This window comes from Drosophila yakuba, chromosome X (assembly GCF_016746365.2).
Source record: "Drosophila yakuba strain Tai18E2 chromosome X, Prin_Dyak_Tai18E2_2.1, whole genome shotgun sequence".
Taxonomy (NCBI): domain Eukaryota; kingdom Metazoa; phylum Arthropoda; class Insecta; order Diptera; family Drosophilidae; genus Drosophila; species Drosophila yakuba.
The window spans coordinates 17,386,256-17,943,412 of NC_052526.2; the positions used below are offsets into that span (position 1 = coordinate 17,386,256).

At 46.3% G+C, this 557,157-nt stretch overlaps 64 protein-coding genes, 2 long non-coding RNA genes and 1 other non-coding gene across 103 annotated transcripts; 30 read left to right on the forward strand and 37 right to left on the reverse strand.

Annotated features, from left to right (window-relative positions):
- Positions 1–6,040: 6,040 nt before the first annotated feature.
- Positions 6,041–38,647, reverse strand: LOC6525774 (pneumococcal serine-rich repeat protein). Its single transcript, XM_002101559.4, has 6 exons — positions 38,355–38,647; positions 37,332–37,458; positions 13,090–13,239; positions 12,281–12,812; positions 10,526–11,927; positions 6,041–10,180 (listed from the first exon to the last, which is right to left on the reverse strand). The coding sequence occupies exons 3-5, from the start codon at positions 13,091–13,093 to the stop codon at positions 10,586–10,588; spliced, it is 1,878 nt and encodes a 625-aa protein (XP_002101595.1). The 5' UTR covers positions 13,094–13,239; positions 37,332–37,458; positions 38,355–38,647; the 3' UTR covers positions 6,041–10,180; positions 10,526–10,585.
- Positions 38,648–40,343: 1,696 nt separating this feature from the next.
- On the forward strand, positions 40,344–43,565 carry LOC6525777 (allantoinase). The gene is made up of 4 exons (XM_002101562.3): positions 40,344–40,664; positions 40,728–41,218; positions 41,445–41,967; positions 42,798–43,565. The coding sequence occupies exons 1-4, from the start codon at positions 40,559–40,561 to the stop codon at positions 43,130–43,132; spliced, it is 1,455 nt and encodes a 484-aa protein (XP_002101598.1). The 5' UTR covers positions 40,344–40,558; the 3' UTR covers positions 43,133–43,565.
- Positions 43,566–47,087: 3,522 nt separating this feature from the next.
- On the forward strand, positions 47,088–57,868 carry LOC6525778 (cyclic AMP response element-binding protein B). 5 transcript variants are annotated; one of them, XM_015191007.2, is made up of 6 exons: positions 47,088–47,669; positions 52,193–52,585; positions 53,105–53,284; positions 53,351–53,519; positions 55,373–55,510; positions 56,019–57,868. In XM_015191007.2, exons 2-6 carry the CDS (start codon positions 52,295–52,297, stop codon positions 56,225–56,227), a joined length of 987 nt encoding a protein of 328 aa, XP_015046493.1. In that variant the 5' UTR covers positions 47,088–47,669; positions 52,193–52,294; the 3' UTR covers positions 56,228–57,868. The 5 variants fall into 5 exon arrangements, with proteins under 5 accessions (XP_015046493.1, XP_002101599.1, XP_015046492.1 ...); XM_002101563.3 differs by lacking the exon at positions 47,088–47,669 and adding an exon at positions 51,196–51,805 and having other exon boundaries at positions 53,105–53,272; XM_015191006.2 differs by lacking the exon at positions 47,088–47,669 and adding an exon at positions 51,199–51,805.
- A 392-nt stretch (positions 57,869–58,260) lies between these two features.
- LOC6525779 (protein-serine O-palmitoleoyltransferase porcupine) lies at positions 58,261–60,147 on the reverse strand. Its single transcript, XM_002101564.3, has one exon. The coding sequence runs from the start codon at positions 60,000–60,002 to the stop codon at positions 58,425–58,427; it is 1,578 nt and encodes a 525-aa protein (XP_002101600.1). The 5' UTR covers positions 60,003–60,147; the 3' UTR covers positions 58,261–58,424.
- Positions 60,148–60,336: 189 nt separating this feature from the next.
- Positions 60,337–61,731, forward strand: LOC6525780 (nitric oxide synthase-interacting protein homolog). Its single transcript, XM_002101565.3, has 3 exons — positions 60,337–61,202; positions 61,262–61,370; positions 61,433–61,731. The coding sequence occupies exons 1-3, from the start codon at positions 60,439–60,441 to the stop codon at positions 61,502–61,504; spliced, it is 945 nt and encodes a 314-aa protein (XP_002101601.1). The 5' UTR covers positions 60,337–60,438; the 3' UTR covers positions 61,505–61,731.
- Positions 61,732–61,744: 13 nt separating this feature from the next.
- On the reverse strand, positions 61,745–65,491 carry LOC6525781 (coatomer subunit beta). The gene is made up of 6 exons (XM_002101566.4): positions 63,709–65,491; positions 62,789–63,444; positions 62,567–62,728; positions 62,227–62,500; positions 62,056–62,161; positions 61,745–61,971 (listed from the first exon to the last, which is right to left on the reverse strand). The coding sequence occupies exons 1-6, from the start codon at positions 65,337–65,339 to the stop codon at positions 61,906–61,908; spliced, it is 2,895 nt and encodes a 964-aa protein (XP_002101602.1). The 5' UTR covers positions 65,340–65,491; the 3' UTR covers positions 61,745–61,905.
- Positions 65,492–68,194: 2,703 nt separating this feature from the next.
- On the forward strand, positions 68,195–70,583 carry LOC6525782 (transferrin). Its single transcript, XM_002101567.4, has 5 exons — positions 68,195–68,354; positions 68,425–68,667; positions 68,813–69,908; positions 69,974–70,358; positions 70,419–70,583. Exons 1-5 carry the CDS (start codon positions 68,255–68,257, stop codon positions 70,518–70,520), a joined length of 1,926 nt encoding a protein of 641 aa, XP_002101603.1. The 5' UTR covers positions 68,195–68,254; the 3' UTR covers positions 70,521–70,583.
- A 122-nt stretch (positions 70,584–70,705) lies between these two features.
- Positions 70,706–89,999, reverse strand: LOC6525783 (cytosolic purine 5'-nucleotidase). 6 transcript variants are annotated; one of them, XM_039375061.2, is made up of 10 exons: positions 89,607–89,999; positions 88,806–88,887; positions 88,270–88,605; positions 87,509–87,597; positions 73,087–73,160; positions 72,802–73,015; positions 72,596–72,742; positions 72,270–72,390; positions 71,243–72,205; positions 70,706–71,176 (listed from the first exon to the last, which is right to left on the reverse strand). In XM_039375061.2, exons 3-10 carry the CDS (start codon positions 88,354–88,356, stop codon positions 71,036–71,038), a joined length of 1,836 nt encoding a protein of 611 aa, XP_039230995.1. In that variant the 5' UTR covers positions 88,357–88,605; positions 88,806–88,887; positions 89,607–89,999; the 3' UTR covers positions 70,706–71,035. The 6 variants fall into 6 exon arrangements, with proteins under 6 accessions (XP_039230995.1, XP_039230994.1, XP_015046498.1 ...); XM_039375060.2 differs by lacking the exon at positions 88,806–88,887; XM_015191012.3 differs by lacking the exons at positions 88,270–88,605; positions 88,806–88,887 and having other exon boundaries at positions 89,607–89,997.
- LOC26535581 lies at positions 79,277–83,583 on the reverse strand. Its single transcript, XM_039375111.2, has one exon. It carries the CDS (start codon positions 79,738–79,740, stop codon positions 79,369–79,371), a length of 372 nt encoding a protein of 123 aa, XP_039231045.1. The 5' UTR covers positions 79,741–83,583; the 3' UTR covers positions 79,277–79,368.
- A 76-nt stretch (positions 90,000–90,075) lies between the features above and the next one.
- Positions 90,076–90,654, forward strand: LOC120321706. Its single transcript, XR_005561406.1, has 2 exons — positions 90,076–90,160; positions 90,221–90,654. It is a non-coding gene; the product is annotated as an uncharacterized LOC120321706 (long non-coding RNA).
- A 5,575-nt stretch (positions 90,655–96,229) lies between these two features.
- On the forward strand, positions 96,230–105,198 carry LOC120320586 (cuticle protein 21.3). The gene is made up of 5 exons (XM_043206852.1): positions 96,230–96,493; positions 100,864–101,131; positions 102,383–102,712; positions 104,400–104,505; positions 104,590–105,198. Exons 1-5 carry the CDS (start codon positions 96,230–96,232, stop codon positions 104,657–104,659), a joined length of 1,038 nt encoding a protein of 345 aa, XP_043062787.1. The 3' UTR covers positions 104,660–105,198.
- Positions 105,199–108,556: 3,358 nt separating this feature from the next.
- Positions 108,557–113,327, reverse strand: LOC6525786 (protein alan shepard). Of its 2 annotated transcripts, none has more exons than XM_039374104.2 (2): positions 112,964–113,327; positions 108,557–109,589 (listed from the first exon to the last, which is right to left on the reverse strand). In XM_039374104.2, the coding sequence occupies exons 1-2, from the start codon at positions 113,180–113,182 to the stop codon at positions 108,702–108,704; spliced, it is 1,107 nt and encodes a 368-aa protein (XP_039230038.1). In that variant the 5' UTR covers positions 113,183–113,327; the 3' UTR covers positions 108,557–108,701. The 2 variants fall into 2 exon arrangements, with proteins under 2 accessions (XP_039230038.1, XP_002101607.1); XM_002101571.3 differs by lacking the exon at positions 112,964–113,327 and adding an exon at positions 109,765–110,111.
- Positions 110,257–111,044, forward strand: LOC6525787. Its single transcript, XM_002101572.3, has one exon. The coding sequence runs from the start codon at positions 110,287–110,289 to the stop codon at positions 110,932–110,934; it is 648 nt and encodes a 215-aa protein (XP_002101608.1). The 5' UTR covers positions 110,257–110,286; the 3' UTR covers positions 110,935–111,044.
- On the forward strand, positions 111,652–112,081 carry LOC26534525. Its single transcript, XM_015191014.3, has one exon. It carries the CDS (start codon positions 111,660–111,662, stop codon positions 111,975–111,977), a length of 318 nt encoding a protein of 105 aa, XP_015046500.1. The 5' UTR covers positions 111,652–111,659; the 3' UTR covers positions 111,978–112,081.
- LOC6525788 lies at positions 112,371–112,824 on the forward strand. Its single transcript, XM_015191015.2, has 2 exons — positions 112,371–112,519; positions 112,584–112,824. The coding sequence occupies exons 1-2, from the start codon at positions 112,457–112,459 to the stop codon at positions 112,737–112,739; spliced, it is 219 nt and encodes a 72-aa protein (XP_015046501.1). The 5' UTR covers positions 112,371–112,456; the 3' UTR covers positions 112,740–112,824.
- Positions 113,328–115,985: 2,658 nt separating the features above from the next.
- On the reverse strand, positions 115,986–167,759 carry LOC6525791. The gene is made up of 7 exons (XM_039377633.1): positions 167,423–167,759; positions 136,483–137,025; positions 132,097–132,276; positions 120,218–120,309; positions 120,015–120,140; positions 119,208–119,549; positions 115,986–119,093 (listed from the first exon to the last, which is right to left on the reverse strand). The coding sequence occupies exons 2-7, from the start codon at positions 137,014–137,016 to the stop codon at positions 117,329–117,331; spliced, it is 3,039 nt and encodes a 1,012-aa protein (XP_039233567.1). The 5' UTR covers positions 137,017–137,025; positions 167,423–167,759; the 3' UTR covers positions 115,986–117,328.
- On the forward strand, positions 126,984–128,290 carry LOC120322407. Its single transcript, XR_005562210.2, has 2 exons — positions 126,984–127,439; positions 127,497–128,290. It is a non-coding gene; the product is annotated as an uncharacterized LOC120322407 (long non-coding RNA).
- LOC120322403 (protein Ycf2-like) lies at positions 132,375–136,425 on the reverse strand. Its single transcript, XM_039377636.1, has 2 exons — positions 134,609–136,425; positions 132,375–134,551 (listed from the first exon to the last, which is right to left on the reverse strand). The coding sequence occupies exons 1-2, from the start codon at positions 134,609–134,611 to the stop codon at positions 132,572–132,574; spliced, it is 1,983 nt and encodes a 660-aa protein (XP_039233570.1). The 5' UTR covers positions 134,612–136,425; the 3' UTR covers positions 132,375–132,571.
- Positions 167,760–168,245: 486 nt separating the features above from the next.
- On the reverse strand, positions 168,246–171,961 carry LOC6525792 (serine protease Hayan). 3 transcript variants are annotated; one of them, XM_039377650.1, is made up of 8 exons: positions 171,845–171,961; positions 170,693–170,781; positions 170,444–170,624; positions 169,469–170,269; positions 169,273–169,340; positions 168,937–169,208; positions 168,687–168,873; positions 168,246–168,630 (listed from the first exon to the last, which is right to left on the reverse strand). In XM_039377650.1, the coding sequence occupies exons 2-8, from the start codon at positions 170,772–170,774 to the stop codon at positions 168,284–168,286; spliced, it is 1,938 nt and encodes a 645-aa protein (XP_039233584.1). In that variant the 5' UTR covers positions 170,775–170,781; positions 171,845–171,961; the 3' UTR covers positions 168,246–168,283. The 3 variants fall into 3 exon arrangements, with proteins under 3 accessions (XP_039233584.1, XP_039233576.1, XP_039233588.1); XM_039377642.1 differs by having other exon boundaries at positions 171,624–171,961; XM_039377654.1 differs by lacking the exon at positions 169,469–170,269 and having other exon boundaries at positions 171,624–171,959.
- A 711-nt stretch (positions 171,962–172,672) lies between these two features.
- On the reverse strand, positions 172,673–175,177 carry LOC120322404 (serine protease persephone). Of its 3 annotated transcripts, none has more exons than XM_039377661.2 (7): positions 174,852–175,177; positions 174,268–174,352; positions 174,020–174,203; positions 173,837–173,958; positions 173,486–173,766; positions 173,239–173,422; positions 172,673–173,175 (listed from the first exon to the last, which is right to left on the reverse strand). In XM_039377661.2, the coding sequence occupies exons 2-7, from the start codon at positions 174,341–174,343 to the stop codon at positions 172,829–172,831; spliced, it is 1,194 nt and encodes a 397-aa protein (XP_039233595.1). In that variant the 5' UTR covers positions 174,344–174,352; positions 174,852–175,177; the 3' UTR covers positions 172,673–172,828. The 3 variants fall into 3 exon arrangements, with proteins under 3 accessions (XP_039233595.1, XP_039233611.1, XP_039233606.1); XM_039377677.2 differs by having other exon boundaries at positions 174,603–175,177; XM_039377672.2 differs by having other exon boundaries at positions 174,424–175,177.
- Positions 175,178–175,724: 547 nt separating this feature from the next.
- LOC6525794 lies at positions 175,725–177,963 on the reverse strand. The gene is made up of 4 exons (XM_002101579.4): positions 177,731–177,963; positions 176,628–177,526; positions 176,396–176,567; positions 175,725–176,338 (listed from the first exon to the last, which is right to left on the reverse strand). Exons 1-4 carry the CDS (start codon positions 177,822–177,824, stop codon positions 175,998–176,000), a joined length of 1,506 nt encoding a protein of 501 aa, XP_002101615.1. The 5' UTR covers positions 177,825–177,963; the 3' UTR covers positions 175,725–175,997.
- Positions 177,964–178,316: 353 nt separating this feature from the next.
- LOC6525795 lies at positions 178,317–179,585 on the reverse strand. Its single transcript, XM_002101580.3, has 4 exons — positions 179,420–179,585; positions 178,922–179,364; positions 178,729–178,870; positions 178,317–178,672 (listed from the first exon to the last, which is right to left on the reverse strand). Exons 1-4 carry the CDS (start codon positions 179,499–179,501, stop codon positions 178,338–178,340), a joined length of 1,002 nt encoding a protein of 333 aa, XP_002101616.2. The 5' UTR covers positions 179,502–179,585; the 3' UTR covers positions 178,317–178,337.
- Positions 179,586–179,788: 203 nt separating this feature from the next.
- LOC6525796 lies at positions 179,789–180,628 on the reverse strand. The gene has a single exon (XM_002101581.3). It carries the CDS (start codon positions 180,497–180,499, stop codon positions 180,026–180,028), a length of 474 nt encoding a protein of 157 aa, XP_002101617.1. The 5' UTR covers positions 180,500–180,628; the 3' UTR covers positions 179,789–180,025.
- A 1,340-nt stretch (positions 180,629–181,968) lies between these two features.
- LOC6525797 lies at positions 181,969–182,716 on the reverse strand. Its single transcript, XM_002101582.4, has 2 exons — positions 182,416–182,716; positions 181,969–182,333 (listed from the first exon to the last, which is right to left on the reverse strand). The coding sequence occupies exons 1-2, from the start codon at positions 182,648–182,650 to the stop codon at positions 182,074–182,076; spliced, it is 495 nt and encodes a 164-aa protein (XP_002101618.1). The 5' UTR covers positions 182,651–182,716; the 3' UTR covers positions 181,969–182,073.
- Positions 182,717–183,663: 947 nt separating this feature from the next.
- On the reverse strand, positions 183,664–188,383 carry LOC6525798 (N-acetylgalactosaminyltransferase 7). Its single transcript, XM_002101583.4, has 3 exons — positions 187,736–188,383; positions 186,434–186,910; positions 183,664–186,005 (listed from the first exon to the last, which is right to left on the reverse strand). Exons 1-3 carry the CDS (start codon positions 187,938–187,940, stop codon positions 184,912–184,914), a joined length of 1,776 nt encoding a protein of 591 aa, XP_002101619.1. The 5' UTR covers positions 187,941–188,383; the 3' UTR covers positions 183,664–184,911.
- Positions 188,384–188,440: 57 nt separating this feature from the next.
- Positions 188,441–189,946, forward strand: LOC6525799 (DNA repair protein XRCC2). Its single transcript, XM_002101584.4, has 2 exons — positions 188,441–188,550; positions 188,672–189,946. Exon 2 carries the CDS (start codon positions 188,701–188,703, stop codon positions 189,430–189,432), a length of 732 nt encoding a protein of 243 aa, XP_002101620.1. The 5' UTR covers positions 188,441–188,550; positions 188,672–188,700; the 3' UTR covers positions 189,433–189,946.
- Positions 189,919–193,773, reverse strand: LOC6525800 (protein Wnt-5). Of its 2 annotated transcripts, XM_015191016.3 has the most exons (2): positions 193,146–193,273; positions 189,919–193,020 (listed from the first exon to the last, which is right to left on the reverse strand). In XM_015191016.3, the coding sequence occupies exon 2, from the start codon at positions 193,012–193,014 to the stop codon at positions 190,354–190,356; it is 2,661 nt and encodes an 886-aa protein (XP_015046502.2). In that variant the 5' UTR covers positions 193,015–193,020; positions 193,146–193,273; the 3' UTR covers positions 189,919–190,353. The 2 variants fall into 2 exon arrangements, with proteins under 2 accessions (XP_015046502.2, XP_002101621.3); XM_002101585.4 differs by having other exon boundaries at positions 189,919–193,773.
- A 491-nt stretch (positions 193,774–194,264) lies between these two features.
- On the reverse strand, positions 194,265–200,728 carry LOC6525801 (glutathione hydrolase 1 proenzyme). The gene is made up of 4 exons (XM_002101586.4): positions 200,404–200,728; positions 195,801–197,006; positions 194,826–195,066; positions 194,265–194,761 (listed from the first exon to the last, which is right to left on the reverse strand). The coding sequence occupies exons 1-4, from the start codon at positions 200,406–200,408 to the stop codon at positions 194,474–194,476; spliced, it is 1,740 nt and encodes a 579-aa protein (XP_002101622.2). The 5' UTR covers positions 200,409–200,728; the 3' UTR covers positions 194,265–194,473.
- Positions 200,729–201,185: 457 nt separating this feature from the next.
- LOC6525802 lies at positions 201,186–202,886 on the reverse strand. The gene is made up of 2 exons (XM_002101587.4): positions 202,290–202,886; positions 201,186–202,142 (listed from the first exon to the last, which is right to left on the reverse strand). Exons 1-2 carry the CDS (start codon positions 202,696–202,698, stop codon positions 201,511–201,513), a joined length of 1,041 nt encoding a protein of 346 aa, XP_002101623.1. The 5' UTR covers positions 202,699–202,886; the 3' UTR covers positions 201,186–201,510.
- A 607-nt stretch (positions 202,887–203,493) lies between these two features.
- LOC6525810 lies at positions 203,494–257,806 on the forward strand. The gene is given in 5 exon segments (XM_039377306.2): positions 203,494–203,632; positions 208,201–208,522; positions 251,938–252,371; positions 252,510–252,635; positions 255,624–257,806. Coding segments are annotated over 4 exon segments (1,482 nt in total). The 5' UTR covers positions 203,494–203,632; positions 208,201–208,312; the 3' UTR covers positions 256,336–257,806.
- On the forward strand, positions 203,496–207,946 carry LOC6525803 (histidine--tRNA ligase, cytoplasmic). 2 transcript variants are annotated; one of them, XM_015191017.2, is made up of 6 exons: positions 203,496–203,632; positions 205,412–205,672; positions 205,742–205,957; positions 206,322–206,750; positions 206,812–207,432; positions 207,486–207,946. In XM_015191017.2, exons 2-6 carry the CDS (start codon positions 205,490–205,492, stop codon positions 207,690–207,692), a joined length of 1,656 nt encoding a protein of 551 aa, XP_015046503.1. In that variant the 5' UTR covers positions 203,496–203,632; positions 205,412–205,489; the 3' UTR covers positions 207,693–207,946. The 2 variants fall into 2 exon arrangements, with proteins under 2 accessions (XP_015046503.1, XP_002101624.1); XM_002101588.3 differs by lacking the exon at positions 205,412–205,672 and having other exon boundaries at positions 203,500–203,632.
- Positions 208,539–210,059, reverse strand: LOC6525805. The gene has a single exon (XM_002101590.3). It carries the CDS (start codon positions 209,874–209,876, stop codon positions 208,611–208,613), a length of 1,266 nt encoding a protein of 421 aa, XP_002101626.1. The 5' UTR covers positions 209,877–210,059; the 3' UTR covers positions 208,539–208,610.
- Positions 214,954–215,834, forward strand: LOC6525806. The gene has a single exon (XM_002101591.3). The coding sequence runs from the start codon at positions 215,018–215,020 to the stop codon at positions 215,519–215,521; it is 504 nt and encodes a 167-aa protein (XP_002101627.1). The 5' UTR covers positions 214,954–215,017; the 3' UTR covers positions 215,522–215,834.
- On the forward strand, positions 251,029–251,100 carry Trnap-cgg. Its single transcript has one exon. It is a non-coding gene; the product is annotated as a tRNA-Pro (tRNA).
- A 35,786-nt stretch (positions 257,807–293,592) lies between the features above and the next one.
- On the reverse strand, positions 293,593–298,772 carry LOC6525815 (trithorax group protein osa). The gene is made up of 5 exons (XM_015191018.3): positions 298,574–298,772; positions 296,839–298,501; positions 296,686–296,781; positions 296,272–296,626; positions 293,593–296,191 (listed from the first exon to the last, which is right to left on the reverse strand). The coding sequence occupies exons 2-5, from the start codon at positions 298,474–298,476 to the stop codon at positions 293,715–293,717; spliced, it is 4,566 nt and encodes a 1,521-aa protein (XP_015046504.1). The 5' UTR covers positions 298,477–298,501; positions 298,574–298,772; the 3' UTR covers positions 293,593–293,714.
- A 10,408-nt stretch (positions 298,773–309,180) lies between these two features.
- Positions 309,181–320,435, reverse strand: LOC6525819 (tumor necrosis factor receptor superfamily member wengen). Its single transcript, XM_039377579.2, has 5 exons — positions 319,944–320,435; positions 314,142–314,633; positions 313,838–314,072; positions 310,924–311,106; positions 309,181–310,204 (listed from the first exon to the last, which is right to left on the reverse strand). Exons 2-5 carry the CDS (start codon positions 314,631–314,633, stop codon positions 310,056–310,058), a joined length of 1,059 nt encoding a protein of 352 aa, XP_039233513.1. The 5' UTR covers positions 319,944–320,435; the 3' UTR covers positions 309,181–310,055.
- Positions 320,436–321,069: 634 nt separating this feature from the next.
- LOC6525820 (rab11 family-interacting protein 1) lies at positions 321,070–333,102 on the reverse strand. Of its 8 annotated transcripts, none has more exons than XM_039377574.2 (7): positions 332,715–333,102; positions 325,644–325,788; positions 323,612–325,575; positions 323,005–323,156; positions 322,690–322,932; positions 322,052–322,302; positions 321,070–321,782 (listed from the first exon to the last, which is right to left on the reverse strand). In XM_039377574.2, exons 1-5 carry the CDS (start codon positions 332,743–332,745, stop codon positions 322,714–322,716), a joined length of 2,511 nt encoding a protein of 836 aa, XP_039233508.1. In that variant the 5' UTR covers positions 332,746–333,102; the 3' UTR covers positions 321,070–321,782; positions 322,052–322,302; positions 322,690–322,713. The 8 variants fall into 8 exon arrangements, with proteins under 8 accessions (XP_039233508.1, XP_039233509.1, XP_039233512.1 ...); XM_039377575.2 differs by having other exon boundaries at positions 322,772–322,932; positions 332,715–333,101; XM_039377578.2 differs by having other exon boundaries at positions 322,772–322,932; positions 324,842–325,575; positions 332,715–333,099.
- An 82-nt stretch (positions 333,103–333,184) lies between these two features.
- LOC6525821 (nucleoporin Nup35) lies at positions 333,185–334,483 on the forward strand. Its single transcript, XM_002101605.3, has 2 exons — positions 333,185–333,451; positions 333,512–334,483. Exons 1-2 carry the CDS (start codon positions 333,301–333,303, stop codon positions 334,375–334,377), a joined length of 1,017 nt encoding a protein of 338 aa, XP_002101641.1. The 5' UTR covers positions 333,185–333,300; the 3' UTR covers positions 334,378–334,483.
- Positions 334,387–335,503, reverse strand: LOC6525822 (glucose-induced degradation protein 8-B homolog). The gene is made up of 2 exons (XM_002101606.4): positions 335,208–335,503; positions 334,387–335,120 (listed from the first exon to the last, which is right to left on the reverse strand). Exons 1-2 carry the CDS (start codon positions 335,323–335,325, stop codon positions 334,561–334,563), a joined length of 678 nt encoding a protein of 225 aa, XP_002101642.1. The 5' UTR covers positions 335,326–335,503; the 3' UTR covers positions 334,387–334,560.
- Positions 335,504–335,719: 216 nt separating this feature from the next.
- On the reverse strand, positions 335,720–338,085 carry LOC6525823 (inhibitor of growth protein 3). Its single transcript, XM_002101607.3, has 2 exons — positions 337,865–338,085; positions 335,720–337,794 (listed from the first exon to the last, which is right to left on the reverse strand). Exons 1-2 carry the CDS (start codon positions 337,962–337,964, stop codon positions 335,855–335,857), a joined length of 2,040 nt encoding a protein of 679 aa, XP_002101643.1. The 5' UTR covers positions 337,965–338,085; the 3' UTR covers positions 335,720–335,854.
- A 301-nt stretch (positions 338,086–338,386) lies between these two features.
- LOC6525824 (C-mannosyltransferase dpy-19 homolog) lies at positions 338,387–342,326 on the reverse strand. The gene is made up of 7 exons (XM_002101608.4): positions 342,128–342,326; positions 341,731–341,992; positions 341,342–341,663; positions 339,834–341,288; positions 339,576–339,769; positions 339,337–339,462; positions 338,387–339,230 (listed from the first exon to the last, which is right to left on the reverse strand). The coding sequence occupies exons 1-7, from the start codon at positions 342,171–342,173 to the stop codon at positions 339,026–339,028; spliced, it is 2,610 nt and encodes an 869-aa protein (XP_002101644.1). The 5' UTR covers positions 342,174–342,326; the 3' UTR covers positions 338,387–339,025.
- Positions 342,327–342,632: 306 nt separating this feature from the next.
- LOC6525825 (serine/threonine-protein kinase fused) lies at positions 342,633–346,131 on the forward strand. The gene is made up of 4 exons (XM_002101609.4): positions 342,633–342,821; positions 342,893–344,262; positions 344,320–344,894; positions 344,962–346,131. The coding sequence occupies exons 1-4, from the start codon at positions 342,711–342,713 to the stop codon at positions 345,321–345,323; spliced, it is 2,418 nt and encodes an 805-aa protein (XP_002101645.1). The 5' UTR covers positions 342,633–342,710; the 3' UTR covers positions 345,324–346,131.
- On the reverse strand, positions 345,302–347,117 carry LOC6525826 (zinc metalloproteinase nas-14). The gene is made up of 4 exons (XM_002101610.3): positions 346,919–347,117; positions 346,679–346,852; positions 346,191–346,627; positions 345,302–345,535 (listed from the first exon to the last, which is right to left on the reverse strand). The coding sequence occupies exons 1-4, from the start codon at positions 347,100–347,102 to the stop codon at positions 345,356–345,358; spliced, it is 975 nt and encodes a 324-aa protein (XP_002101646.1). The 5' UTR covers positions 347,103–347,117; the 3' UTR covers positions 345,302–345,355.
- Positions 347,118–370,900: 23,783 nt separating this feature from the next.
- Positions 370,901–373,730, forward strand: LOC6525828 (cytochrome P450 306a1). The gene is made up of 3 exons (XM_002101612.3): positions 370,901–371,691; positions 371,777–371,925; positions 372,339–373,730. Exons 1-3 carry the CDS (start codon positions 371,304–371,306, stop codon positions 373,545–373,547), a joined length of 1,746 nt encoding a protein of 581 aa, XP_002101648.1. The 5' UTR covers positions 370,901–371,303; the 3' UTR covers positions 373,548–373,730.
- Positions 373,731–373,889: 159 nt separating this feature from the next.
- LOC6525829 (cytochrome P450 18a1) lies at positions 373,890–378,363 on the reverse strand. Its single transcript, XM_002101613.4, has 5 exons — positions 377,431–378,363; positions 376,304–376,425; positions 375,776–376,205; positions 375,407–375,671; positions 373,890–374,922 (listed from the first exon to the last, which is right to left on the reverse strand). The coding sequence occupies exons 1-5, from the start codon at positions 377,819–377,821 to the stop codon at positions 374,514–374,516; spliced, it is 1,617 nt and encodes a 538-aa protein (XP_002101649.1). The 5' UTR covers positions 377,822–378,363; the 3' UTR covers positions 373,890–374,513.
- Positions 378,364–393,699: 15,336 nt separating this feature from the next.
- LOC6525833 (cholecystokinin receptor type A) lies at positions 393,700–412,755 on the reverse strand. Its single transcript, XM_039373982.2, has 5 exons — positions 412,012–412,755; positions 399,870–400,070; positions 399,462–399,806; positions 395,345–395,654; positions 393,700–395,265 (listed from the first exon to the last, which is right to left on the reverse strand). The coding sequence occupies exons 1-5, from the start codon at positions 412,391–412,393 to the stop codon at positions 394,848–394,850; spliced, it is 1,656 nt and encodes a 551-aa protein (XP_039229916.1). The 5' UTR covers positions 412,394–412,755; the 3' UTR covers positions 393,700–394,847.
- Positions 395,886–397,696, forward strand: LOC6525832 (probable cytochrome P450 308a1). Its single transcript, XM_002101616.4, has 4 exons — positions 395,886–396,191; positions 396,266–396,796; positions 396,853–397,320; positions 397,382–397,696. Exons 1-4 carry the CDS (start codon positions 395,902–395,904, stop codon positions 397,668–397,670), a joined length of 1,578 nt encoding a protein of 525 aa, XP_002101652.2. The 5' UTR covers positions 395,886–395,901; the 3' UTR covers positions 397,671–397,696.
- On the reverse strand, positions 411,156–411,989 carry LOC6525835 (mitochondrial import inner membrane translocase subunit Tim13). The gene has a single exon (XM_002101619.3). The coding sequence runs from the start codon at positions 411,867–411,869 to the stop codon at positions 411,492–411,494; it is 378 nt and encodes a 125-aa protein (XP_002101655.1). The 5' UTR covers positions 411,870–411,989; the 3' UTR covers positions 411,156–411,491.
- Positions 412,756–424,802: 12,047 nt separating the features above from the next.
- LOC6525837 (cofilin/actin-depolymerizing factor homolog) lies at positions 424,803–425,458 on the reverse strand. Its single transcript, XM_002101621.2, has one exon. It carries the CDS (start codon positions 425,325–425,327, stop codon positions 424,881–424,883), a length of 447 nt encoding a protein of 148 aa, XP_002101657.1. The 5' UTR covers positions 425,328–425,458; the 3' UTR covers positions 424,803–424,880.
- A 6,622-nt stretch (positions 425,459–432,080) lies between these two features.
- Positions 432,081–433,920, reverse strand: LOC6525838. 3 transcript variants are annotated; one of them, XM_002101622.3, is made up of 2 exons: positions 432,609–433,920; positions 432,081–432,546 (listed from the first exon to the last, which is right to left on the reverse strand). In XM_002101622.3, exon 1 carries the CDS (start codon positions 433,840–433,842, stop codon positions 432,862–432,864), a length of 981 nt encoding a protein of 326 aa, XP_002101658.2. In that variant the 5' UTR covers positions 433,843–433,920; the 3' UTR covers positions 432,081–432,546; positions 432,609–432,861. The 3 variants fall into 3 exon arrangements, with proteins under 3 accessions (XP_002101658.2, XP_043063068.1, XP_015046511.1); XM_043207133.1 differs by having other exon boundaries at positions 432,081–432,568; XM_015191025.2 differs by having other exon boundaries at positions 432,605–433,920.
- A 12,238-nt stretch (positions 433,921–446,158) lies between these two features.
- Positions 446,159–454,985, reverse strand: LOC6525841 (cholecystokinin receptor type A). Its single transcript, XM_002101625.4, has 5 exons — positions 454,151–454,985; positions 447,752–447,952; positions 447,409–447,696; positions 447,021–447,207; positions 446,159–446,945 (listed from the first exon to the last, which is right to left on the reverse strand). Exons 1-5 carry the CDS (start codon positions 454,725–454,727, stop codon positions 446,432–446,434), a joined length of 1,767 nt encoding a protein of 588 aa, XP_002101661.1. The 5' UTR covers positions 454,728–454,985; the 3' UTR covers positions 446,159–446,431.
- Positions 454,986–456,179: 1,194 nt separating this feature from the next.
- Positions 456,180–462,196, forward strand: LOC6525842 (coactosin-like protein). The gene is made up of 3 exons (XM_039377416.1): positions 456,180–456,645; positions 461,538–461,861; positions 461,926–462,196. The coding sequence occupies exons 1-3, from the start codon at positions 456,595–456,597 to the stop codon at positions 462,040–462,042; spliced, it is 492 nt and encodes a 163-aa protein (XP_039233350.1). The 5' UTR covers positions 456,180–456,594; the 3' UTR covers positions 462,043–462,196.
- A 44-nt stretch (positions 462,197–462,240) lies between these two features.
- LOC6525843 lies at positions 462,241–464,435 on the reverse strand. Its single transcript, XM_002101627.4, has 4 exons — positions 464,216–464,435; positions 463,633–464,153; positions 462,833–463,568; positions 462,241–462,775 (listed from the first exon to the last, which is right to left on the reverse strand). The coding sequence occupies exons 1-4, from the start codon at positions 464,293–464,295 to the stop codon at positions 462,694–462,696; spliced, it is 1,419 nt and encodes a 472-aa protein (XP_002101663.1). The 5' UTR covers positions 464,296–464,435; the 3' UTR covers positions 462,241–462,693.
- A 281-nt stretch (positions 464,436–464,716) lies between these two features.
- On the forward strand, positions 464,717–482,977 carry LOC6525844 (serine/threonine-protein kinase S6KL). Of its 3 annotated transcripts, none has more exons than XM_015191029.3 (9): positions 464,717–465,298; positions 466,763–466,866; positions 466,931–467,147; positions 467,210–467,333; positions 467,398–467,496; positions 467,563–467,721; positions 470,058–470,146; positions 482,273–482,566; positions 482,624–482,977. In XM_015191029.3, the coding sequence occupies exons 1-9, from the start codon at positions 465,023–465,025 to the stop codon at positions 482,729–482,731; spliced, it is 1,470 nt and encodes a 489-aa protein (XP_015046515.1). In that variant the 5' UTR covers positions 464,717–465,022; the 3' UTR covers positions 482,732–482,977. The 3 variants fall into 3 exon arrangements, 2 of the variants coding, with proteins under 2 accessions (XP_015046515.1, XP_002101664.1); XM_002101628.4 differs by having other exon boundaries at positions 464,719–465,298; positions 466,757–466,866; XR_006245287.1 differs by lacking the exon at positions 482,624–482,977 and adding an exon at positions 482,008–482,206 and having other exon boundaries at positions 464,723–465,298; positions 466,757–466,866; positions 482,273–482,421.
- Positions 467,728–469,803, forward strand: LOC26535577 (autophagy-related protein 101). The gene has a single exon (XM_015191030.3). The coding sequence runs from the start codon at positions 468,156–468,158 to the stop codon at positions 468,810–468,812; it is 657 nt and encodes a 218-aa protein (XP_015046516.1). The 5' UTR covers positions 467,728–468,155; the 3' UTR covers positions 468,813–469,803.
- On the reverse strand, positions 470,699–474,330 carry LOC6525845 (protein bangles and beads). Its single transcript, XM_002101629.3, has 3 exons — positions 474,237–474,330; positions 473,908–474,053; positions 470,699–472,809 (listed from the first exon to the last, which is right to left on the reverse strand). The coding sequence occupies exon 3, from the start codon at positions 472,806–472,808 to the stop codon at positions 471,459–471,461; it is 1,350 nt and encodes a 449-aa protein (XP_002101665.1). The 5' UTR covers position 472,809; positions 473,908–474,053; positions 474,237–474,330; the 3' UTR covers positions 470,699–471,458.
- A 746-nt stretch (positions 482,978–483,723) lies between the features above and the next one.
- On the forward strand, positions 483,724–489,031 carry LOC6525846. The gene is made up of 13 exons (XM_002101630.4): positions 483,724–484,102; positions 484,185–484,234; positions 484,294–484,489; positions 484,569–485,583; positions 485,653–485,787; positions 485,844–486,055; positions 486,111–486,182; positions 486,244–486,521; positions 486,578–486,758; positions 486,817–487,065; positions 487,133–487,582; positions 487,648–487,824; positions 487,886–489,031. Exons 1-13 carry the CDS (start codon positions 484,067–484,069, stop codon positions 488,036–488,038), a joined length of 3,204 nt encoding a protein of 1,067 aa, XP_002101666.1. The 5' UTR covers positions 483,724–484,066; the 3' UTR covers positions 488,039–489,031.
- Positions 489,032–490,009: 978 nt separating this feature from the next.
- On the forward strand, positions 490,010–507,249 carry LOC6525847. Of its 3 annotated transcripts, XR_001453864.3 has the most exons (12): positions 490,010–490,486; positions 496,836–497,111; positions 497,384–498,384; positions 498,447–498,543; positions 498,624–499,539; positions 499,611–500,114; positions 500,477–500,584; positions 501,611–501,877; positions 501,943–502,095; positions 502,160–503,233; positions 503,321–503,527; positions 504,818–507,249. XR_001453864.3 is itself a non-coding variant. In XM_015191031.3 (11 exons), exons 3-11 carry the CDS (start codon positions 497,713–497,715, stop codon positions 503,379–503,381), a joined length of 3,852 nt encoding a protein of 1,283 aa, XP_015046517.1. In that variant the 5' UTR covers positions 490,010–490,486; positions 496,836–497,111; positions 497,384–497,712; the 3' UTR covers positions 503,382–507,249. The 3 variants fall into 3 exon arrangements, 2 of the variants coding, with proteins under 2 accessions (XP_015046517.1, XP_002101667.2); XM_015191031.3 differs by having other exon boundaries at positions 503,321–507,249; XM_002101631.4 differs by lacking the exon at positions 500,477–500,584 and having other exon boundaries at positions 490,012–490,486; positions 503,321–507,249.
- A 270-nt stretch (positions 507,250–507,519) lies between these two features.
- LOC6525849 (zinc finger protein 343) lies at positions 507,520–509,093 on the forward strand. Of its 2 annotated transcripts, XR_005561477.2 has the most exons (3): positions 507,520–508,063; positions 508,141–508,772; positions 508,850–509,093. XR_005561477.2 is itself a non-coding variant. In XM_002101633.4 (2 exons), the coding sequence occupies exons 1-2, from the start codon at positions 507,583–507,585 to the stop codon at positions 508,716–508,718; spliced, it is 1,059 nt and encodes a 352-aa protein (XP_002101669.1). In that variant the 5' UTR covers positions 507,520–507,582; the 3' UTR covers positions 508,719–509,093. The 2 variants fall into 2 exon arrangements, 1 of the variants encoding a protein (XP_002101669.1); XM_002101633.4 differs by having other exon boundaries at positions 508,141–509,093.
- Positions 509,094–509,557: 464 nt separating this feature from the next.
- On the forward strand, positions 509,558–519,910 carry LOC6525850 (vascular endothelial growth factor C). Of its 3 annotated transcripts, none has more exons than XR_005560983.1 (6): positions 509,558–509,829; positions 514,885–515,241; positions 517,416–517,494; positions 517,573–517,599; positions 517,710–518,301; positions 518,838–519,031. XR_005560983.1 is itself a non-coding variant. In XM_039373483.1 (6 exons), the coding sequence occupies exons 2-6, from the start codon at positions 514,945–514,947 to the stop codon at positions 518,862–518,864; spliced, it is 921 nt and encodes a 306-aa protein (XP_039229417.1). In that variant the 5' UTR covers positions 509,558–509,829; positions 514,885–514,944; the 3' UTR covers positions 518,865–519,031. The 3 variants fall into 3 exon arrangements, 2 of the variants coding, with proteins under 2 accessions (XP_039229417.1, XP_002101670.2); XM_039373483.1 differs by having other exon boundaries at positions 517,710–518,200; XM_002101634.4 differs by lacking the exon at positions 518,838–519,031 and adding an exon at positions 519,289–519,910 and having other exon boundaries at positions 509,561–509,829; positions 517,710–518,200.
- A 327-nt stretch (positions 519,911–520,237) lies between these two features.
- Positions 520,238–532,450, forward strand: LOC6525853 (mucin-19). Of its 3 annotated transcripts, none has more exons than XM_039377461.2 (5): positions 520,238–520,632; positions 521,235–523,092; positions 526,445–531,634; positions 531,714–531,926; positions 531,992–532,450. In XM_039377461.2, the coding sequence occupies exons 1-5, from the start codon at positions 520,627–520,629 to the stop codon at positions 532,180–532,182; spliced, it is 7,458 nt and encodes a 2,485-aa protein (XP_039233395.1). In that variant the 5' UTR covers positions 520,238–520,626; the 3' UTR covers positions 532,183–532,450. The 3 variants fall into 3 exon arrangements, with proteins under 3 accessions (XP_039233395.1, XP_039233355.1, XP_039233428.1); XM_039377421.1 differs by lacking the exon at positions 520,238–520,632 and adding an exon at positions 521,063–521,125; XM_039377494.2 differs by lacking the exons at positions 520,238–520,632; positions 521,235–523,092 and adding an exon at positions 525,607–525,745.
- LOC6525852 (sulfite oxidase, mitochondrial) lies at positions 523,114–525,293 on the reverse strand. Its single transcript, XM_002101636.4, has 2 exons — positions 524,101–525,293; positions 523,114–524,037 (listed from the first exon to the last, which is right to left on the reverse strand). The coding sequence occupies exons 1-2, from the start codon at positions 524,999–525,001 to the stop codon at positions 523,223–523,225; spliced, it is 1,716 nt and encodes a 571-aa protein (XP_002101672.1). The 5' UTR covers positions 525,002–525,293; the 3' UTR covers positions 523,114–523,222.
- Positions 532,451–532,523: 73 nt separating the features above from the next.
- Positions 532,524–534,078, reverse strand: LOC6525854 (L-xylulose reductase). The gene is made up of 2 exons (XM_002101638.4): positions 533,674–534,078; positions 532,524–533,011 (listed from the first exon to the last, which is right to left on the reverse strand). Exons 1-2 carry the CDS (start codon positions 533,979–533,981, stop codon positions 532,591–532,593), a joined length of 729 nt encoding a protein of 242 aa, XP_002101674.1. The 5' UTR covers positions 533,982–534,078; the 3' UTR covers positions 532,524–532,590.
- Positions 534,079–534,844: 766 nt separating this feature from the next.
- Positions 534,845–536,733, forward strand: LOC6525855 (U4/U6.U5 tri-snRNP-associated protein 2). Its single transcript, XM_002101639.3, has 4 exons — positions 534,845–534,975; positions 535,036–535,089; positions 535,146–536,298; positions 536,358–536,733. Exons 1-4 carry the CDS (start codon positions 534,954–534,956, stop codon positions 536,611–536,613), a joined length of 1,485 nt encoding a protein of 494 aa, XP_002101675.1. The 5' UTR covers positions 534,845–534,953; the 3' UTR covers positions 536,614–536,733.
- A 224-nt stretch (positions 536,734–536,957) lies between these two features.
- Positions 536,958–538,653, forward strand: LOC6525856. Of its 2 annotated transcripts, XM_039377499.2 has the most exons (3): positions 536,958–537,151; positions 537,203–537,648; positions 537,716–538,653. In XM_039377499.2, exons 1-2 carry the CDS (start codon positions 536,999–537,001, stop codon positions 537,602–537,604), a joined length of 555 nt encoding a protein of 184 aa, XP_039233433.1. In that variant the 5' UTR covers positions 536,958–536,998; the 3' UTR covers positions 537,605–537,648; positions 537,716–538,653. The 2 variants fall into 2 exon arrangements, with proteins under 2 accessions (XP_039233433.1, XP_039233432.1); XM_039377498.2 differs by having other exon boundaries at positions 537,203–538,653.
- LOC6525857 lies at positions 537,671–540,506 on the reverse strand. Its single transcript, XM_002101641.4, has one exon. The coding sequence runs from the start codon at positions 540,394–540,396 to the stop codon at positions 538,930–538,932; it is 1,467 nt and encodes a 488-aa protein (XP_002101677.1). The 5' UTR covers positions 540,397–540,506; the 3' UTR covers positions 537,671–538,929.
- Positions 540,507–540,638: 132 nt separating this feature from the next.
- On the forward strand, positions 540,639–554,829 carry LOC6525859 (zinc finger SWIM domain-containing protein 8 homolog). 2 transcript variants are annotated; one of them, XM_039377496.2, is made up of 8 exons: positions 540,639–542,446; positions 548,196–548,438; positions 548,502–548,665; positions 548,776–549,086; positions 549,154–553,908; positions 553,973–554,311; positions 554,378–554,527; positions 554,596–554,829. In XM_039377496.2, the coding sequence occupies exons 1-8, from the start codon at positions 542,167–542,169 to the stop codon at positions 554,660–554,662; spliced, it is 6,309 nt and encodes a 2,102-aa protein (XP_039233430.1). In that variant the 5' UTR covers positions 540,639–542,166; the 3' UTR covers positions 554,663–554,829. The 2 variants fall into 2 exon arrangements, with proteins under 2 accessions (XP_039233430.1, XP_039233431.1); XM_039377497.2 differs by having other exon boundaries at positions 548,199–548,438.
- Positions 554,830–557,157: the final 2,328 nt, after the last annotated feature.

A 557,157-nucleotide genomic window follows, 5' to 3' on the forward strand; every position in this document is an offset into this window, starting at 1 on the left:
GACACCTTTGGGGCTTATATATGCATGGTGACCCTTGACTCCTTATTACAAACATTTCACATTTGTCTGTAAATCGTTTTAAATCAGTGACTCGCTCTGCGTGTTAGCTGATTAATACTTCTTTGATTGATTCTTGGAATTTTCTTGGATATACATTTGAAGCCCAGCTTTGAGCTTGAGCAAAGGTACTATTTTGACACCAAACATCATTTTTATAGGGAATTTTGTTGATTCGGTACGACTTTTGATAAGCTGATAAGCTGACTTCACTGCCTTTCCGGAAATTCTTATGTCTATTGGAACATTTCAACATGCTCTTAAAACCTTACAATATTACGTTGTACGGATTCTCCACTTAATAAATATTAAAAAAAAAAAGAAATCTTAAAACCCAAACAGATTCAATTAGCCAAAAAGGAATCGCGATTACTTTGTTGAATTTGCGAATATCTCGATGCAGTTAGCTGCTCTACCAACGGCGTCGTCACTTCAGATACTTCAGTTACTTCAGATACTTTAGTTACTTCAGATACTTTAGTTACTTCAGATACTTTAGTTACTTCAGATACTTTAGTTACTTTTGTTACTTTGGTTACTTTAGTTACATTATTTACTTTAGCTAACTGGCGATTTATGATGCGACTGCCACTTGCCTGGGAAATGACGCGTCGTTCCGTAGGCATTTCCGATCGATCGCTTGGCACGTGCGCGTTTTGCATGCAACTGAATGGAAACGACCACTTGGCCACTGCGATCGAGCGATGGGTATAAGAGACAACGCAGCAGACAGAGTGTCTGTCTCTTCTATGACCATTGCACACACCAAAACACACACACACAACTCAACACAACACCAAAGAACACAACACAGCACAACAAAACATACACCCTTTGGCTGGGAATTACCCGTAAAGACGTACTGAATATTGCTGGCGAGCAGCTTGCGTACTTCGACCTACCCACTGGCCCCAAGCCTCCTGGGAGTCGTATTCCCTGTCGAGTTCTCTACGTATATTTTATCACTTGGGCATTTTGTGTCCGCTATGTTTTTACCCAATTGCTCTGGCAAGATGCATAATTGCTACATTTCCGGAGTTTCCGGAATTTCCGGAGACTATGTTTAAGGGTTTTCCATTGCATTTTTTCCTGCTGCTAGCTGAGAACTGCAATTGCCCAGCAGTAAGTAATGCCTTCGCTGATTTAATTTGTATTTATTCCCTTTGGCTTTTCTTTTTTTCGTTTTTTTTTTTTTGTTGTTGTGCCCAACAAGCCATTGTTGACTGTTAATTATCGCACTCGAGGAGGTGCTAACTTTGGCCACGCACAAATCTCGGCCTGAACTCGTAAAGCCTGCAACGTCATCCGGTTCGAGGGAGATCCGCTATCTAACGCTCGTTCCTGTTTGCCATTCCCTTTTTAGAAATGACCATTCCATTGATGAGATCTTCCAGAGTGACGTACATACGTACTCGGTATAGTAAAGAGCTTCAAACGACCTCTACTTACAGCGACGGATATAGACTTATCGCCTCTGCCTGCCGCCATATATTTAAATATAGCAAATATTCCAAGACTGCACGCACCACCAGTGCCGGCTTGCAATGTGTAACTTCTCGACAACCTGATGCACATGAGACTGGAGATGGTGTTTTCTTTGAAGTTATCAGACCATGTTCACATGGAACAGAAACTCGGAAAAGTGCAATATATGATACAGTTTATAGATTTACTCGTAGTTGGCACACAGCAGGCTGTTTCAGATAGTGTGATCTAAGCTTTCAAATATTTGTAAATAGCTTCTAAATGTAATCTAGTTAAGGCTCTATGCACCATACTCTAATCTTCCATCATCCGGTTATGTTCAATAAATTAAATAAGAAAAGAGTATGTCTTTGAAAGTCTTTAAACTATCTACAGTACATTTTTAGCTTGGTTAGCGTCTTTAAAACTAAACCTTTAAGTATTGAAATGAAGATATTAAAATGAAGATATTAAAAGGATTTTCCAAACTGTTCAGGCTATTAAAGTCATTTAAAGTCCTCGTAGAGTCATGAAGTGATTTTTATCATCTACTCTTCTGCTGATGTTTTAAATGGCTCACTCAACATGGATGATGTGTGGAAATACCGAAGATATTCATTGGATTATCGGGAGATTACCATTTGATTTGCATTGGTTTTATTATATTGCAAAAGTGTCCGCAACTGAACTTGCATGTTCTGTACGCACCGACTTAAATACTTAATGTTTTATCGCTTCGAATGGAATTTTATCTATTCGAATAGAATTCCCACTGTGCAAAACTTCCACATAAATGGGAATATATGGGAATATTATCTTGGGATGTGAATCAGAGCGTTTAAAACAAAGTCCTCGATGGCTCCCAATACCGGTTGCCATACATACATACATACATCACCCTTGACCGACTGAAACGGTCGGTGACGTAAATGTAGAATCTAGAATCGCCATGAGGAAATACCCCAATTGGTTGGCCGTCACCTGTCATATGGGAGTGGGCCGAACTGACCACAGACACTCTGGCCAACTTGATCATACTGTTTAAGCTGGCTATAGCTAGCTGGGTATGGGGATGGGTAAATCACCGGGCGACGTTGCTCCGTATTTGCGTTTGTATTTAGAAGCTGCCCCAGCCCGGCTCTCTCTCCCTTTCCAGTTACCCAGTTCCACAGCTCCCAAGTGCTCCGGCTCTCCGGCTTGCCGCGTCACCTCCCATTCAGGTCGGATCGGAGTGTCGACTAGCTCTCGGAACTCGGATCTCGGATCTCGGATCACGTATCATGGATCTGGGTACCGACCTAGCGACCGAGCAGCCGACCAATTTACCAACTTAGCAATCGAGGGGCGCACAGTCACTTATTTGCCCAGCGCATTATATTATGAATGGAGCGCTGTGGGAAGCACTTGGGCAGTGTCGTACTCTGGCTGGCAAAGGCGGTAAAAAAACAAGGGGCTCGGACAGGTGAGAGAAGTGCCTATTTTTGGCACCGGCCATCTTCCACAAGTCATCGAGGTGCGAGCTGTGCTCGCTGTGACGCACTGGGGTTCCCTGAACCAAGTTCCTCTTACCTTCTATTTCCTCGACACTTTAGGTCGGCCACATTACGTATACGTCACGTTAAGTATACGCCACCTATACGATACTTAATTTTAACTTGCCAATAAATTTAGAACTCACCTCAGTTTTGTCACGCAACGTGTTTGATTTCAGTCCGGTGATAAGCTGCAAAAATAAAAAAATAGGGATACAATTATTTCAAGGTCGAATACAGTGAACTGGGAATATGCAAGCTTTGATTTTCCCTCCACAGGCAAGTTGACCCCGAAAGTAGGCAACGCTTGAAGGAAAAGCTTTCGCCCCAAAGCTTTCGAAAAAAAACGAAGAAAATTACATGGTCTGCTTTCAGGCGTCTCCACTAACAGTCGCGTCCCAAAAAGAGTGTCGCCCATCAATCATTGTTATTTCACTTGCCTGTTTCTGTCCCTTTCCTGCTTCTCAGGCATTCTTTTGTGGGTTTGATTTATTTTTGTTACTCTGCTCGAAGTAACATGGCAACTAGCCACTTGACTTTGGGGCATTCCGGTCAACTTTCATCTTTGTTTGGGCGAAAGGCGGCATTTAGGAGATGAGTATTTTGTCTTTGTAAGAAATCAATTTAAGTTTAAAACCCTCTAAGAAGCAGCTTACATTTCTATTTTGATGTTCTAGAGTAAAGTGAATATATTTCTTCAGTCTTAAATGCATTATCACTTTTAAGGTATACATATATATATATTTATATTTATAATTGGCTTTTTCTTTTGCTGTAAACTAGCCATGTTAACAGCCTCGTTTCCCCAGGTAAATGTATACAATTCCAAGAAATTTGCCGCATTTTGTATACAAATCGCACGGAAAGAAAGCAATCAAACTGCAATCCGAATCACGTTTGGCTGGCTAAATTAAGCTAGAATGCCCCACAATCACGCTTCTCTCTCTCTCTCTCTCTCCCTCTCTTTCTCTCCGATGTTTGCTTCTCTCTCCTCGACTAACAGCCGTGTGTGCTGGGTCTGTTTGCGATCTTCGAAGCGGTTCCCAATCCCATTCGCATTGTTTACTCACCTTTTTGACGGTGGACAGCTGTGATGACGGGCGTCACGCTATTAATGCTTTTGCCGCGGGCGGACAGGTAAACCCACGTTAATTACGGGCCGCAAGAAATTCACAAAAAATCCCCGAACTAGCGGTGGATCTGTACACCTTTGAATACACACCGCACAGGTAAGGGCTTAATTAAAAACCAAGAAAAAAAAAAACGGGTGAAAAGACGAACGCAACAGAACCGGCGAGGTCGAATGATGAAACTAAACTGAGGCAAATCGCACAGAATCGACAGCTGGAGGAGCTATACAAAAAAGCAACGATGGTCGCAGCGCAGAGAAACTGCTATTTATTTGACTAATGTAAACGCAACTGCATCGTATCCCAAAAAGATCGCTCTATACTCCCATTCCATTGTTTTTGTAAGTTCCCACGAATCACGAGGTTCTATTTGAACTACAGTTCTAGCGCATTCCATAGTTTAGTAGAGTACACCCAAGGGTCATGTTCTATGCAAATGATACATTTATTAAGTTGCATCAAATAGTTTTCTCTATCAATGCTGCAGTACAAATCGAACCGTAGAATACCAACTCACAAGGGACGCGACTGTGCATAGGTGTGCTTATCCGCTACATGCACGGTTCGAAACTCGGCTACCAAGCGCGTGGCTCGGGAATTAGCTAGGTTGCCAAAAATAGTTATTTCAATAAGCCTTGAAAGTGAAAATAACAATTATAGGCAGAAGGCCAAGGGCCAACAACCGGCGAGCAGTAAACCAACTTATCGACAGCACTAATGCTGCGAAATGCCTTTTTGGTATGCACACTATGGGTAATTAGGCAAGTCACCAATGGCAACAATGCGATGACAATGGAAGCTGTATATCTGACAATGGTGCCTTTGTTGTCCGTTTTATATGCCTACCTCCTGACTTCCACTTCCACTTCCACCTCCCTTCCGCCATTTGCGGCCACCGTATGCAGCTTTCGAATTTCACGCTTGACATGAGAGGCCAACCTTGACTGGTAGGCTGCTGCAGCTCAAAGCCATTACCCAGCAGCCACCGAATAGCGCCCACCACCCACCAATAAACCCTAGAAGTGGCACCCTTGCAACAGGCATGTGGCATCGTCAGGGACAGCGAGTTACGTTTAATACAAAGTTTTGCCTTTGACTTGCCACAGCAATGATTTCGTAGCCAGGAACTTTTTATAAATACTTACGATTGGAAATCGAGGAAAGCGACATTTAAAAAATCTTATCCAATCTGTGCCACATTAAGGAGAACTCAAAGTTTTCACATACTTACTAATTGAATGCTTTGTTAAGAAATCAAAAAATAAATTATAAAAAAACTTCTGTTCTGTAAATAACTTAAAATAGGGGAAAATTTAATGGTATCCGTAATTTCAGTAACCATTTGCAGGGTATCTCGAATGTTCAATGGTCCATCGGGCCGCATTGCCGGTCCACTTGGCTGTCGAGCAGAATGCTGGAGCTGATGGGAGCCCCGCTGGCTGTTTGGCCAGTCAAGCGTTGCATAAAGCGCATTAACATTTAATGCCTGTTGCCGGTCATTCTTGGTCCTTTTGCCCTTGTCCTACCGCCCCACCGCCCCCTGCCCCTCGTTGTCACCTGGCGCATCTGGCCAGGTAGATATCCATCCAGCCGAATTCGCGTTGCATACTTTGAGGCGCCGACCAAAACAGAACTGTGGTGGGTCCTCGGAAATGATGTTTGATTTATGACCAACCAGCCATCGCTGGGCAGGACACGCAGGACGCAGAACTCGGTGGATCGGTGGACTGGAGGATACATGCTGTGGTGACTTGGATTGGCCGCGATGCCCCGCAGGCATCGATCCATCATGGGCAGCTGAAATGCTGAAACGCATGCCAAGCCCGTCGCCCACCCAAAATTAAAGCGTCTGCAATCTGTACACATAAACTATTTATTTCCGTATATATATATATATAAGTATATATATATATATGTTCCATATGTATATATAGATGTATATGGGTGTATATTTAGCTGTATATTGGGTATTGTATGTGCGGTAAAGTACACTCGCCTGGTGCACATCCTCCTACGACGTCCTCAAATTTACTCGATTCCTGCTCCAAAGTCACGGCTAATAAAGAGCACACATACAAGTACATATGTATGTATACGGATATGCATACGGATGTATGTGTATAAGTACTGCCTGCCGACCGCTCGATTTATCGTTCGCTCATTCGCCATTTAATTAGCTGTATTGTATTTAATTTGGTTTCTTTTACATTATGTGTCATCAATTGATTGTTTTACATTCGGTTTGCATTTGGATTTTGGCTTCAAAAAAAAAAATACACTCAACTTCTCTCGCTATCCCCTTGCTAGCGTACGCATAATTATGTACAAACGTATTCCCAATGCTCCTCCCGTTATTTACACAGATATATATCTTAGTTATATATGCATGTCACCTCCGCCATCGCTCCTCCTCCTCCTTCCATTTGCCTCTTTACTCACTAGATTATGCGTAGTTTTGCCCACTTTTCCCCCCTGGGTGCTTGGAACCCAGCAAAAAGCCCAAAAAAAAAAACATCGAAATCATAGATCGATCGATCGCTCGAATCAAAGTACACACATAGGATATATGTATATATGTATATACGAGTATGTATGTATATTCGCATCGCTATGATCCCGAATACCCCACACTAAGAGAGTTGTGGGTATTGAATATTATTGGCGTTGGGCGCCACTTGCCACTTGCCACTTGCCAGTTGACAGTTAACACTACTAAAGTACTGTAGTCGGTGGTAACCGCTTGCTCGTATGTAGTCTTACGTCTTACGCACACAAACAGACATGTGGATAAACATTAACAACAATTGAATAACGGTAATTACAATTGCACGACATCAACAACGTCAACAACAATGACAATGACATCCCGTGAAAATAATCAGCGGCGCTTTAAGTTCCATCTATGTATGTATGCATGTATGTGTGGAAATGCATTAACTTCCGATTTCGCGCGCGCTGATTATTCATGGGTGTACATACATATATATTCCTCGGAAGCATTATTATCTTGATAGGGTTCACATAGTACATATGTATATACGAATATGTTTGTAGTCATAAATCTATGCACATTCAATGCTAAATCAATCGAAAAAAATTGCATCCATATTGGTATTCGTGTATGTATGGTATACACGTATTGTATATGCATTACATATGTATATGTATATGCATGTATGTAGTATATATATATACAACTATCAAAAATAGGACAAATAGAACTTGAGAGTTTCTTTGGCCTGCTACGCGGCATCTGCAGATGGAGATACTCAGATACTCCTCAGATGCCCTTCTCGTCCCTTCTCCCCCCCGATTTGCCCCCCGTTTTTTTGCCCGTTTTTTGTACACATTTATTGTTACATAGTGTAGATCGGTAATAGCAACGATATAGAACAACAGTTAGGATGATGAGCAAAAAGGTGGACAACTTTAGTTAGCTGCGACCAAGAAGGATCGCACTTGTAAATAGTTGAAATATACGGTATATACGGTATATATATATTTGTATCTTTACGTGTAGGTATTGTATATAGAGATATAGATCAGTATTTAGGTAAATCTGCCGCTCTTAAGCACTATATAACACACTGAAAGTGAAAGTTAACTTTGGGTTACCTCCTTGAGACACGCACATGGAAATCGAAGTCTAAAAACACATTTGTCGGGCACATTGAGATACAATTTGGATAGATGGATAATACATATATATTTCGTGTATGTTATATTGAGTAGTTTCGCCACTACATTGCAGTCTCCTCCAATCTCCTGCCCATCCAACTGCCCATCATCAACGCCCCTTGGCTGCTGCTGCCTCTTGATCAAATTGACAAATTGACAAAGCCAAATGCCGCATATAGAAGCACACTTGATTGATTGCAATATTGACTGATTGTTTGTTTGTTGGTTTGTTTGTTTGTTTGTCCTATTTTACTCTATCGCTATCGCTATCTCTATCTCTATATCTGCCCCTCTCTTTCTCTTTGGCTTTTCCACACTCCTCTGTTTGCCAATACTGCAATTGCGAATTTCCAATTTGAATTTCTTCGTTAATTGATTTTCAAACTTCTTCCTGGGAAACTTCCTCCCCCAAACTGGCACTTTTCAGCTTTTCAGCTTTTCTGCTGCTGCTGCTGCTGTTGCCTGCGTATTATTTTACGTTTAACATTAAATATTCAACGCGAACATTAATTTATATTCGATTTTCAATTCAATTCAATTCAACTCGAACCGACTCGATTTAGTTTGGCATTTGCTGTTTGTGTTGTGATTTGCGATTTTGCGTTTTGCGTTTTGCGAATTGTAATTTCTGATTTTTGCCTCGAGTAAGCTCAGATTGTACATACAAATTACGTTTTTTGTGTGGTTTACATTGATTAAAACTCTTGAGTCTGTAGACATTTACTTCTAATTCTCCGTAGATAAATATGCATGTATATTCGTATATTGTAACGTGTTTATACGTAGCACGTAGTCGTGCTGATTTCATTGTGTTCATATGTTCATATGTTCATATGTATGCTTATTGTGATATGGTTGTGGCAACCGTGTGTGATGCTGGGGCATCAGCTTTTGCCCTGATTCACCCGATTGTTTGAATCCGATTTGTGCATCTGCCACGGTTACGGTTTTGCCTCATAAATACATTCAATACGTCTGTGTACTTCTCCGATGTGCATGCATGAACATGCATGGCCACCAAAAAAAAAAAACACTCACACACTCCATATATGTAGATATACATGTAGGTGGTTCCATTGCCGCATTGGCAATGCATCAACAAGTACTGCTTTTCGTCATTTTTCCGGGCTTTACTCCCTTACTAGGAAGGACCCGCTTAAATTGCTCTGCACGTAGAAAAATATGTGTATATTCTCTGCCCTCCGAATTTCCCCGAGTTTTGTACTCCTTCTCGTCCCCCTCGTCGATTACAAATGGTATGCAAATGTATGAGAATATATACGTATATATATTATTTATCTGTATCTTTAATCTGTATCTTTAGCTATAAGAGGTAAAATGGGATGAGGTGTTGTGTCCACCGATTCCTGATGTCTGATTCCACTTCCCTGACTCCCCCTGCAGCGTTGCCTTAAACTCTATCGGTTATCGCTTAACTATCTGCCTATCGATCACTGTCTATCGCTTATCGTTTCGCCTTCGTCTTCGTCTCTGCTTGCTCACTTACCATTACCGTTATGCGTAAAGTTACTTGTACCGTTAAAAGTTGCTCTCTTGTACTCTTATTGTTCACCGTTAATCGGATTTCAGTGCTATCGGTTATCGGTGCTTCGATTGCGGTTCTCCGTTCTCCGTTCTGGTTAGGATTGGGGGTTTTTAGTATTTTAAAGGTGTATGTTTGTGTTTGTAGGCGCAGTAATTCACTGTGTATTGCTGTTAAGTTCTATTTCCTCCATTTGATCCTTCATTTGCTGCTCGTGTACGTACTGTTGTACACCAAACCTGATTATCCTTCAGGTATCGATAGCTTCTGCAGTGTTATTGTTCCAATTCCAGGTATACCGTTTGCTTTGTAGTTCTAATTTCTCATTCACCTTACTGTATCTTGCATGTTGTATCTAACTGTGTCTGTGCCTTTCAATACAATGTTCTCGGTGTTTCATTCTATGGAATGGACGTGTTTTGTGTGAAGCCTGTGCTATCAATTATTATTATTGTTTTTGCTTGTGAGTTATGTAAGTGCTGCTGTTTATATGCTGATTATATAATTGATTTTGGTGAACTATGTATGTGCATCTCCTTTCCGCACGAAAGGCAGACGTTGCTATGCTTTTAATCTGCCATTAAGCCTCTGTTGCTGCTGTGTTGTTATATGATGAATTTAATGGGGATTACTGTTTGCTGCGCTTATTGTTCACTCGGTTGTTTAAGCTTTCAACTTCAACTTCAACTTCAACTTCGTTCGATTTGTTTTGTTTTCGGATTTTGGATTTCGGATTTCGATAAGGATTTTTCGATCTCAGAGGTGCAAGTAGCTGGCTAAAAGTGCACACAGAACGTGATATAACAATGTTAGGAGCAGGCTATTTGGTTTGCTTAGCTGCATTTGTTTTTCAGGCATTTATTCAGGAACCACCGAGTTGAGTGTGGAACTTAAGACCTGCATTCTTAGAATAATCAATATACATTTCAAAGAATTTCTCGTATTTGTTTAACAATAGCTAAAACGAAGACATGGTTTTGTCAATTCTATGTTTCAATTTGTTCGCTGGAAAAGCTCTAGTTTCTTTGAATCGAATTGAAAACTCTAAGGATGCAGGAGATACAGGAGGTGTTTTTTCTTTAAGTGCATAATATATATTATCTAAAGGATTTGCAACTTACCGGTGTGCTGCTCTAGCCGGGACTTGGCCCATGGCTTTACTTGCCTCTGCGCCCCCCGACCTATTTGACAAAGAGGTCCTTGAGCGTGGCGCAGAGCGAGGCGTCGCACGTGTCCTTGGAGTCATCCTCGTCGGCCTTTCCAAACCAATTGAGCGTGGAGCGGACTGCCCGGCCGGCCTGCGATTGAGCAGAGCTGCTGGCGGAGGGTCGACTGCGACGGGCGGGACTGCCGCTGGCGCTGCCCGAATCCTTGCCCGCCTTGGACGTGGCACCGCGTGCCGCTGCCGATGTGGAGGCACCGCCGCCACCAGATGAGCCCGCTCCCGAGCCGCCCATGCTGGCATTGGAGCTCTTGCGCAGGAAACCCTCGATGGCCGTGCCCAGTATGGTGGCATCCACCGTCGCCTTGGTGGACTCCGCCCAGGTCTTTTGCTTGCTGCGTGGCTTAAGTTTCGGCTTGCCAGAGTCACCACCCAGCGGATCCTTCTTCTGCAGCCGCTCCAGCACATCCTTGGACAGCGCCACCGCCGAACTCTTGCTGCGGACACTCTTCTTGCGCGCCAAGGGCGTGTGCCGCTTGGCAAACCAACCGGACAGGGTGGCCGAACTATTGTCCTGGACATCGCTCACCAGCTGCTTGGCGTTGTTCAGCAGCGACACATCGAAGCTATTGGATCGCGTCGACCTACCGGCATTGGGATCCAGTAGTCCGCCAGTGGTTCCCGATGCTCCACCGCCGCCGCCGCCGCCGCCACCACCGCCAACCGCCAGTGATCCGCTGTGTGTCGTCGGTGTGGGCGTGGCACTGGTGGCACGCCCACGAGCGGCCGCCTGAAAGGTTTGGCTGAGAAACGGGCTGCTCGCCGTGGCCGTTGCCGATGAGCTGGCACTTGAGCTGCCATCCCGACCTTCCGGTTCCGGCCGGTGCATGTCCATGGCCGAGCTGGTCAACGAGCTAAATATGCCGGCGATGTCCGTACGACTGCCCAGGAGTCCAGTTCCACTGCCCGACTTCTTGCGACGCGTTGAGGCACGAGCCGAGTTCTGCTGCTGCTGCTGCTGCTGCTGCTGATGCTGCTGCTGATGCTGCTGCTGATGCAGCTGCTGCGACGGCGGCAGCTCGGAGGCGCGGCGAAAGGAGCTGGCCAATCCTGGCTGTGGGCATTCCGAGTAGCGACGGTTGGTGAATCGTCGGCCCGGCTGGCCGGAGCCGGCCTCGTCGACGGTCTGCACCTCGCACACCTTCTCGTTGGATGAGGTCCAGAGCTTCAAGCGCGCCTTGCGCGACTGCAAGTAGATGTCGTCCATGATGTCCAGCTGCAGATTGTGTATGCTGCCGATGGGGTCTGTCGATGGGGGTCCTGTGTTGCTCTCCCGCCGGGAATTTAGCACCCGACTGCTCCTGTGGTCATAACAACGAAACAACACAGATAATCGATTGCTAAATATTCTCGGATGAGTCGCAAGTGCATAACTCAAATTACCGTCGGTTCACGCAAGCACTATGCAAATGCAAATACAAATTGAGCTTCTACAATACTACAAAGCGATTCAATAGAGTGTCAACTTTATATTGTGATATTATATTAATTAGTTAATTCAAAGCACAATTGGCTGATTTTTTCATGGTATAAAGTATACATTTGTGTAGTTTCAAACGCCCGGCTAATTTTGTGCAACTCTACCAAACTACTTTGAGCTCTTCTAGTTCAGTTACAATTCATTTTGAAATATATATCGACGAATTTGACTTACCCATTGCTGTTGGGATACGCGGCCACGGATTCGCGACGTGAGCGCCCAAAGAGAGTGGTGGGCACCTTGGAGATGGTCACCACCGAGTGGCGACGTCCGGTGGGCGCCGGAGCCTGCGACAGTGTGGCCAGAAAGGCGGCCTCCTTGGGTGTGGGTCCCGATCCCTCGCCACCTCGCTCCGAGAGCCGGCGCACCTGGCTGGCGGTGATGCCGTCGGTCACCTGCTGCGAGGGCAGGGAATGCTTGCGTGCCTCGCGAGGATCACGCCATGGCGAGAGCAGATACGGATTCACGGGCGAGTCGATGTCCAGGCTGCCGCGATTCGAGACCGTCGGCTCCGAGCTGTCCTCCTGCTCCTCCGGCAGATTGGACTCCTCCACCACGATCAGCGGTTCGGGTGCACTGATGCCATGTGCTCCCATCGGCTGTGTGCGTTGCGGATGCTGTGGATGTGGCGGTGGACGCGGATGACCCGGTCCAGTCGACTGGCCCGTGAAGCGGGCGAATGGTGAACCACGGAAGCGTAGCGCATCTGGGGAACGGATTAGTAAGTATTGGGAGTTGTACTTGTATTAATGATGAGAACATCACTTTCTGATAATGATAATACTGTGAGTACCTGAGTTTTATAAAAGCTACAGTAATTGTTTAATATATGAACGAGTGCACTTTGCAGTGCTATCTGCTTGCCACAAATGAATCCTGGCAATTGGTGCAACAGCAGGTGCAAAACGCCTGCTCTGCGATAGGCCACCAGGTGTCCGGTTTGCTCGAGTGGTTCATTAGTGGCTCGTCTGGCTGTCACTTACCCATTTTGCAAAATTGCTCAATTGCTCGCCAGCGGGCAATTCGCTACTGACTGTCTTCGGGGTGTAGACAATCTGCTCCCAACTACTCTGCTCCTCTGCTACTCCGCTGCTCCTACTCTCCGGTGTTCGCTGTCCTTTGAAGTGTCCTTGCTGGAAACAAGAGCAAACCAGACGTCCAATAAGCGATAAGCGAACACAATACTGCCAACTGCCACGGCAGCAAGCCATATTTTGTTTGCTCTTTGTGGTGAATATTTAAAAGAGTAAACAAATGAAAAACACATTTAATATGTGCGCCCAAGAAATGTAAACTTTAGTTTTGCCAAAGACCGTATTTTAAATACTTTAAAAGGTGAAGGGCAACGAAATTGCTTCATCTCCAACAGTCTGTGAATATTTGGAGCACTTTTTCGCGTTGTGCACTCAAATTTCGATATCCTGAAACTCGTGAAACTCGTGAATCCCTAAAAACCCCGTAACCCCGAAACCCAAAGGGTATTACAGCCAGCACAACCAGCTCATGTGTGAATCCTTTACGTGTGCCCCTCGTATCCACTCGGTGTGCCGCCCGTGTGGCAGGTTAAATAAAGCCGGGGCAAGTTTAGCTCTTCCTGCTCATTATCCCGGGCTACAAATTGCAAATGGCAGCAAAATCATGCATCAAAGTAATTAAAGCCACTGTCCAGGGACTTTTCGCTTCGCTGCTTGTTGGGTCCCCATTCCCCAATCCCAATTCTCCATTCCCCATTTGCTCCCCTCTTTTCCTGTTAGCGACAGCAACAAACAAACCGGCAGTCCGACAGCCCAACATCCCAACATCCTGGCCATAATAAGCATAAAATTATGCAAAAGTTCAAATGAAATTTCACCATAACTCAGATGCCACAGGAGTTTCCATTTCGCTCGATGGCAACGACGATGGCGATGGCGATGGAGTTAAAGCCGCAACCTTAACATTTGCCCGGAGCAGAAACAGGGAACTCGTTCAATGCGGGGAATTAAGCGACTAATTATGGCGTTGTTGTAGCCCCATCCCATCCATGCATCCACATTGATTCGTTGGATGCACTGAATGCCCAGCGGAAGTGATCAGTGAACAACTTTTATTAGATCACCTCAACCGTTGAGTTGCGACCTTTAACAAACGCAGATTTGATTTGATTCGATTTGATTCGATTTGACTTGGAGCACTTGCATAGTCAGCAGACATCCTGTATCCTGTATCATGTATCCAACATTCAACATCCAATATCCTCATCCGCTGACCGCTGCAACTTGGGGCAGCACAAAGTCGCAGGCCGCAAATCACAGGTCCCAAGTCCAAAGTCCGAACTCCCGAGTCGCAAGTCGCAAGTTCATTAAGCTTGTAAATTGGCAATCAACACCAAAGTTGCGGCTTTGTGTGGGAGCTAATTAGCCTGTCTATGCCACTGACAGGACCCTCCCCTCACTCGCTATCCTGCGCTCCTTTCCCCGGCAATTATCCTTCCGGGAAATACATACTTCACGCCTTCATTGTCCGCGCGCTTAGGTGACTGAAAAGCTTGAAAAACACCCAGCTATTACAACTAAATAAACGAGCATATTACTAAGCCAATACGTTCGCAGTTAACATAACATTCGTAGTCCGACAGACAAATAAACGCTTCTCTGAATTTAAATGAAGTCTAGTATTCGGCTATCGGTGCCCATTGTTTTTGGGGAATTTTAGTGGAGCACAAAGCGACTGCATGTCCTGTGGTTTCGCAAGAAGTGAAAACCGTTCTGAGGTTAATTTTGTGCACCGTGCAGTCCTTTATTGCATGTCCTTTTTGGACAGATTCCTGTCCGAACCTGCCACCCATTTTGTGTGGGGCCCACCAGCTCACCAGTTCATATTGTGTATTGTGGCAACCAACCCATTGTGCAGTTAATGGTGCCAGCAGGAACACCTGCCAATGTGTGCAGCCCAGTTAAGTACTACTTTCAAACGAACTTTGTTCTTTTGAGCAATCAAGGTGAATTCGGAATTGATCAAATTATCCGTGATATCTGTGATAAAGCATAACGTAGTGTGAAATTGGACTTCTTTATCAATCTAACTCAGCGTTCATTAATTACATTCGTTCGCAATGCGGAGTGGTGTCTGAAAATTGTCAATGAAACTAATTGAGATTTATCCGCCATATTTGATAAGTTGCATGTGCACAATGTGCTGCGGTTTTCCATCGATTTAAGGAAAATTAAATGTCACTTCAATTGATTCTCAGGCACCGCACCGACTCTATTTCCCTCGGCCAGTGATGTGTGTATTTGGTTAGTTGATTTGAGTTGCCACACATTTTCAACGCCACTCGACCACTCCACCCAATTTTGTGGGTGATTGATTGACTCGGCGGGGCAGATAGACAGTGGGACTGTGGGACAGTGGGACAGTCAGAGGGTCGGTTAGGAGGAGAACAGGAAACAGGGACGCAGTCAGCACAGATCGAGAGCAGAGACCGATTGACAGATGGACGCGCAGACACAATGTCCCACCGTCCACCACTTCGGGGTCCCTGTTCGGGCGCCACGCTCAATTTCAGCTTAGCTTTGTTTAATGGACTTGCACAAAAAAGTTTACAAAGCACTTTAGCCTGGAAATGGTGGAAATGGTGGAGAGATGTGGGTTAAAAGGATATCAATCAGCATCGTCAGCACTCGTACACCCGCCCAATGCAACACTGCATATTAATGGCCATTACCATTTAGCATTGAAACGCACAACTCACTGGGGGCTTGTCCTGCAAATTGCTCCTAATTGTCCAGGGATATGTTTATCCTTGAGGTGCTGAAGGTAATTTAATCTTTTCTTATCGCCATCACTTCCGTTTTATGCCCTTTACTCGGTTTTCGGGGCGGTTAAGAGGCATGGAGTAGTTTTGGGCGTGAGCACTCACTCATGCCAGGAAACTGCCTTTGCAACCTGCCCGGATTTTCCATTTTCTGGAGAGACATTTTTAGATAGCCCCGCCCCCCCACCACCATGCCACACATATTGGCTTTGACTGGCGTGGACATTTGAATGCCAAAGGTTAGGGGTTAGACCACATATGGCCATTTGCAACGTCGCATTCACATTCACATTCAGCAACTAGCGTCCACATCACCATAAGTTTCAGATACAGTGCCACATTCGTATTCGCATTCACATCGAGATTCAAATGCTCGGAGAAAAGTGTTTGTTCTCTGTGCGTGCAGCTTTCACCATTTTTTCCTGTCGAACTATCATCAGTCTATCATCGGAGGGTATATCAGGTAGGTCACAAAGTTAAAGGTTTCCAAATCCTATTTGCTGTTTACGAATGTTGCTTTTCATTAAACCGAATTAAAAAGCAGAAAATATAACCACACATCAGTGGCTTAGTATCTTTGGAAAAGGGGTATTCAATAGTCGATCAGCCAGTGCGTTGAGCTCAAAGAACTGCTTGTGCAGGCGGCTTTTGTTGAGTGCGGATGCGATTCCGTAGAGGAACATTATGATTGCGGCTTTCTTGGCTGCCTTTGACTTGCTGTCTTGCATCCAGCAGCAGTTGCACCTGGCAACGGAAGTGAACACACCTGGTTACCCCACATCGCCACATTCGAAATTACGTTGTGGTTGCACCGGTGCAACTGAGATGCGGATGCGGATGCGGATGCGGATACGGAAAGGTCAGTTGGGACTGTGGTTTGCGGCAATTAGGTGGTCAGGGAATTTGTAATGAATTGCGTCCATACATTCAGGCATTTCATTCTAAGCCTTTGGCTTTTTCGATAAGTTTGAATCCATTTTTGACTGTGACTTCTCATCTCTTCGATGCTGGTGAGAGCAATGAGTCCATTTCCTATGTGCAATTTAAAATGTTCTCGAAACTGCTTAGCTTCCGCTTCTGTTCCTGCCTCTTCGGTTGCCTTTCGTCTGTGGAGATCTGCTTGACAAGCTTGTTTATGACATGCAACAACGAAAATGCGCCCAGGATATAGAGGATAAAAGGAGGCCATGCACAAGGACACAGAAGGACCACAGCATCGGCATCAGAATCGGTCTTGGTCATGGTCATCCTTCGCCACAACGGAAATCGGACTCCCTGAGATGCGTTTGTGCGGCGGTTCCTTGGAACTTCCGCTTTTCGTTTCGATTTTGTCGCCCCTTTGGGTCTTTGATAACATTGTTATTGCCAGTCCCTTTGTGTGCGCTATTTGTTGTGGTTTCATTTTTTTTTTTCGTTTTTTCTTTTTGTTATTTGGTAATTTACAACTAAAAAGTTGCAAGAGGATGTGTGCGTGTGCATGTGCATGTGTGTATGTGTGTTCCTGTTGCATAATACATAAACGCGGCAAGCGGAAACGGAAATGTCACACATTTGCTGCCGCTGGCAACATTGTGGCAGCAGCCGAGCTGCGGGCCAGGAAGCGATGCGAAAATAGCAATCAAAACTTAACTGAATTGCAGCACATGACATGGTGTGAGGCATGGCATACCATCCCCATTCCCATTCCCATCCTCATCCCCATTCCCATCCCCATTCCCATCCCCATTCCCATCTCCATCCTCATACTCGTCCTTGTCATCGTTCCAATGCCCACGCCTTCACCTACAAACTTGGTTGAGCGAATTAAAACATAAATGCATTTGCTGCAGAGGCCAGCAACAGCAGCAGCAGCAGGGATCCAAGATGAATCCAAGTGGGCGGGCGTTTACTCCTAATCGAATCTAACCAAAGTGGACCAAGTAGAGATGCCAGAAAATTTGCGTTGCTCTGGAAAATGTGGAAAAAAAAGCAGTGGGGCAAAAAACAAGAAGTAAATGGCGAGGAGGCTATAAAAAATAAAGCTGTATAACTGTAAACTGTTACGCCCACTGCCCATTACCGCCCACTCTTCCTGTGTGTGTGTGTGGCTGTAAGTCTGTGTGTGTGTATGTGTCGCCTTCCTCTTGCATGGAACCTTGCATGGAACCATACAAATTCGTTGGCCATTGAGTGAATGCGAGTCCTGCCATCCAGCTCTTGCTCCTCCAGCTTTTGCTCCTCCTGCTCCTGCTCCTGCTCCTACTCCCACTCCTACTCCCACTCCTACTCCCACTCCCACTCATGCTGCTGTCTATCCGACTTGGTCCTCATTGGATGCTTGGGTGGCTGGGTGCTCTGTCTGCTTTTGCTTTGCTTCCAATTGAATCAAATTGAATTCAATTGAATTCGCATGTTGCTCATTGAATTGCACAGATTATGGCTAAAATACAATTTTAATTTCACAGAAAAAAGTATTACGAAATGCTTGGGCGCTTTTCTTTTTCTTTTTTTTCTTTTGCTATCGCGCAGTCTCACTCTGTATTGCTCTTCCATTCACATTAAATACCCTGTAGCTGTGTATTCTGAATATTTATCAGAGAAAATCTCTGGCAAAATATATAACTTTTTGCATATTAACCACGCAATTACACAGAAATGCTGAGGAAAATCCTAATATACTACGTATCATTATCAACGTATTTAATACAACAAATAAAAGCCAGTTTATTTGTATGTGCTTACATTTATGATTTTTTTTTGTATGTTAAATATATATTTCATCGCAAACAGTGATGCCAAGGGAAACTGTATTCGTAAAGCATTCCATTTAGAAGTTCCGATGGGTAGTGGCAGCATCGCATCCCGAGCTTGTGGAATCTTTCGTGCTGTTAATTAAATGTTGTCAGGTAATTAAAATGCAGCTGGCACCAACTGCTGGAGTGGCGGAGGAGTGTAAGCTGCTTACTGGGTACTGGATACGGGGTACTGGATACTGGCTACTGGGTACTGGTATCCAACAAAGCCACCAACGATTCTGGAACTAAGCCGTATTCGGTGCTCCAAGAACTTGTTGATAAAATGGCAAAAGGATTGGGACTGCGACTGGAACTGGAACTGGGATTGTGACTGGGCTTGGGCTTGGGTTTGAATAACCTAACAGAACCGGGCTTAGTGAGTAACCAGCTGCAGGACCAGCAGCACTGGGATCCTATCTCGAGATGCAGCCAGGCATTGTTTCCCAAGCAAAAAAGGGAACTGCTGTGGGAACAAAGGCCCATGGCAATATTTTCCCACAGCTAATCCCAGAGAGCTTCGGCAGTTTGCTTTTGTTTTATGTCGCACACAATGCACCTGGTGGGTTGGTTTGGGGTGTGGGACCTTAGAAAGTCGGATTTGACATCAAGTTTTTTGATTGAATGGAATTTCGCATTTAATTGAATTTGGTTTCGATGCCACTGCACGCATGTCACAGGCAGTTTGTTGGCCAAATGCGATATGGAACATAGCTGGTAAGGTGTATATATGAGTATATGCAACCACAACCACTTGATTATACCCAATCTCTTCCATTTGTCCAGTTTTTTTTCATTTATTTTCTTTTTTTTGTGAAACAACCCCTTAAATTTCATCCTCGATGCGAAATATCAGCGAAATGTGGAAAACTAATTAGCTTAGATAACATGCCACACGTAAAAACATCGTGGCAGTGGCAGAAAAGCGAGCAAGCGAGATGGCATGCGTGGGCGGAAAGAGAGGCACAAGTGTTGCATAAAACTGGGCGCAAGTGAAAGTGCAGTGAAAACTTCTGACAAGTAACAGATCGCGCTGAAGTTTTGGGCAACAAGAAAGTTATTTGTAATTTCCAAACTTTTAAAAATACAATTTATATTTGGAAATTCCCCAAAACCGGTGTCTTAAAGTGTGCAGTGAAAAAGGAGCATCAATCATCTGGCATCGCGACTAAAATTAAGTGATTGCATCCTCTTAGGTAACTAGTACCATCCATAGAGCTCTTGCTTAGGAACTCTGCAAGCAGCAGATCTATAATACTAGTATAATAATCTATAATAATAATAATCTATAATCTATAGTATTAGAGGCAGCCAATCATTATCGATGCCAAAAGTAAGTAAGTAAGTATCGCCGATTATTGGAAAATTGGAACACAGAGAGGCAATCTACTACAGTATAAATAATTTGCGCTGCATACACGAGAATCCACATGTAATGTTAATTGTTAATTCAATGTGCATTTATCTATATATGTATGCATGCGTTTTGGAAACTGACCCAGTGCGACGGCGATGTACAAATGAAATGACACGAAACGCAATTATCCTGAAGGCGAAACAAAAGACTGAGGAGGGAAGGGGGTGGGGGATTAAATATTCATAGAATCATTGGGAAATAATCAGCGGAGAAACATGCATGATTTATCATTCATAATGCTCGGTCACTCCCCACAGCCATTAATTAATTGTTTATTTAACGAAATTGGTGGTGCCGCAATTAATGCATCTATACATCCATACGACGCCATCACCTGCTACGCAACCGAAAACGGATGCGGATACAGATGCGAATACAGATGCGGATATAGATGCGGATACAGATGCGGATGTGGATGCGAACCGCAAGGCTTCCGCCTCGTCAGGGCGGCGGATGTGGGCGCTCCGCATCAGAATTGATTTGTTTATCTAATTAAACATTTACTGGGAAAAACCCCTAAATGCCGGAGCGGATTATCATCGCGCAGCTGCTTTGATCAAAGTTGAAAGTTCCAGTGAAAAGAGACTTGAGACTTGAGACTCGAAGAGGCGGGCGGCAATCAATACAATTATTATTGTGCAAATACCCAAATAAAATTGCATAATTAAGTCTCAGCTTGTCTCGTTTTTGAGCTTTTAGAGTGGACCTTGTTGGCTTTTAATTTGATTTTTAGGCATCGTGCACGCATCGAATATATTTCCATCAGTGGCTGCAAACTAAAATGCAAAAGTTCCCAAAGGGTATTGTGCTGCAAAAGTAATTTAATTAAATCTTGTTCAAAGGCCATATGCCATATATGATCATAAGTGAGTATAAGTGGCTACGGCAACGGCAACGGCCTGCACTCCATCAAATTGAAACATTTAATATGGCAAACATGTATTTACCTTTTGTATAATATTGACCCCTGTGTCGCATAAACTTTTTCCGTGTAAGCAAAACAAATAAATAATAATAGAAAATGTCCTCTGTCCCCGAGCGAAGACATCCCTGTAAACCATTTTGCCCCTGACCAACTAAGGCGGCCACCAGAAGGGGAAGGGAGGGAAAAGCGGTGGAAAAGCGGTGGCAAGCGGAAAGCGCTTTCCAGCACACTCTCAATTGTTTGTGGTGCGTAAACATAAATAAATTGTTGAATATTGCCCGACTTGGTCCTTGGAGAGGCTCCCTCCCACTTGCCACTTTCCACTTGCCACTCCTATTGCACCATGGCCATGGCCTTCACCAACCAACTCGCCGTCCCCATCCTGCCCCTGCCACCAGCCCCTGCCACCAGCCCCGCCCCCGCACGACTCCCTCTTGATGTGCTTTTAATGATTTATGGCAGAATGCAAACAACCAAACGGAGTGGGGCAGAAACGCAGAAAAAAAAAATTCTAAAAAAATCCAGCTACAAAGTGAAAGCAAAGTCTATACATTCTGTGGTTTTTCCAGCATACACCCCATTTCCATTTCCATTTTTCCACCCAATCCTAACCAAACCAAACCGAGGCCCCCCTGAGACCGCAAGTTTACTCAATTTGATTTGCTGCCCTTGCTGGCCGACGCTCACGATTATTGTTATTAATTTTGCGAAAGAATTTTTCGGCTCTGCGGCATTAATAAGAAATGAGAGGAGCCCAATCGATAGTTGGATGCCAAAAGTTTGGGGCCAAAAGGGCACACAAAGTTTGCCCCATAGGGACAGCCAAGAGATCGCTTTAATTTCACAGCACATAAGCACTTCATTTTCTGTGCAGACTGATAAGAAAAATGAAAATGAAAATAATTCCCAGAAAAACTAATATTGCTAAATGGAAGCCAGAATACTGCATTTCTCACCTCGACGAGTGAGTTAAGTTTGTAGTTTGATTTTAGTTTAGTTTTAGCAACTATATAGAGTTACTCGAGTTGCTCGATGAAATGTTAGACTTTTCACAAGTAAGACTTTTTTAAAACACTGGCATGCAGCTGGAAATGAAGGCATGTAATTAAAATTAATATGCAGAACGAAAAAACTTTGCCAAATTAAATTAGTTAGCTAGTTTTTGCTATTTTATGTCGCATTGGTATTATTTTAGGTACAACAAAATGCAAACAAATCGTATTGTTCTTATGGAATGTTTACTTTATCTGCTTTTCGGTTTGTTTTCGTTTCAGGAAATGTTTCTTTTTCGTTTTTTTTTGTATTTTTGCGAAAGCAAAAATTGTTGCGACAAAAGTTATAGCAACGAAAAATACTTTGCGAGTGCTGGTGTTTGCTCGCCTGCATTTCGTAATTAAAACAAAAATGTGAAACGATTGTCGGACATTATAAAAGTGCCCCCTACTTTCTACTTTCCACTTTTCACTTGCCACTCTCCACTTGCCACTTTCCACTGGACTCTCTGAACTGAACTGAAGTGAACTGGCACTGGCCCCAAGTGGACATAAATTCCACTTGAACTCATTCCTCGTCTCGCTTGCTTTCATTAGCTTGGAGTCTTGGGGCTGCCCAGAGGCATTCCCCATCCTGCTATCCTCCTACCCCAATCCCCCAACCCCCCTAACCCCCTAACTCGCTAGGCCCCTTATGTAAGCCATTTCCCAGAGGAGGCACGCCCCCAGTGGCCCCCACTTGAAAAAAGGGGGGTGCAGAAATGAAACATTATGATGACAGTCGCGCGTGTGTGTGTATACACATGAGTGTGTGCAAAAATTGAAATTGAGAATGGCAAAATAATGAATTGTAAATTGCTTCGAACGCACACATATGTAAGTATATTAATTTATTTATTATGCTACGCAATAAAATCAAATAAAATGGGATTCTCCCCCTCTCTCTCTCTCTCTCTCTCTTCCTCTCTCTCTCTCCCTCTCTCACTTCCCCCTTTAGGTTTTCCTTTCCCTGTTGGCACTCGGCGCAAAATTGAAAAACTAAAATCGATTTCCGCTTGACAAATAACTTAAGTGGCAGTTTATACATGCACACACGAGTGCCGAGTGGGTAAAATCGAGCAGAGAGTTAAAAAAGAAATATGCATACATATATGTAGATATATTAAAAAAAAAAAAACGCAAGAATATTCCACACGATTAATTTTTGCGATCCATTAAAAAGATTTACTCAAATTGACAGAATCATCGTTGGGAGGCTGCCGAAAAGCCAGGAGCAGCAGCATCAGCAGCAGCAGCAGCAGCAGCAAGTGAATGTCCTTGTGCGCACATAGCATGGCCCACGGCCTTCTGGGCGGAAAAGCCACCACCCACCACCCAGTCTCCAAAAAAAAAGGCGGCGAGTGTCTCAATTTGCATGCCATAAGCTTTGGGCGGCCATAAAGGGGGCGGCAGCTGCTGGAGTGCGGGGGCGTGGCACGCTGGGGAATAGTGGAGGGACGTTGGAAAAAGGGGGGGTGGCGGGGGAAGCACATTAAATGCATGTAATCATAAATTCACACTCATTAAGAGATTTGGCGAGCATTCAGCCAACAATGAAGAGCAACAGCGACAACGACAACGACGGGCGAAGTAATCGCAAATTGAATTTATCCGAAATGGAATCACAGCGATTTGCATATCCTGTTCACCCTGATGGGTACTTGCGACTGTGGAAATTGAATAGTTCAATTTGACTTATGGATTTGTTGGTTATATCTTAAGAGTACTTGTTATGTGATGGGTAGTTAATCTACCATGGTTTTTCTTTTGTATTAACCAAAAAATATTGTTTTACTTGTAGTTTAGGGCTTACTTAACTTTCGCTTCTACGACATTCAAAGGCCAGCACTGAAAATGTATTTATGTATGTATTCCAGGGTATCACATAAGGTCGACTCAATATTCAGTCGGAAGGAGACGGACCATTTCTCTGTCCCTCTCTTTTTTGGGGGTGTGTGGGTTCGTTTTAAATTTGCCTGCGTGTGTGTGTGTGTGTGTGTGTGCCAAAAGCAGACCCACACTCACATAACGAAATGTGGAAAGACCACAAAAGCTCTCTCACACACACATGCACACACAGATAGACCGACACGTATGTTTTACCCTTTCATCGCACACCCCCTCCCCGCGCCTTCGACCCCCCCACTTTACTCGCGCCGCATTTGTATAAAATGTAAATTAAGTTAATGGTAATAAAGTGTCTATTATGTAAGCAAAACTCACTCAGACACGCACACACATGTTTGCTTTCCCTGGCTCTGTCACTGTCTCTCTCGCTCTAGCTCTCTTTCTTGCCATCTCTGTCTCATATCTGTATCTTACTATATCTGTGTCCATCTCTTTCTAACTGCGTTGGCATAAGCGAAATGAAAATATTTTAAGTGATTTTCAATTAGGGCCATTGCAACCAAAGCGTGGGCGATAGCAAAATAGTTATTGATAGTTAATTATGCACTTATCGATAAATGATAACAATTAGGCCGGGCATCGATGCAAATAAAGGGCGCAATAAAGGGGGCGTGTGTGTAAATAGGGCGTTTAAAGAGCACACAATTAACGTTTCATTTAACCAATTGAATAACTGAGCGCCTTTGATTGACGTGGCAACTTGAGCATCTGTGCGCCACTGGAAGAGTTATGGAAAAGCTGTGGAAATGCGTCGGAAAATGAGGGCTCTCTCTCTAGGCCGCAATCTTTAATTAATCAGACACCAGACACGTTTTAATGGCAGCTCAAAGATCAACTGGCAAGGATTCTTAGAAAGCCCTGCGGATGGCTAAAACAAGGAATTATGGCCACATTAAGCATGTAAAGCCGTGTAATCCCAGGAAATAAAAATGACACTTAAAGCATCCGCCAAAGCAGAGCGAAGAATTAAATACACTTTAAGAGCTGAAAGTGATGAGCCCAATTATAATGAATTACATTGCAACTTGTTTGGTAATACGAGTATCATTGTGCTGAATAGATGATGTAAATGCTGTATTTAATTGTTCATTTTTTCCAGAAGCAACAACAGCTCCTCCTTGAGGTTAAACTTGAAGATGTATTAAAGGTGATTAGAGTGTGTGGCAAAGCGTGTGTGTGCCAGCCAAGAAAGTAGTTGGCATAACCAAGGATCTAATCGACATTTGGGCGAACCTTGACAGGCGAATGGCCAAAAGCGCCAGCATGATTTCAGCCCAACTGACAGCCTGACAAATTGACAAACTGACTAATGGTCGGTGGGTGGGGTGGTTGACGATAATGGGAGAGAGGGAAGGGGGCAGGGAGAAGCATAACTTTTAAGCACCCCACAAAAACACGGCCATTACATGTGGCAAGGCCCGAAGCCATCAATAAAAGCACAGCACAACTGCCAGATGCCCAACTGGCCCGCTTTAGGCCACATTAAAAAGCGTTGGTCGACATAAACTGGCCAAAAATCGCACAATTAACCGTGCCCAGAGAGCCGCGCTTGGCCATTAAACGGCCATTAAGAGAAGTTTCTGTGGGAGTGAATCCCGTCCAGCTAGAAGAGGGTGGCGGTAGCAGGTGTATATACAGATGTATAATGTAAAGGGGGGTGGAAGGGAAAGGGGAGAAAGTAGGAGCAGGGGGAGCAGAAGGAGTCAGTGTCCTGGAGATGTAGATATGTATAAGGGTGATGACTGCTTCCCGACAGATAAGCCGCCTCGGGTCTAAGCCCTCGAAATAAATTGGGAAATTTAGTAGGGGTTATAGGACTAAGGCGAAATGCTTATAATTTCGCCTGTTAAGCTTTCAACTCCTACACGCCTCTCCTCCTCCACGCCCCAACATTAAATGTGGCCTTGATCTTGATGCCAATTTGATGTTTGGCATTGGTGTGGCGGCAAGCGAGGAAAATGGCACAAAATGCAGCTGCAGCCGAGCCCTTGACCCAGATGCGTGAGGGTTGAAACAAGGACATCAAGGATCCGAAGCGCAAGAGCGAAAACGATGCGAGTGCCATGTTGTTCAGCATTTTCGCTTTTTTCACTTTGACGATTTTTCCCACTTTCACCGACGATAATTACGTAAATCTTTGTAAGCTTATTAACACGTATCGTGTCCCCTGCCGTAACCCTGGCATAAACACGCCCCTTTGGCAGGATTGCGAACGGCTGGATGGCAGGATTGCAGGCAGAAACCCAAGGAGCGCAAACAATCCGCTGCAAAGGAATCGCAGCATGAAGTGCTGTGCAACATTTTGCTGCCACTTGTTGGGCGCCAAGAGTCAAACAGAGTTGCTGGATGCCAACGCTATGCTTCTCAAGTGACTTGCCAAGTCGCCAGGACCAGGACTAGACTAGACTCCAGGACAACAGGACACCAGGATGGCAGGATGCCATGATACCAGAATGCCGGGACACAAACATAATTGGAAAAGCCGCCCACCTACGTGTACAAATATTGATGGATAGTTGCACACCAGCATCACCTACTGGAGGGCAAAACTCTCGTTCAAGCCGTCAACTTTCAGCGCCGATAAGTAGGCAATGGATTGTGCCAAGTGGAAGGCAAGGAAGCGTCGAGGTGATGGACCAACTTGTTTAGCTTCCACCCTGCCATCTCCACACCATTTCCTCACCATCTCCACACCATCTCCACACCATCTCCACGCCATCTCCACACCACCTCCAACATCCAAACTGCCTCACACATCACGCATACGTCCCGTATGCCAGGTGAACCGAAAATAGCGCAAACAAATCGATACTTCTATCGCAGAAAACCTGAGCGAAGGCTTCTTCGTGAGGATAGGCCAAAACAATTATTAAAAAACAATAAAGGATGTTACTCAAAATTAAACTACCAAATAATTGTGCTATACCCGTTACTCGTTTGAATAAATAAAATAGCATAAACGGATGCGAAAATATAATATATTGTTAAAAATTGTGCAACTTTGTGTCTGCAGAAAAGGTTTTCTTTAAATGTTACCTTTCCCAACAAAGTTTCTATCACCAAAAGTTAATCTATATGAAACCAAAACTATTTTGAGCAACCCTTAATAAACGATTTATGTATGATCTCGTTTGAAAAAAGTGCTCCCAGTGCAGGTTCGTTTAAAATTGCGATAGTATACCTGAATGATTTTTACTACCAATCTATTCTATGTGATTGCCTTTAAATTTGTTGTGGTCTAGTAGTGGCCATAAAATTTGAAATAATGTGCATGTTATAAAGAAATTTATACACCCATTTGGCCGAGATTAGGTGCTTGATTCTTTAAGCGCACAAAAACTCCACCTCAGATCGACTGGCTGAATGGCTGACTGGCTGACTGGCAAACTTTCCTTTTCGTTACCGTTCAACTTTCTCGCAATTTTCCATGCCGTTGCCCAGAGCTCTCGGCCGCGTCCTTCGACCTCCTTCACTCCTCTCCAGCTTATTGATATTGCAATTTAGCCAACATAAATTTGACAGACCAAACAAGCGGTAAAAGGGCGGGGTGCGGGGGTGTGGTGCAGAGGCAAAGGCAAGCGGCTTGTTTAAGTGCCACTTGTGTGTGCGGTTGTGTGTGTTCTGTGTGTGTGTGTGTGTGTGTGTGTGGAGCGGCTTTTAACAAAAGGGAGACGGCCAACGGGTCGGCTACGTAATGCGCTGCTGGCCACCGCAGAAGCCAAAAACTGGGCTCGTCTTTGTGCTGCTCCTGCGGCTGTTTATCTTGCGTGTGTTTTGTTGATTTTACCGATTTCTCTCGCTTTTCCACCGCCCCCCTCCCCCTTTTGTTAATTTTTATTTTTTTTCAAGTTGACGGGCATGGAAAATTGTATTTCATTTTATTTCGTTTTTTGGTTTTCGCTCTTCGCTCTTTGGCGGCAGCGAACTTGAACTGAAACTGGAAAAAAAAAGGAGAATAAAAGTTAATTTTCGCTTGTCGCTCTAAGCCAATTAGTGCGGTCCCCCCACACCCCCTGGAAAATATCCCCAACGAACCAGCAAATAAGGCCAAAAGCAGTCGAAAAAAAAAAAAAGAGGGAAAACAGCAACAACAAACTAATTGAGTAAACAAAGTTCGGCTAAAGTTGCCAGCATTTTTTGTACGCTGCTTCTTTGCTGATTTCCAGATACAGTGAGAGTCTGCTGCCTCTTCCTTTCCATCGAATGGGCTATTTTTAAACTTGTTTTATTGATCCCTTAAAATAATTGCAAGGGCAGACAACAACAGCCCAAAGAAATCTGCTCATAGAATTTTAGTTTAGTTTCCTGCCGGGGGATGAGCTTGGGATGAGCGTTCCATCATCGTCGCTGCCCACGGCATCATCATCATCATCATCATCATTGTGATTCTGGTTCTGGTTCTGGGCCGCAGCATCGAAGTCGGTTAGCCCGAAAAGCATTTGCAACCACCTCGGTCTCAGTCTCAGTTCCAGCATCAACCTCAAGCATCCCTACCATCCCAGCATAGCATTCTCATCCTCATCATCACCATCATCATCATCATCATTGTCATCATTTAGATTATCATCATCGGGAATCAACGAGACGCGGGCGCCTCTTGAGTTGATTTAGTTTTCGGGCGGCTCTTTCGAGGGGCGGTAAACTTTTCAAAAATATTTGCCTTTACCATTTGCTTTGGGCCTCCCCCCAATCCCCCCCCCCCCCCTCTTCTGTATCGCGTTCTCCTGCTGCCAGGACTACCGAACTTTGCTTATAAATTTCGATGATTGCACGAGAGCGAGGCAAAATGGAGAAGAACTGCCAAAGACATGCCCCCCTAAAAAACCCAATTCCCTTAAAAAAAAAAAAAAAAAAAACGAAAATAATAAAAGGGGTAAGAGAATTTGAATTTGAAATGGTGACTTGAACTTGAATGGATGCCTGGGCCAGTGGGACTGACAGTCTGATTGAGAATAGAGGTATTCAGTACTTTGTGCAGGCCCCCGAATTCCATTTATAAGGCCAATTCAACAAATGCGGCCAAGGAAGCGAATTGAATAATGTGTAATTTGCCAGGAAAACTTTAAGTGATTGCCTTAGTAGTTTAACACAAGCTGTATGCTTGTTGGTATGATCTTTCTACTTTAATACCTATATTTAATAATTGAATAATGCAACTCCAGGGTCATTAGCTCTCACTTCACAATCTTAGTTTAATTTGCCACTTTGCAATAGTTAGATCCTGAAAATCTTCAGATAAGCATGCCTCCACATTTGCAATCAACTTGCCTAACTTAAATACACATATTTCCCAATAGTGAGATAGAAAGTGAGTGGAATATAGTGAGCAAGCTTAATGGATTCTGGTTCATGCCAAACTTCTCTATTACATTTAAGGGCAATTTCTCAAAAGATTTGTTTTAAAACTCACTTGCCATAAAGCGAATCCTGGCTGATACCATCAAATTTAGGATGCCTCGGCGTGTCCTTGGTCGTCCTTTTCGCCATGCCATTGTCCCGCACTATACCGTGTATCTTGTATCTTTTTCTGCGCGTTATATGCAAACTTTTCAGATAACAGAAGTGTAAGAGGTTCATTCCAAGGGGTTAGAGCGGCGGGGGGCGGGGAGGGGCGGGGCGGGGTCGTGCGAAATGTGAAATGCGAAGTGTGTGGGGGGGGGGGGGGGGAGTGTACCCCGGGAAACGTGGAATGTTACTTAAGTAGGAACGCCACTGAAGTCGCATCGTGATAATGGAGAAGCCTGCCTCTTTTACACCACCCCCACCACCACCCCTCCATGAACCTCCGATTCGATATGCCGACCCGCCTTTCTCCGGGAAAACCCCTCTGGAAAACTCACCCCTTGGGCCGCAATTTCCGTCTTCACTTGTGTTACACTTGCGTTCTTTTCTCTTACAGTTTTTTTAAGCTTGCAGCTGACTGCTTTTGCTGTTACTTCTTTCAATCTTTACCATCTTTACCACCCCCCCTCTCTCGACCCATCCCCTCCTCTGCTTCTTCTTCCTGCCCTCTTTATATTGCTTACACACTCAGTTACAGTTAAGTTGAGTTTGGTTGAGCTTGTGTATCTGTTACGCGAGTTTCTATTTCTCATTGCCTGTGTATCTGTTTCTGCGACTGTATGGGTAACTAGGTGTACGAGTGTGCATGTGCGCGGGTGTGTGTGAGCGGAGGCAGCGACATTGCCAAAGTTATTTCATAAATTGTTGCCACAGCAGCAAACACGAGAACACACCGAAAGAGACAGTGTGTTTAGCGAGGGTCTACTCATTTTCCATTTTCCCCCTCATTTCTTTTTTTTTTTTTTGTGATATGACTGGAGGGTGAAAAACACAAAAAGGTGTGTGTGTGTGTGGGTGCGTGTGTGGCGGTGGGCAGGGTGAGGCAAGCGGCGTCAGTTGCCTTGTTAAAAAGGCAGAACGAGACATTTTGGCATGCCCATTGTTGATTGAGCGGGGAGGAAGCCAAAGAGAAAGTCGCGGGGGCAGAGAGAATGTACGAACTGTAAGGAACACGCAAAAGGCGCAACAGGCCGCTGTCGTCCAAGGAAGCTGGCAAGCAAAAGAAAAAGAAAAAAAACCAAACCAAACGAAACGATACGATACGAAACGGAACGAAAGAAAGGAAAAAAATCTCCACACAAAAGAGACAGACCAGAAAAAGGGCCACAGGGCGGATGAGTGATGCGGATGGTAGATGGTATTTCGATGTGCAGCTGCGTGTGTGTGCGAGTGTGCCTGTGTGAGTATCTCTCTCATCGTCGCCATCGCAGCTTGTTGCTTTGCCAACTTTTCTGCGTCTGCTTCCACCTCCACCTCCTTCACCACCACTTTTGCGTTATCCCACCAATTTTCTTTTTTTTTTTTGCGAAACTTTTTTCGACTTTGCTTCACTTTCGTATGACAGTTGGAGCGAAGCGTTAGTTGATACACTGCTCGCAATGGTACGAGAAAAGCAGAAAAAATGCAAATAAAAAAAGGGAAAAATGTGGGGAAAAAAAATAAAAGACCCGGAAAGACAAAGGAATTTTTGATGGATTGCCCAAATGGAGAATGACAGAGACTGGCACATGTGGAATGTAATTGCCAGAGTATCGGATTAACGTTGTGTGTGTAAGCGCCAGTATGTATTAGTGTGTGTGTGTGTGTGTGTCAAGGTCACTGGCAACGAGTGTGTCCTTCTGTAACCTCAAGCGGCAAACTATCAAATGCTGCAGTTTCTCATTTAGCAACTCAACTCCCCCGCTTTTCCGCTTTCCACTTTTCCGCTTTCCACTTTTCACTTTCCGCACTTCCGCTTTCGGTCCTCGCTCAACTGTCCAATAACTGTCAGATTCGGGCTCAAATTAAACGGAAGGCGGTCGAGTTACGAGCTACGAGTTACGAGAGCTACGTGGAGTGTTTGGGCAATTATCATACATACATATGTATGTACATCAGTGGGCCATAAATGCCGAATAACCTGCTGCATTTTGAAAGGCGCCCAGCCTCGGGAAACTAATTTGACATGCAGTTTGTAAAATGCATTAAATATTCAACTGCAGTCCTTGTGCAAAGTTCATAACAAACATGCCGATTTCGAGGGCTAATTGTGCAACACTTCAACATTCAAAAGGCACAGTGTGTGGAAATTGTTGAGCACTTTTTTTTACAAATAATTTCCATGATAGATAGGTAACCGGTTACGTTGTCATGGCACACTATTTTCTTGACACTAAAAAACGCATTTTACCAAGCACAAAACAATGAAACATTGACAAAAGCCATTAAATCGTTTTTTGAAATGTTTACTTTAGTTTAATTGCCGCCTAAAAGTAATTGTTAATTGACTTTCCACTTCAGAGTACGCTGCTGCATACTTTTGGACACTTTGGTGAATACATTCAAATCTCTTCTATTTAGAGGGTATCAGGCACTCGAGCATTAAAGTTGCGACGCTACTCCACCGCTTAATCGCATTAGGCAGCCGCAACTGGCCGTAAACTGTTTTTAAACGTGTGCATTGGACCATTAGTGCGTAATTGGAAGGCGACAAATATCAGTACCTTACAGTAGCTGCAGTTTTCCCACATTTTCCGAAGCAGCTCTTCCACTTCGCCCTTGCCACCTGGTAATTTCATACTTTTTTTCTGCAAGTGCACGGCGACGGCGTCTTGTTGTCTGCGAGGAAAAGAAAAAGGAACAAAAAGGAAGGCGGAGCCGAGTGCGCAACAAGTCGGAATGGAATGGAAATGTGTGGAACTGGGCGGAGATGGCAATTTGTGGGTGGGTCTGGGAAATGGTGGGTCTGAGTCTGGGTGGGGGGTAAAGGGGGAGCAATGGCTGGGGAAAACGGCATGGGCTGCGATGAAGGAGGTTGGATGGTTGCCAACTGTGTGCTAATGTCCATGCGTGTGTAGACTTCACTTAACGCGATTTCTTTTAATGCGGCACCACCTCGTCCATTGGCATCGTGGGTTGTCGCAGAAAATATTGTACGTAAATGATTTATTTAATAAAAACGTCTCGCTAAACTGTGCGATTTTGCTAAGCGTATGCGTAACAATGAACAGATTAACGCTTAAATATTACTAATAATTTTGCTTGGTAACTTAGTAGCTACGGAAATATATGAACATTGCAATTATTTAAGTACAAAAATGTCAGCTACGATAATTTGTGCTAGTCCACACGGCGTATGAGCAATGTAATGTACATGTAAAGATATTAACTTAAAAAGAATACAAAGTAATATGGTTTCATTGAACCACAAGCACATAACAATTTGACCCGCTCGATAGACACGAAAATCCATTTGCTATAATATTTTGCGTCTGTTTGAGGCACTTTCCCGGCACTCCCCCCATCCAACCGCACCCCTGCCCCCTGGTCTATCGTATGTTTCAACATTTATGTGCAATTTTTATGCGCCACCTGCCAAGCCCTTTAAGTCCACAACCATCTACCGCCCGTAATCCCCCTGCCCTTGCGCCTTGCCCCTTGCCCCTCGCCTGCACACAAATAATTGCAACATATTAATAATGTCTGCGAGCACGCCCCCCTCCCCCCTTCCACCCCTCTGCAGCAGCAGCTCCCTTTATGGCTTTGATGCGAGAGCAGTTAATAGCCCAAACACAAAGCCAAAGGAAGTTGCCAGTGGATTCGGAGAGGGATTGGGATCGGGGTTTGGGAGTGGGATTGGGATTGGCAGCGAGGTTCACGCAGGAAATTGCATGAAATTTAACAAATTTTTCTTGACTTCGCGGCAAGACAAAGATATCCCCCTTCAAGCCACGCCGCTGGCAACTTTAATATAAGCTTATTGGCTTTTGGTGGATGTCGCCAAAAAATACAAAAAAAAAAAAAAAAGAACTGGAAAAAAAACACAGGAACAAGCGGGAGACGACAACTCGTGGCAACAAATTTTGACGAGCTCAGCAATCTGTACACGCATGAGGCAGATGCTCCAGAGTGTCGAGCAGAGCGGTGGCGCCCCCAAGGGGGGTAGGGTGTGGGTGGAGGGGTGGTGCGTTGGCCGGAACTGAAAACACGTAGCTGGGCCATTGTCGACCGTCACGTTATACGTTACGTAATGAGATTTTGCGGCAGCTTTGTGCATTGCGTCAAACGCATCGTGTTTCACTTTCGGGCCAATGTCCCTGCCCATGACCATGTCCATGCTCCATGTTCCATGTCCCATATCCCATGTCCCATGTCCTGGCACCTGCTTTCCCGTAACATTCCCTGCCTCCATCTGTTCGTTCTGCTGGCCGTCGAAGGTGTTCAAAGGTCCTGTCAATATTCCCGATTATGGACCGACTTACGTGGGCATCTCCATGCACCGCCTTTGCATGGCAATCGATGGTGCTGAATGACAATGCCAAATGGTGCGAAACGTGCTCCAGCAGTTGCTAATGGGCGCTGCGATTAGTCCGTTTCGCGGGAAAATATTACTAAGTAAAAGTTATAGAAATGTGTGGAGAACACATTGTAGTCACCCTAATTAAACACCCTTTACATTCTATAATAAATTCATTCAACTGTCCCTTTGTTTTGCAACCTTGCCCATCCTGAATCGTATTTATCACATGATATTGACATAACAATATCATTTGTCGTGTCACAGCTCGGCTCTGAATGTTTTGTGTTGTTAAAGCAACTCATTTGCAAACGCGATGAGCGTTATTTTTCATCATCACGCCGCACATCCGTATGACATGACAATTACCGAACCAAATCCAATCCACAATTAGGGTCGCCTCTTCAACTGGGAGGCAAGACCTTACGCAATGGCAATGGGAAAGTTCCATTTCCATTTGGCCAGCAACATAAATGCCGGGAAATTTACTTAACGCTAATGCGCTCAGCGGCCCAAAGTTAAAGCCTAATTACGTTAAAGCCAAAAGACGTCAGCTAACGAAACTAAGGAGCTCAGTGGCAGACAGTGGCGGACAACCAAGGCGGCGACAGAATCTCCTGGCCATCTCCTTCAGCCAGACACCTTGTCCAACTGCGCAGACCACCGACAGACATTCACACCCAGTCACGGAGAAGGAAGTGGTGATGGTGGTAATCGTGGTGCTGTCACCAGGACTGGGCACTGAGGTTGCCAAGCTCTGGCAGTCCATAAATATCTATCTGTCGGCAAATCTTGGTCCAACTACAACTTGGCTAGCACGACGCATCTGTTTATGCAGTGCCATGCCTTGGCTTGATACCCTGGAAATGGTAAGTTTAAGTCAGAGAGAGCTGAGGAGATTTGCAGCCACTTGAGGGCATTCTCAAGCAGGTAAACCTTTTTGTGGATCTCTAAATGGATAGACATATTGAAACCTGCATCTTTCGTAGCTCAATTCACTTTCTTTCGAAATACTTTAGCATACTTTTCGACAGCTTTATGGATAATTGAAAATTGTCCTACTTTGAGATCCCTTTGGAGGTAGTTTCATGTCTCCGGAGACTGTTGTGTCATCCTTCACTAATTCCATTTGCCTAATACATTCCCTAGTTTAGTTAACCGAAACATATATATTTTATGGGCATTTTGCGCCCTCAAGGGTATTGGAGGCATTGTTTCCCAGCCATTCGAATCGTTATCCTTCGTTCTCAGTTCGGTTGCTGTTTCGCCAGTTGTTGCTTGGCATTGTTTGCATTAGTTGCTTTCGGTGGAGCTGTTGTTGTTGGTGGTGCTGTTAGTGCTGTTGTTGTTGGTGGTGCTGTTAGTGGTGTTGTTGTTGGTGGTGCTGTTAGTGCTGTTGTTGTTGGTGGTGGTGCTATGCTGCTGCTGTGCTTGCTGCTGCCGCCTTGGCATTGTTCTTGGATTGGCATTGCCATTGTCATCTGGGCAGCGTCCTTGTTGGTCCAGCACGTTAATTGTTTCACGTTTGGATTGGCCTCAACTCGGGATTGGATTGGACGAGATGGGACGAGATGGCCCGAGATGGGTTGCCATGGTACGCCGTGGGATTGCAGAGGCGAGAAGACGACTAGGAACTCTATTAGTTTTAATTAAACAACTGAGCGTCTTGGCCAACTAATTATAGTGAATACCAGGAACGGCGAGCGAAAGGGATGCCCAGTCCACTTTTAATCATTGTAATTAATGTGCGCTTGTTAATAACAATTAAGTGCGTTTTTTTTTTTTACCGCCCCTTAACGTCTTTTTCAAGCCAATTCCTTGGCTATTTACGTATATAGCCCCCCTTTTTTTTTATGCCAAAGTCTTGGGACTTGAGCCCCGGCTTGGCTTTGGTTTTGGCTTTGCCTTTGGCTTTGTCTAGAAGAGCATTGCCTGGCAACACAATTAAGCATTTAATCAATACAATTAAAGCCTTGGGTTCAAGCGAACATCATTAAATGAAAGAAGCTGAATGGAGCGAAGGCAAACGGTCATATAAAAATAAACATAAAACAAAACAACAATTCGAGCGGCCCCAAAGAAAACAGAAAAGCAACAGCCCCAAAGACTGCCGGCATAAAAAAAAAAAGAAAGACACAAAACTCCGAGGGAAAACGTTGGAGATTCGACCCCAGGACACCCTAGTTGAGCTGCCAAGTTTAAACTGAATTGACCGCAAGAACCAAAACTTTGCAAAACTTTGCAAATCCGCACGTTTTTAAGTAATGCATTAGATTTCCAACTATCTTGATGCCTCACGAAACTCATGCGCTCAGAAAACTGTTAATAAGTATGCCCTACTTTTGGTTGCAATTGATGGTGTATTTAATATCTTAAAGCATACTTTTAGACACCTTCACAGAAGCGGATAACTGAGATATGGGACTTTAAACCATTCCACTGGACTGTGTTTTTTGTGCCAGCTTTTTCGAGTGTGTATTTTTAGCCCCCAATTTCTGGCAGCTCCCCAAAAAAAAAAACAGCTCGTAATCTTCACAGTGCACTTTCCTGGATTTCAGTGGTGAATTGACGTTGCTGAGATCGATGAGTGGGTGTACGAGTGCATCGGTGTTTTGTGGATTATAGTGCCAAGCGACCCTGAGAACGCGACCGAGAAGGAGGAGCACGTGGTGGTGGAGCAGGAAGAGCAGGAGGAGCAGGAGCTGGAGGTGGAGGTGGAGGGCAGGACGAAAGCTGGATTAAAACTTTTTCTATGAACCAAATTTAAGCCGCACACAAGAATGCCCGAACGATGGATGGAGGAGGATGCGTGTATTCCGAGTTGGAGTCCGAGTCCCAGCTCCACCAGCACTGCCGCTTTATCCTTTTCCAACTAAATCCCCAATGCGCGATGCTTTTTATGACTTGTTGGCAAGGCAGGGGGGAAAGCGTGTGAGGCTGGTGAAAATCGGATAGGAAAAGCGGCAGAAAAAACAGTGCAAGTTTTTACGCAAATAAACGCACGTATTTCACAAGTTTGCGCCACTTTCGTTTTTATTTCGACATTTTGTCGTTTTTGTATTTGTCTTTGTCCTTTGTCCTTTTACCTTTTTTTTTATTTTTGTGTACCTTTTTTACGATTTTTTTTTCATTTGGAGCGGGAGAAGAAAAATGCCGAAAATTCGCTGCTAATGGAAAATAGTAATTACAATAATTTGCCCGCTCGTTTGCCTTTTCTTTGGCCCGCGGTCGGCCTCCTTTTTTTTCTTTTCCATTTTTTTTTTCTCTTGTCTCGGCTTTTCCTCTTTTGCATTATTCATTTGATAGCTGCAGGTGGCAACGGCCAACGGTAAAAATAATAACCAGCATTAAGCCGTCAAGTGGGTGGGCTCCATGCCACCCAACCACCCATCCAGCCTCAGAGGCAGTCACCACCACCCAGAATCCCGCCCAGATTCGCACCCAGAATCCCACCCAGAATCGGGCACAGAATCGCGCTATCTGTTGCTCGTGTGGGCGTGTGGAAATTAATAATAAATCAAAATTAAATGTTTGCTTACTTGACACTTTGGCTTCCTCCTCCGGGTTTTCGTGGGACGTGTCCGCTCTTATTTTATTACTTTCCGCTGAGTTTTACGTTTTATTTATTTATTTTCGCTCCGCTTTGCTTTGCGTTCGATTCGATTGCTGGCACCGGAAAAAAAAGATGAAAAAAATTGGTTTCAGTTGCAATTAATTTCGCCGAATCGGTAAATGGGAAAAGTCGGTTCGGGTGGGAGGGGGGATATGGATGCGTTTTCTCTATTCTTCAGTGACTGTCATACGCATTGTATTTATCTATTTATTGTTTGTACTTTCATTTCGAGAAGTGGAAACTATGCATTCTCAATTCTGGAAAAGTACACAATGTTGACAAGTTGCTAAGATGTTGGTTGGTATTATTGCAATTTTTTTATTGCCACATATTTTGGTAATTTAAGCATTACATTTTTGGGGCTTTCGGAGACGAAGCTAATAAATCCCCAAACGGGGACAATGCTGCAAGCCCACTCACACACTCACAGTGAGTGTGGCATTAAGATGGCCCAACTCGATTATCGCCCCATTGCCTAACAATGGCATTAATCAGGATCCGGTCGCTGGGGGCTTAAATTCTTTTCAATTAACAGCCCATGGATGCGATGCAGGCTGCCATCGGTTGTTAAAATTGACAAATTCCCTTACACACGGTCGCCGTCCCAATCGCCCAATCGAATTTATGATTTTCCAGCACTTTGTTCTCTCTCTTCGCTGCCACTTTCGAAACAAACAAAAAAAAAAATAAATAAATTCGAACATTCGTGGTAAGCGGGACTACATGACTTTAACGCGCTTTCGTCACCATCAAAAATGTAAAATCGGCAAACAACTTTTAACAGCATTTTATGCTCACTTTATTGGAGTTTCCAAACGAACCGTAAAAAAAAATGCAGAACACAACAAACAAATTACCCAAATGTCCTGCAGGGAGTTTTGGGTGTTCTGTGTGTGTATGGTGGTGGCGGGGTGTGGGGAGGGGTCCAGTCTGTTCACTTTCGATTTACCATTAAAGCTGGAAATTGGAAATTCACTCGATTCGAATTGATCGAAATGATCGGATTTGGTTATATGTATTTTCGACTGTCGTGTTTATAGCGACGGATTAGCGCCAGTTGATGATGGTCGGTGGTAGCTTCGCTCGAGCCGAGTTCAACTTGTTGTCGCGTTGCTGCCCAAAGAGCAGTGAATCCTGGCTCGCAGAGGCTGAGGATTCGCAGGACTCACAGGACTCGCAGTACTCGCAGTACTCGACTCGATTCGATCCGAGGATGTGTGCGGCCAGCAGCGACGACGATGAGCACGAGAATGGACGCGAGTTCGCCAACCGAGCGGCGGCAGCGACAGCACCCGACGGTAGCCGAAGGGGGCCGAGCATTCGAGTACCCGAGCGCCCGAGTCCGTGCCTTCAAGCTTCGGCGGCAGGCTGCAGGAGCGGCTGGTGGTGGAAGGGGAGGGCGGTGCAGCCTCATCATCGCTTGCTTGTGTGCGTGTTAAGTGTACGTGTGTATCTGCCAGCAGCGGCAGACGCAGCAGCAGCAACAGCGTCCGGCCACGGTGCACTGCAAAAAACCCGTGAATGTTTTGAAAAAAAGCAATCTAAATTATGTACCAAAAAGTAATGAAATTGCATGCATTGTAATAAGCGATTGCTTACAACCACATAAATAATAATTCTGGAAATTTTAATAATTAATTTTACCCCAAAATTCGAAGAACAAAAGAATGCATTCTTTCATTAATTATGAAATATGAGGAAATTATCAAGGAATGTAAGGAATACATATGTATGTATGTATGTGGAAAAGGTTTTATCACATTAACAATATGAGATAATTAAAAAATAAAACTCTATAATTACTTATCGAAAAAATCGGAATATTAAAAAAGTCTTTGACAACCCCATGACAAAAGCACAATTAGCTATCTTTTGTGTGAATGTGGAACGTGATTACCATAACTTAGCATCCCAATTAAACGGACAGTAAAAATCAGTCAGACATTAATCTAATAAACTCTACTTTAAATGGTTCATTCAATTACACACGATTTTCTCCCCGTGCAGCAGCAACAACAAGTGGAGTTCTTTTTATTTCGGCACTCGGCTCGTCCGCTGCATTCGTCTTTCCGCTCACTCGTTCGCGCCCTCTCCCGCTCCCTCTTGCTCTAACACGCACACACACACACACACGAACGCAAGTACACAGACGCGCACGCACTGACACGCACGCACGCACACAGACACACAATCGGAGTCAGTTTGGCGTGTATGTATGCGTTTCGTTGCGACCGTTATTGGTTTCGGTGTCGTTTTCGTCTGCTTGTTCGTTTTCGCTTTCGCTTGCGCCTTTTGTCTTGCTGTTGCTTTTGCCGTCGCTTTTACAGTTATTTTTGCTGTTGTCTTTGCTGGCCGTACACCTCTCTTCGTTTTGCTAAGCTCCCACTGGGTGGCGCCACCAATTAAATGCACAAATTAAACAAACACAAAATGAATCCGACAAGCTGAAAAAATACACACTAAACGTTCGAAAGTTGTGCACAGCACTTTAATAAAGTTTGGCACACGTAACGCCCAGCAAAAAAACATGCACACGCACACACACACACGCACACAAACAAAAAATAAAAAACGATGGGTGGGTGTTTAGGTTTCAGATTTTCATTAAGCAGATTTTGGCCTTTTCCGCTGTGGGTCAACAAAGTTTTTCCGTTTTTGTTCTTCTCTAGTTTTTAATAAGCCAAAAAGCGGGGGCGCAACTGAACTGAACTGAAGGTGAGCTGCCAAAAAGTTCTATCCCGAATTCAATTACTCAGCGGTAGAGCCTCGACCTTTCCACAGATTAAAAGTCCAAATTTCGGGTTACGAAAACAGATCCTTAACAAATTCTAGAAGTGTGCTCTGTAAATTCAGAAAATATTTGTCTTAGCTTAATAAACCACGTCCGAAGTGGCGCCACCTACGTACAATTTTATTTTATCTTTATACAAACATATGCAGTTGTTATAAAACCTTACTACCTTACTACTCACCATATAATATATATTATATTATGTTTATCGGATGGATATACCCAACTGCGCAAACGGGGTATGCATAAAGAAAATGCTCTCTTCAGCAGAGAGCGCTCTCATGATCTCCGAAAATAGACAAATATGTATGTAGATTAGACAGCTGAAGAAGAAACTCGCTCAGTAGTCAGCTGCTTTTAGAATGAATCTGTTGTTTCTCAGCCGGCGAATTTTCCTGGGCGATGACAGCCACAGCGGCCTAATCCATGGCGGCATCATCGTGGACACAGAGGGCATTATACGAAGGGGTAACCATAGTCTATACCCCGTTTAAAACATACATATAACAACTGGAACACCCCATAACTTAGTGCTACGCTCGGCGCAGGAGGTCAACACCTATTTGTACAACACCGAATCCGAATCGGTTTACGATTTTGGGGACCTGGTCCTGATGCCGGGCCTAATTGACCCCAATGTCCATATCAACGAGCCGGGTCGCCGGGATTGGGAGGGTTTTGCCAGTGCCACCAAGGCGGCCGCCGCTGGTGGCTTCACCACAATCATCGACCGACCCACCAACGCCCAACCACCCACCGTTAGTGTGGCCCATCTCAAGGCCAAGACATCGACGGCTCGTGGTAAGATCTACGTGGACGTGGGTTTCTGGGGCGGACTAGTGCCCGGTAACGTAGATCAGCTGGCTCCTCTGCTGAGTGCCGGTGTCATGGGTCTGCAGTGCACATTATGCGATCCCGCGGCGCCTGTCACTCAGGAATTTCCCGCCGTTAACGAAGCCCAGCTGGAGGAGGCTCTTACCCAGTTGGACCAGGATCAGGCGGAAGGTGAAGCTGTGATAGCGGTGAGTCAACAAGAACTACTATTCAGTGCATAAGGATTACATGTATTAAATGTGAAAATGTTTAGATTTCAACATAGTTTGTATCTTTTTAATAACAATTAACTTCCAAGTTCAATGTCACTTCATTATGTATCACCAATCATTTTGGATGCCAATAAGCCAGATTCTCTGATTGAGAGCCCAAAGATATGGCTTAATTGAATACCTGCAATTCCCATTCCGACAGGTGCACGCCGAGCTGCCGCTGCCCACCGAAATCCATCCCGACGAGGAGGCGCCCCGGGAGTATGGCACATTCCTGGTGACCCGGCCACCCCAAATGGAGATTTCCGCGACGCAGTTGCTCGGCCGACTGGCGTGTCGCCACCCGCGGCGCTGCATACACATCCTGAACTGCAGCAGCGGCGAATGTCTGCCGCTGGTGGAGGAGTGTCGCCGGCAGGGCGGCAATCTAACGGTGGACACCTGTCCGCATTACCTGGCCCTAGCGGCCGAGGAGGTGCCCGATTGCGGCACGGAGTTCAAGACCTGGCCACCGATTCGGGAGCGCCGCAATCAGGAGCAATTGTGGCAGGCTCTCAGGCTGGGCGGAGCCATCCGGATGATTGGCAGCGATCACTCGCCGGCGACGCCAGGCGCACGCGCCCTCACCTGCGGTAGGGGGCGTGGCAACTTCCTGAGGGCGTGGCCGGGCATCAACTCGTTGCAACTCAGCCTGCCGGTCGTCTGGACGGCGGCCAATCGGCGTGGTAAGCATTTGGCAGCATTCACATTAGCGCTAATTGAATGGTGAATGGCAAATATCAAGTATACGCCGCAGGTGCCGAAACTTTACTCAATTTCTGAGAATTTACTGCATTTAAAATGCAGCTTCTATTTGGTGTGAATACAATGCCTAATTTATTACCGTCATCATTCAAAAGTATTATTAATTATAACTTCGTTATTCACGAAATATGTTTTTGAATTCATTATCTGGACCTTTTCCAGTGCCAGAGTTTGCATCATTTTTGTGAAACTTGTCATTCTCATAAATAGTAAATTAACTCTGTGTCGAATGGAGAAACTAAAAATGCCAAAAATTCAGGTAAACATTTCATATAGTGGGATGCTCGAAACTTTGCAATTTCCGCCAGGCAACGTTTGTAATTAAATATATTTTAAATTGGCTTTGTCAACAAACAAACTAAATATTATTAGTTTAACTATATTCTAAATAAAACTCTGGATGCCACAAAGTTCCAACGCACTTAAAAGTTTTTGTGTGTTACATTTCATTCACTGCCATTTTAATAAAATAGTCAAAAACTAAATTGAAAGATACAGACTATCATTATCAAAACACAGTTTACTGTTTCAGATTCAATTAAAATATAACATTTAGAAAATAGTTTTAAAACAAGAGAGAACGCTATAGTCGAGTTCCCCGACTATCTGATACCTTACGCTACGAGTAACGGGTATAAAAATATATTTGTTACAGCCAAGAGTTTTACGCAGTTTTAAGGAATAAATACATGTACAATGAACTACACAATTTCGCGCTATATTCACTCAACTCATCTCTTTCCGCTTCCAGGCTCCAACTTGACCATCGCGGACATCCATCGTCTAATGTGCCAGGAGCCGGCGAACCTGTGCGGCTTGTCCGCCTCAAAGGGCCGCATTGCCGACGGCTACGATGCGGACTTCTGTGTGTGGAGTCCGGAGGAGGAGTTCACCGTGTGCCCGGAGCAGCTCTACACGGCCACCAAGGCCACCCCGTACGCGGGTCAAAGGTTGCGGGGCGTGGTGCATGCCACGGTGGTGCGGGGTCTGCATGTCTACCAGCAGTTCGAGGGCTTCGGCCAGCCCCTGGGCAAGGTGCTACTCCGGAGGAGCAGCCGAAAACTGGTGAAGTTCGTGAGCATGTGAGGGATGGGAATGGCAGGGATTTGTGGCGCAGTGGATGCGTGCTGGGCGTACGGAAGTGGACTGAGGTGAACTGTGCTGGACTGGGGGTAAACTTTGTTAATTAAAATCATTCAGAGATTGGGATGTGTTCGTTGATATGTATTCCGAGTCACCTGCCCTCCTGATACACTGCCCCAGGGGTATAGTTCTTTTCAGGCAAATGATTCAAATGTTAGCAATATTGATGTCTTTCTCTTTAACAAGGCAACGCACATTTAAAGAAATGGAAAAGTCTGACTTGAGGAGGTTTAGCATTAGATATACCAATAATTGTGTACTTAAAAACATAATTGATAAGTGACTGGCAAATGCCTTGAATTTTCAGCGGAAAAGCGTTTTCCTCTCGTTATAAGCCCCAACAATTTGCTCAATAAAGTTGATATTAATAATCAAATATCTCGTTTTTATGTCGCAAACAAGGGCTTATCAGATTAACAAGAAAAGGTATCAACATGTTGACAGTCTCTTGATATATCATCTTGCCTCTGTTTTCCCCTTTTTTTTTAAATATTTTTATTTTTATTTGTCTGGCTTTTTGATAGTATTTAGAGGAAGGAAAGGAGCGGCACACGAGGCCTTTTGTCGAATCAGCTCTGAAAGTTAACTTCCCCAACTTCCGCATCTTTGCCCACTTCGTTAATGTTTCCTTCTGCCGCTCCAAGGATCGGAAAAAGCGGAATGGATGCGGATGAGGACAAGTGGGAGTGGGAGTGGGAGGGCCAGGACGTGCAACAAGTTGTCGCGTGGCAACGCAGCGTAAACATGACACCAGTCGACCTCACGGAAACCCATCACCGAGCCATCTCACCATCCCACCATTGCATGGGTGCTTGCCCCGCGTTTTTCCATCGCTTTTCCGTCTCTTTTCCGTCGCTTTTCTAGGCATGTGGATGACAGCTTAAGTTTGCTTGCCGGGCGTCAACTCAATTTTTGCACTACACCCGCGTGTGTTTACATCCATTTGTGTGTGTTCGTGTGTGTGTTCGTGTGGGTGGGCGTGTTTATCTAAGCGGTTGGGCGGAGCGGGCAGCGAGTTTATGCCGTGATTTAGTTGAACTACAAAATCCAACTTTATCTGCTGGCCAGGAAGCCTAGAAGCTGCACCCGAAAGTGTAATTCAGTATGCTAAGTATGAAACCTGTTTCAAAAATAAGGCCAAAATTATGCAGCAAAGGTGGAATTTTAATTTGAACTTAAATTTTGCAAATATATAATCGCATACTTTTCGACAGCTTTATCACTTTACATTAAATTTATTCGATTGAATGCATAATTCTCTTAAATAATAAGTGTAAATATGTACATTAACCATTACTTGATTATTTACAATATTTAAACATTTCTTTGCTCTACATCTCTAAAGGTTAAAGCGAATGCTAGCTTGGGCGCCAAAAGCCTGTTTTAAAGCCCTTAAATACCCAAATGAAGGTGATTTTCGCAGTATTTGTAAAGGGCTATTTTCCGGTATTCTTTTCTTTTTTTTCAATCGATTCGAAACAAAGGAAAAGGGGCGAGAGCGGGACAGACTGAGGCTGGCGGACAAAGACAGAGCGATCACGTTCAGGGCAGTCAATCAGCGCGGACTTGGCAACCCACGCATAAACCGCTTTGTCTGAGCTTTCCCCTGGGAAATGGTAATGGAAGTGGCATGGAATGGCGAAAGGGATGGGGAAGGAAAGGGGCGGGGCAGGGAAAAGACAGCGGCGGAGGCTTGGCCCGTAAATACACCTTCGGCTTCTTGACGTTGTTGTGTCTGGTGACGTTTCGATTTTCCGCTTTTCTTTGTTTTTCTTTTTTTCCTTGCGATTCATACAGCGACTTGCGTGCCACACGCCCCGTCACCCGCCACCCGCTGCCTGATTGGTTTGCATTCCGCCTGTTGCCTGCGTCATTGATGCCCACGCTCTTAACCCCACGGCGGTGACGCTATTTTTAGCCCCCCAGGAATGGAAACTTTCGGCAAAACTAATTTGCGATTTATTCACAGTAAGCATGAAAAAAGTCGAGAGCGATTGTGCACTTTCGCAGCTGCTAAAATAATTACGCAAAATATTCCGTGCATATTTAGTTGTCTAACAAAACTTCACTCAATTGAATGATGAAACATGAACAGCAAATAGTGTAGCGCACATATGTACATATATTTAAATGCAATTTGCTCAACAAGAGTCCAATTATGAAACTATGTTGATGTATTAAATTTGATTAATTTTATAATGCAATTATAGGTTTACCATTTCAGTCGTAGAAACATTCTGTAGCCTATAATTAATTCAATGAATGTATAAAGGCACTCCTTCCTTTCATTACGATTTAAAATGTCCCGCTGAGCCGTCGAGGGTTAATATTGCTGGCCAATATCCCGCAAAAGGAGTTAAGGTGCTTTTTATTTCTTTGCGGTTCGGTTGGCGGTTTGCTTAACGCGCCTACGAGCAACTTCCATTCCCATTAAATAAATGCCAAAAGCAGATCACAGTTTCAAATCACATTAAGCGCTGCGCTGTGCGGCGACGGGTGAGCGGTGCTTTTGAGTGGATTTCGCCTGTCAGTGGCAGGCAACGTGGCGTATACTCGATGTGGCCTGGTGCCACGTAACGCATACGCCATGTGAGCCACACGCGACAACGAAAACTTTCGCCCCCTCAAGCCAGCCCAAGTGGGCGGGGCACATACGTATGTACACATCTACCGGAGTATAGCAATTGGGCTTCGGGGTGGGGGGAGGGGGGCTAGCGAAAAAGGTAAACATTACGCATTCGCAGCGTTGGCAAAGTGAAATGTTATCCCCGTTGGCCCGAAGCGATGGCCCAAAAAAGCGGGTTAGGAATTCGGGACGGAGGTGAAATCATTCGAAGGCGTGACTTGACCCCAACAACCAAGGATAAAATCTGGGATTCTGGAATATGCCCAAGTCTTAGAAGTGGTGGAAAATGACAGCACAGATAGGGTTTCACCTTATTTATAGGCGAAATAATGTTGCTTTGCAGTAAATCATTTGGAATTGCATATTTCATTTGTTTGGTTTTTTTGGTTATTTATTATGCGAAAATGTGTAAGTTGTTAGGTAGCCTACACAATAGAAGCCAAATTATAATCTATCTAAGTAAACGTTAAATCACAGTGTCAAAGTAATATGAAGAATACATTCAAATTTAAGGAACAACCTGTTATTAAGATCAAATGCCCAAATATTCATTTATTTACGATCATTCCAGCAGCATAAGTACTACATATGCGTATGCAATTATAATACATTTATTGATTTGCACTTGAAGCTGAAAAGTGGCAATTATACTGTTATAACGATGAAGTCCACTCGCTTCTATGGGCAGCGGACGAGTGATAAAGATGGCGATAACAGATAGCACAATCATTTACTTTCATTCCTCCCTGCTCTCCGTTCTTACGCTCTCTCAGCAATAGAATCGTCATGGAAACCGGCACCGAAAAGTATGCAACACTCGATGCGCCTGCGAGCGACAGAGAGGGCGTGAGGCGCCACTGCGTGTGCGCAAGCGAGTCGGCAAGCAAGCTCTGCTACGCCATAACTGTGCGCTAAGGCGATAGCGTCAGCAGCTATCTCGCTTTTGCTTAAGCTATTTAAAAATATTTATGCATGCGTGTGTATGGGGTGAAGGTGAGTAAAAACTACGACGTCGACTTTGACGTGGCGCAGTGCTCTCTTTGTTGTTGCTGCACAAGAAGCTATTCCAACGGAGTAACAGCAATTACGAAACAATTGTGTGGGTGAGCAAAAGGCAGAAGGAGAGGGCGAGCGGTAAGGCATAGCAAGGCATGGCAAGGCGAGGAGAGGAGAGCGGGAAAGGAGAGGAGAGGCGAAGCTCCAAATCATATGCTCGCTCAGCTGGGGCAGCTCTGCCGGCGTCGCCGTTGGTTAGTCAGTCATCATCAGTGCTTTTTAGAGCTACGTAGAGAACAGACGGCCTTCCCAAACACACACAAACACAAACACACACAAGCCCAGAGGCGGCAAAATAGAAAAGGTGGAAAACAAAGGCGACAACAAGAACAACAAAGGTGACGATTCAAAAGCGGCAAATTTTGAGCGCCAAACCCCAACAGATACCACAAAGAGCCACACAGGATTTTTTTTCAGTGCTTCAGTGTTTATAATTATAGCTTTTCTGAACAATTCTAAGAGTGTGTGTGTGAGCGTGTAATCAAATACAAATCAGTAAAATAACAAAAATCTTGACGTAATCGCTGAAATGCAAAGCAAACGACACGAAAACGAGCAACAATAACAAAAATCCATTTGAATTCCTTCTGTGTCGGTTTTCGGTTTTTAATTTTTGCAGCTTACCGCCGACGAAAAGAGACGGAGCGAAAACACACTCGCGTGTGGTGTTGTAGTCATTGTACTCACTCTTTTTTTTTTGTCGTGTAGTGCCCATGTTTGCCGTTATGCAAAGATTTCATTGTTATTAGTCAGCAAACGTCAACAGGCAGCAACAACAAAGAGCAACAGCCAAAACGGGTAAGCGATAAACACAAGTACAGTCAGAGCTGCCTAGCACGATTTGTACACTCATCATTTCATAGCCACCCATATAGCTCGATCTTTTATTCATTCATTCTCCAATTTTAAGGCCGCAATAAAAATATATATGCTTGCATTCCAACGTTTCTACGTATGCATAGAAAATCATTATAAAAAAATGTGTACACAAAATCAAATTATATTGAAAGTTAAATGCTTTTCTTTTTAATATTTTTGTTATCAAATGTACTGGTTATTGAGGTTTCACTGTAGAATGAGGGAATGCGAAAGAGCTAGGTAGAGAGAGAGAGAGAGAGAGAAAGGGAAAAAGGGGGTGGGAGTGGAAGAGCAACAACACTAACACTTTCGAGTGCTGATCCTCTCAGGAGAGAGGGAAGGAGTGAATGCGGATAACAGCGAGCAGTGATGCCAAAGGGACAAAAAGAGGAGGAAAGGGAGAGAGGCGCGGATTATGCTTATCAATGAAATATTGACGAAACGCAAGGGCTGATAAGCAAAACGTTTGCTCACAGAAAAAAATGTATATAATGAAGTTAAAGTTTTAGTTTTTAATTTTTCATAAAGCATTGTAAAACAAAGTTTAAATATTCGAATAGAATATTGTAATATACATACATACATATAAATACAAGGCCAAAAATATATATTCATTAAGGGTAAAAGTTGATTATTTCTCTTTTTCGGGCTTTGAACTTTAATACTTATTTTCGGTGCAGTCCTATTGCCTTGACACTGCATACAAATAGTTCTGTTATCGAGTCGATCGTAAATTAGCGCTGACTAATATGGGGGAATCACTCGGAAAATTGAGAGTAAAAAATTCGTATCGCAGCCTGTTGCTGAACGGCCCCTTTCCACGAAGTCTCGCTAATCTTACACACTTAAAGAGCTCAACTGGTTTGGGCCGTCGTGCATAATTATCCGGCAACTACGCCGACATGATAACACAAGTTCCATTCCATCTGATAGCGCGCACTGCAAGAAAATATTGCAAATGTTTTGTTAAACAAATATGCGATTTTATGATGTTGAAAGTTTAAAATATCAGATTAATAACACTGGATTAGAATAATTTCAAATAAGAGGCCGATTGTTCACTGTGTACCTTATAGTGTGGGAGCTGCTTAGGTGGGGCCCTATCAAAATTGTAGGGTTCTATGATAATCCCGGCGTAATGCTCCTCCCCGCCACATTCTCCCCACCCTTCCTCTGTCGCACACGTAGACAACACCTGTCGCCCATGGCGCTGTCCCGCTCTTCTCTGTCGCTTTCTTCGGCTCGCTTCTTCTTGTTCTTCGCTTGTTCATGACAAGCAATAACTGTTGTGGCTCTTTTCTTCTTTTTTTGTTCTTATTGCACATTCATTTAAGTTTTAATTAATTCAGCCAAGCAAACAGCGTTAGAAAGAAAGTGGTGCTGCAGGGCGAAGTGGGGGGTGTTGGGCGTTTGAAGGCGGCAGAGATTCACCAACACGTTCGCAGAAGGCAAGCCAGCACAAACACAAAAACACGAACACGAACACAAACACAAATACAGATTTGGATTCGGATTCAGATTCAAACACCAGTGCAGTGGAAACGAGTAAAAATAAATAATGCTGACGTCAATTTTGCGTATGCCAATACACGGTGCAAAAACAGGGGGGTGAATGGGGCGAACGGGGTCCGGGCAAAGCAAATCGAATGCCAAAAGCAAAATGCAAACTGATTGGGACTGATTAAAATGCAACAGCAACAACTTTGAGCTTTCTGCTAATGTCAAAAAACTACAACAACTTTTTCAAACGAAACAAAAAACAACAACAACTTGTTCAAACGAAACAACACCGCAGCTTAAGTACTCTCATCCTTTGAAGGATAATAGTTTCGACAATCATTACCTCGTTTTTTTCGTGCAGCGCATAACAGCCAACTTGTCGTATGAGCGATATTTACGTTTTCATTTTATAGCTTCGCAACATATTATTAATGTTTAATGAGCAACATGAACTATGACGTTTAAGTTTGAGTTAAAATTTGATTTATTCTATTTGGGTTCGACTTGCCATATTGGTGTGATACATTTTGAATGGAATCAAAATGGTAAACAACTTATTTTTAACCTTTGTAAATGCAAGAGTGCGAATGGAAAACGAAGTGCATTTCTTTCTGTGTAGGCAGTACGGGCTTGTATACAAGCCGCATATTTCAGCCAATTTATGGTCGGGCTCTCCACAGCTATTGTGCTGAACGCAGGTGTATTTAGTACCCATACATATATATGTTATATATGTGTGTATTAGAAGTGTAATATAGGAGCCGTATTTACAGTTCCTTTTCGCGGCCACCGAGCAAACTTCATTAGCCAGTGATGTCAGAGGTAATGTGGATTTGGATAGTGAGTCAGTCCACTAGTTCGGTGGTTCAGACAGTCCGGCGTTTTGGTTGTAGACCCCACCAAAAGGGGATGACGGAGGGTGTAGAAGGGGGCGGTTTAGGGTTCATGCGACGTCGTAATTAATGGCAATTATTATGTCACTCAAAGGGAAGTCGATTGAAAAAGCAGCCTAAATAATGCAAATGGAATTGGATATTATAATTCAGAGAAAAAGTAAACGGGGGCACAGTCATTCCCACTAATTAACTATTTATTGGGAGCTGTTGCAGGCTTCAAATAATCTAAGGTCTGTTTTGAAGGCCAGCTCACCGCCTCAAACTTTCTGCCAAGTTTCCTCGCGATGACGTCATGGCCAGCTCATGTAGCCAATAACTATTTGGCTGTAAAGTAATTAGTCGAGGAATATCATTTAGGCTAATTGTTTTGTGCGCTTATGTGAACAAGCTGTTTTTAGCAGTAGCGAAATGAACAAGACCAACAACTTTTTGCTTTAGCCAATGGTTCTAGGTTTTAGGCGCGCTAAAATCCGGGGATCTAAGTAATTATTGCCAATTGTTTTTTTTTCTCTCTTTGTGTTTAATTCATGAAAAACCAATTAAATTTCTGATTCATCATGTGTCCCTAAAATTATTTTTTTTTGCAATAATAAGATTTAAAGTGAAGTCAAGTTATTACCTAATATAGAATAAAACAAGAGAGAACGCGATATCGACTATAGCCCGTTACTGAGCTGATGGAAGTGCAAAGGAGAAATTTCCACACTGGCAGTTTTTTGCCGGTTTGTGGGCGTTAGAGTGGGCGTGGCAAAAAGCTGGGTGAACCGAGAAAAATTGGTCTAAGCCTTTCTCTAAGTACTAACAACCGTAGCAAATTAAATTTTAAAAAGTTCCCGCTGATTTAGCCAGGGTCAGCACCACGATTCAAGCCACGTTTTCAACCAGTGTGATATTTGGTAGCCTTATGGTGCAGCTTGTTGCTCATCCTGCAGCCACGGTCACACTTTTTAGAACAGTTTTTCAATTAAACTGCCGATGTGTGTAATCGATATCAAGCAAAACATCGAAACATATCGCCCAAGGGCATTGCTGCTGAATGCATCGATGTTTTTTTACATCACTAGGTGAGCGAGCCAGCAATAAACGAACGATTTTTGCGCAAAAACGGTGTTTATCAATAAATCGCTGCGCACGATTGCTGTGGCCGTAGAAAACGCGTAAATTCTCGCCCGTAACCTGCCAAACCAGCGCTCTTGCCGCCAAAAGAAACGCGTTTCAGTGCTGCGAATAGAAAAAAGAACTTAAGCAACGATAACAACAGGCAGCAAGAGCGAGCGAGAACGGGAGAGAGAGAGAGAGCGAGAGAGTGTTGTGTGTGTGCGTGCTGCCAACTTGTCGCACCAATTCGCTGCTGTGTTTCAGTGTGCGTGTGTGTTCTGTGGGGTTCTCCCAAAAAAAAGGAAACAAATAAGAAACCTTTGCGCGATGCCATACAAAATGTATCTGAACTTTTAGGGTTCGAACTTCGATTCGCTTGCTCTGCTGCTGTACACATATATATTTATTTGCCTGGCCAGCACAACTTTTCAACAAGTTGCCAGCGCAGCGTGCAACGCGCGTTCACACACACACACACTCGCGTAAGAAAGAGTGAGAGAGGGAGAGGCGGAAAGAGAGCGAGCAACAGCAACAACAACAAAAGCCTCTCAGCAGCAACGTTTTTAGTGATGTCATCAGAAAGTAAGTTGATTTTTTCGCTGTGTGGAGTGTGGTGTGCTTTTCTGTTTTTCTTTTTGTTGCTTCTTGGCACACACACACACACACACACACGCGCGCGCAACGTTGTCATGACGTCATTTCACCGAAATACTCACGACTCGGTGTTGTTATTGTTGTTGTTTTCCTATGGGGGAACTTGAGTTCCATCAGTCAGCAATCGGCAGCACAGCCACAATATAATCATCGTCATCACAACGCACACTCGTCATCGGTCCAAAACAAAAACGAGCCCATGCCAATCCCGCCCAGAAGCAGGAACGGTTTCTGAATCAGAATCCGGATGAGACACATTGATAAACCGAAAACTGACTTCGTAATCCAAACAAATCCAATCCAATCCCATTGTAGAAACGTCTTCAAACTGGCCAAATTGAAGCGGAAAAGGTAGCCAAACTGAAGCACTTGTCGGAGAGCGTTTCGGTGCTGCTGAAGATCGCCAGGATCGGCAACATGGACAACAGCATCGTCGAGGAGAACGGCAACTCGTCGGCGGCATCGGGCTCCAATGACGTGGTCGATGTCGTTGCCCAACAGGCGGCGGCAGCGGGGGGAGGCGCTGGCGCAGGAGGAGGCGGTAACCCCCAGCAGCAGCAGCAACAGAACCCACAAAGTACAACGGCCGGCGGTCCAACGGGTGCGACGAACAACGCCCAGGGAGGTGGAGCGTCCACCGTGCTGACCACCACCGCCAACTGCAACATACAATACCCCATCCAGACGCTGGCGCAGCACGGACTACAGGTGAGCATTTGGGGAGCAGGTGCTAGGTGCTAGGTACTAGGTGCTGGGTGTCAAGTGTCAGGTGTCACGGATCCCAGCCAGAAGTAGTTTCCAAGGATTTCGATGCAGAAGCACTTGAAAGCTTCCTTTGGCATTGGAATAGCCAACTATAAGCTCAATGCTGTTTATGTATAATAAATTTCCTAGGTGAATAGCCCGATTACTATATAGATTTTGCATCCAATCATTTCAATACAGTTTTGATTCTACACTGCAATCGATTTCTTTCACCAATGCATTTATTAAATGGTCAATTACTATATAAAAACCTTCATAATAATTATGTTAGGATATGCTAATTTGTAAGTATTGATTGCAATATAAATCATATTCCATTAATATATTTAGTTAATGATATGTAATTTTACTGTTTGGAGGCAGCTTAAGGCTAATTTTTCAAACTCACAGTGCCAGTCCAGTTAAAGGCCAATAGCCCTGACCAGAAGCGTTTTTTAATGTAGCAACCTTCTATTCCCGCAGGTGCAATCCGTGATACAGGCCAATCCCTCGGGGGTCATACAGACCGCAGCTGGAACCCAGCAGCAGCAACAGGCGCTGGCCGCCGCCACAGCGATGCAGAAGGTGGTCTATGTGGCCAAGCCGCCAAACTCGACGGTCATCCACACGACACCTGGCAATGCAGTGCAAGTGCGTAACAAAGTGCGTAGCTCGAGGAGCAGCCGCCGAACCGAACTCTATTAATGCCCTCGATCACCTCGCACACAGATCCCTCCAACCTTTCCGTGTAAGATCAAACCCGAACCGAACACGCAGCATCCGGAGGACAGTGACGAGAGTCTGTCGGACGACGATTCCCAGCACCACCGCAGCGAGCTGACGCGACGGCCGTCGTACAATAAGATCTTCACCGAGATCAGCGGTCCGGACATGAGCGGTAAATCCGGGGGACGATCTCTCCACCAGTCAGTCACACACACCCACTCGAAACACATCTCTGTCGCTCTTTAAACCACTATATCGCCTAACAATCCAACGCATCGCCGAGCTGATCGCCCCTCATCGTTCATTCCACGATGCACTTGCGCCTGGCGATCGTTCCCGACCACTCCCAGCACTCCCATATCGCTGGAGAATCGGTCAGTCCATCAAACACCATACCATTTCCCAGTGTTTGTAACCCCATTGTCACATTCCCCGTTCATCTTGTACAGTAGCGGTTGGCTAAGTAACACTGTAAACACTCGTTGTAGTGCGCTTTAGCAAATGATCCATATCAAAATCATTAAATGTGAGGCCACAAACTTTGTCAAAAAAAAAGGCATTTACTATTTTATCAGATTAGTCTTGTCCAATTTGGTCACTGGTTTTTATGAATTTATTGAACTTGTTATTGTAAATATGTAGAAGGCCTTTAAGGTAAACATTTACATCATTCATTAGGTTGTTATTGTTTATGAGGCGACGTTGCTCAATGCAATAATAAGATTCTGAAGCTCAAAATAATAACTAGAATATATTATAGACTGAATAAAAAGACATTAAATATAAAGCTCACTATTATTTTTGAATACTAGAAACTCTAGGACACTTTCATTGTGCATTTACACTGAAAACTGAGTAGGATAACTTTTTTGAGCCTTACACTAGTGTTGAAAAACAGTGCTTTAAAGATGTAATGAAGCAGAGGATTGAGGTAGAAATAATGTGACCCAGTTTGTTGACATTGAGTGCTTTTGTTTGGATCTCAACTGTGTTTGTACATACAACGCATAGATTGTGAAGGACTACCGCCTTGTCCTTTGTACAGCATTAGGAATGCCATTTAAGGCAGCCGTACAAGGGGGAACCCCACCCCTTTTCCTCCGCCCCCATTATCATTTAGTTGATGTTGTTGTTGGTGTTGCTTTAACGAAGTGAAAATAATGAAAGAAAAACAGAAGACGACAAACTTGGCCTGAGAATGGGCAGAATAGAGGACGCGTTGTATAGATTCCGCGATTTTCCAATTCTCTCCTGTAAATAAATCTCTCACTTTCACACACACACACTCGCGCACTCTTTCACCAACTCACACACACACATGTACATAGAAAAGGGAGAGAAGGCAGCAGCAATAATGTTTAATATTTACAATAATTGAAACATTAAAGCTATTGCTGCTGTCTGCTTTCCCGCCTTTCTCTATATCTATCCCTCTCGCCCTCCCCTCTCTCTCTCTTTCGCTGCCACTCTTGTCGTTGTTGTTGCTATAATCGCTGTTGTTGTTGTTGCTGTTGCCGTTGTTACACACACAACCCATCATGCCAAATATTAAATAGTAATGAAAAAGTACAAGCAAATTCTCTCACCTAACAGTACTTTAACCGTTAATCAAAAGCTTTTCTCCACTCTATTTAACTAACCAATCTACCTATCTCGCTCGCTCGCCCGCCGCTCTCGCTCGCACACACCACTCAAGTTCATAAATCAAAAAACAAAACAAAAAATCAATCCGAAATTTCAAAACTGCCAATTTGAAAACTGAAAAAATGGAAAATATGTTTTCTTATAATTTTTTATTGTTGTTTTTTTTTCATTGTTTTCTTTTCGAACGCCTTCCTCCACCCAACCCACAAAAAAAAAATAAATATAACATTCAATTATGTCCTGAACAACAACTGCAACAACAACAACTCAACAACAAACGTCAACTAAACTCCCAAACCGAATTCGAATCGGACTCGAACTCGGCTCGAAATCAAAATCGAACTCCAACTCCAACTCGAATCGAATCGAACCCCATCCCAGGCGCATCGCTTCCCATGTCCGACGGCGTGCTCAATCCGCAGCTGGCGGGGACCGGAGCGGGGGGCAATCCGGCGAACAGCTCCCTGATGCAGTTGGATCCCACGTACTACCTGTCCAATCGGATGTCCTACAACACCAGTAATAGCCACGCTCCAAAACTAGCTTGTAGCTTGTAGCGCCACAGTTGCGACTTGGCAGGACACTTGTAAATCGAACTAGAATCGAGGGGTCCTTCAACTTGAAGTTCCCATGCTGGGATTTAGACGATGAATCAGCGGCCACTTGGAGCATTAGTGGAACTGCTTCATCGTCTAGCTTCAGCATATATTGAATTTACAATTGATCATTTCGATGATGCTTCAGATTTTCAATGAATTATTCAAAACACTCCATTCATGCTGGCATTTATTTTGTTTCTATTTAAATTATTTTGTTCAACACAAACGATATGGTTAATCATTTTTGCATGTAAGCTGCGTTGACATCGAAGTGAAACCCCAAATCATCCGACTAGCGAAGCATAAATCAATGAAATCAAATTCAGTTCGAGTTACAGAGAGTTCCGCCTTTGGGAGATATGCACACAAGGGCTTTAAGGGCTCCACTGATCAATCAATCCTTAAATTCTGGTATCCTTGTTTTACAGACAACAGCGGGATAGTGGAGGATCAGACCCGTAAGCGCGAGATCCGGCTGCAGAAGAACAGGGAGGCGGCGCGGGAGTGCCGGCGCAAGAAGAAGGAGTACATCAAGTGCCTGGAGAATCGAGTGGCGGTGCTAGAGAACCAAAACAAAGCGCTCATCGAGGAGCTGAAGTCGCTCAAGGAGCTCTACTGTCAGACCAAGAACGATTGAATGTGGGCGGGGCTCTGGCGCTGCCTGCGCCTCCGCCTCCAGTTACGGCTACGGTTACGGTTACGGATACGGACACGGACACGGATACGGTTACGGCGACGACAGCTGCGCTGCGGTTCCGCTCCGCTCCGTTCTGTTCTGTTCTGGACAACGCCAACCGCGCAACAGCAGCGATGATGGAACGATCCTCGCCGTGGACCGGCCGCATATCATGATTTCTATACGTATAGGATGCTATATGTGGTAGCGTGTACATTAACTGTATGAATAACTGAACTGTGTGACGAGGGATCGCGGGATCGTGGGATCGTGGGATCGTGGGATCGTGTTGTTGGGACGCAGACGACGGAGGGTCGGGTCTATCTGCCGGACACACAATGTAATTATGTTTGTAATTTAAAGATGTAATATTATGTTTATGATTTAGTTTACGCCTTAGTTTATTCGCTAACTTAACGATACTGAAGTTTACCTACGAACCTACAACCAACAAACCTACAAGTCTACAAAACATGTGTTTCTGTAGCCTAAGACCTTTCACCACACCCATATGCACACCTACCTACCCAACGGACTCGCTCCGCTGTAATTGTAATTGTAATTAAATTTTTTTTGTTTTACCTAATTCGTAATTGATGCAGCAGGACGTGCGTGTCTAGCGAAAGTGTTTTTTCTTAGCGAATTGTTGTAAGCCAATATGTCAGGATATAGTCAACCAGCACCCCCAAGCCCCCGATCCACCACCCACCACTCACCCCATGGATGTCCAGACAGCAAGGATAGATAGATAGAGGAGCGGGCGAATGGATTTTCTCTGAGCCTCCCAATTCAAATTGTTCAAAAATCGCAAGTTTCACTTGATTTACATGTATGTGTGTGTGTCTGTACACTTGTGTGCGTGTGTGCCGGCCAATTGTATCTGTAAAATTAGTCTTAGATCGAAGCGAGGAATCCAACTGGGATTTGAGCATGGAATTAATTATTCAAACACTTTGTTACATAATTTTAAACGAACCGCAGCTCCCCAAAGAACCTGGTTTATATACAACGCCACACAACTCCAATCATCGAAAGGAGGAGGGATCCTGGCCGGAACACACGTGTGTGGTTACAGATATGTACATATATGCATTATATATATATATATATATATATTTATACATATATTGAAAGCAAACACTCTCGTTATCTCTTGTGATCGACTCAGTTGTTGTTATGAATTGTAGAAAACAGACGATAAATTAATGATGAATTCGGGGGACAGAGATCGAACTTTTTTATCTAGCGTAGCGCAACGGAAACAATGTCAAAATGAAGCACCGGAAACGGAAATAAAACCATAAGAAAAACTTGCATGTATATCGCTCTATTTTTGATGTCCGAATCCAAATTTTCGCAGAATAGGAAAGCAAAGTAAACAAAATGAAAACAAAAAACCATAAAAAACGAAACGCAAGTTTAGAGATCAGCTTTTTTTGGCCGAGTCAGAGGAGGAGGAGGAGGAGGAGGGGGGAACGCGGAAAAGGGCAAATAAAACAAACAAAAGTTGCATTCAACAAAGTAAATAAATATTTTTATTGTCATTGCATAATTCTTAAGCTAGTACTTTTAATAACTAAATCGTAAGCGCGGAAAAACAAAGTAAATGAAAACAACACAAGGATAAGCGATAGCCCGCAGAAAAGGATTCATAATAGATCGCGTGCAGAAACTAAGAGGATGGCAAATAAATACAAAGGCAGGTGGAATGCAAAAGAAAAATCTGTAGAAATTACAATATTGTTATAAATATTTGTCTCAATGAGAAAACAAACGAAAACAAGCAACAAACAAACGGAAAACAAACCAACAACAAAGAAAATATACATTAAAAAATCAATAAAAAATATTTGAACAAACTTGAATGCATTTTTTATGAGGATAGTGATTTTCAGAAGCCAATACCAGCAGTCTTATCGTTGATAAGAAGCCACATCCCAATACAACATGGTAGCTTGCCTCATCTGGAGCCCAAATTGAAGCATCTCACAGCATCCGTTTCACAGAATGTTTTAATTTTAAGTACGCACACAGCACACAGACTACAAGATACGAGTATAGATACAAAAAGTACAAATGGATTCGATTGCGATTACAATTATAAATACGTGTAGATCAGTCATAGCGAGTATTGGCCGTTTGGATCCTGCGTCTGCGTCTACGAGATGAACAGGTAAAGGACGAAGGTGCCCAAGCCGATGTAGTGGCTGAGATAGCCAGCCTGTTGCCAGTGCCACAAGAAGGAATCGCTGTCCTCGCCGACCTCCAGGCCATCGCCCAGCAGCACGACGCCCAGATAGGCCAGGTGGAAGATGGCCAGCGCCGTGAATGCCAGATTGGCGAGCCTCACCAGCCAGTAGGAGACGGAGCTCGTTCGCCGCTTGCTGGGGCAGTGGCTATACCGACATCGCTCCTTGCCCGGACAGAGATTGGCAGCGATGCAGGCATTCAGAAGGCTTGCGAGCTGCCGCCTGAGCAGCGATTCACCCTCGGCTAGCAGGGCCAGCGAGATGAGCACCAGGTAGATGCGCAGATCCATGCCGTGCAGCAGGCTGGATACCAGATAGGTGCTGAGCACGGCCAGCAGAGTGCGTCCCCGCGAGCTGGACGAGGTCGGCTTGCAGGGCGCGTAGATGTACCGCTTGAGCCACTCGTGCATGGGAATGTTCCAGCTCCTGACCAGTGAGCTGATCGAGCGCGGCCATTCGATGAGCCAGGGCTGCGAGATCAGCGGACCGAGCATAACCGACTCCTTGGTGGTGCCGTCCAGTCGCTGATCGGAGGCCACCAGCAGCGCCTGCGCCATGATGCCCACAAAGTAGTGGCTGGTGCGCACACTCAGTGCATCCCAGTACATGACCAGGAAGTGCGACCTGTCCCCGAAGAAGTCACTCATCGCTGGAGCCACGCAATTGGACACGGTCACGGCCAGCACGCAGAACACGACGTTGGGCAAGAGACGACGCAGGCTGACCATCCAGCTGTTCCTGGGCACCAGGCAGTCCATGTAGCAGCCAAAACTGACCCAGGGCCCCAAGGCGCAGGTGGCCGGGCTGTATATGTAGCCCAGATAGGCAAACGGACCCGGTATCCTGGCGTGCAGCTGCCCACTGGCGGTCAGGTCGAATCCCAGCGAGATGAGCTTCATATTGACCACCATCTGGATGCCGCGCAGTTGCGGCCAGTCACTGCGCTGCCGCCAAATGAGCAATTCGTACAGGAACTGACTGCCCACGGTGAGTACAGCCAGCACTTGAGCTCCTCTTCGACCCAGACGCAACAGCTGGAGCAGCAGGTAACCCACGGCGGCCAGCAATAGCAGGAGGAGCAGACGGTAGCCCACAGTGAGTTGCAGAATAATCAAGCCGCAGGCGAAGTGGAGCAAGTGCAGCGGTGCCAGGCTGGTGAGGCGTCTGCGCTGCGAGTAGAGGAGGCAGAGGAGGCGGCACAGCAGACAGAGGAGCAGCATGGGCGCCACATATTGCATGACCTGCAGCACAGATGGCTGCACGCAGCTCTGCAGACTGTCGAACAGTCGCCCGGCCAGCTCCAGGATTCCATGTCCGTCTAGCACCACCACCTCCTCCTCCTCCTCGCCGCCGAAATAGTAATCTTCCTCACTGTTCGGATGGCCAAACCTGTAGTCCAAGCTGCCGGCCGTCGCCAAGTCGTCGTCGTCCTCCTCCTCGTCCAGATCTATGTAGTCCGATTCCTCCTCGAAGTACTGGTAATCCATCGCCGGCCGCCCAAAGCCAATCCAATCCGGGGAATCAAGGAAAAACCCGGAAATCGGCGGACAGTGAATTATTTACCAGGAATATACCGCGCAATATACTGAATATACCACATCGATTGCTTCGAATATTCAGCTAGTTTATAGCTAAGCTAAAAAATACCAGTCACCAAGCAGTTTTCAACGAATTAAATCGCAATTGATCAATTAATTTATTTAAACATGTTTGTTTTGAAGACTTACTGATAAAATAGGATTATAACAGCTTAGAAATCGACGTTTTTCTGAGTTTTTTTGATTCGAACAGTTTCAGCGATTTTTTAATCCCGCTCAGCAATTCTAGCGATCGCGATACGGTCACACTTCAGATTGTAAATAAACCATTTTAAGGAATTTATTTACATTTTCCACAGCCAAACAGCCAGGCTACTTCCTTGAAATGACGCGCCACGCCCGGAACTGTACGGCCGGAGCCGTATACACCTACAACGAGAAGAAGCGGGACGCGGCGGAGTCCGGCTACGGCACGAATGCCCAGCGACTGGGCAAGGATTCAGTGAAATCCTTTGACTGCTGCTCCCTGACGCTGCAGCCGTGTCGCAGGCCGGTGATCACCAAGGATGGCTACCTGTTCGACAAGGAGGCCATCCTGCAGTACATCGTGACCAAGAAGAACGAGTACAGCCGGCGGCTGAAGGAGTACGAGCGTCTGAGGCGCGCGGAGGAGGATCAACTGAACCAGGAGGCCAACAGCAAGCAGCAGGCGCGTATGGAGCGCTTCGTCAATGCCGAGAAGCCAGCGATGACGCCCGCCCACTCATCCGCCGCTGCCAGAGAGAAGGCATCGACTTCATCCGCCGCTGCTGCAGGTTCATCTGCATCCACACCGTCTGCTGCATCCACATCGTCGGCATCCTCGATTTCCAACATGACCAACGGGCACGAGAAGAAGCTGCCCAGCTTCTGGCTGCCCTCTGAGTGCCCCAATGCTGGGTTGGCCAAGGCCCAGAAGCCCGACGCCACCATCTACTGCCCGGTGTCGCAACAACCTTTGCGTGTCAAGGATCTGATTGATGTCAAGTTCACGCTGCTCAAGGACGGCGACTCGAAGCGCTCGCTAATTGCCAAGGAGGCGCGCTACATGTGCCCCATTACCCACGACGTACTCAGCAATGCGGTGCCCTGCGCTGTCCTGCGTCCCACGTGAGTTCTCGCTGGGATTCCGTTTTGAAAATCCTTTTATAGTTACTTTTTCACTACAGTGGCGATGTGGTGACCATGGAGTGCGTGGAGCGGCTGATCAGGAAAGACATGATCCATCCGCTGACAGATCGCAAGCTCAAGGACAAGGACATCATTCCCCTGCAGCGAGTAAGTGCACCCTGAACTGCACAACTTTCCTGTATCGCTAAGGTTTCTCGACTATTTCACAGGGCGGCACTGGCTATGCAACGACGAACGACAACCTCCAGGCCAAGGAAAAACGTCCCATGCTCCAGGTCTAAGACGAATTTACCTAATCCTCAGCTACTTTAGTTCGCTTCAATAGTAATTAAATCATTTTATCCTTAGCAAAGTAAAGAAATCAATTAATTTGTTCAAATTTTAAAACAATTGTATATCATAACTTATACTCCACATAGGCATTTTATCTTTTCCAATTGTATAACTTCGTTAATTGTAAAAAAAAGAAAATGACAAAATAAATCCACTGATATATAGCTCCATAAAATGAAAGCATTCCCTTCTTGGGGTTAAGGTATAATATATTCTTTATGCATAATTGTAACGTGTAATGTAAATTGAAGAAGCTGCAGCTGGCGGAATGCGGGCGGGAGGCCGAATACGTCGTCTAGATACGTCGCTCCTGCTGGTGGCTGGTCGTCCACGTCCAGTTCCACGTCCACTAGGCCGCCTGCACTGACTGCTTCTGCGAGGAGCTAATCTTGTCGCCCAGACTCAAGGCCATGCCCTGTTTGTGCGAGAGAAAGAATCCGGATTAGAAAATGGAATGATTACGTACAGATGGATTGATGGATTGTGCCCGAACTCTCACCTGACTCTTGGCGCGAATGCGTATGTGTCCCGTCACCTTGGAATCGGGATCATCCACGGGCTTCTCGATACTCAGATTGGCCAAAGCATTCTCTCCGAAAATGGACCTGCAAAGTGGGTGCATGAAAGGAGTTTATAATGGTAGCTCTCAAGTGGACAACTGGATACTCACTTGGCGTACATGTTGGCGGCCATGAAGCCGCATTGGCCGGAGAGCGCCTTCTCCGGCGTGAGGCACTTCATGTTGGTGCTCTTCAGCAGGTGCTTGAGATATTCGTGCAGGTCGGTGAAGCTGGTGTTGACGGTGACCTTGTTCTCCCACTCGAAGTCCTGCCACATTTGCCGGAACTCGGTGTCCGTGCAGCTGGCCGGAATGATGTAGTCCATGATGTCGATGTGAATCGTATTGAGCACCACCACATTCGTATTCAGGGCGGTGTCGTAAACTAATGTAAAAAGCGCCATAAGTTTGGAAGTCCCTTTTAACAAGGAATTTATTTTTGGCTACTCACCAATATTGCCGAAGATGATGCCGTTCTCTGTGGAGGAGACCTTTACGTTGGCCTTGATGTTGCAGAAGTCGTGCGGAGCCAGGACCACCGGATGCGGGCGCTCCACCAGCTTAAGATCGCCCAACGTGGCCAATTCCAGTGTGCAGTTCTGTAGCGTGTCGTCTGAAAGTGATTGCATGGATGTAAGCGATTCCCTTGCGACTGAAAGTGCACTGTACTCACTGGTCTGGTTGACGATCAACACGTCCAGGACAATGTCGTACTGGTTGACATTGACGTAGGCCTCGGCATAGACGGGATCCGAGAAGCCAGTCAGCTGAGTGACCTTGTTGAGCTTGCTGTTCGGCGAAGCCACGTCGCTCAGCTGGGCGTTCTTGCTGCCCGCCAGCGCCTGGTTCAGACTGGATTCGAACACGTTCTCGCCCAGCTGATTGTCGCGTCCATTCGAGAGCTGTGCAAAGAGCACCGGATCGTCTGGCTGCACCTTGGCGGTGGCCTTTTGCTTCTCCTTCAGCATGCGCTGATCCTCATCGTGCTGCGCATCCAACATCTTGCCCAGAGCCTCGCGGCAGTAGAGTGTGAAGACGGACACAGCCTCCGGCGTGCGTTCGCTCAGCGTGCGCAGGCAGACAAAGATGCGATCGGTGTCATCGTTGGTTATGGGCTTGCTGGGGAAACCGGACTTGCCCAGGTGCAGTATGGAGCTCATGATCAGCATCACCTGCGTGGTCAGACGATTCTGGGCACGCGGCTCTGTCTCCAGTTCCGCGAAGCGCAGCGCCAGCTTGGTCAACGTGGCGGATAGAGCGGCGCCGATAAAGAAGTCGCCGTCCATCAAGTACTGACGCAATGGCGGACGTTTCTCCGCCTTGGTCACCCTGCAAGAGGCATTAACTAGCGTTAGAATACCATTTAAACTGCATAAAACATTGCATAAACTATTAAGTTAAGCCAACTATTTTTTTAGGTGCTACGTATTATGATGACTCATCAACAAACAATGGATAGTGGGGGCATGTTCAAGTGAACAACAAATAGCTCGGCGGCAGAGCTAGAGGCGTTTTATCAGTGTAAGCTGATGCAATGTTTCAAGCTGAGTGAGTTGGTGGCGTTGCGAGTGGTACACGTAGCACGTTACTTACGGGGCAAGACTGTAGGCACTCTGGGTGGCATAGGTTCCATCGGAGGTGACCTTGTTGCTGGCGTTACCGCTGCCAGAGCCCTCTGTGGCGGATCCAGCTGCATTTCCGCCTGCGGATCCCTGCTGCTGCTTCTGCTCCTCGGTCTGATCCCCGGCCAGGCGGCGCTGCTCCGCCTCCACCATGGGCACCTCGCCCAGCGTCTGCTGAATGACGGCAATCACCTCGAGAATTTGCGAACCCTCAACGTATTCACCCAGAATCCAAACGGCGGCCCGATGTATCTTGGAGGACTTGATCTGCGGGAAGGCCTCAATCAAATGCTCAATGATGAGGGCGCGCAGGGCGGGGAACTTTTGGATGGCCTCGCGTATAAAGATCAACACATCGGCGGCGGCTAGTTCATTGGTATCCGAAAGGAATTCGACAAGTACGGGTATAACATTGGCGGCCACGTCGGGAAACTTGATGGAGCAGGTGTGCAGGGTGCGGACGAGCAGCTGCCTGTACTTGCCGGTGTCCTCGTGCTCCACATTGTGCGTCTTGGCCACCTCCTTCTTGAGCACCAGCACCATTTCTCCAATATTACGCGAATAGACCAAGTCCAAGGCCAAAGCGAGTGTTTTCCGGCGCACCTCGATGTCTGGAGCGGCCAGAACGCGCAGAACGTCCATGACCAGGTCCTGCATCACCTTCTCCATGCCCTCGTGTTCCTTCATGGCCACCAGGCGATCCAGCACAATCAGTTTGACATTGTTGTCGCTCTCCTTGACCACCAGTTCGATGTAGCAACTGGCCGCCGCCTTGATGGCCGTGGGCGCCAGCGAGAGCGTAATCAATGTGCCAGCGGACTCGTATCGCACCGCATTCGAGCTGGAGTTCAGCAGGTTGTAGATGCAGCGAATGAAGCGCGAACGCTCGGCTGGATTGGCATGGCACACCTTGTAGATCAGCTCCACGATGACCAGCTGCAGTATGTCGCCAAAGGTGTGCACCTGATCGATGCAGCTGGCCAGATAGTTGAGCGCACGCTCCTGATCCGCATGCAGCAGCATGAGGAAGGCGTTCCGCTTGCAGCTCATGTCCTGCTGCGTGTCCAGAAAGCTGGCAATCAGCTCCGGCCCATCGGGCACCAGCCAATCGAAGTTCTTGTATATGGTAAAGATGGCCAGCACGGCATTTCGTCGCACATACGAATGCCGGTGATCCAGGCACGCGCGTATGGCCGGCATCAGTGGCTCCAGCAGCTCCGGCTCCTTTAGCTTGCACAGGAAACGCAACGTGGAACCGCGCAGGAACTCATTGGGATGCTGCAAATCCTTTCTATACGCATCGCACACCAGTATCATCTCCTGCAGCAGTTTCCCATCCGCCGATGTCTTTGGGACAATCTCCCAGAAGATGAGCAGCAGCTTCTTGATGGTGTGATTCTGCACGGGCAGCACAAAGCGTATGATGGTCATGATCAGGCCCGGATACCGCTCCCCATTCAGCAGCAGCTTGATCACCCGCTTCAGCGTCTCGATCTTCACGTTTGTGTCGCCCTTCTCGAGATCCTGCTTCAGCTGCATCTCGTTGGGCACCTCGAGGTCCGGCGAGTTGATTATCGTGTAGCACGGCACTTGCGACGTCATCGTGGCTGCCTGTTCCTTTCGCCTCTGTTTAAACCCGATATGCCAATTTACTGTATGTACCAATTTAACGATCTACCAATTTACAATTCTATTTTTTTGGTCTTTCCGACGTGTCACAATGGTTTCGGGTGTGACCGTGCGTGGCGGCCTGCGAAATGCCACGCAAATGCAGCCAGGGCTGCGCACTGCTCTAGCCGGGGCTCACACCATCAGTTGGCAGCGACTGTTGCTAACAGCGGACTGTTAGGCGCACTTGGCGCGCTTTTCAAATGTTTGCTTTGGCTGCTAAACATGGCAATTTACCACTTTTCATTTAAACAAATTGCACTTGAATGCATTCACAGTGGATACATTTAAGCCTTAAAATAGTAAAGATTCAAATTCACTTATATTTAAGTGTTTTAACTGCTTGTCTCTACAGAGTGCTGTAAACTAACAGTGCATTTTGGCGCCTTCTCTGCAGTTTAAATTTAATAACAAACATTAATAAAACTTTAAATAAATGCATATCGAGTCACAAAAACCTACTTCAAATCTCTGTTTGTGTAGAAAAATAAAAGTATAATATTTAAATCCTTTTGAACCAAGTGCTTTAAAACATTACATATATTAAAAAATAATTATAATGCCTAGTTTTGCTATTCTCCTACTTTTATTTGAAAACAGTAATTAGTTTCACTAAACTGACCTTGCACAGCATTCAAAACGTCTTTTAATTAGCAATTTTCACTTAAAATAAGTGAGTAGCATTGCTTTATTTTTATCGCATACTTTCGCTTGATGAATGCATTTTCCGTGCGGTTAAATAATGAAACGAACCTTTTTCTGCTGACAAAACAGACTGTGCGATTTTGTGTTGGGTGTTGGGTGTGGCTACATTGCCTATTACCTGGCTGCAGATAGCCTCCGTGCCAGAGGACTGCTGATAAGAGGGAAAAATCCCCAACCCATTGCGATCCGGGTAGATTCCCGTCCGCTCCGAGGCTCTTGACCTTGCCCAGTGCCAACGAAGCGAAGCCGGCATAATAAACAAATTCTAATTCGGTTTCTGGTCGATTCCACTAGAAAGATCCCCGGCCACGCCCACGCCAACTTCTCCGCCCACGACAATTGCCATTGTGATCTCGTTTTGCACTTCATCATTCAATTGTGCCGCCCCCACGACTCATTGCCCAGCCACGCCCCCTCGCCCACAGGAGGCACGGCCTGCATTTTAAGCAGGTCGACAATTCTCTGTGCTGGAGCTGGACAATTCCAAAGCTCCTCACTGCACCGAGTCGATGCGGGTGACTAGCTGGGTGATCCCATCACATCCCGCCCGTTGAACAGGTTCTGAATAAACAAATGCCCTGATAGCGGTGCGAAATTAAACTAAATAAAACTAGAGACGAATGCAAATGCGAGCGGCTTGCGAATAGCGCATACCCTAACTTTTGGCAGAGGGTTAACTAAGCGCTAAGCTCTAACTTTGTGAAATTTCTTTATTTTCACATAACACTAAATGTATATAAAGAAATAAACCAAGATTTTGCTGATAGACTTGCTTATTTTTAAACTTTATTAGCAATGTATAAACACAGTGCAAATATTAAATAAAGAACAAATAATTATAATAACGATATACGTTGTGTGCTTATAGTTTTCAAATTGGCCGTCCCAAGATCGTAGTTACGAGTGTTCAGCCAATTAGATATTCAAAAATATCCCCTCGGAGAGTATAAATAAAAGGCAATTACTCTTAATTTGTTAGCTTCCAAGAAAAGTGAATTTAAAGTAGCCAAATCATTAGATGAATGCAAATCAAAAGCGAGCGCATTTCGCGAAAGTGAAAAATGGATCCATCCAAAATGGAAACTTAGTTGGGTTTAGTAAGTAGGTATGTCCCTGGGACTAAGGGCTCAAATCGCATGATTAATGGTCAGTGGATTGGGAATGGGTAGCGCGGTGATCCCAGTGGGATCGAGGAGGAGGTGGCCCAACCGGTTGTCACTGCAACACGAACGACAATCGACTAGAAAATAAAGATTGTACCAGTTTATTTGGCAGGGGAGTAAATTCTTAGAAATTTAAGGCCCCAGTGCAGCGCAGATCGCATTTATATAACTCAATAGGTATAGCTGCCCACACCAAGTGCAAGTCGGTGGCTCTGGCATCAGTCTAGTATAGTATATGTATAGTATATGGCTCGATCGATTAGGGGATCAAGTGCCAACACAATTAACTGAAGAGGCAGCTGTTCTCTCGACTTTGCAAATTACGCTTTTTCGACTGTTTGGCGATCTTTAAATAAGGCATTTTTCCAGCTTAAACTTTTTATCTAAGAATGTGCTTAAGTAATTAGTGTGTGTGCCTAAATGAATTCTGTCAAGAGAAAGCGGTGGCTCAATAGCCATTGTTTGTTCGATTGGCAAGTTATAAAACTAATTGCTTCGGGCAAAATTCTGATTCTGATTCTGATCGATGGCAAAAGTTGACGAGTCAAACTTAAGGTAGATCATGGATTGTTATGGCAAACAATTGACTTGAAATTGATTTGCAAAAATCGCATTTAATGGCACAGCCATACATCAGTGTCGCAAACTCGTTTGCCGGAGTTTAGGCCTGGATTGCCGCCCACTCACGCCTTTCCTCGGCGCAAAAAAATATTAAAAAAAAAACAAAACCGGTCGCCTGGACTGTCTTTCTTTATTATTATTATTATTATAACTAGTAGTAGTAGTAGTAGTAGAATTATTGTGCCTCCTTGTCGCGGGGCAAATAGAAGCGAAAGAGAACAAACACGAGTGCAAAAAACGAAAAGCACGAAAGCCGGAGGAGAAAGAAGCAGCACATCTGGGTATGTACATATCTGGGTGGCTATAAAAGCCACCAGCCGGCTCCGGATTCTCCACAGTCGAGCTTCAACTGTTCCTGAGATGATGTCGCCGCGTGAAACCCACACCTGGCTGCCACTGGCGGCGGCCGCCCTGCTGCTGATCCTTGCACCGCAGTGCTCCCATGCGGAGGAACCCATTTGTATGTGATACACCCACCCAGAAGAGTCACCGGTTACATCCACCTAACCAGTTGAATCTATCTCCCGCAGATCGCCTGTGTGTGCCGCAGATCTACTTGGCCGAGTGCCAGCAGCTGCTGGCCGATCCCTCGGAGGCGGGCATCCGCATGGAGTGCGTGGCTGGACGGGATCGTGTGGACTGCCTGGAGCTGATCGAGCAGCGCAAGGCCGATGTGCTGGCCACGGAGCCGGAGGACATGTACATCGCCTATCATCGCAAGAACGAGGACTATCGCGTGATCTCCGAGATCCGCACGCAGCAGGACAAAGATGGTGAGTACTGGTGCTGCTGCTAAAAAAGGCTCCACTGAAAGAAAAGCTTTCGATTGAGTGACCAAAGGACATGAAGGATTTGAAGGGGGAAAAGATACTGCCACGTTTGCTATTCATTACTCATAAATCTCAAACTTCGCGACAGCCGCCTTCCGCTACGAGGGCATTATCCTGGTGAAGAAGGACTCGCCCATCCGCACCCTGCAGCAGCTGCGTGGCGCCAAGTCCTGCCACACGGGCTTCGGACGCAACGTGGGCTACAAGATACCCATCACCAAGCTGAAGAACACGCACATCCTGAAGGTGTCCGCCGATCCGCAGATCTCCGCCACCGAGCGCGAACTGAAGTCGCTGTCCGAGTTCTTCGCGCAGTCGTGCCTGGTGGGCACGTACTCCACGCACCCGGATACGGATCGCCTGCTGAAGAAGAAGTACGCCAATCTGTGCGCCCTGTGCGAGAAGCCGGAGCAGTGCAACTATCCGGACAAGTTCAGTGGCTATGACGGCGCCATTCGCTGCCTGGACAAGGGTCAGGGCGAGGTGGCCTTCTCCAAGGTGCAGTACATCAAGAAGTACTTTGGTCTGCCCGGTGCCGGTCCAGATGCGCCGCCGGCGGAGGGCAATCCCGAGAATTTCGAGTATCTGTGCGAGGATGGCACCCGACGCCCGGTCACCGGACCCGCCTGCTCCTGGGCCCAGCGCCCCTGGAGCGGTTACATCTCCAACGAGCAGGCCGTCCACAACTCCGAGCAGCTGCACCAACTGCAGTCGCGTCTGGAGCGCTTCTTTGCCAATGGCCTGCAGGCGCAGAACAAGGACGCCGCTGCCCATCTGCTCATCCAGCCGAATGCCGTGTACCACAGCAAGGAGGCGGCCATCGATCCCAAGGTGTATTTGGAGCGTGCCGGCTACAAGGATGTGATCGAGCGTGATGGCAGTGCCATCAGAAAGATCCGACTGTGTGCCCAGAACGATGACGAGTACGCCAAGTGCCAGGCGCTCCATCAGGCTGCCTACGCCCGCGACGCTCGTCCGGAACTCGAGTGCGTTCAGTCCACCGACTGCGTGGTGGCTCTGACCAAGAAGGAGGCGGATTTGGCTATTGTTCGTGGTGCAGGCTACGCGGATGCTCGCAGCAACCAGCTGCAGCCCATTGTCTACGAGCAGCGGGCTCAGGATGATGTCCTGGTCGCGGTGGCAGCACCTAGCCTTTCTCGGGAGGCTCTCCAGAAGGCCAGCATGTAAGTGGAATCCAGACGTGCCATAGATCGTTCCTTAAATTCCCGTGCTTATCAATCATCCGTAGTAAATTCAATGAGGATTGCGGACGATCCCGTGCTGCGGCCGCCTTGCTGAACAAGCGACGTGGCCTGGACGCCTGCCGTGTGTCCTCCAGCGCCGATGGAGAGGTACAGATCGTGCCCGCCTCCGAGCTGGAAAAGCACAAGGACGCGCAGCTGCTGTGCCCCAGTTTGGAGCGACGACCGGTCACCGACTTCCGTGAGTGCAACGTGGATGTGCAGCTGCCCCGGGCCATCTTCATCCGCTCGGACACCACCAGCGTGGAGCAGGAGACGGTGAAGCATCTGTTCTCCTTGATCTCGGACAAGTTTGGAGCTCGCGGCAAGTTGGTGGATGTTTTCGCTCTGTTCGGCGAGTTTCAGCAGGGCAAGAAGAATGTGTATTTCAACGTAAGTGTTCTTATTTCCATAATTAAGCTGCGGAATTTTGAGCATGAACTTTCTCCGCAGGACAAAGCCGTTCAGCTGACCACGGAGATCAAGAACGAAATCCAGAACGAGCAGATCTACTCAAATCTCCAGTGCGATGGCAACAAGATCGCCAAGCATTGAGCACACTCTACACTCCCCTACTACTGTCTGCATCAATAAATTTTAACCCGAATATTACTAAAATAGTAACCATGTTTTAATGCCTAGTAAGGAAAATTATAAGGCTTTGGCATAAGGTATTTAGATTCTCAGTTGCCCAGTTAATTGGCTTTTGGCACCACTCATGAATTATTCAAAACGAGATGCACTCTTTCAATTACAGCAATTTATGGTTTTAATTAAAAAAAAGACACATTATATGTATGGAACCAGCTAATGTATAATGTATATATCGTATATGGTATATAGTTTCACATATCTGTGCTTGGGTAAAATCGCCAGGGAAAATCGTACGTTTCACAATTGCTTCGTCCACGGTGTGGATTTTGGGTATGGTTTTGGGATTTGGGGCTCAGGGTTCGGGTTAAAGGGTAAAGGGCTAAGGGCAAAGAGTGCCCTGCATGGGACAACTGGGAAGTTTGAGAATAAAATTCGTTGATCCAAACATTCCTGCTGGTGGAGGGCGGCTGTGGCACCTAGTCTTCGGAGGCATCGCGCACGGCCTGCTCTGTGGAAGACTCGGCACCGCTGGGCGTCTCCTCCTCCTCGGAATAGTCCTCGTCGTGGGTGTGGGTCACCACGGTGGGCGTCGACGGACGAGTGTGCACAATGGAGCTCTGAAACACGAAAGCTCTCGCTTTAGCATGGTCACGATCACTATTAGAGTTAATCAAAGGACTTACAGCGCGATGCAAGTCCTTGGGGTCCTTAACGTGCTCGGTGCCCGCCACAATGCGTGCCGAGTCATCCGGCGATGTGGCCACCGATGCGGATCCCGTGGTCGCGGGAACTGGGCCCAGCGGCGGAGGCGGCTGATGGGCCTGATCGTGGGCCACCGTCGACTCATGGGGCAGCAGCATGGCCGGTGCTCGGAACATATACGAGAAGGGGTAGTAGATGAGGTTGAGCAGGGTGGCCGCATAGACGTCGGCATACCGCACCACCTGGCTGGAGAAGAAGGTCTGGCGCGAGCCGGAGCGGAAGAGTGAGCCCATCATGCCGTAGGACATGTCCATCTTGTGCGTCACATCCCGGATGCAGGTGCGCAGCTGCGAAATGTCCGGCTTGACCTTGGCACTGGAGTCCAGATCCCTGTAGAGGTCGCCCAGCTTGATGTCCAGGTTCTGTAGCTCCGCGAACAGCTGGCACTCATCCGTCCACACGTGCAGCTCCCTCACCAACTCGGGCACAATGAGGAAGGTGCGCCAGCCGCGGATCTTCTTCGACTTGAGAATATCGCCAAAGATGTGATCGCCCACATAGAGCACGTCCTTGCCCTTGGCGTTGATAAACTTGGTGAAGAGCTCGCACGAGCCACCGGAATACACCTGACCCGGTTGCAGAGGTCCCACGTGGGTGCCGATCTTTAGGCTTCCGGTCTTCGTGTCCACCTGCCGCAGCACGGTGCCCTCGTCAAAGAAGAGCGGCTTGCGGGCATCCACCACGATCACATCGAAGTAGGTCTTCCAGTCGCGGTGCGGCTCATCCGGAGTGGCGCCATGGGGGAAGTCGAACAGGTAGGTCATAATCTCGTTGGTGTACGTATAGTCGCTGTTGGTCAGCATGAAGAGCTTGGCGCCCGACTCCCGGATGCGCGAAAGGACCGTGGGCAAACGCTCGTCCTTCTTCACATAGTGAGCCATATTCTAGTGGATAAGGTAGTGGTATTAAGTACGATCTTCACTAGGTAACCCATGTAGGTAAACTTACCTGCGTGGTGCGACGCTTCAGATCGCCATCGGAATGCACCCAGTCGACGGCACGTCGCACATCCTGGAAAATCGACTTGTAGGTAAAAAGTAAATCGCCAGCTTTGATGCCGCGCTCAACGCTGTCGGGTGAAAAGAATGAAGAGGAGAAAGTAGAGAAAGGGGAATAGAGCAGCAGGGGGCAGAGATCAGAAGTTTTCTAGGCAGAATCGAAAGGCAAAAACAAGGACACTCGAAGTCGGTTTTCAACATTCTCCCGATAAAGGCAAGATCATGAGGTCTATAGAGCTTAGGAGCATTAGGTTCTATGAAACGATCCAAACTTACCGCACAAAATCGCTGCTGTTGGTTAAGAAGTCGACGAGACAGGCAAGGAGATAGGTTTCCGGAAGGTTGAAGAGAGTATTCAGGACATAGACACGCGACTCGTCCAGTTTCAAGAACTTGTTGGGATACAACTCGTACACCTGGTGACTAAAACAAGTAAGTAAGTAAGCAAGTTAGGTAAGTAAGTTGTAGGCAAGTGCACTTACTGCTTGATGAACTCAAAGCCATGGACGCAGACCAGAATGTTGCCGTAGGCATCCACTTTCAGCAGATTCCCGTAGAGAGTATCGAACCACAGGCCGCGCACTGGAAAGGTGGGATCGTACTCGAACTGCAGTATCTCCTTGGGATAGCCCATGAAGACCAGCCGCTCCTTGACCAGGTTGAAGCCCAGCTGCTCATACTGCGGTGACTTGTACTCTGTTCGAAATAGATACGAATTTACATTATACGGATATTTTCTAGTTATGTGCTTCGTGTTGGTTGCCCACCTGCCAAGGTGTAGTCCATGTCGAAGCCATAGTACTTGATATTCTCCAAATGCAGCGATCTGTTCACAAACACTCTGCAAGGAAAGAAAAATCGGAATATTAATATTTTTATGTTGCATACCTTTGGGCGTTGAAGAAAAAGGTCACCATTTCTAGTCAACTATTACAGATTATTCATAGTAATTAACCCAAGTAAATTTTAAATATTATAGACAATATTCTTCTCAAGTAATAGGTAATTAAATAATCTATTTACTTTGTCCCTCATTTCATTTTAAATGACACATCACCTGCAAATTGAGTTTAATGTTTATTGAATGTATTTATTCATCAGTCAATGAATTTGAGTAAAATGGTTGAGTAAATGGTTCACAATACTCGCTTTCCATATTCCGCGACTCTTTTCTAGAATGTTGTTAGTGCAGAACACTAATCGATTTGGCTGATCATTCGATCGGCAATGTGAGTCAATGGGTTATCAAGTTGGCGGGGAAACGAGAATGGAAAGGCGTGAAAAACTGGCAGCATCAGCTTGAGCCTTGAGTGTGAAAATCGCCACATGGAAATGGCGTGAAAATCGTTTGACATTCAGTTTTCAACTTTGTCGTGGCTCTTTGATGATGCCGTATGGCCCTCAGGCTTTTCCATTTTCCATTTTCCGCCAGCCGAAGGCGTTGCTTGGTCTCAATTCGCCGCGGCTTCGACTGCGGTCAGCAATTAGTGTTGAAAACTTGTTGTGGGCGACTCCGGCTGCCACGCCCCTTTCGGCTTTGACAGACCGTGTATGGGTGTGTGTGCCACGCCTCCTTGTGGCGAAAACTCATTAGCGGGATGAGCGTGGACAAAATGTTTTGAGATACCCTCATTTTTGGGGTTTTACCATTTTCATTTTTGGTATAGCTGCATGGCATACTAGATGTTCTCGATTTATCATGCTCGGAAAACTATGCACTTTTCATGCTCCCTTCGTTGTTGTTGTTGCTCGCTGCACTACATATTTTGAATAGTTTTTAATGTCTGTCCGATCAATAATTCGATTAATAATGGCCGGGGGGCGGATTATGCCAACACCCCTTTTGTTCGGCAAAAAGAGCATTTCAGTTTCGGTTTTTTGGCCTAATTCGTAGACTCTCTTTTTTGTCGTTTTTTGTTTTTTGTTATTTTTTTTTTTTTTGTTGAAAAGTGGGTGTGGTGGACAGTTTTTTATATGTGCTGGGTGTCCATGCTGTGCGTTTATTTATTCTGCTGTCCCTTTTTGGCAATTCTGGTCCACTTGAACATTTGCCAAATAAGCGAAAAAGTTGCATCCTCTCCGGGGCTCCGGGGCTCCGAGCTCTGTGTATGTGGCATGCTCCTCATCCTGCCACTCCTGCCACTTACTACTGCCACTCCTGCCACTCGTGACCAATTTCCCTTCTTTTTGGCCAACTTTGTTGGTCCATCTTGGTCGTGGTTGTTGGCCTGACCTTTTTGTTGCTGTTTTTCAACCCAAATTCGAACAGAATGCATAAATCTGAGACAAAACACACTCCGCAAACGGCCAACAAATTTCGCAGCAATAATTAATTTTTCCATTTTGCAGCTTAAAGGCAGATTTTCCAATTTTCCAGCCAAGAACTTTTGCTGACTCTTAGGAGATGATGGAACATGTTTAGTAAACCAATTGGAAATTTAATATGGAAAGACCAATTAATCTTCTAACATTTAGAATGTCTAATAAAGTTTCTTATCTTGAGCTAATTAGCTATTTACAGCTATATAGACTAAGTAATGATTGTAAAATGCATATTCAGCATTATTCAAAAAGAGTGCTTTCAGAAGCACTTTAGTTTACCCGGCAACCATCACGAATTCGAGGTCAAAGGGCACCGATTTGCCGACTGTCGCGATGCATCTGTATCCGCAAAAAACCTGAGAGGTGACTAAACGGATTAATTGGCGTTCGTTGAGGGTAAAAATAGGATAATATGTGGCATAAATGCAATTTCGCTAATCCGCCGCCTGTATGGTTTAATTGTCACTGCCAGCGGATTGCGCGTCAATTAAATTGCGGGCGATTTCGCGGTTCTAAAAATACTTTCGCAGTGCCTGGGAAATAGTTAGATTGAGTGCTCAGATTATTGATTGTGATGACTGAGATGTTATGCATGTACTTGTTTGTGTATTTGCGTGGCTGCCATCATCAGTCTATGTTTGTACTCTGGTTATACGCGGCGTATGCGCGATATTTGCAAGAAAACTCGCAAGTTTTGCATATACATATGTATGCTTTCCTATGGATATTTGCCTTCCATTTGCATTGATAACAAGCAGCGAAACTCTGTTTTGCGAATCCAGAATGCTCGAATGCTCGAATGCTCGAGTACGTCAACGAACTGATTCCTGGTATTTTGTTTACACCGCCAGGCGATGCGATCAACATTTTCCAACGACGAAAGGTCATCGGTACACATTAGCATCTCTCACATTAAATACTATACTTGATGTTTTTTTGTTTTTTGTTTTTTAGCTGATTATATTTCTCATAATCGGTCCATTGACACTGGCTGAATCAGAGCGCTTATTTTGTACCTTCTGAAAATAGGTCTATGCTGGCGAATAGCAAAACATGAATGGCGCTTTGCAGGAGAATAATATTGTTTAATCATTTGTTGTTCACCGTGAAATGCGCAAGTTGTGTTTGTTTCGAAATAAGATAGTTACAACATTTGATAAGCACAAAAGTAGAGTTTTGACATTAAGATAGTTACAACATAATCACAATGCTAGAGTCATGCAATTAAGTACAGATATCTGATTGATATAGACAAACTTTACGATTCTTGACTAACTTTGCTTCCAGAATTTCGGTAATACAGAATACAGAAACTGGTTCAATCTTAAATTTCACAAATTTAGTACTATTTCTGTAATATTCTATCTATCTAGTCTATCTAGCAACGATTTGTATTAGTTCTCTGTACCGAGTGGCCACTGTAAGTTGCAGTGAGACTTACGCATGATGTGGCTGCTGCAGTAGCCACCACAAGGCCGCCTTCGATGTGCCTGCAGTTGCTCCGTCTCCTGGCGGCATCTTAGTGTCCGTGACAGCTGTCTGGGACATGCCACTGCCACTGCCATTGCTACTGCTACTGCCACTGCCACTGGCACTTGCAACCGGGGAATCCCCAGCTCGAGAGTGGCCAGTGGCATTCAAAGTTCCAGCACAGTTGCCGCCGTTGCTCAAGTTGTTATTATTATGCATTGTTAACTTGTTTACGCTACCGGACAGCGCAATGAAAGTGGGTAAAGTGCTAAGAGTGGTCGATGGTCGATGGTACGGTGGAAATTGCTTTGCTCAAGTGCGAATTTCCCTCTTATTCTTCTTTTGGCTGTCGAAAATGGGAATTTATGGCCGAATGCTTATCGCAGTAGTGCTAGTTTCGCAGTTTGCAGTAAGCAGTAAGCAGTTTCCCCTCCAAAGGATTGGCCCTGCCAGTTGGTCTGGATTGCCCGCCCGCCCGTCAAGGATTGTCAAGTCGAGTTGTTCACGTCCTTGGACATCGGAAGAAGCTGGAGCAACAGAAGCTTTATTGTGCCATGTCCTGCTGCTGTTGATTAGATTCAGCTGATTCTGCTGCCACTTCGTCCCAGGGAGCACATAATGGCCATAAGTCAACGAGCCACCCCCCGCTGCCCACCCCCCCCCACGCAATTGGCCATGGCCAAATTGCACTCGCTTGTAAAATCAAAATTCATATCATGGCAATGCAAGTTTATCAATTTGGTTGCCATTCCCCATTCCCCGCCCATGTCCACCATCGACTGACCATTATTCCCCCGTTTTTGATATACTATATGTAGTTTATATGTATGCATTTTATCCCGCTTGTTTGGACACGTGCTGCCTGGTGGGCAACGTTGCGTATGCGTCATGCTACGTAATTCCCACAGTGAAAACTGTTGCAGTTCTATTTTCGAACATCATCAGCATCGTTAGGTGCCAACCTAGCCCTCCATCGTCATCATCAGCATCACCAGCGTGATTCTCCCCACTGAAGCTGGCTATCTAAACACTTCAGATCCAGCTGCTGACGTACTGCAGCTGCCACGTGCCACTGCCCCTTTTGGAGGCAAAACAAAACCCGACTCAGGGCACAATAACTGGCGACTGGCGACAACAATTGACAGCCAATCGTGGACAGGTGGGGTTACAGGGTCAGGTCAGCAGTAGCAGCAGCAGTGGCATTCTGCTCTATTCCATTCCATTCCATTCTATTCAATTCAATACTTGCAGTTAACGCCCGGGCAAACAGGCCATCAATAATGATAAACTTATCACTAACCATTGCGCAAAAGCGCTAATAGGACACTCAACGACTTCTGATAATTGAAATTGAAGTAGCTGCTCTTGCAGCTATTGAAAAATGTCAGCTAATAATTAAATTAGATTCAAGCCAGGAATGTAAAGAAAGAAATGATTAACAAGAACTATTCAACTATTAGCTTTTATTCGTGTCTAAAACTAGAACAACTGAAGAAGACATAAGATTCCCAAATCATGTTTGACTTCCGTGTTTTAAGGCAATCTTGTTACTTAAATTGTATGTTTTTTTTTCGAATTCCCCGGGCTATCAATCAGTGCCAAGAAGCTCTGATTCTTGATGCTAAGCTCTTTCCATTGACGGGCTCTTTAAATTCAATTATAAGCGTATCGACTGCTGCAAGGCCAAATGTAATCCCCTTCTCCATTTCCCAAATAGCACATCCCCTTCTCAATTTCCCAAATAGCACACAACAAACACACACAGACACACACACACACGTCGGAAAACTCAATTCAGCCACAAGGTCGTGTCAGAATCTTATAAGGGTCCTTTGGTGTTTCGGCTCCAATTAAAATCAAAATGCCAAACAAAAACAACCGAGGTGTGGCTACAAGGCTCAGGAGATGCTGGTCAGGAGTAGTTGGAGTAGTAGGAGAAGCTAAAAGAGCAGGAGTAGCTGAAGGAGGAGCTGGAGACGCAGTATCCAGTGTCGCAGCATCAAAGCCCCCGACCAACGAGCAGCGGTCACCTACGTGGTCCAGGGCGGCGCAATTGGGCGATAATTGACTTAATAAGCATAACCACAAAACCAAATAGCCAGTGCCCAACACGCACATACACATTTGTGGACATTAGAGCTGCACATGTGCTACTGCTACACTGGACAGCCGGAAATGTGAATTAGGAGATGCTATCCATACTTTATACAATAGAAACTACCTATCAGTTACTCACTTATAGTACTACGCAAAAGTGTTTCGATTTGATGCATTATCTTAATAATGCTGAATAATAAGGTTATGTAGAACACACTTTTGCTGACCAGTGTAGCCTGTTCGGAGCACTGTGACAAAGCAATTCGCATTTCACTTCCGACACGAGTTTACGTCTAATTAAGACCTTAATTGCCAGCCACAAACACACACACTTGGGAGCAGCCAAAGAGAAGAAAAAAGAAGGGAAAAAGTCGCTGAGGAGTTGGTCAGTGGACAAGGGAGAAGGGAGGAGGAGAGGGGAGATCTTGGCACAGACGCACTTTAATCGAATCCTGGCCACCAAAAGCGGAGAATATCGCCCGGACTGCGCTCGAGGCGAACACGAACTGAGCTGCCCCCAAAAAAAGCGTAATCCATGGAAGCCGCCGTACTCGAGTTCTACGCCGCGGACACCGGCATGGGCACCATCCACTTGGAACTGAAACTGGAACTGGGCCTCATCATAGTCATGCGTGGCACACCATTTCGATGGTGCTGCTCTTCTATTCAGCGGTTCTCCTTCTTTTTTTTCCTTTTTTTTTGTGCTTTTTTTTTTTGCAATGAAAGCAACCGTGTGGCAAACACTTTCAATTTCATTGTCAGGGGGCTTCTTCATCGCGTGCGACCTTGGCAGGCCGCTGAAGGGTTCCGATGAGTTGGAGGTGGTGGTGGAGATGGTTGGGTGGTTGGTTGGCTTAATAGATGACCCCCGAAATTGATTGAGGGCGGTTTAGCATGTGAACGCGACGGCGAACTTAATTAGGCAGCAAGGGCTGAGCATCCTCGCCAGCGATGCGATGCTGTGGCATTCAATTTGATCTAAACGAACTTAATCAAATTGCATTGTGCTGAGGTTAATCCAATTGCCGAGACCCCCTTTTTCAACGACATGAAAGAGCAGCCGACAAATTGGGATTCCCGGTATTTATTTTGCCTCGTTTCAAGGTAACTGCCCATCCAGTTTTTGAGTTTCGATGGTCCGTGGTCGGTGTTTGGTGCTTCTACATTCTGAAGCAATCGTCGGTTTCCTCGAGATCGGACCAGCCCAGGATGCCATCTATCATATGTGTCTCGATATCCTCGTAGGCCATCGCCATCGAAGCCACGAGATGGAAGGGATTGCGTCTGCGGCGTGACCCCTCCACAATGTTGTCCACCTTCTCGAAGCGCTGCATCAGACCCAGAAGCTTGTTGCGCGTGTCCTGCAACTTGCTCATCACACGATCCCTCTTCCTAGTAATGGGATTCTCGCTCGTGGGCCGAAAGGCGGGCTTGTGCTTGTAGTAGCGCAGGATTAGCCCAGGTCCCTTCCGGGGCAGCTCACACAGCTGGAGCTGCCAGGATGGGCGATTCTTCGATTGGAACACAGTCATCACTCTATGTACATACGTCTGTCTAATCGATGTGTTCAGGTTCGGGTTTCTTACAATTGTCAAAAACGAAACGATAGTGTGACCAAGTGGAGTAACGAGTTCTGGTTCTACAGGTTTAACACAGGGCAAACAGGTTTCCCAGTGGAGTAAACCATCATAATTATATTGCTATAGTTACGAAAATGTAAAATATTTTCAAAATCCATATCGAAACGATTTACTTAATCATCAATAAGTGCTTTTTTACCAATCATATGTTTGCTTGAATTAATTTTAAAAAAGAAATATATATATATATTTTAAATATATTTCAAAGCACTTTCTGTGTAATTGAAGCGAATTGAAAGGATTTTAGAGTGACCAGCGAACAAAGTGCAACAGTTGGGCACAACAATGTGACCCTTTACCCTAGTAAATCAAGCTGAGTAAATCGAATGTAAGCTGACAACTTAAAGCCTTTTTCGTCGCCCAGCAACCGCAATCCCGATCCAGACACGCGTTTGGAACATTGTTGAATGCCAAGTTGATGTCAACTGTGGGAAAACTATTCGCACCTGCAGATGGAATAGGAGCTGGAGCGTTCCTGCTCCTCTTACTGTCTCCAGCGTCCTGTTCCTCCAGCGGAGGATCCTTCCACACGTTCCGCATTGTGGGCGTTGCAAACGCTTGGTAGAAGGAGCAAAATGCTATTTGCATTTTAATGACACAATGCCAAGGCGAATCAAGGTCATCGAGTGCACAGGGCCACGCTCACTAATCATCTGCTGTCAGCTTGCATGAAAGTCATAAACAAAAGTCGCGACATAATCGAAACCAAAATGCCAAATTAAATTTTACATTGACCACGAAATGGGTGTATTATACAAGTGTATCTGCAATGCACGACCAAAAAGACACATACATACAGATACATATGCATCTAGATACATTTGTATATGTATCTATGCATTTGTACGATGATATATTCGTGTGCTGGTGCAAATATGGGAGGATTTTCCAATTTGCAAATGTGACATTTGCCGCAAATTTTGTTTATTTTCTGGCATTTCCCATTAATCAAATAATTTAGCCTGCGTCCAATCAAAACATAATCAGATACGGTGGGCGTACTGGCGTAGGGGCGTGGCACGGACCGACCTTGACTTTGATTTCGATTTTGTGTGGGAAAAGAGTGCGCCATTTGAATGGGTATATATAAAGTTAAGCACAGAAAGCTGATGAGTTTGTAAAGTTATCATTATATTTAAGATATGGTATTTATATTTATCTACCAACAGCGCACTTTGGACCGAAATTGAAGTCTCTTAGAATCAACATTCTTCAAGTTCTTTGTGCGCCTCGATTGAATTTACGTATTTGTTTATCTTTACTTGGTGCTGCATCACTCAGTTTTCTTTATTCTTTGTGCTAGAAATATGTATTGTTTATTTATTATTGATATTCTATTCATATTTGGCCAGCGTCAGAAATCCGCTGTGTAAAAGTAAATGGATTTTAAAAATCTATGTTTTTATATATCCACTTAAAATTACACTCTTAAATTGGTAAATTAAATATACAAACGGCGATTTGCGGTAAGCAATTATAATCCAAACATGGCACACAAAGTGTTTTTGCAGATTTCCTATGCAGCTGATTAAAATGCAGTAAAAACAATGGTTTATTCCTCGAACAGGAAAAAAAAATCTTATTAACACGCCCTTTTTGCAGCAAATGCAGAGCCCTGTAATACATATGTGCATAAATTAGCAATTGAAATGATGATAATAATGGGTTTGGCCAAAAAGTTGCGACAATTAAATTGGAAAATTGGAAAAGCCAGTGGCATCTGTGTGTATGGCGAGCAGAAAAGGCCAGCTCGTTTTAAAATAAATTTAGCATGTGAATTTCAATGAAATGCAAATTACATTAAAGTTTTTCCTGCTGCGGCTGCTGCAGTGGCTCCTCTTTCATTTCCATGGCCATGCCACGCCCACAGCCACAGCCCCAGCCCCAGCTACAGCTACAGCCCATTCTCGTCCTCCGCCGCCTGTCGTGAATGTTCGCGGCGTTTCCGTTTCCGGCTACGCAATAAAAGTTCCCAGCTACGTGACCCCCGCGGAGGCGAACGAAGGAGGAGGAGGAGCAGCACGAGGAGAGCAGGTCATGTCTGATTTAAGACAATCATGGGAAGCTGGCAAAAGGTGAAGTTGGCCGACAGACAGGTACAAAGAACGACCGCAGTGGGAACGAAGGAGGGGCAGCGGGCAACATTGTTTGCATTCGAAAGCGCCAAAGGGAGCGCCAATGGGCCAAGAGCCGTGGGGCAGAAGGGGCACATGGGGCAGATGGGGCAGGTCACGTAGCTGCAGCGGAATTAAACCCCAGCCAACGGCCAAGGGTTAAGCGCAGTGATGGCGCCTTGAGAAACATTTTGCCAAACGAGCAGTGCACAGCATAAATATGCCAATTTAGCCCCAAACGATGATGATTGTGAGATGGGGCATCACACCATCGCAGTCCAACTACCCAGCCAACTGCTCTGATTGCAGGCGAAGATTAGCCCGGCGGCGGCGACTCATTAAGTCAACTGGCTAAGCGTTGACAGTCAGAAATTTACATTAATTGACACACAAGCAAGGAAATCAAATAAACCGAAATTAAATGATCGAACGATGGGCGGCAAGCGAAATGGACGGTGGGAATGTGTGGGAAAGTGGAAAAGTGGCAGCAATTAGGCAGCCTGCCAATTGAATGGGGGGAAGAATGTGAGACTGTGCTGCGCCTGGCATGGTCAAGGGCATGTTCATAACTGTAAACAGCAGTTGGGCATGTCAAATAGCCAATAGCACCCCACCCATCGCTTGACCCCAAGAAGACCTCCCCAAATTACAGCGATAAGGGGGCACCACCACCCATCGTATCTGAGTTGAAAGCTCGGAAAACCAAACAATTTAGCCACGTATGTCTGCACTACATGAGCAGGTTAATAAATACGACAGGTGATATAATACCTACATTGTATATCACTACTAATCCGAAGAAGAAGATAAGGCGGTGTTTCCATCAAGATCACAGGGTATACTCGTTGCTATACTATATATATTTCGAAACTAGCACACTAAGTGCCTTTTTCTTTAAATATGCCATACATGTTAAGTAACCCTATGAACTAATGCTGAATGCAAAGTGCTGGCACAAAGAAGTTAGTGTAAGCATTTAAATGCTCATTCCAGAAACAACCAAACTGAATGATTCATTCTGAAACATGCGTTTCCAATGAGCTTTAAAACAGCACAAGTTTCCTATTAAGCCTTCATGGTAACGAGTATCTTTGGAAGCATAGATGAACAAAGGAACCATTATCTGCTGCCGAACAAAGGGCAGAATGGTGAAAGAATAAAAACATGACAATGAAATCAGTTTTAGAATCTACGTTACAATTATAAGTCATATCTTACATTGTCTCATTGCTAATTACAATAAACCTTATTTACGGATCCATACAGAAATAAATATCAAATATATCTTCAAGATCGATAAGTTAGTGAATCTGGGCTTTGGGATCAAAGATCAGTTCGATGTATGTATAATCTGAGTTATTTTGTACTGAGCAGATAGTATTATTACTATATACTACACTCATTTTACATAGATATCAAGAAACTTCAACAAACCAGAGAATGCAACGGTATAAATATGTAGATAGCGATAGTATGACTCATTTTGTTGTAAACATAAAATTGATATAGAAATTATGATTCCCGTGGTATACCGTTAAAAAGTGGAGCATAGTTTCAAGTGCTCTTTGAAAGATTAGCGACACAATATTTCGGGACTCAATGGGATCGGCTGTTGATTTTCCGCCGATCTGCTCACCTGTGACCCAGTTCTCGCTTGTGACCATGGTAGCCGGCGGTTCCATCTGCGCCCACTGCCAGTCCATTGAGCACCGACTGATCCATGTCCGTTTCGCCGATCGTCTGCGTGCGCTCCCGTTCTTTTTCCCGCTTGGCGATGATCGTGGCGGCCACTGGACTGGCACTGGCACTGGAAGTGGATTTGGATGTGGAAGTCGAACTGGAACTGGAAGTCGGGCTTGAGCTGGAGCTGGTGCTGGTACTGGTGCTGGAATGTTTCTGCAGCGGCTTCTGCTGCTGTGACTGGGACTGCGACAGTGGTTGCTGCTGCTGCTGCTGCTTTGGTTGTGGCATCTTGGCGCTGCCGCGGATTACAAGGCCACAAATGCTGCGCCGCGTCGCTGCTGCTGATTATGCACTTTCGCCCAGTGGGCGTGAAGAGAGTCGGTGGGCGCGGGGTGGGTTGTGGGTGTTGCTGGTAGCGCGATAAGTATCTTATCAGCTGTTATTTTGGCGGACGACGACGTCACAGAGATCTGGAGTTGGAATGGATCTGACTGATCGTGTACGTGGCGCGTGGATCGATCGTTTGGAAAACTCGGCGGGCGCGCAAAATAAAACAAAACAAAAACCAAAAAAAAAAAAACTCTGGTAATTCGGGATTTTTTATCTACGATGCCTATTTCGAATGCGAATTCGGAATGAGAATTCGGATTTTCCACTCGGCTGGCAAAATAAAATTCCGAACGATTTCGGTCAACGTTCGAATTTCAACTGAAAGTGCAATGTGGAAATGGAGGAAGGAAGCGGCGGCAGAGCCAAATGAGAGCGTCGAAGAGCCTCAAACTCTCTCCGTTTTCAATACTGAAGGCAGAGCGTCGGCGTCGAAAGCTCTGCTCTCTCTCTCTCTCTCTCCCTCTTTTCCTCTCTGTGTCTAGCTATTCCCCAAGCCCCGCACTACCCGACAAACAAACACACACACACACACACACTTGCTGCTTTAGACGGTGTCAACGTAGACCATTCAGTTGTTGTTTTGATGCCTTTTATGCAATAAATACAAAATGTTTTCGACTTTGTTTTGCTACCCATCACTCAGCGGGGGAATGATCGATCAGGCGATCGCTCACACAGAAAAAAGGGCGATCTCTTGATTTCCATGACTTTCTAATGTTTAATTGGCGTTTGCATGACTGCACTTTTTCCTGCGATCATATGAAAACGCATCTAAGTTTGCTAAGCTTTCTTTTCTCGGTTCAAACCTAGTAGGTGCTACGTAAGCCATAGGTAACTAATATGCTATTATTTCCCTTTTCGAGAATTTTATCAAAAGTTGCTCAACTTTTTGTTCAGCTTCCAGTTTAATAGGTTTGTAATGATATTAGAATACAGTGTGTTTATGATCTTGTCCGATATCCAATGCTGTCGATCGATTTGGCACGTGATCACGATTCGTTCTCAGTGTACAGGGTGTCGTCGCATCGACACACCCACTTCCCACCGCCAGCTCTGCGGTTTATCTTCACGCGCTGCTTGCTCAGTCGAAAATAGCTTCTATGGCCAAACAAGCACGAATAAGCCAAACCACTACAATGACTACACCCACACTTGTGCGCATGGAAATTTTAGTGTGTCAGTCTTGGATTGGAAATGCTTGGAAAGCGGCAAAGAAATGAAATTATGCACACAAAAACTTAGCCACACACGCACACAGCGGAGGTGGAGCAAATAGCTCTGCAACTATTACCTTATCTTCTCGGCGAAAACAAGTGGCTTACACAGCGAGAAAAAGTCTAAGTAATTGAAGAAGATTTTTAAATGTATATGTTATATACATATTATATATTGATTAAGTTCAACTACAGGCCGACTAGTTAGACTTTTATTTAAAGTACGTTTTCTTGAATATACAATTGTGCCCTCATCTGTACTTAAATAGTTTCGTGCCACACTCTTACTATTTATGGCAACACGCCCGCGCCCCCAGAGGCAACTAGTTCAGTTGAGTTAAAAAGACGGAGAGAAAAGCCCTAAGTATATTTTAATTCGATTCTCAGAATAAATGTGAAATGTAAATGATGTGCCACTTGTCCTTCATAGGCAATATTATTGATATATTACCATTGAAATATTACTTTTCATGTACTACGCATGTTTTTTCCTCAGTGCACCTGCTAATGCGTGGGGGTTCGCAACTTGGCTAAGTGGAATTTTTTGTGCGTTCTTTTCACTTTTCGCTGAGATTCCGCTGGGCGACACACCAACAGATACAGATACATATACAAATAGTTTCGATCGCATGCTCTCGATTTACCAGCGGCATTGATAGCCCATAAATTCATTCGATTTTCTATAAGTACATACATATATGTAAATCCCTGTGTGACAGCATAAAAAGCAAGACATGGCAATACAAAATCCCACCAGATATGTACATTCGCAGCGATATGTGCGCCTTAATTGTGGAACCAATTATAATGTGGATAGGCGAGGCGCGGTTTTCATGAATATTTCATCAGACATTTGCATATTCATTGCCATAAACCCCATACACCATACACCACGCACCGTATTCCATATTCCATATTCCATAACGCATAACACATATTTCATCTGCCATTTAAGGCGACTTTGGACACGGATCGTTATCAATAAGCCCAACTGCTGGGGCGGCTCTACCAGATACGACATAAATAGACCTTTCTCCCACTGCCCACTTGCTGAACCAGCTTTGCGAGGCGTCTCGGCCGAATACAGAGTTAAATATTCTTGAAAATTATTGCTTGCACTTTGCATCGTGTCAATGTCAATACGAACACATGTGTACACACATGCATACGGAGATAAACGCACACTGCAGTTGCAGCTGACACTCGAGTGGCTCCAAGTGCCCACTTACTTGCATCTACTTGCATTCACGCCTAACAAGCAATTCAGACAACCCCGCCCCCTGCGCCCACCACCCCTTTTCCAGCCCGACCCCTCCCGGCGATGAAAAGCCACTAAAACCGGGCGATAATGGGCAGCGTCACAAAATATTGTAATCAGCAAAAACAAAAATGGCAAAAGAGACGTCTGGCATGAGTACAATAACAACACGAAGACCCGCATACCCTGGCATTCCACAATCGAATTCTTACAGCGAAAGTTTTGCTCTCAAGTAAAGTAGTGATATTATGGTGATTATAAGCCTTAAAAATTGTATGTATTTGCATATCATCTCATAGAATTATCTAACAAAGGATAGGTTTTTAATAACTGATCAGTAGTATATAGTGTTCTTTATATTACGTTGAATTAGACAAATTTTGATATCTGCGAATTGGTTGCCAACTTTATTGCGCATACGCCACGTTGCCAAAGGCAAACAGCTTCATTTACGATATTTTTACTGCTCTACTGCTGTGCAGCCAGCCCCATATACCCCACATTCCCAATTGGACTAATGAGGCGGCGGCACTATCAACGTCAGGTTGTCAAGCGAATGTCCCCGATTCGTGTGGATTAACTAGCTGGTCGCTGTTTTTGCGCTTGTTGTTGTTTTGGCTACGAGATAAGACGATAAGGCAGTGGAAAACCGTTCGCACTTGGCATTGACCGTGGTTTTTGTGTGAGAAATCTCTCTTTGGTAAAAACATCGCTTACACTGAGCAAAATCGATTTACGATACTGATTTATTTTAACAAGTGGTTAGTTTTAGTGGAAAGCCCTAAAATCGAAAGCAATATCATTGGTATTCTGATATATTAGAATACCTTTAAACATTTCTTTTGTTTCATGAAAATCTATAACTTAAACAATGTATTTTGTCTGTGTAAGTAATCTTTGCTTTGAAATTGCTCTCAACTGCTAGTTCCTTCGGACTAGGCCTTCCATTAAAAGTGACCCACTTTCGGTAACTTGGCAACTCTTTTTTCTGGGCAACTCACCTGTGGGCCGCATGGCGGTAATACTTTTTGGGCAGGGCCGATGCCGAACTGGGTCCTGGGGTATTGGGTCCAGAATCACTCATCTCGCACTGCAAGTAGTCGTAAAGCGGAAAATTAATGAGAGCGCCTTATCGGTTTCCCACATAAAACACACACGCACTCACACACACACACACACACACACACACGCTGCGAATTTTAAAGTAGGAAAATTGAAATAGAGAAATGGGCATGAGGCTGAAATTGAGAACGCAGGCAGTGCAGGCAAAGCAATCAATGTGCTAAGGACGAAAACAATAATATAGTATGGATGCAAAGGGAAGAGTGCTGAATACTGGGGCGGGGTGGCAACTCTGGCCAACCTTCTTTGACTGACGCAATTGGCACAAGTTTAATGAGTTTTGCTGCAACTGATTGATATGCTGCTGTCTAGCTACTTCTTCACCTCCTGCTTTTTTTACACAGAGCTAAAAAAGTGTAAATAATTAAATGTTCAATATTTAACTGAAAATGTTAATGCTAAATGCTAAATTTGTAAGGCTGAAGTTAGAAAGAAAGTTTGATCTTGATTACTACGAAACTCGTTGTAAATTTTAAAATTTTGACAATTGATAGCTATTTTCTAAAAATTTTAAACTTTTTGTAAAGCGTTAAAGACGTACATAGGATCATAAAACTAGTCCTGCCATTATATCCCCGAATTGATAATTTTCTAGCGTAGGAGTGCGCTTTCTCCCGCCGCTTCCGCTCAGTGTACTTACTTGGTAGGGCGGCAGGTCGCAAAAGTCCCTCTCGAAGGACTTGAGCGGATCCTGCGGCTGTGCATCTTCGCTGGGCGTGGCCTGCATTCTGCCTAAACTGGCATAGGAGCAACTTAGCCTACGGTTGCTTTTGTTCCTTGCGCTTCGCTCGCAATTTGGGGCACCAACGTGAATGGGGCGTATCCTTGAATGGGGCGTATGGCTGCCCTGGCTGTTTGGGATTTCGCCCGATTTCAGTGGCTGTCGACTCGCGTTAACGATTGCCACTTGGGCGGTGTGGTTTGGATAGCTAAAGGTGTCTGTTGTTTCGGATCTGCTTGTTAATTGGCGGTGGTACTGCAAAGTGTTTGTTAAACGGCGTAAGTTTCTCATTGCCAACTTAACCAGCATGTGTGTGTGTGTGTGTGGGTGGGTGTGCGAGTGTGTGTGTGTGGGTACAAACTAAAAATGCATGTGTGTGTGTGTGTTTGTAAGCGTGAGAAAGCAATCAAGCGATTTGAAACTTAAATCTATGGATATTCTATGTAAATACATACCTGGTACTTAGAAAGTTACTCAGAATAAGACTGATAAGTTTGATTGGATGAATTGTTATCCGATAGATATGAAATTGTGTTTCTGGGTGTATTTCGAAAAGAGATATGAGATTTTAAAATAAACATGACGCTTTGGTGCCAACTACATTATAAAATCTATATTGTACCAAAAGCTGCATTGCTCAAAACATTTGGAATTTAATAAGGAAAAAAAAAACAAGATTTATTTGAATGCTAATTAAACGGAGATTGTTAATCTATCGTAGGTAAGAAAGATGATTTTGGCACTCATCTGAGGCACATGTGTGAAGTATTGGAATACTTTTCAACTAACGCGAAATAATTGCGTTTTTATCTGAATAGTTAAGTTAAATAATAACAGCTAACACACCCAATATTTATGTTTCTGGACAATTTGTGGGTGGGCCCAAAAGTAGGCTACGTATTTTTATCGCTCGGTTCGTGCACTTCCAATGGCAACTGCTGATTAAGCTAATTTATCGTGTTTTTTTGCTGCGTAATTGCACAAAACAAGTTTGTTGGCCCGTGTTTTTGTTGTTGTTGTTGCCGCTGCAAGGTGCCGGCAAACAAAATCACATGACACCCCCGCCGAACGGCACATATCGATCTATCAATGGCCGGCAGAAGGGCAAAGGGCAAAAGTAACGCCGGTGGGGGCTCTAAAAATACACATACATATGTACGCCCATGTCCATTGGACAGCGGCAACAACATGACTCATCTCCTGGGTCACAAAAAAAAAAAAAACAACAAAATGGAGCACTTTTTAGTGGGAGTTACCTTTTGGCCCAGAAGTTTTGACGTTTTGCTTTTTGCGTTTTGAGGTTTTGCAGCTTATTATGCTTTCCAGCCACTTGATTTTCCAATATTTTCCAGCTATTTACGCACTCACGCACGCGGCCGCGATTTCATAACACACTGCGCGACGGTTTTTAAAAGTTTTCCAAAATTTCCATCAAACCAATAATAAATGGGCGGCCAGAAGAAGAAAAAGACGGAGAAGAAGAAGAATAGGTGTGCGACAGCTTTTCCTTCTGATTTTCCTATCTTGTCTATAAATCTTCGGTTGGACTGGCCGTGTTCTTTTGTCACTTTTTTCTATTTTCGTGGCGTTGCGACCGCTTTTTCGTCTGCTTTTCCGCTTGTTTTCCTGCCAGATGATGCGATGTTTAGCATATCAACAATTTTGCTTTCCCTTCGATTTTCGTTTACATTTTGGCCTGCAATTCTGACAGTTCGAGCGCAGGCGCTCTCAGTTCCGCCGCTCATTCGCCTCTCCCGAAGATAAAAGCCGATAAGACAGTGGAGTGCGAAAATTTCATAAACCTTTGGCGGTAATAAAGTTAAAGCCATCGTATAAGTGTTAGAATATCATATTTTGTATCACTTACAAGTAACACTAACATAATGATGAATGTGGGTGAACTCCGTGACACAGAGGAAGAGAAGATCAAGAGAAAGAGAGGAAGAGGGAGAGAGAGAAAGATGTGCAATCGCCGGCAAAAGCTTGAGTTGTTTGTAAACAATGGGGCACTTTCTTTAAAGCTGGCAATGCTGCACTCTTTAATTTGGCGCGCAATTTGGAGTAATTTAAAATGCTTGTTTCCCACTGAAACATATTTGTAATTGTCTCCATATATCAAGAGATATTTATGAAATACCAACAATCATCTTGTCCATATACTTGGGGTCTACAGTTAAGTTAACTTACGGCATTTATTGCCTTTTCTTTATATTTGGGAAAATGGTTTTAAAATAGTAACATGTGTTGAGTATGAAAAAAATAAAAATATCTGATGCTATCTTTTAAGTTATAGAAACACATAAATATTTAAAGCGTTTTTCATTTAAAAGCCGTACACAGCCTTATCATTATTTTATTTATAATCACATCAATATTTTATGAATTTACTTATCATTCAGCATGTTTGTTCATTTCGGATAAATTTTTCATATTTTCATAAATTTGATTTAAGAGTTTCTGTAATCGAATTTATCACATAGTCATAAGCAGTTTAAACTATTACTTTTTAAAGGACCGTTTTAAGAGCTATTATGGACAGACTTTTTTGTTTATGGCATTTATTTTATTACCCTTTCAAATAAATTGTTATATGTTAATGGAGGATTCCAGCCGCGACGACTTAGTTGCCCAGGATTGAACTTCTAGAGTCTGCTCCTCTTTCGCCATCTTAGCTGCAACAAACTTTTCTGTTCCTCCGAAAATTTCGCCCAGATTTATCCGTTTTTCTCTATGTTTTTCTTTTCTCGCCTGGTTCTCACCTTTCCGCTCAAGTTGCGCCAATAAATTTGTGCGCTCCCAATGCCTTTACTGCTTTACGGATTACCACACCTGCTGGAGCCACCACCACCACCATCACCTCCTCCACCATCGTTCTCCTCCATCCGCCTCCATTGCCATTTCCGCGTCTTTGAAGCCGTGCACTTCCGCTGCTCCGGCTGCTTCAGTTGGTCAAGTGGGAAGTGGTATTCCCTACTTGGCCAGTGGCCATTGACCATCATCATCATTACTATTATCGGCGGGTTACGCAACGCTCTTTATCAGCGAGTGCACAGGAAGAAAATAATTTCATTTTTAATTTTAAATTTAACAAAAATATGTCATCTGGCATTAGAAAATTTATTGCATTTTTTAAAAAAATTAATAGTGCATCTTTTATATTCAAATTTTTTTAAAGTAACATTCATCCATTTTCTCGCCGTGTAGCTTGCACATGGCACGTTGCACGTTGCACGTTGCCCGGCGGCCGGCGGTCTTTCAATAAACCGGCCATAAAAATAAGGAGGTGCCGGGAGCGGTTCGATGCCGTTGGCTTTGTTTTCGCACTTAATGCCGCCGCCGCAGCGCGCTGAGCGTGACGGTAAATAAAGTGAAGTGGCCTGGAAGCGACGCACTGCAGCAGCAGCAGCTCCACCATCTCCACCATCTCCACCATCTGCCCCATCACCAGCAGCAACACCATCACCACCATCGGCAACCACTTTATACAGCTGAGCCAAGCACTGGCCCTCTTGCCAAGTCCGAGTTGCCAAGTTTGCTGCTGGCCAGTTAGTTTTTCCTTTTTAGGCCTTTTCCAGTCGCGGGGTAAACCGGGCGAAATTAAGTGAATCGGAAATGCCCCTAAAAAGATCAGGGCATTAATGTATTACATATATGTGCAGTCTGGAAATCGATACATTGCATTTGAGCTGACTTAGGAAATACATAGCTTTAACCAAAAGGAAAATATATAAGGATGCTTAGAAATATATAAACAGTTCCTTAAATATTGTAAAAATAATTGAATTTAATGTGAAATGTTTTGGTCAGCTAATATGTGAGCAAACAAACATCCAACGCATTTTATGCTCTAATTTATAGCGGTAATTTATATGCAGTTTAAATTAAATGGTTATCGCAAGTAAACCATATTATATATTAGGATTATAAAAACCGAAAAGGGATTAATTTGTGCCAAAACGGCATATCGATTGCCCGCGCTTTATATTGCCATTTTTGTGACTATTTATTTTCATTAAATCATAAGTACAGCGAGTAATACAGCAACTTCTGGGCGGGATTGTGGAAAAAGAAGGGGATCGGCTTGACTGGAGGTCAGATCGTCGCCTGCCAATGCTTGTTTACGGATTTGTGGGCCAGAAGTGCTTAATTGCCCGAAACAAGGCCCAAACCAGTTGACCATGCCCATGCCCATGTGCAATGTGCAGTGGACAGTGTGCAATGTGCAATGTGCAACGTGCAGCGTGCAGCGTCCAGCGGACAGAAGACAGAGGACAGCGGTCAGTTCCCCTCGAATGTGGCCTGTTGAATTTGGCCAAAATTGCCAACGGTTGTTGCAGCTTAATTGCTTTTTGTGCGCCGCCCTGCTGCACTGGAGTTTTTGGCTTTAATGAGGCGATGTCGTCGACTTTGGGTCTGTGGACCGCAGTGCGTATGCGTAATTAACACAGAAATCAAACTCGCTGCTGGCTTTGACTGAATCTACGCGCTGCTCTCTGCTCTGCAGGTGGGATAACAAAACAATACCCGGGATATAACAACACTGCCCCCGCTCCTCAGCAGCATTCGAAAAACGGATGGCCTCGAGGGATATACATACATGTCGGTGGATACGTATACGCGTACCATCAGATACAGATACAGTTGCACAGACAGCTACAGATACAGATACACACATGTGTGTTGGGGAAAAGCAACAAGCTGGTCGACCCACGCCGTGCGAATGCCAATGAAAAGGCCGCTTTTTAACACCCGGATGGAGACGAGTTTTTCAGGAATTTTTCCAATCAATTGATAATTAAAAGACACACATTGACAGAGGATGGCACGGACATACTCACGGAATTTCATGCATTTTGTTCTTTGGGTTTTTTTTTTTTTTTTTGCTTTTTATCTCACATGTGCTTGCACTTTCAATTAAAACTATTTCTGGCTTGATCAAATTTTGTATGAATTTCAAACGGTTCATCTCTTTTTTTTTTGGGTATTTTGAAAATTGATTTTTTAGAATATTTGAGGTGGCGAAAATTTGTAATTTGGTTGAGAAAATGTGACAGAGAGTTGGGTTAAAGTTGCTCCAGGTACCCATTGCATACACAAGCAGCACAGCACATCATTTGGTTTTCCACGCCCTCAGCCATTTCAGCCGAACTTTAAGCCATTCGAGGCGCAGCTCCACAAGCGGAATGGAAATGGATTCATAAATTATACAACAAGAAGAAGCTGTACTACACATGAAATATGCGAATTAGGTTGTAGGGGCTCCGAACTGCCGGTCGAAAGCCATAATTCAGCACAATTGGCCAGGAGCCGCCTTGGGTCTATCAGTGTCCATCAACCGGGCAACCGGGCAACTGGGCAACTGGGTGGCAGTCGAAGATGCCACTGCCACCTTCAGGGAGGTGGTTGCCAAGGCCAACTGCATATGGAGGGCTTCCTGGTCCAGGCCAAACTAATAAGCCAACTCAATTAGGGGGCTGGCGAGGCAAAAAAAAAAACATTCGGCCAAATGCGAAAAATGGGGAAACTCGATTGGAAATCCTGGAGACTGGAGGATGCTCAGTAGGCTGTATAAAAGTGGGAAATTGCCCAGGCAGCAAAATCGGTATTTTTCCCTGAATTTTACTCATGCTCTGCATGACTTTGTGTGTGAATGAAACAACGCCATAATATTTTTCCCATGAAGCTTAGTTTTTTGCTATTAAACATACTATTTATCTAAAAATGCTTGAAAGGACCTAGACCTATATGGCTACTATTGATATATGCAGATTCCTGATGCCAGTCTATAAATACTCCAACGAAATTGCGAACCGCGCATTTTTGCGGCTGCTGAGCGTCTGTGCCCCAAAAAATGTACTCAAACACACACACACACACACATACACATATGTGGGTGCACGCAAATATCAATAAAATAAACTAATTTAATTAAAAGGCCGTGGGCGGTGGGCGTGTTGTATGTGGCATGCAACGTGCGGCGGCAAAAATCAGGTCACTAAGTCACTAACCCAGCTAACTCATGATTGTCGGATAAGTTTGGCTGCGGCTGGGAACCAACGGGCCTGTCGGCGAACCCAACTGCATATGGCAATTATTTATGCATTTATTATTTATTTATGTACATAAGGCGACAGTTGAGGTGCACTTACCAAGCACTTGCCAGCGAATATTAATGCGAACCTATTACACTATCAGTTATGCGAATATTCAAGTTTATGTTTAATGTATTGATTTCGCAGTGTTATTTGCCACTGCTTTTAAACTGCTTAAAACTGGCAAAATAAATTAAAATAAAATAATAAAAACTGGCCAGCTTTAAGCTTACCAATCGAATATAATAGCGATAAGACAGCATAGACTTTCCCGCGTCTAGCTCCATTGGAATTGCGTATACGCAGCGTTGCCCAAGCGAGTGCATAATTGCAGCACTTAGACGCAATTTGCGGTGTTACTTAATTGCTGTCGGTCTCCTGAATCGATGTTAGCCGCAAGAAAATATATATTTTTTGCTAACTCCACACTAAATATACACCTGGGTTATACTAAAAATATATGAAAATATAGATTATAAGGAAATAAACACCCATTTGCTGAGTTCGTTTCAACTGCATTATTTATAGATCGCCTCGTGTTTTCAGCAGATTCTTTTTTAATGAAAATATCGTTAAGGGCACGAAGTTTGATGGACCTCCATTTACGTGGGCATTCCTCAAGTAATCTCGTTAGCCGACAATGAATGAAATTAAATAAAAAACAAAGTGAAAATCAAGTCAAGTGCCATTATTGTGTTTCTTTTTTTTTTTTTTTTTGCGCCCCACCTCCCATTTCGTTTAGCTGCTTTGAATATTCTCATTACTGCGATGTAATATTACCAACGAGGGAACAGTGAGCCTGAAAATAATAATAAATGCGCAGATTGCACAACAAATTAACGCGGGGGGGCCACGTGGGCGTGGCATGTCGGGGCCACTACCCGCCCACTTGTCAAGCGTTTTCAATATCGCAGCTCTGGCATCGAAGCAAAAATAAAAATAAAACACAACACAATAAAAATGGTCAAAAAAAAAAAATAATGAAAAAATAATTCTCTGAAAATATGAAAATATGAAAATACTAGATGAAGACAGCAAGACACAACAAAGGCGCACGAACGAACCAAGTGCACAAAGGCGGCTCGAATCTGGCCAAAAAGATCTGGCTACATGGAGGTGTGGCCGGCCGCCTTTTTGCCTATTGATTTCGTAATTGAAGGTTAAATTTTAATGCTCTCGACTAAGCAACTGTGTGCGTATCACGTACACTCACACACATATACACACAAGTGCTGGCTGTTGGCAGTTAATAGCGCGTAATATCAGGACATTGCTCCAGTTTCGGTTCGCTGCGGCCACGCCCTCATTGGAGTGGCGTGCGCCATCTGGCGGACTTCTGGACACACCAGGTGGGTGGCGAGCATTACGAGGTTGCTGCGATAAGATTGCCATTACGATGTAGCAACGAAATTAGCAATGGCTGCTACATTAAAACACCTCAATTCGGTGCTTCAGTTAAGCGATTGCCGCATTTGAGGGTAAACTACCACATATCGTAGAATTTTATTGGGCTATGGCATTTCTGAGCTAGAGATAAAATTGAAAGGCCAGCATTTTTATTTACAGTATCAGTAACTTCAGGTTATGCTGCACACCATATTCCAATGATGGTGAGTTGGTCTTGTAGGTGGTCAACCCAATCATGACCAGCCATCCTGCTCCTCTATCAATCCTCTATCCTCTATCGCCATTGACATCGATGCCACGCTGACGCGGCGCTGTCAGGTCATGTCGGTCATTAATCTTCGCCTCTGGAAATTCCACGCAAAAGGCCAACAAAGGCGGGAATGGAAAGCGGCATGTGTGATAATGGTCGAGTGTGTGCGGCCAAGTATTTAGGCAAATGTCGCCAGCTCAAACCACCAAAAACTAAGCCCCACATCGCCAAATGGACAACGGACAACGGACAGTGGACAACGGACAGTGGACAACGGACAGTGGACAACGGACAACAGACAATGGACATGGATACAATGACAGCGATGGGCGACGGCGGTTTCAAGAGCAGTTCGGCGAAAACAGCAGTTAAGGGAATGCCAACTGCAGCGGCTGTCAGTCATTGTCCAATGTGCTGATACCCTGTAATTTACCCACTGACAACTTGATGCTGGTCAACTAAAAGGTTATAAGCTTCGAAAAGCACTGTTTGTGATAGTATTTTTGCAGATATTAAGAACTTTAAAGGTTTTATATCTCAATTTGGCCATATTTATTTTAATTTATTTTTGTAGAGTTTTTGTAGCCATAAGCCATTATAAACATAATTAAGTGGCTACGTGGATTTATTGGGTTCGTTTGAATCCAAAAGCAGGCATACGATCCAAAATGAGGCGTGACACCTTTAAGTTATAGGAAAGTATGTTAAGGAAAGTAAAACATTAACATTAATTTGCGTAACTAAAGCCAGTAGTGTTTGTCGGCTATCTCCATCTCTGCGCAAAACATTTACTTTGCGTGGCAAAGGATATCACAATTTCGTGAGGAACCGATCCGTGGGCCTGTGGCTTTGTTTTGGCTCGTTGTGTGCGCCTTTGTGACCCACATAGACGTGAAATGTTGCGCCCGACTGGACACCACAATGTGACGGGTGGTTGAAGTGGGTGGTTCGGGTGGTGTGAGTAAAGTGGGTGGCGGTGGGTGGTGCTGGTGCTGGTGCTGGTGGCTTGCTGTGAAAAGGACATTGAGATGGCTATGGCTCGCTGCACTTGGCTGGGCCCGACTGCTTGTCCTGTATTGGCATTGCAATTATACAAATTAATGTCGGAGACAAAAAGCTCGCAGATTGCGTCGCCCGCAGCGCTGCCATTGTGTATTTATCGCGGATGGATATATAAGGTGGTGTGGGGGGTGGGGGGAAGGGGGTTGGGGATTGGGGAACGAATGATGGGCGGTAATTGAAACATCACGCCATTACACAATGCCACAAGGACGGGCTGAATGGAGAGGGGGTGGCTCATCAACAATGACAATCGATGATTGCGGCTGCATCGGGAATTGACTTCGCCTCGCACTTTCACACTGAGACAAACCGAGGCGCCACACAATAAGAGCTCATGAATGTGATTCATTTATGGAGTGAACCGGAGGGGGTCTCTATTACAACCTTGATTGCAGGTGTAATTGCAGTATCAAGCAGAAAGTACTGGCGGTATATGTACATAAGTCATCTGCGTACACTGACATCACTCTAACTTTGCGTGCAATACGAACTAGTGGGTTGCTAATTAAGTTCATTTAGTTACTACTATATTTTCTATTTGGAAAGTAAATGGGTTTCGTTTTTTTCCGTGCACTTCTTCAGGACTTTAGGACCAGAATTGGCAATGCCAAAACAAGTGGCGCCATCTCCAGCTTGATAATGCATTTACTGACCACCGCCTCCAGCTCCAAAAAATAAATGCATGTCTGTGCATTTGTTCTGAAGGTTGGCTGCGCTTTTACCCCCGATTCTGTTTCAGTTTCAGTTTCTGTTTTAGATTCTGATTCCGATTTTGATTCTGATTTCGGGTGGCCGACCCGCTCGCCCTGGCGAAGGTTTTCCCCGGTTGACAGTTGGAAAATGCTAGCAATTTCCCAGCGCCGCGTCGCCTTGGTTGCGAAACCTCTGTGTGTATTTGCTCCCAGGCGAACAGCCAGCTGTGGCCCATTACATAACACTCCCTGGCCCGCTCTACATGACCACCACACTCAGAGAAACGAAGGTTTGGCATATCACAATGACATAAATATTAATCATTTGCCTCCTTCGCCTTTGAAGATATACAAATGGTAAAAAACATGATAAAAACCATTTGTTCCATAGCGCTATTACAAATAATTCCAATTAATAATATATTACTTGCCAATTAACAGCCGAATTCTTGCAGTGTCTATATCTGTCCCTCGTCACGACAACGCACAAAGTGCGCATAAATTGCGAGCGAGCTACAAAAAACGGCTAACCAGCAACAAAATGGCTTAGATCAGAAAACAAAAACACAAATCAAAAACTAGCAAAAAGGCCCACTGCCCGATTTTGTGCCTTTCGAAAAGCTGCCAGGTCCTCAGGCCCCCAGCTCACAGCTTATAGCTTATAGCTCACAGCCCCCAGTTGCAATCTCCGACTGTGGGGCTGGAGTTGGGGCTCCCACTCTTGGCTTAAACCCCTCCCCAGCCCCCCTTTCCCATCAACCCAACCAATGCGATCCGATCCAGTCCAATCCGATCTGGCTGCCCAATTTCCGCGCCCATTTGGCGGCGGCTGCGTGAGAACTAGCAAAAAATAACAAATGGTAAATGGTAACTGGGAGGTGGATGTGTGTGCTGCGGTCATGGATATACCCACTAGAGGTGCTCAGGTTTGGCAATTTATCCATTTATTAATAACAACTAGGTAGATAGTTATAGTATAAGAACAGCTAGTATCTTTTTAAGGCATTTAGCTTAGTGCCCTTGAAATCAAGCACTTGTGTAATGGATATTCGGCACCTAATGAGCACTCTTCACAGTACTTTTATTATAATATACCAAAATGTATATCTTTATAATATTTAAGTACATTTCTACATCATTAACGTTAATTTTTATTAAATGATAATTCAGGCTTGCAACTATAAACTATCACATACATGCTGAACTTTTCTGTCAACAAAAGTCGTTGTTTAGTTCATTTATAATTTCATAAATTCCCTCTCTTATATGCACAAATATATTTACTTAATTACTGAGTGCGTGCCCACTCAAAGTGCCAAATGCGGGGTACGAAAAGTCTGTTAAAAAGTTGAACACAAAATGTCCGCAGGCTGGGCAAAAAAAATATAAATAAAAAACCAAAAAAAATGTGCAACGCACCGGGTGTGGTGGTGGAAAATGAAAAATCGAGGGGGTCCATTAATAAAGCACTTGACAACAGCCACGCGAGAATGAAATAATACGATATGATATGATATGATATAGGGTGCCATGGATATGACCCAAAACTCCTTCGGTTCGCTGGGCCAAAAATGGGACAATGAAAAACGGGAGTGGGTGAATTCCAATGGCTTCACCTTGTCCGCTGGCATTTCCTTTTGCCGCATGCGGACAAGTGCGGACAAATTTCCAATTAAACAATCGATGTGATTAACACGAAAGGCGATCGCTGCCGCCAAAAAGGGGGCGTGGCGGGTGGAGGAGGAGGTGGAGTTAGTGGTGGAGGCATTATTGCGTAGAGCGGCGCGCCTGCGCTCTGCCTGCTTTGCCAACTGATGAAAACCCGTTCTCATGGCTGCCGCCAACTTTTTTAGTTTTTTCCACTGATTTTCCTCAATTTGGTTTCTTTTTTTTTTTTTCGTTATTTGCACCATATTTTGAGAGCAGCTGCGAACTGCGAGCTGCAAGCTGCGTATAAATAGGCCCAAAGAACGGCGTACCGAGACAGTTACCAATCGCAATCCAATCGAACTGAGTCGAATTTTTTTCAAGTGAATCACTTAAACAATGGCATTCAAGGTGCGTGAAAAGCTGTGGCTCATCTCATCATTCTCATTTGACATGGAAAAAAGGAGTCGGCGGCACTAACGAGGATTCGAGTTTGCCTGCACTTGTTATCCTTTCCACTGAACATCAGGATGGGGGCACATCCTTTGCTCAGTCAGCTTTGTTGCTCCTTTGCTGGCAGGATAACTGGCTAGTGGCTCTCGACCTCATTTGGCCAACTGAAAGTGGATTCCAGTCTCGGCCCCACTCACAATTGATATTCAATGTCCAAGGCAATGAAAACGAGAGCAAGACCAACACGCATGCTAATTGCGCGACTGTCGAGTGGCAGCTGATTATGAGTTCTCAATCTGGGTCAGTTATGGCCAGGATTGGTCAGCATTGGTCAGCATTGGCCAGGAATACTTCAGCAAAATAGGCCATGAAGTGCCTGAATGGTGAAACATAACTTGTGTAAAAACGATATATAAAGCACCACTTTCATAGCAGATAATTACACTTTCAAGTGTCCGCAACAAATTGATTTTGCATCATTGTTGACTTACCAACAGAGTTCAGATACATAATTTGTATCCCTTTTTTTTATGATCATTTTCTGGCGCTATTTTAATGCAATCAATTGCTGGAAATCAGTGCGGCATTCAGTTGCACAAGTTGGAAATAACTTTCTATGCTTATTGTCTCTTTACAAAAATAGTTGCCAGCTAACGATTTATTTAACCTGGCTTGTATGGGACAGCTTTTAAGCGATAGAAATCACTGCGGCACCCTTTCAAGGCAATGCTCCACCATGGCACCGCCAACTATTCCAACTTTATCAACTTAATTAAAAGTTTTCTCGCCTGCAATTTCCTCCAGACGTTCGAACTGCGACATAGCCAAACGACACTGATTTATACAATACCGCATATTATATATATATATATATATATATATATATATCAAATATATAACGTACTTACAGGTTATCCTCTCCGTGGTCCTGGTGGCGTTGATCGCCTGCGTCCAGGCGAAGCCCGGCGGTCCGGCGGCCTACTCGATCAGCGCCCCCAGCGTTGACCACGCCTCCGTGGGCAGCACCCAGGAGCACACGGTGAAGGGCCACTACGGCCAGTCCTCCCAGTCGGACTACGCCAGCCAGGTCCAGACCGCCCACTCGCAGTCCCATGTCCAGCGCTCCAGCATCAGCAATGACGCAGGCCTGGCGCCCGTCGCCGCCCACGGCTACGCAGGTGAGTTCCGGGGTCGGAGTACCTCTCTCTCCCCAGGATCTGTCATCCACCAAGTCCATGGATCCACGATCCAACATCCAACGCCAAATGTACACCACCGCACCACCCAGCACACCACTCACACGCACCACTCTGTGTCCCCTTTGCACGTAGTCGCAGTGATGGCTCAGGTTTATTTATACTTGTATTTATTTATACATGGAATACACCTTGATATTCGAAACATTTTAAATGGTTCACAAAGGACTTACTGTACTTGAAACATTGCAAAGTTCGCATGTAAATGAGATGCACTCAAAGATAGACTCATAGATACACTGACAGATACACTGATAGATACACTGATAGATACTCTGATAGATATACTGATAGATATATAGATAGATAGATAGATAGATAGATAGATAGATAGATAGATAGATAGATAGATAGATAGATAGATAGATAGATAGAAAGATACACTGATAGATACACTGATAGATACACTCATTCATGCACTGATAGATAGATAGATACACTGACAGATACACTGATAGATACACTGATAGATACACTGATAGATACACTGATAGATACACTGATAGATAGATAGATAGATAGATAGATAGATAGATAGATAGATAGATAGATAGATAGATAGATAGATAGATAGATATATAGATAGAAAGATACACTGATAGATACACTGATAGATACACTCATTCATGCACTGATAGATAGATAGATACACTGACAGATACACTGATAGATACACTGACAGATACACTGATAGATACACTGATAGATACTCTGATAGATATACTGATAGATAGATAGATAGATAGATAGATAGATAGATAGATAGATAGATAGATAGATAGATAGATAGATAGATAGAAAGATACACTGATAGATACACTGATAGATACACTCATTCATGCACTGATAGATAGATAGATACACTGACAGATACACTGATAGATACACTGATAGATACACTGATAGATACACTGATAGATACACTGATAGATAGATAGATAGATAGATAGATAGATAGATAGATAGATAGATAGATAGATAGATAGATAGATATATAGATAGAAAGATACACTGATAGATACACTGATAGATACACTCATTCATGCACTGATAGATAGATAGATACACTGACAGATACACTCAAAGATACAAGTAGTTACAATACAAGCCGGCCATTGCTGCTTAGTTGATTGTTAACACTTTTAACCCGCAAATGCAAATGTAAAACCCAAGCTGCTCCGGCCCACGCCATCGCTGCGCCCGCCTACTCCTTGGGCTACGCCGGCCACACGGCTCCCGCCCAGATTCAGGGCGTGGCCTACGGCGGACACTATGCGGCCAGCGCTCCGGCAACCGTGCAGATCTCCGGACTGGGGCACTCGCTGGGACTGGGACACTCGCTGGGATTGGGACACACGACGCTGGGACTGGGCGGATACGGGGGCTACGGATACGGAGGCTATGGCTCCTATAGTGCCGCTCCGGCCATCTCGCACGGATATCTGGCCCATGCCCCAGTCGCCGCCGCTCCCGTTGTGAAGTACGCCGCTGCACCATCGTACGGTAGGTGACCAGGATATCCAGGATATCCAGGATATCCAGGATGTCGCGGATATCGAGGATATCGAGTTCCAGTATCCAGGACTAACTAACCCCAATCTAACCCCATTTCCCATCTCTCCCAGCTCTAACTTCACTTTTTCGCACTCTCGCACGCTTTCTCGCATCCCCGAATATCTGATTCCTCAGCGATTTTGCAACTAATTTTGCCACGAGTTTTTTCGTTGTCCGAAAGCAGAAAAGGAACTTTATTGTGTTTTCGTCCCGGTGGCCAAGTGCACTTGGCAAAAACAAACTTTGACCCGACTGCTGCTGGTGGTGGTGGAGTGCACAGCGCAAGTTTCGCTCCATCAGGCTTTCCTGATATATGGGTTAGTCCGGCGAATCCAGGTGGATCTGGGTTATAGTTTCAATGCAGCAAGCTAAAGGCACAAACTTTAGGGAAAATGATTTTAAGTTGAAGCGTGAAAAGCGCCAGGTGCTGGCTAGCAAAGAACATCATAGAGATCCTCCAGTGATAAGATGCAAACGATGGCGACTTGAAACAAAGAGCCCAGCTGAGGTTAAAGCCCTCAAGGATCATTGCTTCAAAGGATTGCCCAAAACGAAGCCCAGGGCAATCGATACATCTCGGCCATGTGGCCATGTGGCCATGTGGGCAGGCAAACAAAGCGGCCAACAAAAGGGATAATCGGTTTTGGGTCCGGCCGCAATCGATTTGTCTTGCTAGAAAACAGATACAAATTCGGCAGTGAGGTAACCATCAAACTGGCCATGTAATCAATCATTCGTCGCCCATCTTTTTCGTAGGCATCGCTTTTTAAAGCGCACACTAAGGTGGTGCCAAAAACTGCATCCCAATGGCTCTGGGCATTCAGCTGGCCAACTCCAACTCCAACTCCAAGTCCAAGTCAGCGAGTCACCCAAAACGCCCAGTCACCCAGTTCCTTGGATGTCACTTGATTGATGTTGGCTGACACTTTCCAGTGCACGGCGAGAAATGAGTCATTAACTGCCCATTGGTCACTGATTGTAATATTTCGGCACACCATGGCGTATACTTGATATTTGCTTTGTGTGCTGCCAACTCAAAGCATGAATGTTGTTCGTTCAAAAGGACAGTGGTGCACTGCAGTTAAATGAATAGCACAACACAACAGTAGTGTCAGACTGTTTCAAGTCGAATTTTAATTAACTTCGAACCCAAGGCACAGAATCTGCACGTAGTTTTTTTTTTGGAAAACAGTGGACCATTGTTCGGCACAGCAAGGGCGATATAAAAAGATTCGGCAGCCCAACTCTCTGGGTATTCCATTCATTGTACGATGTATTTTGGCCCTGTGCAGCAATGTTCACCAAGTGGGTGGGTAAGTTGGTGGTTGGTTAGGCCATGTCAGGTGGTTGCCGTTGACAACCTTTAAGTGCCGCATTGGGCGGAGCCCCGGAGGCTGGTGTATTGTCCAAACAATGGACAGGATGCTAATTTGGGGAAGCTCTATCTCGACCTGCCCTCTGTGACCATCTCTCTTTCAGCCCAGCCATCTGTCTCTGTCCATCTTTCTCCTGTGTCTTCACTCGCCCTGTTCTGTGTGCTTGTTCTTCTTCTTATGTTTTTTTTTTTTTTTTTTTATAATAAACCTACTAACGTTGTTGTGTGTGCCATCTCTGCCCCCCGCCTGCTCTTCCACAGCTCCTGGAATCATTGGACACGGCATTGGACTGGCCGCCCCCGCATACGCTGCCCCCGCCTACGCCGCTCCCGCATACGCCACGCATCTGGCCGGTCCCGTGGTGAAGTGAGTATCCGGCTCGCAGGACCATATTAATAAGGTTGCCTCATAATCGCCACCAACGCTACCACCAACCACTACCACTTTCAGGGCCGCCGTCGCCGCACCCGCCCTCGTGCACACATCGGTCTCCGGCCATGGTATTCACTATGGCTACTAGAGGATCCACCGCCCACCGCCTACCGCTCACCACCTCCGCACCGCCCCCCCCCCGCACACACACAAATTCACACTCCCAGCCCAGTCTGGCTAACTACACTAAAAGGCACAATAATACCCAGAGCGTGTCGGTAGCTGTTGTTCGCCTTAATTAAAACTCAATTTGTTAACTGCACCAAGAGCCTGTGACCCGTGAGCCATTCGACGGGAGCCAACCAGGAGCCAGGAGTCAGCCAGGAGGAGTCAACCTGGAGCCAACCACACCTGAACTCACCTGTGCCACCTGGTTGATGAACGCAGGGGGGAGGAGTGCAGCGGGCGGATGCAGCGGAGCCGCACGCTTCGTTTCTATTAACGTGTTGTTGGCCTGGTCCCAGAGCTTAAACCCAACCCCAACACCCCCCACCACCCCTCCAAGTCCCCCATACCGCATTGTGAATGCTGAATGTGTTTTTTTTTTATCGCGGTTGAATTTACGTTGTATTTAAACTTAATTTGTAAACTGAAACGAAATGCATGTGGAAATGTTGGAAAAAATAAGCTCGTTGTTATAACTGACTGAGAGAGGGGGAGAGGGGGATTATAGTTGTAGAAGGTTGGCCTGTCGCTTTATATGATATATGATATATGATATGATGCGATGCGCTGTGGTGCAGGCACTGCAGTGCTCTCCCCTTTTTTGCCCATGATGCGGACCAGAGAAGCAGGCCGAGATTTATTTGCCACGCATCAGTTGATCAGCATACTTTATGGCGCATAACATGACGTGCGTTTCATGAGCATAAGTCTCGCGGCACCAAAAGCGACACTTGCAATGCCAGTCCATTGTCGATTCATTGCCACGAAACGCACTGTACCGCCACCGACCATAAATATGGTGTACTATATGTGGCTCCGCCAAATACCAAGTGAAAGTGCAAAGGCCCAGAAAACCAATTTACGTCACATCGACGACCATACGGGCAATGGGCAATGGGCAACGGGCATCGCACATGGCCCAAAATAGATGATAACCCGTTTATTTCGGTCCTGGCCCAAAATATATAGCCTACATAGAAAATAAACCCCTTCGATGGCATTCAAAATGTCACTGAGTTTCGCGCAAGAGTGAAAGTCAGAGTTTGCCAGCTAAGTCGCAGCAAGTTGAATGATGGGATGGCGAAGGACGACAGCTTTAAGGGCCATCAACAAGGATTACACTGGGCGCGATATAACTGCAGCAGGATAGCAGCTGGAGCAGAAAATCCACTCACTTAAAGGATACTTCCTTTCACGAGTATTATGTGCTAATTAGCGTGATTTCTTCTGTGCAAATAAAGGGGTATATATCTTAGCTTTCCATCCCCTGAGGCTCTCCTTAAATTTGAAATACGATAATATATATTTAGCTTAGAATTTAGCTTTGGGGTTTTTTGCTTAATATGTACTCTTATCTTCTTACATTTGAAATACGATAATATGTATTTAGCTTGCAATTTAGCTTTGGGTATTTTTGCTCAATATGTACTCATGTTTTGGCCAACAACTCAAGGCTAAGAACCGATTTACAATGGCTGCTGATAAAGTACATATTTCGGTGTTTAGCAATTATAATCAGAAGCACTCAACTTCCCCCAGTGGACAGTGGACGGGTCCTTGGGGCGCCAAGTTAGCTCATAATTGTGCAGCTAATTGAGAAACCAAACCGAGGCCCCTGTTTTTTTTTTAGGAACCTGCTGCAGTTTTGCTGCTTTCCCAGGACACGAGAGTTGGCCACAGGTGGCCCAGGATCCATTGGCAAGGGATGTGCTTTGTTTGTCTTTGTATCTGAATGCAGCGCTTTGTTTTGCCAACTCGTTCGGGGAAATGAACAGGATGCGGTCCTACGCACACAACATCTGCAACACACACAGGGACACACACACACACACACACACTTGCTACACTTTGGCAGGATACTCGCAGGATACGCACACGCACACGTGGGCTTATTTAGTAACTATATTTGCTTTGCGTCTCTAGTTCGGCTGCTTTTCCACTTCTTTTGCCCATTTTCCCATTTTCTTTTTCCAGTTTTTCCTGCTGTCTCTGCTTTCGCTGTTTGCTGTTGCCCGGTGTTTGTGTATTTGTGTATTTGCCTGGCCGACACTAAATTGGAATTTTCCATGCAAATACGTCGATGTAGAGACTGTGGAAGAGGGTCTCCTTCGTTGGTTTTCCAATTAATATTCGGCCTACAAATTGAATTAGTTGCCGTACGTGGCCATAATCAGTTGGCCAACTCCTCAATATTTATTATATTTGCAGCATTTTCCGGCTACGCCTTATGGTGCCAACATGTTTGTGGAAGTGACTTAGTCAGCGGGTCGTCCGGTGGTGGTGGTGATGGTGATGGTGATGGTGGGTACATCTAATGCAATTGTCGTGTTTTGGCCACGGATTGGGGATGCCATATTCCGATTGCCCGTTTTGTTCTTGGCTCGAGCTGCACTTACTGTTTACATTGGCCCGCAATGCACTGATGGCCTTGCCGGCAGGTGTCCTGCCAAGAACGAATCCCTCCAAGGACACGTTTTTGCACAGCCCACCCCAGTTTTTGGAGCCAAAGTAACCATTATTCCACTGGCAACCGTCACCTGTTGGCCACTGTGCGGAATTGCCTGGAGGCTGTTTCAGTGTTTGGCAGACAGGTGGCTATTGGGATTGGGTAGCTGGTGTGCTGGAAAAGCTGGGGAAAGCTGGGAAAGCGGCCCAAAATTGCATAACACCCTCTCAATTGTCGTGGCGCCGCAAACAAGTGCACGGCCCAGAATTACTATGTCTATATTGCCACAGTTTCGTGGGTTTAAGTGGAATAGAAGGCATTGAAAAATCTAGGTAAATTTAAAAGCCTTTAAGGATGGATAATCATCGTAAATAAATCTTATTTGGGATATCCATTGGTACACGGCCTAAAGTTTGCTTATTGCTTTTAAATGCATTTAAAAATCGAAATTAAAAAAAAGCTATGAAAGTGATGTGCTTCTTAAAAGTGCGACTATAGAGCTTGTATAAAATAAGTTTCCTATACAAACTCCTTACACCTCACTTTTTCAGTGTAAGAGTAGCCAATCGAATCGGTTTCTCGCAGTGCAGATATGGATATAAATATGGATGCACACGTGGCCACTCAAAGGATTCGGAGCTCACCATGTATTGTTTGGACGGGGCTTCGCTGCGGCCAGTTGAGTCCATTCCCATCCAGTGGCCTCGCTCTCATCATCATCATTATAATCATCATCACCATCGTCATCATTATCATCATCATCATCATCATCATCGTCATCATCCTCGTTCCAATTAGCCAGCGGGCAGCCAGTGCACTTGTTTCCATACCCATGGATGCCCCGCGCCGCGTGGCAAGTGGCAAGTGGTGTCCATTCCCATGGACGCCTAATAATACACCCGCAATCGAAGCCCGCCAGTGGAACCGGGATGTACGATGGCATGGAACTGGGGCCCGGATTATATAAAGTCTATAAACAGATTCAATGGCAGCACACAATGGCCAATGCGATGGCATGGCGGTCCATTTGAAAACAATATTAATGCATTAATTGCACGTGAGCACGGCGGCTAGTTGAAGATGAACGGAGATAGTCACTGCCATAAGTATTTATACGCCGATTAGGCATGACCTATCATTAGCAATGATGAATCTGAATAATGGGGCCAGTAAGCTGGTTAACTGGATTCCATCAAACACGTGCTGCTGATTACACAAGTAATGCTATGCCGTAGGATTTGGATTTGGATTTGGATTAGGATTAGGATTAGGATTAGGATTAGGGCATTGGTGCACATTATTTCCAGAGAGCACTACACAACTTGTTGGCTTGATAATCCCTTAATCCGCCCTCCTGCACCTCAAGACCAACAATTATCATCACTCACAAAATTTATTCTTGCTTGCCCTACACAATTCCTCTTATCAAATACCACGAAAATTTACGCAAAAAAAAAAATAATTATATATATATCAAAATACTAGTTTCAGAAACTGCTGGGGAGATAACAGCTCATCCTTAGAAGCTGTAGTTGAGATTGCCGCTCGAAAAGCTCACGTGTGAGACATCCGGCGATTGCTGGTAGGTGGGGGATCCCAGCACGGAGGACATGGGCACGGCCATGCCGTAGCTCTGGCGTGTAGTGGGCGCCAGCTGGCTGGTGGCGAACTGCTGGGCCACCGACTGCTGCTGGTCACGGAGCACGTCCTGCTGCTGCTGCTGCATGAAGCCCATGTGCTGCTGCGTGGAATAGAAGTCACCTGCGCCCACTCCACCGTTGCGCAAAGGCACTGAACCGGCGACACCGCCTGGGTTGACTGCGCCGCCTCCAGTTGGACCGGCACCGGGCAGAATGGATCCGGCGGCCAGGCGCTCGGGCTGCAGGCCATTGCTGCTGAACTGCGGCCGGCGGTACGCGAAGCGGCCAGCTGCGCTTTGCGTTGCCACGCCCCCCACCGTTGAGCCTGCCACATCGGCGGCGGGAGCAGCTAGCTGGGTTGCTTGGGGTTGGATCTGGGCAGGTGATAGGGCGCCGGATACATCGGGATAGTAGTGGTAGAGCTTCTGCAGCAGCTGCTGCTGCTGCTGCTCGAACTCGGCTCGCTGACGCTGATAGTCCAGGAAGGCGGCGTGCATCTGGTCCGCATAGCTGGGCATGTTGACCACGCCCCCGCCGCCAACGCCCACTCCGGCGCCGGCTGATCCGGATGCACCACCCTGCGGCGATGTGGCGGCCAGGAGTTGCTGCTGCTGCTGCGCCAGGAGCTGCTGTTGCTGCTGCTGCAGCAGCGTGTTGGGCGTGGCCTTGAGCTTACCAGCGCCCCGGAATCCTGGCTGCGTATATACGGCAGGATACTGCTGCTGTCCCGACGATGATGAGTATCCACCAAATTGCGCGGGATTTTGCTGCATGGATAAGAGAGGGTTAAACGGGTTTAAAAACGGGTGTTTAAATGCTGTGCATTTCTGATCTATATCAACGAACTATACTTCAAATGTGTGTTATGCGATTTGGGATAAATGATAGTAGACCCTTCTAGTTGTGTAACTTTTGAACCCTATTCAAAGTATTCCCACTCACGGATGAAAGGCCACGCCCGTGATTCTTGAGAATCGCGTGCTGGGAGCCCAGGCATCCCTTTCCCCACTGTCCTTCCGCATCCACCAGGCGACTGGCGTTGCCCCCACGAACTTTGCTGGATCTCATTTTATTCCCTTTTTTCCGTTTAATACTTGTTGTCACGAGAGATGGTGTGTGTGTGTGTGTGTGTAGCTCGAGAGTGGAATGGCCCAAAAAGTGTGTGTATTTCAATTTCAGATTTTGATCAAATTTCTATACGATTTCTACTAGTCTGTGTGCGAAAATAGAAAATACAGTAAACCGAACCGATCTGAACCGACTAAGCGAGCAAGTGAGACTGAGCTGGATAGCACAAACAGTCCAGTGACGCCTGTCAGCTTCCAAACCGGAAGCCTACTGCGATCTCTACGGGCCATCGGCCTCGGAATGGTTTCAAATCGATTTGTATCGAATGCGGAGAATCACGCGATTTGATGGCTTAAAAAGCGCGCTTGGAGTGCCGCTGCCTTACAGTTTAGAACGATGACTCGCCGTCAACCGCTGGCACTGCTACTGGTGGCCGTGAGTCTGGCCAGGATTGCGGCCAGGCCAGGTGCACAGAATCCGCTCGAATCGCTGGGCATGGGCGCCATGGCGCTGGCCGGGAATATAGCGGAGGCGGTGCAGAGTGGCGCTGCCATTTCACGTGACCTCAACATCGACAATCCCCTAATGTCCATGCACTCGAAAACGGCCGTGGGCTATGGCGATGCCATACGTCCCATTGCCGCCGATTCATCCGAGGAGGATCGTCGCCGGAAGCGAAGACGCCGTAGTCTACATCGCCACAAGCGTGCTCCTTGCTTCTGGAAAATGGGCTCGGCTGCCACCACAGCGGCGTCCGCCGACGATGACGTGGAGGCCAGAAGGCGAAGGGCACAGAAGCGGGCAGCCAACAATGCCTCACGATCCCGTGTGAGTCCCAAGAGCAGCGGCAAGAAGAAGAAGTTGGTGCGAGAACGACGACAGGCGGCCGAGGGCATGGAAGTGACACCGGATATGGGCGGCACAGATCCCTTGGGCCTGGGCACCAGGATCAAGGCCATGTGGCTATCGTTCGTGGACAACGTGACGGATGTGATGCAGCAGGTGCGCCAGAAGATCTCCGAAACGGCCAATTCCACGGGCTAGCTAACTGGGTGGAACCAGGTCCACACTGAAGTAGTGTGTGTATTTTATTTCGAGTGTATTTTTTTTTTTGTTTGTTTATAAGTGCAATAAAAGCAACTGGAAACTGGGAATTATGCCTTCATTCAATCATGTAGATTGCTTCCATTTTAGGGCCATGTAATTTTATCAATCTGGTAGCCAATTAAAGTAGCTATCAAGTACTAATAGTACTCTACTAATCATACTTATCCTATGCGTTTCAATTAAACGTTCTACATTTTTGTATCTACGCTATTTGGAGCTACTTGAAAACTATAGATCATAGCTTGGAATTGAATAGCATAGTAACGTGGCACATACCGCCAACAATTTAATCCATTTCTGTAGCTTTTTGAAAAGGTCAACAAATTGAAAGTGATTCCTCAGGCAGCAGCAGTAAAATAAACAGCGAACTGTCACTTCTTAGCAATTCGATCGAAAGTGGAACGATGCGAAGGCCACTGGGGTCACCACAGCACCTCAACTGAAAGCTGTCCAGATGGCAGATGGGAAATGGCAGATGGCAGATGGAAGATACGGAAACGAGCCGAGTCACGATGAGCCGGCGGCCAATGGGCACTTCCGGGCGAGATGAGATGCATCTCGACATGCATTCGGAACATTTCCGTGTCTGGTCGCAATCTGATTGGATTGAAGGGCTGGGTACAAAAGGCGCATTCAAGCGACTGGTCACAACAGTTGGCCAAATGACTTCCGCAACCAGATTCTCTGGCCCACTAATCGTGGCCCTGACCTTCGCCCTGGTGGCGCACACGTGGGCGGATGAATTCGACCTGGACTACTCCAATGAGTACGACGATGTGCGTCCGCATTTGGTCTATCCAGACGATCCGAGGCTGGACAAGCGGATCGGCGATGCGGCGCGTGAGTTTGGACAAAATGTAACCCAGGCATGGAACGCGATGGTGGACTCGTTTAAGAACTATTTCGAGGAGCTCAAGAACCTTTTCGCCGACACCACGGATCACAGTGGATCACCCAATGAGATCTTTTCCACCCACTGAAATGTGGACTCAACTTTGCGGCAAATAAAGCGTGGCAAGAAACATTTGAACATTCATTTGATTCGGGAATACCCAGTATTCAAAGCCAACTTGATTGCTTTTAATTTGTACAACAGCATTTTTGATTATCTTTTGAAAAGTTAAAACTCGCAATCTCACTAAGTAATAAGGTATTAATCATAAATGTGTAGCTACGTAGATGATATTCAATTAGTTACTGATTGGTGCGGATTAAAGTGCTTTTACACTCGACAATTAATTATTGCTTTCAATCTCTGGTTGAATTAGATTAGCGGATTACAACTAAGCTAATTGCCAATAACAACATCGCAAACCAACTAAACCAGATGTTAGACCCATCTAGATTATGAAAACATGAAAACATAACTATTTTTTGCGTAATTAAACAGAAAGTTTCAGCTTAAATAGCCGGCTTTCTACTTGAGAGTCAGTTATTGGGTCAGTGGAGCCAACACAGGATGACATCGCCCATTTGGATCCTGAGTCTAGTTCTGCTGCACTGCAGCATTTCCTGGTCACAGGTAAACTACCACTGCAGGATCTTGAGTTTGTGCATCATATACGTGACACGTGATTTCTCTGCAGGATGCTCCTGATGTGATGGTGGTGGTGGATCAAGTGCAGGAGCTTCTTACCGCCAATTCGCAAGGCCCACAAAGTTTGGAGAATGGCGATGGGTCCTTCAATGGACCGCCCATTTTCCCCGATCCATCAACGTTCATGCAGAACATGGGAGTGTAATTCTATAATTCTATACTACTTTAGAGCAACGCAATGTGGCAAGACATTTAATTAAATTAAACTGTGTGCAACGTTCATAATTTGATAATGCATTTAGTACCTAGTTTAGGTATTTTGCGTTCTAGAGTGAGTTTTGGATATTAAGCTAAAGTTGAAGTTGCGCATTATGTGCTTTACCCCTAGTTTCAATAGTAAACTCAACCACAATGATGTGGTATACTCACCAGCTGTTCCTGCTCCTGCAACTGCTGCGGCTGAGGCTGCTCCGCCTGCTGATTCTTGGCCACTCCTCCGTAGTACCGGGTGAAGGTCTGCTGCACTCCGGGCGTCTTCAGGCTGTACGAGTTCGTATTGGCGTCCGTGTGGATGGAGACCTGTGCCCGGCATACCTCCTGCTGGCCGGCCAGCAGCAAGGCGGCCATCGTCAAGGCCACTGCGAACATGATTTACGTGCTGAGGATTTACGTGGTAATGGATGGGCTTGACTGCAACTCCGTCTCCCGTTGATTTGGCAGTAAGTCCAAGAAACCGTACAATCGGACAATCGGACAACAGGGATCGGACAGTGGATCTTTATCAGCTGAGCGGACGCGACTCCCGAACGTCGATGGTCGACTGTGCAGCGCCCGCCGACTGTCCACCGATTTTATACCGCCTTCGATTCGGGAGTGTCCAACTCTCCCTTTCCCTCTCCCTCTCCCTCTCCCTTTCTCTCTCCCTCTCCCTCTCCCTCTCCCTTTCTCTCTCCCTCTCCCTCTCCCTCTCCCTCTCCCTTTCTCTCTCCCTCTCCCTCTCCCTCTCCCTTTCTCTCTCCCTTTGACTACTACCGACCCTCCTCAGTTTTTGGCCCAAAACAGCAAAGAGGCATATCCAATGTTGGCCAGAAAGAGTGGCTCAAAAGATGTGGTAGTTTTTAGGTTTTAAACATGTGACATTATTTTGAACAAAGTCAATGCATATAATCCAGTTTCAAGTTTATAAATTAGTTAAAGAAGTTTTTAAAGTACCTTATAAAGTTCAGAAAACTCAAAACGCATATTTTAAAAACATTTAAAGAATAATTACCTATGGCTAATGGCTAAGATATGTACATTTAGGTTTTTCTTTGGTGCAAAATATTGCATGGAGTTCCGTCTTAGGTATGTTCTCCACTTGATAAGGTCATGAATATTCCATTTGAGTATTATTTCTTAGAGTTCATTTGGTTTTCTCTGTGTAGCTGGAAAGTGGCTCCAATTCGAAATAGTTGCCTGAAATCCATGATATCTAATTAAATTCAACTGAATTGCTGTGTCTTCAAGTTGTCCATTATAATTTTCTATAATTTCAATTTCAATTTAAATTTCAATTTCGATTTGGATTTATATACTATTTGAATTTTTCGCCGCATTGTTTTGTTTCACATTTCGCGTGGATAACTTTCTTTAAACTTTTGGTGTCCGCGTGCGGAATATGGAATAAGCAATAACAACGAGGGGGAGACATGTAGATGGCAATTCCAATTTCAATTCAAATTGAATGTGCTCTTTGGCACTTACATAACAATCCGCCCCACTCCCCCCTCCCCCCTCGCTGGGCGAACGGCAAACTAAACATAAACACCGGCATAAAACGTTGTTTATAGGAACGTGCCGGGAATGCCCAATACTCGTGTATATATGTCCCAAAAGCGAAACTCGCTAACTTTGTTTACACGGCGCCAAAATGCGTGCGTCTTTATCACATACTTCTCTGGGTAAGTGAGCTGAGTAAATGGTGAAGACAGTGGGCTTTTGTCGCTGTGTGTGGGATGGCAAAAATCCACCACAAGATAAGGAAGCGGGGTTAAGGCCAAAACCCCAAAACGTAAAAGAGCGAAAAATCGGCTCAATTGGAATGCAGTTTTGATGGCCCAAAGAGATTTGGGCCCCGTTGGCAGAGGGCATCGATTATGAAAGCAGCAAAGAGCTGGTTAGTGCGTAATGGTCACTTAAGCGCGCTTACCTGCCACCGTTGCGTATACGTGATACGTGATCGTCATACATTTATTTGCGCATTTCATTACGCGGCGTGTAATTGAAAGCGCATTTCACACGATTGAAAGTTGTCTCTCCCCATCTGTGTGTCTCTGTCTCTGTCTCTGTGTGTGTGTGAGCTGTGTGTGTTTGTGTGTGTTTGTGTGTGTGCCTGCTGACCCGCATTACCCCAATAAAGTGACCCAAACCGAGTTCCCAACTTAATGTGCCCCGGGGTAATGGCCATAACTTCTCCTTTCGCTTGGAGGCGACTGCATTCCTTGGGGCTCGCCCTATCTATCCATGTAGTCGTACTTTCCGGCCGGGCGTGTTTTCTCCATTAAAGTTGACTTTTCCGAATGAAATGCTTGTCGTTTTACGATTACCCCCCCATAAGCCATCAAAATAAACAGCGCAAATTATGAAAAAAAAAAAAAAAAAAACGAAATAGAAGGCGACCCAAAAGCAGATGAACACAAATGGAGACAAACTGGTGAAAGTGGAAATGGATGTGGATGTGGATGTGGCAGTGGCAGTGGAAGTGGATGTGGATGTGGAGCTAGCAAGTCAAGTAAATCCAGCCAGCTGCTAAATAACGCCACTTAATCATTTTACTGGGTCAGGTCACGGGTGGACGACGGAACCGTAGTTGAAACCCAAACTGCAGGAGGAGGAGGAGGAGGAGGAATGGCAGGAGGACGCGGATCCGGATCGGAGGCTGAGCCAGTGGCCCCGCGTTGAACTTTTGAACTCGCGCACTGACCCCATTCCCATGTCCATGCCCATTCCCCCCGGGGCATCCATTGCTCCCCGCAGGCGCGTATTATTTTTCGGAGCCCAACCCTGCATTCCCACGGATTTTATTGAGGTGCGCGCCACCCCGGGACCCAGAATCCCCAAAAAGCACGCAGAAAAACGAAATAAATAACTGCCTTGCAGGTCAAAGGGTTACTCAACTTTAACGTATCAGTCAGATTAAATTATAATATTCTACCAAAAATAAAGAAATCCATCAATATTTAATCATGTCCAATATGTACAAAAATGCAAAATTAAAACACTAAGGATTCATTCAAAGTGACTGAATGTCCATACTTTTGAACACCCTAATTGTTGATTTTGAACACCCATTTTTTTTGGTTGCATTTCTCCCAGTGTAGGCTTACCTATGGGCCCCGGGGATTGAGTTAAAATGGGATTTTAGGGTTTACACTGATGGACAACTCCCAAATAAAACGCTGTCAATGAGAGATTTGCTTTTGTGTGTTCAACTCACATAAAATTTGTTTTTATTAGTTTTTTGCTCACACCAAGGCAGCAGCACCACCGTGCCGCCGCACCACCGCACCACCAAGCAAACCATCGCACCAAATCAACACAACAAACAGCCAGCGGAGCGGCACAGAAAAAATGAACTTAATTCTAGACACACGCACAGACACTTGCACAATTAGGGGTATGTATGTATGTATGTATGTATGTATATAGGGCTATATAAATCTAGAATCTAGGCAGGATCGGGATCTGGATCGGGTATCGGGATGAGATGCCGAGTCCGGATCCGGAGGAGGCCCAACAAATTGAATCTGTATCTGGATTCCTGCTGAATGCGGAAACATTTACTTCGTTACTGTGTGTGTGTATCTGTGTGTATATGTGTGTGTGTGTGTGTGTGGGAGCAATTCTTTGGGGCTCAGAAGAATTGCCCAGTCTTACAGCTATAACTTGTATGGTTTTATTCCGATTTTGTATATGTTAGGTATATTGTATATTGTAATTCGTAGTTCGTAGTTTGACTTTGATTTAACATTCAATAAACTTTTCAATTGATTTCGTAATATTCAATATGTCTTAGCATATGTCTAGTCTATATATATATCGTAATGTATATATATATATATCCATATATGTATGTATGTAGCTTGGGAAAGTTTAAAAACACAGGCACATCCCTGCCCCCCTCCCCCATCAAAGTAAGCAACATTTAAAAGACATATATATATATATATGTGTACGTGGGAGTGCTTCCCATATCCGATTCTTGGCACAGTTTTCCCATTTCCCATTTCCCACTTTCCCCATTTTTCCCATTTTCTTCTCCCTAAACTCTCTGATCTGTAAACTGCAAACTGCGATCCCTGATCTGTGATCCTAATCCCGCCGATCGCAGAAATCAACAAACATTAGTCAACAACCAGTTGGGCGAAGTATTCCAATAACTCGGTCTATATATTTAGTTTATCTTATGCATTTAGGTGTAAATGTATCTTGTATCTGTATCTATATCTTCGTAAGCCTGCAGTAACTTACAAGTATTCCATAGTTCCACACGTCCCCAAAACTCTACTGCTCTCCACGCTGAGCAACTGCAACTCTGCTTACAAAAAACCAAAAAAAAAAAGTGAGTAACCATACACTACACAAAAAAATTACAGCTTCTGCAGATACTTCTACTTAAACACGTAGCTCCCGTAGCTGCACAACTCCTGGCAAATCCGTAACCGTAAAGCTTTTTCGTTTCCCTCACTCGCCGCTGCTGCCCCAAAAATCTCTCTGCCACATCTCTGCCACATCTCTGCCACCCGGAGTGGCAGCTTAGAGCTCCGCAAAGATGTTCTCCCTGAAATCGAGCTCCGGATGCGCCGAGTGCGAGGAGGAGCCATGTCCGTAGTCGTAGTCCCGCGACGAGGACTTCATCGAACTGCGGCCGGACACACCGGATCCGGAACTGAAGCTGGCATTGCGCGGACTGCTGCGTCGCATCCGGCCCTCGATCACGGCCATCTTGTTCAGCGGTTGCGTGGGATCCAGCTCGCAAAAGGCGCCGGCAATCAGATCCGTGCCGTTCAGCGAATTGAAGCTGTCCCGCTTGGAGCCGCGTCCACCGGCCACGCCTCCAACGCCCCCGCCGCCATGCTGGCCATGATGATGACCGTGATGATGGTGACCCGAACTGGAGCCGGAACTCTTGCGGCTCAGCCGATTGCGACTGTACTGATACTGATACGCGGGAACTGCAGCACTGCTGGCCACCGGCACAGCGCCACCCGCTGTGGGCGGCAGATTCTGGGTGCCGCCGGGCGTATAGCTGTCATAGAAATCCGGCGGCACCACCTCCTCCTCCACCTCCTCCAGGTGATGTGGCAGCACCACCTCGTCGTGGCCAACGCCGCTCGTCTCCAGCGTGGAGCACAGGCTGTACTCCGTGGAGAGCGACTGGGATTGCGAGAGACTGCTCAGCGGATCACTGCCGGGCATGACCAGTGCCAATCCCGCACCTGCTCCAGCACCAGCTGCCTCGCCGCGCTTGCCCTTCGGCGAACGCTGGGCGTAGAGCTTCTCGATGTCCGGCAGCTGGCGGCGCACCTTTTCCCGCTCCCGTTCCCGTTGCAGCATCTCCTGGATGTCCATGCTGCGCTCCCGCTCCAGCTGGTCCATGATCTCCAGGTCGCGCTCCAGTGTGCTCGACGAGAACGTGCTGCTGCACTCGCTAAACGACACATCCTTGTGGCGCAGCACGCCGCCGCCCGATCCTGGCCAGCGTTGCGGCGGCACCATCATGCTGCTGACCACGGAGCTCTCCTCGCCGTCGCCGTAGTTGCTTGTGCTGCTGTCGTCCGGGATTAGTACGCTGCTCAGGCCGTTTCCGTTTCCGGTGGCGCCGCCGGCCGTCACGCTTCCGCCGCCGTTGCAGAACGTCGAGGCGGTCACGTTGGACAGGCAGTCGGCGGCGGTCAGCTTGCCGCTGCCATGCCGCTGGCCGGGATTGGTGCGACTTCGACTGCTGCTGCTGCTGTTGTTGTTGTTGTTGTTGTTATTGTTGTTGCTGCTGCTGTTGCCGCCGCCCGGCTGCTTGCGGTGAGCGGAATGGGTGGCATGGGCGTGACCGACGCCATCCGAGATGATGTTGATCTTGACATCGTGCTTCTTGCCGCGCATATCCTTGCCCAGATTGTTCACCACACCGGCGTCTCCCGCCCCGCGACCGCTCGCCCTCTGTCGTTCCCGATCCCGCTCCCTCTCCCTATCTCTATCCCTATCCCGCTCCCGCTCCCGCTCCCTGTCCCTTTCCCTGTCCTTGCCCTGGCGATAGGGTGCTCCTGAGTAGCGATCGCCGCCAGCCGACGATCCGTGTCCTGGCAGACGCACCTCGCGCTCGTGTCGCAACTTCGACGAATGCTTGTGCGGCTCAGCGGCATGGTGAACACTGGTCGTGTTCGAGGCCTCGTCCTTCTCGATGGAATCCTCGCGAGAACTGCCGCCCACGCCGGATCCTCCGCCAGCATCGCTGCGACGCTGGGACTTCGACTTGCGCTTCGAGGATAACCGGAAATAGCCCCTCAGACGCTCCTGTTCATCTCTGCGGGATGTATGAGAAAAGCAATGGAAAAAGGAAAGGTCAAATGATGCAGGAAATGAGTCATCTCTTCAGGTGCTGGGTTTATTTGTCAGGTGTTGATGGCGACTCACTCACCTGGGCAATATTTGCGAGGCGTAGATGCACGGAAAGATGACGGTGGGCAGAAAGGCCACCCACACGAACATCAGGTAGGTGAAGTCAAAGTGCTTGGCATTCTCGTACGTCTCCTCCAGCGAGAGCCTGGCGAAGCGCAGTATCATCAGTGGACACATGCACACCACCTGGGTGGCGGCCATGCTCCCAAAGTTGCGCTGCTTCCGCTTCTCGCGATGCACGTCCAGTTCGGCGCTGTACAAATCGTAGGAGCGGGCGGAGCTGGCGCCTCCTCCATTGCTTAATCCTGCCACGCCCCCGCCGCTCAGATGACGCGGCTCCACCGAGGATGTGGAGGAGTTTCTAGCGGGGAAGATTATAAACGATCAATTATGGATGCATGTAAAGTCATTCGAAGATATTCGTTAATGTACAAAGTTATCTAGTTTCGGTTTGCTATGGGCAAGTAAGCCAGTAAATTATGCCACTTATACCAAGTCCTTTGGCTCACCCATTAAAGTAATGAGAGGAGGAGCCATCTTCCGCCCCTTTAAGTGCGCAATAATAGTGAAGGGGTGAGCGAAAAAAGTGGCTTAAGAAATTGGAACTCGTTAGGCAAGAGTCGCCAGGAGGACGATGGCGATGGCGCTGGCTCATTAGCGCTGGCCAAGGGATTGGAGTTGGCCACACGGGCTGAGTGATTGCGAATCGGGTTACTCGGCCAGGCACAGGCGCACTGATTGGTAAATCACCGAATTAATCAGTCCAATTAGCAGACGCAGATAGGCTGGCCTAATATTACAAATTAATCACGGCGAGTGCTCTCACCTTTGGCGCATCCGCAGATCGGCGCGGTGTTCGTACATCATGACGGCGAAGGGTCCGTCGGGCGGACGCAGCTCCTGGGAGGTGCGGATGTACAGGTAGGACAGCAGGATGGCCGGACCGCAGTACCTGGAAATGGAAACAAAAATGTTCAGTGGGGGTCACACTCCACCAACACAAGGCACTCTTCACATGGGTGCACTCACATTAGCAGGAAGAGTCCGCGCGTGTACTCCTGCATGTCGTCCATCAGGTTGACCACGCACAAGCCAATCCCCGACAGCTGCGGCATGTAGTCCTGCAATATGCATATGTAGTTGTGTTATCGAGGCAATAGTTATTATTTCCCAAACATTTGCAGTGTTACTAAGTGTCCCTGATTCCTTCAGTTGCTAAAGTTTGCTGTCCCACTTATCATCGAAGTACGGCAATCAGAAGCATAATAACGCCAATTCACTCCACTCCAAGTACTTACTAAATAATTGATTTGACTTGCCGTCTTTGAAGTAGCCGCTTAGCTCTTAGCCAACCATCGTTTTACATTTCAAAATCGGGGCCAACCAGACCACTCGACTCAGGTCATTGACTGACTGACATTTTGGTATCGTTTGGTAGTAGCGAAGCAGGTGGACAAACTATTTTCATTGATTTTATAATTACAGAGTCGTTGTCAAGTGATGATGGCATGAAGGAGTAAAGGACTAAAGGCATGAAGGGCAGGAAGTTCGTAGGCAGCGGCTTCTCTTTGATGTCTGGTGGTCTACTATACGAGCAGAGTAGATTGCCATGCGAAAAGCAGTAATTGAATCAACTTGTCTGCCAATTTACCGCCCCAGTGTATCTGGAGTGCGGCATCTGTAACACGGTTCGCTCACTATGGCGCCACAGTGCGACCTCGACCATGACCCTGACCCGCGAACCAGGTGGTTCCACCATCTTCACCATCTCCACCATCCCGGAGAGAATTCTGGCATTCTTGCCGTGGAAGGCCAGAGATTACATCGTAATTGTAATTACATACGAATTCGCGCGTAGCGAGAAACTTTTTCGAATGGCAAAGGAAATTAAACAAAGGGCGGAAATGAATTTATGGCCGCATCCAAGTTATTTTCTCATTAAACTGCTCCGCAGGATGTCAGGTGCGTATGGAGGCACTGCCATATCCCCACCTGAGTGGCCTTAAATCCAGAGCTTCAGCAAAGGAGAGTCCTCGTTTTGGGGAGGCGCTCCTTCCATCAATCAGCTGCCTGGTCAAGTGGCCAGGTGCGATGAACCAATGGATGGTTGCTTCCACGGAAGGATGGTGCCGCATTATTATGTGGCGCATAATTATTCCGCCAGAATGGAGCAGGCTCTGAAACTCTGTTCTCCAAAGTTTTCTTATATATGTATGTATGTAGGTGGTTGGTGGCACACATATGGAGGCACTCGTGGAGCAGGGCAATCGCAAATGATTTTGTATGAATAACTATTAAAAAGTTTGCGATTCCCTCGACGGCAGGCCCACAAATTCCACCTTCCTCCCCTCGAAGGCGGCTAAAACTTGGCTCCAACTTTTAAATCAAATCTCAAACTACCAAATGGCCGCGAGAGGAGGAGAAAGGGGATGTGGAGGAAGGATGCTTGGAGTGGTGGAAAAGTTTTCCATTCGCCGAGTGCCCGAAATTGTAATGAAACCTTTTCAACCAAATCGCATTGCGCCGCACCGCACCGCACCGCACCGCACCACGTCCGCGTCCTTTTGGCCCACAGTCATTTGGGTAATGAACTGTTAGCGCTGTACAATCTGGCCAACAAATCTGTTTTGAATACTTTGGCCGCTGCGCACAGTCAAATGCAAATAAACGACAACAGTCGCCAAGCGGGGCGGGGAAATCAAAATCAAAGGATGAGGTTGCGACACTCGCAAAAATACTAAACACTGAAATACAGCTGAGGAATTGTGAACTAAACTGAATCAGCATTTTTATAATTTTAGACCTAAAACTCAACTGTATTGCAACCAAATTCGATTCAAGGTTATCCACCTAACACACAATTTTAATATTTTTCCTAACCTTTTCTGCTGATTTATTGCTATATTAATTACCATATGCTAATTTGGCCAACTGGAAAAGAAGAAATCGTGTCAATATTTTTCCGTTATGCTAATTGGCAAGGGAGAACTTTTTAACGAGTTTCCAGTTGGGGCGACGATAAACCCATGTTGTTTTTCTCCCTGTGCACCGACGTGGCCAACCACTGTTAGCCGGAGAAAGGGGATGAGATGGGAAGAGGGGGGGCAGAGGGGGGCAGAGGGGGGAGTCGACGGATGCTGCACGCAATTTAACGAGTCCTGGGGGCGTCTTGCCAAGGATACCCGGCATGGGTGTGTGGCCTTGATGGCATCGCTTCCAGGATGCCAAATACCAAATGCTGGAGATGTGGGATGTGGACTCCTGGTGATGCTAGGTGGCGCCTTTTTTATGCTCATCATCTCCTGCCCGGCTGGCAGTAACGGTTTCCGCTTTATGGCGACGTCAAAGGAAGTCAAAGGATCTGCGCCGCGGCAGGACCCGCAGTTATGATTACCTCTGGCTCTCGAAATCATCGAGTTCGCTAATGCAATTGATTTGATTCGTGCTGGGCACAAATCAATTTAAGCGCTGGCCGTAAACACTTTATGGCTGGATGATGTCGATGTGGTGTACTCCATCCCATACCCCCAGTTCCAAGTTCCAGTTTCAGAAACATCCAACAAGTGGCCAGCCCATTAAATTGGCCGGCATTATTGGGGCTTTTTCGCCCACGCATAAAGATATTTACAATTTGGCGCGCGTTTGCCAAATAATTTATCGACTCTAGACGATGGCAATGGGTGTGGGTATTTGGATTCCCGGTAACCAGGAGCTGGGCCGCCACAGGCAAGCACATTAATAACAATTTATTTCCGTGCTGCCAGCAGGCAGAGGCCACATTCCGCCGCCTCCTTGCCCCCCCCCCCCCAAAAACAAATTGCAACCAACGAGGAAGGAGGTGGAAAGTATGCAGAAGTATCATCATTTCCACTGTCGCAATTTTGACTTTGACGAATTGCCGCTCCAGAAGCGCACAGTGTACACAAGTCTTGGTCTTGGTTTTGGCTTTGGCTTTGGCTTTTTGCTTATTGGATGATGGTTGGCAAGAGCTGGAAATGAAAAGCATTTAATAATCATTTACAGGCGAGGCGGGCGAAAAAGTTGCGCCGAAATTGAGATGGATATTGATCTGGGTGTATTGGGGGAAAAGCAACAACACACGCAGATGGAACTATTCTCCGCCAGCTTTTGTAGCCTTGGAGCTCAACATCTTCCCTCTTCCTTTCCATTTCAATTTCACCTGTTGGGCAGGCTTTTCTCCACTTTTCTTCCACTTTTCTTCGCTTTTCCCAGCTCACAACTGCAGCGTTTTTCTTTGAAATTTGATGTCCTTGGCTTTCAGTTACCCACGAAACACAAAGTACGAGAAGTGGAAACAATGTGAAAAAGTCGAGGAATCTCTTATTTGTCAGTCTCAAATGTTGGCAATATATTTAAATATATTTATCAAAGCGATAATTGAATCGAAACATTGCCCCACACACACAGACACACGTATGTGCGTCTTAATTAAAGGAAAATAATTGGGCAGGAAAAGCGGGTGGAAATTGAGTTTTCAGAGGCGCCACTCGAAGATGAAGAAGATGCAGACGGAGGGGAGAAAGGTTACCAATAATCGGAGTTTCAAATTATACGCAAATTGCTTCTAATGGATGGAGATGGAGATGGAGAAGCGGAAAAGTCGAAGCAGCAGGAGCGGAAGAAGCAATGCATAATTAAAAACAGAATTTCGTAATTTAAATAATAAGAAAACAATGAGCAGACAAAATGCTTTTGGGATGGAGGCAGCCTGACGGGATTATAATGTAAACAGCGGAGCGGAACCCAAAGGTTAGGCCATCGAAATAAAGCCGGGTGCACGAGGTCCTTTTCGGTCTGAATTGGATGAACTGGGTGAGCTGGGTGAACTGTGTGAGCAGGATACACAGAACACAGAAAGGCAAATGGGCGACACCGAAAAAGACACTGCCCCGAACTTAATGGCCGTAAAATGCTGGCCAAGCGACCAGACGAGGTCACTGGCAAAGCACACACACCACACACCACACACCACACACACTGGCTGACCAGAGGCCCCGGCCGGGATCACGGCCCGGATGCGGACACGGCCACGGACAAGGACACGGACAGGGACACGGACACGGACACGGACACGGACAAGGATCTGGACAAGGACCGAAGCATGTGTTGCGCTCTGCGGGCTTACGATAATAACACAATTATGTACTTACGTAATTAAAGTCGTAAAGTGCACAAAAACACACAGGAACAAGCGCCTACACACACACACACGCGCACACACGCATAGAGGACAGGACTAAAAGGACATGGAGAGCAGAAATTTCCATATGCACAGTGATAATAGTTACTCAGATACTCATCCCCATGCTAAATCATACAAATTCGTGTTTAAATTTGTATTTGAAAATTGTATTTGAAAATTGTATTTGAAATTTGCATTTGAAATTTGCATTTGAAAGACACATTAGCAAAGCCAACATTAGTAACCACATCCTTCTTATGATAGTTATCCTATCCAAGTTATTTCCAACTGAGAACGTGGCTACAACATTTTGTTTCAGTGCTGTAGGCAGAGGTACAGTCTTTGGTTTTGATTTCCCCCAACCGCCGCAGTTTCGCCGTTTTTATATTTTTGTTTGTTTTAAGTGACAGAGGAAAATGCAAACGAAGTGGAAAGCGCGAAAAAAGTCATTAGGGCGGTGGAAAGACGTTGGGAAAATCGCTGTACGATCGGGAAATCCGCACAGATTGGCCAAAAGAGATTGTGTCGGAAAAAGGAAAGGAGGGAAAATCAGTTGGAAATGTTGTCGAGACTGGCGCCCACTTCTTTACATTTTTATGCGTGCTTATACGCACTTACTTTTCCATTCTAAAAGTTTTCCCAGCTCGCCAGTTTTTCCCACCCTCCCCCGACTGCTCCCAGCTTGCACTTGATGTTCTTAATATTTTATGCCTATGCGCATAACAACAATGGCTGACTGGCAACATAATGTACATATGTACATATATATCCACTTTTGTGTAAATATATACGCGCATTGTATGTAATTTGGTTGCGAATACAATTGCCAAAAAAAAAAAACATACTTTTACACATATACTCTGAAACCTGGAGACGAGTGCGTCGGGCACTTGAAACTTTTGTTGCCTTTGTTGAATTCTAATTTCGATTCGCTGCCACTGATGAGTTTGTTTGGCTCTAATGCTCCGTCTTTAGAACTCCAGTTGGACCGTAGACCGTAGAGCCGCCGCGGCTCGTTTGTCCCCTTTTTTTGGGGCAAGTGATTTAGGGCCGTAAGCTGCTTACCGCACAATAACACAGTGGCATCAACAAGGACACCCCCGGTCCATTGAACACGCTCTCCAGGAGCGGAGGCCAGCCAAAGGATGCGGAATACGGACTATGGACTACGGACAACGGGATACGGACTACGGACTACGGGTTACGGGTAGCGACAACCCGAACGATTGTTGCGACCGCACAACAATTTGAAGATCCAAAGCGGAGCTTTAAAGTGCGCACTTGCCAACGGAGCTGGCAAAAGCTGGCACTACCATCCAACCACCCAGGCACTCAGCCAGCCACCCAACCACCCAACCACCCAACCACCGAACCACCCATCCATTGAGGCAACCATCCACCCACACACATGCACACACACAGGCGGAGAGCGCATAAATATTATAACGAAATTTGAGCTGCCATTTCTCGGCCCGAGGCAGGCAGAAATTTGACATGCCCCAGTGGTTGGGTGGTTGGGTGGCTCAAAGAGTTCCAGTTTCCCTCGAAGAAAGTATTTGTGCCCAAATATGAAGTGCTTTTGGTTGTTTAGGAAGTGATTGAGCTGCCCTCGCTGGACTCCATTTCGATGACTGCTGTCTGCTGTGCTTCGCTGTCTTTTCGCTGAATTTGTTGATATTGTTATTTTACAATATGTAAAACGTTTACCAGGAATTCGCCGGAGCGTAGAAACCAGCGACCTGGTCGAGCTGCCGTTTGGGAAAAGGGGCGGAAAAGATGGGGAAGGAGGATGAGGGGCGGGACAAGTTGAAAGGCTGCTTTCACCACACCTTACTGCATTGGGGTATTTGTCAAAGTCGTTTGCCATTTGCTAACCCCTTCAATAAACCCATCTCCTTGTTCCAACCCCCTAGAAGTGCCGAAACTCCTAGCAGCGCCACACCACCCTGATTCTTGCCACCTGCCCCACATTATCGGTGGCACGATGGCATTAGTTGCCACGCCAGCTGTTGCTGCTCGCCGGCAAAATCGGGCAGAGTGGGTGGGTGATAAAAATTGATTGCCTAACGGGGGCGATTGCAAGGCGCATTAAAAAAAAAAAAAAAAAAAAAAAGAAGAGAGGGAGTAAAGAGTCCTGGCTCCTAATCCTGGCTGCCCATTGCCACGCAATTTGCAGCGGGCAGCGGAGGAGTCGCCGATGGGCAACATCATTGCTGGCCATTAAAATTGCGTTAAACGAAACACACAACTGAAAATGCGAATCAACTTGCAGTGCAAGTCTCACGATTCGCCAATAAGACTTTTATGTCCCAACTTGTAAGGTGAAGTGGTCAGTGGGTGGTGCTGAATGTGGGTGGAGAAAGTGGGTGGTGTGGGTGGTGTGGGTGGTGTGGGTGGTGCACCAACCGCCTGCTGTGTTTACTGTGTGTTTGGCTTCGCTTTCAGTGTGAATTGCTGTGGAAATGAATTTACGTCTGCCTGCTTAATAATTGAAAATGCCAATCAACAGAGCAGAATGGGGAATGAATGGTGGAGTTCCTCGGAAACACACAGCAACCATTAGGACCCTTTTCAAGGACCCAACATGAATATCTCAAGACCCAACGAATTTAAATAGAACAAGCGAAAACTGGGTTTTAATTAAAACAAAGTATATGATTGGAAAGTTAAGTTAACAAGAGTAATGTGCCATATGTAATAAGTCAAATTAGATAGCCATTTTTGAACTTCATTTCTGCTTAACACAACTGCTTCACAATCTAATACATTTTCTTGTACCTCAAATCTAGTTAACTAGAAAAGTCAGAAAACTAGCAAAGCGGTCAATTCTTGCTAAAAAAATCTTGATTGTAAGCAACATTTTGAGACTAACTAACAAATTCAAGAAATTGTCTGTGCTTCTAACGAAAGAGCACAATGTATTTACTTAGAAATGAATGAATGAATGGCTTTCCACGCAGCAGTTCCTTCTAAATGGAATTCTATGAGCTTGCCCAGAATGGCAAGGCATCCAGGAGTCCCATGAAGCGTGTGCCCCCTTGATAATCTGTAAGCTGCAACTTGTCATATTTGTGGTCGATGTTGAGTCCTTGAAGCTCGCCACAGGACCTGTGCAAAACGATGGTTTGATGGATGCCACCTGCATCAGTGTCAAAGTATTGCAACTTCAATAATGCAAATAAACCGTGAAATGATCCACTGTCAGATGCAGCAGCAGAAGATGCAGCCATCCTTATTCGCATTCACATTCGACCCCTGGACACATCAACTAATTTGACCCCGACAATGGGGCAATTTGCATTCCTCCTTGTGACCTGGCAAAGGGCAATTTAATAAGCCCCATAAGGAAAAGGGATAACAATGGGCGGAGGAAGATGGAGAACATGGAAGATGGAGATCCCGATCCCTTGAGACTGCTAACAAACTTACTGTAATAATGCGCAATAATGACGAAGATGAGAACGAACAGGGCGCCGGCGGAGAAGGCCCACTCCCATGGACCAGGAGCAGGAGCAGGAGCAGGAGCAGGATCTGGACCAGGACGAGGCAGGCCAAAGGGGCCATTTGATTTCCGCTCTAAGCGGATGTCTCATTTGAGTCCCAGTCGCAGCCAACAAGCCACCAACACAGCCGCATTTTCTCGCAGTGTGGGCGAGTGTGCATGTGTAATTTTTACAAATTGCTACAACGAGCCCCAAGCCAAGGCAAATGGGGCCAGTTGATTGTATTTAAAGTTTCTTTTCTTTCTGCGCCAGATAAAATGGCAAAATGGAGCGGGGTTTTTTGGTGGGGAAGACCGAAGTTGAGTTAACAACTTCTGGATGCCCTTGCTCTTGCAGGACGTGATATGTCAGCTAGGAGCCTTCAAAAATAAAACAAAATGTATCTCAAATACAAAATAAGTCTTTGTCCATAGTTTAAGGCAAATAACACAATGTGTAAGGAATACCAAACCAGGTGAAAACCTAGTCGTACATAAGTTAATAACAAAGAGGTAAGGTAAAAACATAAAGGCTATATGATAAAGGATAATGATATGTGAGCAAGAAAAACTAAGTCATACATAAGTTAGTAAGATATTTCTATCTAAAATCCAACAAAAAGCATAATAATTTATTAGAATTGCTAATTGTTAAGTTTTATGCATAGAAAACCTTTAAATACTGAAACTGAGAACTATGAGTGCCATAAGAAATGTCTTTGGTCTCAACAATCCCATAATCTTTCCTTTTCGTTCACAGAATCTATTGAGGTTGTGTCCTCCCAATCGCTCCTAGCTGCTCCAGCTTCAGCTCCTAGCTCCTCCTACTGCTCCTAGCCCAATTCCGCCCTTTGTAGACTTGATAATGTTTACTTTAGCCGTTTCTTTTGCGCAGTGACTTGAATTTTTCTGCCCTTTCCTCGCTTTTGGACCCTTTGGCGTAATTTCGTTTTCGCTTTGCAGGCGCATATCCGGCCAAGTTCTGTTGGTAACACGGAACATCCAAACATGGGAACATCGGAACATGGGGGGACCAGGAGGAGGTGGAGCCAGCGCAGAGCTGGAGGGGATTAGGAGACGCCGCGTGCCAAAGTCAACGCCGGCAACCGGATATCCGCAACGAGGCAGCAACGGGATGGGAATCGGTATCGGGAATGGGTGTGGGTGTGGGTAGGGGAATGGAATCAGTAGAGGCATGGGGATTGGGGGATGAGGAGCAACAACTGAACAGTAAACATAAATAAACTGTAGCCGCAGAGCGGAGCAAATAGGAGCGTAAGGACGAGCCAGGACGAAACAAAGGCGTGTTCTTTGCATACACAACGATTTAAGCTGGTCGATGGAGGACTCAACTGAGCCCAACTTCTGGCCACTCAACTTTCGCCCTCGAAAAGCAAACTTAAAGTGTAGCAACTCCAAAGTGCAGCGACAACCATGTCATAAACGTTGTCCCCAGAGATCCTGGAACGTGTAATCCAAGTGGCCACTTAACTTTCCCCAACGTTTCCTATACAAATTGAACACTGTTTACAGTGCTTTAAAGTCTCGTATTTACTTTGTATAGTGGCGGATATAAAACAGTAGCTAAAATTGCTTATTTCGATGAAACGATGTATTGTAAAATCGGTTTATGTATTACACATTAATCCCTACATCAATAATGCATGCAGCCATTTCGGTTTCTATATGTTTTTTTTATTGCTGAAAATCCTTCAAAATTAATCCCTTTCAGCTGACAAAATGTGCAGCATACACTTTGCATTTGTAACATGTTTAAAATAGCATTTTATTCATTGGAAGATATATGTACTGCATATTACATTTAAGCTGATTAATCAAATTGTTGCCGGCTCATTGGGTTAGAAAACGCGATGTCAGGAGGCATACATCAACTTTGAATTGCGGAGATTATCAAATGTAAACTAGACTCGCAAAATCTATTCCTAAAGGACATCGGGCGACAGGACCTGCAGCTTGATGGAGGTAAAGGTAAAGGTAAAGGTAAAAGTAAAGGGATCCCAGCATTTGTGTATTTTGTGTATTTCTGATTTGCTTGGGGACAACTTAAAAAATCAATTTGCCGCCGCACAAAGGGAAGCCGCTGCCAGGTGGAACTTGCCACCAGACGACGCACGACGAGGAGGGGCATGCGTAGAAATATGGAAAATTTCAAATTGCTTGGTGTGGTGAAAAGTTTCTGACACTTTTCCAGGCCAAACACAAAAACAAACAGAAAACTTTTCGCCGGCCAGTTATGAAATCGCTTATTACCCGCCACCTGAAAATCGGCAAAACGGAAAATCACAAAATCGGAAAATCAGAAAATCAGAAAATCGCAGACGAAACTGGCCAGAAAACTGCGTCCAATACCAAAAACTGAACTCATCTGAACCTGGACCGGCGGAGCAATTCATTTTAGTGTTTGACTTTTGGCTGCTGCCATGGCTTTTGGGAATGGGTTTGAATTTTTGTGCGGAGTCGAAAACTATGGGAAACTTTTTCTTATTAAACGCTGGAACAACGATCTCTGGAGTGGAGGCAGGAGTGGAGTCAGGAGTGGAGGCAGAGTGGAGCAGCAGTTTGCCAAATTGTGAATTGGCAATCAGAGTCCACATGGAATTGTTTATATACACCTATATTTGGGCCAGACAAGGACCTGCTGTGTGTGTGTGTGTCCTGCTAATAGAATGCTAAAATATTCATAAATTGCTGCCGCAAGGAGCAGGAGGAGGAGGAGCATGGGCGGTGGCCAGGGGCAAAGGGAAGAGGGGGCGTGTCAGCGGAGACAGACAAACGGGCGGCAGACCCCCTTCGAGATAATAAGCCCCACTTTGCCAAGTGGGAGCTCGGAGCTGCAAGCAGGCTGAGTTGCCTTTGGAGAGGAGCCATCAAATTATACGCAAATATTGAATTAATGAAATTATTGACAGGCGACTGGGCCAGCAGGATATGCTGGTATAGTACATGCTTATACTCGTAGTATACATGATTCTCCAGAGGATTGCCACTTGTTGCCGCAGTCGCGTTGACAGGTTTTGTGGTCACTGAATTGCCAAATAAATTACACAAATTGCCACCAAAGGTTCAATCAACTCGGCAATGTGTGCAATGTGTTCCTGGAGGTCAAAGGTGGCGTTGGTAACGATGGTAAACATTTGGAGAAACGATCGGCCTAATGGAACGGATTCAGAACAATAAATAAGCACTATAATAGTAATTCATGGTAATCCCTGACACTCTGGCTTTTATGGGTCGTAAGAAAGTAATGTTTAATCTCTAAGTAGATATAAGTTATATAAGTTCACAATAGAGTAGATAGAGTATACATAAGTAATACAACAAACTGACATGACATCACCCAAGTTAGTTTTGTAAATTTTAGATGTTAGCACACCTGGCTTAAAGTTGTTAAATAAACGCAAATTGCCAGCTTAATTCAATTGCAGTCTAAAATGTGTGTGTCCCCCAAGAATAAAACTATCTGGGAACAGGAATGTGATGCCTGATTTCAGATGTTGGCATTCCTTGGCTCACTTTTGCAAAATTCAGCTCACAAAATATGCAGACTGAAGAAGGGTCTGGTGGTACCATAGCATATATATAAGCAGTGATGATTTGAAACAGTGCCAGCACAGAGGAGCTGGTGGCTCCCATGGACCCATAAACCTCACAACCACCTACACACACACACACACACACACATGAGAAGGTGGGGAGGAAGTGTATCAGAAAGTTCCAACACTTTATGGGCCATAAATATTTATGTCTCTTGTTGCTGTTGTGGCTGAACTTGGGCGGCACTGTAAGGCGTTGTAGCCAAATTTGTTGGCAACAAAATGCAGGCACGAAGTCCGTTGACAGGCGATGTTAACGGACTCAAAATTGGTATCCACTCGCAATTGGTATCCACTTCTCGGCCAGAAGAGCCCCTGGCAAACTGCCCAGTTTTCAGACACAACCAGCTAGCCAACCAGCCAGCCAACCAGGCAGACAGTCAACCAGGTGAGTTCTCGATTCCTGGGAATCTGTCACTTGATGCTCGGCTAGCGGGTCATGTTGCTCACGGAATGATGGAGGCATGTGGTGGTAGTGGAGGATTCCAGGCCGCTTTTCCGGTCTAGTGCGCTCCGCTTTGATCAGCCCTGGCAACCAGGTGCCGTGCACCCTGATTTTTTTTTAATAATGTAACAAGTGCTCGTGGGAGGAGCTCGTACTCGTACTCACCCCCAGCTCCACGTAGATGGTGTAGATGGGGTAGGGCAGGGCAATCACCATTCCGGTTAGCCAGGTGGCGCAGCAGCAGACGAATCCCGGCAGGCGCCCCTTCAGCGGATCGTTCAGCCAGCGCATCCGGTCCCAGGCGATCAGGATGTGGGAGATCATGGCCACGTGCAGCGGTATGTCCTGCAAAAATGGGTAAAAAGTTACAACACAGACATCAGACATCATTGCGTATCGTAGCCACGACAATACATGTTTCCATTAATACTTAAACTCAATACTTCATTTATACTTCACTCAATTATGAAATACATTCACATTTATTCAAGTGCTTCAAAAAAAAAAAAAAAATACATATAGAATTACATAAATGGGACTTGTTAACAATGCTCCACTGTAAGCCCGCAAAATGTACCATTTCTATTGTACTCAAAGTCATAGATGCTGAAGGCATTGAATCGACGCATAGCCGATGGTTTTAGTCGGACTCGTCGTCCTCGGACTCCATTTCTTGTGTCCAATCGGAACCATCATCATAGGATTCCTCTTCCTCGCCAATTTCCTCGTCCAGCTCCTCGAATTCGTCCACCTCCTCCTCGACTTCCTCTATCTCCTCCTCGACTTCCTCTATCTCCTCCTCGTATTCCTCCATCTCCTCCTCGTATTCCTCCATCTCCTCCTCGACTTCCTCCTCCTCCTCCTCGACTTCCTCCTCCTCGACTTCCACCACCTCTTCCTCGACTTCCTCCTCCTCGACTTCCACCACCTCTTCCTCGACTTGGTCCACCTCAATCACCTCCTCGATCATCGGCTCGCTGTCCAGCACGGGATGTGTCGCATTACAGGCTACCACATCAATATATTCCTCATCCTCTGACGAGGACGTCAGCAATTGGGAGTCATCCGTGCCTGGCTGCTTCTCTGGCATCTGCTGCGTCTCCAGTCCCAGACAGTCGAAGATACTGTTATATGCCTCGGGATTCATATCATCATCCGAGTCCATATCACCATAGAGCATGGCTTCCTGATCTTGCTGGCTGACAATGTATTCCGGAGGCGGAATAGTGGCTTGCAGCTGATCCAGTACGTCGATGTTTTCATCGTAGGTGGAGATTTCCGGATCCGGATTCTTGGAAGTATTTTCACAGTACGCTGCCTCCTGATTATTCTGTCCGGCAGTACTGGCACAGGCCATGATCTGCTCAGGAAGTTCCGGCTCCACCTTAATGTCGAAGTGTTCTACGGTTTTGAATTCTTCCCGATTTCTCTGTCCAGCACTGCTAGCATCCATGTGCCAGGCCATGGACTCTGGAGGATGGTGCCAAGCTTTTGACTGCTCGTTTGAATTTTCGTCGAAGGTGATGGCTTCCGCATCCATGTCTTGGGACATGAGCTCCTGATATTTCAGTCCATCTGTGAATTCTGCAGAAGGTACTGGAGTTTCCGGCTGCCCATTCTCAGTGGCCAGGACGTAGCACCCGTCTGCTCTCGGGACTTCCACATGAGCCGGCACATCGGTGCCCGTCAGCTGCCTGCAAATTGCTCCGTTTTCCTCGGCTGAAGAATGGAATATGCCCGAAGGAGACTCCCTCAGTTCAACCTCGCTCGCAACCATATCGTTAAAGCTATCCATGTCGCAAATGTTTCTATCCGGACTTTGTTTCACCATGGCATACTGATGATCTGAGCTCAGCGGGTGGCTCTTGTTTGCATGTTTCGCTGTCTCCTTGTCATCATCCCTGCTGGGGCAGTCGGTTTTGGACACGGTATCACTGGGTGGACCCCTTTTCTCACACGAAAGATCAAGAGGAACGGATTGTTCGTGGGTATATTGACTACCCATCGGCGGCTGACAAGTCGAGGGCATCGACAGCGGATGGGATACCTCATTTCTTACATTCCCTTGGCTAATGCTAAGGTCCATGAGCTTGGGGTTTTCCGGGAGCACAACCTTCTTGGCGTAGGCCATGGTGTGATTCCAATTGGAACGCCAATTGTCAAGATATGCGTTGTGTTTCTGCCTGGCAGCTGGAGCACCTGCAGCCTCAGGCTTTTGACTCTGAGTGAAATTCTTTGGGCTCGGCGCCTGCTGCCCATTCCTGTCCTGTGGACACTGAGACTTGTGGACACCTTTATGCGACTGATTCCGCGGATGTTTCAGCAGGGAACGGCTGCTGCCGTTCTCCTTGAACTCAGCGCTGCTGCCACGGGTCACACTGTACTTGTAGAGACTGTTGCTATGCGGCTGATTCTGCGGATACTTCGAAAGCGAGAAATGGCTTTTCGAATGCTCACTCGGTTTTAGAATTGTCACATTCTGCAGTGTGGCATGTGGCGCCATTTTGGGAATCTCCGTAGGCTGTCGCAGTGGAAGGTTTTTTGCAAGAGTTTTTGAATGGTTTGTTGGTTGTTTCAGGGAATGGATGTGCTTTGGCACTTGGAGCTCCGAATTCTTCGACTGCAAAATATCAATGCAAAATAAGTGGAATCCATGGGTCTCAGCTGCACTGCTTACCATTTTTGCGATCGCTTTAAGTTTATTCTTTAAGTTTAGTAAAATTCTAGGAACTTATATTCTTTAAGTAACTTTTGGAAAGTCCTCGCAGCATACGCACACGTCTGACAGGAAGTTGCAGAAGGAAAGAAAGGTGAAAATCCCAAAGTCATAGATGCCAGGATCAAAACGAGGAGGGGACACACTTGCGACCAATGTTACCTTAAACTGGTTTCGTTAGCCCTGTATTACTCTATTAAGTATTTTAAACTTGCAAAAACGTGCTGCCAGCATGTGCTGTGATTGGCAGCGTTGCCAGACTGCCCGACGCGTGGGTAGTCCTGCCAACTCGAAGCTTAAGTTTATCGGAATTTAACATATAGCAGTGGTAGATTTGCAGTTATGGTAGAATCACTGCTTACTTTTTATAAACTTGATATTAGTCCAAGCTAAAATGACATAAATTATTTAAGACAAGAATCGTTGAATAGTTTAAACTGTTTCTATGCTAAGAAAAAACTTAATGCGCACCCACTTGTATTTAATTAAGTTAGTGACTATATTTTTTATTCGCTTTAATATTGAAAAGTCAACGATTGAGTACTGTTACTGGAATACCCTATTTGTGCTGGCTCTAAATAAAGCTGCAACGCAGTCTGGCAACGCCAAGCGAAACAGGAATGTAAACAAATTCAAAACTTGGTGTTAACATAATATGATTCATATGTAAGTTTAATGCCTCTTTAATCATTACTTAAGACAAGCGAGTACAATAAATGTATATTAGAGGTCTTTAAGGAGCAGATTTAACGCTACTTGGCGGATATGCAGCCCGCCATGCTCAAAGCCAGCCACCCATCAATCATTCCATTTGGCGGATCGGGTGGAGGACCAGAAACAGGAGCAGGAACTGGAGTTCACTCACATACATACATATGTACGCACACGTGACTGTGCAGTGATAGATGTGTGTTTGTGTTTGTGTGTGCGCCTGCTATTTGTCGCCCTTTGTGATAGCAATCGAATCGAATCATATCCCGTTCCGTCTATCGCCTTCCCACATCGAATCCGAATCCCAATCCCAATCCGAATCCTACACCCATTCCCATGGCCATGCCGTTTTGCCCCGTAATAGAATCTCCTGCTGCAGCGTCAAGGTTGTAAATGTAATCATTTGTCTGCGCTCCACGGCGGACGACGGGCCTAATCGAATTGCCAGGCGACTTGGCCCACCCCCCTACCCACCCCCAGCAAAGTAAGCATCCTTATAGCCATCTTTTGGCCAGGACTACTCACGCAGGACTACTTTGCGCTTCTGGTCGCATTTGTTTTCGCCACACAAAAGCGGCACACAAAGTGACAGACGGAGGCGAATCAAATCGAATGAGAAAGTATACGATTCTATTTGCTTGTGATTTCTGACTCCAGCGCCAGGCCCATCCTTCTCCTCCCAACCGCCTCCTGGGCATGTGTCAATCACACGGTGGCTTTCATAATGAGGTGGAGCAGACGCAGCCCCATCCGCAGCCAGCGGAAGATGCGGCCTGGCATGGGGATGTTGTGCGAAAGGACACCATCCAGGCATTGCTCAATCGACTGCGACCGGATGCCATCCTCTCGGCAGCTCCCCCACATCCAAATGGTATAAATATAGCACTGAGCTGTAGTTAACACTGATTGCAATGGACTGAATCCAATACCACTGAATCCTGGCTGGGCCTGAAACCAATGGCTTAGTGGGCAGTGCCAAAAAACGTGGCCAGCTCACCAACGAGAATATATTCAAGTCGCTAAATGAAGTGGTTTATGCCCATTCAAAAACCATATAGTAATTAGTAAGTAAATTGAAATAAATCGCATATTTAATACTAAGAGCTATACATCTACACACTCACCTGCAGCATGGGCAGAAAGAAGCACAAAAACTGGCCAAATATCCAGTTCTGGATGAGCATGACCATCAGCGAGACGGGCAGGACGAGGGCGCACTGGACGAAGTGACAGAGGGCCAGATTGATGATGAACGCATGGGTCACATCCTTGTAGAGCCGATGGTACATGATGTACACCACGATGATCACATTGAGCACCACGCCCAGCAGGGCGAGGGCCGCATACTGGATGAGAAACAGCCAGTAGACCGATTTGATGCTGGACTTGAGGATGGGACCGCTGAGTCGCTCCATGTCAACCGTCCCATTGGAATGCCAGTCGAGGAAGTGGGACAGTGCCGTCACATATTTGTCGGGCACTTCCTTCATTTTCTCACCACCACCGCCGGCATCTCCTCCGTTTCCAACGCCGCCATATCCTCCCACTCCTCCGCCGCCGCCACCGCCTCCTACTCCTCCTCCTGCTGCTCCACTGCTCGCCGCCAACTGGTAGGCATCCGATACTCCGACCAAGCGAAGTTGCTCAGCTGGCGACATCCTTACCACCTGCAATTGAAAGTCAAGGGAAATAGTTGGATTCTTAGGTTATTTGGTATGTTACATCTTATATATAAACCTATATGGGAAAATCTTGCAGTAAAAGAGAAAGCTTAACGATTTGGTTAAAATTAAAACCTTTTATCAACATTGAAACCTTAAACTCTTTGTGCGATTTCAATTGGTAAGTGACATTTTCGCCGCCTGCGATTCGGTCACTCAATTCATTCATTCGCTCATTCATTCGTCGTTTCATTGTTCTTCCATTGTTTTGTTTCTTGTTTTTTTGCGATTGTTGCAGTTACGTTTAGTTTTCCCGCTCCGTTGTCATGTTTGCTTTTCCTTTGTTTCAGCATTTGCAACGGAAATTGCCGAAGGAAGGAGCCGGTGGGGAAACGCAGCGGAAAAGCCATGGAAAAGCGACAGCAACCAACTGCTGCTGCCTGCGTACAGGGAAAACGATATGGAAATTGAAAATCTGTATGCAACGCCTGTCCCGATTTCGTCCTTCACGTCCTGCCACAATCGCCCGCAACCACACGTCCTTCCTTGCAGGTGGACAAATCAAGAAGAGCGACTACGGATTACTTTCAGTGCCATACATAGGAAATGCACACTTGATAACCAAAAGCTCGAACTACCAAAATGCATGTGGTAGCTATCTTTGTATACTTGTATATGTGTTTTTAGTTCGATGAGAGTCTGCAAAACGTTTTGTTTCTAGATGAATTCCAAAAGCTAATCACTCGATGGCTTTTAAGACCTTCAAAGTATCCAAGTACTACATATTTTGTTTTGGCAAAAGCCAACACTTCTTCTAATCCGGCTTAAGCACACATTTTTGCCAATTTCGAAGCTTGCTTCAAAAATACATAATATAGCCCTGTTGGTTAATGTTGCCTCCGTTGGCGAAATAATATACCCTAAGTCGCTCTTAAAATAGATCCAAAAGCTTAAAAATGTACAGAATATAATAATGCAAAGAAAAGTGAATGTTTATGTTGCTAACTTATAGGACGCAGATGCGAAAGACATGACCTTATGCATAAGTACAAGCAAAATGCTTGCAAACAGGACTCCCATTTTTGGATGATGGCTCCAATTTATGTATCATTGTGAAGGCATTTCCTTGCAACCTTTTTCGCCCTGTGCACTGTGGGCGTTGTGCCACGCCCCCTTCTTGGCCCAGGTCTGGAATTTCAATCTAGACAGAAGGCAGTCGTCAGGAGCCACGGCAAAGCTGGCAGAGGACATACACAAAACAGCAAGTGGCACGTAGCCACCACACACACACACATTGTGTTGCGTGTGTGTTGACCGTATGGCCGCAGTGGCAGCCACAGACAAACATGCCACGCCCACTCCAGACTGAGCCGCCCCCCGGGTGCCCAGCGTTGCCAGTCTTCCCAGTTCCCAGGCTTCTTCCGAAGCTTACCAGTTCCTGTTCCGGGGAATCCCCTTGGCCATTTCCGCCACTCCCCCCCCCCCCCCCCTCTCGCCCTTCCCGCCTCTCGCGCCCACTTTCAATTTGAGCAGCAAGCTCAACTTCCGTTCAATTTATTGTTGCTAATTTTTCTTCACTTGGCTGAAAAATATTTTCGTTACTGGCGAATAAACGAACAAAAAACAGGGTGCCTGCAGCATGGAATGCGCAAACATGAAAACGCTCGAATTAAATTGCCTTTAATGAATCGTTGATTGTGCAGCTTATGGCCATGTATTTTGGTAGCATTTATGGAGGACCCACTGTTAAATCAGCCTGTGGCACTTCGCGCTTGTTTACCTTTTGCACTCACAATGTAATTTCCGAGGAAATACTTAAAAACCGCATTTAAATTGAAATACCGAAGGGGTCCCACGCATTAAAATTGCTTTGGATACCAAGAGATTTTGCCATTTCAGGTTTTAAGCATTAAATTTTCTGCCAAGATGAGGCAGCTAAAATATATACAAATATATTGGATTGCTATGTGACTTAAAGATGGCTTAAGAAGTTGGAAAGATTATGAATACTATAAAGAATACTATACTTTAAAAAGAAACTAGAAGGTAATAGTAACTTAAATGCGATTTTAAATTGCGTTTGGCAAGCAAAACACCCTGTTCGCAATGCAGTTGCAATCTCGACTTGGTTTGATGACCCGTACTGCGCCACAACAACAGGAACAACAGACGGAGCTTGCCGCGCCTAATTTTGTTTGAACATGCCATTTGGCAGATGCACCCCGTGCCCACTTCCACATCCACATCCACATTCACATCCACATGCACTTCCACATCCACCGCCTCCTGCCCAGACATTAGTAGTTTCTTGCCCTTTGGACAACTTTATCTATATGCTGCTCACATGTGCGGCCCAGTTCGGGACCCATTCCCGCCCCCCTTGGAACTCCCAGGAACTGGCGGTGCAAACACCAGTGCACTGGTGTAGTGTGTGTTGGTGGAGTCTATTATGGGCAACTCCTTGGAGATTCTTGCGCGGAGTAAGGGGTATGTATATGTATGTAGTAGTAGGTCTCCTTTGGGTACGCCAATTGCATGGTGGGCTGCATAGCGCTGCATAGCTGCATTGCAGCAGTGTGTTCCATTCGAATGGCTTGTTTATCTATTCCGTATTCTGTCCCGGATACGTAGCCGGACCGTGTGGGATTTCAATTAGCAGCCAAGCATCCATCCTTCTTTCTGCCAGTGTAGCCCCGTCGTGGGACTAGCATTATCCATTTGTCAATTAGTCGAGTTGTGCCGCATGCGGCAAGTTATAATTTCATTTTCCTCGTCGACTGCTCGCAGATCGCTGGGCCACATTTGATGTGGCTGCGATACCAGCGAAGCAACCAACGCCCACGCCACGCCCTCCACCGCCCAATCGTCCCACCGCCCCCCTTTTGGTAACATGGTTATAACCAGCGCGTCAATTAGCCTAAAATGTTGATAGACAACGCGTTGCGGCTTGTGGCTGCGCCCTCAGCTTCTCGGGAAACTGATCCAATCCGTATTCGGATTCGGATTCGTCATTTTGGCTGTGGCTGCATTGTCGCCAAGTCGCGGGTTTAGGTAAGGAAACTTTTGGTTTCAAATCAGCTCACCACCCACACACACACACACACCCACACCCACTTAGCCAGCGCATTAGTGGAGTCAATAGAGCAAAAGTTTGCCAGGGCGCGAATTCCCCGAGGACCAGGGGCGCAACTGGAGATGCACTGCATCAATCACATTTCCGGTTGGTTCAGCACCACGATTTACTTGGTCATTAGGCGACGGAGTTGACTGCCAGCAACGCAGGAAAAGTTCTGCAAAACTGCGTGGGTTTGGTATTATCACATTTACTAATGTATCCTTCTTAATCTTGAAAATACCCAGGGATTCAACTACCGGATGATTTATAAACCTAAAGCTTTACAGCTCACCGTTGAACTATAATTGGCATACAATTTAGTGGATCTTCCTTGCCGAATTGTGTTTCACATAACTGATTTCAAGTTGAGGATCCTGGCTGGAAAATGGAATTATTCAGAAGGAATATGCAAAACAGCGTGCACAGGGCCCTTGTTTATTCACTGTGGCGCATAACACAGTTATTTATAGCAACTAACTTGGTGCTAGTTAATCGTCCGAGTAATTAATACGGATTTCCCCTACGCTCCTGCGCCGTTTAACAAGTGACAAGCGTCAGCGACAGGCAGCAACTTTACTTGGCCGCGTGTGTCTCAAGGTCGGCGCACTTGCCCCGACACTCGGCAAACAACCTGCAACCACCCACTTTCCGCCCACTTTCCACCCACTTTCCGCCCACTTTCCACCCACTTTCCACCCACTTTCCACCCACTTTCCGCCCACTTTCCACCCACTTTTCCACCCACATATCCACCCCCTTTCCACCCACTTTCCACCCACTTTTCCACCCCCTTTCCACCCCCCTTCCCCCCATTTCCACCCACTTTTCTACACCCACTTTCCACCCAACGCGCCACACCGACTAGCACCACCCCCTATTTATCGCCTGTTCAACACCGAATGGCGGCGTCGTCTTGCCGAAACTTTCCTAATTAAGCAACGCTAAATTAAATGCCAAGCGAGATGCTCAAGTGCGTTGCTCCATTGTTACGCACAAATAATATGCTTGGAGAGCAAGCAATGGTACTCCGCTTTTGACCACCGGAAGGCTCCGGAAACTGGAGTCACCAGCCGTGAAACAACAATTGAGGAAAATCGATCTAGCATGTGAATCCCAGCTTGCTTTCTCCACTTCGATTTAATTAAAGTGCAATCCATTCAGAATCATGCATGTATCTGTATCTGCATGTGAAAATGTATCTGTATCTGTATCTGTATCTGCATCGGCATCGGCATCTGTGTGCGTGCCTTTGCCACGCTGTATTTACATATGAATTATATCTGATATATTTGAATATTTTCCTGGCCTTGGCCCGACCATGTAACTATGTCCATGTCCAATTAGTGAGCGCAGTAAGTGCGAATCAAATGCTTGCGAGGGCAGATTGTGCACTTGCCAATATTCAGCTGTCTCAAAACATTCTTTGCACCTTTTTCGCATATAAAACTAGGGTATTTGGCATACTTGCTGCAGTAGAAGAGCACTCATTTAAGGTGTTTTGAGGTGTACTTATGCTCTGTCTTGTAACTTTCTGCATCAATGGAACAACGAACTCCTCAAGCACCCCTCTGCTGTGCTAATTTATTATCTCTGACAACGTAAAGCCAGGTCACAGTATTTGATGGCAAGTCAAAAACGCTTCGCATATCACAGACATGGTTACATACATAGTTATTTGGATGAGCAGTAAACATGAAGCCCATAGAAATCTATTAAAAAATTCACCAAATTGTGTGCGTTAATTATGCCAGTTTTGCAATTTCCCGCGCAGTGTAGTGGTACACAGTTCTACTTAACACTCAGTTTATTTTCGTCAACCGTTTCATGCATTTTAAATAATGCTTCCGGACGGGAAATGGAAACGGGAAATGGGAAATGGGAAATTCGCCATTGTCGCTCGTCGTCCGTCATTTGAAAGTCAATTAATTTTGTTTACAAACGAATCCAGGTGATGCAAAATCGAGCACTGCGACAAATAACCAACTGCCCCTGGTACGTACGGAACTCTACACTCCATAAGGACCTCAATCTCTACACAGTTGAGGAACAAATTGGGAGACACACAAGTCGATACAGTGACAGACTACAGAGTCATAGCAGCCTTCTTGCAAGACGTCTTATCCCCGCTCGACCTCTGAGACGACTCAAAAGGCAAGGCTTTGCCAAGACATTTGGACAGCAGTAAAAACTGCTATGTATATATGCTCCTACTTCACTAATTTGTATATAGTGTTTGGTTACCCCTAGAATATTTCTCCCCTGTGATGTTAAGATACAATATTATGATGTACGGATTCTTCACTTAATAAATAAAACGAAAAAAAAAAAAATTAATTTTGTACACCACCTGAAAAGTATGCTACACATCAGCGAGTGAGAAGCGAGTTAATCGCTCATCGGCACGCAACGTGCAAGTGTATTTAATTAGCAAACAAATGATTTTGATAGCCGGCCACGCCCCAACGCCCCCCAGCAGGCCCCACACGCCCACTGGGCCATAAAATCAACGAGAGAGAAAGCCAAATTATTTGCCCATAAAAATTTGTCATGTAGAACGAGCAGCGAGTGGCAGCGAATTGAATGGCGGATATATGCGGCATTAGCGTTGTACACTGCGCGAAACAGCAGGGATATGTACATCCATTCGGAAATTTAATAACTTGCAAAGGATTAAGCATTAGTTAGCTATGAATATGCATAGCAAACTTTGGAGTGCGGAGTTCTATACACTGAAACATAAGCGAACTAAATATGTTGCTTTTCTGAACTGAAGATAAACTGTTGTTAACTAAGGTGCTCTGCTAAAAGTGTGTCTGCTAATCAACAATATAAATAACGAACTGTTTTTTTTTTTTTCAGTGCATAACCAGCAATGTCCTGCCACCTCCTCAGCGAATTGCTTGTAATGCGTCTTAGGCTGGGTGCGTCCATAAATTAGCAGTGGAGCGACATCAGAGCTCCCAACTCTTGAAAACTTTTATCTGGCTTTTTACAGTCCCCATTCCCATCCGCATCCCCATTCCCATTCGCATCCCGGAGAGAAGCCACCAGTTGGAGGAGCTCTTTTGGCCAACTGGTGCGATGCGGCATTGACTGATTATGGCTGCCAGCAGGCAAATAAACACACAAAAAGGTAAGGCAACAATGCCATGGAATGGAATTGGATGGAGTGCCTTTGGTGGGGTGCATGGAAATTGATAAGCCAGTTGCTGCTACTTTGTAAACACCAGCACACACCCACACACACACACACATAGAAACACACAAACATTGGGTGCGTGTGTATTTGTGAATTTTATGTTTATTGTTTTCGCTCACTTTAACCAACCCAAACACACAGATACCGCCTACCTACCACCAGCACATGCACACAACTGCTGAATACCCTAGGATATCGTGGCCTTGTGTGTGTATACTCGTACACACACACAGTATACACAGTACCTATGAAATTCGAGTGATCACTCAATCGAAAATATTGCATATCTATGGCAACTGACGAAAGTCAACTTATATTCTGCGAAACTCGCCGTATTATTTTAGTGACTGCATTGCAAATTCGGCCCAATGCTCCAGTTGCTTCTGCTTTTGCTATTGCTATTGCTATCCTCTGGCTTATGGCTATAAAAAAAAAACAGAGAAAATGTGTATTGGAGTACATATACATATATCACATATCTGCTATGCATGACACAATGTGCGCTGGCCAGGGACTTAGCAGGACCTCTTTGCCAGGTTCGTCCTTTGGCATACGTACATATCTCCCTAACCTCGAACCGAATCGATTGTGGGGTCAATTGGTCGCCTGGGCACTGCGTGTTGCCACTTGCCACTTGGCACTTCATGAGCCATGTGCTGTATGGCCTGCAGTTTGTGGTGCCGATTCCATATTAATGGCATTTCTAATGGCCAACAGAGACACCACATAGATTCAGCCAATAATTGCGCAATTATTTAATTTGTGCACTGCGCGCAAGCAATTGGAAATCGAAGTAGTAGAACCCGGTATCGAATACTTTCAGGCAAACCTAATTATTTTAATAGCCTCAATCAAGCCAATTTACACAGGGCACAGTACTACAAATGGCAATGGAAATGGAAAACTGGCAATGGAGCTGGAGCTGGGTGGGATTTGTCATCAGGAAGAGTTTGTCAGCGCAACAGTTACGACCGACGTGCAAATAATTGCATACTTCTTTGCATGACTGACGGGGGCGAGGTGATGATTCAATGATTCGCTCATGGCGCATCGTCTACTTATGGCACTCACAATAATTGCTTCCAGTCAGGAGGCCATGCTCCCCATCTACATCTCTATCTCCATTCCCATTCCCATTCCCATTTGCTGCTGCTCCTCCAGGGACAAACTCTAAGCGGAAATTGATTTCGCAAGCCTTTGGCTAATCAGCCACGCCAGTTCGCCGACACAACTTGCAACTTCTCAAGCGTTTCGAACATCGATTTTTTCGCCTTCCACTGCGGCATACTAACGATGGAGCCACAATGGAGCCACGATGGAGCCCAAGAAGGATGCGCTGTTAATGAAATCCGCAGTCGAGTATAAGGATTCGAATAGAGTGGAGAGTGAAGATCGTTCAGTAAAAAGAAACTTCATAAAACATGTTGATCAACTTTTAGGCAGTATATAAAGCTCTTTAGTTAGGCTCACTACTAGTAAGTAGTATTATTTCTTGTTTTAAATGAGTATTGTAAATATGTAGACTCATGACGAGCAGGAAATCAAACGAATTAGCTGTCGCTTGAGCTCAAAATGCGATTGAGACGCATAAATAGACGCGTCAAATCGTTTTGCAATCTTAATGCGTTAACGGGCATGGAATGGATGAGCTGTGGATACTCCACTCCTAGGGAATTCACACTTCGTCCTTATCAAGGCGATGGATGATTCCAGGGCGTCGTTTCTTTTATTTGATTTTGCTACTTGCTGCCGTCGCTTGAACAAGACAAGGCAACTATAAAAGCGCAAGTCGCCGCAGGACGAGAACGGGCACGAGGACGAGGACGAGCACGTGGTCGTGGACGTGGACGTGGACTAGGGCGAGGATAAGGGAGCTGGGCAGGAGGACGAGGCACATGGATCGCTGGCCACATGGACTGGCAGGGCGGGGATTTTAAGGGGGGTTTGTCGCTTTAGTGCTGCGGGTCGGAAGAAATTGACAAGTTTCTACTTGAGTGTGCAGTCAAAGAGCATTGGCTGAGCTCTGTGCCAGAGGTTTTTTTTCCCCTACTTTGTGTGTGTGTGTGTCGACAGCCTGGCCACCCACAGACTGCCACGCCCCCTTGGGGCCTGCATTCGCCTTGGGTCATTGACTTGCCGTTCGTTGCTGCAATTTGCAACGCCGCCCCGTCTGCACCGTCTTCCCCGTTTTGGCCACCGGCAATTGTCAATAGCAACAAAATTTCAAAGCGACTTGAATGTTAGACGAGCAGTTTTGGGCACAGAAATTCCGGGAAAACAGACAGGACAGGAGGAATCGAAGTGGTCTGGGGGGAAGGGGAAAGTCGTCGGCGAATGGGGCGCATTGATTTTGGTCAATGGCCTGTGGCGTCTCGGCCCAAACAATTATGTGGAGCCAAGCGAAGTGGTGTATTCCACATACAGTTGCGGTCACAGTGGAAGACGTCAGCCAAAAGTCCTAATTGCGGCCAGACGGTGCTATTCTTATGACCGCCAGTGTCCAACCCGATATATGTTTATATGTATATGCTCAAAACCTTAGTATTTGCACTCGAACCGTAATCAAATCGAGGCGGGCTTCTTTTTGCAACTTGCGACTTTTGTTGTCCGTCAAAATGTTCAACGGTGCGTATGATTAATTTTGATGGGACTAGGGACAAGATTTTTTTTTGTTGTCAACTGCTTTCATTCCTTGCCCATGGAATTCAATAACAGGAAATCGAAAATGAGAAATGGGAAGGTTTAAAGTGGGAATTTACTAATTGCAAATTAGCGCAAATATTCCGAAATGAAATTGCGGCAGTTCTCAGTTCTTAAGCCAAGCCATCAAAGGCACAGACCCTGTTGATTGCTAATTGAGCCCCGAATGTATCGATTTTTGCGGTCTGTTTCAATGATGTGGCCATAATCGCTGCAGGGCAGGCAAATTCCCGGCAAGGGAGCCAAAGTTGCACTGCGGTTGCCACGTGAAATGCGAATTGGGGTTTGAGATTAGTTTGAGGTACGGACTTTGTGGTCATGCCATGCCGACTTTGATGGCAACACCAGGTTACACCGCACCAAAGCGCAGCATCTGGGATCTGGAGCTGCCAGTGACTCTTGACCTCGCCTTGACTTCGTTTTGCCCGTGCTGTTGGCTCAATCCTTGAACCTCTTCGTTGGGCAATGCATAAAAAACACAAAAAAACACACAAAAAACGTAGAAAAACGTAAAAAAAAGCGGGAAAAAAACACGAGAGAGAGTGAATAAAATGGGAGCAGCATCAGACATTGTTTACGCGTTGGGGCAAATACTTTTTACATAGACGGCGGCACACACAGTGGCGCACAAAAGATTTCGCCAAGAGCAGTTCGCGCTTGCATTTGCATTTGCATTTTGGGGCCGCAGGATAATAGGTGTTTTTCCGCCAGGTGAAAGCCCATTGTGGCTGCTGCAATTTAATTCCAAAGCTTTCAACAATTTTCCAGATTAAAATAGTGCCAGAATCTGTATTAAATTCACGCTGCAAAGGCATTCCGTATTGTGCTTAAAGCCTTGGATTTGTGTAGTTATCCTCTGGATGTCTAGTTGTATTTAGCTGGCTGGATAGCTGGCTGGATAGATGATGGTGTCGGCCGACGTGGCACAACACTTTTTGAGAATAGCTGACGGCAACTCTGCATAATTGAGCAACCCTTTTGGGGGTCCTGCCCTTAACCTCGCCACATGCGTGCCCCGACTATTGATGAAGTTCAGCAGGACGCGCTATCGAGGGCAGACGGCGCGTGCGGCCAACTTTTCTGGCTTCCTTGGCCTCCAAAGCCCCACAACCACTACCCACCACCACCACCACCACCAGCACTTCAAGTTGTGGTCCAATCTTACACCTGCTCAGCCATTCAGGATTCGGGAATGGGACTTGGCGGTCGCGGAGGGAAGCTCTAAACGGTTGACAAAAGGCTTCGCTCGGGTTTCGCAATGGCAACAGCAACAGCAACAGCAATAGCAGCCACAGTAACAGATGGCGGGCACACGGAAAACAAAATTGTAATATCACGTATACGCCCGGTTAACCAGACGAATGGGTTTCACTTGAGCAATGCATGCAGTTATTTCATTTTAATTTCTAACTAGCCGAATCGTAGTCAGCACAAACGTACCTTATCATAAATTCAAGGTAATGCTTATAAATTTAACAGAATAAGAAAAACACGAAAAATAAATAATAATATCAAGTATACGCACGGTTGACCAACTCAGCATTCATATCGGTTTAAATTTAAAATTTAATAGATTTAAAACGTTATAAAAGCTTATCAAGAATTTCAGGAAATGCTAACATAAATTATTACAATGGTGCCAGCAATTTACAACTTTTAAGTAGAATATTTAAACAGTATTTTGAATTCAATTTAAGAATTCTTAGAAATTTTAATAAGAAACCAAACTGTGTATCAATTTGAAGAACTTAGCTTCCGCTTCATGTAATTGCTTGAGTCAAACGAAGTAGTTGGAATAACAATTAACCTTTCGAGCTTCTTGGAAGACTAGCTCAAAATTCGAAATCTGCTCAACTGCCAATGGAAGTGAGAATGTTTCGCTTAATTTGAATTTGCTGGCGGTAAATGAATCAGTTGCCTAAGCCAAATTCTCGGAATATTTTTGGCTACACGGTATTTATTTCAATTATAATTGAATAGGCTTAACTCACCAACCTGACCAACCTCTTGTTTTTTGCGGTGCAGGGCAGGGTTGGTGGAGGCGCAGGTTGATTAGATTTGAGCCGGGACAAGTCAAGCCACGTCGCGTTTAAGCCCATCAAATGCCGCCGGGCCTTCGTTCGTTTTTCATGTTTTTTTTTTTGTTTTTTTTTTGTTTCATGAGCGTTATGCCGCCGCCCATCTACCGTCTCCCTCGTTATTCATTAAGTTTAATGAGTTCATTTGACTTGGAACTGGGTGGCGCTGTCGATTTGCGGGCGGGCAATTTTAAAAGGCTTGAAACTGTGGCAAGGTTGCCAGTTGTGAGTTGCCCGCCTAATTGACAGCCAGTCGTCTCAGTTTTGGGACGCAGATGAAAGGCATCTGTGTCACTTCCTAAAAAGGGGAGCATGGGCTCCACAAAAAGTGTAGATGGGGGGCAGGGGGTGCTTTTAAACCCCTGGGCGACACACTTCGCCGGCAGCTAATTGAATTGCATCGCTAATTTCGAGCCTATTAGCTGACGTTTTAGCTCCAAGATGGCCAGCACTCAACTCGCTGAGGAGCGAGAAAGTTGGTCATTAAAATATGAATTCATAACGCATCATTTAAGAAATTACACCAACCTTCAAAAGGAAAGCACAGCTAGCTTAGCTAGCTATAACAAATTAAGGAACAGGCAAGTATAAACTCTTTCTGCACTAATAAAGCCCAACGAATTCTTTAAATTTAATGCAAATGCCACCGTTTTTGGAGCGACGAAAAATTAACAAAGTCAGCGTCCTAATAAGGGGATTATGGTCCGTGTTATGGCCATTAGCTGCAATTCCAGGCTGCTTCTTTTTTTTTTGTTGCTAAATCCCCGGCGTTTTTATGTCGAATTTTGTAATTTGCTGACGGAATGCGGAGCGTAAAGTAAAACATTCGAGTCTCCCACGTAATTGACAAGGGTGCAAGGATTTATAGCACATCCCAGCCCAGGATGTTGTTTGTTTTTTGTTGTTGGGGAAATACCGAAAGACGCAGGAATTCATTCCAGAAAACACCTCTTTTTTTTATAATAAAACATAAAACATTGAATTTTCAACATTAAATTTGCAACATTGAATTTGCAACATTGAATTTTCAACATTGAATTTGCAACATTAAATTAGCAACATTTAATTTTCAACATTGAATTTGCAACATTAAATAAGCAACATTGAATTTGCAACATTGAATTAGCAACATTGAATTTGCAACATTGAATGTGCAACAATGATTTTCAACATGAAACATAGGTAACATTCAACGCAAAACATTAAACATATCAAAAGTTTTTTTGTATACATTGTAATTTACTTAATTTACATAATTAATGTAATGTAAAAAAAATTTCGTCCACCAATACTTATAATTCCCAATCAGTTTTGACTCAATCCTCATGGGATAGCCGCTCTGGCAGATCGTAGATCAGTTGACCGGAAGTTCAAATGTGGTAGTAAAAGTAATAGTTTGTGTGTCTGTGTGTGCGATAGTGGTTCCAGCGGCCATGTGGGTTTCTCATCGCCAGTCTGGATGCAGTGCATCATGGAACTGACCAGGTATGTTCCACACTTAGTAGGTAGTTAATTAAATTATATATTTAAGTTCACGAGCGCCTTGATGCTGGCTACATAATTATTCTCAAAACATATTTAATTAATAAACCTACATATTAAATGATTAAAATAAAAATAAAGTTATTTATACATATACATATTGAAATTTTGTGGAAAATCGCTTTTCTGTTATTTTGTGACTATAAATATCAGTATTTTGATCAGAACATTCGAAATATTGGTCCGAATATGGAATGGCATACCTCGTTGAGCTCGTAATTAAATTTCCTATCGAACTGTGTTTTCAAAAAAAAAAGAATGTAATTTTCATTTTTCTTCCAATTTTTGATGATGATTTTTTGCCAATAACCGCTTTTCTGTTAATTTGCGACTATAAATATCAGTATTTTGATCAGAACATTCGAAATATTGGTCCGAATATGGAATGGCATACCTCGTTGAGCTCGTAATTAAATTTCCTATCGAACTGTGTTTTCCAAAAAAAAAAATAATATTTTCACTTTTCTTCCAATTTTTGGTGATGTTTTTTGCCAATAACCGCTTTTCTGTTAATTTGCGACTATAAATATCAGTATTTTGATCAGAACATTCGAAATATTGGTCCGAATATGGAATGGCATACCTCGTTGAGCTCGTAATTAAATTTCCTATCGAACTGTGTTTTCCAAAAAAAAAAAATAATATTTTCACTTTTCTTCCAATTTTTGGTGATAATTTTTTGCCAATAACCGCTTTTCTGTTAATTTGCGACTATAAATATCAGTATTTTGATCAGAACATTCGAAATATTGGTCCGAATATGGAATGGCATACCTCGTTGAGCTCGTAATTAAATTTCCTATTAAACTGTGTTTTCAAAAAAAAAGAATGTAATTTTCATTTTTCTTCCAATTTTTGATGATGATTTTTTGCCAATAACCGCTTTTCTGTTAATTTGCGACTATAAATATCAGTATTTTGATCAGAACATTCGAAATATTGGTCCGAATATGGAATGGCATACCTCGTTGAGCTCGTAATTAAATTTCCTATTAAACTGTGTTTTCAAAAAAAAAAAAATGTAATTTTCATTTTTCTTCCAATTTTTGATGATGATTTTTTGCCAATAACCGCTTTTCTGTTAATTTGCGACTATAAATATCAGTATTTTGATCAGAACATTCGAAATATTGGTCCGAATATGGAATGGCATACCTCGTTGAGCTCGTAATTAAATTTCCTATCAAACTGTGTTTTCAAAAAAAAAAGAATGTAATTTTATTTTTCTTCCAATTTTTGATGATGATTTTTTGCCAATAACCGCTTTTCTGTTAATTTGCGACTATAAATATCAGTATTTTGATCAGAACATTCGAAATATTGGTCCGAATATGGAATGGCATACCTCGTTGAGCTCGTAATTAAATTTCCTATCGAACTGTGTTTTCCAAAAAAAAAAAATAATATTTTCACTTTTCTTCCAATTTTTGGTGATGATTTTTTGCCAATAACCGCTTTTCTGTTAATTTGCGACTATAAATATCAGTATTTTGATCAGAACATTCGAAATATTGGTCCGAATATGGAATGGCATACCTCGTTGATCTCGTAATTAAATTTCCTATCGAACTGTGTTTTCCAAAAAAAAAAAAATACTATTTTCATTTTTCTTCCAATTTTTAATGATGATTTTTTGCCAATAACCGCTTTTCTGTTAATTTGCGACTATAAATATCAGTATTTTGATCAGAACATTCGAAATATTGGTCCGAATATGGAATGGCATACCTCGTTGATCTCGTAATTAAATTTCCTATCGAACTGTGTTTTCCAAAAAAAAAAATACTATTTTCATTTTTCTTCCAATTTTTAATGATGATTTTTTGCCAATAACCGCTTTTCTGTTAATTTGCGACTATAAATATCAGTATTTTGATCAGAACATTCGAAATATTGGTCCGAATATGGAATGGCATACCTCGTTGAGCTCGTAATTAAATTTCCTATCGAACTGTGTTTTCCAAAAAAAAAAAATAATATTTTCACTTTTCTTCCAATTTTTGTGATGATTTTTTGCCAATAACCGCTTTTCTGTTAATTTGCGACTATAAATATCAGTATTTTGATCAGAACATTCGAAATATTGGTCCGAATATGGAATGGCATACCTCGTTGATCTCGTAATTAAATTTCCTATCGAACTGTGTTTTCCAAAAAAAAAAAATACTATTTCATTTTTCTTCCAATTTTTAATGATGATTTTTTGCCAATAACCGCTTTTCTGTTAATTTGCGACTATAAATATCAGTATTTTGATCAGAACATTCGAAATATTGGTCCGAATATGGAATGGCATACCTCGTTGATCTCGTAATTAAATTTCCTATCGAACTGTGTTTTCCAAAAAAAAAAATACTATTTTCATTTTTCTTCCAATTTTTAATGATGATTTTTTGCCAATAACCGCTTTTCTGTTAATTTGCGACTATAAATATCAGTATTTTGATCAGAACATTCGAAATATTGGTCCGAATATGGAATGGCATACCTCGTTGAGCTCGTAATTAAATTTCCTATTAAACTGTGTTTTCAAAAAAAAAAGAATGTAATTTTCATTTTTCTTCCAATTTTTGATGATGATTTTTTGCCAATAACCGCTTTTCTGTTAATTTGCGACTATAAATATCAGTATTTTGATCAGAACATTCGAAATATTGGTCCGAATATGGAATGGCATACCTCGTTGATCTCGTAATTAAATTTCCTATCGAACTGTGTTTTCCAAAAAAAAAAATACTATTTTCATTTTTCTTCCAAGTTTTGATGATGATTTTTTGCCAATAACCGCTTTTCTGTTAATTTGCGACTATAAATATCAGTATTTTGATCAGAACATTCGAAATATTGGTCCGAATATGGAATGGCATACCTCGTTGAGCTCGTAATTAAATTTCCTATCAAACTGTGTTTTCAAAAAAAAAAGAATGTAATTTTAATTTTTCTTCCAATTTTTGATGATGATTTTTTGCCAATAACCGCTTTTCTGTTAATTTGCGACTATAAATATCAGTATTTTGATCAGAACATTCGAAATATTGGTCCGAATATGGAATGGCATACCTCGTTGAGCTCGTAATTAAATTTCCTATTAAACTGTGTTTTCAAAAAAAAAAGAATGTAATTTTCATTTTTCTTCCAATTTTTGATGATGATTTTTTGCCAATAACCGCTTTTCTGTTAATTTGCGACTATAAATATCAGTATTTTGATCAGAACATTCGAAATATTGGTCCGAATATGGAATGGCATACCTCGTTGATCTCGTAATTAAATTTCCTATCGAACTGTGTTTTCAAAAAAAAAGAATGTAATTTTCATTTTTCTTCCAATTTTTGATGATGATTTTTTGCCAATAACCGCTTTTCTGTTAATTTGCGACTATAAATATCAGTATTTTGATCAGAACATTCGAAATATTGGTCCGAATATGGAATGGCATACCTCGTTGACTCGTAATTAAATTTCCTATTAAACTGTGTTTTCAAAAAAAAAATAATGTAATTTTCATTTTTCTTCCAATTTTTGATGATGATTTTTTGCCAATAACCGCTTTTCTGTTAATTTGCGACTATAAATATCAGTATTTTGATCAGAACATTCGAAATATTGGTCCGAATATGGAATGGCATACCTCGTTGATCTCGTAATTAAATTTCCTATCGAACTGTGTTTTCCAAAAAAAAAAATAATATTTTCATTTTTCTTCCAATTTTTGATGATGATTTTTTGCCAATAACCGCTTTTCTGTTAATTTGCGACTATAAATATCAGTATTTTGATCAGAACATTCGAAATATTGGTCCGAATATGGAATGGCATACCTCGTTGATCTCGTAATTAAATTTCCTATCGAACTGTGTTTTCCAAAAAAAAAAAATACTATTTTCATTTTTCTTCCAATTTTTAATGATGATTTTTTGCCAATAACCGCTTTTCTGTTAATTTGCGACTATAAATATCAGTATTTTGATCAGAACATTCGAAATATTGGTCCGAATATGGAATGGCATACCTCGTTGATCTCGTAATTAAATTTCCTATCGAACTGTGTTTTCCAAAAAAAAAAAATATATTTTCATTTTCTTCCAATTTTTGATGATGATTTTTTGCCAATAACCGCTTTTCTGTTAATTTGCGACTATAAATATCAGTATTTTGATCAGAACATTCGAAATATTGGTCCGAATATGGAATGGCATACCTCGTTGATCTCGTAATTAAATTTCCTATCGAACTGTGTTTTCCAAAAAAAAAAAATACTATTTTCATTTTTCTTCCAATTTTTATGATGATTTTTTGCCAATAACCGCTTTTCTGTTAATTTGCGACTATAAATATCAGTATTTTGATCAGAACATTCGAAATATTGGTCCGAATATGGAATGGCATACCTCGTTGATCTCGTAATTAAATTTCCTATCGAACTGTGTTTTCCAAAAAAAAAAATACTATTTTCATTTTTCTTCCAATTTTTGATGATGATTTTTTGCCAATAACCGCTTTTCTGTTAATTTGCGACTATAAATATCAGTATTTTGATCAGAACATTCGAAATATTGGTCCGAATATGGAATGGCATACCTCGTTGAGCTCGTAATTAAATTTCCTATTAAACTGTGTTTTCAAAAAAAAAAGAATGTAATTTTCATTTTTCTTCCAATTTTTGATGATGATTTTTTGCCAATAACCGCTTTTCTGTTAATTTGCGACTATAAATATCAGTATTTTGATCAGAACATTCGAAATATTGGTCCGAATATGGAATGGCATACCTCGTTGATCTCGTAATTAAATTTCCTATCGAACTGTGTTTTCCAAAAAAAAAAATACTATTTTCATTTTTCTTCCAATTTTTAATGATGATTTTTTGCCAATAACCGCTTTTCTGTTAATTTGCGACTATAAATATCAGTATTTTGATCAGAACATTCGAAATATTGGTCCGAATATGGAATGGCATACCTCGTTGATCTCGTAATTAAATTTCCTATCGAACTGTGTTTTCCAAAAAAAAAAATATATTTTCATTTTTCTTCCAATTTTTGATGATGATTTTTTGCCAATAACCGCTTTTCTGTTAATTTGCGACTATAAATATCAGTATTTTGATCAGAACATTCGAAATATTGGTCCGAATATGGAATGGCATACCTCGTTGAGCTCGTAATTAAATTTCCTATCAACTGTGTTTTCCAAAAAAAAAAGAATGTAATTTTCATTTTTCTTCCAATTTTTGATGATGATTTTTTGCCAATAACCGCTTTTCTGTTAATTTGCGACTATAAATATCAGTATTTTGATCAGAACATTCGAAATATTGGTCCGAATATGGAATGGCATACCTCGTTGAGCTCGTAATTAAATTTCCTATTAAACTGTGTTTTCAAAAAAAAAAGAATGTAATTTTCATTTTTCTTCCAATTTTTGATGATGATTTTTTGCCAATAACCGCTTTTCTGTTAATTTGCGACTATAAATATCAGTATTTTGATCAGAACATTCGAAATATTGGTCCGAATATGGAATGGCATACCTCGTTGAGCTCGTAATTAAATTTCCTATCGAACTGTGTTTTCCAAAAAAAAAAAATATATTTTCATTTTCTTCCAATTTTTGATGATGATTTTTTGCCAATAACCGCTTTTCTGTTAATTTGCGACTATAAATATCAGTATTTTGATCAGAACATTCGAAATATTGGTCCGAATATGGAATGGCATACCTCGTTGATCTCGTAATTAAATTTCCTATCGAACTGTGTTTTCCAAAAAAAAAAAATACTATTTTCATTTTTCTTCCAATTTTTGATGATGATTTTTTGCCAATAACCGCTTTTCTGTTAATTTGCGACTATAAATATCAGTATTTTGATCAGAACATTCGAAATATTGGTCCGAATATGGAATGGCATACCTCGTTGATCTCGTAATTAAATTTCCTATCGAACTGTGTTTTCCAAAAAAAAAAATGTAATTTTCATTTTTCTTCCAATTTTTGATGATGATTTTTTGCCAATAACCGCTTTTCTGTTAATTTGCGACTATAAATATCAGTATTTTGATCAGAACATTCGAAATATTGGTCCGAATATGGAATGGCATACCTCGTTGATCTCGTAATTAAATTTCCTATCGAACTGTGTTTTCCAAAAAAAAAGAATGTATTTTCATTTTTCTTCCAATTTTTGATGATGATTTTTTGCCAATAACCGCTTTTCTGTTAATTTGCGACTATAAATATCAGTATTTTGATCAGAACATTCGAAATATTGGTCCGAATATGGAATGGCATACCTCGTTGATCTCGTAATTAAATTTCCTATCGAACTGTGTTTTCCAAAAAAAAAGAATGTAATTTTCATTTTTCTTCCAATTTTTGATGATGATTTTTTGCCAATAACCGCTTTTCTGTTAATTTGCGACTATAAATATCAGTATTTTGATCAGAACATTCGAAATATTGGTCCGAATATGGAATGGCATACCTCGTTGAGCTCGTAATTAAATTTCCTATTAAACTGTGTTTTCAAAAAAAAAGAATGTAATTTTCATTTTTCTTCCAATTTTTGATGATGATTTTTTGCCAATAACCGCTTTTCTGTTAATTTGCGACTATAAATATCAGTATTTTGATCAGAACATTCGAAATATTGGTCCGAATATGGAATGGCATACCTCGTTGATCTCGTAATTAAATTTCCTATCGAACTGTGTTTTCCAAAAAAAAAAATACTATTTTCATTTTTCTTCCAATTTTTAATGATGATTTTTTGCCAATAACCGCTTTTCTGTTAATTTGCGACTATAAATATCAGTATTTTGATCAGAACATTCGAAATATTGGTCCGAATATGGAATGGCATACCTCGTTGATCTCGTAATTAAATTTCCTATCGAACTGTGTTTTCCAAAAAAAAAGAATGTAATTTTCATTTTTCTTCCAATTTTTGATGATGATTTTTTGCCAATAACCGCTTTTCTGTTAATTTGCGACTATAAATATCAGTATTTTGATCAGAACATTCGAAATATTGGTCCGAATATGGAATGGCATACCTCGTTGAGCTCGTAATTAAATTTCCTATCAACTGTGTTTTCCAAAAAAAAAAAATGTAATTTTCATTTTTCTTCCAATTTTTGATGATGATTTTTTGCCAATAACCGCTTTTCTGTTAATTTGCGACTATAAATATCAGTATTTTGATCAGAACATTCGAAATATTGGTCCGAATATGGAATGGCATACCTCGTTGATCTCGTAATTAAATTTCCTATCGAACTGTGTTTTCCAAAAAAAAAAAATATATTTTCATTTTTCTTCCAATTTTTGATGATGATTTTTTGCCAATAACCGCTTTTCTGTTAATTTGCGACTATAAATATCAGTATTTTGATCAGAACATTCGAAATATTGGTCCGAATATGGAATGGCATACCTCGTTGAGCTCGTAATTAAATTTCCTATCGAACTGTGTTTTCCAAAAAAAAAAATGTAATTTTCATTTTTCTTCCAATTTTTGATGATGATTTTTTGCCAATAACCGCTTTTCTGTTAATTTGCGACTATAAATATCAGTATTTTGATCAGAACATTCGAAATATTGGTCCGAATATGGAATGGCATACCTCGTTGATCTCGTAATTAAATTTCCTATCGAACTGTGTTTTCCAAAAAAAAAAAATATATTTTCATTTTTCTTCCAATTTTTGATGATGATTTTTTGCCAATAACCGCTTTTCTGTTAATTTGCGACTATAAATATCAGTATTTTGATCAGAACATTCGAAATATTGGTCCGAATATGGAATGGCATACCTCGTTGATCTCGTAATTAAATTTCCTATCGAACTGTGTTTTCCAAAAAAAAAAAATATATTTTCATTTTTCTTCCAATTTTTGATGATGATTTTTTGCCAATAACCGCTTTTCTGTTAATTTGCGACTATAAATATCAGTATTTTGATCAGAACATTCGAAATATTGGTCCGAATATGGAATGGCATACCTCGTTGATCTCGTAATTAAATTTCCTATCAACTGTGTTTTCCAAAAAAAAAAGAATGTAATTTTCATTTTTCTTCCAATTTTTGATGATGATTTTTTGCCAATAACCGCTTTTCTGTTAATTTGCGACTATAAATATCAGTATTTTGATCAGAACATTCGAAATATTGGTCCGAATATGGAATGGCATACCTCGTTGATCTCGTAATTAAATTTCCTATTAAACTGTGTTTTCAAAAAAAAAAGAATGTAATTTTCATTTTTCTTCCAATTTTTGATGATGATTTTTTGCCAATAACCGCTTTTCTGTTAATTTGCGACTATAAATATCAGTATTTTGATCAGAACATTCGAAATATTGGTCCGAATATGGAATGGCATACCTCGTTGAGCTCGTAATTAAATTTCCTATCGAACTGTGTTTTCAAAAAAAAAAAAATTTAATTTTCATTTTTCTTCCAATTTTTGATGATGATTTTTTGCCAATAACCCATTTTCTGTTAATTTGCGACTATAAATATCAGTATTTTGATCAGAACTTTTGATATATTGGTCCGAATATGGAATGGCATACCTCGTTGAGCTCGTAATTAAATTTCCTATAAACTGTGTTTTCCAAAAAAAAAAAATGTAATTTTCATTTTTCTTCCAATTTTTGATGATGATTTTTTGCCAATAACCGCTTTTCTGTTAATTTGCGACTATAAATATCAGTATTTTGATCAGAACATTCGAAATATTGGTCCGAATATGGAATGGCATACCTCGTTGATCTCGTAATTAAATTTCCTATTAACTGTGTTTTCCAAAAAAAAAAAATGTAATTTTCATTTTTCTTCCAATTTTTGATGATGATTTTTTGCCAATAACCGCTTTTCTGTTAATTTGCGACTATAAATATCAGTATTTTGATCAGAACATTCGAAATATTGGTCCGAATATGGAATGGCATACCTCGTTGATCTCGTAATTAAATTTCCTATCGAACTGTGTTTTCCAAAAAAAAAGAATGTAATTTTCATTTTTCTTCCAATTTTTGATGATGATTTTTTGCCAATAACCGCTTTTCTGTTAATTTGCGACTATAAATATCAGTATTTTGATCAGAACATTCGAAATATTGGTCCGAATATGGAATGGCATACCTCGTTGATCTCGTAATTAAATTTCCTATCGAACTGTGTTTTCCAAAAAAAAAGAATGTAATTTTCATTTTTCTTCCAATTTTTGATGATGATTTTTTGCCTATAACCGCTTTTCTGTTAATTTGCGACTATAAATATCAGTATTTTGATCAGAACATTCGAAATATTGGTCCGAATATGGAATGGCATACCTCGTTGATCTCGTAATTAAATTTCCTATCAACTGTGTTTTCCAAAAAAAAAGAATGTAATTTTCATTTTTCTTCCAATTTTTGATGATGATTTTTTGCCAATAACCGCTTTTCTGTTAATTTGCGACTATAAATATCAGTATTTTGATCAGAACATTCGAAATATTGGTCCGAATATGGAATGGCATACCTCGTTGAGCTCGTAATTAAATTTCCTATTAAACTGTGTTTTCAAAAAAAAAAGAATGTAATTTTCATTTTTCTTCCAATTTTTGATGATGATTTTTTGCCAATAACCGCTTTTCTGTTAATTTGCGACTATAAATATCAGTATTTTGATCAGAACATTCGAAATATTGGTCCGAATATGGAATGGCATACCTCGTTGATCTCGTAATTAAATTTCCTATAAACTGTGTTTTCAAAAAAAAAAGAATGTAATTTTCATTTTTCTTCCAATTTTTGATGATGATTTTTTGCCAATAACCGCTTTTCTGTTAATTTGCGACTATAAATATCAGTATTTTGATCAGAACATTCGAAATATTGGTCCGAATATGGAATGGCATACCTCGTTGAGCTCGTAATTAAATTTCCTATCGAACTGTGTTTTCCAAAAAAAAAAAATTATTTTCATTTTTCTTCCAATTTTTGATGATGATTTTTTGCCAATAACCGCTTTTCTGTTAATTTGCGACTATAAATATCAGTATTTTGATCAGAACATTCGAAATATTGGTCCGAATATGGAATGGCATACCTCGTTGATCTCGTAATTAAATTTCCTATAAACTGTGTTTTCCAAAAAAAAAAAATGTATTTTCATTTTTCTTCCAATTTTGATGATGATTTTTTGCCAATAACCGCTTTTCTGTTAATTTGCGACTATAAATATCAGTATTTTGATCAGAACATTCGAAATATTGGTCCGAATATGGAATGGCATACCTCGTTGATCTCGTAATTAAATTTCCTATCGAACTGTGTTTTCCAAAAAAAAAGAATGTAATTTTCATTTTTCTTCCAATTTTTGATGATGATTTTTTGCCAATAACCGCTTTTCTGTTAATTTGCGACTATAAATATCAGTATTTTGATCAGAACATTCGAAATATTGGTCCGAATATGGAATGGCATACCTCGTTGAGCTCGTAATTAAATTTCCTATTAAACTGTGTTTTCCAAAAAAAAAGAATGTAATTTTCATTTTTCTTCCAATTTTTGATGATGATTTTTTGCCAATAACCGCTTTTCTGTTAATTTGCGACTATAAATATCAGTATTTTGATCAGAACATTCGAAATATTGGTCCGAATATGGAATGGCATACCTCGTTGAGCTCGTAATTAAATTTCCTATCGAACTGTGTTTTCCAAAAAAAAAAAATATATTTTCATTTTTCTTCCAATTTTTGATGATGATTTTTTGCCAATAACCGCTTTTCTGTTAATTTGCGACTATAAATATCAGTATTTTGATCAGAACATTCGAAATATTGGTCCGAATATGGAATGGCATACCTCGTTGATCTCGTAATTAAATTTCCTATCGAACTGTGTTTTCCAAAAAAAAAGAATGTAATTTTCATTTTTCTTCCAATTTTTGATGATGATTTTTTGCCAATAACCGCTTTTCTGTTAATTTGCGACTATAAATATCAGTATTTTGATCAGAACATTCGAAATATTGGTCCGAATATGGAATGGCATACCTCGTTGATCTCGTAATTAAATTTCCTATCGAACTGTGTTTTCCAAAAAAAAAAAATACTATTTTCATTTTTCTTCCAATTTTTGATGATGATTTTTTGCCAATAACCGCTTTTCTGTTAATTTGCGACTATAAATATCAGTATTTTGATCAGAACATTCGAAATATTGGTCCGAATATGGAATGGCATACCTCGTTGAGCTCGTAATTAAATTTCCTATTAAACTGTGTTTTCAAAAAAAAAGAATGTAATTTTCATTTTTCTTCCAATTTTTGATGATGATTTTTTGCCAATAACCGCTTTTCTGTTAATTTGCGACTATAAATATCAGTATTTTGATCAGAACATTCGAAATATTGGTCCGAATATGGAATGGCATACCTCGTTGAGCTCGTAATTAAATTTCCTATTAAACTGTGTTTTCAAAAAAAAAAGAATGTAATTTTCATTTTTCTTCCAATTTTTGATGATGATTTTTTGCCAATAACCGCTTTTCTGTTAATTTGCGACTATAAATATCAGTATTTTGATCAGAACATTCGAAATATTGGTCCGAATATGGAATGGCATACCTCGTTGATCTCGTAATTAAATTTCCTATCGAACTGTGTTTTCCAAAAAAAAAGAATGTAATTTTCATTTTTCTTCCAATTTTTGATGATGATTTTTTGCCAATAACCGCTTTTCTGTTAATTTGCGACTATAAATATCAGTATTTTGATCAGAACATTCGAAATATTGGTCCGAATATGGAATGGCATACCTCGTTGAGCTCGTAATTAAATTTCCTATCGAACTGTGTTTTCCAAAAAAAAAAAATACTATTTTCATTTTTCTTCCAATTTTTGATGATGATTTTTTGCCAATAACCGCTTTTCTGTTAATTTGCGACTATAAATATCAGTATTTTGATCAGAACATTCGAAATATTGGTCCGAATATGGAATGGCATACCTCGTTGATCTTGTAATTAAATTTCCTATCGAACTGTGTTTTCCAAAAAAAAAAAATAATATTTTCATTTTTCTTCCAATTTTTGATGATGATTTTTTGCCAATAACCGCTTTTCTGTTAATTTGCGACTATAAATATCAGTATTTTGATCAGAACATTCGAAATATTGGTCCGAATATGGAATGGCATACCTCGTTAAGCTCGTAATTAAATTTCCTATTAAACTGTGTTTTCAAAAAAAAAAGAATGTAATTTTCATTTTTCTTCCAATTTTTAATGATGATTTTTTGCCAATAACCGCTTTTCTGTTAATTTGCGACTATAAATATCAGTATTTTGATCAGAACATTCGAAATATTGGTCCGAATATGGAATGGCATACCTCGTTGATCTCGTAATTAAATTTCCTATTAAACTGTGTTTTCAAAAAAAAAAGAATGTAATTTTCATTTTTCTTCCAATTTTTGATGATGATTTTTTGCCAATAACCGCTTTTCTGTTAATTTGCGACTATAAATATCAGTATTTTGATCAGAACATTCGAAATATTGGTCCGAATATGGAATGGCATACCTCGTTGAGCTCGTAATTAAATTTCCTATTAAACTGTGTTTTCAAAAAAAAAAGAATGTAATTTTCATTTTTCTTCCAATTTTTGATGATGATTTTTTGCCAATAACCGCTTTTCTGTTAATTTCTATATAAATATAAAATATAAATATATTTTATAAATATCAGTATTTTGATCAGAACATTCGAAATATTGGTCCGAATATGGAATGACATACCTCGTTGAGCTCGTAATTAAATTTCCAATGAATGTTTTTTCAACGCTTCTACAAAAAAAAATGTGGAGAATGGTGATGGTTTCTCAAAAATACATAAATAACAAAATAAATGCAGATACTAAGTGCAAAAAACATGAATTTATTTGAAAAAACAGCAATCGATTGTGTTGCATACTTCCAAGCACCTTGATGAGTGAATTCCCATTCCCCAGTGGCTTCCAATTAAAATGGGCCTTAGCCTTAATCTGATTTATGATTTTTGACTACACTGGTTTGGTAATTGTAGATTCTCAAAGCAGATTTTCAAGCATTTCCACTGGGGCATCCCATTATGTTGCCACACACTTTTGGGCGAATCACTCGGGCGTACTCCGCCGTTAAATATTGCAAAGTTAAGTGCCGTCGCCGCCAGAGTTGCCACAGTTGCCAACAAATATAAAATTAGGTACAAAAAGTACAAAAAAAGTGAAGACCTCATGCCCCATGCCACATGCCCCACGCCACTGCCATTCAGTTGTTAAGAGCGAAGCGTGACAACATTTTTAATTACATGCCACACAGGCAGCCGAAAACAGCAACAGGCATTCAAATATCAAGTACGACAACAAAGCTGGAAAATAATTTACGCATTTTACACGCACCCCCCAATTTCAACTTTGTGTGTGTGTGTGTGTTGTATATGTTTCAATGTATTTTTTTTTCCTTGGCGCTTTCATTAAGGAAATCCATACGGCAGTTGAGGTCGTCGCGTTTTAACGATTCCTCGAGGGGCAGGGGCGTGGCAGCCTTAACAAGTGCAACCCGGAGCACGCGCCACTGTTTGCCGAAAACCAAATGGGAATGGAAGCACAGGAGCACTGCGTGCACAGCGAGAAATAAAGATATCTTTTCGAATCTTAAACTGTTTACTATTTGAGTTGAAGAGCGAAATGAATTTGTGCTAAACGAACTTGTCATTCATTTAAGGAATTGAAGTTATTGATGAATTTAAGTTATTAAATGTTTAAAACCACTTAGGACTGTGTCTAAAAGCATGCAGTTAACTGCGCTGATGGCATAAAATAGTTTTGCATACCTTTGCGCACCTTTGACTTGGCTTTTCTTAGCCCGATGAGGCACGATTTTCGCACAGTGCGTTTGCAGAGACAGTAGGCATATGGAAATTGGGTTTGGGTGTGTGAGAGTGGGAAACGGTAAATGGGGAAATGGGAAATGGGGAAATGAGAGATGGGGAAATGGCAGCACACACGTGCTAAGCCCGAGTCAAGGGGAATCGATTAAATTTCTTTTAATGCCCAACCATAAATTTCCCTTTCGAGCCCTCTCCTCTTCCATTGTCAACGACCTTTCAGCGAACGCAAGAAGCGCATGAAAGGAGTAGCAAGTAGGCAACAGAAAGAGCAACACAAACTGGAACACAAACAGAAACGGCAACAGAAACATAGCCCCATAAACCCCACTGCCCCACCTCCTTGCCCCAAAAAAAGAAAAGGAACATAAAATAAAGTAAGAATAAAGCAAAAATTATGTCTAACGTCACATTGCCGAGTTCAGCTGATTCTTTATCAGCGTTAAGTGGCATCCGGGATCCAGGATCCAGGATCCATCTGCCCCATCCCCCAGCTGATTATGTATGCCATTTGTTGTGCGCAAATGACAGGACTAAAAGAGAGGACTCCATGCCCCGGGAATCCTTTCGCATATGCAACCCATATCAATTCCAAGCCAAAGAACCAAATGCGACTTAGTGGCCGATTGAGAGATAAGCGTATTCGAGTTAATTAAACTTCTCTGGCCTTGGAAATGTTCGATGCTTCAGTACGCAGCAGCTTTCAAACAGTAGACTTAATTGTTTTATTGAATTTAAAGTAAGCTCAGGTATTCCCTTGACAATTTGAACCCGAAGGGCTTAAAGTTGAATCACTGGGAAATAATAATCCTGTGATAAACCGATTAGTCTGATGAAAAGCACCCACAAGAGTTGTCATAGCTAACTAAACCAGAGATTCCAGCAGAGAGATTAAGGAAAGCCTTCCAAGCGTGCTTAGCTTTATAATCTCGCAGTCGAAGGTTGTGTGTGTGTCTTCCAGGGTATCTGGCAGTTCGATCCCATGCTGCCGCCAGCCATAACGCTTCGCTGGCGAAATGAGAGATTTGCGTGGAGATTTACGCGAAACACCAAAATGAACTTTTGTGTGTAAATTTATGTGCACTTGCCACTCCTCCCACAGCTCAAGAAATGGGAAACCAGAAGCGATCCAGGACGTGGAAGCTAAGTAACTAAAGCCATTAGCTGCTTAGTTTTTGGGGCTCTCAAACATTTGCAGCTATCTGGGCATTTTTATTGCTGCACTCCCTGGGACAACATCAAAACAGCGCCAGAAATCATCGCTTAAGTCAGCTTTTCTGGATGCTACAAGAATGTTACAAGGATGCTAGAAAGATGCTACAAGGATGCTACAATGATGCTACAAGGATGCTACAAAGATGCCACAAGGATGCTACAAGAATGCTACATTCCGACATTGATCTTTGCGCCGACAAGAAATCCGCAGGTGAAATCAGGGAAACCAGTAAGTGGAAATAAATATTGTGGCACCCAGAGATTGTGATTACATTTGCCACATGAATATTCGATGAAATCGTCTGGCAATAAACTCTGCAAATTTTCTAAAGTTCAAAACATACCCAAACTCAATGAGCCTTCAAATGGCTTTTATACAAAGCTTGACGATCGTAAACTTTATGCCGCACCTGATGATGAGATGAACGGATGATGAGCAGCTAAGATGATGGGAAATTGGATGAAATGGATGTAGTAGATATGAAAGTGCCACCTAGGTAACCACAGGCTGCTCATCAGGAGTTAATTGATTAAATTCCAACGAAACAGCATCGCTTGGCGAGTGGGTGGCAATGATTGTTTGTTGGTCAGTGTATAAATAGGCCTTGCGAATGTATTTGTAATGTAACACACAGAGTGCCACCCACACATGGAGTCGAAAAAAGGCAAATAAGCGGCCAATAAAAATATTATTAATACGCCAACGATAACAACACACACACACACACACACATACTCGTACTCGTACACACAGGGGTGTGCACAGGAGGAAAACGTCATTGGTGCCTGCTAACCAGCTTACTATTATTATTTCATTCTGATATCACTTATCGAAATTGAGCCTTTTAGCGCATTAAGTATGCTCCGCCCTGTTTGCTCATTCGACATTCGGCCAAATGAGCTATAATTTATTTCTCTCCGTGTGTTGTAGCACCATCATTCAGGCTGATGGAAATGGAAATGGCCTGGGAAATGGTGAAATGGGGAAATGCGGCGCTGGCGAAGGGAAATTAGCAGCAGCGCGCACATCAGCCATCAAGAGCAGTTGGGTGTGTTTTAGCCATAAATTTATTAACTTAGTGTCACATTTATAGCCACTCTGCTAACCGCCAACACCGCAAAGCGAGCCACAGCCAACAAGTACAAGAACAAGGACCCACTGGACGCCAGGACTTCAGGATGAAAGGACGAGCGCAGAGGATGCAATGACAGGCGAGGATTTTAAACAAAAAATCCACTTGAATATTCGCTGACCGATTCGCAGTTGATAAGCCCACCCGCGGCAGTGGAGCATTTTCCTGGAATGGAAATGGAATGGTCAAGTGGGAAATTCCCACGGCTCTGCGCATAAATCCTCAAGTTCTTAAATAACAATTTGATGGGCTGGATCAGCTTTTAAAGGCACAATTGCTAATTATGAGTGGCGGAATGTGTCATTCGGCAATGAAATGAAATTAAATACCAGCCTATCAATCATTTTGGCTTATGCCACAACATGCATAATTTTAAACAATCAATAATTATGATTGTAATACAAGAATTAGCTTCAGTGTTTCTCGGATAAATTTGCTTTAAAAATTAATGGGGCATTAAAGCGTATTAAATTATTCAATATTTATTGGAAGTCTGCTTCATTTCCTCCCAGGCACACTACTCATTGGTTTAATAGCAATGGAATTTCAATTTAATATGCAACAAATGTCTATGTAGTATAAACTTAATTTGTGTTCTTAAAAAACAGCTTTTTCTCTATAAACTTTATGTTTAAACCGTCATTTGTAGTGGTATTTTTAACTTCATTTTTGATGGAATAAATCTACATACAACTTAAAGAAAAAACAAAAAGTGCTTTGCTAACTTAGAGATTTGATATTATATTTCACGTGAGGTAAGATTTCATTTGTAGTAATTACAGTAAAATATATATTTTATTATAATTTTTTAACTCTCCTTTTTTTTAGGCTTCATCCCATATATATTTATATTTTATTATAATTTTTTAACTCTCCTTTTTTTAGGCTTCATCCCATATATATTCATATTTTATTATAATTTTTTAACACTCCTTTTTTAGGCTTCATCCCAGATTGACCGATTTCCAAAATATACATATAACTTTTTTCTTAAATGGTGTTAAATGTTCTTAAATGCTTATTGTGAAATAAAGTAAAGTTCCTTTTTAAACTTTTGATAGTTTCTCAATTCTAAGGAGCAGCGTTGCCAGCATTTCACCCTGGTTTCACTAAGGTAATTCCGAAATCCCGGCCAGAATGCCAGAACTTGGCTCATTTGTCAAGTTGGCTTAGCCGGACTTAGCCGATTTACTAACTGCGGGGGCAGGAAATGGAATGGGAATCGAAATCGGAGTCGGAATACGGAATCATTAGTCCCCTGGGCACCTGTTGTGTGGTCCGCTGGCGCCTACGTCCAAGTTCGGTGGGATCAGGAAACGTTATCGCTGGACACGAATGGAAACAGATGTGCCGCCGGAATCAATTTCCCACCATTTAAGTACATGCCACCCAAATAGATATGTATGTACATGCATACGTACATATGTAAATACATATGAATGTGCTATGTGATAAACACAGTCACTGGCCAGCAGATAAGCGCACGGAGATCGACTTACATTCACGGTTGCAACTGTTTGGTTGGAAGTGCTGACTTTTCGGGTCAGGTCGCCGACGGATTCATGTATTTTGGGGTTGTTGGTCGGTCACTCGAAAAAAAAAGTGTAACAAAAATAAAAGTAAATAAACAAACACGACGCGAACTCGAACTTGGTTCACACACTTCGGTTCAGTTCAAACGGCTAACGGCTAACGGTAAACGTTCGAAACGTCAAAATCCAACGGATTCGAGACAATATGTACGAGACTGTGTGTGTGTGTGTGAGAGGGATGCACCTTCACCGCTGAGCAGGCAAACCGACAGCAACGCAGTCTCGCGACCAACTGAAGCCCGAGGAGTCCTGGCAGCGCCATTTAAGCAGCTCCCACTTTTGCTGCCCGCAGGAGTGCGGCCTTGGGGGCGGGCCGAGGGGGGTGGTTTTCTGAGCGGAAGGGGGGCAGTGGGTCGCTGGGTGGCTGGTGGGTGGTAGATGGTAGTAAGCAGTAAGCCGGCAGCACTGCGTAACGGCGGCGAACAGCTGACTGGGTAAGCTCAGTAAGCAGCTTTCTCGCAACTTTCGACCTCCGCACCTGGCAATGCCGCGCGCAGCGAGCTTTTGCGCTCTCAGCTCTGTTTACGTACGAGCGTGTGGGGCACAGACAGCGATAGTTTGACAGCTGCCGGAAACCAGGGCTGCTGCAAAACGTCTGTGATGAATGAATGTTGTGAATGATTGGCACTGATGATACCGCTTAGCTGCTGCAGAAGTTAAAATTTCTATACTTTCGCCCAAAACAAAATACTGAGATTGCGCAAAGCCCACAGCTACCAACACCAAGCGATCCGTTCAAACTAAATTTATTGCAGATCAAATGACGCCTCAGACGCGTTTCGCCGGCCACACGATGCCCTCGATGTAATCGAGAAAGGAGGAGACACGTGTGTAGAGGCCCGGGGTTCTGGTGGCGCAGCCGAAGCCCGACGAGATTACGCCCACGATCGCGTAGGTGCCGTCCACGTCGTCGATGTCCAGGATGAGCGGGCCACCGGAGTCGCCCTGGCAGGCGTCCTTCCTCTGATTCCTGTCCGCCGCACACAGCTGCGAGGCGATCACGCCGTTCCTCAACGTCCGATTGGCGCTCGGCTGCTCCGCGAAGGATGCATTGCACTTGTCCGCCGGCACCAGTTCCAGTGCCGCTCGCAGCAGGATCTTGGATACGGCACGATCTGCAAGGACACAATTGAACACAATGCACTGCAGTTACCGGCTGCACACAACTTACTGGTCACATTCATGACACCCCAACCGGCGACGTAATATTTGGAGTTCGCGGGCGGATCCGTGCGATCCGTGTAGAGACAGGCGGGTCGGATGACCTCGGACTCCTTGGCATCGTCGGCCAGTTGCAGAATGGCGATGTCGTAGTACTTACTGCTGCCTGAATAATTCGGATGAATCTGCACGTCAATCTGCCAAATGGAAGGGGCAAGTTAACCCGGTTAGCTGACACATGCGATCCGTGCGACACTCACCACATCGATGTCCTGGTAGCCCGGCTCGGGATTCTCGATGCTCAGCGCACCCAAGCGAACGAAGCTGGGCGTGCTTTCCTCACTGTTGACACAGTGAGCGGCCGTGAGGACGTACCGGCTGGCGATGAGCGATCCACCACATCGAAATGTCGCCGTCCCGAACGAGTTGTACGCAATGGCCGCCATGTGGGGATAGACGCCCTTGTCCACCCGTTCGCCGTCCAGAATGTGCACCGTTAGGGGCTTTCCACCGGATCGGATCTTCTCGCACGCTGTCATCAGTGGATAAGAAATTGAATACTGTTGGTACATCATGAGCGATATTAAGCGACTCACCTGCCACCGCTGGTCGCTCCTTCTCGGGCAGATGGACGCGCGAAGGATTGGGATTGGGCGTTGTGGTCCTGCAAAAGACAGGGTATATCATCGATTAATACTGGGCGCACGATGGTTTCCACCTGAGACAGAGACTGCATGCGGCTCCCTGGCTGAGGCCAACTGAAGTCCATGCCAAATGTATGCTCAGACGAACCGCGTCTCTGGATTGGCTGGATTGAAGATGCTGGGAGTTGGATCCGCGTCTAGATTATTGCTGACATCGGTCCACGGTTCCGGCTGGCGCTCCTTGTCTCTGTCCTGGCCCCGAAATCGGTAGGGTTCAAAGGGATCGATCAATGTCGTGGGCATGGGCATGGGCGTGGGCGTGGTTGTGGTTGTGGGATTGGCCGTGGTCTGGGAGTTCATGGGCACTTCGCGAGCAGGCTCAATCTGCATTCCCTGCTGCCGCAGCCGATCGTTGACCAAATGGATGAGGTTGTTATTGTCATTCGAGTTGGAAATGGGTTTGGGATTAGGATTGGGATTGGAATTGGGATTGGAATTTGAATTGGAATTAGGATTGGGGTTGGGATTGGATTGTGGTCTTTGGTGTCGCGATCGGGGAGTGGTCAGTGGGCGGTTTACAATACGTGGCTCACGGTTCTCCCAGCCCCATTGCGATTCCATGATGGATCTCTGTGTAGTTGGTGTGGGCTGTGGCTTCGGAGGAGCTATGCCCCAAGCTCCAACGCTCTGGATGGGCATCTTCAAGGACTCGTGCGTTTTCTGCGGCTTCACCGTGGTGCTGAGCAGCTTATTGAAGTCAAAGAAGTTCTGATTCTCGTCCAGCCGACTTTCCCGCACCCTTTTCCCTTCGGTGGTCGTCGGAGGCAGTGGCTCCGGTTCTGGTAGTGGTTCTGGTAGTGGTTGTGGTTGTGGTTGTGGTTGCTGCTTGGGTTCGGGTAACCTGGTGCGCTCGGAGCTCGTCGCATGGAACTGGAACTCGTGAGCTCGACTGCGGGAGTGAGAGGTGTTAGTCTGGCGTGTTGGACGCCGGATAGCGGGGCATGCAACATCGGTGGGCACAAAGCGCAGGCGGGACACACATACAATCAAACGAGCACAGGGGAAGACACAAGCAGGACAATGGAGCACATGGAGTTCAAGACAAGGACAAGGACACGCTTACTCAGTGGCACAGCAGGCGACGGTGGGGCAGCAGATGATCTCCTCGCGCGCACCGAAACCACAGCTCGGCACCTGGCTGGTGGACAGTGCGCCCGACTGCAAGTATCCTCTGATGTTATCGCAGGCGGAGGAGGAGCGACAGATGCCCGGTATGTCCGCCCTCACCTGGCAGGGATCGCCCTCTGTAACGAGAAAGGCGGCAAGCTGGCGAGGATCTAGTGTGCCAAAGCCCAAAGAACATTCTACATACCATCCCCAACTGTTAGATAGGCGGAGGTTGACAGCACCAGGAGAGCCAGAAGGAAGTACCTTCTCGCCGAGATCATCTTCATCGGTCAGCTGAAATGCCCAGAAGTGAGTTCCATTAGTGAATCGCATTTTACCAGTTGCGCGCTTATCAGCCTTATCAAAAAAAAAAAAAAAACCAAAAATTGAAAAACATTTTCACGACAGGGGAAGCCCTAAGGGAAAAACAAACGAGATTTGTTTCTTTCAATAGCTCGACTTTCAGGCGATTGAATCGAACCACTGCCATTGACCCATTTACGATTTTTTTTAATGGGTAAACAAAGTTCTATGTGAACTACTGGACTGCAAGCCAGACTTGATTGATTTCTATTCAAAAGAGACTTTGTGTCGATGGAAAGTTTGTGCTTGTCGATTACGACGAGCATTTCACCAGCAGCTGATGATGATTCATATGATTCATATGGTTCCCGGGAGGCCTGGCGTTGGGATTTTACCACCGGCTAAAGACGTCTGCCAACTGATATCATAGTAGTAAGTAGTAGTAAGTAGTAGTTGCTGATACGATAGGAAAACACCTGACATTTATGCTTTTCAACTGACAAGTCGTCAGTGGTTCTGGTTTTTTCTCTTCACATGCAACAGTTAATGGGTTGAGGCCATGCAAAGTGTCATGACATCACCTGTTATCTACCCAAGTTAAAAAATTGCATTAAATAGTTGGACTAATCAGATTGCAAATTAGCTTCCGGCCTTCCGCAGCAATTGCCCATTGTAAATTGTAAACACAACAAAATCAAAAGTGGAACATGCACTACACAGCCCCATCTCCACTCTCCACTCTCCTCTGCCCACTGTCTACTGTCCATTTGTCCACTGTCCACTGTTCACTGTACCGCTGTTCACTGTACCGCTGTCCGCCTTATCGAACGCACCTTTGACACGACCTTTGCCTCGGTCTCTGATAAGGGAGCACTTCTACGTATCGATGGTGTTTATTGAGTGCGTCGCGCAGAGCACTGTGTGTACTGTGGCAATCGGGCACAATACAATTTAATTCAAAAGCACATAAACAGCAAACAAAACAAAAACCCAAGGGAATTACAAAAAAAAAAAAACAAAAGTAAAAAAACGAAAACAAAAACAATAAGCACACCAGCAGAGCCAATGAAGCTGAAAACCGGTGGCTATCACAAAACGCGGCGGAATGATGGAATCTGCTGGCTGTTCTTCCGGCACTGACCGCTCAGCAACGCATCGCCCGAGCAACTGAAGCCCCACTCTGGAGCTGGAGCTGTCGAGCTGTAGAGCTGGAGCTGGAGCTGAAAACGATGAGACCCATTTAGGTACGACGGCCAAGAAGCGCCGGATCCGGCAGCTGATAGCACCCAGAGTCGATCCTCTCCCGCTGAGCGGCGAACCGGTTTTCGCTTCCATCGCTTCGCAGAATCGCAGAATCGCAGAATCACAGAATCGCAGAACGACCCAAAGCGATCAGAAGGCAGAGCACACAAAGCACAAAGGCAGCCTTTCATTAGCAAGTGGGAAGCTAGCAGGCGAATGGTGTGGACTAAAGGATACCGCGTAAACACTGTGTGGCTTTTGGTGACCTCGAGTGTTTGGAAACCAATGAGTCACATGCTCGAGTCGCAGAATCGGCTTTAATGTCTTATTATTAATATTTTTTTCTGTTATATTAAACTTTAAGCACAGAAACTACGCTCATATACTCACTATCTTGCATGGGTTTCATTTCAGGTGGTGACCCAAGAAAAAGTTAAGTTGACTTAAAGTGCATTAAGTCTAAGACTTACGCTAACCATTCCAATTTCATTTATTTCATTCCAAACCAATCTCAAATAAATGCATACTCTTTGTTTTTCCCCTTTTTTTGTACTCTGCTGCAATTCAATGAAGATGGTGACCCAGAAATCCTACTAAAACTTAAAGTTCGAGTTTTGACAACCAAATCAGCAGGATCTTCTTCTATCTTAAAACGTATCTACTTTATTGGTATTAAATCGATTGGATCGCGAAGCTCGTAGAGATCACAGAGGAGTGTATGCCAATTTTGTGGGATCGAGCTGATCCCAAATAGAAATAATATATTATACAAAAAAACAAAGAACTTGCTAACTCTTTACACCCGATTGTTCGGCCAAACGATGCCTTCGATAAAGTCCAGAAAGGAGGAGACACGGGTATAGAGGCCCGGGGTGACGGTGGCGCATCCGAATCCCGACGAGATGACGCCCATGATGGTGTACATGCCGTCCTCCGCGGTCAGCTCGTGGATGAGCGGTCCACCAGAGTCGCCCTTGCAGGCGTCGGCAATGAGCCTTTGATCAATGGCACACACCAAGGAATCGATGACGCCCGCTTTAAGCATCCGTATGTAACCTGGCTGCTCCGCATAGGATGTGTTGCACTGCTCCAGCGGCACCAGCTCCAGACCCGCACGCAACAGGATCTTGGAACGCGCCCGAGCTGCCAAAGATTGATGGATAATTAATGGCAATGTAAAAGGTGGAACTTATTCAGCAAACCCACTGGTTACATTGAGGACGCCCCAACCGGCGACAAAGAACTTGGAGTTCGAGGGAGGATCGGTGGATTCCGTGTGAAGACAAGCGGGCCGTATGTTATCCGTCTCGACCACGTCACGCTCCAGTTCCAAGACGGCGATATCGTTGTACTTATGCCCCACATATTGCGGATGGATTTTAACGCTTCGCTGAGAGAGAATGGAGAATCAGAATTCTGGTATAACTCCATGCACAGACATGGGTAGACTCACAACGGCGATATCCTGGTAGGAGGGATCCGGATTCTCAATGTTCACAGCACCCAAGCGGACAAAGGCCGGCGTATTGGCGTCGGTGTTCACACAATGGGCGGCGGTCAGGACGAAGCGACTGGCGATTAGCGATCCGCCGCATCGAAATTCGCTGTCGAAGGCGTAACCAATGGCCGCCATGTGGGGATATACACCCGGATCCACCGGATAACCGCCCACGATGTGTATGACCAATTGGTTGCCCCTCCTCTGCTGTGTTCGCTGGCGTATCTTCTTGCAGGCTGCCTCGTGGAATAGGAAATAAATGGATGGAAGACCACCACAGGATGATCTCATAAACTGAATCCTCACCTGCCACTGCTGGACGATCAGCTGTTCCAAATGGCGTGGGCACATCGACACGACCACTGGTCAGGACCTCCTTGGCCACTGGTGCTCTTTTGCTCGTGGTGAAGCTCATGGTGCTCATGGTACTGCAAAGGCAAACAGCACAATTCAATGTGATCCCAGTGGAAGACAGTGGTAGGCAATTACCTATTCCCGCAGCACGGCTTGGTGGGACAGCAGAAGATCTCACCCCAGGCGCCGAGGCCACAGCTGGGCACATCGTTGAGCGTGAGGACTCCCGACTTGATGTAGCCATCGATCACGGGCTCACAATCGGCGGAGGTGCTGCAGATCCCCGGCATGGTGGCCGTCACATTGCAGGCACGACCCACTGAAAAAGAGACCGCAGAAGTCGAGAGACTACTTGGTTTGACCTGGCGGAAATGGAAACCCACCCATGGCGGCTGCTTTCACAGCGGAGCAGCTGATGAGCACCAAAGTGCCGAGGAGCAGGAACCAATTCAGAGGCATCTTCAAGCGCTGCAAAAGTATGAATAGTTTAAATAGACTATGAGAATGAGCTTTTCCATGATTTTGTGATTATAATAAACCTTGGTATGTATTCACTGAGTATTGATGCTGAACATGAGCTACAGTCACTCCTGGCATAGAAAGGCCAAGTGTGTGTGTGTGTGTGGAAAATTCAAGGTTATCTTCTTGAAGACAGTGATTCAGTATTTCACCATCCAACGGAAAACATAACATGGACAGGTTGGATCGGTTGATTCACCTTTTTTTGGGCGTCTCTAATCTCTGTTCTGTCACTCTACTAAGTAGTACACGGGATATTTATAGCTATCGCAGATATCGTAAACCTGCTAAACTATCTGAGTTGGGGATTTGTTTCTATGATAAGGACAGAGTGCTGTTGATTTGGATAGAGCTGCTGCTTACACACTGATTGTAAGCGGTAAACTAACTTGCAGTAATTACGCTAATCACATGTATTGATTAAACGACTAATGCTCATGGCACGGACCTTCCAACGAATCCACCTTCGACACGACCTTTTGCCAGAATTTTGCCAGATAAGGGATTACGTCTACGTTTCTATGTTTTTTTCGAGTGCACCCCGATTCACTGCGCGTATGGCAATCAGAAACACAGCGAAAATTAAAAAAAAAAATACAAGGCACACAAATCAATATCAATAAATCAAGCAGAACACGAGGAGCCCAGCAAAACAGAACTGCACACACGATGTAAACGCAGTAGAGCTTTAAAACCGGTGGCTATATCTGAATCTGGCAATGGAACGGTCAGGTTCAACTGACCACCGACCACTGACCGCTCAGTAAAGCATCTGCAGTGCAACTGAATCCCAATGTGGGATTCGGAATCAATCCGATGGGCTCCAGCTACAGATAGAGCTGTTCATGATCATCGTCACTCTCTCCAACCGGTTTTGCGTCTCTGAAAGATTCTTGAATCAGAGGCACAACCGATCCGAAATAATCGGAAAATCCGAGCAAGGCTTTTATGAATAATTGCACATAAATAGACAAGGAGAGCGTTTTTAAGCGGAATTTCTAATGAGTTTCCTATGTTGAATACTCCAATCTGTACCGACAACCATAAACAGTTCCGAAGAGGAGGCTTTTTAAGTATTACTGCATTATGAACTGATTCGAACTGAGGCCGCCTTCCAATTGCACCTACAAGTGCTAGATTAACATATGTGAACAAATAGCGAATAAAATCAACATGAGTGCAAATACTTGCAAATTTATGCATAGTCGTAACGTATCAAGTTATCGATTCTAACTTGATCGCGCTGTTTAATCTATTAACTTCAGAATCTTATCTCCTATATATAGTGGGAATTGTAATAAATATTTACCATTTATATCAATTGTTTCTTACATTAATTTATTCACTATAGTGAGGTTTTATGTAGATGTCTACTGACATATTCTTAGGCATAAAAGTACAGTCAGATCAGTCAGATGGCCTGCAGTGTGACCATGCTGACTGAACTGCTTCACAAGTGTGACAGTGTGACAGTGTGGCATGTGCATGCTTGTGATGTTAAGTTCATTGCTGCATTCTTCTAATCCAAATTATACCTGATCATTTTACCTAGCTACGAATACATTATCTAGCACACTAGGCTAACTTAAGATGACTACTTCTGCTCCTGCTCCACAAACCGCCGGAACTGTGGACTCAGCAGACCCGTAAAGTACATGGTTCGTGCCTCGCACTCGGCCCCGGTGGGCGTGGCCACCCCAATGACGCAGCGACCACCACCTGGTCGCACCAGATGGAGCACACTGCTCACGGAAGCCGGACAGGCGGCGCAGGTGCTGCTGTTGGAGAACCGCTGCAGCTCCCTGTCGCCGCCCAGCGGCTCCACGCACAGATGTGAGCTGCCCAGATTCTGCACTCCGCCGTAGTTGGGCAGCTCCCCGCAGGCCCATGTGGGACGCAGTCGCATGGGCATCTCGTACAGCGGACAGTCCGTGTCTGGAAGGGCGTTCTTCTGTTAGTAATAGCTTCTGGCAAAGTATGGATATAGCTCACCTTCACCCTTGCCCCAACCAACGGCCACCAAGTGACCGCTCCGCTGCAGCCTGGCCAACTCGAACTGGGTGCAAATGGGCGCCACGCTCACATTGGCGGTGGTCTGACTGCCCAGACGCAGTGCATCCTGCAGTCGTATGACCGACAGATCTCTTTGAAACTGAACCAGGCGCTGCAAAAAAAGAACCTTTCAGTTTTGATGGACATGAATGGGGGGGGCTCAAGGACTCACCACTATGTCCGCCAGATAGTCCTCGTCGGCGTCCACGTCCCGCAAGTCAGCCACCCCGAAAACGGCATGACTCGGTCGTTCGCAGCCGGCGGCGCTGACCAGGAGCTGTGGGGTCAGGACCAGGGCGGCACAGTGATGCAGGTGGCCATCGAAGGCGGCATTCGGATGGGCCAGCGAAGCCAGATGGCGATAGTGGGGCAGCAGGCTATCCGCCCGTGCAATGGCGGCCAGCTCCAAGGGATCCTCCGCAGCTTTTGCCTCCGATGAATCAGCCTGGATGCCCAGACGCAAGCCGCTGTGAACGCGTGGCTGCAGGGGCAGATTGAGCGGACAGCAGATGATCTCCTCGTGCGTTCCCTCGCGGCACGTGGTGAAGTCCTCATCCCTGAGGCGACCCTGCGACAGGAGTGGCTCCACACTGGGGCAGGCGGACACGGCACGGCACTGGCCCTCGTACAGGGGTGCCGTGCACTCGGCTCCAACGGAGGTGTCCCTGAAGGCGATGCTCTCCCGCGTTGGCCGGTGAGTTGGGCCAATGGAGCGCTCGACGTACTCGCGATCCGTCTTGAATATGCTCAGCCAGGGTTCGGGTACTGGTGCTGGAGTTGTGGTAGTGGTGGTAGTGGTGGAAGTGGTAGTGGTGGTGGTGGTAGAAGTAGTAGTTGTTGTAGTGGATGTTGTGCTGCTAGCAGTAGTTCTGCTGGTAGTGGGATCCATCCGCACCTCACTGTGCGCATCCTCGACGGGACAGCAGATCTTCTCGCTGCGCGTGGTGAAGCCGCAGTTCATCACCGTCTGCAATGTGAGTCGTCCTGCTCGGAGATGTGATGCCAAGGTCTCACAGTCCTCCACCGCTTGGCAGCGACTGCGATAGTTGGCCGTGGGACAGGGATCACCCACTGCAAACAGAAGAGGTAAAGTCAATGAAAGAACGTTTCAAAAGTAATGACTTGCGAATACAAAAAATCCACTTATGAAAGATCAAGTGTATACATTGTTGTGCAAACATGTACATTGACTTCATCCAATGTAATTATTTGGTCTGGATTCAGACCTGGGAACTGGTGAGTATATACAAGTGGATCTGGCGATAGCTTACGCACCCTCCAGACTGAAGTATCCCCGACAGAAGCCCAGACAGAGGCTCGTGAAGATTAGGGCTGATATGAAGCCCCTCGTTTCCCCTCCACGTAACATTGCTCTCCACTCTCGGATTGCCTTCGATGCTAATGTTGCTTGTTATTATTATTTAACTATCGTCGTTAAACTGGCGGCTATAAACTGGCTGCAGAGACCTGACCGATCGATGGCACGGCTGGCGATCAACTGGCCGCTGGAGCAAGTGCCACTCTCGGAGCAATCTCAGCTGGGTCGAGGTGGTTCTCCCACCGTTCCACTGTTCCACCGACTGGTTCAACGTTCGCCGGAAATCACTGTGCGCTCGCAGAGCAAGAGTGAGAGTGGAATGAGTAAGCTTGGAGCGGAGCGGAGCGCGTGTTGGTTGACCCAACATGATTGATTCACAGCGGATGGGAGAAACCCCCAAGAGACGAATCGCGCATCCCCCTGGTAAGAAAGATCAAAGGGAATAGGGGATGCACCAGCCGTCGATGATGCAAGTGTTATCTAAGATGCCCGTGACTTAGCTCATCACCAAGTCAAGGAACCAGCCCCCGGAGAAACACCCTGTTATCGATGGTGCCCATTTATTTAATGACTGCTGTTGATAAAGTCCAGCACGTTTCCGTTGACCAGACTGCTGTAGTACAGAGTCGCGTTTCCGGATCTATAGCACTTGCCGCCGGTGGGCGTGGCCACTCCGGCAACACATGCACTGCCATCCGCGTGGACAGCATGAAGGACACTGGCGCCGGCGCGCAGGCAGCGGACACAGGAACCCGATCTCGGTGTGGCCGGCATGTGGATGGGGTGGACACAAAAGTGCGTCTGGCCTTCCACGCTGCGCATCTGCGACCAAACGGTAATGTTGCATGTGCTGAAGGGTCGCAGAGACACCTCCTGTTCGAACCACTCGCAGTTGACACCTGGAGGAGACGGCCTGGTGTGAATGGGTGGTCCGTGGGCAGTGGTTCTCACTCACCATTGCGTTGGGCAAAGCCCACGGCCATCAGCTTACGGGAGCTGTCCAAGTCCTGCTGGCTACAGATCTTCGCCATGGCCTCCTTGCTGTAATTCCGAGTCAGTCGAAACAGGACGATATCGCTATTGTAGTTGGAGCTGCCCTGCAAGTGGAGTCTGGGTAACTGCTCCGGCTATGAACTAGTGGAACCTACGTTAATGGGGAGCTCCTCCTTAAAAGGAGGCACAAGACCCAGGCGAACACGATTTGGCTGCTGGATGATGTCGTCCAAGCCGGCGCAATAGGCCGAGGTCAGCACAACGTTCTGCTTGATGACCACGGCGGCACATCGGTATATATACGAGTCCAGGGTGACGGGATCTAGATAGCGCAGCGCAGCCATGTGGGGATATGTCTTTTGGGCATCTGGCTGGGCATCGGATTCTGCTGCGGAGTGAGTGAGTGCCTGTAGCTGGTTGGAGAACGGATTCTGGGGCGGATGGTTGGGGCAGCAGACGAGCTGCTCGGCCACATTGCAGTGCACCACACTCTCGTGCGTCAGCGTATTGCGGCGAATGTGGCTCTGGATTATCTCGGTGCACTGCCTCTTGCAGGTGCTCTTCGGATAGTTGGGCATTTCGGGACAGGCATTCCCCTCTGCGATCGAATGGCCATCAAGTTAGATCACTTGGATAGGAACTGTAGCACCCACCATTTAGAGAAAACTCCAGCTGAACTGCCCAAGTTCGGGAATCACCAAGTGCCGCGAGCAGAATCAGGAAACTCCACATCATGGTGCAGCTTCTCCCAGAGTTCGCAGAAAACTGAGCGCGCAATCGTTGAAGTGCTCAACTTGGGAGCACTATATATGAATCACTGCACTTCCTCGATGCTTCTGGCCCTATCAGCATCCTCTTATCTTCGCTGCTGCGACCAGTTTTCTGGAATCCCTGAGAAGCAACCGAGGACGCAGATTTCATCATTCAAGAGTAGCTGACTTTATAAACCGGCTACTGCACATAGATACATTTACTTATATATTGAGTATATACCAACACAATCTGTAGAGAAACCAGCAAACTTTTAAGCTTAAGAGAATCGCCAATTAACAAGGAACACTTTATTGCTTCAACGACGTGGTTAAGTAAAAGGATTGGCACAGGAGTCTGTTTGGAATCTTTTGAATTCTTTAATGTACGTCTAAGGCTAATAATACTCTCGGCAGGATGGGCAGGGGCAGGGTCTGGAGTTCATGATCACAGTTGGGTTCCAAGCGAATCTGTTTATTGTAGCAGAAAGTGCTAGTGGTGCTAGTGGCCTAGTAGCCATAGATGAACGTCTCGTAGACGAAGCTGCGCGTCGTATTGGAGGTCAGCAGTATCTCCACGTTGGTCTGGCCGATGCCACCCTTGGTCAGATAGCCACCGGCATCGTCCGCCGACATGTCCACATACACCTCAATGCTGGTGAGCGTGACGCCGGTGCTGGCTCCGGCCGGATAGCTCATGAGCACCTCTACATCCTTGGCACTGGGAAAGCTCTCGCCATCGTAGTGATTGACGATGAGTCGATCACCCGATGCCCGATCTCCTGCGGTGAAGACAATGTTGCCCTTGGAGTGCTTCACCTTGTTCATCTCGGTCAGCTGTGTGTCCGGATTCAGGCTGGTGTAGCGCGTATCATCCGTCACGGGTGTTATGTCCGTATAGTAGAGATCGCTGGCACGGGCGTGTGGCTGTCCGGATGCCATCGATGCCATCATGCCCAGCGCCAGGCAGTGCAGCAGCAACATGTTTTTTTTCGATCGCACAAATAACAGATCACCAGAAAAAAAAGATGGAAGTAATCGTGGAAGAATGGTTTAGTTGGGATTGGCTCCTTTTCAAATGCACTATTCGAGCGCTTTTTGGATTTTGGCTGGTGCTGGCGACCGCCTCCGACTTTTATACGTACTCCCTTATCGGCGGTCACTACCTCGATAAGAAGGCCCAGCCCGGCCCGACAACTGAACGATAAGCCCCTTGAATTGGCTGTGGCAATTTCGGCAAACGCATTTATAGCCACCAACCGACTAATTGGCCATAATGCCTGCGATCAGTTCCTATAAATAGGCAATCCAACTTGCCACTGATCGCCACGCTTGGTGGGAATGGATGGAATGATTTGGATGCCCAGATACTCGTATATACTTTCCTTGATAGGAAACACGCCTTCTGGATAAAGGAAATGCTTCCTCCGCCGCCGATGATGATGAGAACGACGATCTGTGATGGCGCGTGTTTGTTTGTTTATTTGTGCCACGACAATCTTAGCCTTGATATGCATAATGGCGCACAATGGCAAACAATCTAATAAACAAATAGCCCTATCTACAAAGTCAATTGACTGTCTACGCAACATGGCCATAGGTACTATATACTATACTATACTATGGTACATCGATTCTTCACTGACGTAGTTAATTCTTTTGCGATTGCCACCAGAGAAAGTTCCCGATTAGTTATGCTCAGGTACGCGGATATATGATATATGATATATAATATATGGATATGTGGTAATACCCAATTGAAACGCGACATCGTGGGAGTTGTTCGCTCCATTGTTCGATCTCGCTGAATTCGTGATTCATTTGAACGGGAATTCCTTCCGAAAGCCAGCCAGATAGGGAAAAAGTTTAGCAACGTCAGTAGAGGTGTATTTATAGAAAGAGTACTAGAGTTTCGCAGACAAATCCCTGGATGATTTACCGCCTTGGTTTCACTTTCCATGACGGCGTCGCAATCGGAATCCACATTGGGTTTCAGGTGAGTGGCTGTTCCAGATTTATGGCAATGGCTATCATCGGTTTCGAGTGGAAGGCGCGTGAGCAACGAACCATTTGAAATTGATCAAGATTGCCGAATACCCTAGGGGATGATAATATATGATCTCTACCAATAGCTTTCAGACTTTTCAGCTTTGCGATAGGGACATTCCGTCGTACACAGTGAAAAACACATATGTATATATAAAAGGAGAATACACAGACATTGTTAAAAATTAAGATTTTTAATTAAGGTATCATGTTCGGTGTTTTTTTTTAACAAATCTTGGTTATCATATAACTCAATTAACTGAGTTGCAGATGGTATAATTATTTATGTTCTAATTGCTTTTTCTCGAGCTTGGATTGGTCACTAAATTGCTATTGTTTTATTGTTATTATTTTCGATTAAATATATAAACATTATGCTAGCCCATCAATGAAATTAAATTATTTACTTAAATCGAGGTAAGCATTTTAGTCTGCCTGTATACACATATATTTACTGGAGTTACATTTTCAAAAACAAATATATAAAGCTAACGAGGAACTGCAGCAGATGCTTATCGGACTCCGTAGTACTCAGCCTGGTATGAGAAGTACTTGGTGTTCTTGGCCTCCAGCACGATGGAGATCAGGCGCTGGCCGATGCCTCCGGCGACCACGTAGGCGGTGCCCTCACTGCTGTCCTGGGTGCAGAGCAGCTGCAAGTAGGACACGGCGGCAGCATCACTGCTATTCTCCGGATAGGTGAGCTGCAGGCTCACATCCTGCGCCCGTTGGTACTCGAAGGTGTCGGCTGTCTGGGCCACCAGTGCATCGCCTGAAAGTATGCCAGATTGTAAGTATGCCCGAGTCAGTCAGATTGTTGGTCAAAAGAGGGGTGTGCTTTAAGGAATGCTTACCGGGAATGCGGGCTCCCATGTTGTAGCGCACGGTTTGGCTTCCGACACGGGCCTTGCCCGGCACGATCTCCTTCTCCATGGGCTGGATCTGCAGACCCGGATGCTGGGCGGCAAAGACATGGATATCGTTCACCACACGAATTCCGGTGCTATCCACGCGTATTTTTCCAGCCACTCCACCGGACACAAGGCAGCCCAGCAGGGCGGACAGCAGGAACAGGCTAAGCTTGGACATCTTCGATTGCGGAAGTGTATGTGTAGTATGTGTATCTCCAGTCGCGGCGCGTTGAAGTCACGGAATGATGGCCAAGGTCTGGAAACCACCTATTTATACCGCTCACCCGTTTCGCTTTGAATCATATTAGGTGGCCCTCTTATCAGGCCCATTGCCAATTTCAAGTGGCAAGTGACAATTTCTAATCCGATACCGGAAAAAGAGTCACACCGACGTGGGAACTACTCTACTCTACCACAAAGTTGTATTGAATTACAGCTTGGAGCGTAATGATACACCTTACAGTGTTTCTACCCCACGAAAGGGTGGCAATAATAATGCTGATAAGAGAACTTCCCACTTCACTCAATTAAATTGAACAATTTCGGTGTTATTGCGCTCGGATCCAATCTCCGGCAGCTGCGATGGTGTACCAATAGGCGGTAGATAAGACCACGGCTCCGACTTTGGGAGTACGGCCTATCCGGCGGTAAACAAACTGTATTTCTGTTTTTTTCTGGGTCTTGATTAGCCAAAAACTAACTCTACCCACAATCGATTGTCCCAGGATTGACACCTGCCGGCGTCTCTCTATTAAACTACCCTTTCCCTTACCCCTTTTCCCTTTCGATGGGGAAAGAACTTCCCGGAATCTTATCGCCAGTGGACTTCCCTGGAAGCGGAACGTCGAGTGCCTTCGAGTCGAATCGACGCATCATCATCAGCACTTCCAATCAACGCGGCCATCGCAATTGTAGATTCGATTTAACAATAAGTTATGAATCATTGGCTTAAATTTGGATTTACTCGCCATACACTTCAAAAAAAGTGTGGGGCATTAATGAGGCATCTGTGTTGGAGAATATTGTTAGTCAACATTTAATGAAAATTTCGAAAACTTTCTAAAAGGGAATCATTGTTCTGTACAATTAGGTTTAAAATATTCTGTATAAATCTTGAGTTGGGAACTTTTTTTAGAGATTCTTAAAGATTATTATAAATACTTCCACAAAATGAAACAATCAACAGCTTGGTTTACGTGGTAAAGTGTTTAGAAAACGTTTTTATTTCTATGCTATAATTCAGACTTATCGATAACTCTAAAGTTACACATGAATGTAAAATATTGTTTCAAAAATCAAACTGCCGAAGCACTTGCAACGATCAATTACGATTACGACTACCTGGTACAGAGAGCTTTACGGAAATCGAAAGTAAAGTAAAAAAAAAAATAGTAAGATTAGGAATAATAGAGCCGAGCTTCGCTGCAGACTCGATCGATTCGATTCGGTTCGGATTGGATTGGATTGTATTGGATTGTATTGGATTATAATAGATTATAATGGAGTATAATGGATTAGATTGGAATGTGGCAGCGTTGAAACTAAGCTTGCAGGAGTACAGACTAAGGTTAGTACATTCATTTGAGTTGGCAATCATAAAGCAAAACAATCTGCGACCCTGTCGTCCCGTCCCGCTTCCTCTCTCTCTCTCTCTCTATAAATCCTCTATTGCACTCGTCGCCTTCCCGCTTTCGCGCTATCTCCCTCTAATTCGCTTCCGCTCTATCCCCATCGCATTCTCTCACTCATACGCAAGGACACACGACGTCGACATGGATGGCAATCCCCCGGGTTTGGATCCTAAGTATCAATTGAATATCTATTGGATGAGATTCGCCATCGGAATGGATTGCTTATCTTAGCTAATTGTGATGATTTTCGTTCTACACTAAGTGCATTTTGTGAAGTTTGATCTTTGTGGACAAAAGTGGAAAACAGTTTTCAAGTACTACTACTACTAACACACACGATTTTGAAAGTTGCATTCACTTTATGCACTACAAATATGTTCCAATAGTTCGCTATTCAAGGTTTGCCATCGAAAGGTTCTTACGAAATTGTTTTACAAAATCGAAACTCCTTAGCTTTAAAATAATATCCTTGTAGATGTATATGCTGAGCATTGAATGAACTGGTGGTCTGGATCCTAGTTACCTTGGGGATTTCCAAGTGCCGACGTACAGTGCATATGTACAGTGCGTTACATAAATGCAGTTCTATGATGTATGCGTGTGATTTCTTGTGTTTTTCGTGTGTATATACTTGTATGCGTTACAAAACCAACAACAATTCCATTTCTCATTTTCACTAAATAGCTTTTGTCTAAAATATCGCCCCCGTTGCCCCGGCTGAAACCCTTGTGATCGTTTCCTTGATCCTCCTGCTGCTCCTCCCAATCATGCCGATAATGCCGATCATGCTCGATCATCCACACTGGACTTACCAGCGCGGGCGTATCTCCTTGAACCACCACTGCTGGTAGCTATCGTTGACATCGCAGTGGCCCAATGACAATTGCTGCGTGGCCGGGTGCAGGGCCATGCACTTCTTGTGGACGCGGTGCATCAGATGCTTCGTGTGCTCGTTGTACTGCCAAGGACCGTCGACAGTACCCAGGCGACACACGGCCAGCTTGATGCCCTGCCGATCGGCCTCCACGCAACGCTCGCCGACGCCCAACTGCCCGGCGGCATTGAGCCTGACCAGTTGATTGTTTCCTCCGCCATGGCAGTATGTGAGGCCCATAATGGCGGGCGGCTGATGGCCCATGGAGTCCAGGCATCCGTCGGAGGCCACCGAGCGCAGCTCGCCCCAGTGCAGATTGGCCGGCAGGCCAGGGAACTTGTCATAGACATCGTAGGCGATGTGGTCCATAAACCACTGGAAGCTCTTGCAGTTCAGCCGCTTCTTCAGCGCCAATTGCTCGCTAATATCGCCCATATCCAGGTAACGCGCAAGCGGCTCGCGCGTATAGAAGTACTCCTTGTGCGTATCGTCGAACCACGTCTCGATGACGCGCTTGTAGTTGATCGTGATCAGTGGACCCTTCTTCTTGCTGGCCAGCTTGCCGAAATTGTAGGGCATGAAGCCGCGATAGACATGACCGACGCGTGAGCAGGGCACCCACTCGATGCTGCCGCCACACTGCCAGATCTTGAAGCTCAATTCGAAGTTCTCGCCACCCCAGACCAGCAGACCCGGATCGTAGGCGCCCAGCTCCAGGAAGTACTCCCTATTGATGGCGAACAGGCCGCCGGCGTGCGTGGGACTGCGATAGGGTTCCGAGTTGTGAGCACGGCGGCGCTGCTCGCGACGTGGCACCTCGTTCTCCTTGTACAGCATGCCCCATTCGAAGATGCCGCGGAAGTGGTTGTCCGTCCCATAAACCGGTCGGTACTCAAAGTTCTTGTGGTCAATGCCATCGATAATGGGCACTGTCATTACAGTGCGATCCCGGTAGATGGGGGCCAGCAGTGGCGGCAGCCAGTTGGTGTTTACCTCGCAATGGGCGTCCAAGAAGACGATCACCTCACCTGCGGGAAGCAAAGCCGTTTAGTGTTTGTGTGGATATTTAAAAGGATGTGGCTTATTATGATGATTAAAAGGACACATATGTGCTTGCCTTTAATTTGTATGCATCATGTTTATGCTGAATTGATTTTTTCAAATTGAAGCAGATTAAAATGATAGTCTACTATACTATTTTGCTGAAATAGTGTAAATGAAATTCAATGCGTCTGCAGATTAAGTGATTATCATTGCCATAAAGCGGAACGTGAATTTATCATCAATGAAAATTCCAAATAGCTGACGTTCAGCGTTTGATGCAAACATCTTAAGATACAAAAAAAAAACTTTTTTTTTCCATATAACACGTTCGTTGAACTATGCGATAAGCTGTCTTGAGTTATGCAAGAACATGCGCATGCATATGCATAAATGAGATATGTAATAGACGCACCTGTAGCCTCCATGGCGCCCCTGGATCTCGTCCGGATGAGACCCTCGCGCTCCTTGTTCCTGATGACTTTCACCAGCCCCTTGAACTGCTGCACATACTCGTCCAGCTGGCTGCGCAGGTTCTCCTTGTCGGAGAAATCGTCCACCAGTATGATCTCGTGCAGCATGTGCGTGGGCGAACGGTCGATGACCGAGTGCACTGTGCGCATCAGCACCGAGAAGCCCTCGTTGTGGAAGACAATGATGACACTGGTGCGCGGCAGATCGAAGGGGTAGTCCCAATGGCGGCACTCCTCGAGCCGCGTGTCCCGCACCGAACGGTGCATCGATATTTCGTCGGAGCAGGCGATGTTCATGCCGTACTCCATCTCGGAGGCGTCCGACATGTGCTTCTTCTCGGGCGACAGGCTGTGGGCCTCGCCATTCTCGCCGGGTCCGCTACGTGGCTTCACATCTTTCGGCTCAAAGTTGCCAAGGCCTGAAAAACGCAAAAATCGAATTGTGAGTGTGGCGCATGCAAATGACTATGCAAGCCTACAGCAATTGTTTAAATATTGGCCGACTCACTGTATGCGCTTGCAGAAGGTGTGTGGGTTATAATTTTAGACTTATGCGTAAAGGTGGGGCTTTTAAGCCCAATAATATGCCTTCATCTACCCATCTTATGTTCTATATGGAAAATTCTATCACCAGAATGAATTTCAGTGGCTCTAAATGATTAGCATTTGGTACAAAAGACTTAAGACACACTGCGTAGTAAAAGTGCTATGGGAATGTCTTTTTTGAGATTCTATTCTCACTCTATCCGAATTTGATAGTTGGTTAGAGCCATTACAAAGCCGGTTTTGGAGAATTTATAATGAAATACGATAAATACTTTAAAGGGGTTCGGAATGAACTGTACGATAGGTTGGAAAAGGTTATCCTTTAACCTCCAACGACACATTACTCATGCCCAACGTGGTCATAAAGTCTTCTTTGAAGACTATATCGTATACTTAACGAGTATTAATTGGTTTGGCCAAGAAAAAGCCGGTTTAAAGTGATATATAGACAAAGATTACGGCTGTGCCAGCAGTCTTCCCTCACAATTTGTTTACGACCCTAACTATTCTATATCCCTAGTCCTGATAAGAGCCCTCCGAAGTTTAATGATACAATGAGTCAGGAGTCAGGAGTATTAATGGCAAGGGTCACGTTGTCAGTGAGACATCCTATTCCTTATCCTGCTCTACAACATCATTATGATGTTCTCTGTACTCTAGGGTACGAAAAAGCTATCCTTGATTCTATAGCCACTTACCATCGACCAGCTTGGGCACCTCCCGGGGCCTGCCCTCCAGTCGCTGGTGGGCGAACTTGGGTCCGCCGAAGCGCGTGTGATACGCCTCCTGGACGCGTTTGTGATGATCGCTCCAGTTGGCCAGCAGATACAGCAGTGGCAGCAGCACCAGGAGGCACAGTGCCAGCCGGCATATCCGACCGCTGCGGATGGTGCTAACGCGCATCTCTTCTAATTACTAATTTCCGATGCCGATTCCCAGTGTCAGATTCTGGTTACAATATTCCAAATCTGTTGACGTGTCTAGGTGGCCAGAAAGAAGAAGCACGGCACGGGAGACGGGTGACGGGGAGCGGGGCGCGGGGAAAGGTGGCCAGAAAGCAGAAAGAGAACAAAAGAACCACTTTCGGTTCGGATTCGGATTCGAGAGATGCCGCTGAATGATCAAAGGCGCCCCGCCGATAATGACAAGTGCTGGGGCAAGAAGCTGACTGGAGTCCAACACCTCGTCCACCTGGTGGTTGCTTTAAGTCGGAGCGGAGCAACTTGCCGGCGAAAAGGCGCCGCTGGCTTTGAGCAAATTGCGAGTGCAGGTGCACGAATATTCGCGGTGCAAACGTAAACAAAAAATGGTAGAAAACGATGTTCAACTGGTAACAACGCGTTATGCCGTTTTTTTTTATCACCGCGCAGGCGTTACGCCTAAATTAGGCACCAGCAGCGATAGGCGGCTAGGCGATAACAAAGGGTGGTGAAAATGGAGCTACTTTATGTATGTGTGTAATATTACTTGAAACGCTAACTGAAAAGTATATCGAAATGCTTGCTACTTTTAGGTAACTATTTGACTTGCCACAGTTTTATTCAAAATAAAATAAGCTTAAGCTCTGCGACATTCCACATTAGCTGGCTGTCATCGATAACGGGTGCAATCGATAACTCCTTTGTTTATTCCAGGGCGCAAATTTGTAAATTTAACTACATAAATGGGCTCACGTCAACTGCACTTTGCTGTATTTGGGTCATGCGGCTTCGAGTCGGACACGCTGGTGGAGATTTCCGGCACCGGCAACTGTGGCAAAAGCCTGGTGCTCCAACAATTGGTGGCCCATTGCTTGGCGCCCTACAACTTCGGTGGTCGCCAGTGGAACGTCCTGCTCATCAATCTGAGTCACAAAATCAACCGGGAATCTCTCGTCAAGAGCATTAAAATGGAGCTGAAGGCGTACTCTCTTGGGGAAGAGGTAGCCCAGAATTGCCCTACGGAGGAGCAGCTGGCCGAGATTGCCGCCGAGTGTGTGAGTCGCGTGCGATTCCTCAACTGTTTCTCCAATGATGATGTTTCCACCTCGTTAATCGACGCCCGCTATGCGATTATCAATGATCCTGGCATACAACTGGTGGCCATGGACACACTCAGCGAATTCTACTGGCTGGACGACCTAAAGTTAAGCAAGAGAATGTCCATGTACCGCCACTATCGATTGCTCCTGGCGCGCCTGGAGAAGCTCTGCAAGGACGCCATCGTTTGCGGAATGTACACGGTGGAGTCTGTGTTCCTGGAGAACCGCTTTGGCGATAACCTGCCGGAGACTTGCATAAAGTACCATGGCAGGATGCAGAAGATTCAGGGCCAGATCCTCTTGAATGGACTGCCGCTGTCCTTCAGCAATGGTCTTCATTTAGATACAAAAACAGCTGAACAGGAAATTACATAGGAATTATTTAGTTAGGAGACCATAACACTTGGTTAAAATAATATTACTAATTTTCTGCAAAATAATCCTATGAACTGATAGAAGTAAAAGAAAGTACATAGTACAAGTTAAAAAATTGTATATAAAAATTGTATGTAAAAATGTACTATAAAATTAGGTTCCCTTTAGAGTTTAGAAATGGAATTTGTTATTGTGTCTGTTTTAGAAAATTTCAAGGAAAGGAGATGAGTCAGAAATCTGTGCAACTATTTAGGCTAACAAATGGGAGACCCCAATTTGTGATGTGATCAATATAAGTTATAACGCCTACATTATTTAGATAGTTACATAATCTAATATACATAACTAGTTCAAACAAAGAGAAAATAGCCCATTAAAGCTAGAAGGAAACGCTATAGACAAGGTCGCTTTTATGACTTATTCCATTCAGTAATATATTTAATATTATATATCAGTAATATTATCTTAATTAAAAAAAATACAACAGTTCTTTAAAATTGTGTTGAAACCTTCACTATGTTCTTTTTTGTTTTTGAAGAAGGCCAACCCTACCAGAATTATACTTAAAACTAATGATTTCTAAAAGCTATACATAAGTAAGGTGGTTTTGTTTAGCAGTGTTTTTTTTCTTTGTTTTTTTTTTTTTTTTGTTCTTTTTGTTTATCATTTCTTAGCATTTTAAGAAGAAGCAATATGGTTTGCAATTAAAATGGGGGGCTTTTAAATGTTATCCGCCGATTGATTTTTGATAGTGCTTAAAAGCCGGTAAATGAGTAGAAATTATTAAATACAATCATTAATTTAAATGTAATTTCAATAAATAATTATTTGTTTAAATACGATTATTTCCTTCATGGCTTAGTCACAAACATTAAGACATTTGAATTCAATCAACGCTGTTCAACGCTCTTTGTTCTAACCCTATTTACATGTGTGTTCCTCGAGTACCTTTGTACAAACATCACATTTAACCTGGCAACACCAGTGAAATTTGCAATTGCAGCGCTCATTAACTATAATGTTCTTTGTATTATAGCCCCGGCCGCAGCAGAGGATGGCACAGCTCTCCAATCCCGACGAGTTTTTGTGGCACACACGTCCGTGTGTTCCCGGCCAATGCAGCGCGTAGCTATTGCGGCACCAATCGGGGCTTTCGTCTAGGTAAATAAGATCGTGAGCGGTCGGCACCTTGAATTGCAAGTCCTTGATCTGGAGGCGTCCGCGCTTGTTGATCTTCACCTTGGTGGCGCCCTCGTACTTCTCCCGCAGATAGTCGCCAATCTCCCGGATGGAGGACAATTGCTGCCAGCAGGTAATCAGGCTGCACGAACCGGACACTCCGTGGCACTTGCATGTTATCCTGGCCTTCTTGATCACCGCCCGCCGTCCGGCTTCATTGTTGTGCAAGTTCATCAGGCTCCTGGCCTTGATAGTTGCCGTGCTGCGCGGCAGAATGCCGCCATCCTTGTAGCTCTCCTTGATGCCATTCCTCGGATAGGCGGGCGCATCGGCGGCAGCCCTCTGGTTTTTCCGCTTCTTCTTGCGCGGCTGCTGCTCGCCCTTGAAGAACTTGGTGTTGACAATCTCCTGCTTGATCTTCTCCTGCAATTTAATCATCTCCTGCTCGTCTATCTTGGATGTTAGTATCTCCTTGGTGATGCGCTGCTCCAGTTCCAATAAGTGCTGATCGAAGTTTTCATTGAGTACGTGACTGTTTTCAGCCTCAGTGCTTTTTCTAACATTTCTCACTACCAAACTTGTATCGTTTTTAGCATCTACATTTTTGTTACGTTTAATACCTATGTTAAAAGCATTCGTGTCATCGGAATGCATGCGATTCTTGTTAATCTCCTCGCGTTTTCTCTTAACGCCACGGGTCTCGCGATTTGTCTCCTTCTCCCGCGAATCAATAAAGTCCGTGGCGAACTTGTAGGCGAACTCCAGGTTGTCGCCACAGCCGCCCCACTTCCAGTCGTCGTGGAGCTGCTTGGGTCGACTGCCGCGGGAGCAGCTGCAGGAGGCCAGCTGCCCATCCCGGCAGGCGCGTGCTATGAAGCTGGTCACGGTGGCCGCGGCCAGGGCGTGAATGAAGGCCATTTCGGGAGCGGCCAGGCTGGTCATGGGACCAAATACGGTCTCATCGTTCGTTGTACTGCAGTTCCAGCGGCGATTCTTGAACTGAAACTGGCACTCCTGGATGGCGGCACGGGCACCCCGACTTATGGCCGGCATCACGCTGGTGTGCTTAACACATTGCTTCTTTTGGCTGTTGCTTAGGCCTATTGCGCTATAGCAGTTATTGGGATTAAGATCGATTGTCTCCGAGTATGCGTCTACAGTGGGCGTCGTGTCATTGTGATGACCGTTCGCGGAGCCAGCTGCTCCATGCTCCTCCATGCTCTTGATAAGGAATTCCCTATCGCTGGCGACATCTGCCGATGTCATCACAACGTCGTGCTTAAAATAATCCGTGACGGATGTGTTGTTCTCCATGGATACCTTAATATAGTCTGGCATGATTTTCCTAGTACTACTACTACTACTGCTACTACTACTAATGCTGGGCTGCGAGCGTTCCACACGCGAAAGCAGCTCTCCATCCGATCCCTCGGAGGATACTTTAAAGGAGTCTGGAATCTCGATTGATACGGCAAATCGCTTCGTATTATTAATCGTCTGTATGATGGGCTCGAATCGGGGCTGCATGTACTGCGACTGACCGCGGAACCACTCGTCTCGCTCCCGCTGTCGCTGCTGCTCCTCCCGCCGACGCTGACGTATGCATTTCGGGGACTCGGGATTACGCAGGCACGGTGGTCGCTTTGTTGTGCGCAGAGGTGAGCCCGCCTTTGGCTGGTTTATCGATGGACTGCGATCCGCTTCCAGCGATGTCTCTGTGGCGAGTGTCTCGTTGAGCAGTATCACCTGGGGCTCGCTGGGATTCTTTTGGCCATGATTGCCACTGGCGGCCGCTGGATGGGTGTCGGTATCTGTTGGTTTAAGAAGGGATTGATTATTCGCTAGCTCCTCGTTCTGATAGTAGCCACCAATCGGCTGCTCTCCGGGATTGTAAGCTGCTGCCCCCACTCCTCCTCCTCCTCCTGCTCCGCCGACGCCGCCACCGCCGTCAGGCACAGGCACCTTGGGTGTTGGTGGGGCTATGGGCGCGGAATACTGATGAATCGGCCGCTGGGGCCGCTTAGGATTGGGGGGCGGTCCCCCAGCTCCCGTTGTCTTGGCCTTGTCCTTTTGCAGGCTCGGGAATTTGACAAATTTCGACTCGAAGTTCGAATTGGTCTTGGTCATGTTGTGCAAGAAGAGTATGTGCTTCTTCAAATCATCGATGTTGGACGTGGGATCCCCCTCCACCTGGGCCAGAGGCGAGGGCACAATGGTGGAGATGGCTTTAGCGTTCGGTTGCGATGCGGAGGGACTCAGTGTGGTGGCCGCCCAACGTGGATCGGGTGATATATTCTTGAGCGCCATGGGCACTATGAACTTGCGATCCTCGTCGGTGAGGCTGGCTGGTAGACCATTCTCGTCGGTATCCTCGTCGAGCAGGATTATCTGCTTCTGATCCATCTCCTCCTGTATCGGGTGAATAGGGCGAGATGTAATGTTGTTCGGTGTATCGAATACCAGTCTCTTGGTGAGATCGGCCTTAACGAAGCCAGTCTCCGAGTCCCGCAGGTCCACTGGTTTAATGAACGTACCGAGCTTGCGGAGGCCCTCTTGATGCATATTGGCCTGCTCGTCCTTGGTCATGTTCAGTGGTATGCTGGAGTTGGCCAGCTGCTCCACCTGGTTGCCAAACTCAATGAATGGGGACTTGAGGCCGAGGTATATCCATGTCGGCACTCCTTGCAATCCAACTGTGGCATATGCACCTCTCGCGGTTAAGTGCAACATACACATTGCACGCAAGAGCCACAATAGAAAGTGCCTTTTTCTGTAGCAATTCATTGTTGCTATGAGTATGAGTATGAGTATGTGTATTCCTATTCCTGTTCCTGTTCCTGTTCCAGTTCCTCTTACTATTACTAATGCAGTATTACTAGTATTGTTACTAGTACTATTATTATTATTCTTTCTTTCTCGTTCGTTTCAGTGCGATTCCATTCAATTCAATACGATTCAATTCGATTCAATACGACTCGACAACGACGACGACGACTCGAGTCGATTCAATTCGATTCGGTTCAGCTGATGCGATGTGACTTTGTGATTTGATTTGATTTGATTTCATTTCATTGGATTCGATTTGATTGTGAACGAAATGAAAGAATGAAAAATGTTTTTCGATAACACTAGAAAATCGATTGGCTGTTTGGTTGAGTTTCCTTGAGTCCACGAATCTGCCGTAAATATTGTGATTAGCTGCTCGCTATAGGCTGCCAGTTCATGCGCTCGCTGAGAATTTGTAAAATAACAAAATGAGAACTGGATTTGTGCATAGTATGTATGTATACAATCAACCACAACCGCATCATGCACGAACGAAACTCGCGACGAAGTAATCCACCCTCAACGACAAATTGTAAACAACTGAAGAACTCGTTCGGTTCGGCATTTAAGTCTTTCGTGGTAACAAACGCAGTCGAAAATGAAAATGTTGCCCAGCCAGCCAGCAGACCCACCACCACCACCATACACACATTTTCACTTCACCCCGCCGCATGTTGTGCAACATGTTGCAGACGACGCGCGCAACGCCGACAAATTCCATCAACGAACTCGTCGTGTATCCTTATCCTTATCCTTATACTCGAATCGCGCGCAAATTGAAGGCAACAATTTAGGTACTCCGCAGAAAGGATAACATTTAGCACCGCTTACAGCATGAAACATGGCAAATCCGTTTATTTGGATACATCGGGCACTCACAGCCTGGTTATGTACATAAAAGAAAGGAATTTTCGAAAACATTCTCTATTCGAAATACTGGTAAACATTACTCGCAGGCCACGGCGGCACATGCGACTTACGGACTAGGTTAAATAAATAAAATCACGATGCCCCCCAACGGGACACGCACCGCATCCTAATGCTGCATCTTGTTGGTTTTGGCCAGAGTGAGGGAGCTGCCGATGCGACGGCGATCGTAGAAGGGCTCCGGCTGCTCCAGCGCACCAATGGCGGTCACTGCGGCGAAGCTGGAGCCGGCGGGCTCCTCGTACAGCTCATGTCCCACCTGCTGCAGATAGGCGCTGATGCTGCTGTCCACCTCGTGCTCATAGCTCACGCGCATGGGGGCCAACTGGTGGTGCAGGCGGCCATTGTTCACGGCCGCGGTGAGGCTCTCGTTGCGTAGCAGGTACTTCATGATCACCTGATGGTTGAAAGGACCTCAATTATAATTATATACTTGGTAGGGATTAGCGCCAAGTGCTTACAGCTGCCACACTGGTGGTGATGCGAGTGCCACCTGCTGCTCCGACCAGCAGACGTACATTGCCATCCTGGTCCACAATAATGCACGGACTCATCGAGGACATGGGACGCTTGCCGGGATAAATGTAGTTGGCCGGCGAGGCGGGCACACCGAAGCCATTGATCACGCCCGGCGTGGAGAAGTCGTCCATCTCGTCGTTCAGGATGATACCCGTCTGGGTGGAGGCCACCTTGGAGCCGAAACTGCAAAGCGTGGAAATCAAGCGTCAGTACTATAGCACTATATAGATGAAAGTTGATAAACAGCGCGAATTCTTGGGGCGCACTTTCGCTGTCCTTAGCGCGGACTCAAACCCGACCTTTTAATATTGGTATATGGGAAAACCGCTATTCTAAACCACTATTTATACACAAATACAAGAGATTTTTCGGTAATTGGCCTTGTAAGCCTTCGTGTTATAGACAATTTTTGGACTTCCTTACGCCTTCACCCATCTGAAGCATTTGCAAGTCAATGAAATGCCCTGACTGATTGAAAACAACATCTTCGCAGTTGGCGACACCAATTGGTTTCTCCACCAAGGTGAAAATCAAAGAGTTTCCCCTGTTTTTCAAATGTGTGTCCAATCGAACCTGCAGCTTCGATTCAAAAGCATGGTGGAAAAGGAGAATGTTAATATATGTATGTGCACCGCTCACATGCACTGTTTTGTTTTTGGGAGAGAACTCTCACCACTGTTGCTGTTGCTTCGCACATGTTGGGTATGGTGAAAAGTGTCATCTAGCTTCCAACATGGTTGCGCACAGGTTCGGCCAGACACCAAATGGTGTCTCTACACCGGAAAAAAATGCGCCAACATTTTCCGTAACGAAGAAATTCTTGAAAATCGATTGAGGATTTCAAGAATCCATATATATCTAACTAAGATCTATCCTGAGTTCATAGAGCTAAAATATAATATTATATGCACACTTACTAGTTATTGATGGTGCTGGTGATGGACACGGCGTCTCCATTGGTGGCCAGGACATTCATGTGGGCGGTGCCATGGTCCTCCTCCACGGTGAAGTTGGCGCCATAGTAGAGGTAATCCTGCGACGTACTGTTGTCGTGAATCAGCTTCCTGACGCTCTCCAGGAACTCCGGCTTGAGCATCTCCTCTAGGGTGGCATTGATGGATGCGCCGCTGACGGGATCGGCATACAGATCGCCCAGATTCGTGCGTTGACCATAGGCGTGCTTGAAGGCCTCCACCGCACGCTGCCAGTAGACCTGCTCGTTGTCCGTATACAGATCGGCCATCAGGTTGAGGATGAAGGCCAGAACGGGTCCGCTGCTGGGCATGGGCGTGGAGTAGAGCGTGTAGGTGCCACTCACATGGGCGGACACATGTCCGTCGCTCTCCCAACGCACCGTATAGTCGCGCAGGTCCTGTTCCGTGATGATGCCGCCCAACTTCTGGATATCCTCGACGAACTTGCGACCCGTCTCGCCGCCATCGTAGAACTCCTTGGCTCCATTCTCGGCGATCCGCTCCAGCGTATCTGCGAGAGCAGGACGCTTCATATAGTCACCCTCCACGTAGGGTTCGCCGCTTGCGTTGAGGAACACGGCGGAGAGTCCGGGATCCGCCCTGATGTTCACCAACTTCGACTGGATGGCGGAGGCCAAATAGCGTGAGACGACATGACCCTCGCGGGCCAGCTTAATGGACGGCTCGAAGAGGCGTTTCCAGGGCAAAATGCCATAGCGACGATGCATCTCCCAGTAGCCGAGAATCTCGCCGGGCACAGCACCCGCTCTGGCGCCCGTTATCTCCGACTCGCCCACAAACATGTCCTTGTGCGCAGCCGCCGGTGCCGATTCCCTGGCAATCACCGTCTCCACCTTGCGTGTACTCCGCGTGTATATGGTGGCCACAAAGCCACCGCCAATGCCCATGGAGTGCGGCAACAGCAGGCCCTCGCACAGCAGCGTGGCAATGGCTGCATCCACGGCGGAACCGCCATCCGTTAGCGTCTCACCGCCGACGGCAGCACATCCGATGCCGTTGGACACCACGGCTCCGCTGATGTTCAGCGCATCCCGATTCTTTAGACCGAAGACCAGGCCGAGGGTCAGTGCCGTCACCAGGAGGCCAGCCAGCAGTAGCCATAGTAAGACTTTCTTACTCCACACAATCCTGAAAAGTTGGGAATCTCATTAGAATCGGTCAATCATCGATAGATGCCATCAGTTGCAGGCCCTCAAAACTGAAGAGCTCGAGGAGCTGGTCGAGTGGAGCGGTGGCGAAGGCGGTGTCGATTAGCTTTGATTTGGACGCCGCTATCGGAAATCAGCCAATCCGCCGAGTCACTCGACGGTAGATTGCCTCGACACAGGTGATACCCAGCTTTTCGATCTACGAACTATGTAAAGGTGGTTAACCTTACGGAAAAAGGAATATACATGGAAATATTCCAACATACATTGAAATATTCCAATATACATTGAAATATAACAGACACACATCTTCTAATAGAAAAGATAAATACTGCGAGCGTACAAGAGTTCCACAAGAAAGAGTGAAGCAGAGCTTAACTAGTTTATATATACCAGTGTGTAAACAAGAGTCCAAATAGTAATGGGTATAAACAAATTATCAGAAGGGGGGCTATAAAAAATGCAAACAAAGATTTTGTAAGATTTCGATTTGTCACGATCCCGAAGTAAACAAAGTGCAAGATTAGATCAGAACGGTCTCCAGACCACGTATATCTGCCAACTTGACAGCCTGGAGTGTAATCTCTGGACACTGGACACTGGACACTAGGGCCCAGTTAAATCAAATTAGCCGAATCATTGCGATCGATCGATCTATCTGGAAAACGGAAAACACCTAACTGCCAGATACAGTAGCTCCCCCACTATAATGGCCTATCTGTGGCCAAGTGAGTGATTGCCCCGCTCCGTGGAGTGTCCCATGACAAAGGGATATTCAGAGGACGCGGTGACGCAGTCATGTCTATGTCCACGTACCGGATGAGTCCGGACATACCTTCTACCATTTAACCGGGGAGAGGGTGTACTTATCGCAATCCATGGAGTGCCCAAGCTCGATTCGATAACAGGCAATAATAAAAATGCCAGAACGGAGATCGTAAAACTCAAGCGCTATTAACAGGCAATTTTCTATAATTAACGTAGATTTCTCAATTTCTCGGGGAGAATGAAAGTCGCAAGCACTTTAATTTTTAATGCCCGTCATGCCGAAAAATGCGTCCTCCGCATTCGCATTGGCAATCCCAAATATTTCGATCGATACGTTTCGATTATCGCCGTCCGTCTGCAGATTAAGATCCTCAAGGGCCATTGCTTGCAAATCCACATTGTGCCCCATCATTCCGTGTGATAAACCGAACTGGATCTGCATATGATATGGTTATCGTGCGACGATAAGATTCGGTTCATTCAGGCACTCACTCCTTGTTACTTCACTTTCAATGGGTTTTACGGCTTACAATCATCGGTAGCATTGTGCTTGGGTGCCTCCAATTGATCGGAAGCCGTCAACAGGTGCCATTAGCCATTAGCCATTAGCCATTGGCCATTTAGGGGATTATAGCCCCCTTTATCCGCCTTTATCAAGGTGGCCTTTTTCGGAATTTCACAGTCCGTCAATCGTGAACCGTAACCGTGAACCGTAAAAGTTTATGGAGATGGTCTTTGAGCCGATAGGGTAATAAAAATTCCAAAATATCCTCAAAACACTTACCAGTGCACTCGATTCTGAAGCGATCTTTAAACAACTGATAAAAGGTGATCAAACTGTTTACGAAACTCAAGTGCCTGCCTGTTATATGACAAAGTACGCTATATAGTATATACATATGTACATACTATATGCTTTGGATGGCAACTTTGCCGAGATGAAAGCCTCCTGCTCCGCAGAGATATCGAGATATCGAGAGATCTCCGGAATGCTGACATCGTTTAATTACAGCACAGTTTCAATCAGAAAACAGCCAGCACAAAAAAAAAAAAAAACACTCACACTTCCATTTATCAGTAGTGGTGCTCTGTGTTTCAGCCATCCAAATGTGCTCCGTCATCAAAATCGAATCGTGTCTGCCACGGAGCACGAAGATAAAGTCTGTGACGTTGCCTGGGGAGGAACGAAAGTCATCCTTGGCCGAGTGCCAGGTGATCAAGTTGTTCTGGATGAAGTGGGATTACCTATCTACGTATCTATAGCCGTTGCAATATTCACGGTTATTCCCAGTGATAATTGCGCTTTTGTTTCTCATGAATTATGCAAATAAATACTGAAAACCAGTTTCTATAGCGTTCGCTATTAGCGTCATAGGAAATTAGCTGGCAAATCATGCCCAAAATAATCGCACTTCAATGTTTCAAATGGCATTGCCTTCGCGGGGGTCGCATGCCCCCCAAAAATAAAAAAAAAAAACATTTTCATTGGCAAGTGTTATCCGAAATCTTATCGCATATCCATAAACCGCAGAGTCTTTCAATGATCGCAGCTGAATGAACGAAACTGAAGAATTCCCGTGTAACCATAAACTCCATGCCCATTATAGCTGGCCATAGCTGGCCATATCTGGCATTATCTGAGCCAAGTACTATATCTTATGGGGCGTCGTAAAGCGGGGCAATTAGGCGCTAAACCCGCTAATTGCCGGCATTCGACAGTTTTGATAAACTGTCTTGGAGTATAACGAATATAACGTGGATATGACGCATTTCGGGTCCCGAGATTGGGCCACTAAAAAACAGAGGCGTTCACATAGTACTATATATAGAGCCAATTTGAAATCCCAAATTATGATATCTTATAGGGCAATGCAAGTCAGCTAGATAATCAGATAGGAACCCATCATAAATTACTTAACGATGTCGTGCAGGAGAGCTATCAATTTACACTGCAAATGGGCATATTTGCTAAGGTATCTTATCAGACACGATCTGCGAACTTGTCAACTTAACTGGGCAACTTAATTACGGGGCGCTGAGTTACAAATCTCAATCTTACGCCGAATACCTAATACCTAAAGTGACTAAATGATTTGTTGTGCTTTCTTTTTTTGTGTTTTTTGTGTTTTACGTTTACGTTTTGTGTTTACACAAGTGGAAAAATAATAACAATCGGTTCTATGCCCAATTTGTATGGGTAAAAACGACTGACTGGCGGGCACTAAAAGTTATTAAATAAAAAGCTCAACGTGTAATAATTTCTCAATTAGGCTGTTTTTCAATACCCCGTAAGTCATGGCAAATTGAAGATATGTGTCTAATTTAAAAACTGTGTTTTGGCCTCGCTTCATACTCGAAAATTGTCACAGTTTGCGAGTCAATTGTGATTTCACTGTCAAGGTCTACCACACTTTAGCTATTGATATGGGGTTATTAAATTAATGATATACATGAGGAACTCTCTTAATTATAACTTGTTACAAAGTTATTTCCAAAAATTGGAAACTCTGCTTATTTTGGCTTGACTTCCTACGATCCTTGTGGTTCGTGCTAGAGAGTTCCCACTGTACATCGCGATTGCATGTCCCGTTGCTTTTGCCCATTCTTACCTCATTGCAGGCGCTTGCTGTGGTGAATTCGGTAGATTATTTGCGAGCTAAGCCGGATAAAATGGAAAGCCTTGACCACAAAACACGGAGGCACAGAGAAACACAGAAACACGGAAAAAACAAAGAGTCGCGAAAAGCACGGAAAAAAATATATATGAACAATAGCGGATAGATGTGTGCTCTATGTTTCTTCTTGTTCTTTTTTTTTGAAAATGGGGCTCCGAGAATTCAGCAAGATTCCGTGTTGCGTTAGATTCCAAGCAGCTCCCTGCTCGCCTGCGACCACCAGCACCTGTTGCGATCGACTGATGGCTCCGATCCGCTGGAGCCGCCGCTCATCGCCTATCTTGCGATGCTAACTATATTCCCTGCACACGACCCACCACCACCACCACCACCACCACCAGCACCACCACCTAAAAGGGCGACAGAGATAGAGAGCACAGCGGCAGAAAGAGAGCGCCAGCGAGCGGCTGCGACTTTGAGCTTGGCCGCCAAAGCTCGAGCGGTACCGCAAGGCAAAGCAAAGCAAGGCAAGGCAAGGTAGCGCCGCCGGTGACGCAACGGGCGTGCGTGCGCGTGCAGTCGGCGTCTTTGAAAAGTAACGGGAGTCGCTCCGGCGCAGCGCAGCGAATGTATCGATATACTGCTAAAGTATCGACAGGTTTGCTGCGCACATCGATAACGTGCTCTTCCGCCGCAATGAATTATTTAAACTTTCTAACTGCCTCATAAGAAGCCAAGTATATAGGAAATATATAAGCATATGGGAATAACAGTGATTATTCAGTTAGGCTCGCAAATTTAATCATTTCCAATACACTTGCTTACACTTGCACCCCCATTCGAGAAACACCAACTACCTCCATGCGCGGGGACTCTCAATTTAGCTTAATTGACCGTCATAAATGGAGTGTGACTGTGACTATTCAACGCCAATGTGTTTCGCTCTTCGGAACAGGTGAGTTTCCTAGTCTGGTTATGCCGCTCCCTCTCATACCCTACACCTAATAATTTTGCCTCTGTTTCTACAGATTTTTCTGATCGACGAATGCAAGCGTTGGTTCCGCTTCCAGTTTGCTGGTGAGGATCAGCGGATGTGGAGGACTAGCGCCAGCGCTCGTGCACCGCCGACTCGCGCATGATGATCTTGTGGAGCTTCTCCTGCTGCGTCAACTGCTGCTGCTTGGTGGTGGCGCTGTTCCCCTGTGCCTGCTGCTGCTGCGTCCGCTGGAAGTTGGGCAGCGGCGCCTTCTTCTCGTGCGCCAGCTCCGTGAAGGCCAGCTTGCGGCGCAGCTGCGGCGGTATCTTCTTGCAGTAGCTCAGCTGATGGATGTGCAGCGTGCGCTCCAGATCGAAGGCGCGATCGCAGTACTTGCACAGATGCACGGCGGCCATGGTGGTGCTGCTCTCTCGCTTACGCCGCACCCGGAAGCGCACCTTGAAGTCGTCGTCGTGGATGTGCCGGTGGGCGCCCAGCAGCGATCGTATGTGGAACTTGGCGCCGCACACGCCGCACGAGTAGCTGGGCAGTTGGTGGCCCGTGGCATAGCTGCTCAGCGGCTTCAGCTGCAGGCGGCCAAAGGTTCCGGCCTGATACTCACCCACATCCCCATCTGCTTGGCCGGGCTTCGTCGTGCCGCTGGACGTTCGCTGAGCGGCCATGATGGCTTCCATTTCCGCCGCCTCGGCCTCATAGTTCCGGGGTGTAAGGCCATTGCGACGGGGAGACAGCAATACTGTGGGAAAATGGTGCAGTTCATCAATTAGCAAGTGATTCAAGATTCGGATAAGTTTCATTGATTGGTGTCTCTAGCTTAAATAATCCCCAAGATCATATAGCAAACAGGTTCCCAAAATTGATGATGCATGCATGTGTAACTTACAATTGTAACCACTGCGTCTCCGGTTTTCGCACTTGTACGTCGTCTCCACCGACGATTTGTGCTCCTCGTCGGTCGTCTCCTGGGTTGCGGCCAGTGCCGGACTCCTCCTGCTCCGCCTGCGACGCTGGCCACGGGCATGGGCAACTATGCCGGCGCCAGCGGTTCCCGCTCCGTCTCTCCCGTCCGCTCCTTCGCCTGCGCCCGCTCCCGCTCCCGCCGTGCTCCGCTTGCCCGTCCGAGTGGGTGCACTGGCTCGGTTCGACTCGGACAGGTACATCAGCTTGCGCTCCACCGCCCTGCGCGCGTTCTCCACCTGCGTCTCCACGAAGTCCTGCGGCTGAGTCTTGGGGCCCCCGCCACCTCCCCGCTTGCCGCGCTTAACCTTGCTGGGTTTCAGCGACTTGTTCATCTCGTGTGTGTGTGTGTGTGTGTGTGTGTATGGGTGTATGGGTGGGTGGGTGTTTGTCTCTTCACTTGCTTTAACTTCAGCTCGATGTTAGTCGGTGTCGAAAGAATTCGGAATCTAAGGCTGAAGCTAAAATATCTCTATGAAACTAAACACTTGGGTTGCTGGTTGTTGGGATTTCAAAGGTAGCAGCACAATTCCATTTTGCATCTCTAATTATTATTGTAAAAGAATGGTTATTGTATTTCAAATTAAACGCTTTTTAAAATTAGTCGGCACTCGCTATTTTTGAATTGTTTTTTTTTTTAAATATGTATTAATGCGTTGTATGTGTTCTTTTATAAGCAAATTTGGTTTTAAGGATTTGTAATGGAACCAACGTTTTTTTGAACTTTTATGAACTTGGTAAAAAAGAAAGGCAACGCTTTAGTTAATAAAGTAAATTGGAACCTAGCATACTTTACATTTTCAGTAAATAGAAAACAATATATTATTGGGGAATACATTTGACTACAGTTAAGTAGTATTAACTTAACAGTGCCTTTTTGTGTAAAGTTGTGTAAATAAAAACTATTTTATACACATTACATGTACGCCAGCCCAGTTCCAAACCATAATTCGAGTCCGCGCTGGCGTACTTTTTCCCACAAACCGACACACGGTCACACTGGCAACCGCGTGTGAATTTTTTTTGGCGAGCAGCGCAGAAAAAGCAGCTGAAAGCTGGAAAAGACAGCATAAATCGCCGTGTCGATTAGAGACGATTGAAACGCCGCGCGCCCGCCTTTTGCAGTGGACTGTCAACCGATTGCCGTTTTTCATTTTTGGCCACCGAGTTCGGAATATGAGTGATACGCGTGAGCAGATTCTGGAGCAAATCAAAGTGCAAGGCGATCTCGTCCGTCAGTTGAAAGCAGCGAAGGAGTCAAAGGAGAAGGTCAGTTTTTGGTCAGACTTCCAGTTGGAAACCGCCAGCCCTTCCACCCCCCAGCACTTGCACACCCCTCCCGCCACCAGCACGTCCGCTTTCCAGTGTCATCCCCCTTTGTGTGTGTACAATGGAATAAGTGCAATTGTTGCTGTAATTCCCGGCCCTGCTTTCGTCATCAATTCTAAAATCCCACTCGCATATGTACATATTTCATCAGATCGCCATGCAGTTGAAAATAACGCAAATAACAAAAAAACACACGCACGCACACACGCATGCTGCGCTGGCATTTGAAGTTGTTCGAACTCTTCGTTTTTGCAGTGTAATAATTAGATGAATGCAACAATAGAAGAGCAGAGCAAAAGGAAAAACGGCAAATTAAAGGAGCGCGCAGACTTTCACATTCATGCCACTCTGTTGTTATTGTTGTCTCGCTCTGGCCAACGGCAAATGCTCCCGGCTCCCGTGTGCGCTGGTGTGCGTGTGTGTGTTCTGCACAGTGCTGCCAAACTATCGTTTCGACTATTTGGCTGGAAAGTAGCTAAAATTAACAGTGCTGTCCAAAGCTGTGACTAATTGAATCATTTGTTTATAAGAATTGTAAGTGTTCTCAAGCTTGCATCAAATGCTTATATTAGCACAATATTCGTAATTGTAATTGAATACCTTCCGCCTAAGTACATTTATCTATATTCATTGATGTGAATAGAACTATTCAATTAGAACAAGTATTGTATTGGAATAAAAAAATCCAATTAGCACTTTTACAAATAGTTCAAACAAGAACTATTTTGTTCAGTACTCAAAAGAATAACATTTAGTTGGTGTTGTTTTGACGCACTTCACAATTAGATGATTATAACCAAATGAAACTACTTAATAGCTGAACTTGCATCACCGGAGTGAGTGCTCTATGACCGACTGACTGACTGAAACGAGAGCAATTGGCAAGCAAAGAGAGCGACTGGTCAAACAGGAGGCATGTACAAAAGGCACATGGTGGTTATAGCGATTATATCAAAAACCTGCTAGACCACAATCAACCGATCCAAGACTTGACGACTGCAACATGTGATTTGGGCTATAAGGTATTTGCAACAACGCTTACCACCAACTGCACTTATTCCCATTGTTCAAATCTGTAGCCTTGTAAGAAGGAAATATCTTAAATATATATTTTTTTAAGAGAGCGATCTGTTTTGAAAGGAAACCCCTCAACCTTCTTTTTTTTATTTATCATTAAAGACCACTTTGTGTTTTGGGTTTAGTTTCTAATAAAAAATAGTACAAGCTAATTGTCAAACAGTTTAATTTAATATATAAACAAATAAGCTGGATAGTGACCTATTTTTATATTCCACAACAGTTACTATTGTGTGAGTGTGCAATTGTGGCTGCCAAGATCAGCTGACTAACGGTTATCTAGCTGGATCTTGTGCGTGTGTGTGTGTGGTGTGGTATGAGTGTCCTTGAACTGTTTAGCTTCCAGCGTCCATTATATCGCGTCACTTTCCTGTTTTCTGCGTTTCAAGTGCCATAAAAAAGTGTTTTTCAAATTGCAAAAACTTGTTTCCAAAAACGGGGGAAACAGTACAAAAAAAACAAAAAAAAGAATTCAGCGCTGACGGTCAATGGAACGCAATAATGTATTATTAGTATTATTATTATTTATTGCTTCAGCTGCACATACACACACACAAAACACCGACACACTTCATTTCTTCTCACCATACACCAAACTAGTTGTAAAATAAGCAAAACTTATTGTTGTTGTTGTTTAATTAGGTTTGAAAAGTTGCAAAAGAAAGTTGTTGCAAGAGAAAAACAAAAAAGAAAATTAGTACCAAATAAAAAAAAAAACACATGTTGCGTTCAATTGGCCGCCAGTGGCGCTGTAGTGCTGCGTTTCAGTGTGCAACGTTCCAGACGGCGCCCTCTGGCGGCGGGCGCGTCAGCTCGTCCGGCGTTCCAGCCCAACGACAACAACAACAGCCACAAAAACAACAACAAGCACAAGAACAACAACAACATGAGCAACTGCAGCAGGTTAGCATCTAAGCAATCCTCACCTCCACGTTCCCCCCTGTAAAATGTTTCCCCGCATCTCCATTGCAGATCGATGAGCAGGTCGCCCGCCTACTGGCCTTAAAGGCCACACTGGGCGGAGATGCCGCCCCCACCAATCAGAAGTTCACCCTGAAGACGCCCAAGGGCACCCGAGACTATGGTCCCCAGCAGATGACCCTGCGCCAGGGCGTCCTCGACAAGATCGTCCAGGTGTTCAAGCGCCACGGCGGCGAAGCCATCGATACGCCCGTCTTTGAGCTGAAGGTGAGTTCACCAGGATGTTTATGTAAGGAGGTTTTGATTGAATGAACACCAAAGAAGGTATCCTGAAATCATATTAGTTCATTTTAATACTTCCTTTTTGGTAGATTATTCGGGAGTTCAATATTATAATCTCAGAATCAATGCAATCGACCTTGCTTCATGTCGTTATTAAAAGTAAATTGTTTATATTGATAGGGTCTTGAATGATTTAAATATAGAACTATGATAGCACTGAGCTGCGCTGAAGCCGCAAGAGCCTTGAATATGTTAGTACTTAGTATAGAGAGCTTTGTTTCTAAATCTCATCTATTTACTTGGAAACAAATATTATGAAGCCTAATAATCCAATTATCAATCCCAACAGGAAGTGCTGACAGGCAAGTACGGCGAGGACTCAAAGCTAATCTACGACTTGAAGGACCAGGGCGGTGAGATCCTATCGATGAGGTATGACCTGACCGTGCCGCTGGCTCGTTACCTGGCGATGAACAAGATTTCGAGCATCAAACGCTACCACATCGCCAAGGTCTACCGTCGCGACAATCCTGCGATGACCAAGGGTCGCTATCGGGAGTTCTATCAGTGCGACTTCGACATTGCCGGAACCTACGATCCCATGCTGCCGGATGCCGAGTGCGTCAAGATTGTGTCGGAGATCCTGGACACCCTGGACATTGGGGATTATGTGATAAAGCTAAATCATCGCCAGCTTTTGGACGGCATGTTCCAGGCGTGCGGAGTGCCCGCGGACAGCTTCCGCACCATCTGCTCTGCGGTGGATAAGTTGGACAAGGTGAGCACCATCGCTAGTAACTATTATTGAAATCAATGTTGTAATGTATCTGCCATTCTAGTCGCCCTGGGCGGATGTGCGCAAGGAAATGGTGGAAGAGAAGGGCCTGGACGAGGCAGCAGCGGATCGAATTGGGGAGTATGTGCGACTAAGCGGCGGTGCCGAGCTGGTGGAGCAGTTGCTGGTCGACGAGAAGCTCAAGGCTGTGCCGAATGCGGTGAAGGGTTTGGAGGGCATGAAGCTGCTCCTTAAGTACTGCTCCATATTCGGGCTGGATAAGCGCGTTAGCTTTGACTTGAGTCTGGCCCGTGGCCTGGACTACTACACCGGTGTTATTTACGAAGGTGTGCTCAAGGGAGAGTCCGCCACCGTGGCATCTCCGGCAAAGACATCACAACAGAACGGAGAGCAGACGAACGAACCGGCCACCGTGGGATCCGTGGCTGGTGGCGGTCGCTACGACAACCTGGTGGGCATGTTCGATCCGCGAGGCAAAGCCGTGCCTTGCGTGGGCGTATCCATTGGCGTGGAGCGCATCTTCTCGGTTCTGGAGGCGCGGGCGGCTGCGAGCGGTCTGAAGCTGCGCACCAGCGACGTGGAGGTTTACGTGGCCTCCGCCCACAAGGGTCTCCACGAGGCGCGACTGAAGGTTCTCAATCTGTTGTGGGACGCTGGCGTTAAGGTATGTTTGAGTTCGAACCATGAGACTACATAATAATCTTAAAATCCTTGCAGGCGGAGCATTCTTATAAGCTGAACCCTAAGCTACTGGTGCAGCTGCAGCACTGCGAGGAGCACCAGATTCCCCTGGTGGTTGTCCTCGGCGATGCAGAGCTGGCGCAGGGATTGGTCAAGCTGCGTGAGGTGACCACGCGGGCGGAGACCAACGTAAAGCTGGAGGATCTGGCCGCCGAAATCCGGCGACGGCAGCAGTCCGCCTAGGCTTTTTCCACGACACTGATATTAGCGACGCCTAAACGCTCCCGCTCCTAATTTATGAACCATCCAGCATCGAAGTATATGATTTTTTTTTCCTATTTGTACGTTTTGTATTTTTGGTGTCCTGGCCGAAGGCGCCGCGTGCTACTATGCTTAGGTCTAATGTGTAACCATAGGAATAAGTGCGGACAACTTATACCAAAATGAACACTAAAAAGAAACAAATAAACGCAAAAGCGACTCGCATTTAAGCCGGACCAACTTGTTTTTCTAGGGTCTCGGCATACTACTATTCATTATTTTCAAGAATTTGTAAATAATTTATGATATGTATGGATCGTTCTGTTGCCTGAAAGTATGCTCCAAAATCGATTACCAACACATGCAACCAATTTTTATACTTTTAGGCATTTGCGTAAAATGTTTTGATACCCTTAGTATTTCAAATGCAGTCTAGAAGTTCTAAGATTTGGATATATTGAAAAACTAATGAATGTCAAATATCTTCCAGATTTGCGACGCGGAGTACCAGCCCAGTCAAGATCGGTGTCAGCATAGGGATCGGGCGGCGGAGGAGCAGCGCCGAGGAGCAGAGGGCGGTGCCATCTGAAACGGTGGCCAGCATGCCGGAGACGCTGCCCGCAACTGCGACGGTGACGGCGTCGAGCATCGACTGCACCGTGGCGGTGCTAAAGGTGCCCACGCCCACCCTACAGCTGCCGGAGGTGTGCAATCTGCAGAGCCTGGGCCTCATCATGGAGCCCAACAACATCAACATCGAGCTTAATCCCGCCGCCCTCGTCACGCCCGCCATGGAACCAGTGGGATTTAAGGTTAGTCAGTCGACGATTGAAAAACAGAAACGGTCTGAAAGTCATTTTAGTTAAAATTTTGGGCACAAGGAATTGAAGCCACTTGGTATCAACACTGAGAGCGCCTTCTATGGGTTATCAGGTACATGGGTGGAGGGCAGTGCCAGATCACAGAGGTTTCCATGCTGGTCAAAGAGTGGATGGAGGTACAGGAAGTGCTTCGGCCATTCCCCAGCTGCTGCTCCTCTTCTCCTGTGCCCCTGTGTCCATTTAGCAAGGGTAGCAACTGCTCCGGCTCCTCTGCATTGTCCGATGGCCGCACCTCGGCACTCATTGCCCATTTGATGACGATCATGACGCGGTCTACTAGGAACGCTATGCACTCATCGATGGTGGGTCCCAGAACTAGGGGAGCATAGTGTTCCCGGTCCACATAGGGTCGGAGCGGCTGGTCAGCTGCCTCCATCTCCTCCTCCTCCTCCCCGGTGGAAAAGAACTGACCAACGATACGCAGACAGTAGCCCAGGCCATGTCGGAATTTCTCCACGTGAATTGACTGGGTGGGATTGCTCACCGACTCAATGGAAGTCGTAATCGTGGAGGCGCCGACAAAGTTATTTTGGCAAAGCCATTTTATTACTTCACAATCTGAATTTCGTAACCAGTCTAGGTAGGAGCGTTCATTCCGGTGGCCCGTAAAGTTATCCACCGGATGATTCAGCTGCTGTTGCGTTTCCTGCGTCAACTGAAGGTTGTTCGAATCATCATACTGGCTCGACTCGGAACTCGTCTCCCGGATCGACATCTGGTTGGTCCACTTAAGAACCACTTGCTTCTCCTTATATATCTCCAGCATCCTGGGCGAGCAGGAACTGGAAATGAACTTGGAATTATGATGCAGTACTTCAATGCATTCGATGGACTTATTCTCAATTATTATCTTGGGATCAAAGGTGATGTTGCGACCGCCACTGGCCCGTTTATCCAGATGGATGATGCTTGTTGAGGGTGTGGTTTTTGTGTCCACTTGACAGCCTTCTCTGGAGATCGTATCTGGGGTCACCTCGCTTGCATTCACCTTCTCCAAGCTCTTTGGCTCCGCCGTCTTGGGCAAATCCAGTTTCAGAACCGACAACTTTTCCTCACGAATTCTTACCACGCATCCTTGCGACGTCGCCTTCTTTCCGAAAAGATTCCGCAGATTCTTCTTCACTTTCCGCGGATGAAGTTCCCTACCAGGATCGGAGGAGACATACAGCACGTAGCGAGCCGCCGGTTCCATGGCTATGCAAGGATCCTTGGCCAGATCCTGATTAACGACGGGCACCTGGGCCATCAGCGAATGCAGGATCTCCGTGTTGAAGTACTTGTTCATCCTGTATTTCTGTTGTTCATTTCCAGCAAATTTTGTTTGTTTCTGTCAAAGCTTGGGTCCGTTTATGCTTCGGTACTGTTTATGAAGTTTTAAATGGGTTTCCTTTAAATGTTACAAATGAAACCGAGACATTTTGGCAGGAATATCTGCGCAGCATGACCCATTTTTTACACTGAGAGCAAAGCAAGACTTGTTAGATGTTTTTGAAAACATAGAAAAAGTGAAAATCTTACCATAACTTTTCAGAGTGCATGAATACTAATATACCTTATTACCTATACTAATACTATTTTCTGGACCCATAAGTATGCACATTTTGGCACTGTGCACCGCATTTGGCATCTCTTAATTTAATTATGCACAGCAGAGAAATGTCAAGCGGTTCGCGGCTGCTCATCGCCTCGTTTTTACACTCGAACTGAGTCCTGATTGAGGCTGTCCCCGCATTTCTCATGCTTCAGTGCGTCCAATTTGATGGCAAGGTGCCAGGGGTTGCTTCAGGGGGTATGGCTCTTTTTCAGGGGGCTATTTGTGAGGAGGGCGGACGTGGAAGTGGGGTGGAATGGCCGCTCCTCATTCAAATGACCCAACGCAACGCAACGCAACGCAACGTAACAGCGGACTGATTCTGACAGGCGCCGCCACAGAGATCTCCGCCAGCTAATACTGTTTTAATATGAAATTTCATTTCATTTCAACGATTGTCCAACAATTTGTTGTTGCGCTCTCACTGCTTTTGTTGTTGCTGCTGCTTCTGTTGTTGTTCTTGCTGTTGTTGTGTCTCTGCTGCTGCCGTTGACATGTCACTGCGATGAAGTTGAAGGTTGCCAGGGGTCGCACAGTGGGCTGGAATGGCTTCAGTATGGAGCGAAAATGGTCAGATGACCTTGGCCGCAGAGAAACCGAAAATTTATCACTTTAATTGTAATTTAAGAGAAATTCTGTTCAAACCCATACATTTTATTTGTTGTTAAATTGTAATTAGTTCTGTCTTGCTTATATTTTATTATATTATAGCAATATGTACATTTATTGTATTATTATTATAATTGTTTTTTTTAAGGCACATTATTTTCAGTAGAAAATAGTATGTTAACTAAGACTTATTTATTAATAAAAGAACGAATTGTTATTTTATGATATTACCAATTATTAATTATTTTATCGTTTCAAATAAACATGAAGCATCCTAACATAATTCCTTAATTTATACATATTTACATATTTATACATTTACATATGTTTTATATTATATAATAATTTATTATAATATTTTATATTTTATTATAATATTATATATTTTGTTTTGTAATGATTTCCGTGACATCCATGGTAAATGCTTTTTGTCCCACTGTTCAGTGCGGTGGTGGGATTGCAGTGGACTGTGTTGGGCTAGGATTTCGAGGTCTGCCTGAACCCCGTGTGCAGTGATTTGTTTTTAGGGGACTGGGATTGGGATTGGCATTGGCATTGGGATTGGGATTGGGATTCCGAGTGGAACTGGGAAGAGGGTGCACTTCAGAGGGCGACTGATATCATTCAATGCTTCTAATTTACGGATTAATGAAGGCGCAACTTTACATATGGAAATGCTCGCTGCGCCGCGGCGATCGTGGGAAGCGATTACAGTGGTGCGGTGGTTTGGTTTCGTGTGGTATGATGTGGTATGATGTGGTGTGGTTTAATTTGGTTCGGTGGTGCAAAGGGAGGTCCCTTTTAAAGTCGGCCGTCGCATTGGCATTGATGGATTGGGCCATAAATTTGTGATTTGCTAAGCTCGACTGCCATTTTCCAGTGCAGCCGATCACAAACAAAGTCAACTCGTATGAATATTTATGGATGGATTGCTGGGTAATTTCCAATGCGTGTGGGAGTGTTAAAATCGCAGTACACACTTACACATTTCCCTCGGTCAGCTTGAGGTCAAATATTAATGTATTAGTGCATTGCCGGAATGGACCAATAAATTTAGCTCAGATTCGAACTTAGGCTTTTATCTCTTATGCGTTGAGATCCTTGGGGAGCAGTTTCCTTCCACAGTTTCCATGTAGATACAATCAATCCAACTGCCCGCCGAACTGAGCTTCGATTTTCCAGCTCACAGTCCTTGGGCATCTTGGTAGTAGTGGGGATTAGTAAAAAGGCATCTTTGTTTTGGCAGTTCCCAAGACCAATCACTATGAAAGGGATTCACACTACAGGGTGTCGCGCTTGTCAAATATGCCCCTCGGAATGGCAAAGTGTCCTGCGAACAAACACTAATAATATTAATAACGATTATCGCTCGATGGAAATGAATCTGGCTCGGCATCGGAATCGGAATCGGATTCAGAGTCATAAATACGCGACGCGCACTCACTCACCTCATTCATCCGTCCATTCATTCCATCGATAGTATCTGTGCTCCGCGAGCGATCCGGGTGGGTCGGGGGTTAGAATCCGGGCAACGGAGCCACGCGACGGCAGTTGCTTATCGCGGGTGACCAGAGAATCGCCACGTGCGATTTCATTGCCAATTCCATTCATAGTTCGACCAGCTCATGTGTGCCAGCGAATTGGTGATGGGTACGATGGCGAGCACACAACTAGAAACGAAATAAATAATATAAGTTTAATACTTGTGAAACTTAATATTTTATAATATAAGTTAAATACTTGTGAAACTTAATATTTTATAATTATTTAATATAAGTTAAATACTTGCGAAACTTTATATTTTCATTGAATTTCGTGCACTAACCTTATATCTCTTCGTTATAACTAATTTTCTATTGATCGAGCTTCAGCATATTCATTGCTTCTTGCAACTAAGTTTATTCTGATAAAACGCGATACTTGCACATTAAAAAATGATTCTTTCTTCCTAAAGTGATCCTTAAGATTTGATGAAATTAGGTATATTTAATATTATATAATAAATACCAGTTAAAATACTGCATTGATCTTTAAGATTTAATGAAGTTAACAATGTGTAATAAAGCCAGTTAAAATACTGAATAGATGAGTTGCTAGTCAGCTGCCCGCGGCTGTGCTGAACCAGTAGCAACTGCTGGTTGGGCGGCGGGGGATTCGAAGTTCGAACCAGGAACAAAGACAGCGAGCGGTACCAGCAAATTTGCGTGCAATCGTTTGGCCTGCGTTTTTAATGACTTTTTCGACTCGAGCCGGGTTATGCTCACCCACCCACCCCGTCGTCGTCGTCGTCGTCCAACTGGCGGCAATGCATTTAATTCGATTATGAGATGGCGAACTCCTTGGCATATAATAATAATTTCGGTGGTGGCTCGGCGAAAAGTAATTGAAACTCCGGCTGTAAGTGGAACGCAGTTGGCAAGGGCAGTTGCCCCTGCCCCATCATCCATCCTCACGTGCGCCGGAGTACAACTAATGTGGGTGTTAACGGTGTGTTAAGTGATTTCGCCATTTGTTGTAGGATCGAACCGAACAATCCCAATTCGATGGCGACGTCGACACCCGATAAGTATCGGGTTCCTTGCTTCCTTGGGCGCTGAACTGAGTGTTCCAAGTACTTGGTGCTGGTTACTGGGTATTGGGTATTGGGTGCTGGGTACTTGGCACACACGTTTCACACATATTTCAAGCGCCTTTCACTGCGGATAAAACTTTTTATTTCCGGTTTAAAACGGATGAAGGCAATGGCACAAATGTATCGACTTACAGTGCATTGTGCCTTCGAGGGATTGGAAATGCTTGAGGAACTTCAAAATATGATTTCCCTTCTAACCCCTAATACTCGGAAAGTTCTTTAAAGATATTACTATGTGATAATTGAAACAGTGTTTTGAGTAGAGAATTTATAAAACTACATATTTAAAATTTGCTTTAAAAGAAGTGTTATATACCTTTAACTTGGGAATGTTTAAATGTAGCTTGTAGAATGTTACAAAATTCAAATGCAGGATTCCCATTCCAAGTAGTACCTGCTAAGATGTATTATATTTCAAAATAAATAGAAATTCATTACAATACTCACAGTTTCATGTGGAATAACCCTCTTCAGCGTGGCTCTTAATATGGATTTTGTATCCATATCGGCGTGGACCCAACTCGTTAATGGGTTAATTTAAAGGTGCAATTTATCTCGACTCCGGAAAGTGTCGTCCCATGTCGCCACTACACCCCAGTGCCAGTTTTCCCATTGTTTTCTTATTTATTTTTCTTTTTTTTGTGGCCCCCGTCCGGAGAGCGGCTAATGAAAACTAAAAACTTCAATTACCAAAAGAGCCAAATAATGCGTTTTTAAACCCAAAAATGTAAGAGTTAAGAGCGGCCAAGAAAATTGTGATAGATGAGGGTTTGGCAATGTTTTTTACGGGCCACTTGTTCAAACAAAGAGTGACCAAAAAGGCGCAACAGCGACCGAAAGAAAATGGCAATAAATCAGGGTAAATAACACAAACACAAACACAAACACACAGAAGTACCAGCAGACCCGGAAAAAGGGGGCGGGTATGAAAGGGTATTTCGCCTGAAATTTCCCAATGGGGTGATTATTTAAAATTGTGCAACGCATAAATAGAAGTCCAAGTTGTCAGGAGGCGGCGGCAGATGTGGGACCCGGTCCGAAATCTTCTGTTTATGCTCTTGTAATTGTGTTTCTGGCTTTGCCCGGAATTTGTACCGCAGGGATATCCAGATATCCACAACCCAGTCACCATCAGCTGTGAATTCAAGCCAATAACTTGCAAACTATGAAATACATTCGGATGTATCTTCGTGTTTTAATACATTGCAAATGGAATGTGACAGATAATATGGGAGTAACAAATATCATGCAGTTTGATAATCGCCATTGAGCAGCTCCAAATGAAACTCTTGAATTTCTCGATTGAAGCGAATCTTATATGCACTTATATTTCTTAGACGTCCAATGATCCAAGCATCCACATCCTTTTGTAGTACTCTCCACTCCAGATGCATAGTGTCCGCTTTCCATCGATTGTAGCGTAAATACCTCGGCTTTCGTATTCCTGCTATTTCAAATCTGAAGGCCAAATGCGGCCACACCGAACGGTTCGATCAGCTTTCGGGGTTCGAAACCAAATGAGAGGGGTGGAAGAGGGAAGGATCAGCTGATTTGGGTGTGATATCGATAGTGACGCCAAAGTGAAGCTGCCAAAATGTCGCAAGTTGAGCAATTGCATCTGAAATCCCCGCCAGAAACAGCTGGATCTCCCCAAGCAGCCGCTGCGCTGGCCGTGGCAGCCGATGCCAACGAAACGGAGCTTATGGTGAAGGTGGTCATGGGCATGGGCTATCCGGAGGGCGAGGCTCGCCTGGCGCTGGCCCAGAGCAACAACAACGTGCAGCGGGCGGTACAGATCTTGGTGGAGGGCATGGATGATGGCGAGTCGCGCAAGAGGCGTGGCAATCGCAAGCGTTTGAGGCAACTGCGCAGCCACCTCATGGGGGATCCACTAGCCACCGATGACGCCATTGTCGAGATGATGCGGGATCAAAGGATTGCACAGACGCTGGCCGAGCTGGTGAACGGCAGCAGTGTGCAGGTCATGGAACTGCTGCTGGCCGAGGAAGAGGATGAGCTGGAGGAGGAGCAGGAGCAGCTGGAAACCAGCCTGGAGCAGACATCCTCATCTGCCGAAAGCTCGCCGCACAGCAACTGATGGGAAACCCGATGTTAGAACTGCTTACTGCTATAAGTAGATTCTTATTTATGGATTTATGAGATTATGTTAAAAGTTATCATGGAAATCTTGGTTCTAGTTGTAATTCCTTTTAATTGTCTTATGCAATCACTGCATTAAGGATTCAATTTGTACTTAAAGTATTTAAACTTTTTTATATAATCAAGCCTCTTTAAAATATCGGCAAAGTGCCATAAAGTTAAAAGTATACCTATATAATATTTAAGTTTTTAATTGTGTAACTTCATGAGATTTGAAGTAAAGATACTTGTATGATGATATTGAACTTGAATGATGGTTGTTCCCTTTTGGGAATCCTTTTGTTTGGAAGTCTTAATCCGTGTTTCTTTAAATAAGAATGCAAATCTTAAACAGCATATAGATATAGTGTTTTTAAGAACCAAACAATTGGTTTATTCATTTGTACTTGCTGCTCAGTTCAGTGGCATTTTATAATGTCAATTAAGAGAAGTATCTATATAGAACCAGAGCAGTTCGAGGATGATGTTACCTGATGTGCTGGTCCCTGAAACGTTTTTGGTTCACCCCCAGCCATCGGGAGACATTAAATGCATTAGGGCCACCCAGGCCATTTATCCCGAGCACTTTGTTGTTGTTTTGGCGGATGTGACTCCGGTCAAGGAGCGGAAGAAGCCGGAACAGAAAGCAACAGCAACATCAACAGCAACAGCAACAGAGCAACCCTGTGGCAACAGCAATGCGCAGCTTGTCAACCCTTTTCGCCCCGATGATTAATGATCGCTCTTTTATTTTTTTGAACTCCAGCGTTTTGTACTGATTTCAATTTACCGCTTTTACCGCTTTTGCTTCGAGTTCCTTGACGTAGATTGGAGTACATATAGTGCATCCCCCTTGCTTTTCCATGGGCGGCAAGAGGGTAGAGGGGTGCGGGTATTTCGCAGTTGAAAAATTCTAATTAATTTTGACTTGCAACCGTTGACACTGTCAGCCGCAGCCACGTAACCCACCCAGCGTTTATCGCGTTTGATCGGCGTTGCGGCGCACCGCAAACTACAGAAGGCGTCAACCCCTGGACGTCCGGCGTCCGATTCCTGAATACTCCGTTGCTCTGGTACTCTGGTTCTTTGGTGTTCTGGTGTTCTGGTGTTTTGGTGTTTTGGTGTTCTGGTGCTCCGGTGACTGCTGCTCCACAGTCGGAACTCGAGGCGTAGGCGGCGCCGTCTCATTTATCAAGGGCAGCCAACTGTCGCCGCTTTTGGGTCTGCCTGGGGTTAAGATGGCGCGGGTTAAGTCAGATTGCAGATTGCACAGCGAAAAAGTATGGCAATATATTTTGTTTCTTTTTTTTTTTTTGTATATTAATGGTTGAGTGAATGATGAATTATGCCAGTCAGCATAATGCTTAGTTAAGTAACTATACGCATAGCTATTTATCTCAACACATTAGAGGTCCTCAATGAGTTCTTACCCTTTTGGAATATCTTGGTTTTAACTTTATATCGCACATTCTGCTGTTGCGCTTCGTCACTATGTGGATTTCCATCTATGGTGATACTTTGTAGTACTATCATTTTGATAGTTTCCATGTTAAGAACACCTTGAGACAAGTCTTTTTAAACTGTCTTATTTTTCTTATTGTAACTGGCATTCTCAGGCATTTGTTGACCATTGACCTTTCGCAGTGTGAACCCGATAACGTAGCACACCCATTGCATTTTCAGTACCCTATTTCAGCACGTTCGATAAGACCCGATCCGATCGAGGTTTTCCTACCCGTGCGTTTCGAGTCGAGTTCGGGTTCGCTGGACTTTAAAAGGCAATTGTCACGGCCCGTAAATTAGATGTGGAGAAATCCGTAATTCGATACTGCGATGACGTCGCTGACAATGGCATGCAATCAGGCCTGGTTGTCCGTCGACCATTACCTTTACCGCTTGTTAACTTCGTTTGCATATATGTAGGGTGGGTTGGGGAGGGGCTGAAGGGGCGGGGCATTATCAATATGTTGACAACAAGCGAGCAATAATAATTGCAATAACAATTTGCCGCGAACCCAAGAAGCGTGCGAAATGTGTCAAAAGGCAGCGAAGGCATGATGGGCAAAGGGATCCCGGTAATTGGCCACATAAAAGATGGCAAAAACTGGTAGGCAACCAGGCACGACCTCGTTTATAAGTCGATGTTGCGACGATCATATTTAAACGGATTGTTAAGGTAATTTCCAATGCAAATGAGCCCACAAATGGCGATGACAAACGAAGAAGACACTGCCCGGCAATCGATAACCGCAACCGAGAGTCCTGCCACAGGATATATAGTATGCATATGCATATGGACACGCATATAGATGCATATATAAATATAGAGATAGGGATAGATATATGCAAGCCCGTATGTACATACATGCATATATACATATGCAAATCGAACCGCAGTTCAGATTGAAGTGGCAGCCCGTTTGGCTCACTTTTTATTTGCCCAAGCGCTTAATTGTGTTAAAAAGGACCGATGATAGTCCTGCGGCAGAAGGAGCAGCTGCCGAGGGCTGCCAATTAATAGATGGAAATGGATTTGCGTAAGAAATATGCGTTGCCGCTTCCACCCCCCTTTCCTGCCCATACCCATACCCATACTCATACCCATTCCATTCCACTTTTCCACATTTCCATGGCCCAACAATGGCGAGCGAGCGAACCAGAGACAATTAGGCAATTATTTGCGCAAAGGATCAAAACCAAAACAAAAAGCCCTGCCACCCATTCACCATCCGTCCACTGCATCCATTCCACCACCCATTCCAGCACCCATCCCATCCATTCACCCCCTCTGACCATCATCCTGCTCCTGCTCGACTCCTGTCGCTTGTGGGAAAGCGCTCAATGGGTCCATGGACTCGAAATTCGTGTGTTCCAAATTCCGAAGCCAACGAGGATGAGCAACGCCAGCTGAGATGGCCAGGTGCTTGGCACTCAGTTTCCATTTGGGATCTTGGTTTATACCAGAGTTTTATAGATCGCGTTCTAACTTTTAGATGGGTAATGCCAACTATCTCTAGAAACTAAATAAATTAAATATGTTTAAAAATGCAACTAATCTTTTATTAGGACAAAATTATTTATCCAAGTTATTTGATGTAAAAAAATAACTTTCCATAAAGAAAACTCTGTATTTAGCATGACTAATGATCAAATTTGGTTTATTAGCCTTTTTCAGCCACTTTTGCCCACTTTTCTCAACTTTTGCCCACTTTGGGCAGGTGCACATCACTGGCGGGGAGCAGGGCTTAGGTGGAATTTTTGGGGTGGGGCTGAAGTCGCATTTCGTTTGGAGTTTGCTTGGGCCGTTGCTTTTAATTGAACATGAGCAATTAGCGTGCAATTTGTTTCGCTTGCGAATGTGAACCAACGGTAAATGGGGGCAACTCCCTGCCGCCCCCTTAAAGTACTGCGGAAAAAAAACCCAACCGCCACCCCCCTCACGTGTGCCACGTGCTTTTTTTGTTGTTGTTGCTGTCGTGTGTGTGTGTGTGTGTGTCTCTTGCCAAGAAACGCACTTGAGCAGAATTAATTTTAAATGCGGCTCTGCACGCGGCTAAGTGATTATGTCCTGGGCAGAAAGAGAGACGCCATTCGAGCTGGAAGCTGGCCATTCAACCACCACCCACCTACCACCCACCACCCACTCACTCGAATGCTCGCATGTTTAATTATAATTAAAAAGCACAGCAGAGCAGAGCATCTCCAGCAGCATCTCTCTCCCGCCAAGGGAGCATCCTTCAGGCTAACCTGATCCATAAACATTAAAATGGTTAATTGAGTGCTTAGTGCGTCCTTGCCACCCCACTCCGCCCACTCCGACCACTCCGCCCACTGCTGCCCATGGCTGCAGCATAATATTAATTATTTTAATTGAAATGTTCATTATTTTACATCTAATTTGGCGCTAGGTGCGTGTGCCACTCCCCCATTTCCATTCATTGAATTGAAATGACCCCCATCCTCTCCACTGGTCATCGTTTCCACATGCTGGCAACCAGCACAGTGGGGCCGCACAGTGGGCATCTCAAGTGTAAGTCACTGAATCTCAACGTTTGCATTTCATTGCTAATAAGAAAGTATAACAAGATTTATGAAAAGAGTAAGTGAGACTTTAGAAGGTGTAATAACTGGAAGAACAAATTGCTGTTGTTCTATAAATCACATTTTATTATCTGCTCAGATTAGTTATGGATAAGATACAATATTTTATTCTTTACGATTTATCCCACTGTGCCTGCCTGTGCCATATTTAATTCTTTTTATTTTCGGCCTGCTTCTTTTGGGGTTGTTGCAGCAGTTTGGCGCGGGGTTTATTATAAATTTTTAATTGGCTTTTTATGTATGAATAATGCCTGCACCCCGGCACCCCTGCCCCTCCCCCCGCGACCAACCATAGAGTTGAGAGTGGTGCCACCAGTAGAGACGCTCCTGTTTCTTCCTGAGAGATGGGGTAGTTTGGCGGATCATTTATGCAGTTAATTCATTGTGCGGTTATTATTCTTCCTGCACAGCCAAAAAAAACAAAAAAAAACAGCTTGACATCATGAAGATGATTTAATAAAACGAAGTTCAATTGAGCTGACTTTTAAACTGTAGTTTTTATCATATCCACTATTTCCTGTATGTTTTAAGGAGTATTTATGCAATTAACGACACTAGTTTATGCATTTTTAGAAGGTACCATTTAATTTTTTCATTGTGTTTCAAGCTGCTGTTCAACAGTTCACTTAATTCATTGCCATGCATTCATTTGATTCATTTTAAAATCTTCATGACTTAGAACTCTTTTTTTTTCGTCTATAAAACACGATTTTCCCCATAGCATATTTTCCCTAGTACATTTTTTTCGGTGTGGGAATTAGTAACGGTATAAAAAGGGTTGCATCGCTGGCTGGTGGGTGATACAAATCGGCAGAATGGGGCCGAAATGGCCAAATGGCCAAATGTCACCAAGGAAAAGGAAACTATCCGACTTGCGGCAGCGAAGCTCCACCTACAAGGGGCACAGGTGCGCCTACGCAGGTGGGCCGCATGCTAATAACAGCGCCTTAACAGAGCAACCCTCGGCCGCACCTGTGTGATAGGCGGTCGGCGGCCAGGAGCGGCGTCCAATGGCAGCGCAGGGCCCCAAAAAGCAGCCCCAACGCCGGAGAGCGAATGCGAGAGCGAGTGCGAGAGAGAGAGAGAGCGGAAACAACCCTCGCCAAGGCAAACACAAAAACAAAAAAAATACCAAGTGAAAAAGCCGGTCTCATTGGGATAGAAAGAAAAGCCAGGCGAGAGCGAGAGCGGCGAACGCGAGAGAGCTCGTGCAGTCGACGTCGACTTCGACTTCATTCATGCGGCATTCGAAAATTAACGGCATTCGAAAATTGAACTTCGGCGCTGGCGGTTGTGAGTGCGCGCGTGCGATAAACAGAAGAAGAAGAAGACGACGACAACGACGAAGACGAAGGAAAACGCAAGAGTAGCGGCCAGTAGCAAAATAATAACAAAGTCACGGAACACTGTTCATTTTTTTTCCTGTGTACATGCCACAAAAGGTACAAGAGAAACAACAACCACAACAACAACAACAACAGCAGCAACAACGGCAGCAGCAACAGCTAAACAAGTGCGAAATATGCAAATTTATGAGCTAACTAATTGAGTCGAGTGTGCGTGCGTGTGTGTGTGCGTGCGTGTTCGTGTGCGTACGTGTGTGTTGCAGGTGTTTATCTATCTCTCTCTGTTGGTGATCTTGCCACCCACCCACACAATATCACGAATAACAAATAACGAATAGCGGTAAACGTGAATACCAGTAGCCAGATCTCTCAATCTCAATCTCTTTCTCGCCCTCTCCCACACTCTCCACCTCCCCTCTGACACGCGTGTGGCGAGATTTCGCATTCAATTAGCGCTAAAATTGAATAACATAAGCAATAAGCAAAAACGCATTCCACTGTGCAGCAACAACAATTGAATAATAACGACCGGACCGTACCGTACCGAACCGACCGCAAAAGCAAAAGCAAAAGCTAAATAAATAAATACACAAAATACGCAATTACAACAACAGTAGCAGCAGCAACAACAACAAGAGCCTTGTGCTTCCTGCGAAAGAGCAACAACAATAAACAGCAGGAACAACAACTCAAATTCTGCATATGTAAGTTGAAACTTTCTCGCCGGCGATCCTTTTAATTAGTTTACGTTACTTTTCCGCCCAACACGTCTGCTTGTTTATTTTTGCCATTTGTTCTAATTAAGAACCAAAACGAACTGAAACGAACAGAAGAATCTCTTCGTTCTCCACTCTCCACTCTCCGTTCTCCACTCCCCATTCTCCACTCGCCGCTTTGCTAATTGCCTCCGTCTCGGATTACCCAGCAAAAACAACAACTAATTGCAGCGATCAGCAAAAACTATACACACATTTGTGCACATACATACTTACATATATTTTGATGTACAAATTCATATCGCAAAAGGAAGCTGGGGCAAGTTGGCAAAATAATCAGAAAAACCAACAAACACGCAGAAGATGCTAAAATAGGCTCTTTTCTTAGACGAAAAAATGTTTTCAAAAGAACTTTTATCCTGAAACCATCAAATCTCAAATGGAAGCTGGGAAAAAGCTGAAATAATTGTAAATGATCTTTAAATTGAAGTGCGTAATTATGAAATATATTTCTAAAGTATGTAGCTAGTTTTACTGAGATTAAAAGATTGAAATAAGTTTTAAAGTTTGCCAAATGCTTTACCGTAATATTCGTTACTGAGTAGAATTACTTATAGCATAGCAATAATAGTAATAAGCAGTTAAACTTTCATAACCAGAAAATCACCTAGCTCCACTTCTCTATAAATCAAAAACGTTTTATAGACCATAAAAACTAGTCATGTACGCCTAAGTCATTCTATAATTCGAAGTTCTGTTAAGCTGCACCTTTTTTTTAGGGCAACAAATTAAAATGTTGGTATAAGAGTTTAATATTTAACTGTGAGTTTTGGCAATAAAGGTTTTAAGCCTTATGCATAGACATCATTAGGCCCTATATGATATTTGTGATTCTATGTTATGATCGCAATCCTTTCTGATGTCTTATGGGATGGCTTTGAACTGTTCCACTTGGAACTACTCTATTCCAACTCGGATCCCACTCACTTTCCCATCGGGAAAGCTTGGCTTACTATTACTACTAGCTGGGCACTCCTTTGAAAGGCCTTGGATGCTACCATAGCCACCAGCCCACCAGCCCACCCGCCTCCCCTGATCCCAGTTGCATCGTCTAATTGGGAATTTCACACATTTGCATGCCTCCACCGCCCACTGCCTGTGGATTTTCACTCTGAGTTTTCTCTGGCCCTTCATTATTTACTTTCCTGCCCGCGCGATGTTGTTGTCAGTCAGGCAGCCCATTAATGCCAAATGCGTGTCTGTCAAGTCAAGTCAAGTCGTAGTGGAGTGGAGTGGAGTCGAGTTCCTATTTTCTTGCCACATCCACATCCATTTCCACCTCTGCAACTGCAACTCCCCAGCCAGTGGAGGTGCAAAAAGTTGGCGGAATGGAGACTGGAGAAGTGCAGTGCAGTCGCCGCTCACGTTGCATTAATTAACATTTAAACAATAATTAAATTATTCATACAAATGTGGCAAATGTAAGCGGCCGAAGAGCGGCAGACACACGGAGCAGTTCCCTTCATCTTCATCGCCATCGCCATCGTCATTGGCCCATCTTTAATCTTCGGGTAGCTGGAGTAGCAACAGCAACAGCAACAACAACAGCCTATTAGTAAGGCTTATTGCCTGTCTGGCTACCAGTACCAGTGCCACTGCTGCCACTGCCACCGCCACCGCCACCGCCACTACCTCTCTTCAGCGATCTTATCTGCGGCAGGGCGCGCACGCGCACCTTCAGGCTCCACGATCCCAGGGGTGGGGGGCAGGAGCGGGAGCGGGAGCGGGAGGAGCAGCACAGTAGCCGTTCCATGTTGATGATGATGATGACGGAGACGCACCTACATGCAACGCCCTCTCACGCTCCTCTTACCTCTATCCATATATCCCTCGAAAACACTGATCAGCAAGTCATCAAGCGTTGGAAATCGGGATGTAGCATACATTCTAGGGCGTGGTCCAAGCTGGAATATATTTGGTACAACTTCTAATATTACTATCTAGTTTATAATAAATTGGACTTCAAGTGATGGTAATATATAGAAATCATTGAGATCCTTACTTATAGAAGGTAAACCCTTGAGAGCTCCAGTTTAGTATCGAATACCTTGTCGGCTAGTGTAATTGCCACACATTGCGGTGGTGCCGCTTTAATGCTAACAACTTGCTTAGTCCGTGGGTCTTTCGGTTGCAACCCCTCCTGGCAGCTCCCTTCCCAGCTGCTGATCTCCATCTTGCCGTGTTCCCTGGCCATTCCGTGGTGCTCTGTCCCGCGGAGCCCGCGTTCTGGTAATCCTTTAATTTATGACACTCTGGCACTCAACTAGAACGGACAGGGAACCGTGGGAGGTGCGGTGAGGTGCGGCAAGGGGCGGGGCAACATGACAACAATTTGCAAATATTTTATTAATAAATGGCATTGCATTCATTCGACCGCGGACCACATGCCGAACTCCAAGTCCAAGTGCCGCATTCGATCCGAAGTCCAACTTTAGGCTTAAGTCGCCGCAGCGGCCCAAACTTGTTGTAAAAATAAGGTAACAAAAAAACACAAAAAACAGACAAAAAAAAAAAACATGAAAAAAGAACAAGTCAGTCTGCAATTGGTAGCATGCGACGCTGGACTGTTGCAGCTAAATTAAATTAAAATAAAAGTGCGCTAAGGTTGCGCCCAATCCAGCCAGCAAGAACTATAGTGCTTTATGCCTGGCCAATAAAGTAGTCACCCACTATGACAGAAAAGCATTCCGATATACTATGTGTGTATATGACTTGGTGACCCCGATCCTTTGTTATAAATGCAAACCACATTCAGACATGAGTGAGTTGTGATTCCTGATAGTTTTAAGGGTGCTCAGCAGCAAGTAGATGGGTCAATCTTAGGAAGGTTCGACTGTAATCAGCGACCGAGGGAGACAGAACGCTCTGGGCCAGTTTTGTGGGCAGTTTGCGGCCAGGCAAGCGAAGCCGAAGCCTGGCAAATTGAAATCGAAAAAGAAAACTCGTTAATTAAAAAGTTAACATGTGGGGACCGGGTCCGAGAATTGGTGATGGGTGCGTGAGCGATCGTGAGCCGGCAATTGCTCTCATTTAATATTGGAGCAACTCGAATGGAAAAAGAAAACAAAAAATGAAGGGGCAAGAAACCCGTTTATGTTGTTGACTTTTTTCTGGGGGAAGTGCGTTGCGCCGAAATGAAAAATGAAGTGCACACGCTTCGTGTTTCTTGCCCCTTGCAAAAGTGTTTGCATTATAATTGCCTTTCAAAAAAAACAAAAAAAAATAAAAAAAAATGGAAAACACAAGGTAAAAATCAGGTGGAAAGAGCAGAGAATAACAGCCAAAAGAATGCCATTCCTCGGTGACATAACGAGCGATCTTCACTGCTCACTCCCACTCCTTGCCGCTCCCCACGGTCCTTGTCTCTCCATCTCTCTCACTCTCTTCCTCTCTCTCTCTCTCTCTTGTGTCCCTACAGCCGTCTCACTCAGTTTGTGCGTTTCGTATTCCGCATTTCGTATTTTGTGGTCGTTTTCATTATAATTGGTTTGAAATTAATTTGCCAATTACACGATCTCACATTTAATTGGCTTTTAAGGGAAGCGCAAGAGGCAAAGGAGCTGAAAAGCGGCAGAAAAAGCGCAATGCGTACTGCTCTACCTGTTCGTCCGTCTCTTTCTGGCGGCCAGGAGGTCGCCGCTGCTTTTGATTCTTTTCTGGCTTTGCCCTTTTTTGTCCTCCGGGGGAAGGGGAAAGGGCGAAGGGAGTAAGGGTAAGGGATTGGGGAGAACTGAGGGCTGAGGAACCCGATGATGAGGACGATAATGATGATGGTGGGGATCTTGGGGATCCGATCTTGCCCCTGCCCCACAAGCAATGTCGCTTTCGATTTGGGTAAATGAGGCAAGCAGTGCGTGCGACATTCACTTTATGTGCCGACAGCCGCCGACAAAGAACGATTCTCCATCTCTAACCCCCAGCTGCACTTCCCCAATCCCCTTGTTCTTATCAATTTGCAATATTCATTTTTGCATAATACGCAAGCGGGGCATGCCATTATCCCCCCTGGATCCCCGCGAGATCTCCTTGATCCCACGATGGGGAAGCTGGTGGAGCTGGGCGAGCAGAAGGGGCGCAGAATCGCGTTAATTGGGTTGAACGTGCCGAAGTGGGAAAACCAGTTCTACACTCTCGTTGGCCCGTTGCGGCCAAACAATTTTAACTAAAGCCTAAACACTTTTAGTTAAAATGCCAATTAAAATATTCTTTTTTCCCATTCTCTCTCTCTCTCTCTCTCTGTCTTGCCGCTCCCGTGGACCCGTGATCGATGGTTGCTCGACTCGGGGCGAAATAAATGCAGATGTCAATTAGAGGCTCATTAAAAAAAACGTCCACACAAAAGCGCAAACATCCAATACGACCAACTCGAGAGCCCTTTTCTTTTCTTTCTTGTCTCCTTGGGGGAACTTGATTTCCTACATGAGCATCACTTGCACTTTTCTGGGGCTCAGGCTCACCTTTGTTGGCTATCCCCTATCCCCTACCATCCACCATCCACCATGCCCCATGCCCCTCCTCACCCGGCACGGCCATCGGGATTCCTGCCACTTCGAGGCAGCAGACGAATGCATCACCAAGGCAGAGATCCGAGATCCCAGAGACCCAGCACAGCCCAGCCCATCCCAGTTCATTTCAGTCCGAGGAGCAGTCGGAATCGAAGTCTGTCGCATTCCAGGCATAGTGGGTCGCATCCCTCGAGCGAGTCCTATAACTAGGGCACAAGATCTATAGACACTCTTTGCTAGTCAAAATTGAAATAATCAATAAACCAAAGTCTTCTTTCATCCAGTTGTAAATATGTAATATTTTATGAATTTATATTTTATATAAATTTACATGTTTAATAACTTGTTTTGAAATATAAAATGGGGAATATCATGGAACTTTTCTATACATCAGCATTAAAACCGTTCACTATTGTTGAGTATTCTTTAAATTACGAAGATAGTAGCATACCATATGCACTTCCATTCTCATTGAATCATTTTTGATTCAGTGAAAAGTTTGCCCGCATTTTCCCATGGCTTCGTCCCACTGTGCACGGTCCGTCTCCGTTTCTGGTCGCGCTGAGTGAAGGTGATTTAAAAATTTTGTCACATTTTCAGTACAAAGATTTTGGTATTTTTTAATGAGCTCTCGGGGATTCTCGGCTGGTCTCCGCACCACAGAACTGAGAACAGAGTGCTCAGAACTCAGAACTCAGAGCACAGAGCTGGGATGTGATCGCCAGGGTCTGGGAGTCTGGAGTCTGGAGTCTGGAGCTGGGACCTGGACGTGGATCTGGACATTTGTGGCTTTTTTCGGCTCTGTTCTGCAGCTCCGGCTTTTGTTCTTTTGCGTGCTCAGATCTACGGAATGAAACGCAGCGAATCGAGTGGAGACGAATCGAATCGGTCCAAAAGTGCAAATTTCCGTCCACGATTTCCTCCCTCTTTCCCCATTTGTTCATCCGACGAAGACGACGCCGCCTGCTCATTTATATATTTTGTTTTATTTCGATTTGGTTTTGTTGTATTTAAATTGTTAATGTGCTGCTCCGTGGCTGTCTTTGGGGAATTAGCACGGCTTTTGTTCTTCTTATTGCAACTTGTTAAAATTCCGATCGGAGGACTGGAATGACGGGGCGGAGTTGGGATTGAAGTGAAGGCGATGGCGATGGCTATGGCGATGGTGAAGGCCAGGATATGATATGTTCCATGTTCATAAATTCAACACATCGTCGAGTGGAATGGACTGAAGTGAAGTGGAGTGAAGTGGAGTGGAGTGGAGTGGTGTGGATTGTGGGGGATTTTCCTTGGCCATCTTTGGCATTCCTGCAAAATGTCAGTGAGTTAATTAGGTATTATTTTAATGATGTGGCACGCAGAGCAATTTATTGTGTCAAGTTCAAGATAAACGAAGATGCTCGGCTTAGTTAATGTGAGTGGAAAACTGAGCCGTTCCCACCGTGCAACCAGTTTATGGGGCTCAAGCTAGCATTTCAACTCTTTTCCACTCGCCACGCATGCGCAGAAAATTGCAGGCAGCAGACGCAAACGAATGAAAAGAGCGGCCAACGTAATTAATTAGCAAATGAAAAGCGTATGCAACAATAATTATAAGAGTGGAAAGGCAATTATGCAAAAAATAACAACAGAAAGCAAGAAAGAAGCGAAAGAAAATGGGGGGGAAATGGGCGAAAACGAGCAGCCAGCCACGCAATGCGGATGCAATTGGCTGTTGTTTCTGCTGTTTGTGCCGCTCGTTTGCGGTTGCCGCTGCTGCAACTGCTGCTGCAACTTGCAACGCATTAAATTAAGTTGCCAAAGCGCAAGAAAAAATGGAAATTACATGCACCGCAGACAAACACACACAAGTACACACAAGCACACACGCTCATTAGAATTAATTGACTTTCCATAATTGAGAAAACAATGCGGTGGCGTTGACGACGTCGACAGTCGGCTCTCAACAGTCGCTGCCCACCTGCCGATGCACTGGAAAAAAAGTGCTCCCCAAAGGCTTAAACTAATTTTCTCAGTGTTGCAACAATTAAGTGATAAGCATCGAATGCAAATTTTTAACAAGTTTAAGGTGCAACATATAAATTACTTCATTCAGGTTTATGGTTCATTTTGAGGAACCTTAATTTTTTCACCTGTATTTTTCATATTTCTAGCCAATTTGTCAATTGAGTCACAGCACGCAAACATATCCACAAAAAAGATAATTCAATTGGCATAGAAATGGATTGTTTAACTGATGGATTCACTTCCTGAAAATGGTATTCCCACATTTGTAAGGGTATTTAGCCATTCTATCTGTCGCCGTTTGTCGACTGTTCCCGTCGCATTTTCCCTGATTATTATTAGGCGCATTAAGTGCGCTTAAAATGAAACGAAAATGCAAATAAATTGCATTTAATTTGCCACTCCAAACGGAGCTGGGGAAAGGGGGCTGTGCGGAGAGCTGTGCTGCCATTTTAATTGGTTTTTTACACGCATTAGCATAACAGCAAAGCAAGCCAACAGCAACAGCAAAAGCAACAACAACATCATTAGGGGAGTGAAGGGGAGCGAGGGGGAGCGAAGTCAACAGCATCAAAAGATTCTACCCCTGTGTGGGTGGGCGGTCCATGTGTGTGTTTGTTTGTCGCCCTCGATGTTTGTTGCTTGTTTGTGATGTCTTGGCTAGGGTTTATTTTTTTCTGAATTTGATTTTCATTTTGATTTAGATTTAGATTTAGTGAGAATGCACTTAGCCAAGCGCATAATTCAATTGAAATTTCGCTTAACGCAACGGTTGCAAGCGGCTAAAGCAGCAAAAAGCTACAAAAAGCAGCTAATGCACTAGCGACAATTGGCACAAAGCGCAGGATTTGATTGTGTTAATTAAGCAAAAACTACATTGTGATTAGTCGGTCAAGAGGGGGGCGTGGCAGGCAAGGGGGCGCAACACGTCAGCGACTGCTTTAATTAGACCATTTCTAGGCGCTCTGCAACAACACACACTATATAGGAAACCATAGAACCAACAGCTATATAAATCAGATAGATCAGTCATAGAATTATGCCTGAGTTGGCCTCGAAAAAAGAAACGCTTTGTTACAGAAATCATAATGTTGCAATTTCCCAACATTCTAATTAGTTGTATAGACACACATTCAGCTAATTGCTGATTAAAACTCAATTCTATTTTAATCAATGATTGAGAGGGAACTGATTGCTCTAATTGACAATTCAAAATCAGCATGCAGTTAACAGCGCAGTGGAGCGCGTAACAGCGATAAGAAAGCAGCTTTAACACAATGGCGCCCTCTGTTAAGACGTTAACAGAGCTGTCGCCGCACTTGCAACACCTTTGACCATAATTAGCTACATTCTAAGTCGCCGCACTGATTGCAGCTGTCTCTCCACAGGTGCAGCCCCCTTTTGTGCCCCCTTCTCGCCGCCCCTGCCATTGCAAAAGTGCAGAGTTTGCTTGTCTCGGGTCAATTGGCGATTGACGCCTCCCATTCACGCTGCAAAATCGCTGATTTGCGAATTGTGATTATGCGAGATCGCACCCCTTCTACCCTCCTTACCCCCCGCCTTACCCCTTTAGCCGCAGTGATGGTGTTGTTGCTGCTGTCGCTTGTTAATTGGCAAGAAATCGAAAATAAATGTAAATGTGCGGGCAGCACATGCAAATTGACATGATTTATATGGAATAAACAAACTATTAAACTGTGTGCACAACTAGCTAAATTTAAATACTAAATTGCCAGCCGCCATCGCCATCGCAGAGGGAAGCGATCGAATCTCTGTTTGAATTTGATTGCAACAGTGTCATGTTCTTGTCTCCTCGTCGCCGTTGTAGTCGATTCGCTTACATAGATTTACACTTAACTTTTGCGCGCCACCGAAACTTGCAGCGCATTTGCCAGGCAAAAAGTGCTGGATATCTCCGGTTGTTTGCTACATTGTAGCAATAGTTATTCAACATTTGAAAGTATAAAGAAATTAATCAAATAGTACTATTTATATTTCCTATAACCCTCAGATATATTGCTTTTGATTAGTTGCCTTAACTGAGGATCTAGAGGAATTATGTACAAGTTTTGGTGCTTTTCATCGGCTGGCTGGCCCACTGTGCCTGGTAAATGACTCGAAATATGAAAACAAGACTTTCATTAACACCGATCAAACAATGTTCCCTCCCCTCTACCCCCTGGCTAACACGATAATGACAATGATAATGATAATGATAATGACAATAATGACGATGGTGGGTCAGGCTGCCAATTATCGGCGGGGCTACGGCTACAACAGCAGCATCCAGAGACGGAGAGAATGGGATTGGGTTGGGGATTCGGATTGGGGAATGGGGAATGGGGAATGGGAGTGGGAAAAACGGGTAGGATAGGTAGAGAGACCAGCTGCCAATTAGTTGTGTGCGCCTTTTGTTTGTTTCTCCTCTTTAATTACAACTGCACTAGAAGCTCGACTTGGCTTAAAGCCGATAATTGCTGCTGAATGAGCGAGTGAATGAATGCCAAGAACGGAAAGAGCCAACAATGCAGTGGAGCGTTTAGTGGCGTCATTAGCATTTATTGTGGCCAATATTTGTGCGTAGGGGAAGTCGTTATCCATCGCCCCTCTCCCCTCTCCCCTTTCCCACAGTCTAACTTGAGCTATTAACACTTGGTTTGCCGGGAGCTCCACAAAAGCCATATATCTCTGCTTTGGACCAAGTGCAACCTTGCCCGGTGCTGGAAATCTCATTTTTTTTTTTTTTTTTTTGTATTGCCTAGAAGGAAACCCACACTGGGAAGCGAGCGAAAAGAAAAAAAAAACGGGATGGGGGGGCACTCAATGGAGAGGCGTGTATGTCTAAAAGTAGTCATCATTAAAATTCCTACAGTGACACAGCCACAGAAGCAGCAGCAGAAGCAGAAAGAGACGGAGCATGGCGTAGCGAAAGAGACGGGTGGAAATCCCCAACTGGGCGGGCAAAGGAAAAAAGAAACACAAAATAAATATAATGCAGAACACAATGGAGAATGGAGGGGAGGGGGCAGGCGCAGAAGAAGACCAGATATCGCCATCTGAGCTTGTTTCAATTTTCGTTAATTATGTTATGAAAAAGTCAAACAAAAGAGCGGGACAGGTAGAGCCGGTCGGAGCGAGACAGCAGACAGAAAGAAGTGCAACTTGCAGTCCGAACGGCTTAATGAGCAGCGCAACACGGCGGCGGTTGCATCTTTTTCTTCAGCTGCTTTAGATTTATGGCCATGCCCCATGCCCCATGCTCCATGCTCCATCAACTGCCGAGGTGGGTGGCGGGGGCAGAGAGGGGGTATGGAGAGAGAGAGAGCTAACACCGCGTGGGCGTCTTTCAGTTGCCAGCGGGCTTTGTCTTAAGCTAATTAGCATTGCAAGTGAAATAAATGCGAATGCTCCACCGCAGCACACACCCACTTATTTGGCTGGGTATTTTATGTCTTTTGGGTAACGCAACTCCACCGATCGCAGGCCATATTTTTGGCCCAACCAAAACTCCCCCCCAAATTCCCCCCATCATACACAAGCGTCTTTGCCCTTTTTCCAATTTTATTGCTGCGGTTTCCTATAATTAAATTGTATATTATTGTTATTACTTCCGCCTGCTTGACGGCGACAACTTTCGTTGCATATCACATGTATATCACATTTGGATGGCGTTGTTCTGCCAGTAATCATGCTACATAACACTTTTGGGGAATCTATTCGAAAAACACTGAAGGACTTAAGACATAAGACTTAAGACATCGGTGATAAGAGACGACCACCGTGCTGGCGAAACTGAGATCAGGTGTTGTTGCTCTGCCTCTTTCTTCGCACATTGCGCATACGCCTCGTTGTGCCGGCGCGAATCGCGATCTTTTGTTGTTATTGCTCGGCACTGTTAATTAGTGGTGTTTGTGCTCGTTGTTGTTTTACGAGCATCGTTTTTAAAATATATATTTTAATTAAATTTGATGCAGTCGGCGACGCTGCCGCTTCTACTACTACTGCTGCTGCTGCTTCTGCTGCTGGGCATCGTAGACTTTAATATATTTTTTAATTAATGCCTTTTTCTTGGCTGCTTTCTTTAGCGTTGCCTGTGTTTTCATGTGTTTCCTCTTCATCGACAATCTCTCCCCCTTTTCCGCGGAAAACTGTTCACGCGACTGCGACTTGAACTGCAAATGCAACAGCAACAACAACTGCAACTGCAACAGCAACAGCAACAGCAACAACAATAGCAACTGCAACTGCAACTGCATCAACAGAATCGAGTGCATTAATTGTTAATTAATATTATTTGCTGTGTGCTGTTAGTGGCAATGCAATTAAAGCGCAAAGCGGCGCACAATTAAATAAATGATTGAATTGCCTTTCGTTATTGTTTACTCAACTGGCATGCAATGTTTATTTTGTATTTTTTATTGACGCGATTCCATTTGCATTTCCAGCGGCTTTGATTCCGATTTGCTTTCTTTCTTCCCCATCTGTTTAACCTCTCCTCTGCTCCCCTGCTCCCCTCCACACCCCTTGAGAACCCCCCCTTGCTCCACTGGGCGCACGATTTAAATAGAATAACAAACTAATTAGTTGAGATTTCAATTTTCTTGACAACCACGATCCGCTGTTGTTGTGATTTATTCGTCGTTTATATTTGCTTTGCATTGGTTTTATAATTAAAATTCCGCCGCCGCCTCTTCTTCTTCTTCCGCTGCTGCTGCTGCTTCGCAATTGATTTATTAATAAACATTAAAAATTAAAAAGCAACACATTGGAGCATAAAAAAGGCGCTCAGTAATATGTAAATGTGGCCATTCGACTTGCATAATAACAGCGGCCAACAACAATACGTTTGATTATTAATTAACAACAATTTTTTTCCTTTCGTTAAATCCCAAATCGCTCGTAGCACAAAAGGGTGCTCTCTTTGTGTTCGAATTTCAAACACTCTTTTTGTAATTTATTATAGATACTTAATAGATTAGAAGAGCGGATTCAAACAATCCACAAGTTGAGTTAAACTCATCGTTTTGAATTAGCTTCTTAAGGAGTGATTTTGAATTTTTCATGGCTGATAGCCAGGTCGGTGGACTCGCTGGTGTGTAAGGGTATTAAGCACCTACCCCGCGCCCCGCGTGCCGGCGCAAATAATTGAGAAACCAATTAAAATGGCAATGCGAGCGATTTGAGGCAATGAACACGATTACGACGATGATGACGACGACGGCGCGCAAACGCAAAACGCCAAGCAATTAGGCTAGGAAACACACCGCATTGCGGGGTTGGCCAACACACATACATATGTACATATGTGCACACATAGATACATACAAATGTGTAAAGATATGTATGTACTTGTGTACATATGTCAGCGGCATGCCAATTAGCCGGCAGCAAGGCAACTTTGTTTCAATTTTAGAATTTATTTCGGTCAACTGAACTTATTTTTAATTACACTCAAAGCACGCCTGATCTGCGCTACTTGCTTTTAAATTAATAAACCTGACTATTTTTAGAGCGGTGTGTGTGTGTGTGTGGGGCGAGCGACCGAATCCTCGCTGACTTTGAGATAATTGCCAAGAAGATTTTTGCCTTTCTAGCCCTGATTGATCGATTGTGGCCCGAGTGAATGACTGACTGAATGAACGAGTGCTTCAGTGAGTGTCTGAGTGAGTGGTGCTGGCGTTGGTGGTGGCGGTGATGATGATGGCTGGGTGCCAAGGGTGATGATGAATGTGTCAAAGATGTGTTGGACAAGAGTTAACATTGCGTCAAACATTGCCCCCTCTGCCTTTTCCTAGCTGTGAAATACACATTTAAATTTACATACACCTTAAGCTAACGATAAGATACGAATCCATTAGTAATACCTTTCTTGTTTTCCTTGCAGGTAAGTGTCAACACAATCAACACACACAAGATTCATGCGTAAGTAAGCACTGTGCGAAGGGCCCAGCTGGACGCGTTGAGAAGCGCATAGAAGGGCGCTGAGTTCTGTGACATTTTTTATGGCCGCCGTCTGCGGTGCGTCGTTTATGGCGCCCGCAAAGCTCTGTCATAAAAAAAAGAAAAAAACTGAAGAAACAGCAAGTCGAGTGTAGAGTAGAAGAAAAGCAAAGCGGCAGCACAACAACAATTAGAGGAACAACGCGAGTACATAAAATGTCAGCGGGCATAATAGTGGGGCGAGCTCTTAATCAGGCCCAAAAGCAAATGAAGCAGCTGAAGGTTTGCGCATATTTTAAGGCCAATTAAGCCGCAAATTATGAACGTTTTGTCGCCGCTGCCGCTGCCGCTGGCTTACTTTGAGTCTTAACAGTTTTACCCACCAGTTCGGTTCGCGGCCGCATTGTTAAGTTGAGTCGTTGAGTTATAATGCCACCTGTTCTGGCCAGTCATTACAGTGGGACAAATCAGCGTCTTGCCAACATCACATATATTCAGCTATAATACAAATCGACGGTGGTAAGGAAGTGCCTCATTAGGGGGCCACTTCATAAACAACAGTTTAGGATCGTTTTTCCGGGGCGTTGGCTACGATGCACACAGTATGTAATGTGAGAGGGCATGTTTGCTTAGTAGAGTTGGTCATTAATCTGGCATTCCCCTGGGATCCCTAGAGCTCTGGTTTCGTGATTTTCTATGGGTTTATTAGATTTCCAGCATGAATAGCGAGTGCAAGTGAGTTTTTATTTTTTTGTTATGCCCAATGATAAGCGATGTGGCGCTTTTTGTTTCCTTTTGTGTAGATTTCACTGTGCCCGTTGCCGTTGCCGTTGTCGTTGCCTTTGTTTTGTTTTGTTTTGTTTTGATTTGATTTGATTTGGTTGGGTGTTTTTTGTCGTTCTGTTCTCTGGCCTGCTGATAATTTCAATTAAAATTAATTAAATGTATTGACCGAGCTCTCGCCACCAAGCAGCACCCCCTATCCCCCCTTCCCCATTGCCCCGCCAGCGAAGAGGCAGGCCCATTAAATGCAACACTGACAAAATTAATTGCCACTTTTTCGCATTTGGCAGTGCAACAAACGAAAATGTCAAGCAGACGACGAAGGAAAATGGGAAAGCCAAAACAAACGAAAAGGAAAACAAGTGGGAGCCGCAAAAGGGGGCGGGCATTTGGTGGGACGGCGGGCGTGGCAGCGGCTGCATTGCAAATTAGCAATTGCGGCTGCGACTGTTGTTGTTGTAGTTGTTGTTGTTGTTGTTGCCGCTGCCACGTCGCTGTCGTCAGCGGAAGTCGCTGCAAATTTGTGGAGGAAATGACTTTGAGAGCGAAGCAGTACAGCGAATTGGATTACCGAATGAAAAAAACTAAGAGAAAGGAAGGGGAAAGGGGAAAGAGGCATGCAGATGATAGGAAGAACCCTCTGAAAGTCTTACCCACAATCAAGTGGCAATGCAAATTGGGCTGCAAATCCCCGGGGTATCCAAGTCAGCTGAGTACCACTTGGCCACTGCGATGCCACAAACTGGCCGGAAGACTATCTCCGCAATAATGGCTGACTCATTAAAAACAATGATAATCGCATTACTAAATGCTAAATGTCCAATTAAGTCGAGAAGTATTTATGAAAAATGCCAGAAATTATAAACAATTCAATGTAATCGGAGTTACAATAAGCAAAAGGTTCAATTAATTATATCTGTTGATAACTGAAACTAGGTTTCCAATTCCTATTGCTAAGCCATAAAAGCAATATAAGTGTATGTATTGAATACGATAGCACTACATTTGGGTAATAATTGGTTAAGCAAACTATGTAAATCCCACTAACAAATGACGTTTACATTTCACTCGCAAATGTTACAGCATGTGGCACGTTGCATGCTGAATGGCAAATGCGACAAGGGAGGCAGAACAAACTGGATGAGGATGAAGATGGGAATAGGAATGGAATTGGGAAGGGGAATAGGAAGGGGAATGGGAAGGGGAAGGGGATACAGCACACACATAATATGTCTAAATCATGTTACAAAACAATTTAGCAAACAAACTGTCCAAAACATGACAACTTAAAGCGTCGCTTCAGACAGAAAGGGGCAAGGAGTTTCACTCCGACTTCGAGCATGAGTTTCAGTTTGAGTTTCGATTCGGTTTCTAGAGTTTCTGGAGGCAGTGGGGAAGCAGCATTATGTATGTTGCCACTGACTGCTGTTTGCGCCTGACGTTGATGACTCGCAACGTATTGTGAATGACATTCGAGCGCGCAGCTTCGGGGTGGAGTTTGGATTTGGGTTTTTGGCTTGGGCTGCTAAACAGATTTCTGTGCTGACAAATTATGTTTGTTAATTTCTAGCCATGTGTGTGACGCTAAATAAAAAGCGAAAGAATAAATGAAAACTTTTGTAATTAAATCAGCACCCAACCCTTTTTCTAAAGGTTTTTCAAAATGAAATTCAGGCCAGGGGTGGGCCAACGTTTTCCCATTTTCACACACCCCCTTTGGTGAATGTCATAAATTCAGCTGGCTTTGCTGCCAAGTCGCTGATCCCCGAAAGGGTTGTAAGTTGCAAGTTGCAAGTAGTAGTTGCTGCAAGTGTGGCAGGCAGGCAGGTAAGCTGCCACGATGCCGATGCCAACTGCAATTACAGAAGGCACAACCCTTTCCACAACCAAAACAACACAAAGAACCCAAACAACCCATACAAACCATAAAGAGCAGCGACGAGCGACACGCAACGCGATTATATATTACATACATATACACGATTCTGGCGTACATAACTGCACATGATAATGTCATAAAATTAAATGGCCACACTTGTTGTAGTTGCCGCTTTAATTAGAGTTTTTCCAGACCCGCCGCTTTCAGAATGGCCAAGGAAATTTCTTCGGCCCGCAAGGAGCTGCGTTGTTTGCTCCGCCGCAGCGGCTGCCTATAAATATTATAATTATCAAAAAGTGCAGCCAGCTCTCCAGTACCGCCGCCTGCTCCACCTCTTCTCCACCTCCTCTCCACCTCTGCGAACGTCGACGAGCATTCGTAATTGAGTTAATTAACACGCCACAAAACGCGGCAGGCGATGCGATGGGATATGGGTGATGGGTAGAGGGTTGGCGAACGGGGGGGGCAAACAGCAGGCATTTAATTGCTTGTACAAAATAATAACAGCAACAGCAACATGAAGAGCGGCAGCAACAACAGCAACAGCAACATGTTGCCAGCGGCAACCGTTGGTAGCAAGCAGCGATAGCAGACGATGTGGCAAGATGCAAGAGCCTATAGGAGTGCACAAAGCTCTAAAAAGCATAAAAAGAAGAAAAATAGAAAATACTACTTGAAATAGAGAACAAAGGCTTCTTTACTAAATTATTAACAGTATTACAAGGAATTAAATGGCAGCAATAAAACGCATAAAAATTTTTAAGAGCGCCTAAGCAGTCTAAAGAGCTTTAAAGCAAAAGAAGTTAATCATAGCACTTAAGTGAAATGAAAGGCATAATATAATATAGCTGTGATTATGGAAGATAGCCTCTAATTGCCCAATTTATTACAACTGACCTCTGACCTGTTGCTGCATAACCCACCATGCATAGTTGTCTCCTCAAGTTATCATTAGCAACCATTAGGCTGAAGATCTGCTGGCGATCTCCGAACACAACCCAGCCCAAGTTGCCCAAGTGGACAAAATGACAAGGCTGCAGAAATGATGATGACTACCCGGCATCAGCGGCAGGAGGCACATCAGCAGCAGCAGCAGCAACAACAGCAGCAGCAAACAACAACGGAGATGGAGACGACGACGACGACATCATTAAAAGTCCGAAAGCAAAACAATTATGGAACTCATTGAAGCCAATTATTAGTAAAAACAGCAGCAACAAGTGGTCGGCCAGAGGGACAGGAGGGGGGTGAATGAAAAGGATGAAAAAACCGAAAGTCCCCTTTAGTCTGGAGCCTCCAGTGGTTGGTGGTTGCTGGTTGGTGGCTGGTGGTGCAGTGCAGCTCCAGTTGCAGCTACTGTGTGGTACAGTAGCAAAAACACAAGCAAAGACATGTGGCAAAAAGGGCAAACAGGGCGAACAGTAGCCGCAGCAGCAACAACAAACATTGTTAATGAAGCTGCCAAGGAATGCAGAGACTGCACATGGATGATGAGCGGATGGATGGGGGGCAGGAGATCGTCGATCGAGTGGATGAAGTGGATGGGGTAGATGGAGAGGAAGGGGGTAGGAGCTTGGAGGAGCAACCACTTCACACATAAATGGGAGCAACATGTTGCCGGTTGTCAGGTTGAGAGTTGCAAGTTGCACAAGTTGCACAAGTTGCTGGCTTTGCTGGTTTGCTATTTTGGTTGGCAGGGGCCAGCCTTGAACTTCTGTGGCGGCCCTCGCCTAGCAACACGCTGAGTTGCCGAGTGCCGTTGCACGCGGCCACTTGCAACAATTAAGTTCCATAAACTGCACATAAAAGGCAACGAAGATGTCGCAGTTGGAGTCGCAGTCGGACATATCATGGCCACTCTGTGCGATGCCAAGCGATGCCAAGCGATGCGATGCGATGCCTCCTTAATAATGTCATAAAAATTAGAACGGCGTATTAATTGGCAGCGCTGCAACGCCGCAGTCAGCGACTGCACTGGAAACAATTTAGCTGAACAGTGGCACAAGGGTCAGCAAGAATTGCACATGTTTTATGCTAGCTGGTTTCTTAAGTGGCCTACTTTAATTTAGTTTAATTTATTTCATATTAATTTTCGTAACAAAAAACATTTTTTTGGTGACTCCGATTTGATAAAAAATTGACACAAATTGAAAACAAGTAGCCCTATTAGCTATTATTAAAATTAAATTTTTTTATATTATTTCAACCAAATGTTGAGCATATTTTCTCGCAGTGCATCCACGTTTGCCGCTGACTGCGTGTGGGAGCGCAACATGTTGCTGCTGGCTTTCGGAATTTTTTTTTCCATTTTTTTTTTGTTTGTTCGGTTTTTGTGTGCCTCTCGCGCGGTTCGACTGCAATTTTGCGCAAATAAAATAAATTGGCAGCCAATTAAGCGAACGCTGCTCGCACAGATCAGAACAAAAGCATAAAGGCAGCAAATTAAGCGCGAAGATGGATGCCGCAGAGAGAGCGAGTGAGAGAGAGAGAGAGGGAGAGAGATAGAGAGAGGCAAGTTAATAGACAGAAAGAGAGGGAACGAGAGGGAACGAGAGAGACTAGCGGAAGCAGCAAGCAGCGAAAATCCAATTTAATTAACGGCAAGAAACGGGAATCGCAACAACAGCTACTAATTAAACCCATAAGCAACATGTTGCCGCAACACTGGGCAGCTTAGATACCCTCAAGCCCTGAAGGTCACAATATTGATATATTGATATATACCCATTGCACTATGAACGCATTTGAATAACTCTATTTAACATCCATAAATCTCTGTGCCAAGTAATTTGGTATTTGGAAAATTTCAAGTTTTTGTAATGATTGTTTGGAAAGTTTGGTATTTCACCCTTTTTGTATTATGGTAGGGTGTCTGCGTCTTCGTCTTTGTCCAATCCGTATGACAAGCATTCATTCATTCGGTCGGTTAGTTAGTTAGCCAATTACATGACAAAATCGTATATGTATGATCGTGCAAATTGTATTTTTATTGCCAATTATTTATTTATTTCGCTTGGCTTTTGTGTCTGGCCATTGAAAAGCCAAGTGAATGCCGACAGCCAGCTAAATGTTATGAGAGCCGCTTTTGTGATAACCGTCGATGCTGCAGCCGATTGTAATGATGCTCAAACTGATAATGATGATGATGAAGATAATGATGATCATCAGATGGAAGTTTTGATGGCAAGCCTATTGTGTGAACTGCGAACAATGAAAACCATTTAAAATCACAGCACCGATCGCCGTTCTGCATTTTATTTTCCATTTTCCACCATAGAGTAGGCGATAAGTCGGCTATGACCGCCCATATGGTTCTCCACAACATGTCGTGATATTTGAATGTTCTTTTCAGAAATCATATTCAATTAATTGTCATTTTGTTGTCGTTTCAGCCGTTTTGCTGATTGCCCAACAATCTGCGGCGCTGCTTAGCCAGCAAATCACGCTTGTTCATTTACTAATTATCGCCAATCTACTATATGCATTAATTTGTATTCAATGCAATTAGAGACGAGATCGTCTGACAAGTTTGTTTAGGTTTTTTTATTCGCCGCTGTCACTCAGTGATTTCGTTTTAATGTTTGATGTTCGATGTTTGAAAATACTTGTATGTTTATGCGGCTACTTGGGCTACTTGGGGTTAAGGGTCAAAGTAAACGGGGAGCTCTGCTGCTGGTGGCATATTTTTCATGCTCAAATAAATAATATTTAAATTTCGATTAAACGTCATTGCAAATAATTGCAAAATTAAATTAACAACAACGATGGCGGCACATAAAACACACAGACACAGCGGCAATTCGTGTGCATATGATAATTAAAAACAACAATAAAGCACGAGCAGAAAAAGCGGACACAAAAAATGCGGAAAAACACACATACCAAAAATTTGAATAAAACACGCAAAAAAAATAAAAAAAAATGCAAAAATTAAAGTAGAAGGAGCAGGAAAAAACAATAACAGAAAGCCCGGCGTAAACACAGTCGGTTGCACTTGAGTAATTTCATATAAAACATAACCAAGCAGAAAGGATTTTAATAAACCGACACAAACCCGCTCTCACACACACACACACACACACACACACACAATGCAGCGAATGCAAGTCAGGGGCGCCATGGGGACACTTTCAAGAGGGATCGAGTAACACTAGTTGGCATGACTATGCAGCACTTAACAGCAAGGCTATTTTATAATTAAGCATTGCTTTCTTATTAGGGCAATCTTTCTACCTTGGTGCTATCTATATCTATCGATTATATCGCAATTGAGCTGGTGTGTATCGAAGTTATCGAAATTATCGATTGACTACAAACATTTACCTATTCATGGCAATAGAAGACTTTCAGTCGCTGTTCTTTGTCAAGATCAGGAATGAAAAGCCATTTTTTGGAACTCGCGCTCCCTTTCCAAGGACGCTCCTGGTCAATTCCACACACCGCACACACACACACACACATGCACATATGCAACGGCACACGCACACACTGGCGTTCAGATGCAGAGCGAAGTGGCTGACATTGGCGGCGTTGTTGTTTCTGCACTGCCATCAAGTAAATCAGTGTCCAATGTGTAAATAATTTCCATTCGAATGAGCAATTGTGCATTTTTAACCCATACAAACACACACATCGCACACACACTCGCACACTCACACACACACAGGAGCATACACGATGCACACGCACGTGGAGTTTCTGGATACTGCGCTTTTCATTCGCAGACATCGACGGACATCGTCAACGTTTAAAATCACATGAAATTTTATTAAAATGAAGTAAATACGGTGTAAACGTGCTGATAAAACGGTTCGTGCTCAGCTGTGTGGAAGGAGGTGGTTTGGGAGGATGGAGAGCTGGCGGAGAGGTGGCCAAGGCGAAGCCACCGGCATCCGACACACTACACTGAGCGAAAGGAATGAAAGCCAGTGCTTTTATAGCAAACATTTTGGTGTTTATGATTTAGCCAGTGTTATCTTGATATTTATATTTTTGAGAGATTATTGTGGGTAGTGTTTGGTATCTGATTTCAAAGGAAGCTTTTTATAGCAACTTGTTTTCTCTATTTGCTGATAAGTATGGATTTCCTTTTTTTCTTTTTGTGGTAATGCGTATATTGAAACAGGGTTTTTGGCTATTACCAACCCAATAACCGTTGTGTTCTGCCCATGATTCATACATGTTTCCTTTTTTCTTTTTTTGTTGGTGTTTCTTATCACTTTTAGGCTGGGGAGTGAGTAAACTGCGACCTTATGCGGGCTCCACGGTGGGCGGTGGGTGGTGGGTGGTGTTTGGTGGAGGGGGAGGCGCGGCTCTGCAGAAAATCGCTTATGTAAATATGTCTTCTGCTGACCATCTCGTCCTGGAACGCGGGATGCATTGTTGTGGTCAGTGGACGCAGCTCTGTTCTGTTATTAATGACATTGCAGAATGCTGCGAGATGTTTGAGTTGGCACTGGAGTTGGAGTTGGAGCTGGAGCTGGAGATGATGAGCACCGAGGATGCCAATGATGATGCCGTTGGGTCCTTTGCCTCGGCCAGTTAACCGTTGTTTAATGTGTCTGTAATTTTCGATTCAACTCGATTCGATTCGTTTCGTTTCGATGCGATTCGCAAATGTAATTAAGTGTAATGCTGTAATGCCAGCATTTGTGTGTGTGTGGCTCTCTCCTTATCATTGTCTCGTTTCTGTTTCTGTGTTTTTTTTGTTCGCTTTTCCGTGTATCTGGTCAAGTGGGGTGGAAGCTCTTTATCTGCGTCTTCAAACAAGCAAATTAAATCATCAATTATTATCATCGCCCCGGCGTACATTTGTACAAGTGTTGATCAAACAACAATTGACACAGTTAACCAACAACAAAAGCGGCGAGCTTAATAAATATCCATCGCTCTTACGCTCCGATTGATTGGCTCCGTTTTCCTCCGATTAATTAATGAGCATCGTGGCAGAGCACTGCGAATAAGTTAATTAATGGAGCACTTGTAATGATGAGAAGAGAGGGGAGTGGTGAATACTTAGGTGTAGCAAGTTCTCAGGGAAATAATAGAACATTTCTATAGAGGTACTGGAGTAGAAAGGCTTAGTAGATAAATGGCAAGCAATCCAGAACTAATCACATTTAGTATCGTTTTATAGTAACTGTAAGTAACTGATCTGATATCATATACGAGTATTTAGTATTGAAAAATCTTAAGGTGGTAAAGCCCTGATTTATCAGGTTTCCCTTGGGGATCTAGAACTCTAATAGATACGAGTATCTGACACTCGATTTGTGTGCCACTCTGTACATCTTCATTCACGCAGCTGCCACAGATCGCGAGTCGCATTCTTGGGACTGCAACTGAAGTCGAACAAGCTGCAAGTAAAACAAATAGCTGCAACTGAACTTGGCTCGCTGATTTTGCGCTAATTAATGTGTTTTCCACAAAATTAGCAATTTGCGCGCAAATAGAAATTGCAGTGATCGGAATCGGAATCGGAATCAGACTCAAAGTTGCGGATCGGATTGAGATCGCTTGGATTGGCTTCGATTGCGAGGAGAAACGAGTTGTGTTGGTCACCAACTTTGAATGGCAAGCAGCTGCCGAAGGGGTTAAATACGGGTAAGGGGTATGGTGAGGGGGAGCGGTGGAAGGGGGAACGGGTGAAGGGGGGAGGGGGGAACGGGAGTGCGGCCGGACGCACAATTAATTAAGTTGACGTTGACGTTGGCCGAGCTCTGCAGCTCTGAATGCAACTGAGGCATGTGAATAGTCACGGACACAGATGCAGCAATGCACAGAGAGAATAAGGGTGAAACTAAGCCAATGGCAAACTTAAAAAAAAGGCTTCTTAAAACCAAAGTTTGAGAAGTCTGTGGAGTTGGTTTAGGAAATGCCAAGAAATAAGCTTTGGTTGATACATTAACTAAATAAGTTGCTCCCCATTTTCGCTCAGTGGCAGTGCCACATTCACAGCCCCATTGCAATCGTCTAAGAATCAATGTAATTAGTGGACTGAACTCCGTGGACGGAGGAGCAGCAGGTGCTGATCGTGAGGAGCATTTCCTTTTGGTATCATTTATGATTAGGTGGCATGCCGGCAGTTAACTCGGCTCAGTCCAACGGACTCCAAGTCGGAATCGGAGTTGGAGTCGCCTCCTCTGTTCTCTGTTCTCTGTTTTCTGGCCAGGCAGCGCAGCGGCCATCGTTTAATTACAACCGCTACGCATTTGGCCAACTGCAACTGCATCCGTTACCAACATGGCCAACATAATTGAACGTAATTGCCAGCCACTTGAGAGAAGGCCAGCGAGAGAGCCATCGCCATCGCCATCGCCATCGTCATCGCCATCGCCATCGTCATCGTCATCGCACTGCAACTCCGACTGGGACACCGCATCTCCCCGAGCTCTGTGCGGAGTGTTAAAGTCTAATTGAAACTGTCAGTTGGGGATGTGAACCTACCTGGCTTGGAGATTGGAGCTGGGAGCTGGGAGCATGGGGCATGGAGCTTGGGACTTGGGTTACAGATCAAGATGGGCGCTGTCAAAAGGTGTGCAGCTGCGGACCGGATGGAGTTCCTAGAAATGCACCCATGATTGAGTATCTATAATATGCAGAGTTGTACTTACCAATGCGGAGTTTCTCTACATATGTCACGGCTTTGTTTCTGATCCTCAAATGCCAAACCCTCATATATGCTCATTTCTTGGGTCTATCTATCTATGTCTAGGAAGTCTTAAGATGCATATACCATGAGCATATTCATCTTTTTAGCGCTGCTCATTGGGTACCAAACATGGTTCGCTTTTTATCCAGCTTATTCTTGGCTAACACAGCTTAGGATGAACCAATCCGATGCACTTGCCACTACGTTGCATGTATCGTGAGCGACTTCCTCCTAGCGGATTATCCGATGGCCGTGGCATCTTTTCCCGCCTGGCATCCGTTCTCCCCTCCTTCTGTATTTTTTTTTTGTTTTTGTTTGGAGCGCTGTGACCCGATCTGCTTAGCGGATGCTTTCACCTAATTAACGCCGCTTCATGGCAGCGGTTGCAGTTGCAACTGCCACTGAAAACTGCAAACTGCAAACTGCAAATTGCAAACTGCATTTGGCATTGTGAGGCAATTAAGCTCTATTTGAAGTGGACTTTAACGACTGCACCCAGAGTTTAGTCGAGATGAGTTAAGTGGAGAGTGGTGGCCAGTGGAGTACAGTGGAGTACAGTGGAGTGCAGTGGAGTGGAGTGCAGTGGAGTGCCATGGAGTGCAGTTCACTTTGGAGAGCCATCAGGCATCAGATCGGATTGTATCGGATGGGATCGAATTGGATCGGATCGTATCGGATATTAGCGCTGTGGGCTTTGCACATGACGTGTGCGTGTCGCCATCCTCCTCGTGGTTTGGATGCTCCTCGGTCCATAAAAGCGCAATTTGTCGTAATTGTTTAAGCAGAAACAAATAACAGCGAGCGAACCAACGACGGCAACAAAACGACACAAGGCATAAAACAACTTAATAAAAATTCCACTGCTGTGTCGTACATCGTTGGCATTATCGTTGCAAATGGTGAAAGGGGGGGTTTGTGTGTGGGGGGGGGGGGGGTTTTGGCCGGGTTTTTGGCTTAGTTTCGCCACTCAAAGCTCCAAGTCCTACACATAAACCCCCATAAACAAGAAAAAACACCCAGTAACAAATCAAAATAAAACGCACAGTGTGCGACTGACGGGTGTGAAGGGTATGGTATATTGTGGGGTATGAGGGGCATAAGGGGTATGAAGGGTGCGATACGCCGGGATAAATCTCACTTAGCAGTTTGGTGGGGATATATGGATATATGTATGTGTGTGCGGATGAAGAAGAAGTGCCGACATCAAATGCGTACAAATAGATTAACAAATAACGCCAGCAATAACTACGTGTAGTACATCTGCTGGCTACCGCCTCCATATGTTGCCACACCACGATAAACAACAAATAACTGTTGCAAGAACAATAACACATATAACAACAATTGGCGAAGGAGCAGCAACAGCAACAGCAACAACAGCAACAGCAAGTCGCATAAATCAAACAACAATGCGGGTCGATGATTGCCGGGCTGCAGGGGGCGGCAATCGAAATGGGGGTAAATTGTTGTTGTTGTTGTTGTTGGGGGAAGGGTGGTGCGTGTGGAGCCGTAGGCCGAGTGAAGAAGTGGTGCATGTGGCAGGCAGCATTTGTTGTCGGATCGAGGGAACAACAATACATTGATGGGGCACTCGATGGCACTTGGCACAAACGGATTCGAAATCCGCATGGACACCGAAATGTGGTAGGTGCACTGGAAAAAGTTTAAAGTATATCCATCATACATTCCCAACAAACCATTTTTCAGTGCACAAACTTGTGTATTTTGTTGCTGCGCTTGGGAAATATCTAAAACTCCTTACGCTTTTCTTTTAACATTCGATCAGCATACAAAGAAAATACAAGAGTATATATCCAACATCATGTTTGTTTTTAGCACAAAAACGTGGTGCTTGTCGCTTGGTTTAGCTTGGTTTTTGGAGTGGACTTCAGCTTCTAGATTGCTGCCAATGACAGGACCAAGTGTCGCTCTAGATGTCCCTTCAATGTCCTTGTCCCTTCACTGTTCCCCACCCACGCCAATCGCAATCGGTGCGTGCATTTGATTTTGATTAGTATTTATGGCAGTTTGAGTACATTCGAGAGGGAGCTTCGCAATTACTCGCAATGGGAATTTAATTGTTGCCCAGCCACTTGACGTCTCCTTTCACAATTTTCCACCGGCCGGAGCAGAAGAGGAAACTCCCCCTGAAACTTTTGCACCCAAAACGTAGAAAAAATAATAAGTCCGGGAAAAACAATATAAATGGCATAAAACATGTCCCAACCGTTCGCAGGACGTTTTTGCCTTGTTGCGCAACATGTTTCCATGCTCCCCATTCTCAATTCCTCAATCCCCATTCCGCATCCCAATCCTCAACCCCCTTTCCCATTTCCAACCCCATCCACCTGGTTGGATGGTTGGTTGTTGGTTGGCTGGCTGGCTGGTTGGACTTCGTCCTGGCAATGAGGAGTTTCGTGCCTGGGCGTTTTGGTGACCATTTCAGCATTGTTTCCCCATTTCCCCCAAACCATTCACCTTCGGACTTTGCGTCTTCGTTTGCATTTTTATGGCATAAAAATTAAAAATGAATTTTGATTGTTTTCTTGTTGTTCTTTATATTTTATTTTAATTTCCCTTCTCGTTATTTATACTTTTTGTGCGCTGTTTTGCGCCATGGTCGTTGGCTTTGTTTTAGTTTTCATGTCGCGTACTTGACGTTTTTCATTCCTTTTTTTTGCTTTCCTTGGCGCTTTTTGTTTCTACCTCCGCCTTTTGTTGCTGGTAATTTGTTCTTGTTGTGCATAAGTTTGCCTGGAAAGTGGGTGGATGGGACGGGCATCCTGGGAAGCCTTGCATGGCCAAAGGACATTCCAAATGGAATTGGATGCTAGCGAGCGTGTATGGTTCCACCCGCTGTTTTTATAACGATTTTCCTTTCCTTAAAGTTACTGCCAAATTTAAAGCAAAACCATAAGTTACTAATAAAACACAACAAAATTGTATGCAGAGTGAAGTAAATACTGTCTCAAGTCTTCACACTTCTGCTTAATCAATTATGTATTGTAAAAAGGATCAAAGGATCTCTCATTACCCTTTGGCATTTTTATTCGCATAATTTCATTATAAATATTTTCCCACTTCCGCACTGCGATTTTCCAGCGCTGCGTATGCAAATTAAATTTACATTTATTTTTCGTGACTCGATGCAAATTTTCGCAATGCGAGACAGGTGGTGCAAGGAGGGGTGGTGCAAGGGCGGCGGCTGGCCGATTGGAGGGGGCGTGGTCCTGGCTGTCTCTGCCGCTGCACGCTCAGCACGTTTATTCGCACTTAATTCGCACTTTTTGACACCTTTGTGACCGAACTGCCTGCCCCGCGAATCGCCAAAGTCCGTAAAGTAAATATATGTGCAACTCCCCACACCAATCCCCCCCCCCCCCTCCCCACGCACATGTCAGCGGCATAATGTGCATGGCTGCGGACCAGAGAGGAAGAGAGAGAGAGAGGGAGAGAGTACGGCGCGAAAAATTATGCAAAATAAATTAATTACCAATTAAGGATGGGGATGATGCAGCAGCGCACAGCTGTTGTTCGTTGGATTTTAGACGCGTGATTTTCCATTTCCCATTTCCCATTTTCCATTTCCCATACTCCACCCAACGTGCGTTTGTCACATGAGCCCCGCCACTAATTAGTGTCATTAAAAGTGCTCCACACGAGCGGAGAACCCTTAAGTGAAGGGCCAACCCCTTCGAAGTGCATAAAACGTGACACAAAATTGCAGCGGCCAAATAAATAAACCATAAAAAATAACTGACCGCAGAAATCAGCTCAATTCCAAGAGGTTACCTTTTCACCTTACTACCCAAGAAAAAAGGGGTAAAACAAAAGGGGGCAAGGGGCGTAAGGGGAGTAAGGGGTGTTGGCCAAGAAGCCAGTAAGCAAGTAACTTCCGTTAACTTGCGTGCAAACCCGTAATTTCCAGAGGAGAAAGCCCCCTCGGCTTTGTGCCTCGAATTGGGGTTAAAAAGGGTTTAACTTGCCACTAACTTGGGTCACATGCATATGCATAATTATAGAGCGCCTCGTCCGAAACGGAACGAACCAAAAACCCCACCAGCACCACCACCACCACCACCACCACCACCCACACCCACCTTCGCTTAGCAAACTAAACTGTGAAAACGCCAGAGGGTCTCCACAAGAAGGTAGACCGGGTATTATGGCGCTGACCGGAATACGATGGACCGCCCACCTTCCACCGCCCACAAATCCACCTGGCACGTGAAATTTGAATATTGATTGGCTTTAATGAGTGTCGTTGGTCGCGCAATTAGTTCGGTAAAGGCTTTTTCGACGGCGGCGGGGGGCGGAAGTGGGGAAGGAAAGTGGTTGGGGGCGGCGGAAATGTGGGGTGCACAGGGTGGTTCCACAGACGGAAGAATTCCGGACTGCCCAGCCTGGGGCACTACAAAATCCGAAGCGGCTTTAATTAATAATCTATCTAATAACATTAATCCATTATGTAATATGTAGCAACATTTTTTCAAAGTAATATAGCTACTGTCTCAACAGTTTTAGTTATAATAATTAAGAATTTATTTGAGTTTTTGATGGGGTTACTGTTCAAATTGATAGATTCATCGGGATGGCAGCCTCTTTGCATACATCTCTAGTTTTCAAATGGGCAAATAGATTTAAAGACTTCGATCGCACTCTAACTAAACTAATTACATATCAGTCAGTCAGTGGGTGAGTCAATCAATCAATCAAACTGCCAGCAGCAGCGAGATCATTTGCCAGCGGCCTATCTCCGCATCGCTCCAAAATTGGATGCAAATTGAAAGGCATTTTGTGGCAATGTAATGCATAAATTAATTGAGCGGCCCAGAAGCACAGAGAGAAAAACCGGGGCGGCGGTGGGGCAGTTCGTCAAAACTATGAATCTGCGATGCGGGAGAGATGGGGGCGGTGGCCTGATAAAGCATTCATGCAGCCACGCCCACGTCGGCCGCTGGTGGCAATGCAATTGGAAATGAAAATCTAATATGGACGCGCGCTTTTCCGAGCGGCGTTTAGCATTCGATTTCATTTGTCTAAACTAAATAACAATGCAGTCTGTGCTGGCAGCGAGGTGCGGGGTGCAGGGAGTTTGTGCTGCATGTTGGCGTTGCATGTTGCAGCTGCCAAAATTGAGTTTTGATGCGCTGCATACCCCATCCTCCATCCTCCAGCCGCCATTCTCCATCTGCACTCCTACGGTCCTCCAGTCCAGTACTGTTATTGTTTGAAACGTCGCGTTAAATTTACATAAATTGATTTGATTGAATTTTTATGAGTCGGCGGCGCAGTGCAGTGGCAGCCACCCAGCTATCCGCTTGCACCAACCCATCTGGCATTCCGGAGCCGGAGCCGGAGCCCTTGAATGGCCAGCGGGCATCAACTGCTGATGACTTTTCCACCACACTCCCAGGCAGTGGAGGGGATTGGGAATCGGAGGCGACCGTCTAATTAAAGTCATTTCCAGCAGCTGCATAACCCCTACACCTACGCCCCATCTCGCTGGGCCGTGGTCAAGTCGAGGTCACAGTTGGCGCTACATGGCGCAGGGCTTAATGCGAGCCATTTGGCCCGGTTGTCCGGCCGTGGGCAACGGACAGGGGAAACGGACAAGGGAAACGGACAGGGGAAACGGACAGGGGAAACGGACAGGGGACGACAACGGACATGGACGAGGGCAATCAGCGAAAAGAGAGGCGGCCAAAGGCACAACCAGACACGGCGCACATTGTGTGTCCAACTTCTGCGAGGGGCAGCGAATGATGCACTGGAAGAAACTACATGTAAAAGTGCTTAAAGTTCTTCTGAATCTTTTAACAGATCAACGAAATATTTTCACAAAGTTTCTTGCTTTGTATGTTATCAGTACATTTGGAAATATAATACAACATAATTAAAAATTTCTTCAATAAATATTAAAAAGGCAATAGTTATACGAAAAGATTTCCAGCTTTGTTAAAAAAAAAAATTATTACAAAAAAAGCTTTGTTCAGTGTAGTGAGTGCATCGTGGCAGAGGCATTGCATATTTTTAGGGTTTCCCCGCTTCTTGCTGAAATTCGCACATGGCAACAAACTATTTAGCGTTGGCAAGGGGATGGGTAGCGCCAATTTGTCATAAATCTCGTTATTTTAAATCGCCGCTTGGCATTCAACGAATTTGTGCATGGGCAAATGGGCCCTTTGCTTGTATTGATTTGTTGTTGGCTGGCCGCTTTGCTGGTTTCTGTTAACGTCAACGTTATCGGGCGACAACAGTTTGAGATACATACTACCATTTAAACTATTTAAAGCGAGGCAACAAACATGAGATATTATGGTATTTTTTTTAAATAAAGCTTCTTAGAAAGCATTCCAGTTGCCCAACTCTGTGCAATTCCTGGAAATTGCGCGTAGGGTTGGTCAGAAAGGGATTAAATGGAAGGGGGAAAACGATCGCTAGCTTTGTATTGGGTGATTGGCAGCAGGCGGTTCAACCAGGCTCGTTGGTCTAGAGGTATGATTCTCGCTTCGGGTGCGAGAGGTCCCGGGTTCAATTCCCGGACGAGCCCAAGTGGAAAGATAATTTTTTTTATTCTAAAGAAGTAATGTGTAACATGAATATTACACCATTTCATTGCAAACAATCACATTTTCGCAGATTATTAATATTTTGCGAAATTTGTGCAATGATGTGCGAATTCCAAGACCGCATTACTAGTAAGCCTAAAAGTATGCTGCACAATAGTGATCATTCGCACTCTGGCGCCGCCGCAGCAGTGCGCACTTCACAACACTCTGTTGCAGCTGTTAAATGCCGTTACAGTGTCAGTGTCGCACACTTGAAGAAATTTACAAGCAACAAAAAGGCACAAAACTTAAAACTTAGGAATACAATTCAGAAATCATATTAATGTTGATACCCCTATAGAACTCTTTATTCGACGCACTTTTGGATATGTTATTTAAGAGAATGCTTACGTTCCATTAAAAAGTTTTTTTTTTTTCTGTGTATTGGCCAACGGTAAAATGCTGTAGCTGTGATTTTGACAGATCTATAAGACTTTGCCAACACTGCGCGTAAAAAAGCAATAGCTTTCAGATATTTCGCGGGCCATTTCGCTTAGAAAATTGTTGAAAATCGGGGGAAATATCGCAATGGAGTTCCTCTACAACGCTAGTGTGCACTGCGAAGATGAAGAGCGCGTCAATTTCTACAACATGGACAAGTTCTTTGTGCCCCACGTGCAGGCGAGGGAGCTGGAACAGCAGGCATATCAGTGGCAGTGGGGATTGGCCCCCGTCTCCAGTTATTGGCAGGGATTCAGTAGCGTTAATGTACACTCACAAACATACAAGTACAGCGGTGGAACCTCGAGTAACGAAATGATCTCCTCCTCTATTTGCAGATGATGACTATGGACATTACCAAAACCGAACCCGGACTCGTCGGGCTTTCCTCCAACCAACAGCAGCAGCAATCGCAGCAAACCAACGCCGGCATGAACAGCGGTGGCCAGAACAACGGCCCAAATCCCAATGGCAATGGGAACGTGGTCAATGTGGTCAACTCTGGCGGTGCCGGTGGCGGCAACAATGGCAACGGGAATGTCCAGAGCATCGCTGCCGCTGCCAACAATAATAACAATAACAACAATAACGGCAGCCAATTGTGCGCCGGCTGTGGCAAGCACATCCAGGACCGCTACCTCCTCCGCGCCCTGGACATGCTGTGGCACGAGGACTGCCTCAAGTGCGGCTGCTGCGACTGCCGCCTGGGCGAGGTGGGCTCCACGCTCTACACCAAGGGCAACCTGATGCTCTGCAAGCGGGACTACTTGAGGTTAGCTTCATTGAAATAACAACTAGATCTATTTGATAGTATAGTACTTAGCCACAGTATAGAGCATAGATAAACAGCTAAAGAACTAAGAACCATTTTCTTAATATTTACTAATCTCTTTAAAACTTTTCGCTGCAGATTGTTCGGCAACACGGGCTACTGCGCCGCCTGCAGCAAGGTGATCCCAGCATTCGAGATGGTGATGCGTGCCCGGACCAATGTATACCATCTGGAGTGCTTCGCCTGTCAACAGTGTAACCACAGGTGAGCATCGAAACGATTCTGGCCCATTGCTCCATTGTGGGAGCAGCCCATCCATCAGCCATCATTCATCATGTGGGAGCGACTAAACGATTTAGCATGCATTTTTATGGGCAATTTGCACAGAGATTCGCATTGGAGGTGGCTGCATGAATCCCTTTTTAATCTTCGGCCCATCGGAGTGGGCCCAAAGTGGCACTTGAAGTTTTATTAACGTGCCGGCAGAAGGCAGCAAATTGCCGTCGTTTACAAGCTAACGGCTAAACAAACGGGGTGGTAAAGGCCCTTTAGTGTCATACGTTTTCTATGAAAACCGCATAAATTTCGCATTGAACCGAACGAACCGAACTGAACCCTTTTGGGTGCCATCAAGTCATCGCCCAACATTCCACGGGCCTCAAATATTTTATTGGACTTGGCCAATTCGTGAAATGTCACTCTGGAGAGCTTTAAACTGCAGCCTACTTGCCCAGTGGATGGGTTCGCGTCTCATTCTTCCATTTGTTTGGTTTGGCTTGGTTTGGTTTGGTTTCGTTTTCGTTTCGGGTTTCTGCATTAATAATGAGGGCGCACATATGCCTCCATGGCTCCCGGTCCACCAGAAAACCTCCGGCATAGTCGTCGATTGTGCAGCGCAACAAGGGAGCGAACATTAAATATTAAAAGCGCCGCCACACGGTGCTGGCTGGTAAAAAAAATATTGAAATAAATGTTAAAACATATTGGCATATTGTGAGAATCGTCTCCACCCGTTTGGCCACCGCTCCTTATCCGGGAATCTCCCTGTTTTTTGCTCCTGCTCCTGCTGCCCCTTTGTTTTCGCATTGCCGAGAATTGCCTTTAAAAATGTAACAGGAGCAACGAACTTGGAGTAGTTCACCCTTGCGAAGGTGCCATTGTAGTTCATTTTCTCCAATTATAATATAGAACACTAATGCAAAGTTGGCTTAGCCTAATAGCAAAAGATTGAGAGAAGGATAGGCCTTGCTGAAATCCAAAGTGATTCCTACATATCACCCTGTTATTTATGAAAAAAAAAGCGTCAGTGGAGATGCATCCCCACCTGCTGCTAATCAATTTTTCACGTAAATTAATTCAATTGCCGAAAAAATCCATTGAGGCGTGGCCACATGGCCAGCGGCAGCTCCTCTGCACCATGTTTGTTGGTCGGATGGCCACATTTAAAATGCGGGCTTTCATTTGGCAAACAAAAAGAGTTTTCCTGTTGAGTCCTGCCGCTGATTCCCGGATTCCCGATTCCTGATTCCTGAGTTCTGAGTCCTGAGTCCTGTTGCTGTTTGGGAAACGTTGCAAAATGCATTGCAGTCGTCTGTGAGGTTTGCATAATTTCCTGTCGTCAGCACTGGTCGACGACATCCTTTGCTCTCCTGCGATTGGAGTCGCAACCAAGTCAAATCTTTCGTCCACGCGAGTTTTTTCACAATCTTTTTTTTTTTCCCCCCATTTTATTTCGGTACGTACTTCCTGTTGACAATTTGCTGTTGGTTTCTTCTGATCGATGTGGGGAAAGAGTGCGGAGGAGGCGGACGAAATGCCCGGATGTGCGAGTCCCGCACAGAGGCACTCACTTATCAACATGTCCGTGTCCATTTCCATAGCCATCACCATCACCATCACCATCTCCATCGCCATTGCCATTGCCATTGCCATGTCACAGGTGCGCTCAATGCCAGGCCAATGGCAAAAGAAGCAAAAGTTTCGACTTTGTTGACTCTTTTTCATGGACTTTTGTTGCCCTGTTTTGGTAGATAAACAAAGCGCTTTTTTACCCGCTCCGGCCAGATTTCTGTGCACTGCTCCCAGTTCCCAGTTCCCAGCTCCCTGCTCCCTGCCACGCCCACATGGGCCGTCAATCGATTTGGCCACGCAACCGAAACCAGCGGGCCAACAAAATGTTGACGTAAATCAAAAGCCAAATTTCATATCCGCTGTAAGTCTGCTGTAAGCTGATTTACCCACTCTCCTTACCAAAAAATGGATGCAGTGTTCCCGCGTCGTTCCTCCTCTGGGAATCAAACTTTAGGCGTTTCTTTTTTGCATTCGTCGGCGAAGGAGGTGGGTTAGCTGAATGATGGAAAAGATGGATAAAGTTCTGCGAATCTGCGGAATATGTTCGAGCGATATTATACGGTCGTTTAAGTGTCCTTTAACGTGCACCTTTTGCCGCTTATGTAAATGTCTTGTGTCCCATTTTACAAGGAATAAGCACTTTTCAATACCAGATTTAGCACATTTCAAAGGACATCCACTCGTCTGCTTACCGCAACTCTATCTCATCTCCCACTGAATCGTATCCTTTTTTTTTTCGTTTGTAATGCGAGCTCCCTTTTGCTTTGAATCGAGTGTGTCTGTTTGCTGGACGGAGTGGGCGTGGCGGTTGCCTCTGCCATCGGTACAGGTGCTAACATAAATATTTTGACAAAGGGCTGGGCTCCATGGCCAGGAAGCAGAGCTTGCCGGCAGCCAACTTTATTTGCAGTTGGCTGAATGTACTCTCGACTCTGTACTCCATCGATGTGGAGCCAGCTTCCAGCTCTCCAGCTCTGCAGGCTCCTCTGCTCCAGCCCCCATTGCTCCAGCCACACCAACTGTTGCTGACAGCGGTGCGACATTGCCAAGCGCTTATCTGACTTCCTTGTCCTGGTCCTGGTCCTGGTCCTGCTTCTGTTTCGATCCCGTCCTGTCTGCCACAACCTGAGTAGCTGTCCTTGTTCTTTGGAATCGTTTTGCTTTTGTTTTTAGACGACAGTTCCTGAGTTCGTGAGTTCCTGAGTTCCCCGGTTGGCAGCTACAGTCGCCATAACCGCTGTCAATTGTCATCGCTCATCGTTGTCGTCCTTGTTGTCTTTGTGCCTTTGATGCCCCTCATCGACTTCTGGGGCTGCCTAAGCGTGTGGAAAAATCGTTTCCACTTCCTCGGCGACTTGTTATGCCATCGTACTAACCGCTACCGTTTTCCTGTGTTTTCAGATTCTGTGTGGGCGACCGCTTCTACCTGTGCGAGAACAAGATACTCTGCGAGTATGACTACGAGGAACGCCTGGTCTTCGCCTCGATGGCCAATCATCCGATGCTGAAGCGACACGTCTCCTCCTTGGGCCAGGGCTCACCGACGGGTGCGGCCGGGGCGCAGAATACCGCTGGCGGATTGCTGGGCGGCGGACCCGGTGGCGGCAATGTGAATGGCGTGGGCATGGTCAACGGACCGCGCACTCCTGGCGATCACAATAACAACAACAATGGCCCACAGACACCAACCGGCGGTGGGTCACCGTTTGCCGCAGCTGCTGCTGCCGCCGCCGCCGCTGCCCATATGAAGAATCAACTGGGAGCGTCCAGCTAAAATAAAGCCCTGGGCATGGGCGCCGCTGGGGCTATTGTGCCGGGATCTGGAGTCGGCGCTGGAGTTGGAGTCGGAGCGGCGAGTCAGCAATTCTACTCGGGCTTCGGGCTGCAGCATCAGCACCAGCACCAGCATCAGCATCAGCAGCATCACCAACAGCAGCAGCAACAGCAACAGCTCATGGGATTGGGCCTGGGAATGGGCGGTGGTGGAGGAGTAGGAGGAGTAGGAGGAGCAGGTTCCGCCGGTGGACCAGGTGGAGGAGCAGGTGGCGGAGGCGTTGGCAGCATCGGAAGCGGCTGCAAGCGCTACCAAAGAAAGTTCTACAACCGCAACTGAGGAAATCGACGGGGGAGAAAACGCTAGCGGAAAGGATACAGAAATCCAGAATCGATATTCAAATCTTCGTTTGCTTTGACTGAGTTCAAGTTTTATAGTTTTAAAGGCCTAGTTTAGTTAGCCTACACAAAAGTACTTGCTGAATTCGCAGACATTTTTGGATCCTAACATTTAAGAGACAATATCTTTACTTAGTTCTATTCGAGAATGGTCCCCCATTTGTTTTTAAACAAGTTTTTTTTTTTAATTTTATTTTCGTTTGCACTAAGACCTGTACATATTTTCCTTGTATACTGTTGACTTATTAGCGCGATCCGTTTTTTTTTTTAACATACTCCACCATATAGATATATTCGTATTTATCTATGTATATGCATAAATAATTTTATTTTCACGCTTGAAGCGTGCGGTGCCAAAACAAATTCAAAGCAGTGCCAAAAAGTAAAAAAATAAACGAAGGACTAAACTGATGAATGTGAAGTGTAAAACAGAGGCGGCTGAAGGAGAAACGAAACGGCTTTGTTGTGGACCTGCGAAATCGAGAGAGTTAAACATCCCCACCGATCAATGTTCGATTTTCCATGTGTCCTGGCAATCCGAAGGAGCCGCAGGATCGTAGAGTAGAGGTAGAATGAAGTGGTAGCTGAAGAGGTAGAGATAGAGAGAGAGAGGGCAATTGGCAAAAGTGAACTTTGATGTGTAAATATTGAGACATTCTGCACACGACTTAAGCACACATGATTTTTGTTCTGATTCCATTTTAAGTCTGTTGGAGCAACGTTGTTGATTATTATTTAAGTTTAGTTTAGTGCGAGGCTAAAGAATGTTCTTTCCACGGCGAACGTTGTATAGAAGTAGCTAGAGCTGGATGATGGATTCATTAAGGATGGATTCATTGATGATGGCCAGATGGTGATCCAGATGATCCAGCGTTAGATGTAAAGCGCCTAAGATAGGTCGATGTAAAGTTAAGGATTTGTGTGCGTGCGTGTGTATATCTATAACCAAGCGAACTAGTTACAATATGGGTGTATTTATTAATCTTTTTTTTTTTTGCGCAATCTAATGTAACACTAATCAATATGCGTAATTAGCGTTCGAAAGGAGCTAGCAAATATACTAAGTACGGGAGAAACCAAAGTGTGTGTATAAGCATCAGTCTATCTACGAGCGATAAACAATACTACCTATCTATCGAATTACCGAAACTATGTTAAATATCGTAATAATCTAATAATCGGCAATAAGTAAGAGCGATTACCCAATATTTTTTTTGTATTGTATTGTTAGAGAGCAGGCATAAAGTTAAATCAAAAATATCTAAAGTGTAAGATAAACCCGCTTAGACTTATATATACGTGCATATACATTAAAAACATAAAAAAAGAAGAAACACAACCCATAATCCAAGTTTTTGGACAGCAACCAATAATATTAATTAAAGCAGCCAGAAATGAGATTGCAAATGAAATAAAAAAAAAATCAAAACTAAAGAGAAAAAAGAGTAAAAAACTTGAAAAAAATATAAAACAAATGCAAGTGCAAGAGCAAAAACACAAAAACAAAAAGGAAACAATAAATGTAATTAACAAACATTTGAAAAAATTAACCCGCAGTTGTGTTGGCATTCATTTCATCATGGGATTCATGGGATACTATGTATCGTATTTGGTAAATGGTATATGGGGTTTTTTGGGATTTGGTACTCCCCCTTCCCCCCTCCCCTTCCCCTTGTTCTCGGTTTGCCAACTGCAGTTTGTCGCTTGACATTTGTTGACTCTTTCGCTTTGACGGCCATTAATCACGGCATTGTTGCTGCCAATTTGAAATCCACAGCCCAGACAGCCAATCCGCACCAGAACGGAATGGTATGGCATGGTATGGTATGGCATGGCATGGGCGGCCTGATAAATGATGCCTCATATTTTTGAGCCCCGGGCACCGTTCCGCAATTGAAATAATAAAAGCACTGGCTGAATCCCAGAGCCCAATCTAGCCACAGCCACATCCACATCCACATCCACCCTCCGCCGCCGAGCCATTGATTAATGAAACTTTAAAAGGGAACACGCGTCTTTTGTCTGCGACGACCGCAAAAACTTTGCCATGGAGATAGCGCATCTTTTCAATATACGATGCAAAAGTTTGCCGTCTTATTGGATGCGGATTGGGATCCAAGGAGCCAGCAGCCAGGAGTCAGGACCAAGACGACGATGATGCCGCCGCCACAGGCCATAACAATAAAAGTCATTTATAGATTTCGATTTCGGGCACATGTGAGGACACCCAATGGGGACGGGGGATTCCCCTCCAGCCCCAGGGGGCACCACTATACAAAGATATATACATATACATATGTACATAACTATAGTTTCGGGCTGCTTATCAGCAGTTTTGGTCGCAGGACACGAGGGTGGGCACAGGACACAGGGTGGATGATGCTGGTCCTTTTGTCTTTGGCTGGTGTCATAATCAGTATAAGTGCTTATGAAAATGTCCTTTGTTGCCAGAAATGCTTATCAGCACGGGCCGCCCATTTCCTTGTCGTCGCCATAAAAATCTATAAAAATAATGTTTCAATTCGGCATGGTTGGGTTTTAGACGGAGTTTGGGGGTTTCTGTGGAGCCAAAGTGCCCCTGTCAATCAAGCGGGGTGATCACATTGCGGAATGTGTCCGAAAATATTATGATAAGCGGTAAGAGAAATCGCTGGCATTGCGGCCATGAAGGGAAAGGCATTCAAATTCGCTTCACAGAACCACCACCATCAAAAACATCGCTCAGCAGGATGATTAATTAAACGGGTTTTGCGCCAAACTCTTTTCATGTTTTAATTACGCAAATACTCGGCATAATTTACCAGATGCTATGACAACAACAAGTGAAGAGAGCGAAAAATATGCATAAGAAACAATTTGTCTAAGCTGCGGTGCCCGTGTGCCCCGTCCCCATTTCTCCATTTCTCGGATCCCCCCAAATCCAATCCTATCCAATCCCCCATCTTATGTGGCCATTGTAATGCGACAACTCTTAGCCAACGCCAGCCTTGTGTCAACTTCAAAGTGGAAATTCCAGAATTCACCTTGTTTGCATATTCCCCTCCTGATCCAGTTTCCAAATATGGTCCTGTTTCAGTTTCGGTTCCAGTTCCTGCTCCTGCTGCTGCTCCTTCACCTGCCCCCCAACTCCTGCTCATCGCACATCATCTGGGGATCGGGTTGCTTTGTGCAAATTAGTTCAGCGGCATGACCAATTCACTCCGGCATCCAAGTGCAAGCAACTCCACCCAAGGACTCACCTCGAGGGGAATGGGAAGCTGAACCCTCTTCGGTTCAAACTAAGTTTTTGGAATTTCGGAAGTTATGGCAGGATCAAGCTGGCTTTAGCACATTTTATTTGGTGTAAGTTTAATAATATTTTATTAGTTTTTGGTAAATTAAATAGCAGAAGATGTAACAATAACCTTTCGGTGGCAGAACACTTAAAATATATTTATATACATAAATAAATAAATATATCTTTCGATCACCAAACGAAAAGTATAACTTGCCAAAAGTACAAACCCAAAATTGTCTAAAAATAATACACATGGGCTGAACAATGAGAAGAAAGTAATATTAAATATATTATAGGTATATCCCTTTTTTAATCGTATTTATTTTTATTGGTGTCATTTTTGGGTTATATATCCTAACTGCTTAATAATTTTGTAAATTACTCAAGTATTATTTTTTTAATAACCATAAATGAAATAATGTAAGTAAACTGGATTGCCTGGAACATACATTTCCCATACATTTGTGCCCGCAGGCTTTATTAAGATGCAGTTAATGGAGCTGCTGGTCCCACAAGTGCCCTTGTGAAGTGGGACCATCTGAGATTGGAATGGCGATGGGATAGTTTTCGCATTCCACTCCGTAGTTGACAATGCACTTGGGGCATGCCATAAATATGCTTTGGCCCCCCGCTCTCGCAATGTTGTGCCCGGGGCCAATCAAGAGACGGCTGGACCCACCACCCCACCCAGTGGCCACCATCCATCCCCCAGCTCCCGCTGCAAAGATATCCTGACCCACATGTCAAGTGGGGGTTGTCCCCACCGCCAGGGCAAAGGGAATGGGTGGAATGGAGTGGGCTGCATGGACGTGGACGTGGATGTAGGCGGGGGGAGTGGGAGTGGCCAAATGCCAAATCAGCGTTGTCGTCGTCGTGTCCTTCGTCTTGAGCAGAGCGAAGAAGCGACGAAAGCCGAGGGAGTGGGTTGCAGTCGCCGAAGGAGACAGTGCGGAGCGAGCGAGAGAGATGCGTGTTGCGAAATGGCAACGCCCACTTTCTGAGGCCCCACCACTCCACCAGCCAGAGCCACCCACCCGAAAGAGCCACCCAAACCACCACCAGCAGCAGAGACGAGGGCGCCAAGAAAAAAGCACTGTTAGCCGCTAACAGAGCTCTGTAAAGCGGCAGGAGGCGTCGCCTGCTGAAAAGGACTCTCAGCGTGTATCCTTTCTGGCTGCGCTTTTCCTCTTTTTCCTCTATTTCCTCGCTTTCTCCCACTTGTTTGGCACAGTCGAGTGCGCTATCTGATGCAGACAAACTACAACTACTAGCTGCACTTGCCGGAGGACGGGGGACGGGGTGGATTCCAGCTACCCCTGTTGCAACTATTCGTCTTGCTCACTGTCACCCTCAAACTCCTCCATTTAGGCACATACATAGTTCCTCAACACGGAGTTACCCCTCGAAGTATTTTTAACTTGCGGCTGTGTTCATGATTTAATTAAAAACTTTTGCTTGCATGCAGCAAAATGCACATTCGCCGACAAAAAGGGCAACTCGAAGGCCGATTAAGGGTCGAAATCCTATAGTTGCATAACTGCAATTGCAGTTGAACTGTCATTCATACCAATGAACCCACAATTAACTCGTAATAGTTTAATTAACTCGTTTGCAATCGCTTCGAGTTCAACGACGTATCATATTCGATATTAAGAGCATTTATTCCAATAGCATTGCTCATTATTTTAAAGAGCTCAATTAATCAGTATTAAGTTTAGCTTAAAGTTGTCATATATATTATTCTTTAAATTCTAAAATAGTTTGTTTTTAAAATTAAGTTAAATAAATAAAAGGTTTTAACATATAAAGGTTGGTTTTTGATAGGCCCTTGTTAAAACTATTGTTTCTTAACTAGAATGCTGTCTTATTTCCAGGATGTGATGGCATACCAAAGGTCCTAGAGACATTCATCACTGGGCTAATTCCTCACACAGCCCACATAACTGGCTAGTTAATGATCTCGAAATGATGAATATGTGCATCCTGGGATTATCCTGCCGTGTGCTTGGGATCTTAATTGCCAGCTGGCTGCTCACTCAATTCTCGATTCCCGGCTAACGTTGGTTGGGGATAGTTGTAGACTCGTCGTTGGCTAAGACTAAGTCCTGCCGTAACTTTGCCTCCGTTTCTGGATGGGTCGAGGGGTGAGGGGTATGGGGTATGGGGTGTGGCGGCAAGCCAGGGCAATTTGTATGCAGGCGCCATAAATTAGTTAGGCCCAGGGATATACAGACAAGGCCAGACGCTTCACGTGCGCCACTCATTTGTCTCGCGTCAGAGCAGGTCCACTCCTCCATCTCCAGCTCCAGCTCCAAATCCTCCTCCAGCTCCAAATCCTCCTCCTGCCTCTGATCCTTCGTCCTGCTGCTCGTGCTGCCCCTTTTGCTTTGTGCGGGCGCAGGAAACTTTTTAATCTCCTACGATTATTCTCGCATTTGCCATTTGTTTACACAAACACATGGTGGAGTTGGAGGAGGAGCTGGAGTTGGTGGAGGAGGAGGAGGGAGCTGTGTCTATGTTTGAGCTTATCAAATAATGGCAACATTTGCTGCGATTCCCCAAGCAGCCCCCACTCCCCACTCGCTGGCAGTTCCACGTTCTAATCGCGGTTAATCTCAAAACAAACGTTTGCCAATTTATTTTCCACTTTAGCTGGGAACTTTCTTCTCGTGCCCATCAGTTCACCACCACCATCACCCGAACCCCCGCACCACCGCACCACCACCATCAGCACCACCAACTTCCAGCTCGAACTAATGACTTAATTTATCTGCCACAGGGCTTTCAGCGGGCGCCAAATTAAGTTGATTGTTTCTGTTTGCCCGAAAAGCGTTCCACGGAACGCCAAATGAACTTGGACTTGGGACTTGGACTCGTGGCCAGCCCGCATTCGTCTTTCAGGGTCGAACATTGGCCAGCTCCTTGCCCGGATTGGATTTACTCTCCTCGACTGGCCAGGGGGGGAAAAGGGGGAAGTGACAGGCTCGTCAGTTAAATACTATATATATATGGAACTGGGTATATGCCATGGGAATCGCCGCCTTTCTCCAGGCAAAAACGAGACTTTCTCCGAGGGTTGGCTTAATCGTTTTGCAATCTGTCGATGATTGCGTATAAATGTTATATCCAATTATGTCCTGTTGTTACAGCCACAGCCTCAGCCAGCCCATTTCTTTTGTTTTGCCCATAAACATGACAGATATTGGGAAATCTATCATTGTCATTATGCTTCGATTGTTGGCGTACATCAGCAGGACGAGCATGGGCAGGACGAACATGGAGCAGGGGCAGTGGCAGTGGCAGGAGCAGTGGCAGGAGCAGGGATGTGTCATTAGCATGGGGCAATTTGTTAAGCTGCTGCGCCTTCTGCCACGCCTCCGAGCAGCGAACTGTCGCTGCCACATGAAACATGCCGCTGATTGTTGTAATTAATCGAATTAACAGCAGGCCAGTGCCCCAGCCTCCATCTCCATCTCTCCCACTGCCATCCTGCGCTGCATTGTCCAGCAGGAAGGACTCTGCCCCGCCAGCTCCTGGCCTTTGTTTCGACTCGCTTTGAATGCGCAAGCGACGCCTGCATGTGACAGTGATTAGACGGAGTCCTTGCAACCACCCCTGCTCCCTGCCCCTTCGTCCTGGCAGGCAATGAGCCGTTATGTATAATCAGGCGTACACACACACACACAGCTCACATTCACTCAACCCTAACCGCAACAATACGCAGGACTCACATCCTTTGATTTGCTCGACGTTGGGCGCCATATATGTACATACACATGTATTTATCATGCGAAGGGTATTTAAAGTTCGTAGGCCTCTCTGCTACCGCTTATCTTATCTCCGGATTTGTTTGCTGGCCATTGGCTACTTTGGCGGACTGGGTGACGGGGGGTGAGGAGTGGAGCCCTTTGAACTAGCTTCTGCAAGTGATGTGGGTAATCCTGGCGGAAAGGGTAAGCGTATCCCCCTTCGGCTAATTACTAACCTCCCACTCACTATTCACGCGGCTAACCAGAGTCGGATTATATCATTATAAACTGGGCTAAGACGTTTGCTTCCCTAGTAAGTATATTAAAATGAGTTAAGCCTTGGTGAAGTAACTAATTGGTGCACGAATAACACATGTTTAAACAACAAAGGATATTCATCTTTCCACTTACTAATTTATTAAATGTTAAAACAATATATACCTAAATCTGTCAATAAATTATGGCAAATCCTGTTTCAGTTTATCAGTGCTGCTGGCAACTTGGTTAGCTTCAACGGAATATGAAACACATTATATTATAATGGAGAACATCAGAACATTCAACAGAAACAGCTGCCCGGAGTCGCGTTCGCGAAGTAATCCATTAAAAATTGCTGCAGCCATTATCTAGGACTCGTACTCGTATCTGGCAAATGTCCTGGCAGCTATCGAAATGGCAGAACTACGTGAGGAGAACTTGGCGAGGATCCGAGGCCTGGCGAATGTAGCGCCTTTATTGCCTGTGAAATTAGTATTTATGAGTGGAGCGGAAGTCGAGTCGCTGAATAGGCGTCCTGGGAGGCTGGCCGAAGGCTGGCTTGCCTGGGCAGGATATTAGAAATGATTAAGGCACCTGAAGCATTTGCAATAAAATTGAATTATGACTTTTAATATTGGCAAAAAAAAAAAAAGCACAAAACGAAACGAAACGAACTGAAAGGAGAGACAGGGAAGTGGTAAAGGGCAGAGCCACCCCAGTGGAAATGTGGAAATGTGAAAATTCGCAGAGCTCACGCCATTCGATCTGTTCCATCTGAAAGTGGCAAAGCGGCGGCGGGGGCAGGGGGGAATTACCAATTACAATTTACTTTAATGGCCACTGCTAATGCCGCAACACTTCTGCACCTCCTGCGCCAGGACATTCCCAGCCGGGCCATGTGGCAATTAATTTGCATTTCCAAATTGCAAAATGGTCGCGTTCGCGGCCAAAAGTGTATCCCAAAATCGAACAGATTGCAATAATTACAAGGACCTGAGGCTGCTGCCAGGACCTGCTGGGCAATATATAGGGGGGGGGGGGGGAAGGACTTAGGAAGGAAAGGGTTGGCAATCAACTCCGGCGGCCATGCAGCCTGCATTCGTAATGAACTCGCGGCGGCGTCAAGGGGTTAAGGCACAAATTAATGAAAATAAATTGTTATTTGGTGCCTGAGCCTGGGCAACAGCGGTTAAGTGTGTGCCAGAATGCGTTTAGGGCTGCGAAAAACGAAGGAAAAATGAAAAAAGTATACAAATTCTATTCCCGAATTTTAAATAAATCAAACCGCAAGCCGATTAAACACGAGGGTGATGCGTTGGTTGATGGGCCGGCAGGCCAAGTAATTTCCATAATTAATTTCTTTGCCCATTTTTTTTGATTCGCAGGCGTCGCACTTTGCTCTTTTCTTTTCTATTTTTTTTGGACCCCATCATTAATAATCAATTTTTTTGTGTGCTTGAAAGAAGCTGGGAGTCACCACCAAAAGCCAGCAAAAGTGGCAGGTGAAGCGCCGCACAGGATGCACAACGAAAATCGGAGAATCAAAGTGGGCAAAGAAAAAATATATAAAAATAAATCCTCGCTGGCTGTACTAGATCATTCCTTATCGAAGGACATCAGTGGACTCTTCGAAGAGTAGAAAATCTTTTTGCTGAATTTTTTTCTATGGGTCAGATGGGGCCATTTGTTTTAACGCTCACTTGACGCGGCCGCAAAGAAATCAAGCTTTAATTAACCGCAATTATATGCGGAGTCGTGGCTTCATCCTCGTCCTTTCTCGTCCTGTTTATTCCAGTTTTTTTCCTATTTTTTTTTTGTTTTTTTGTTGTTTTTGCTGGGGGGAGGCGGCAGTCAATAAAGCAAATGACCGGCGGCGGCTAAAAAATCAAGTCAAATTACGTGCTTATGAACGGGAAAATGTCGAAATGATTTACCGTGCATAATCGCCACGGATCCCGCCCAAGGACCCCATCTTGAAGGCGGAATTAAGAGTAGGTAAGCGGAAAAAGCTGGAAAAAAAATTAAAATTTCATTTGGCCATTTGGTCTGGCGGGTTGACTGCCTGGCTGGCTGGGTGGTTGGGTGGTTGGGTGGTGCACCCTCTTTTTCGGTCGCCTTTCCGCTTTTCCGCTTTTCCTGCCTTCCCGCTGTTTGTTTGCCTGCTGCTTGGCTGTCTGTTTGTTTGCTTGGTTTCATTGTTGTTTGTTTGTTTGTTTACTCAATAAAGACCCCTGCCTCTCCTTGCCAACGAACAGAAGTTCTTGTCCTTTTTCTGCTTTCTTGCCACCGGTTTTTATTCATTGATGTACATTTAATTTATTGCCATTTACATTCGCTGACCCCCCGTAATTTATTTTGGCGCTTAGACAGAGGATCCCGATTCAGAATCACTCTCTCACATTTCAGTGGCAAAACCCTTGGCAAACAAAACCATATCGCGGCCAGAGCTTAAGTCCTCCCCCAACTTCCCCAGTTTTGCCCAGTTCAGCTTCTGCTCCTTAATATGGCCATGATTAATGTGTCTATGCAGCTGTATGTAGATGTCCTTTAACTCCTGCCGCTGTCATCAGGTGCATTTAATTGCGCGAATCGCGAAGCGCCCACTACTACAAAACGCGACTCCACTAATTGGCCCTAACACATGGCCATAAATTCATAAATTTTAAGTTGAATTGTCTCAGGCGGTCTCATTAATGCGACTTGGGCTCATTACAATAATTATGGCTAATTTATGAGCTCATTAATTAAGGCATGTGAGTGTGTGTGTGTGTGTGTGTGTGTGTGTGTGTGCGTTTTAAAGGGTGCCAAATGACCGCAATGGCTTGGAAGGACTCTCCATATGCATCCTGATATGAAATCCCTGCTCGAAATGAGGGGTTAGTTTTGGGCATCTCAAGTGCTATCTTTATGCGCACACAAATAGCCATAGACAGGCAGTCAGACACATGCATAAACAAGTCATTATTAAGTTAATTTCCGGTTAACTTAATGCCAACTTTCCAACTCCAACCGAAATTTATCAAAATATGGAAATCACACACAAACACTCCTTCGCTCACAGGACGTGGGTATCGAGAAGAGGACGCAGGACGAGCGCTTAATTAGCCCAGGCGTGTGAATTGTTGAACATTTTTGGGACCACACGGCGTATACAGGACGTTGAGTTGATGCTTTTTATGATTTTCACACTTTGCCAGGCGGGCGTACGAAATTTAATTACCAGACCTTGTCGGCCCAAAAAACGGCAAGTGGTTCAGTTTGGTTTTGTGCCCGGTTTTGGAGCACTTGGCGTGCAAATTACGCATGTAAGAGCCCGGTTCCCAGCCACTTGATTGGCGCTTTCAAGGGTCACCACTCGTTCTCGCCTCGTTTCGCCACTTGAAGTTCCTGATGCTGTGCCCCTTCCCCCATCCTCCTCATCATCATCATCCTCCTCATCATCATCATCATCATTGGTCTCGTCCTGCAGCCTGATACTGACTGAATTACCCTCGGAAATTCCATCTGACTTTCTGGGTACCCAGAACGCACATTACCTTTTTCCGGGTCTCATCATCCTGTCAGTTGCAATGCGAATATTGTATGTATATATATACGAGTGTGTATGTGGTGGCCATAATGCGCATAGGAATACGAATAATATTCATACGCGGCTGCCACATTTGCGGCCGTCACATTAACAAAACTCATTACGGACCCACCAAACAACCAACACCAACAACCAACACCAAACAACCAAGAACCAACACCAGCAATCCACCAATGTGGTTGGGTGATTGGGTGGTTTGAGTGGTGCGCGCGGAAATCAGGGACTGCGGTTTTTACACCTTTCTGCGCCTTTGTCAACATTTTAATGACAGCAATTCAAACATGGCCCGAATCTTGCCGGGCTGCTCTGATTGTGGCCGTGATACCTGGCCATTGTCTGGCTGCTGGTGTCAATGGTGCTGGTGGAGAACTGGTGGTGCTCCTTTTGCTCCTTTTGGCACCACCCGCTGGGCGGTGTAATGTGTTTGCAGTTTGCGCCAGATAAGTGGCATATTTAATTCCTGACCCAAACGCAGCTTTTTATTGCTGCACATTTATCTTTTATCTTTTAATGTTGCAAGTTTGCGCACCAATGGGAACACATCTCCGGAGCGGCAAGTACAATGTCAAGGACCTTTTCCTTAAGCATACAAATACCCTATGCAACGTATAACGTAGGTATATCCAACCCATTGTCTTTGAAAGTTATTTCAATGAAGTGATCATTAACAATGTGTTACTTTTCTTTAAAAATCTGCTAGATATTAGCACATCTATACAAAGATGTATTAGCTTAGCCTGATCCAATATAAATAAGTAACGAATGATAGAAGAGCTACCATGCCTCTGGAGACCTTCAGTTATGAAGTAGATGAACCACCAGCCATTAGCTATATATATACATGTATGTACATATATACTCCAGAATGCGATCTCTGGAGAAGGAAATGGCAAGAAACCGGAATCCCGCACACGTACAAGTTGCTGGAAAGCCGGTGAGTTTGTCGTTTAATTTAATTTCATATGCGTCACATTAGAAAAGCAGTTGCCTGACAACTCCAGGGGACTATCGCTGACAGTCTCCCCACATCCTTGCCCCACATCCTTGCCCCTTATACTTGCCCCCATATGTGGGATATCCTTGCCGTTTGCCCGGTGACAACTTCATATGCGACAGCCGTGTCCGTGTGCGATGTCAAAAGGGGAATTTAAATAATGACAAACGATGCACAGTCCAAGATGAGCCGCCAAGGCGGAAAAGTGGAACCAAAAAAAAAATGGAAAAGTTGGAAAACATGGCTGGAATGGTTGAATGGCAAAGAAAACGGAGGCCAGCGAAAACCGCAGGCGAGGAGATAAAAAACCGGGCCAGTCGCCACTGGGGCCACTGTTGAAAATTCTAATGTTGCCACATTTGCATGCGTGAGGAGATCACGTAGCACGTGGCAGATTGCACTGGGCTTGAGGGACAGAGGCCAGGGGTGAAATATACAGTTGCCACTGCCACTGCCACTGCCGTTTGCCGTTTGCCTTTTGTTATTTTTCATATTATTGCGATTTAGTTTGCCGCTCATGTTTGTCTATTTTTTCTCAGTTCCGGCTCTCCAATTTTTGGAATTCCCTTTTGATTTATGGCGAAAAAAGCACAGCCCCTTCTACACTCACTTAGTTTTTAATAGAAAAGTAAAAGCAAAATGAAATTTATGACGGAAGTGATAAGGATACGCACAGCAAAGGACCGAAAGACGGCAGGACGACGGGAAGGACACACACGTACGCAGGCATATCAAGCATATCTCATGACTGCCGCAAAACTGGAAAAACTTTTGCACGAAAATTCTATTTGCAGTTTCCGTTTCGTTTTGCCAGCCTTTGTTTTCTGTGCCCATTTGCAATGTTGCTATTTGCCATTTTCGAAGCAATTTGGAATATTTTTTTGGGCCAGCGGAAACGGAAGCGACCATTGTTGGACATGGACAAACACAAACACAAAAACAAACACAAGCACCAACACCAATACTAGCACAGAAACTGAAACCGAAACTGAAACTGAGTCCGAAAAGCACAAAGCAATCCTGAGCAGGGCACAGGATTAATGCTAACAACAAATATAACTTTATTAAAAAATAAATGAAATTTGTTTGTTTGCCCTGCCCATTTGCTGTTATCAAAAGGATTTGGCATTGGGCCGCAAAACAAAAGCCGAACTATGTGAGGAATGCCTCTCCACCACACAAGGCCTACCATCATCCGACATGCCAGGACATGGCAGGACCTTCGGCCGGACTCCGGATAGTTGAAATTGTTGCTCCTTATCCCCACGGAGGATGACCGCTGGCTGCCCGGAGGCTGCCCCACTCGAGTCTGACCCAAAAAAAGCCGACGCCCGAAGGTCCTTACACACACACACACACACGCACACACAGTCGCATTCCGGGGAGAGATAAGCGGACGCAGGACACAATCGGAAGCGGAAATGGGCAGCCGAGGATGGACACAATCTCGGAGCTGCAGGATTGGCCCGAAAGGCGTAAGCGGAATTAATTGAATTGAATAATTACACGGAGACGGCAGAAGGTTAGGGAACCGAAGCCAGAACTGAAGTCTTGTTAGCCTGGGCATAAGCAATATGTGCCAGCACGACGTTTAAATACTCTTCACTATGTGCAATTTACAAAAAAATGCGAGAAGTGCTAAATAATGTCAGAATTAAGTTTTAAGAGGTGTCTATACTTTTTAGATACTGTTTTGCACTTAAAATACTTAAAAAAGGCTTACTAATTGAAGTCCTGCATTTGCTAAGAAAAACAAGCTCTTCAGGAAGAACAACCCCAAGTACCATTGTTATTATGTCTTTTATCATAGTACTGAGACTGAGAAAAGTTAGGGCATTTCTTAGTGTCCTGCGCTCCACCGCTTCTTGCTGTTCTTGTTGTTGTTGTGTTAAATGGGTAATTTGTTGCGTGCATGTTGTTGTTAGTTACAGCTGCCACAAAATGTGTGTCCGCACCCAAAACGAACGCATCCCAATTGTGGGGAGTGGGGCGCAAAGGGTTACGGCAACTGTCCACCTAGGCTGTCAAGGACATTTGTCATAATTTACTTACACGCACATACATACATACGTGCGCACATGTGTGTGAACTAAATGCATTTGTATGTCTTGTGTGCGTAGGTGTGTGTGGGTGTGTGGTGATCCTGGCGTGCGTGATTTGTGTTCATGGGCTTCAACGTCGTCCTTGGTTATTAGTCGAAACACCTGTGGCACCTGATGGCACCTGATGGACACCGGACACCCCGAATTGTCAGTGGCACTCGCAATGCATTAATAGAGCCCTGCTGTATCAATGGCCATTCAAGTCTTTCGTGCAAGTGCGTGTCCTTTGGAGTCCTTTGGGTTAGCTAACAGCGGCGGAGTTGGCGAGATGGTTGGAAGACAACCCTTTGAGCTAATTACACTGCCAATGTCGCATTCAAATCTCTGGCAAATCGCAATAAAAATAATAATGTATACAAATGCCAGCCAGAGGTGTTTCCTCTCAGCTGCCTGACTGACTGACATTTCCAGGCCCATTTATGCTGAACTCTTATTAATTCGATTTTTATCGTGCCCCTGGGAGCCATTGTGCGGCATTTCACGAATCTCGCCGGCATCTCGTCCTGCATATTTCCCGTCAGGATGAAGCCTTTATCCTGCCCCGTGCCCCGTGCCCCCTGCCCCCTCTGACTCACCTAAGCGCGTAAATCTCGTGCGTCTTTATTTCTTCATTAATTTAAGCGGCTCCGCTCTTGAGCGCCGAGATTGCCGTCGGCAGATTATTCCTACTTTGCGTGCCCTGCAAATCCAGGGTATATCAGCTACGCAGCGCGGAGGACAAGTGGCGCATGGCAGCAGGGTATCGCCGGTGCGGTGAGCTGTGCAGTGATTAAGGGTTGCGGGTTAACCCCTTACAGCTGTGGCAATTTAGACAGTCGTCCTGCCCGTGGAGCTCTGAGCCTTGGAAATCTAATTAAAACAACAACCACCGAATTTTTGTCTTTGCTGCGCGGCGTCTAAAGCTTTATAAATGTTTTGATTGCATTAAAGCGCTGCCAAGCGAGACAAGCTCAATGGGCCTAGGAGTGGGTCTATATGCCTTGGAATGGGATTGTGATTGGGAATGGATGTGGGTGTGGGTATGGGTATGGGATTGGGATTGGGATTAGGAATGGGTTAGGCAGGGCCAAGTTCTGTCCTGTGCTCTCCTGTTTTTAATTGTTGGAAATCAGATAAGCCATAAATTCGATAGGGGCATCAAGTTCGCTTCATTGCATGTCCTTGAGCAGGACTGCCTGCCTCCCCATTCCAATACCCATTCCAAATACAAATCTCAGTCCAAGTGGGAGACCCACTCTGCCTGCCATCGGCCTCAACAAGTTCATGTCTGTTTCGGTGCCTTAGTCCATTATTTCAGCTCGATTAAATCGTCTTACGGCTCAACGAGCTTTGTCTTAATATTATGTAGATGTCTAGATAGCCCTTCCAGTCTCCAGACTTTGGTCTACGTCTACAGTCTGCCGGCTCCATAGCGCCAGTCCATTGCGCCATAATCCGAGCACATCATAAGCACATCCTTATGCAAATCTCAGGATGTGTGTGTGGTGTGTGTGCGGTGTGTGATGCTGCTTGATAAACAAAAAGTAATTTACTACTGATGGCCAAAGGACCTTTGCCAAAAGCCAGGCACCTGCCAGCGTCTTTCGAGCAACGTGTTGCGCCTTACGAGGAGCAAAGGACTAAGGCACCGCCACAGAAGGAGCACCCATTCCACCACAAGGTTCGCCCACTTGTAGGCCTGCTGTCTGCGCCAGAAGCCAGAATCCAGCATTCGGAAACCAGCAAGGATGCCCCAGCCTAAAGACGAAGATGACGAGGCCCGGAGCCCCAATGTCCTGGAGCCCTGCACTGCTGGCTCATCGTCACCGTCACACATGTCGCCAAAGTGACAAACACTCCACACCACACCACAGCACTCCACACCAACTCCAGCTCCAGCTCCACACCAACTCCACTCGATTCAAGTTTACTCCTCCGGTTTATCCTGCTGAGTGATGTGTTTATTTGCTTGATTCCTTTGTGTGCCACATGCAGGGGAGCACAAGATTTGAGCAAACAAAACTTGCCAACTGACTTTCGTCCTTTCGTCGTTTTGTCCCTTTGTCTTTTTGTCCTTTTGTGTTTTCCCCTCCCCCACCTTCTGGCGACATAGCGATTTGACATTCCCCCCCATTTCGCAAATAAAAATGCAACTTGTATAGTTTTCTGCCCTTTTTCTCTCTCTCTCTTTCGCTCTCTGTATCGCTCTCTCTCTCTCTCTCACTCTCTGTCTCTAGTTTTATTTGTCGCTCGGCGGATCCTGCTCTCTCGCTCCTGCGCTATGTGCCTCTCGCTCTGGCCGAGGCTCCTCCCATTTGCGGAGGGATTTTTAATGTGCGTGGGCGTGGCCAGCAGCAGGTGCCGCCCCATAAACACTGGGTATCGAATGACAGTTGCCAGTGCATATACATAGATACTTATATATATGTACTTGTATATATAGCGCACTATGTACACGCAGCCTCTGTATTCATTACATAGACATAGGGTCCTGGTTCAATGCTCCCCATGTCGCTAATATCACCGTTTTGCTGGAAAAACACATTCCGTTTGACTCCATTAAGCTGTTGGCTTTTATTTTAGCCAAACTGCATTTTTTATGGCCAAAGGTACAACAAAAGCGCACTTTAAAATGGGAAATCCACAAACGTCGATATAACTAATATATAATCCTGGTAAAACATTGATTTTATCAACTGAAACACAAAAAATCTTGGCAATTTTGTAAACTATTATTTCGTTTTATACTCGTATCAATATCTTATTATAATTGTTTTTTATAGTACATTTCAAAGTGATTTAACCATTTTACCAAATATTATTGAGATAAGCACCTCGCTTAAAAACTAATAAGTAATATACAATAAACTAGATTAGCTAACTAATATTGTATCCGGTTTCTTGATATTGGCCAACTGGTGGACTTTCCTTTTGCAAACTGAAGTTGAATGGATCGGATTTCGTTGTTCTGCCAATCTTTTGAAGATGCCGTCCAGGTTCGTGGCCTCTTAATGCATTTTCCGGCCGTGGAAAAGCAATCGAAGTAACTCAATTAAAGACAAAGGCCCTGACTTCCTGACCCACGCCCCCCATCTCTGGCCCAATCCTGTCCTGCAATTGCCATTGCCTGTGCCTCCCTGCCTTTGCCCCATACCAAAGAAGCCATTTGGTAATTGCATTCAATTTGGCATTCGTCATTGCGAAGTCAGCTCGTTGACTGTTTAACTTGTTAATTCCGTTGTTGTTCTTGGCAGCGTCTCAGGGCCAAGGAACCGGATTCGGGAGATGGAGTTCCAGATGGAGCACTTGGAGCAGTTGGAGGAGTTGGAGCAGCCCGCCTAATGAGTGGGTAAACAGAAACAGAATTTTGTGGATTTTTCGGCAAGTCGGCGCACAACAATGAGTGAGGAAAATCCTTTGTCTGGCCGATTCCTCAGCCAGTTCATTTATAATTAAGTTGTCTAATTCATTTCGGCCCTTTGTTTATGCCAGTTTCTTTTTTATTTTTGTTTTCCCCCTGGTTTTTTGTTTCTGTCGTTTCTTGGCACTTGTGTCGCCGCTTTGTGTTGTTATTTTGATTACCACAAAATCCACTTGCGAGCGCAAACAGAAAAACAAACGATTTTTAATGATTCTTATGGCATTCGAGTGGCTTTTCATGCGCACTTCAGCCTCGCCAGGATTCCAGTTCCCTCGAGTGCCCCGTCTCCTGGTTCACCTTCACCTCCTGGTTCAACTCCAACTCCAACTCCAACTCCATATCCAGCTCCGGCAGGAAACGGAAATGGAAATGGAAACGGCAACGCCATCAACTTAATTTTATTCATGCGCACATTTCGCAAGTCAAAAGAAGTTCCCGGCCGAGATAAAACAAAGGAATCGCGCATAAATGCGAGTGGAGGAGGTCATAACACCTGATTTTGGGCATTCCCTCTGCATTTCCTCCCAGGCGGAATAATAAATCTATTTCCCACCCATAATGGCTGTCCCAATCCACTTCCATTGGATTTCCGCTTGTTTACTTAATAAATTCTCAATATCACCAAGTTGCTCATACTTATGGCTCAAAACATATTAACCGAAATACACTACTACATAAATTTATGATTTCTACTTATGCAACTTTTTGTTTTAAGAGACATTTGGCCAAGGTTTCTACTTTGTACTTTCAATTTCCTGCAAAACAATAGGATTGGGGGAAATGTGTCGCCTAATTTGCCATTAGCGGCTATAAAGTCGAATTATGAAGTCTATCTTTCTGTCGCAAGGCCTTTTATCTCCTCCAGGAGCAGGAAGAGGACCAGGACAAGGATCTTCCCCAGGCTTCCACTTCTAATTCGCTTAATATGGCCAAATGGCACGTGGGATGCGTGGGCGTGTCAAACTGGATTTCTTTTCCTGTTTTCCTGTGCCGCCGCTTATCCTCCGGGCTCATAATAGCTTTTCATTATTGTTATTATGCCGCTCCACTCGTAAAAATCTCCGTTACAACATTAACAAATGCATAAACAAAGTGCGGGGAAGGATTCGGGATTCCAGGATGGCGGAATATTCAAATGAAGTCGCGCGATAAGCCGCTCCAAATCGGCGAGGAAACAAAAGGAAGAGAAAAGAAAAGGAAGGGAAAGGAAAGGAAAAAAGCGTGGAGAAGAGCGTCCTTGCTGAGGAATTTGCTTGGGTCCTTGGCCGGCGAAGTGCGTGTCCTGGGCCGCCTCTGGCCACGCCTGCCATCCCCCCCCCCCCCCCCCCCAGCGAGTCCTTTGTAATGGGGTGTGATTTGTTCACTTTTCCCTCCTTTTGGCCGCGCAAAAAATATATATATATATTTTCCTTTTCCGTCCGCGTGTCTTTTTTTTCAGCGTTTCAGCGGCCCTCCCCCCCGAAAAAACTCGTACTAAGCCATAAAATTCCATTTTACAAACTGTGAATCCTTCTTGATCACTTTAAGTGGTTCGCCAGAGAAGCGGGGACTTTCTTCGTCCTTGTCGTCCTGCCCCTGCGGACGGGGCAACCTCGTTGACGGCAATCATTGCAAGATACTTAAGCGGATTTGCATCTTTGTTTGCCATGGCCCCCCATTCCCCCCCATTCACCCATCACCCCATCTCCTGCAGCCATTTCGCCTTGTTTGTTGTCATTGTCGCGGAATTTTTCGGCTGCGTCCTGCCAGGAACGTCTTCATCAAATCAGAGCGAGTCCTGTTTTTTGGGAAGTTCTGCGCCTGTCATTTTTATGCGAGTTCTTCAAAACTTTTTGTCCTGCCCATTCAAGTGGCTCAAATGGCGTTTACTTAACGTTCTGTCATCCTGCTCCTCTGGTTATTAGGTTAAGTGCCTGCTCCTGGCCTATCCTATCCTATCCTCTCCTAGCCTGTTTGTCTACGGCAGAGTCTTTTGTCAGTCCACTGTACTCACTGGTCTGAGTGGACTCACTGGACTGACTGAACTGTTCGTGGACAGTCCTGGACATTTGGTGTGCAGAAAATACATTCGTCATCGCAAGAATCCTTTGGTGGACTCTCTTCACTCTCAGCTAGTGCATTAGCCTAATGGTTTTTCTCACCGCGCCAAACTGGCTAACTAACCATCCCCATCCTTATCCCTATTCCCAATCCCATCGTCATCAGCTTACGCAGCACATTTCATAATTCCCGCGCCATGATTAAGACTTCAGCTGGGAGTTTTTCTTGGCAAAAGTTTTGCAGCTCCTGCCGCTGATGCAGTGGCTCCCCAGATGGCGATGGCAGAGTTAAGTAGCTCCTCGGTGGGTAAGTGTGAACTTTGTTGGCTGCCAGCTGGGAGCAGTTCATAAAAATGCGAGAGAAAAGTTACAGACCAGTCTGGTGCCTGGTGCATCGCTATAATCGACTGTATATAGTGTATAGTACATACATATATCCTTTATCTAACTGCATTCACAATGGAATCGCTGCCAAATCGAAACTAATGAAGTGAAAACGGCACTAAAATGTCTTAATATGTTTTCTGGGCACACACAGAACATGGCCACAAAAGGGGAAAATCAACCTGCAAAATGGCCAAGGATACCGGCTTGGCATTCAGGCAGAGGCACATAATATCCTTGTTGATTTCTTTTCAGGCGATTTACTGCCTACACACGTTGGCTTTGTGCTTGTGCGTCGCTTATCTCTGCTCGGGGATCGAAAACAGGACCAGGAGAAGGAGCAGGAGCAGCAGTAGGATGAGGAGCAGCAGGAGCAGGAGCAGGAGCAGAAGCATTAGCAGCCCCATTCCCAGATCCCAACTCAGACCCTTGCCAGATCGATAAATTTTCCATTAAAGTTATTTTTAAATGCCGCAGCAAAGCAGCAAAGCAGCAAAACAACAAGACAACTCGGCAACAATAACCAGGGGAAAAGGACTGGAGGGCAGGACGTGTGCCAGCCTGTGCCAGGATAATGCACTCGTTATGCCCGATAAAGTTATAAACTCGCATGTGTGTGTGTGTGTGTTTGGGTGTGTGTGTGTGTCTACTGTGCGGGGGTGAGAATTGATTTAGTGCCTGCCAAATTAAAACACATGCAAAAATATACACACACGCTGAGGCGCAGTGGGCTCTTTAACTGTTAAACTGAGCCCGGCTTGAAGTCTCCTGCCGGGCAAGGACATAGCATCCCAACACCCACACAACCACCCATACACACTCATACTCACACACTCACTCACACACTCACCCACACGATTGCGGCTGGCGAATTCCTTTGGCCAAGGAGATTGGAGCTATCTGATTGAGTGCGAACAGCCAATGGCCCCCGAAATATCCTTGTGTTGTCTGCCTTCCCTGTGTGCTGGTGCTACTGCTGCTGCTGCTGGTGATGGTGATGATCTAAAGCGGAAATCCTGTGGCCAGATAACTGTCATGCATTAGGGCTGACTGCCTGCCTGCCAGCCTGAATGGCAACCCCCAAAGTTGGCATTGCTTTTTTACCGCCCGCCTGCTTTCGGTTTTGTCGGTTATTGAATTAGCCCAATAAACCAGAAAAACAAGATGAGCACACACACACACACACACACACACACACTCGCACATGTGCATAACACATAGTCACATAGCACATCCTGCACATCCTTTGAATCCTTCGAATCCTCCACATCGCCCACCAAGTGGGGCGTCGAAATAACAGAGGAGAAACCAGTTTCGGCACTCGTATTTCAGTGTCCACAAGGCTGCCAGGCAACTCATTAGAGCGTTTGGCTCCTCCGCCTCCTGGAACGGGGCGCTAATAGTCCATCCACCCACACCACCCACCAGCCACCACCCACCAGCCACCAGCCACCTTGCATAATTGGAACACCTCCTGTGGGGGCGTGGGTGGTTGCGTTTATATCATCGCTTGTTTACCATTCACCACTCACCATTCACCATTCCTCATCACGTTCCCCGATTTTCACCTGTGCGCCAATTTGTTTGTTAGATCAAAGCACAGTACTAGGGTTTCCATTGTCAGCCAGTCAGTCAGGTAGTCAGCCAGTCAGTTGGCCAGAAGGAGATGGGGATCTGGAAACATAATTACACGGATGAGCAAGGGAGCCCGGGAAATAGGAACTCAAATGGAATAGCAACATTCCGTGTTTTTTCACTTGTATGGTAATCACATGAGTGGGAAGACAACTAAGTCAGCCAAAATTAGAGGTGTCTTCGGTGACAGTCATCATACACAATTTTCCATTTTCCATTTTCCCAACATAATCAACTTTCATTTGTGTTTTCCTGCCAAAAGTACTTATCATGATTCATGTCTTTAGATTGAAAGTTGCATTGAAACCATATTTGCTTAGATTGAAAGTTGCATTGAAATCATATTTGGTTAGTTTGAAAGTTGCATTGAAATCATATTTCCATAGATTGAAAGTTGGATTGAAATCATATTTCCATAGATTGAAAGTTGCATTGAAATCATATTTCCTTAGATTGTAGGTTCGATTGGAATCATATTTCCATAGATTGAAGGTTCGATTGAAACCATTTTTCCATAGATTGAAAGTTGCATTGAAATCATATTTCCATAGATTGTAGGTTCGATTGTAATCATATTTCCATAGATTGAAGGTTCGATTGAAACCATATTTCCATAGATTGAAGGTTCGATTGAAACCATATTTCCATAGATTGAAAGTTCGGTTGAAATTATATTTCCATAGATTGTAGGTTCGATTGAAACCATATTTCCATAGATTGAAAGTTCGATATACATATGTATGTCATATTTTCTAGATAGAAAGTTCGATATATGTATGTCATATTTTCTAAATAGAAAGTTCGATTTATATAATATTTTCTTATGATTATTATTGTCATATATTGCAATAAAGCTTATATTAGCTGTAAATAGTCCTGTTGATATTCGTAAAAAATGTGCAACAAGTGCTCCTACAGGACATCCCGCACCCGAATCCAAACTTCATCCGTGCGTTGCGGAAACAATTTTTATTTTGCCAGACAATTTGCTTATTTTGTGATTTCCGCCCAGCTGCCTGCGCCTGGGAAAATATTTCCGGTTTCTGGCTTCTTTTCACCAGCTCCTTCTGCATACTTAAAACACCAAAACATCGAAAAAAAGAAAGGGCAGCGGAAATGGAAATTATAAGTAACCGACGCTGGCAAATAGTGACTGCTTTCTTCACTCGATTCAGAAAGAGAGAGTATACAACTCCATTCATAAGTAATCGAGCTGTGGGAATACTTCAAATGCTTGCCAGTCAAAGTCATTTAACAATAATAGCTGGCATATGAAATGCCCATGCAAATGTCCAAATGTCAACGGAAAACTGGGGCGGGCGTTTTCCAACCAGTTTTCCGACCAGTTTTCCGCGGACGACGATGGAGGTCGTTGGAGTCGCATAAATTGCAAATGGCCAAATACCGTTAAATGGGCGCCGGCCACAACGGTTGCAACAGCAACGGCATCATCCGGATACGGATACGAATACGAATGCTCCCCAAGTACCGATAATCCCGGCTAGGCGAACAGAGGGTTCCTGCACAAGGATATATGTTACCATTTCAACTAGCGGTAGATGTGAGTGAGAAATTCGAGGTGGAAATCTTTCGATCATCAGTTGGACTGCGGGTAGATCCTTCATGCAGCTCACCAGGGTATCCCGCGATTCGCATCCCTTTCCCAGCCATCGGATCCCCGGTGGCTGCTCGGTTTTCGCTGTTTTTTTTTCTTTTTATTTACGACGGCGGCGTCTACTTTTATTGCCTCCCAGTTATTCCTGCTCCCAGCTCCCTGTTCCCAGCTCCCTGCTCCCTGCTTCCAGCTCCCTGCTCCCTGTTCCCCGATCCCTGTCCAGCAACTGACCACTGTCACACATGGCCGGAAATCGGCTGCGACACACTGCATGTGGCCAAACATTTGCATAAACTGCCAGCCAAGAGCTGCCCATTCCCCATTGTCCATTGCCCATTGCCCATGGCGCGATTTTCGATTTTCGATTTTTCCCACTGATTTTGGCCATTTTTCAGTGTCCGCCGCTGGGTTTGCGCCTCTTTTTCATTCTGTTCCTCGCCCTTTTTTTTTCACTGCACGAGTACGTGGCTGCCTCTGCTGGCTGGGCACGTTGTTTATGTGTTTATAGATTAATCGCTTTTTGGTTAAATGACTTCGATAGTCGACAGGCGCGCCGGGAGAGGGCAAAGGGAAAAGGGTTGAGCATTTAAAGCATGCTTCAAATTTTGTTGCAAATTGCTGGGGGGACATACACACGGCTACTTTCCATACCCACATATACCCATGGCCAGCACACACATGGTGGGAATTACTTTGCCCATAAGCTGCATACTAATTTCGGCCAGTTCGTTCGTTATGGGGCAACAAAATGGCCCGTTAGGAGCTCGTCTAAGCCAAGTGGCCAGGTCATATCAAACAAATCTTGAAGGCCAACCCCAATTATTTGCCCACACCCAAAATGCCTGTGCTATGTACAATAAAAAATTAATCACAAAACCGATGCCGAAGAAGCTCATTACTACATTACTACGGCCACCGAGGCAGTGAGGAGAAGGAGGAGTATACGGCTGGCTAATGTGCTAATGTGCAATTTCGAAAGGTGCTTACGTTGTCAAGTAGTGTGAAGATGGACCCATTCCCATTCCCATTCCCATTCGCACTCTGGCCAATTGACCATTCCGCCATCCCTCCTTTTCCATTCATCCATTCAGCCAATCCCCCCGCATGAATCACACGAGTGGAGTGGAGACAGCAGGAGACAGCATATGGCGGGTATCGCAGCCTCCTTGAGGCGCGCAGCTCCAAGGACTCCCGCTGGGAGTCACTTGCTCTCGGAGCGAGGCAGTGGGGCAGGAACTGCAATTAATTCCCCAGCTTAGAATGAAATCTAATTGCTCGTTAGCGCACAGCCAGCAGTCCGATGTCCCTTTTTGTTTTTATATTTCGTTAACTGCTGATTACAGCAGTTGTGTGCGCCTGCACAGTTGTTGCTCTTCCTTTGGATCCTGTGGGCATCTTCCTCGGAGCTGCTGGCTTCTAAGATGTGTATCTTTGAGTGTAAGTTTTATTTTCTTAATTTTTTTTTTGGTTCGGGTTTGGGTTTGGGTTTGCCTGTTGTTCTTTTGCGCCCTTTTGGCCTGCGTCCTTCGTCCTTCGTTCTTCGTCCTGTTGGAATGTTTCCCCACTGGTTCATAAAAAGAAATTAACGGCTCTATTCACCCCCTGCTCCACCTGAGGCTGCGAATCGTTTAATGAGCTTGTAACCGTGTCCGTGCCCTTTGGTCCTTTGGTTCTTTGGTCCTTCGAGCCGTGCTGACGACGCCAAAAAGTATGCAGCGGTATTTGCTTTTCCCGCCTTGTGACGCCATTGTCATGCCATTGATTTAATGGCATATGCGATCTGGAACACACTAGCAGAAAATCGAATCCCGTTTGCTGAGGCCAATAAAATATATAGTTATGCCAAGGATCAGTCTGCTAAGTTCAAGTTACTACCCAAAAATGACCTAGAAGCTAAGCAATATGTTTGTTTGTTCATTTTTTATGGTTTTAGTAAGTAAACTATGCTATAAACTTTACTTAAAATACAAAGCTTATTTAGACATTTGTATCTAAACGTTAGAATATCGTTTGTAGTTCTTAGCAATCGTAGCTGCTTAATGCTGCGGAAAATATACAAAATTCATTTACAAAACGACTGACTGACTCCCTTCAAAGGCAAAAGTGTGTGTCGAATTGCCGGAGGGCAAACTTTATTCCGAGTGCATAGTAATGCCGTTTATCGAGCACTCTTATTTATGCCGCAGAACTTTCGCCCCATTCCGTGGGTCGTTTCAAATTAATTGACTTGTTTTCGCTCCGCTTTTGGCCAGCTTAAATATTTAACTTTGGCCCTGTGTGCGACTCGTTGCGTGGGCCAGAGCCTTTTGACCGCTTAGTTGGCCACTTGGGAGCACACAGGCAACACACGTACATGCTTCTATGTATGTGTACGGGTATGTGTAGCCCTCACCTGGTGAGGACAAAAGTTTTGGCATTTCGGTATTTATGGCTCATGTGGCGCAGTTGCATAAATCACTGACAATGTAAACATACACACAGCCCCATGTCCATGCCCTTTCCCATCCACTGACCATTTTGGGTTAAATGGCCGAAAAGTGTTGACCACAATTAATGTTATGAGATAAGTTTATAAAAGCTCACGGCTCACTGCGCCCGAGGCATTTCAACCTGTACTGATACACTGCAAGACGGCCTACCAGGATGCCAGTACTCCAGGTATCCAGAATATCCTTGAATACCATAATGCCAGGATACCATGGTATACCTGACCATCCACATACATCCTGCCCCGTCTTGCAGCGGCGGAAATTAGGTATCGTTTACATGCTCCTTTGTTGCCCGTCGCTGGCTTTTATCGCCGCATCCATTATGCAGCCCCCAACCTCCACTTTCCATTCCACTTTCCATTCCACTTTCCATTCCACTGGCCTGTAGATTTGTCAAAATGGCTCCTGGGATGGCCATTTTAAACCGGAAGTTGCCAAACATTTGCTCGCTATTGCATATTTTTTTTTCCTCCTTTTTGGTAAATGCCAGTCTGTTGACTGAGGAGCAATGTCAAAGTTGAATGTTAAAGGTGGGTGGATGGGTGGTATCCGGAAAAGCGGTACTTTAACGAGCTGCCAAAAAGCCCAAGCATTCATATGGTGCACCAAAAATGTTAACCGGCACGCGGAGGAGCAATGCCAAACATCCCGCAGGAGGAGGAGGAGATGCTGACCCCCACACCATGGCACCATTTTTCTCGCATGGCGTTGCCAACTATGGAATATGAAACTGCGAATGGAGAGCGGTGTACTGCCAAATGATGAGGCCGTTGTGCAAATGTATCTCCATCTGTCTGCCACCGGCCAATTCCCCATTTCTCTATCGCTGGTTGTGTGACTAATATCATTCTGGCATGCCAAACGCATCCGAACACGCAAAGTATCGCAATATGGCAGTGGCAAGCGCTCAAGAGGAGGGGCTGGATTGGAATGGAATAGAAGCGGAGTGGAGTGGAGTGGAGTGGAGTGGAGTGGAGTGGAGTGGAGTGGAGTGGAGTGGAGGACCAGGAGCAGCAGACTAATGAAGACATTAGGCTGAAAATTTACAGGAACGCATGATGAGGCAGCAAATGATACGCTTGCCACAGACAAACGCTCATTAGAGCGCAAACTATATATGTACATACATACATACATATGGATGTATGCCACGGCAGAATAATAATGGCGAAAGGTTCGACTGGCGGGGATTGGCATATGGAGGGCCCTCCCAGGGGAGGAACTTGCCGCATTCTATTTACCTTTTGGCCGTGATATAGTGGCAGTGGCAGTGGTAACAACTAACGCGCACGTAGGAAATTAATGTTTAAGCTTCACGCAAAGAGTCACACAGCAGCGAAAGTTTTGCGAGCGGCAGACAAACATTTGATTTAATTATGAGTGGCATTTATAGCTAAGAGCCCAGGCAACAGGATATATCAGGTAGCACACACATGGACGCACTTTCAAGGTGTTAGTCTGTTGATAATGTAAGCGAAGCGGGCTGAAAAAGTTAACAGGCCACCGAATGCCAAATGCCCTACCCATTCTGATTAAGATACCAATGAGCTAGAAGCATGGGCTTTTATATAAGATAACTACGATCTAAGCCAACTCTTAGCTTTCTTGCATCTTGGCCTAATTTGAATTTACCTTAAAGATAAGCTAACAGACCCTAGCAAAAGGGTATCTGAAGTGAAGTATCCGCGTATCCGTATCTTTATCTGCAGAGCTGTGCGTTTGCCTATGTGACTGCTTGTCAAACTGACACTGACAGCCTGCCTAAGTGGCAACTTAATTTCTTAATTGTCAACTCAAAACTTTTATCGGGCACCTGCCTGTAACTTATGCTCCCTGCTCCGTGCTCCGTTCTCCGTGCTCCTGGTTCCCAGTTACCAGTTCCCAGTTCTTGGTTCATAGTTTCCACTTCGAAGTTACCTGTTTCGTGGGCCAAGAAAACTATCTGAGTTTTTGGCTTGCCGACCGGCTGCGGTTTGGCTTTGAGTGAGTTGCTTCGAGTGCGGAGCGGAGATAGTGGAAAGCCGAGTTCATTTCCACCATTTTGACAGATAAGGTGATTGAGTGGATGGGCGGGGCACTTCTTGGTGGTTTCTTGTACCCCCTCCACCCATGAATCTTACGACTTACGCAGCTGACAAAGTGACACGCGATGGAGGAAGGTGCAAAGCGGAAAGTTTTTGAGCTAGTGCCATCTGAATAATTTAGGGGGCACTCTTTGGCGTCGTGTATATGTCCCGGCTTTTGGACATGGTTCACTACCCCATTCCATTCTAGGCCATCTTATCCCATTCCAGGCCATCCCATCCCATTCCAGGCCATGGCAATCCCATTCCATTCGCGGAGCGCCTCGTTAATGCCTGTATAATTTAACGCCACTTTAAATTTTAATTGTCTAAATGAAAATGTCGCTTGGTCTGGTCTCCGCCAACGCTGGCTGCCTTGTCATTTCCATAAAGTTTTCCACCAGCTTTGGCCCGATTTGCCGCACTGTGTGGCACTGTGTGGCACTGTGGAGTTTCCACGTTTTAATTGCAACCCCTCGACCGGAGGTTGCTGGCAACAATTTGTTACAAATAATTATCATAACCTGATTAACATGAGCTCTGCCGCCGAGTGGGTGAATGGGTGGATAGCTGGATGGGTGGATGGGTGGTTGTGGGGCAGAGCTTCGTCCTGGCCAGGGTGGTTCATCCTGCCCGAGTACATGGAGTACATGGAGCAGTACATGGGATGGCCAAAAGGAAAGGGGTTGTGTTGTGTCGCTCGTCTTAATTTGTGAAAGTTTTAAAATGCCGTCGCTGTCGCCTGTCTCCTCCTGTCTCTGATTTTTTATGCATGCTGGGAACACAATCTCAGCACACTCACACACACACACACACATGGACTAGACCAACTGCTCCGCTTTCCATCTTAATTATGCCAAGTGCCCGCCATAATCATCGCCGGTGTCGTCTCCTTGTCGCTTGTAATTCGGCTGCATAATTAGAATGGTAAAAAATTATAAGAAAGTATTTGCATGTTACGCATGCTACGGAGTTCAGCAGTTCAGGAATTCGGCAGTTGCGTTACTGAATACCCAAGTATTCCAACTTTAACCTGCCAATGGCCACATTGTCTGCATTGACTTTGGGTTAATTGCAGCATAACCAGAACCGCTTCCCAGCCAGTCAGTCATTGATGATGGCCTCCATCTCCTCCGACCAGCGACTTCCGTCGGTTGGTTTATCAATAACCATAATGCTCCGCTGTGATGGGCACATTTCTGGAGCTGCTGAAGCATCTGAAGCTTCTGGAGCTTCTCTAACGAGCGCGTAAACGGCGCATGCAATTTCCCAAAGCCATTAAAAACCGAACTAGAAAGATATGGCCTTATCATCATCAGGAGGAGGAGTAGGAGGAGTAGGAGGAGAGAGTGGGTTTGAGTTGAAATGAGAAGAAAAAAAAATTGGCAACTCGAACATTAAGATGGCGCCAGGTCAGGAAGAAGGAGCGTGAAATTAAATTGAACAACTTCTGACAGCTAATCTGGAATCGAGACTGGAGAGAAGACTACTGAATGCCATTTGCCGCTGATCTCTTACAAGCATTAAATTTTAATGGCGCACTCAAAAAGTCTGCCAGAAGTGGAGATTACTCCTTCCTGGAGTGACTAAAAGAGGAGGAGCAGCGGCAGGAGCAGGAGCAGGAGCTGGAGCTGGAGCAGGAGATGGGCTAACTAATGAAGCCAGCTGCTGGTGGTTGCAAAACCGCAGATGCAAATCAGAGCAAAACCGAAAAAGAGCAAAGATTGGAAGTGGCACCGCACTGCCAGTTGAGTGGAAATGGAGGCTGGAGGCTGGAGGTCACTCCGTCTGAGGCAGATCGAACCCATGTCCAAACTAATCCGCTCTTAATTAAAGATTGCCACCACCAAAGTTTGCGCCAGCTCACTCCTCCACCACGGCATTCTCCTGGTCGTCCTGAGAAAATGTACTTAAAATTTACCATATTAAGTCGTTCGTTGCAGGAGTGAAAACGTTGGCGTTGGTCAGACGAGGATGGGCCTGTGGACCATCTCCATTTTTGGGCCAGCCGTCGCTTAACCTCAAGGAATAAATCTTTGACAAAGCTGAGCCGCAAACTTGTTTGTCCAAGCAGTCGCAAAACAAGTTGTCCGCCGGAGGAGCGAAGGTGTTGCCATAATGCTCCTTGAATATGTCTGGCCCAGGATGAGGATGCGGATGCGGATGTGGATGCGGATGTGGATGTGGTTGTGGATGTGGATGCAGCATTGGCTGCTGGGCACGTGATAAGATCATAATCCCATTTATGTCTTTACTTGCCAGTGAAAACTTTTGTCCCGGCCAAAAAACAGAGTGGTGTGGATTGGGGTGAAGTGGAGCTGGGAGCACCCGAAGAAAAGGGGTGAGATTGGGTTGGACGCGGCTGTTTATGTTTAAACTGAGGTCAGAGAGCACTAAATCAAGTTGCCAACGTCCAAAAACTTTCCGCCGGCGCATGCAAAGAAGCTGTTAAGCAGCTTAAAACTATTCCCTTCGGTTCGCCAAGTACGGCGAATACGGCTTCAGAGTCCTTCGTCTTCCGGGTGCCCGTGTCTTGGCCAACGTCTTCTTGGGCAATTGTTGATAAGGCCCAGCCAAGCGACAGTTTACATTGGAACAAATTTGAGACTTTTGTTGCGAACTTTTCATCCTTTTCATCCTTTTCATGTGGGTGGGCAAACTTTTTGTGGACGCAACGTGTGATGAAGATGCTGCTCCTGGGCGGTTGGAGCTGGGCATTGAGATGCTATCGAGGCAGCCACGTATGGCAAATAGTGGCCGGAAATTGAGGGAAACCCCCTGTTTTTGTTGGAAAGCCAGATCTGTGCACCAGCTGCAAAAGCAGCTGGGAGATGGGAGTCACAATAGATGCGGTATAACTACTAGTACCTAGTTCCCATTAAATCAGGTTAGCTGCGCCTGGTTCATGGGTGGAGTGCCAGTTTTGGCAGTGCTGTATTCGTGTATCCAAGGTGCAGCTGCCAGAACAAATGAGCCTTAATGCGATTTGCTCCAATGGAGCCGAATTGTGCGGGCCACTTGCCCACTTACCCACTTTCGTATTGAGACCCGAAGCCAATAAGCCGTGATCAATTTTGGGTACGAACTTTAGTACTACAGACGGACATTATCGGTAGTCAGATGCATTGTGCAGTTTTTGCACTCCAAATGCTAGAATTTCATTGGATTTTCGACCTTTTCATGGCTCAATTAAGTGGCCAACCCATTCAGGAGTTATGGTGATGAGGCCAATGGGCCATAATCTTGGTTTAAAGTTCGGGCAGCTGCTGCGTGTGTTATTCGTCTTGTCAGACGTAAAAGATGATTGAATTAACCATTTATGCTCTATTTACGAGCGGACTGGGCAACAAACAAGACAAACAAGGACAAACGGGACAAACAGGACATGACAAAGCAGACAGGCAGGACATTCGCACACAGATGCGCAGCCAAAGAGAGAGAAATGAATCCTGGCACCCGCATTCTACATGTGACACATTAGCAGGAGCAGGAGTGTGATAGCGAATGGGTTGAGCAGACGAACACTGTTATCAGCTTGGGCAAAAAGTGTCCTGTGAATGAGAACACAAACACACACATAGAGACACACACACAGAGACACACACACATCGATACATACACGAACGGAAGTGGAAATTGTGCGATGTCTGCCTGCAACAGAAGCCAGGACACACAGCATTCCACCGCCGCCGACGACGACTGTTGGCAATGAGGTTTTGTTTCAATTTCCTTTCGATAGGCCACAGACATCCCGAAAATCGGGTGGCCATCCGAAGGACGAGCGGCAGGACGAAGGACAGGACGCGGGCGTCGACAATTTCATGCATAAATTCATCGTGTGTGTTGGGCTTTATGGTTGACTGAGATTCGAGTGAGATACTTCCTTCCGTTATGTTGTTTGTTTACTGCCAGGACACACTCGCTGTCCACTGATGACTTTGCATCTAAAACAATTAAGTTTTGTTGCGAAAAAATCGGTGAAGAGAATCGGTTCGGTAAGCGGCCAAAACAATTTACATACTCGACATAACTCTTGGCTTAAATGAGTTTTGCAACAAATTCCGGCAGCACAAAAAGTGGGGGACAAAAAAAAACAGAGAAACAGCAGCTAATCCCTTATGGGCATTTTGTCCTCGTCCTGCAGCCAGGACCTGCCTCATCCTCCTGTTGCTCCTGCTGCTGCTGCTGCCACTCAGCCAGCGAGTCATGCAAATTTCATGCAACTGGCGGAGGAAAAACGGCGTTACATAAAAAATTGTAAATACATTTCCTGTCGTCTAGTCGCACAAGGCACAAGGCACGACCAGGAGGCCGGACAAAGGACGACGAGGAGCAGCGGCAGGAGCGGCAGGGGCGGCGGAGCAGCCAGGACGACGACAAGTGCGACAAGTGTGTGCCACATAAAAATGCAGAAAATTGGACGCTCGGAAAGATTCCAGCAGGCACCAGCCGCTTATACCAGGCTCACTGATAGTGGACCTCCCTCAACCGCCAGCACATCCGCACCCACATCCGACAGTGACAGCGCCTCCACATTCGCATCCACATCCGCATCCGCATCCGCATCCTTATCCGCCTCCGACTGGCGAACAGGCAAAAAACTTTGCTGCCGAATTTAATCCAATAATAAATGGAATATTGCTGACCTCGGGCATTAAATTAAATGTTGTTATCAGTGGAGTGCAGTGAAATTATCAGTGGGCTTTCGGAGAGCCAACCCAGTGCGAGCCAGTGGTTGTCGGGGTCACCAGACCAGGAGGATATGGAAGTGGCAGTGTGCGAGTGAGTTATATGCGCCGAAACTTGATGTTAAATGGCAAGAAGTGGCAAAAAAGCCATCCAGGAGTTGGAGTATAAAGAGGATGAGGAGCATGAGGAGGTGCCGGAGTGAGCCTGGCCAGCAGCAGCAGCAGGAGGAGATTCCACCTCTCCTCCTTTTTGGCGTGCGTGCGTGTGTGGCAAGGCTCTCTGTTTGGCCGGATATTAAGCTCGTTTGCATATAATTTGCGTGCCACAGACCGCAACAGAAACACAAACTGGATATGAATCGGAATCGGAATCTGAATCTGGGGAACCGAATCCGAGTGCCGGCCAGGATGCTCTTGATGGTTTTTGTTCGCCTCGCTTCGCCTCGCCTCGCCGCGATAAGAATGCAGCCAGGAGCCGCAATGGAGCTGGGACACATTAAGAAGTCCAAACCGGACTCCAACGAACCGGCGGAGTAAAGCAATTAAGTTTGCGGTCCGGGATATCAGCGCAGTGGGGTTATCCTTTCGGCATTTGGTTAGTGCTGTGAGAACTGACACTTTCTGTGGCATATTTATGGACGGTAATGAGAGATGGATTCACTGCCTCTGGCACTGGCCTGCGATGTGGTTAAATATATGTGCATATATGTACATATGGGGAGCAAAGGAGCGCAACTGTTCCCCCAACTCCAAGTGCCACCGGGCAGGGAGTTGCCTCCAAGTTCAAGTAAACCCACCTCATCTCGGCTGGCAATCAGCCAAAGTCTTGAAACACTTTTGCATAAGTTAAGCTCATACATATGCCCGCCGCTGCGTCCTGATGCCTTTTAATCCTTTCTGCGTTTCTGCGCCGGGGATGGCTTTGTCTTGGCCGGAAGATGCCTGCTGGGTAGGCGTTGATTATAATTGACTTTGGCTGACTTAAGTGCCAAAATGGAAATACCATGTTGCCTCCGAGGAACGAGGGTGTGAGCAGTCTACATACGTAAATAATCCGAGTGCCAAGTACGCGTATCTTCAAATTTGATGGGGGGATCCATGGCAATGGTTACCATTTACCATTTTTTATTTTTTATTTTTTATTTTTCATCTTTCATATTCCATTTTTCATCTTTCATTTTTTGCAATTTTTCCGCTCTCCCACTTGCACTCAATGCCAATGAACATGAAAAGACTTACGGGACACATACCTTAAATCAAATCAAATGATGTGCAACAATTTTAATATAATCAGAATGCGAATGGACCATTCCAAGACGTTGTCCTGGCCACTGGTCAGTCTCCTCAGTCTCCAACTAGGCCATTGTCATGGGGGCAGCAAATTATGTTAAGTGTTCGGAATCCAATGTCCAATGGCCAAAGTAACAAAGTAACAAGTCCGGAATCCGGAATCCGGCTCAGACATGTGCCAAGAGCGGCGGGTGAAAAAAAAGCTGAATGCTTGCGAAAGACTTATATGAAACGACTTTGCCATGGAAACCGTGAGACTTCGGGACACAGGATACGGATCCTGTGTACGCACACAGGACATGCAGGGAGCAAGGGTTGCGGGGCAATGATTTGTGTGCGTGAGTCGCAAACAAAAAGCCATTACAAACTTCCAGCTTCCTGGCAAACTTTCACCACCTGATGCGGGGTATCTTTGAGGTAGCCACAGCGCCTCACTCGCTGTCGACACCGCTTTGCAACAGGGTATTCCAGTTTCGATACGCAACTGCTGGCTCGCAGTGGCAATTTCTTTTCGCACCTCGAAGGGAAAAGTGCGCGGAACTGACATTAAAAAGTTGGAACCTCCTGACGTGCTACAACAAAACCCATATCCCAGCGATCCTCATCAGAAATATCATTACCATCAGCATCATCAGCATCATCAGCATCATTAGCATCATCAGCATCAGCATCATCATCATCATCATTGTAACCGGTTTGAGGGAGAGCGCCATCGGAATGATTAAAAAACTTTCGGGTGCCAAAATCTGCATTTAAAATATCATTTGGGGTCAACGGCTCCGCCGCCGACGTCTCTGCCCTGCGGCATTGTAGCCTCCGCAGTTTCCGGGACATAATTGATCCCCAGCGTCTCGTTTTCCACTGGCACAACATACACCACACACACACACAGCACACACACACAGCACACACACACAGCAAGCACACGCGCCTCGCAGAAAAATCAAATTGAAGTCTATAACAAGCGAGTGACTGCCTCATAAAGCAATTAAGTGCATGTGGCTGACCAAGCAGCAACGTGTTGGAATATCCCCAGCAACGCCAGCCAGGATAACTGACCCTCTGCCCAGGACGAGGATGAGCAAGAGGATGAGGTGGAGGATGAAGTGGAGGACGAGGCCAGTACGAGCCAGTTGCTGCCGGGAATCAAAGCTACCGTTGATGCCACACTCTGCATCGGGATGTGGCTGGGCAGTAGTGGACACACTGGAAGTTATCGTGTTTTTGCTGCCGCATGAACCATGAACCACAAAGAAGGATGCGCAGGATGCGGTGCTCTCAAGTAATTCATAGCATTAATTATATTATATGACCCATGCAGGAGGCGGTCAGCCCGGCAGAGTGCCGTGGATCGAGTGGATTGGAGTGGAGGTAGGTGGATAGGTGGATAGGTGGATAGGTGGATAGGTGGATAGGTGGATAGGTGGATAGGTGGATAGGTCCTACCCATATGCCACTTTGGATCTCGAAATGTGTCACTTTCTAAATATTAGCTCGGAACTACGACGGATATTAGGAATTTTTTACATATTTTATTCAAGAAAATAACTAATTGAATATGATCCTCATTATATCAGGAATTTTTTACATATTTTATTCAAGAAACTAACTAATTGAATATGATCCTCATTATATCAGGAATTTTTTACATATTTTATTCAAGAAACTAACTAATTGAATATGATTCTTATTATATCAGGAATTTTTTACATATTTTATTCAAGAAAATAACTAATTGAATATAATCCTTATTATATCAGGAATTTTTTACATATTTTATTCAAGAAAATAACTAATTGAATATGATCCTTATTATATCAGGAATTTTTTACATATTTTATTCAAGAAAATAACTAAATATGATCCTTATTATAATATAACTATCAGTTCCTTATTATACACTATTCATTGGTTGGAACTAAACTATTGGTCACTGCTATCATGGTAATAGCTGATCTCGATTAGTTGATTTGCGAGCTGGTTACATTACTTACAGTGTTCATTGCTGAGTGATGAACCCACTTGATTGCACCTGAGTTTCTCCGCTTGAAAGGCAGCGGCAATTCTCGATTCAAAATCGACTGCTTTATAGTAGATAAAGCTCTTTCCGGTGACGATTTTGCATGACAATTGGTCGCTCTTAATTTATGCGCAGTCCATGTCGTGCTGCTCCCCTGCTCAACAACAATGGCCATAATATTAATTGTTTATAAATAAATATGCATATATAACCCCATAGCATTTTATGGGCTATTTCAGCCGTAGGCGCTAAACGCTGCCATGCAGTTATACTCGTACATATTGTTTACAGATAAAAGTAATTAACGCCTATTCCGAAATGGCCAGTGGCCCAGGAGGAGGAGCAGGAGGATTTTGGGGGAGGGGGCGGGGGTGGGTTTGAGTGTCGGCGGGCCATAATTATTATTGACTTATTGGCCACAATGGCATTTAAGAGTGGAGACCACCAACGCGGCCGACTCGCCGTCGAAATCGCGAAAGTATTTGCATAAAATTTGCATTGACAACGGTTGAAAGCAATTGAAACAATAATTTCGTCATTAATGTGCGACAATCCGATCACCTCCGCACCCTGGCCACTGGTCCACCTGATTCCTCCTGCTCCTCCTGCTCCTCCTGCTGCTCCTGCTGCTCCGTGTGCGAATTGAAAACGTGCTTATCGCCGCGCATCAGCAACGGACGCAGTGGACTCCAGCCGGACTGGATGGGATTCCGTGCTCCGCGGGATTGGAATTGGAATTGGGCATGGAGAATTGCGTGTGGTTTTGGCCAGTGGACAGTGGGCGACTGCATTTTTCTGCCATTACTCGCCCACTGCAATTGTTTAACGCGTTTAATTACATTTGTTGGCCGGCACTTAATGTTTTTATAATTAATAGAATCAATATTGATACTGACCCGCTCCAGCCACGTCCTCATCCTCATCCTTATCCGATTGCGCTCCAAATGGTGACGATTCCAATTGCTCCGCAGCTGTGGTTAATTGTAGATTAAAAATGTAGCCAATGCGGTTGAGGTTCAGGGAAGCGTTAAATGTCTGGTCAAACTATGGGCGTTGGGCAAACAAAGCACTTGCACCAGCGCCCTTTAACCTGGTTAACCTGGGTATCCTGGTAAATCCGCAATCCGCAATCCGCAACCGCGACTCTTTAAATGTTAAATGTTTATTTGCCGCGACTTGCATTTAATTACATTCGCTTACACATGAGGAGATCCGTAAGCATGCATGCGAAATGCAGGACCAACTCCTTCTCCACCTGCTAGTCATCCTCATCCACATTCACATCCTCCTGCTCCTCGTCATCCTCATCCACATCCAGCTGCTGGATAGGCGGAAATCCCGCCCAGAGGCGGCCGCCCAAGGACGCTTTAGAATGCTGGCAGCGTAAAAGATTAGCCCGATTAGTTCAAAGGGTTCACGGAGAGCCCACTTGAGAATTCCACGGCGTAAACACATTTCCTTTTGCCTTCGTGGTGGAGTGGGAGCAGGAAAGGAATGGGTGGAGTTCCATGTCTAAGTCCGCGATTTGCGATTTGCGATTTGCCATTCGCACATCGTTATATGAATATGGAATGACCGGCATTTTTAAGGGGTTGCTTTTTGGCCATTTCAATGGAAGACAACCGCAGTGTGCGTGTTTTTTATTTAAACGAATAAAAGAAACATGAGGAATTTAAAAGTAAAAAAACAAAAAAGGAAACAACAAAAAAACTCTTTTCCTTGCCACTTTTACTGCAGCAAGGAGGCGTAGGATGGTTGCATGTTCTTATCCTGCTGATTGTTGTTGTTGCTCTGGTTGTTGCTCTGGTTGTTGTTGCTCTGGTTGTTGCTCTTCTGCTTGTTGCTGTTCTGGTTGTTCTGGTTGTTGTTGCTCTGGTTGTTGTTGCTCTGGTTGTTGTTGCTCTGGTTGCCCTGGTTGTCCTGGTTGTTGTTGGCTGTGCCACCCTGGAGATCCGGGACATCCTGGACAGGAGCTGGATTTTGGGAAATGGATCTGGGCGTGGCTGGCGAGGAATACCTCGAGTGGCGATTACGTGGCGTGTGGCCACGTGCCACACCCACATTGCCATCGAAACTCTGGCGAGGATGCTGCTGCATCTCGGCGTTGACTCTGACAGGTGCGCCAGCTGGCGGCATCTTGTTCGTGTCCGGGTTGCTAGCACTCGGATGATAGGGATTGACATTGTGCCGCGGACTCATGTGATTGGGCGGTGGCATGTTCATGGCCATGCCCTGCTGCATGCCCATGCCGGGCTGCTCCATCCGAGTTGGACTGAGCATCTGCAGCGGCAACGGCAGCAGTCCGACGCCCATGCCCATGCCCCTGCCCATGTGGTTCATGTGGTGGTTCACCTGGTGGTTCATATGGTTCATCGCCGGACCGCCGCGTATATGTGGAGCCATCATATTTGGGCCCATGTTTCCATTGAAGGGCATTCCGTAGTGCGGTGGATGCGGCTGATGCGACGGATGTGGCGGATGTGACTGGTGTAGCGGATGGGCCATCTGCCCGTAGTGATTCTGAGCGTGGGTGCCACGACTGGGACTTGGACCGTGTCCACGACCGCGACCATGACCATACCCGCCACCATTGACGTTCTGCATCATGGGCGTGCCGGCGCTGTGACCGAGATTGCCGCCCACTTCGAACAGGATCGGTGTCATGGGCCTCTCCTGCCGTATCGGGTACATCTGTGGCGGTGGTGGTGGTGGATGTGGTGGATGTGGTGGATGTGGTGGAGGAGGTGGCCTCATATAAATGCCACTGGTACTGGTACCCGGCTGCTCCTGGCCCATCATAGCTGCATTGTAGTCGGGATTGGGCCGCTGCTGTTGGACGTACATCGGATTGAACTGGTTACTACTATAGTGTTCCTGTGAAGTCGAGGGCATCTTGGATTGAGTACCAGCACCGGGCCGACCTCTACTGGGATTGGAAGACACGGCAACGGGCTCTGGCATTGGAGGTATCGGTGGCATTGGCGGCATCTGGGGCAAGGGAGGCAGCACCTGCTGATCGGACTGATCTCGCGGTGGACGATGGGCTGGCAAATGGCTTGGAACCACATTGGGAGTGACCTGGGCGCAGGGCAGGTTGCCGCGTGGCGTTTGCGGCAAATTGTGCTCCGTGTAGGTGGCGCTGGAGCCCGGCTGCTGGCCGGGATTGGGCAATATGGGAGTCTCCGACATCACGTAGTTCATGAATTCGACCTCACCGAAACTGTAACTCCGGGAATCGGTAATGGATAGCGTGCTGGGACGCTGCTGGCAGACGATGCCATTGCGTTCTGGTTCCGTGACCTCCGCATCATGCGCATCATCCGCATCGGCATCCGCATTCTCGTTCTCATCCTCATCCTCGTGCTCCTCATCCAGATGCTCCTCATCATCGTCGTCGTCAACCTCCTCTCCCACCTCTTCGACGTCGTCCTCCTCGCATGCATTCTCATCCTCCACATAGCTGCTCTCCTCGCTATCCTGGCGCTCCATCTCGCCGCTCTGCAGCAAGCTGGAGTTCTCGGTGTTCGACGAATCGGTGCCCGACGAGGACGAAGGTACCTCCTGCCTATCTGCAGTGGTCTCATCGCTCGGTGGATCCAGGTTCAGTCTCAGCTGCTCAATGTCAATGGGATAGACCAATCTGACGCGGGGATGGGACACACTAGGAGACATCTGATGGCTGCCACTCGGTGTGCTCGCATAGAGCGGTGCTCCTCCGTTGCTGTAGTTCGTATAGTTGCCGTCACTATTCTGGCTGGGACGACCGCTGCCGATGGGACCATAGCGACATTGGTTCGCCTGGTTGCGTGGACTGTAGGGACCTTGGAAGCGGTAGCCCCGATAACCGCCCTCGTGGTAGCGCATTGCTCCACCCAGCCGGTGGTGCGGCTGTGAACTGTGCGTCGGCGCCATCGGATGACCCGCCTGCATTCCCGGATGCGGATGCGGATGGGGATGGGGATGGGGATGTGGATGCGCCTGCGGATGGGGATGCGCCTGCGGATGGGGATGCGCCTGCGGATGGGGATGGGGATGCGTATACGGATGCGTTGGCGGATGAGGATGCGCCTGCGGATGCGGATGGGGATGGGGATGCGTATGCGGATGAGGCGGTGGTGGATGAGGGAAGGGGGCCTGTGGATGCGGCGGCCGGGGCATGCGATGCGATGCAGGATGCGGAACATGATTGGGATGCATGGCCATTGCTAGCGAGGCATGGAAGGATGGAGGGTGCGGATTAGGTTAGGATCGGCAGCCAGGGCATCATTGGCCAAGTTCAACTTACGCATGGGCCTGCCCCAGAAGCCAAACGGCAGTTGTGGTGGTGGTGGTGGTGGTGGTGGTGGTCCACCACTCTGTGAGCCACCTGGCGCAGAAACTGGCGGATATGGCTGCGGTATTCTCGGTCCACTGGGTCCTCCTCCGCCGTGTGCCCTATGCATTCGAGGGGTGTTAATAGGTGATCCTGGATAGAAGGCAGGCGGACCAGGCGGACCAGGTGGACCAGGCGGAACAGGTGGTGGCGGCGGCCCAGTTGGTGGCGGTGGCACACCCGCCGACGCCGATCCTCCCTGTGCAAAGAACATGCACATGCAACGGAATTCCGTCTGCGTGGCGGCGTCCACTGACTTGGGCAATTCCTGCGGAGACCGCGGTGGTGGAGCCGATGATACCGGGTGTGGAAATGCACGACACTTACCTGGATGCGAGCCAGATCCTCGGGCGTGAGGCTATTCGGATGGATGTCGTAGGGCAGATTGAGACCAGTGAGTCCCGTCCAGGGACGTGGCACATTCTACAGATGAGTTCACGATACGGTCACGAAGCATGTTATGACGATTCCCAACCTTACCGGTGGCATGAAGATACTCGGATGCAGCGGCGGTGTCTCCAAAATGGCGCTGGTGTACTCGGCCATCTGGATGGGCGTCATGTACTTGAAGGGACCCTGGAGTAGGGGCATCATCAGGTCATTGGCTCGTATTAGCAGGTTACGCAGCGTTGCCATAAACTCATCCCGTTGCACACCCATGTCGTCCAGCTGCCCGGCAAAGGACTCAAAGGACGGAAACTCCGGCGATGTTCGCGTTTCCGTTGGTTCGGTGAGGAAGTGGCGAATGTTGTTGGTCCTGGCTGTCGACGCACCTCCAGTTGCCTCCGGCGAGGCACTCTCGTCTGGTGGTCTGGGACGCGGACTACCGTACAGGTAGGATCCCCAGGAATCGGCTGCCTCCGATGGCGGTTCGTCCGTCTCCCGCCGATCAAAGACTCCGTCATTGAGGCGCACATCGTAGTTCATGCCCAGGCCAAAGCTATTGTAGTTGCGCTCTCCGGTGGCAGGATCGACGAAGTAGTAGCTGCGTGGAATATCACTACCTGGTCCGATGTATGGACCCGTTCCGTTGGCGAGGCCAAACTCGAAGGAGTTCCGGGGTGCCGGATTGCGTGTAGCATTCCGGAGCTCCTCGTCGTTGGACAGTATATGTGCTAGTCTGGTGCCCATGGGATAGAACACAGGCGCGTCCGGGGACATCTTCATTCCGTTGGAGCCGTCCCGCCCACTCGATGGCGTCGTCTCTAAAAGGGAGTTGGCCTTTGTGTCCAGACTACCGTTTGATGTCTCCGCTTGTGGCTCTTCGGGGCATTCTGTTGGGGGAGCTAGAGGCGGATCTTTCGGAGAATTCGTTGGGAGGTCTGTTGGGAAACTCGCTTGCGGATCTGGCGGGGGATCTGGTGGGGGATTTGGCGAGGGATCTGGTGGGAGATCTGGTGGGAGATCTGGTGGGAGATCTGATGGGAGATCTGGTGGGAGATCTGATGGGAGATCTGATGGGAGATCTGGTGGGGGATCTGATGGGAGATCTGGTGGGGGATCTGGTCTGAGATCTGGTCTGCGATCTGGTGGGAGATCTGATGGGAGATCTGGTGGGGGATCTGATGGGAGATCTGGTCTGCGATCTGGTGGGTTATCTGCTGGGTTATCTGCTGGGTTATCTGCTGGGATATATGCTACGGGGTCCACTGGCGGATCCGCTGGAGGAACTGCTGGTGGATCAGCTGGAGAATCTGGTGGGGGCTGTGATGAGAGATCTGTTGAAAGATCTGTTGAAAGATCTGTTGAAAGATCTGCGGAAAGATCTGCTGAAATTTCTGCTGAAGAATCTGCTGGACAATCCGCTGGGAGGTCAGCAGAAGGTTCCGTTGGCGGATCTGCTGGTAATTGAACTGGATGCTCAACTAAAGGCTCTGCCATGTGCTCAGGTTCTGGTTGGGATTGTGGTGCTGGGCTTGCTTCCAGCACTGGATCCACCTGCGATCCATGCTCAGCTTCTGCACTCCGCCGTTCGATGAGCGGAAAACCATTGTGAATGAAATCCAGGGCAGTGGTGGCCAAGGACATGCTGGATGTGCTGGAGATGTCCGCATTCGGCATGGAGCTGACCCAGTCTGAGGAGCACAGCTCCTCGCTGGGCACCACCGGGTCCGACATGCCGGACGCTGAGCTGCGGGCAATCCTGGATAAATGAGAGGTCATGTTGCATATACATATGTATGTAGCTTGTGTGATTTAATAAGGACACGCTTACTCTAGTGGGTGGCTGGTGAAGGATACATGGATGATCGAGTTGCCGGCTGTCAGACGCGTAAGCTGCAGTTAAAGGACGTGCTTGGCATGGACAAGCAGCGGTTGCTTCCTCGCAAGACAAAGCCAACTCCGCTCCCACTCCTGCTCCTCCTCCTCCTCCTGCTGCTCACCTCCTCCTCCTTCGCGGAGATCCTGTCTGTTGTTGTTGCTGCCGCTGCTGCTGCTGCTGTGAAAACATTTTTGCAATTATTTCAAATATTTTTCAACACGGCTTTGAAACGGCGACGTGCCGACGACGACGCCAACCCTTTTGTTCTCGCATCTTGCGCCAAAATATTTTTCCACATTTTATTTGGCGCATATTTTTTACTGCCTCGCCTTGGCGCGAAATTAGCGTGAAGCAAGGAGCACGCAGCCAGGAGCACGGACTACGGAGTACGGAGCACGGAGTAAGCGAAAAGGATGGCGAAGATAAACTTTAAATAAAACATGGCACACAAAGGGCCCCAGGGGGCTGGGGAGAGGGGGGGGGGGGGGGGCGTTGGCTGCCAGGATATTTGGCAGGCGGGTGGCTCCCGAAGGAGAGACGTCGAACGGCGCGGCGCAGACCGCAATTCAAATAAAATCCTTTAGGGCTTTTGACTTTTAACTCATCCGTTTAACGAGCGCTCATGTTCGTGAGGCAGCAAAATATGCAATCCCGTTCAGGGTGGGGAATTTTCCGGCCAGGACAACAGCACCCTTGACACCTACACACATACACACACACACACCCACACATACACATGCGAAGACACGTCCTTCGTCCTTCGTGCGCCGCACTTCTTGCTCCATGCAATTGCAAAACGAGAGCGAAACAAAACGCGAAACAAGCAAATCCAACTGAAGAGCAGCAGGTATGCGACTAGCGAATACCCTGGAAGTGCTGCTATAGAAACACAATTACTCAACTAATCAGTAACTATTAGTGAACTAACAATTCGCATAACAAATAGATTTAATTGTTCAAATGTTCCCCAGTTGATCTTGCCCCACTATTCCATTTGAATTTCCCAACTCCAGGGTAACCAGAGGGTCGACATGGCCGAGCATTTGATGGCGAAAGCGATTTAAAATTTTTATGAGCCCTTTTGGCCAGGCGCATTCAGATCCGAATCTCCGCTGTTGTGATTGCCATTGTCACTATTCCCGCATTGCTGTTCAGAGCACACCACGATTCCGGCGGCACAATAAGCCAAATCGATTGATGGCAATTTCTGAATTGAACAATTGCCACTCGAAAGTGGGGGCATTTTTGAGGGCGCAAATCCTTGTGCTCGACTGAAGGACCGAAGGACGCTTTCAGCGAAAGGATGCGCCAGGCGTCGAAAGCCTCACTTAACTATGCAATCAGCCTCGTTGTCCTTCGCGTTCGTCTTTGCCTCCGCATCCAAATCCTGATCCCGCTGCCCGGAAGGTGGATACGCGAAAGGTGGATTCGCTACCCATGGCTGGCGACATTTATGAACTCGCAAATACACTTGTCACGGCCACGCCCCCATTTCGAGCATGGCTCGTTTAATAAATTGAGCGTTTTACGCAATTTATGCGCCTGATTTGACATTAATGTGGCCCAAATAGACTCGCCCACACATGCATAAATAACTGCGCACACATGTATGTTTATTTACATGCTGCCAGCACCACCACCACCCCAACCACACACCCCCAACCACCACCACCACCACCACCCCCGCTGGCGTCGTCTTCATCTTCTTTTCGGCTTCCGCTTCAGCTTCTTTTTATTTATGACAACATCTGTGCCGGTTACTTTAACTTGCAACATTCGCGAGGGCGTTAACGTGCATGCCACACACACACGTCATTAATCATTTTAACAGCCCGCAACTCCTTTAACTTCCACGTGTGCTCGTCCTGTTCGTCCTGTTCAGTGCTGTTCGTCCTGTTCAGTGCTGTTTTGTGTGTTTGTCTAGTTTCCGTTCCGCAAACTTGGGCCATTAAGAGCGTGAGCCACTAAGCCGGGCTTCCATTAACCGGAGCAACGTAACTCACGGCCAGGACTCCGTATTGTGTATGCAATAGCTATATTTCGACCAACAAAATTGCATTATGCCAGCAAAAAGTTGGATTTCTTACACCTCCCACTGCCTACAAAAAGTATCTTTCAACAAAGAAGCACGCAAAAGTGGTACATTTTCACGGAATATAACTAGTTCTTAATAGATTCTGCAATGATATGTATCTAAAGGATTTCATTTGAACTATTATTAAACTATTAATTTAATTATTTAAAATCAAAGGCTTCTTCAGCGCCGCTTTCAAAATTAAAGCGAATATTTTGTCAAAGCTCAGTTATTCTGGAATGTGACCCCATCTCCCACCTCCACCCTACCCCCTCCCACTTCCCAGTTGGCAGTTCCTGGTAGTAAGTTTTGGTAACGCCTCCCCCAGCTGAGCCACAACAATTCCCAGTTGCCAGTCAAAGGCAAAGCGAGAGACGAAGAGCTGAAAAACCCTCAGACACAGCAATAATTCACGTGTGCCAGCTAATAAATTAGAAGGAATGCGCATCAAAGGATAACTTTTGCGCTCCACTTAATGCCAGGACGTACCCCCATCCCCCCTCGCCCGGCAAGCAGCATTAACCTGGCCAAATAATCAGCTGTAAATATTTCATACAACGTGTGCAACATTGACAAAGGAAAACCCCAACGGCGGCGGGCGAAACTATGTGTGTGGCATGCCCGAGATGCGTGCCACGGTAAGCCGGGAATAGCTCCTCATGGATACGGGCTCCACTGGCCATCCTCCCAACGAGATGACCAGGATTACGCCAAGAAAGCAACAAATAGAAATGAACATCATTGGCTAATCAAAATAAATGCCAACGGGAATGGGAGCAATAGAAGTGTTTGTGACAAATGTCGAGCTTGGAGGGCAGTGGAAATTGGTGAAATTGTGGGGGGATTGGGGATTCATCTGGTGGCAGCTTCCACAAATCCCTGCTCGTTTTGGACCAGGCCATAAATTCATTTTGCCTCGCTGCACATGCAAATGTCCTGTCCAACTGTCCTAATGAGTGGCGTGGTGTGGGCGGGTGGTTGGGGTGCTCGGCAAAAACAGCACACAATGAGTCCTTAAAGATTAATTAATCTTTTGGTGCCACATGCGGCTGCCGTCGAGGATAATGCGTGTGTGCCAGTGTGCGAGTGTGCGAGTGACCATTGTCCGGCGTCCTTTCTGGTTACGGTTTTAAGCTAATGACACAAAACGCCAAAAAGGATGCGAACCGCAACCCCGAAGGGGTCACAACCGGTTGTGGGCAGTGGAAAAGTAGCAATGGCTGTTGGGTGTGAGGTGTGGGGCTCCTGGTTGAGCTTATCTTTTGCTTTTGAAGAAATAATTAATGACCTCGTTTTTGCCACTGTGCCACACGGACCAGACACCACGGCCGAAGGGAGGCCAGGCCATTAAAAATCGTTTATTTCGATTTGATTTAATCCAAAATAGATTGCCTGTCCTGAGGACCCCAAGTGCACACAGTACTGCCCAGCACTTCTCCCTGTGCTCCCTGTGCTCCCCCGACAAACGGACGATGCGGCCAATTTATGCACTCAATTTGCAGTGGGCCGGGTGGAGATGGAGACCCAGCCAGCCATCCAGCAAGTCAGCCACATAGCTGTGCGTTTATAAATTTCATTGGTTAATCCTTATTTTCGCATTAAGCGCGAGCACCACCGCAACCGCTATGCAAATGTTGCATTGTCCTGTTGCACCAACGCCATCCAAGCACCGCCCCCTGCCCCCTGCCCTCCGCACCCGTTGGCAATTAAACTAATCGCACGCAGGGCTTAAAACGCGATTTGTGGCGTCGATTGCCAATTGCGGCATGGCCCTTTGGCCTTTTGGCGATTTTGCGATTTGCCACAAAATTTATTTAACCGACAGGCTGGAAAACCCCGATCCCGATCCCAATCCCAATCTAAATTCCCGCTAGATGTCATTTAAACTGTTTGCGTTTCGGGAGCAGCGGCCCGATTTAGCGGTTTCTGCGGCACGGCGCCTAATGCAAATGTTTAGTTACGGTTACGAACGGACAAAACAGACAAACGGAAAAACGGACAAACAGACATATGCACATACGGGCATACGCACATACGGACATACACACATACGGACATACACACATACGGACAAACGGACAAACCGACAAACGGACAAACCGACATACACACATACGGACAGGCCAAAAGGACATCACCAACGTGGGGACCCCATGGAATATGGGAGGATGAAATGGTGTAGCAACTGAAATAGTGTGTGTGTGTGGAGCACTCACCTGGTTGTTCAACAAAATGTTGAATCTCAATGAAGCACTTACGAAACAATACCAGCCGAAAAAATGTTATTTTTTTCCCTCGATTTTTTTATACACAAAATATTTTAGATGTGAGCTCTAGCTCACTTACAACAAGACTGCGTAACCGAAGGTGTTCTGGCCCTAGGAACACCTTTTCAAGGCCCACCTGGATCCCCAAAATCATAGGGGACACCACAACAATCTAGTCGCCCTTGAGACTAGTCCAAACTAGTTGGTTAGCTTGAATGCCAAGTCATGTGCTGCCAAGTAGCAGACTACTCCGCTAGTAGTAGTAGTCAATGGCCAAATCCCTCGATGGTATTTAGCGGCTCGAAGGGAATCCGTCAGGAGTGCGTCAGTTTAATTGCGCACGTGGTCCTGAATGCGAATGATGATGGGGGTGGGGGCAGGAGTGGTTCATCGAGGATGATCCAGGACTTGCCACGTGACGCAATACCGTTCAGAGACACTGGGATCATCGGTTGCAGCTTGTGGCTAATAGCGGGCAAGGAATAGGTACAACCGATTTGATTTCTCGCAAATTTCATTAAGCTAGATAAATGGCCGGCGATTAACAAGCTGTCTGTTGTCCAAAGTCCTTTGCCCCTCGTCCTTTGGTATTTATGCAAAAATTCGTTATGGCTGCCAGAGGAGCGGAAGCGGAAATCACACGCACTTTGGCTTGAATACCCTAACACGGAGTTGCTTGCAAATGTGAGACAGCTTGTCATAAGAAGCAAGGATATTATTAAGTATTTATTTGCATACAAGTGTCACATTTGCTTGCCTTGGGGTTTGGTAATGCATATAACTATATCATGTATATATGAGTATACTATAAGAAGGAGTAGAGCATCCGCACGTCGTAGACGCCCTGCAAACAGGCTGTTCCATTGTTGTGCTCGCTGTGACATGATAAATTGCTGGAAATTATTTCTCAACCGCTGCTGGCAACTTCAACCCCGCTCCATTACCATTACCATTTCCATTTCGGGGGATGCAAGACTTTGCATATAGCTTTTTATATCGCGGCGATATCTGCGGTATCTGTGAAATGGCATACTTAAAAGTTAATTGTAGCCGAGCGCAAACTTTTGCCGCAGTCATTTTCTTGTTTCATTTTTGTTTTTTTTTTTTTGTGGCGAAGAAGGCGGCGTTCCGACGAATTTGAAATTTATTCAAATTTGAAACAAACTGCGACATGTTGTAATTCTCTTAGCGATTGCTGTCCTTGTCGCTTGTGCTTATCGGATAGCTGCGTTCAAGATTTGTGTTCGCTGTGCTGGCGCTGTTTGCCTGCCAATTTTCGGTGACTTGAAGATTTATCGCAGCGAAAGTCAACTGAGACTGAAATGCGAAATCCGAAATGCGACAGCTGTGGGCTCCTGGATGACTGAATTCCTGAATGCCTTGATGCCTGGCTGCCTGGCTGACTGGCTGCCTCCTTGCTGCGTGTATTCGTGGCAAATTGGTCATTAAGTGACACGCAGACAGGCGACCCCATCCTGGCCCCCCCCATCCGAGGTCCTTGCAGTCGGGGACATTTTAATTTGGTCTGTCAGCGGCAGACGGGCAACGAAAAACCGCAAAATGCAGGAGCAGTGAAACTGCAGCGCAGGCAGACAAAACTGATTTGTCAAATGGCGACACCTGACCAGAACACCGACCCATGCCGATCCTCTCCTCGATTACTTTTTACCCTTACCAAACGCACCATTTGTGCGGTGGCTGTGACAGGACATGTTGTTGATTTCTAATTTCACGCTGCGCTGTGTGAAAATCAACACCGTCACATGCCGTTCGCATCCGCATCCGCATTCGCAATCGCAATCGCATGCAGAAGGGTCAAAAGGGTGCTGCCCGCAGAAAAACGCAGCTAATGAAGCCTGTGCCAAACGGGCCCAGCAAGTAGGTGGAGTGCAGGGTGCTCGGAGGACACCTGACCCATCTCAGCCAGCTCTTGCAGCGCACCCAACTAGCCCCCACAACCACTTAACCCCAAACATTGAACATTGAACATTGAAACCAATCCGCAATACGCAATCCGCAATACGCTATCCGCGTACGTATCCGCATCCACTTCCGCGTCTGGCCGCAATCAATCCGATCCCATCAGTCCTCGGCCTGCCGCAAACTACCGTTATGTGGCCAAACTTAGGGGCGGCCATGGGGGCGTGGCAGGCGACGAAATTAGCGCGATTTCCGCCACAACTTCTTGGGCGAAAAGGGGCCGAAACAAAGCCAAATAAAACAATGCAAACACAAAGGAACAAAAGCCAGAAAGTGGGTTTCGGAATGAATGGAGCACCCTTTCAGCAGGGACATCTTGAATGGGGGATACTATGCAAAAAGGACAACGCAAAAATAAGGATATGAATGGGTGTGTAATACTATTAATCAGATTAAGATTGCACTCGAATATTTTAGGGAAATCCCAAAAAATAAGACTTTGTAACATTACCATTTGCAAAGCAGATGAGTAAATGGTATATTAATAATTTAATCAAAGTTCTAGCTTTACTTCAATCATTTTTAAAGTATTTGTAATGTTTTACAATAAGATACTTAGAGTATTTCTTTTTTCTTATACTTTATAAGTAATAAAAACAATGGCTTTACTCTCCTGGTGCGAAAATCTTCCAGCTTTGCCAGCAGAAAACAATAAACAAATCAGGATCTTCAACTATGCAAGTACATGCCCCTCATCGTCGCTAACTTGGTTAAAACAATAATACACCCAACAAATGCAGGACAACAGCAGTGGAGAAGGAAACGGGAAGAGGGCGACCAAGTTGGTAAATCACCGAAATCCGCATCTTTAGCATCTTAACGGCCAATTTAGCACCAGGGGTGGAGGTGGCGGGGTGCGGCAGGAGGTAGGATTGGGTGGCCAGGCGGAGGTGAGGAAGCCAGAAAAAGACAGCGGTGAAATTAGACAAAAGCAGCAAAGGCAATAATAAAAGATAATAAAACAAACGTTAAGTCTGTGCAAATGCCGAGGACTCCTCGACGGGGGGGCATCCTTCCCAGAGGTGGAGGTGGAGGTGGAGTTGGTGGACCGATGGACTGGGGTTGGGACATTGCTTCAAGGAGGCCTTGGAAACTTCTCGGAACTGCTAGCTGCGAAGCTGCGGAGCTAAATAAAAACACTTTTGGGAACAATAGACGTCGCCAGAGATATGACACTCCTTGTGCCCCAAACCCCAGCAACTTTTTCCCCGAACGCAAACTTTTGCTGCTTCTGGGCGTTTGTCATTCTTTCGCCATTTAGTCAGCCCCTCGAGCTGTGGGTCTCCGTCTCCGTGTCCGCCTACTTGCTCCTCCAAACTCCAACCGCTTCATTATCTGCTCATCCCAATCCCCAGTGCCCCCCCTCCAGTAACAATCCAACCCACTCGAGCTATCTTTCTGTTTAATTTCGCGTGCCGCAACGTGCAATTACACAAAGGATACAGAAGGATACAGAAGAATACAGACGGATACAGTAGGCAAAAGGTAGGAGGTCAGATGAGCAGGACTGGAGCTACAGCCGGCTACAGGTAGGCCTCTCGGGAAAGTGGCTCACTGTCGTTCGGGTCGAGACAGAGGATGCCTTTGTTCAGCTGCACATTGTGTGGGAGAAAAGTAAAGCTGGGGTTTTCATTTGTAAAACTGGTTGTAAACGATAAAGCAGCAGTGGGTATTCAGTAGGCGAATTCTACAGGCACTTCACTTTAACAAAACGAAATCATAACGTTTCAATATAATTATTTGTTTTGTAACACAAAATTCGAAGAAAACGATGAAGCAGCCACTGCTTCTCTGTAGGCAAATTGTGGTACACCTGGCGCCATCTATGGGTCAGTTCTTGACAGGACAAGGTCAGTTGAGACTTGAATCGGAAGAAAAAAAATACATGATTAAACTTAAGCCATATTATATATTAATTTATATACCGAATCTAATCACAACACTCTAATCACTTTTTTCTAAAGATAAATCAGCAATCGCCTGGCTGCCGCGCATTTCCAGTACCACTGGCGCCACCTGTTGGTAATTTCTCAAAAGGACTCTCTTAGCCGAGACACAAACCAGGAGCAGGCCACAACTATGCGACGTTCAAGTTCCTTTCGCTTTGCAAATCCAATGCCAGCTCCCTCCTCAGCTTTGGTTGCCTAGATCTTTGCTGGGATTCCCACTCACTTCCTGCCTGCTAACCAATTAAATATTTTGGGTTGGGGAAAAACTCATTTCCTGTCGGCTTTCCGCTGAGGTTTTCCCGCATATGCGTTGTTATTCCCTCGTTTGTTTTTCCCATCGGGCCGCTTTACGCCCCACCCACCGCCGCCATTCGATCATTTAGCAATTTTCGTTTCGCATTTCCGCCGCCGGTGGAACGACTGACTCGTTTCTCGGCCAACGGAAACGGGCCAAAAAAATCGCACAATTGCCGGCACTATGGCCAAATTCGAATCGAAATCGAAGTCCAAATGCGCCAGCAAAGCGTATCAAATGCCATGTTGACCGCATTTGGACAGGTTGCCATTGCCATCGCCATCGCCCGATGGCCAAGTGCCAAGTACCAAGTTCCAAGTGCCAAGTGCCGAGTGCCCAGTGCCAGAAAGCCAAATAGCAAATAGAGACGTGCGCATTCCAAAGCTCCGTGCTCAGTGCTCCGTGCTCAGTGCTCCGTGCTCCTACTATCCAGTCCCCAGATTGCCGATTACCGATCACCGATCCCCGCCAGCGTTTCCCAATGCCATGCCCATGCCCATGCCCATGCCCATTCCCATATCCATTCGACATTCTCCATTCTTCATTCAAGTGCCGCACTCGTGGCGCTATTTTTGATTCATTGAGCAATTGGCAATCACGTTCCCCAAAAAAAACAAAAAAAAAAAACTAAAAAACAACAAAATAGAAAATATGAAACAAAGTGAGGAGCAGCCATGGGCTATTAATTTCCGGCACCGAATGGCTTTATGGGCACAATATCTGGCTTTCCCGGCTAATGCCCACTTCCTTCCGCTTTTGCTTTTTACGACTCATCCGGAGATCTCAAGTGCATCTCGAGCAGCTGCGACAATGCACCCCGTGTGTGTTGCATGTTAAAAATACTCCAAATGAGTGTGGCATGTGCCGCAGCAGCTGGCAAACTGGGAAACTGGGAAGCTGGGAAGCTGAAATCGGAACTGGAGGCGTCACAACGTGGTGCGCTGCGAAAGCGGACACCTAAATGGATCACTGCTGGTGGATCATCTCATTAGGGATGATCCCTTGTGGAATCAGGGAATGCAGCCAGCATTTCCCTTAGACTCTGAACTCTTTGGTCCGCCAGTTGAAAGTTGCTAATTTATTCCACGTCGCGGCTAATTAATTTCTGCTGGCCAGGCCATCAGATTGCCCCATGGCTGGGCAATCTCCCATCAGCAAGTCTTGCGTTCCGTGCGCGGAATGGTCAATAATGGATTGAGGGAATTGAGGGAATGATGGAGCTGCGAGGTGCTGGGTGGGATGTGGATGGGTGCAAACTGTTGCCTTTTCATTGGAAATTTTTTGCGCGTCGCCATCTATACGAATTTCATTTACAAATATTATAGGCAATAATATGTGCTATATGTGTGTATGGACAGCCATCGTTTAAGATTGTGTAACTGCACAACGAGCAACATTAATAAATGCAAAGGCATTCGTTTTGTTGTCGTCGCAGATGACCATTTTCAATGTTAACTTGGAGACAATTCCGTAAAAATGCAAATGCCAAATGCAAAGTGCACCCAACGCTAGGGGAGGTGGAGACGGAGGAGGAGGTGGAGGAGTAGGAGGAGGAGGTGGTGGAGGAGGAGGAGGTGGAGGAGGTGGAGGTGGAGGCCACTGCCTATTTCCATTTTCATTTTCATTTCCACTGAAAGACGTTTCCTGGCCCGCGTTCAGTGTTCACCGTCCCCGTTCCCATTCCCATTCCCATACCCATACCCCTTCCCATTCCAAATCCGATTCCCCATCCATGTGCCGCTCCTCCCGCCTCGAGAAGATCTCTGGCATCCAAAGACGCGCAATTATGCATGCTACTACATATGTGCATATGCTGCATGTGCTCCCAGGCACATTGTGTATGGAGGAGATGGCTCCAAGGCGACAGTTCCATTACGCCGATGCTGGGATCGTAGACACGCTGGGGCCACAGAAAGTAGTGGATGGAATCTCTGAAATCAGCTCAAAGATCGGAAAAGTAGTGAAATAAGAAGGTATAGCCAGATGGCCAGATGTTGTATAATCATAAAAGTTTTTATTGCTGTTGCACACTGATAGCACTTAGGACATAGACATTTCTTCCTATCGATATAGTTATCCGTTAATTAGCATTATTATAAGTAGTTGTATCTGTATCTTTACCATTACTGTTGCAGTTACAGTTACAGTTAATTCGATTAAGCCGGAAAATGCTCACGTTAGATATTTTAACTTGGTTACATGTACGTGTGTGTTGCTGGTGGGATTATGGGATTATGGGGTATTGGATACTGTATACTGTATACTAGAACTAGGATATGGGTGATGTTAACAATACGCGCCTCTATATGCGTTCCATGCATATAGAAGCTGATATGCTTGCCAATATTACTTGGTTTTCGTTCCATTTCGCAACGATGTGGTGCATTCGTTACGTTTGGGGTCGCGTGTTCGATCGCCTTAGTATTTACATTAAGTAGAGATTTGTTAATCTAAATCGCTTCTATCATATATGTATGTGGATATGTGCCCCACATGCCTCATCTCTATGTACAAAACATTCTGCCGCATCTCATCTGTCCGCGCATTACAAACAAGTCAACATAACGATTCAATTAAATATTAGGACAAAAAAAAAAAAGAGTCGTAATAGTTAGAATAAGATTAATTATATAAAAAATAATAATAGTTTCGGTTCCCTTCCGTCTTCCTCCTGTTAAGCGGCTGTTTGTACAAAGTTCTTTCTCCAATCCATTTCCGTTTCCGGTTCCGTTTCCGATTTCGATTCCGTTTCCGGTTCCGTTTACGATTTCGATACCGGTTCGTGTTCGGGATCCATTCTCGCTTCGTCCTGCGTTGATGCTCCCGCATAGCCACTCCTTAAGTATGTCCCCTCACCCTCAACTCCGGCTCAGCCCTTCAGGCCGGAACAGCCCCGGACCACGCCCATTCCGCCCATGCCGCCCATGCCGCCGAGTCCCGCGTTGCTCTCCTCGATGTAGACATTGCCGGGCTGCAGGGTCTTCAGGATGCGTCGCTCCTGCTGCTTGCCGCGTTTCTCTGCAAGATTGAGAAGAAGAGAAGGATGGGTGAACAAGAGATCGGATGAGTTGGGCAGGCCACAAGCGTGGCTGTCGAAAACCGAGTGACAGCCATTGGCAGTCATTTAAATTCCATCTGCGCCCCCTGATATCGGTCTCATTTGCATGCCGAATATTCGGATTCGTAGGAGGTCTGCCAACCTGAAGATCGCTGACTGGGGGTCAGCAAACTCGGATTAATGCCTTTCATGTCACATGCAATCAGTCCATGGCACTGGCAGTTCTTATAGTTCGAAACGTTTGCAGTTAAAGAAGCATTAAATCTTTGGTTCGACACTTAAAAGCAATCCATGCAAAAGTAATTATGGCAAATTGCAAATTGCAAAACATATATTGAAGTCTACGCATACAGCATTTGAGCAATAACTTCTGCGAAAAACCTTTGCATTTGTTTATTTTACTGGAACTGCTTATAATATTTGAAAAATAAAGAGGCTTCGAAACCAGAGCCATACATTTTGTTTGTATTTCAAACGAAGTGGACTTGTGTGTCACCCTTGATACTGCTATGCAAATGGCTTGAAAACCCAGCCAATGGCTACTCGCCCAGTTCTAGCGAGGATTCCCGCTGGGAGTTCATGGCCTGGCCCGCCTCCTGCCAGGCACCTCAAGTGGCCGAGGGATCGGGATCGGGGACTTGGGACTGGGAACTTGGGAGTTGGGACTTGGAACACTTACCAGGCAGCAGCACGTGTTGTGGCTGGAAGATCCCCGACTGCGTCGTGGCTGGATGCGTCGTCGTCGCTGCGGAGGCGGGCAGTCCTCGCAAGGCGTCCGCGTTGCCGATGAAGAAGGTGCCTCCGTCCAGGCTCTGCACCTCCGCCAGCTTGGCCATCAGCTTGGTCGACAGCTCCTCCACATCTGCAAACAAAAATAAGAGGCAAAGAAAAGTGCTGTGATGAGTGGAAAAACCCCTTTCTTTTTCAGATTCGCAATCGATTCGAGCTGTTTATGCTCCATTGTGTGCGATCAGTGTTTAATGTTTATTAGGTGGCACACAGGAAATCCCGATACCGAATTGCAAATTATAAACAATTTTCAGTGGGAGTGGGCGGCGAACGAGGCCAGCGGCAGATAATTTATCATTTATTTATAAACTCGGGCAGGCGAACACAAAAATTAAGTTCCAAGTTGCCCAAGATGATAATGATGATGATGATGATGATGATGATGAGGATGAAGATGAGGTGCCTTCTGTGTCTTCTTGCCAGCCTTTTGGGCCATCGTTCAACGGCTTTTATTATAAACAATCGGCCAGCGGCAGCGCGAACAATAAAATCTCTTGGAAAATAGAAAAGAAAACAACCAGCGGCCAGGGAAAAGCGAAGCGAGGCCGAAAACATTTTCAAATTTGCGCAGTTCAATTCGATTTGAAATCGTGTTTTTTTCCTCTCCCATTTTGCGGCCAAACAAACACATACGTGTGCCGCCGTAGAGCAGTGCTCTGATTTTCCAATTTTCCAATTTTCCGTTTTTCCACTGAACAGATTAGTGAACATAAAAGGTGGAAGGGGGCGGGCCGTGAATCTGGGTGGAAAATCAAAGCAAGAGTCCAGGAAGCAAATAGGAGAACTCCACTACTCCAAAAGCGAACTGCTTTATGAATCGCAAAGTGGGACAAAATCGATGAATGGCAAATGGTGTGGCCCCTTCCTCTGCTCGGTTCTACAGATGGAGCTGGAGCGGGAGATGGAGCCAGCACATCTTGGCTTCTATTTATGGAAATGGGCTGCGTAGCGCGAAAAACACGGAGAAGGAAATGTGCAACAATCTGTGGCAGTTGCCTCGCGCGAATATTTATTGCCTGGCCCCAAGATGCGATGCAGATTCCTGCACAGTTGCAGTTGCAGCGCGTGCCAGTGAAGGAGGCAGATGCTCCTCTTTTCGAGGAGGAGGGAATGGGGTTGGGGTTGCGGATGCCCAATTGTCAATGATGCGCTTGAACGGAAAGTGTTGCAGTTCCACCTTCCCACCTTCCCTGCTTTTCCGCTCTGGAAGCAGCAGTAGCAGTAGCATCAGCAGCAGCAGCAGCTGGTCGCCGTTCAATCATTTGGCCAAGGAAAAGGGAACTGGCTGCCTATTTATAGATCCCTTCGAGGCGGAAGCGACTGGAGCTGGGGGAGCAGCACCACCACCATCTCCACCATTAGCGGGGAAACTCCGCTTCAAGTGCAGCAGCCCCTTTACCTCTCCGCCTGTCACACCATTTTTAAATCTGTCGATGATCACCGAATTCTGTTGCACCGAAACACGCGTTCGTGTGCATTTACCATTTACCATTTAGCATGTGTGTGTGTACTCCCTCCTGGGCATTTTCATTTCGTTTCCTGCCTGCTGTCCCTGTGCCCCTGTGTGTGTGTGTATTGGTGTGGAAAACATGTTTTTCCCCCGCCCTCTCGCTTGTGTGACATGATTTCGGAATTTCTCCACATGCCCGCGGAAATGTTTCGACAAACATCCGCTTGTCCTTGAGCGGATGGGGGCGTTCTGTTGTTCTGTTCTTCTGTTGTTCTGTTGCAGGGACCTGAGATTTTTACCTGCCCGCCAAGATTCGTTTCCGGCTGGGCAAGTGCCCTGCCCCAAACCCTTCTCCGCAGCTGCAAATCCATAAATTTTCCACGCTGGACACGCTGCGTGGGACGCGGAGTGTCGACACGCCCTGAATTATGATTACACGCCGGAGAACAACATCTCGGGTGAGATCAACATGAAGCGCTATCAAAACACGGCATAAATCTCTGGATCTCTGAAACTACGTATCTCTAGCTGCGTGGGCGGGGTGAAAGTTGCACCAAAACGGAGCACTGGATGTTGGTGTTGCAACATGTGGCCCGCGTCTGTGCGTCACAAGCGGTCTCCACCGTTGGACATGCTCCATTTCGGAGCGACGATCCTCCGCCAGTCGCCATGTTTCGGTCAAGTTCTACATGCTTGCTTGTTTCCGAAGGAACAGACACACAGTGCCTGCTAATTGTGCTCGCCATTGGCATGCGAATCGCGGACTTGCGGACTTGCGGACTCGCATGCGCCAAAATTATTTGGACATATCGTTCTACTTTGTCGCAGGCGCTGGCGAAGACCACGATGTCCACTGGTCGCCATCGCCTCGTTAGTATTCCTCGGAGTTGCGGAGTTGCGGAGTTGCGGATCACCGCCTGCCCAGCTGACCGTGCAGCAATTCGCTGGAAATCTCAGCACCGGCGATGCCGCCAAGAGATTCGTATTCGGATTTGGATTCGGATTCGGATTCGAGCGGGCCACCATCATACATCAAAGTGTCGTGTTCTGGGCCCGTCGCCTTATAAATATGTATGCCCTTCTCCCTGAACTCCAGAACGGCCAATCAAAGCGTTAGTTCGTCGATGCCCCAAGCATGCCAAGCAGGCAAAGAGGCAAACACACATGGCATCGCTGGCTGGGATTTGGGACTGTCGCCGGGGCCCTTAACCAAACAACGCGTTCTGCATTTCAAATCAGTGGCAGAGCTTTGGTGATGAGCAGGTGAAATGTGCCCGGGAGCGTGTGAAACTTAGAGTAGAGCCACTGAGCTAAGTGGGAAAGTGGAACTCAGTGGGATGGTGTGTGTACTCACCCTGGTCCAGGCGACGCTCCATGCGACGCCACTGGCGCATGTGGTGGATGAGGATGCAGGCGGCCACCGAGAAGAAGACCAGGCAGGTGAGCACGGCCACGTAAAGGACGCCAGTCTGCCAGTCGAGCGCCCAGGCGGCGGCGGCCTCCTCGTGCAGCTGCTGCAGTTGCTCGTGGGTCAGGTGCTGCAGTGGGGCATTGTGCTCGAAGTGCTCATACTCGGATGACTTTCGGCGCTGCAAGGAGATGGTTAATGATGTCCCGGTTAGTTAGCTCCATAGCTGTGCGACGATAGATGCACTCACCTCCTTCCAGTTGGGTTCGGTCTTGGCCAGGACGACCCAGTCGATCTTGAGGTCGTATATGGAGCCGCAGATGGTGTCCGTGTGCAGCTGGCAAGGACGCAGCGGTATCATCTCGCCCTGGCAGCGGGTGCACGGTGTGCAGCGATCCCGCTGCGAGTCCCACCAATGCTGTGGGGCGCAGGGCGAGCTGGAGGCGATGGACAACTGGCTGACCGGCGGCGCATCTGCTGGCGCAATGCCTGTGTCTGCAGAGGAGGATGACGCGGATGAAGAGGAAGCGCTGGTGGCCACCAAGGAGCAAGTGGTGGAGAGCAGGAGCAGGGCCAGGTAGCTGCCGTGACTGAGGCTGATGTGGCTGCCAGCGATGTGGTGCTGCTGTCGCCTCCGTCGGCGCTTGTGAAACGTTGTGTTTAAGTGGTGGCCACTAGTGCTGGTGCTCCGACTACTCATCACTCCACCATGGACGCCGCCTGGCAGTCTTGGCGGCATCATCTGCAGCAGAGGAACGAGAGAATGTCACTTTTATGGATTTCGTATGATTTTTAATGGTTTAATGGTTTCTGGGTTTCACTGGGAAGCAGCTGCACAGTTTTCCCATGGGAAAAACTCGGCTGAGAAACTGGGAAAACTACTAGCGCTTATTGATATGGAAGGCACTTGGGAGCCAGCTGGAGACCAGAAGCCATCTTCTATAAAAATAATTCGCGCAACGGCAAACTAATAAACGGCCAACGGTCATAGGCATGCTAATTCTGTTGCTGATAATGCGACGCCATCTCCCTCATCATCATCATCATTATCATTGTTATCATCATGACGATCAGCATGATGATGATCATCATTAGCGCGATCATCATCATCGGGTTGATGAGGCTTATATGGTGATGGCGATCATAAATGCGTACAGTTTGCAATCAACTTTAATGATGGCGGGTGCTGGCGGGTGCACTGCACCACCACCACCACCAGCAACACCACCACCACCACCGTTCCCCACCACGGACACCGACCATAGACCACCGACTTGCAGCTATCAACGGCGGCAGCTTGGGTTCAATGCTCATCCCCATCCCCATCCTCCTTGTGCGTCTACACATTTTGTTTACTCCCCGGATTCGATTCGATTCCTGTCCTGTGCCGCATTAACGACAAACTATTATAGACAGCGATTATTATTTATGCGGCAAACGCGACGGCCAAGCCAAGTGGAAGTGCTGGACAAGAAGGCCAGGCAACTGCCCACTTCCGTTTCGTTCTGTTCCAGCGAAGAAGTGTCCCTAGACGATCCCGAAAAACCAGAAACTAGAAATCACAATTCAGAAATCAGTAATCAGAAACGAGAAACAAGAAACAAGAAAACCAGAAGCCGCTTCGAAGTTTTTCCCTGGAAAATCTGGGCTTCCCTTTCGCCACAATCACTGGCCATTCACCAACTCTATATTGGATAGGATAGGATTGGATGGTATAGCCTATTGGATGGGATGGGATGGAGTGGAGTGAGGTGGGGTCGTGCACTTGTCGTGCCCTGGGAAGCGGGAAGCGGGAACCGGGAAGCGGATGGTGGGCCATCCATGGATAGGGGCAGGGACACGGGCATGGGGCCTCCGCCATGGCCAATCCATTCCAATCCATTCCATTCCATAGAGCAGACCCAAATGCGAACGAGGGAAACAACAACAGGAAGAAGAAATATTTAATTAAAATCAACCATTATGGCCACCGTCACCATAACAGCGGGTGGGGTTACGTTGCTGTGTGGGATCGCATGGAGGGGCAACAGGAGGAGGAGGAGGAGGAGGAGGTGGAGGCGGAGGAGGCTCCTACTGAGCTGCGGGCTTGGGTTCGAGTTCGGGTTCGGGTTCAGGTTCGAGCGGATGGATAGAGTTACGCGCCGCCAGAAGCGGAGGAATCGATCGGTTGAAATTGGAATTGGCGATCGATCAATTGACAATTTAAAACATGAGTGGCGGCCCGTGGAGCTCATTAGCATGAGCGACAAGTGTTCCCAGACGACTTTTTCCATATTTATTTCAAATGAATTTCGTATCGGAAACTCTTTATACGGCACTCGAAACTTCCTCCTCATTAAAAGCTCGTTTGTTTATGCTGATTAGATTTTATTTCCCTGCAATTTCTATGACAACAAAACCTGTCCATACACACACTCACATAGGTTCCGGTTGAGTGCGAGTCCATTGACGAGGTGCTTTCTCCACAACCCACAACCCACAACCCACTGATCGTGATCGTGATTCTTGTCTGCCCCATTCAATCCGCCCATAAATAGTAGCCAGATCGTGCTCCGAATTGTTAACCGCTTGGAATAGTTTCACTGTGCGAATTCATAAGGAGCACTCTAAATATATGTACATACATATTTCATATTGCCCAACCGAATGTGGATCATGGCTGCGGCACCCAAAGCGATCGCCGATCTCTGCCAGCCAGTCCTCTTCGGAAATCTTGAGTGACAGCGAAATGGTGATGGTGGCTGCTGGTGCCTGATGTTGGATACCACAGAGAAGCACCAGCACATGGGCCACATGAGTTCTGGCCAAAACTGGAGGCGGCCAAAGGGGTGGCAAGGAGATTATTATGTCAGCAGCCGTGTATCTATAAGATACATTCTGCGATCGCCTCTGTCTTCTGCCTTCTGCCTTCTGCCTGCTGTCTTCTGTCTTCTGTCTGTTGTTTTTGTAGCTCGTGCTGCTGTTCTCGCCGTTGTCTGACAACTGACAGTGACAGCAATTTAAATCATGTTGCGTTTTTTTTTTCACTGCCTCTCAGCCTCTCAACCTCTCATGCTGCACTAATTGAGGCTGAGGCGACTGCCCAGGAGGCGGACAAGCCAACAGCGCTGGCGCGGAGGAGCAGGAGGTGCCCAGCGAAATGGGTCAACCGAGCGACTCCAAAGCAACCAAATACACCACCAACCACCAAGGTGGGTGGGGCACAAAGTGGGGCAGCAATTTACTTGCCGCCTTTCCAATGCAATTACCAAAGTGTCCAAAGGAGCGGACTGGCTGAAAGAGTGGCACGAAGACGGTGGAGCAGGAGGAGGAGGTGTCCCTTTCCGTTGCCCCAAGCAGCTGGCGGTTGTCGCTGCCAAAGAAAATAAAGCAGCAGCGAAGAGATTGGCGTATTTTTAACTCGCGACCTAAAATAAAATGCACATCAAACGGAATCCACTGCCGAATGCAAAGATGTGGCAGCAGTAAGTGAAGTCATGATCTTGGGGCTGCCAAAGGGAACCATTTCTTGGCAAGATGGAGAGAGGATTTGACTTTGGTATAGAACAGAACAGAGGTTTCATATCTGATAAACAGACTGAGTGGGTTAGATATATGAAAAGATAAAGGAAAAAGGAGAGTGATCCCAAGGGTTTGCAACAAGTATGCATGATACTATTATATGAACTAGAAGAAGGTTTTTCCTTACGCTACTTGAAAAAATAGTAGAGTTCTTAAGAAAAACTTTGCTTTAAAAACGCTGCTTAAACAAAAAGTTCTATTTCAAGTGACTGTAAGCTATAGTTTCACGCATTTTTGGCAAAAACAGCAGCTTAGGTCTTTAAACAGAATGCTTGCCAAATGGGGGATTTGCGAGTCTTGCGAGGAATTCCAGCGACTGATTCTTCTCGCTGGGGTCTCGAGAAGAGGCACTATGCGAACAACGCCCGCCCGCCCACTTGCAGCCTCGGCAATCCCAATCCCAATCCCAATAGCAATCGCAGCAAATGAAAGCTGATGGATGCGAGTGCGGCAGAGCGAGAGGCAGTGGCATTTATTAAACTGTCAGCTGAACGCTCACGAATTTTATGATTCTGAATCTGCTGTTGGACGTTTTTTTTTTATTTTTTTTCACGTTTTTTCCGCTTTTTATTTGTCTTGTTTGTCTTCTCTCGCTGTGTGTCTCTCGTGTGTGTTGTGTAAATTCCAAAACGCGACAAAACCATTAAGCACTTTTCATGGGGCAACGAGGAGGGGGGACTTAATGGCACACAACAACGCTGATGGAGGAGGAACATCAGTTTCTGTTTCTGTGAGCTGGGAACGCAACCCGATCAAGCGGCTTTTGGCATTTGAGCTTCAATTTAGTGGGCTTGGAATTGGAATTGCCCAGAGTTTTTCAGTTAGCAAGTGCTCAATTGGCCAATAAATTACTCTGGTATTGAAGCTAACAAAACTGCTGACAAAGCAAAGTACTCCCATAAACCATAGAACAGCAGTATTTACTTGTTTCAGCATGAATATAGAGTATATAGTTCTATAACCAAGCATATTATTAGCCGCGGTATTGAAGTTCTTTACATCATGCCACCAGTCCAATGTGTGAATTGTAGCAAGTAAAAAGAGTGGAGAGATAGGTGTTTATCCAAGTGTGCTGGCCATGTTGTTTCTGCCCAGGAGAACGCAACTGGAACAACAAGAACATGACATCTGGCGTGAAGCCCCAACACAAAGTGCCAATCCTCTGCCAAAGTTTGTAGGGCCAAAATCTAGAGGGAACTAAGATACAGATCGATGCGATCACCTAGCCAGAGTGCAAGTACAGTACATCTGTGTACTATCTGCATCTGCATCTTCATCTGTATCTGCATCTGTATCTGCATCTGTATCTGCATATGTATCTGCATCTGTATCTGCATCTGTACATATAACTTATTTTTACACTGGAATTTTGACATTCTGGCGTTATGTAAGCAATGTTTAGACGCGGAGTTCAATGTATTTCCTATTTATTATTATTACACCGAGCCCGAAGAGCAACCAACAAGTGCGGATGCCGTAGACGCCTCCGGTTTACCCTTTGCCATCCCAACTCCAACTCCAACTCCATACATCTCCATCTGCATCTGCTCCTTCCTGTTTCTGAATTTCTATCTGAATCTGAATCTGCTTATGTTTCTGTTTCTGCATCTGTATCTGTATCTGTATGTGCAACCGAATACATGTCGGAGTAGTTGTAGTCCCCCAATGGCACAGCCAATCTGTCCATCCATCTCATCAGTTGTCCGCCCTGCACGAGGGGTTCTGTGATTATGATTGTGTCTCTCTGATTCTGATTCTGTTTCTGATTCGGCTTCGGATACGAATTCAGTTTTGGACTCTGTTTTTTTCAGCGCTTTTTTTTTTTTTTTGCGCGCGGATCCGATTCCGATTATTCGCTTCTTTTTTTTTTGTGTTGTTCCGTGTCTTTTTGTTTTTCACTACCGCACAGAGGGCTGCCTCTGTTTCTGTTCTGTTTCTACACTCGATTTATATTTTTTATCATTTGATTTAATTCAATTCCATTCCATTTCGGTGTGTCTGCGTCCGCATCCCCCACTGCTCACTCCCCACTGCCCAATCCCCAGTCTCCACGCCCGATCCCCAAATCCCCCAGCTGCACGAGATGCGGAGATCATCGCCGCCGCTTCCGAAACAGAAACAGAAGCAGAAACTGAAGCAGAACCACAACCAGAAGCTGAAGCTGAAGCTGAACAGACGGGCATAACCATAAGCCATAAAGCATAACACAGCATATACTCGTATACTCGTACTACTACTCGTAGTAGCATATATAGTAGCATAACCAGCCGTGAGTGGCTGGAGATCGAGATCGGAGATGGGACATGGGATATGGGAGATCGTAGACGAGGATCCGGACTCCGGGGGGATCTCCGCATGCAAGTGGCAAGCTTCTGCCGGCGCGGATGGGCACAAGTAATCATAACCTGAGCCTCTGTTTCTGTTTCGGTTTCTGTTTGTGCTTCTGTTTCTGGTTCTCCGACTGTGACTGTGCAATAAATAAATCACTCACTTTTTCGCTTCTCCACTCGTTGGTTGTTGTTTGTGATCTGCGGTGATTTGCGATGATCTGCGATGATCTGCTGCCTCTGCCTCTGCCTTTCGCTGCCTTCTACTAGTTAGTGGCTTTCAATTCGAATTCGCGACGGCTTCATGTTTTCATCTTTGACTTTGAATGATCTAACGATCCAACGCACTGGCCCTCCCCCGATAAAATCGATCGATCGATCGTTTCGGGTTGTCAATCAATTGCAATTGCAATTGCACAATTAGCACTTTTCTTTTCTTTTCGCACTGGCAATCGCGCAACAGGAAAAAAAAACGAAAAATTCTACATTCACTGCACTTTTTATTGGCCGTCGCGTTTTGCGTTTGCGAGCTGCGCCAGTAAAATATCTATGGTCAGGCAAGTGGAAATGGAAATACGTTTTCCTCGGCTCGGTTTTCTTCGGCGCTCGATCGCAGCGATGCGATACGCAGCTATTCGCTGGCTGTGAGAGACTGATCGCAGCGGAGAGAAATTGTATCTACAGAGTCGCCGCTCGCTGTTATCCGACTTAACAGTGGCAGCCGATACTTTGCCTTTTGCTGTTCGTGTTTCGTGTCACGCATTTCTGCCTTTGAAAGTGGAGGACATCAGCATGGAGGGCATAAATCAAATACCTGAGCGGGAACTTAATAATATTTGTTTTTAATTTATTAATTTTTATTTTAAATTTGAAATTAACATGGGACACTGCAAACGTTTGGAAAGCTATTTATTTGGATATACAAAAATAATAATAGAGCAATAACATTTTTTTAAATTTCGGGTCTGTTAATTTATGTGTCTGTTAATTTCAAAAACATCTGTAAAGTCTTTTAAAAAACCTAATATTAAGAGAATCTCGTGACTATCGGTTTTTCGTTTTATTTTGTAGCATACTTTTGCGATCATAGTTTTCCCGAAAGCACAGACAAAAGCTTACGCCTGCAATACAATGGAAATCTAGCTACAGCCACTCATAGGTGGCGCTTTACGACTAACGTTCTCTTAGCAGTAGGATCAGTGTAAATTTGCAGTTCTCTTTTCTAAAAACAAGCCAAATTTAAATGTTTAAACCAATTAAAAAAAATCCATACCATAAAAAGGCCAAGAATATGTTATTAATGTTAAAAATGTTTTTATTTTGTTTGCGTGTATATCAATAAGTAAAATCATTGTATTATCAACATATTTCAACTGTGTGGTGTTTTTTTCGCGGGGGACATACGTGGGTGGGTCCCCCTTCCCCCCTCTTCGCTTAACTGCTAAAACATAAATAATTTAAGACTTAATCCACTAAGGCCACTTCCCATGCAGCACTTTACAAAAACTTCTCAAACTCTTGTCTTGCACAACACTACAAAAAATGGGACATACAAAAAAAAAACAAACACAATACTTTCGGATAATTTCAATCAATTGACAAGGGACTCGCAACAGGGCAAATCGCATCAATTGCCAATATAAACATAGTATCATATAGTACAATTAATTTAGTTCGGTTTAGTGTGGGTGTGTGTGGAAGGGTGTGGGGGGTGTGGGGGGAGGGCTTTTAAACGAAAAAAGAACGAATGCTACACACAATAAAATATCAATAAAGATTTTGCACTTCTTAAGCCTAGCTGTTTGTTTTACGTGTACACTTAGCTCCCTCTTAGCAATACGTTTTAGAAAGCACTCGAATTTCGCTGCTCGCGGCAAAGGCAACATGGTGTTTCGATTCGTTTCGATTCAACGGCTTCCGGAGCAGCATCCGCCAGATCTTCTCCAGCTGTTCTGGGAAAAGGGAACCGGTTGCTGGCGACGGCCAGTTTGGCTGTTTAGCCGCTGCAATGCAGAACAGATCGGGTGAGTATAACCAACGGTGAGTTCAAGAGTGCTGGGTGAGTGGGTGGGTGAGCTGCGGGTGGCGGGAGTCTTAAGCTCTAGGGGAGTAAATGGGTAAGTACAGGAAACCATCAACACATCGGCACAGCAGGCAAGCGAAAGGGAAAGAGAGGGAACGAGCTGTTGGATAGAGACAGAGCGAGCGAGCGGGCAAGAGACAGCGAGAGAATGGGGTGAAAAGTCAGTGGGTCATCGTTGCTTCTTCTTACTTCAATCCCGCCTCAGTGGTTCCTTCTCTTCTTTCTCGGGCGGCGATGCCTTTAGTTCTTGTTACTCGTGTCTCGCAGTTCTGGTTGTTGTTGTTCTTGTTGTTGTTGTAGTAGTTGGGGGTTGTGGTGTTGGTTGTGGTGATGTTGTTGTTGTTGTTGGGGATTGTTGGTTAAGTGTCTACTTAAATGCAACTTGCAGCATGCGCAGCACTTACTTTAGAAAGTCATTCATATTGATGTAATTTTTATAACTAAATAAAGAGAAATCACAAAAATGCATTCGGTTAAAAGAAGAGCCAAAACAAAAACGACAACAGAAACGAACAAAAAAAAAACATCGGTGGGTGGCTTAATGGCAAGCGTGGGTGGCGGTGGGTGTTGTTGGGTTGTGGGTTTTGGGTTCTGGGTGTAGGTACTTTGGGGTTGGCAATTGGCAAGGCACGGGGTTAATAGAGAAGCGCATTCAGATCGAAGTAGGATTGTTCATATTGTTCAAGGCAAATGGCAATGGACGGAACACACAGTAACGCGTCATGTATAAATAAATATATATATCAAATTCCATTCCCATCCAGTGTGACACCGAATTTCGATCAAGAGGGGCGGGACTTTTCGCTATCGGCTATCAACAATCCTACCGGCGGTCAGGGTCATGCAGTTGGTTAGTGGGTGGGCGTGGCTCTCGAACGAGAGGATGACCAGAACGACCAGGTGCCGTACCTCTTGGCGGACGTGGTGCGCGAATAGGGATTCTGTAGGATCTTCGGGTGCGTCTCCATCACGCGCAGCAGCAGGTTATCCAGATAGTCCTCCAGCTCCTTCACGCGCTGCCGCTGCAGCAGAGCCTCGTTCTCCATTCCGTTGGCAATTAGCATGAGTTCCTGACGGTATACAATTACATATATGCATGAGCCCTTTGATCACAGGCGAGATAGTATGACAATGCCACTTACCTCGCGGGACTTGCCCTCGTATTTCTTGGCCAGCTGGGCGGATATCTCCGAGCGGCGTTCCGCATGCGAACCCGACTTCTCGTGACCAATTATGATGCGCTCCGTGGACTTGGGACTGGGCGAGTTGCTATCGTTGTCGTTGTTGTATTTATCTGCGGAGCAAGAAAATCAAAATTGGTCAGTTGTGAGTTGATACTGAGAAGGAGGCGCGCGGATGAGGGAGGAGCAAAGGTGGTTCAAACTCAGATGCAAATTCACTGGCGGATGCGAGAAACACAACGGAAACAATACAAAAACAGCCAAGGGACAGACAGGAAGTTCAGACAGGTAATGTGGGAAAAGAGGTTGAGTGAAGGGGCATAGGAATCGCCTTGGAGGAAGATGACGCGGCAGATGACAGCGTTGATTGGAAGTTAGCTTGATTCGGATTCGGTTTCGTGTGCGCTTCGCGATCCGCCAGCATTATGCCATACTCCCCGACCGCCGCCAGATTTATTTATTTTTTTTGGAGTGGTGGGGAATTGCAGTGATTCAGTGGTTTTGGTTGCTCTGGATTTGGTTCGGTATCGGTATCGGTATCGTTTTCGATTCGGGTACATCAGCTCACCTCGCTTGTTGGCGTATTTGAATTTGCCCAGTCGCTTTTCCCAGCGCTCCCCGCTCCCGCTGCCGCTGCCATTCGTCTGGAACTCCTTGGGCGACTGCTCGGGCGTTAGGAAATTGTGCTCCGGCTCAGCCGTTTCCACCTCCGGTTCCTGCTTGACCACGAGTTCCCTCTCCAGCTTTAGCTCCTGCTTCGCTGTGGCTGGCTCCTCGAGGGATGTGGATCGCTTGGCAAAGCTCAATAGCCTTTGGTCCTCTTCCCAGCGCTTGGCCTCACGCCGCTGCTGCTCATCCATCTGCAGCTGCTTTTGGCGCTCCTTCTCTTCCTCCAGCTCTCGCTGCATAGCCTCCTCCTCCTCGCGCAGGCGCTCCTCATTGAGACGCAGTTCCGCCTCCAAGCGGGCATCCTCCTCGGCACGCAATTGCCGTGCAGCCTCTTCCTTTGCCTTCTCCTGCTCCGCCCGCAGATCGGCCGCAGCACGTGGCTGCGGCTTGGGGCGTGCTGTGGGTGTGGGCACCGGCTTCTCCAGCTCCACTGTTAGGTCTTCCAGCGCCGGCTCATCTGCAAAAATAGCAGTGCTGTTTCGCTGCTCGTACTTGGCGAAACTGGCATTAAAGGTATCAAAGTTGCGGTGCTCAACATCGGGAGAGAAGAGTGATGATGAAGTAGGCACCACTGGGTCAGCAGAAGCAGAAACGGAAGCAGCGGCAGCAGCTGGAGCTGGAAGAGATGCCGACACGGGTACTGGTGGGGGAGCTGAATGCGGTGGGTTCTCGTCGTCGTCATCGCTGTCCGAACTAGAGCTGGAACTAGACGACGACGAGCTGGGCGAGGGCACTGGTGGCGGCTCCTCGACACTGGCGGGGAGCGGAACTCGGTCCTCCCAGCTGCGGCGCTTCAAAGAGTCACTGCTACCGATCTCCAGGTACTTTCCACCGCCATACAACTTTGACGCCCACTCGTCCTTGGAGGTCTCCAGCTCGGCTGGCTTCTCCTTTGGCTTTTCCCGCTCCAGACTCCCGGCAGCCGGCTGCTCGTCCACCTGCGACAGGGGGATGCGCGGCGGTTTCGAGGGAGGCGGCTGAATGCTGGCACTTCCACTGGCGCTGGTGCTGGCGCTGGCGTTGGTGCGAGCGTGGGCACGAACACTGAAATCGAGCTCAAGCTGTTCCATCTCCGCGTCGATGGGCGCATCATCCTCATCGAGCGTCGCTGGCAAAATCGCTTGCTTACCTTTCGCGCTGCCGCTTCCGACGCCACTAACTCCGTTGTTCAGCAGGGGCGATGGGTGACGCGGAGCAAAGTTGGGCGTACTGACTGGCGGCGGCTGCAGGCCGCTGCGCTGGATGTTGAGTGAGCTGCCGGAGCTCTTGTGCGAGAGGTTGTCGAACACGAACTCGTCCTCATCCTCGCTGATCACCCCGGGATCGGCCTCGCCCGCCCGCTGGCCGCCACGGCGCCGGCCACTGCCGCCATTCTGGCCTCTGCCGTTGGAGCTGTTGGGCGTGCCCAGGCTGGCAAAGGAACCGCCGAAGGAGCTGCTGTCATCGGCGCCCGCTTCCTGGTTCTTCTTCTTGCTGCGAATGTGCAGCTTGGAGCTAAGCGAGCCAGCCAGCTTCTTGATGCTGCGCCGCTTCTCGCCGTTGCCGATGGACAGCAGACTGCCGCCCACGGAGCTGGCCAGCTGGCCAATGGAAGACTTGTGCTTGTCCTTCTTGCTGAGGTCGGTTAGCGAGCCGGACTTGACCACAAAGGCGATGCGCACCTCCAGCTCGCCGCGCTCCTTGTTCTTCTTCTCCTTGCCGGGCTTGCTCTCCAGCTTGAACCACTTGGCGCGTGGCCGATCGTACACATCCATCTCGTTGAGGGGCAGCGTGGCCTGGCCCAGGAACTCATCGATGCCCAGATTGTTCCTGTGCAGGCAGGTCAAAGTGAGCTCGGCGCGATTGCCCTGATCGGGGATTTTCCTGTGCGGATGAATAATAAATACTTTAGCATCATGCACAGCCAAAGGAGCTCTGAACTCCGGACTTACAGTTCGCACTCCTCGTTCCAGTTGACGCTCGTCTCCGCCTTGTCCTTGACGGACGTCTGGTACTTCTCCTTGCCCAAGGCAATGGTGACGAAGCAGTTGTTGGTGCCATTCTTGCCCTTGGTTAGCAGCCCACGCGCTCGCTGCACTGCAATGGGATAGAAATGTGGGAGAGATTAGAGTTTTTAGCTTCAACAGCATTGCCATTTCTTTACTCGATGTCAGGCGATCTGAGTCACATCCCAACGCATCGACTATCCACAGCAGGAAGTGAGTAAAGGTCTCGGTTAGGTTACTAAATATATCGTTCATGCTTGTTAATAATAATATAAATTCTCACCCAAATAGTTATGAGTATGACATTTTTGGCCTCAGCTAAATGTGACAAATGGAGCGTAGGAAACAAGAGTCCAGATCATGAAAGATGATCTGGAAACCAAATGCCGGTGCCATGCACAGATACATAAATGTATCTGGAGGAGTCGGCCGGCCGCAAACAATGCTGGGATTGAGAGTTTTAGAGTTTGAGAGTTTGGGATTGGCGATGGCGATGGCGATGGCATGGAATGGGCTGGGATGCGAATCGCGGTTGTGCGGTTTGCGTGGTTGGCGTGTCGGCGGTGGTGGTGGTGGCTTTCATATCTGCCGGATGCTCTGGTCGGGCTCTCGAGGTCACGAGGCGCTCGGGTGAAACTCAAAATTAGCTTTTGGGTCCGCTGGACGGAGCAGCGGCATCATTTTTTGACTAGTGATTCACTCGAGCGAGTGGCGACAATCGCTGGCTTAGATTCGCATTTTGCGCTGGTTTTTCTACTCGGTTTTTATTTTTTTTTTTCGCGTAGACCTCGGCGCCGTCTCCGATTCCAGTTCACTGCTGTTTTGGGTGCACAGCTGCCGGAAGTGGAAATTGGAGTTGGAATCGGCGTCGAAATGTAAATGAAGACGAAATTAAGTCATTGTCAGAACAAAACGGTACAGAACAGAACAGAACCCGAAACCGAAACCGAAGCCCGCTGATCAACGGATGCATCTATTTTTGGCTTGGCCCGGGCTGCAGGTCATTCCACTGCCCAGATGTTCATCGCCCCACATGTGGAAATCGGGGGACAGAGACTCCACCTCCAGCTCCACTCCGGCAATAGCCGCACATTTCGATTATTCAAATGCGATTGGGCACTTGCACAAAGTCTGTTTTTCGCAATACCCTCCAGCGTTTCGTAATGCCAAATAAAAAAAAAAATAGAAGAAAAAGTAAAGTGAAGAGAAGAGAAGTGGAGAAAACAAAAAGAGTTGAAGGGAAAAGAAGCGCAATTACCGGGCAAAAAGTGAAAAGCGGTGTCAACGAAAGGCGGTGAAAATTGACTACAAGAAAAGCGGGAAAGCGCAGAAACAATGGGCCTGGTCTGGCCTGCAGATTTGTGCATCATTTTCGGTGTCTTTGGTTTCAGTTTTGGTTTCGGTTTCGGTTTCTGTTTCTGTTTGGGTGCAAGTGGCACATATGCGCCCTCCCCCTTTTCCATTGAGTGGGCGTCTCGTAATTATTATCGCATTAACAGTATTTTTCCGTATGCATGCCTGTAAGCCAATTTGGAATGTTTTCCGCTTCTTCTGCTCGCTTTTCCCGTTTTCCCCCCTCTACCATTTTGTACCAATCATTGGGGCTAAAGACGGGGCAGCGCCTCTGGGCTAATATCGATAATCCAGCGTGCTGGCCGGTGATCAATGAGTGGCGACCAAAGCGGAGTAACCTGCTCATCTTCAGGTCGCTCTGGGCTTTGTTTTTCTCGAGCTAATAGCTAATGGCTAATAGCTGAAGAGCTAACAGCTAACAGCTAACAGCTCATGAACGAAAAGATGGATGGCCACGAGTATGGCTGTCAATAACCCGCCCGGCAATTTCGTGCAGCGGTTCATGCAAATCCGCCCAGAGATCGATGGACTCCTCTGCCTGTCTGTCTGCCCAGCCAATTCCCTACCAATATCTCCCCTTCAAAACGCGACGATGGCGGTGCACTGTGTGCTGTGTGTTGGTGTTTTGCATGGAGGGGCGCCCCAAAATAGAAATGCCAAATGCTAAATGGCAAAGAGGCAAAATGGTAAGAAGCGAAGAGTTAAATAAAACAAGAAACGATAAACGAAAAACAAGGCAGGCAACGCCAAAAATCACAAGCAAACCCAAAACCAAAACCAAAACCAAAATCAAAACCAAATCCAAATAGCAATCCACCAACGGCGAAACCGTTAAGTTGGTCCGCTTTTATGGCCGCCTCTCGAAACTAATGACGCTGCCGGCACCGTGGGCCAAAGGTGATTCATTTTGGGCACTCTGAAGTACCATTATTACCTCAAAAAACATCATCATTTGCGCCTTATTCACTCCGTCACTCACTTACTTTCTAGCCCACTGTGCGGCATAGTTGCGCATTTGATTTTCGCCTGGCGATGATCAGCATGATGTGAAGCACCAAGTGCCCCCGGGTGCTTCGATCCGATTGAGAGGCGATAAAAGCAGTGCCAAAACAGAAGCACTTTTCCCCAACTCAATTTCGATTTAATCACGTGCAAAGGGCGGCGCAATTCAATTCAATTCAATTTGTATCAATTTGTATCAAGAGTGTCGAAAGTGTACAAGTTTATCTATGACAATTGGTGCAGCAACGCAGGAAAGGATCGCCTGGCTGGCTGGATTACTCATGGGTCTGGAACTCCAACCATGATCCATGATGAGTCACCTGTCGCTCGTTTACTGCTCGTGGCCCAAATAAGCCGCCGAAAATAACGGCTACGAAGCCAGCTTCGATGCCAAAAAGAGAAATTTCTCGCTGCTCATTCCCATTCGATGCGCATTCGTTGTCGATTCTGGGCTACTGGAATATAATTCCTGATACTGGTCCGATATACCTGGTACGGTTACGGATACGGGTACGGGTTGGGGTATCGAGACTGCCACCGCCACCGGCATGATTAAATCCCCAATTGCTCCCCCCTAGTTTACAGTCAATTATGGCTAAAAGCCTCCGTGGCGAGACAAGCAAACAGGCGGCTGCACCTTTGTTTTTTGTTTTATGCGACCCCAGAGAGGCAAGCAGACAATAGAATCAACATCTGCCATCGCATATCGTTGACCTTTCTGACTCGCCTCTGTATGTGTGGAGGCAAGAGCGGGGAAGGGGAGGAGAGAGGTCAACTTTTGGGTTAATTAATTTCAATGAAATCATTTCTCGGTGTGCCTTGGCTTGTTTGTTTGATTTCCCGGCTGCTTTTCTGGTTTCTGCAGTGCCGTGTGCAGTGCCTTTGATGCTCCACAGGTGACCATTTTCATTTCCATTTCCATCTAAACTTCCACTTCCACTTCCACTCACAAATCCCAAAGAGAAACTATGGAATGAAGTGATCGCACAAGTCACGGGATTACGTGTGTGTGTGTGTGCGCGTGTGTGATACCCAATTGGCGGACCCAATCCCCGCTAGCACTCGCCCAAGCTTCAGATACAGATACAGCTACAGATACAGATACAGTGCATCGCAGTCATAAAAGCTTCTACTTGTAACTTGGATAGCTGCTGCTTCTTATGGAATTCCCAGCACGCACTTTCATGTTCCACTTTTTCAGCTCTCGCACTCTTTTTTCGGGGGCGGAGCGAGGGCGTGGCCCGAGGCCAATGCTCCTCTTTGGGGCATGGGCATCCAACCACGCATGCTAATGAGCCACTTGCTCGCTCCCATTTTGGTAGACAGTTCTTCTGGAGACTCACATTTGGACTGCTCTTTCCCAACGAGTGCCTCAATCCAAAGACGAAGGGTTCAGGGTTCATGGTGCGGAGTTCGGGGTTATGGGTTATGGGTTATGGGCTTCAAGTCGGGTTAAGCACGTGCTGCAAGCTCACCCATCGTCATCTTTATGGCCCCGCATTACAGCACAGATCCCGTTTGATGAAAAGCATTAGCAACAATTAATGTTGCAACTGCAACATGGAGCAATGTGCATGTACACATACATACATACATACATGTGTGCAGATCGTGCGAAAATGCGAAAATGTGCAGAGGCGGCGATCAAAGTAAACGGTCTATCAATGGATCCCACCATCTAACAGCGGATCATTTTATTGTTATGCATAAACAATTTCTTTCTCGCAAGCATTGAACCCACGAAGCCGTGCGATTTTGAAATGGAAATGGAAAACAGACAGCAGAAGACATGAAACACAGTTTTTCCCAAACGAAAGGCGATTAGCATTTCAGCTGGAGTTGGGAGTTGGAGTTGAAGTTGGAGCAGGGGGAGCAGGCTGGCTTCTGTTTGCCATGGCATGTTTTGAATATAAATGCCCAGGGCTGAAAGAATCCGAGATTCCCAGCATGAATATTCAGGGGAGGATGTCTTCGGGTTGCCGACTGAGAACTGTGGACTGGGGAGTTCGACAAGCGCCGGAGGAATGTGGCCACTGGCCAAGAACTGGAACTGGAAAATAATCAATTGCAGACCCGCGATGCGAGAAGAGTTTCGGCCAGCGATCCCATCCAATGCCAGACCTGTTTCTTCACAATTCTCCACAATTTCCCCCCCGCTGCTCCCAGCACCAGCACCAGTACCAGTACCAGTCCCATCCCCATCCCGATTCCAGGCGATTCATTCGATCCGATCCGCTTCGGTTTGTTTGGTTCTATTCTGGCTAAATGGGTCGGGCAATGGAACGTAACTGTTTCGCATAAGTGCATCGACAGAGCCGCATTAAAACGGTCTCACATGGACGGTGGCATTGGAGCATTGTGAGCAGGGTGCGGAAGAGGTGGACACAATCTCAAGACGCCATCTGCCCGCTGACGTGACCAGCGGTGCTTCAGCTCCACCTCCAGCTCCAGTTCTTGCTTCTGAACTTCAGCTCTTATCGCGCTGATTTTCTTATCGATTCAGTGATAGTAGGAAATACAGTAGAAGCTGCCAAGAAGAGCAGATCTTTAGTTCTACATATGATTCTAACAATTGGGAGATATACTTTTTATTTACATGACTCAAAATCATACTTGAAATATAAATACAAATTTCGGTGAGCCTAGAAATTTCTTAGTAATAGATTGTTTAAAGTGAAAAGTTTTCATATATGCAGTAGTTTTCATACGTGACAGATGATACCTGAATTCCTCTTAGCAGGTACTCACTGTGCCTTATCGATAAAAAGGGCGGAGTGGCCCGCTCTGATTTTCACTGCAACCGCATAAAATGCGTTGCAAAATCAAGCCAAACATAAACCAAAAACCGAAATGGAAATGAAAAGGAAAATTAGGCGTTTGTTTTGTTTGGGTCTGCTTGGCTGCCCGCCGCTCATTGCACAATTTCCCGCTGAGGAATTTTCATTTTCAGGTATTTTAAGCATTTATTCAGTAGGTGTGTCCGTAGATGTGCGAGTTGGAGCAAGTAACCGAGTGAGTGAGTAAGTAAGTGAGTGGCGGCCAAGAATTTACGGCTAAAAATAAGGCACGCAATGGGCCAATTGGGTGGAGTCGCAGTCGATAAGGAACTTCTCCTAGACTAAATGGTTCCCAAACAACAAGCCACTAATAAGTAGGTGGGACTCCAGGTGTTTGGTGGATGATCTAACAGGGGGGAATAAAAACGCACACTGCGAAAAAATTCGAATTCAAATGAATGAAATACTCGTTCGCATGCATTTAAAATGCACAGGCTAGACTCAGATGAATTCCTTATTTAATTTAGTAAATTTCAAAGCCTGTTTTAAAGACGAAATTGCAATTTCTCTCTGTGTGGGAACACCTATTCGCTCCAAAGGAGCGGGAACAGGGAACAGTGCCTGAGAACAGCGGCGAAAACAGCTGTTTCCAAAGCGTGCGCTCATCTCATTTCTCGCCAAGAAATTGGCAAATATTGACAGGTGTATTTATGTGCGTGCATATATGTATGCACATATGTATATAGGCTTATACAAACAAGGCGAAACTCGGCGAATTTGGGAGAGCCACACAGCGATGATTTGTTTGCTCATTCGCCGTGACGTCAACGGCATTGGGTTTTAATCGCAAATTGCTGGAATAAAACACTTTGCGCTGTGCAAATATGCAAAATAAATGAAATGAAATGAAATGAAATAAGCGACGCAAAGTGAAGTGAAGAATGTACTAACTGATAGCGGGGCAAGTTCAAGATCACAATAAGCTGGAGCCGTCCATGTCTATGGAGCGCAGTACCAGTGTGTTTATCTTCTTGACTTGTATACATTCCATAAAGCTCTAGATTGTGACTCATTTACTTTGGCAGTGGCCACACTTAAACCTATGTATTTGTGTGCGCACTGGGGCTCTGAATACTGAGCTCACACTAACATTGCGAAAATCTTTTCCATAAGGGTCTTATGGTCTTATTTGCCATATGAGAGATTTTTTAATATCCATGCTTTGGCTACTATGGCACATATTTGTTTCCATAATCGTTGGACTGTTCCGACTGTTGGACTGGGAACAGCAGAATGAGCGCGCTTTGTGTTTTGTCACGAATTTGGAATTGGAATTCGCGATTTCTCATTGACATTCAGCCCTGAAGAAAACGCAAAACGAAAACAATGGCAAAGGTAAAGGTAAACAAGAGGCCCCAAAACAAGCGCCACCATGGGCGTGAGCGAAGGAATGTCAAAGGGGGGGAAGGCGGTGAAAATACATAAGGGGAGTGCTTAACATGAGCAATTTTCTAGCAATGCGATGAGTAAGTGCGTTCAAGCAAGGGAATTATCTTATCAGGCTGAAAAGCCTGATAAAAAGGCAATTGCTGGAGTCAGGAAAACACAAAAAGAAGAGCAAAAGGCAAAACGCAAAAGGAGGAAGCGCGCGGTGGGGAAAAAGTGAAATTTCGAATAGGTACGTCTGCAGCTAAAGCAAAAGCAACAGCAACAACAATACCGTCATGACAATATTTTAAGCACACACCAACACAACCGCGCAAGCTACACACCCATACACACGCGGTACAAACGAGTTTAAGTTTTAATGCGATTTATTCGCCGTAAAAAAAAAAACATACAAATACTAAAACGGGTGTCCCCCCGCTTTTCGCCCCCCACTTACCCGTTACACTGCAGTGCGTCGGACTCCACATGTCACCCTGTATCCCGTTGATCAAGTCGCACTCTCTCACTCTCTCCCGATCCTTTGCTGTCTCGCTCTCGCTGCGAAGGTCCTGCCTTAAGCTTCCTCTTCGTTGTCTTTGTAATTTTGATTGTTGTTGTCAGGGTGTTTTGTTTTCAGTGATCGTTGTGTTTGTTGCTGCTTAACGCTGCGCGCACACTGTGTTTGTTTTTTGTTCTTTGTTGCCAATTTAATCACGCGCGACACGAGCGAAATGCCAGGAGAGCGTAGTGTAGTTTATTGTAAAAAAAAAAAAGGAAAAACACGGAGAGACGCGACGCGTGCACTTGTTGTTCAAAGGTGGCCGCTAGAGTGACCGTTCTGGGAAATCGAAATGTGCCCAGTGACAGTCAGAAGGCTGCAAAATGCCTAGCGCGACTGCGACGAATGGGGTATTTCGGCCCAACGACAGCACGGTCACGCTACCCAAATACAGCTGTGGCGTCTCTGTCAAATTCATCGCTCATTTTCATTTTTAGTTTCGGGCGATTGGGCAATTGATCAGTTATTATTGTTGCTAAGCGATATGGAGCCAATGAATCTCGGCAGCCCGGCTAACAGCCCCGGCTCCAATCCGAGCCAGTACCTGCCGCCCTTCCTACTCGGCGATCCGCAAGCTCTGACGCCACACAAGAACACGCTATCCCCGAAGACCGGGCGTTATAATGTCAGTTTCGGTAAGTCGCCAGCATTCGGCAGATCGTACGCATTATCTATATAAACGAAACGCCTTGCAGCCACCTCGCCCGGCGGCAACAGTCCCCACGAGCTGAACCGCTCCGCTCTGAACACCCGCACATTGTTCGCCGCCCAAGGAGGCCCGCCAGTTGGTCACAATGTCTTGCACTCGGCTGTTGGCGCCAACGTCACAACGCCCGGTCACGCCCAGTCGCACAGCCACCATCAGGCGGGACCGCCCACCCAGGGACTCTTCGACTCGCTGCGCGAACAGATCGCCACGCCGCAGCAACGCAACCATCTTAGCATGCTGCAGCTGCAGTCACCGAACCAGAGCTACCAGAGCAGCTATCACACCAACGACTCCTTTGCTCCCGGGGCGCCCAATGCCATCAACGCCTCCATGCAGGCTCTGTGCTCGCCGCTGGGAGCCACTGCCTCACCACTTGGAGTTTTGGGAACATCCATGACAGCGGGCAACAACTCTCGCCTGACCGACTTTTGGGTGACCATCTTTGGATTTTCGTCGGGGGCCAGCTCCATGGTGCTGCAGCACTTCACCGTCTGCGGCACGATTGTGGATGTGGTGCATGCCCCGCAGAACGGCAACTGGATGCATGTGCGCTTCTCGTCGCGCATCGAAAGCGACAAGGCGCTGAACTACAACCAAAAGATTATCGCCGGCAATGTGATGGTGGGCGTGGCCCGCTGCACAGAGCGCTCGGTGCTCGATAAGGAGAACAGCAGCTGGATGGCCAATGCAGAGACAGCAGATCCCGCCACCAGCCCGAATTCGATCCGTTCCTTTGCCCAGCAGTCGTACAAGCTGGCCCGCAACGAAAACACCATAGTGCCAACGAAGGATGTGCCCCAGAAGAGCTCCGGGCTGGTGGACAAGGCCATGGGCCTAATATTCGGCTGGTGAAAAGGGATGGCAAGGCGGATGGAGTTTCCGGCTACTTATTTAATAATTCACTGCGTACATCCAGCATACATACATACATACTTATTAAAAAGAGATATAATAGCAATAGCATTAGCAAAAGAAGTCGAAGGGGGGAGGCGAACTCGACCGTGCTGACGCTCTGCCCCGCCCCGCGCTGGCCTTCTACTTGGGCTCCAGGTGCGCCGTCTCGAGGTTCTTCATCTTGGGATAGCTGATGGAGCGACTGTCCAGCTTGGACTGCGCCCACAAGATCAGCTTGAGCAGGAACATCATCTTGGGCGTGGAGTCCTCGCTGTGCTCGCAGCGCAGGATGGCCGAGTTAAGCTCGCTGGCGATCTTCTGGCGGTACGACTGCTCCAGCAGATCGGCGAAGGGGCTCTCCTGTGGCTTCTCGAAGGCGAGCAGGGCCAGGGTGCGCTCCAGTTCGAACATGGCCTCCTCGCCGGACTCGGACAGCTTGCTCTGTGCAAAGGCCAGTGCCTCCTCCACCTTGCCGGCGCGGATCAGTTCGATGAGCTGCAGCTGCTGCAGGTGAAAGAACAAATAGCGATCGCTGCCGAGCAGCTCCGGATGCAGCTGGTTCACCAGCTGGGTGGCCTCCTCGATACGGCCCGCCTGCACCGCTTCACGGATGAGTATGCGCTCGTCCAGGCTGCTCAGCTCCACGCTGGGCTCCAGATCCGCCTCGTGCTGGAACTTCTCGGCGGCCTCCTTGAAGCCCTCTGTGGAAAAGCAGGAATCACGCGGATTATATTGATTAGCTCTGCTGGTGCTGGGTGCGCTTGTGTGTGCTGGTGCCGAAGGCTCACCTGTGACCAAGTAGTTCATGATCAGGCGATTCATGTCCGCCTGCTTGAAGGGAAACTGCTCCAGGCGCTGCAGCCACTCCTCCTTGATGATGGCCTCCGATTTCTCGTTGTAGCTCATTTTCTTGCTCTTGCGTATCTTGCCAATCTTGAGGCCGTTTTTCCAACCGATCTGCGTCGAATTTTGGTTTCCAAGTCGCCTTTTTCGCTTTTCCTAGCCCTGTTTACACGCCTTTATTGTTTACCAACTTTGCAATGCACAAATGACGCTGGAAATTTTCTTTTCTTCTGTTTAGCGTGACCAGAGTGCTTTACCAAGCGCTGCATGGTCACGCTGTTTGATTGCTTAAAGGGCGCGAGTTTTGAAATCAAACTATCGAATATATTACAAACTATAGTTAATTTTTTTTTTTTAATTTTCTGCCATTTAAATTGGTTTTAAGTTTTACATACTTAACAGCCGGATAAAAGGCGCATCCTTTCCCTTTGAGTAGCGAACTGAGAACATAGAGCTCTTCCCTTGCTGATCTAATTTTATTGAATACTTTGAATTTGCTTATTTGTCTCTACAACAGCCGCTAGCGACGCGACCAGGTGCCCACGCCGCCGCCCCCGCCTCGGAAGAGGGGCGCCAGCAGGCGCAGTCAGCCTCAGTTCTTTCGGTTGCCCCGGCGCCGCATGGAGGCGGTGCACTTGGGGCAGTACCACTTGCCCTTGGGCGGATGCATGATGCCCACGCAGGGGTAGTGGAACCACTCGTACGGACAGGCGTCGTTGTCGCAGGCCACCATGTCGCCGTAGGACACCTGGTTGCAGGTGCAGTAGCGCGGCTCGTTGGGATCGTACGACCACTCGCCCTCGTTCGTCTGCTCCACCACGAGTCCGTTTTCGCCGATGGTCAAGCTGGAGCCGGGCGTTACCGTGGCGGTGGGCAGGTTCATGGCAATCATTCCGGCGGGCACGCTGTCAGCGGAACTCTCCGTCAGGTTGCCACCACCTCCGGTGGTCATGGCCAGCAGTGCCTGCCCGCCCACAGACATGTAGGTCGCCGTGGCCGATGCCGGCGACGTTGTGATCTTGTTCACCGAGTCAAGGCTAATCGACGACGACGATGCCGAGCCAATCGAGTTGCCGGACGAGGAGCCGGCCGTCGGCTGCACTGTGGGCAACGTTAGGGCAGTGGTTAGCTTCTTCTTTTGCTTCTTCTCCTGGTGGTGGCTGCTGTGCCCGCCGCTGTGACTACTGCTGCTGTGGTGCCCATGCCCATGGCCATGACCATGTCCGTGCCCATGGCTGCCGTGGTGCGACTGTGAGTGGTGCGAGTGATGCGAGCCGCTGCTACTACCGCCGGCTCCGCCGGTGGCCAGCGCTGTGCCAGCAGCCACTGTCACCGATCCGGGCGTCGACTGCTGCAGTCCACCTTGACCGGCTTGGTTCCAGAACTCCGCGGTGGTGCCCGCCGTGCCGTGTATGGCCTCGTAACTGGCCTTGAGGCTGGCCGTTCGGCGTCCCTGCTGCATCTGCTGTGTGGCCACGATCGCCTGGCTGGCTGCCGCTGCAATGGCACAAGATGCGGCGGCTCCTCCGCCAAGTTGCTGCAGGTTGTAGGTGACTGTGGCCCCGCCGGTCGAGTGACCACTGGCATGGGCATGCCCGTGGGTCGTACCAGCAGCAACCACGGGCGTGGAGGTTCCGGCCGCTGCTGCCGTTGCCGTGGTTGCTCCTCCCGAGCTGCTCAGCACGCTGTGGGTGAGGTTCGTGGGCAGCTGGCGGACCAGTGAGCCCGTTCCTGTGGCAAGGGAGCTGCTAGCCAGATTGTTACTGCCGCCGGCCACGCCCATTGCCACAGGCAGGGTGAGATGTGTGGCGGCGATGCTGCCAATGTGGTTGGAGACCTGAGTTTGGGCAGTTGTGGCGCTGGCCAGGCTGGCGGCGGCTGCGGCCGTTGTGGCGGACGAGGAGGAGGCCGTCGCGGCAGTCGTCGAGCCGGACCCGACCACAGGAAGCGAGTGATTGAGATTGGCGCGCTTCTCCTGAACAGGCACCGTACATATGGTTTCTCGCCGCTTCTCCAGCTTGCGGTGCCGCTGACTGGAGCCGAGCTGGGCGGTGGAGATGCTGGAGAGGGCACCGCCTGTTCCGGCCGCTCCACTGACCAGTGCAATGCCGGAGGAGCCGGTGGCAGCACCAGATGTGTGTCCCGCCGAGCTGTTACCCATAGTATTGGCCGAACTGGCGCCGTAGTAGCGGTTCTCCTTCTGGTTCATGCTCAGCAACAGGGCGGTGGCGGCAGTGGAGTTGCCATCCAGCTCCAGGGAGCGGCGCTCAAGGATCTCGGTGATGCCGTTGTTGTCCGCCTCCAGCTCGCACTTGAACTTGAAGAGCTCGCTGTCCAGGCGGCGCAGGTAGCGCTCCACCAGCTCGTGGATCTGCGTGGCAATGGCCACCTTCTCGTCGGCGTCCTCCATCACCTTAAAGTACTCGCCGCGCAGGCTGTGAAATTCCGTGTCCATCGACTCGTGCTGCAATTCGTCGCGCTTGCACTGCTTGAAGAACAGGTGGGCCTTCTTGTCCAGAGAGTCCATGTTGTCTGTGGAACGCAAGGAGCAGTACATGGTTAGTGGTCTAGTGAGAAACATGGATTGTTTGGGTGCACTTACTCTGGACAGCAAGATCCAGTTCGCGCATCTCGGTGAAGCGGTCGCGCAGCTCCTGCGGCAGGTGCTCGATCATCTCTAGGTAGTCCTCCAGGTAAAGCATGATGGCGATGAGAATGGGCCGCGATGGAAACCACGAATTTTGATTATTTTGTGTTTTTATTAATGAAAATGCGTGTATTTTTGTGATTATGAGTGTGGCCAGAGGGCGAAACGAAGTAATTCCCAGATGGAGGAGGCAGTGTTGAAAAATATCGCCATATCGACACGAAACCAAGATAGCCGATACACGCCCCCGGCTAGGTAGCTGTGACACCAACCCTGAAAAGTACACCTAAAAATTCAAAAAAAATTTAATATAAAATTAGAAAACATAACAAATAAGAATTAAATTCTAAAAGATACATAATTCCGCATAACAAAAATGTATTTTAGAAAATTATAAATTTTAATATATTCTAAAACAAATATATATACATATTTATTGTTTAAAAGTAAGATGCAGACAAACTAAACGTGAATATATGCTATTTTTTAAATGTATCGTTTTATTTCACTTATTGCCTGGCAAATGCGTTTCGCCCGTTTTGTTTGTGGGTCTGGGATCGTGGCTCCCGGGTGCACATCGTCCACATTTCACTGCGGCACTCACGTCACATCGTCATATACTACATGCGTAAATGTAAAAAGCTTAGCTTAAACTTAACGAAAGTATTTAGAGTTTAGGTCGCTCCGTTCGGCTAAATTAACTTATTCGAATGCGAGGACACGGGGCTCGGGGAATGATCCAAACGAGGTTTTTGAACGCAGCGGCGCGGATCGCAAGATAAACAAGTCAAGCTGCTAAATGCATCCAGTTTACTATCTAGCGGAAGGGGCCTCCTCCCAGTTGCAATCTGCTATCTGCAATCTCATCTCAGCTCATCTCTCCTCTTCAGCTGCTGGTGGAGCGGGTATCGGGATCGGGATCGGAATCGGGATTGGGATTGGTATCAGGAATGGGGGATCGAGTTTGGGGCAATACTAAACGTAATCATAATACACACACATCATAAAATGCTAATTCCTAGTCACACAGCTCACACAGCTACGTACAACACAACACAGTCGATTCCCCATCCCACCATTTCATACATCCTCCTCCGCCTCCGTGGACTCCCATCCCTATATGGACATCTCGGGCATCTTGTTGTGCTTGAGGTTGATCTGGACGCTCTGCGAGAACATCTTGATGATGCCGTAGTGATCGTTGGCGAACACCTTTAGGAAGCTGGGCACGTTCTTGTGTATCAGCTCGTGGCAGAACTGTGGATATTTTTGGTAGGCCGGCTGCTCGTCATCCCATATGGCCAGCAGATCGCAATCGTCGCTGTGGCGAGAAGAAAAAAGTGCATATTGTTGCGATAAGAGAACAAGAGTACAAGCGACGAGTTCGAGTGCCCGTCTCGAGGGCTTCGTCTGCGTCCTCCACTCACCGCACTTCGTTGGTGCACTCGTCCAGCGATATGATCAAGTACTGGATCTTCAGCTGGGCGCACTGGTTGTAGATATCCGACGACTGCTGACGACTGTAGACCGAGTACACGTGCTCTGTGCGCTCCCTGAAAAGGCGGAAGATTCAGTACATGCATGGTGAGGACATTGACGCCAATGAGAGCGGGACAGCGAAGGGGCTTAGCTGATAAGGTATCTCGCTCAGATTGGAACTACTCACGCCATCTGACGCATCTCCAAGTGCGCATGGTTGACTATGGGCCGTTTGGTGGTCAGGTGCACGGTACTGATGATATCCACGGGGCCGGCAAAGACCGCGTCCCGTTCCGTATTCAGCTTGATCCACTCGAGCATGCTGTCCAGGTCGTCACCGCTCTTGGAGTAGCGCGTGGGGAAGTACTCTTCGCGAATGTTCTTTTATGAAAGGGCAACGAAATTACAATAATTCCAATGACGAATAGAGGCACATCCAACTTACCACCATTCCCGGATCGAACATGCTGAGCAGGAAGACGGCCAGCGAGACCGACCAGAAGATGTTGCGCTGGCGATGGTACCACACTTTGGAGCAGACAGTGGGTGCGATGACGCAGCCCTGCGTAAAGCTGAGGAAGAAGAGCTTGCGCACGGCGAGTCCCATAAAAGTGAAGACTAGCATTTGCAGGAAGCTGTACATGTAGTGCATGTTGAGGATCTGTGCGTTGGCCGTCGGCACCACGGAGCTGCGCCTGGAGGAGCTTCGCTTTCTGCGTCGTTGGCCACTCGAGTTTGAGCTGCAGCCGGCGGCGTTGGCGGTGGCTGAGGTCTCCTCCTCTTCGTCGGCCGCGGACGTGGACGGCAGCGTTTCAGTGGGATCTGCTGAAGACTTGGGTTCCGTTTCGGTACTCCCTGCCTCCAGATTCTCCTCCTTCGTTTCCAGTTCCGGACCTTTATTCTCCTCTGTCGGCGTACTGACCCCATCGGTGCCCGCTTCTTTGGTTCCCTGTGCCCGTTCCTTGCGCTGTTTGTCACTGTTGCGGTGAATCTGCGCCCGCAGCCGCTTGATATCCTGCATAAAGTCATCGCGGGCCGGTGGCTGCTCCTTACGCAGGCGGGCTTGTGCGCGCTTGTAGCGCTCGTAGTCGTGGTCGCAGCTCTCGAGCAGGCGGAAGCACTTTTGCAGCTGTTTCTCCGTCTCCTTGTTGGACATGTCGCCCATGGAGACGCGATGCTCCTCAAGGAAGTCCTCCAGAACGTAGTTGCGGGCTCTCTCGCGCTGCTCCTCGGTGACGGCACTGACAGGGGCGCCGCTCTTACGCCAGCGGCGGAAGAACATGGCCAGCATGACCACACCGTACATGCAGTACGGCTTAACAATCATCGTCTTGACCAGCTGCCACAGTTCCGACCAGGCGACGCGCGCGTATTGTGGATTACAGGCAGAGAGGTGGGCGACAAAACCGACATTGACCTGCAGCGCCCAGTGGGCACAGAGATCGAAGAAGTGCCTCTGGGCGCCTACCGTCACACTGACCACTCCCGCCCGGTTGAGGAGCTCCAACAGCGTAGTCTGCATGGTGCTGGCGAGGAGCAGTGTCAGCATGATGAGCTTCAATGAGAAATAGTCGCCTTGAAGCGGATCCTGCGCGTGTCCCAGCCGCCGGCTGCGCACATGACGCAACTGTCGAACCAATGTGATCAAAAATAGGAACAGCGAGATGCTCAGCTGCCAGGTGAAGAGCAGCTGGCTGTTTCCGTGCGACATCACAAAGGCGAGAGCGTGGCCCAGCAGGTGAGACAGCGAGTAGTCCAGCATGAAAGCGTTGACCAGATTCGTGGGCACCGTGCTCACGTTCCAGGACGTCATCATGATCAGGATCTGGGTGGTGAAGATGAAGGCGGAGAACTGCCAAGAGAGTAGGGCGCAGGCGGTAAACAGCGACATGGCGAAGACCTGCAAACGTCAAGGTTGTTACTGAGCCTAATGCAACATAAGAGACCCGTTACCATGAACATGCGCGATGTGTGCCGCTGTCGGTGTATGATCCTTCCGATGCAGATGCACAAGTAGAACATCTGCAGGAATATGAACGGAAAGGCGAAGTTCTCCCGTGCCAGTGGCCGCTCATAGATCTTAGCCACGAAGCTGTGGAACATCAGGTACGAGATCACACCGTATATGCCACCGAAAATGTTCTCGCTGAGCAGTGTTCCGTACAGGTAGAGGACCAGTAGGGTTACTCCGCCCATTAGCCACACGAACTCCAGATAGAACTGCATGGGCTGCACCATTGGATTAAATCCGGCGCGCACTATGTGATAGAAGTACCTTTTGGGGCAGGAGAAATTTATTTTATTAGTGGGCTTTTGGAATCACTCCTTTGGTGGTCACTTACGCCGTGACCAGCTCCGGCAGCACGTAGAATCGCTCCAGGACATTGACACTGTGCGGATACTCGATGTCCGTGACGTTCTTCAGCTGCTCGTAGCCGTGCCAGAAGTCCGGTCCGTCGGCCAGCTGCTTGTAGAAGGCATAGTACAGGGCATCTTCGCGCCGCAGAAGCGCCTCCCGTTCCAGCTGATTGAGCTGCTGGATGTTGGTGCGCGTCTCAAAGATCACGCGCACATGCTGCACGTACAGGAAGAAGAAGCCGGAGCCTGGGATGCGGATGGAGATGGAGATTTGGAGTTTGGTCAATGGCAATGACAATGGGAATCCCCGATTGAATTGGACTGCCCTCCTGGAAGCGGAAGAGGCGTGGCAGAGCAGTCTGCCGGTTTATGGAAACTCACCGATTAGCGCGTGCGACAGGATCACGTACAGATTGGGCTCGCGCATCGTGCTGCGATTGCGGGTGTCGTCTCACTGGGTGGCTGGGCTTAAATTGGCAATCATTATTTATTTCACAACGATTATTGCTCGCTCTGCACAATAAAAAAAACAGCCACCAATCAGCTGTTTTCGGCCGTGTTCGTTTAGAGTGACCGTCGGGTGCTGCGGACAAAACGCCGACTTGAGGTGGTTCGGTCACACCGAGCTTTAGGTACAATAGTTTCTTTAGGTACAGGACGTAACTACAATTAGTTATATTCGCTCAATATATATATAAACTTTTTCCCAATAAAAAGCAACTTATACAAATACCATCAGAACTACACTTTTAATATGCACAGATTATTGGGTACAATTACAGTGTAGCAAAGGTGGTATTTTACAAAGAGTAACCCTGTATGATCCATCTAGTATTTACATATCCCTGAGTACCGAAGCCTAGTCCCCGAGCTCAGAGGTATTTTCGTAGGCAGCTGCTACGGTCATACTTCACATTCTTAAGTGTAAATCGCATCCCATCCCGCAGCAAAACAAGGAATAACTATGAACCGCTACGCGGTAAGCTCTCTGGTGGGGCAAGGATCCTTCGGGTGCGTCTACAAGGCAACGCGCAAGGACGACAGCAAGGTGGTGGCCATCAAAGTGATCTCCAAGGTAAGTGGTGGGGCAGGTGATATTGCAACAAGTTCTTTCAACTATTTTAAAACTATTTTCATGTTCTGCAGCGCGGAAGAGCCACGAAAGAGCTGAAGAATCTGCGCAGAGAGTGCGACATCCAGGCCAGACTGAAGCATCCGCACGTCATCGAGATGATTGAGTCCTTCGAGTCGAAGACGGACCTATTCGTGGTCACCGAGTTCGCGCTGATGGACCTGCACCGCTACCTGTCCTACAATGGAGCCATGGGCGAGGAGCCGGCACGTCGCGTGACCGGGCATTTGGTGTCCGCCTTGTATTACCTGCATTCTAACCGCATCCTGCACCGGGATCTCAAACCCCAAAACGTGCTCCTGGACAAGAATATGCACGCGAAGCTCTGCGATTTTGGTCTGGCCCGCAACATGACCCTGGGCACCCATGTGCTCACCTCGATCAAGGGAACGCCCCTCTACATGGCCCCGGAGCTGCTGGCGGAGCAGCCGTACGACCACCATGCGGATATGTGGTCATTGGGTTGCATAGCCTACGAGAGCATGGCCGGTCAGCCGCCCTTCTGCGCCAGCTCCATCCTGCATCTGGTGAAGATGATCAAACACGAGGACGTCAAGTGGCCCAGCACGCTCACAAGCGAGTGTCGTTCCTTCCTACAAGGCCTGCTTGAGAAGGATCCCGGGTTGCGCATTTCCTGGACGCAGCTGTTGTGTCATCCATTCGTTGAGGGACGCATCTTTATCGCAGAAACGCAGGCGGAGGCGGCCAAGGAATCGCCTTTCACAAATCCCGAAGCCAAGGTAAAGTCGTCTAAGCAGTCCGATCAGGAGGCAGGCGATTTGGATGAAGCCTTGGCCGCTTTGAACTTTGGCGAGCCGCGACAGGAAAACTTGAGCACTTCCCGCGACAGCATCAATGCCATTGCTCCCAGTGATGTGGAGCATCTTGAGACAGATGTCGAGGACAACGTGCAACGCGTGGTCGTTCCGTTCGCGGACCTATCCTACAGGGATCTGTCCGGTATTCGAGCAATGCCGGTGGTACACCAGCCGCTAATCAACTCGCACACTTGCTTCGTCAGTGGCAACTCCAACATGATCCTCAACCACATGAACGACAACTTCGACTTTCAGCCACCCATGCAAGGCGGAAGCGTGACAGCTAAGCCAATAGTCGTTCCAACTGTACGCCAGTCGCGGAGCAAGGATTTAGAGAAGCGTAAGCTCAGCCAGAATCTGGAAAACTTCTCCGTTCGCTTGGGTCACACTGTCGATAATGAGGCGCAACGCAAGGCCACGGAGATTGTCACACAGGATAAACCTAACCAGGAAAATAAGCCTCCAGCTGAATCAGTTTCCAAAGCAAATGCTCAGCCACCGCAGCAACAGTCACAACAACTAAAGCACTCAATGCACTCCACCAATGAGGAAAAGCTGAGCAGCGAGTAAGTGGCCACAGCGTTACTTGGATTTTCTTTTTCTTAATTTTTTCCCTCCAACAGCAACACTCCACCTTGCTTGCTCCCAGGGTGGGATAGTTGCGATGAATCGCAAAGTCCGCCCATCGAGAACGACGAGTGGCTAGCCTTCCTGAACCGATCGGTGCAGGAGCTGCTAGACGGCGAACTGGACTCATTGAAACAGCACAACCTGGTGAGCATTATTGTGGCACCGCTGCGCAACTCCAAGGCCATTCCGCGGGTGCTCAAGAGTGTGGCCCAGTTGTTGTCGTTGCCCTTTGTGCTGGTGGATCCTGTCCTGATTGTTGATCTCGAGCTGATCCGCAACGTGTACGTGGATGTAAAGCTGGTTCCCAATCTCATGTACGCCTGCAAGCTGCTCCTGTCGCACAAGCAACTCTCGGACTCTGCCGCCTCCGCCCCACTCACCATGGGTTCGCTCAGTCGTACGTTGCGTAGCATCCCAGAGCTAACAGTCGAGGAGCTGGAGACTGCTTGCAGTCTGTACGAACTGGTCTGCCACTTGGTACACCTGCAGCAGCAGTTCCTCACCCAGTTCTGCGATGCGGTGGCCATTCTGGCAGCAAGCGATCTGTTCCTAAACTTCCTCACCCACGGTAAGATTACCTTTGATGGCCTGAGCTCTCATCTGTAAACTGATATGACCTTTCCGTTCTCCCGCAGACTTCAGGCAATCGGATTCGGACTCCGCCTCTGTTCGCCTCGCTGGCTGCATGTTGGCCCTGATGGGCTGTGTGCTGCGCGAACTGCCCGAAAACGCCGAACTCGTAGAGCGGATTGTTTTTAGTCCGCGGCTAAACTTCGTCTCGCTCCTGCAGAGCCGACACCACCTGCTGCGGCAACGTTCTTGCCAGCTCCTGCGCCTGCTGGCCCGCTTCAGCTTGCGCGGCGTGCAGCGCATCTGGAATGGGGAGCTGCGATTTGCGCTGCAGCAATTGTCTGAGCACCACTCGTATCCGGCACTCCGAGGGGAGGCCGCCCAGACCCTCGACGAGATCAGTCATTTCACGTTTTTCGTCACCTAGCCGGCACTTTCTTTTATTGGCCTCAGGCGTCTCTATCCGAGCAGATCCTGAATGTTGCCCTGGAAGTAGTCAATCAGCTCGTCGACGTAATTCCCGAAGCGGTCGAAGTTAAGTAGGTAGTCCTCGCTGCAGTCCTGCTCGTACATCTCGTTTAGCTTGGACACATCCTTGTCGGAGAGGCCGCGTCTCTGGCCCAGCGAGGCGTACGGGTCCTGGAAGCAAAGGAAAAGAAGGAGGAGTCAGAGAGTGTAGGATGCAAACTACTCAACTAATAACAAGTCATTTACAAACATCTCATTTATTTAACTATAACCGCTAAGGTTTAGTCAACCATTCAGCTAAGGCATTTTCCTAAGGAAAACATCCAACTGGACAAGGAAGTAAACTGCTTTGTCTACTCCTAGCATAGTTATATGTAATTGGACCACGTGTTAGTATAGGAATTCCTAATCCGATAATGATCAAATCACTATTACTATCGAATTTAAGTATTTGTGAGCCATAATTTTTGCATTCGTAATGAAATATAAGTTAAGTGATAGGTGTTTTTTAGTGCACATAATAAAGTAGGATGAATCCATTGTTGATGTGCAGCATTAGATTGATAAAATAATAGTTTGTATATCGAAATATAACCATTTAAGAGTAGTAAGTCCTAAGAGCATAGTCGTTTTATAGCCAGCGAATTCACTCTATGTATAGACAATACGTCCTATAATACGCAGTATTATTATTGAATGGTACACTGAACTTATTTACAATGTAAGCGATTGAAAGGAACATTCAATTACATAAATGTGCCACTGCATATCGTATTTAACTACTCGATTTGAGAGACTTTGGAAGCATTTCGGATGGCCTACTCACCAGTGGCTCTATGGTGGCCTTTCCGTTCTTGCTGAAAGCCCGCGAACTGTAGTGCATGACGCTCTGGTAGTCGTACTCCACGCCAAAGTTGGTGATGTGGGTGCGAGCGTACTTGTTGAAGTTGTGCGCGTGCCCGTCGAGGATGTTCTCCCAGTTGATCTTGACGTACTCATCCCGCTCCGTGGCGCTCTGCTGGTGGTAGAAGCCGAGGGCGTGCAGCAGCTCGTGCACCACCACGCCGTGAGTGACGCACTTGGGCGTGTTCAGGTTGAGCACCTGGCCACCAGAACGCCTGCCAACGCTCGACCAGCAGCCGGAGTAGTTGCCCTTGATGAGCAGCCAGTGCTTGTCGCCCTGCTCGTACGGCCGGAAGCGTATGCAGGTGCGATCGTGGTACTCCTTGAAGGCCTTCAGTATGATCATGGTCTGGTTGGCGGCTGGATAAGGGGGTATTACTAGTGTACGCTGCTTGGAAGGCGTTTACTCACTGAAGTCTTGGGGGTCGATGTAGAAGGGCACGGCGGCTTCTGGCCAGGTGAGCCGCTCGTTCAGCAGTCCGTTCCGCAGCAGCTCGCGATGCAGCATGATGTCGCCCTCGAAGAGGCCGCAGTGCTCCCAAATGTTCGTCTCGCTATCCTCCGTCCAAAAGTTGAAGGCAGGACCTGCAAGTGCCAATGGCTGAGTGTATTGAATATGGAATGCAGCATGATGGAATGTTGGCTACCTACTGTTGTGCCGGCGCAGCATCTGCATGTTGGCGCCCCACCTGGGAGTGGGCGGCACCGCGGTTCGTGCGCGAAGAAGCGCCTGTCGCGTGGCCAGGGCATCCGCCTCCAATGTGCCGCCCAGGGCCAAGGCCAGGGCGGACCAAAAACAAATCAAACTGGGAACGATGAGCGCACTTCTCGGCATTGTTGGGGTAAAAGAAACGCCGGCCATGTGGCGTCGACGCTTTTATATGGCACTGCGTAATGGGGCGGGGCAATGGCAATGGCAATCCCAATTGAAAGTACGAGTGAGTACTGAGTGACTGACGACTGACTGGGCGACTGAATGACGGACGCCCACGCCGATGGATTTCGGATTTATGCATAACTTAGCGGACTTAATGGCTCTCTCTTTCGGCGCGCATTCAAATTCCCCCGCCTCGACTTTTACGGCTTTTGATTCCAAATTTAACTGGGATATTGGGTTATCAGTGGCAACGGTGTGTGCATATGAAAATAGCACACTCTCTTCCCCAGTTCCAGTGGCAGTACAAGTACCAGTACCCAGTACCCAGTACCATTACCCAGTGCCAGTGGCAGTGCCTTCCTGTCTTCCTATCTCGAATCGATCTCCATTTCAATCTCGATCTCACGTCCGCACAGAAAGAGAGAAAAAGCGACAGAGACACCATGGAAAGCCGGGAGGAGTTCTTTGACCCCCATCGATATTGATGATGTTGATGGCCAATGACAGTTGGCATCTGTCGTTGGCAAAAGTGAACGCTAGCAGGTATCTCTGGTCATCTTCTCCCTTTCTCTGACCCAGACCCGGATGCCTTCGCTGATCCGCCAATTGAGTGGGTCACTGCTGTTGCAGTGGCAGTGGCAGTGGCCGTGGCCGTGGCTTAAAGTGGGTCGCCAAGTGGGCACCCACAAGATCACCAGAACACGATTTCGTCAAGTCGAGATGTGGGACCAGGCAAAGGCAACCAGCAGGCAGCCCAATCTGTGTGCCACAATCTAGATCCACAGCGGCTTTCTTGTGCAGCACCAGCAATTACCTGCGGATGGCTATGGAGTGCCACACATTTCTTTCTAACTCGTTGTGGAACAGCCACTTACTACTCGTTGTTGCTGTTGCTGCTGCTGCTGCAGCTGCACTTTCACTACGAAATTGCACCAAAATCTAAGCCACATTGCAATGGATTTTGAGAACATTTTGGTCATGGCAACTGGAAATGCCGGGCCATCAGCCAGAGTAGCGGATGCAGAAAACTCCGGGCACAAGCAGCTCCAACTTCATCTCCGAATCCGAATTTGAATCCAACTACGACTACGACTGCAGCATCAGGGGCAACGACAGCAAAACACATTTGACGTACTATCTGCGATGTACTTGATCTTTGTCGAAAACTTGACACACTTTTTTCGGTCAACGGCTGGCGGCGGCAAATGGCAACGACTTCCAGCTCGACTGCGGAAAATTCGAGGGAAATCGCTAGTTACACGGAGGAAAAACAGTGCTACAAATAATAAACTAGCATCAACTAGCAATATTCTAAGTGTTTTGCGAGACCAAACTTAATTTAATATCTGCCATTGATGTGGAAACTAGAAACTATATATTAAATATAGAATAAGCCATCAGATTTTTTCGTGTGCACTTAGCAAAATAGCATGCTAAGAGTCGCGTCATCAGCATCGTTTCAAATGCAATTTTAAATCGAGAAAGTTTAGCGGGCAGAGATTGTGAATTTGCGACAAGACAAGCGGGGCCGCAGATGCAGTTGCAGATGCAAAGATACATGGATGCAGAACCGAGTCTCTGGCTCCAGGCGGTAATTGACTTCCTGCATGGCGCTGAGAACGCTGGCTTTCGGTGGGTGTTAGATGGTTGGCTGGTTAGATCGTTGGATCGTTGAATCGTTGGATCGTTGGATCGTTGGAAGGTGGGTTTGCTGGTTGGTTGGATCGTTGGGTTCTTGGCCTTTGTTGTTTTTCACTTTTGGCCAGCGGCAGTCACTTTCTGCGCCACTGGCCCAGAAACGGGCCTTGTTTGCGGAGCCATCAAGTGCTAGGAGTTGGAGTTTGGTTCCTCTCCAGAGATCAGATTTCTCCACTTCCTTTTGGACGCTGCTGACACAGAACTGTCAGCTCGTCAAATCGAGTCATTCGCGGGCAGTGAGAAGCAAAAGAAGAAGCAAAAGAATCCAATTCTATGCCCAGTCCAAAGGGGAAGTCCAAGTGAAAGAAAAGGGTGCTCCTCTTCGTCGGCGGCGAACTGCTTAATAGACCAGAAATGCGTGCGTGCTGCAACGTTTGGATTTCACCTGTCGGTTAGGCGGAATGGCTTTCCACAGCTTCCCCTGTTACGGCACCGAAACACAAGATAAAATAAGAGAAAAATCGATTGAAAACCACAGCGGCAGCAACAGCAGCAGCAGCAGCAGCTTGCCAAAACAAATCCAAAGTAAGGCCCAAGCTGAAAACCAGTTGCGGCAGTTTCCTTCCGGAATCAATTATTTTTCACTTTGCTGATTTTTCACGTTCATGGTCACAAATGTGCAGCAGCAGCAGCAGCAACAAGCATGCAACGGCGTCAGTGTGTCAGTAGTGGCAGCCACTAAAAGCTAGTAGGAGCCACTAAGTGCCACTAAAAGCCGGCAAAAAGCACGACTGGCGGCTGCCTTGTTTTGTATTTTGCAGCTTGTGGCTGCTGTTTTCAGCGGGCTTATCGTTGTGCACTTTTTTTTTTATTTTTTTTTTAGGCTGATGCCGCCTTTAGCTGGCTTTTCGAGTGCTTTTCCGACTGCATCGCTTCCCATTTTGCGTTAGCGACAATTTGGTCCACTGGCACTGGCAGAGTGACGGACTCTCAAGACGATTCCAAGAAATTTCTATCGCCAACTCGACATTAGTTTAATTGGTGAAATTGACTACAGATTCGATTTGGATTTTTGTGGTGTTTCGCCTTGACGTTGCTTTTGTTTGTCACAGCGGCGGCCCCAAAAACGCATTGGGCGAAAGTATCTGCCGGCCATATTTGATCATCCAGATGAGAGCCTGATTAATAAGATTGATGCCAATGGCAGCTAATCGGGGATCCCCATACTTTAATCATGGCCTAAAGGGCCGTGCTCCTCACTGGTCTATGACGTTAGTTTAACCTAATTGGATTTTTAAGTATGAATGGGATTGGTTTATCGTCTATACATAAATTGTCTACATTTTGTTTCAAAGGTAGTTTAACATTTCTACCCGGTTACATATTTATTTAATTTATTATCTTAACTACTATTAATAACAAAGTTAGCACTTAATTTCTAACTATTATTTTTGGAAATTATGATTTCGAGTAAAAATTTAAGACTCCACATCCCTTATCATCAACGCATTCCGCAGAGCTTCCACGGCCTTCAAGAGTTGCCGAGCGAAACGAAAGACTTAGGCAACGAACTTGCTAGAAAAGTTGCAGCAATTTGCAAGCAGAGCGAAAGTTATCTTGCAATTGATTGATTACCAACTTTCTACTCCCCAGAGAAATTATAATATGTGCAATTTGCGATGATTCTGAGCGCGGGGAGGGCGAAGGGGGTATCGCGACTCCTAGGAGAGGCGCTTCAGCTATTTCAGCCAGAGCGAAAGCAGAACACTGGTGTGGCATTATAGCCACCATATATGGCCACCATCAAATGTTAATAAACTTTGCATGCATAAATTGCCGGAGCCATGCGGCACATCCGCCTGTGCCGATTCCCCGAAATGTGGCACATGCCACCGCCACACAATGCACCATAGTGTCACTGAGAGCGCAGGTCCAGCTTACCTAATTGCCGGTGCTTAAGGCCAGGGTTTGTGCCACTTCGTGACGCCTTTGGCCACTTTGGGGCACACACATTGCGCATACGCCACCGATCTGCGTCGTTCTCTTTGGCCCCACTCTTTGGCGCCAGATTTCTCTTGCTGCCCGCGGTTTGAGCGCTTTCACGGCTGAATACCACTCAAACATGTTTGAGCCGCCGCCGCTGGCTCGATCCATCGCTGTTATCACTATCACTTGGCGCGCGCTTGAAGCCAGCCATTCGGCAACGCGCCGCGGCGCTGATAAGACGCGGCTCCAACTGGCAACTCGGCAGCATGGCAGCGGGAATGGGTATGGGTACGGGTACGGGAACGGGGCAACTGAACTGAACACATATGGTTACTGAGCAGCTGAACAACTGAACAACTGAGCATCTGAGAAACTGAGCAACTGAACAACTGAGCATCTGAGAAACTGAGAAACTGAGCAACTGAGCAACTGAGAAACTGAGCAACTGGCAACTGGCAACTGCAACTACAACTGCAGCCAGTTGCGTCTGATGCCTGATAACAAGCCGAATGCCAAATGTATGCCAAATCAAGTGCATTGAACTCGAGCGGGGCCACAGCGTCGCTGCCGACGCTGGCAGCGACTGCGACTGCGACGGCAACGTCGACTGAGACAGCGACAGCGGCAGCGACGGCGCAGCCACTAGCCACATATCCTGCTGTCAGTCCTTTGGATTTTCTCAGCTTTTCCGCCTCTGCAAGTTGGGCTTTCGGTGGCGAGTTCAATGACACTTCACCTACTTGTATTCAAATTAGTTGGTGCTGTGGAGGCACTGCCCACACTTTCAAAGCTGAAAAATAGGCTATTAATTAATTATTCTCATAGGTATATGACTTTTATACGCAATTTAATGATTATTTGAATTGAACTTTTGATTAATGCTATAATGCAATTATTTTTCGTGTGATAGCTAATTTTTAATATTTAACTTTAAAAGCGAAGATCTTTGATGATAAGTTTCACAGAGACTTCTAATTTGTGTTGACCCATAGCTAAGTACTTAAAATTTAAAAAAATATTAAATGGCAAGATAGGAATTTTTGGAAAATTGAATCCTGCAACTAAATATTCTGCTAGTGTCTCACTTTTACTTTCAGGACACCTTTCTGGAGCAGCAGTGAAAAAGAGGTGGAGAGACCCTCACTGGAACTGGCCAAGATCCCCGCCAGCTGCTGATGCTGGTGCTGATGCTGATGATGCTGGCTAAAAGCAAATTTATAACCAAACTTTCTAAAGTGTGAAAAGAAATAAGAAACATTAAAATTAAACAAGAACTGCTGCTTGCTGCTGCTGCTGCGCGCAGAATCTGCAGCCGCAACGCTATGGCAACGGCAGAAAGAAATTTTTACGGCCTATCTGAAGAGATGTCGTTGTTGCTGTTGTTGTTGTTGTTAATGGTTGTTGGTGGAGCCGCTGCCGCTGCCGCCGCCGTCGCCCAGACCCCGTCTACGATCCGCTCCCGCTGCCCCCGCCCCCCAAAAAGTGCCTCGCTTTTTTTCTCATTTTTTTTTTAAAGTTTTTGGAGTCGCTCTTTTTTTTTTTTTTGAGGGCAATTAAAAAGTTGTCGAGCTGCGTTGTCGATTGTCTGTTGTCCGTTTTGTCTGTTTGCCAGTTGTATTACGGCTGTTTGGCCAAAAATGTACCGTTGTCGTCTTCTTGGGGCTTTTTATTTTTTTTTGTTTTATTTTTTGTATTTTTTGTATGCGAACGAATATACATTTTTCGCCAGTTTAGGCCTATGTGCTGGCTTTCTTCTGTCACTTTGGGCCATGCAGAAAAATACGCGCAGTGTTTGCCTTTTGGTTCCCAGCCATTTGCACCAAAAACTGCGGCAAATTGTTTGCCGTAACATGCGGGTGGGCGTGGCTCGCTGGACGCTGGACGGGGGGACGGGGGGACAGGGGAGACACTGTTTGATTTAATCGAACATTTTCTGTTTGCCAGCTTTTATTTGGCCAACACAAACAGGCAGCAGCAGCCGAGAGAAATGGCGAGAAAAGAGTGATAAAAAGCGCGAGAGCGTTGGAACTGCGAAATTTCTCTTCCTTGTGTTTTCCATTTTTTTTTTCGTTTTTTTTGTTTTTTTTTTGTTGCTTCTCGAGCATCATGACCTACCTTCAGAAGGCATTAGCCGAGCATTATATTTCGGGAGCTCCCACACCATCGGGTCTTTCTGCAGGACCTCGGCTAGAATCGGTCGCCTAGATGAGCTTTCTTCTTGATCCAATCGAAAACGAGGCGGCGATGTACGGACATATATTCATATTTAACAACTTTCAGAGATGCTTTCACTTCCATGCCAACAATTTGGCCACCGAGCGGCGACTTCTTCCGCGTGCGATTGGCATGATGCATTCGCATGGGATCGAAAGTAGTAGTGGGCATAGGCCATATACATAGATCGCATCCTGTGCCCATCTGTTCACCAATCTGGATCGGTCGGTCGGATGGTGTGGCAATCGCAGTGGAGGACGAGAAGTAGGAAGACGGGGCCAAAACGAAGGCAATAACGTGAATATGATGATTAGCATAAATAATGGTGAAAAAAAAAAATGAACACACACTCGTAGCTCCGCCAGTGTTTGTACCTGTGTGTCTGTGTATTTGTATCTGTATCTGTAGCTCTACCTGTGCCCGCTGTACCTGTATCTGTATCTGTATCTGTGTCTGTTAATGTATCTGTATCTGTATCTGCGGCTCTTGCCTGTGTTTACAACACACATTTCAAAAGTCGGTGACTGTGGCACTGAGTTAGTAGTGCGTTAAGTCAACGAACGCAGTCGCGCAGACGCCGACAGAGGACGTCGACAGAGGCAGCGGGTCTGGGATTTCGAGGGGGGTCTTGGGAGGCCAGGTGGGGGCTGATGGGGGGAGGTGCTTTACGATGCGGACGATGTCATATGGTATATGGTATGGCATGGTATGGTATGGTATGGTTTGGTTTGGTATGGGTCCCAGTGCAATGCAAACGCACTTACCAGCTCTTTGGTTTGGTTTGCTTCGGTTCGATTTGGTTTCGGGTTGGCTTTTTAATTTTTCGCCTGGTTTTGCATGGCTTTCACGAAAAACGTTGCAAGTTTGCTTCATGGCGCCGCAGTCGACGTTGATTTTGTTTTTTTTTTGGTTTTTTTTTGGTTTTTTTTGGCAAACTTCGGCACACACAGTTTATTGAACCCTTGGTTGGGATTCTCTGTTGGGCGCCATTCATCATTACCATTCTCATTCTCATCGCTGTGATTATTGCTCTACGAGGAGCACGAGACTTTCTCCAGCGTCGTGTCATCTCATTATTTATTTATTGTTATTATTTGTGGGAGTGGGTATGGGTATGGGTATGGGTATGGGTATGGGATTGGGTATGGGATTGGGTATGGGTTTGGGATTGGGATGGGGATTGGGATTGGGATGGGGATTGGGAGTTGGGAATGGAGCTGTATGGCAAGTCGAGTGCATCTGGCGCCCTTGTGGAATGCCTTGTTTGCCGACCATGTTTGCCGGCGATTGTTATCTGTACGTGTATCTGTAGTCTCTCTCTATATATCTATAGCTCGGTGGCCGAAAACTCGGTCAAAATGTTCAGGCAAATATTTGAGGTGTGGAGATTGAGAGTGCGGTTGACTCAAGCCCTTTGTCCGCCCGATAAGCTGGGTTTGCCGGGTTATACAACAACGGCGGACCCCACGTGACCAAAAAAGAAAGAAAAATACGAAATTTTAAGAAAAGGGGCCGGAGGTAAGGTGACACCGGAACAGTGCTTTATATCATATGGCAAGCAATTGGTAAGAAGCAAAAAGATGACCAAGCAGATGCAACGACGATCCAGCGACTTTTGGTTGGGACAGCACTTATAGCATTATGGCCAGATGCTGCAACCGCCTTGCGTTTCCGTTTCCAGTGGTTATGTGACTTATAGACCGACAGAGGGACAGAGGGACAGTGGGACAGAGGGACGGACATACTCAAGTGTCGTTACAGTCAAATAAAATAAAGAGAAACACACGAAGAGCTGGAAAAATTTCACCGCTTTTTTCAGTTTACGATCGCTGCACGTTCAAGGGCCTTACGTAAAGTCCAAGTCGCTCCAATCCAATCCAATCCAATCCGATCCACTCCGATCCGATCATATACGAATCATATACTATGCGATACCAGTCTGGGCCCTTTATGCACAATGCGCATGAAATTAACTCGATAGTCGCATATTGTCCAATGTCGTCCAACACACACCCCCAGTAGCCTCAGTAGCCCCAGTAGCCCCAGTAGCTCCAGTAGCCAAAGGTACGAGTATAAGACCCAGTTCGAGATGAGGCCCAGATCAACGGCCGCATCTTAAATTATATGATAGTTGGCTTTGGTCGATTTAAAATTCAGTGTTTTCCATGTTTTGCATAATACAAATGCCTACCAAATGAATTAAAGCACGAACAAGAAATCAGACAGATCGATGAAAAAATCATTCGAAAATTAATGTAACTGGCGCTTGAATGCGCCTGTGCCTGCTACCCTAAGTTTACATGGCGTATCTACGACTAGTCGGTGCGTTTGTCACTTTGTGATTATTAACCCATACATGATATATAACATACTTATACAACTTTATTTAGTTTCAAAATGTGGCATTTTGAGCTATTTTCTTAACCTTAATACTAAACTTATCTCTGAAAGTTACTCAATCTAATGAGTTGTTTCCTTGTATTTTCGGTTTTTGCGAATATTCAGAGTTTTACGGGGTATTCCCAGGTCGTTTAGGCTGGTGTTCAGCTGAGGATGGATTGTGACATGGTTTTAGGGTCGCCCCCGGTGGCTATTGCCTCTTTAGGCAATATTTCTACTTTGCATAAGTAGAAATTTTTGTTCGACTTTGGTTTTGGGTTTTGGGTTTGAGTTTTGAAGTTTGAGTTTGGATTGGTTTAAGTTTGGCTTTGTGTTTTATTTGCATTTCGTTGCCATTGCGGTCATTAATTTTATTTATTTTCGTTTTTAAATCAAAACTGGTTGGACACTCCGATTGTTTGCTGTTGTTTGCCGTTGTCATGGACTTCGCCTTTTGCTTTTTTGGTTTTTTGGTTTTTTGGCTTTTGGCTCGTGGTTTTGGGCTTGAGTTTTAGGTTGACGTTTAAGTTTGGGCCTGTTTCAGGGCTTGGAGCGTTGTCAACATTCATAATTTGTCATCGAATGCGTTTGTAACTTGAAGTGATTAAGCATTTTTGCTTTCGTATGCGCCTTTATTGTTTGCTTTGGTTTGGTTTGGCTTGATTTGGTTGGCTTTTTAATTTGTCGCTTTTCAGCCGACTTAATTTTAGTTTCTGTGTGCGTGTGCGTGTGCTTTTATGATTTTATTTTTATTTCCCTTATGTATCGGAGGGTTTGCACTTTCTCCAATTAAAATTAAATTAAATAATCGTTCCAAGTTTTGGCGCTCTTACTTTGAATGATCACAAACTATTTCATTGGGATTCTGCATTCGGCCCTTTTTTGTTTAATAATCATGCATTTAAACATAAGTTTATATTTGGTTTAGATTTCAGCAAAGCTTTTAGATCCACAGAAACTAATGGATGCTATCGGAAAAGGAAGTACCCTATCCCTATCCCCATTCCAATCCGATTCAGATCCCTGTCGCAGCCGAGCAGCTCGTCCAATGGAGCGCAGCAAGTTGAACAAACTTTGCACAGAGCGCGGATAAAAATTAAGCGCTTGAATTATCGTTTTGAAGGCCATCGCGGTATGAATATGATCGGCGAACGAGGCTAGGCATGCGCAATAGTGGACAGCCCCCACAATCCCCAGAGCCCCCATTCCTCATCCCTCATCCCCCATCCACCACTGGAGCAGGCCGGACCAGAAGCTGGAGCGGAGCGGAGCAGAGCCGGAGTAGCCTTCTCGCTCATCGCTCATCGAACGTACCCCGTACCGCCAACGCCCGAGTTCGAGCGGCTGGGAAGTGGAATTGGAATTGGAAGTGGGAAGTCGGCGGAGGGCGGGACGGAACTGAGTGGTGTGGGGTGGTGTGGGGTAATGTGGGGCGGTTCGGTGCGAGGTGACGCTCAAAGTGCACAAAAGTTCAATAAACTAAAAAAGTGTCTTTTAAAACAGGTAAACACATACACACACACACACACACACACACAAACAGATAGAGCGACGTGCCCCGTGTGTATGGTATGTATAGTATGTGTAGTATGTTTACCATGTGTACATTGTTGCTGCGGCAGCTGAGGTGTAAAGCGAAATGCAGTTCTTGTCAAGCAAGCTGCTGCACCACCACCAACACCACAAAATCAGAATCAGAATCAGAATATAAAGCTGACGTATCCGATCCGAACCAGAATCCAGCGCAAGTCCCAGTCGGCCAATGGTGCGTATGAGTGATATGCAAAGGGAAGCACTGGAGCATGGATCACACGTGGATTATAATCGAAAACGTATCAACAACCAAACGAAAAGTCCCAGTTGCAATGAAGACCCAATATCTAAAGGCTAATACTAGTCAAATATCACATCATTATGGGTGCACACGTACCTAAGCTCAGTAAAAGCCTACATGTTTAAAATTTAAATGAGACACGCTTAGGTTGCAACATAAATATTCATATGAATTCCTAAATTAAATATAATATTAAGTTTGATTTGGGCTAAGGCTCGCTATGCTAAATAAGAAAGTCAGCAGGAATTATACAAGTTCAAATTTATAGCTTCAACTTTACATTCACTAACTTTAACAGATGATTGCAATAAAAGAAATATAAAATAACATTAAAGTACTATGTTATGCATAGTTGAGGACTATAAAATACAAATGCAAGAAGAATATATACATTTAAGTATATACATTTATCCTAATAAAATTCCCTTTAAAAGCAGCAACCCTGAATAGTTAAGAAGTGATTACTGTGAACTGCAATAAACCACAAAAAACGAGGGTAAAATCAACAAGAACTCCTTCAATTCCCGAGGCTGCGGTCAGTGACTCCTAGTCTACCCTCTCACTCACAGCTGAGAGCTGCGATTTTGAAAGTATCCGAAAAGACCGGGTAGAGATTACTCGATTTCCCGTTTTGCCAGGCTGTCAAGAGAAGCAGCACCACCACTTCCTGCCCAGGATGCGGAGCCCAGAGATCTGGATCTCCGCCGCTGGATGTGAGTGCGCATCTGGTTGAGTTGTTCCGCTTGCACGAAGACCCCATTTGTCTTGGCCAAGTGCACATACACTCGTCATTGATTAAGATTCCGATTACGATTCCAATTCCAATTCCGACTTCGAGTTCGAGTCCAATTCCGATTCCGATCGGGCCGAAACTTTCTCGCTCTCGCCAAGTGAAATGCGTCTGCCTCCGAGTGGAGTGGAGTTGATGGCCATCAACCTTTATTGTGCTACAAAAAGAATCTTGGCTGCTTCTGGGGGTTTTTGAACTCTAGAGCTTTCGTTTTTGTCGGCCAGCTGATGGGAGATTCTATGCCAATGACCAGCGGACTGCCGCCGTTGATTTGTATGATATATGTATGCCTCACATATTCCGGTCCTATGTTCCATATGCTCCAATTCCAATGACCCAAAGCTGAGGGCATTCAATATGCTTTCATATTCAAAGTATCTGTATCTGTATTTGTATCTGTAAATGTATCTGTATCGGTATCTGTATCTGTATTTGTATCTGTATACAGATACAGTCTGTATCTGTATCGGTATCTGTATCTGTATTTGTATCTGTATCTGTATCTGTATCTGTATCTGTATCTGTATCTGTATCTGTATCTGTATCTGTATCTGTATCTGTATCTGTATCTGTATCTGTATCTGTATCTGTATCTGTATCTGTATCTGTATCTGTATCTGTATCTGTATCTGTATCTGTATCTGTATCAGTATCTGTATCTGTATTTGTATCTGGATCGGTATCTGTATCGGTTTCTGTATCTGTATCGGTATCGTTATCTGTATTTGTATCGCTGTGCTGTGGCTGGAAACTCCGAACTCGAACCCGAGACCCACTAAAAAGTGAAGAAGCGAGAGTTGGCAGATGATGATGACGTTGGATGTTAATGGTGATGGTGATGGTGATGGTTATGGCTCTCGAGGTGGCTTTCTAATTGTTGTTGCTGCTTGCCAGCTGAGAGCTCAGTCGCCGAGCAGCTGATTAGAAGTTCCCGCAGCCGCAGCCTCGGCCATGGCGATTCGATTGGCAAAACCACTTGGACGTCGACGGAGGCGGAGGCGGAGGCTCGGAGCAGAGCAGAGCAGAGACTTCGACTGAGACAGAGCTCCATCAGTTTTAGCTTCAGCTTCAGCTTCAACTTCGCCGTCGGCAGCGGTAGTGGCAGCGGTAGTGGCAGCGGCAGCGGACTGGGTTTGTCTTGGCTTGAATACAGATGCGGGTTCGTTGACCGGCAAAGTTTTTGAAGTTTATTGCTGCGCCGCTGACTGTCCGTTGGCCCCGCTTTCAGTGAGCCAAATATGCAACCAGGAACCACCGCGAGTGGTGTCACCACTATCACTATGCCTTTGTATCTTTATATCTTTATATCTTAATATCTGTATATCTGTATATCTTTATAGTTTTATATCTGCACCCACACGCAGCAGAAGCTCCTGGGTCAGCTGTGCGGCCAGCTGTTCTAGCCAAAAGATGAAAAAAAACTTCCGCTTTTTGGCCGCGTTCATTGCCTTCTCTTTCGTTCGTTCGTTGGTTGAGTAAACTCTCGCGCAGACCAGACCGGACTTCATCTCCGGTATCTCGGATCGGATCGGATCGTATCGTATCGGATCAACGAACGGGGCAAATCAAGTGGCTTCTATTTCGAGCACGGCGCTTAGATATTTTTGGCACGCTTCTTCCGGTGACTTGAGAGACGTCGTCGACCTTTTCATATCGGAATTGGTATTGAAATTACTTAGTATTGGTATGGGAATTCGAATCTGAATCGAAATTGGAATCCCATTCGGAATCTCCACCCGCCGCCACCCACAAAATCAAGTGATTTGTATTCGTTTTTGTGTTTGGGGTTGACAAACTTTTCGGCTGCTTTTCGTGTTGCCTGAGCTCTGCCAGCCAAGATCAGCTGTGTTTTTGTGGCGATGGCGATGGCGATGGCTCTGCTTATTATGTAACACGAAAAGTCAACGCAATTTTTGAGTTGAGTTTATTGACTGTACAGTATAAGTTTTTTCGTTTTTTTTTTTTATATATATATATTTTTTGTATTTTTTTTTTGGGTATGCTGTTGGGATGCTGCGCAGCATCGATGATGAAAGTTTTTTCGACAAAGGGGGTGGCGCCTGATGTCGAGAAAGTTGCCCGAAATAACCAAAGTTAAGGTAACACACAGATGAAACGCTTGCCGAAAAAAAAATATTCGCAAAAGTTTATTGACTTTTGATCCCAACGCATTATTGTTGGGGTGGGTAATGGTTGTTTTTGTTTCATTTTTTTTGTTTTTCACCGCTGTTTGCGCAATCCACTGGCGTTGTTATTGTTATTGTTGTTGCTGTTGTTGTTGTTGTTTTGACTGCTCATAATGCATATACGTAACGGTATCGACAGGAAGTCGTGGACGTGGATGCGGTTTATTTGCCGCAGGAGTTCATTCAATGCCGGCTGCGGGTTCCAGTTTCGCGCCGGGGTCGTCGTCGCATTTGTTGTTTGTTGTTTGTTGTGACTGTTGTCAGTGTTGTGCCTGTTGTTAGTGTTGTTAGTGTTGTCAGTGTTGCGACTGTTGTTGTGGCTGCTTTGCCTGTTGTGGCTGCCGGCTGGAGCACGTGCTGCACTTGCGCGGGATGCCCAAGGTTGGCCAGTGACTCGAGGAAGTCGCTTGTTTGGGGGGTAGAGCGTGTGGGCTAAAGCCCTCCAAAAAAGCCACAGGTTTACTTCCTTCAACCGCACGGTATTGCAAGTTTGTGCTCATTGAAGTCTTTCGATTTGCGTTGGAATTTGACTAAAGATTGACTGCACATTAGCGGCTCATGATTAAAGTGCTATGAATACTTGTAGCTCAAATTAATGGATTTTTATTATCAAGTTTGTGTCATTGAAGTCTTTCGTTTACAGGCCCTAAAAACATCAAAGATACCCATTTGGGTATTTCTACGCACAGGTACAGGGCCATAAAAGAAATCCCAACGCTGTGCTCACTCGAAAGCGATTTGCCACCAAGTTCGTGCCATTGAAGTCTTTCGTTTGCATGTCCAACCAGAGAACGCAAATTATTCTGGAGCGCTCGGAGCGAAAGAGACGGTGTTCTGACGTGTGTGTTCTGTCGTGTTGCCAACACAACAACGCTTCCCCGCCAACTCCCGGCTCCCTTCCCCGCTCTCCCCTTCCCTCCTGCCCACCCCTTCCCACCCTCTCCACCGTTCTGGCCAACTCCCAGCTCCAGTATCAGCGTGCTGCCGTGTTTTCTGGTTTGGCAGCTGCTTCTTGGGAACACTCACGCTCACACGCATACCGTGACACATGCTCGCCGTAGCCGTCGCCCCTTTGCATTGGTATATGTAGGTCTACGTCCGATTTTACTTTCACTTTTAAAGGTTTACGAACTTTTCTGTTTACAAGTCAACGCTGCTGCCGGCTTCGTCAGCAGCAGCGCCAGCGTTGACGACGACGTCGACGTACACGGTAAGAAATGCGGTTTGCTGGCGAATTTATATATTTTTTACTTTCCTATCTAGTTAATGGTTAATTCATATGGGTGTGAGATTCACTGTACACACGAAACTGGGCTAAAACGACTATAAATCATTACTTTTTGTTGATTTTATTAGTTATTAGTTAAGTTATTAGTTTAGTTATTAGTAAGTTAGTTACTTTAGTTATTATTATAATAAAAGTTAATGTGTATAAAATTGGCACTACATTAAACTAGTCATTAGCACATAAGCGTGATGCTATATTCGGCATGCTGTCAGTGCTAAAAAGGTATAATAATTGATACTAATAGCAGTTTGGTCTTGGAACATTAATATATTTAGAGAATTTATAGAACTATGTGTGATTTATGCTTTTACCTACATAGTTCCATAAAACATTAATTTATAAGTTAATATCGATTTCATGCAGCGTTTTCTTTCCATGTAGCGCACATTTCAAATGCCGCTCACTTGTTGAGTAACAGGGGAAGGGGGAGGAGGAGGAGGAGGATAGCCAAGTGCACAAGTGTATGGGGCATCCAGTCGTCTGCACAAGGAAGTTGCCTCTGCGGCGCTTCGACTTCCTTGACATTGAAGCAAGGATTTTGGCCCCGCCAAAAGCGCACTCGCCTCGGAAGTCGCGCCATTTGAGTGTGTGTGTGTGTGTGTGCTTGTGTGTGTTTGTGGTGTGGTGTAGTGTGGCTCGGTGGTTTGATGGTGCGGTGGTTTGGTGGTTCGGCTGTTTGGTTGTTTGGTTGTTTGGTGGTTCGGTGGCGGTGCTAGCAATGCTGTTTTTTAGTCGGTCGGTCATTGACCGTTGCGCTGAGACGCAGTGACGCCGCTGCCATTGGCATGGCCGACGCGGTGGCTGCGGCAACTGCGGCAACAGAGGCAACTGCGGCGCTGTTATCCTGCCATCTAACTGGTGGCCAAGAGGCCAGAGTGAGATGCGGATACCCAGAGATCGCTCGCAATGGCTATGGCTATGGCTATGGGAATGGCTATGGGAATGGGTACGGCTCTGGCTCTGATGACGACAACATTAGCCGCTGTTGCCGCTGTTGCTGCTGCTGTTGCTGCTGCTGCTGCTGCTGCTGCTGCAGCGTCGTCTACCCAACTTGTTGGACAAGTTGACGGCCTACGCGAGTGTGCATTGCATTGATTGGGATTGTGGGGACTGGGGGTTCCCAGGGGGACGGGGGATCTCAGATCTGGGGTGATGGCAGGGGAGTGGGTGGGGGGGCAGACGAGGGGAATTGGAGGCTTGTGCGTTTGCGTTTGCGCAAAAGTCAATGAACTCCCGCTGCTGCAGTGCAGCAGTGGGGGCGTCTTGCTGCCAAAGTGGTGCGCTTGCCATGTGGATGTGTGTGGTGTGTGGATGTGTGGATGTGTGGATGTGTGGATGTGTGTCGCATGGAATTCGCACGCAGACATGTGCAGGCTGGGAATGTAGGTAAGCCACTTGTTGTTGTTTCTAACCTTTTTGCAATGCATTAGGCAACCGACTCACTGTCAACACTTGGCCAGAGTGCATTGATCCCGCCATTGAGTGCGAGTGTTTGGCTCCATTTGGCAGTGCGTGTTTGCTTTGGGAATGGTGATGGTGATGGTGATGGGGATGGTGATGGCTATGGCGATGGCAATGTGGTGATGTTGTGATGGATAGTAGATGGTGGATAATGGGAGATTGCATGACACAGTGACCGGAAAACGGACTGCCTTAATGACTGACTCTTTCGTTTTTCAAAATCAATGCTCTGGCAATTAGAATGCAAGCTGCTTAAGCTACACAGCTACTCAGCCAAGCCCCCCTTTCACCTTCTCTTCATGCGATCCAAGTGCGAGTGGGTGTCGCGCGCACAGTTGCGGTACTCAGCTGGCATAATACCAAGCCAAAGCCATATAGCCATATAGCTAAAGCCATAGCTAAAGCCATATAGCTAAAGCCATATAGCCATAGCCTACGGTTGTAGGCCAGCGGTCAACGACCGCCAGCAGACCGACGACAAAAAGCAGCCGCAGAGTCGCCGCCGCTCGGCAGCGGCAGCTCAACCAGTTGAACGACCCACTGAACCAACTTGTCATTTGACCATGTCGCCAAGCTGCTGCTGCTGCTGCTGATGCTGCTGCGACTGCTGCTGCTGCACCGCTATAGCCATATCCCGCAGAAGAGGAGAAGCCAGCGATGTCCTGGCTGCAATTATCGCACACCTTAATGGCCGGCTAATTGCATTTCACCCATTTGTCACTGCCCGCCACCTGTGTGCCCCATGGCCTACCTCCTGGGGTGGATCCCTTGGACTCCACTGGACCCTCTCTGTATTGGACTGTGTGTGCTGTGTGTGCGTGCTCCCAATCCATGTCAATTACCTTGCGAAAGTAGCTGCTGCGGATATGAAGCAATAATAAAACCATAATGAGAGAAACAGCCCGAAGAAGAGGTACAGAATTTGGCAATTACTTATTATTGAGGCAGCCTCTCTTGACCAGCTGCCAATTTAGCAGAGTTTCACGAGTCACTGCTTGGGGTTCCTGTTCCCGCTGCTGCAGTTTCTGCTGCAGTTGCTGTTGCTGCTGCTGCTGCTGCTGCTGCAGTTGTTGCAATTAAATTTGGCCTCAAAAAAAAAACAGCCGCCACGCAGCAGCCGAGCGAGGAGAAAACCGGGAGTGGCCACAGAATCCCAGGCACAATCTACAGTTCGGGTCATCGATGAGTTTCCGTTGGGGTCAGAGGCATTCATTTCGTGCAACATTGTTGCCGAATCCAGTGCCGCAGGGTAACAGGTTTCGAAGTGTATCAATTACCAATTACCACCCCACACTAGCACCTTTCCTGGCAGATGGTGGCACTGACACTGGTGACACTGTTGACACCCTCTTCTTGGACTATCTTAACCAACTACTTAGCTAACAAACTACTCTAATGTTTAGGAAATCCATCACCTAAATAATTTCTATTGATTTATTATAATTTGCAGGATGAAATCGATTGCAACCAGGACAGAATGCGAATAAAGTAGTGGCCATTTTCCTTTAACTTTCTTTGGAATTATAACCAATAGTTATTTTAGTTAATAATGCTACTTCATAGATGCTATTTCTCATAGGCACTTTGTGATAGATGCCACATGTTTTTGGCATAAGTAGTTGGCAGCACCACTGCAGTTGAAAGTCACGTGTCCGCGGTGTTTGGGGCTTCCCATTTGGGCCGAAAGTAATGCCAAGCGGACAATAGCGCTCACAAAAATAGGGTCGAGAGTTAAGCGAAAGCCATGTCCTATGAAATGCTTGTGTATAAGCTATTCCACTTTGCTGATTACGAGATCTTCAGTAATTCATGAACGCAGCATTGCAGTGACACTTTCTTGGCCCCAGCTGTTTTTTGTGTGTGCCTAGTGCCTAGTAGTGTCATGTTTTGGGGCCCAATGCATTTGCATGCAGCCCATGAATCGCAATTGCATGCTGATGCGGATTAGCATGCACCGGGCGTCTTGACTTCGATACGCAGCTCGATCGCTTTTTATATAATGCCAGGCAGCAGCGGCAGGTGCTTCCCCTAGTTCACGGCCTCGAGCCACCCTCGCATTCTATGTGGTAGTTACAGGGTATCAATGCAGCAATGCAGCAGGCTGGCGTTTGCAGTTTGCAAGTGTCGCATTTGCATTGAGATTTGTCGCCGTAATTGAATTGCCAATCGCTGACATTGTAATTGTGCCCGAGAGCACAATTCATGCAAATGGAAAATAGAAAATGGAAATGGACGCGTTCAAGATGAGATGCGTTAATCTCGCCCCCTGATTAGAAACCCAAACCAGCACCCACCCACTCCATATATGTATGTACTTGTGTGTAGTATGTAGTAAGTGTGCGAGTCCGTGGAGCGTTGCACAATCATCAGAATGGATCGCCGCGTTTCATTGAGCTTGTCAATCGAGCTGATCGATCGATCGATCGATCGATCCTGGCACTGGCACTGGAACTGGCAATGTGGCACTGGCACTGGCACTGGTATTATCCAATGCCTAGTCCAAGGCCCATTTGAAATTATCATATTATTATTAAACGATCGTACGTAATCACTGGCGCTGAATGGGATCTCAGTGCTATATCTTTGTGGAAGCTACAGCCCTTGCCCTTGCTGTATATAAACACAGAAGCCAAGAAGCCAAGAAGCCAAGAAGCCAACTATCCAAGACAACCTTGTGTGATTATCTATGAGTAAGACCAAGGGTTTCGTTCCGAGATCTTAACTTTAAGATCTGGTTAGCCGACTTATGGGGCCGAGATCAACGAACGCTTTCAATAGGAAATTGAAATTGAAATCGAAATCTGAAAACGAAATGAATACAAGTCGCATGTTTTCTTTGTCTCCATCATCATAGTATGTATATTGATTCCGATGTTTTCTTTCATCAGTTTCTGCCACTAATATATGCGATGATTAGCGGATTAGTGGGCTGGTTATGAGCGATTAAGCACCTCGATTCGATGTGGCTTGAATTGGACTTGGAATTGGAATTGAAATTGGAATTCGAATTGGAATTGGAATTGGAACTGCTTCACTTTCAGCATACAGTGGCTGCGATTCGTTGACCCCGCGGATGCAGAACCTTGGAATTAGCATCTCAAGTTGTTGCTGCTGCTGCTGCTCCACATACGCAGATACGTAGATACATTGCTAGTTCCTAGGACCAGGATTTAGATTGAGATATATGTAGCTGCAAGACGAAACTATACTTGATATCCTAATTACTTAATTCAGTTTCTTCCGGTCAAGTTTGTTATGAAACGTAAAGATACAGATACATTCGAAGGACGCAGATACTTGGTGCTTCCCCGGCACGCGGCCAGAAAACCCCAACTATTTTCCACGATGACTTCATCGATGTGTTGGCTATCTGTGTGTGTGTGTGTTTGTGTGTGTGTGTGTGTGTGTGAGCGGCACGTGCAAGCGTTTGCATTTGTTTGTGGCTGCTTGTTAGTTGTTCGTCGTTTGTAGTTTGTTGTTGTCTGTTGGTTGTTCGCTGTTTGTGTGCGCTGGGCGGGCAGGTGTCGAAACAATGTGTGGCGCGCAGCTTAATTAGAATGTTGCCACATTGGTAGCATTGGTAGCAGCAGTGGCAGCCAAGAGACCGCCCGAATAAAGGTGTCAGAACAAGTTGAGGCGGCAATTTGTCAGCCAGCAGCCAGCAGCTAACAGCAAGTCGCCACTTTACATTCGAAATGCATTTTTTGCATACGCCAGACATACAGATGCAGTTAAAGATACAGCTACAGATACAGATGCAGTTAAAGATACAGATACAGATACAGATACAGATACCGAGACCAATACGGCGCAGCTCTCATTTTCTGATTTTACGAGATTTCTGATTTTACTTGAGATCCGCCGCCGCCGCCAGACCAGACAGCCTGAAACTGGCTAACTTGGCTAACGTGGCGGCTCACTTCACACTGTTCACTACTCACTACTCATTACTCACTAGTCAGTACTCACTACTCAGTACTCACTACTCACTACTACTCAGTAGTGGTTGGCCAGTGAGTGTGTGTCCATGTCCATGGATCCGTTCATGCGCAAGGTTTTCGGCTGCGGGCCCGATCTTTGGTTTTGGCCACCCGCCACCCCAGCAGCAGCCCACTACAGGTGGCACTACTGCCACCACTGCCACCTCTCGATGCACTGGGTGCATTGACCTCAAAATGGCTCAAAAGCCATTGAACTGCTGCAGTCGCTCTTACCGCCGCTTGGCTTGGCTTCACTTGGCTCTACTTGGCTCTACTTGGACTCGGTCGGATCGGATCTGATCTGATCGGTCAGAACAGAAGATAACTTATTCTCATAAGTGGTATGCTCTTTTTTAGCAATTTCTGCAAGTAGTAATACCATTGCTAGAATGCTTTTAAGAAGCTATTTAAAATAGAGTTAAATTACTCTGCTTATGGTACTTAAAATACAAGGTAAAAATTTGGGAAAGACGCATGAAGATATTATCTATGTTGATCCAATGCCGTAGATCTTAAGCTTGTAAAAATAATTATTTATTTATTCTTGCTGCAAAACGATCAAGGATAAATGAGTCAAGAAGATAGTTTACATCTGAACCAGACTTTGCCCTGGATCCGCATCCGAATGTGAGTGCGAATCCAAAGCCAATTCCAAATCCAATTCCAAATCCGATGCAGCGAGCATTGAGAGCGAGATTGAAATGAAAATGTGACCGAATGTAAATTCTTTTGATTTTATTGCCAGCAATTCCAAGACCCGACAGAATGTAGTCACTGGAATCCACTGGCACGTTCTTTGGGTGGCTGCCGTAGTCGTAGTCATAGTCGTAGTCGTAGCCGTAGACATACCCATGTCTGTAGTCGGTTGGTTGGATGGGTTAAACGAACGCTGGCTTGGCCTATGAAAGATGTCAAGGTATCTCTGTAAAATTCGTATTCGATTTTGTACGCCAATCACATCCACTCTGTCCGTCCGTCCATCCATCCATCCATCCATCCGTCTATCCAACTATCCGTCCGTCCGTCGTGCAAATAGTCGCCGCAAAGCACACAAATCACACAAATCACTCGAAACACACAAATCACACGAATTGTAGAAAACAAAGCCACTAATTGCTGAAGTCACCAGTTTTTGGGAGGCACCATGTGCAGATGTGCACTACCAGCTGGCTGGCCCGTAAAAATCAAGATGGGTCGGATGACCGTAGGCAGCTGACTGCACTCGGGTGTCTTCTGCCACGGATCGCCGTGACTTAACCCATTCGTCGGCGCATTCCACACTGCATAATTGCTGGCCAATCATCATCAACGCCGCCGACTGCCGGATGCACTGCCTCAAGCTCGCCGGCTGGTGGCCTCAAACTCCAAATGGCTGGGGTATCCGAAATGCGACTTGCGATGGCGGCCAAATCGCTGACTCTGGGTGAAAGAGCAGACGCGGACCTGGACAGCTGGTGTCCGCTGGTGCCCGCTGGTGGCCGCTGTTCTGGTGCTCAACCTTGGACTTTGCCACCAAATGCGAGATGCTCCATTAATGTCGCAAACCATCGGACACAGCACATTTGGTTGGGGGGCTTGAATTACCATTCCATTCGCGGCGCGTGCCATAAAGCTTCGTCGCATAGAGCGAAGAAAAAAAGCATGCAAACCGACACATAAATACATATATATATGTATATATATATATATATGTATTTCTTACTATATTGGATGAGTGCATAAACATTGGAATTGGGTTAAAAAATAAAGCACGCAAACTACCTTGACACATTTTTCTGCACTGGAGCAAGCAGCAGATCGATTGCTCGCTTTCGAAAATGAAATATTGGGTGTGCAAAGGGTAAACACAGAATGGAGCCGACGGCGGAGGAGGTTCATCCATTTCCATTCCCATTCCCATTTCGATGCCCATTCCCATTCCCATTTCGAGAGCTGGCCACTATCAATGCGCTGTTGCAACTGTAATATTAATGCCTGACGAAACCCGTGCCTCTGTGTGCTCTGTTCCATGATAAGGGAACGCGAATACGCCACGTGAGCTGGGTGCCATGATGAGGTGCCCCCGATTCGATTCAATTCGATTCGATTCGATTTCCAGTTCCAGTTCCACTTCCACTCAAGCACACACACCGAAAATTCGTGCGCAATGCGCTGATTAGACGCATTATATCAGCATGAGTGTGTGGAAATGCGTTGGGGGCTATCTCCGCCGACGTCGATGTGGCCACCACCCAGTCTTGGATCTTCGAGCGGCGATCCTTGGACGCCAACCCTTGGGTGTGGAGCAAACTTAGAGTTGCGATGCAATTTGTAAGCCAAGCTACTTTCTATCGCAAGTTGTTAGTTGAGATCGAGCTGCGACCTTAGCCATGTAATATTTGGATACATAAAACCATAAAGTTCATTCTCTTGGAATATAAACTGTATAATAATATATATAAACTTTTATTCTATGTTTTTATTTGCTCAACATGTTATTGTATGAACTAGACTTCAACCAAGTCAATCTACAGCAGCCAGAATCCTTATATAAAATCCGTTTTTTTTTGGTGAAATTATGTTAGCACGAATTGCGAGCCCCAATTTGGGTTTTCGGTGACCCCGATCCCCAATCCCCAATCCCCAATCCCCGATCCCCACCCCCTTGAGTTCCCTTAATCCCACAGCTGCTTGTGCCGTCTGCGTGCCCCGCTTTTAGCATTTTTATTTCGTTTTTTTACCACATTTAGCGCAGCCAGGCAGTCGAAAGGGTTTAAAAATAAGAATACCGGCCGCGTTGACAGGCAGCATCCGCTCGCCGTTGGGTTCATGTCCTTTCCCTTTGCCATAGGATGTTGCCCCGACAGGCCAATGATCTTGGCGTCTGCGTCTGTTGAACCGTCTGCCACTCAAGAACATTGTCGCTGCCGAGGATCGGTGGATCGGTGGATCTGAGGATATGGACCCATGTGTCTGGACAATGGAAAGGTTCGGCGACCGCTGCACGCAGCCAGAGCTCGCCCGTTGCCGCCACTGGTGGCGGGTCATTAAAATGTACAGGTAAATTTCAAGTTAATGCCACGGAAAGGCTATGGCCTGGGTGATCGTAGATCTTGATGCGCTGCTCCTTTGTCCACAGATCGCGCGAGGAGTCAACGGCCGCCGGATCTATTTTAGCGCATGCCATTGGCCCTGAACTTGTTTGTCCAGCCTCGCGGGCCCTTTCCACTTCCACTTCCTCGCTGCCACTTGCCCCACCCCCCCACACGCTGCTAATCGCCCGCCGCCATTCCTTTCCAGAAGTTGCAGTGCCGACATGACTCAGATCGCTCCGTCAGCTGGAAATCCCCAGGCAATGGCATTTACCCAAAAGGGCTCCTTGTGCTGCTCGTCCATCGGGCGTATGAGAAACTAGTTGTATTCTAGAAAATATGTTCCATGTTCTGCAGTACCATATCTTATGCAAGTTTTCTCGCTGTGCAGGGAAAACCCCGGCTCATTTTATGAGCCTGCTGTTGTTTTGCCTGCGGCTTAGGTAAACCCAAATCGAAAGCAATTCAGCAGCCGCGAAATTAAGGAATACACAGGAAAAGTGCAAATGTGGCAGAAATAGAAATGGAAAGGTAGAGACGGTCGATTGAATAAATTCATGTCCGAAGTTAGGTACTCATCCGGGCAGCTGGATACCCTTTCTTTCGCCATATGCGTACTGTGATCTGATTCCAGACTAGCGGCGTTTCCTACGGTGCGTAGCTCGCCCATTCGATCTGGATGCGGATCTCGATCTCGGCCAGCTTAGTGCGCCGCCGAGTGGGTGTAATGAATGTGCATATGATAAACGGGCGATTTCATTTTCAAATTTTACATTCGCACTCTCCTTCTTCGATGCCGAAACCCGATGCCTGCTGTATGGTATATATGGTTTGCTATATGGCATATGGCACATGGTATATGGTATATGGTATATGGTATATGGTATGGTAACTGATGTTACCATTGTCTGGACGGCCTTCGGCGGTCGCTCTTCCTCCGTTCCCGTTGCTGACGTAGACACACGTTGACAGCTCGCCGCTGCCCTGTTTGCATTTCTGTCCGAGAGACTCGTTTCAAATTCTAAAGAAATTCCAGTAATCGCAGAGCTCTGCTGGCGACTGGACGTCGGGATCCGAGAATCAGGGAAACCAAGAAGCTGGCAACACGACAAGCCGACTAACTGACTAACTGACTAACTGACTAACTGACTAACCGAGGAACTGACTACCCGAGGAAGTGAGGAACTGAGGAACTGAGCCAAGAATCCCAGTATCATCCGAGAACATCTCTAACAGGAGAAGTAGTCGCGCAGCCAAGGAGACGAGACGAGACGAGACGAGAGGGTAAAGCGAAAGAAAAAAAAAAGTGAGAGCAGGCGGAAATCGAAAGTGATGTCGGCGGACATCGTGGATGTTGTTGGCGGCTACACCGGTTGGATGCCCTCGGTGCAGAGCCTCAGTTTTCTGCTGGTTCCGGGTGCGCTCGTCCTGGTGATTCTGTACCTGTGCGAGCGCGAGTACGATGACATCCTGGGCGTCTCACCGCCGGGTCCCTGGGGCCTGCCCCTTCTGGGCTATCTGCCCTTCCTGGACGGACGGGCGCCGCACAAGTCACTCCAGAAGCTGGCCCAGCGCTATGGCGGCATCTTTGAGCTGAAAATGGGCAGGGTGCGTACCGTAATCCTTACGGATGCCGCCTTGGTGCGGGATTTCTTTCGGCGCGATGTGATGAATGGCCGGGCTCCGCTCTACCTCACACACGGCATCATGGGTGGATTTGGTAAGCTAAGTAGCGCTAAGCTCCCGGGCTTTTACGGCTCACTGGTGGTTATACCCTCTTCATACCCCCCTGTTCTCCACGACAGGAATCATCTGCGCCCAGCTTGACATTTGGCGACATGCGCGGCGCGAGACTATCGATTGGCTGAAGGCCTTGGGCATGACCCGTCGGCCGGGGGAACTGCGTGCCCGGCTGGAGCGCCGCATCGCCCGCGGCGTCAACGAGTGCGTCCAGGTAAGTGGTTCCACCTCCAGGTGGAAGTGGGTTCGCCTGGGTCAGCAGCGGAAAATAGCGCGACATGGCATCAATTTGGCATTTGCCTGGGAGATCTACACTGAACGCTTGAATGCGCACATGGAATAATATGTTTTAATACTATATGTTTAATATAATTCAAGTTGAATTGAATTGAATTGAGTGTATTGAACTGAGTGTATTGAACTGAGTGTATTGAATTGAGTGTATTGAACTGAGTGTATTGAATTGAGTGTATTGAATTGAGTGTATTGAATTGCGGGTATTGAATTGAGTGTATTGAATTGAGTGTATTGAATTGAGTGTATTGAATTGAGTGTATTGAATTAAAGTGTAGTATCAGTGCAGTTTTGTATATATATTTGCATTAAAACCAACATTTTCCTTTACAGCTGTTCGAGAGTGAGGCGAAAAAGAGCTGTGCATCGGAGGTGGATCCGCTGCCGGCGCTCCATCACTCGCTGGGCAACATAATCAACGACCTGGTCTTCGGGATCACCTACAAGCGGAACGATCCCGACTGGCTGTACCTGCAGCGGCTGCAGGAGGAGGGCGTCAAGCTGATTGGCGTCTCCGGGGTGGTCAACTTCCTGCCCTGGCTGCGTCATCTGCCCGCCAACAAGCGCAACATACGCTTCCTGCTGGAGGGCAAGGCCAAGACGCACGCCATCTACGACCGCATTGTGGAGGCCTGTTTGCAGCGGCTGAGGGAGAAGCAGCAGGTGTTCAAGGAGCTGCAGGAGCAGAAGCGACTGCAAAGGCAGCTGGCGAAGGAGCAGCGCCGGCAGTCAAAGGAGGCGAGTGCAAACCAGGAGCGCATTGAGCCCGAAATTGCGGCGGACGAGGATGACGAGGAGGAGAGCGACGAGGAGGATAAGTTCGAGCCGGAGAGCATACTGGAGCACTTCCTTGTCGTACGCGATACGGACTCGCAGCTCTACTGCGACGACCAACTGCGTCATCTGCTGGCCGATCTCTTTGGCGCCGGAGTGGACACCTCGCTGGCCACCCTGCGCTGGTTCCTGCTCTACTTGGCCCGCGAACAGCGCTGCCAGCGGCGACTGCATGAGCTCCTCCTGCCGCTGGGTCCGTCGCCCAGCTTGGAGGAACTGGAGTCGCTGGCCTATCTGCGCGCTTGCATTTCCGAAACGATGCGCATACGCAGTGTTGTGCCACTGGGCATTCCGCACGGATGCAAAGAGGAAGCCATCATGGGCGATTATAACATCAAGGGCGGTTCGATGATCGTTTGCCTGGAGTGGGCCATTCACATGGACCCGGTGGCCTTCCCGGAACCGGAGCAGTTCCGTCCGGAGCGCTTCTTGACGCCCGAAGGCAGCTACCAGGCGCCGCCACAGTTCATCCCATTCTCGTCGGGCTACCGCATGTGTCCCGGCGAGGACATGGCTCGCATGATACTCACGCTATTCACGGGCCGCATCCTGAGGCGCTTCCACTTGGAGCTGCCCCCGGGCACAGAGGTGGACATGGCGGGCGAGAGCGGCATCACCCTGACCCCCGTTCCCCACAAGCTGCGATTCACCAAGCTGCCGGCGGTGGAGATGCGCCATGAACCCGACGGATCCGTGCTGCAGGATTAGGTTGCATGAGTGCATCCCATTGTATGCGATTTTTTTTTTGAATCCTTAACTATTTTAGTACAATTATTTGTGAATGGTGGCTTATTTAATGCGTTTTTTTGTGGTTGAAGCATTTTTTAAGGAATTTTCAGTTCCATATTTAATAAATAATTCATGTCAAGCAATAAATGTCTATAATGTATACTTTTATGTTTTTTATGATTTTAAGTAAATACAAATCTAAGTAAGTATTTCAATAGTTTGTATTCTTTAAAGTTTTGTAAGCTTTAAGTGCGTTAAATTTTCCAGTTTACTTTACCTTTACTAAAATACTGTCAAGTAAATACAGTCCATTTCATTTTCAAGGTTTTTTCACAAATGTTTCTTTATTTTCGAATCGTTTGCCTATTTTGATGTGTGCTTGTAAGACTAAACCACAGTTTGTTTTGTTGTTTGTTGTTTGGACATTAAGCTAGTACTAATACTACGAATAAACAAGAACGTTAGCTAACTAAACTTAATCGGCCTGCTGGCTTTACACATACGCGATAACCTAACATAAGCGCTAATAATAATAATAATAATAATAATATTAATTATTAACTGTTAACTATAAAACTATAAAAACATTGACATTAGCAGTACGTACAAACGAACTTAACTAGGGCGTATATTAACATTAACTAGGCTTTAATTACAATTAGTTGAACACAGCTTCTTGGGGGTGAAAGAATAGAATTGGTTGCAGTCCTCTGTGTGTTGGTCACAGCTTCCGGCTGCTCTGCTCCATGTCCAGCTCTAGCTGGGATCCGGATGTGCTCCTCCCACGGGCGGATAGCTACTAACTTATCGCTAAATGGATAGCTCTTAATGGGAGGCCAGTATGGAAATGGCCTCCACTCTTAACATTTCTCTCTTGTGCTTTTTTTGTGTCTTTTTTTTGTGTAGGAACAAAACCGTGCTCTGGAGCGGACCGGGTCCACCTCCTCAGTTGGCGCCAACGTTGCGCATGTGATGCGGATCGGCGGCAGTGGGCGCCAGGGGGCGGCGCTTGAGGCAGACCTTGAAGGACTCCGGCGTGATGGTGGCGCCCACGTTGCCCTTGAGACTGGGCAGCGGCTGACCCTCGGGCAGGGCGATGTCGAAGCAGTGCATGAAGGAGGCGAAGAACAGGAAGAGCTCCATCCGCGCCAGCACATCGCCCAGGCACATCCGCCTGCCCACGCCGAAGGGTATGAAGTACTCCGGCTTGCGCACCTTGCCCTCGGTGTCGATGAAACGCGAGGGGCGGAATTCCTCGGGCTTCTCCCACAGATTGGGATCCATGTGGACGCTATTGATCAGCGGGATGACATGCGAGCCGGCCGGTATGGTGTACCCATTGAGTTCCACATCCCTGCAAGTGGACGAGAGGAGGGGAGAGGAGAGAGAGGGAGAAATTTGTGATTAGTTTGTGATCGGTGCATCGGCGATTATCAGCGAGCTGCAGGGGCTGGGCCCACTGCGCATTGCAGCTAATCTGGTTGCTGGCATCTGTGGAGGCGCACAGAAACTGGGCCACGCACTTGGGCTGCAGCGGAGCGGGGGGGGGGGTGGGGATTCGGAGGGATCCGGGGCACGAGCCAGCTGAATGGAGCTAGCCACGACAATGAATGGCAATCAACGAGATCTGGTGTGAATGAACGGACCTCGCGGCATTTGCGTAGATCTCTAAACGCCAGTGCGTAAGCACTCCATCTGCTGATAGCTGCACTATCTGTTTCAGTTTCAGTTCCAGCTCCAGCTCCAGTTCCAGTTCCAGCTCCAGCTTCAGCTCCAGATCCCCCAATACCCCAGCATCCCTTGCACAATCCCCAGTCTCTAATCTCGAGGATGCTTACCTTGTGGGCGAGTGAGTGGTGGCCAAGGGAACGATGCTGGAACGGCGCATCGACTCCAGAATGGTGGACTCGGTGATGGGCAGGTACTGCAGATCCTCAATGGTGGGCAGGCGATGGCGTCCCACCACCTGGTCCAGTTCGTCCTGGACGCGGCGCATCTCCTTGGGATTGCGCAGCATGAACACATTGATCCACAGCAGCGTGGTCTTGATGGTTTCCATGCCGGCGGAGAACAGATCGATGATCACCTGCACCAGTTGCTCCTCTGCAAAAATAGGAGAAAATACGGAATTTGAGGTCAGTGCAGTTCCAGATGGGCGGGTGTGCAGCTGGTGGAGATTGGGGCGAAAGGAGAGGACTTTAACTTACCGTGATTCTTGCCATCGAAGAGCTCGGCATCGGTGCCTTCGGCCTTGGCCTTCTCGATCTCGCAGAGATAGAAGTCGACCAGGTCGCGAATGTTGCTGGGATCGAAGCTGCGCTTGTGGTCATCGATGACGTCCTGGTAGAAACGCTGCATCTCGGCGCGATTCTGGGCGATCTTGTTCTTGGCCGTAGAGATGCTGGGGAAGCACTGCATGGTGGGTATGTAGTCAACGGTGTGGATCTCTCCGAACAGCCGCATGCCCTCCTCAATGAGGAAGTTGAAGCGCCGGAACTTGGGATCATCGATGCTGAACCGGGTGCTCATCATCAGGCTGCAGATCACATTGCTGACGGCCACCGAGATGACGGGTGACATGTCCACGGGCTGGCCATCGCTGGCATGCAAGTGGCCGATGAACTCGTGCACTTCCGTCTAAAGGAGCAGGAGCAGGAGGAGGAAAAAGAAGAAGGATAAGGTTACTAGCTGCTCCTGGTGCAAGCTGGTGGGGATTAGGGGCAAACGGGACTCACCATGATGCGCTTCTGCATCTGCTGCTTGCCGTTGCCCATGTAGGTCATGCCGAACTGGCGGAGCTTGTCGTGCAGAAAGCGGCGCTGATCCTTCCACAGTTTGCCAGTGCTGTTGATGATGCCTGGATAATGCAAAGGAGGAAATGGAGGCGATTGAGATACAACTTTAAAGCGAATCGGATTGAATTGGCTGGGGAGTGCTGGGCTCTTATCTTTATTTTTAATTTTTTATGCAGCAATCTGTACACTTAATTGAGGTAGGCTCTTGCCCTACTTCGTCAAAATGAAATACCAGAAAAGAAATCACAGCGAAAAATGCACAAGACACACAAACGAAACAAAAGCCAAAAACGTGATTTTGCGGCATGAAAAAAAAGTGCCGCAATGCCTTATCATTGCGTTAAATACGTATGTATGTATATGAATGCATATATAAACAAGTGCAGCTAAAGGCGATCGAAATCAAATAAGACAAAAAAAAAATTAAATAAAAAAATGCAAATAAAAATACAAATTAATTCGAAAATCGATAATCGAAAATCAAAGAGAGCGGAAAGAAAATGAACCGAAGCGACAAAGAAATGCCAGTGGAATTTCTTCACTTAATAGGCGGCTTTACTCAATCTCACTACATCTCAGGTACTAAATTTTAAGTTTAAGTTTAAATACGTTTAAGTTAAAATACGTTTAAGTTTAAATACGTTTAAGTACGTTTAAGTTAAAATACGTTTAAGTACGTTTAAGTTTAAATACGTTTAAATACGTTTAAGTTTAAATACGTTTAAATACGTTTAAGTTTAAATACGTTTAAGTTTAAATACATTTAAGTTTAAATACGTTTAAGTACGTTTATTTATTCGTTAAATCTGGACTTGACTTTCTGACGGCCAGACGGGCAGATGACTTGATAATTTTCAGCTTTCGCAGCGGATTTATGGGGAATATTTCCGAGCTAATTTACCTATAGTACCTATAGTACGTACTATGCAAGTACGTAGTAAACAGAGTAGTAAAAACTAATTTCACGTAAACAGGTGGCTTATCAGCATCTATATACTACTATAGTCCACCGCCCATCTCCGCCTGCACTTTGTAACCAATATTGGTTTAGTGGACTTCCAACTCACCATAGCCATTCAGCGTCTGCATGAAGGGAGTATCCGGGCGTCCGGTGAACTCCTCGCGCCGGAAGCACTCGCGGATCATCTTGTAGTCGCTCATCACGACGGTCAGCTGGCTGCCCAGTCGCGTGGAGAACAGGGATCCGTACTGCTTGGCCAGCTCCATGAAGCGTGTGTGCTTCTCGTTGCCCATGAACAGCAGATAACCGATGACGGGCAGTCCCCAGGGACCTGGCGGCAGTTTGCGCAGCTCCCGATAGTTCCTCACCAGCCACTGGAGGAGTGTGACCAGGGCCAGCAGGCCCAGGAAGACCATCAACAGGTGCTGGGCATCGCCATCCTGCTGCAGTTGCAGCTGGCGCAGCAGAAACTTGATCAGGTACGAGTCGGCCAGCATGTTGGGTGGGTGCCTTGCTGCGGTGGGTGGGTGTGTACAGGTGGTAGTGATTGCTCCGCCTGGCGCTCCTCTCTAGGTGCTCCTGGTGCTGGTGCTGGTGCTGTTGGTTTGCTCTGCCCTGGCTGTTTAGGTCGCCTTTCTTGGGCGGATTTCCCTTTTGCTGCTTGGTGGGTCGCTTATTTACTGCACTGCTTGGCGGCCATTGGTGGTCACTTTTGCTTTTACTCGCTTTCGACTGGCACTTGAAAAAAAATATGCAATTTAATGCGTGGCGCTGCGTTGCGATTCCTTTGGAATAGTGTTCAGTTGTTTTTTTCTTCCGAAATTATTTTGTACTGCGCGGGTTTTTAGGATGCCGAAAAAAAACCGTAAAAAAAAATTATATTATCTCTATATATTTGTGATAATAATGAAACTGTGGTGTACGTTTCAATACGTAGCGTATGAAACGGTTTGGCGGTTTTTGGTTACGGCAAGCGGAGACGGAGAGCCGGAGACGATTTCGCGTCGAGCGTTTATAGTTTTCGACTAATGGCTCGACCGTATGTCCTTGCCACTTTTATAACAACTCGAGCCCGCTTCGAGCGCGCGAGTGAGCAGAGCGCCAAACGAATGATCGACGGCGATGGGGCGCTCGGTCTCGTTGTCGTTGTCGTTGTGCTGTTGCTGTTGCTGTTGCTGTTGCTGTTGCTGTTGCTGCTGCTGCTGCTGCTGCTGCTGTTGCTGTTGCTGTTGCTGTTGCTGTTGCTGCTGCTGTTGCTGTTGCTGCTGCTGTTGCTGGTCTGTGTCGGTATCGGTATCGTTCGGATTCGGCTTCTCGGCGGCGGCTTTAGCTTCAGCTTCACTGCTTCAGTGTTTCAGCTTCAGCTTTAGCTTTAGCTTCAGTTTGAACCTCAGCTCTTCAGCTCTGCAGCTCAGCAGCTCAGCTCTGCAGCTCTTCAGCTCTTCAGCTGCTCCAAGCGCCCGACGCCGTCTGTTTTGGGGCCTCTGGTCGCTGGCTGTTGGCTCCAACGCGTCGCCGGCAGAGGTCCGCTCCCCCACCTTCCACCTTCCGCCTTTGGTCGCCCGCCCAATTGAAATCCAAGAGGGGCGAGGTAAGCGAACGCCCTCCCTTCGCCACACCCCTCCCTCCCCACCGCCACAAGCTCTCTAGACGAAGCAGCGCCAAGTAACCCCTCACCCCCGCCCCCGCTCACTCCACCGCCGCGCAGCAGCGGGCAGCCAACATCGAACCGATCGCGTACAACATGTTCGCCGCTGTGTGTTTGAGTGGAACTCAAAAGCGCTCAAACTCGAGCCAAAAACGAAAAGAAAAAGAAAGAGAAACAAATGTACTCGTGCTCTTCAAATTTCTCTTTCGAAATCAAAATTCTGTTGAATATGGCTAAATTAATTTGGTATTATAATGATATAAGCATTAAGTGGTTTTTGTTGGAAATTAATATAACCATAAACTTGTGATAAAATTGAAATTAAAATTTACAAATTGTTGCTCAACTTTTTTTTCAGCGCTATCCTAGTTATACCCGTTACTCGTAGAGTAAAAGGGTATACTAGATTCGTTGAAAAGTATGTAACAGGCAGAAGGAAGGGTTTCCGACCATATAAAGTATATATATTCTTGATCAGGACCAATAGCCGAGTCGATATGACCATGTCCGTCTGTCCGTCTGTCCGTCTGTCCGTCTGTCCGTCTGTCCGTCTGTCCGTCTGTCCGTCTGTCTGTCCGTCCGTATGAACGCTGTGATCTCAGGAACTACAAAAGCTAGAAAGTTGAGATTAAGCATACAGACTCCAGAGACATAGACGCAGCGCAAGTTTGTCGATTCATGTTGCCACGCCCACTCTAACGCCCACAAACCGCCCAAAACTGCCACGCCCACACTTTTGAAAAATGTTTTGATATTTTTTCATTTTTGTATTGGTCTTGTAAATTTCTATCGATTTGTCAAAAAACTTTTTGCCACGCCCACTCTAACGCCCACAAACCGCCCAAAGCTGCTACGCCCACACTTTTGAAAAATGTTTTGAAATTTTTTCATTTTTGTATTGGTCTTATAAATTTCTATCGATTTGCCAAAAAAACTTTTTGCCACGCCCACTCTAACGCCCACAAACCGCCCAAAGCTGCTACTCCCACACTTTTGAAAAATGTTTTGATATTTTTTCATTTTTGTATTAGTCTTGTAAATTTCTATCCATTTGCCAAAAAACTTTTGCCACGCCCACTATAACGCCTACAAACCGCCAAAAACAGCTGAGTAACGGGTATCAGATAGTCGGGGAACTCGACTATAGCGTTCTCTCTTGTTATTTTTGTAATCCTGAACACAGATCCTTGTGCACCTAAATATTATGGTCAGAAACATAATCAAATATCTTAATATGCAGAGGATTTCCTTGTGCAAACAAATATTTAAAACAATTATTAGCTTTTTATTAATTCCGCTTAATACAACATTTATTTGTAAACCATGCATTGCTCTAAAAACACTTTAATTCTTGTGTACCTAACAATATACTTGTATGTATGTAGATATGCATTTTATTGCAATGTGAAAAGATATGTATAATTTCTGTAAAAAACACTAAGAAACACGAAAGGTTTGTGAGATCTTAAGAACCCTCTGCTAGCCTTATAAAACTATTATACAAAGAATATATGGGCTTAGATGTGAAATCCATTTGATTTGCTTATTCTTACTTGTATTTCATGAACTCTGATAAACGAATTTGAAACTTTTTAGCGGCGGGAACCCAATATCACAGCACCCACGCTGGAACCGAGATTGATTGAGATAGGATATGGAAATTGATTTGTATCAATAGATAATGGCGCCTTGAGGAGCGGCGGCTTTATAGAGATCAACCCAGAGCCGCAAAGCGGAAGCTGCTGCACTGGATACCTCATCCATCCGCAAATGGTAGCTGTATCTGTAGCTGTAGTTGTATCTGTATCTGTAGCTGTATCTGTATCTGTAGCTGTATTTGTATCTGTATCTGTTGCTGTAGCTGTATCTGTATCTGCAGCGCGGGCCAAGCGGAATCGAAAGACCGAAATCCAATGCAAATTTGCATTTTGGGTCAATAGCGAAGCCTTCAGCGAGTTAACGCCGCTCTAGAGTGGGGGCTCGAAAGCAGTGATCTCGTGTTTCCTCCAGCTGGAGGAGCTGACGATCCTCCTCCTCCTCCTCCTCCTCCTCCTCCTCCTCCACCACCTCCTACTGATCCTCCTCCTACTGATCCACCTCCTACTCCAGTGGGCTGCGGCTGCTCGACGGGTTTGCTGGACTTCAACAATCTGGCGCGTGTGACGTCAGCGGCCTGCAGCTCGCATTCAAGTTCAGTATCGATCGATAGCAACAAACAACATAACGATATCAGCCATCGAATAACAACGGCGACCCATCTGAGCTGAGCTCATTTTCGGCATTCAATTCAGTTAAACAAATTCAAATTCAAATGGATGCATCTGTAATCAATTCTGCAGAAGTTTCTGCCTCGTTTTGTATCTGTATCTTTTTGGTATCGTTGGTATCTATGGCATCTTTCGTCGGTCATTTGTTTGTTTTTCAACTGATTTGGCTTTTAATATTTATCTGTTGTGCCGGTTCTTTTGGCTTAAGGACAAGGTCCGACCCTCGGATTGGCTGACGTCGAACACGGAAAATACGCGCACTCAAGAAATTTCGAAATATTCATATGCATATGAAAATGTTGTGTCTGAGATTCAGATGGAGATGGTGATGGCGATGGAGATGGCGATTGTCATTGGAATCGAAGAGCAGGTCCATCGTTGACCAAATGGAGCGGCATTTCCAACGAATTGTCGAAGGTTGTCGCAGTGGAAAACCCTAGAAATTTCGGTGCCTTTGACCCAGTTCTTCGGCAATGATCCGGCATCTGGAATCGCCCAAGGCAACTGCTTCCTAAGATGGCATAAGCTATGATCCGGCTGCCGTTCAGCGGCAATTAACAAATATTTATGCAAATTGCAGCTGCTGGAGCAATTCACATACAAGTATGCATACTGTCCAGCGGCCAATGAACTAATTTGCATCTGCTCGATTTCGATTTCGATTTCGGTTTCGGTTTAATCGACATTAGAATACCGCGAGTGCGGATGTCCCGGGAATTTTGGGAATCTGCTCATTCAATCCAAGACAGCACGAGCCAGAGTGCTGATTTGGGTTATCCATCCCGATTCGGCATGCGAAATGCCAAATGTTAAGATGCAAATACCAAGGCCAACACGCGCCAGAGAAACTGAATGAGCAAAGGCAGCATATCTTCATAGTATGGCAGCCTACTGTACTACAGTAGAGCCCTTGCTCTACGCCAGGCACAGGTACTCCAGGTACAGATCACGTTGGGATACAGATACAGTAAGTGGTCATTAACCCCGAGATCAAGCTGCCAGCTGCGACTGCAGCTCAGGACACTCGGGTGGCAGAGACTACCAGCTACTAGCTGCCTAGGAAACGCAACACAAAAGATGCGCAGGGAAGGAGGAAACTATAGGTCAATGACTGGCGGGCATCGAGATCAGGACCTGTCGTCCACTGCTGGTCCACCGACCACAGTCCGCAGTTGGTCAGGACAAAACGAAGCGGGTAAATGAAGAAGGGAGAAGAGGAAAACTGTTTCACGCAACTGCCATCCTCCTTTCCTTGCGTGGCCTTGAGTGCGGTCAGTGTGCGCAGAAGTTTCCAGGAACTGCTGCCAAAAGGCTAATGACTGCTAGTAGTCGCGATGCGAGAAGAACTGGCCACTGCTCACTGGCTACTTGCCACTTGCCACTTGCCACTGATCACTTGCCACTTGCCACTGACCGCTGACCACGCAGCGCCCAATGAATGAGCAACACTATGGGGCGTACAGTCACGAAGGCCCTTCAAGGATGCCGCCGGCTGGATGACTCACTTGGGAGGCATGCTGCGGATATCAGATCAGGAAATCTCCAGACGGCCCAAGACATGGCTGGAATGTGGTTGTTGCAACTGGCTGCTGGCTGCTGGATGCTAGATGGTGCTTCCGCTCGGGATCGCTTCCAGGAATCGCTGGTGATTCCCAGCCCGGCTCACAATGCCCAGTCGAGTGTGTGCTAGATCATTACGAGTATTTGTGGACTTGGCGACTTCGACATCCGATTTGATAACGTGTTTTCGCCACTCGCATATCTCTCGCTGCGATGTATGCACACCATAAGGAATATAGTATATATGGTATGGTATGGTATAGTACTCTATATAGTATATTCTATATAGTATTGCACGTAACGTGATTTCGATGTCGCAGTTCGCATATGTGGAAACATTGAATTAATGCGCAAGTAAAGGCAGCCGTCGGATTGCGAACGCAATTCTAGCAATATATTCCAATGCGTATTATCTTCCCACTACCCTATATGTCGTATAAGGTATGTGGGGTACATGGAGAGTGTGTGTGATTAGTTATGGCATTACTGGCCAGTGGGCAGGGTAACTCGTCTTCGGTGTGGCCGTTGGCTCGTGATGCAATATTTAGAATTGATTTCTATTGCTGACGGCGCTGCCTTAATGCGCGGCGTGACCTTGGCAAGCCGAACAAAGCACCATTCTATACTTAAGCACAACTCGCCATAAATAACAAATTTGCAACCGCCAAAAAAATAAATGCGAAAGACTGAAACACACTCGGAATTAACTGCCACAAGCGCAGTTTGGGGATGGGGATGGAATGGGGATGGAATGGGGATGGAGATGGGGATGGAGATGGGGATAGGATGCTATCAAATGGATTCGAATGGAGTGGAGTCGAGCGGAATGGAATGGAATGGTGATGAAGATGGGGTCTGGACTGAATGAACCGTGTTCCCAAAAAATACGTGCAGTTCGCCAGGAAGCATAAACAAAGGCCAAACAAAATAAAAAAAACAATCATCGATTGATAGTTTTTCTGTTGACCAACTTTTTTCACGTGCTCTTTTTGCAGTTACAGTCCGTTTCACGCTGTTAAGCCAAACGAATTGTGGCAACGACTGGGAGTTCCAACTACTGCTATCCAAAAACTATTACCTTTTGGAAGCATTTTTAAAATACCTAAAAGGCGTAGCCTCAGTAAAATGTGTTAAAAAGAAATCTTTTCATTTAATTTACCAGAATGAAAGTTGAGTGGATTATGCACTTTTTAGTTTGCATGTCAGCAGTGTTTTCAAATGTAAAACAAAAAACACTAATAGCGTATAATTCTCCTATGTGAGCTCCAATGCCGAAGTAGGATTTTGTGTTTTAAATAATTTACATTTACGCACCTCTGGGCATCAATGTAAATGGCAATGAATCTGTAATTCAAATCTGATGTATTAAAACTATTAAATAGTTCGAAATTCAGCAAGGAAAAGGAAAAAATAGGAAATTGTTTAATGTTTAATTGGCTCAAAGTCTTGTTTACGACTATGCAAACTAAAGGAGCTCATCCAAACGGAAAGCATCATATGCAAGCGGATTTTCCACTCAAATGGCTCTCTTGTTAACGCAATTCATTGAAGGATGAATGTAGTTTTAAGTGCGTAAAAACACAAATAAGCTGTTTAACACCCATCCTGGTGTATTAGCTTTGAACCCACCAAAGATGCTATTGTTAATTTATAAACCAGGGGGATGACGATGAGTCGTGGAATTTGCCAAAAGGGCGACGGTGGCGGCAACAAGTGTAAACAATTTTTTATTGACAACTTTATGTGCTTCCCGAAAGTTCTGCGCAGACGAAGAAAGAGCAGGTGTCCATAGTGTGGTCCTAATGCCAAATGGCCAATGTCCAATACTGAATACTGCGTTGTGTGGCCCAAAATATGCTAAGCAGCAGCAGCAGCAGCAGCAGCAGCAGCACATCGTTATCGAGGTGCTCTTGAACTTGAAAAGCGACTCGAATTCCTGGTAAGCGGTAATCGGTAAGCGGTAAGCAACAAAATCATAAACAACGCAGAGTTAAACAGAAAAATACAAAAAAAAAAAACAGAAAATACAAATAAATACAAAAATAAATGCCAGAGTCACATGACAACGCAGAAGATGTCGCAGGTCGGTCGCTTATGATCTTGGGGACACCGCGGAACGGGAAACGGGAATCGTATCGAGTGGAGTGGAATATTATGAAATCGGCGACAATAACAAAAATAAATCAATCCAATCCAGTCGAATCCAATTCAATCGAATCGATTCGAATCGTATAGTATCGAATGGAATGGCATGGAATGGCATGGCTTGGGTGTCTCATCTACATATTCCCCATCGCACCCCTTGCTATCACTGCCACCCCCTGCCCGTCCAGTTCATCCTTGTGGCCTTGAGCATTCATTAGTTCCCATTCACCATCGCCATCAACATCACTACCATAACCATCACCATCAACACCACCACCATCAACACCACCACCACCACCACCATCAACACCACCAGAAGCAGAATTCTAAATTCGCCGCCACTCGAGACGTCTTGAGCATTTCACGGCAATTGAGCGGCCAAGAAATGTGAAGAGCTTCGTGCTGGCATGTCGTCAGGTGCGAAATGGCGATTATACAATCGTCACCACTCGCGTAGAATACTACCAATTATCGTGAGATAAGCTGTTTGTTATTGTTCGGAGATGTATCTCCCGCAGGTGCATGGTTTATCAACAAGATACAAGATACAAGAGAAGATATCCTGCATCCTGGCATAGATACATACATAGATGCACAGACTTATAGCATGGGGTATACTTACCAATAGATAACACTTGATTATCCTGCCAAGAATAGAGTTCCAGCATCCCAAGCACCAGACAAGGTCTCATTTCCCAGGCTGCTAATCTACTCCATTGACAAGAATGCCAGTTCAGTCGAACGCCTGTCACTAAGCCTGTGGATTGCAGCACTTTTGCAATAGGAAATAATGATTCCTGGAATATACGCTTTCGCGCAAACACCATGGCTTGTATTACCATTTCCCAAGCTGTCACCCAAGACAAAAAGCCAAGCGAAATCGGACACTGTGGCCCATTCGATGGCCAAAACAAAACGCAGCCCCTAGCTCGTAGTAGCCCCCAGTGGAGTTGTTGTTTTACGTAAGCCCAGTCATTCATGTCCGGCGTGAAAGAACCTAAACTCAAGCCCAAAACCCAAACCCAAACCCGAACTCCAATACCAAACCGAATCCGAGCCGGAAAAAAAAAGCGCACGATCATCGGAATACGCTCCTGCTCCCTTGCACTTTTGCAAAGGCCTTTTTCTTTTTTCCCTTTTCCTTTTGCAGTTTACTTTATTAAACAAGCTAGGGGAAATACGTGTGAAAATGCCCACAATTCATTGAACCCGTCTGGAGCTGGAAAATAAATGTACGAGTATGTATGGTAAACGAAACAAAAAACTGTGTGCGCTGCATTATGCAACCAAAAACTTCTGGTGGTGGGGGTGGGATCCACTGCGTCGTCCACAATTCGCGTTACGAAAATAAATGAAAATATATGAAAATAAATGAAAATAAAGTGGAGAAAAAAGAGCGACAAACAAATAGCACCCAAACAGAGCACAGAATATGCGGTTCATTAAACTGACAGCGCCAACTAAGTGACTTGTTGATCAGCTTTAAGGGCCCGGCCGAAACCCCGAAACCGTAAACAAAACTGCGACATTTCGATCGCCAGAATTGATGGAATTGGTAGTAAACGGGGTAGAAGGGCCCCTCTTTTGGAGGCTGTGCGGAGAGGGGTATTCAATATTTGGTATTTAGATGACTCTAGACGTCACTCAACCTGTTGTTGCTGCCGCGAGGCTGAGTCATGAGTCACGGGGCAGCCGTCCGTTCACAGCCCTCGAATGGCCTTGAATCGCCACGTATCTGAGCATCTCAGTATCTCAGTATCTCAGTATCTTAGTAACTTAGTATCTGTGTATCTGTTAGAAGGCGAGACCCGCGAAGAAAGTGAAGGTGCTGCTGAAAGAAAGTTCTATGTTTCATACTCTGACTGGATTGATTGCATTGATGAAAGTACTATTACAGAATGGGAAAAAGTGGGCAATTAAGGGCAGAGGCAGACAGATCAACAGATGCATCTTCTTTCCTTGGGATCCCTTCGAGATGGTCCCTTTAATTTCATTTCAAGAATATATCTTAATCCAGGCTCATATCTGTTCAGAAAGGAAATGGGACATATGTTCTGGAACTATAGCAAAAATATATTCATTTAAGGACACTGGATCTCCCAGAATCCAGGAGATACAACAAGGAATCCCCCACAAATGCATGAAGACTTGATGGATCCACCGGGTATTTTCCGTAGTAACGGCGCGCACTACGGATGACTTTGAGGTTCTAGGGGCGCGTGGCTGGGTGGCAATGAACCCTATGGAGGGGGAGGGCCCAGCCAACAAAACGCCCCACCCCCTGAGCCAACTGGCCGGCCATTCGCGTAGTTATTCAAACGGGTTCGTCGCGCATTCCCGCGCTTTTTCGACCCGAAAGACTCATTATAATTACCAAATGAACTGCTGCCGATTATATAATGACGAGCGATGCGCCACTCGACTCCATAGACGCGCGGCCTTGAGCGCGGACGCTGACACCTCCAGACGGAGCCGGACCAGGCAGGCATCATCGTGGTGGTGGTGGTGGTGGTTGTGATGGTGGTGCTGGTGGCTTTCGAGCTATAGCCCCACCAGAGCCAGCGCCAGAGCCCCACCAGAGTTGGCAACACGTCAATGCCCAATCTCCGACTCAATCTCGATCTCAAGCGGTTTGTTTAGCATTCTTGCCGTGGTTCTGGCTATTGCCACTGCTATTGCCACTGCTATTGCTATTGCTATTGCTATTGCGCCATAACGGGCTGGGTCTGGGTGGAGTGGGTAACTGGGGGTTCGCGTGGTGCGGTGGATAGGTGGTGCCAGGGAGTACGAACCCTGGCTATGTGGGGTTCAAGCACCTCTGGGGTGGCCAACGGCCCTCCCCCTCATGGCACGCAGCCTCCTCGCGCATAAATTTAAGTATTCCACAGAGTTTGTAAGCCGATCCCATTCGATCCAATCCGATCCGATCGATTTGCGTAAATGGATGCGAATAACACCCCGAACACACACACACACACACCGAGCTACGAGATATCATCAAAGGCAGCGATCGGATAATGACGGGGGGTTGTATGGTCTAATCGAGAATATATAATGCAAATTCTCTTCGTTTATTCAACTTTTTTTTTGTGCCAAAACAAATCACAATTCAATTTCAGCGCGCGCATTCCTGTTTCCCATTAGTAAACAAGCTTTTTGGTGGTGCTAAGGCACCACCACCTGTGAATGGGACCGATAGAATGTTCGTAGATTTCCGGATTACGACCTGGTCGTCGACTGGCAGGTGGTGTCACTACTTACCACTGCCCAGCATTCTGGTCTAGCATTCTAGAATGGACAGCCAGAAAGCCAGAAAGCCAGCCAAGCAGCCATGTGACGAGCCCGCCAAAATGGCAAAGATGACTGAAACGAGCGATGGGTTTTTTCGCCCTGTTCTTTGAATGGCACTCGTCGTATCCCCCGAATACCCCCACATACCCCCACATACCCTGGAACCCGTAGCGTGGAACTAGATCTGCTGGCGGCGTGCGTGCTCCATTGAAACCTCTCGTATTGGGTTGTAAAAAAAAAGAAGCTATATACAAGTAGAAAAAACTATCTGCGAGGAGACCAAAACAGAAACCGCGTGGACGACGATCGCCGTTGTTGATGTTGATGATGATGTTGATAATGATGATGGTCATGCATACGCTTACGTTGATATGGAGTGTTTACTGTTTACGTTTGGGTTCTGATAGTTTTTCGGATCATCGAATTTTTCGGCATTCAAGGTTACTCTTGTTTTCATGTCCATTGACCTATTTGGTTTTACAGGCATGCAAATTAGCTTCTGTTGTCTTGTTGTTTGCCACATTTACCCATGCGATTCTGTTGCCGAGGTTCTGTGTTGTTTCTGGGAATGCAGAGAGGGGAATCTAGAAATCTGAATGGAATGGAGGCACAGGAGGCACCTTGTGCTGAGCCCAATTAAAGGGAAGTCGCTGATGATGAGTCATGTGAATCGTAGCCCTAGGATGACGCAGTTGCATACACGCTGGCTGCTTCTGGAAAATAGGCCCTTAGTCACACTAGTCCACTAGTCACTGGGGACAAAAGTGCTGGACTCAGCAGAAAGTGTCTGATTGCACTCGTCGTGTTCGTGTGTTCACTTGTTTATGTGTTTATGTGTTCATGGGCAGACCAAGTATTTTTAGCTTTTTAGCTTTGAACTTGGGAGCTCGGTAATACGAGGCAGCCACATGCAATCTCGGTGCTGCCACTATCTGTTTAGTGCTAAAACAACTGGGAAAGTGCGTCACTGACCAACGATTGAGAATTCCAAGATGCCAACCGACTTAGCTGCAATGAAGTGGCATGTCCTTGAGTTGTAAGCTAGATAACTTGGTTATCAGCGTCTTGCATCGCAAGTTGCACATTTTGGCTGGCTCAAGTTGAACAATTCCGCTCCTACATTGTTGTACTAATCGGATTAAATCGACATTTGCACTTGCCCCTCGGTGCACACGATGCACACAATGCTCTGCGGATGGCAATTTAATTAAATTTCTATGGCAGACATTTTTAGCACCGGCAAAGGAGCACCAAGTTGACACACAAGGACTCGCAGCTGCTTGAATAATTTTGAGCTCCTGATGGAAATGAAGTGTGGTTTTAATTGCCATTTAAGTGCTGCTCTTCCTGCCGGCCATTATTTGCTGGCCAAAGGTGGTCAAAAGTGGATACGTAAAGAAAGGGACTAAAAGGTTTGGCCATCAACATCACTCATACGCAACGTTGAGCAGTGAGCCAGTGGAGCCAGCTGAAAACACAATATGGTGTGTGGGTGTAAAAATGAATTGCCAGATTCAAGATTACATTTATCAAATCCCTGCACTCCAGCGGCCTTTGTAAACTCAAATGGGGCACTGTACATGTGTAAATCATGCAGAATGGAGGTGAAATAACTTGTATCTCATATTTATTTTGCATTTAAATTTCATGTACATTCCCTGTCCAAATATTGTTACTAAAACAAACAATTCGTTGCGAGGTGAAAGAACATTTTCGATTCGATAATGGATTTGCGGGGCTCTTGGTATTTGCAGAAACTTGCTCTTGTTTTTTTTATTTTTCTTTTTTCCTTTGTAAATCTTGTGCATTGCGGTAATAACTTTATCAGCTGAAGTTGTTCAACATTTTCTTGGGCCTAAAACAATGCTGTTGCTTTAAAAATGCACCAGATACTCCACATAATAGCTTTAAATGTTTTTCAAAGTGGAACTTACCCTTTAAAGGGTGAAAAAATATATCGTATCAATTGATTTGATTATATTTAAATAATAATAATAAAACCCTATAAAGCCATGATATTTCATACTTCAGACTTCCGTATTGCATTGATTAAATATATTTTTAGAATACGACTATACCCAAAACTTGTGGTGCCTAAGTAGAGTTTCCATAATGATGTTGTATAGATAGTAGGTATAGATATAAGAGGGGTTCCCACTGCAAGAGATGGGATGACTCGTAAAGAGCGGTTCTGATCTCGGCTGCACACGATCACCATTGCCAGCGGTTGCCGCAACCGACCGTCAGGGGGCGCCACTGCTGGGATTCTTGGCCTGAAATGCGATGGTTTCCCCAATCGTCGATCGTCGATCGTTGTCACTCTTCTGTGCTTTTTTTTTGTCGAACCTTTATGCAATGCCACACCTGGCTGCTACCTGCCTGGTTTATCTGACCGAATACTTGTAGGCCGACCTCATGTAGGCTTACAAAAACTTTCACCGAATTTTTCAAGTGACAAGCACTCGGAATTCATGGATCAAAGACGACAAATAATGGGTAGTACCGGCCGTAGTAACTAAAAATAAAGCCAAATATGCACACAGTATGTGTACAGTGCGTTGTCGACAATTTCGCTCGTTCGAAGGTCAGGAGTACGCGAAACTTCTCCCTGTAAGCCAAAGAAAAAAAAATATATATGAAAAAAAAGGGGGGAAAAAAGAAAAAGGCACGATACGATAACGTTTCGAAATTAAGCCAGATAAACAGCATAATTAATATACAATTCGAAACCCGTTTCAACTGAAGTCCGTTAAGTAAACGGCCCGTCCGCCGACAATTGTATAATTTCGGGCAAAAAGGGCGTGTGTGTTGTGTGTGTGTGTGGCGTGTGTGTGGTGTGTGTATGGGGTGTGTGGTGTGTGCATTGCGCAAATCCGCTTCCATGCGGTCTTTGCAGTTGCCTTCACCGTTAAAAGAAAATAAAATACAATTAAATAATGTCGAAGAGGCAACACAATCGAAATCTGGTCAAGGTCGCAATGGCTTTAAGCAGCCCTATGTGCCAGCACCAGACACCCAGTTACAGATACAGTTATAGATACAGATACAGATACATAGATACAGTTAAAGATACAAATAGCCAGCTAGCAAATGTCAAATTGCAAATGCCAGACACCTAAGCTCTTAGCTCCAAGCTCGGCGGCTCAATTAGCTTCCAATTCGATTGTGGTTGCCTTTGGCACTTAGTGTCTCCATGGAGCAGCAACTATGGACTATGGCCTATGGCCTATGGCCTATGGACTGTGGACTGTGGACTTTGGAGCATCCTTTGGAGCGGAGGACGAAGGCCAAACATCCCAATGTCCTGGACCCACTTAACAAGTATGGTTTTAGTAGCCAAATCAATAACCCCACCCGATGGTGGCCATCGCCTGCGATGACCTGGCTCGCTGCGTGGATTTCCAAAAATTTCGAAATTGAAATTGAATCTACTTGCCCACCATCGTTGGATCGCTGGGTTTTGCAATGCGGCGGTTGCATAATCACATCCACGCCGAGCTCTTTGGCTTCGTGCTCGTAATTTCATTTCGTGGGCTCCTCTGTATATTTGCCTACATGTGTATACTTTTCGGGCAGACACGTGTGCCGCAGCTCCGGAGTTGGTCGACATGGGATATATGGGATATGGTGTATGGTATATGGTGTATGGTATATGGTATGGTAAGTTGACATTGTAAGTGACTTTGCGTGGGTGGTTGTGTGTTAGAGTCCGGCCGAAAAAGGACCAGCCGCTCTGTCATAATTATGAGAAATGAGAGCGTAAAAGGTTTTCGAGGGAGTTAATTATGTACAGGATTTCCACCTTGCCGTTGTCACGTACTAGTCATTTGCCAGCTCAAATGCCACTGATTGCTAAGTGAAATATTGAACACAGTCATTTTTATAGTTCCCATATCAACCTACTATAATAGAGAACATAAGTTGTAATGTATAGTTTGATTGCCTATCATTTGCGCACTGAGTAAATATTTAGCTGATCACAATAAGCGAAATATCTGCTTAAAATCTATATCAATCCATTTGAAATGTGCAGACGCGTTCGCCCAGCGTTATCGCATTATCCCAACCGATTTCGATGCTGTCAATATTTTTATTCGTTTAATAAATCGGATTATGCTGGGCAATCTGTTACAAGGGCTTAGGAAACGCAGCGCCAACGAAAGGCATTTATTTTATTTCCCCCCAACTGCCAGCCGAGTTGAGTACATCAATAAAATGCTCCACAGTGGCATTTCTGGGCGACGGATAGACGAAGGAGCGGCGTAGTCATCTGCGATTTACAGCTCCCCATCGGTGGGAGTGTGGGTTCAAACACTTGGCCCATTTCCCCTGCCGCCAATTGGCGCCTTAATAAATACTTTATAAATTTTCCTGCCATTCCGGTGGAGACTGCTTGTTTATTAGGAATTGCCTGCAAGACTTCGGCAGACTACTTGGCAGTAGTTTCTCCAACCGGTGGCCGGGATATACATACGTGACCCGCAAGGCATAGCCCACGATGAGGAGACAGTTGCCATGGCCAATGGGCAATGGCCCAGTTGACCATGATCTGGTTAAAACTCTCTGGGGAGCGAAGCTGGAGCCGGATGCCGGCACAAAAGACGTGTAATAGCTGCGGTAATTGTCACGTAGCCAACGATGGGGCAACTAAGGACACTTGGTCGTCGGCTGCGCTCGTTTCGCCCATGTGCCATGGGGCGGGGAATCCCGAGGATTACACCCAAGCCGATTACGCATGCAGTTGCAGTGGGTGGATGGTCCAATTTCTGTGGCACCGGCAATTAGGCATTCGATAATCATGAGTGATTGCCAGGCAGACCGCAACGGGCCAAAGGACTGGGGGCAACTGCGTTTGGAACAGTGCTGGAATTTGCTACGGATTCGCAGTTCATCAATCAGCGCTCGGTTTGACCACAGACGAATTCATTTGATGTCCTCCAAGTGGCAATTGATTTATCCCATGGCCTGTGCTCATATCGATCCATTCTGCGACTCGACTCATTTCTACTTTGTGCGAATTGGCTTTACTTGCGTTGAAATAGAACGCATCCTCATCCCCATTCCCATACCCATTCTCATCCTCATCTTGGCACACACTTTTTCTGCGGCTGACAGCTCAATAAGTGGATGCCACTCCACTTGCCGGAGAACATCGCATGCAGCAGCGAAATTAATGCCCAAGTCATTAGCAGCAAATGGTCAACAATGTGTGCGATTTGCATCCATTCTCCTGCACTTTGACCCCCCAAAATATCCTGTTGCCCAGTTGCCCAGTTGCCCAGTTGCTTTGTTGGCCCAAATGGCAGAGCTACGGAGTTAATGCCGAGGTGAAGCCAAACTGGCAGGCAATCAATTAGCCTCCGGCACGGACTACTCCTTGGACAACTATGTATACTCGTTGCCCAGTTGCTGAAATGCCAGAATGGAGAAACAACGGCCCGAAAGTATACAACACTTGGCTGAATGAACCCGAAGATAGTTGTCGTTTTATTTCGATTTGATTTCATCTTATTTACATAAAAACACTGAGATCTATACATATACAAATATCAGATTATTAATTGCAATTGCCAGTTTTCGTTGAAGTGGGTAAGAGCTAAAATGAAACGCTTGTTTGTATACAACTATGCCATCTATTTTCTTAGTGTGCCAAAAGTCCACAATGCCATGTTATTTGATTGGCATTTCCAGCTAGTTGAAAACTACATAAAATTGGATTTTTGGCACCCGATCGGGCTTCTTAATTTAGTTTGTGGGGACCTCGGAGTGTCTGCCACTCCATAAGCTCCGTCTGACAACCATTTTTGAATGTTAGGAATCCGTTTTGGGAGTGGACTTCCTTGAGTACCCTGTAAAATCAGCCTGCTGTCAAATGCTTCTCGAGTCATTGAAACCTTTCACTGCACCGTGATCAGAATACCTTTTACTTTTCGGGATTGCTCTCTGCAAGGTAGAGTGTGGAAATGAAAGTATTAAGTATAGCACAATGGTCGATTAGCTTGCGTAAATATCACGCATACGACGTGTGGGACGAATGATACCAAACATTGAAGTAACTGCATACCAAGACCAATAAATTCTCTCAGTGTACATAGCATTTCCCATAAATCTCAAATATTTTTGAAACCATTGTGCTGGCTTCTTAGCCTACTGTTCGTTCTAAAATCTTAGTCCAGCTGAGCATTTTGCATTCCTCGTCTTAGCGTGTGGCGATCTCAATTTAGATTGGCATTATCGATTGCAACCACTTTAAGGTGTAAACACACAGAGGGAACACGAGGTGAACGTCTAACAATAACTCACACTGAAAAACACGCTTAAGCGCAACTCTAAGCATACACACATACATATTAATAGCAATCTGGAGGGGCAATTTGGTGGTCACGGAACCTCCTCCATACAACCACCCATCCATCCAACTGGTCACACATCCATCGTTCCACACGCATTCAGAACGCGGCGGAATGGCGTTGACAACCACAGTTTCTATTGCATTCACATTGCATTGCATTGCATCACATATTGGCGCACCCGATCCGTATCCACCTCCACCCACCCATTGGTAATCTAAAGTGACTCCGACTCCGCCATCTGAGGTCGGCGGCGGCTGGCTCAGAGGCGCGGACTCTCGAGGATCGTGTGGCTGGACATGACCGAGTTGGCCAGCGCAATGGAGTTGCCGGCCACCGAGAGGTTCGTCTCGTTCTTGGAGCGTCGCCGCCAGAAGCAGCAGGGAGCGCACAGCCGCTCGCACACCCTCATCCCCTTGAAGGTGTCCACGAAGGCGCGCCGGAAGCTGGCGTTCATGAAGCAGTAGGTGATCGGATTGCAGCAGCTGGAGGAGTAGGCCAGCAGCTGAAGGAAACTGATGGCCGTGTAGTCCACATACTCGTACACCGTCGGCCCCAGCAGCATGGTCATCGTGTTGATCACGTACAGCGGCGTCCAGCAGATGAAGAACTCCAGCACCAGGACGAACAGCATCTTGACCACCCGCTTCTTGCTCTCCAGACTCTTCGTTTCGTTCGATCTGCAAGTCGAACGTTGTGGGTTTGAAATTGAAATTGCCATATGACCATGTGGCTGAGCATCCTCTGAGGAGCACTCACCTTCGCAGTCCCGCCTCTGTGATCCGCAGACTGGGCTGCGACAAGGACTTGCGCCGGCACTCACTGTCGCTCACATAGCCCTGCTGCTGCAGTTGCATCTGCTGGCGCATCCTGTGCATCCGGCTGCAGCACTCGCCATTTCCAGCTCCAGTGCCGCTCAGAGTCACAGTTCCACCGCCGCCGTTGATCTGCTGATGCCGCACGGACTTCACGGACGCACTCCTCATGCAGTACAGATGACGCCTTCCCTCGCAGGAACCTCCTCCGCCGCCGATCAATCGCCGCTTGCTGCCACTGTGACCGTAGTCCGCTGCAAGAAGGAAAGTTAAATACAGAAAAAAAGAAACTCAATAAAGGAATTCAAACTAAACGTCATAAATTCGTTGCTTAAGAGATGCGTTAAATGCATATATGTAAGTTGAATGAATGGCATAGTTATAGAGTATAGAAATCCATTCCAAGTACATTCTTAATGCCCTGCCTCGAATCTCGCGTGATTGAAGCATTCCAGCCATTTGATTGATATACAGCAATTGCGAGGCTAATGAGCCGCAGTCATGGAATCACGCAGCGTGCTTCACACTCAGCTGTTTTCAGCTATTCAGCTCCACTGTGAATGCAACTGGAGTGGGCTTGTGCCTTTCCAGCTTTTCAGATGCCCGAAGATGCTGCTGCTACTGCTGCTCTTCATCCTTTTGGCCGCCACGCTGCTGGTTTGGAAACGGCAGGGCAATCACTGGCGTCGCCTGGGACTGGAGGCACCGTTTGGCTGGCCATTGGTGGGTAATATGCTGGACTTTGCCCTGGCACGACGCTCCTATGGCGAGGTTTACCAGGAGATCTACACGTAAGATCCATGTCAAGTGTGCCACGTGTAATGAAACTCCTGTGACACTCAAAACTCTCGCCTTTTTGTGACAGTCAGAATTCGGGACTGAGATATGTGTGCTTCTATCGCCTGTTCAACGAGCCCGCCATTCTGGTGCGCGACCAGGAGCTGCTGCGCCACATCCTGGTGGGCAGCAACTTTGCCAACTGTGCGGACAACGCCGTCTACGTGGACCACCAGCGTGATGTCCTGGCCAGCCACAATCCCTTCATCGCCAACGGGAATCGCTGGCGACTCCTGAGAGCCGACCTGGTGCCACTCTTCACACCCAGTCGAATGCGCCAGACCTTGCCGCATGTGGCCCAAGCTTGTCAGTTGCTCCGGGATCAGGTGCCCCTGGGAAGGTTCGAGGCCAAGGATTTGGCCACGCGCTATACGCTGCAAGTGGTGGCCTCTGCGATCTTTGGGCTGGATGCCCACTGCCTGGGCAGTCGAGAAAAGGTGGCTTCACCAAGTCGCTGGCTGGAGTGGCTGGCACCGCTCTTTCAGCCAAGTGCCTGGAGTTTGCTGGAGACCATGTCACTGCTGCACTCGTCCCGCTTGGGACGCCTAATTGGCCACAGGTTCGTGAAGTAGGTTCCACCTTGTGTGTTACCTCTGATCCATTATCTCCTTGCAGATACGTACCCCTGCCGCTGCAGCATTGGTTCAGGGAGTTGGTGGCAGCAAGAAGTGGCGGCGACAACCTGCTCCAATGGCTGGCGGAGAGCAAGAGGGGCTTGGAAATGGAGGAGCTGGCTGGACATGCCACCACTCTCCTGCTAGAGGGCTACGAGACCTCGGCAATGCTACTGGCATTCGTCCTCTACGAATTGGCCCTCAATGAGGAGGCCCAGCAACGTCTGCACTTCGAATTGGATGCAGTGGCTCAGCGCCACGCTGGCAATCTGCTGGACCAAGTGGCTCTGGGTGAGCTGCGCTATGCTGAAGCTGCGCTCTTGGAGGCACTGCGTCTACACCCGGCCATGCAGGCTCTGCAGAAGCGCTGCACCAAGTCATTCACGCTTCCTGCCCAGAAATCAGGAGCAGGAGAACTCAAGGTGCATGTGGGCACTGTGCTGGTGCTGCCCGTTCAGGCCATTCATCTGTGGGTGAAACCACCGCATATTTTTTAGATTGACCAAGAGCTATAGTACTTTTCCTTCCAGAGATTCCGAATTGTATCCGGCACCCAAGGAGTTTCGTCCAGATCGCTTTCTGCATCAGCCACCACCAGTGGGCTGTCGGTTTTTGGGCTTCGGTGCCGGACCACGAATGTGTCCGGGAATGCGACTTGGGCTGCTCCAGACGAAGGCTGCCCTGGCCACACTGCTGCAGGATCACTGCGTCCTGCTGGCGGATGAGGGGCAGTGCAGGGTGGAGGTGTCGCCGCTCACTTTCCTCACCGCCAGCAGGAAGGGCATTTGGCTGCGTTTTGAGAGAAGGACACCTGGATAAGGCATTAAAGCCTGTGTAAAATGTGACACCTACTGTATAGATCGCACATGGAAAGGTTAATCTCTTTTGGTAGCTACAAGCTAATATTTGGGAATGTACTTAAGAGGGAAATGGGAATGCGACCATATACCACGCAATTTTATTGCCATTTGCGGTTGGGCGATTAGTTCAGCTGAGCATAATTTAAATTGCCATCGAAAGCGCAGTTTGCGTATGGAATTCTTGGCACAAATAGTGGGGGGAGCTGTGTGGAGCTGTGTGGAGCTGCTAATAATATGGCAATTTCCATGAAATTGCTCAGCTTGTTCGCTGATAGGACATTTGCGACATTCGGCCAAAATACTCGCTTTGGCTGGTAAAATTTATGACAGGGTAATGTCAAACGATGGCCTTAAACGCAACGGGAAAGTTAAAAATTTAATCAAATTTATTGTCACAGAGAAAGGAGCAAGCAGTATGTGTGAGCCATGGGAGCCATGGGAGCCATGGGTCTCCAGTGGAAAATCCTGGAAAATGGGATAACGGCCTTTAACGAGCGCATAAATGCTTAAATGTTTAAATGCTTAAATGCTCGACTCGTGCATAATTTACGGCATTTAAATTGACCTTTTTAGCAGACCGTGTCCCGTGTCCCGGGTGCCGTGGTCCATGGGTCAAGCGGGGTCAGTTGCCCAGGAAACGAATCGCTCGAGTGCGGCGATAATTCAGTGTTCCAAATGAAGGCCTATGCTAATGTACACTTTCCATTTCGCAGAAAGAACTGTAGGCACCTGGAGGCACCAACCCTTTCATGCAAATGAGTCGCTCGGGGAGCACTGCTCCTCCTGCAGGACCTACACCTCCCACAATAAATTGGACCAGAGACTGAGTAATATTATCGAAGATTAAAGTAAGTCCGCTGCTCGGTGGGCTCACTGTGATTTCCACGGGGACTCCACGGGTGACTTCGTCGCTTTGTGGTCGTGCATTTAACATACACGTCACGTTATCAACTCGCATCCACGAAATTCGAGTAGGTTCCTCCAATGGGACTGTTCTATATTTACGGCCAACCATGTCTGCTGCAGCCGAGCATATATATTCCGCATATATTTAAATAAATAAATATATATATATATGTATAAATATATACATATAAGTGTGCTCCCACGCTTTAAGATGGCATTAAAGGCGAATTAGCAGAATTGATTTGCGCTGGCTTGCCTGGGGCTGCCTAGAGTTTTTGTGCCCATAATCTGGGGATTATTCACAGCATCCGCAGCTGGAGAGGATTGGCCATGAATGGGGGTGGTGGTGCTGGTGGTGGAGGAGCCATCTAGCCATGGGGAGTGCTCTCAAAGCCGGCGATGCGAATGCAAATGAAAGTAAAAACGCCGGCAGCTTTCGCTTGCTATTGTCTCTTGGTACACACACTTGAAAAACTTGGACAGAGTGCTCCTCTAGGCTTTAGCCTGCTTTTCCCATTACCATCCTCATCCCCATTCCTATCACCATTCCCATCCCCATCTGCAAGCCACCCAGCCAATTCACTTCCGCGATTTAGGCAAGACACTGGAATCTCCTCGTGCGTGGGAAACTTTGCCGTGCAAATTGTGTGTGACGCAGTTCGGGGGCTTTGGGTCTGGGTCTGGGATCCTTGGGATGAGCTCAGTAGTTCAGCTAATCCCGATTGTCGCCGGTAACAAACGCAACTATTAATGCTGCGCCTCTGAACACACTGAACCCAGAATTCCCATTGACCCAGATGACTAACAAAAAAAAATCCACGAATCTACTGTATCTATCTCTTACCATAGTAGTTCTGGGAATGGTGGTGGTGCTGCGGGTGCTGCTGGTGCGGATTGTGCTGGTGGGTCACAATCGTGTCGAGGGACTGACAATGGCTTCCGTTGTGCCGTCGCTGGCTGCCAGGTCCTGTGACAGCGGCGGAGGAGGCACTGACCTCCGGCCCACTGCTGCCAAAGTTCATGGCCCGTTCGTTGCGCATGCTCACGTACAAGGTGCGCGTGATGAACAGGTAGGTGAAACTCAGGGCCAGAAGTGGTAGCACCAGCAGGGCCAGGTCCAGGAACAGATTGTAGGCCCGCTCGTAGTTGAGGCTGTCCGCTGGCCACTGCTCACGGCACTTGCGAAGTCCTGCCGAGAGTTGGGTATAATTATTGCGGATTAGTGACCCGAATTGGATGGCACTACACTCACCTGGTCGACTGGTGGGCATCAGCTGGCTGAAGGCGGCAATGGGCGTCATGCACACCAGGCTGCCCAGCCAGATGATGGCGATGATCTTGTTGGCATGGTTGATCGTCTGCCAGGTGCGCGACCGCAGCGGATGGCAGATGGCGTAGTAGCGCTCGCAGGAGATGGCCACCAGTGTCCAGGAGGAAACGGCTACCGAGGCAGCTGCAATCATGATTTGAAAATCAAATAAATCACCTACTAATACTATAAACTTGGTGTAAATAATCTTTAAACCAGAATGCCTTGCTGCTTTGAGAAATCGAATCGCTCAATTAGATGACGTCCAACTTTAAATTTGTTCATTGCCATTGAAATAATCATCTCGGGTCAATTTCCCGGCGGCATGGGAAATATGGCTAATCCCCGCCTGCCATTGGCCACCCTTCGCAAACTTTTGACTTTTATGGCTCCAATATTAATGGCCATTTTCCCGCTCCCGGCTTCTGCCCTTCACTTCCTCCATTAACTTTTATTCGGCTCACTCATTGGCAATTGTTCCGCTTGCTCCACTGACTCCATTGCGTTGTGCTGGCCCAATTAAAATGTTAATGTCTATGTCTCTGTCTTTGTCAGATCCAACTTGTTTATTTTCATTCATTTCATTTCATTTAGTTTTTTTTTTTTTGTGTTTTCTGCTTTTCAGCATGTCGCTATGATGGCAATGGTGGCGCTTTTAATCAAAATCCCCACAGCCTACACGAAACACAGTTTTCAAGTGTTTCCGGCAATGGTCCATTGTCGCTCTAATCGCCATCCCAATGGTAATCCCCTATTCCCACTCCCACTCCCACAATCCAATTCCCGATCTCCATCCCCATCCACAACCTAATCCTGGCGGGCACACACACTCGCAGCACTTGGCAAGTGGATTCCGGAACCACGGACCACCTCAAAAACGGGTTGCGGGCCTCAGAAATGCGAATGCAAAATGCTCGAAAGGCAGAGTGTGGCTAGCTCCGTTGGCGGGATGATGAAGTGGAACGGGCAGAGCTCATTAACAAAATTAAATTTAGCTCCGTCGCGTGGCGCCTCCATATACGCGCCCTTTACCCCTTTACCCATTTCCCCTTTGCTGTTTTCCCTTGCCATTTTCCCTTTGCCGTGGGAAAAGCGAATGGGAGGACCACAAGGAAGGACCATGGCTCAGTGATTTTCAGAGTCCGCAACAAAAATGTTAATTTTATGGATAAACTGAAAATAGAAACCGGACCGCAGTGTGAGCCCACAATGAATTCAACGAAAGGCAAATACTCGCACGCCCAATTTCGCGGCGTTCCTGGGGGGGGCGTGGCATCCGGTTTTGAAAAGTGGCAAGTGAAAAGTGGCAAGTGAAAAGAGGCAAGTGAAAAGTGGCAAGTAAAAAGTGGCAAGTGGCAAGTGGAATATGGCAAATGGCTAAGCGGAAAACTGTGTCGAATTTGGGCACTTGTAAATAGAATCGCTGATTGAAGGCAAACAACATCAACATCAACATCAACATCGAGAACTTTGACTTGGCCTTTCTCCTTGTTGTTTTTATTTTGATGATTTGGGCCAAGGTTTTCACACGAGCTTTTCATAATGCCGAGCTAAGTCGAGCACATCTCAGCTGTATCCCTGATAATCTGCCCACTTTGGAACCTGATTTCCGTTTCCAGTGTTTCCAGCGTTTTTCCCCAGGATTATTGTGTCGCAGTCATAAAACAAGCTAAGCTCCTGGGGCCCCTGCTGAGTGAAAGAATAAAATTATTAAATATGCATCTCTTATCTGACAGACGTTGCTGTCGAGGTCCTTATTCAAAAACATGACAGATCGCCGGAGGAGGCAAATGCTGTCTGCCAGCAGAAATGTATCAGTTATCCTAATCTGTTTGTCTGCTCTTAAATAGCATTTTTAATGCCTTCCCAAAGTGATAAGTTGTGATTTATGTGTTGTTACTATTATTGCAAAAGACTGGCATTATGTTGAAATCCACTTAAACTACTTGCGGGCTTGGCTTAAAATTATAAAAAATATTATTTCATGTGCTTTATTATGATTAATACGTTTTGTGGGGAATAAAACGATTTTGAAATATGTTAAAATTGCATTTTTAGAAGTTATTAATTCTGCATAAGTTGGGCATAAATTATAATCCAACACAGTTTTTAATAACAAATGTTATTGTTATTCACCGAATTTAAATTAGGTTTTAAAGAAGGACACACTTATTTTTCAGCTTTTTCGAATGCAAACCAACGCGTTTGTTCGCATTGTTCGGAAAATGACAATTTGATGGCCGTGTTGACGAGCAGCCATCTCAAATGGAGCCTGTGTCCACATTTGGTCGACTGGTCGACTGGTTCTCAGGTGCTCAGGTGCTCAATGCCAACTCGGGTTGAAAAATGACAATGAGCCGGGTTCCCGTTTCGATTCCCCCCGTGGCTTGACCATCCATCGAGAGCCACCATCCAGCATCATCCACCACCATCCACCACCATCCAACATCACCATCCTCCGCGTGTCCTGGCATTTTCGCATTTTGCCATCCTCGCATCCGGACATTCTGCACTTGGATGCGTGTTCGAGTAGTGACAAACCTGAAATGGTTGTGCCGTGCAGAAATATCCTGCCAGGTGGATGGGTGTATAACTTTATACACGCTGCAAACTGTGGCAAATCAAACCGAAAGTGTGCAAGTGCGTAGGTTTTCCAAATGGAAAAATCTCACATTTTAGTTACCTTGTTGCACATTCCCCCCCAGTAAGGCTATGGATCACATAATTTCGTTTGGTCTGCGGATGGAGCATCCAGTTTGTGGCTACTACTAGTATTTCATGAGCTTCTTGGACTGCAATTAAGTGGTCCACAAATATGCCTCAGACTTTTCGTTCACAATGGAAACTTGCAAAAGGTCAGTGCGAACTTTTTGCTGCTGCACCAAAATGAACTTTCAACTTTTCATAACTGCTAATTGTGTTTTGCGTAGAGGTGAACAGGTGCTCGGGTTTCCATCCATCATCCATCCATCCATCCATCCGTCCATCCACTCGGAAAGCCAAGTGAATTCTCAGTGGGTTGTGGCCAAACATTTTCCAGCCGGTTATTTGCTTTTCGATCTCCTTCAGATAAACCGCTCCGCTCACCTTTCGACTCCATCTGGTCATCTAGTCGAAAGTTACATTAAATTAAGCCAACAACCGCAAAAGTATAACTGGCCTTTGCCCCAAAGAACTAGCTGCACTTCGGCAGCCAGCCAAATGCCACGGGCAATTTGCCTAAACTTTTGGGAATACCCACCGCACGTACACTGAGCGAATATCTTGTGGTAGAAATAAGTGAGCGGCGGAAAGTTGAGGTCTAAAATGATGCTTCGGTGAATGATTCACATGAATCAAATGAATATCTATTATCTGATAGGTAGAATATTAAAACATATGATCGACGGATCAAGAGAAGTCTACAAGTATGTTGCACTATCTTACTGAACTCTATGTTTCAACACCAATGCATTGAGAAACAAATGTGGAATTTATGGCCAAGGTCCTTGAATATGTCAAGGTACACAAATGTAACATTTCATTTATATCTCTGTTTACCTTCATCCCAACGGCAAAGCCAAGGTAATGGTAAATAAAGGCAACCTTTGAGTGCGGTTTAGCGAGCAGACTTCTCAGCTTTTGAGGCGGTGACCAAGGAAGTTGGAAGTGGGAAAGTCGCTTATTTGGCTGGTAAATTACGAGCAAGTTGAGTTGTGTGGTCAAAGGAGAAAGTTGAATACCAATTAAAAGTGCTGCCGCCTGTCGCAGACTCAATCATCACCCCATCATCATCTCATCATCATCGTCATCATCATCATTATTATCCGACTGAAAGTGGAAGGAATCAGAGGCAGCACTTTAATCCCGAACACTTTGCTGCAATAATTTTTAATTCGCCTGTTTAATGAGTGTAAAGTTTAGTGCAAATAGTAGCGAACACAATGAAATGCGACCGCAGCTAATTGCTGCTAGTTGCGAGAGTGGATCGAAAAGTTTGCCTGTTGCGGCGATCATGGGGCTTTAAAACTATTACGGTTAACCTCTGCCAGCGGATTTGAATGCTTTTCATTTGATGCGCAAATATTTGGATATCAACTAGCGCAGCATTGTTTGCACAGGATATGGCGCAGGATATACAAAAGGACACACTCGGCACACTTCACGCACTATTTATGTATTTTTCACGGCTGGCGTAAATATTTAATGTAATTTATATGCGAAAATTGCAATACAAAACAGCTTCATGAATTATGTGTATCGAATTGGGAATGACTTTAAGCGGCGCATGCAAATCGATTGCCAAAACATGGCCCATTTTCAATCATTTTCCATTTTCCATTTTCCCCCTCCCCCCTCCCCCCACCGCGAAATACAAGATTTGAAAACCAATCCAATTCCGGATTGCCCTCTGGTCTTTGGTTGTTTTTGATTTAGCGCCCCATTCGATGCGCTGCTCAATGACAATAAGTTCATCGTCCATTCGTTCGACATTTCCCAGTTACACATAACTGAGAGTGGATTTTTATGGACTCATGCGTGTGTCCCCCTCATCCACAGAGCTCCAATAAAAATAATTCCAAATTTGAGTCAACAATAAAAAACGGTTGTGCCAAAGTTTGGCCTTTTCAACGCGCGATGGCAGAGATGGCAGAGATGGGAAAGATGGCAAGATGGCAAAGATGGCAAGCTGGCCAGATTGAAATGGCGCAAGGATACGCTTTTTTTCCGGATGCCTGTGGATTTGGGATGCTAGCAACAGATGCCTACCCTCTACTTGTGGGGCACCCCCTGAAGATAGACAAGAGGTATCGGCTTGTTGTTTCTTATTGCTGTTCTTTGTCGGACTGCTTCCCCTTGATTTCGCCCATGAAAAATTGTTAAAAAATATAGCTTTCCATTCTTTTTTTCCCCCCCAACATATTGATACGCTAAGTTAAGGCCATTGAAAAAAAAGAGCAACTTTTTACCGCCTCGGGGCTGCTTGATGCTCGGTTGTCTGTACAAATGTATGTGCATATGAACATGTGAGTTATAAAAGTGCCATAAACTGAGTGGAAAAGCCTCAATCGACATGAGTTTGTATGTGGGCTGTGGGTTGGGTTGCAAATTGTAAAACACAACAAATTAATATGTCCCACACACTCACTGGCCAAATCGAGTTGAACTGCAGCTGGAAGTTAGATGGGGTGGGCTTTTGAGAATTGAGTTTGCATTTTAATTGGAAAACTAGGGGAGACTGAAGCCCGAAAGCTGTTGCATATTTTTCGGTTGATTGGACAAATTTATCGACAAGAACCGAAAGTTTTCGCAGCTTCGTGCTGCCCACAATCGATGAATCCATTAAAGATTCACTTGCTGCTTGCTGCTTGCTGCTACTTGGAGTACTCCATTTCGCATTCATGACATGACCGAGGTAGTTTAGGTTGGGTAGCTTACTCACAGTGCCATGGAATGGCCATTGTTGGGTGACCTGTTTATGTCGCTCGATTTACGGACAGTGCAATTGCCGCTGCACTGCATCACGAAGTAGCTGGGAGCAGGAAGCTGGGAACTAGGAGCTGGGAGAAGGGAGTTGGGAGCTGGAAGCTGGGAGGAGGGAACTGGGAGCAGGAAGCTGGGAGCTGGGCAGCTAGGGCAACTAGAGCATGGAGTTTGATTTCCACTTGGCGCCTTTGCCTGCAGCTCAGGAAAAAGACATAAAAGTGAATAATAAATTACGCGTTCACCGCGTGCCGGTGCAAAGTTCACGGAAACAAAGTTCCCAGGTGGCGGAGCCTTTCCTTTTGGCCAACAATTTTGCAAATTGATGGAAAACTCTTTATGGGCTCTGCGGCGTTTGAAATGCATTTCAGTTTGTCCTTCTGGCCGAGCGTTAATTTATGGCACACTTTAATTAAACGAATTCGAAATGTTCCGAATGAGAGACACAATTTGTGAGTGCTTTGCATAAAATATGTGCGTATTAATAATGCATGGTAAATGCGCAGCTGATATGTGAAATTAACATTCAGTTTGAGGACTGCATTTGGTGACATGTATGCACTCTTTTTTTCAATGGCCAATCTCATTTTCTCGATTTTGAATGTCTTTCTAAGATTCATTCAGAGATTCAGAATTAAACTGTTTGCTGTCCCAAAATTGTGAATCCGATCTGCACATCTACTAATATTCAGAGTTGGTATATAAACTCTTTCAGCCAAGCTTTGGCTTAAAACTGCATTCAGTCGAGATACTTTGAAGTAGCAGTTTGGTTACCCTGACCCCCTTTTTTCAGATAAAAGCTACTAACTATATTTCCTATTCATGTTGGTCCCGCTTTCATTTGTTCAAATAATACCTCGTAATCTTTGAGCGCCGAGCACCGCATTTGGTGACCCCGATTCCGCTCAGTGCACGCTTTTCTATCTGTGACATTTGCCCGGTTTTTTTTTCCCGTTTGCTGCCGATGGAGATGCCGATGCCAACTATAAACAACCCATCTTTTATGCCATCCAGAGATGGGGAGAAAGTGCCAGTCCACGGCGTGACTTTCACCCAGACGGGCTACTTAAACACGGCGTAATTGTTGCCATGGCAATGTTTTTTCAATCTCCTGCGCCTCCGCTTTCAAATGCCTTTCGCAGTCATTTTTTATCCAGCGATAAATTGCAAAAATAAATTGGGTCCAAGGAAATTTGCGGCAGGTTGTGGTTGTGCTGTTCTGCCATCAATGCCTGGATGGCTGGAGGAGAACTGGGGAACTGGGGAACTGGACAACTGGAGAAGTGGAGGCACCGAGTTGGGTCTTGATGGCAACTTGACCCGCCACAAAAGACGAACAGTTGAGGTTGGGATTGTATAGGTGTATAGGTATATGGGTGTGTGTGTGTGGCTGACATCAATGCAACAGGGCAGTATGTGTTGCATATAAGCCATGTTAATTTCACATTAGGCCCTGTCAACCGCACTTTACGGTCTCCCCATGGAAATCCTCAAAGGGCGAAAAGGAGCTGAAAAATCACCTTTCATTTGTATTCCCTTTGTGTGCCCATGTTTCCTGCTCCTTGCTCCATGTTCACGATGTCCTTGTGCCCTTAAGACGCCTGTCCGCCCAGTCCCCGCACTTCTCCCCCCACCCCCCTGGTCCCATTAATTCAGCTCAGGAGTATATTTCATTTTCCCACGCAAATAATACTCACACGCAAAAAATGGCGCTAAAAATCTCGCTCTTTAATTTGCCCAGTTTTTAATGGGTTTTTTTTTTTGCGCTCGTTGAGTATTTTATTTAATGGCCGACAGCTTTGATTTTGATCTTGACAAATATAACCTTTTTCCGCTCCACTCTCCACTCGCCCATTAGATTTCAATTTCGTGCAGTGTACGCTTGAAAACGGGGAAACAATTATACGGGAAGCTGATAAAAAGTATATATATATATATATTTATTAGTAACATATTTTCATTTAACTCATCACTTTCGCCTCTACGTGGAGGTGTATGCAAATTGAAAACACACAGAAGCGCACAGATTGGCGATAAAAACCGTAGTTAAATGCCTTTTTTTGTGCACAGAACATCGGTGGCAGCAGAGGATTTTTTCCTTAGTTGCAAATATTTATATAATTGAAAATCAATAACCATGTCAATTGTGTGTAACTCTGGGTGTCATAACTTTCCATTATTTCGCTTACAAAACAATTTCCGTGCGCGATATAAAGTGTCGTTTTCAACATGCCATACATACATTCAGATCGATAGATGATAGCGTAGATGAATATAAAGTTGGCAAAGGACAATTGCAGATCCATTGACAAAATGTATAGCGGGCATTCAGTATACAGAATACAGGGCTTCATAATGATTGAGTGGCATTAAGTTGAGTGGCGCATTCATATTCATCGCTGGTCGCGGAGTTTCCGGCTCTCGTGCAGTTAACTCTCATTAAAAGGCGAAAAGGCGAAAACAACATGGCCAGCATACACAGCGAATATATATGTGCACTTATGCACATAAGTTCAAATAATTGCGTCCTCCTTAGTTAAATATGCCCCCCTTCTGCTCTGCCCCTCTCTCCGCAGATGCCGTTCAAAGTTTTGGAGCCAAACAGAGTGGGCGCATGGCGGCAAGGTCGTGGGGGTGGCACTTTGGGGCGTCAATAACATGTACCGCCCCCACATGGGGAAAAAAACAGAAAACAGCAAACATAAAAAAACGCAAAAACCAAGAAAAAAAAAATAAAATAAAACGAGTTGCCACTGAAGAGCAACGCGGTTAGTTCATATTTCAATTCGTTTTTCTACTTATGCCATTTGGCCCCTAAATGTTTACCAAGTTCCATCAGAGACTGTGAAAACTGTGGAAACTGTGTGCTTGTGCATAAATTTGCTCATTACGAGTGCCTTTGACCCTTGAGAAACTAGCTGGAATTGCACTGCGACCGGATTTTTTGAGACACCTTGCTCCCTGGCTAGCCTAATTAATGATTACGTCTGCGTGGCGCTGATTCGTATTTGTGTTGCCAAGAAAACAAGAAATAATGGAATAAAAAAACAAAAAAAAAACCAAAAAAAAAAAGGAAAAAACACAAAGCAGAGCTAAAGAAAATTCAATTAATCATTAATTTGTCGAGCTGTCAGCGACTTGGACGCGCACAATGGGTGGCCCATTCACAGGTCAGGGTTCAAGGACGTCCTGCCTGGGGACACAAAGTGCAACCAGGTCGCGCAGTAAAATAGAGTGAAGATTCCAAGACTTGCAGCCATCAACTTGCATCTAAGCATGACCCTTTGGCACACCCAAATGTCCTTCTTAAGAAACCTTCTCCTTGTTTTCCCAGCTTATTGGTACTTTAATTGGATACCAAACTAGGCTAGTAAAGCAAAGGTGATGGATCAAGAAAAGCTACGATTTATCCTTATAGTGTTTGTAAAACAAAACATTTTCCTTTTAAACTCCCTATAGTAGAAACCATGAAAAGTTGCTAGTATCGCTGTCATACTTTAAAGTCTTTCTTGCGATTCCCATAAAAACGCACTTGTTTTCAGTTTTATTAGCTCTAATGCTGAGCCAAAAATCAACAACTATGTATTTTTAGTATCTCTCTAGTTGCCGAGCTTCTTATTGCTGATGAATTTCTTACAATTCTCGTATATAGCAGTAGCTATAACCAATCAGGACTTACAGGAGTTTATCCTTTGGTCTCGATTTGCATAAGTAATGGCCAATGCCTGCATTTCTTGAGCAAGCAAGTTGATGAAACCGAGTGACAGTGGGTGGCGATTGGATGGAGATGCAAATGCAAATACCACTGCCACTGGCCGCAAATGCATAATTACGACCATAAATCAATGGGCGTGGTCACGCCCACTCTGAAAGGAGCCAGGTCGGGACAGGGCAGGCAGATTGGAAGCTAGGTAACCAGGAAGGAGGTAGCAGGACATCGCACTGCACCTGGACGTGATGATGGCCATAAATTGGTGCCTCATCGATGACATTTTCAGATTTACGACCCACGACGAGTCAAAGCCACGTGCAACAGATGGAAAGGAATGGGAATGCGAAAAGGAATAAGGATGAGGATGCGGATAAGGATGAGGATGCGGATAAGGATGAGGATGCGGATAAGGATGGGGATGAACGTTAGCTCTTTTCGTGGGCCTCGAGACAGCGCCGAGTGCTTGCTCAACAAATTGGCATGTGTGTGCCAGAGCGCTCAACTTGTTTGCCAGCCATTGTTATTATGTTGTTAATAAGTTAGTGCGGGGGCGGCCAAGATGGCTATGCCAGGCCACGCCAGGATATGTCAGGATACGGCAGGAGGAGAGGGGAGGGGAGGGGAACAGCGGTTCCGGAAGTACCGAAAACAAACTTGCAGCAAAACAAACAACATTAGCAGCACGTCTGAAACGGAAACGCAGGAAACGGGAAACAAGTCATGAAAATGCAAGGAAGGGTGTCAGAAGGATCAGCGAGGGGATGTAAAGGATGTGGAGGAGCTGGAGGAGCTGGGGGAGCTGGGGGAGCTGGGGGAGCTGGTGGAGCTGGTGGAGCTGAAGGAGCTGGAGGAGGTTCGGAACACTACAAGAGAATCGCGACGTGACGCTGCATAGCAGAGTGATTTTCACCATACTGCCATGGCTAAAAGCAATTCCATACTGCTTAGGCTGCGACTTAAGTGCCCCAATGCCAGTGGAACAGGGGAACAATAGCTGGGGGGGCGGGGAAGGAGCAACGTGTTTGGGATCGGCACAGTGTGCATTGGGAAATTGACCAGAATGCTGAGCAGGAGCAGAGCTCCCGGCAGGCAAGTAATTTGCATTGGAAATGGGGATCAGCCGGGATTAATCTTGCGGGGAATGGAGGCGTGGACTGGCCAGGACACGGCTTCATCTCTCATTTGGATGCGCTGCCAGGATGGGGGAAACAGGTGGAGGTCCTTTCGCAAGCGTTGAGCAAGTAATTAGAATGTCCGATGGCATGCACTTTGATTAAATAAGCAAATTAATGCCGCTCGGCATTCGCTTCGTGAAACAGCCCCAAACCGAAATGCTGATAAGCACTTGTGACAGGTGTCAAGGCCACTTCTCAGCGCCACTCTGCTTCACTCTGCTTCACAGGACTCTGCCGACAGGACATGCAATCACGTCGAGGGCGAAGCATATCACAGATGGCTGAACTGGGCTCCTCGGATGAATATCACCACCCACATCACACAGCGCTCCTCATCCGAAGCTGGAGACACAAATTAATGTACGGCGAGAATGTTTGCCCAACTGACTGACTGGACTTTTCAAGGGCCAAACTTGAGTTTTGGGCTCCGTTATTGAGTTGAAATGGTTTTAAAGAGCATGTTTACAGTGTGTGTATGTGTGTGTGTTGTGTGCGTGGACCTTTTTAATCTTTTGAACCCTTAGGGAACCCATAACCCATAACCCGTTTCTTGCTGCTGGCTGCCCGGGGAAACCCCGAGTGTCGTTACGCAGATGCGGGCCATCATAAAATACGGCCATTCTCAGGCGGATGCAGATTGGGAGACGAGATACAGTGCGCTCTTGCCAACAAAATATGATTTAGGCCATAAATAAGCGCGGAAATTGTGCGTAAAATCGATGGCAGACACAGTTTTTCACAAGTGGAAAAGTGATGTGCACAAGCGCACAATCTAAAATACTAAGTGCGTTCATCTAAAACTTATTTCCTATCCCCCCCCCCAACTTTGTATATATTATCTTTAGCTAAGCTAAGTGATTTCAAAATGGGCCAGGAATATGCCTTTTGCAAAGAGAGCCTTTAACAAAGGACATCTTTATTTTCTGCCAATCGTCATTTACCAAAGACACTACTAGGAATTTGTTAGGAACCAACGCGAAGACATCATCGATGGCCACTCCTGTACAGAATCCACTTCCATTTACAGTTAGACGACCCATTTCTGCACTCCCAAAGGCTTCGAAGTATTAAATCATCCTCGAAAGCTTTGGGGCCCAGTGAGACAAGTGGCCATCAGCCAGGTGCACTGGGCATCTGGGGTTACGACGGAACATATGCCCTTGGCTTTGAGCTTGCTATGAACTCCACACTTGGACATCTGTCTAGTTTTAGGCATCATTTGACCTTTTCCTCATTGGAGGCACTAGGTGCGTGTTCAGATGCGCTTGTTGCTGGGGATTTGGGTATGGATGTGGATTTAGGTATGGAAGCGGTTGCGGGTGGTGATGCGATGGAGGCGGAGGAGCGGGCCAAACGGATTTGCTGATGGCGACGCCGGCGTCGGAAATATTGACACGACACCACCTGAACCGAGTCCATGAACCGATCCATACAGTTGGCCAGGCAGTCGTGCTCCGTGGAGCGCAACTCCAGTCCCGGCATGGCGATGCATACGTCGAAGCAGCGACGCGTCATCTTCTGGATCAGCTCCTGGATGTTGGCCAACACGATCTGCTGGCGAATCCGCTCGAGGTCGTGCTGGTTGGGCGCCATTCGACGAGCGATTTTGGGACTCGGTCGCGGGGCGGGGGACTAATAATTGCGGGATTCACAGTTGTGAGCTTGGGATCACCTTTTAATTTGGACACGGGCCAGACATAAATGAACTGGCCTACTGGCCTGCATCATCACTCACCCTGTGCAAACTGGATGAGCTTGCAGAGCAGCTCCCCAAAGATGAAGTGCCTCAGCAGAGTGCCCACCAGGGTCACTGGCATGCAGAATACACCGAGCAGGATGTCCGAGATGGCCAGATTGAGCAGGAATACGTTGGTGATGGTGCGCATGCGACGATTCTGGACGAGGGTCAACACCACCAACAGGTTCCCCACCACGGCGCACAGCAGGATGGCCGAATAGCACGGCACCACCCAGATGGGCACATCAGCACTGACCCGCACCACGCTCCTGTTACCCGGCGTCCTGGCGGTTGCGGGCGGCGCCACTGTGCTGCTGGGTGTGCTGGCTAGGCCCATGTCCAGACCCAGATCCACATCCAGATCGAGTCCGAGATCCATTTCCAGCACGCTGTAGTTGAGAAGATCGCCGGGCGAGCCAGTGATGCTGACTGCACCGGCGATCTCGTTGCTGGCATTTAAGTGGATCGCGGCCTCCTTGGCCAGCGGCAGCGCCTGGCGCAGGAATCGATAGAAGGCGTCAATCGTGAGGCCGAAGTAGATTCGTTTCTGATCCCGGAACAGCACTCGCAATCGCAATCGCAATCGGAGTCAGAGTCGGAGTCGCACTCGCACTGTGTCCACACGCACTTCGTTCACTTTCACGCAACAAAAATGGGGTCAGGCCGGAATTTGAGTGTCGGCACGGCCGTATGGAGTTCGGGTTCCGCGTTGTGTGTCGCGCCTCGCAATCTTCGCGAAGCACTGACGGCGAACGTCGGCGCTTTTTGTGACCACCAGCCGGCGCCAGGCGACCGCAACATGCTGCCAACACGGACACGGTGGCACAACTCACCACAGGCATGGCAACATGTTGCCAGCGGGACTTGTTGATATATTCATGTTAGAAATTGGAATGAATTATTAGAATTATTCTATGAGATCACACCTTGATCAAGGTTTGAATATATGAATAAGAGAAGAAACTTCCTTTATTACAGGGTACAAATCTGCCATTCGAAATCATCCAATTACGATGTTGAAGTGACAGTGATGGCAACTAATTGGTTTTGAAAAAGTGTAGCTAAAAGGATAATATTCAGAGAACATATTTTAACGATTTTATTCAATTTATAGTTATTACAGATATAAGACAGAGCATGTAAATTAAACTTAAGTTTAAAAACAAGTGTAGTTCTTTATATCCTATATATATAGATCTCCACCGTAAAGCTAAATCCATTTATTTACTACGAAAGTGCCTGCGAAAAGGACAAATCGCTGCCACCGGATAGCATAGCATACATTTGGGGGCAAACGAGATGATGGAGCCCGTACAATGTTTGGCAATCGGTGGAAGTGACTGGAGAGACTGGAGTGACTGGAGTGGCTGAAGTGGCTGGTTGAGTAATTAGCATGTCTCCCCGAGGAACTGCAAAATCAGTGATTCCTGCCAGAGCGGAAAAGGCAACGAAAGGCCACATTTGTCAACTTAATTAGCGAACCTCCGTTGATTCCGGGGTGATTTCACCGTTCAGGTGGCATCTTCCAGCTTACACCCTGCGCTCATTATTTAAAGACTTTGTCGCCGTTTGTTTGCCCTGCGACCCGAGTTTATAAATCACTTTGCACCACTTCGCGCCACTGGAGCCAGCCATAAAGTGAAATCCGAGTGGTTTATTTGCCGCTTGCCGCGCCTTTTGGGTGCCATCAACAGGTTGTGTTGCAAGTTGCAAACTTTATTTGGGCTCCAGTTCAGGCGAATAATCGACTTTGGTGGACCAAATTAAGTGCAGACGGATTCTTTGGCTGGCCAAGCGTTCGAAAACTTTCCAACGGATTCACTTCATCTGCCAGATCGTTCCACAACCAAAAAAAAAAAATGTGTGCGCTGGCGTTTGCCTAAATTGATTAATTCAATTTAACTCTTTGGGCGAACTTGCCGCGAAAGACAAACTTTGTCGGGCGCATAAATAATGCTGCAACATTAATTAAAGTGCCCAGAAGCGTTGGCCGGATCGAAATGCGAAGTTGGCTTGGATGTTTCGGTTGTTTCGTTTATATCGGTTGTTTTTTGTCTGGCGGTCGGTTCAGCAATCCAGCCTACAATTTATTTATTTACTTTGGGCTTTAATTAATTTTAATTGTTGTATTTGCATTCGCAACGGCTCAGTTGTTGTTTTTCAACTTTATGGAGTAGTGATTGCCGGCCGTTAATGCAATTCAGGCAACCGAAAATTACAGCTGCCGTCGCTAATGGCCAGATATGTATCTGTATATAGATACAGATATGAATACAGATATAGTATGGGTAATGCCACTGATTCGCACAAGAACCAAACAGAACAGAACAGAACAGAACCGAACAGAAGCAACAGCTATACTGTGAATGCATAATGAGCATGTCGGGGAATGCCCCTGAATAATGAATTAATCGTCCATTTCAGCTGCTAGTTCCCGCGTTCCAAAGCCATTTATTACCAAAGACATTTCACCACCACCCACCCACTCAAGGACATCTAGCCTGTCCTCTCACTCCTGTCTTCACTTCCTTTCAGTTAGTCCGAGGACAAACCTATAATAAACGATAGGTACCCGGAACTTGCCAATTGTAAACTGATTCTATGCTGGCGCACAAAGTTTTGCTCATGATATCTGCCCGATTGAAGATACCTCCACAAGCGTTTGAAGTTCAGAGGTCACCAAGGAGAAAATGGCAGAAAAAGAGCAGCTTTAATTCAATTCCAGTTCGCTCTAGAGCTATGGCCATTTCAAGGATAAATCTTAAACTGCAAAGTCCAAGGAGCGTTTTTTTAACTAACTTTTTGGCAAGTGAAAAGTGCTCTTAGCTCTTAGCCGTATTGCAGTAACGTAGCAGGCTCGTGACCATAATTGGACCCCTGCCGCATTAAAGATGACCCAGCAGGTCGGCATATTCCACGCCCAAGGAGCGGACTCCTCATCCTCATCCTCATCCGCATGTGAAGGGCATGGGCATGGGCATGGGATGAGCATCCCGGGATTCAATTGCTGCTGTCCTGCGTTGCGTTCTGTGGCGTTGTGTCCCAGCTGCGGAGGCATGACAGCCCACTTCTGCGTATGCTCAGCATCACAATCAGCATTAGGAGCCGGACACACGGGTCCTGGCAGGCGGCTTAGGGACACGCAATCGGACGGGCAGAGCGAGATAATTATGGCAAATGCTTTGGATTTTCCGCAGCACACAAATGGATATTAAATTTTTGCTGCCGGCTGGGCAAAAGTCGGCCGAAAAGCTGACCAAAAGCTGGCCTAATCGAGCGCACATCTGGCTTTGGGTTACTTGTTACTGGTTACTAGTTACTGGTTGCTAGAAACGGTTTAAAGGTGGGTGTGTCGTCCTCGAGTGGCACGTTAATGATATGGCATTTTCATTTGGCCCACTCCGAATAAATATCATTAGGCAGTTAATTTTATATATTTACGCAGCCAAGTAATTAGGGATCTCCAGGGAGAGCACAGCGTCCGCAGGGAGTTCCAAGTCAATAGCTTGCAACCAGGTTAGACAGCCAGCGACAGACAAAGGACCCGCCTCCTTTGGACCTTTGGTTTATTGACTTGGCCCAAAATCCTTTTTTGGCTTTCACTCGAAATTCCTTCTTAACGCCGAAAACTTTTTATTTAACTTGGCTCCCGCTTGCTGCCTGCTGCAATATTTTACGAGCCTTTTGTTGTTCCAAACTCGAATTACGCTGAAATGAGCAATCTCGGGGCTTATTCGCAGCTTCGCCCTCGTCTTTTGCTTCTTTTATTTCATTTTTCATTCTTTTTTTTTTTTTGGTTTTTTGTACTCTGCACTTGCGGGCGATGGCGCTAAATACATAAATCGAGTGAAGCTTTTCCAGCGAAACAAATGGAACGGCAATCTGCAATCCGCAATCCGAAATCTGAAATCTGAAATCCGCCATCTGAAATCCGCCCGAGGGAAAAACCACTCACTTAGCCAGTTAATTAGCTGAGTTCCTTGGCGATTGATTCGAAGAATAAAACCCACAAAATATGAAACTTCCCAAAAATTCCTATGCAAATACCAGCGGGCAGAAGGCAAAAGGACATTCTGTGGAGGAGTAAGCACCACATCGCACACAACCCAATCAATGAATAGGTTTCTTCTGGTTTTTGTGGGTTCCGGCGTCCGTTTAATAATTCAAAGCATCTGGCAAACAAGCCGCTGGCAGCAAAATCGAATGGAATTGCGCATAGATAGATATTAATTGAGCAATCAGGATGCCCCCAAGGATCCAGGGTTTCAGGGTTCCAGGCTTCCAGGCTTCTCCTGGTTTCCGGCAGTCCAGGTTGCCCAATCGCTTAGCCGGACTGTCAATCAGAGCTCGTGTTTCTCACAGGAAATATAAATTGGCCCAGCAGCACACAGCGGTGGTCCACAGTTCGAAAAACCCCAAAAAAAAAAAAAAAAAACAACAAATAATCGAAAGAAAAACACACACACTTTGCTTTCTAAAAATAAGGACAGCCTGTTGGCAAAATGTATTAATACCTGCGATATGGCCGCCATTTGTAAACTGTTTCCTTTTTCTCAGGATTTATTTTTGGGCAAGCCAAGGTAAATGTTAGTTCAGTGCCCATCTCATTCTCCCATTGTTTTATGGCTCTCTCTCCGTTTTAGCCATCGCCATTTGCCGTTTGCCGTTTGCTGTTTACTGTTTTGCCAACTTTTTGCGGTGGAATGATTAATATTTGTGCACGCCCCCTCTCCCCCCCACCCCCCACGAAATCAGAAGGGAGCCATTCTAATTCAGATTCCAATTCAACAGCCGGCATCGAATGCTGAGCTCCTCCTCTGCGGAGCTGTGCAGCCAGTGGGCGCCATTTTTCCGGCAGATCTGTCCCTTTTCGAAATGGCAACCAAATGGATTTAAGCGGAACAAATTGGGGATAGACCATGTCAGCGGTGTGACTCATTTATTACGTCCCTTAAATAATACAATTTAAGTTTCAAATACAAATAATAATAAGCATTAGCTTCAGCTAATCCAAAACTGTTTGCATAGAAGTATACCTCGTTTTTAGAGAATGTTCTTCGACTCTAACCTCGTTTTCCTGGCCAAACACATCAGCACTGATGCTCCAGCCGGCTGGCCACTTGGCAGGCGTGACACGTCCGGATGGCTAGGATCCACAGCACCACTCACACACATGGAGCCCACTTTGTTTGCTGTGAGCCCCTTTAAATTGACGTTACGCATCCGCCCTGTTAGCCGGCACGCACTGAAATCTTTATGAATGGGCCGCAAGTGGCGGTTGTTGGTATGTTGGAATGCGAATACCGCCTGGGATACCGCCTACTGTGCCCACGCCCACGTCCACGTCCACGCCCACACACAGTTCATGTGTGATGGCAGTCATTTGCATTTCGCTTTCATATTTTTGGTAAAAAATTACAATGTGTGCGACATGTGGCTGAAATAAATCAAAGCAGCAACAACACAGCCAGTAGCCAAATTATGCGATGCTCTGATTTGTGGCCATTAGCTTGAAGCTTGCCGAACGAGAGCGAATGTCATAAATTTCGGGCTCAAAATTAATGAAAAGCAAGCAATTTATGTTAGCAAAGGTCGTGTGGCGAGAACTCTCATGGTTCCCTCAATACAATTCGTTTCGTTTCGTTTCGATTCGATACGGTTGCCTGAAACATGGCTCGTGCTGGGCAGGCAGTCTAGCATTCCAATTCCCCGTCGTAAATAAAATATAGTACATACATATATATATAGCTTATATCTGATGGGGCAAGAAGACAAAGACCCACTCAGGTGTCACCGGAGAAATGACAGCTCATCAAAAGACCGACGACGACGATGAAGAAAACCAGGATGAGAATGTCGCCGCAACCCACGCCAAAGACAAACAAACAACAGCCATTTACGCGTGTCATCGAAGGGTGCTTTGATTCTAATTTTGATTGATGACACCGGTGTGTATACTGTACACAGTGCACACAGTATACAGTGTACAGCATACAGTCAGCATTCATAGAAGGCGGGTGGGGGAGTTGCCAGGAAACGCAGCACCGGTGGCTTAACGCCGGAGCACGCTATCATCACTGCCATTGGGTCACCATTCAGCAATGTGTGACCTTTGGGAGATGTGCTGGGTATGGGTGCTCCATTGACGACAGCGCTTGTGATCAGCGCAAGACAACAAGTATCAGCTGGAACGTGCCCCGAGTGGGAACTGGTGTTTCTAAATTTGTGCAATTGATGTCAAAGCAAGCCATTTTGGTTGAATCTCTCTCTTTATTGCAGGAATGCTAAAATTGCGAACTGGTGACCCCGATACTTGCTTTGCCTTTTGCTAACTGGAGGTTTCTTGTAGCCTTTGGTAGCATGTTTGTTTCGAGTAATGAATAACTCGAAATCAGTTTTTGAATGACAATCCCACATTCACACTCACATCCAACTCTGTCCCGCTCCCAAGAAGAGCTCTCGTTCGCTAATGCGATTAGTTTGAGTGCTGTCAGTGGGATTTTTAAACCGTTTAAGAGGCAGCACATCTGTAGCAACACACACACTCGAGAACCAGACACACACACACAACAGATACTCACATCCTTCCAATAAGCATCCTTGTGCCGCCTTCGGAGTGCATTTCAATTTCCGTCTGTCCTGGCACAGAGTCCTGGCACAGAGTCCTGGCACAGAGTCCTGGCACAGAGCAGTCGAGAGCCTGCTGCATCATTTCCAAGTCTCTTCCGGCCTTTGTTTGAGATTCGATTCATAACTTTTTCATCTTGGCTAGAAATAAAGCAAAGAAGCGCACAATCGAGAACGCAGAGCTTAGCTGGAATAAACAAGTAGGTGGACTCGCCACTCCACTCCAAACTCCCACTCCAAACCCCCACTCCACTCCATTCTTATCTCTGTTATCCTTATCATTATCCTGCATACACACACTTTCGAAAGTTCCGTGAAACGAGGCGAGGCGAGGCTCCTCCGCTTCTGTTCCGCAAACAATGGGCAACAACTCGAAACACTCAAGTGCAATATTTGGCAACATAAATTTAATGTCTGTACATAAGGAGCGCAATAAAACTTTGACCAAGTGCCACCTTTTCCGACTTTTCCAGCTTTTTGCCACTTTTCCAGCGTTTTCCGGCTTTTCCGGCCGAGCCTGCAACTCCGGCGGCGGTCTTATCAATGTTTAAACAGAGCTGCACAACAGACCACACCTAAAAAGCAAACGCAAAAGCAAAAACAAGAGCTGTAAAAACCGGAAGAGACTGCCGAAAGGACTTGTATCCTTTTAAGACCAAATTTTATTAGTGCCAAAATGGAATATTCGGCGAACCATTAAGGGAATGCAGGTGGTAATGTCGCATACCCCCCCCCCCCCCCCCATCCCATCCAGCATAATGACCTTGTGTGAAATCAGGGCGCGCGTGTGGCTGTGACGATAAATCCGCTTTTAATTAATTAACATTTGTCTTTGTGCTGCGACCCCACAAGCCAATTAGTTTACCCTAATTAGTCATCGCCATTCGATTAGCCATCAGTGCACTTTCGCTGCACCCGTGAATAATCTACAACGAGTAGCCCTTCGCCTTCCCAGGACTCTTTCCTCCACTCCTGGTGCTCCGGCTAGACATTGCATCATCATCACAGTTCACTGCTAGATGTCAGCATACCCATTGGAGTGCCCATTGGAGCCGGAGCCGCCAAAGTCCAAGGGAAGGCGAGCAGCTTAGTTCGGTGCGTATAATTAAACCTGTAAGCTGCTTATGGGTCTTCCTTGTGTGTGGCGACGAGCAGCAAATGCGTAGCAAATGCCGATGAAGTGCATGCCACCAATTCCGATTGGCACGTGTCACCGCACTTGACGGCGGAGTTCCAACTGCCGAAAGTCGCAGCTCGCAAGTTGAAGATTTTTGTGGGCTCCAGCAGCAAAGTTAATTAGTTGTTCACTCCCTGCTAATTGAAGACAGCAGCCAGTTTTCCTAGTCCCATTCCCACTACGATTTTCCATGCAGGGAGTTTTCCCAGCAAACGCACATGTGTGCCCGTCAAGATAAATGCCAAACGCCAAATGCCAAATGCCAAATGCCGGATGACGGGAAGGTCTTGTGGGCCGGCAATTTGTTAAATTTTAATTAAATTCCTCTTGGAATAATTGCAATGCTGCGTTAGCAAGAAAGTCCCTGTTGTTTTTCAGAATTAGAAATCAAATAAAAAGCAACGACGCACTTGCCGCCTATTAAATTGTTGAACTTTTCAGTTTGGCGAATTCCCACACACAACACAAAGCGACGGACATGGATATGCGGCTATCTGGCGAAGTGGAAAGTCCGGGAATCGGAGCCATTGGGAGTCCGGAGTCCAGAGTCCGGGTCAGAAGTGGCAGACGCGTTCGCCGGGCATTACTCAAATCGCACCCGAATGATGGTCTATTTATGTTTCTGGGCACGGAGGCAAAAGTGACCGACTCATGGACACGCAACAATTCCATTTGGCATCCAGAGCAGCTCGGTTACGTATGCACTCAGTGGCAGTTCTTTGCCAGCTTCGTGACTCATTAATCTTCTGTAACCAACCCCTGTACCAACTGCCATGTAAATTTTCGATGAAAAACCACGTGACGAATGCCCCTCGAAGCGAACGAACTTTCAGTTCGGAAAGTAAAGTTTTTTGCGTAGATGCGCTGCATATGCTGGGTAAAAGTTTAATTGCTCACGGATCCCCGGAGACTAAGACTCCTGGGACTTCTGGAGGTCGCTGTTCCTTAAAGGCCCCGGAATACCCAGTAATCAGAATTTCTACTCGACTTGGCCTGCGGTCGCCAACGCCTGCGTCCCCTAGGGGGCGCCACATGGATTGGACTCGGGCAGGCGGCAGACAGTTTGGTGACCCCAAAGGGACGCGCCATGGTTCACAGACCCCAAGTGCTATGTGTGTGGGCACCTAATCGCCATGTATTAGAGCCGTGACCGCATTTTTGGGCATCCATATATCCATGAACGGACGGATTCTCAATTCCAAAAATTGGGCAAGCGGCAGCATATTAAATATTTAAGCGTAAAGCCGTAAAAATGCCAATTTTCAAATACATAAATGAGCTTTCTGCCTTGGCCAACCATTTAGAAAAGCAAAAAGAACACATGTATGTATGTCTGGCTGGCTGACTGGCGGTTTCGTCCTTGCTCTTGTAGCTTTTTCATCTGCTATCGCTTTGCAATTCAAATTAAGCTGCGAGCAGCAGCTCCACGCTTCTATTCTCTGCGTGGAATCAGACGAGTGTCTGGACCTGGACACATCTCGGGTCTGGCACTTGGCACGCCAAGGGTGCCCCCAACTGCCCCGAATTCCAAGCCCCAACGAGCACTGCACACTGGGCTGGGATGTTACTTCCTTGGGTTCACAGGAGGGGCAAACTTATTTAGCATAAATAAAGCCTTTGGTTAACCCATAACTTTAGTCGTGATTTCAAAATTAGATTTCCTACAAAGTTTTCAGTTCAGTTGGCTATTAATATGCACTTAAATAAATATACCTTATCTGGGTTAAATTTTCTTGACATTTGTAGCTGCTTTGATACTCTACATTAAAGTATCTAAGCCATACTTAAATATTCCATTAAATTAAGCTAAGCTTCTGCTATTGATTAAACATCTTGCTGCAAGGCTTTGTGAGCAAATAACTCATCAAATGAAATGAAATTCTGTCTTTCAATAAAGTTGGCCAAAATGAAACCTCGGGCTGCGAGTCGAGTCCAATGTGCCCGGTAAGACGCATCCTCCAAAGGAAACAATTCCGTATCTGCCTGTCATGGCACTTTGCATACACTTAGCATATTCGCATTCACATTCGCATTCGCCGTCGTATCTTCGATGGCCAAACGGATCACGGTCGCAAATTGATCCTGGCAGAAGGAGGCGTCTCTAGACAGGAGTTCCACCTTCGACAGGCAGCCAATTTAAGTGTAATTGAGCGGCATGCCTGGCCTTAAAGGTTTCCACAGGCCATGAGTTTAATCAGACCTATGGAAACAATTGTAATGGGTACATAAAGTGCATGCAAGTTGAAGGCTGGGAACAGTAGTTGAATGGGGTCTTCTGCTTTCAAGAACTTCAATTAGGCCAGGGAGGTGGAAAACTAAACCAACTAACAATTTCCAGCTGGCTTGTCCAGCAATCTAAACACACACAAAGGCCCCAGCGTAGCGTCAAAAATCGCATCATGTTGTTTGCATTCCAAATTAGAAAAGCCGCGCAATCTGCGCAATGCTGCAACTTTTGCAGTTTTCCGCGATGACATGTGATGCCCCAGCTTTGGGAGGGGGGGGTGGTGCCACGGAGCAGTTTGCAACTTTTGAGCCAAGTACATGGCCATTAAAGTCGTTCAACCATACTGTTTTCCCTGCTGCGAGAATATTCCATTTCCAAGTCACGGTTGGCGAATTGCCCATTAATGACTAAATAGCCTTGTAAGTTTTGCCAGCCAGCAATGTGACTGGCCAGAAGAAAGTTTGAAAGTTTGACAGCAAACATCGCGACGTGGCTTAACAAATTCAATTTCACGAGCACAACAGGCATAATTAAATGGAACACAGCGGGTGAACTGAAAGTGAACTGAAAGTGGGCCAGGAATCGGGAATCCGCCAGAAAGGCGCGACTTTCAGCTTCAGCACGGACATCTGTCCCGGATTTTGGCCACGTTCTAAGCCGCTTAGCCGTCGACTGTCGAAATAGCTGGGTTGGGTGGCTAATTGTAAAGAGCATCGAAAAACGTAAAAGTTTTGGCCATTGACAAACGCATTAAGAGCTAAATCGTCCTCGTGATCCGGCATTCAATGGCATCCAATGGATAATTACGTACATTCTGGACAAGATGGCGCACATGGAGATGCCTCTATGGAGATGCAGGCAGCTTTGGAGTGCAGAATCCTAAGTGCCGTGGTCGTTGTGGTCTTGCAAGGACTCCATCCGATTAGCCAAAGTCAAGGTGAAAAAAGTGCTAAGCTTAAGAGGACGTGGACTCTTCTTTTTGTCGGTCTGCAGTTGGAAGAGTTGCAAAGAGTGGCTATTAGTCGGCGAGTTTAAGGGCTGCCGGGGCCAAATGGAGATGGGTATGCATTTGCATGCAGGTCTCGGCCAAAAAAGCTTCATTTCCCCATTTTTGGCCTGGCCCAAAAGGTCCAAAAGTTCCAAAAGGTAAACTCATTTCCGCTGCGAGCGTGCGTGGTTCGCCGCGGATTCGTTGGCCAAAAATCAAAAAGGGTTTTGCCAGCGCCATTTTCGCAACGGAGACACGAAGTCTGCCCGTTGCCTGTCACTTCTTAACGGCTTCGCCTCTTGACGTTCGCATAAATTGGCAAAATTTTAATTTTCCACTAGATTTGCGTGAATTTTCCCGGCTTGCTTCGGTTGCCAGTTCCGTTTTAGCCCTGTTTTTACGCCATTCTATGCCGCTTCTTTCGCTTCGCTTTGCTTTGATTTTGCCACATTTGTTGTGGCACGAAAAAAAAAAAAAAAGTGGAAGAAAGGAGGCAGGAGAAAGAACGAAGGAGGTGGCAAATTTATGACTGCATCTCTTTGAGGTTTCTCGTTTTTTATCTATCTGTTTGCTTTTTGCTCGCTTCATTTGGAAAACTTTTGCTCCCTGCTCGTCTCGATTTTCCTTGTTTCCACCACCGCCCACCGCCTTTTTACTTCCAGCGACATCCTTGTTTTGTGTCCTTGTCAGTGTCCTCTACCCCCGCCGCCTTTTCCTTTCCATCTCGTCTGCCAAGTGATATCTGCTCCGCCTTTGCATCTCGTTTCCCAGGCATATGACGGATATTCGTAGCGTCACCAACGTTTCAGTTTGGGCACGCCGATGAAATTACCAGCCAAGTGCTGCCCATTCGTCCTTTTTGCTGCCTCAAATGATGTGTCCTTGCTGAAAGGGAGTACAGTCCCCTGTACGAGTATCTCCCAAATATCCTAGTTGAATTTACATAATTACGAACCATAAACTTGTTCAATGGCTCATATAGATTCCTCAGCAGTCCATAAAGAAATGTTAAAGTTAAGTTAAGTGATGCGAATAGCTTGGCAGCTTATATCCCAAATAGTACATATTCCAATAATAAATAGAAATTACTATATCCAATTTGCATGGCATCACTACATTTCATCCAAGACAAGGACGATGTCCTGCAGTTAATGCACACGATGATGATAGCGGTAGATGGGAGGATAAGAACTCAAATAATGGGTTATTCGCTACTTTCAATTGAATTCAGTGAATCAATACGCCATACAAGGCAGCACATTCAATTGAGAATCCTGTTTCTGTTTGAAGTGTAGCAATTGAGAATGGTGACGTGCTCCTCGTCAATTTGATTAATTCGCAGACTTTTGCCAAATGATATGGAAAGCCGCGTGGCCGGAATGGGAAGTGGGGCGGCGTTCTTTAACTTGGCCGTGATTTATGGATGAGATAAAAAAGTCTGAATGCCAAAACTTTGCCCTCGCCAACTCGCAACTCAGGCGAAAGTATTTTTAGTCGGGCGGCTCCAGGATAATGAGCGATGAAGGAAGCTGGGGGACAAAAACAAATTATGGCTGATACCCGTGGCCAGCTTCAAGAGGCATCCATATGCCAAATGGGCTCATTAGATGCTGGGCGAAATCAAATTAAATCCGGGTCCCTGGCAACGAAAGACGAGAACGAGTCAAGGACGAGGATGTGGATGAGGATGAGGATGTGGATGAGGATGCGGACATGGAGTGGATGGTGGACACTGAAGCTACAATAAGAAAACCCGACACCGGAGGCAATTTAAATTGACGGCCGACTGAATGAGCCTTACTATATTTCAAGAAGGAGCAGGAGCAGCAGCAGCAGAAGGAGCAGGACTACTCCCTGTCCAAGGAGCGCAGCTGCTCCTCGACAGCATTGCGACAGGCCTCCTCCGGTTCGGTGGCCTGTATGCACTTCTGGACGCCGGCAAACTCCCGCTTGAGCACCGCAAACGTGCTGGAGTACAGCATCTTGTCCTTGATCCTGGCCAGCGTCGGGCACCAGAGCATCAGGAATAGCTTCTCCTTCAAGCAGGTGGACGAGGTGCCTTGGCACTGGTGCCGATACGCATAGTCGTAGATGGCAAAGCGGCACTGATTGGCTCCACCACGTTGCAGATCCCGAAGAAAGTCATCATAGTTGGCCTCCCTAACACCCAGCAACTCCACCTTGATCTCTCGCTCCTCCTGGATGACGAAGACCGCGTAGCGATGCTGCTTCAACTTTCGGATCTGCTCGAACACGTGCTTGCACTCGCGGCTCAGATCGATGCCAGATGCCATACTTGGTGATGCAGTGCAGCAGCCAGGAGTTGGTCGCCAGTGGGATCAATCTCAGCCAGACTTGAAACTTGGAAATTTTTACTGGGATATGCACGAAATCCAGGCGGAAACCTGACAAATGCTTTGGGCAGAGCCAACTGGATGATCGAAATTCACACAGAGAGAAAAGTAAATGAAAATAGATATACTTATTATCTAGAAATATCACAATACATGTAAGTGATGCAGGTGTATGTATATTATGATGTATATTATTTGTGCATATTCTTATATTTGTGCTATTTCCAATCTAATAATAAATAAATACGATCTGAATACTCCACTGTGCAGCTTAACTGGGCCATGAATATTTATGGCTTCAGCACCTTCTGCTCCGGAACCCAGACTCCCCTGCAACCCAATCAAATAGAGATAAATTTAGAACTGTTTGTAAGCACTTTTGTCCATGCGAAGGATGCAAAGGATGCGAAGGATGCGGCAGTGGATCCCAGTGGATGCAACGCGTGTTTGTGCATGCAAATCTGCTAAATGCCGCTTGTGGCCCGAAACAATGTCCGGTTTGTGTGTGGATATGGACATGGACATGGACGTGGGCATGGGCATGGGCTTGGGCTTGGCGTTACGAAAATCGGATCCTTTGTGGTTAAATTAATGCACCATTTTATTCCGAATGGCAAAGCGCTCCGACGGGATGTACATATGTGCACATCTGTGTTTGGCTGGCAAGTAGTTACGACATGCTGACTGACAGGAGCACAAAGGCGGCAGGATGCAAGGAGGCAAGGATGCAAGGATGCGGGGTTGCAAGGATGCGAGGATGCAAGGATGCGAGGATGGCGGCTGGGCAGGCTCACCCATCATCCAATGAGTATTAATGGTCTAAAGGGCCGCCCACGCGCTACATGAGTAAGGACATAAATGTCCATTAGTGCGGCAAATAACAAGAGTTGCCAGATTTAGAGCCGGATTTCTTTCAACAGCCATTGTACTTTAAATTTCATATGTCATTTGGCATCCATTGTGCGAACTTTAAAAGCGAGACAATGGCCCATTTTACCATCGATTGAGTTGGAAAATGTCAGAGAACTCGAGTGCTGCGTTTGCCATGCACTTCATTTCCTAATTAATCTGCGCAATGGGCCGCCCACATAAACATTGAGGTCCTTGAGCTCCTCGTGACTCGCGGCGTGGCACACACGGTCGTGGCATTCCGCCATCAAATGAGTATCCATCCTGAGTGGAAATGTATTTAACTTATCCACTTTGGCCCATAAAAAGCCGGCAAACTTCATTGCCATCTCCTCATTGCTGTCAACCGCTCGGCGCCACTTACAGACACTCGAGAACATCTGGGAATAGATATATCCTACAGTCACTCCTCCAAGGACTCGAAAGGATCCGCCTTCTATGCGTTTTAAATTCAATGCGCTTTCGGCCTGGGCTCATGCATATTTAAGCGCTTTTGCCGTGTAATCAACATGTATGGCTTATACTTTTATGCCATTAAGAGCCCACCATCTCCATCTCCAGCTCCATCGCCAGCTTCATCTCCTCCTGGAGCGGGAAAATGGTGAGCAAAACACTTTCTCATCGACACAGAAAGTCCCCTTGGGGAGGTTGGGCTGTAAATTAAATATAAAATAACGTAAAATACACTTGAGGCAACCGCAAAGTGTACGGAAAGGGACAACGGGAGGGGGCGGGAAGAACAACAAGTTATGGGCATGGTGGCACACTTTCTATACGCCGTACACCCACTTCCTTCTCCGGAGCTTCAAAAGCCGCCCGGCGGCCATTGTTCAACGGAGATTTCGTTTTTATTACGCGTAAATGAAAGACATTTGTCGTTGAATGTCGACCAACTGCGGGGGGGTGGGTGAATGTGGAGGGGGAGTGGCAAATGAGGAGGTTCGTCCTTCACAGGCCGACTTCGCCCACCACCCACAGCACCCAGAGAAAAAGGACATAGTATACCAAATAGTGGTACCTTCTCAGAGTCAGAGTTCTCAGAAATATATTAAGAACTTCCACTGACTCATTAAGTGTAAAATTAGCTGGAAATCAAGGAAAATGATATTCTTTACTTAAACATCAAAACGGGCAATTAATCAATTTCATAAACCAAACATATAAATTGAATTTTTCAAGTCATTTTAGATGCAAATCTAAGTACTGCATAACTTTACGCTCCTCTTTCAGATTATTCTCTGTTAGCTATCTGGTTGCTTGTCCTGGATACACAAAGGCGATGACATTGGGGTGCCTGGCATTAAACAAGCATTTGGGCAACCTTCTTTATTCTCTGTGTACACTGTGCATAAGTTTCCTGCTAAGCTGTGCGATAAAAATCGCTTTACGGCTGGCAGGCGTCGCTTTTGCCTTCATGATGAGGCAAAGGCAACAGACATTGTTGACCAACACGCGAATGATTAACAAGCAATCGAAGCAATCACGAGGGAACCGAGGTCCTGACGCCTTCGTCCTTGTCCTCGTCCTCTTTCCCCGCCAGCCCATCGCACCCATTCCGAAACAGATTTGGATTCAGATTCCGATTGTGATTGCGATTGCGATGGCGATGGCGATGGCTCGTTCCCGCTGATGGATGGAGTCTCGAAAAACTATTTTAATGGAAAGAGCGTGTTTTGCCGATTTGTGGGCGTGGCGGGAGGGCAGGGGGCGTGGCTGGGTGGCAGGGAAATGAAAAGCACATTTTTGATTTAATTATTTCGGTGCCATTCATGCGCGTGCGAATTCACCCTCCATATTTAAGACTATTGATTTCAAAAGCTTTAGTATTTCATTTCGCTGCTTGCTGTTTACTATTTTCCATTTACCATTTGTTTGTTGATATTTTGTTGTTGTTTTTTGATATTTGCTTGGTTATTGAAATAATGGTAACCCAAGGTTGCGAGCAAGGGGAAAAGTGGAAGAACGAAAGATGCAAGGGTTATGGTTTGCATACGCTTTTGTTCCACAATATTGTATATGCATATATTTTGTGCCATTTTCAAACCCAATTAGTTAAGAAAACCCCAACAAAAGGCGGTGGCAACATGCTGCCGCAACATGTTGCTACTTGGGGCGTTAGCAACTGAAGAGTTTTTAATGACCAGCACAGCCGGATGACTAGGATGTGGCGCTGCACGACAAACTTCTGCCAGCTGCCTGGGAGAGGCGCAAAGTTTGCCTTGAAAGTTAAAGACCACTGCCCACCATCCACCACCCAGTATCCCACCATCCAGTATCCCAGTATCCCAGTATCCAGTGGCACTTAAGTGGAAAGACAGTAGGCAGTAGGCTGCTGCAGTTCCAGATGGTCAGGAGTTGTGCACTTCCATAGTTACTATACTTACTTGTCGACACTTAGCAACTCACCCACGCCCACTCCCACTATCGCCTTTTTGTCGTCCATTAAAGTCAGTTCAGTTGGCGTAAGTTGGAGAAACACGCCCCCAGCACTTTTACCTACAGAATAGAAACTGAAAGAAAAGAGGAAGTCCTACCGGTGGTGTGTGCACACAAAGTACAATGGAAGTCACGGGTCACGGCTCGCTGAAGACTGCGTTCAGTTCAAAGAGTGAGTGTTTATGCTCGTTTATGTATCAGGCATAGCCATTTAGCCATTTTGTCGAATGGAAAGCCGTTCGGTGACATCAAAGCGCATCTGCAGGGGCTTACAACTCATAAATTACCCGCAAGTGTTTGGGGGGCTTTTAAAGTCGAGGAAACGTGTGTACTGGAATCGCATTTTTTCGCCATCTACGCATGGATTTCTTGCCTGTCTTTTGGCCATTATTTTGTGCGACTGCCTCCGGTTTCCGCTTCCGCTTCCACTTCCACTTCCGCTTGTGCATTGCGCGAAATGCGAAATTGGCAAAGGTTTTCGCGGTTGCAGGCTGAGAATGATGCACGGGAAATGAGAAACGGCAATTAACGATTCACAATTCACAATTGCCAGAAAGCAGCTGCTATCGATTTGGGCATAATGCTCCTTCTTCTTGGCGACAAATTGATGAATGAATGGATGGATGGGCGAAATGACACAGCCGATTGAAGCACAAGAATGCTGGTGGATCAGGAATGAGAAAAATCAGAAAAAAAAAAAAAAACAGGCAGCACATTTTGATACGATTGAAGCGCAACAGTGCGTATGAGAAATTTCCAAATAGTTGAAGCTCGAGACACGTGCTCAATTGCCACAGAAACACACAGAACAAGAGTTTGGAGTATTTGCACCAACTATACTATATAGTCTTATGCGAAAGTTTTCAAACCAATCACAGTGCGTTCCACGTCCCACGTCCCACACCGAAATTGATTCCCAATCCGATTGCGACTGCTTAAAGCTGCAACTGGAGTGTGTTCCGGCTTTGACCAGCAATGCAAATTACTGCCCAACTGGGGCATCCTATAATTGGCATTCCTTCCGATCGATTGCCTCTCTTGGAGTGGCACGCCACCTGGCTGCCACCCGTGCCTCCTGCCCTCCTCCGCAGACTTATTGCCTCGTCCAGTTATGCAACGACTGCTCCTTGGCAAGAGCAAATAGCGAAAAGTGTGCACTGCAAAAAACAACTCGAACTCGAACTCCAACAATCTGCAAGCTGCAAACTGCAATCTGCAAACTGCAATCTGCAATCTGCAAACTGCAATCTAAAACTGCAATCTACAAACTGCAGTCTGCAATCTTGTGCAGTTAACAAAGAAATGCCTCGTAGTGCAACAAATACATAGCATATAATCCCAAAGTGCAAAGCTTTTAGCAACAAAGATACGCGAATTCTTCAGCAAATGTTTTATCCATCGTAGAAGTGATAAGTACTTCTTTTAAGTAACTATTTAAGGCATTTCCTGGCTCAATTTGCGAATTGTTTGTAAGAGTGTCGCTTTACTTCCATATCCGATTAAGTAAATTGCAGTGCGTTAACGAAAGCGGTGATTAATGCGTATGCCCTGTCAGTGAATACTTTAATCGCCTCGAAATGAGCCATCAACTGCAGCGAATCAACGAGGGCTCAACAGATGGCTCTTGATTATCGAGTGCTGCTCAAGTGGATGCAGGCATGTCATCCATTAGTCGAGCTCCTTTGGCGGCATTCCTCCATTTTCCCGTTTCTCCATTTCTCCATTTCTCCATTACCGGATTCCTAGAGTCCTGGAGTCCTGGAGTCCTGGATTACTGGATGCCGCCCAACTCATACCCTGCAGCTAATCAAAATGTAACCGCTCTGAAGCAATTAAAGTCGCAACGTGTGGCACAAGGAGACAGTTGCTGCTCTTCCATTTGTATTCATGAATATCATCCGAATACGAATACGAATATGTGCCCCCGTTTATTTGGCACATCATCCTCTCAAATTCGCCGGCGTTTTTGCTATTGCCAACCGCGATGCCAACTTTTTCTGGTATGCAAATGAATGACACGGCAATGACACGGCAAGTTTAGTGACTGCGGCAAACACTACAACTACGGTAGACCTGGATATACATTATATATATATATATATATATATATATATATGTATATATACTTGTGTATACAGTGGCTATCCTCATCCGCCTCATTCGCATGAAAATCATCTCTGCCTTTGTCATATAACTACGACAGTAGCTCACTTCTGCAGCCATTAACATGCCAGGCGCAGAGCAGTCGCCTTTGGCTTACAGAAAGTATTCGAATGGGAAATGCCCTGTTTTTCTATTGAGTTAAAAGGGCCACAGAAAACGTTTAAAAATTGTAAAGTTACTTTTTTAGTTACAACTTTAGAACAACGGCTTCTTGTTCATATCTAGATGTTTTAAATTTGGGTAAGTACATTTTATACCCTATTGCAATTATAAATGGATAGAGTATAGAGGAGGGACTTACCCTGTATATATGAACACTTCTCACCTTAGCTTCACACTTATTTCGTGAATTATGGAACAAAAAGAGAGGAAGCCAAAATGTTTCAGACAAAGCTAACATGTTTGGTTCCTAGACGGTAGCATTTCCTGTAGTCCATTAAAATAGATATACTAGTATACCCGTGGTCTAGAATGGTCGAGCATTCCCTGGCCATTTGGAGAGGCGAGGCGAGGCGGAAAAAATAAAATGCAAAAATATTATTTTTTAATTAAGTCATAATAGCAATGTCGAGGGCTAATCGGGGGCCCAACGGCTCCGCCCTTGCCGAATGCCATGTGAATGCTAATGACCCGGACGAACGCCAAGGGGAGTAATGCTGTTTCCTGGAAGGATCTGGATGTATACGGGGATGTGGAAGGACACGGGGAGGTGGATGTATACGGGGATGTGGAAGGACACGGGGAGGTGGACGGATACGGGGAGGTGGATGGATACGGGGATGTGGAAGGAATCGGGGATGAGGACGGATACGGACGGAGGCGGGACGTGCTCACAGTTTTCGACAACGCGCACGCAGTTTGCATATTTTCACATCATTTTGCATTTGCTCAAGGACGAACTGTAGGCGCTGGTGAGGAGTTAAGGGCAAGGACATTCGGCAAATTGCAGGACCAACGGAGCCAAAAGGAAGTGGCTTCTGTCATGGCAACTACATATTACGACAAGTGGATTCGCCATCTAAACAGTAATTACTTGTATCGCAGATACCCAACATGAAGGCCACAAAACTTCTCCACGGTCTCTGCGGTTCGGTGTCCATTTTGCGGATATTCGTCACTCATTTAATCAATCAATTAATCAAAAGTTAGCGAGCGAAAGCCGGGGAATCGAAACGATTGAAAAGATAAGGCGAGCACTTAAGGGGTTTATTGGGGGAAATTAAATTCAATTTTCACGCTAATGAGCACTGGTGTGGGAATTTCAGAATGGAGATGGTGATTGGGGATGAGTCCTTTTTGCCGGATGAATGTGTCTGTGGAGCTAAACAGTATGTGTAATTTCTGGAAGTAAATTCGTTATTTTCTTTGGCAGCCAAAAACTAATTTCGTCGGTGGTTTTTGGATTTGCGGCAAGAGTTCACAACTTCGGGTTAGCACACAGACTGTACGTCATCATCATCCTGAAGTATTCATAAATCATTGAGTTTTGGGCCGTATCTTTCCGCCTCATTTGACTCAGACTCAAGGATTAATCAAACTCGAAAGGAGCCCTCAACAACTTGGCGGGGGCAAAGTGGATGTCCTTGGGATTAACAAACAGGTACATGTTGTCAATGCTACAATAGGTCAAATGGACAAGTGGCAAGTGTATCTAAAGGAAATACTCGGTAGTGCTAGTCATTCATAAGTAAGTTTCCTTGCTTACTTACTTACCTTTGACTGTTTTGATGGACAGGTGGGCAAGAGTCATTGTCATTGATTTCGGGTTTCTTTGGCTCCAGGTAATTAATATTTACATTTATATGCAAGCTCATTCGATGGATAAGAAAGGAAGCTAATAGTTAGTTCCCTTTCGGAAATGTTCTTGATCACGTACTTATCTAACTTGCACTTGTACTTGGCCCCTCTTTTTCCACTATTACTTAACACAATAAAATCAATTTGGTAACTTGGTGCGAGAACTTGGTTAAAATATATCTGGAGTGGGTTCGTTGGGCTGCGAAGGACGCAATCGCGTCGGCAACTTCAGCAGGCGATCGTATCCGGGACGCAGTGACCTCTGATCCTTGCGAGCATTCCAATGCAAGTTGTAGAGGTCCTCGTCCTCCGACTGGTCGGCGTTGGCCAGCGCAGCTTGTGCCCTCCTGGAGGTCGTCGGCTGCTCACCATCCCCATTCTTCTGGTTCATCTTGGTCTTGGATACGGAATCACCCGGGCGTGCCTGCAATGTGGGCATAGTCTCTGATAGAGCACCCATGGAGCTGGTGGATGGACGCTGGCCCAAGCCGCGATGCCAGTTGATGCTCTGCTTGAGATCTGGAATTCTCAGACGCGGTTTGTCGAACTCCAGTGGCGCTATCTGGGCATCCATGCGCAGCTTGACCATATCCACAATTCTCGGTCCCGAACGATGGCTCTCCCTGCTGGGATCGATGGGTTCCCGTGTGATGGGATTTGTCAGCGATTTCAGATTAAAGTTTGACCAGAGTTTCGCGAACTTCTCGGAGTTGGGTATATATTCTTCCTTCGCGTTCGACTTGGATTCCAGATCATCCGGCTCCTCAGCTCCGGCTTCTGCTTCCAGAAAGGCAAAGCGATCGATGTAGTAAGGCTTCTCGGGCGGTTTACCCTTACCGGTGGTCATCTGGTGCTCGATCATCTGGAGCTTGTACACATTGAGATGATAGCGCATGTGGCGTATGCGGCAGCGTATGAATTCGGCACTCAGATGACTGCCCAATTGGCTGGCAATCTTCTCCCAGGAGCTGCGCTTCATGTCCGCATCCTTGTACGCCGGCAGCGAGGTCTTCCACAGACACGGCTGCTCCCTGTACAGATCCACCAGGCGCAAATTGAATGCCTTCTCCTGACTGGAGGGCAGTGATGATGCCGCTTGGCGCATGGCCAATAAACGCTTCTGGCGCTCGAGACGCCGTGTTTCCATCATTTTGGAGCTGCTGCTGTCTGTCTAACAATCTGTCTATCCGCATGAACGAAGTGTATCCAAGTGCCAGCTCAGTTCAGTTCCATTGGGGAAATCGATTGAAAACTTGAAAACCTTGATATATTAGCTTTTAAAGTCTGTCAGCTGTTATTATGGATGCTGACGACTTGGATAGCCAGGTTAGCTTGCGGCTTGCAGCAGGTTTAGCCTGGCACTGTGCCTGGCCAGGAATGCGGCCCCACTCGATGTCAGCACTCACATGCTTCAGTGCATCCGCATAATTTGTGCTCCGGGCAGGATGGGCGGCTCAAAGGCATCAAAATGTTGCAACCGCATAGTTGCCCCAGCTGCTGAGGATGTGTGTGGCAGGGGCAACCAGCAGAGACGGAAGCAAATGCGTCTCATGAAAGTTGCAACAAAGGACACGGCTTGCACTCACAAGTAAGTGGGTGGTGGTGGGTGTTGTTGGGTTGGGGAATGAGGAATGGGGCATGCCACTTGAGCGACAACCGAGCTCAGAAGGACTCTCGCAAGTGCTGCCAGTTTATCCTTTTCGTTTAGCTTGCCCTGCCTCTCTTCGATAAATTCCCGAAACTCCAAAGTGCTTTGCAAATTGTCGACAGAAATTTATCATCCGATTTCTGGGAATCTTTGAGAGTCATTTGAAGTTGAGGCATCCTGCCTAGTTATAATTCCCTTAAAAGTTCGCCATACATATGCTCAAATGGAATGTTAGGTTGTAACATATTTGCTCTGGAATAGTTATAGTTTTTACCTGACGGATTAGTGGAGCAGTGGCCATCTCTAGGACGCACACGGGTGGGCCACTTTGGTGATATTAAATCGCAGCTCAGGCCAAATCCGTCAACGTAAGGTCGTCCTTCTCCTGCTCCTCCTCCTGTTCCTGCTCCTGATTCCATTGACATCTGCAGGATGCGTGTCCGGTGACTACGCCTCGAATGCGAATTCCCTTTTGGGTGGAAGGGCATTTAATTAATTTCGCCACCCAGACGCAGATGAATGGATGCGGCTGGTGGGGCCAGTGTCTCTGAAATATCCACGAATTAAAGTGCGAGTGGCAGAGATTGCGACTCGTTCGTCAAATGCAAATGTTACGCACTTTACGCCGAATTTGAATAAACAAAATGCGTGCCAATTAAACGCAAAGGTGCCCGCGGGGGAATTGGAACTTCGCATTTTGCAATTGTGCCGCCTAACGAACGTGAGTAATTAGGGCTGATTGGCGTTGGGAATCGCACGTTTGCATAATTCAACAATGAATATTGGACAAGCCATCGCAGTTTCCCCCGGTATGGGGTTAGAAATGGGTAAAGGGAGGGGAAAGTGGAAGGGGGGAAGGCGGGAAAAACACGCAGCATTTGATTTGATCGCTTTGTGAAGGACTCCACTAATTGCCCACAGCTGGAAGAAAATTTGTCGCTCAACGCTGCGGAAAAATACACGTGCAGAAATCAGGGGTGGACTAAATCTTCGTTCTATTTAAAACCCCTTTCTTGCTTGGAATACTCAAATGGCTTTAAATTCTCTACTGAATCCAATTACAAATGAAACTATTTATGTTTTTTTTTTAATTTTTAACTACATTTTCCCAGTGTATGTACCACTGTGTGCTTTAACTTTTCACGATGACAACATTAAAGCGTGTTAAAGTCCTGCATAATGCCAGAATAAGGAGAAGTACCCAGAAGTCCAGTCGAAGGATGACAGGATGTTGTGGGGTTTTGGGGTCAAACTGTGGACAAGAGTGATTAGTGCAGCTTGTGGCCTTGACGGCGTCGAAAAAAGTTAGTCAAGAAGTCCGGGGAACTAATTATTCTATGTTATTAGTGAACTTATAAACCGGATTAGGTGGGCGAAACTGAAAAAGGGAATGCATAAAGCGGGTTGCGGTCGGTTTTTGAATGCATACCGAAACCCAAACCCAAACCCAAACCGAAATCCAAACTGATTAGTCAGTTACATCAGATTTAGTTTTTCCAATTAATTACGATGCCACATTCAATGCGACTTTTGTATTTTGCGGTTTCACTCTTTTAAGCGGATTAAACAGCACTTCCTTTGAAGAGTTTAATTGCCAAAAACATTTAGATTAATGCTCTCGACAATTTCCGATGTGCAAATTCATTTCGAGTGCCAGAATTTGGATGAGCAGCAAATTTCTCAATTTCCGCATTTATTAGAGCCAAAAAAGCATTAGCCTGTTAAAAACTGTTGAACATGCCATTTGTTTTGCCATTAAAATGGATGCTTAGAGTAGAACATATTGACTTTAAAAGCTTTCAAGCAGAACTGCAGTTTTTCATATGCCAATAGATAAGCACACAAGCAATGCATTCATTATTATTATTATCGAAAACTACATATGCGCTGGCATATAATGTCAGTTATTCAACTCAATTAAGTAGTGTTTTATAGCAAATTCCATGCAGGGCTTGCCAGTTTTTATGAACTTTTATTTTGTATATTTTCTCGACTTTGCAGCTAGAACTTTGGCCAATAATTCGACCGTCAGGTTGTGCGCATTCTTGAAAAAACCCTGGGAATAGACAACCGAAAATTTAATAAAGTCAGCCTCAAGCGGATCCACAGTCCGGTAATTGAGTTTTGATGGTCGAGTGTCAGGCGTCCCGACCGGCCACATCTGTTGCCAGCATGTAAATAAGGTCCTGCCCGCAAATAGCCACAGAGTGCCCACCACCAGGAGCAGCAGCACCACCACCACCAGCACCACCACCAGCACCAGCACCACCACCACCAGCACCACCACCACCAGCACCACCACCATAACCATCCAGTTGCCTAACGACTGCCGTTTGTTGCCATCGGGTCGCAATGTTCGAGTCATTGGGTGGTGGAGGGGAAGGGGAGGGGTAGGACCTTTTTGGCCGCACGCGTGACCAGCCACGCTTTCCAAATGAAGCCCCAAGTCCTGCAACACTTATTGCGACTCCACACGGGCAAGGGATTGCGCAAAAAAGGGACTGCGATCCTGCGCAGGACCCTCAGGGCAGCACCACTCTGGCTGCCGATCTCAACGGGGGGGGAGTGAGCTGCAGGAGGGAGCACACCAACATCGATGGCAAATAGTTAAAAAAAAAGTTCAACACTGCGTATACGTAATGTGCGCATCACTGAAACTGTGAGCAGTGACAAGTCGAATTTGCCAAAATTTCATCGGGTATCTTGTAGTTTTAGCTTTAAAATGGTAGTAGATACTAAAAGTAACTTTCAGATATCAACAAAATGAAACAGACAAGAAAATATATTGTAAGTAATGCAACACTGCGTATACGTAATGTGACAATCAGTACAGTCGAATTTGCCATAATTTCATTGGGTATCTTGTAGTTTTAGCTAAAAGATAGTATTAGATACTATTTAGATATAAGATTTTTGTATCTTTGAATTGATTCGAACTATTAAATGTGCTATTCATTTTGCTCCGTGTAGCTGCACCATCAGTTCCATGGGGACAGAGGAGGCTTGTGCCGTGTTTATGCACAGCAAATTGTATTTAAACTGGATGCACTGCGCCACATGGGACTTGGCTGCCATCGCGAGCCAGGAATCGGTTGGCCACGAATCGAGCGATTCATCAAATCCATTGTGCGGTGGACCATGAGCTCTTTCGCGTTCCACTTTCATTAAAAGTCCTCACGGCTGCAGAATACACAACGTGAAAAGATCTACAGGAGGCGTTAGGCATATGCGAATCGAATGCTCATCGCCAGCTACACTCGCAAAAAATCTCAATTAATAAAAAAAAAAATTAATCAATAAAATAAGTGTATGTATACCAGGGCATATAAAGTGTTTTAAGCTTTTCTATAATTAAATTTCTTTGCATTCAAATAGGATTGGTCTGCCTGAAAGTGTTGATCCTCGAAACATGATAATTATTTTGTTCAGTGCGTGCAATGTACATATCCAAATGTTTGAGCTTGCCAATGAGTTTTTCCGTTCGACATTCATTGCAGTTCGGAAATAGCATTTATCCTTCCAAAAGCATGTGAGCTGGTTGTAGTAAAAAGAATTCTATTTGCATAGCGACGATCAAAGGCTGAGCTTTTACAACTATTTTGCCATTGCTGATGCATTGAAAAATATATTCATTTCCAACATGAATATTTAACATTGCCATGTCTTGTTTCCGATTGAATTCGACTTAAAGGCCTTCTTCTTTAGCTGAGCATGCACAGCACTTTAATTATGCTTATGAAAATGCCCGATATATTTCCAAACTGACAGCGACAGGTGTGCACCTATTTTGGGTATACAGATGGGGGGGGGAGGGGGTTATTTGGGGGCTTCAAATTCAATTCCAGACCGGGAAATCAAAAATACTCCCAGCTGACGCCTTAAATGAGATAACAAGTTTGTAATTTTGGCATAATTGCGGCCTCCCCAGGGAGAAACAGCCTGCTGGGCAGGATGAGCCCACTCCATCCCCCATCTCCCATTCCCATCCACATCCACATCCACATCCCCATTTCCATCCGCATTCCACACTCTACTTTGGAGTTGCGGAGCTGCTGTGTATTAATAATATTTAAATCCAAATCCCGTATTTTTGTCTGCCGCTGACTGCTGTTCTGCAAACAATTGCCAAAAAAATAAAAAAAAAATGGAAAAAAAAAGTTTGTTTTCCTTGCTTTCGCATGGGCGCTTAGAGGTGGGGGGGTTAGAGGTCAGATGTCAGAAGTTAAAGGTCGGGGATCCCGAACCGGAAGCACACGTGCTGACAACAAGCCAATTAAACGATTGCCACGAAATTAAGTCTGCAAACTGATAACCCGCACAACTCCGCACAACTTGGCCACTAAAGCCCGCCAAATTTGGCCAATTGAAATTTTACTCGTGGCCAAGAGCATTCAATAAACGCTTTTATATTCAATTTGAAGTTGATTGTGATTGTGCTTTTGATTTTGATTGTGCGACTGTGATTTTGATTTTAGTTTAGTTTAAACAGAAGTGAGTAGGTTGGATTTTAAGTGCCTTCTATGGGTTTTATAGCCACTTTTCACATCTTTCTGGAAATAGTTTTATAGGCACCTTTAAATTAAAGAAACTATCTGTTTCATTGCCCCAATGGGTTCAAGTCGGTTAATTTCCATCCGACTGCGTTCCCTGCAATTTCCCTGGATTTCCCTCGATTCCCCCTCGATTCCCCTTCGACTCCCCTTCGATTCCCCCTCGATTCCCCTTCGATTCCATTAAAAAACTTTAATGAAACTGTCACCGCCGACAGCTAGACAAACAGGGCAATAAACATTCCTTGACCCTGATTTCAGCTGCTTCTCTTGACGCTTTTGTACATCTGCAGCCTTCTTTGTTCTTCTCCGTTGGGTTTTTTATATTGTTTTTCTTTTTTTTTTTTTGATTTTCTCGTTGGCTTTACCGCTTCGGTGGCAAAGGACATTTCCAGCCGTGGGCAGTAGCCAGAAATATTTATTATATTGTAAATATAATAAATAGAAGGGCCTTTGTGTGCATTGTTGGCTAAATCAAAATCGACTTCCCCAAGGGCGCACACTCCTATACTTCATACTACTATATATCTATATATATATATCTATATATCTTTATAGATGTGTATTTGCCAAGAAGAGTGAAGGTATTTCTGTTGTTTTCTTTCTTTTTTCATGGCTCACTTGGGCTTCATCATGGGCCTCACATGTGGAAATTGATATATCAGGGGATTTTCGAAATTAATTGTGCCAAGTGGGCGGTGCATATGTACATATGTATTTGCAGCAAACATATGCTCTCATGAAGACCATCTCAACATCGACTGTAGTTACTGGCCACCGATTAAGGGCTGTAGTAATTAAGGGAACCAACCGCACATTTAAATGGCATTCCATTTTGAAGCGTGGCCCGCAATCCATTTATCGCGACTCGTGTGGCCGCCTCCGTGTGCGGATCTCATTAAAAATTCAATAAATTTATAAAAAAAAAAAAAAAAACACAAAAAAAGTGAAATATTTCCGAAAGAATGCAGCTTTTGGTTGTTTGCTTTCGCTGGCCGCGGCCGCGGGCTGTTTCAGCATTCAGTTTTCGGCCATTTGCTCGCAATAAATGAAAATAAATTGTATCCCGCCAACAACTCGTTTAAGTCCTGCCACACACGCAAACACACAGAAACACACACATATATACTTATATACACGCACACATTAAAGCACTGGGAAGTGAAAATGGAACGGAAATGGAAGCACCGATGGATGGTGCGGAGAAAAGTGAAAATCTGATGAAAAGCAAGGCGGCAAGCCAGTGAAAAATATCGACACGATTTCATTTCAACGATGATGTTGCTGTTGAGTGATGTTGAACTTGATGTTGATACCAAATTTGATGTCGATGTTGAATTTGATGTTCTGATGTCCTGATGTTGTGGCAAACAGCAGCAGTACCAAAACCAGGCCCATGATGCTCCTCTGATGTTGATTTATCGCCCTGGCCCTGGGTACACAAAGCATCCGCTGGCCTGTGTCAAATGCCCAAAGCGGCCGAATCGACGGTTTTGCTGGTGGTCAATGTCCCAGGAAGCCGCACATTGGTCTGCGGGCCCAAAAAAAAAAAAAACAGAAAAAAAAAAAAAGGAAGCTCGTAAATGTGCGGATGTAAAATCCAATCCTTAAGTGCCAAGTTCACACAAATCTTGGCCGTAACACCAAGTTTTGCGTACACGCGCAGTAAAAGTGCGTCAAAATGCGCGAATAAGTAGCAACTAACTATTGTTGCCGCATTTTATCAAATCTGAGCCTTGGCCAAGTGTGCCGACTTGGTTTCGGCCATTTCCGTTTCCGCATCGCTGCCTTTCACTCGTTGGCTGTGTGAAATATATATTTTTTTTGGGCCGAGCACATAAAACTGTTGTAAAACAAAACGGCAACCCGAAAATTGTGTGGGTGTGAGTGTGTGTATCTTCCGGAAGAAACCATCATCTAAATGCCTACAACGTGACGTAAGAATGACAAACGACGTTGAGCAACTTCTGGACTTAAACTTTACCAATCGAGGGCATTTCTTTCCGTGTTTGGTTTATCTATAGAATGCTGTTCTACAAGTTATGTTTCTTTAAGGGTAAAGACTAGAAAAATGCATTCCTTCATCCTCTGAACTTATTTACATATGCCAATTGATGGAAGCTATACTAATTTGGTCCTGATTACCAGGAAAGCTATGGCCATGCGAACAGTATGAGCATTCAGGTCGACAGCCTTCCTTTAACTGGCATGTCGATCAAGCACATATTTCAGCAGTTCCGAGTTCCCAGTTCCCAGTTCCAGTTCACTTCTGCCAGGCAGAAGTATGTGTACATTTTTATATACATACATATATTAAAACGATGTCCTTGTGGCGATACAGGCCGATGGGCATGTGTGTCGACCGCCCCCCCCACTGTGTCAGCAACTCAATCTTGGTAAAAATTTGTCGCACTGGAATTTCATTTATTCTGTTGACTCTGACTTTGTTGTGGTCAGAACGACCGCCTTCCCCAAAAAAACCAGAACTACACATACATACTCGTATACTTGTAAATATTTGGGAAAGCCGGAGGGCAAACTACTCGGAATCGGCAGCATTTGCCGTAGTCCCAGTTTTGGACCGGAAGCGTCGACTCGAAGCTAAAAACTTTGAATGAAATCGTATTTGCGCCGAAAACTTGTGAAAGCTTGATCCAATTTTTGGGGGCTTTATTAAATTGTTGACTTAAAATATTCATGCCAACAACCGGTTAGACCAAAAAAAAAAAAACTTGAAATCTCTGGCAAACTTGGATTTTGGGGTGGCGAAAAAAGTGTGACAACGATTCGCGTTGACAACATGAAAATAAAAGGATGCTCTGTCCATCGTCTGGGATTGCAAATTAAAAACCAATCCCCGTCGTGGCCTCTCAAGTGGAAAACCCCCAGTCATTATCATGTGGCAACAAGATGCGTGGGAATGGAAATGGGAGACAAGGAGTCAAGTGCACAATCAACAAATGCGAATCAAATTGCATGGACGTCGATGCCCCGAGGAGCAGCCAGTGGCCACTTGGTCACCAGGCTAGACAATCCGCGGCAACAATTGGGGTTCATCAGTGGACTCACCAGTGGCGTTTGGTTCAACAACCTCCGTCCTAGTGGGTCAAAATCCTCGACAGAAGGAGGCCAATAAAAATTTAATACAGATGGTAATTAACAGCTGTGGATCTGCAAAATGGATGTGGATGCTACAAAATGTCCGGAATTAGCTGATTAGTCCGGATGTGGCAGCTGTTCCAATTGAATTCAATCAAAACGACAAATGTGACCCCGCCCGCAGGCACTAAAGTTATTCCATTTTATTTTACTGTGTTTATTCTATTTATTATTAGAGTTGCCCAAATGGGCGTTGGGATGTGGGTACTTGGGGATGTGGGAATGTGGGGCTCTGGAGCCGACAATTGTCCTGTGTGCTGATGGTGTCAGCCCAAAGACATTAGGCCGCATTATTTAGGCTTTGGCTGTACATAATCCCCGCTTGTCTCCTGTCGCCTGTCTCCCATCTCTTGTCGCCCGTCGCCAACGGCTGTCAGCTGTGGCTCCACGGCAGGATCTGCAGGAGCCTGGGCTCCTCCACATCGGTGGCAATGTGCGTGTCGTGTCGTGGCGGCAGCTCAAAGCGCAGACACACTGGCACGGGCAAAACACAGGCACGTCAGTGCCATAAGCAGCCGGGAGCCACCGCATCCGGAACAAAGGGGCGGCAAACGGCGGACGTGGCACCGCCAGAACCAACAGAACCACCAGATCCTCCTGCTCCTCCTGCTCCTCCTGCTCCTCCTGCTCCTCCTGCTCCTTCTGCTCCTCCTGCTCCTCCTGCTCCTCCTGTTCCTCCTGCTCCTCCTGCTCCTCTTGCTCCTCCTGCTCCTCCTGCTCCTCCTGCTCCTCCTGCTCCTCCTGCTCCTCCTGCTCCTCTTGCTCCACTTTCTCCTCTTTCTCCTCTTGCTCCCCTAGCTTCTCTTGCTCCTCTTGCTCCTCTTGCTCCTATTGCTCCTCTTGCTCCTCTTGCTCCCCTTGCTTCTCTTGCTCATTCTGCTCCTTCTGCTCCTTCTGCTCCTTCTGCTCCTCCTGCTCCTCCTGCTCCTCTTGCTCCTCCTGCTCCTTCTGCCCCTCCTGCTCCTCCTGCTTCTCTTGCTCCTCTTGCTCCTCTTGCTCCTTCTGCTCCTTTTGCTCCTCCTGCTCCTCCTGCTCCTCCTGCTCCTTCTGCTCCTCCTGCATCCATTCCATCGCTGGATAAATTAACAGCCCAGCTGAGCTGTCTGCCAAACCATCGAGTGCTTGATGAAAAAGTCCTTGTAAAATTCGACGTCGCGCCATTAAGAGGCGTACAGCAATCAACAGGAGAGGTCCTTCGAAGTGCTCCTTATGATAAATTCATCGATTTGCGACTGCTGCTGGGAGATTTGTCTTAACTTAAGGTCGCCAACATTTATCAGGCTCTCTGGTTGGCCGGCAAATGGATGGCATTTGGTGGCTTGGCTGGCTGTTTATGAATATTCAATCATTTGCCAAGTTCATTGGAGCAACGATTCGCTGATCCGCAACATTATATGCTCAAACTAAGAATAACTTTTCCGCGAATGAATGGTAATGAAGATAATAAGGAATGGCCCACGCCCAATTAGCCGTTTAGTGGTAAACTAGGCTCCAAAGTGGCATCCATGTTATCATCTTCCACCCACCAAGTGCTGCTCCTTTCGCCACCATCGTCATTGTCCATGACGCCTTTAATCAGCTCTTTATAGTCGACCATCTCGTTGGCTGCGTGTGGAATCCCCAGGGCGCACAATTCACGCACACCCATCGAAAGTGAAATTTGGGTGCGGTTTTGATTGTTTGCACCACTTGACCCCGTCCCATCATCATCATCATCGTCGTCGTCGTCGTCGTCGTCGTCGTCGTCGTCGTCGGCACCTTTTGTCCTGCCCCTTCGTCCTCCTGCTGAATGGATCATCATCAAAACAAGCGACTGAGCTGTTTGTGTCTGTGCACCAGCCGAATGCCGTTGGCTACTCAACATCATCCTGTCCTGGCCATCCTGGAATTCCACACCCACATCCACACCCACACCCACACCTACATCCACAAACACAGCCAAAACCCACGCTCACATCCGGGCAGCCAGGTCAAGAGCGTGTCGTGAATATTTATACCTATTTGATTAGAGTCTCGCGGGAGGAGCGTGGATGCTCGAACATCTGCAAGTTTGATTGGATCCACTCCCTGGATGCGGACGACCTCGAAATTTATCGTTTAACGGACACTATAATTGAGCGGCAGTCGCCATAAGTTGGCCAAACTGGCGGCTGTCGCCCGGAGTGGCATCTTATGACCCACTTTTATTCCGTCTTTATTTTTGGGTGGCCGAGTTAGTCACCTAACCGTTTCTCACTGGGTAATCCTCTGTCAAAACTATTCGACGCTGCCAGTTGCACTTTGACAGCAAGGACACACACACCATATCCTTGAGTTGTGGAAGTTTCTGCCGCTGTGGCATAAGGAGTCATGAATAAAAGAGCAGCGCCAAAGCAACCCATCATCATCATCATCAGTTCCCCCTCCCTGCCATTCCCCTCTCATCCTCACGTCGACCACAGAAACGCGGCGAGTAGTTTGTCCTGTCATCAGATGAGATTGGTACATGTCAAAGTCGCCGCATAGCTATGTATGTATGTAAAATAAAATAAATTAAATAAAGCCCAAACTAGACTAGGCAGCCAGTTACCCTCTAGTGCGAGTCAAGTGTAGATGGCACTACTGGGTATGCCCCATTCGAATCCCTGCGAACAACTGACATACGTAGCTGCGTCTTGATTATAAGGTTGTGGCTCGTATGTTTTTCCTTCCCGCATTTTTTTTTTTTTTTTTTTTTTTTTTTTTTTTTGCTGGCCAGGAGCAGCAGCCTTTGCTGCGGGGATTTGCCATAAATTAAATTACCCAAAAGCCCAAAGCAGATTTGCGAGCCGAGCTGGCTGACAACAGCTCGTTTAGAGCCATACATCTTCCGGAATACGGACTGCAAAGTAAGGAGTATGGAGTACAGAGTACAGAGTACGGAAAACGGCTCTTCCGGACTATCCCCCATCCGGGATTTCCCGAGCAGATGGGCGTGGTGGAGTCTGGCGAACTTTTCTGCATACGACGGCACTTTCGCCGACTGCCTGTCAGTGCACATTTGCCTTTTGCCAAAGCCAAAGTCAAAGTTATGTGCATGAATAAAACAAATTGCAGCTTTTCTGCCTTTTTGCTCCGCTTCATTACTCTGGGCCTCTGTTTTTGGCCCAATTCCTTAACGTGGCTGCCAGGCTGTCGACATGAAAAATTGAGCGCCACTTCTTGCGGCACGCTGCTGCATAATGCGATTGTAATTAACGTGTTCATCTCGTATCGCAATCTCTATTAGCTATCTCTATTCTGCTAAAAGCGAAACAAGCGCATGAAAACTAAAAATTATAACAAATAAAGTAAATAATACAACGTAAGTTCAATATTTATGTAATGAACTTGGGTACAAGAAACTTGAGGCTAAAGGAAACACCTGAGCACTGCTGAAACTTATATATATAAGTATACTTACTCAACCATGCTGCTTTTCTTGAACTTTCATTGCTGCTCATTGATTAATTGAATGAGTAATTGGGCTGCTGATAAGCTGCAAACCCGAAATGTCAACATTTAATAGGGAACATTACAGCACAAATGAAGAGGATGTTAAGTCCTTCAAACTTCACTCGGACCTTTCCAGCTGAGCAGCTCAAAGTGCTGAAGGGATTGCTGCCCACACCTAAAATCCACTGCCCACTTTCACTTCCACTTTAAAATAATCATCATGGCCCACTGTTTTTGGCCAGGCTGCGGTGGCTTTGGGCCTTAATTGTCGACTCAGTTGCTGTGCCCTGCGTCCTGTGTACTGAGTACTCGACAAGGCGACGAACCGTGAGCCCTGCAGCTCCATAATGACAACCGGATGGACTTGGACCCGGACTTGAAACCGTACCCAGTCCAGGGCCGGGACATAAGCGGCTTGTGCTCCACTCAACTGTCGCCTTTCGGAGCTGCTCTGCTCCTCCTAGCTTGCAATTAAAATACCCACTCGGGCCACATAAATTCTGGCAGTAAAATAAAAAAAAAAGAAAAACAGAAAAATAAAAAGTGCCAGCACTTTAGTGTAGGTCACAGCCTTTGAGCGGGGTCCACTTAATGCCCAGGTACTCCCATTCCAAAAGGATTCCCACTATTAAAACGTTCGGGGGAAGAGGATTAAGTTAAGTTTTACTCTGTTTATTTGCAGCAACCTTAGGAAGTTCAATTGAAACACCAATAGACTAGCGTCTGAGTTATTTTACGTTAATTTACGTTATTTTACGAGTACGATCATAATCACAAGTAGGTAAAAAAAATCCATATATTCCTTACTTCAAAAAAAAACCACACGCAGTTCGCTTATCATACATATTTACACCGCATCTCGTTGATTATGGGTGAGTCCTGGAATGGGGGAGGGGTCCTTTTTTTGGGGGGGGCTAATCCTCTACAGCTTAGAGCTGAGGACTGTTGGCGGCGCCGGCGGCGGTGGCACTGTTGGTGGTCACCACCGAATTGAGAAACTCATGACGCGAGCGACTCCGCCAGGTGCCCATACCCATGGCTAGGCCGGGATTCAGACTGATGTTGGTGTTGGTGTTGGCACTCGCATAAGCACCCGCTTGTCCAGCGCCCGCCTGGCTGGCAGAGAGTCCTCCAACGCCGGCGGCACCAGCGGCACCACCACGTCGCCAGGGCAGACCCTTGAAGGTGTCCACGAAGGCGCGCCGGAAGCTGGCGTTCATGAAGCAGTAGGTGATCGGATTGCAGCAGCTGGAGGAGTAGGCCAGCAGCTGAAGGAAACTGATGGCCTTGTAGTCGACATACTCGTACACCACCGGTCCAATCAGCATGACCATCGTGTTGATCACGTACAGCGGCGTCCAGCAGATGAAGAACTCCAGCACCAGGACGAACAGCATCTTGACCACACGCTTCTTGCTCTCCAGGGTCTTGGCCTCGTTGGACCTGGTTTTGGATGTGGACAAAGTGGGAAGTGGGAAAGGGAATTTGGCACACGAGGCTAGCGGACACGAATCCTACCTGCGAAGTGCCGCATCATGGACGCGAATGCTGGGCGAGGAGCTTTTGGCCAGCGTCACCGTCGTCGTCGTCGTGGTGGTGATCACCGTGGGAGCCGTTGGTCTCGTTGTCAAGGTGGTCGTTGCCATATTAGTGGATCCTCCGCCGGCAGATCCCTCTGAATTTCCATTATTGTTGTTACTATTTTCTATGGAACAGCAGCCAAATGTATTAAAATCAAGGAACGTTATTCTAAGGAAAAGTTATGCGATAACTAAACATAAAAATCTATAGACTTAGACTTAGTAATGAATAATAATCGTATGGAAAGTAGTATTAAAAAAGCCACAGTCTTGTAAATATTCTGCGTTTAAAGAGTTGCGACTTGAAATTTCCTGCCGTTACCTACCATTGTAGACTGCGGTGGCGGTCAGGACCAGGATGCAGTTGCTACTGCTGCTGGTGCCCGGATTGGGAGCGCCGCTTCCGCCGGTTGTTGCAGCGGAAACCGGAAGCGATTGCTGCAGGAGGATGCGGCCGCTGTCCTTGGCCATGCCCACGTAGAGGGTGCGCGTGATGAGGATGTAGGCCACGCAGAGCACCAGGAGCGGCAGGACGAGCAGCAGGAAGTCCAGCAGGATGTTGTAGAAGAGCTCGTATCCCTGGTCGGGCCAAAACTCGCGGCACTTGCAGTAGCCTGTAACCAATCGAATAAGATGACTGGTGACTGATGACTGGTGCTATCCACTCACCTGGTCTACTGGTGGGTATCAATTGACTGAAGACCGCTATGGGCGTCATGCAGAGGATGCCGCCCAGCCAGATGAAGCCGATGATCTTGTAGGCGTGGCTGATTGTCTGCCAGGATCGCGAGCGCAGCGGATGGCAAATGGCGTAGTAGCGCTCGCAGGATATGGCCACCAAGGTCCAGGACGAAACGGCCACGGAGGCGGCTGAAAGATGGCAAGATGGGATAACCTTAGAACAAGCTGAACAAGCTGAACACGATGGACACCATGGACACACCCTACTCCTGTCGAGCGCCGTGTCAAATCGCTTTCATTAGAAGGTCCTTCGCCCGCACTCGTTGCATTTTAATTACACAATTTGCATATTAGGACCAGACGAGCCAGACGAACTATCGCACTCCTTGCACTACTGCACTTCTACTTGCGAGTAGATAGTGACAAACAGTACACGATGCAATTTGCAGAAAGTGCAATTAAGCAATTCCCCAGCCACTCCTTTTCTCGTTTGCCCAGTCAGAGTCCACTCTCCATTTCATGTGAGCCTGTTAGCTGCTTTTGCTTCGCATTGTAAAGCAATTTGCTTTCCGCCATTCGAATTCCCTTGGCTGCAATTTCGTCCTGCAGGAGTATCGATGGTTAACAAGTACACAACTGCGGTGCCATATGCAAGTTGATAGTAAGGATATATTGGATATCGGCTTGTGCACGGCAAATAAGTTTCAATTGGAAAATTGCGCCATTTAAGGTAAATATTTTCTAGTTTATGCATCGATTTTGTCTTCTTAGCATATATGTTATGAATTATCAGTGAGGATGATAAATGGATCAAGTGTAATCATAATTTGCCTGTATGCATGGGTATATGTGCCATTAATGGCTTACCAAAACATTTGTTCATAAAGACTGCAGTTTAGACTTCAATGCTATGCCTTCAGTTATTAATATTGTTATTTTTGCATTTTTGTTTTTGCAGATATATTTGCTAATATACCTTTAATATACGTTTCATATTCAACAGCAAGTAATTAAAAAAGTAGTAAATTAAATCTAGGAATGAGTAACGAAGACAGCCCGTATCAAGTTCCCTTTGAAATGGAAATTTGCAACAGTCCACACAGCCAACCAAGGTCCACCCTAATGTGGCTTCTCCTTCTGTTGCATAGTATTGTATTACATGTTGCATGCACACTTGTTTACTTTATATTTTAATTAGGCGTGCAAACTAAGACGAGTTATGAAGATTGATAGCATCCACCTGCTCAGTCGAGGTCAGCCCGTGTTCAGCCAACTAAGGTCCACCCTAATGTGGCCTGTCTTTCAGTGTCTTTCAGCTGCATTGTCACATTTGTCTCGCCCTCAGAGTCGCGTTTGCTGAGTTAACCCCCTGAAATTGAAGTTTACTTTTGATTGACGGCTGTGTGCGATGCGATGCGATGCTCTAAGCCAGAAATACTAGCATATGTGCGCTTAAACTTAAAACAAACAGCATTTCCATTCATTTCCATCGATTTCCATTGCCATTGCCATTTCCATTTCCATTTGCATTTGGTTTCTCGCGAGCTCAACTTTAAGGCTTTTCGGCTAAGCAGTTTGATTGATTCGCGCACTGAGTCTTGACAACTAAATCATTTCGAGATGCCAATACAATCCGCCAGATACTTTGCATACTACATGCTATATACTATACAATATAGTATATATATGTATATATATATATATTTACGCCCCTTTGGCGTCCACGGTGCGTAATTCAATTGGCAAATGCAAAACTGACGGCAAATAAGGCGGCGGCATCGGCGGCAAATGACGAACCCAAATTGAATTCGATGCCGCCACAACCCCCTTTCTGCACGCCCATGATGTTTTTCTTTTGGCAACTGATTGAATTTGATTTGTGCGCAGAGTGGGCAGCAGCACGCCTTTGAGGCCAGCAAAAGGACATGAGCAAGGATGCTTTTGGGGTGTGGGGGGGGGGGGGGGGGAAGGCAGACGTGTTGAGCATATTACGCATACGACACGCAGTCCTCGAGCCCCGCATAAATATGCGACTCTGACAGGCCGGAATTTATAAGCGTCAGTTGGGTGATAAAATTTGATTGCCGCAAATAAAAAAACGTGCACACTCAGCCAAAAAAAAGAAATAAGGTCACTTCCCATTCAATTTGGTCGAGAGATGCCTTTAACAAAGCCATTTTAATTGACCAACGTGGCACTGAGTTGCGTAAAATGCTGATAGTACCTTTAAATTCAACTTCCCATGCTTATGGAGCCACTTAAGTCTTTTGTCTCTGGAAAAGAGCTCGAGAAAAATGTTTGAATGTTTGGGACACAAAATTTACTTCTTGGACTTTCAGTTTGCATAGCTCAGCGGCTTAAGAAAAAATTTCGATAGCAGCAGCAACTTTTAAGCGAAATATAAAGGGTTTTTTTTTGGAATATATTTATAGCATAAAGTTTTTGGTTCAAAAGGGAAAATGTTGACAGCTGTGTTGCGGTATGTGTGCCACTCGGCAAGTTTCTGTTTTGTAATATGACACTTGGCTAATTTCTTTAGGTGTACAAGTGGCAAAAAGACCACAAAAATGTGTTTTGACCAGCCTCAAAGTGAAAGAGAACGCTTGCGTGCCTATCGCTTTATGAGGAACTTGGAACTTGGTCCTTGCTCCTTGGTCCTTGGTCCTGTGATTACAGCTGCAGGCGATCCAGGTTCCTGTAGCCTGTCGCCTGTCGCTCGACTAAGCAGATTGAGTGCTCCTCGCAGATGATGGAACATATTGGCCGGACGCGGGATGTGGGACAGGATGTGCTGCACGGAAACCTGGCCAAAATTGCGCCCGATATTAGAAATGCTGGGTAATTTGTTCTTGTGGCTGGCGTTCCAAGTTCCCAAATTAGTTGGGCATCATCATCTCGAGTGACTGACAATCAGATGCGGTCGCTGACGGCAAAGTGACAGGGCGGAAAAATACTCTCGAGTTTGGAGTTGGGAGTTGGGTTGACATGACCAGCGAGTGGATCTTGCCCTTTAAATGGCTCGATTTTAAATGAAAAGGTATACATTTCCATTTCCCTAGAATACAATATCAAAGGAAAAAAGCCACTTTTCGGGACGAAAGTCTTTTAAACTCAATGATTTGGGCCAGCAAATGCATTCGTTCCACACGCGATGTATTATACATAGTATGGAGTGGGAAGTGGAGTATCCACTCGAAATCCTGATGCCAATGGCAAAGTTTGACGAGAAACGAAATCAGAGTTTGCCCAGACATTCTATTTAAGTTGCAAAAGAAACAAAGTAGCTTTTTATCGAATTAAGTACTCCAAGGTGGCCAGGTGGATAGATGGCTTGGTGGATGGGCGCCCAACTTGGCTAAGCTTTCATATCATCCAGTGGAATGGGTTGGGACATAGAGCCCAACATGTCTGGAGCAGGCTCAGCCGAGCGTGGCTCTCTCCTACTGATATTAATATTGTTTTCAAGTGTTTCAATGCGAACTTTAGATTTTAGATCTCACAATTTCCACGCCACGTGCAGCAGTTGGCATGCGGGTGAAATGAAAGTTGCTGCTGCTGCCTTTGCCGCACCGAATGTGCATTAATTAAAAAACTTCATGCGTAGCAAATCCCAAAAGGCAGCAAACTTTACCAAAACAAAGCCCTCGAAAGCGACAAAGTTTCCTGCCACACCAGCAACCATGGTTGAAAGGGGAGTTTCTTTCTTCTTTTTTCTCGGTAATATTCTTTGCTCTTATTTATGAACAACAATTAGCCAAGGAGCACTGAGAAAATCCCGCCCGCTGGCCAAAAACTAATCAGCACAAAGTGCTTCACTGGCTCTGACCAGCACCTTGCACCCCGTTACCCCAATGGCTCCAAGGACTCCCCTTTTCCCGTTTCCCTTTGCGACCAGGTGGCACTCCATGTAGGGCCATAAAAAGGACACTTTTTGCACCTCGCACCATGTGCACATATGTACATAACGCCCCGAATTCTGCTGTTGAACACATGTTTCGCAGCTTATGCAGCCTAAAACAACGAACCTTCAGCAAGGACAACAAATGCTTTGGAAAAAATATTACAACAAATGCTGTGGAAAAAATATTACAACAAATGCTGTGGAGAAAATATTACAACAAATGCTGTGGAGAAAATGTTCATAACATGCTGCGTTGGAATTGGATTTTTTTGTTTAACATTTAATTTGAGCGCGTTTTGGGAGATGGGGAAAATTGGTCCTTTTGAGCACCAAGTCGAAAAAATCTATATATATCCTAGCCGATTTCCTGCCTGAAAGTCCAGCTTCAACTTGTTAAAGTTCTTTTAGAACCCAAAGCCTTTGACAACTGCCAACTGAAAAACTTGGCAAACACAATAATAAATGTCGAACAAAACATCAACAAATCAATGAGGTAAAAACCAAGGCATTCGAAAAAAGTTATAGTTTTTGCCTTGAAAAAGTTATAGTTAAAAAAGTTAGCAGAATTAATGATGGTGACACATTACAACCGATTAAAGGAAAAAACAGAAAAACATCAGCTTACAACGTATTTATTTTATTTATATTTATTTATTTATATCTATTTATTTTTTAAGCTAATTAAAGCCATAATAATTTAGTTTTGGCAAAATAAAACCTTGATTACCTCACGATGAAAATGCAATTCAGCACGACATTTTTAGAGATTCTTAAGTGAACGTTTAAGGACGAAAATAGAAGCCATTGGAACCCCGAAGCCAAGAAGGCGCCTCTTGACCACCTCCAGTTCCCTAGCAACCCGGTTTGAAAAGAGTCCGTCTTTCGCCGAGCTCCTGTGGACACACACACACTGTACACACATCGTACACACGCTGTACACACACCGTTTGCGCTCCAATGACTTCGGCCCTCTTGTTTTCTTAGTGTCCGTGCTCCACATTTCCCACGGGCATCAGCAGGCGCCATTAGGAGCAGGATGAGGATGAGGAGGAGGAGGAGACTGTGACCGCGTTTGCGCTGCTCCGCCTGTAATTGCAAAACCCCGCCAAATCCACATCCATCCGCTCATCCACCTCCTCATCCACCTCCTCAATCATCCGCTCATCCATCCGCCTCCTCATCCACATTCCCATCCACCCGTGGGCCATGTCACATGTGCATGCTGTGCTGCATGTTGCATGTTCCCCAGGTGCGTGACGCTTGTACCTGCCACCGGGAGCAGCTACATCCTAGCCTCAACCCGCCTCCTGGTACGCCTCCTCCGCGGGACGCTGTGCGGTGCCAATTGAAATGGTTATTTAATTCGCCAGTTCGACTGTTGCGGTGGGGTAATGGGGTAATGGGGGAATGGGGGAGTGGGGACTTGGGGATTGGGGCCAAAAGTATGCAGTGCTAGTGCACACAGCCGCTTTAAATTGCGCAGCGAAGTATGCTACGCATTTGCGTTTGCTTTCTGAGCAACAGCATTGTAGCGCCTCCCTTTGCCATCCGAGATCCACAGCATGCCATTAAGATGGGGCTTACCTCTGCCAGGCACGAACTGGGGGGGGGGGGGGGGGGTTCCGCGCAACTTGCCACATGACGCAATGGACAACAGTTACCGAAATCCTAAAAATGTGAATTTACAGTCCGTTGCTAATGCGCCATTTCACATAAACATAAAGAACGAACGAACGCACCGCCAGTTTTCCTCCAGCAAAACCCACATAATTATCCGTAGCGCCAACAAATGTCTATTTAATCACGTCCAACTGTTGTCCTGCCAACGCGCTTGATTTGAAGTTATGTGCTGGCCATGGGACTCTTAAGGATACGCGGTATCCTGTATGCTGTATTCTGTATCCTGTATTCGTATCCTGCCCACAGACAATGGCGCACACTCTGTCAATAACATGGGCCAATATTATGATTTTAATTTCCATTTTTCTAGGACAGCTGCTGAGTGGTTTTTGTTCGTGGAAAAGGCGACACGCACAGGTATATGGATATCGAAATAAAGGGGTAACTAGGAGGAGACGGAAGCCAGGATAATATATGCCCACGTTTAACACAACTTGTTGTTCTGCGCCCCCGCATGACAGGGCCAATAAAACGATCCACATGCGACGATAATCGTAAAAAATTATTTTAATGCCCCACCAAGGAACCTCAAAAGCCAGGAACCCAGGAACCTAGGAACGTAACAACCGAGGAAACTATGAATCCGTGTGGCCCCCACTCTCACATGCGCCATAAATAGGGCTCCTCAACTTATGTATTTGTAATTCCAGCTAATTGAAGACTGCAAAAGGTGGGGGAATTGGGCCAGCTAAGCTAATATTAGGCGGTTACTTATAATGTCAGAGAACGCAGCTCCAGTGGGACGACAGGTCGTTAAATAAGCCAGACATTTAGACATTTAGTGGTTGTAAGTGGAGTGAACTCACCTTGGGAGAACTGGAAGAGCTTGCAGAGGAACTCGCCGAAGATGAAGTTGCGCAGCAGTGTGCCCACCAGGGTGACGGGCATGCAGAGCACGCCCAGCAGCATATCCGATATCGCCAGGTTGAGCAGGAACACGTTGGTTATGGTCCGCATCCGGCGGTTCTGCACCAGCGTCGAGATGACCAGCAGGTTGCCCAGCACGGCGAACAGCAGGATTATGCTGTAGCTGGGTATCAGCCACACGGGCATGCCAGTGGAACTACTACTGGAGCTGGAACTGGAGCTGGAAACGGTAGCGGTACTGGGACTTGGACTGGAACTGGTGCCCAGGGCGAAGGCCATTTCGGTGACCAAGTCACTCGGTTCGGTGTCCATATAGTCGGCATAGCTGGTTGTCGCATTGTCGCCCGCCAAGGAGGCACTGCCTCCGTGGCCAGTTCCATTGTATGGGCCCACGTTGAGCGACACTATGTGACCCGCCGCACTGGGCGCATTGGCATAGTAGTCGAGCAGTGCCCGATAGGCAGCCGCTGCAGCCATGGACGCCTGTTCGGCATTCCCCTCCTCGTAGCTGAACATCCCGGTGACAACCGGGTGATTTGTGGCAATCACTGGCCACCACCGCCGGACATGTCCCCTTTTTTTTGGTCACCAAAAAAAATATATATGTATATAACTTTAATCAATTGCAGTTGAAACGGCGACGCTTGCGCGCAGGCTGGCGAGGATTTCGATAGGGAACTCGGTGGGTGCTCCGAGCACACGAGTTGGCGGCTATGGCTGCCAGGAGAGGGCTCGCCTGCTACCGTTGCGGGTAACGCGTCGTGGGCAACTGACGACTGGCGGACGAGGACAACACCTACGCTCCGGTAGGTCAGCTGCCGCAACATGTTGCGTGGGCGATGCCGAATGGCGCAAACTCACCACGGCAACATGTGGCCAGCAGCATGCTGCCTGCTGTCGGGCAGCCTTGTTGCCGGGCAACTTTCATGTTGCGCGCGGAGGATGTTCTGTTCCGTTCCCTTCCCGATTGTGACCACTTAACGGAGCACTGCATCCTCCTCGGCGTCTGCTGGCGGCGTCTTCAGCAGCTGCTCGGCCCACGCCACACGCCACACGCCACATGCCACATGCACCACGCACCACGCAAATCATCAAATCAGCCGCATTCCTACGGCACTTGAGTGCCCGAGAAAACAATCTCGGCTCGTTATGTATTTGCACAAATGTTCTGCGCCAATTCCATGGATCGCATTCCCAGCCGACAAGCTGGCCGTGATCAGTGCTGATCTAGCCATATTTTCAGGGTAACGTTGCCGACTAGCACCTGTAGCAGAAGCTACCTTTGGAAGGATAAGTGATCTTCCTGGGTGAAGCGAATTGCACTCCAGGATTGCATGGATTTTCGGATTCAGGGTGGTGTGAAAATACAATCTGACCTTAATGGCATCGTAATCTTGGGAGCAGTGAAGCTTATCAAATAGTTGGCTGTACTCCAGGAATCGGGATTTGAGAATATCGCATTCTTTCCAGATTCCCAGATTATCCAGCTAAAGTTCTGCCCCAATTTGATTTCTGCACTCATAATGTGAGCAATGTAAATGCGATTTTGTTTAGGTAAACAATGCCAAAACTTTGTTGTTAGAGGAGCTATCAAAGCACGTCCAATTTTCTCGCAGTGTACGATCGAAACACTAGCCAACATCTGGCTTTTTTGGGTGTTCCTGAAAATGCCTGCACTGAAAATGAAACTGAAAATAAAGCCAAATGCGGCGACATCGTCGCAGTTTGCGCTCTCTCTCTCCCCCTCTCTCTCTCCCTCTCTCTCTCTCCCCCTCTCTCTCCCTCTCTCTTTCTCTCTCTCTCTCTCTCGCTTGTTCGGTCGCTCCCCACGCCGCTCTGTCTCTGTCGCACCTGCTGCATGCCTATCAGCTGCCGTGGGGCCTCTGCCCCGTGCATCTCGCTCGCACCCACGGCGACTGCGCCGCCGACTTCGGGCAGTCGACGGCACTTCATTCGGAGTTGCAGACGCCGGCAACGCGGCATTCGTGAGATACAACTCGTGGTGGTCGGACGAAGTTCAGCGGCTGCTCCGATATCTGGATATCATCTGGAACTGTGCTGGTTCTGTTCTGTTCTGATCTGTTCTGTTCTGTACTGTTCTGTACTGTTCCTCGCTCTTTGTGCGCCTGCATTGCATTGCATTGTGTGTGTGTGTGTTTTTGTTGTTTCCTGGCGCTGTGTATTTTTGTTTTCGTTGTCACTTTGCCACTTTGCTGCCACCTTGCAAACGGTCAACTCCTCCCGCCGGACCAGCGATCCATTCAACATTCGAGATTAACTCGCGATCCCAGCAAGCGGCTACCAAGAGCACCAGCATCCCAGCTGCGCATCTGAAATCATATCCACATCCACATCCAGAACACAGAGCCACCAGAGCACCAGCATGTCGGACGGCATCGAGGTCGAGCAATTGGTGGAGAGCAAGCCGAGAAGGGTGAGTAGTGGGGTGGGCACACATGGACTTCCAGTTGGAGTTGAAGTTGAAGTTGGAGTTGGAGTTGGAGTAGTCCTGCTGCGGGCAGGGTCCATGAAATGTGTGTGTATACAGGGGACGACCGAAAATTAAGAATTATAAAACATTGGATGGGGCAGCCAGCAGCCAGCAGTCCAGAGAGTCAGAGAGAGATCTTATGGATACACCGAAAGAAAACGCGTGCATCAGAAAAATGATATTAGCTCAAGGAATAACCAATCCATAAAGTAGATATAAGAAGGAGTTTCGTAGCCACTTTGTATGAAAATAGTAGCCACTTAACGAAATAGTGCAACTGCCATACCCCTTTTCTCTCAGTGTGTGCCCATGCGACGTGTGTGTATCTCGGCTGGGCATGCGTGAGTGTCTGTAAATAACTCTGACATTGGCTCGCCGGCGACTCCGCTCCACAAGAACCGGCCCCAGAGGGCCAGAGGTCCAGGAGGCGGGGATGCAGCTGGCTTTTATGGCTCTGGCTGGGAGGGCGGAGGCAGAGGCAGAGGCAGGGACATGGGGCAGGCACCGAGTCTCGAGGGGCATCATCCCGGCGCGAAGCGATTGCGGGGGCGGATGCAGATTGCGGGGGCGACTCCGACTTCGACTTCGTATCCAAAACCCAAAACTGTATCCAAATGCGTTGCATATCAAGTTCAAGTGCGTTTCCAATGCACTTGCTCCCGCGTCTCGAGACACCAGCGATACCCATCGGAGACGAGGTGCTGTGGTTAATGCGGCGGAGTCCGTCTCCCTGGCGAACACGTATAGCTTTCCAGATTACGGTTGTTTGGCGGCGGGCCATGGAGCAGTTGCAGCGCCATTATCTTGGGGGCACTTCGTTCGGCTGATCGCGAGATGTGCGATTCATGTGACTTTCGGTGCACAGCACTTGTGCGTGGACCTAATCTCTATGGCACCAAACAAAGAGCTTTCCTGCTTGGCAGCCAGGCCAATAAATCATATAATTTCGAGGTTTGCAAGTGGCGAGAACAAAAGGAGTAATAAAAGTATATTCGATATTAGCCATTCCACACCCCCCAATGTTCGGATGTCGCTTCCTGACGCGCCAATTTTGGTCATCCACTCCCCGAGTCGCCATCGTCATCGTCGCCTTCGTCGTCGTCGTCGTCGTCATCGTCACCTTCAGGCGGCATGAATCACGCACTCCCCATACCCTGTACCCCATGCCCCATACCCCGTACCATACCCATCCCCATCCGGCATCCAAAATCCCCCGACTCCGGGCGTCTGGGGCGTGAGCAGCCACAAAACAGTTTGCTCCTTTGTTTCCTGCACTGCAGCACTGTGTGTGTGTGGTGTGTGTTTGTGTGTTTATGTGTGTATGTGAAGTCGCGAATGAAACATCGACGACTGCTGAATAAAAAATAAAATACAGTGAAAATAAAACAAAGTAAAGCTGGGCGAAAGAACATTGACATATCGGCGGTGCCAGACGCGGAGCAAGTACGTCATTGCGACTGCGCTGCGGCAACTGGCAATTTGTCACTACATTGGGATTTATTTATTTATTTATTTGTTTTTTGTATTTTGTTTTTTCATTTTTGTTTTTGGCCTGGCCAAGGCGAAGCGGTTAATAACCGATTCGTTGCAATTTATTGGTTATTTTCCAAGTGCCTGACCGATCACTACTCGGCATTCAGCGCAGTGAGTCAGTTGCGTCGACTTCAAGAATATCCCGCATATTGTGCTTTTACTGTGCCATATTTCATATATCTGCAACGCCTCTCCTTTATTTCCCTTTATTCACGGCCCGATCGTATTATTTGGAATTTTTCCCGTCTCTTATCTGAAATTCATTAGTCAACATAAAACACTTTCGGTCCACACTTGTACAGTAGTACACTTGTACACACATAACGAAAGCGAATGAAACACAAAATGTGAAGTGCAGTCGAAAGTAATACTTGCTGAATACTTGCTGAATACTCTTACTCTGATTGTTCATACATCAATATTTGCTTTATGAGCTCATTTTATATATACATATATGTACATACTATATAGTACTATCGGAGTTATTTTGAAATAATGCCATAATTCCGCTGAGCGAAAAAAAGATATGGGAATATGTATCTTTGAAGTTAGTGGCCCTGACTTTTCGGTTTTTGGATTCTGATTTAAAAGTGCAAGTATTCGAAGTATGCACTCTAGAATATCTGGCAGTTATTGCAACTGCAACTACCTTTCACAAGGGTATCAGATTTGAGGCATTACGCGGCAAGTCAGATTTGAGCACCTGGCTGTGGATTTGGATTCAGTTTCGGTTTCGTTTTCGATTTCGTTGGCAATTTTTATTTGCAGCACTATGCTTGGTTACGTTTAGCTGCAGTTATAGCCGCGTTTGATGCATCGCCGGTCCGCTCATTGCCAGATATCGATGGAGCTATATCCATCTATATACATATAGATATATACTGGCAATGCAATGTGCTGTATGAATGCACACATGGGCATACATATATGGCTCATTACGTACGAGTCCGCATTGAAACATGTGTACATATCTATATCTATCGGACATGGCCGCAGGCCATTTGAGTAGAGCGAAATGCGAAATGTTTGGCAGATGGCTTTCCTGCTGGTAACTAACTGGCTAACTAGATGGAGTTATTAGGATTATTGAAATGAAACTAAATATATATGTATATATTTCCTGCCATCGAGACAAGGTGACTTATCAATCTGGCTGAGACTGTCGGTGACTGTTTTTTGCATCGAGAATCACGATTAACCATATCAATTATGGTCGCTTTTCCATGCGAATCTTTCGAGCATGACGCACTCTGATTTTCCTTGGAACTAGTTTCCCTGCCCAGCAAGCCCAATCTCCCTTGAATCCTATGACTAAGCGCCAACCTCTAGTGGATTTTTATGGTGTGTAAAATTGAAGCAGTCGAGCCCATCTCGATTACCAGATTGCTGAGGGAATGTCACTAATTGCACGGGCGATCCCAAGAACTTTCGGTAATAAATCAATTTCGATTCCTGTAGTTTGGCGACACTATTCTTATCAGTGTTTTTGGGACCAACTCGATGGCATTGCGTCAATTGCGGAGGAGGGGCTATCCGAGCCTATCCTATCTGATCTTTGGGTGCAGTCCCAGCCCAACTGGAGTGATCTAATTTGTCGTGTTGTTATTCTTTCAGAGCAGTAGATATGGCCATACATATAGGTGTATATATATACATATGTGTTATCGGGCTTATCGGTTGGAAACTTAGTTTCAGCTAATTTTAGCCAACAAATTGGCTCACGTACCCATGGAGGTTGCACTAGGAGCACCGACATTTGTACATACATTTGTATCTGCTATCTGCTATCTGGTTTTTTTTTTTTGTTTGGGGGGAAAATTTGTTGGGTATTTTCGGTGGGTCATTTGCTGCAACGGTTTTTTTAGCCATCCGCTCTTTTTTGGCACAGTTTGCGTCCGCATCTTCTTTAATTTTTTTCTTTGCCATCCGACTAATTAATTCAGAGCCACGAAACGGGAGCTTCGGAGCTGTTCCATAGTTCTATGCGACGTATAGAATACATATACAATCTCCAAGTTCTCACTGCGTTGCGTTGTGAAAGTCGTCGCCCGAATCATCTTTGGGTTTAATTGTTTGGCTTTTGATATTTTCGGCAGTCGTCGCTTTTCTAATTGATTTTTCTCACCAGACGCCGTACTCTTCTCCGGTCATTGAACGCATTATAGAGCGATCTCTATCTCCATCTTCCCATTTGTATCTGTATCTGTATATCTAGCTGTATCTGTATCCGCATCTCTGGCCCAGCTTCAATGTCTATTTATACGCAAGTCTTGTTCCTGACTTTAAGCCCGGGTTGTTTGGTTGGCAGTTCGGTTTTCTTTGTTTGTTGTCATCCAGTTACACCGACGACCCCCAGTCACTTCAACTCACTTATCAAATCTCTGACCTGCTTTCCGTCGGCTACTGATTGAAAATTGTCACGCGTAAATTGATTTTAATGCGGCGATCCGCTTAAGACAATATGAGCAACAAAAGAGTGCACTCCGTGAAAGGGTAGTTTTCCGACCCATACGTACTTGGGTCTATCAGTACTAAGTGAAAACCATCGATCCGATCGCTTTCCACGCTTTCCAATCAGCTAAACTAAACCCAACTTAATAAATCACAATTCAAAGTGACCGAAATTCGTTTTTTAAATTTCCCTATCAAGCAATCAAACTTATCAGGCAATTTAAATTCATTTACATATCAATATTTTTAAATCATTTGTTTAGGCTTTGAACCAGAACCCTCATACACATTTAGATGTTACCCGTTCGATATCATTATCAAGAAATGGTGTAATATAACATAATATGCGGGTATACCCAAACATATCATTGTACAGCCTTTATTTTTGGTTTGAAATAACTACAAATTTACTATAGCTACTTTTGCACTTTTATTATGTTTGCGAAGCTCTAAAGTGGCAACAAATTGCTTTCCGTGAATGTGAATCTGGTGGTGAATCTGCCCGAACGTAATGCAAGTGGGCGATGCAATGGCGTGCCTTTTCCTTGGGCGTTTTGTGGTTGCCTGACACGGAAATTGAATGGATTGAATTGAATGTAATATACCATCGAAAGCGAAAGTCCCGATCGAATCTGACTCATAGATGGCGCCGTCAAGAGTACTTGGCCCCGCATCGAGTGCATACAATACATTCGTTATCGATGGCCAAAGCGGATGGTGGATGGTGATTTGCCTTGGCGGAACGAGGCGGACTTGGAATACATAATTGAGCCATATACTTCCGACTGAAAGTTGCTTATAATCCGTCTTTACTTTGATTATAATCCTCCTTTACCCTTGCTCTTTCGCAGATGCCACTGGCCACGTCGCTGGAGAAGGACTCGATTCGCGAGGCCTACGAGGATGTGCGCTCCGATCTGACGGACACCGAGTGGGCGGTATTCAAGTTCGATGGCGCCCAGATCATTGTCCATGCACGCGGCCAGTGCTTCGAGGAATTCCGCCAGCAGTTCGGTGACTCGGAGCGCGCCTTTGGCTACATACGCATCCAGATGGGCGACGAGATGTCCAAGCGCAAGAAGTTCATCTTCCTGACGTGGATCGGCCAGGAGGTGGGCGTCATCCAGCGGGCCAAGATGTCCACGGACAAGGCACTGATCAAGGATGTCCTTAATGTATGTAGCCAGCTGCTAGATGCCAGATGCAGAAATAGATCCTCTAATCTCTAATCCCTTGCAGAATTTCGCCGTGGAACTGCAGGCGGGCGTGGAGGCCGAACTGGACATTGAGCTTTTCAGGGAGGCACTGAACCGTGCCGGCGGTGCCAACTACGGAACGGGCATCCGGGATAACTAAGCGGCCTCCAAGTTACTTTATATATACATTTTTTTTTTTGCAACTCTTAACTGCTTACCAAACTGCTCCTTTCTCTTTAATTATTATGAATTAATTTTATGAAATTTAAAAACTGTACATTTTATGTAATATTATACAAGCAATTGTAACATTACTGGGTCACCTTCGTTTTTCTTACCATCCTAAAGACAAAAAAAGTACGCGTATAGTGTTTAATACCATTCTTCAAAACAGGATGTTAAATCATATTGGATGCCATACAATTCGTTTGTATATAGTGAGACTGCTACATTGTTTTGCTGATAATACAATAGTTATACTCAGTTTTTACTAAATCAACATATAGTGGAGAGAACTAAAAACGCAGCTTATTCGTTAGGAAAGTAAAAAAAAAAAGTAGCCGAAACAAAAAGAAATGTTTTTCTTGAATAGTTCTTGTCTATTCATGTGGATACAGTGTCTATACTGAACAAATGTTTTCGTTTAAACTTGTCTAGTTTTCTGAACAAACGCCGGGTGTATCGATTCAAATTCGACAAGCGCGCCTAAAGTGAAGATGGTTTACGTTGTAGAACTTATAACTAAGGAGATGATGAATTGAGTGGTATGTCTAGAAAATTGTCTAGTTGCCTCTTAGTTCCCGGGCGCTACCTAGCGGTCTCGGAAGAGTACCGAGTGAAGTGCATCGATGTCCACCTCCACGCCAGACGAGTTTGTGGTCACTGTGCGAGAGCTACAGACGAGAACGTTAAAAAATACTGCTTGGTATCTTTGGTAGCATTTCACTCACCTGGAGTTGTGTGCCGAGCGGTGGGAGGAGTGCGGATTGACCAGCACACAGTGCATTGGCTGGTCATCGAACTCACGATGGTGATAGGCGTCTACGGCCATCTCGGCGTGTTCCAGTGACTTGTAAATAACTTCGGCGGTGCCGGGACGCACCACATGAGCATCGTACATTGGGCCGATGTCGCTGAAGAGCTCGCGAATATCCGCAGTTGTCACATTAGCATGCAGATTGCTCACCAGCAGGCGATATCCACCCTTGCTGTTCGACGTACCCAACGGCAATGTGGGTGGTGAACGGCGAATTGTCATCGAGTGGGACATCGATGAAGCTGCACCACCACCACCACCACCACCGCTACCAGCGACCTGTCCCCGGTTCTCGTTTGCGTAGATTCCATGGGAAACGCGACGATCCGGCTCACCGCCAAACAAACGAGCCCGCAACGATTCTGGAAGATTGCTTGTGTTAACCGAATTGCGGTGGCGGCGCTCGAAGAGCTTCTCGCTGGTATCCGTGCGTCCAACTACCAGTGGGGTGGGCAACGAAGGTCGCTCAATGCGATTGCGGGCAACCTCGTAAATAGAGAATGGATCGTTAGCTATATTGTTCTTGAGTGGAGCCGTGGACATCTCCACGTCATCGTCGCGGTTCAGGTCAAAGCCACCAAAGGTGTAGCGCGGCGGCGGCTGCTGCTGGCCAGTGTAGGTTCCAAAGTGCAGTGTGCGAGTGATCTCCTCTGAAATAGAACGAGTGGTTTTAAAGTACAAGTTGGCGGAGAAAGCACTAGCTAACTAACTAACCATCCTCGAGGTCCTGCATATTGTCATGATCAACATAGCCGCGTGGGGCAAAGGGTTTGCCCGGCTGATTGGATCTGGGGCCAAAGGAACGACGCAGGCCCGCCAATCTGGGATCACGCAGTCCCACGACCTCGTCGTCCGTGTCCCATTTCGTCTGGATTTTGCCACCCGGGTGGTTTGACATGCTAATGGTGCGCTGAGCAAACGGACCAATATGTACTCCCGTTCCTCGTCCGTGACGTGATGGTTTCATCGAATCCTCTTCATCATCAGGTAATGGGCCCGCCGGACGTCCCTTCTTCCGCTCCAGCAATAGCTGGCGGGCATCTATGCCAGAGTCTCGCATGCTCTGATTGATCAGATCCCGGGCATCAGCTATCTTAGCACGTGTTTTCTGGATAATCTTGTTCCTGGCATCAAAGGTGCGCTTTGCCGGCGGATCGGACAGGGATCCTCCGGCGCCCGATGGTTTGAACGAAGGCTTGTTTAGCAAGCGGCGCGGTTTGGAGAAGTTCGGATTGCTGCAATAGAAAACGCATTGAGTGCAACGCCATTTTTTCGGCTGTCCTGCAAATGCACTTACAACTTTCTGTCGATGGGACGATGGCCGCCTTGCCCGCGCTTTCGCTCTATAATCTCGTCCAGACTCAGTTCGATGTCCATGGCTCCCGGCTTTTGCTTTTCACACCCTTTCCTAAACTATGTACGAACCAAAAAAGCGAAAACCTTTTGATTTTCCTGATAACTCGTACTCTGTTTGTAAAAAAAAAAATGCTGGCGTTTCACTGGTGACACTCGGGATGGCTATTTGTACTATCGCTCAGCACTATCGATAGCAACTATCGCTAAAATATTTTCGTGTTACTCGAAATACTAAATTTATGAAAATTTGCATGCATATATTCCCAATTGAGTGATCGTTTTGTACAGAAAAATAACGCGTTAATTACTAATGTAATATACTAACACTAAAGGACAAGGAATACCAATGTAATACTATAGTATTCTTAGTATACACCACGCGTCCCTAATTCGCAGTGTGCCCAGTCGCTCAACCGAAAACATTCGCGCTCAGGTGTCGACAGCTGGGCACACTGCTAACTGCACAACAACAAAAACAACACTCAGAAAAAACAGCAAAATAGAGCCAGCCTTAGCTACCAAATATTTATATTAGAATTTCACCTTACACGGCTGCGAAGTGCGCGCTTTTTACTGCGAATTTTCGGCTGCCCCCGCACACACGCGGACGCACACGAACGGTGATTGCGCAATTTCAGTGGAACGAGTGTGGTGGTGTGCGGTGTGTGTGTGTGTGTAAACAACAAACGGACGACAAGGAAACAGAAACAGAAACAACGGGAATTGATTAGGACGAGTGGAGCTTTTGATGGGCAACTCGCAACCGCGTAATGCAAGCAGAAGCAGAAGGACATCCCAGTGGCCACAAGGCGCAGCGGAACTAGGCGCCACAGCCACCGATCACCACTACCACCAGGAGGAGCTGCAGCAGCACCAGCAACAGCAGGAGCAGCAGCAACAACAACAGCCGCAACAGGAGCAGGAGCAACCTAGCAGCAGAAGAATCCAGTTCCAACCACAAACCAATCTCCCAACCCAATCCAATCCTCCGGGCGTGGAGGAACAGCCTGTACAATCACAACAGGTAATGAGTAGGAGGAGTCGCAAGTGGAGTGGGTGCTGGGTGGGTGGGTGTCTGTTGTGGTATATAGGACAGGCTGATAAGGCAACCCACATGTATACGTACATACATATGCATATATACAATTTGTTGGCCATGTTTGCCCTCGTCAGCGCGAATAAATACTGCGTCATTAATGGGTGTCGGGTTCGCGTTTTCCCCATTCAATTACGCCGCGGCTTTTGACCCCTGACCCCCACGAAACCCTCCCTCTTCCTCGCGTCTCCCCAAAGCCCAAAAGCAGCACGTGTGTGGGCGCTCTTTTCCGCACTTTTCAAATGCTCCGAGTATTTCCGCATTCGCATACGACTTTCATGGCCATGCCAATTGAGCCTCCCGCTGCGCAAATTCTGGCGCCCCCTTATCAAAGCCGCCCTCCCGCGTGCTCCCTACTGTATTCTCCGTATGAATCTGGGGATCGCACAGCCCACACGGAGATCCAGCTCCAAAGATCTGTACATTATGCTCCATACGCGTGTGTGTAGCCATACGGATTGGTGACCCTCAAGCAAAGAAACGCTAACCACAGTCGCGGGCAGGCATATTGGTACAGGGATCGCTTAAGCTTTAAAAAGTGAGATAAGACTTCGCATTAGTAGTCTTTAGTAGTTTATTAGCGATTTCACAGCAGCCATCAATAATAATAGATAAAAATATACATAAAAGAAACCTAGCTGTGCAATGTTTTTCAAACGAATTTGGAAAAAGATAAGATGAACATGTTGACTATTAATTCGTTTTGATTGCTTTAGGAAGTGATAAGCACATTCTTAATCATTCGCTATATCAATCGAATTGGCATTTAATGGCTTTGTTAATTCAACTACAAATTAGTAATTTCATGAAGAAAGACGGTATCTTTTCGCCTACGTTCTTTTTCCAAGAATGTGTCATAGTAAATATCGAAAAACAGATGATCACTTTTGGTGGACACCACTGTATGGGCTGTTGACGATTCGCTCTCTCGCTCTCTTCTGCGATTCGTTCCCAGCTGTTCGATCATCGGTGGTGGCGTTGTTTGTTTGCAAATATTCATAGGCCATAACGCACGTGTCGTCGCCCAGTGAACATCGCAGAACCTAGTCTCCTACGCCTCCGTAGAAATTCTACGATTGCTAGACAGTTTTCTGCGAATTCATTAGCTGAGTTTCCCCGACGGAAAGGGCTAGAGGGCTTGGGTAACCGTTGAAAACGACGCAGGTAAGCCGTAATAAATCCGCTGAGCCCGTTTTCAGACTTCAGGCCGTTTTGTTGGCTTCAGCACTGGTGGTCATTCAGCAGACAGGCAGTCCGCCGCGTGTTCAATGTATAAATAACTTACTTACATTGTGTGTATGTAAATACATATGGGATAGATAGCAGCGAAGGGCAAGAATTATGTATGTACTGTATAGCAAAACCTAATGATCTGCCTTGTTTCAGCAACAGCTTTCCACCTGGAGTCTTGGCAGCCTTAGCGGAGGACGACTCAACTGGAGCTTCTCCGGCGCCCGCAACTCATTTCGTCATCGAAACAAGGCCACGCGCAAGAGGTACTAGAATCGCTGAGATCTCCCCTTGAGTTTTCATATTTTATATACCAACTTTTTCTTCCAGCTTGACCTCACTTCATGGCTCTCGTCGTGGCAAGACACAGTGGCACCGACCTCTGACCAACTCAATCTTCAACTCGCACTTCAAGGAGTCCAGCAAGAACGACCTGTACCGCATTGATCATTTGGTGGCCAAGGGAGCCTTTGGCGTGGTCTTCAAGGTGTCCAGCAAGACTGACAACAGTCTGTGCTACGCCCTAAAAGTGCTGAAGAAATCAAAGGTTGTTAAGCATTTGGTTTGGACACTTGCAGAGTATTAGTAACTCCCCTACTTGTCTAACAGCTCATCCAAGACAACAGCGTGCGGCAGATTAAGGACGAGGCGGACATACAGAAGGTGTGCGGCCATCATCCGTTTATCGTGAAGCAAATTGATCTGTGGCAGAATCGCCACAACCTGCATATTCGTACGTTGTGATAAAACTATATTAACGATTTCGTGTGTATACTAAATACTTAAATCCACTGCAGTATCGGAGTACGTACCCAACGGCGAGTTGTTCTCAAAAATAACCCACTTCTCCATTGATTTGGTGCGATTATACATCGGCGAGATAGCACTTGCCTTGGGTGAGTAAAAGAGTAAAAGCCAGTTCGTAAGCCAGTTTAGCAAAATTTCACGTACGCTTATTTTAGATTTTCTCCACAACGCTGGGATTATATATCGCGATGCGAAGCCGGAGAACATCCTGCTAACTCAACAGTTTCACATAAAGCTAACCGACTTCGGCCTTAGCAAGTGGCTCAAACTGGGGGCAAACACGCGCACCATGTGTGGCACTTTCAAATACATGGGTACGATCTAATCCAACTTAAACATACAAACACTTAAGTAATAGATTTAGCTGTTAAGAGGCGCGCCGATCCATCGCAATCCAAATCGTTCAAAGGCATTTTCGACAAGAAAGCCCAGCATAAGTAACTTAGAAGGAAAGGGAACAGAGCAGTATAGGAAATTAGGGCATATATAACCTCCTGTTACTCTAGAATACTACATACTATTTAAGCTATAAAACTATGTACATTTAATGAGAAAGGTTATTCAACTGTGAACAATTTTGTGAGCCAGTAAACAAAATCAGAGAACGAAGATCAGACTTAAGAGGCATAACATAGCAGGCAGACGATAGTAAGGGAAACCAAGAGTCACAATACCGACGTAACACTGTATATAGGCAACACACAAACACCAATCTCAACACCAAGCTCAAGCCGCAGAAGTTATCGCGATGAACGCGCGTTCGCAGGTCTTTGATCTGACCATGGAGGGTCGTCAGGTGGACGAGGCGGTGGCTACCATCTTTCACACCGTCCTATTCCACCGCTGCCTGGGCAAATACATGTACACGGGCGACGCCCAGTACTCGATTGGCACCGTCGGCTACACGGACGTCGATTGCAACTTCATCGACTTCACCTACGTGTGCTGCACCTCGGACAGCTTGACGCACAAGGTGAAGCGGGCCATTAACTCGTTCAGCGAGAAACTGCGCTCCAACGAGAGCTGCGGCTCCGGCCAGATTAGCCTGGAGTTCTTCCAGAAAAAGAAGAACCGCTGGCCCTTCCCGCAGGAGTCGATACCATGGGAAGTGTGGACGGTGCATCTGGATCTGATCAAGCACGAAAACGAGGATGAGAGGCAGCTATGCCGCGAGAATGTCTCCGATCTCCTGACCGAAAAGGTCATATACATCACCGAGCTGATGAATCGGCACGACTACGTGCCCAAGACGCCCAGCCAGAGCGAACTGGACCTGATCTTCGACACATCCTTTCCGGACGTGCAGCCGTATTTGTTTAAGTTTGACTACTCCACCTCGGGCTCGGCTGCACCCTCCATGGGCAACGCCATGAAGAAGATCATCAAAGAGACGCTCGCAATGTGACGGGCTGGCGGGGGAATCGTGATCCTCCAATCATTGTGTAGTTAGGTCACTTTGCTGGCCACTGCGCTTAGTTGCTCGCAAGTTAATTTATTTTTACTTTTTTCTATTTTTTTTTTTTTTTCAACCGTTTACGCCTGGTGTTTCGTTGCCCATGACCAGGGGTGAGTCATAGACAAGGGTGATAAGATGAAATTGCGAAGTAATTAATTATTTATGGCACGTCCCTGCTGAACTAGATCGTTTTACATATGTATAGGCTTTCATCTTAAATGTTCTGCCTTAATACTTTTAGTTGTTATCATTGCTTTAGATGTCCAATAGGTTCCATGGACCACCGCGCTTAGCCCACGAGCATGATATAGGTAAATTCTGGACTCACATGTCCACGGCAGGACTTAAAAGCAGGAGGGTGACTTGCGTAGATAGCCATGGAGAGCCAAACGAAGATGGGTGTAGATGGCATAGGCCAACGTAAGCTATCCAGATCCCACCAAATGTATAAGCTATAACCCCTTTATCAACCATGCAAAACGTTCCAAAAGCAAGCTTTGAGCTCCAAGTTTTGAGCAAGCAGTTAGCTGTCAGCCGAGCAAAATATATTGTGTTAATTATATCTTAATCGCCAGTGTAAATAACGAAAATGATGCAAGCTATGAAATTGTACGCGGTGTGCGAGAGCAGAGCAGAAGAAAAGCAACCTTAACGAGTTCAGAACCCATCTAAACCTAATGTTGAGGTCGAGGCAAGTGGCGGTGAGGTGGTGAGGCGGTGAGGCGGTAGAAATGTATGTATAAAAGAATGTGATTGTACTTGTAGTGATTAAACGATAGTACGGACTCCATGTATCCATGGGGTCCAATATATAGACGTGTATGTATGTAAATCAATGTTTATCTGTATGTCCAAGCTATAAAAGTAATCGATAAATGTACTTTACGACTTAACTAATATTGTAAAATCGAATTAAGCAGAATAAATCCTCTGAAGCACACGTTCAAAGTAGATATGTAATTGGCCTTTTTGCGAGCATTATTCCCATAATCCATCCACTCATTTCGAACCAGTCATGTCTCGTTTCCCAAGTTTCCCAAGCTGTCCGTTTGTCTTGTCCGTATACCACACTCCATGTCCGTATCATTCTTCGAATTCGGCGCGCCGAAAGAAAATAATAAAAAAAAAAACATTGCCTCTGCACCATTTGTTTGCGGGTGGGTAAAACGTTCTCCCACTCTCGTATCGTTTCAGCACCGGAGATTCTGTGCGGAGAACCCTATGGCCATGCGGTGGACTGGTGGGCCTTGGGCGTTATTGCCTGTCAGATGCTGACGCAGAAGGTAAGCGACCAAATCCGGTAGTCGGTAATTCAATCGGTAATAACCATTCACAATGCGAGCAAGCGCCATCTCGGCAAACCAACCGATAAACTGATTTGTTTTCCAACGCAATTGCCATAGCTCTGGCTAGCCTTATATCCATTTAGTGCACATAGTGCACAGATCTTAGTAGATCTGGAACTGGGGAACTGGTTTGCTGCATTGCATCTGTGGGGAATACTCGGTGTGCTGGCCGCCTGTCCACAATGAAGCGTTCATAATTGGCATAGCTATCAGAATCAGAGCTCTATAATCAAGTGTGTTGTTCATTCATCAATTCGAAGTCTGTATTTATCTATTCTATGTTCAGGATTAGACGTTCACATTCCATTTCCCTCCAAGTTGGGATTCCATTCCCCCGAAGTTGGGATTCCATTCGCCCCCAAGTTGGGATTCCATTACCCCCAAGTTGTGATTCCATCCCCCCAAGTTGGGATTCCATTCCCCTAAGTTGGGATTCCATTACCCCCAAGTTGTGATTCCATTTCCCAGATAGGTTAGTATGCATTGTAGTTTAGTTTTTCGATTTTTATTTAAGAATTTTCTCAGTCTATATAAAAGCATATATACTTCTTCTCATATATACGTTATAACACTATCGTTATTAAATGTAGTTTCATTATGTTAGAGCTCAAATAAAAAAAAAGGTTTTTTTCATTTATAATGTATCATAGGCGATACTCATCGAGTGCTGGCATCGTTTCGGGTTTGTTATTTCTCGAAAGGACTTGGACTTGGACTTGGTCTTGAACTTGGTCTTGGTCTTGGTTTGGACATGGTTAGGTAGGCTGATCTATGAGTTTTTTTTTTTGGGGGGTGGGTGGGGGTTTGGTTACCGGGTGGTTGTCTTGCAATGACTAAGATTTAATTAAGATTACATTAATTAAATTATAATTATAAGTATTACTTTATGCCATCTTAGCGGTTTGTCCTGTTTGTTGTGTATTGAATTGTTATGCCTACGCGTGGTCGGTCACCTTCCGATCCACCACTTGGTTCTATTGATCCTGGGGGCGCCATCCTCTCCACAGTTCTGCCCTTCATGTTCATTCTACGTTGTTGTTGTTGTGTGTCATTTCGTTCTGCTCCATTTACAACTAAGGATACCACTAACTACGATCGTAATATTAAGACGCTGCCAAGGCGTAGCAGTGGTGCGATGTTCGGGAGGATTGGTGGTGCTGGTGGTGTTGGTGGTGCTGGTGGTGTTGGTGGTGCGGGTGGTGCGGTGTTGGGTTAAGGCAAGGTGGTAGATGTAAAGCTCTTACTATCCCTAGTTCTCATTCGATTCGCTGCTCTCCTCCGACTCCTTGGACTCCGAGGACCCATCGACCTTGGACTCGGACTTGTCTGACTTCTCCTCCTCCGATTTTTTGGGCTCGGCCGATGGTGTCTGGGCAATGGGCTCGGCAATGGCCTCCTGTCCCTTGGCCACAGGCTCGGCAGCTGGTGCTTCATCGATCTTCTTGGCCTCGGGCACGGCAGCAGCGGGAGCGGCGGCGGCGGCGGCAGGCTCTGGTGCTCCAACTGGGATGGCAGACTCCTCCGTCTTCTTCTGCTCGGGCAGGGCCTTGGTAGCGGTATCAGCGGCTGGCTGTTCCTTCTCCTGCTCCTTGACGGCCTCCGTCAGCTTGGTGGCACCGGCCGGAGCAAATGGAGCAGTGGTCTTCAGGACGGGAGCGGATTCGGCAACGGTTTCGGTGCTCTTCTGCTGGTCCACTGGCTTGGGTGCCTCACCGGACTTGGCCTGGGCGGCTTGGGCAGCAGGAGAAGCAGCTGCGACGGCGGGCGACGACTCGATGGACTTCTTCTCGGGCGCAATCACCTGGATGTTGGAATCGGACTTGGGAGCTTCAGGGGCGGCGGTGGGTGCGGCTTCAGCGGCCTTGGCTGGCTCCTCTGGGGCAGCAGCAGCGTCCTTCTTGGCCTCCTTCTGTTCGATTTCGTTGATCCTCTCCTGGCGGGCGGGCTGCTCGGGCACGGGTGTCTCCTTCTCGGCGACGACTACGGCGGGAATGGCTGGCTCCTCGGCGGACTTGGCATCGATCTTGGGCTCCTGGGGCTTGGCCTCGTCGACAACTTGCTTCTGCACCTCGGCATTGGCGGCCGGAGCTTCGGGGGCCTGTTCAATGGCTTTGGTGGCCTGGGGCTGAGCCTCGACAGCGGGTTCCGCCTCCGTGCGTGCAGTCTTCTCCTGCTTCTTCTCGGCTTCGATGGGTGCTGTCTCCTGGGCGGGCTTGGTCTCCTCGGGCAGGGTCTTCTTCTCGGGAATGGCTGGAGCGGTCTCTACGTCCGGCGCACTCGACTTCAGCTCCACGCTGTTGATCTCCTTGGCTGGCTCGGCGGCGGCGGCAGGAGTGATGGGAGCGGTGGCGGTGGCGATGGCGATGGCGGCGGGCTGCTCTGGAATGGCGGCCTTGGCTTCGATGGTCTTGGTCTCCGCCGGCTTCTCGGCCTCGGGCTTCAAGGGTGCAGGCTCAACGGCGGTGGGCAGCACGGTCTTGGTGAGGAGCTCGGCCTTGGCAGCGTTGTCCGGCTGGATGGCCACCTCCTCGTCGGGCACGGGCAGTGCCCAAACGCTGGCCAGGCACACGGTGGCCACGAAAAGCAGTTGGCACTTCATTCTGCAATGGAAACGGCAATGGAAACGGGGGACTTTAATTTAGAACCCACAAAGCACTCGGCTGCACAATGACCCTCGCTGAGAATATACATATATATATATATTTTTTTTTAGTGGTCCGGACTTTCTATTCCGTTTTAAATTCCCCAATCATCGTTTCGTCTTCCGTGGAATTACGTTTCGTTTGGTTCTTTTGTAATTCGATTAAATGAAATTCTACCTCTGAATTAAATTGGCTCTCGTCGGCAGTTCGTAGAACCCGGTTTGCCAGTCCTGCTGGCATCCCACTAGGCAGTCTCATATGCATCTAATGATGCCTCTGCCACTGCCTCTGCCACTGCCTCCTCCTTTCTCCTCCGCCTACCGCCTTCAATGGCCCACATTGAAAGCGTTTAATTATTCAAATGTGGCACTTAAACGGTGATCACTTAAGTGGTTTAAAACTGACCATCTCGGACCATCTCAGACCATCTCGCACCATCTGATAACGACTGACTTGCAAATTTGCCCCCGCAAGACGGCCATCTGCTCATTTCCTTATGCTAATTAATTCGGCCGTTTTATGGCCATCGATGGACCCGAATTTATTGAAAGAAACATAGCAGATATCAGATATCAGATATCAGATATAACGGTACGGATTCAAATCGAATGGGGTTCTTGAGCCCAGCCACACATAAATAATGTGCATTTGAATATGCCCGAATATTGTATTGTATACTACTATTATTTCGTGGGTGTTACGCAAGAAACGATGGCTGGTCGAGAAGCCAATGGTGCCCCCATGGTTCGATGCCAAGATACGATCTTTATAATTTACGAGCGGCTCTTGTTGGCCAAAACTGCATTTAGGGGCACATAGTATACATATGTATGTATGTACGAGACTTGGCAATCGAAACTCGTTAACAGACATGCTGGCGTTGATTTGCGAAACCCAATCGTTTGGTTCAACCATTTGGTTGGCCACCTCGATAGCCCAACGAGATGAGGCAGATAAGGCAGGCTCGTTGCTATACTTGGATTCTAACTAAGGATTCCACATTCCAACCCGGTTACGAAAAGCTTCGATACCTTGGCCTTGGCCAGCAGCACTCACCTTTTGATTGAAGCGGCTGTTGTGGAACGTCGATTTAGAAACTGTGTTTGCTTTGGCACTGCGTATCTCACAGATACACTTATTGGTTAACGTTTTGCGGTTTTGCAATTTTAGTTTGAGAATATTCTGCGATTTCGTTTCGCGCCCTGCAACAAAACACACAACGGCACAGAGTTAAAAAAAAAAAAATATATTGGATTTTTGTTTCAAAAAAAAAAATATAGATATGTGAGTGTGTGATATATGTGGAGGATTTGTGTGGTGTTATATGTATGTATGTATATTCTTAATCCACTGCGCTGCTGGACTGGCCTGCCGCGTGTTCTCACCGGTCAGTTTCAAGAAACACTTTGAGTGGATGCCAGCGTGCCGGGCGTTTATATACACTCGTCGCCGGATCACGAACGCCCGAAGTCGGCGTCGGCAGAGCATCGGCGGTCTGGCCATAGACAGCGTGCTAGGCACGAACGTCGCAGCAGCAGCAGCAGCAACAACAGCCGCAGCAACAACAGCCGCAACAGCAGCAGCAACAACAGCAGCAGCAGCAGCAGCAACAGCAACAAGAACAGCCGCAACAGCAACAGCAGCCGCAACAAGACGCAGCACGCAGCAGGCAGAATCTTTGGAGGATGGGGCAGCGCGGGCATGTGTACGTGAGAGTCGCGCCAGGATCCCGTGGATATGGATATTTTTAGTTCTTGCATTCTAAGCCGGGAATGGATGAGCTTCGGAATAGCTCCTCCAGAACTACCCATCCCAACCAGAACCCTTTCTCCATAAATAGACAGCAAATTGTTCGCCGTGCGCTGTCTATTTTTAAAGCGAATGCAATTTGTAAGTCTTCTGCATTTCTGCAGAGCGACTTCTTTGGCAGACCGCAGATAGCTGGATACCTCTTGCCATGTACCTGGTACTGGGTACTTGGTACTTGGTAACTTGGTAACATGGTAACTTGGGGTGGTAGGATCTATTTATAAAATCGAACTAGCCAGGATCGCTGACTGCCGAGCCGCTGTGCGCTGATCGATTGCCATAAGCGTCATTAAACGCAGCACGATTTTCAAATGCAGTTGGTACGTTGATAATATCAGCAATCAGCCAGGGCCAAAGAAAAATGCTTAATTGTGGTTCAATGCAATTGGCGGTGCTGCCGAGCAGCTCGGAGGCGGCAGAGGAGTTGGCCTGGCGAAAAAAAAAAAAACCGGTATCCACATGGGCACGAGACGGGATTTGGGGGCAGGCCAACATGCCTGCTAGTTCCACCAGCAGCAGCAGCAGCAGCACCACCACCAACACCACCGCCACTAGCAGCAGCACCACCACCAGCAGCAGCACCACCAAGAACTTTAGCAATCGAGCCAAAGACGAACTAAGCCAGTGGCCAGAAGAGGAGGACCAAACCAAACCAGACCAGACCAGGCTGCATTCGATCCCGCCGAGGAACATCATTAACATAATCAAAGCAGGGGGTTTCCGATCGTTGATTATCTTAGAATGATAAATGCCTTGGGGCAGCTCCAAACAGGCCTGCCGTTTCTTTTTATAGACTGCCACCAGATATATGTATGTATGTATAGTATACCCAAAAAGGATAGATGCGTTTGGATCGGTGGAAAGTTCCATTCCCAGCCAGAAAGTGATGTGCGCTAAATTGCCCAATGCCCCCAGTATGTAGTTGTCGCCCATGAAAATCCACATCCACGAACTCTTCGGTTCCTCCAAATTGGGCCACTAAAGCTATAATGCTTATACACCCCAAAAAAAATCAAAAATCCAATCCAAGCCAGTGCTTTTCTTAGTACCACATGATTTTGATTTAATAGATTTTTAAATAGATCATAATGTGTACTTTAGATCCAAATAGATCTCTTAATATCGTATGATAAACAGTTTTAAATCATTCCTGAACCAATAGATTGAAGATTTCTATTAGTTCGTACATAATATGGTGGAGAATCTAACATCATATCATTCGTTTTTTCTCTTTGGGTGTGCGCCCATGGAACATGGAAACGAACTGCCTTATAGAAGACACCAGATACCAGATACTATGGCGTCGACGTCTCTAAGGTCAGACAATCGTTTAGCGGAAAAGTTCTGGGGAGAGCTCTTAAGTTAAACGTGCTCTGATTGGATTTGGAAAGAGTCTGATTTCAGAATGCACATTATGATGATACTACAAGTGGTGCGAGATAGTAAGCGAGATGGAAGAGATAAACGAGGGAAAGCCGCGCATTAAGTCCGCTGTCCAAAAATATTTGAACGCGACCCATCTGTTTATTTACGACCCGTTTTGGGTTCGGTTTTTGGGTTTTATGAGCCCATCCATGGATTATCTCTCCTGGTCTCTCTACCTGTTTTTTTTTTTTTTTGGTTTTCCAAATCTATATTTAGGCTGGATTGGCCACGTTGTTGCGTACCTAGGAACTTGTGTAAAGTGTATGCAAAATCAATGGATGGCTAAGCAAAATACAAAAAAATACCCAAATACCCAGAACCCGAAAAACCTTTGACCCAACACCAACACAAACAGTCAGTCGTTTTGCCAATTTTGAAGGTCGATCTACAGCGCCGCAGTTCTGTAGTTCTGTAAGTCTCGTCACGAAAATGAATCTCATAATCTTTAGATATTTGCGTTTAGAAAAATCATGCATAATTGCAATTATTAAGTTGCTCAATGATTTCCATGGATGAACGGCTGTGGAACAACAACTCTGCCGTTGTGAACTGTGTGTTCATGGAAAAAGATGACGTATTCGAATGGTGTGACTACCGTGCTAATAGTCTAAACTTAGCTTAGATTCAAATCGCACTTTTACGAGTTTAATAAGAGCCTCTACTCACTCAGGTTTGCCATGGCACTTGGCAAGTCCTTGTATATACAGTACATACATATATGTATCCACTACTTACACATTCAGTTGAGAATATCCCCCCACCTGACATTTAATAGCTCGATCTAAAAAAAACCTCAGCTCTGCTGGAGGACAACCAAGTTAGAGGAAAACCTGAACCACTGAGTCCCATCCAAAGTAGGCGATGCTATTAAAAATGTGAGTTTGGATAGGACACACCGAAATGGTGATACTCTTTCTTCAGCTATGTTAGAAGTTCTATTTATTCTTGTTTCTATTTGCCTGGGGAAATCTAGCATTTCAATGATTTTTTATCATACAACATTCTTCTATCGATGAAGCTCATAAGTCAAAGATCTAAGTTCAGATATTTAGATAGATATTTTAGCTAGATTAGATAGATTATTATTCTTTATCAGCTTAAGAAACTCTGCTTTTACTGGCAGATCTAAAGTAGATATTTCATCTATGATACATAGAATTATTGTTCTGTATATTGGTATAACTTTATGTGCCCTATTTTAAAGGGTATTAAGGGTATGATGCGGAGAAACCTCGTCCAGCGGCCTGGGCCAAATCAAATGCAACATTTGGACGCTGCGCCGGAGGAGGAGATGGTGGAAAATTGGCCAGGCACGGGATGGCACTGCTCTGTGAGCTGGTCCACCGATCCTCCATTGCATGTCGTCCGATCTGAAGAGGATGAGGAAGAGGTGGGAATGGGTATGCGGCGCCTTAGAGGTGGAGGGCAGGATGCGAAAGCACTTGGCTGCTGGGCCAAGTGGTCAGTTAATGGCTGCACTGGTCTTCTCATTTTCTTGCGACATTTTTATGCTCTTGACTTGCATAAATATTTGCCTTGGCCCGCAAAAGGGAACCGTCTTCTGTGGACGTAGATTCTCTGCAGGCTCTTTTTGCGCCGGAGCAGCGAATGCAATAAATTTGTGCGCAGCGGACACGACTTGGCCATGGATATGGACTTGGACTTGCACTGGAGTGCAAGAGCAGTAAGAGCCTTTTAAAGATTGGGTGAGGATCGGATGGAGGGAATATAATATAAAAATGCACATGCGTTGCAATCAACATCAACATTGTCCTGGTCGTCAGCACAAAGGCGAAAGGGAGAACTAGCATAGATCGCGAGGCAGGAGCATTACCATCATCATTATCATTATCGTCATCCTGGCCAAAGGTAATTACACAGGCCAACATGGTCTTAGTTCACCATTTAGTTTACCATCGTAACCATGGCCTGCGCATGCACTTGCAACGTGTGCCACCTTGTTGCCCAGTGCTTTGCTGCATGCCACATCTCCACAGCGAGGCATACGAGTGTACGTGTGCACATACACATCCCAGTACTAGACCTGCGATCGCCAGCAAGACAGAAAAGCAGGAGAGCTGCAGAGGAGCAGAGAACGGCGGTTGAAGTCGCCTTTTGTATCTCATGGATACATAACTCTTTGTTATTGGCCTTGAATGTCCTAAGCACGGAAAAGAGGTCATTGTCGCATAATACGCCGCCTGTCCAGCCCATCCAGCCTGTCCAACTGCTGCACAATGACAGTGGACAGTGGCTACTAGAGACTGGGACTACTCCCCCCTCCTCCCCCCTCCTCCCCCTCCCCAGGGGGGATAAAAAGTGCAAAATCTATGCGCGACGTTCGCCTTTTCTGTTTTGAAATTTGTAATTAAAGTAGACACGCATTTTAATGACTGTAATTGAAAAGGGCCCATCCCCATCATCATGGTCGTCATGTGGCAGTCGGGTTCCTCTGGAGGCGATCGCACTGATATGCATGTGCATGTGCATGGATTTAAATAAGTGAATCTCGAATCCGGCGATTAAGCAACCTATTACGCCATGGAGCTTGGGAGCCAACTTGCCAAACATCTTGGCCAGGTCGAAGAGCACTTCCTGGCGCGTTTGTTTAGGTCTGCTCGCTCGGTGGAGGCCACCATCGCCACTCATATACTCAAATACTATACACTCATCGGCGAACTAAGCACTCGTGAAACCGCAATGGCCATTCGAAATCTGAAATCCGAAATCTTGCAGATTGTTTTCGGTTTTTGCTGCTGCGCACTTCAAGTATTGTCAATCCGTTCTTGTCGGCTTCCTTTTCTTTTAGGTTTTAGATTTTGGCTTTGGCTGACTGTGCAATATGCGATGTACAGTCAGTCGATTAAGACAATTATCTCTGGACATTAATTCTGGGAAATATAAAAATAATAATCACTATCAAGCTGTTTTTTTTTTGCCCGCACTAAACTTTGTCGCGACGATAATTGGCCAAGCGAGCGAATGGCAGGCAGCCGGAGAAGGAAGGCGGTTGATGACCTATGCCAGTTCAAACGGAAGATGGACTCCAGCAAGCCATGACTGGGCCAGGGCCAATCTGTGATCTCTGATCTGTGATCTGTGATTTGTGATGATTCTGTGATCTAGTTGGCCAAATCAAACGCAGAAATCCCAAACGGATTCAAGCTGATTTGTGAGTACACGGCGAGAAAGAATGGCAGTTACTAGTTAAACTATGCAGTGTGTATTTGTAAAGATTAAACTATAGCTACTGCACTGGCAGCCAACTAAATCTAAATCTTCTTCGTTGATCAAAAGGTTGCCCCCATTAAAAGCCATTTGTGGTGTAATTAGTAGCGACTTGGCTTAGATAGGCCTTTGGAATTTGCAATAGTTCTAATTTCCATTGTAGTGTAGTTCCGATGGAGTGACAGTTGGTCAGCCAACTAGCCAGCTTGTCCAGCGGCTCACGTGCCGGCAATTACAATTACCATGCGTCACATTGTCAGCGATAAAGTAGATATGTTATATATATATATATATATATATCTATGTACATATGTGACTATGGACGGAGATGGGCAGCGTCTGCGGGAACCAGAGCAGAATCAGTGGAGCGCTCGACTCATCTCATTTCGCAACTTGTTTTCGAATCAACGAACCAGGAAGGTGGCATGGTCAGTCGCAGTGCTCTAGCCTGATCTACCCCGAACCACCGATCAACATTACCCCGCCTCGCTTGTCTGTGATTTAATTTAATTTTTCTAAGCTCTAAGCACAGCCCAAACTGTTTCACTTTGTCAACATTTCGTTGTTTGTCAGTTGGCGGTCGCAGCCGCATTGATTAAGCTTAATTTGTTGCTCCAAATGCAGGTCAAACCTTTCGAAATCTCTCGGCATTAGGCCACCACCACCACCACCACCACCACCACCACTCACTGCATCCCAAGCTGGATTTTTATCCACTGATACATATATGCCATGCCATGCCATGTGTATTTATCACCTTGGAGTCTGGGAATGAATCTGGATGACTAAGGGGCACTTTGCTAACATTTCCCGAATGCCACCTGCCAGTAGTCGCCTTCTCCCATCGTAGATGCCATTTTTGGGTCATGCCCGGGTGGTGGCCACTTCTGGCGTCCGGGTGCAGTGCAAGTTAAGTTCAAGTGCGTGCATTGCTCGAACCCGGACTACACTCATCCGCCATGAGCACCATCCTCTATACCCATGCCATTTGTATATATGTACATATATGTAAGATTATTCAAGTGCAGCCCCTGTAATTAGCAGCTAGTCAGTGTCAGTAAGTGGCTTTTACATGACAATTGCGTTTGTCAAATTAGATTTGCATGAATTTAGCTATTCAAATTGGGAGTTGCTACCCCGCAAGATACTGTATTCCATTCCACAAATGTGCTTGATCGAACCACATAAAATTCTCTTGCGACATATCAGTTGTACACCAGTATAGCAAATACCATTTCCCTGATGAGTTCCTTTCTTTTCCGCTTACAATCCAGAAAGACCCATTTGAGATGGCATGCGAAGTATTTGCCCGTCGATCTGCCATTTGCCACAGGTTGTTTCCCCATCATTCCCTTCCATGTGACCGCAGATGTGGAACGTACTCGGCAAGTGAGAGTGCGAGTATTACAGCACTCTCCATGGCGACAACGACAATAAGTCCAGCAATAGCAATAGCAATAGCAGTAGCTACATCCATCAACTCGACAAAAAAATTGTCTATTTCTATTTTAGAAGTAGTAGCGCGCTAATTGAATCCAATTTGCATGCATTAGCGCTCGTGGAGCCGACCTGAGCTCAGCCGGGCTAGTTAGGCACAGCCGATCTTAGACATGGATCTTATCCAAGTCCCAGTATCCAAGTACCCAAGTATCCAAGTATAAAAGTACCCAAGTATCCAAGTATCCAGATTTCCACCGTCATTGTAATCAACATAATTGCAGCTTCTTTTGCAGACTCATTGCAGGGATTGACTAAAATAGGGACCTAGTAGTGATGCTGAAATTGTTATCAAAGTTCCAGAGTATTCATTTACTATAGTTACTTACTATAGTTATTGCTTTAGTTATTTCTATAGTTAATGATATAGTTATTGCTATAGTTATTCCTATAGTTATTGCTAAAGATATTGCTATAGTTATTCCTATACTTATTGCTATAGTTATTCCTATAGATATTGCTATAGTTATTCCTATACTTATTGCTATAGTTATTCCTATAGATATTGCTATAGTTATTCCTATACTTATTGCCTGTGGTGTTGGCCTTTAAAGAAAATAGAACTGATGATTCAGCTATATTAGTTTTGTAATTAGAGCATGTTACTGATTAGATACCTCGACCTTTTCCCAAGTTGTTTGGACTGTTTACAGTTTTGCTAACCCAAGCCAATTTTATTTTTCTTAATAAAAGAGCATAGTTCTTGGTATTTCAGTTGTTATTATTAAAATAAAGCATATGTAATAAGTTGATTGCTCAACAAAGTTCAGTCTTAAAAAAATGCCTATTTAAGATTCAACTCTTATAGATAACTTACATTTTAAGAGTGTTAGATTAAAACAAATACTCGATTTCCTACAAGAATTTTCAACAATAATAATGAGGCCCACAGAGAAATAAGCGATGCACAAAGTCTCGTTTCTAGTTTCTGTTTACTCCAGTTTATTGGGTTCCATGGCAAAAAAAAAAAATGAAAATAAGAGATACAAAAAAATCCAAGCCATGTGGTTAGTTGGCTCTGTCAATAAGCTGACGTTTGTGATTTGCGTATTTGCGTGCTCATGCGTCTGTGCCAAATTGTTTGGTTATTTCGATATGATTCAGGGCGCCAGCATTAGCATTGTTCGGTTGTTCGGTTATTCGGTTGTTTGGTTGATCGTGTTGTCACCGGACGCTAATTATTATTTTTTGGAATAGTTGACAGAGGAGCGGAGAAGATAAACAGAGGTGTATGGTGTATCATCGCTTGGGTGACTACCCATGATCTCTTGGTTTCAAATCAGAAGTTTAGTCACACGAATTCCAAGTTCTTGATCTATAGGAATACCTGTATCACTTGGTGGAGTTACTTCGAGTGTGGGTTTGTGTCTTGGCTAATTAGCAGGGTCGCTGAAAAGTATGCTTCAATAAATGGGATTGACTAAGAATGAGTAGCGTAATGATACCCTTTCCCCCATTGCAGTCGCCCAACATCAAACGCCACCTACTGCGCCGGCGGGAGAGTGTGGAGCCGGAGGACGGCCTGTCCAATGCCCCCTCCATTGCCCAGATCAACGGCTGTCTGCAGGACAGTGACGGCGACGGCGACGGCGAGGACTTCCTGCCGGAGGAGGTGCAGCAGCTCAGCCACGAGGGCAGGGATGTGCTGCGCAAGCTGCTCACCATTGAGCCGCGCCAGCGCATACGCAGTGTGATGGCGCTCCAGAGGATTGCCCTCTACAAGGACTACAATCTGAGCTCCAAGCAGCTGCTAAGCGTAAGTCACATGCAGTTGACTTTGACATGGAAATAGTTCTCCAATTGCCATTTGCAGCTGTCGCCGCGTGAGATTATAGCTAGGGATGGCATCCGCATCTACGAGGACAGGCAGTTCGATCAGCTGACCAATCAGTGTGCCATCGATGCATTCCTGGACTTCTAGTGCCCGCGATTTTGAAAAGCCATACAATCAAAATCAGCCATATATTTTCCACTGGTTTCGGTATTATTTTAACTGCAACGTTCCATTAAATTACTATTTTTGTACAAAAGTGTTATACTCTCGACTCGATTAACTAATGCCTTTAATTTGAAAAGTGAAAAAGCATACCTTAAAATTGAACCAATTGAATATTGTTAAAATAATAATAATAAATTATATTCCATATTGTGCTATATTGAGCGTTAAGTGAAAATGTTTTCGAAAAACTTGCAGTGATACATTTCAAAATTTATTAACAGAGTTTATTTACATTTCGAATGCGATATTTACACTCTTTATGTTTGTATTATATTTTCAAGCTCAAAAAGTAATTTTAGTCCAATGCGCCAAAATAAATGTTTTCCTTGTTCTTAAAAATATGTGTCATATTAAATATGTTTTTATGTGGCTTCGTTCTACGTCGATAACTATTTTAACTTTAAAATACGAATTCTATTTTGATCACTGTATTTAATTTATTGTAAACTTAACGAGTATAAACTTCTTGGAGTGTTGTATTTAGCTTAAATACCCACTGATAATATTTGATAAAAACTTTCATGATTTGTTTGGGAACATCTCTTTTCTAATTATTTTTCTGAGTGACAGCAAATGCCGTGTGAAAATGTGAAAATCAGTGACGGCAAATGAGTTTCCTGTCCGACGTCATTAGGTGCGTGCGCGTTGTGTTTGCCCAAACATTTCATGGAAGAGTAAATAGAAAGCTCTGCGAACGTGGGTGGCATTGTCATACATAACCACCCACGTAGACTTTCGACTTTCGCACTTTCCGCATTTCCCGGAGCTTTCCCCCCTGTTTTTCCGAAGCTTTGTCAGCTGCTGCTCGCGCCAGGATGCGGGCACGAACAGCCGGGAGGAGAGCGCGAACGTGAACGAGAGAGAGAGAGAACCAGCGAGAAGAATTCACAGCGAGCGCGGACTTTGTACTCGCTGATATCCTTGCAGAGAGTGCTGGCGGCGGAGTAGCGGAGGTGGCAGCAACAGCGGCAGCGCAGTTACAGCTATTGGCAACAACAAATACATACACATGCACACTCGCACATCGATATCCGTATCCAGAAGAGGTCCTTTCTAGAGGCAGGAAAAGCAAAAAGTGGACACTGGTCACGACTCCTTGCCGCATCCCAGTAGCGGAGCATGCAAATTGGTCACCGCTGGTGCTGGGGAAGCTGCAGTTCCACAACGCAGGCCAGAAGTACACCCACACACACTTGGCCAGGATACATGGCGCTATGCGAGATTAGGCAACTGCAAGCAGGACACTAGAAAACCGCCATGGCACTGGTGCACACATTCCTGGGCACCTGGGAGGTGAGTTGCTTCGCTGCTTTCCAACTACCTGGTGCGGTTATCCATCTAACATACACACACACACACTCCCAAAAATTCCCAGATTGTCTGCTGCACGTTCGAGGGCAAGCGGGAGCTGTCCGGTCTAGAGGGGTAAGCCAGCTAATCCTGATGCAGCGCATAGCCATCCTAATCCTCTTGCTTCCACTTAGCATCAAGTTCCGCCTGGATGACACCAGTGATATAACCTGGTACAATGACCTGGTCAGCCCGCTTCCGGAATCCAAAGACTGCGGCACCTTCTGCGAATCGGCCAGTGTCCTCTTCAGCTGCGAGACCTTCGATGTCCACGAGATCAATCCGCGCCTGGTCTTCGGCGCCTTTGCCGGCCACAGCATCGAGTTTAGCGTATGTATTACACATGTACATATAACTACTGCAGAGCCCTTTTGATTAACCTTTGACCTTTACCTTTGACCAATCGCAGACCAACACCTTAACGCCGACTGATACGCTGGTGCTCAACTGCGAGAACTGGTATGCTGTGGAGTGCAAGCGGCTGCAGGACAATCAGGCCGCCGGCCAGGAGAAGCAACTGAGCTTCGGCGAGGCCCTGCAGGAGTCCTATTTCAGCGATGTGATGGTGAAGAGCTCCAGTGGCCTGGAGTACGCCCTACACGCCTCCATACTGCGGCTCAATGGCTTCGATTGCAGCATGTACGTGAACAGTGCCCCATCATCGGCTGCCCCACGTCCTGCGACCAGGTCCTGCCACAGTGGTCCGAACACACCGAATCCCATTAGGATCTCCGTGGCGCCGGCGGCCAACGATGATGGGCATGACAAGTCCCTGCCGCGCCTCAATCTCTCGCCCATTTACCTGCAGCCGCCGTGTGACTTCCAGACCATGCCGTCGTCCGGCTTGGGCGCCCAGCGAGTGCATCAGTTCAGCAGCAGCTTCAATTGCCTGAGCAACGGCAATGCCGGCGACTCGGAGTCGGTGGTCAGGACCACCGGTCTGCTCAGCCTCGAATGTGGCGGCGGTGGCGGTGGTGGTGGTGGTGGTATGTATCGCCTGCCACCCACCTCGCACTCGGATTCGCACCTGGAGACATCGCAGTCGCACTGCAAGAACATCTTTAACTTCTGCCAGGACCTGATGCTGCAGCCAACGCCCACGCCCTTGCCACCGACCGCTGGTCTGGCCATCTGCAGCATCCGGAGGCCACCACTATCGCCGTACCGTGCTCGCAGTCCCTCGCCTTTTCCCAGCTCCATGGACACGCCGCCCTCGTCGCCCCTAACGCCCGTGGGCGTGCTGTGCAACCTGCCCAACTTTCTGCTGGGCCCCATCCTGCACTGGCTGTACACGGAGTCTCTGCTTCCCGACCTGGACGAGGATGTGTGCGAGAAGCTCATCAGCTTTGCGGAGCTGCAGCCGTCGCTTACCAAGCTGGTGGAGCCGACTCGCAAGTACCTGCGGCTGATACGACTCAAGAAGTGTAAGCATCACACGGGAGACTATATCCTGTTTACATATATCTGAGTAACTCCTAATCGATTGCTTGCAGTTGTGGTCAATGTTACCATGGATCTGCACGGCATTCTCAATCGGGTCATCCAGTGCATCAATCCCGGGAACATTACCCGCGATCCGGCGCAGCTCTATGCCACCTTTCAGGATGCCTTGCGCGAGTGTGCCATAGGTGAGTCACTGGGATATTGGTTAACCAGTTTCATAAAAGGATGCATCTTTTTTTAGGCTGCGCCAAGGTGCTGCAGTTCTGCAACATCTTCATCACGGATGCCGCTCACATGACGCGTTATCAGAAGAACGAAATCGTCAAGTACATCCGCACCCGCATTCCCATCTTCATGTCGCAGGTTCAGCAGCTGCTACAGAACGTGCTTGGAGTCTTTGTGGGTCTGAGTGTGGATGAAAAGGCCGAGCTGGTGAATTACCTAGTACCTGAAGTGAGTTGGCATGCAACTAATCTAAGCTAAGGCAATAATCCAATCTATACCACAGATCGAATCAACCTTATTTGTATTGACCGCTGTGATAGAGAAAATCAAAAACTCACTGGAAATCATGTGTAAGGTGAGTTATCAGGATTATCAAGAGTTCCTTAAGCTGTATACTAACCATATTACCCGTTTAGGACCTTAAATGCTCCCACTTGGATCTCTCGCTACAACAACAACAGGCGGACGATGCTATTGTCATGAAACTGCAGATTGCCGATGGAGGCGAACCCTCGCCACGTCCTCGTCGCGGTGCTCCCGTGGGTCTAACGCTCTACGATAATCTCTCGGACAAGCAACGCCTCAGTTCCGCGGAAAACGACCTCAAGTTTGTGCTGTACATGTACGAGGTGCGGAAAATGCGCGACATTTACGGCCGGATTGTGGCGGCCCTCGAAATAATCAAGGACAAAAAGTGGGTGAGCATGGACCATGGGTTAACCCAACCTAATGATCTCTAAAACGTTACAGGACTACGTTCTGCGAAATGGATTTCCTGAGCAAGAGCAGCACAATCAACCAGAACCTCGAGCAACTGATTATGGACATTCCCGCTTACATCTTTATTGTGGAGAACCTGTCGGATCGATTGGACGACAAGCTCGGCTGGAAGGAGTTCAAGTTCTGCTTCAAGCTGGCCACCAGTCAGATAGTAAGCACACTGGTTCACTTGGATGACTAAGATCTGCAGTTTAACGTGTACTTCACAGAATGGCGTCATTGCCAAGCTGCTGGACCACAAGGACGCGCTGCGAGACGCCATCAGTGAGATCTGCATGCTGGTGCGGAAACAGGAGTTCACCCAGTCCGTGATCGAGCTGGGATTGCTGGACGACACCTGTCTGCTGTCGAACAATTTGAAAATGCCCGATCATGAGAACAACCTAAATCAGGGCCTAAGCGACAAGGATGCCATGAATCTGGATCGCAAACAATACTATGATTATAACACCATTAAGGTAATGAATTAACATATCCTAGGCATATCCTTAGCCATCTGACTAACGTTTCCCATTTTGCCTTCAGTTAAACCTCATTCGGCACCTCTGTGAGCCACCCATTGCCGCCAGCAGCAATCTCTCGAAGAATGCCCTACGCCTGCTGCACTCCACCCAGCTGGCCGACATGGAGTTCGAGGTTCACACCTACGCACCCACGCCAAGTGCCGGCAAGCCAGGAGGCGGAACTGAAGCTGTTGCTGAAGCCGCGGAGCCGGCAGCGAAAGCCCTGCAGGTGCACAGCTTCAAGGCACATCGGGTGATTGTGGCCGCTCGGTGTGAGTGGTTCAAGAAGGCCCTGATGTCGGGCATGCAGGAGTCGATCAACCGGAAGGTCATTATCACGGACACCTCGCCCGTGATCTTTCGACGCCTGCTCCTCTATCTCTACGGCGCTCCCATCGATCCCACGGTTGGTGCCGAACAGGTGTGCGAGCTTATGCTCCTCGCCGATCGCTACTCCATAGATGATCTTAAGGTGAGAGAATCTCAAAGGTACTTCAGCATTTGTTCAGGTACTATAACTATCTGTAATTCGAACAGGAATTGTGCGAAAACACGCTATACGCTCTTATTGACGAGGACTCCGTGGTCTGCCTTTTGGGAATAGCGGATCGCTATATGGCCACTGCTTTAAAGTCGAAATGTCTTTCTTTTCTCTCGCAACATGCGCAACTGACCAAGTGTGAGATATTCAAGGAATTGCCGCAGACACTTCAGGTGAGCATATATATGGATATGGGGATGAACGATAATCACATTAATGCACATTCCCTTTCAGCTGGAAGTTATGGATTTGATACACTGGTTCGGACGGGTCTCGGAGCCGTGGAACGATCGCGGATTCAAGCCGCGGAGCAGCTCGCGCCACAGCCTAAAGAGTCCTTCGAAGCCGCGATCGCGATCGCGCAAGTCCTCGCCCTCCTACATGTGACGCCGACAAAGCGCCATTGAACACACGAATGCCAACTTCTTGTGATAATTTTAGAAGACTTCGCTATCCAGCTCATGATCATATGGATGGATATAGTCAGTAAGGCGGTGAGGAGAGGAGAGGAACATGTTAACCAAGGACGATCTATGCCATGATTATAGTTTAGAATATACAGGGCGCGAAGATTGCTTTAATCACTTACAGGAATGACCAGGACTCGGCCTTTTCTTCTTTGATTAGGTAAAATGTATCACCGGAACTGATGGAATATTCCCAAATATCAAGCCAAACACAATGGGCAAAACATGACCTGATTTTAATGAGTTTTACTTAGTTCACTAGTAGGTAGATAGGAATTTTCCGTTTAAATAACATGTTTTCTCTCGAATTCTTTCATTTATGTTGGAAACCCCGTTTCTACAAGTGTAAATCATTGGAATAGTCGTCGGATTTCGCTTGATTACAACAGCAAAAGATCGATTAGTAAGTATAGAACGAGAATAGGTGTAAATGTAAATACACAAAATGATTAGTATAGAAAAACTTTTCGAAACACTCCTTATTTCAAAATTCTCTCTGTTTTGTGGTCCACTTGTGGCGTAGGTTAGTTGTACACTTATATTCTGATGACGGGTAGGTAGAATCTAGTCAAGTGAATAATTGTTTTGTATTGGGCTAACGTAATATTGACAAAATACATAATACTAATATTTTCGGTTGACCGAAGATTGTTGGCTACACTATTGTAAACTAACTAGCGTATTTTGACATATAGACACATATTAAATTTAAAACTAGACTATTTACCACGTGACACATTCTCATGTGTTATGAGGAAATTCGGCGGATTTTATGTAAACGACAAAAGCGTATTTTTTCATTCGATTTGAAAGCGTATCAAATTAACAGAATATGTGTACAAATATTATGTGTAAATTACATTATTGTACTAATTCAATACATTTCTTGTTGTCTTTTTAAAACATATCACAACCTAACTCTTTTTATTAGATACAGATTATAAAAATGTACGTATGTAAGTAACGCCAGTAAAAAAATTTGTTTTAGCAGTTTATGGGTGGTATTAATGGAAATAAATATGTTAAAACGGCAATTTCTGAATGGTATGATATAAACAACAGGTAAGATATACTGATTATCAACAAAATTAACAAGTTACGAGCCTGGGAAAAATAACAGTTCATGCTATATCATACAACAAATTTTTTTTAGGAGTAAAAGTCAAATTTCTAACGGCCCAGACATTGGGATGTGTAATAATCGCTAACTCTGTAGTAACTAGTACAACACAGGTAAAGTTCAAAGGTCACGTATTTAAATTTTCTAACGGTCAGGTTAGGAGTACGTAATGAAACGTCGAAATTAAAATAACGAGTAAGTTACATTACACATTGATAGGCATATCACAGATGGGATGACATTTACCATTTTTTTTACCAATAAACAAACTCCGAAACAGGCAAGATTTATGAAACATGTTCAATAAGTTGCTGGAATCGACGTTACAAATAATCAAAGTTTAGTTACACCAAGTAATTCGCAAGAAATTTTGAAATGTAACGAGTCTTACATTCGCCATAGAGGTGGACGAAAAAGCGATAGTTGTAAGGAGTTGCGATTTCGTGCAATCTTCCTCTTCCAGTGCCACTCTTCGGGGGCTGCCTGGCTTTTCCAGCGGGCCGCGGGCACTGGTTTTCCCGAATGCGTTGCCATTGGGCTGACCGCAGCTTTTCCACCCCAGGAACTTGGCGCTGGCGCTCTCGCTGTTGCTCCCGCTCTCGTTGCTGTCGCCACCGCCGCTGCTCTCGCCACTCTCTCTCCCTCTCTCGTTTTGATTCGTTTCGTTTCGCTCGTTGGCACTCGGGTCGCCGAAAAATGGAGACTGCTGCTGCTAGCGCTGTTGGCGCAGGAAAATCCATTTTCCATTTTCCTACATGCGGACACTGGCTCAAAGTATCGTGTGCGGCGGACGTCCTTGTCGTGCGTGCGTCGTTTGCTCGCGCTGACGGTGTTTTTTTTGTGTTGGGTTCAGGGAACACATCCACATCGCAGCGGGCAACATGGAAACATAACCACCAGCTAGACGGAATAACAAGAAGGCCCAACTAGAAGAAGAATAGAAGAACACTGTATTTTGCAATCGCACAATTGGAATTTCGAATCGATTTATAGAGTGTTGTGTGTGCTTTTGCGGTTCGTGGTGTGTTGCATTTTCCGAAGATGCCTGGTTTTTTCTTTTTGTTTAGTGAGATTTTCTCGTATTTTTTTTTATCATATTCGGTGAAAGTGCTGTGCAACGAAAGGGAATACGCAAAAACGATTTTATTGTAGAAAATCGCGAGAGTCCCCGAAGGAGAAGGCCATACATAGAAACGAAAAGGAGAAGGAAAAGCGAAAACGAAAACGAAGCAAAGGCAGCGCAATAAGGTAGCCAAAGAAAAAAAAAAAAGGAAAAAAACGATGTATTTGCTTGTGTGCGAAAGTGCGAACACCGTTAGTTATGCTAGCATTGACAGTGAAAATGTAAAAAAATACGAGGAGAAAAAAGAATCGTCTGCATGTGGAAAATATGAAAAGTGCCCAATAATACATTTTCACTTGACCCAGACGCTTGTGTGTGTGCGTGTGAGTGTGTGTGCTGCGAGTGTGCACACCAACACACACTGTTTGGTGTGTGTGCTGCGGTGTGGTGTGGTGGAGAAGAGAGTGAGAGTTCCGGGAGAAGTTGCGAACCAGCTGGCTCGGTGGACGTAAATATTTAATTGCCCACTGGGTGTAGATGTATGTGTGTATACACACGGTTCTATAAAAATACGGAAATGTGTGTACTTGGTGATTTTTGTTTATTGTATGTTATTGCAAACGAATTTCGAATCGCCAAAGGTGTGAGAGTTCCACAAAAACACCAAAAAATAACAGCAGCAGCGGCAGCGAAATCCCGAACTCCCCAAGTGAAATAACTGTTTTTGCGCAAAGTTTTTTTTTTTGCCTTTGTTGTTTTTGTTGTTGCTGCTGGTGCTATCTGGTTGTTGATATTGTTGTTGCATACACAGGCAAACACACTCACAGACACACACACACAGGCACCCTCGCAAAATCATCATCAATTACGCCCCCTCCATAGAAAAACCGGAGAGTGTGTGCGTGTGTGTGCTATCTTGCGCCTATCAAAGCTCTCTCTTCGCCCACACTCACACACACATGCACTAGCACCCGCGCCCGACACACACACACACACACACATACGGGCGCACACATAGAAATATAGTCCCCCTATAGGCCACACTTTCTCTGATACTGTACCGTTTTAGTTTATTAGCTTGTATTCCCCAGTACTCGACAGTGGTGTTAGTTGGCCAGAAAGTCTGTAAAAATGTTTGTTGACTCGATCTACAGTGGAGCCTGCCCAAGTCGATCGGCGCCTTTTGCCTTACGTCAGCTTCACTCACGAAGGCGGACATCACAATCTGTAGTGGGTGACAGCTGGTTCAGTTGGGCAAAGCACCAAAACATTGTTGGGGTGGGGGAACTTTAAACTTAACCTTGGTGTTTTGTTTTCATTGTCTACCGTTGATGTGAACTCTGTTTTCTTGGTCCAAGATGACTTACCTCTTAACCTTAAACATCGGCGGGATATTTTATTGAAATCAAAATAAAAAGGTGTTTGAAAGTATGCAACGAAATGAAACGCCCTTTCTTTTAGCTTATCCGTTGTGTATTCGCACGATAATAACATTCTGTTGCATACTTTCGCGCACCATTATGGGTAATTTCTGTGTAACTCTCGAATAATTGTTATCTCAATGCCTTATCGTCTCTATTAGATATACCCTGTACACTATACACTGATCCCCAACGGGTATTGTTTATCTTTTCTTCTTCGTACGCACGTGAAATACTTTTCAGCAAATTCCCCCCAAATGTGTGATGTGTGAGTTCATGTGCGTAGTCATAAGTTATTGAAAACAGCCAATTACTCTCGCTGGGTAAAATTGATTGGACGTCTAGTCGATCCATGTACTGCCCTTAAATTAAAGTTTGATCACGAATAAGTAGTTCGATATCGATGTGGAATGCTGAATGGTGAATAGTACCCATGGTACTTCGATTATCGCATGTCTGGCCAAATATGTTTGATGGCTCGGCCTTAGTTTATGGCATCCCGAATATCGAATGAGTACAAACAAATTTAGCTCCAGCCAGCAAGTATGTACATATGTACATACATACATACCAAATCCAGACGTGGAAGTGTTGATTCCCCATCCCCATTCTACAGTGCACACTGTTATTTTCGCATTTACGGCGTAATTACTCAGCCAGATCTTGATGGAAAACGGCGGAGCGATCGCCACTACACTCATCTGTAGACAGTCGAGTTCACTCAAATAGGGCCCATGTCAGATGACCAGGTTCTACAAATCCGCTGCAGATTGTATCTGTTAAAATTAGGCAAGCCAAGAAAGAAGGTTTTTTAAATATAGCTACATAGTTTTACTTAGCTTTTTGGTTCCAATTAATTTATATTGCGATTAACAACAATTGTTGTGCCAATGCCAATGCAGTGACAGTATGTGTATCTACTCAGTTTTAGGATGTCGTTTCAGCGTTCTAGTTCTGTCTTAGTTCCAATGCACTGCTGCAGTTCAAGGTGGCTCAAGGTGGGCGTGGACGTGGACGTGGATGTGGGCGTGGGCTTAGGCGGTAGCATCAGTGTTTCGGTGGCCTTGACCAAAGTAATGTGTGGGAAGATTAAATCTTCAAATGAACGTAAGCAATGGGGCATCTTAAAGTAATCCTTTAACAAAGCCCCCCGCTTAAGGCAACTCGAGTGCACAGCACCCAGCACGCAGCTGTAATCACATCAATTGCGCCGTGCACACAGCACCAAATGCACGAGATGGTAATCAATATCAATGCAAAGATAAGGTCCCACCACCGTAGGCATTCCTCAGTACCCAGTACCCAAGTACCATGTACCCAAGTACCAAGTACCCAAGTACCAAGTACCCAAGTACCAAGTACCCAATAGTCGGTACCCAGGGCTCAGCTCAGTGTTTAGGGCTGAGAATGCTGCTTCAAAGACAATTTGCATCCCATGCTCGTGTTGTGTGTGCCCCAGAATACAAGGATATGAGTGTGTGCTTTCTCATAGTTAATTCAGCCTTGTTTACGAGTTGGTTAAGTTGGCCAAGAGGCTCGCACTTGTTTACTTTAAAGGTTTATTGTTCATTGCATTGCGGCGCATATAGGGCAGCTGTAGCATCCGGATTTTGGATTTTGCGTAGCAGGTAGTCGGTGCAATCAGATTTGATAAATAATGTAATGGTGCAATGATGTGTAAAGAAATAGTATATGTGCATATGATGACTATGACTATCTCTAACACAGGCAGACAACCAGCTCATTAAGTACATATTTATTTGTACAATCGGTTATTAAGAGGTCCACAGGTGTGGACAGACCAACGAAGCACCCAGATTTGTTTATTATGTTTGGCAATTTTTCATCGGCTGCAAGATTCAGGTTCGAATTGCTAGTGTATTGCTGCGGAGTAGCTGCCAAAGTGAATACTTCTATATGTGTATGTACGAGTATGTAATAAAAAGTGGACAAACCCGATGTGCAGCAAATTAATAAACTTTTGCAAACTGTGCGAGCATGTAACGTTGGCACAAAAAAAACAGAAGCTAAAGGCAAAAAGGAGCAAAAGGCAGCCAAAGAGTCAACACAGCAACAGCAACAGCAGCAGCAAAAGCAACAGCAACAGCAGCAGCGAAAGCAACAACAACAACATAAACAACAAGGACTGCAGGCAGGAAACCTCCCTCGCAAACGGAAACTCATTTGCCAACAGTTTGAAACCAACTTCCGGCCCAGTAACGACGACAACGACAAGGGCAGCCGCCTGCGACGAATGCATGACAAAAGTCACATTTAAATGGGCGAAGGGGGTGGTGGGTTCTAGGTGGTAGGTGGGAGGGGTTTGCGCGGGGGCGGGCACTTCACGTGGGCGGGGCTTGTGGAAAACGCTTCAGCAGTGGCGGCAACAAAGACCGACAAAATCAGCGCTACTTATCAAAATTAGAACAGCAAATCTCGGCAAACAAATTAAATATAGTAAAGCAAACTTTGCCACTCGCTGTTTGCGTTCACTACTTTTGTATAAATATATATATATATATTTGTATATATGTATGTATATATGACCCAACAGGACGGCAACTGGAATAAAGCGGGGCAATTAATATTATTTTTTTCGGGGGACTAGCTAAAGTTCAGCAAATGCAAGGGGAAATTGATTATTGGTGACCTGTTATTTTTCAGGATAAATGTATTCATTAAAGTCAGGTACTTAGGTTGTTTCTGAATAAGTTTAAGCCACTGTGAAAGCAAGCTACCTAATTGGGAATGATGAAATGTGAGTTAAGAGCCCTCCTTGTTGATTGTCATTCCACGAAAGCGGTATAAAAATATCTTCCATTATAATTTTGCAGAATTACAATCGCAAGTAATTGCAAAGCTCCAAGTTTTCCGTAAAGTCCACGAGTTACCCAGCAAATTGCTAAAGTGCACAAATGCATTTGTACTTTGAGTGGTTTGCCATAGCGACATAAGTACGCACCTGGCACATCTTACATAATTGAATGAAATCCTTTTTAATTTGCTAGAAGCGAGCACTCTTTGCATAAGGCGGCCCACCTATAATGATGTCCATGTGCCTGGAGCTTCGCTTGATTGACAAATGAACAAATCGATGCGGAAAGACAGCGCATAGTGCATTATTGATTGGATTGAAATTGCCCGTGCCCCTTAAATTGACTTAATCGCCTCGCAGTCGGCAGGAATTTCCTGGAAGGCTTTAAAGAAGCCACACACACACACATTCTCTTATTTGAAAAACAAAGCTAGGGCCTCGTATTATTTGGGTGTATGCCGAAAAGTATGCAACGAAAACTAAGCTATTCAAACTAAGCTATTGCATACAGAGAACTGCAGCAAGCCACCGGCACCCTAAGTGTACCCGCTAAACACCGGGAGTCTCCGCACCCGGGTGTTTGGAGACACCCTAAATTTAGCAATGACAAACACCCGGGTGTTTTGCCACCAGGGTGTTTTTTGTGCAAGTACAAAAAACACCCGGGTGTCTGCTGTGCAAAGAAGTTTAGGGTGGGTGACGCGCAAGCAAGGATCGGCCGCAGGTACTTTTCTGTATGCATAAAAATTGTATGGGTGGAAGCGAGACACGGTCCAAAAAATTTAGGGTGAATGGAAACACCCAAGAAAAAGGTCGTGCACATGTTTTTGTGTTTTGATGTATCTAATGTCTTTACAAAAAACAAACTTATGTATTATTAAATAATATATTATGTATATTATTAAATATTATTTATACTTAATTAACACAATTCTATTTCTATTGTTTTTTTTTTATCATTTTAAAAAGAAAAATTATACATACAAAGTTAAATATGGTAATTAAATATTAAAAATTTTAACAAAGCAAATAATATAAGATATAAAAAAGAAATGTCTATTTCGTGTTGGTTAAATTTCTGTAAATAGAATGCATAATTCTACAGATTTTCGGCATAATATATTTCGTTTTTCAGTACTTAATGTACTTTTCTTTTTCGTATGTTACCTACCACAGGCACTCAAATGTCTACCAGACACCCGGGTGTTCACCAAAACACCCGGGTGTTTACCAAAACACCCGGGTGTTTACCAAGACACCCGGGTGTTTCCGAGAAAAAGGCACTTGCCTTTTTCTGCATGTTTGCCTTCTCTACCCTTCGTTATGAGTGGCGAGTGTGATTGGTACCCGCGACGTAGGGTGCCGCATTGATTCGGGTGCGCAGGCACCAGGGTGTTTGCAGACACCCGAATATTTTGACCGGGTGTTTGTATGTACCCTCGAAAACCGGTGTGAGTGGCACCCGCACTCAAAATTGTTGAGTGTGATCAGGGTGGCTAAAAATGCCACTCTTGCAGTTCTCTGATTGCATACTTTTGCACAGCTTTATCGGTGTTTTCATGATATTCTGTGTACTTTCAAAATCCCCTTCATACTGAATATTTTTAGGGGCGTTGTTCGCCTGCATCTTCTAGTTGCCATATTGGTGTCACACGCCCATATTTCTGCCAATGTATGTGAGTCCAACAGCCTTTGTTATTTTTAAATGCTATCATTAAAGGAGGCGCAGTAAAGCTGCCACATTGGAGTCGCACGCGAGCGGCTCCACTTCCATTTTCACTTCCATTTCGACTTCTACTTCTAGTTGACTGGAGCGGAAAGAGGTCGATAGGGCAAAGTGCGTTTGTTAATGACAAAATGGTTATACAAGTTTGCCGCGGGCACGCACAATACTCGTACAAATGGAAAGCTTACTTAAGCGAGCCAAAATTCGAATACCCTCGCAGCTGCAGAATAATTTGTTATATAATTAGTTAAAAAAAGAGGTTTTAAAGGTCCCTAAACTTGATCGTTTATGCTGGAAATATACCATAGAAACTATAGAGTTAGACTTAAGTAATACCACTGTACTTCCTTGCTTTCTCTGTGAGAAAAGGGGAGGCACCTAGACCAGTTTGAAACCTGGAAAAAGGGGTAAATTGCTCAATTTCCGTTTAAATTCCGGGCTAAAGTGGAAATACCCGCCAGCACTCGACTGCTAAAGTCACTTAAAATGTCTTTTGGCATACGAGTGAATGCTTTAAATTATCAAACAGTAGCTGCATATAAACTAATGTATTTTCTGTACGTCTTTTGTAGGTTTTCACCTGCACACAGCGCCTTTAAAGAGCTGACGCTGAATACTACACGCCACTTGGAGGCCATGGAAGCGGGCTATTTATGGATAGAATAAGTAAAAGGAGTCCCAATCAATTTAAACATCAGTTCAGCATCTTGCGGTGGTTGCTACAGCGAGCTGGGCGAGAAGAGGGCACTCCAGAAGGGCTTCGCCGGCGATAGGCGATAGGCGATACTGGGGTCCTCACTTTCAACGGAAGGAAAGGAGAAGCCAACCCGACCGAACCATGAAACATTGTAAGTTTGCTTGTTAGTCGAACGACGAGTTTTTCAGCGATGCGTATATTGTAAGGTACTCTTCTTGGTTGCGATTTAATTAGAAGTGTTTACTCTACTTAAGGTACATCGCAGGTGTCTAAAAGTATGCAGCGAAAATAAGAATCATATGATGATTATGACTTTAACGCGTAGAAATATTGTAACATATTTTTGAACCCTCTGATGGAAGATTTGAAAACTCCAGAGATATCTCTTTTGTAATATTATTCGAATGTGTTGCCTTGTTTCAGCAAATATTTCCATACACAAGGACATGATGGAATTCGGATAACTGAAACCGAGAGCAACGTAATCAACTAGAAGTAGGCCACATTTACCGCATACTTCATTTAGCGGTTATCAAGCGCGTTTAAGATCATGAAGCGAACGGATATTTGCAGAACGCGTAAATGAAATCACACTACCGAACGAAGCAACTTTGATATAGAGCACCCAAACCGAACTGTTCCCAGCGGATCAGTAAGAACCAGGACGAACAGCAGGACGAGAAGGAGGCGGACGAGGCCGACGGGCCAGAGACGGCAGCGAATCCGCCGCCGCGCCACCGGGCACAGCGGTCATGGAACCACCCGGCGGTGTGCCGCCGGACAGGGATCGGCAGCTGGTGCTACGTAATCAGTCGGCGGCTCTCGTGCCCGTGGTCGTATCTGCACCACCAACGGCAACGGGTGCAATCACGCCCACGCCCACCACGCAGCCACCGGCACAAGCCCAGTTGTCGCTGGTGCCCAGCAAGCCAACCAGTCTGAGTCTTCAGCCGCATGTCGTGCTCCAGGCCATGCAACAGCTGTCGCCGTCGGCGGGTGGTGGCAACAACAATGCCAACAGCACAGTCGCCACCGCCGCCGCCACGAGCAGCAGCAGCGGGAATGCGAATAGCGGCAGCAGTCCTGCCCTAGCCTCCACCGCCACGGCCATATCGGCCACAACGCAGGCAGCCACTGCCTTCAGTGGCAGCTCGGTGGGTCACCACCACCTGCAGCACCATCACCAGCATACGCATCCGCATGCCCCACAGCAGTCCCAGTCCCAGTCACAGCCACATTCACATCCACATCCACAGCACCAGCTCCAGCAACCGCATCCGGCCAGTGCGTCGAGTACAGCGCCACACCATCACGGCTCCATATCGGTCAGTGGGTCAGGCGGTGGACTGCTCGGCTCCAGCGGCGGCAGTGGCAACCAACAGCAGGCCATCGAGAAGCTATCGCGACCCATGGCCTTCGATAAGGTGGGTTAAATGACCTGGCGTATCCAACTTCAATTACTTACAAGTATTTTGCATTTCTTTAGATGGAAATGCTGGTGCGGGAGATGCAGGATCAGGAACATGGCGTGCCTGTGCGACAGCAGAAGATGTTCCTGACGTCCATACCATATGCGTTTATGGGTAAGTGGTTCCTTACTACATCCACTCTTGACAATGATATCCATTTAACTAATCACTGATTGAATGTGGCCCGCTTTTAGGTTACGATCTGATTGAATGGCTGATGGATCGCCTGCAAATCGAGGAGTCGGAGGCCCTCAACATTGCTAATCAACTGTGTCTGCACGGCTACTTCTTTCCGGTCAACGACTCAAAGACGCTGACCGTGAAGGATGACTCGTCGCTGTATCGATTCCAAACGCCCTACTATTGGCCCTGGCAGCACAAGGCGCCGGATAATGTGGAGTACGCCATCTATTTGGCCAAACGATCGCTGCGCAACAAGCAGCGCCATGCACTGGAGGACTACGAGGCGGAGGCACTGGCCTCGCTGCACAAGAACCTGAAGGGCAAGTGGGACTTCATCTCGATGCAGGCCGAGGAGCAGGTGCGGCTGGCCAAGGAGCGCAAGAAAGGTGACAAGATCGTGGGAGACTCGCAGGAACGAGCTTACTGGAGAGTTCACCGTCCACCACCTGGCCAGTTCACTCCATTGGAGCCATGTCCAGTGCCTTCGCGCGATCGTCAGGGCCTCAAGCCCAATAAAAAAAAGACTGTCGATGACATGCAGCGCGACGTTGACTACTTGGGCAAGTCGCTGAATCGGACGCGAATGAAGATGTCGCAGGCCTGCGAGTCGCTCGTTTGCTACTCGGAGACATTCTCCGAATATGATTTCTTTCTGCAGCCGGCACTGCCCTCCAATCCGTGGGTCACCGAGGATATTGCCTTCTGGCAGCTGAACAACACCTTTGTGGACATTCCCACAGAGAAGCGCGTCAAGCGCTGGGCCATCTCCATCGAGGAGCTCGTCTCCGATCCCACTGGCCTGCAGGAGTTCACCAGCTTTCTGGAGAAGGAGTACTCGCACGAGAACATCCGCTTCTGGATAGCAGTCAATCGATTGCGCCGTTCCGCCCACTCCCAAGTGGCACGAAAGGTCAACGAAATCTACGAGTGCGTATGAACCCTGCGCATATTGGGTGTTCCACCCACTTAATCACCTTTATGTGTGTGTTCACTTTCAGGGAGTTTTTGAAGCCCGGCGCACCTTGCGAGATTAACATTGATGGCAAGACCATGGAGAGCGTGCTCAAGGGCCTGAAAAATCCATCGCGGTTCACATTTGACTCGGCATCGGAGCACATATACATGCTGCTGCTGAAGAAGGATTGCTACCCGAGATTCATACGGTCGGAGCACTACAAACGCCTGCTGGACACCGGCATTCAGCCGTCGTACAAGAAGCGGTTTTTCAACTTTGGCGGCGTGAGCGGTGCCAAGAAGAAAATGACAGCCGCACTGAGTAGCCAGCCGAATCTGGGGGATGCGGCCAAGGGGCCCAGCGGCACATCCGCCGGCAGCTCCATGATGCAGGCTCCACCGCCCGGTAATCTTGCCCGTCGTCGTGGCAGCGATCGCAGTCTCACCGGCTCTGCCCACGAGCTGGCCGTGATTGGTGTGAACAAGGATGCCGGCTCCAAGGTACCGCACTCTCATTCCCAGAGTAATCTCAGCGAAATACCCTTCAGGTAAGTAAAGATCTCGACCGGATGCGGTGCTGAGTGAGTCAGTTCAAGAATCGATATACAGCGAGCTAATTTTTTCTGATTTTTCGCAATGTTTGATTTGCCTGAAAGAGCCAAGCTAAACAAAAACATTCGTTTTGATTTTTGGCGACAAAAGCTTTTGGTTTACATTCAACATACATATATATATATATACTGTACTACTAACTTTTTCACGATGCGCACGAGACCTTTAGAAAACGAAATCGAAATCAAAATCGAAAACAACAAGAAACCACCCAAAATCCCCCGTTGAACAATTGATACTAAAAGAATTGATTATATCATATATATGCCATACAATTTACATCACACACGCACTGCAGTAGCGATTCAATTTATCGAGGCGATATGCCACAGCGCCACATGGCGATCATGGATATTGGGATATATGCGGCATACGGGAATCGCGAAAGTAGTTTGCAGGCACTTCCGTAAGACATGTTTATTGATTGGTTTTGCGAAACGCTTACTACTCTACTTACCACTTGTACTAACTAAACTCTTTCCAAACCTAAAACGTAATGCTAGTTTTTTTTCTTATCCACACACCTATTCTTCTTTTGTTCATCGTTCGAATCTGTGACCCCCAAGATCCCCCAAAATCTTTCCACCCATCCAATTTTTGCGTTACTTGCCTTCTGTTTCCATCGACTTGTCGCCTTTTCTGCCCATTTTTGAGATGCAGTCTAGCAATGAAAGTTCTTTTTGCGATCTATTTAGCCAACTGAAAGTTAAAAGTAATCTAATTAATCTAGTAATTGGGGGAATGGGCGACATCCAATTCCTTTGTAAACTTGCATACTTGTTGTCTAACTTCACCGCAATGCCAATGATATAACCGGTACTTCAGCTCTAAGTTTTTACTGAATGAATCCGTAATATGGAAATATTTAGTTCTTTCAGAATACTCGTATAACCCGGTCCGATTGATCTTAGTAGATCTTGTGTTTTGCATGGAGTAGCGGATATATCTACATATCAAGTCGGATGCACCGACTGTGGCATTCCCACTTGTTGTTCCCCGTCATCTGTCCAGCGATCTCCCAGTTGCCCTTGGAGTCTGTATTGTCACCACTGTCACCGCTGCGATCCTGTTTGCCTCGCCTCTTTTCCAGACTTTTCCAGACTTTACCAACTGTCTCCGAATATACATACATAGTTTCAATCGTTGCTATGCTCGAATGTTTGCTGTTGTTATATTGTGTGTGTGTTTCTGTACTATTTATGTACCATTTCGACATAAGATAAATATGGCCGAATTGACTGTTCGTTTCCGGATGCTTCTCCCATTGCGTCTCTTACCCCTTTTCTGTTACCAATTGTACATATGCATATATGTAAGTCTACGTGTTGAACACCAGCATTCCTTTTAACCACCGTCTAAGTGTATAGAGCATATGGTTTTTATAAATTGTCATTAATGTATATGTATGTATGTACTATGGTTTGTCCCACAGAGAAACGCCAAAGACGAAGACCACCGTCCTCGATGCCACGGAGTCGACAACATCGTCCACAGCACTGGTTGTGGCGGCCAGCAGTGCCGTCTGCCCGTGGGATGAGCCAGCCGAACCAGTCCCGCCGCCGCCAGCGCAAGTAAAGCTATCCGTGTGTCCCTGGGAACTCGATAGTGGCACAGAGTCGCCGGCAGCGGCTCCAGCAGTTGGAGTAGGAGGAGCATCGAAGATCCTAAGTTCCACCGGGCAACCACTGCGATTGAATAGGTAGGCGCACACCAACCAGAAACTCCGGATGTTTGGACAGCAAGTAATCAACATTTTATGCGCAGCACTTCCTCGGACAACAGCGATGTGAATGATCGAATGCAGCGCAATTTGGGCATTCGCCATCAGAACACCGTGGACAGCGGCGAAGCAGGCATAAAGCGTCTGATTCCCAACATTCCGGAGCAGCGTCGGGCCTCAGTCTCATTTACTCCAAGGTAAACCCATTTACTTCATACCATACCATCGCAAATTTTAAAGTGTCTGCGGTTTCTTTGCCAGCCCCACTCCGGATTTCCAGCTAGGACGCACTCCAACGACAACCTCCTCACCCACTGTGGTGGCCAGCAGCTCCACGCCGCTGCAGGCACGCAGCGCTGTGTACGGCAGTGGGCAAGGCATCGCCAAAGATCCACCATCTGGCTCGGATGTCGATGCGGAATTGGAGGAGGAACTTAACAAAATATCCCTGGGCGAGTCCTCGACATCGGAACCGCCGCTTCTAGTAGTACCCACCCCCGAACAGACCCCGCCGCCCATAACCAAGATCACGCCACCGCCGGGAGAAAGCGAGAATCAGGCGGAGCAGGTGGTCCTTTCGACCGAGTTGCCGGAAAGCTCCTGCTCAACGCAAGCCAACCAGCTCAACGATGCCCCGGCGACTGTGACCACGGTCAAGGAGGTCCAAATCGAACTGATCGAGCAGAGCAGTGGTGTCCAAACAGAGCCAGGTAGTCCGCCCACCATTAAGGTCCTGGTGCTAGAAGCAATTACGCCCGTGTCCGCTGAGACCGCAGCAGCCGAACCAGGCGAGGATCTGAAACAGATGGCCACCACGTCCGCCGCCGCCACCATCACCACCGATGATCAAGCAGTGCGGGCGGACGACACAGAAAAGGCTGCTGATATGGAACCGACGGTTCTGGACGAGCTTTCACCAACCACCGAAGAGTACCAGGAGGGACTGCAGTTTGGCGATGCCAAGGACGCAGTGGACGACTTTGACAGCATAGACGTTGGCTACATACCGCCGGCACCCACCCCGGCGCCATCCATGGCGCCCCTGGCCGTACTGGACGTGGACACCGTAGACGACGAGCCGTGCGAGCCGGCAGCTCCTACTCCTGCTCCGCCTAGCAGCAGCAGCAGAGAAATGGTGCTGGCCTCTGGCTCGGCCTCTGCTTCGGCCACGCCCACATCCAGCAACGAGGAGGCGCGAAAGCGGCGCAAGAAGCGAAACTCGGAGGGCAAGAAACTTAGCTCGCAGGACGAAAAGGACAGGGAGGCGCGCGAAAAGGCCGGCGGCAGCAGCATGGATGCAGCTGACCACAATGCGGTGTGTCCCTGGGAAGACGAGTTAGTATAAAGCCATGAGTTTCACCACCCATAATCGTGGCTAAGTTCGCTTTCTCCTTCTCCTCCCACCCAATAACTCATCCACAGGAACGTCAGCACCAACGACGGCACCTTCGTGAAGACATATGCCACACTGGGATACTTATGAATAAAGCCCAATCTGTTCAAGACGGTGGTCAACAAGTTGCTGAAAAGGAAGCCATTGATGAAGTAGGGCCAGGCCTGGGTAGCTAAGTTTATTATACGGGAGTATCTATTATAATACCTACACACATGCAAACATATTATGTAAATGTAAGTATTTGATTAATTGAGTGTATGCATATGTAAATGTTAAATGCTTCTCAAGTTCTTAATACCATTCAATCAAACGAGGCGCAGTGGTTTATTTGCTGAAAATTTCAATTGAAATGATATGAAATGAAATGATGATAACGGTCTATGAATGCTACAAAAATACATACTTTATCTACAGACGTACATACTTATTTACAAAAACCAAGTGGCCAACGTGGCTAACATGGTCAAATAGAATAACAAGAAAAATCAGATTATAACTAAATGGATATTAATGTGTTTAAAGTCGCGAGTGCCGCCTTCTGATCACTTGTAAAAACGATAATTAAACGGAGCTTAGACTCGGCGCAGCAGACACACTTTAATGTATACAATGTATATGATCTTTCTGCACATAAGAAACAATTTTCCATAGTTAATTCCAAGCTATACATATTACTCGTATAGTTCCCCTCAAAGTCAAAAGCAGTAATCAAGAACGAGATGAATAGACACATAAATAATTGTATTATAAAGTTAGGAGTGCAGCAGTGGGAACAGTTTTCACAATGCATCTGCGATCAACTATGTATTTTTCCCCGGAAAAGCTCTTGTTATCCCAGCAAATTTGTGACATCGAACCCTGCCCTGAGATGAGCTGGTAAAGGGCAAGCTGGTACCTGGTACCTGGTACTTGGAGTTATATCCACATTGTATTCGCGGTGCCTTGAGCTAGATTGGGGACAATACTATTTGAAATTGTGATGGTGATCATCCTTGCCCTCTGCCAACTCAAGAAACTCAAGATTTATTCAGCTAGTAGTACAAAGTGGCTTCGATTCACCAACTATAAACTAAAAAAAAACGGTTACGGAAGTTACAAGCCCCTCGGATAATTAAATGCACAAGTTGCTGCGCAAGTAGTTGCCACTTGATATATCTCAGTTTGAAGTTTATTACTATAGTTTAACGCAAAGCCGTTTCATTTCACGCGTACATGCCAGAACTCACGAGCCCCAAAATTGATGTGCAGTGCAAATGAAACACAGTTTGAAAAACGCAAATATGTATTTAGCAAAAAGCGATTAGCATAGAGCCAACACGTAGCCCATCAAAAGTGTAGATGTAATCCAGATTATGTATATTTGCCCATGCGAAACTGACTTGCGCGATTAACTTGTGCGTTTTAGATTATATACCTATGTATGTCCTATGACTACCAACTACCAAATACAAACTACCAACTACCAACTACCAACTACCAACTACCGACTACCGACTACCTAGTAATTTTCTCTATTTGACTAGAAATGTATTGAGCTGCCCGCCCAAACAATCGCAGAAATCGAGCTATGCCGTAATTACACTAACCACTTAGAGCCAACATCGATGGGAGTGGGAGGCGAGATGGGCCGCATCTTTAAGATCAAATTGCTGTTCGATTCGAACGTGTTAACTTAACTTAACTTAATGTGAATCTTACAAATAGACGAGAAGAAGAAGAATATATGGAGAACAGATAAAACAAAGAAATTAGAGAATCAAATTAAGATGAAATCCTGGTTGTTCGCGACTAATACCTTTATATGAATCGAAAGATGATAACTTATCGAAGAACTATTACAATCTAAGTACATATATTTCTATTTTCATTGTGCATATGAATTAGCTACTTTACTGTCGAAAAAAAAACCGTTTTGCTGGTAAACAATCTTTATATGGGATATCTGAATATGTGAATATCTGATTATCATCTGAATTCTCTTTGTGCTTTCTATGCTAAACATACATTTTTGAACTACTTCAATTAACGAAACGAAAATCCAAAGCTGTAACACTTGATATCCGAGATCCGTAAGTCCACAAATTGATATCCAATGTAAAGAGCGTACCAAAAATCAAAGCAACTGTTGCATAGATATTACGAAACATTACGATGGATACGGGGGGGAATAATACATGCATCAGTATAGAGCATATTGAACTTATAGAGCATATAGAAAAATAGGAACGATGTGCCGATGTGTAGGGCGTGCGTACAAAATGTGTACATGAAACCACCGTTAACTTTGCTTAATGCGAGCCGAGCAATTAAAGAGTTAAATCATAAAAAAAAGTACAGAATACAAAATGCAAAATGCAAAATACAAATGAAAAATGAATGTATGGAAAATGAAGAAAAATAATACCTAAAGCAAGCAGAATAAATCAGCAGCAGCAGCAGCAATAGTTCCGAAATTGTTGTCGAAATATAAATAGCAGCTTTTAGAACAACACCAAAAAAGAAGTTGTAGTACATAAATGCGGAGGAAAATTGTATTGTTGTTGTTTTTTATGTACATTTACTTTTTTGTATTACCGTTGTTGTAAGTCAAATATGCCAAAAAAAATGAATAGTTTACTAAGAGTTTACAACAAATGATTCAAATGCAGGCAAGATATGAATTACTTTAAACGCAAATCGCAAGAACAAGTTCCGAATGTTTTTAGTAGTCAATGGTGAATATCTTTTAATCGCTTACACTAAGTGTTCCCATGCATATTTATGGGTTCCTTGCCGAAACAGAAATCTTAAATAAACACAAAAACTTATAACACAAGAGCGCGGCTGTCGACTTTACTCTGCCCGGTACTCAAAATGTTCAAATCAAAAAAGTGAATAAGTTTCTGAATTATTGATGCAAAAGATAACTACTTTCGCTAATGTATAATCGTGTTATTAGATCGTATTTAATTGCTATTTGATTTAAGGGTTATTTAAGGGTTTCCCCCACCAATTACATTCTACAAAAATCGTCCCAGTTGATAGAAAATTGCAATACAAATTCATTCACGAATACGTAGCAAATATATATCTTATTTCAAGTGTATTTGAGTTCTACATTTTATAATGATCCAGAAATGATTTTTTAGAACTGTGGGCGATTTTTCGACTGTAGTGTTGGAGTTTCGAAACCAAAAACGTTGCCTGTGCACTTTCGTACCATTCGTACCATTATGTTATTTGGATTTTTGAGTATCGGGTGAGCATAGAACTAGGAAGCCATTAGAATTCCGATGGATTGATTAAGCCGCCACAGCGCCATTTTGATAATAAGAACAAAGAACAAAGAATTCGATAACTAATGTATGTTTAATGAATTACATAAGTATGTACTACTTCACGCGACAGGTGGGCGAGATTGCCCTACAAATATTTACTTTAATTTCTGGATAATTAGTGCTCATATCACTGATTAGAGGACAGGAATGCGCAAAAACAATATGCTTAATACATAAGATTCCAGAGCTTTTAGTAACGCCATGTAAATTCTGGGTCATGAATACAGTTGTGAAGATTGAAGATTGTAACCGAGGCGTTTGTTATTATGTATTCAAGTCATTTACTATAAGTGTATACAGCTTATACTATTACAAAAAGTGTTAAAAACATGAATTATTTTGAGAAAAACGAAACCAAAAAAAAGAAAAAGAATATACAACAAAATGTTAGTCGGTAAATGAAATCAAATGTAAAACAATTTAATGTAGACTGTACTAAAGAATTCAAGGAAATTTGAATATCAACACTCCATCACGCAAATAACTAAAAGGAAATTCGCAAATTGAATAGAAGTTGATGGGAAAATTATTTGCACAGTGCAGAAAAACGTGTTATAAAATTATTATACTATACAAAAAATATATATTATTGAATTATGCTGATGAAATTAAAAACCATAAAAGTATGTAAAAAAAAATTCAAATACAAAATGATTTAAATGAAGTACAATAAATATTCAAGTGACGAAAATGTACGAGCGGGTTCTTTTCAATGGGAATATTTCAATTGATTGATGGTTCTCTATTTAAACTGGATCTGTATGTACTGTTGTTATTCATCTTTATATTATAGGTAATAAAATTAATTGAATTTATTAATTAGTATGGTATATTCATTCGGTATATTTTTTGTGAACTGCGGTCACACTTTTGGGTTCGCGGTCAATCGATAACATATCGCGCCTTCTGATATCGATAGACAGTTTTATTTTGTAAATACAATTTAAATTAAACAAGCTAAAATAATATCCATGAAACCGGTGGCTATCCGGCCGAAGGCACCTGGAGCAGGCAACCGCGGAGCCCTGCGGCTGCCAGCTAGGAAGCCGCCCAAAAAGCGCATGTACCACTGCGGCGTTTGCTTGGCGGGATTCCCTGGTCATCTGGCCACCAAGCGGCACGAGCAGCAGTGTGCGGCCAGGCTGAGGCGTCTGTTCGTCTGCCGCCACTGCCTAACGCTCTTCGGCGAGGAGGCCCGACTGGAGCGGCACCGGGAGCGAAAGCACGTCGACGGTCAGTTCCTGTGCCTGCAGTGCGGCAAGCGGTATGCGTCCGCCACGTTTCTGTACCGTCATGTGGTCAGCTGGCACGGCGAGCAGTCGGTGTTCTACTGCGCCATGTGCGCGGACAACTGCAACGATGTCAAGACCTTTAGCGGTATGCTGGAGCTTCAGCAGCATGCCGAGGAGGTGCATAGCCTGCGTTCCCTGGAGTCCACCGCCAGTGATACAGGTAGGTATCCTGCTTAGAAACTGTTGTGTGTAATGATATACCCTGTTTAATAATAATATTTAATATATTCCCGGCAGGCAGTCAGGTCGATGAAACGGAGGACCTTGAGATGCTGGAGGAGAACATCGAGGACATACTGCCCAGCATTGACTGGGACGACGATCTGACCTTTGGCTGGCCCATGGACCTAAACAAGGAGTCGTGTATTTTGGACACAAAGCCAAGTGTTTTCGTCTGTCCCTTCTGCGCCAACGGATTCACCGGCAGTCTGAGTTTAGTGCGGCACCTGGAAGAGGTTCACGAACGCAGTCCCCAGGAATGCTGCTACTGTGGCAAGAGCCATGGCAGTCGGGAAGCCCTGCGTTCCCACCTGCAACGTGTCCACGTTCTGTTGCGCAGTCATGTGTGCGGCATTTGCCAGGCGGACTTCGCCACCGCCGATCATCTGAAGAAGCACGTGAACAGCCAGCACCTGGACCACCGACCGCACCTGTGTCCCACCTGCGGCAAGAGATTCGCCCAGCGGTGCCACCTCACCCAGCACATGGCCACGGATCGCGGCCATGGGCAAGGCAACTTCGTCTGCCAACTCTGCCTGTGGCCCTTCTTCCGGGCCATCGATCTCGAACGGCATGTGTGTAAGAAGCATCCGTGAGGCAGTCATCCTAGTGGGGATGCTAGCTTTAATATTGGGTATTTATACTTTAAAGTCTATATCGGGGGTATCGCAAATGTTTTTCTGAGCGAACCTGAACTTGAAAATCGTATTTTAATGTTTGCTGTAAAGTAACTGCTTACAAGACGCCTTAATTTACAACTTTAGAACATACTTATATTATAAATGTAACCAAAATTCAAGTAAGATGGCTAATAGACAAAGTTAGTATGTGTAAATTTATCTGACTAAAATAGCAAAAAATTAAGTTAGACTGTAAGAAAAGATTGTCTAAAGACAGTTTACAGAGTCACTGCTGTTTAAATTGTTTAAATAGGCTATTTTGCTGTACTGAAATAAATGTTTCGAAAATAACAATGAAATTTTGCTGCATTGCGGGCATACAACATTTTAAATCAATATTTATTATCACATCACTAATTAACAATATAATAATCTTAATTTATTTCTACATTTAAAATATCACATCACTTTATAGAATGCAATATATAGCTTTGTTTGAACCGCATCTGTGCGAGGGTATGCGAAAGTCGAGACGGCGCTCTCCCAGCGTTAACAGTGGGTTTTGATCTTGTGCAGCCGCTGTTAGCTGTTAGCTGTCAGCTGATCCGCTCCAGGCACCCAGAGCAGCCCCATGATCGGGAGAGCGCTGAGCGGAGCGGTTCAGCGCGGATTGGATGTGAGTGAAGTGGAGTGGCGCGGAGCGGAGCGGAGAGCGTAATGCTGCGACCGCTGGTTACTGCTACAGCTACAGCTACTGTTACTGTTACTGTTATTGTTATTGTTATTTGGGGAGTGTGATAGGGGCGCAGTAACTTGGCCCACACCGACGACGCGACAGTTTTGAACGGAACTTGCTGGTGCTTGGATCGCAGCTCCGCCGATCTCCGCGAGGTTGAAACCAACGACTTCGATTTCGTCGCTCAAATCACATATCATAAATCGCCAAATACAAAAGCCTAGTTGTGCACATCTATATATTTTTTTTCTGTTTGTTTTCCGTTTGCGTGCTAAACCATTTGTGCTGGTGATCTTCGTGTGGAACATAAAAACCTAATATTCTGAATTTTCAAGCCGTGTTTCCAAAAGAGTAAGTGGTGGCTTCTCCAAATCATTTCAACACAAATCAGCAGCAGTAAACAAACCAAACAAAACCCGTGCGACCCTCGACTGCGACTAACATTTAAACTGAAACTGCTTTTTGTTATTGTTTATATGTTTTTCCACTTTTGCCCCAGTAAAGCCGGGCCTTAAAAAAGCTCTCCACAGCGCACAGCCTTTTGTTATATATATTTTTTTCCAAATAGCTTTCGACCCAAACCAGAACACTGCTTTATCATTAACAAATGAAAAAAAAAAAAGAAAACAAACAAAAAAATTAAAACAGAAAAGTACAATTGCAATTAACGTTTTTTGATCTGGCTGTTGAGTTATTGAAGTGGGCCTGTGGAAAACCCCTGTGAAAACTGTTGCGCTTGAATTCCCCAGTGGCTAAAAACAAAGTCTAAGCCCGGCTTAATCGGTATTCAAATCAAACTGCGTCAAATCGCGTGCGAATCGCAGATTAGTGATTCATTAATGCAAGTGAACTTGGCTCAAATGTTAGTCGCTGCTTTAAATTGCCGTATATCAAGTTGTTTATGATCGAGTTATTGCGGATAAATCGTCAATAAAGTTCAACAAACTATTTATAGAACTTTATAACAATTCATCTTTGGTGCAAACATTTAAAGTGGTCAAGTTCAAAAAGGGCAGTTTTATACAAATAATTTAGTTAAAAGTGTACATTTGCGGGTTTATTTATTAAAAAGTAACACGTTTTATGATAAAGTTGGCTCACAAAAGTCACACCTAATGTAATATTGTTATACTAGTTTACAATTTTGTTTTGTAAAACAATCACGTTCAGCAACATTAAAATGCCCCATTAATTTGTGAGCAAATATAGTATATATTTCAAAATCGGAAGTTATATCGTATAACAAAACTGGGCCCACAGTTTGAAAGCATTGTATGTCCTACAAAGAAACTATCCCTAGATCAAAAAAAAAAATCTAAATTATGCCCTAGTTTTTCAAAAACTTGTAAATATTTTCGCCTTCCGAAAGTTGAAATCGGTTAATCTTGAGCTCGCATTCCAGACGACGCCGTTGACCCGATCCCTTTGGGAGCCCTTTGGGGAGCAGATCCATAATTTATCTTGTAGAACTTGTAGAACCCACTGCCCATTGCCCACCGCCCATTGCCCTCCGGTAGCCCCAAGTAGCTCCAAGTTTTGCCTTTTCTTGTTTGTTGTTTGCTATGCAACTCGCCATCCACAGGGGCCATGGATGCAGTGGAATGATTATCATGTCTATATTGTAATTGATTTGCCTGAGCGAATAGCCAGACGGGAAGACAAGCTCTGGGCCTGTTCCCTGATCTGCCACGCCCCCGTCTCCACCGCCGCCTCCGCAGGCTTATCATTAACGCTCGAGTCTTCCTTTTGTTTTGGAATTCTTGTGCCGGTGAAGGGAGGGGGGGGGGGAGTGGTGGAGCAATTGCCTGGTCGGGGGGCACTCCCTTCGCTTAATTGGGGACCACCCAAGTGGGGATCGCGGTCCCGAGATGATTCCTTTCGGTTTCTCGCCTTTTCCTCCTTGGGATTGCTTTAAATGATTTGATATCTTCGGTTGACGCACCGGGAAGGAATGCCTCGGAAGTGGGAGAGTACATACAGCAGCCACCTGTGCAAACTTAATACAGATCATTGAGGTGAGGTCTATCGACTAAATGATACCTGAGGCATAGCAATTGCATATACATAACTAGCCTTCTAAGGTTAAACGTTTTTAAAGACAGCTTGTAAGGAGTCACCTTATTGTTTAGCTAGGTATACTATCTGTCACATACTCATTGTTGATCAGATTGGCCCAAAGTTGGCATACTTCTTCAGTACAGGGTATTAAAAGTAAAACGCAAGCCTGTCGCTTTTGCAATAAGTATTCGCATTCATATTTATAATTTAAAAACGTGCTGAATTTTGTAATCTGTACGCAGTCAGTGCCTCTCTTTCCCTCCCCAGCTCCCTGTCTCTCTCTCTCTCTCTCTCTTTCACACTGCCTGTCGATCTGTAATATCTGCGCTGACGAAATGCCTCAGTAGCAACAACAACAATAACAACAACAACAACTGATAACTGATAACTGACTAGACGCGCAATGTTAACCGTTGAATCGGGTTGAAGAGACCTTCGATGCGACAGGTTGTGCAATCATCAGCCTACCACCCGTAGAACCAACATCCAAATCCACTTTCATTCCCTAAGCCAAAGTAAGATCTATTGAAATGTTTTCTAGATAGATTAGTGAATAATTTGAATACTTACAATTCCAATTGGAAATTATCCCAAATTTGGCAATCCACTGTTAAGTTAACAGCTGTTGTTCCGCACAAAGCTTGTGCAGCAGCCGCCTAAAATGACAAACAGAACAACAACAACAAGAGGGCACAGGAATGTCAAGATGAATCACACAGGTGTGCGTGACACCTGGCAACAGAGAGAGGGAGAGAGAGAGAGACTTTTGGTCAGTCATATCAATCGGCATTTGTTTAACTGTTAAAAAGAGCCAAGTAAAGGAAAACAGAAAGGAAAACAATGATAGCTGATTTCTGTGTGCGTGTGTGTGTCTGTTGATTGCAACACACAAATAAACAGTTGTACACCCACTGCACCTAAAACGCAAGTGCAGAAACACACACAAATTGAAACTCCCAAGGAGTCCCGTAACAAGGCGAGCTTAAAGCTATTTTTAACTCCATCCGATCTCGCTCTCCTTCCCCTTTCACCTCCTCTCCCACACTTGCTGCTATCTCCTTTCCTGTGTTGTTGTTTGCACCACTCTCTCTTCTCACTTTGCCCTTCTTCGTCTCCCCGCATGCACTGCACGAAAGCAGGACCACTTTAAAAAGATCAATGCAAACTCTTCAGCTTAGTGATAGGATGAGAAAAAGTAGGAAACTTTGGAAGTTGCAATTACAGGTATACAAATTATCTTTATTATAATTATTAACATATTAGTCGGCATCTATATACTTGTTGAGTTTCTGTAGAGATCATTTGAATTTGCAAGATACACGCTCCTACATACATATATGTATATTTACCGATCCATGGGGGAGCATACATATATGTATGTAGCTATGTTTACATCTTCCCCACTTCCTCGTCTTCTATTTTTTGTTTTGCATTTTAATGAATGAACGATTGTTGCGATTTTACAATAGCCATTTATATGTTGTTTTTTTTTTTTTTTTGCTTGCTATTTCACTAGGCTGATAAAGCGCCTTGACCAGCAAGCTGTATACAAATCTGTATATATGTATCATAGCATATAGTACGTATTGCTGGGACCTATCACTATCACTAGGCGTGCGTTTCATTATCGACAGCCCAAGAAGAAGAAGAAGAAGCAACGCGAAAGGGAAACGCGAACTGACCTATAATAAGAATTTTCATATTTGAGCAGTACGCAAAAAAAAGAACAAGAAGAAGAACATGCAAACGCAAGGGAGCGCCGAGAATGAGAACAAATAATAACAAATAATAACAAAATGCATTAAATGCCACAGCCGCAGTGGAGCCTGCACTGGAAATAAATTCATAAACTAACTAACTTGGTGCGCAGAATGCGAATTCTTCTGTTTAAAAGCGGAATGCGAATTTTTCTGTTCAAAAGCAGAACACGAATTGTTTAGTTACAAGCCAAACTCAAATTCTTTAGTTGCCTCATGTTACCCAAGATTTCCTTTCCGAACAATTGCACTTTTTTTTCGAGTGCAGCATAATCAGTGGCTTAATGCTCACTGCTACTTTCATATGCAGGAAATACTAAGCTGCATACGCACTTGGCATACGAAATAGACCAAATGGAGTTCCGAAGACAGGAAACACAGACTGAAGAATTCAAGAATTCCCGTCCGAGTCTTCCAGATTGCCGGCGATTACGAAAGAATCCTGTCGCCTTTTGCCGCCTTGCAGGGCTTTAATGCTTCAGTGCTTCAATGGCCACAAGTGTAGCTGATTTATGAGTCAGGGCATGGCCATAATAAAAGAAACAGGCGAACAAACGCGGCTCATTCACGGCCAAAAGTGGTTGCATTGTCTAATACCGTGTAAGCACGGTGCGCAGGGGGGGGCGTATTAGTTGACTCAGTCGTTTGGTAACCATCTTGCACTTGGCAGAATCGGTAGATTTACGCAATTTATCACTTTATTGTTTTGTTACGCCTCTTGAATGGTTTACTCGTCATTGTGCGTTAGTTGTTGAAAACTTTACGATTTCGATCGAAATAAAGGGGTGTTTATCTAGTGCAGCAGGTGACTAACGTGCGGCACTTCCTGTCACAGGTTGATTGCCTCATTGATATGCCTGACGCACCATTTCGTACCCTCGCCAGTGATAAGACGTTTTGTATCAATGTCAAGTTGGTTTTTTTTTGTTTTTTTTTGCTGCTACCTCCAACGTTGGTCAACAACGCGCTCATAACCGAATTGACCCCAATTCGAATGGAAAACGTGCCCGCCCACCTCGCACACCACCCACACCTGAAGAACACACCTGCCCGAAGAATTGACATTGGTATTGTTATTGTTGCTGTTAATGTTGTTGTTATTGTTATTGTGGCGGAGCAGCAAATAAACCAAGACAGCCAAGTCAGCCTAGGAAAACAATATGAATCCCTTACTCTTCTGATATCTTAAAACACGACCCGCACATCAAGTCGTAAATCAGTCAGAGTCTGGAATAAAAGGGCGACTTCACACCTCTCTCGGCAAACAGAATTAAAAAAAAACATAGAACTATAAAAAAAAATATATAAGAAAACTATATAAAATGATCAAGTGAATAGAAATCCTCGCCACCTCAAAACTTCGCGGCGGGAAAGAATTTTCCAAACCGATTTTAGCTTAAATTTCAGTTTCCGGAACTATTCAATACATGACTCATGACTTTCAATTGTTTACTTGCGCTGATTATTAATGTTGATAATGATATAATATTATATAAAATGATATTATATTATAATTATTAGTAAATTATTTATGCAATGAAAGTATGTTAAATTTGATATTAATTAGGTATTCTCACCTTGCTAATTGCAGCTAATTGCAACAGTTTCCGTGTCTTTAATCCATTGGAAGCTGTTCCTCCAACACAACTGCATGGCCATGTCCCGCAACCGAAACCGAATCCTTGTGCCCATGCAGCAGCTGCTCCTCCTGCCACTGCTGCTCCTCGTCCTCCTGGTCGTGGGCAAGGCAGCGGCGGGCTCCTTGGTGTCCCCGAACAACAGGCAGCCATCGCAGCGCTTCTTCTACGCCGCCGCCACATCCTCCTCCTCCTCCTCGCAGACGAAGGTGCGCCTGCTCCGCCAGGCGGAGGATCCCAATGCGGCGCCGGCTGCACTGGAGGGCAGCTGCTGTCAAGGAGCAGCCGCCGAAGCAGGAAAACCATTGACGGTAAGCCAAATGCTGCAATCAAATTCAATATAATTTCAATATTCAAAAGTATTATATTCTTGGGATATTTATTTCCAAAAATAGAGTTAAAATATGTCAAAAGCTGCTCAGAGCTAGTAAATTTAACGTTTTTATCAGATTCGAGTGATATAATTAAGTGGGATTTTTTAGAGTTTCGAGGGTAATTCCAGTTACTCCATATTTGTGGGTCTTTCCACACTGCGCAAAATTCCAAGAACGTGATTTTGATTCGCCACTTTGACAGTTAAAACTGTATCATACGAAATGCCATGAGTATTATTAGTGGTTAGTTAGTGTGTTATTTAGCAAATATTACTATAACATCTGGCTGCATCTAAATGGCGCCACTGTGTCGCGTAGAGACATCGCCTAATTGGGTCAGCGTCATCGCCGCCGTTTTGTTTGCAGCTTGATAAGGCGCAGCCTCGCGGCACAACCCCAACCCGTTGCCCGATTCCAGATCCCCGATCCCAGATCAGAGACCCCAATCCCAGACCCCAAACCCAAGACCCCAGACCCCAAAACCCCAACCAAAGATCGGGAGCAGCCGGTGGACAGTGGCGCCGTTGTCTCAGCATCTTCTCACGCAGCGAAAAGGGAGTAGAAACTAAGCAAAGTTTACTGAGTATCTATGAAGCTAATCTGTTTATGAAGCGAAATCAAAGCCAACCTACAGATGGGTATTTTTTGTACTTTATGAAATGTACCAGTATTTCTCTCAGTGAGCGCCTCTTCTGCTTCTGTGTCTGCTTCTTTGGCATTGATAACGAGTGCCGCCTTGATTCCAAAACAAATAATTCGCACTACGTTTTTAATTGGGCGTTACTCACTGTAACTCCCACTTTCTCACTCACTTCCCCCCTTTAAACTGAAAACCAAAAGTTTTGTTTACCTCGGTGCTCAGATCAACAAAAGGTTTCCTTTCCCATTTAGATACATACATATATGTACAGAGATACTTAAATACATAGATACTTAGATACATAGATACTTAGATACATACATACTTTGATACATTTGTACATTTATATTTATGGTGGAAGGGTTTGCTTTCTTTGGGGATTACGGTGGAGCAGTCATATTGGCTGGGTAAACAAGTGTGGGGATCGGTTTCTGGCAGTAAAGCCAACTAAGCACAGAAGTCGAAACCAAAACAGTTCCGATATCGGATGGCAATTAGTAGAAATGGTAGAAATGCGATTCACTTCCTGGAAGCTTATCAATAAGCAAATATGCAGATGGATTGGGGCATCTATTGTTCCTGGTAAGCATTCCTTTTGGAAATTACCTCTGAGTAAATAGATGATCATAATTAAATGGAAATATTGGAACTGCTAATTGCTGGAATATTTTGGTAAACCCAAAACTATACAAATTTTCATAAAAAAAAGGGTAATTCATAAAGTTTCTGCTTTAAAATGATAAGTGTACAACGTTCTGTTTAATAACTCATAAATTATTGTTTTTTCCAATTATTCATGCCATTTTCGGTGTAAAAGCTAGGAGTAGTTAGGAATAGTTAGGAAGTTGGTAATTTGCGTGTATAGTTCTAATATTCCAGCTGCTTTTCCTGCCATCGCGATTATCAAGGCGTTTAGTTAGCTCATAAAATATGCCATTTCCCCGACGATCGTTTCTCATTTGCCCTTGAACTTTCTCCGCATTGTGACGCAGTTGCTGCTGCTCTTTTCTATAAACATACATATGTACATATATACATATATGCCCCGATCTCCGCCAGATTGGACAATTAGCGGCTGGAGTCGCAAATGTCGCTAATGAATCATGGCCCAGAGCATGGCTACCGTCACAACTACATATACATACGTACATACATACGTATGTATCTACGTGCAAATTGGCCGAAACTGAGAACTCGGCACGTGGTTACGTTGCGGATTCACTTGCTCCTCCGCCGCTGGGAGCAGTCCAAAATAACTAGGTGACGCACGTTGGCGTCGATTTGGTGTTTATTCAAACCATTTCTATGCAGTTGCCGTACGTTTTTCAATGGAATCACGGCGTCAATGCGACGGGAAGTTCGATTCGAAATGGGCAAACGGTAGTAGAGATGGTATATGGTAGTAGTGACCTATGACTAAGTTGTTAGGAATGTGCGGGTGAACTGAAACCATGTCCAATCCATCTTACAGCTGCCACTGGCCGTGTCCGCTGAGCTGACCAACGTGACCGCCGACTACGATGTCTCCGGCGAGATGCCCTCCTCCAAGGGTGAGTACTGGGACAACTCATGGGACACCTCTCCACCTGGCAGCAAGTTATCCAACTATTATCTTTCTCTCTTTGCAGAAAACTTCAAGCGCAGCATCATGAAATGTAAGCATAACTTAACACACACACCCTTACTTATTCTTGAGCACCTTGTGCCTCCTTTGAGCCCCGAAACCATGTGCAAGATAGCTGATAACCCTAATCCCAATCTGCAGCAACCGTGAGGAATGCGACGCCGGCGAGCTGCTCCCCGCAACCGACGATCGTGGAGCTGAAGCCGCCGGCGGAGGATGAGGCCAACTACTACTACATGCCGGCATGTACGCGGATCAGCCGGTGCAATGGATGCTGCGGTTCCACGCTGATCTCCTGCCAGCCAACGGAGGTGGAGCAGGTGCAGCTGCGGGTGCGCAAGGTGGACCGGGCGGCCACCAGCGGTCGCAGACCCTTCACCATCATCACCGTGGAGCAGCACACGCAGTGTCGCTGCGATTGCCGCACAAAGGCGGAGGACTGCAACGTATACCAGTCGTATCGCAAGGATCTGTGCCGCTGCGAGTGCCACAACACGGACGCGAGGGACAAGTGCCTGGAGCAGGCGGAGAACAAGTACTGGGTGGACGACAACTGCACCTGCGTCTGTCGCTACAACCAGAGCTGCACCACCGGCACCGTCTTCGATGAGACGCAGTGCAAGTGCACCGACGTGAGTGGCTCCCGATAGGACACAACGGTGGCTCCCTTTGAGGCTCCACGGTCAGGGATCTGGTCTGGTTTCGAACTGGGGATCGGTTGTGCTCGTCCTTGGTTGGTTTGCGGTTGCTTCCTGGTGGTGGCTCCCTAGCTTAAGCTGTCCCGACAAGTTCCTCGCTTATTTATTGTATTTCTTTCGTATACTTACTAGTTTCTTGACCACTTATAGAACTACTTAATAATAGAGTTTGAAAGCTATTGCTTAGAAGGATTTTCAAAATCACAGAAGTTCACTCTGCGCGATTTCTTTAGCACTATTTGTGGTAAATTCTGCCTAGAAGTTTACTTCGTTTTATTTGACATATTAAACCAACCATTTAAATCACCAACTTTTCCAAATAATACAAATACATTTGCAGTTAAATTAGTACATTAGTTAGCAAAAAAACACTAAATAGATATTAGTTCACAGTACTCAGGTTGCACTGTCTCGTTTTTGGTTTTTGCTTAAACTTAGAGTAGACTGTTTTAATACTGTTTATTACTGTTTGCTCAACTGCTGGCACACACTCCATACCTTTTACGTAATTTAAGTCACTTTATAAATGTACGTATGTTTTCACTGCTGTTTCTTTTGTGTTTCGTTTTAGATTAAAAATGTCGAGTATTATTCTTAGAGTCCACAAAAAACACAACACACACACACAACACACAAAATATGTTCGATTGCGTATGCTAAAACTCTTGTGATACTGTTTAAATTAACTTTCTCGAACCAAAAAAAAAAACTAACTTTAAATTAGCAACTTCTGCTTAGCGATTGGTTAAGGATTGACAAATAAATGAAAATACACTTAATAATTATATAGCTGAGTTGAGGCAAAAAGAGGGAGAAGGGAGTTGCATTGTGTGAGTACTTGTCCTGCTTAAATGTTTATTGAACCCGCTTAGAAACGATAATATCTCCATCTGCATGTCTAATCTTTCCTTAAAAATATAAATATTTCGTTTTCCCAATTTCCCGCTTTTAGAATTATTTATGCCTTAATAAAACACCTAAATTTGTTAATTAATAAGATTTAATTTGATTTACATTCTTAGCCGGCTGCACCCATCAATGTGTTGGACCGCAAGCGCTTCATTGTCCAGGCGGTACAGGTGGACCCCGATAACACCACCCTGTACAGCGTTTGAGGAGTACGAACGCCAGCTTCCTAGCGGGGAATCCCCGAGTACTGAGAAGGCAATTGCCGTGGAATTGCACCGTGTACTTTATATTATTTATAGTTACCGATTAAACCTAGGCTACAACTGCATTCCCCCCTACACTTAACACACAGTATTCACCCCCTTTGAAAGAACTGCGGCACAAGCAACAACTTTAAATGGTTGCGCAGAAATCTCTGCTGAAATCTTTCTCTACTTTCAGATACATTTTCAAAGTATTTTAGACCTTTGGAGATTTCTGCGCATATCCTGTACATTAATTTTTATGAATTTGTTTATATAACTTTTTAAGCGCCTTTTCCTTTGTCGCGGCTTTGTGCACAATTTTGTTGATTTCCGTTTGTTTAAGTTTTAAGTCATCCTTAATGAGTTGTCCACAAATTAAACGCTATTCAATTTTCCGCCGTACTTCATTTGCATGTAACTTTTTTTTTGTAAAAAAAATGTTAGACTTAAGTTTACGTAAAGAAAATACAGACAAAGTATTGAATTATTATTCAAATGTATTTTGATTCACAGCATTTTTGGGTAATAAACTGGTGCTAATACTAAACAAAAAGATTATAATTACGAAGGTCTACTTCGAAAATATGTTATTTAATTTCTAAAGTCAATTTAATGTTATTTAAGTCCATGTTAATGGTGGCGCCATCTATGAGCATTTTATAAAAATATGCCAAGCACCATCTATGGGTGGTAACTAACGCTATATGCTACTTGCCACTAGCGCCATCTATCGCCCGCGACTAGTGTATATCGATAGACATCCAACAACCCTGTTTCCTCAACATTCTGACCCACAGCCGCCGATAAAAGCTATCGGTATCTGGCCATCACTAAAATTTCACGAAAATTTCATGCGCCAAAAACGTAAACTAAACGAGTATCTTTGGAGATAAGTGAATGCGGAGGATGACCAGCTGCCAAATAAACTGCGCTACCAGCAACTGAGACCGGCGCCAACACATTTCGAGAATCGCTGCAGTGCATCCTGCGCGCAGGCGGCTGGAAAAACGCAATTTCCACCTTGTGGGTGGTACAGCAGCGCAGGAAGAAGAAGAGCGGCAACGCTGCGCTCCCAATTGATAAACAAAAGGATCGCAAGGAGCGGAAAAAAGGCTTTAAATCAGGCACCTGGACAAGATGCCAGGCAGGCGATAGTGGGAGCGATCCATACACTTGGTCCAGCAACACACAAATCTCCAGATTAAGATGCAGGTAAGTGGGCAGAGCCCAAACAAAACACCCAAAGTGCCAGCCAGTTGAGCTAATTACGCGTAGTTACTGGGAATTATTTCATAATAACTTATTCATAGAACATTCAAATCAGTGTGTTTTGAAGCAAACAAGTGGTTGAAGTGAGACCCTAGTTTCTACATGTATGTAACGCACTGCACTCTACTCGAAAACTACAACTTTAGGATCCCTCGTCATTTGCACTTGGAAAGCAATGTGCTCCTGTCACTTTTTCACATTGTCACTTTGTCACTTTTACTGTCAATATACGAAAATCCTGACAGTTGCTTAGTTGCACATGATACAGCACAATAGTCGCCTCATCGAAGTGTAAAAATTCAGAGAAAAAAGCATATTTAGAACATTGTTCCCTTCAACGATCAAGTTTAAAGCATTCAAAATGTACCAAACCAATTCGCGACTCGCTATGCTCTCATATAAGAGAAGCCAGAAGAAAAACGAGCAGACGAAGCAGGTATAGGTGGTAGTCATTCTAGTCAGCACATATCTGTAGCCCAAGCTGGTCCGCCTCTGTTTGCCAAAGTGAATATGCTCATCCAAATCTGGAACTCTTTGTCTTTCAGCAAATGGACGATCCGCCATCGCTGCCCGTGGGCACGGAGGTAAGTGCCAAGTACAAGGGCGCCTTCTGCGAGGCGAAGGTCAGCAAGGTGGTGCGCAATATCAAGGTGAAGGTGGCCTACAAGCAGGGCCTAGGATCCGGCATTGTTCCCGATGATGCCATCAAAGCGCCAACGGGCCAGTTGCGCGTCGGTGCGGTCGTGGAAGTGCGGCATCCGGATCGCAAGGAGCTCGTGGAGGCAACTATCACAAAGATCCAGGATATATCGCAGTACACGGTGGTCTTCGACGATGGCGACATCACCACTCTCAGGCGAACGGCTCTGTGCCTCAAGAGCGGCAGGCATTTTAATGAGAGCGAGACGCTGGACCAGCTGCCACTTACCCATCCGGAACACTTTGGCAATCCCGTGGTGGGTGGCCGAAGGGGCAGACGGCGCGGCCACCTGAACGAGGACAGTTCCGAGGACGACGACGAAAGCGATGCCAAGGAGGTGGTGAACGAGAAGGAGGAGAACATCGGCAAGGTGGTGTGCGTGGAGACGGAGTCCAAGAAGAAGGACAAGGAGAAGTGGTTTCCCGCTCTGGTGGTGGCACCCACCGCACAGGCCACCGTTCGCATCCGAGTGAAAGACGAATACCTGGTGCGCTCGTTCAAGGACGGACGCTATTACACGGTGCCCAAGAAGGAGGCCACCGAGTTCACCCGCGAAGTGGCGAGCAAGCAGGATGTGCCTGCTGTGCAGGCGGCCCTCGAGTTTCTGGACAGCAGTGTGCTGCCTGCCCACTGGGATAGGGACTCGCTGTTCGGCCTCACGAACATCTCCAGCGATGACGAGGGCGAGATTGACTCGGACTCCTCCGACGATGAGCCGCACGAGGAGAAGGATCGCTTCGTGGCCCAGCTGTACAAGTATATGGATGACCGGGGCACACCGCTAAACAAGGTGCCCTCGATCCTTAGCCGCGATGTGGATCTGTACCGCCTCTTCCGTGCGGTGCAGAAGCGAGGTGGCTACAACCGCGTCACCTCGCAGAATCAGTGGAAGCTCATTGCCATGCGCCTGGGCTTTACGCCCTGCACGGTGAGTGTGATGAATCTGGTGAAGCAGGCGTACAAGAAGTTCCTGCAACCGTACGGTGACTTCCATCGAAAGCTGGGCTGCTCCATGCTGATGACCTCGCGCAACTCCAACCGCAGCAAGGGTAGAAGCCTGGTGCGAGCCAATTCAGTGGCCTCGCCCAAGCCCATGGAGATCACGAAGACGGAGACGATCAGCAAGCTGGCCCAGCCCAATCAGACAAACGTGGTGGCCTCCACATCGAGCAGTGCAGCAGCTGCGGCAGCTTCTTCTACGCCGGCAAGAGCCGTGTCCACCGCCTCGCAGTCCGCAGCTGAGGAGTCGGGCAATACCAGCGAATCCAGCGTGGTGGTGGAGCCACCCAAGAAGCAAAGGAAGGGCTCAGCGGCCAGCAGTCAACAGGGCAAGGTCAAGAGTCTGGTGGAGAAGTACGAGGAAAAGTCCACTGCGGTTCAAGGCACATCGTCTGGATCAGTGGCCGGATCGGGAGTCAGCGGATCATCTACAGCCATGGCAACCACTTCGGCAGCTGCATCCACGCCGGCCAACTCGTCAGCAGCCGCAACAGGAGGCTCTGCTGCTATTGCGACCACGGGAATGAACAAGGATGCCGAATCGGATCTGCCGCTGGCCAAGATCAAGGCAGCGGCTGTGGCGGCCGCTTCCACCAGGCACAGCATGGAAAAGGAGACCAACATCAGTTCGGGCAGTAGCGCCTCCGCCTCCAGCAAGGCCAATTCCGCGGAGATGCAGCGCAGTCGGGATGCCTCACCATCGGGTAAGTGAAAACGAAGTAGAATTATGTTTCGGATGATTTCCAAAATCGTTCTTCTGTATTTTGTTGTGGACAGGATTTGTTCTTAGTGTCTATGTCTCCTCCCATCTGAGTATTGCAAGAAATCTCCCCTTCAGACAATCTTCACTTTGACTTTGTGATACGCGTTGGCCAAAACGCCACGCAGATTCCAGATGTGCTCGAATTTCTCCGGCTGCACATTGTACGCCGAGTCAACGGCCTTGGCCCAGATCTCCACATCACCGGCCTTCCTTTGGGCCTCGGTAACGGGCAGACGAGCGGTCCACAGGGACCAGCCGTAGTGTCTGCCATCGGGTATCTCCTCCTGCTCCAATTCGGCCACGTGCCAGCTTACACCCTCATCGTTGGTCAGGTCCACCCTCACGATTTTCCTGCCGCCGCCGCTCCACGCGTATCCCCTCACCGTGATGTGACCCTCGTCGTCGTCCACTTTCACCCTCGCTCCTGGCTGTGGTGTACAGATGGCCGAGGTCACCGGCATGGCCTGAATGGCATCCGACTTGCTGAAGTCCACCGTGTCCCAGTCGGTGCTCGGACTAAAGCCCTTGTAGTCGTTCTGCTGCCAGTGAGAGTCCGATTCCTTATCCGCCACCACGATTCGCGTTAACCACTTAACGTTGCGGGCGCCCACTGTGCCGGGCACAATTACGCGAATGGGAAAGCCGTGATCCCTGCTCAGCGGCTCATCGTTCATCTCGTAGGCCAGGATGACATCCCCCCGAGGATCCAGTGCCTTGGCGAGTGGTATCGAAGCTCCATACGGGTGGGAAGTGGGATCCAGGTCGGCACCCTCAAAGATCACATGCTTGCTCTCATCCGGCTGCACTCCTTGCTCCCTTAGAACGTCGCACAGTCGCGCACCGGACCACTTGGCATTGCCCACAGCACCAGCTCCCCACGAAAGTCCTGAAAACGAGGACAAATGGAACTAAGGAAATCTTAAATAATATATCTAACCAGAAGACTTACCCTTTACGGCCTTGACTTTTGTCATCTCGGAGCGCCGATTGCCACCGCACATGATGGCCGCCGTCACCGAGTGCTTGGGCAGGGCCTTGATCCCCTCGAGAGTGAGGGTCTTCTCTTTGGCACCACCCTCGATCTCCAGCTCGTAATCCTCCGGATCGATCACTGGCACTGGCAGGTGGTTGCGCACATAGAACAGATCGTTGGGTGTGTAAAACTGGTCGGCCAGCAGGCCAATGGGTGGCTCTGCGTTGAAGGGTCTCTTGGAGGCTGGTTTCAACAGGGCGTGGCGCTGCGGCTCCTGCGACCACGGTGAGCCCAGCTCCTCGTCCGCATTGGTCACCACCTGACCCTCCAGATTGCCAATGCGAAAGCCCTCTAGCAGCTCCAGTACCTCCAGCGTATTGTGCTGCTGGTAGATGGCCCAAAAGGGATCGATGGCACTGCCGGCGGCCATCAGGATCTTATCGCCACCGGGATGATTATCGGCAAAGTCCGTGACATCGTATACGCCCAGGCCGTAGGTGACCCAAATGCGTTTCTCGGCGCAGTTGTGCTGCTCCACTTGCTCGGCCCTGTAGTTGGGCAGCTCCTTTCTGATGGTAACGTGCCACCGTCGAGCCGTTGCCTCCAGTTCCTCCTCACTTGGCACCTTTTGCCCCTCGAGCAGCACACGGTTGTTCCTGTCGGTCAGCCAGTGGTAGCCCAGGGTCAGGCCACCTGCCCAAAAGGCAGCATAGAGCAGTTGCTCCGATCTGCTGCCCGGTGAACTCCATTTGCTGTGCTGCTGCTCCTCCCTTTCTCCGTTGCTCCCGCGACTGGTGGTGGTCTGTAGAAAACGCCGGTGATGCTGGTGGTGCCTCCCGCGCACCAATCCCGACCAGCTGGGCCTGAGCAAGCGCATTGTTATGTAACTGACCACCGGTAAGTCGCTCGATTCGCTTCAAAATAAATCCAAACCAATCTCAAGCTCCCCCGCTCTGCTTCTTGCCGCTCCGGTGAGTCCGCTTCACTGGTGATTTATGTGGCCTACTGGTGATATGTCTTGTGTTTGTCCAATGGCGTCATTGGCCCCAGCAGCCTCTGGCCCCCAATTGGCGTTGGTTTAATTGATAAGCAATCTTGGGAGCGCTAATTCGGCTGTTTACCGGCCGCTTCTTGACAACACAACAGACTGTATTTAGCCCGCATGCGATATTTCCCGAAGTTGGCAACCCTGTTTGTTTTCTATACCCTAGCAGACTACTTACTTCACTACCATATAAATATTAATATTTACTCTTGTTAAACAGAATTTCTTGTATATATATATTATATATAAACTATAAATTACATAAAACTCAATTTTTATTAACAAATGATTGTAATCTGCAATACCATTAGTAAAATTTGGAACACATAATAATATCGATGTAGATAAAGGGTATGTGAGATGCGACTATATTGTTTTTCTTTTTTTCAAACGCGCGAAGTACTCACAGGCACACCTGAAAGTATCGATTCCGGTATCGATACTTGAGCAAAAGTAGTGGGCCAAGAGTGAATAACTAAAATGAAAGTTAATAGAGGAACTAAGCTCGTTAAAACACTCATATCTGCAGATGAAAAGCTCTGACAAAAGCACTTGTTGCTTTGTTTGTTTTTATGGGTATGATAATTCGATAAGACTTTGTTTTATCTCCCTTCTCCCTCTAATTCGAGGTGTTATGTTTATGAAGAAACAATATAAACGTGAAGAAAAACGTTTAAATAAACAATATAAAGACATATTTTTTATAAGTACTTTTTGCCTAATAACAGCAAGTCTGTTTTGGTTTTTTGATGGCTCACTAAAATGGAAATACTAATTAATTCATTAATTTACCAGCCCTCTCTTTCTAACTTGGCGAGCTTTTAATCAAATATAATTGCGTGTATTTCGTGGATATATCTGTAGTAATACAAGCACGATTATGCTTTCATTTTGATAAGTTATTCATTGTATTCCAAGGCATATTTCCCTGGCAGTTTCCCTCTCTTTCGCACCAAGATGTCTCAGAAATGTTTATAAATAAAATGCGAAAATGCGCGAGGGCGTGTGTAAATAAATATTAATTATTTTGCTGTTTATTTCCTTGCATTAAATACTTTGTTTTGTTAGACTAAACAATTAAGTACTTGCATGATAAAGATATTAATGCTGTAAAATTAGTTAAGCAAATGTTTATTTATGTTTATCTATGAAAATGCTTAAATCTAGCAAATAAGAAGTAACAATAATTAATTTATTACCAGAAGTAACAAGTTAGGAATTTAATTATTCATAAAAAGATAGAAGTTCTTTAATAAAGATGTCTTTTTCTTCCAGTCGCTGCACCACCCTCGGCTGGCACAAGCACATCCGGAGGAGCAGCTGCACCCGCCCAGCCCACGTCCACCAAGAAGGAGAAGCACCAGCGCAGCAAGCAGGCGGACAAGGAGAAGGACAAGGACAAGGAAAAGGAGGAGAAACAGGCCAGCAGCGGCAAGCGAAAGAAGGAGAAGATTAGCGTGGAGAAGATCGACACCGGTGACTTTGTGGTGGGCATAGGTGACAAGCTGAAGGTGAACTACCACGAGAAGAAGTCGCCCAGCTCGCATGGCAGCACCTACGAGGCCAAGGTCATCGAGATCAGTGTCCAGCGCGGAGTGCCGATGTACCTGGTCCACTACACAGGCTGGAACAATCGCTACGATGAGTGGGTGCCACGCGAACGGATTGCCGAGAACCTGACCAAGGGATCCAAGCAGAAAACTCGCACCATTAGCACCAGCAGTGCCAACAGCGGCAGTGGAGGCGGCGGTGGTGGTGGTGGAGGAGGAGGTGGAGGTTCCTTTTCGGTGCAGGGCTCACAGCCGCCAGGAGTGTCCGATAAGCATCAGCCAGGCAAGGATGGCTGCTCCAAAGTGCCACCGTCATCGGGAAATTCGACTGGACCCGGAGCTCCATCGCAGTCGGGAGCTCTGGGAGGCGCCAGCTCCACACCCTCGCTGCTCTCTACCGTGGTCAAGACTCCGACTACGGGAGGAGCCAAGCGCGGACGGGGACGCAGCGACTCCATGCCACCGCGTTCCACCACACCCTCATCGGTGGTGACCCACTCTGGTCGCACCAAATCCCCGGCTGCTTCACAGCCGCAACTCCAGCAACAGATGAAGAAGCGCCCGACGCGTGTCGGTCCCGGGACCACCACTCCACGTCGCGTCTCCGATGCTTCAATGGCCTCCGAATCCGATTCAGATTCCGATGAGCCGGTGCGGCGTCCTAAGAGGCAGAGTACGAAGGACAAACCACAAGCGAGCAAAGCGCCGCCGCCAGGAAAGGGACGCGTTGCGAGTAGGGCCTCCTCCACGGCACCCGCTGCCCATCCCAGCGATGATTCCGAGGATGATGAGGAGGAAGAGGAACCATCGGCGACCAGATCAGCTCCGTCCAAGCAGCAGCAACAGCAGGCTGCCTCTTTGCGTGGATCCCGGGCTGGCGGCAATCGTGCCATGAGTAGTGGCGCCGCTTCCGCCAAGGGACGGGACTATGATCTCAGCGAGATTAGGTCGGAGCTCAAGGGATTCCAGCCGAAGCTCCTGACGAACGCCGCGACCAACGACGAGCGCAAGGATCTTGCGAAGAAGGAGCCATCCGATGAGCCAGCGTTGCAGGACATCAAAAAGGAGCCCAAACTGGAGTCGTCAGCCAAGAGCAGCTCCACGGAACTGTCCTCGGAAACGGAATCTTATGCGGACGAAGACTCGCAGTCCTCCGACTACCGCAAACAACCGAAGGGATCTGGAGCAGGCAAAAAGGAACCCACAGCCACTCCATCCAAATTACATCATGAACCAGTGTCCAAAAGAGAACTGGCCGTCAAAGAAGAGCCTCTGAAAATCGAACCCAAAACGGAGCCCAAGGAGGAGGAATCGAAGAGCAAACCCTTCTTGTCGGGTGCAGACATCAAACCCACCGCCCTGATAGCGCCAGCTAGATTCGGTAATACCTCAGCTCCCCAAGGAGCCAGCTCATCCGGACCGGCCTCCACTACGGCCAAATACACATCGGTGATCGTGGAGAAGCCCCTTACAATTGGCGGCAAGAAGTCAGTGGAGCAGCATGTGCCCAAGAAGGCAGAACTTCTCAAGAAGCAATCCGGCGGCGCAGGCGGAACGGCTGCCAGCTCTTCCCTGACCAGTCAGGAGTCTAAGAAGTTTGCAGAGCCAGTGGCAAGCTTGAAAGTGGAAATGCCGGCAGCTTGCTCGCCCTCGTCGTCCTCCTCCTCATCCAGTTCCTTCTGTTCGACAGGATCCGCGGTGAGTTCGAGTTCGGCCACTCGTTCGCTGCCGGATATGAGCAAACTGGAGATCAGCAGTGGCACTGTCCCAGGATCGACGCCGGGAGCAGCGGCTTCGCAGTCAGCCAATGCCACACAAGTCAGCAGCTCGTCCGGTGCGGCCAAGGAGTCGAAGTACAGCAGCAGTGGAGGAGCTGCTGCAGGTTCGGGAATAAGCATGCGGAAGCTACTATCCTCGGATGTCTATGAGTTCAAGGACACGGAGCCCTTTGAGTTCGAAAAGCGCATCTCTCCAATGGCCTCTGTGGGCGGAACTGTGGCTGCCGGAGTCACTGCACCCGGACCAATGGCGACTGCAGGAGCTGCTTCGGTTATCACGACCGTGATGCCAACACCAGGAGCCTCCGGATCAGGTGGGCCAGCAAATGCACCCGCTTCAGCGCCAGTGGTGGTCGGATCGGCGGCCAGGAAGCAAGCTCTCAAGGCCAGCGCCATTCAGCACATCCTGGAGCACCAAAGTCCCACCGCTGGTCGCGAGCGTGGCTACAGTGGTATGACATCATCATTGAGCCTACTAACAGCGCCCAAGCTTAAAAAGAGGGGCTCTCCACTGAAGGAGCCAGCCTTGTGCCTGGAGAAGTCGAAGATCTTCAAGTTGGATAAGGATCAAGTCCAGCAGCCGGTGGAGCAGAAGGCTCAGCAGCTAAACGCACCCACCTTAGGGCCAGTAGAATCATACACAGCTGGCATACCGGAGCCCATGTCGCCCTTGAGTACGCCAACTACATCGAGTGGCCATGCCCAGGTGTCAGCCTCTTCGACTTACAGCCAACTGACTCCGCATCATGCCACACCCTTCGATGCCTTGAGGAAGTCGCCCAGTTTTAATCTGAACATCACCGCCTTGAACGAGGAACTGGCACAGACTGTGCAAGAGACCACTCGTGCGCTAACGGATGCACTGCAGCCCCCAACTACGCCTGGCCCGCCGCCAGTGTCGTCAAGTGGTTCCACACCAACTGCAGTGACACCAGTGATCACCCAAACGCCCACAGCTGTGTCAGCCGCCTTGAGTTGTCCCGGCACACCACCCACGGCGGCGAACTCAGTGTTGGCCTCGCCCAAGCTGAGTACACCACCGCAGGCCATCAATGCCAGCAAGCAGCCGCCAGCTCCCCACATTGTGGGCAGCCCCTTCATCGAAACGAGGAACGTGTTCGAGCTGAGCACATCCAACGAGGGCAGTGGCTACAGTTCGGGCGAGTCCAAGGACAACAAGTTTGAGAAACTGGAGAACGTGAAAATCCTGCTCGCCGGAGCAGTGGGGCCCTTCGATCTGGATGCCGGCAGCTATGAGCAAAAGACCAGCTCCATAGCGGACAAGGTGCTGAAGGCCATCAGTCAGAAAAAGGAGGAGGTGGAGAACAACAAGAGCAAGCCACCGGTGGAATCCGCATCCACCGCCGCTGCCACCGCCACCAAGACAGCAGGGCGTGAGGAGATAGTGCCAAGTCCGACGGTCAAAATGGAACTGTGCAGCAGTGCCATCAAGCTTGACACCCTGAAGCTGTTGAGCGAACCACTCAAGATACAAACGGGTCCACTTTTGGGCGAACTGTATAGACCCGGACCGGCAACTAGCAGTCCGGAAACCAAATCCATTCTGGAGTCTTCGCTGCCGGCAAAGAACAGCGAGTTAAGCGAAACGATTCAGAAACTGGAGTGTGCCATACAGCAGCGAAAGACACCGGTCGGTGGAGCACTCTCGCTGGCCAGCTCTACGGCAGGCACTCCACCCACAGCCCATACTCCGAACTCGACGGCCACTGCCGGAGCAGGATTCTCAGACGAATCAATGGACAGCACCGACTCCGAGCAGCGTCTGGTCATCGAGGATGTGATAGCGGAAGAGCACACAACGACCACAACAACTGGCGAGCAAAAGAGTCCGGGATCCCAACAAGAGGAGGGTCAAACTATTACGGCCACTATGGCCACGGCGGTTACCGCCGAAACGGAGGGCACCAGCAGCAGCACACCCACGCCACCGGTTCCTGCGCCCGTTAAATTGGAACTGGGTGCTAAGGCTATGCCAGGAATCCAAGCACCCATTCCTCTGAAGCCCACAGAGGGTAGCTCCTTTGCTGGGAAACTCTCCGGAGTAGCTCAACCCCCACCGCTGGCCAAGCTCCAGCAACAGGAGGAGATGGGTCAGTCGCACGGCCAGTCGAAGAGTGTCAGCTCCTTCGGCATTCCCATTGTGCTTCCCGAGATCCCCGCCTCTGTGGTGGTGGCCACGCCAGCCCTCATGGTGGCCTCCGCCGCCACGGTGATGCGTCACAGTCCTGGCTCCACGTCGAACTCGCCCGCACCCGTCCTGATCTCTCCCAAAACTTTCCTGACCGCACCGAAAGTGGGCGAAGTTGGTGGACTGCTGCTGAAGGCCTATACAGGAGTGGGCGGAGCAGTGGTGGCAGGAGGAGCAGTACCAGCCGGAAGTGTGATAGCAGCAGCCGGCGGTGGAACACCCACTGTCATCTCCAATTTCCCCCAACAGCAGCAGCAGCAGCAGACTAGCGCGTCTCAAGCGGCACCTGAGATGGCCGCCAATTACGTTATAGACGCGGAGATGGCCGATGCGCCCAACAGCAGTGCCCCTCTGGTAGCACGGCCATTTGTGATGCACGCCGTGGGCAAGGAACTGTTCAATGTGGTCGCACCCGCTGCCAGCTCCCCCTTAATCAGCGATCCTCACAACGAGTCCATTAATTTGCTGTGTGAGGAAACCATACCGGGCAGTCCGGCGCCCATTCACGGTGGCACCGATCAGTTACCACTCGCCGTGAATTCGGCGCTAGCCATCGTGGGCGTTACGCCCCTGCCGCCAGATACGCCGCCACCCGTGCCAGTTGCTGCCATCCAGCAACAGCAGCATCAACTGCAAAGCGGTCAGCAGCAGCAGGCGGCCAAGGCGGGCGAGGTCAATCCCTCGGCGCCCAACAGTTCGCCGGACTCGGCCAGCCAGGATGAGAGTGGCGAGGAGACGAAGAAGAATGCCGAGCTCGAGCACGAGGACTCCAGCGGACTGGGTACGCTGAACAAGCGCAAGCGCACCCGCAAACCTCTACCGATGAGCGCCCAGACGGCGGCAGCCGTTGCGGCCCAGCTCCAATCCCTGGGCAAGAGGCGACGCCAGGTGTCCGGAATGCGCAATCAGAAAGCCGCAACCGCCACTGGTAAGTTACCGCTAACTTTGCTAATTATCTCTCAACCAAACGGATCAATCCTAATAATGGCGCTTGCTCTCACTTTCAGCGGGCTCCGATACCGACGACAACTCTGATAACATAGCGCCGAACGCAGGACAACAGCAGCAGCAGCGACAGAGCGCCCGCCAACAGATGATGCCCCAGGGCAACGCGCAACACCAACTGCTGCAACAGCAGCAGACGCAACTGCAGCAGGGTATCCAGTCGACGAACTCTTCGGGCGTGCGTCCATGTCCGTACAACTTCCTCGTTGAGCTGGGTAAGTGCAAAGTGAATTTTCTGCTCCGCTTGGTTTCGATTTTAACACTCCGCTTTCCCCACCAGATCCAGCGCTCAGCTCCGACGAGTGCATCACGATCCTGCGCAAACAGATCCAGGATCTGCGCAAGGCCTACAACACCATCAAGGGTGAACTGGCGGTCATCGATCGCCGGCGCAAGAAGCTGCGTCGCCGTGAGCGCGAGAAGAAGCAGCAGCAGATGCACAGCCAACAGCAGGGCAAGATCTGTGCCTAGCTCGGTTGGCATCCACACCAGCGTGCGTTGAGCAGCGATTCTCTTATTTAATATTGTGCAAATACAAAACGACTTTACACCGACACTGGAGAACCTATTGCAGATTGTTGATAAACGGATGATATGATATGATTATTATGAATAGAAATTGTATATCTATGGATTTTTTTTCCAACTCTAGTTTTAGCCACAAGACCTAAGGATTAAGCACATAATTGTCTATATAAATATACATTTCTTAAGATGTATGTATTCGTAAGCAACAAAATGGCAATTTTTTTTTACCCCACTGTAGTGTTTTAGTGTGTGGAAAGAGTTATAAAATCATGGAACTTCCACAGTTTTAATTCAATCATATTTCATTTGTATCAAAATTCGGGCTTACACATTGAAATGAACGTGGGAGGCTTAGGAAACGGAGTATCCTCCTTCGAGCAGGATGTGGTGGCCATTCACGAAGCTGGACTTGCTGCTCAGCAGATAGCCGGTGGCGTCCACAACCTCCTGCACCTCGCAGAACCGATTCAGCGGTATGTGGGCCAACAGCGGTCCACTCTTGGCGGGATCCGACCAGTTGTCGGCGCCCATCTTGGTCAGCACCACGGTGGGATTGACAGAATTGACGCGAATCTTGCGCGGACCCAGCTCCAAGGCCAGCGACTTGGTCAGCGAATCGAGGGCCGCCTTGGTGGCACTATAGGCCGTGTGGCCGCCAAAGGATCGGGACGACGCTATCGAGGACACGTTGACAATGGAGGCTCCATCCTTCAGGCGGGGCAGCAGGGATTGGGTGACGTTGAACACCGCCTTGATGTTCACATCGAAGTGGCTGTGAGGAAATTGAAATCATATATCAAGTTAGAATTGAATCCCAATGATTTTTTGAAAACTAATTCAGGATAGAGCCCATAATTCAGAAATATTTCAGATGATACACATAATGATAATTGGTTTAATGCTAAAATAAATACTGAAGGTCAATTAGAGTGGGTTTTCAGTTGCCCTTTCTTATAATTTGATCATGATAGTCGTTATCACAGTTTAACGATTCGGTGATCGTGATCTTTCAAAAAACAAGGGACCTAATTTTTGATAAGCATATGAGCCACATAATTTTTAATTTGGATGATTTTTAATTAATTAATTGAGAAATATATATAAACACACTTCGTATGAAGTCGTAGTAAAAATTAAACTACTGTTTATCCAAATGTTCTTGTTTATTTATTTTATTTTTATTTTTAGTGAAGAAAGCTGAAAACGTGTGCCGGCAATAAAAAAAGTTATAAACATACGATAAGATTAATTAAATTGTTGTGTGTTCTAGGGATATTAACTAAACGCCTTTCTATTAATTTATTATTTAAAAATCCCGGGTAAAAGTACATTCCTTTGATAAATATGAATGTTTAAACAAAATACTTTTGCTAATCCTGAATCTAGACTTACTAGCAAAGCTTTTAAGTGACAATAGGATAACCATCCACTTACGTATCGAAATCCTGTTCGCTGAGCTCCTCGAAAGGCTTTATGATGGCCACGCCGGCGTTGTTGACCAGCCCGTCCAGCAGAGGCACCTTCGCCAGTCCCTCGCGCACTGCCTGCCAGCCGCTAAGATCCAACTGGAGCGGCTGGATGTGCACCGGATCGAAGGCCACCAGCTCCTGGAGCTGCTCCGGCTTCCGGGCCACCGCGATGACAGTGGCTCCCGCAGAGGCCAGCTGCTTGACCAACGCCTGTCCGATTCCGGCCCCCGCTCCGGTCACCAAGATCACCTTGCCCGCGAGATCTGCCCACATGATGATAGCTGCTAGGTCTTGGAAAGTTCCGTTCCGAGTGCAAGTGGATCGCTGGGAGAACTGAATTGAAAATACTCTTTACACCTTATCGGCGCCACTAATCGCCGGCCAGTCCAGAGCTTTCTTCGGAGATTCCGAAGCCGTGGAGCTTTGGCTCTCTTCGGTAGGGCGTTTAAGGTCGTTTTCCGATCGCAGATCGATCTGCAGCGGATCTCCTCCAGGGGGTGACAGTGGGGTGGCCCCCCGAGCTGATAAACGCGCGTTTAAAAATAGAGCCAACGATAAGGCCAAGAATCCGGATTCATGAACGACCCGGTGCTCCTTCAAGTCCAGCCTGTTCCTCAATTAGTTAGAGCACCTATGGTCAATTTGCATCTAAGCTCCCGTATTTCTGAGCTCAATTAACTAAAAAGCTCGTACGCATAATTTAAATATTAAACATTTTACAATTGGAGCAAGTTTTGCACAAGGCACATTTAAATAAAAAATTTAATAAAGAATAGTTTTACGGCATTAAAATTATTCCCTTTTAGTTAATTAGTTAGTTTTCCTTAGTTTTCAAGAGATAATCTTAGCATAAATGCTGAAATTTAGTTAAATTTAAGCAACCTGCTTTGTTGTATATTTCAAATAAGTATTTGATGACGCTGTTCTATTAAATAATATCCATTTGAAAAATGAATAATGAATCAGACAATCTTATTAAGTTCATTAATTATGTTGAACTGAGGCTATTGTTTGGCAATTCATTAATTTATACATAAAATTTCATCTTAAAATGTGTACCTTTGAATTTCGGCGGTGTAAACGTTTTGAAATATGACAGTGGAAACAGTTATTACACGGCTACGAGAGGGTCTATCGATATGCATATTAATCGATAACTGCGTCTAGTGGAACAAGCAGTCAACAAAACAAAACTTTATTTTAGTTTAGGAATAAATGAATTGCTGACTAAAACAGCTGCAAGAAATGGCGCAAACGCAAGCACCAGGTAGGTTTAATGTCATTCCAATAAGCACACATGCATTTCATGTCTGAAACAACCATTTAGCCGCCAAGCGCATGAAGCTGGAGAAGAAGCCGGCGAATCCCGTGGAAGAGGATGGTAACTATTGAGGATAAACATGTTTGCAGGGCATTAATCCACTCTTCCATACATAGAGACGCCCTCTGTGTTCAATCCGAAGTACAGGGTGTGTCCCTACTTGGACACTATCAACCGGAATCTGCTGGATTTCGATTTTGAGAAGCTTTGCTCCATCTCGCTGACGAGGATCAATGTGTATGCGTGCCTGGTGTGCGGCAAGTACTTCCAGGGTCGTGGCACCAACACCCACGCCTACACGCACTCCGTGGGTGAGGCGCATCACGTGTTCCTCAATCTGCACACGCTGCGATTCTACTGCCTGCCGGATAACTACGAGATCATCGACTCCTCGCTGGACGACATCAAATACGTGCTGAATCCAACGTTCACGCGCCAGGAGATCAGCAAGTTGGATCAGTTGCAGCCAAAACATTCGCGAACCGTAGACGGTGTTCTGTACTTGCCCGGCGTCGTGGGTCTGAACAACATCAAAGCCAACGACTACTGCAATGTGGTGCTGCATGCACTCTCCCACGTCGGTCCACTCAGGGACTACTTTCTGCGGGAGCAAAGCTATGCGCATGTCAAGCGGCCGCCTGGGGATTCCATGTTCACGCTGGTGCAACGTTTCGGCGAGCTAATGCGTAAGATGTGGAATCCGCGGAACTTTAAATCGCACGTATCGCCGCACGAGATGCTCCAAGCTGTGGTGCTTTGGTCCAGCAAGCGTTTCCAGATCACGGAGCAAGGCGATCCCATTGACTTTCTGTCCTGGTTCCTCAATACCCTGCATCGCGCCCTCAAGGGCAACAAACAGCCGAATTCTTCTATCCTCTACAAGATCTTTCTCGGCGAGATGAAGATCTATACGCGTAAGATACCTCCTGTCGAGTTGGATGACGCGGCCAAGGCGCAACTGTTGGCCACCGAAGAGTACAAGGACCAGGTGGAGCACACAAACTTCATCTACCTCACCTGCGATCTGCCGCCGCCGCCGCTGTTCACCGACGAGTTCCGCGAGAACATCATACCGCAGGTGAACTTATATCAGCTGCTGGGCAAGTTCAATGGCTCCGCCGAAAAGGAGTACAAAACCTACAAGGACAACTTTATGAAGCGCTTCGAGATCACCCGCCTGCCGCAGTTCATCATTCTGTACATCAAGCGGTTCACCAAGAACACGTTCTTCCTGGAAAAGAATCCTACCATCGTGAACTTTCCCATCAAGTAAGTGTTCAAACGCGAAATATTATTACTTTAATTGCAACTTGATTCCATTTTTGCAGGAACGTGGACTTTGGCGACATTCTGGGCATGCGGCAGCGCGACAAGGATGTCAAGGATACGAAGTACAATCTGGTGGCCAATATTGTGCACGACGGCGATCCCAAGAAGGGCACCTATCGTGCCCACATCCTGCACAAGGCCAACGGGCAGTGGTACGAGATGCAGGACCTGCATGTCACCGAGATCCTGCCGCAGATGATCACGCTCACCGAGTCCTACATTCAAATCTACGAGCGCTGTGCGGACTCCTCGTGATCCACCTGACCTTTAGTTACTCCTAGCTGTATTTCGGTTAACAAACTCCATGATCCAAAAGTAAAATATGCTGTAGTCGAGTATAGCGACTATGAGTGGCCCTTGAATAGGAGAAATGTAGACAAATGTGTTTCATTGTAGGATAAGCAAAGTGCTGATAAGACGGGTTCAATTTTAAAATTCTGCGATCTTATACTCACTCAGACTTAAGACTCGGTGTACGTTTAAGTACTAAGCCTCAGCATCAGCATGAGCTGTGGCCCAAAACAGCCAAATTGCGCATGCGTTGTGCCCACTCCATTCACGTGCAAGTGGGTGGATTGGGGCCACGACCAGCGAAAATCGATGGCATCGCCAGTCGTTGGGTGACAGAGTGTTCGGAAGCATGTCGGAGCAGCCAGAGAACACCAGCTACGAGCAGGAGTGCCAACGGGCGGAGTTGCTGGGCCTCCAGCCGCCGGATCCCGAGGAATTCGAGCGCAAGCGGCAGGCGAGATTGGAGCACGAGTTGGCCGAGCAGGAGGCCGCCGAGGCGGTGGTATGTTCTCACCTCTAACCACACGAATCGCCACTTAATTTCGCTCCCCAGCTGTTGGAGCAACAAGACGAGAGCCTTGGCAATGTGGGTGGCAAGCTGGGCGAGCTCAATAGCATCCTGTCCAGCACGCAGCAGAAGCTGAATCGCTTCAAGCAAACTGCCTGTGGCAGTCTGACCAACATATTTGCACGGGGCAGCTCGGGCTCGGTGGATCTTTCGGCGGGCATTGGTAGATCGGGCTCAATCGCCAGTCAGGAGGAGCGTCCTCCTGTCCAGGAACAACCGGTGGCCAAGCCACCGCCGACGGCTGCCGAGGTTAGCGCCGCCAAGGCGGCCAAGCAGAAGCGCATGGACTCGCAGCTGGACAAGCTGGATGCGCTGATCAACCAGGCGGACAACGCTCAGATAGCCATGAGTGAGCAGACCCAGCAGATGCGTCGCCTGGCCAAGTGAAGTGCCCCCATCGAGCAGGTGATGATCCATTGCTGATCCGCAAGGCCCGCATAAAAAAACATTCGCTTGCTTTATGAAATGATTCCAACTTTATTTATCCTCACTCTTCAGGTGGATAACCGTCGCCTGATTCTGGGCAGCCTTCTGTCCTCTTCTTTGTTTGGATGAACACATGAGTTTCGCTTAAAACTAAACACAAGTTGAGATTACCCAAAGCGTCTTCAATCACATTTATCGAGTGTGTGCAGACAGTGCGTGTCATGACGACTGTCTGCAGTACCGTCTTTCAGTCCCGGCGCGCACTGCTCCTCCTCCTTACATTCATCCCGTTGACTTTATATATACATATAAATAGGTCTTTTATATAGTTTACATCAGAGTTTTCAAAAATATAGAACTTTTTTGCGGTTATTCGTTGACATGCGTAGTTAAAAACAAAATTACAAATGTTGGACAATAATGGTTTTCATGAATTATTTGCGTAACTAAAACTTAGTTTATACATTTTCTGTTAAATCTTGTTCCTGCAAGCCAATTTAAGCATATACATAAAATATGTTTTTCGTAAACAATAACTTTTTTTTGTTTTTTTTTTTTTTCGTTTTTATACATTTTTTTTTGGTAAGTCACATTTTGGAAAACTTTTTGCTTTAGTTCTTTGGGAATATATAAAAATTGAATATTTTCAATATTTCAATTTTACTTTGAAACTAATACACTAATCTCTATTACATTTCTTGTTAAGTTAGGTAAATTAATAGGGAACGTCAAAGTTTAAACAAAAGCAAAAAACTGTTTTTCATAACATGTACAGTGCGTTTCGCAGATGTAAGGCAAAGACTTATACACGTCGCATTGGGCTTACAGTCACGAAACGCACTGCCTTTGTGCTAGTACATACATATAAGGAAGCATTGTCCACCACTTAGGAGTCGTTTATCCAGCTAATACTTGTTGCAAAACGTTTGTTAAACTATATATAATATATATGAAGCGATCGAGTCAAGCAATAAAATCAAATCAAGTTTTTCTCCACAAAACAAAAAGTATTCTTCGGCGTTATCAATTCCGCGCGCTGTTAATTGTTTCTAAGCCTATATACAACAGACTATATACAAGCAAAGGATATGAGGACTTCAATCAAAGATATAGCAGAGTATTTTGGATGGAATTAATTATCAAGGGGTAACTTAAAGAAATCATCCCAAAATCAGTGTTTCTTGACAAGTTACTGAGCCAAGTCGGCTAGGATTGATTCTATCGCCTTTGTACAGCGTTTCTAACTTACAAGCTATGCTTGAATTTTGTTGAATTAGGTTGGGGCACTACTTGTCCTCCGGCGAAGCGGACGGGGAGGAGGTGGCCATTTTGACGCAAGAACGCGGTGGCGTGGGGCTGCGTTTGAGAAGTGTCCGCTTGCCGAGCGAGTGGACCGGCGCATCCTCCGAAGCGGTGTCCGTATCGGAGTACTCGTCATCGCTCTCGCTGGCATGTCCTGCATCCGTCTCGTACGGATCTTCCTCATTGAGCTGCTTACCGTTCAGCTGACTCATCTGTTCTGGAAACACATCCGAGGTGACGACGCCGCCGTCAGGTTGCTCCTCGTTCTCATAGAAGAAGTACGACAGCTGCAGCTGCTCCTCCGCGCAGTTCACGCGCCAGGCGTCCGGAATCAAGTGGCCGTTCGTCTCGAGCCGCTGCTGAAGCTCCAGAAACATGTTCGGTGATACATCCATCTTGGGCAGCGACTGCTGCGTCTGCCACTTCTCCAGCAGCGGCGGATTGGCTCCGAAAACGCCGTAGTACAGCTTGCATGCGCGATAGCAGCGCAGTCGGTTTGAATCCGGGCGAATGCGACGCAGCACACGCAGCTGTGATTCCACCACGTGCAAAAACATGTATTGTTGCTTCCGGTTGGGCAACGAGGTGACCAGCACCGCACGACTGGTGCTCAAACAAAGCTGAGGCAGCGGTTGAGGCCACAGCGAGTACAGCAGACGCTTGACCAGCTGCGTCAGCGTGGAGCTCTGGAAGAAGTGGCGGTCGGGGGCAGTGGCCGCCGCTCCTGCGGGAAGCCAACGCACTGCATCTGCCCAGATGCGAGCGGCGGCGCCATCGAACATGGTCAGTCCCAAAAAACGCATGCAGCGCTTGCAGTACAAGTGATCATCGCGATTGAGCATGCGCGAATTCGCTTCGTTAAAATTTATGACCACATAGTTGACGCCATAGAAGAGATCTGTTTCGGCAGGCACCAAGCTAATTGGTTTGTTCTTGCCCGCTGATCCATGATTGTGGCAAAAGAACTCACTTGGATCCACCAAAAAGCTAGGGAACTCCCTCAGCCTGCGATAGCTTTGGGCCGTCACCAATTCTGCACGGCAATCGCGACAGTTGATAGTGATGGCCTCGTTCTCCTGGCATGTGAGGAGCAGTGGCACCAAAGGCACCTCCACGGCGCTCCCATCCACGCTGGTGAGATCAATTTCGTTGTAGTTGAAGCGGAAACTAATGTTGCTGCCACTGGCCAAGAACGTGGACAGGCAGCCAATGTCCATACCGTACTGGTCATGCCGGATGAGCAGCAGCTCGTCGGAGTCCTCACTGTCGCTTTCGGAGCTGGACTCCGAGTCGATCGCTCGATTCTCAGGTTTCTCGCTGATGTAAACATTGTAGTCCCGGATGACGACGCGCGTCTCGTGGCTGTGCGAAACCTGTTGGTCGAATTGCAGGAAGGCCACGCCGCTGCGTAAGTTGGGGCGCAGCTCGATGCACAGCCCGGTGATGGGCATCTTGACCAGGTCCTGGGAAAGCTCGAGAAGATTGGAAGACCAGGAACCAAATGGGCCTATCGGGACCTATCGTTTTTCGATATTAAGAGCGTTACTTGGCAGATGTTATCGATTGTCAAGAAGCTATACCACGAAATGCAGTGTGACCGTCATTATGGTTCTAAAAAAATCGCACACAGAAAACCGATACTATGGACCGAATCGAATATTCAATTGAATATTATCGAAAACCGATATCAAGTGTGAGCACTATCGCTGACCACTAACACCAACAACGTTTAGGAGCAAAAGAGTCGACGATGCGATGGGTAAAAACAAAGCCCCGTGTAAAAGTGTCCGAAAACCGTGCGTAGCATCAAACAAATCGTAACTCGGCCAGCGAATACAGGTGCTGTTGTTTTTGGAGACGCGTCTGCAGTGCCGTTTCAAGTGTCGGTAATCGCCAAAATCCACTAAAAAATTAAGGATTTTTTTAAAAAACGTTCGCTAAACGCATTTCGTTCGTTCACTCACACACACACACACGTTAACCCAACACACGCACAGACGCAGACAAACACAACGCGCAGCGCATATACACACACAAAGAAAAGAAGGCAGTGAAAATCGACAAGCGCACGCATGCACACACACACACTGACGAGCACGCAGGCGAAAAAGTGTTGATATATATCCAATATATTGATGTTGTGTGCACCGTTGTTGTTGCTGCTGCTACTGCTGTGTGAGTGAGTGAGAGCGAGCGAGAAAGAGTGAGTGCGGTGCGCGCAGGATAAAGCGAAGATGAGCCACAAAGCGAAGGAGTGAAAAAATAATTAACGGCAAAGCGGAGTGCAAAGCGCAGAGCGGATAAAAAAGGAGCGCTAACAACAATAACAACGACTAGGGATCCCCTGAAACAACAAAAACCACATCAACAATAATAACAGCAGCAGCAAGAACATCAACAACAAAAACTACAACTACAAATTGGCCCTCTCATTTCGGCAGTCGCATAGCATAGCCCCATCTCGCTCTCTCATTCGTTGGGGGATACGAAAAAGTTCACATGCAACAACAACGACAACAAACAATAGCAGTCGCAGTCGCAGTCGACGCGGGCAGAGGCAGCGACAGAGACCGCGGCGCACTAAACGTATTTTGTACATATAAACAAAAATAGTTTTTAAACTCCCCAAATCTAAATCTAAACCTTAAGTTAAGCTAAAAGTAAAACCTAAAGCCCTAAGCATTAATCTACAGTTAATAAGTTAATTAAAAGCAAGCGAGTCAAGCGGAGTGGTAGAGTGAGAAAGGGGAGAAGTGAAGTAGAGGAGCACAGTAAGAGAGAGAGAAAAGAGGGAGAGAGGAACGCTCAAAAGAAATTCGCCTTTTACACGATTTTAAATTGAGCGTTTGGCAGAGATCCATTATACATCCATCCAAAAAGAGAGGAGCGTAACAGTGTGAGCGAGAGAGAGTGGAAGAGGAAGAGGAGGAAAACAAACAAACGGGGGAGCAGCTGAAGAAGAACAAGAAGCAGCTTCAGTAGTAGAAGGAGCAACTGTAAACACACACAATCTCAGCCTCACGCTGGCGAATCGCAACGGCGGCAACAACAACAGAGGAGGAGGAGGAGGAGGCGGCGGTAACAACAACAACAATGGAGGAGGCGGAGGAGCGGCTGCAGTCGGCGCTGGCGCTGAAGGAGCAGCAGGCGGAGGCGCAGGAGCCGGAGCGGCGGGCAGAGACGCTGCAGGAGCGGCGGCCAACGAATGGAATCCGGAGGAAATGGACCGCTTCAGCTTCGACGACTCCATCCGCTTCGAGGAGGACTCCCTTTGCAGCTGGAGCTCCGAACCGGAATCGCTGTGCAACAACTGGCGCGGGTGGAAGAAGCCCGCTGCGGGCAGCGGCACAGGCAATGGCGGCTTGAGCGGCATGGGCGGCATGGCTGTCGCCGGCGGCTCAGGAGCACCACCGTTCGGAGGAACAGGTGCCTCCGGTTCCTGCACACCGGGCGGCAGTGGAACGACCATGGCCAACACATCCACCTGCGGCAGACATTTTGGTGAGTATAATCTCCATGTTGCTAGGGCGGGATTTACGAAAGTGGACTTGGACCATTTAGCATTCCCAGTGACTCTAAAGTTGTGGAACATACAGTTACGAATCTCAACTATCTATCTAGTATTGAGTATTATTACTTGCAATCATTATTTAAGCTAAGTAGAGTTATTTCTTCAGCTCTATGTTTATACTAACTCGGTCACATCTAGCTATTTGCAAATCACATCTGGCCACACTGAGCTGCCTGTAATTATACGCATGACCTTTTCGCTTTTGGTAAATTCTGTAAAATTGTCTTAGGCACAACAACGAGCAGGCTGTAATTGTTGTTGCCGTAAAAGTCTGTCTGCAATTGTCTTCTTCGTTTCCCCGCATTTCCTCGAAGTCCTCCGCTTATCGCTGAAGTCAAAATCACGACTTTGGCTGCCAACGTTTTTTTTTTATTTTCATTCGTTTATGCGAGATTCCTTTTTACCTTTTTGTTGCGTCCCTTTGTCTTTTCTCTGCGGCTCATTACGCTTGTGCATGTGGCTGCGGCATTGTTTTTTTGTTTTTGTTTTTCGGCCTGCCAAGAGACGTTCCATACACGTTTTCGGTATCCTGTGCGCCGTCGCAGCACTATCATCATGTAATATCTGGATATCTGGCTGCGACTGCGCAGTTCGTCCTCGACGCTGTTTTCTCTCCGTTTCTTCATTCGTCTTCGTCATTTGCCCATCCACTGTATTCGTTTGTTTAGTTCCCTTTGTTCGCCTGAGAGCAATGTTCCTGTGGGGGGGTGGGGGGAAAAGGACAAGGACTATATTTGGAAGGGTCAAAGGACTAAGCAGAGCGGCAAAACCAAGAGTAACCTCCAACCTCCATCCAGTTGTCTTCTCTGTGGGTTCTTTGATAGCCAGGGTTGCCAGGTTACTTACAAATATTGTGAAAATGTAAAATGTGTACTAGCAAATTCCAGCTGAATTTAATTATTTATTGTTTCTGGTAGTTTATACAAGTCCTTTGCTCACTTCAAAAAGCAAAGCTGGTAAAATAGCTATTTATGCATTGGCTGTTGGCTTGTTTAACTTAATGGTGAGGAGTGTTCTACTCAAAAGTCCAGCTCAAATAGCTCAAGCTACTTGCTTTTGGCGAGAAAATAGCCAAAGAGCTAACCCTGCGACTGGAGGCAAGGAGGCAAAGCCAGCTGCATTTTTATGCTCGAAAGACATAATAACCGCATCAAAAAACTATATTGCCTCAAAACGATGTCGCTGCTGCCAGCTGAACACGCTGACGCTGACGCCGACTGCGACTTCGACGTCGACGTCGATGTTGATGTCGATGCTGAGGCGTCGAGAGCCTCGCTTTCTCGCTTTGTTGTGTCAAAGAACCTTTTCAAGGATACCACCACAACCTGCCCAAGGGGATGTAATAAAAATAAAGACGACGTCGACACGGACGACGAGAATCCATTATTCCCTTCGCACCTTGCAGCTCCTCCTCCGCCGCGTTTGCTATGGCTCCCCAGATATGGTACTTCTTCGGATAGTTGGAACGGAGGAAGCCCATTGATTCGATCCAGAATTGTCAACGGCCTGCAATGCGATTGAAGGCTTATGTATGTACGTCATAAGAATTCTGAGCATTCAAGCATTTAACATGCCATAATTGAAATGTTTTCAGCCAAGTTATGGTGCGCTGGTAAGGGGATTTGGTGACCCCTACCTGTTCATGTTTAACTAGCATCCAAATTACTCATTAATCTGATGACATTAGATATTATTAAATAGTATATTTCAAATCGAAATGAATTCTAAATATTAAACATCTCATAACCCGATTTGTATTTGGCTGAATTTAAGTTTAGTTGGCCTTAATCGACGATTTCAGTTGTCTGCAAAAGGCAAATGAAAATGCCTTTTATACCGAAATGCACATTAGCCAAGTGTCGGTTGAAAATAGAGTATGGTGGCCCTGATCGATATATATTTAATTAAGTACTGATTGCTTCCCTGCCTGATTCAATTAAATGGCAAACGACCAAGCGTGTTTTCAAATTAAAATTGAAATTGATTTAAAACAATATTTCATTAGAAACATTGCATAGCTGAATATAGGACATTACTATTTCGCAAAAGGGAAAATGGAACACCATTCGAAAATAGAAACGGATTCTAAGCAATCACCTTTTAACTGGTATGAAGCTATGTATAGGTTCAAGTTCTGGTGACCTCAATCCTAATATCATTCATTCCATAGCCCTATTATCTCGTATAGAGATCTGGCATGCGGGGGATTACAGGGATAACGCGGTTGAAGGGCGTTCGCCAAGTGCGCCCCGCATAAACGTGGAACGTGGAACGCAGAACGTCGATGCAATGACCCCGAATAAACCGAAACCGTGGAATGGTCACGCTGCAGTGCTGACAATGCGACTCCGTGTCCGTGAGAGGTGTGCGGGCTGTGAGTGTGTGTGTATGTGTGTGTGCCTTGAGTGGCCGGCGTTGCCACATGTCATCATCTAATTAGTGGGTCGAGGCTCGTTCGGTGTCAATTTCGAACTGAAACTGAACCAGAAGCAGATACAGATACAGATACGGATACCGATGGCGGTGACGATACAGATACAGTGACCAGCTGAATTTTTAACTTGTCGCCGTGCATATCGGTTTCATGCACTTCCGCAGCCAAAACAATTGCACCAACATATGCAGCACACACATGTGCAGAAATGCTTGCTGGCGCTTTGACCTGACCCCTTTTTTTGTTATTTGTTTTTCGTGCGCGCTTTTTGTGCCGAACAACCTGAATTTGTCGTTGGAAACACAAAGTATGTGGGTGCATGGCAAAATGATAATTTTCAGCATATTTTCAACACTTTTGCAAGGGCTTAAGGGTGTCAAAAGAAAACAGCTGTTCAATATAATGTATGATTAAACAATTAAACCGCATGGCGTTCTTCCAGTGTATCTCAATTTTATCACTAGGAGTATTTAAAAGACTTGTAAATTATCGTGACCATGTGCTAAATGGTTTTGAGTGGAGAAAACATATTCAATTCGATAACATATTTAGTGTGGGCTACACTTTACAAAATAAATCCTTTTGACTAAGTGAATATGTATGATATATATATATGTACCTAAGGGTTTTAGGAGTGCCTAATAGTCGTAGGTAGTGTGACGAATGCATTCGCTGTAGGCGGCCACTTCGGCACCATTTGCTCAACTTTGAGGGGCTCGTTCGGCATAACACAAATAACTGGAGCATGAGTCTTTGTGTGGCAAATACTCCCTTTTTCGTGTTGCACGTTTCGTTAGTGCGACGCATGGAAATGGAAAACAAATTAAAGTGCAAATAAAAACTGCGAAGGAGAACGCAAGAGCAAGCCCAGTGGAAACAAGGAGCAAACCAGTTTGAAGGGGCAGCAACAGCCTTGAATCTGCCATAAAGAAGTTCAATGGGAAAAATTGAATATATACATATATATGTACATTGTATGTACATACGAGTATGTACGTGAATCAGTTATTAAGCCCTCTTCAATCAAATCAATCTGACTCATGCGGCCTTTCGGTTTCCACGAAGTCCTTTTTAACTGAATTCTTCATCTGACAAATGCATTAAGCTGTTGCTTTTGGACTCCTTTCCGCTTCTCGTCAGTCAAATGGAATTAAATGAATTAAAACCGAATCAAATTCAGAGTGACGGTTAGTGTAATATGTCTGCATACTGTTGCATCTTAAATAAAATAAAGGAGAAATAAATGGCAAATTAAAATACTTTTATCATAGGCTAAAAATTGGGTCGTAAAGCTCTAACGTTTCTCAGTTTGCAAAACGTATTTTTTGAAAATGCCACCAGTCGCTGCTATTTTCTTAGCCTGCGCTGTAGCAGTGTGTATGTATAATAGACAGGCATGAGCAATAAGTTAGCGCTTGCGGAAAATGACTTTGAATAAAATGGTGCCAAAGTGTCTGAAAATGAAGCGACGACATCGCGGGGGGTGCGGTGGGGAGCACGAAGAATGGGAGCGGGCCAACGAGCCGACGAACGAGCAAAAGAAAACAAACAAACAAACAAAACAATGAGCTCTTTCGCTCTTTCGCCAATTTGGCTCTTTTTTATGGAGCCCATGTACCATATGCCCCCAGAAATAATACAAATATATATATTTTATGGATGAGTTTGTTATAATCTTAATATAAGCCATTCGTAGCGTAATCACTAAAATAACTTTGATTATGATTATATTATGTTTTTTTACAATCTCTGCTAGTTACACGATGGTATTTGAATAAAGATTTGATTCTTTGACATTCTACTGATAATTCAAATAACTGAAAGTGAAATCTGTGAGACCTGCTTCTCCTCCTGCTCGAATATTTTATTTGCGTGGGTGAACTTGAACTCTGCTTTTTTTTTTCTGTTTTCTTGGTGGCTGCATCATCAGCAACATCACACCATACATACATATATGTATATGTATGTAAGTACGTTTGTAAACAAAATACAATAACAAAGCGCGCAATTCTTTGTTGTGCTTTGGGGTCATTGTTTTTTTGCTTTTGTTTGTTTGTTTGTTTGTCTTTTGTGTTCTGCGTTCTGCGTTTTAAAGGCATTGGGAACGAGACCTTTAAAATGCAAGTCCCCTCTTCCATTGCCATTTGTTTATTTGCATGCCAATTCAGTGGATTTCTGTTTATCTACAACTCAATTGCGCTGCAAAGATAATGACATTGGTTTACGCAGGGGAAAATTGCGTGGCCAAGATTGCCATGGTTTCCCACGACCCACGACAACCACGTCGCAGAAAACCTTGTTTTATTTGAACAGTTGCGTTGGAGGAGGGATTACGTTTCCGACCGGAGGATTATCTTTCGTTTGAATCCTAAATGTCCATAAAGACGGAAATCTAGCATTTTATAGATAGTGGATAGCGGTATTAGTACAGATTTTTATTATTATTATTGTTATATAAAACTATAGGCAAACGAAGTGCCAGGGGTAATAGCAGCAAAGTACAACAAGCAGTCTTGGCTACTGCAATAGATAGAATAGGAAGTAAGAGCCACAATCCTTTTCACTTTGCATTAGTCGAGTTACCTTTCAATATTTATTGGGACTAGGATGTGGCATCAATTTGATTTGTTATAAGAAACCCAATCCGTACATTATTTAGCACCGTGCACTAATCGAATTACCCCAAAATATTGATGCGGGCAAAACTTAATATGATTACGCTTATTTTGCCAGACAATCTAATTTACATTTTGTTGACCTGTTGGTGCTGTGTGCTCGTTCTACCCCTACAAAGACCTCGTGTTTGACCTCCCTTTCGCTGGTCATTGGCCGTTGGCTTCAGAAAAAGTTCTTTAATTAATAAAATGCCCGACATGTGAATTTTGTGTCTGTGTGCATGCATGTGGCTTTTCCGCGCTTTGTTTGTGTTTAATTATGGTGGTAGAAATATGGCATTAGTCATTTGGCAGCTTCTTCAATTTGTATATGTACATGGTTTTCCTTTGTTGAACTGGTTGGTTTCCCTTGGACTTGCTTCTATGCTACAGTTTTGGCACTTATCTAATCGAATATGCTTCAAACAGTGAGAACTACTGTGTGGCATGCATTCTTATCATTCTAAGAACTATTTGTAACCTTTAATTAAACAAAATGTACTGACCAGTACAAGTTTGATAGGGCCACTGCAGTGGCATGCTATTTACTCAGTATCAGGTGCCTTCTATATTCCGTTCGCCTTCTTCCAGAAGTATCCACATTGGCCGAACTGGCAGCCCGCTGCGTGGCCTCCTACATACCGTTCGAGCTGGTGGAGCATGTGTATCCACCGGTGCCGGAGCAGCTGCAGCTGCGCATTGCGTTCTGGAGCTTTCCGGACAACGAGGAGGACATCCGGCTCTACTCCTGCCTGGCCAATAGCTCGGCGGATGAGTTCAATCGCGGCGACTCGTTGTTTCGATTGCGAGCTGTCAAGGATCCGCTGCAAATAGGTAAGTTTGTCCACCGCCTTGGGATTGAAACCTAAGATGCAAACTAAACCCATCCATTTGCAGGCTTTCACCTCTCGGCCAGCGTGGTGAATCAGACGCCGCGTGCCTACTTTAATGTGGCCGTCACCTTTGACCGACGACGCATCTCCTCTTGCAACTGCACCTGCACGTCGTCTGCCTACTGGTGCTCCCACGTAGTAGCCGTTTGTCTGCATCGCATCCATTGCGTAAGTATGGCGGGAGCAGATGTATTAAATTGGTTTTTGTTTACTCTCCCTAGCGGTATCATATCATTTGGAATTTATACATTCAAGTAACTTAAATCCTCTTCTTGCAGCCCCAGGAGGTCTGCCTGCGAGCTCCGGTATCAGAATCATTGACTCGCCTTCAACGCGACCAGCTGCAAAAGTTCGCTCAGTATCTGATTAGCGAGCTGCCTCAGCAGATCCTGCCGACGGCCCAGCGGCTCCTGGATGAGTTGCTCAGCGCCCAGCCAACGGCGATCAACACTGTGTGCGGTGCACCCGATCCCACGGCTGGGGCCTCGATCAACGACCAGACCAGCTGGTATCTGGACGAGAAGACGCTGCATAACAACATTAAACGGATACTCATCAAGTTCTGTTTGCCCGCCCCAATTGTGTTTAGGTGAGCATTCTTGTACTACTCTCTAGCGTAACTCCTTTGTAATTTGTAACGTTTCTTATGTCCACAGCGATGTAAACTATCTGACAAACTCGGCTCCCCCAGCGGCGGCCGAGTGGAGCTCGTTACTCCGACCGCTTCGAGGACGTGAGCCAGAGGGTATGTGGAATCTGCTTTCGATCGTACGTGAGATGTACAGGCGCTGCGATCGAAATGCAGTGCGTCTGCTGGAGATTATCACGGAGGAGTGCTTGTACTGCGATCAGATACTCATCTGGTGGTTCCAGACAAAGCTGGCGCTGATGATGGGCTCCCACGGCCACTCGGGCGGTAAGCACTCCAACACACACTCCAACTCCACGGCTCTGCAGCATGCTTGCAGTTCGCTGTGCGACGAAATCGTGGCACTGTGGCGATTAGCAGCGCTCAATCCCGGCCTGGCGCCGGACGAGCGGGATATGCTGCACGCCCAGTTCACGGCCTGGCATCTAAAGATTCTTGACCGGGTGGTCAAAAGCCGGATGATGCCATCATCGTACACCAACAAGCACCAGCAGAACTCAAGATCCGAGACGGAATTATTCATCGGCTTTAAGCCGGCAATCGAGGCGTGCTACTTGGACTGGGAGGGCTACCCCATTCCGGGAGTGACGCACACCCACGACACTAATCCCATCTACTACTCGCCGTTCACCTGCTTCAAGCACACGGACCTCAAGGGCGAGTCCAATAATCCCGGCCAGCTGAATGCCACCCAAGCGCTGATGTCGAACAACAAGCACTACAATTACTTCAGTGCCTCCAGCGATCATGGCATGCACGCAGGAGCCTTTAAGCAGAGATTGGACCGCCCTTTTCGCGAGTCGCGATTCTATACAAATCCGACCGATATGGAAGGAGGAGCAGCGTTGGCGGGCGGAGCATCTGGTAGATTTTCCACGGGACTGGGTTCTGTTGCTGTCGGAGGAGCTGGTGCAGGAGGTTTGGGTCAGATAAGCGGCGGAGTAAACAACTCTGTTGGCGGATCAGCGGCCTCGGAGGTGAATCCCGTGCAGCAGCAGCTGCCCAGTGGCTCGGCGGGAGTTGGTGCCTCTGCGGCAAATGGCAAGGTGGCGGTAGCAACGGATGGCAATCGCTCGAGTGCCAGCAGCGAGGGATTCTGCGAGAATGAAGATTTCGGCGGCGACACCAGCAGCAGTCACAACTACTGTCCACCTGGACAGGCGGTTGTGCCTGGCCAGAAATCGGCACTCACAGAGTCGGATTCGCAGAGTAGCTTTGATGCAGTATCGCAGCAGAGCAAGGATGAGACACCAGTCGTCGGAGTGGGTGTGGCAGTGGGTGTTGAACAAGCTCTTTCCACATCGGACACTTCGTCGGCCTCCTCCTCATCTTCATCTGCTTCTACGGCTTCGGGGAGCTCCAATAGTTCCACTTCCTCCATGCTGATGGCTGGACAGGAGGCGACTGTTGGAGTTGGTGGCGCTGTGCAGCAAACATCTCGTCGCCTCAGCAAGGATGAATCCTTTAGCAGCAGCAGTGACGAGTTCAACCAAGGAGCCGTGGGTGGATCTGCAGGGCGAGTGGCTATGGCCTCCGCCGGAAGCGGATCTGGTGCTGGCGACGCAGTAGCGGGAGGAGCGGGATCGTCAGCTGGCGGAGATCTGACGCCGGTGCCCAGCACATCGGCAGCTGCCCGAGCTGCCTTGGCCGCCAACTCCACGGTGCCAGCGATTTCTACTTCATCTCATCTCGCAACCAACGCCGCTGGAGGTTTGGGAGTGCTGGGTGTGGGTGCTTCGGCAGACCAGCCTTGCAGCTCATCCGCGCATGCAGCACGGGCTCTGGCAGCTGCAGTAGCTGCTTCCAGCGACAAGCCGCATGTATTCTCCAATGTTCGGCCCACAGAGGACGCCTGGGATATACTGCTGGCCAGAGCCGAAGGTCTGCATGCTCATGGTCACGGCAGTGAGGCTTGCATCCTGGCCGTTCGTCTGGCGGAGCAAATGCTGGCCAATCCGCCAAACCTTCTTCTGGAACTGCCACCCGCACCCAAGAGGAAGGGCAAGAAGCAAAACGTGAATCCCATCTCACATCAGCTGACTGTTGTGGCCTCTGCTACGCTGTCCAAGTGTGCTTTTCTCTGCACAGTGCTGTCGGAGAACTCTGAACACTACCACATTGGATTTCGGATATGCCTGTTCGCATTGGAGATGCCGCGACCGCCAGCGAGCACCAAGCCCCTGGAGGTCAAGCTGGCCAACCAGGAGGCGGACATTCTGGCTCTACTGAAGCGCCTGCCGCTGGGATCCGCGGAGCTACAAGTTATCCGAGAGCGAGCTGAGCAACTACGCAGCGGGACCTTTAAGACGCGAGGAGAGGCCCTGTTGCCGATTAACCTGGCCACGTTTATTTTCGATGCCCTGGTTACGCTCAGTCCTGCAGGCGGATCCACAATTGTCCCTGGAGTGGCATCCACTAGCGGTGTCACAAGTGCGGCAGGCAAATCTATGGTCAATCCAGGCGCACGTTTGCTGCTTTACAAGCACAACAGCGATGAGAGTCTTGGATTCGATGCTGCAGTCGCTGCTTTAGGACTGAAAGCCAATGTCTCGGAAGCAGAGCATCCGCTGTTGTGCGAAGGAACCCGCCGGCAGCGCGGTGATCTTGCCCTCACATTGCTATCTCATTACAAGGATGAGCCCCGCAAGATAGCCAAGATCATGGAGAAGCTGCTGGACAGGGACATACACACGCTTCTAAATGCCCCACTCCTGCCCGCTTACTACTCGAGTAATCCGCCTGTAAGGACGCGAAGTAATCAGCCAACGCGCAGGGAGGAGCACGATTATGGAGGCGGCTCTGGATGCGCCTCCTCCAACTGTAATCCGGTAGCCAATTTGTGTGAGCTTCTGCCGGCGGATTACGGCAGTGTGGGAGGAAACAGTCGTCCTCACAGCTCCACGAGTGCCGAACTGGAACTAAGCATGTGCGCTCTGAGCATGGCCAGCAGTGGCAGTCAATCGGGTGGCGTACAGGGCATGGTGCCCACATCGAATGCAGCGGGAACCACAGGAACACCCAGTTCCAGCAGCACGACGGCCAGTGGGAGCCAGAATCCCAATGGTAATCCCAGTGGCAGCGGTGGAGGAGGAAATGGCGGTGGTGGCAACGGAGGCGGCGGCGGTGGTGGTGGTGGAGGCTCCACCAGTAGCAGGAGCAAGGAAAGCCGCTACAAGGGAAAGAGAGCATATCCCTCGATACCTAACCAGCCATCGGAAGCCAGTGCCCACTTCATGTTCGAGCTGGCCAAAAATGTGCTTACCAAGGCCGGCGGAAATAGTTCAACATCGCTGTTCACCCAGGCGAGCACAAGCCAGAATCACCATGGACCGCACCGTGCGCTCCACATGTGCGCTTTCCAACTAGGACTGTATGCCCTCGGTCTGCACAACTGTGTGAGTCCCAATTGGCTTTCGAGGACGTACTCGTCGCACGTCTCCTGGATCCTGGGACAAGCCATGGAAATTGGTGCGCCGGCGATTAGTTTTCTGATCGACACTTGGGAGGCGCACCTCACGCCTCCCGAGGCGGCTGGCATGGCCGATCGCGCGTCGCGTGGATGGGACAGTAACATGGTCTATCCGGCGGCGGAGCTGGCCTTGTCCGTTCTGCCGCACGCAGCTGCCCTCAATCCCAACGAGATCCAGCGTGCGATCCTGCAGTGCAAGGAGCAAAGCGATCTGATGTTGGAGCGCGCCTGTCTCACAGTGGAGACAGCTGCCAAGGGCGGCGGTGTCTATCCGGAGGTGCTGTTCCAGGTGGCACGCTACTGGTACGAGCTGTACATGCGGAACACGCCGAACAACAGCGAATTTGAGCCGCACGACGACACCATGGACCACTCGGCCGTGAGTCTGAGCGCCCTGATCGAATCCCAGCAGCAGCACGAGCTCCAGCAGCAGCAACAGGCAGTGCAGCAGCAACAGGCGGTTCAGCAGCAACAGCAGGTGGTGCAGCAACAGCAGCAGGTGGTGCAGCAGCAACAACAGCTTGGCATGCCCAATCCCGTGGTGCCAGGCGGCGTGGGACCCGGACCCGGACTACCCGTAGCAGTGCCGCCACCCGTAGTTGGTTCCGTGCAGAATCCACAGGCGCAATTCCAACCCGTGGGCGTCGCCTCACTGGCTCCCCTTGGACTAGCGCCGTATCCACCGTACAGCTTCTGCCAGGGCTTGTATGCGCACCATCACAACCTAAGCTACCCGCCCGGTCAGATGCAGATGTTCATTTCGGCAGGACCGCCGCCGCCACCTCAAGCATACGGTGGCTACCAGCAGCCGCCGCCGCAGCAGCCGCCCAATCCGCAGCAACAGCAGCAGGTTGTGCAACAGCAGGTGCAGCAGCAGCAGCAGGTGGTGCAACAACAACAGCAGCCGGTGCAGATGGGTGGTCAGGCGCCACCGGGTCACCCCGGTCAAGGTCATCCGGGCCAACCGCCCTCTGGCTTCCAGCAGCAGCCACCGCCTGGAGCATTCCAGGCGCTGCCGCCACAGGCCTATCAGGCGATGCAAGCGGGTCCACCGGGTCCGCCGATGGGTCCGCCTCAGGGCTACTATGGCCCTCCCCCACCACCACCTCCGAACGGGCCACCCGGTGTGGGCGTCGGCGTTGGAGTGGGCGTGGGCGTGATGCCAATGCGCCAACATCAGCACCAACATCCCGTTTACCCGTTCATGCAGCAGGCGCCGCCGCAACCGCAGCAGCAGCAACAACCGCCGCCCTCGCAGCCACCCGTGCGACAACGACAACCGCATCAGTTTACGTGAGTGATCCCAACGTAAAAGCTTAAAGGCGTCCTTAATTAATTGTTTCTTCTTTCTCTGTAGACCCACCCAGCTGCGATATCTGCTGGCTGCCTATAACGTAGGCATGTTGGCCATGGAGACACTGGCGCGACGCGTCCACGACGATCGGCCGCAGGCGAAGTATGCCCGGAATCCGCCGTACGGCGAGGATGTGAAATGGTTGCTGCGTATCAGCAAGAAACTGGGCACCCAGTATCTGCACCAGTTCTGCATCTGTGCGGTCAACTCGATCGTAAGTCCGTTTGTGCTGCACGACGTGGCCATTGAGTCCGCCCACTACCTGGGCAGGAATAACCATCAGATGGTGATGCAGCACCTGCGTTCTGCGCTCACGCCTCTCGTCCAGAAGTGTCAACAGATGTGAGTACTTTGCGTGCTGTTGTACGAATGATCTTAAGCTAATGTGGACTATTTATGTTGTGGCAGGTACATTCAATGCATCCACCAGAAGCTGTACCATCTGACCCAGGGCGACTATGAGGAGTTTGCCAGCATTGTGGTGGCGGCACGCGCCGCTTTCCAGATTACGCCGGAGGGGAGCGCGCAATTCAAGGACTGGCTGCAGTCTATCAAGCGGTAAGAGAACCTGAGAGATGTTAACTAAGGAGTATGCTTACTAATTTGATGCTTTCATCTATTTGCAGTTCGAAATCATGCAAGAAAGAGCTGTGGACCCAGATCAATGCGGCCCTACAGAGCAACTCCAAATGACAAAGACTTGACTCCTGCAATCTGATGACGGCAGTGGCAACAGCAACATTGGCGACGACAGCGGCAGCGGGGACATCGGCCACAGCTGAGTGCAAGACAACAACGGTGGCTGCGAGCAGCAGCGGTAACGACAGCGCTGGTAATCAAAACAACGTCGGCAACAGCAATAGCAACAGCAGCGGCGCCACCAACAACAACAGCAACGGCGGCAACATCAACATCGGCATCAGCGACTCTGTGAACGGACACAACCATCATCATCACCACCATCACCACAGGCATCATCATTTGCTGGAAACACCGGCCAGCAGCTCTGCGGGATTAGCAGCAGCACCAACAGCTGCCGGAGGAGGGACAGCAGCAGCAATTCCAGTGCCAGCAACACCGGCTGGCAATACACCAGCACCAGCAACAGCATCGTCATCAGCATCAGCGTCAGCATCAGTATCAGCTACAGTTTCAGTTGCAGCAACTTCAGCAGCAGCAAGCAGTGTGGCTAGCTACGAGCGATCGGAGCGAAGACCACCACTTCTGGGAGCACCACCACCGCTGCCTACGGTCGGCAACAACAACGGCCGATCGGCCGCAGCGATCGCTTATCACTCGCTGATGCCGAACTACTATCCCAGCACGCGGCAGCTGCACATGCATGGCCATGCCCGAGGTCACGCGCACCCACCGCAGAACGGTCCTCCCCATCCCCACCAGCAACCGCAGCCCCACCCGCATCCTCACGCGCATCCGCAGCCACACCCCCATCAGTACCAACTGCAGTCGCTAAGCCACTACCATCAGCAACTTTAACAACGTGTCGCTGGCACTGCCCACGGGCACGGGCTACCAGCGGCTGGTGCGCCTGCTGCTCCTGCTGCAGCGTCGTCGCTTTGGCGGCCGCAAGAACAAGACGACAGCGGCCGCGACGGCGTCGGCGTTGGATGAAGAAGAGGAGAAGGAGGAGGAGGGGCAACTGCAGCAGCCCCCGGTAGCTGTGCCTCTCGGCGATGCCGCTGCCCAGGGAACCATCGCCACTTGGCTCTGGCTGTGGCTGTGGCTGCTGGTGTTGCTGGTGCTGCTGTTGGTCCTGGGCATACCGCTGCTGCTGCTGCTCCTCTGATCTGCATCCGCATCCACATCCACAGCCATTCCCCTCCCGAGAACCACCGCACTTAGTTCATGTTAAACATAGTTTTTATTTGTATCTTCACTTTTCGTTAGGCATTTTTTTTTTTTCATATTTAATCAAGCTATACTTAGATGCACCATGGGTGTGTGCGCGTGTGTGCGTTAGTGTGCGCACTTTTAGACTGAGATATCTGCCAACAACAACAACATCAACAAATACCGATGCCCACACACACGCACACACCCACGCACAGCAACAGAAACAACAACAACACCCACAACCATGGAAGATGGAAAAGCTCTGTTTGATTTTTCAGAAATGTGTTCAGTTAAACTAACGTATTTATAGACGATCTATCAAATAGTTTTCTACACGTACAGCTATAAAAAAAAAAACTCGGACTTATACATGTATGCTTACGATCCCTAAACCTAACTTTAAATATTTTTCACTAACACCTGCTTCGCAACACGTAAAAATACCAATCTTCTTCTATACATATATATTTTCTAGACTTAAGTATGAGAAAAGAAACGGTTTATATACCTTATACATATTTAATACCTGTGGTTAAGCAATTTTTTAGGATTTTCAAATTTATTTGACCAACAACATCCAATGCACACGAACCCCATCGATGCACTAGAAATTCTCCCCTGAGCAGTTTGTTTCGAATGTTTAACTAGCTAACTAACGATCTCAACTAAAGTATCCTCACATTTCCAGTGCAAGAAGTACTACTGTTCGAAAAATGTGGGCACAGTGAAAATGGCAAACATAATATTAATCGTTTCGAAAGTGCCGAAAATAGGCGATTTTGAGACGATTTTGAAACAGCCCCATGCCCCCAAACAGCTGAATCTGAGTGATGTATATCTAGGTCTATAAAGCTAAAGTATAGATAGCGAAGATTGGAAACAAACTGCCAGGATTTTTGTTGCTTCGATCGATGTGTGTCCATCTAACCCGATGATAACGATCGAGCAAAGACAACAGATCGAACAGATTTCTAGATAACGCAAATCATTATGCTCACACATGCACACACACTCACTTTTTATCATATACAACTATTGAAAGAAAATGGTTTTTGTTGGTTAATCAAACGAGTTTAGCTGAATCATCAGAAGAGGAGTTTCTATTTTTACATTAAAAATAAACAAAAAAAAAACAAAAAACTACAAAAACAAATGAAAAAAATATATATTTTTTGCTTACAAATTTTGTTTATATTTTTAAACCCTTTTTAATTATTTTTTTTAATGGTTTTTATATCGACGCATATAAAACATTCTTATTATTAAACCATTAATACACAAAAGATACAAAAAGCAAACGAAAAAAAAAGATGAACAAACAATTTTTTTATTAT

Bases quoted from the DNA above. Each gene is read 5' to 3' on its own strand.
- LOC6525774 (XM_002101559.4), bottom strand. The intron at 11,928-12,280 runs GTAAGTCAAATT...TTATGACCACAG, and splicing joins GCGTATCCCAACAGCAATGG to GAGCAGTCGGGTGCTAAATT.
- LOC6525777 (XM_002101562.3), top strand. From the start codon at position 40,559: ATGAATCTGTTGTTTCTCAGCCGGCGAATTTTCCTGGGCGATGACAGC. The intron at 41,219-41,444 runs GTGAGTCAACAA...CCATTCCGACAG, and splicing joins AAGGTGAAGCTGTGATAGCG to GTGCACGCCGAGCTGCCGCT. The intron at 41,968-42,797 runs GTAAGCATTTGG...TTCCGCTTCCAG, and splicing joins GACGGCGGCCAATCGGCGTG to GCTCCAACTTGACCATCGCG.
- LOC6525778 (XM_015191007.2), top strand. From the start codon at position 52,295: ATGGACAACAGCATCGTCGAGGAGAACGGCAACTCGTCGGCGGCATCG. The intron at 52,586-53,104 runs GTGAGCATTTGG...CTATTCCCGCAG, and splicing joins TGGCGCAGCACGGACTACAG to GTGCAATCCGTGATACAGGC. The intron at 53,285-53,350 runs GTGCGTAGCTCG...CCTCGCACACAG, and splicing joins CAGTGCAAGTGCGTAACAAA to ATCCCTCCAACCTTTCCGTG.
- LOC6525779 (XM_002101564.3), bottom strand. From the start codon at position 60,002: ATGGATTACCAGTACTTCGAGGAGGAATCGGACTACATAGATCTGGAC.
- LOC6525780 (XM_002101565.3), top strand. From the start codon at position 60,439: ATGACGCGCCACGCCCGGAACTGTACGGCCGGAGCCGTATACACCTAC. The intron at 61,203-61,261 runs GTGAGTTCTCGC...TTTTCACTACAG, and splicing joins TGCGCTGTCCTGCGTCCCAC to TGGCGATGTGGTGACCATGG. The intron at 61,371-61,432 runs GTAAGTGCACCC...ACTATTTCACAG, and splicing joins ACATCATTCCCCTGCAGCGA to GGCGGCACTGGCTATGCAAC.
- LOC6525781 (XM_002101566.4), bottom strand. From the start codon at position 65,339: ATGACGTCGCAAGTGCCGTGCTACACGATAATCAACTCGCCGGACCTC. The intron at 63,445-63,708 runs GTAAGTAACGTG...TGCCTCTTGCAG, and splicing joins AGTGCCTACAGTCTTGCCCC to GGTGACCAAGGCGGAGAAAC. The intron at 62,729-62,788 runs GTGAGTACAGTG...AATCACTTTCAG, and splicing joins GTTGATCGTCAACCAGACCA to ACGACACGCTACAGAACTGC.
- LOC6525782 (XM_002101567.4), top strand. From the start codon at position 68,255: ATGATGTCGCCGCGTGAAACCCACACCTGGCTGCCACTGGCGGCGGCC. The intron at 68,668-68,812 runs GTGAGTACTGGT...ACTTCGCGACAG, and splicing joins CACGCAGCAGGACAAAGATG to CCGCCTTCCGCTACGAGGGC. The intron at 70,359-70,418 runs GTAAGTGTTCTT...CTTTCTCCGCAG, and splicing joins AGAAGAATGTGTATTTCAAC to GACAAAGCCGTTCAGCTGAC.
- LOC26535581 (XM_039375111.2), bottom strand. From the start codon at position 79,740: ATGACTGTGTTCCAATCGAAGAATCGCCCATCCTGGCAGCTCCAGCTG.
- LOC6525783 (XM_002101568.4), bottom strand. From the start codon at position 88,641: ATGAGAAACTTACGCCGTTTAACAAACACTTTGCAGTACCACCGCCAA. The intron at 73,016-73,086 runs GTGGGCAACCAA...TATTTCGAACAG, and splicing joins CATGGACTACACCTTGGCAG to AGTACAAGTCACCGCAGTAT. The intron at 72,743-72,801 runs GTAAGTGCACTT...TACTTGTTTTAG, and splicing joins GGCTTTGAGTTCATCAAGCA to TCACCAGGTGTACGAGTTGT.
- LOC120320586 (XM_043206852.1), top strand. From the start codon at position 96,230: ATGGAAAGCGGCATGTGTGATAATGGTCGAGTGTGTGCGGCCAAGTAT. The intron at 101,132-102,382 runs GTGAGTTCCGGG...GTAAAACCCAAG, and splicing joins CGCCGCCCACGGCTACGCAG to CTGCTCCGGCCCACGCCATC. The intron at 104,506-104,589 runs GTGAGTATCCGG...TACCACTTTCAG, and splicing joins CTGGCCGGTCCCGTGGTGAA to GGCCGCCGTCGCCGCACCCG.
- LOC6525787 (XM_002101572.3), top strand. From the start codon at position 110,287: ATGACTCGCCGTCAACCGCTGGCACTGCTACTGGTGGCCGTGAGTCTG.
- LOC26534525 (XM_015191014.3), top strand. From the start codon at position 111,660: ATGACTTCCGCAACCAGATTCTCTGGCCCACTAATCGTGGCCCTGACC.
- LOC6525788 (XM_015191015.2), top strand. From the start codon at position 112,457: ATGACATCGCCCATTTGGATCCTGAGTCTAGTTCTGCTGCACTGCAGC. The intron at 112,520-112,583 runs GTAAACTACCAC...ATTTCTCTGCAG, and splicing joins GCAGCATTTCCTGGTCACAG to GATGCTCCTGATGTGATGGT.
- LOC6525786 (XM_039374104.2), bottom strand. From the start codon at position 113,182: ATGTTCGCAGTGGCCTTGACGATGGCCGCCTTGCTGCTGGCCGGCCAG. The intron at 109,590-112,963 runs GTGAGTATACCA...TTATCCATGCAG, and splicing joins TGCAGGAGCAGGAACAGCTG to CAAAATCCCGCGCAATTTGG.
- LOC6525791 (XM_039377633.1), bottom strand. From the start codon at position 137,016: ATGTCGCCAGCTGAGCAACTTCGCTTGGTCGGAGTATCGGATGCCTAC. The intron at 120,310-132,096 runs GTGAGTACGAGT...TGCATATTGCAG, and splicing joins CCATCTACGTGGAGCTGGGG to GACTACATGCCGCAGCTGTC. The intron at 120,141-120,217 runs GTGAGTGCACCC...TTCCATTTCCAG, and splicing joins CGCGGACTCTTCCTGCTAAT to GTACTGCGGTCCGGCCATCC.
- LOC6525792 (XM_039377650.1), bottom strand. From the start codon at position 170,774: ATGAAGATGATCTCGGCGAGAAGGTACTTCCTTCTGGCTCTCCTGGTG. The intron at 170,270-170,443 runs GTAAGCGTGTCC...TCACTCCCGCAG, and splicing joins GTCGCCTGCTGTGCCACTGA to TCGAGCTCACGAGTTCCAGT. The intron at 168,874-168,936 runs GTGAGTGTCGCA...TCCATTTGGCAG, and splicing joins GCTACCAGGACATCGATGTG to ATTGACGTGCAGATTCATCC.
- LOC120322404 (XM_039377661.2), bottom strand. From the start codon at position 174,343: ATGCCTCTGAATTGGTTCCTGCTCCTCGGCACTTTGGTGCTCATCAGC. The intron at 173,959-174,019 runs GTAATTGCCTAC...TTGCCTTTGCAG, and splicing joins AAGCCGTGCTGCGGGAATAG to TACCATGAGCACCATGAGCT. The intron at 173,423-173,485 runs GTGAGTCTACCC...ATTCTCTCTCAG, and splicing joins CCTACCAGGATATCGCCGTT to CGAAGCGTTAAAATCCATCC.
- LOC6525794 (XM_002101579.4), bottom strand. From the start codon at position 177,824: ATGTTACGTGGAGGGGAAACGAGGGGCTTCATATCAGCCCTAATCTTC. The intron at 177,527-177,730 runs GTGCGTAAGCTA...TTCTGTTTGCAG, and splicing joins GGGATACTTCAGTCTGGAGG to TGGGTGATCCCTGTCCCACG. The intron at 176,339-176,395 runs GTGAGCTATATC...ACGCCCTTCCAG, and splicing joins TGGTTGGGGCAAGGGTGAAG to ACACGGACTGTCCGCTGTAC.
- LOC6525795 (XM_002101580.3), bottom strand. From the start codon at position 179,501: ATGATGTGGAGTTTCCTGATTCTGCTCGCGGCACTTGGTGATTCCCGA. The intron at 178,871-178,921 runs GTAGGTTCCACT...CTCCACTTGCAG, and splicing joins AGGAGGAGCTCCCCATTAAC to GGCAGCTCCAACTACAATAG. The intron at 178,673-178,728 runs GTGAGTGAGAAC...CGTCTCCTCCAG, and splicing joins GGGCTTTGCCCAACGCAATG to GTGTCAACTGCGAGTGGTTC.
- LOC6525796 (XM_002101581.3), bottom strand. From the start codon at position 180,499: ATGTTGCTGCTGCACTGCCTGGCGCTGGGCATGATGGCATCGATGGCA.
- LOC6525797 (XM_002101582.4), bottom strand. From the start codon at position 182,650: ATGTCCAAGCTTAGCCTGTTCCTGCTGTCCGCCCTGCTGGGCTGCCTT. The intron at 182,334-182,415 runs GTAAGCATTCCT...GCATACTTTCAG, and splicing joins CATGGGAGCCCGCATTCCCG to GCGATGCACTGGTGGCCCAG.
- LOC6525798 (XM_002101583.4), bottom strand. From the start codon at position 187,940: ATGCGCGTTAGCACCATCCGCAGCGGTCGGATATGCCGGCTGGCACTG. The intron at 186,911-187,735 runs GTAAGTGGCTAT...TGCGTTTTTCAG, and splicing joins GGTGCCCAAGCTGGTCGATG to GCCTTGGCAACTTTGAGCCG. The intron at 186,006-186,433 runs GTGCGTCTATTA...TGCTTCCCGCAG, and splicing joins GGGCGCCATGGAGGCTACAG to GTGAGGTGATCGTCTTCTTG.
- LOC6525799 (XM_002101584.4), top strand. From the start codon at position 188,701: ATGGGCTCACGTCAACTGCACTTTGCTGTATTTGGGTCATGCGGCTTC.
- LOC6525800 (XM_002101585.4), bottom strand. From the start codon at position 193,395: ATGAATTGCTACAGAAAAAGGCACTTTCTATTGTGGCTCTTGCGTGCA.
- LOC6525801 (XM_002101586.4), bottom strand. The intron at 195,067-195,800 runs GTAAGTGTGCAT...CACGCTTTGCAG, and splicing joins ACCAGCACCATCAATAACTA to TTTCGGCTCCAAGGTGGCCT. The intron at 194,762-194,825 runs GTAAGCACTTGG...TTCAACCATCAG, and splicing joins TCACCACCAGTGTGGCAGCT to GTGATCATGAAGTACCTGCT.
- LOC6525802 (XM_002101587.4), bottom strand. From the start codon at position 202,698: ATGAACAAGTCGCTGAAACCCAGCAAGGTTAAGCGCGGCAAGCGGGGA. The intron at 202,143-202,289 runs GTAAGTTACACA...ATTTTCCCACAG, and splicing joins GAGACGCAGTGGTTACAATT to TATTGCTGTCTCCCCGTCGC.
- LOC6525803 (XM_015191017.2), top strand. From the start codon at position 205,490: ATGTTGCGTTCAATTGGCCGCCAGTGGCGCTGTAGTGCTGCGTTTCAG. The intron at 206,751-206,811 runs GTGAGCACCATC...CTGCCATTCTAG, and splicing joins CGGTGGATAAGTTGGACAAG to TCGCCCTGGGCGGATGTGCG. The intron at 207,433-207,485 runs GTATGTTTGAGT...AAATCCTTGCAG, and splicing joins TGTGGGACGCTGGCGTTAAG to GCGGAGCATTCTTATAAGCT.
- LOC6525805 (XM_002101590.3), bottom strand. From the start codon at position 209,876: ATGAACAAGTACTTCAACACGGAGATCCTGCATTCGCTGATGGCCCAG.
- LOC6525806 (XM_002101591.3), top strand. From the start codon at position 215,018: ATGTCGCAAGTTGAGCAATTGCATCTGAAATCCCCGCCAGAAACAGCT.
- LOC6525815 (XM_015191018.3), bottom strand. From the start codon at position 298,476: ATGTCGGACCCGGTGGTGCCCAGCGAGGAGCTGTGCTCCTCAGACTGG. The intron at 296,782-296,838 runs GTAAGGTTGGGA...ACTCATCTGTAG, and splicing joins CGAGTATCTTCATGCCACCG to AATGTGCCACGTCCCTGGAC. The intron at 296,627-296,685 runs GTAAGTGTCGTG...CGGTCTCCGCAG, and splicing joins AGGATCTGGCTCGCATCCAG to GAATTGCCCAAGTCAGTGGA.
- LOC6525819 (XM_039377579.2), bottom strand. From the start codon at position 314,633: ATGATGCCGCCAAGACTGCCAGGCGGCGTCCATGGTGGAGTGATGAGT. The intron at 314,073-314,141 runs GTGAGTGCATCT...ATCTCCTTGCAG, and splicing joins CCGAACCCAACTGGAAGGAG to CGCCGAAAGTCATCCGAGTA. The intron at 310,205-310,923 runs GTAAGTGTTCCA...TCAATCTTGCAG, and splicing joins ACAACACGTGCTGCTGCCTG to AGAAACGCGGCAAGCAGCAG.
- LOC6525820 (XM_039377573.1), bottom strand. From the start codon at position 325,952: ATGAACGATATATTTAGTAACCTAACCGAGACCTTTACTCACTTCCTG. The intron at 325,576-325,643 runs GTAAGTCCGGAG...TCATCCGCACAG, and splicing joins TGGAACGAGGAGTGCGAACT to GAAAATCCCCGATCAGGGCA. The intron at 322,933-323,004 runs GTAAGTGGCATT...GTATACCGTCAG, and splicing joins ACGAGGGCAAGTCCCGCGAG to GAACTCATGCTAATTGCCAA.
- LOC6525821 (XM_002101605.3), top strand. From the start codon at position 333,301: ATGGAGCCAATGAATCTCGGCAGCCCGGCTAACAGCCCCGGCTCCAAT. The intron at 333,452-333,511 runs GTAAGTCGCCAG...AACGCCTTGCAG, and splicing joins GCGTTATAATGTCAGTTTCG to CCACCTCGCCCGGCGGCAAC.
- LOC6525822 (XM_002101606.4), bottom strand. From the start codon at position 335,325: ATGAGCTACAACGAGAAATCGGAGGCCATCATCAAGGAGGAGTGGCTG. The intron at 335,121-335,207 runs GTGAGCCTTCGG...GCTTTTCCACAG, and splicing joins CATGAACTACTTGGTCACAG to AGGGCTTCAAGGAGGCCGCC.
- LOC6525823 (XM_002101607.3), bottom strand. From the start codon at position 337,964: ATGCTTTACCTGGAGGACTACCTAGAGATGATCGAGCACCTGCCGCAG. The intron at 337,795-337,864 runs GTAAGTGCACCC...TGCGTTCCACAG, and splicing joins ACTGGATCTTGCTGTCCAGA to ACAACATGGACTCTCTGGAC.
- LOC6525824 (XM_002101608.4), bottom strand. From the start codon at position 342,173: ATGCGCGAGCCCAATCTGTACGTGATCCTGTCGCACGCGCTAATCG. The intron at 339,770-339,833 runs GTAAGTTGGATG...CTTTCATAAAAG, and splicing joins TGTTCGATCCGGGAATGGTG to AACATTCGCGAAGAGTACTT. The intron at 339,463-339,575 runs GTGAGTAGTTCC...CCGCCTTTTCAG, and splicing joins TTGGAGATGCGTCAGATGGC to GGAGCGCACAGAGCACGTGT.
- LOC6525825 (XM_002101609.4), top strand. From the start codon at position 342,711: ATGAACCGCTACGCGGTAAGCTCTCTGGTGGGGCAAGGATCCTTCGGG. The intron at 342,822-342,892 runs GTAAGTGGTGGG...CATGTTCTGCAG, and splicing joins CCATCAAAGTGATCTCCAAG to CGCGGAAGAGCCACGAAAGA. The intron at 344,895-344,961 runs GTAAGATTACCT...GTTCTCCCGCAG, and splicing joins CCTAAACTTCCTCACCCACG to ACTTCAGGCAATCGGATTCG.
- LOC6525826 (XM_002101610.3), bottom strand. From the start codon at position 347,102: ATGCCGAGAAGTGCGCTCATCGTTCCCAGTTTGATTTGTTTTTGGTCC. The intron at 346,628-346,678 runs GTGAGTAAACGC...CCCCTTATCCAG, and splicing joins CATCGACCCCCAAGACTTCA to CCGCCAACCAGACCATGATC. The intron at 345,536-346,190 runs GTGAGTAGGCCA...CTTTGCTTCCAG, and splicing joins AGGCCACCATAGAGCCACTG to GACCCGTACGCCTCGCTGGG.
- LOC6525828 (XM_002101612.3), top strand. From the start codon at position 371,304: ATGTCGGCGGACATCGTGGATGTTGTTGGCGGCTACACCGGTTGGATG. The intron at 371,692-371,776 runs GTAAGCTAAGTA...TCTCCACGACAG, and splicing joins CGGCATCATGGGTGGATTTG to GAATCATCTGCGCCCAGCTT. The intron at 371,926-372,338 runs GTAAGTGGTTCC...TTTCCTTTACAG, and splicing joins GCGTCAACGAGTGCGTCCAG to CTGTTCGAGAGTGAGGCGAA.
- LOC6525829 (XM_002101613.4), bottom strand. From the start codon at position 377,821: ATGCTGGCCGACTCGTACCTGATCAAGTTTCTGCTGCGCCAGCTGCAA. The intron at 376,426-377,430 runs GTGAGTTGGAAG...TGCATTATCCAG, and splicing joins GCAGACGCTGAATGGCTATG to GCATCATCAACAGCACTGGC. The intron at 376,206-376,303 runs GTGAGTCCCGTT...CTGCTCCTTTAG, and splicing joins AGATGCAGAAGCGCATCATG to ACGGAAGTGCACGAGTTCAT.
- LOC6525832 (XM_002101616.4), top strand. From the start codon at position 395,902: ATGGAATCACGCAGCGTGCTTCACACTCAGCTGTTTTCAGCTATTCAG. The intron at 396,192-396,265 runs GTAAGATCCATG...TTTTTGTGACAG, and splicing joins GTTTACCAGGAGATCTACAC to TCAGAATTCGGGACTGAGAT. The intron at 396,797-396,852 runs GTTCGTGAAGTA...ATCTCCTTGCAG, and splicing joins GGACGCCTAATTGGCCACAG to ATACGTACCCCTGCCGCTGC.
- LOC6525835 (XM_002101619.3), bottom strand. From the start codon at position 411,869: ATGGCGCCCAACCAGCACGACCTCGAGCGGATTCGCCAGCAGATCGTG.
- LOC6525833 (XM_039373982.2), bottom strand. From the start codon at position 412,393: ATGGATCTCGGACTCGATCTGGATGTGGATCTGGGTCTGGACATGGGC. The intron at 399,807-399,869 runs GTGAGTGTAGTG...AACTCTCGGCAG, and splicing joins GATGCCCACCAGTCGACCAG to GACTTCGCAAGTGCCGTGAG. The intron at 395,266-395,344 runs GTGAGTGCTCCT...TTCGACTTGCAG, and splicing joins ACAGAGGCGGGACTGCGAAG to ATCGAACGAAACGAAGAGTC.
- LOC6525837 (XM_002101621.2), bottom strand. From the start codon at position 425,327: ATGGCATCTGGCATCGATCTGAGCCGCGAGTGCAAGCACGTGTTCGAG.
- LOC6525838 (XM_002101622.3), bottom strand. From the start codon at position 433,842: ATGATGGAAACACGGCGTCTCGAGCGCCAGAAGCGTTTATTGGCCATG.
- LOC6525841 (XM_002101625.4), bottom strand. From the start codon at position 454,727: ATGTTCAGCTACGAGGAGGGGAATGCCGAACAGGCGTCCATGGCTGCA. The intron at 447,953-454,150 runs GTGAGTTCACTC...GCCATCTTTCAG, and splicing joins GCTCTTCCAGTTCTCCCAAG to CCGCCTCCGTGGCCGTTTCG. The intron at 447,208-447,408 runs GTAGGTAACGGC...GCTGTTCCATAG, and splicing joins CGCCACCGCAGTCTACAATG to AAAATAGTAACAACAATAAT.
- LOC6525842 (XM_039377416.1), top strand. From the start codon at position 456,595: ATGTCGGACGGCATCGAGGTCGAGCAATTGGTGGAGAGCAAGCCGAGA. The intron at 456,646-461,537 runs GTGAGTAGTGGG...GCTCTTTCGCAG, and splicing joins TGGAGAGCAAGCCGAGAAGG to ATGCCACTGGCCACGTCGCT. The intron at 461,862-461,925 runs GTATGTAGCCAG...AATCCCTTGCAG, and splicing joins TGATCAAGGATGTCCTTAAT to AATTTCGCCGTGGAACTGCA.
- LOC6525843 (XM_002101627.4), bottom strand. From the start codon at position 464,295: ATGGACATCGAACTGAGTCTGGACGAGATTATAGAGCGAAAGCGCGGG. The intron at 464,154-464,215 runs GTAAGTGCATTT...TTTCTATTGCAG, and splicing joins CGTCCCATCGACAGAAAGTT to CAATCCGAACTTCTCCAAAC. The intron at 462,776-462,832 runs GTGAGTGAAATG...TCTCGTCTGTAG, and splicing joins CGCTCGGCACACAACTCCAG to CTCTCGCACAGTGACCACAA.
- LOC6525844 (XM_002101628.4), top strand. From the start codon at position 465,023: ATGGGCAACTCGCAACCGCGTAATGCAAGCAGAAGCAGAAGGACATCC. The intron at 467,334-467,397 runs GTACGTTGTGAT...AATCCACTGCAG, and splicing joins TCGCCACAACCTGCATATTC to TATCGGAGTACGTACCCAAC. The intron at 467,497-467,562 runs GTGAGTAAAAGA...CGCTTATTTTAG, and splicing joins CGAGATAGCACTTGCCTTGG to ATTTTCTCCACAACGCTGGG.
- LOC26535577 (XM_015191030.3), top strand. From the start codon at position 468,156: ATGAACGCGCGTTCGCAGGTCTTTGATCTGACCATGGAGGGTCGTCAG.
- LOC6525845 (XM_002101629.3), bottom strand. From the start codon at position 472,808: ATGAAGTGCCAACTGCTTTTCGTGGCCACCGTGTGCCTGGCCAGCGTT.
- LOC6525846 (XM_002101630.4), top strand. From the start codon at position 484,067: ATGGCACTGGTGCACACATTCCTGGGCACCTGGGAG. The intron at 484,103-484,184 runs GTGAGTTGCTTC...AAAAATTCCCAG, and splicing joins CATTCCTGGGCACCTGGGAG to ATTGTCTGCTGCACGTTCGA. The intron at 486,056-486,110 runs GTGAGTTGGCAT...TCTATACCACAG, and splicing joins TGAATTACCTAGTACCTGAA to ATCGAATCAACCTTATTTGT.
- LOC6525847 (XM_015191031.3), top strand. From the start codon at position 497,713: ATGGAACCACCCGGCGGTGTGCCGCCGGACAGGGATCGGCAGCTGGTG. The intron at 498,544-498,623 runs GTAAGTGGTTCC...GCCCGCTTTTAG, and splicing joins CATACCATATGCGTTTATGG to GTTACGATCTGATTGAATGG. The intron at 499,540-499,610 runs GTGCGTATGAAC...GTTCACTTTCAG, and splicing joins AAGGTCAACGAAATCTACGA to GGAGTTTTTGAAGCCCGGCG.
- LOC6525849 (XM_002101633.4), top strand. From the start codon at position 507,583: ATGAAACCGGTGGCTATCCGGCCGAAGGCACCTGGAGCAGGCAACCGC. The intron at 508,064-508,140 runs GTAGGTATCCTG...TATTCCCGGCAG, and splicing joins GTCCACCGCCAGTGATACAG to GCAGTCAGGTCGATGAAACG.
- LOC6525850 (XM_002101634.4), top strand. From the start codon at position 514,945: ATGGCCATGTCCCGCAACCGAAACCGAATCCTTGTGCCCATGCAGCAG. The intron at 515,242-517,415 runs GTAAGCCAAATG...TCCATCTTACAG, and splicing joins AAGCAGGAAAACCATTGACG to CTGCCACTGGCCGTGTCCGC. The intron at 517,600-517,709 runs GTAAGCATAACT...CCCAATCTGCAG, and splicing joins CAAGCGCAGCATCATGAAAT to CAACCGTGAGGAATGCGACG.
- LOC6525853 (XM_039377421.1), top strand. From the start codon at position 521,078: ATGCTCTCATATAAGAGAAGCCAGAAGAAAAACGAGCAGACGAAGCAG. The intron at 521,126-521,234 runs GTATAGGTGGTA...TTTGTCTTTCAG, and splicing joins AAAACGAGCAGACGAAGCAG to CAAATGGACGATCCGCCATC. The intron at 523,093-526,444 runs GTAAGTGAAAAC...TTTTTCTTCCAG, and splicing joins TCGGGATGCCTCACCATCGG to TCGCTGCACCACCCTCGGCT.
- LOC6525852 (XM_002101636.4), bottom strand. From the start codon at position 525,001: ATGCGCTTGCTCAGGCCCAGCTGGTCGGGATTGGTGCGCGGGAGGCAC. The intron at 524,038-524,100 runs GTAAGTCTTCTG...CCTCGTTTTCAG, and splicing joins AAAAGTCAAGGCCGTAAAGG to GACTTTCGTGGGGAGCTGGT.
- LOC6525854 (XM_002101638.4), bottom strand. From the start codon at position 533,981: ATGTGGGCAGATCTCGCGGGCAAGGTGATCTTGGTGACCGGAGCGGGG. The intron at 533,012-533,673 runs GTAAGTGGATGG...ATTTCCTCACAG, and splicing joins AGCGAACAGGATTTCGATAC to CCACTTCGATGTGAACATCA.
- LOC6525855 (XM_002101639.3), top strand. From the start codon at position 534,954: ATGGCGCAAACGCAAGCACCAG. The intron at 535,090-535,145 runs GTAACTATTGAG...TTCCATACATAG, and splicing joins GAATCCCGTGGAAGAGGATG to AGACGCCCTCTGTGTTCAAT. The intron at 536,299-536,357 runs GTAAGTGTTCAA...CCATTTTTGCAG, and splicing joins ATCGTGAACTTTCCCATCAA to GAACGTGGACTTTGGCGACA.
- LOC6525856 (XM_039377498.2), top strand. From the start codon at position 536,999: ATGTCGGAGCAGCCAGAGAACACCAGCTACGAGCAGGAGTGCCAACGG. The intron at 537,152-537,202 runs GTATGTTCTCAC...TTCGCTCCCCAG, and splicing joins AGGAGGCCGCCGAGGCGGTG to CTGTTGGAGCAACAAGACGA.
- LOC6525857 (XM_002101641.4), bottom strand. From the start codon at position 540,396: ATGCCCATCACCGGGCTGTGCATCGAGCTGCGCCCCAACTTACGCAGC.
- LOC6525859 (XM_039377496.2), top strand. From the start codon at position 542,167: ATGGACCGCTTCAGCTTCGACGACTCCATCCGCTTCGAGGAGGACTCC. The intron at 542,447-548,195 runs GTGAGTATAATC...GCCTTCTTCCAG, and splicing joins CACCTGCGGCAGACATTTTG to AAGTATCCACATTGGCCGAA. The intron at 548,666-548,775 runs GTAAGTATGGCG...CTCTTCTTGCAG, and splicing joins GTCTGCATCGCATCCATTGC to CCCCAGGAGGTCTGCCTGCG.